At 46.8% G+C, this 520,230-nt stretch overlaps 159 protein-coding genes and 1 non-coding gene across 160 annotated transcripts; 83 read left to right on the top strand and 77 right to left on the bottom strand.

Moving 5' to 3' along the window:
- The first annotated feature begins 205 nt into the window (after positions 1-205).
- Positions 206-2,546, top strand: F4822DRAFT_322666 (Clp1-domain-containing protein). Its single transcript, XM_051455490.1, has 3 exons — positions 206-328; positions 385-1,456; positions 1,512-2,546. Exons 1-3 carry the CDS (start codon positions 293-295, stop codon positions 1,796-1,798), a joined length of 1,395 nt encoding a protein of 464 aa, XP_051312412.1. The 5' UTR covers positions 206-292; the 3' UTR covers positions 1,799-2,546.
- A 2,298-nt stretch (positions 2,547-4,844) lies between these two features.
- F4822DRAFT_322639 (putative isomerase YbhE) lies at positions 4,845-6,884 on the top strand. Its single transcript, XM_051455489.1, has 4 exons — positions 4,845-5,538; positions 5,719-6,184; positions 6,259-6,366; positions 6,477-6,884. Exons 1-4 carry the CDS (start codon positions 4,994-4,996, stop codon positions 6,723-6,725), a joined length of 1,368 nt encoding a protein of 455 aa, XP_051312411.1. The 5' UTR covers positions 4,845-4,993; the 3' UTR covers positions 6,726-6,884.
- Positions 6,885-13,048: 6,164 nt separating this feature from the next.
- On the top strand, positions 13,049-15,311 carry F4822DRAFT_431509 (uncharacterized protein; the record flags this gene model as incomplete). Its single annotated transcript, XM_051461487.1, has 3 exons — positions 13,049-13,420; positions 13,483-14,948; positions 15,050-15,311. 3 exons carry the CDS (start codon positions 13,049-13,051, stop codon positions 15,309-15,311), a joined length of 2,100 nt encoding a protein of 699 aa, XP_051312410.1.
- A 4,640-nt stretch (positions 15,312-19,951) lies between these two features.
- F4822DRAFT_322313 (uncharacterized protein) lies at positions 19,952-21,890 on the bottom strand. Its single transcript, XM_051455487.1, has 2 exons — positions 21,811-21,890; positions 19,952-21,721 (listed from the first exon to the last, which is right to left on the bottom strand). Exon 2 carries the CDS (start codon positions 21,240-21,242, stop codon positions 20,100-20,102), a length of 1,143 nt encoding a protein of 380 aa, XP_051312409.1. The 5' UTR covers positions 21,243-21,721; positions 21,811-21,890; the 3' UTR covers positions 19,952-20,099.
- Positions 21,891-24,616: 2,726 nt separating this feature from the next.
- On the top strand, positions 24,617-26,276 carry F4822DRAFT_410727 (Aldo/keto reductase). Its single transcript, XM_051458793.1, has 3 exons — positions 24,617-25,011; positions 25,060-25,120; positions 25,199-26,276. Exons 1-3 carry the CDS (start codon positions 24,970-24,972, stop codon positions 26,077-26,079), a joined length of 984 nt encoding a protein of 327 aa, XP_051312408.1. The 5' UTR covers positions 24,617-24,969; the 3' UTR covers positions 26,080-26,276.
- Positions 26,277-26,296: 20 nt separating this feature from the next.
- Positions 26,297-27,411, top strand: F4822DRAFT_322245 (GINS complex, PSF2 component). Its single transcript, XM_051455484.1, has 2 exons — positions 26,297-26,559; positions 26,649-27,411. Exons 1-2 carry the CDS (start codon positions 26,446-26,448, stop codon positions 27,300-27,302), a joined length of 768 nt encoding a protein of 255 aa, XP_051312407.1. The 5' UTR covers positions 26,297-26,445; the 3' UTR covers positions 27,303-27,411.
- On the bottom strand, positions 27,411-28,750 carry F4822DRAFT_322265 (uncharacterized protein). Its single transcript, XM_051455486.1, has one exon. The coding sequence runs from the start codon at positions 28,027-28,029 to the stop codon at positions 27,520-27,522; it is 510 nt and encodes a 169-aa protein (XP_051312406.1). The 5' UTR covers positions 28,030-28,750; the 3' UTR covers positions 27,411-27,519.
- On the top strand, positions 28,515-30,441 carry F4822DRAFT_322247 (uncharacterized protein). Its single transcript, XM_051455485.1, has 3 exons — positions 28,515-28,710; positions 28,761-29,557; positions 29,662-30,441. Exons 2-3 carry the CDS (start codon positions 28,968-28,970, stop codon positions 30,077-30,079), a joined length of 1,008 nt encoding a protein of 335 aa, XP_051312405.1. The 5' UTR covers positions 28,515-28,710; positions 28,761-28,967; the 3' UTR covers positions 30,080-30,441.
- On the bottom strand, positions 30,167-31,351 carry F4822DRAFT_322231 (uncharacterized protein). The gene is made up of 2 exons (XM_051455483.1): positions 30,389-31,351; positions 30,167-30,304 (listed from the first exon to the last, which is right to left on the bottom strand). The coding sequence occupies exons 1-2, from the start codon at positions 30,899-30,901 to the stop codon at positions 30,269-30,271; spliced, it is 549 nt and encodes a 182-aa protein (XP_051312404.1). The 5' UTR covers positions 30,902-31,351; the 3' UTR covers positions 30,167-30,268.
- A 1,790-nt stretch (positions 31,352-33,141) lies between these two features.
- Positions 33,142-34,700, top strand: F4822DRAFT_431499 (DHH phosphoesterase; the record flags this gene model as incomplete). Its single annotated transcript, XM_051461486.1, has 2 exons — positions 33,142-33,488; positions 33,533-34,700. The coding sequence occupies 2 exons, from the start codon at positions 33,142-33,144 to the stop codon at positions 34,698-34,700; spliced, it is 1,515 nt and encodes a 504-aa protein (XP_051312403.1).
- A 235-nt stretch (positions 34,701-34,935) lies between these two features.
- Positions 34,936-36,156, bottom strand: F4822DRAFT_322154 (NAD(P)-binding protein). Its single transcript, XM_051455482.1, has 3 exons — positions 35,946-36,156; positions 35,287-35,675; positions 34,936-35,171 (listed from the first exon to the last, which is right to left on the bottom strand). The coding sequence occupies exons 1-2, from the start codon at positions 36,037-36,039 to the stop codon at positions 35,287-35,289; spliced, it is 483 nt and encodes a 160-aa protein (XP_051312402.1). The 5' UTR covers positions 36,040-36,156; the 3' UTR covers positions 34,936-35,171.
- A 117-nt stretch (positions 36,157-36,273) lies between these two features.
- On the top strand, positions 36,274-37,683 carry F4822DRAFT_322134 (S-adenosyl-L-methionine-dependent methyltransferase). Its single transcript, XM_051455481.1, has 2 exons — positions 36,274-36,551; positions 36,601-37,683. The coding sequence occupies exons 1-2, from the start codon at positions 36,538-36,540 to the stop codon at positions 37,484-37,486; spliced, it is 900 nt and encodes a 299-aa protein (XP_051312401.1). The 5' UTR covers positions 36,274-36,537; the 3' UTR covers positions 37,487-37,683.
- A 701-nt stretch (positions 37,684-38,384) lies between these two features.
- Positions 38,385-39,524, top strand: F4822DRAFT_410702 (myosin regulatory light chain cdc4). The gene is made up of 3 exons (XM_051458792.1): positions 38,385-38,733; positions 38,876-39,109; positions 39,192-39,524. The coding sequence occupies exons 1-3, from the start codon at positions 38,556-38,558 to the stop codon at positions 39,218-39,220; spliced, it is 441 nt and encodes a 146-aa protein (XP_051312400.1). The 5' UTR covers positions 38,385-38,555; the 3' UTR covers positions 39,221-39,524.
- Positions 39,525-39,741: 217 nt separating this feature from the next.
- On the top strand, positions 39,742-43,063 carry F4822DRAFT_410699 (Metalloprotease). Its single transcript, XM_051458791.1, has 4 exons — positions 39,742-41,150; positions 41,211-42,316; positions 42,374-42,398; positions 42,496-43,063. The coding sequence occupies exons 1-4, from the start codon at positions 40,419-40,421 to the stop codon at positions 42,751-42,753; spliced, it is 2,121 nt and encodes a 706-aa protein (XP_051312399.1). The 5' UTR covers positions 39,742-40,418; the 3' UTR covers positions 42,754-43,063.
- A 13-nt stretch (positions 43,064-43,076) lies between these two features.
- Positions 43,077-44,667, bottom strand: F4822DRAFT_322085 (uncharacterized protein). Its single transcript, XM_051455480.1, has 4 exons — positions 43,755-44,667; positions 43,556-43,697; positions 43,379-43,503; positions 43,077-43,325 (listed from the first exon to the last, which is right to left on the bottom strand). The coding sequence occupies exons 1-4, from the start codon at positions 43,934-43,936 to the stop codon at positions 43,238-43,240; spliced, it is 537 nt and encodes a 178-aa protein (XP_051312398.1). The 5' UTR covers positions 43,937-44,667; the 3' UTR covers positions 43,077-43,237.
- A 1,170-nt stretch (positions 44,668-45,837) lies between these two features.
- Positions 45,838-49,022, top strand: F4822DRAFT_410694 (uncharacterized protein; the record flags this gene model as incomplete). The annotated part of the gene is made up of 4 exons (XM_051458790.1): positions 45,838-46,247; positions 46,323-46,616; positions 46,669-46,778; positions 46,831-49,022. Coding segments are annotated over exons 1-4 (2,423 nt in total), but the record flags the coding sequence as incomplete, so codon positions are not given.
- Positions 49,023-50,195: 1,173 nt separating this feature from the next.
- On the bottom strand, positions 50,196-50,866 carry F4822DRAFT_431492 (uncharacterized protein; the record flags this gene model as incomplete). Its single annotated transcript, XM_051461485.1, has 2 exons — positions 50,196-50,288; positions 50,354-50,866. The coding sequence occupies 2 exons, from the start codon at positions 50,864-50,866 to the stop codon at positions 50,196-50,198; spliced, it is 606 nt and encodes a 201-aa protein (XP_051312396.1).
- A 3,999-nt stretch (positions 50,867-54,865) lies between these two features.
- On the top strand, positions 54,866-56,407 carry F4822DRAFT_444963 (uncharacterized protein; the record flags this gene model as incomplete). The annotated part of the gene is made up of 1 exon (XM_051463309.1): positions 54,866-56,407. One exon carries the CDS (start codon positions 54,869-54,871, stop codon positions 56,405-56,407), a length of 1,539 nt encoding a protein of 512 aa, XP_051312395.1.
- Positions 56,408-58,240: 1,833 nt separating this feature from the next.
- On the bottom strand, positions 58,241-58,705 carry F4822DRAFT_431490 (uncharacterized protein; the record flags this gene model as incomplete). The annotated part of the gene is made up of 3 exons (XM_051461484.1): positions 58,241-58,534; positions 58,595-58,619; positions 58,677-58,705. The coding sequence occupies 3 exons, from the start codon at positions 58,703-58,705 to the stop codon at positions 58,241-58,243; spliced, it is 348 nt and encodes a 115-aa protein (XP_051312394.1).
- Positions 58,706-61,994: 3,289 nt separating this feature from the next.
- F4822DRAFT_444960 (phosphatases II) lies at positions 61,995-64,160 on the bottom strand (the record flags this gene model as incomplete). The annotated part of the gene is made up of 2 exons (XM_051463308.1): positions 61,995-64,000; positions 64,063-64,160. 2 exons carry the CDS (start codon positions 64,158-64,160, stop codon positions 62,296-62,298), a joined length of 1,803 nt encoding a protein of 600 aa, XP_051312393.1. The 3' UTR covers positions 61,995-62,295.
- A 409-nt stretch (positions 64,161-64,569) lies between these two features.
- Positions 64,570-67,207, bottom strand: F4822DRAFT_444959 (uncharacterized protein; the record flags this gene model as incomplete). Its single annotated transcript, XM_051463307.1, has 5 exons — positions 64,570-64,933; positions 65,054-65,703; positions 65,773-66,343; positions 66,507-66,687; positions 66,778-67,207. The coding sequence occupies 5 exons, from the start codon at positions 67,205-67,207 to the stop codon at positions 64,570-64,572; spliced, it is 2,196 nt and encodes a 731-aa protein (XP_051312392.1).
- Positions 67,208-67,780: 573 nt separating this feature from the next.
- Positions 67,781-69,709, bottom strand: F4822DRAFT_410675 (uncharacterized protein). The gene is made up of 4 exons (XM_051458789.1): positions 69,389-69,709; positions 69,311-69,326; positions 68,984-69,204; positions 67,781-68,923 (listed from the first exon to the last, which is right to left on the bottom strand). The coding sequence occupies exons 1-4, from the start codon at positions 69,456-69,458 to the stop codon at positions 68,382-68,384; spliced, it is 849 nt and encodes a 282-aa protein (XP_051312391.1). The 5' UTR covers positions 69,459-69,709; the 3' UTR covers positions 67,781-68,381.
- A 1,044-nt stretch (positions 69,710-70,753) lies between these two features.
- Positions 70,754-71,532, top strand: F4822DRAFT_321750 (GTP cyclohydrolase 1 type 2/Nif3). Its single transcript, XM_051455477.1, has 2 exons — positions 70,754-71,362; positions 71,430-71,532. Exons 1-2 carry the CDS (start codon positions 71,067-71,069, stop codon positions 71,482-71,484), a joined length of 351 nt encoding a protein of 116 aa, XP_051312390.1. The 5' UTR covers positions 70,754-71,066; the 3' UTR covers positions 71,485-71,532.
- A 1,559-nt stretch (positions 71,533-73,091) lies between these two features.
- Positions 73,092-74,673, top strand: F4822DRAFT_321829 (uncharacterized protein). Its single transcript, XM_051455479.1, has one exon. The coding sequence runs from the start codon at positions 73,235-73,237 to the stop codon at positions 74,480-74,482; it is 1,248 nt and encodes a 415-aa protein (XP_051312389.1). The 5' UTR covers positions 73,092-73,234; the 3' UTR covers positions 74,483-74,673.
- Positions 74,633-78,081, bottom strand: F4822DRAFT_444955 (uncharacterized protein; the record flags this gene model as incomplete). The annotated part of the gene is made up of 5 exons (XM_051463306.1): positions 74,633-75,856; positions 75,961-77,190; positions 77,249-77,572; positions 77,658-77,860; positions 77,933-78,081. 5 exons carry the CDS (start codon positions 78,079-78,081, stop codon positions 74,784-74,786), a joined length of 2,979 nt encoding a protein of 992 aa, XP_051312388.1. The 3' UTR covers positions 74,633-74,783.
- An 88-nt stretch (positions 78,082-78,169) lies between these two features.
- On the top strand, positions 78,170-79,383 carry F4822DRAFT_321800 (uncharacterized protein). The gene is made up of 2 exons (XM_051455478.1): positions 78,170-78,917; positions 78,972-79,383. Exons 1-2 carry the CDS (start codon positions 78,681-78,683, stop codon positions 79,077-79,079), a joined length of 345 nt encoding a protein of 114 aa, XP_051312387.1. The 5' UTR covers positions 78,170-78,680; the 3' UTR covers positions 79,080-79,383.
- On the bottom strand, positions 79,379-82,307 carry F4822DRAFT_444953 (uncharacterized protein). The gene is made up of 4 exons (XM_051463305.1): positions 81,803-82,307; positions 81,196-81,737; positions 80,929-81,136; positions 79,379-80,871 (listed from the first exon to the last, which is right to left on the bottom strand). Exons 1-4 carry the CDS (start codon positions 81,920-81,922, stop codon positions 79,999-80,001), a joined length of 1,743 nt encoding a protein of 580 aa, XP_051312386.1. The 5' UTR covers positions 81,923-82,307; the 3' UTR covers positions 79,379-79,998.
- A 135-nt stretch (positions 82,308-82,442) lies between these two features.
- Positions 82,443-83,669, top strand: F4822DRAFT_410665 (alpha/beta-hydrolase). Its single transcript, XM_051458788.1, has one exon. It carries the CDS (start codon positions 82,557-82,559, stop codon positions 83,544-83,546), a length of 990 nt encoding a protein of 329 aa, XP_051312385.1. The 5' UTR covers positions 82,443-82,556; the 3' UTR covers positions 83,547-83,669.
- Positions 83,670-85,063, bottom strand: F4822DRAFT_410664 (ribosomal protein L1). Its single transcript, XM_051458787.1, has 2 exons — positions 84,940-85,063; positions 83,670-84,884 (listed from the first exon to the last, which is right to left on the bottom strand). The coding sequence occupies exons 1-2, from the start codon at positions 85,003-85,005 to the stop codon at positions 83,799-83,801; spliced, it is 1,152 nt and encodes a 383-aa protein (XP_051312384.1). The 5' UTR covers positions 85,006-85,063; the 3' UTR covers positions 83,670-83,798.
- Positions 85,064-89,487: 4,424 nt separating this feature from the next.
- On the top strand, positions 89,488-92,733 carry F4822DRAFT_410656 (uncharacterized protein). Its single transcript, XM_051458786.1, has 3 exons — positions 89,488-89,914; positions 89,990-90,385; positions 90,440-92,733. The coding sequence occupies exons 1-3, from the start codon at positions 89,904-89,906 to the stop codon at positions 92,043-92,045; spliced, it is 2,013 nt and encodes a 670-aa protein (XP_051312383.1). The 5' UTR covers positions 89,488-89,903; the 3' UTR covers positions 92,046-92,733.
- Positions 92,734-93,267: 534 nt separating this feature from the next.
- F4822DRAFT_410652 (uncharacterized protein) lies at positions 93,268-96,092 on the top strand. Its single transcript, XM_051458785.1, has 3 exons — positions 93,268-95,358; positions 95,414-95,866; positions 95,935-96,092. The coding sequence occupies exons 1-2, from the start codon at positions 93,883-93,885 to the stop codon at positions 95,438-95,440; spliced, it is 1,503 nt and encodes a 500-aa protein (XP_051312382.1). The 5' UTR covers positions 93,268-93,882; the 3' UTR covers positions 95,441-95,866; positions 95,935-96,092.
- A 203-nt stretch (positions 96,093-96,295) lies between these two features.
- On the top strand, positions 96,296-97,073 carry F4822DRAFT_321607 (uncharacterized protein). The gene is made up of 3 exons (XM_051455475.1): positions 96,296-96,351; positions 96,531-96,710; positions 96,862-97,073. The coding sequence occupies exons 2-3, from the start codon at positions 96,564-96,566 to the stop codon at positions 96,952-96,954; spliced, it is 240 nt and encodes a 79-aa protein (XP_051312381.1). The 5' UTR covers positions 96,296-96,351; positions 96,531-96,563; the 3' UTR covers positions 96,955-97,073.
- A 574-nt stretch (positions 97,074-97,647) lies between these two features.
- F4822DRAFT_321635 (uncharacterized protein) lies at positions 97,648-101,148 on the bottom strand. Its single transcript, XM_051455476.1, has 3 exons — positions 100,983-101,148; positions 100,191-100,852; positions 97,648-100,094 (listed from the first exon to the last, which is right to left on the bottom strand). The coding sequence occupies exons 2-3, from the start codon at positions 100,807-100,809 to the stop codon at positions 97,894-97,896; spliced, it is 2,820 nt and encodes a 939-aa protein (XP_051312380.1). The 5' UTR covers positions 100,810-100,852; positions 100,983-101,148; the 3' UTR covers positions 97,648-97,893.
- Positions 101,149-101,914: 766 nt separating this feature from the next.
- Positions 101,915-107,843, top strand: F4822DRAFT_321485 (uncharacterized protein). Its single transcript, XM_051455473.1, has 4 exons — positions 101,915-102,422; positions 102,482-104,610; positions 104,660-106,892; positions 106,953-107,843. The coding sequence occupies exons 1-4, from the start codon at positions 102,129-102,131 to the stop codon at positions 107,217-107,219; spliced, it is 4,923 nt and encodes a 1,640-aa protein (XP_051312379.1). The 5' UTR covers positions 101,915-102,128; the 3' UTR covers positions 107,220-107,843.
- On the bottom strand, positions 107,588-107,709 carry F4822DRAFT_t91. Its single transcript has one exon. It is a non-coding gene; the product is annotated as a tRNA-Val (tRNA).
- A 1-nt stretch (position 107,844) lies between the features above and the next one.
- On the top strand, positions 107,845-110,706 carry F4822DRAFT_321465 (uncharacterized protein). The gene is made up of 2 exons (XM_051455471.1): positions 107,845-109,036; positions 109,083-110,706. The coding sequence occupies exons 1-2, from the start codon at positions 108,390-108,392 to the stop codon at positions 110,584-110,586; spliced, it is 2,151 nt and encodes a 716-aa protein (XP_051312378.1). The 5' UTR covers positions 107,845-108,389; the 3' UTR covers positions 110,587-110,706.
- On the bottom strand, positions 110,707-111,619 carry F4822DRAFT_321466 (putative competence/damage-inducible protein CinA). Its single transcript, XM_051455472.1, has one exon. The coding sequence runs from the start codon at positions 111,394-111,396 to the stop codon at positions 110,827-110,829; it is 570 nt and encodes a 189-aa protein (XP_051312377.1). The 5' UTR covers positions 111,397-111,619; the 3' UTR covers positions 110,707-110,826.
- Positions 111,620-111,990: 371 nt separating this feature from the next.
- On the top strand, positions 111,991-113,649 carry F4822DRAFT_431472 (acid phosphatase-domain-containing protein; the record flags this gene model as incomplete). The annotated part of the gene is made up of 7 exons (XM_051461483.1): positions 111,991-112,025; positions 112,075-112,191; positions 112,243-112,353; positions 112,404-112,501; positions 112,770-113,037; positions 113,087-113,192; positions 113,251-113,649. 7 exons carry the CDS (start codon positions 111,991-111,993, stop codon positions 113,647-113,649), a joined length of 1,134 nt encoding a protein of 377 aa, XP_051312376.1.
- Positions 113,650-114,406: 757 nt separating this feature from the next.
- On the top strand, positions 114,407-114,873 carry F4822DRAFT_431471 (uncharacterized protein; the record flags this gene model as incomplete). The annotated part of the gene is made up of 2 exons (XM_051461482.1): positions 114,407-114,615; positions 114,681-114,873. 2 exons carry the CDS (start codon positions 114,407-114,409, stop codon positions 114,871-114,873), a joined length of 402 nt encoding a protein of 133 aa, XP_051312375.1.
- An 86-nt stretch (positions 114,874-114,959) lies between these two features.
- F4822DRAFT_444939 (uncharacterized protein) lies at positions 114,960-116,079 on the bottom strand (the record flags this gene model as incomplete). Its single annotated transcript, XM_051463304.1, has 1 exon — positions 114,960-116,079. One exon carries the CDS (start codon positions 116,077-116,079, stop codon positions 115,300-115,302), a length of 780 nt encoding a protein of 259 aa, XP_051312374.1. The 3' UTR covers positions 114,960-115,299.
- A 540-nt stretch (positions 116,080-116,619) lies between these two features.
- F4822DRAFT_410621 (peptidase S28) lies at positions 116,620-118,660 on the bottom strand. The gene has a single exon (XM_051458784.1). The coding sequence runs from the start codon at positions 118,353-118,355 to the stop codon at positions 116,760-116,762; it is 1,596 nt and encodes a 531-aa protein (XP_051312373.1). The 5' UTR covers positions 118,356-118,660; the 3' UTR covers positions 116,620-116,759.
- A 1,013-nt stretch (positions 118,661-119,673) lies between these two features.
- Positions 119,674-120,797, top strand: F4822DRAFT_431468 (NAD(P)-binding protein; the record flags this gene model as incomplete). The annotated part of the gene is made up of 2 exons (XM_051461481.1): positions 119,674-120,013; positions 120,097-120,797. The coding sequence occupies 2 exons, from the start codon at positions 119,674-119,676 to the stop codon at positions 120,795-120,797; spliced, it is 1,041 nt and encodes a 346-aa protein (XP_051312372.1).
- Positions 120,798-122,208: 1,411 nt separating this feature from the next.
- Positions 122,209-124,000, top strand: F4822DRAFT_321417 (P-loop containing nucleoside triphosphate hydrolase protein). Its single transcript, XM_051455470.1, has 5 exons — positions 122,209-122,665; positions 122,727-122,872; positions 122,976-123,016; positions 123,080-123,369; positions 123,427-124,000. Exons 1-5 carry the CDS (start codon positions 122,589-122,591, stop codon positions 123,698-123,700), a joined length of 828 nt encoding a protein of 275 aa, XP_051312371.1. The 5' UTR covers positions 122,209-122,588; the 3' UTR covers positions 123,701-124,000.
- Positions 123,813-125,593, bottom strand: F4822DRAFT_321336 (kinase-like protein). Its single transcript, XM_051455469.1, has 4 exons — positions 125,299-125,593; positions 125,142-125,232; positions 124,051-125,010; positions 123,813-124,000 (listed from the first exon to the last, which is right to left on the bottom strand). The coding sequence occupies exons 1-4, from the start codon at positions 125,364-125,366 to the stop codon at positions 123,959-123,961; spliced, it is 1,161 nt and encodes a 386-aa protein (XP_051312370.1). The 5' UTR covers positions 125,367-125,593; the 3' UTR covers positions 123,813-123,958.
- Positions 125,594-125,883: 290 nt separating this feature from the next.
- Positions 125,884-129,494, top strand: F4822DRAFT_410607 (Muniscin C-terminal mu homology domain-containing protein). The gene is made up of 5 exons (XM_051458783.1): positions 125,884-126,278; positions 126,385-126,477; positions 126,531-126,616; positions 126,695-128,334; positions 128,387-129,494. Exons 1-5 carry the CDS (start codon positions 126,240-126,242, stop codon positions 129,097-129,099), a joined length of 2,571 nt encoding a protein of 856 aa, XP_051312369.1. The 5' UTR covers positions 125,884-126,239; the 3' UTR covers positions 129,100-129,494.
- Positions 129,492-132,519, bottom strand: F4822DRAFT_410605 (MAD-domain-containing protein). The gene is made up of 2 exons (XM_051458782.1): positions 132,112-132,519; positions 129,492-132,040 (listed from the first exon to the last, which is right to left on the bottom strand). The coding sequence occupies exons 1-2, from the start codon at positions 132,163-132,165 to the stop codon at positions 129,833-129,835; spliced, it is 2,262 nt and encodes a 753-aa protein (XP_051312368.1). The 5' UTR covers positions 132,166-132,519; the 3' UTR covers positions 129,492-129,832.
- A 321-nt stretch (positions 132,520-132,840) lies between these two features.
- Positions 132,841-135,407, top strand: F4822DRAFT_410603 (mitochondrial matrix Mmp37). Its single transcript, XM_051458781.1, has one exon. It carries the CDS (start codon positions 133,226-133,228, stop codon positions 134,867-134,869), a length of 1,644 nt encoding a protein of 547 aa, XP_051312367.1. The 5' UTR covers positions 132,841-133,225; the 3' UTR covers positions 134,870-135,407.
- F4822DRAFT_410601 (NAD(P)-binding protein) lies at positions 135,408-137,038 on the bottom strand. Its single transcript, XM_051458780.1, has 3 exons — positions 136,640-137,038; positions 136,146-136,581; positions 135,408-136,091 (listed from the first exon to the last, which is right to left on the bottom strand). The coding sequence occupies exons 1-3, from the start codon at positions 136,662-136,664 to the stop codon at positions 135,662-135,664; spliced, it is 891 nt and encodes a 296-aa protein (XP_051312366.1). The 5' UTR covers positions 136,665-137,038; the 3' UTR covers positions 135,408-135,661.
- Positions 137,039-139,667: 2,629 nt separating this feature from the next.
- F4822DRAFT_431461 (uncharacterized protein) lies at positions 139,668-140,103 on the bottom strand (the record flags this gene model as incomplete). The annotated part of the gene is made up of 3 exons (XM_051461480.1): positions 139,668-139,745; positions 139,829-139,979; positions 140,066-140,103. 3 exons carry the CDS (start codon positions 140,101-140,103, stop codon positions 139,668-139,670), a joined length of 267 nt encoding a protein of 88 aa, XP_051312365.1.
- Positions 140,104-142,717: 2,614 nt separating this feature from the next.
- F4822DRAFT_321197 (superoxide dismutase) lies at positions 142,718-143,920 on the top strand. The gene is made up of 3 exons (XM_051455468.1): positions 142,718-143,101; positions 143,166-143,367; positions 143,427-143,920. The coding sequence occupies exons 1-3, from the start codon at positions 143,024-143,026 to the stop codon at positions 143,897-143,899; spliced, it is 753 nt and encodes a 250-aa protein (XP_051312364.1). The 5' UTR covers positions 142,718-143,023; the 3' UTR covers positions 143,900-143,920.
- A 5,505-nt stretch (positions 143,921-149,425) lies between these two features.
- On the top strand, positions 149,426-151,283 carry F4822DRAFT_431459 (PLP-dependent transferase; the record flags this gene model as incomplete). The annotated part of the gene is made up of 4 exons (XM_051461479.1): positions 149,426-149,492; positions 149,545-150,684; positions 150,753-150,879; positions 150,968-151,283. The coding sequence occupies 4 exons, from the start codon at positions 149,426-149,428 to the stop codon at positions 151,281-151,283; spliced, it is 1,650 nt and encodes a 549-aa protein (XP_051312363.1).
- Positions 151,284-160,745: 9,462 nt separating this feature from the next.
- On the top strand, positions 160,746-162,212 carry F4822DRAFT_320836 (uncharacterized protein). The gene is made up of 4 exons (XM_051455466.1): positions 160,746-160,915; positions 160,995-161,183; positions 161,258-161,578; positions 161,635-162,212. Exons 2-4 carry the CDS (start codon positions 161,009-161,011, stop codon positions 162,174-162,176), a joined length of 1,038 nt encoding a protein of 345 aa, XP_051312362.1. The 5' UTR covers positions 160,746-160,915; positions 160,995-161,008; the 3' UTR covers positions 162,177-162,212.
- Positions 162,213-162,623, bottom strand: F4822DRAFT_320837 (uncharacterized protein). The gene has a single exon (XM_051455467.1). It carries the CDS (start codon positions 162,495-162,497, stop codon positions 162,249-162,251), a length of 249 nt encoding a protein of 82 aa, XP_051312361.1. The 5' UTR covers positions 162,498-162,623; the 3' UTR covers positions 162,213-162,248.
- Positions 162,624-163,695: 1,072 nt separating this feature from the next.
- F4822DRAFT_410567 (uncharacterized protein) lies at positions 163,696-164,791 on the bottom strand. Its single transcript, XM_051458779.1, has 3 exons — positions 164,686-164,791; positions 164,501-164,568; positions 163,696-164,292 (listed from the first exon to the last, which is right to left on the bottom strand). Exons 1-3 carry the CDS (start codon positions 164,692-164,694, stop codon positions 163,959-163,961), a joined length of 411 nt encoding a protein of 136 aa, XP_051312360.1. The 5' UTR covers positions 164,695-164,791; the 3' UTR covers positions 163,696-163,958.
- A 1,846-nt stretch (positions 164,792-166,637) lies between these two features.
- On the top strand, positions 166,638-170,948 carry F4822DRAFT_320768 (uncharacterized protein). The gene has a single exon (XM_051455465.1). It carries the CDS (start codon positions 167,382-167,384, stop codon positions 170,847-170,849), a length of 3,468 nt encoding a protein of 1,155 aa, XP_051312359.1. The 5' UTR covers positions 166,638-167,381; the 3' UTR covers positions 170,850-170,948.
- A 2,666-nt stretch (positions 170,949-173,614) lies between these two features.
- On the top strand, positions 173,615-176,857 carry F4822DRAFT_320756 (TRP-domain-containing protein). The gene is made up of 3 exons (XM_051455464.1): positions 173,615-174,274; positions 174,331-175,908; positions 175,977-176,857. The coding sequence occupies exons 1-3, from the start codon at positions 173,956-173,958 to the stop codon at positions 176,381-176,383; spliced, it is 2,304 nt and encodes a 767-aa protein (XP_051312358.1). The 5' UTR covers positions 173,615-173,955; the 3' UTR covers positions 176,384-176,857.
- Positions 176,858-176,987: 130 nt separating this feature from the next.
- F4822DRAFT_320441 (proteasome component PRE2) lies at positions 176,988-178,312 on the top strand. The gene is made up of 2 exons (XM_051455461.1): positions 176,988-177,326; positions 177,422-178,312. Exons 1-2 carry the CDS (start codon positions 177,189-177,191, stop codon positions 178,139-178,141), a joined length of 858 nt encoding a protein of 285 aa, XP_051312357.1. The 5' UTR covers positions 176,988-177,188; the 3' UTR covers positions 178,142-178,312.
- Positions 178,313-178,482: 170 nt separating this feature from the next.
- On the bottom strand, positions 178,483-180,087 carry F4822DRAFT_431454 (glycoprotease family-domain-containing protein; the record flags this gene model as incomplete). The annotated part of the gene is made up of 1 exon (XM_051461478.1): positions 178,483-180,087. The coding sequence occupies one exon, from the start codon at positions 180,085-180,087 to the stop codon at positions 178,483-178,485; it is 1,605 nt and encodes a 534-aa protein (XP_051312356.1).
- A 612-nt stretch (positions 180,088-180,699) lies between these two features.
- On the top strand, positions 180,700-184,456 carry F4822DRAFT_431453 (SNF2 family N-terminal domain-containing protein; the record flags this gene model as incomplete). Its single annotated transcript, XM_051461477.1, has 12 exons — positions 180,700-181,473; positions 181,528-182,048; positions 182,100-182,210; positions 182,261-182,333; positions 182,388-182,502; positions 182,557-182,587; positions 182,644-182,858; positions 182,923-183,757; positions 183,810-183,995; positions 184,060-184,216; positions 184,265-184,360; positions 184,421-184,456. 12 exons carry the CDS (start codon positions 180,700-180,702, stop codon positions 184,454-184,456), a joined length of 3,150 nt encoding a protein of 1,049 aa, XP_051312355.1.
- A 153-nt stretch (positions 184,457-184,609) lies between these two features.
- F4822DRAFT_431452 (uncharacterized protein) lies at positions 184,610-188,602 on the bottom strand (the record flags this gene model as incomplete). The annotated part of the gene is made up of 9 exons (XM_051461476.1): positions 184,610-185,865; positions 185,916-186,334; positions 186,388-186,645; positions 186,707-186,812; positions 186,961-187,443; positions 187,515-187,889; positions 187,962-188,154; positions 188,217-188,240; positions 188,324-188,602. The coding sequence occupies 9 exons, from the start codon at positions 188,600-188,602 to the stop codon at positions 184,610-184,612; spliced, it is 3,393 nt and encodes a 1,130-aa protein (XP_051312354.1).
- Positions 188,603-190,344: 1,742 nt separating this feature from the next.
- On the bottom strand, positions 190,345-192,418 carry F4822DRAFT_320542 (uncharacterized protein). The gene is made up of 2 exons (XM_051455462.1): positions 191,464-192,418; positions 190,345-191,408 (listed from the first exon to the last, which is right to left on the bottom strand). The coding sequence occupies exons 1-2, from the start codon at positions 191,974-191,976 to the stop codon at positions 190,488-190,490; spliced, it is 1,434 nt and encodes a 477-aa protein (XP_051312353.1). The 5' UTR covers positions 191,977-192,418; the 3' UTR covers positions 190,345-190,487.
- Positions 192,419-193,077: 659 nt separating this feature from the next.
- On the bottom strand, positions 193,078-196,008 carry F4822DRAFT_410533 (DUF1750-domain-containing protein). Its single transcript, XM_051458778.1, has 3 exons — positions 195,790-196,008; positions 195,442-195,708; positions 193,078-195,379 (listed from the first exon to the last, which is right to left on the bottom strand). Exons 1-3 carry the CDS (start codon positions 195,829-195,831, stop codon positions 193,529-193,531), a joined length of 2,160 nt encoding a protein of 719 aa, XP_051312352.1. The 5' UTR covers positions 195,832-196,008; the 3' UTR covers positions 193,078-193,528.
- Positions 196,009-196,010: 2 nt separating this feature from the next.
- On the bottom strand, positions 196,011-198,792 carry F4822DRAFT_410528 (decarboxylating 6-phosphogluconate dehydrogenase). Its single transcript, XM_051458777.1, has 5 exons — positions 198,503-198,792; positions 198,211-198,243; positions 197,590-198,145; positions 197,086-197,520; positions 196,011-197,025 (listed from the first exon to the last, which is right to left on the bottom strand). Exons 1-5 carry the CDS (start codon positions 198,514-198,516, stop codon positions 196,585-196,587), a joined length of 1,479 nt encoding a protein of 492 aa, XP_051312351.1. The 5' UTR covers positions 198,517-198,792; the 3' UTR covers positions 196,011-196,584.
- Positions 198,793-200,645: 1,853 nt separating this feature from the next.
- F4822DRAFT_320315 (RNA-binding domain-containing protein) lies at positions 200,646-202,488 on the top strand. Its single transcript, XM_051455459.1, has one exon. It carries the CDS (start codon positions 200,923-200,925, stop codon positions 202,093-202,095), a length of 1,173 nt encoding a protein of 390 aa, XP_051312350.1. The 5' UTR covers positions 200,646-200,922; the 3' UTR covers positions 202,096-202,488.
- Positions 202,484-204,989, bottom strand: F4822DRAFT_320324 (triose-phosphate transporter family-domain-containing protein). The gene is made up of 3 exons (XM_051455460.1): positions 204,167-204,989; positions 203,778-204,081; positions 202,484-203,725 (listed from the first exon to the last, which is right to left on the bottom strand). The coding sequence occupies exons 1-3, from the start codon at positions 204,836-204,838 to the stop codon at positions 202,872-202,874; spliced, it is 1,830 nt and encodes a 609-aa protein (XP_051312349.1). The 5' UTR covers positions 204,839-204,989; the 3' UTR covers positions 202,484-202,871.
- Positions 204,990-207,338: 2,349 nt separating this feature from the next.
- Positions 207,339-208,481, bottom strand: F4822DRAFT_410516 (diacylglycerol acyltransferase). The gene has a single exon (XM_051458776.1). The coding sequence runs from the start codon at positions 208,333-208,335 to the stop codon at positions 207,547-207,549; it is 789 nt and encodes a 262-aa protein (XP_051312348.1). The 5' UTR covers positions 208,336-208,481; the 3' UTR covers positions 207,339-207,546.
- Positions 208,482-210,393: 1,912 nt separating this feature from the next.
- Positions 210,394-212,239, bottom strand: F4822DRAFT_410514 (PLC-like phosphodiesterase). Its single transcript, XM_051458775.1, has one exon. It carries the CDS (start codon positions 211,932-211,934, stop codon positions 210,528-210,530), a length of 1,407 nt encoding a protein of 468 aa, XP_051312347.1. The 5' UTR covers positions 211,935-212,239; the 3' UTR covers positions 210,394-210,527.
- F4822DRAFT_320273 (uncharacterized protein) lies at positions 212,223-214,317 on the top strand. The gene is made up of 3 exons (XM_051455458.1): positions 212,223-212,636; positions 212,687-213,611; positions 213,664-214,317. The coding sequence occupies exons 1-3, from the start codon at positions 212,511-212,513 to the stop codon at positions 214,119-214,121; spliced, it is 1,509 nt and encodes a 502-aa protein (XP_051312346.1). The 5' UTR covers positions 212,223-212,510; the 3' UTR covers positions 214,122-214,317.
- A 196-nt stretch (positions 214,318-214,513) lies between these two features.
- F4822DRAFT_431443 (GMC oxidoreductase) lies at positions 214,514-216,412 on the bottom strand (the record flags this gene model as incomplete). Its single annotated transcript, XM_051461475.1, has 4 exons — positions 214,514-214,749; positions 214,822-215,441; positions 215,495-216,089; positions 216,142-216,412. 4 exons carry the CDS (start codon positions 216,410-216,412, stop codon positions 214,514-214,516), a joined length of 1,722 nt encoding a protein of 573 aa, XP_051312345.1.
- Positions 216,413-216,807: 395 nt separating this feature from the next.
- On the top strand, positions 216,808-218,689 carry F4822DRAFT_320168 (RNA-binding domain-containing protein). Its single transcript, XM_051455456.1, has 8 exons — positions 216,808-216,997; positions 217,100-217,192; positions 217,421-217,452; positions 217,510-217,544; positions 217,601-217,652; positions 217,711-217,777; positions 217,829-217,976; positions 218,039-218,689. Exons 1-8 carry the CDS (start codon positions 216,959-216,961, stop codon positions 218,461-218,463), a joined length of 891 nt encoding a protein of 296 aa, XP_051312344.1. The 5' UTR covers positions 216,808-216,958; the 3' UTR covers positions 218,464-218,689.
- On the bottom strand, positions 218,689-220,105 carry F4822DRAFT_320240 (6-phosphogluconate dehydrogenase C-terminal domain-like protein). Its single transcript, XM_051455457.1, has 2 exons — positions 219,890-220,105; positions 218,689-219,767 (listed from the first exon to the last, which is right to left on the bottom strand). The coding sequence occupies exons 1-2, from the start codon at positions 220,003-220,005 to the stop codon at positions 218,915-218,917; spliced, it is 969 nt and encodes a 322-aa protein (XP_051312343.1). The 5' UTR covers positions 220,006-220,105; the 3' UTR covers positions 218,689-218,914.
- Positions 220,106-221,843: 1,738 nt separating this feature from the next.
- On the top strand, positions 221,844-223,966 carry F4822DRAFT_320127 (cytochrome P450). The gene is made up of 2 exons (XM_051455455.1): positions 221,844-222,346; positions 222,403-223,966. The coding sequence occupies exons 1-2, from the start codon at positions 222,075-222,077 to the stop codon at positions 223,799-223,801; spliced, it is 1,671 nt and encodes a 556-aa protein (XP_051312342.1). The 5' UTR covers positions 221,844-222,074; the 3' UTR covers positions 223,802-223,966.
- A 164-nt stretch (positions 223,967-224,130) lies between these two features.
- F4822DRAFT_431439 (NAD(P)-binding protein) lies at positions 224,131-225,340 on the bottom strand (the record flags this gene model as incomplete). Its single annotated transcript, XM_051461474.1, has 3 exons — positions 224,131-224,300; positions 224,373-224,523; positions 224,834-225,340. The coding sequence occupies 3 exons, from the start codon at positions 225,338-225,340 to the stop codon at positions 224,131-224,133; spliced, it is 828 nt and encodes a 275-aa protein (XP_051312341.1).
- Positions 225,341-228,776: 3,436 nt separating this feature from the next.
- On the bottom strand, positions 228,777-230,272 carry F4822DRAFT_320101 (uncharacterized protein). Its single transcript, XM_051455454.1, has 2 exons — positions 229,902-230,272; positions 228,777-229,846 (listed from the first exon to the last, which is right to left on the bottom strand). Exons 1-2 carry the CDS (start codon positions 230,028-230,030, stop codon positions 228,920-228,922), a joined length of 1,056 nt encoding a protein of 351 aa, XP_051312340.1. The 5' UTR covers positions 230,031-230,272; the 3' UTR covers positions 228,777-228,919.
- Positions 230,273-230,578: 306 nt separating this feature from the next.
- On the top strand, positions 230,579-232,119 carry F4822DRAFT_410481 (leucine carboxyl methyltransferase). The gene is made up of 2 exons (XM_051458774.1): positions 230,579-231,101; positions 231,157-232,119. Exons 1-2 carry the CDS (start codon positions 230,810-230,812, stop codon positions 231,957-231,959), a joined length of 1,095 nt encoding a protein of 364 aa, XP_051312339.1. The 5' UTR covers positions 230,579-230,809; the 3' UTR covers positions 231,960-232,119.
- A 274-nt stretch (positions 232,120-232,393) lies between these two features.
- F4822DRAFT_410479 (TFIID-18kDa-domain-containing protein) lies at positions 232,394-234,140 on the top strand. Its single transcript, XM_051458773.1, has one exon. The coding sequence runs from the start codon at positions 232,634-232,636 to the stop codon at positions 233,594-233,596; it is 963 nt and encodes a 320-aa protein (XP_051312338.1). The 5' UTR covers positions 232,394-232,633; the 3' UTR covers positions 233,597-234,140.
- Positions 234,141-234,173: 33 nt separating this feature from the next.
- F4822DRAFT_410478 (phosphoglycerate mutase-like protein) lies at positions 234,174-235,299 on the top strand. Its single transcript, XM_051458772.1, has 2 exons — positions 234,174-234,494; positions 234,549-235,299. Exons 1-2 carry the CDS (start codon positions 234,422-234,424, stop codon positions 235,175-235,177), a joined length of 702 nt encoding a protein of 233 aa, XP_051312337.1. The 5' UTR covers positions 234,174-234,421; the 3' UTR covers positions 235,178-235,299.
- A 231-nt stretch (positions 235,300-235,530) lies between these two features.
- Positions 235,531-236,718, top strand: F4822DRAFT_444927 (uncharacterized protein). The gene has a single exon (XM_051463303.1). The coding sequence runs from the start codon at positions 235,691-235,693 to the stop codon at positions 236,675-236,677; it is 987 nt and encodes a 328-aa protein (XP_051312336.1). The 5' UTR covers positions 235,531-235,690; the 3' UTR covers positions 236,678-236,718.
- A 15-nt stretch (positions 236,719-236,733) lies between these two features.
- Positions 236,734-238,534, bottom strand: F4822DRAFT_410474 (oxidoreductase). The gene has a single exon (XM_051458771.1). The coding sequence runs from the start codon at positions 237,925-237,927 to the stop codon at positions 236,914-236,916; it is 1,014 nt and encodes a 337-aa protein (XP_051312335.1). The 5' UTR covers positions 237,928-238,534; the 3' UTR covers positions 236,734-236,913.
- F4822DRAFT_320040 (putative efflux pump antibiotic resistance protein) lies at positions 238,458-240,779 on the bottom strand. Its single transcript, XM_051455453.1, has 3 exons — positions 240,299-240,779; positions 238,633-240,207; positions 238,458-238,544 (listed from the first exon to the last, which is right to left on the bottom strand). Exons 1-2 carry the CDS (start codon positions 240,572-240,574, stop codon positions 238,789-238,791), a joined length of 1,695 nt encoding a protein of 564 aa, XP_051312334.1. The 5' UTR covers positions 240,575-240,779; the 3' UTR covers positions 238,458-238,544; positions 238,633-238,788.
- Positions 240,780-241,291: 512 nt separating this feature from the next.
- Positions 241,292-245,566, bottom strand: F4822DRAFT_319978 (uncharacterized protein). The gene is made up of 5 exons (XM_051455452.1): positions 243,802-245,566; positions 243,130-243,685; positions 242,791-243,072; positions 241,958-242,731; positions 241,292-241,902 (listed from the first exon to the last, which is right to left on the bottom strand). Exons 1-5 carry the CDS (start codon positions 245,239-245,241, stop codon positions 241,373-241,375), a joined length of 3,582 nt encoding a protein of 1,193 aa, XP_051312333.1. The 5' UTR covers positions 245,242-245,566; the 3' UTR covers positions 241,292-241,372.
- A 259-nt stretch (positions 245,567-245,825) lies between these two features.
- F4822DRAFT_410463 (DUF292-domain-containing protein) lies at positions 245,826-247,691 on the top strand. The gene is made up of 2 exons (XM_051458770.1): positions 245,826-246,003; positions 246,093-247,691. The coding sequence occupies exons 1-2, from the start codon at positions 245,980-245,982 to the stop codon at positions 246,957-246,959; spliced, it is 891 nt and encodes a 296-aa protein (XP_051312332.1). The 5' UTR covers positions 245,826-245,979; the 3' UTR covers positions 246,960-247,691.
- A 394-nt stretch (positions 247,692-248,085) lies between these two features.
- F4822DRAFT_431429 (uncharacterized protein) lies at positions 248,086-250,040 on the top strand (the record flags this gene model as incomplete). Its single annotated transcript, XM_051461473.1, has 2 exons — positions 248,086-248,794; positions 248,845-250,040. 2 exons carry the CDS (start codon positions 248,086-248,088, stop codon positions 250,038-250,040), a joined length of 1,905 nt encoding a protein of 634 aa, XP_051312331.1.
- Positions 250,041-250,762: 722 nt separating this feature from the next.
- On the bottom strand, positions 250,763-251,626 carry F4822DRAFT_319955 (AP-2 complex subunit sigma). Its single transcript, XM_051455451.1, has 2 exons — positions 251,534-251,626; positions 250,763-251,452 (listed from the first exon to the last, which is right to left on the bottom strand). Exons 1-2 carry the CDS (start codon positions 251,563-251,565, stop codon positions 251,053-251,055), a joined length of 432 nt encoding a protein of 143 aa, XP_051312330.1. The 5' UTR covers positions 251,566-251,626; the 3' UTR covers positions 250,763-251,052.
- Positions 251,627-251,779: 153 nt separating this feature from the next.
- F4822DRAFT_410458 (NAD(P)-binding protein) lies at positions 251,780-253,662 on the bottom strand. Its single transcript, XM_051458769.1, has 2 exons — positions 252,866-253,662; positions 251,780-252,814 (listed from the first exon to the last, which is right to left on the bottom strand). The coding sequence occupies exons 1-2, from the start codon at positions 252,942-252,944 to the stop codon at positions 251,895-251,897; spliced, it is 999 nt and encodes a 332-aa protein (XP_051312329.1). The 5' UTR covers positions 252,945-253,662; the 3' UTR covers positions 251,780-251,894.
- Positions 253,663-253,893: 231 nt separating this feature from the next.
- Positions 253,894-256,689, top strand: F4822DRAFT_410455 (uncharacterized protein). The gene is made up of 2 exons (XM_051458768.1): positions 253,894-254,767; positions 254,815-256,689. The coding sequence occupies exons 1-2, from the start codon at positions 254,566-254,568 to the stop codon at positions 256,269-256,271; spliced, it is 1,659 nt and encodes a 552-aa protein (XP_051312328.1). The 5' UTR covers positions 253,894-254,565; the 3' UTR covers positions 256,272-256,689.
- Positions 256,690-261,511: 4,822 nt separating this feature from the next.
- F4822DRAFT_319907 (uncharacterized protein) lies at positions 261,512-263,051 on the bottom strand. Its single transcript, XM_051455450.1, has 3 exons — positions 262,492-263,051; positions 261,853-262,440; positions 261,512-261,798 (listed from the first exon to the last, which is right to left on the bottom strand). Exons 1-3 carry the CDS (start codon positions 262,668-262,670, stop codon positions 261,540-261,542), a joined length of 1,026 nt encoding a protein of 341 aa, XP_051312327.1. The 5' UTR covers positions 262,671-263,051; the 3' UTR covers positions 261,512-261,539.
- A 6,691-nt stretch (positions 263,052-269,742) lies between these two features.
- On the top strand, positions 269,743-271,271 carry F4822DRAFT_410446 (FAD dependent oxidoreductase). The gene is made up of 3 exons (XM_051458767.1): positions 269,743-269,976; positions 270,038-270,273; positions 270,327-271,271. Exons 1-3 carry the CDS (start codon positions 269,954-269,956, stop codon positions 271,142-271,144), a joined length of 1,077 nt encoding a protein of 358 aa, XP_051312326.1. The 5' UTR covers positions 269,743-269,953; the 3' UTR covers positions 271,145-271,271.
- A 184-nt stretch (positions 271,272-271,455) lies between these two features.
- On the top strand, positions 271,456-273,559 carry F4822DRAFT_410444 (glycosyltransferase family 58 protein). The gene is made up of 4 exons (XM_051458766.1): positions 271,456-271,715; positions 271,792-272,036; positions 272,101-273,122; positions 273,183-273,559. Exons 1-3 carry the CDS (start codon positions 271,565-271,567, stop codon positions 272,998-273,000), a joined length of 1,296 nt encoding a protein of 431 aa, XP_051312324.1. The 5' UTR covers positions 271,456-271,564; the 3' UTR covers positions 273,001-273,122; positions 273,183-273,559.
- F4822DRAFT_431422 (nucleic acid-binding protein) lies at positions 273,027-273,494 on the bottom strand (the record flags this gene model as incomplete). Its single annotated transcript, XM_051461472.1, has 2 exons — positions 273,027-273,123; positions 273,184-273,494. 2 exons carry the CDS (start codon positions 273,492-273,494, stop codon positions 273,027-273,029), a joined length of 408 nt encoding a protein of 135 aa, XP_051312325.1.
- A 384-nt stretch (positions 273,560-273,943) lies between the features above and the next one.
- F4822DRAFT_444915 (ankyrin) lies at positions 273,944-276,844 on the top strand (the record flags this gene model as incomplete). Its single annotated transcript, XM_051463302.1, has 2 exons — positions 273,944-274,927; positions 275,080-276,844. The coding sequence occupies 2 exons, from the start codon at positions 273,944-273,946 to the stop codon at positions 276,334-276,336; spliced, it is 2,241 nt and encodes a 746-aa protein (XP_051312323.1). The 3' UTR covers positions 276,337-276,844.
- Positions 276,845-277,647: 803 nt separating this feature from the next.
- Positions 277,648-278,563, top strand: F4822DRAFT_319802 (uncharacterized protein). Its single transcript, XM_051455449.1, has 2 exons — positions 277,648-278,204; positions 278,264-278,563. The coding sequence occupies exons 1-2, from the start codon at positions 277,828-277,830 to the stop codon at positions 278,364-278,366; spliced, it is 480 nt and encodes a 159-aa protein (XP_051312322.1). The 5' UTR covers positions 277,648-277,827; the 3' UTR covers positions 278,367-278,563.
- Positions 278,564-279,438: 875 nt separating this feature from the next.
- Positions 279,439-281,297, top strand: F4822DRAFT_431419 (cytochrome P450 monooxygenase CYP539B5; the record flags this gene model as incomplete). The annotated part of the gene is made up of 5 exons (XM_051461471.1): positions 279,439-279,598; positions 279,685-280,162; positions 280,233-280,301; positions 280,364-281,064; positions 281,134-281,297. The coding sequence occupies 5 exons, from the start codon at positions 279,439-279,441 to the stop codon at positions 281,295-281,297; spliced, it is 1,572 nt and encodes a 523-aa protein (XP_051312321.1).
- Positions 281,298-281,787: 490 nt separating this feature from the next.
- On the top strand, positions 281,788-284,831 carry F4822DRAFT_319670 (origin recognition complex subunit 4 C-terminus-domain-containing protein). The gene is made up of 4 exons (XM_051455448.1): positions 281,788-283,306; positions 283,354-283,515; positions 283,567-283,998; positions 284,055-284,831. The coding sequence occupies exons 1-4, from the start codon at positions 281,939-281,941 to the stop codon at positions 284,628-284,630; spliced, it is 2,538 nt and encodes an 845-aa protein (XP_051312320.1). The 5' UTR covers positions 281,788-281,938; the 3' UTR covers positions 284,631-284,831.
- Positions 284,832-285,348: 517 nt separating this feature from the next.
- Positions 285,349-286,880, top strand: F4822DRAFT_319638 (uncharacterized protein). Its single transcript, XM_051455447.1, has 2 exons — positions 285,349-286,051; positions 286,103-286,880. Exons 1-2 carry the CDS (start codon positions 285,635-285,637, stop codon positions 286,673-286,675), a joined length of 990 nt encoding a protein of 329 aa, XP_051312319.1. The 5' UTR covers positions 285,349-285,634; the 3' UTR covers positions 286,676-286,880.
- A 12,303-nt stretch (positions 286,881-299,183) lies between these two features.
- F4822DRAFT_319582 (RGS-domain-containing protein) lies at positions 299,184-301,811 on the top strand. The gene is made up of 3 exons (XM_051455445.1): positions 299,184-300,099; positions 300,240-301,574; positions 301,633-301,811. The coding sequence occupies exons 1-3, from the start codon at positions 299,392-299,394 to the stop codon at positions 301,756-301,758; spliced, it is 2,169 nt and encodes a 722-aa protein (XP_051312318.1). The 5' UTR covers positions 299,184-299,391; the 3' UTR covers positions 301,759-301,811.
- Positions 301,812-302,911: 1,100 nt separating this feature from the next.
- F4822DRAFT_319578 (uncharacterized protein) lies at positions 302,912-304,065 on the top strand. Its single transcript, XM_051455444.1, has 2 exons — positions 302,912-303,286; positions 303,354-304,065. Exons 1-2 carry the CDS (start codon positions 303,002-303,004, stop codon positions 303,660-303,662), a joined length of 594 nt encoding a protein of 197 aa, XP_051312317.1. The 5' UTR covers positions 302,912-303,001; the 3' UTR covers positions 303,663-304,065.
- On the bottom strand, positions 304,065-305,924 carry F4822DRAFT_319588 (CDC73-domain-containing protein). The gene is made up of 2 exons (XM_051455446.1): positions 305,188-305,924; positions 304,065-305,133 (listed from the first exon to the last, which is right to left on the bottom strand). Exons 1-2 carry the CDS (start codon positions 305,773-305,775, stop codon positions 304,468-304,470), a joined length of 1,254 nt encoding a protein of 417 aa, XP_051312316.1. The 5' UTR covers positions 305,776-305,924; the 3' UTR covers positions 304,065-304,467.
- An 89-nt stretch (positions 305,925-306,013) lies between these two features.
- F4822DRAFT_410421 (TAP42-like family protein) lies at positions 306,014-307,502 on the bottom strand. The gene has a single exon (XM_051458765.1). The coding sequence runs from the start codon at positions 307,290-307,292 to the stop codon at positions 306,204-306,206; it is 1,089 nt and encodes a 362-aa protein (XP_051312315.1). The 5' UTR covers positions 307,293-307,502; the 3' UTR covers positions 306,014-306,203.
- Positions 307,503-308,383: 881 nt separating this feature from the next.
- On the top strand, positions 308,384-313,326 carry F4822DRAFT_444911 (uncharacterized protein; the record flags this gene model as incomplete). Its single annotated transcript, XM_051463301.1, has 6 exons — positions 308,384-308,408; positions 308,442-308,747; positions 308,810-308,913; positions 308,967-309,938; positions 309,991-311,556; positions 311,608-313,326. The coding sequence occupies 6 exons, from the start codon at positions 308,384-308,386 to the stop codon at positions 313,216-313,218; spliced, it is 4,584 nt and encodes a 1,527-aa protein (XP_051312314.1). The 3' UTR covers positions 313,219-313,326.
- A 179-nt stretch (positions 313,327-313,505) lies between these two features.
- F4822DRAFT_410415 (uncharacterized protein) lies at positions 313,506-317,029 on the bottom strand. The gene is made up of 3 exons (XM_051458764.1): positions 316,405-317,029; positions 315,042-316,340; positions 313,506-314,987 (listed from the first exon to the last, which is right to left on the bottom strand). The coding sequence occupies exons 1-3, from the start codon at positions 316,511-316,513 to the stop codon at positions 313,882-313,884; spliced, it is 2,514 nt and encodes an 837-aa protein (XP_051312313.1). The 5' UTR covers positions 316,514-317,029; the 3' UTR covers positions 313,506-313,881.
- A 2,981-nt stretch (positions 317,030-320,010) lies between these two features.
- Positions 320,011-322,453, top strand: F4822DRAFT_319531 (uncharacterized protein). The gene is made up of 3 exons (XM_051455443.1): positions 320,011-320,811; positions 320,865-320,891; positions 320,943-322,453. The coding sequence occupies exons 1-3, from the start codon at positions 320,397-320,399 to the stop codon at positions 322,079-322,081; spliced, it is 1,581 nt and encodes a 526-aa protein (XP_051312312.1). The 5' UTR covers positions 320,011-320,396; the 3' UTR covers positions 322,082-322,453.
- Positions 322,454-322,928: 475 nt separating this feature from the next.
- On the bottom strand, positions 322,929-323,758 carry F4822DRAFT_437963 (ubiquitin carboxyl-terminal hydrolase; the record flags this gene model as incomplete). The annotated part of the gene is made up of 2 exons (XM_051462462.1): positions 322,929-323,305; positions 323,383-323,758. 2 exons carry the CDS (start codon positions 323,756-323,758, stop codon positions 322,929-322,931), a joined length of 753 nt encoding a protein of 250 aa, XP_051312311.1.
- Positions 323,759-324,146: 388 nt separating this feature from the next.
- Positions 324,147-325,981, bottom strand: F4822DRAFT_410408 (sterol desaturase family protein). The gene has a single exon (XM_051458763.1). The coding sequence runs from the start codon at positions 325,415-325,417 to the stop codon at positions 324,416-324,418; it is 1,002 nt and encodes a 333-aa protein (XP_051312310.1). The 5' UTR covers positions 325,418-325,981; the 3' UTR covers positions 324,147-324,415.
- A 2,978-nt stretch (positions 325,982-328,959) lies between these two features.
- Positions 328,960-332,041, top strand: F4822DRAFT_319476 (alpha/beta-hydrolase). The gene is made up of 2 exons (XM_051455441.1): positions 328,960-330,808; positions 330,869-332,041. Exons 1-2 carry the CDS (start codon positions 329,092-329,094, stop codon positions 331,810-331,812), a joined length of 2,661 nt encoding a protein of 886 aa, XP_051312309.1. The 5' UTR covers positions 328,960-329,091; the 3' UTR covers positions 331,813-332,041.
- F4822DRAFT_319481 (uncharacterized protein) lies at positions 331,957-332,410 on the top strand. The gene is made up of 2 exons (XM_051455442.1): positions 331,957-332,232; positions 332,305-332,410. The coding sequence occupies exons 1-2, from the start codon at positions 332,005-332,007 to the stop codon at positions 332,311-332,313; spliced, it is 237 nt and encodes a 78-aa protein (XP_051312308.1). The 5' UTR covers positions 331,957-332,004; the 3' UTR covers positions 332,314-332,410.
- Positions 332,411-332,599: 189 nt separating this feature from the next.
- F4822DRAFT_410402 (SNF5-domain-containing protein) lies at positions 332,600-335,220 on the top strand. The gene is made up of 2 exons (XM_051458762.1): positions 332,600-334,650; positions 334,705-335,220. Exons 1-2 carry the CDS (start codon positions 332,995-332,997, stop codon positions 334,798-334,800), a joined length of 1,752 nt encoding a protein of 583 aa, XP_051312307.1. The 5' UTR covers positions 332,600-332,994; the 3' UTR covers positions 334,801-335,220.
- On the bottom strand, positions 335,221-336,524 carry F4822DRAFT_410400 (uncharacterized protein). The gene is made up of 2 exons (XM_051458761.1): positions 336,005-336,524; positions 335,221-335,934 (listed from the first exon to the last, which is right to left on the bottom strand). Exons 1-2 carry the CDS (start codon positions 336,273-336,275, stop codon positions 335,354-335,356), a joined length of 852 nt encoding a protein of 283 aa, XP_051312306.1. The 5' UTR covers positions 336,276-336,524; the 3' UTR covers positions 335,221-335,353.
- An 886-nt stretch (positions 336,525-337,410) lies between these two features.
- F4822DRAFT_319433 (uncharacterized protein) lies at positions 337,411-339,259 on the top strand. Its single transcript, XM_051455440.1, has one exon. It carries the CDS (start codon positions 337,650-337,652, stop codon positions 338,874-338,876), a length of 1,227 nt encoding a protein of 408 aa, XP_051312305.1. The 5' UTR covers positions 337,411-337,649; the 3' UTR covers positions 338,877-339,259.
- Positions 339,260-342,040, bottom strand: F4822DRAFT_319413 (fungal-specific transcription factor domain-containing protein). The gene is made up of 6 exons (XM_051455439.1): positions 341,845-342,040; positions 341,758-341,777; positions 341,582-341,682; positions 341,288-341,515; positions 340,625-341,230; positions 339,260-340,570 (listed from the first exon to the last, which is right to left on the bottom strand). The coding sequence occupies exons 1-6, from the start codon at positions 341,912-341,914 to the stop codon at positions 339,643-339,645; spliced, it is 1,953 nt and encodes a 650-aa protein (XP_051312304.1). The 5' UTR covers positions 341,915-342,040; the 3' UTR covers positions 339,260-339,642.
- A 2,353-nt stretch (positions 342,041-344,393) lies between these two features.
- F4822DRAFT_319354 (uncharacterized protein) lies at positions 344,394-345,355 on the top strand. Its single transcript, XM_051455437.1, has 2 exons — positions 344,394-344,475; positions 344,579-345,355. Exon 2 carries the CDS (start codon positions 344,633-344,635, stop codon positions 345,203-345,205), a length of 573 nt encoding a protein of 190 aa, XP_051312303.1. The 5' UTR covers positions 344,394-344,475; positions 344,579-344,632; the 3' UTR covers positions 345,206-345,355.
- A 3,050-nt stretch (positions 345,356-348,405) lies between these two features.
- Positions 348,406-350,756, top strand: F4822DRAFT_319409 (general substrate transporter). The gene is made up of 6 exons (XM_051455438.1): positions 348,406-348,484; positions 348,538-348,880; positions 348,934-349,045; positions 349,105-349,191; positions 349,243-349,393; positions 349,455-350,756. The coding sequence occupies exons 2-6, from the start codon at positions 348,852-348,854 to the stop codon at positions 350,618-350,620; spliced, it is 1,545 nt and encodes a 514-aa protein (XP_051312302.1). The 5' UTR covers positions 348,406-348,484; positions 348,538-348,851; the 3' UTR covers positions 350,621-350,756.
- On the bottom strand, positions 350,677-353,058 carry F4822DRAFT_319340 (MFS general substrate transporter). Its single transcript, XM_051455436.1, has 6 exons — positions 352,265-353,058; positions 351,884-352,214; positions 351,354-351,786; positions 351,227-351,301; positions 350,806-351,159; positions 350,677-350,756 (listed from the first exon to the last, which is right to left on the bottom strand). Exons 1-6 carry the CDS (start codon positions 352,581-352,583, stop codon positions 350,733-350,735), a joined length of 1,536 nt encoding a protein of 511 aa, XP_051312301.1. The 5' UTR covers positions 352,584-353,058; the 3' UTR covers positions 350,677-350,732.
- On the top strand, positions 352,826-355,122 carry F4822DRAFT_410389 (uncharacterized protein). Its single transcript, XM_051458760.1, has 4 exons — positions 352,826-353,548; positions 353,599-353,742; positions 353,841-353,999; positions 354,057-355,122. The coding sequence occupies exons 1-4, from the start codon at positions 353,230-353,232 to the stop codon at positions 354,719-354,721; spliced, it is 1,287 nt and encodes a 428-aa protein (XP_051312300.1). The 5' UTR covers positions 352,826-353,229; the 3' UTR covers positions 354,722-355,122.
- A 20-nt stretch (positions 355,123-355,142) lies between these two features.
- On the top strand, positions 355,143-358,091 carry F4822DRAFT_319323 (uncharacterized protein). Its single transcript, XM_051455435.1, has 2 exons — positions 355,143-355,535; positions 355,606-358,091. Exons 1-2 carry the CDS (start codon positions 355,369-355,371, stop codon positions 357,662-357,664), a joined length of 2,226 nt encoding a protein of 741 aa, XP_051312299.1. The 5' UTR covers positions 355,143-355,368; the 3' UTR covers positions 357,665-358,091.
- A 191-nt stretch (positions 358,092-358,282) lies between these two features.
- Positions 358,283-359,741, top strand: F4822DRAFT_319269 (uncharacterized protein). The gene is made up of 2 exons (XM_051455433.1): positions 358,283-358,790; positions 358,843-359,741. Exons 1-2 carry the CDS (start codon positions 358,379-358,381, stop codon positions 359,661-359,663), a joined length of 1,233 nt encoding a protein of 410 aa, XP_051312298.1. The 5' UTR covers positions 358,283-358,378; the 3' UTR covers positions 359,664-359,741.
- Positions 359,742-360,132: 391 nt separating this feature from the next.
- Positions 360,133-361,171, top strand: F4822DRAFT_319280 (uncharacterized protein). The gene has a single exon (XM_051455434.1). The coding sequence runs from the start codon at positions 360,381-360,383 to the stop codon at positions 361,077-361,079; it is 699 nt and encodes a 232-aa protein (XP_051312297.1). The 5' UTR covers positions 360,133-360,380; the 3' UTR covers positions 361,080-361,171.
- Positions 361,155-366,374, bottom strand: F4822DRAFT_410382 (phospholipid-translocating P-type ATPase). The gene is made up of 2 exons (XM_051458759.1): positions 362,284-366,374; positions 361,155-362,232 (listed from the first exon to the last, which is right to left on the bottom strand). Exons 1-2 carry the CDS (start codon positions 366,042-366,044, stop codon positions 361,782-361,784), a joined length of 4,212 nt encoding a protein of 1,403 aa, XP_051312296.1. The 5' UTR covers positions 366,045-366,374; the 3' UTR covers positions 361,155-361,781.
- A 704-nt stretch (positions 366,375-367,078) lies between these two features.
- On the top strand, positions 367,079-370,369 carry F4822DRAFT_410380 (uncharacterized protein). The gene is made up of 5 exons (XM_051458758.1): positions 367,079-368,900; positions 368,950-369,027; positions 369,080-369,252; positions 369,308-369,933; positions 369,993-370,369. The coding sequence occupies exons 1-5, from the start codon at positions 367,394-367,396 to the stop codon at positions 370,033-370,035; spliced, it is 2,427 nt and encodes an 808-aa protein (XP_051312295.1). The 5' UTR covers positions 367,079-367,393; the 3' UTR covers positions 370,036-370,369.
- Positions 370,370-373,081: 2,712 nt separating this feature from the next.
- On the top strand, positions 373,082-375,059 carry F4822DRAFT_444901 (uncharacterized protein; the record flags this gene model as incomplete). The annotated part of the gene is made up of 2 exons (XM_051463300.1): positions 373,082-373,425; positions 373,540-375,059. 2 exons carry the CDS (start codon positions 373,082-373,084, stop codon positions 374,552-374,554), a joined length of 1,359 nt encoding a protein of 452 aa, XP_051312294.1. The 3' UTR covers positions 374,555-375,059.
- A 264-nt stretch (positions 375,060-375,323) lies between these two features.
- Positions 375,324-375,617, bottom strand: F4822DRAFT_431391 (uncharacterized protein; the record flags this gene model as incomplete). The annotated part of the gene is made up of 2 exons (XM_051461470.1): positions 375,324-375,482; positions 375,540-375,617. 2 exons carry the CDS (start codon positions 375,615-375,617, stop codon positions 375,324-375,326), a joined length of 237 nt encoding a protein of 78 aa, XP_051312293.1.
- A 520-nt stretch (positions 375,618-376,137) lies between these two features.
- F4822DRAFT_319262 (uncharacterized protein) lies at positions 376,138-377,596 on the bottom strand. The gene is made up of 2 exons (XM_051455432.1): positions 376,932-377,596; positions 376,138-376,857 (listed from the first exon to the last, which is right to left on the bottom strand). Exons 1-2 carry the CDS (start codon positions 377,346-377,348, stop codon positions 376,237-376,239), a joined length of 1,038 nt encoding a protein of 345 aa, XP_051312292.1. The 5' UTR covers positions 377,349-377,596; the 3' UTR covers positions 376,138-376,236.
- Positions 377,597-378,792: 1,196 nt separating this feature from the next.
- On the top strand, positions 378,793-380,807 carry F4822DRAFT_319192 (calcium-dependent phosphotriesterase). The gene is made up of 6 exons (XM_051455430.1): positions 378,793-379,404; positions 379,480-379,634; positions 379,694-380,202; positions 380,272-380,368; positions 380,420-380,499; positions 380,554-380,807. Exons 1-6 carry the CDS (start codon positions 379,231-379,233, stop codon positions 380,769-380,771), a joined length of 1,233 nt encoding a protein of 410 aa, XP_051312291.1. The 5' UTR covers positions 378,793-379,230; the 3' UTR covers positions 380,772-380,807.
- F4822DRAFT_410372 (NAD(P)-binding protein) lies at positions 380,790-382,044 on the bottom strand. The gene has a single exon (XM_051458757.1). It carries the CDS (start codon positions 381,822-381,824, stop codon positions 380,844-380,846), a length of 981 nt encoding a protein of 326 aa, XP_051312290.1. The 5' UTR covers positions 381,825-382,044; the 3' UTR covers positions 380,790-380,843.
- A 289-nt stretch (positions 382,045-382,333) lies between these two features.
- F4822DRAFT_319195 (uncharacterized protein) lies at positions 382,334-383,682 on the bottom strand. The gene has a single exon (XM_051455431.1). The coding sequence runs from the start codon at positions 383,491-383,493 to the stop codon at positions 382,342-382,344; it is 1,152 nt and encodes a 383-aa protein (XP_051312289.1). The 5' UTR covers positions 383,494-383,682; the 3' UTR covers positions 382,334-382,341.
- Positions 383,683-385,367: 1,685 nt separating this feature from the next.
- F4822DRAFT_431386 (permease for cytosine/purines, uracil, thiamine, allantoin-domain-containing protein) lies at positions 385,368-387,204 on the top strand (the record flags this gene model as incomplete). The annotated part of the gene is made up of 3 exons (XM_051461469.1): positions 385,368-385,457; positions 385,546-385,935; positions 385,993-387,204. The coding sequence occupies 3 exons, from the start codon at positions 385,368-385,370 to the stop codon at positions 387,202-387,204; spliced, it is 1,692 nt and encodes a 563-aa protein (XP_051312288.1).
- A 432-nt stretch (positions 387,205-387,636) lies between these two features.
- On the top strand, positions 387,637-390,040 carry F4822DRAFT_319153 (uncharacterized protein). Its single transcript, XM_051455429.1, has 3 exons — positions 387,637-389,390; positions 389,519-389,662; positions 389,750-390,040. Exons 1-3 carry the CDS (start codon positions 387,923-387,925, stop codon positions 389,752-389,754), a joined length of 1,617 nt encoding a protein of 538 aa, XP_051312287.1. The 5' UTR covers positions 387,637-387,922; the 3' UTR covers positions 389,755-390,040.
- F4822DRAFT_319087 (Alpha/Beta hydrolase protein) lies at positions 389,750-391,434 on the bottom strand. Its single transcript, XM_051455426.1, has 4 exons — positions 391,088-391,434; positions 390,319-391,036; positions 390,107-390,243; positions 389,750-390,047 (listed from the first exon to the last, which is right to left on the bottom strand). The coding sequence occupies exons 1-4, from the start codon at positions 391,304-391,306 to the stop codon at positions 389,982-389,984; spliced, it is 1,140 nt and encodes a 379-aa protein (XP_051312286.1). The 5' UTR covers positions 391,307-391,434; the 3' UTR covers positions 389,750-389,981.
- Positions 391,435-392,733: 1,299 nt separating this feature from the next.
- Positions 392,734-394,602, bottom strand: F4822DRAFT_319142 (Cys/Met metabolism PLP-dependent enzyme-domain-containing protein). Its single transcript, XM_051455428.1, has 2 exons — positions 392,906-394,602; positions 392,734-392,829 (listed from the first exon to the last, which is right to left on the bottom strand). Exon 1 carries the CDS (start codon positions 394,401-394,403, stop codon positions 393,147-393,149), a length of 1,257 nt encoding a protein of 418 aa, XP_051312285.1. The 5' UTR covers positions 394,404-394,602; the 3' UTR covers positions 392,734-392,829; positions 392,906-393,146.
- A 1,113-nt stretch (positions 394,603-395,715) lies between these two features.
- Positions 395,716-397,385, bottom strand: F4822DRAFT_319097 (glycoside hydrolase family 61 protein). Its single transcript, XM_051455427.1, has 4 exons — positions 396,894-397,385; positions 396,717-396,838; positions 396,588-396,665; positions 395,716-396,497 (listed from the first exon to the last, which is right to left on the bottom strand). Exons 1-4 carry the CDS (start codon positions 397,081-397,083, stop codon positions 395,754-395,756), a joined length of 1,134 nt encoding a protein of 377 aa, XP_051312284.1. The 5' UTR covers positions 397,084-397,385; the 3' UTR covers positions 395,716-395,753.
- Positions 397,386-398,563: 1,178 nt separating this feature from the next.
- F4822DRAFT_410340 (GroES-like protein) lies at positions 398,564-399,556 on the bottom strand. The gene is made up of 4 exons (XM_051458756.1): positions 399,420-399,556; positions 399,025-399,258; positions 398,880-398,938; positions 398,564-398,807 (listed from the first exon to the last, which is right to left on the bottom strand). Exons 1-4 carry the CDS (start codon positions 399,420-399,422, stop codon positions 398,783-398,785), a joined length of 321 nt encoding a protein of 106 aa, XP_051312283.1. The 5' UTR covers positions 399,423-399,556; the 3' UTR covers positions 398,564-398,782.
- F4822DRAFT_410338 (Pkinase-domain-containing protein) lies at positions 399,557-403,314 on the bottom strand. Its single transcript, XM_051458755.1, has 4 exons — positions 402,622-403,314; positions 402,246-402,502; positions 400,685-402,005; positions 399,557-400,628 (listed from the first exon to the last, which is right to left on the bottom strand). Exons 1-4 carry the CDS (start codon positions 402,671-402,673, stop codon positions 400,048-400,050), a joined length of 2,211 nt encoding a protein of 736 aa, XP_051312282.1. The 5' UTR covers positions 402,674-403,314; the 3' UTR covers positions 399,557-400,047.
- A 1,924-nt stretch (positions 403,315-405,238) lies between these two features.
- F4822DRAFT_410328 (ribosomal protein L11) lies at positions 405,239-406,314 on the bottom strand. The gene is made up of 2 exons (XM_051458754.1): positions 406,039-406,314; positions 405,239-405,974 (listed from the first exon to the last, which is right to left on the bottom strand). The coding sequence occupies exons 1-2, from the start codon at positions 406,165-406,167 to the stop codon at positions 405,639-405,641; spliced, it is 465 nt and encodes a 154-aa protein (XP_051312281.1). The 5' UTR covers positions 406,168-406,314; the 3' UTR covers positions 405,239-405,638.
- Positions 406,315-406,388: 74 nt separating this feature from the next.
- Positions 406,389-408,291, top strand: F4822DRAFT_410326 (oxidative stress survival, Svf1-like protein; the record flags this gene model as incomplete). Its single annotated transcript, XM_051458753.1, has 4 exons — positions 406,389-406,700; positions 406,766-406,981; positions 407,036-407,837; positions 407,891-408,291. Coding segments are annotated over exons 1-4 (1,148 nt in total), but the record flags the coding sequence as incomplete, so codon positions are not given.
- Positions 408,292-408,411: 120 nt separating this feature from the next.
- Positions 408,412-409,899, top strand: F4822DRAFT_410322 (histone-fold-containing protein). The gene is made up of 7 exons (XM_051458752.1): positions 408,412-408,877; positions 408,957-408,973; positions 409,046-409,077; positions 409,154-409,169; positions 409,314-409,401; positions 409,469-409,531; positions 409,602-409,899. The coding sequence occupies exons 1-7, from the start codon at positions 408,818-408,820 to the stop codon at positions 409,686-409,688; spliced, it is 363 nt and encodes a 120-aa protein (XP_051312279.1). The 5' UTR covers positions 408,412-408,817; the 3' UTR covers positions 409,689-409,899.
- A 39-nt stretch (positions 409,900-409,938) lies between these two features.
- F4822DRAFT_318741 (uncharacterized protein) lies at positions 409,939-411,837 on the bottom strand. Its single transcript, XM_051455425.1, has 3 exons — positions 411,496-411,837; positions 411,259-411,432; positions 409,939-410,950 (listed from the first exon to the last, which is right to left on the bottom strand). Exons 2-3 carry the CDS (start codon positions 411,356-411,358, stop codon positions 410,085-410,087), a joined length of 966 nt encoding a protein of 321 aa, XP_051312278.1. The 5' UTR covers positions 411,359-411,432; positions 411,496-411,837; the 3' UTR covers positions 409,939-410,084.
- A 3,271-nt stretch (positions 411,838-415,108) lies between these two features.
- Positions 415,109-418,470, top strand: F4822DRAFT_431376 (uncharacterized protein; the record flags this gene model as incomplete). The annotated part of the gene is made up of 4 exons (XM_051461468.1): positions 415,109-415,296; positions 415,351-417,146; positions 417,197-417,477; positions 417,625-418,470. 4 exons carry the CDS (start codon positions 415,109-415,111, stop codon positions 418,468-418,470), a joined length of 3,111 nt encoding a protein of 1,036 aa, XP_051312277.1.
- Positions 418,471-420,105: 1,635 nt separating this feature from the next.
- Positions 420,106-421,245, bottom strand: F4822DRAFT_431375 (uncharacterized protein; the record flags this gene model as incomplete). Its single annotated transcript, XM_051461467.1, has 3 exons — positions 420,106-420,170; positions 420,228-420,327; positions 420,385-421,245. The coding sequence occupies 3 exons, from the start codon at positions 421,243-421,245 to the stop codon at positions 420,106-420,108; spliced, it is 1,026 nt and encodes a 341-aa protein (XP_051312276.1).
- Positions 421,246-427,721: 6,476 nt separating this feature from the next.
- On the top strand, positions 427,722-441,203 carry F4822DRAFT_444893 (cytoplasmic dynein heavy chain; the record flags this gene model as incomplete). The annotated part of the gene is made up of 3 exons (XM_051463299.1): positions 427,722-428,019; positions 428,090-440,391; positions 440,451-441,203. The coding sequence occupies 3 exons, from the start codon at positions 427,722-427,724 to the stop codon at positions 440,904-440,906; spliced, it is 13,056 nt and encodes a 4,351-aa protein (XP_051312275.1). The 3' UTR covers positions 440,907-441,203.
- A 2,758-nt stretch (positions 441,204-443,961) lies between these two features.
- F4822DRAFT_318402 (uncharacterized protein) lies at positions 443,962-446,024 on the top strand. Its single transcript, XM_051455422.1, has 3 exons — positions 443,962-444,470; positions 444,525-445,066; positions 445,114-446,024. Exons 1-3 carry the CDS (start codon positions 444,148-444,150, stop codon positions 445,926-445,928), a joined length of 1,680 nt encoding a protein of 559 aa, XP_051312274.1. The 5' UTR covers positions 443,962-444,147; the 3' UTR covers positions 445,929-446,024.
- Positions 446,025-446,855: 831 nt separating this feature from the next.
- F4822DRAFT_318337 (COPI associated) lies at positions 446,856-447,711 on the bottom strand. The gene is made up of 3 exons (XM_051455421.1): positions 447,573-447,711; positions 447,412-447,483; positions 446,856-447,235 (listed from the first exon to the last, which is right to left on the bottom strand). The coding sequence occupies exons 1-3, from the start codon at positions 447,590-447,592 to the stop codon at positions 446,932-446,934; spliced, it is 396 nt and encodes a 131-aa protein (XP_051312273.1). The 5' UTR covers positions 447,593-447,711; the 3' UTR covers positions 446,856-446,931.
- A 1,912-nt stretch (positions 447,712-449,623) lies between these two features.
- F4822DRAFT_431370 (uncharacterized protein) lies at positions 449,624-450,409 on the top strand (the record flags this gene model as incomplete). The annotated part of the gene is made up of 1 exon (XM_051461466.1): positions 449,624-450,409. One exon carries the CDS (start codon positions 449,624-449,626, stop codon positions 450,407-450,409), a length of 786 nt encoding a protein of 261 aa, XP_051312272.1.
- Positions 450,410-452,961: 2,552 nt separating this feature from the next.
- F4822DRAFT_318294 (uncharacterized protein) lies at positions 452,962-455,841 on the top strand. The gene has a single exon (XM_051455420.1). It carries the CDS (start codon positions 453,160-453,162, stop codon positions 455,314-455,316), a length of 2,157 nt encoding a protein of 718 aa, XP_051312271.1. The 5' UTR covers positions 452,962-453,159; the 3' UTR covers positions 455,317-455,841.
- F4822DRAFT_444883 (Metallo-dependent phosphatase) lies at positions 455,679-457,475 on the bottom strand (the record flags this gene model as incomplete). Its single annotated transcript, XM_051463298.1, has 7 exons — positions 455,679-456,063; positions 456,164-456,213; positions 456,293-456,365; positions 456,431-456,964; positions 457,027-457,132; positions 457,185-457,226; positions 457,317-457,475. 7 exons carry the CDS (start codon positions 457,473-457,475, stop codon positions 456,041-456,043), a joined length of 987 nt encoding a protein of 328 aa, XP_051312270.1. The 3' UTR covers positions 455,679-456,040.
- A 518-nt stretch (positions 457,476-457,993) lies between these two features.
- On the bottom strand, positions 457,994-460,814 carry F4822DRAFT_410286 (Cullin repeat-like-containing domain protein). Its single transcript, XM_051458751.1, has 3 exons — positions 460,343-460,814; positions 458,794-460,292; positions 457,994-458,740 (listed from the first exon to the last, which is right to left on the bottom strand). Exons 1-3 carry the CDS (start codon positions 460,547-460,549, stop codon positions 458,392-458,394), a joined length of 2,055 nt encoding a protein of 684 aa, XP_051312269.1. The 5' UTR covers positions 460,550-460,814; the 3' UTR covers positions 457,994-458,391.
- Positions 460,815-461,001: 187 nt separating this feature from the next.
- F4822DRAFT_410285 (mitochondrial import receptor subunit tom-20) lies at positions 461,002-462,460 on the top strand (the record flags this gene model as incomplete). The annotated part of the gene is made up of 4 exons (XM_051458750.1): positions 461,002-461,294; positions 461,396-461,641; positions 461,757-461,857; positions 461,922-462,460. Coding segments are annotated over exons 1-4 (514 nt in total), but the record flags the coding sequence as incomplete, so codon positions are not given.
- Positions 462,452-465,053, bottom strand: F4822DRAFT_410284 (radical SAM superfamily-domain-containing protein). The gene is made up of 2 exons (XM_051458749.1): positions 464,922-465,053; positions 462,452-464,858 (listed from the first exon to the last, which is right to left on the bottom strand). The coding sequence occupies exons 1-2, from the start codon at positions 464,971-464,973 to the stop codon at positions 462,562-462,564; spliced, it is 2,349 nt and encodes a 782-aa protein (XP_051312267.1). The 5' UTR covers positions 464,974-465,053; the 3' UTR covers positions 462,452-462,561.
- A 120-nt stretch (positions 465,054-465,173) lies between these two features.
- F4822DRAFT_410282 (uncharacterized protein) lies at positions 465,174-467,340 on the bottom strand. The gene is made up of 2 exons (XM_051458748.1): positions 466,115-467,340; positions 465,174-466,058 (listed from the first exon to the last, which is right to left on the bottom strand). The coding sequence occupies exons 1-2, from the start codon at positions 466,773-466,775 to the stop codon at positions 465,484-465,486; spliced, it is 1,236 nt and encodes a 411-aa protein (XP_051312266.1). The 5' UTR covers positions 466,776-467,340; the 3' UTR covers positions 465,174-465,483.
- A 354-nt stretch (positions 467,341-467,694) lies between these two features.
- On the top strand, positions 467,695-470,539 carry F4822DRAFT_410281 (uncharacterized protein). The gene has a single exon (XM_051458747.1). It carries the CDS (start codon positions 468,117-468,119, stop codon positions 469,995-469,997), a length of 1,881 nt encoding a protein of 626 aa, XP_051312265.1. The 5' UTR covers positions 467,695-468,116; the 3' UTR covers positions 469,998-470,539.
- A 111-nt stretch (positions 470,540-470,650) lies between these two features.
- F4822DRAFT_410280 (small subunit of carbamoyl phosphate synthase) lies at positions 470,651-473,038 on the bottom strand. The gene is made up of 5 exons (XM_051458746.1): positions 472,829-473,038; positions 472,618-472,630; positions 472,271-472,557; positions 471,258-472,212; positions 470,651-471,201 (listed from the first exon to the last, which is right to left on the bottom strand). The coding sequence occupies exons 3-5, from the start codon at positions 472,469-472,471 to the stop codon at positions 470,975-470,977; spliced, it is 1,383 nt and encodes a 460-aa protein (XP_051312264.1). The 5' UTR covers positions 472,472-472,557; positions 472,618-472,630; positions 472,829-473,038; the 3' UTR covers positions 470,651-470,974.
- Positions 473,039-473,614: 576 nt separating this feature from the next.
- Positions 473,615-474,996, bottom strand: F4822DRAFT_410278 (electron transfer flavoprotein, beta subunit). The gene is made up of 3 exons (XM_051458745.1): positions 474,825-474,996; positions 474,077-474,719; positions 473,615-473,988 (listed from the first exon to the last, which is right to left on the bottom strand). The coding sequence occupies exons 1-3, from the start codon at positions 474,873-474,875 to the stop codon at positions 473,906-473,908; spliced, it is 777 nt and encodes a 258-aa protein (XP_051312263.1). The 5' UTR covers positions 474,876-474,996; the 3' UTR covers positions 473,615-473,905.
- Positions 474,997-475,300: 304 nt separating this feature from the next.
- On the bottom strand, positions 475,301-477,013 carry F4822DRAFT_410276 (ArfGap-domain-containing protein). The gene is made up of 3 exons (XM_051458744.1): positions 476,730-477,013; positions 475,866-476,648; positions 475,301-475,802 (listed from the first exon to the last, which is right to left on the bottom strand). Exons 1-3 carry the CDS (start codon positions 476,775-476,777, stop codon positions 475,497-475,499), a joined length of 1,137 nt encoding a protein of 378 aa, XP_051312262.1. The 5' UTR covers positions 476,778-477,013; the 3' UTR covers positions 475,301-475,496.
- Positions 477,014-477,338: 325 nt separating this feature from the next.
- Positions 477,339-479,358, bottom strand: F4822DRAFT_410260 (RNA-binding domain-containing protein). Its single transcript, XM_051458743.1, has 4 exons — positions 478,861-479,358; positions 478,269-478,560; positions 477,991-478,215; positions 477,339-477,941 (listed from the first exon to the last, which is right to left on the bottom strand). Exons 1-4 carry the CDS (start codon positions 479,058-479,060, stop codon positions 477,633-477,635), a joined length of 1,026 nt encoding a protein of 341 aa, XP_051312261.1. The 5' UTR covers positions 479,061-479,358; the 3' UTR covers positions 477,339-477,632.
- A 4,150-nt stretch (positions 479,359-483,508) lies between these two features.
- Positions 483,509-486,819, top strand: F4822DRAFT_410249 (riboflavin synthase domain-like protein). Its single transcript, XM_051458742.1, has 4 exons — positions 483,509-483,748; positions 484,163-484,338; positions 484,433-484,531; positions 484,724-486,819. The coding sequence occupies exons 1-4, from the start codon at positions 483,557-483,559 to the stop codon at positions 486,462-486,464; spliced, it is 2,208 nt and encodes a 735-aa protein (XP_051312260.1). The 5' UTR covers positions 483,509-483,556; the 3' UTR covers positions 486,465-486,819.
- A 2,156-nt stretch (positions 486,820-488,975) lies between these two features.
- On the bottom strand, positions 488,976-491,962 carry F4822DRAFT_318035 (uncharacterized protein). The gene is made up of 2 exons (XM_051455419.1): positions 491,218-491,962; positions 488,976-491,147 (listed from the first exon to the last, which is right to left on the bottom strand). The coding sequence occupies exons 1-2, from the start codon at positions 491,288-491,290 to the stop codon at positions 489,163-489,165; spliced, it is 2,058 nt and encodes a 685-aa protein (XP_051312259.1). The 5' UTR covers positions 491,291-491,962; the 3' UTR covers positions 488,976-489,162.
- Positions 491,963-495,041: 3,079 nt separating this feature from the next.
- Positions 495,042-497,766, top strand: F4822DRAFT_410234 (acid protease). The gene is made up of 2 exons (XM_051458741.1): positions 495,042-495,595; positions 495,646-497,766. The coding sequence occupies exons 1-2, from the start codon at positions 495,367-495,369 to the stop codon at positions 497,613-497,615; spliced, it is 2,199 nt and encodes a 732-aa protein (XP_051312258.1). The 5' UTR covers positions 495,042-495,366; the 3' UTR covers positions 497,616-497,766.
- A 599-nt stretch (positions 497,767-498,365) lies between these two features.
- F4822DRAFT_410231 (uncharacterized protein) lies at positions 498,366-502,704 on the bottom strand. The gene is made up of 2 exons (XM_051458740.1): positions 502,060-502,704; positions 498,366-501,996 (listed from the first exon to the last, which is right to left on the bottom strand). The coding sequence occupies exons 1-2, from the start codon at positions 502,475-502,477 to the stop codon at positions 498,929-498,931; spliced, it is 3,486 nt and encodes a 1,161-aa protein (XP_051312257.1). The 5' UTR covers positions 502,478-502,704; the 3' UTR covers positions 498,366-498,928.
- Positions 502,705-503,454: 750 nt separating this feature from the next.
- On the bottom strand, positions 503,455-506,660 carry F4822DRAFT_410229 (uncharacterized protein). The gene has a single exon (XM_051458739.1). It carries the CDS (start codon positions 506,457-506,459, stop codon positions 504,135-504,137), a length of 2,325 nt encoding a protein of 774 aa, XP_051312256.1. The 5' UTR covers positions 506,460-506,660; the 3' UTR covers positions 503,455-504,134.
- A 4,901-nt stretch (positions 506,661-511,561) lies between these two features.
- Positions 511,562-512,319, bottom strand: F4822DRAFT_410223 (uncharacterized protein). Its single transcript, XM_051458738.1, has 3 exons — positions 512,297-512,319; positions 512,163-512,225; positions 511,562-512,092 (listed from the first exon to the last, which is right to left on the bottom strand). The coding sequence occupies exon 3, from the start codon at positions 511,812-511,814 to the stop codon at positions 511,569-511,571; it is 246 nt and encodes an 81-aa protein (XP_051312255.1). The 5' UTR covers positions 511,815-512,092; positions 512,163-512,225; positions 512,297-512,319; the 3' UTR covers positions 511,562-511,568.
- Positions 512,320-518,351: 6,032 nt separating this feature from the next.
- F4822DRAFT_317904 (FK506-binding protein 1B) lies at positions 518,352-520,001 on the top strand. Its single transcript, XM_051455418.1, has 8 exons — positions 518,352-518,361; positions 518,434-518,475; positions 518,636-518,907; positions 519,023-519,087; positions 519,150-519,210; positions 519,268-519,288; positions 519,436-519,477; positions 519,550-520,001. Exons 3-8 carry the CDS (start codon positions 518,783-518,785, stop codon positions 519,575-519,577), a joined length of 342 nt encoding a protein of 113 aa, XP_051312254.1. The 5' UTR covers positions 518,352-518,361; positions 518,434-518,475; positions 518,636-518,782; the 3' UTR covers positions 519,578-520,001.
- The last annotated feature ends 229 nt before the right edge of the window (positions 520,002-520,230 follow it).

Below are 520,230 nucleotides of genomic sequence, written 5' to 3'. Positions count from 1 at the left end.
CCCACGCTTCCCCCGTGAAGTACCTGCATAGGTACAGCTGGTTGCCCCGCCATGGAAGCTGCAGGGAAGGCTGATAGACCCACTGCATTTAGTGTTTGGTACGGTATCTACTAGGCCTAACCTTAAAATACGTAGGGACCTACTATAGGTACCTAGGTAAGCTTAGGTAGGAGCTTTTTGAGGAATTGAGCATTTCGGTGTCCAACTTCGATTCTTTCTTTGTATTTTATTTTCCTCGAACTCACTCTTTCAAACTAATTTCCTTCCCACAACAACATAATCCAATGCGACCATGTCGATTCCTGGCCTAGGAGAGATACCAGCGGCTGTATGTTATTGCCCTCACGAATCATTCATTGATCGACTAGCTAATCTAAACGACAGGCTGTCGCGACTACAACCTCTTCCGCCGCACCACCGAGCACAATACAGACTCTCGAACCTTTTTGGGAATATCGCTTCGAAGTCCCTCACGGCTCGACCCTAGAGATTAAATTAACCTCCGGTACCGCCGAGAAAGATGGCACCGAGCTCGCTCCCAACACGACCTATTCGTTTACGTCAATGAAATCCAAGATAAATACTTGGCATGGATGCACCCTCGACATCGCGTGTACAACTGGTACTTACGATGCTTATACTTCAGAGCCAACGGCAGATGAAACACCGATGGTCAGCTACTTGAACTTACACTTCAAACTTGAGGCATTTCGCTCGGTCGCAGAGAAGACAGGGCAAATGGGGCCACGAGTACTAGTTGTTGGACCACCAAACTCAGGCAAGACAAGCTTGGTAAAGATGCTAACAGGGTGGGCGACACGTATGGGCCGCCAACCACTCGTTGTAAACACGGACTGCCACGAGGGCATGCTTGCTTTGCCGGGTTCGTTAAGTGCCGCTGTATTTGCAACCATCATGGATATTACAACCGCTTGGGGTGGTACACCAAGCAGTGGACCAAATGCTGTGCCGGTCAAGCTACCGCTCGCGTATTCCTTTGGCTTAGAGCAGCCCGAAAGCAATATGCGACTCTTTAAGAGGATATTAAGTAGACTAGCCGTAGCGACAACCTCGCGACTCGCCGAGGACCCTGATGTAAAGAAATCCGGATTGTTAATTGATACAGGAGGTGTTGGTGTTGCTAAGGGGTCTTATGATCACATAGCCCATATAGTCGCTGAGTTCTCTGTTAATATCGTTCTTGTGATTGGTTCGGAACGCATGAGTAGCGAGATACAGAAGAGATTTGCTGGACAAAAGACCACCCTTGACGAGCCAATAACCGTAGTTGGCCTAGATAAATCCGGCGGTGTCGTGGAGAGAGATTCGTCGTTCCTGCAACACGTCCGCGAGTCAGCGATTAAGGAATACTTCTTCGGAAACACGGGTACCACATTGAGTCCGTTTACACAACAAGTTGACTTCTCGGCCTTGTCGATCTGGAGAGTTAATGAAGGTACGGATTTATTATACACTATCTATACTTGGGATGTTTATACTAATAGATATAGTATCCCCATCTGCGGCCCTCGAAGATGACATATATAGCGACGCAATGCTCGAGAAGACCGAGCCGTCTCTTATGATGCAGAACTGCATTTTATCGGTTGTTTACGCATCAATCCACGATTCGGCAGACACGATCCACGATTCGAATGTTATGGGCTACGTGTACGTGGCTGACGTTGACGAGAAAAGGCGAAAGCTTAAGATTCTTGCCCCGGTCAGCGCCCGCTTAGGAGACAGACCTCTTCTTTGGGGAAGCTGGCCGGAGCCGATAGTCAGCTTGCTGGGTTAAGCCTCGAACTACGACTTACATGACACGACCTCATACGCCAGATAGCGATACCATATTACGCTATTTGAGATACCCCGACACAAATCGCGAGCTACTCAAGCTATGAAGAAAATAGAAAAGGAGAAGATGGAGATAATAAGACAGACTCAGCTACGTCGCTACACCGAAAATTATAATATCATCTGGCGCTTTTCTACAGCATTCTTGAGCACTGAGCACGAAACTTATTTAATGCTCGGGCAGAACGTTAAGGAATGAAAGTTAAAGAGGGCAAACTCGAGGCCTACCAAGATCGCACCAGAAAGTTAGCATCAACGTGTTACGCTGCTGCCGCAACACAATGCTCGTCCGCCTGTAAGGCACATATCAAACTCTGTTGAGGTCAACCATGAATCTCATACGGCAGATTACGGCGTGACCTACTTTTCCTCGCGAACACTGGCTCGCAGTAGTGAATTGTCGAGGAAACGGTTGATACGGGATTTATTGGATTTACTGTCTATGCACTACGGGGGTCTTACTGTCGATGGCAGTTTTCAAGGTACCTAAGGAACCTTGAGGGCGACTCTAATTTGCCTAATGGTATACGATAATCCACACGAATGTTGACTGCCACACAAAAGCACAGCCTCTGCCATCAACCCTGCCCGTGTCGCTCAGGGATAACACTTAGCAGATCCAATAGAGATATATCATTATAAAAAAAAGAAAATTTTCAAAAATAGTTAGCTTTGAATATGTGTACTCCTCGCTAATTTGAACTTTATAAGTTGAAAATAACTAGTAGTTGTTTCTTGTTATTGTAGGTGATTGGTGCTAGGTACGATGCTGTCAACTACGTCCGTTCTCCCATATGCCAAAATCCCAAAGCGTCGACGCCTTTTTAATTCCCCATTTATGCTCTAAAGTTACGTACATTTTAACCATTAGGCTTAGAATCGGTATTAGATGAATATCCGAAATGTCATTAGGTACTTAAAAGGATTGACTTCGCATGGTCTACAGTAGCAAGACGACACGACATCAAGATTGCTTGCCCTAGAAGCGTTCTGGTTGAGGCTCCTTTAACCGCGTTTAGCCCCTTTCTGCATTTTGTTCGACCACGAGGTGAGGTGACACTGTCAATCTTCCTTACTCGGGAAGTGGTATATTGCAGTTCCATTCTTGCAGTTAAGTTCCTATAACAGGACGGATGATCTCCAACGCGTTAAGCAGGATATTCAGTTTGGGAATAGGAAGAAGATGAAGTTGACGTGGACTGCAGAATGCAGTGCCTTTGGGGGAGGTGACGGTTACACAGTTACAGAGCAGTGTATGCTGACATGAGAAGATTTGCGTTGAGAATGGCTGGCAACCATGTGGACTAGTTCTTGGCCATATGCTTCCAAATTCTTCCATGCTCCCTCGTTGGCGTCAGTACTTACATGTACGCATATATGCTGTCGTAATACGTCTATGACAAGGTTGTAGTGAAGCCGTCGTGCAGCGTCAGAGCAGAACATGGTGTCGTCCAAGCTTCCTTTGAAAGTGTTACTAACTTAGCGGAACTCCATACGACTTAGCGTACATAAGGTAGACGGAATTATCATGGTCGTCTCCGGAGGAATTAGGTCATATGAAACCCAAGGATTTTTTCAACCAATATCATCATCCATGTTATTTGGCCGACTTTTCAAAGCCCGAACTGGATGAGGGTAACAATAGATTTCGGATATCGGATTGATTAAGGCTTCGAAGTATTTTAATCGTGACAGACCTGAATATACTAGCTATGTGGCTTCCCGAGATGAATACTCCGTTAGGTCAAATCTCGCATAGGAAAATATATACGTACTAGTGGTAGGTACATGCAGGCATATAATGCCCTAATTGTAGGGGATATACCTTCGTTAATTGGTACCCTGGTCCCCCATCTCTGCAAGCAATAGCACGCTTTCGACCCTATTAGGTCTTGGTCATAACTCTTCTTGTCCCACGATTACCAGGTTTGGGCAATGATAAAAAGCAAATTCCATTCCCGTCTTGTAGTGCTACGCCAGGGTTACAATTGTGACTATGTCGACTTTCTTGCAGTAGCTGGGAGTAGTATCTTCGAGAGCAACGCAGGGGTAGTCCGTAGAGTGGTAGCAATAGAATCGTCTTTGATTTAAACACGGCATAGCAAAAAAAGATTTTGAGATATGATAATGAATAAAAAAGTCCAACCAATTGCGGGATACCTAACATGGCACAAGCGCTGCCTGAGACTAGCAAGATACAACCTGATTCGAGTCTAGTAGTCACATCATGAACAGCTCAAGTGATCTCCGCGTTCGGGACTTAGCAATGCGACACGATTAATTGACTTTCAGGGCGATGCCCCCCTCCAAGGCTCCTAGTTTTCGGCCTCTCCCTACTCCGGACACGCCCAATATATTATTTTTTCTTAGTGACAATCTAGCTGTTGCAAGGGATCGATCTATCCACCGGCGAAGGCATTATTATAATAGAGTCGTTATTAGTCGTCGTAGAAGTCTGAGCTTTGTGGAGAATCTTCATCAGCCCCGGGAAGAGCTAAGAAAGATGAGATAAAACAGCATAATAGAAATCGATGGGGGGTGAGGGAGCCCTTGATCGACCCCAGCATGAATAAAAAGGAAGAAAAATTTAATATACCCCTGTCAGTCTGTACCGCAAATCTTCTAAGTCCAGTCCAGCAGCTCACTAATAATCTGTCCCGTCCCTCTCCACCTTTTCTCCTCCGCATTGCAACGCCATCTCCCGTGTGTCACCAGCCTAGATTCTTACTCCAACTTCGTCGTCTTTGCTCATTGGACTCGACACAGAGGAGAACATGCTATGTTGTCTTTTCACTGCCCTCCTCCAATTTCTCATCCCATACCCCTGCATCAGACTAAAGTTGCCCATTCCTACGACCAAAGGACCTGAACAAAGGGGTCTATGTTGATGCTATCTATGTACATTTGCCCACCTCTTCACTGGACTACACGTTCGACCCTTGTCCCAATATAGTATAGAGACTTCGGCCGGCCACCTAATTTTTCCGGATTTCATGCAGTACCGGGCTAGGGTGCAGTGCAGGGTCTCTCCGGGTAAACCCAAGACAGGAAAAGAGGCAGGGGTATTGACGATGGTCGATTACCAGTTGAGGTTAACAGATATTGTAGTGCTCCGGCGGAGGAGAGGACACCATTCATGATGACAAAGTCTGGGCGGATTGCGATAGCTCATGGCGTTGGCTTAATAGTCACCGTTGGGGTGACTTTTCTGTTTGCCTCTCTTATCCTCACCTGTCAGTTGACTTGGTTCTATCAGTCGATCGACAAGTTGAAGCCTCCAACCATGTGGAAAGGTGTCTTCCCCGCAGGGCTGCTGTCCCTTGGATTAGCTAGTTCGGCATCCTCTACCCTCCTTTATGTGTCTTCCTATGCTGGTACGGTTAGTACCTTCAGTCTAACCACGCCCGACGATGACTCCGCCACCGGTGCTGCTGCTACCCTTGAGATTATCTCCAACTCTACGGGCTGTGGCCCGAACCCATCGTGGCTCTCGCTTGACTATTCCAAAAATCTCCTCTTCTGTCTAGATGAAGGTTTTACCGGACCCTATGGAGGCGTGACCACGTTCTATACCGACGATGATGGCACATTGACCACCCTAGACAAGCTTGATGTGATCCAAGGCCCCGTTAGTATAGCTGAATTTGGTGTTGGTGGTCGTGGCCTTGCTATAGCACACTAGTAAGCCCAATTCCCTCTCACTTCCTCCGCATGCGGCGAACCTGCTCGGTGGTTCGCGATCCACTCCCATCTCTTGGCTTTCGTCCTTGATATCAAATCACGGACATCCCCCATACATACCAATTCTTTTTGTCTTGTATGTAGGTATGTATGTCCGTCATCTCTGACCAATCTTTCCAGTTCTGGCTCTAGCGTCAGCGTCGTCGGCTTCGATCCCGAGGGCAACCTCACGCTGGTGCTTAATGAGACCTATGCGCTCGAAGCACCTGGTCCCAACCCGGCGCGACAGGAGGCACCACATCCACATGAAGCGATCCTAGATCCTACCGCATCTTACGTGCTGGTACCAGACTTGGGCGCCGACCAGGTGCGCATCTACCAAGCAGATGCCAGCACTCTCGGTTTGAAACCAGTGGCACCCCTTCCTGTGCGGCCCGGCTCTGGGCCGAGACACGGAGCATTCACGGTAACTCCGAGAACGACGTACTTCTACTTGGTCTCTGAACTGGCAAATACAATCACGGGGTATGAGGTCATCTACAACGACAACGATACCCTTAGCTTCAATGAGTTATTTTACATCCCTACTCACGGGGAAGAGAAAACTCTTCCGGAGGGAACAGGCGCTGCCGAGATCCTTGTCTCTGTAAGTTCAACCATAGGCTATTGAATATCTATGATCTGCATCGTCGTCGGAATGCTTTACTAATAGGATAATAGCCCGATGGAAAATATCTGATTGTCTCATCACGCTGGGAGAATTCGTTCAATATCACGAATTTCGATCCCAATAACAGCACGGAGATCCCTTCGGACCCACTGATAACCGTGAGTATACCCCGATTTCCTTACCGTGTACCCCTGTCCGTTACGCCTTTTCCGACGGAAGGCGAATGATATATCGTCTTTCGAAAATTGACTAACCTCGGATACTATAGTACTCAATTGATCGCTCGAACGGAAATCTAACCAAGGTACAAGAATTCGCAGCAGGCGGCAGTGGACCTCGGCATTTCGCCATCAATGCAGATGGCGATTTAGTGGCGGTGTCGCTCCAGGCAGATGGCCGCGTCGTTCTCATCGAGCGTGACGTGAAGACAGGCAAGTTCACGGATTACGTCGCGCATGGATACGTCGAAGGCGAAGTTACCGCGGCCATCTTCCGCGAGGACTACCATACTTTCTAACCGAGGCATGTCTCGTGAGTGTCTAGACCATGATCCTAGATAGATTGATAGACAGGTAGAGGAGACGTATTCAAATCGTATGACTCGTAAAAATACTAGGATACTATCGTGAAGTAATATCGTGTAGTAGTAAGACTTAGTGGTCAATATACAAGATCGATACGAATAGTAGCAATATCCCAAGAGAAAGCGGGTCGCATGTAAGCAGTCAATAGGTCATGTGGTTCACTATAATGCCTCTCCACTATGCATTTAATATTGCTTGAGGCGCTTCAGGATCTCTAGAGCCTCATTCACGAGCCTTCCAGGGGGGACATGAACATGTGCTAGGGGGTGCTGCGGGGTTTGCGTTAGTGCTAAGGAAGCCCCTAAAATATAAATTGCGAGGAGACAATAGTGCGGTGCGGGGGCGAGCTGGGCAAAGGTGGATTTTTTAATATAGGTAGACACGTAAGTAAGCCGCGCTGAAGTTTGGTAAGCTAGGGGATGGGGAATGAAGGAACACCTGAGGCCTAGGTCTACGTAGGTCAATATAATAAGGTCGCCACCGGTGTGATTTTTTTTATTTTTAGCGACCAAATTAGCAAATCCCAGGACCTATCTTTCCGGGATAGGTACAAGCTTAAGCTACCCAGGCAAACTGGCAGGCTGCCTTAGTTGGCATATCCCAAGCTGGGAACGGGGTACGGGGTATAGCCGCCTACTGAAAAGAGTCATACTGGGGTAGGTATCTTATTTGGCGAACGGATACAATATGGCTTGCGTATGGAAAATTGTTGATCAGGGGCGAGGTCATTCGCGTATGATAGATTCGTAAGCCGTGTCGTCGTTATGCTTGTCGACCTCATCTCGTTGCGGTAGGACGTCAACGACGGAGATGCTTGGTAGCCGTTTTGGGGAATTGGAGACGGGAGATCGACAAGAATGGAAGCGTTTAGTAGAACGGCTCGGAATGCACATACATCAGGAATCAATGACTGCATGGCTTACGCCATCCCCCATCCTGTCTAAATGTTCGTTCTTTTTCTCTCTTTGGGTCTGACAGCTAGTGTCAAAAACCAGGAAAAGTTGGAATCGCGTAATATATTAACATCACGTACGTACATCCCAGATGACTTACAGCTTGGTTCGCGCTTGTACTAGTGACCTGGTCACACCCCAAGATGGCAAACTGCGGCGCTTGGTAACGGTACCAGAAAGCTTGATATGTAGGTCTTGTATCGGCATGCTACGTAACGAATTTGGCAGGGCGGTTTTATTTTGACAGGACCAAAGTAGTACAGCATTGAAGACAGAAAGGGGAGTATTCAGTCCTCGATAAGGTATACGGGATACTATTTTAGGCCGGATGATTAAGTCGTCGACGACTCACTCGGCCAGAAGTTCTTGTCTCTGTCTAGACTTCGATCGTGTGTTTCTTGGAGAAAGAAATTTGTTGAATGTCAAGTATCATGCCGACGTTGCACTCGTTTAGTAGTCTCCCCAAAAAGTGCACGGCCTCTCGTGGAATTTTTTTTTGTCTTACCTGCGCGTCTTCTTTGCAGATGCCGGGGCGGCAGCTATCACGATCGTTCCTATTTTTTCATAATAATTTTATTTTTCTTGCCTTCCCCTTTTCGTGCAAGCGACGAAATGGGGTATCGTCCTCGAACCTGGTTGGTCGACCCGAATGAATCCTGCTCATGGTACAGAGCCTCATAGGTAGACTTACTCAGGAGAGAGGGTCTATCTTAGACTCTAAATTCTAGTGAATACTACCCCTACTGAGCTTGCTTATGTTGTGCTATACGTCGCTGGCGCATGCGGGGTCTGGGGAGGTAGCAAGGCAAAAGCAAGGGCTAGCAAGGAGTCCGAGCAGGCTGAGCAGATGTACAGAAGATCCGGTCGGTCGATCCCCCTTCCAGGATTGCAGAGTTATTCCCGTATAGGATCATTATTCGATGTCATTGTGAAAATGTGGGCTAATCGCAAGGTGAGACATATTGGGACGTTGCCTGCCTACCTAGGCTGCTAGTTATCTGGGGGTTGGAGATAGTGTCTTGTTTATTTTGAAGCCCATTACGGAACAACTCCGACCGGCTCGACTAGTTTAGTAAACTCACGATGCTGGAGATTATTAAGGTTGTGGCCTGCACAGGACCGGCTCGTACGAGTCCCGTCATAGGTCGACGATGCTTGTGAATGCAACCAAATGCCCACTCAACTAGATTAGTGCGCGTCTTGGCACCAAGTATAAGAAGTTAAGTTGATATGAGAGTGTTAGCATGTAGTGACATACTGCATAGTAACTGTTACTACATATGTACCTACAATTACTAGGGGGCTGGGGCTATGAGAGGATTAGCGCAGTTTATAGAGGACGGCCTCTTATTAAATTGGTGGTGTAGGTGTTGAAACTGGTGTGTTCTAGGCTCTCGTGACTAAAATTCCAAACTGTGGCAGTCTTGTATCGTGTATGACATTTTGCGGATGTACCTTAGGTAGGTAAGTAATATGCTAATACGACGCCATATGATCTACTAGAATGACAATTAGGAGATACCCGGACGTTACCTTGAGGGAATCAAGGTTCATATTGCATTGCAATATTACGGCAAGGTGGTATGACTTTCTTTTTCTATGTCAACACCAGATAGGATTGTCCCTTGGCCATACTTTTATGCCACGATGCTTCTGTCGTGCTTCAGGTGAACCGTATTAAAATTACCGAAGACGTAAAATGAGGCCCTGAGGCTGGAGCCAGGTAATAGCACCAACAGTAAGACTTACACACATATTATTAACGTTAGCAATCTTAATTTTGAAGCTCCCTGTTTTATTTCTCAGCGCGGGAAAAGCCGTCCGTGCTTCAGAAAAACCCTTCCCCCGCAGAAATGATCTACGGTGGACTTGGGACGATGCTAAACCTAGTCGGATCTTATAAATAAGGATTAAGTGTAAGGATATATGTCTGTCTGAGAATTGACCTGCGACGTGCGGTTGGCACAAGGCCGCCACGTTTTATCACCATCTCTGTATTCGGCCCGTTGAAAGGCTATGGTCATGCAAGTCACCGTCAAATACCAACAGCCGAAGAAGGCCTTGCTGGATAGCTGTAATTATCTCCCACGCACCAAAGTCTTGGTAACATGGGGGGAACATATAGAGCTGGATTAGGACATACGTAGAAATCCCGTATACATGTCTTTACCTAGGTAGGCCGTAGGGTTGGTAGGTAGGCAGCCGAACATGGTAGATGATAAGTTTCAGTTTGATCAGTTGCTTTACGCTGGGCAAAACCGGGCTCATTTCACGAGCGCTCCCTAGAAGACTGCTAGATCGTCACCTCTTCCGTAGTAATCCGCAGTTTGCCTGAAGAGTGCGGTCCACTTGTTTAGATGAACTCGTCCGGTACAGACCCAAAGAGGTAAAACCAGTATGGTCTTTTTTCGGTCAGCCTTGTAGTACTTTGCGCACAGAGGTATGGAGGTAAAGATGGTTGAAGGCATTGACTGGTAGCGAGAAGGGATCGTCTTGTTCCTCCTACGCTAGCGGAAGTGACAACGAAGAAGTACGGTACCTGGGGTCGGCCGTAAAAGAAACAGAAGAGACTTCCAGAAAGGAAGGTCAGCCACCTTCACAAATAGAGATAGTCATCCGCTTTTATATTGATGTCGCAGAAGAGCTGCGGCGAACCAGTTCTCGTGACTCAAGCGAGACAATGTAAGCAAATCGGTTCAGGTCGTTAAATGACAAACCAAGGCACTTGGTCAAGTTGATATATCAAAGTTGGAGTATTCTTCACGTGTCCCCTGGGTCAGTTTATTAAGCTAACGCAGCAACAAGTTGATGGGGTTGTTTGGCCACAAGCTTCGATATCCAATGATGGGACACACCTTAGGATGAGGAGGTAGGTATGGTCATTTCGGCGATTGACATTGACCTTGGAGGATTCCGAGACTTGTAGTTAGTTAGATAATAGTATAGTATATGATAATTTATTATGTATAATTTTGAATGATATAGTATGGTGTATAGCTGGTGTGTCTTATTTTTCCTCCTACTAGGAATACGTCCGAGCCTCTTCGGGATATGAAACTCTGACAGGATGGAGTAAATATTAGTTCGACTTGTTATTTCTGAATGAAAAGGATATTCTGAAAATATGCCATAAAGCCTGAGGGAATATTTTACTATTGTAATTGTAAAACAGTGGGCAATATTAATCTGGTTATGATATGAATTGATGCCATAGAAAGATGAAAAAACACAAATCATATGCATATTTTATGATGAGGGGAAAAAAGAAAAAGAAACCCATAAATTAAGAAGGTACTCAAGTACCTCCGCATGTACACATATGTATGTATCTCGCATGTCCGTGTGCCGCATCCAGTTTGGAGATTTCGAAGATGGAGTCGGCAAGGGTTACCCCGTTAGGTACCTAATAATGCAGGTTATGACAACTTTATCTCAGGTACCTTTGCCGCGGTATCTTTATTTTCTATACATCAATGAATACGGCACTACATATGTAGGGTACATATTATAGAGTCTGTGCATAACCTCTGTACCTTAGGTACGAGTAGGAAATTAAATATCGACAATCCATCCCGTATCTCAAACTCGAATCTAGTAGCCTACAATATCTTCCTCTTCTATATAGTATAAGATAAATATGTTATTGTAACAGGTAATTATTTCCGCTCCTGCATTCCTAGGATATGTAGATAGTGTATTATTTTGTACCAAGGATATCTCGGAGTCATGTATCTAAGTACCTACCTAGGTAGGTATTTAGGTACTACGAACCTTATAGGAATCAAGCTTAAACCTACAAAGGGAACTAACCAAGCCGAGCAATGTATAAATCAGGTGTTGTAGGCATCTTAGTGGGTTAAGCAAGCCGCTATGAAATAATCCCCGGCGCAGGTTTAGCTTGGTTTTATTTTCTTCCCCTGTTCAACATCCATGGGCATCCGTGGGAATTCTTCAACTTCAATACACATACAACATTCTCTTGAATTGTTCTATCGTGGATCCTACCTCAATCGCGGAAATTTTCATATTCCCTTTCATCCGAGCCCTTGTCACAACCCGCAGGACCCCAGATCCCATCTCCAACGTGCATCCTTCGTACTTTGTACCTACTTGTCATCATCATTGTCATCATTAGCGACGGCATATACTCGCCTATTTGTCTTGCCACCCATTTGGTCCCTTATATCTTTATATTGTGATGATGTCGTACAGTCTCAGTGTATCATACTAGCTCGTGGGCGGCGAATAGTATTGATCAATGAGAAAGAGAGGTATATACCGTTTTAATCGTCCGATAACTTGATAATATCTACCAAGGTATGTAGGTATGTATTCACGGACCCTAGCCTAGCCAATGCGCTGGGCTGATTTGTACATACGAGGCCATGGTAGGTAGTCCCAGAAGCGGGGATTCAAAAAAGAAATCTGCTTATTTGCAGTTCCAAACCCCGTCGATACATATCGGCGCTTCGAACGGTGTCAGGTGTCACCCGCAGTAGAGGCTCCATTCCTCTTTTTTAGTCTCTGCATAGTGTAGGGCATGGTATGGATGTACGATGCATGATGTCCGCTGTCAGGGCCGGCCTTGCTCGTGCGCACGAGGCATAGAACTCGATGCTAAAAACTGTATCACCATGAACAAGCCCATCATCCCGTTCGGACGAAATATGGCAAATCCTAAGGGACCTAGTTCGCTATGTGCTGTGAACCGTCAAGTTCAAAGTGGGTGGTGTACAGTATTGTACCGCGAGCTTCCAGAAGATGGGCTCCAATCAAGGGGGGTGGCCGGGCCAAGAATGCAACCCTTGCCTCGCTGCGACGTACCGTGCTACGCTGTACTAAATACCTTTTTTGACGACACTGCGCCTAAACCGCGATGGGAAAGCAATTATCTGGGGTTTTCTGGCTGGCTGGCTAGTCGACCGCTGGACCCTCCCAGACGGCCTAGGATTCTTTACTAGGGGCTCAACGGTTCTGCGCCGCTTCTGCAGGTGTGTACCATGTGGAGGAGAGACACCACTGTCTAAATCCACCATCTTTCCCACGGTTTCCCGTCATAAAATATGACAAGCTCGCTGCCCGTGCCTTGCAGACCGGATACCCTCTCTCGTCATTTTTGTCCGAAACTCGTCCCTGTACAGCCCTCTGGGTAATTAAATACTCCCTCGGTGAAGTTGTATGCTTCTCTTGATCCCGGTTACACGGCTTCATACAAACGAGTAACATATCATCCGATACTTAAGCGAGGCTGCCCTGCCGTCGTCTTCACCCGTAGAGGCGCCGGTGACCTGTTGGCTTGGAAGATGTCGCCGTCGTCCACGGGTGACTCGCCTCTTTCTGCCGGCGGAGCTAGTAATTCGGGGCGACCATTTCCCCTACCTTCAAGGGAGACATTTTCGATCGAGGTCCCGTCGCCGCAGCTGAACCCGGCCACCAACGGCTCAGCGCTAAAATCCCCGACGGCTGTCAAGGCTCAACGCACCGCAAGCTTCAGCCGGGAAGGAATATTGGGCTCGGCACAAAAGGCCCGGAATCTCTCGCAAACGACCGAAGTCCGCACCGAGCAAGTCACCAATGGCATGCAGAAAGCATCGAGCGACGAAGGGGGCAATCCCCTAAAGAGAAGAAATACAGATGCGACTGTTGATTATCCCCGGAGGAGGGCCACAATCGCGGTAGGTTGTTGGGTGACAATAAAGATCGGGTGAATGAGATTCTGATAGAAAGCAATTCGTAGTGCGAAGTCTGTCGTTCCCGGAAATCAAGATGTGATGGCACCAAGCCGAAGTGTAAGCTCTGTACGGAATTGGGGGCCGAATGCATATACAGAGAACCCGGGATCAAGCTTGACGCTGGCGACAAGCTCATTCTAGAACGACTGAATCGGATTGAGAGCCTACTTCAAATCAATTTAGCGAACGGACACCCGAATGCTATGCAGATCACACACGATTCCCCGCCTATAAGTAATGGCACAGCTCTTAGCGGCGATAATGTCATGATTCAGAACTCATCTGGAAGTTTTGTTTCCATAATACCAAGCGGTGGCCTGGGAACATGGACAAGCCACCCCCAAGGAACTAATATTTCTACGATGCCAAAGGTCCACACCAACGCAGCGCTACATTTACTGCAATGGCCGTTAATTCGAGATTTGATCGGACGCCCGTACGACCCGCAGATTATTCTGCAACTCGAAATGGCACGCGAACCACTCCATTCTTTAGCGAAAACACCGTGTGTTGATTTATCGAATACTAATGCTTACATTGAGGCCTACTTTGAAAGGGTGAATGTGTGGTATGCCTGTGTTAACCCTTTTACTTGGAGGAGCCATTACCGTACAGCGCTATCAACCGGATTCCGCGAGGGTCCCGAGAGCTGCATCGTGCTACTGGTGCTTTCTCTAGGCCAGGCGAGTTTACGAGGCAGCATATCAAGGATCGTACCTCAGGAGGATCCTCCGGGTCTGCAATATTTCACAGCTGCATGGTCACTTTTACCTGGTATGATGACTGCCAACAGTGTCTTGGCCGCTCAGTGCCATTTATTAGCCGCCGCATACCTTTTCTACCTGGTGAGGCCGTTGGAAGCGTGGAACCTGCTGTGTACCGTGAGCAGCAAACTACAACTTTTACTCATGACGCCGACACGGGTACCGGAGGATCAAAGAGAGTTACTAGAGCGCATTTACTGGAACGCTCTACTCTTTGAGAGCGACCTCCTCGCGGAACTGGATTTGCCCCACTCCGGAGTAGTACAATTTGAGGAAAATGTTGGTCTTCCTGGTGGCTTCCAAGGTGAAGAATCCGAAGCGGTTGGCCGAGATGACCTTTGGTACTTCTTAGCTGAAATCGCATTGAGAAGGCTTCTCAACCGAGTTAGCCAACTCATCTACTCTAAGGACTCGATGGCATCTACTACTAGTTTGGAACCCGTCGTCGCCGAGCTGGACTTTCAGCTCACGCAATGGTACGAGAGCCTCCCTTTGGCCCTTCAGTTCCCGTTCACCCGTGCGACTCTACCCGACCCGGTGCAAACCGTCTTACGATTACGTTTCTTTGCTTGCCGAACCATTATCTACCGTCCGTATATCTTGGCAGTCCTCGATAACGAGCAGGCCGTTTTGGACCCCTCAGTGCGGGAGAGCTGTCACAAGTGCCTTGAAGCCTCAATCAGGCAATTGGAGCACATATCTGCACAGTAAGTAAAATTCCTTCACGATGATTGGACAATTTCCCTAGCCTCATACTCCGTTCCCCGGCTCTTCAAAATATTGACACAATCTAACGATTTGGCCGCAGTCACGCCGGCCATATGCCCTACCTTTGGCAAGGCGCCCTCTCTATCGTTTCTCAAACATTACTGGTTATGGGGGCTACTATGTCACCTTCTTTGTCAAACATCCTATTGACCCTCGTCCCTCACCGTGAGGTCATCGACCAAATCATCAATGATGTAATTATGGACATCGAGAGGATGGCCATATTGGCGCCTAGCCTTAGTTTGGCGGCCGAAATTATTAAGGAGGCCGAGGTCCGTAGACGAACATTCTTAAACGGATGATGTATCTTATTCAAGAATGACGCAGAGTGCCAGGCTTGAAAGACGAGATCTCCGGTCCGAATGCTTCAAGCCCCACGACGATCGTATGCCCCGTCCCTGATCCGAAAACCCGCCTCTATGTCTATGTGTAGAGGTGTCAACTTCCTACGATGTCATATCTTACCCGCTGTCTGGGCCGGCCTGTTCGCGTATCTAGGAACGAGTGCAGGCACTTGCATGAAGATGGCCCTTCAGCACTCTCGGCTATGCTTCAAATGCGCTGTCTCTATTGCACAAGGACTTCTCCCGGGCATGCACGCTGCGATACGACGCTCAACTGGGGAGGTCAACATAGCGAGCTTGGTGCGAGTGGCCACCGGGTCCTTTTCAGCCTTGTCGGGTCTCTAGGGATCAAGTCCCTCCGTGGCTGATTTCTTAGATGATTGACAACCCCCCAGGAACAAGGCCGTTGAAAGGCCTAGGACGGCCAGAGTAGCACACTCCTACAGTTTGGCAGCGCTGCACAGCTCTGGGGTTGCATTCTGGGGATAACTGGTTGGGCGTGGTTGGCGGGGAAATTTCTTGGTCTGGGGATGGCTAGGATTCGCGGCCCGGATTCCCGACAACCCTGTTAACAACAGTGCCCTTTTACTGAATTCGGGCATTGCAGCGACCACCAGTTATTTTCTTGTTAAGCAGAGTTGGAGAAATTACTTACTGACTTTTCCTATACGTTGCAGCACTCCCTGGGAGGACATGCACGGCTATTCTCATCTTTCTACGCAATTCGACATCATAACTCAATACCACCACTCACGACGACATCATAAGGGCCGATGAAGTCACAGACAAAGAGAGGACCCTAGGGTGAAAGGGGGATGCGCCGGCAGGCTGGCTCGTCCCCCCGGAATTCTCATCCACACGCTGTTGTATACCTAACTACCTATTCTATAAGCCCGGTTCGGCGGATGTCTCTTGTTTCATCATCGCTGATGTGTATTATCTCGACATTCTCGAGGGATGCAAAGTGTTAGTTTCATGTTCGGCGCTATCGGCGTTTTCAAGCGTTCTATACTACCAGAGCTACATCGGCATTCATGGCTAATATATCAAGGCAACGGAAATTCAGCTGAAGACTATATCTCGGAAGATTGGCTCACACCTGGGTTACGAGGCAATGACAAAAATTAATGAGTTGAGACAACTACGGCGTCATCTATACCCAATCGACTTTTACATATATATAATATGAGTGCTTCTATTTATACAATTACCCACTTTGGTTCATAAAGACAATGTGCTATTTTGAGCAAGCTGAGCCCCGTAACGAGGGGTCAATTTTCGTTTCTCCCGCACGTGGGAGGTTATAAGCGAGATGCAATTGAATGACTTCATAATCTAGATCTCCAGGGTTTCAAGTGAAGCCTCGGTAGAGCAGCTTTTTGTTAGACTCACCCTTATACATTTCTTGGAAGCTTCCGTTCTGGTTACAAGAAGCGCCTATTCACAAGTGCCTAATATGGAAAGAGTCCGATACAAGTTTGGATACACCGTTCATGGAAAATGAGAATAAAATAAAATATACAAAAATAAAACAAGAATAAAAAGAGATAAAAAAAAAAAAAAAAGACTTAGATCCTAGGTAGGGCGCCAGGAACTCATGCGGGGGCTCCGCAGGCCCTGAGTCTCCTCCCTGTACAGGGCCCTCTTACAACCCCAGTCCATCTCCCGGGTTCCCCTCCCCGGGGTTCCTACACTAGAGCTAGCCTAGCTGCGGCATTTTGATGTCAGCAGGAACGGGAAAGGATTCAAAGGAACAAGATAAGTTTTTATTTTATTTCCCTTTTCGCGGAGCGCAGTAGCGGTCTTCGGAGATTTTATTGCTCCTCTCCCATAGGCGAGCGGAAATGCGGGTCGGCTCTAAGCTTCACCGGTGAGTCTATCTTACACCAAAATAGGATGTTCCCAGCGGAACTAGGTGTAGACCGGTGATGGTGGATGCCCGGATTTCGTGACGAGTTGGGTATAGCCGGGGAATGTAGATGTGCGGTACGGAGACACGTGCGCATATGTCCTGTGTGATGATGTTACGGCTTGCAGATAAGATGGTAGATGTGCATGGTTGTGTGAGATAGGGGGTTGTAGGATGAGTGATTAGGATGGTGATGTTTTTGTGTAAAGGAGTGGCGATCTATTCGGAATTGAGGTGGAGGATGTTGCGAGAGAGATAACGACCTGGATGAGCAGGTAGATGGATGAGAAAGAAAGAGTGTCTGTGCTAGGAGTAGCTAGCAGGATGGCGATAGAGGCGAGATGGAAGTTAGAATTGAGGGTTTATCCGTCCGCACCTTCAGTATGAATTAAATCTGTACCTAGGTATGTTGAATCTGTTTAGAGCCATATGCGCACTCAAAATATGATGTGATGGTACCTGCCTTTCAAGCATGTTTAGATGCATGGAGAGGTAATGTAGAATTCTCTTCGAGACTACAGTTTCAGTGTTTCTCAACTTCATCAATCTTCTATCAACCATACCTCTATCCCCATTACTAGTTCCTATATCATCTTCCGACCATGGCGGAGCCGAATCCCTCCCAGAGACCCAGCCGAATATATATTCCTGCCGAAATTAAATTAGATATCATTAAATATTTTCAGCTTGCGGTGAGCGATGTGGCTGATTATTTACCTCCAGAAGGATACTGGGAGAATCGTAACACTCTCTACAACCTCTGTCTTAGCAGCAAAATTCTCAATGCGTTTGCAACACCTTTCTTGTATCGAACTGTCATCTTCTTCTTAGACCAAGTAAATTATGGAAAAGGGTTCGTCTCGGTCTTGGGTGGCCTAAAGCGATTAAAGTTGTTGATCCGCACTGTAGTCGAGATCCCTGAGATAGGTGGGTTCATCAAACACATCATTTGTCACTCGGGATTAGGAAACACGAGGTGGTGGCACGGCGAGATTTGCCCTCGAAATCCCGAAGTCCTGTCAGTTCTCCCAAAGGAATAAATACTGAGGAGTAAATTATGTTAACACTCTAACATTGCAGACGTTGGCCCTTTCTCTACTACGGCTACCCGTCATAGGATGACCTTTCCAGCTTCCAACGCTTGATCTTTGAAAATGCGATGCTTGGTCCGTTAAGCCGCGAATCCAGGACTGGGAGGACTCGTATAGAGCAGTGGGAATTGATCAACTACTTCCCCGAGCGATTGTTAGCGGTTCTATTATGTTTCTCTGATAACCTGCAGTCCCTTTTTCTTTGTAAACCCGAAAATGACGACTATCTTACTCTATCCGCAATCATGAATGGAATAGACAGATATGATGGCTTAAAGCGGGCGGTTCTTCGCAAATTTTCGACTTTATATCTTCAACACGACAGAAACTCACGGACCCGAAGAGACAACACGCGCAGCTTATCAGTACCCTTGGGGTTCACTTGTCTTGGAGACTTTACCTGTCTCCAGGTCTGGAGGGAGTCTTGGCATCATGCCTTTTCCATAGAGCTCTCGTAGATGGAGAGACTCAAGGAACTGAAAATCGAAGGATGCAGTAAGCAGTATGCTTTATGATAGGGAGGATATTGCTGACTCTAAACATTATAGTTGACGCCGTTGAACTGTTTCGCGTCTGCGAAAATACTATCCGTCTGGAGAATTTATCGTTGATCATAACGAAACCCAACGTAGTTCGTCCTAGTCCACCCCGATATCAGAATCTTAGCCAAGCGATAGCTCTACGAGCCAACACTCTGCGAGTTCTGGAGATACGAGCCTGTCTAAATGACTGGTTTCCGAGCCAATTGGGACCGTCGAAACGCTTGGACTGTCTTCCTAGCCTTGTAAAGCTAGAAAAGCTGACAATTGAAGTACCGCTGCTGTTCGGGCCGGACATTAAACGTGAGAATGTGATAGCAACGAGGTTGTCACCGAATCTTGTCCGGATGGATCTCATCCGAGTGTGGTGGAACCAGTTTCCTGCTATAAGGCTGGAGGGCCACGTGGAAAAATCATTGCGGAAGGATTTTGCTGCCGCATGCCAAAGAGATATACCCAGCCTTAAGCACATCCACTATATACCAAATCATCGGCTCACATACCTTACGGAGAACCAACTCTCGGGTATTAGATCTGTACTTGATCGACACGGTTTGTTGTACATATCGAACAACGGTGTCCATGAAATCGAGGACGATGACGACTGACTCTATGGGAAATTTCCATACTCATCCTTCACAACAATGCGAAGATTGAGGACTTCTAAACAGAAGCATGAGGATTAAAGCGATTCTGATTGATTCATTCCAAACCACCAAATACCGTTATACATCCATGATACCAATAAATAGATATAGATAGCGTATAATAAATACATTGGCAAACTAGTACGGGTATATGGTGCCTAGAAGTTGCCCGCGCCCGAAGTTTGCGCCTAGAACGTAGTAGATAATCATATTTCATAGCTGGCATTCGCATTTGGATAGATCGTATGCGTAAGAACATTATCATATGGTGGTCCCGTATAATACATTTAAATCATCACTGATATCGAGGCTCGTACTCCCTGGGTCGCGGTCTGCCAATCGTAAGAATCTATCGTAGTGTATGAGTCGTTTCCCATCCTCACTCATAACCCATCTCAACACAGTAGCTTAGTACTGATGGCACGAACATGATAATGGCGGTCTCGGCAATAAATAGTGCACCATTTGGTAGGGTCCTTTGCATTGGCTCTGGGGTACCGAGGGCCTTATATATGTGGAAAGGTAGGATGGACCCACGGCTCGTGTTATGGAGGTATGCTTCACGTTGGACCATCTGGTTTCCGCCTCAAGAACAATCTTCTGAGTCCGCCGCTGGATAAGGAACTCTTGTGTTTTACCCCGTTATCCGCCGGCATTTTATGAACAACCTGAATTGGAGCGGGTGGAGGAGGTATCGCCTGCTGCTGACCTACAGCTGGTGCGGTTGAGTCTTGTTTAGCTGCTTCCTTTCTCATTCTCCGCCGTCTCGGTCCCTGCTCGGATGTCCGCGGTGACGATACTAGGAATTCCGGAAGTCGGAATTCAAATCCATTCTCGACGAAACCGCGAATTGAAGATAGACCTTGCCGTGAAGATTGGCCATTTGTCTTGTTTTCCACCTCTTCAGATTCTTCTAATTCAGCCCCGGCGCGCTCCTCGTCCCCGCAAACGACGACGTACCACCGTATACTCTCGCTTCTTTGTAATTGATCACGTAGTTTTTCGAACCAACCGGCCCTTCTATTGCCAATTGTATTTATCCTGCGTCCACCCTCGTCGCTCGCACCGCTCATGGATTTATAAGGATGAGTCTTCATTCGTGCCTCATAACGATTTATTTCCTCCGTAACCGAGACCGACGTGTCTATGCGCACTACGTAGTCCGCCACGTAAGCCCATGGTCCACTAACCACGGACAAATCCGTCGGGTCGAACTCTTCTATAAATTTTACCACAGACCAGTCATTAAACGGTATACTCTCGTCGAGGACCGGAGACGGCGGTTCTAATGGTGATATCATATCTTCGTATATCGTGTTCGTAGCCGTCGGTTGGCCCACGGACTTACTCCGATTGGATCGTGTGCTCGGCTGACTGCTAGTATTCCTCGCATCGCCATTTTCGAATATTATGTCTTTTTCTTTATTCCCTTGACTAGCGTATGATCGCGTGCGCGAATGCGCGTGGCCATTGCTCGTCGGGGGTCGTATCGGGTCGTAAGTAGGCAAAGGAAACGGATTTCGGACTGGATGGGAGCAGGGCGGTAAGAAGTCGAATAGCTCGTAGAATTGGTCGAGCAGCGCGACGGAGCTCTGGTGCGCGACTATCCAATCGGGGGATGCTTCGTCGACATTCTGAATTACAACAAAATACCGAATACTTCGGCGATGCCAACGGAAACCGTGGCAAAGGTATGTCGGCATTATGTGGTTGAATAAGGGGTCTCTCCGTTGTTCCCCTTCTCCCTTAGCTGGTGTGGATCGGGGAGCGGCAGGGCTTACAGTAGTGCGTAGTGCTCCCAAGACGCGGAGGGTAGCTACCCGGGATCCTGGTCTGCGGGGGGGAAAAGCGTACCTAGGTAGCTAAGTAGACAGGGGGGATGCCTGAATCAGGAGGAGATTTCAGGGGGAAATCCGAATTGACCGTGCTGTAAAATCTGTCAACCTTACAACATACAATCCGTCACGTCTCACGAGGTCTAATATCATAACATGACGAGATAGAGATAAAAAATAGCAAGAAACAACCGTCTGATTTCAAAATGAACTGCAGTTTCAGCCTCTCGGGCCAGGAGAAATATTAAGACGGTCGGGGAAAGATTCCGCGAAAAATAATAAGAGTAACGTCAGCAAAGCATAGCCCGATAACCTCGAACGATCGTCCCAGGCACGAACCGTCACAACTGGATAATAGCCTGTCAGACCGGAGCACCGCTAACCTCAGATAGGAATTCAGGGTAAAAGCGAATAGTATAGAAAACCACTCACTCACGTTATATATTAATAGGTAATTTATGTGCCCCCAAACCGTTCAAGAGATATCGGCTGTTAGTGTTTCGCCAGGATGAGAAGATGCTGAGGTAAAAGAAAGGAAAGGGGTTCTAGATCAGTTAGGTAAGCTTCTGAAACCTGCGTCGCACCCATGATATTATAATTCTATTATCTTTTTGTCCAGTACGGTACTTACACTATAGAATTGTGTATAGGTCGAATGTCAATTATACCGTTCCGTGGATAACGAGTCAGTGCCCAGCGATCGGCGTCTCTTTGAGCCTCATTAGGTCCAACATCATCGCGAAAACGCTTGACGCGATACCTTCTTAAGACATATTTCGAGCGGTCTAGCTATCGTGCCTTATCGTTTAACAGCAATTTGCATATCACCTGATTGATGCTTTAGTATAGCGCAGGCTCGAATATTTGTCTACTTCTGGATTGTTTCCAAAATCGGGTGCGAAGAGCCAACCTAAGTTTTGGCTTAACCAATCGACTTGAACATGGCCTTTAATTAAGCTAAGCAGTTAGTACAGATCAGGTAGGTAGGGAATTTTCTCTTTTCTTTTCTAAAAAAAAAAGCATCTATATTTGGGTTTATACGTTCAATGTATGTCTTCTCAGAGTGTTATAGTCAGACTCCTAAGAGACGATTGTCAGCACGTATCAATGGAAACGACACCGAATCAGCAACAAAAGGAAGCGAGAGACAGCTCAGAGGGACTATCTCTCGTAGATACTTCGATACGGCCATTGCCCTGCTATGTGCATAAGCTTTGCCCTGGTATCTTTCGGTATCCCCGTAAACCCATCCGGGTGAGAAGCTGGAAAGTATTCCAGACGTGCCATACCTAGAACCACATGAGAGTGTTTCCTTAGCAGCTCCAAGGACTTCAGAGGTACATTCTCTCGCCTTCCCATCAACCACATCATCATTCTCCCATTGTGGATAACCATTTGCTCGTTTCGGTCATCTTTAACGTACACTTTAATCTCTTGAGCATAGTTGGGAAAGTGATGTAACCTATTTTTAGGAGTGCGCTTCTGCGATACGTAGGAGAAGACAGGTCTTTCGTATACCTTGTGGCCGCCTGCATACACATGCCTTTCGTTGATATCTCTTTCCACGCCGTTGATGAAATGGACCACGTATTCGTTACTGCTAACGCCGATTTTGAAGTATTTCGTTGTACCCGGTATCCGGGGGAACCAACGCATGCCGTCGACGAAGATCAGCCATACACCATCCGAACGTGGGGCGCCATATGTTCTGGTATAGTGTACATGCTCCTGTAAAGCGGCTCTTACGATTCGTTCCTGGTACCGAGCCGTCGGGGTATAACCTAGACAGCCCCTATTGCCGGGTAGTCTTATTACTGATATGGACTCGTCGTCTACCGGGGGTGCCGGTTCGTCCCCGTTGCGATCGTTGCGCTCGGTTACGGACCATATGTCGATTTAGCGCAAAGGCGGCGTTCGGGACAGTACTAGAGGATGAAACATGTTGGACTCGTAATGATATTGCGCGTATGGTGGATTGTCTGCCTAGGTAGGTCTCGGTCTCTGTTCGTGATGTATCGTCGAAGAGAACTCAACCGAATTGGAAACGCAAAGCATGCTTAAATGATAAAATACCATCTCGGAAAGGCCGCAGACAACACGACCTAAGTCATGACGAGATCCCATGATCGTTACCGATATCACAATGTTCTGACTATTATTCTGATTAATATGGACAGCCCGACATGAGACGAACGTCGTTCTAAAGGTATCTTTTCCAACAAGAACACATTCGGGAAAAACTGAAAATCTCTAAACCACGTTTACTCCTTTAGATATTGTACTTACAGAAGTTCATTCAACCTCACTCGCGTGTACTGGACTTGAATGAAGCTAAACAAACATTCCCAACTGGAAACACCTACATGACTTCTTTCGCTTGCGTTTAATTCAATCCGATGAGTATAATCCATGGTCACGCCAATACCCCGTGGGGGGTGAGATATTCTTCAAGACGAGAAAATTGGTTATAAATCAGTACCTAGATACAGTCGATTAGAAAAGGGGTCGCCAGAGCATCTACTCTATTTTGTAGGATACTAGGTACTAGAAAGCCTCAAGGTTGGTGGAAGTGACTGAATGTCTATGAGAGATCCAGGTTTCACCTTTAGTTACAATGCCGGCTCCCCAATTCAATTTCAAATGGGCAATACACTGCGTGCTGAATAGAAAGAAAGGGTACCTAGGTAACCCTTATTTAATTGAGTTAGGCTATGCGTTAGGTGTATGCAGACGACTTAGTTAGCGGTGTTGGTTCTGTAGGAAAGTGGCATAGACAATTGACATTGACCAATAACATGAAAGGAGGCAACCCGATTTGGTTTTAGGATACTCCTTGAAGAGGTAGGTGATTACCTCGGTACGAAATGCACATTTATTCTATTATTTTCATAGTCGTATCGCGGAATTAATGAGTACCTCTTTGTCCTCTTCAAATTTGCTTCTTAGTCCCGGTTTTCGTCATGCAACTCGGCAAGTTACTCACACGCCGACGGCCATTAGTAAACATGATGCTGATTTATTTCCACCAGTTATTGTAAGTAATAGTGAGATTATAATCGGATCAGGCTTCGCCCCCTTCACCTAACCGCCAAATCCTCCGGCACCCGATAATTTTTCATTGGCTCGCTTATAGCGCATCAGGATGTTTGAAGCACGGGGCTTGTGACGAATACAAGGGGTGCTTTCGCAATTATTCACCGCGACCGGATGCCCCACGAAAGGCCCGGAGGAGACCCGGGGCGGGCGAGGGTATCCTAAATCGTTAACTGGTGCGCATAGCCCCACTGAGGCTTGGTGGGCTTGCAATCTTGTAAGCTTGTACACAAAGCAAACGTCATGGATGGAATCAGATTGACCTTCCTTGTCCTTCGACCCCTCATTATGAAGTGTATAGCGAGGGATATCTTAGCAGTTTAGGTAGGTAGCTCTAGTCAGTGGGGGAGGGAGGCATTAAAGTGGAAAGTAGAATATGTCAACAAATATTTGAACACCCCTCATCCTTCTTCAAGCTCACTATTTTTCGATCTCTATTCAACATTCTACTCAAAATTCTGAGACTATTTGAATAACCCGAATCCGTAAACTTGTAATAAATATGGCAGTCAAGACACCTACCGTCAAGTTGGCCTCTGGCTATGTTAGTGATTACTTATGACGTTTTAGTGGCTTGAGCTAATGATAGTAGGAAATGCCCATTGTTGGCTTTGGTATCTGGAAAGTGCCTCAAGAAACTTGCGCCGACCAAGGTATGCTCATCTAATAATCCCCATACTTCTGTCATGCTTAAAGGTAAAGAATTGACTGTCTAATTCCCTTGTTAATAGTCTATAACGCTATCAAGTTGGGGTACAGACACATCGATGGAGCCTGGGATTATGGCAATAGCGCCGAAGCGGGGCAAGGTGTACGACGCGCCATTGAGGAGGGTATCGTAAAACGTGAGGATGTGTTTATCACCTCCAAACTATGGAACAACTACCACGCCCGCGACCGCGCACATGAGATGGCCAAGTTAGAGAATGAGGCCTGGGGATTAGGATACCTAGACTTGTTCCTAATTCACTTCCCCGTCTCACAAGAATTCATCCCATACGAGCAACTCAGATACCCAGCTTTCTGGAGTGATAAGGAACAAACCAAGGTCACTCCTTTCAAGCAGGTGCCTATCCAAGAGACATGGAAGGCGATAGAGGAGTTGGTACAAACAAAAGAGAACCCTAATGGCTTCGTCAAGAGCATCGGTGTATCAAACTTCCAAGCTCAACTGATATATGACGTATTGTCATATGCAAAGATTCACCCCAGCGTGTTGCAGATCGAGCACCACCCCTACTTGACTCAACCTGACTTAATCGCCTTGGCGCGGGAGAACAACATCACTGTCACCGGTTACTCGACATTTGGCCCGCAGAGTTTCCTCGAGATGGACCATGCTGTAGCCAAGACAATTAAGCCGCTATTCGAGACTGATGCTGTGAAGAGCGTCGCCACCAAGCATGGAAAGTCGCCTGGTCAAGTCCTACTTCGATGGTGCACACAGCGCGGTATCATCGTCATTCCTAAGTCAAACAGCGTGGAGCGTCTAAAGCAAAACCTCGAGTCCAGCACGTTTGATCTGAGCGAGGATGAGATTAAGCAGATTTCGGCTTTGAACGTCAACCTTCGCTTCAACAACCCGCCAGCTCCCATTCGCATTTTCGCGTAAATATGATATGAAGTCAGTCGGAAGGGTGCTGGTTGCTCATCCTTATACCTAAGATACCTTATTTAGCTCCAATAGAATAGACTACCAAATATAATGGTGAATTATGTCAGAATGTGCGAATAATAATTTCATGTAAATTAATATGATCTACCTGGGTGCCGCGGGATGTATCTAAGGGACCTAGCTTAATAGAGCCCACCCCCTAACTAGTGGGGCTATAACCAATCAGAGAGCTTCCTTTTAATTCCAATTAGAGGGCGCGTCAACTTTACCGCTGTCAATCGCAGTCGCAGCGTCGCGTTTTCTTTTCTAACTTTTCAATTTTTAGGTACAACTCTCACCAACCCTTCGACAAAACACCTCCTGATGGCCCTCCCATTGCCTCCCGGCCTTGTACCGGCTGAAGTGGCTTTTTTATGCGAAATGGAACTAGTCACCGTAGTTCCACGCCAGAGGCTCGAATCAATTCCTCTTCTTAGTGTAAAGGCCCAAACCCCACCACCCCGCCATCGTCATTATCGAGTCCCCTAATCTCGCGATCCTCGAAAGCTAACACAGCAACATAACAGGGAAATACCCCAGCACTACGACCACCACATCGCGCTCAACTCCCGCTATGGCTAGCATTATTACTAAAGAAACAACGTCGCGCGAATATCGTTCCCCCACCTTGGTTACATCCAGACTCGCTTAAGGAAATCATAAACCACGAAACGAATATCGACCCCGAAGCCTTCTCCCCACCCCCGCCGCCGCCTACAAGATCCGATGGGAGAGGAGGTGCCAGACCGTTTGCGCAAGCATCTTCGGATGTAAAACCAGGGGATATGGTTCTTTCGCCGCCTTTTCTTCCCTCGTGTACCAACGAAGCACCCGCGGGTTATCTTCCCTACCACTGGCTAGAGCTGTCCGAGACACTACTAGCCCATGCCGCGGACGATATACCGAATGCTGCTGAAGTCCGGGCGTTACTGCGAGATCTACAAGAAGTACGCGCTGCCAAGATGAGGGGAAGTACGGTGCACCTCGAAGGCGGCAGTGGAGTACTCAACTTGCGAGGTGTCGGGGCCATGGAGTTGGCTGAGAGTAGGGGGTTCGTATTGGGTGTTATCGAGGGTGTGAGGAAGCTAGGCGCAAGCGCAGAAGTGAGCAGGAGGGAAGAAGAAGAGGAGAGGGCTAACGGCGGCGGCGACGATGAAAGTGACGAAGAGATGGGTTTCTAAACACGAAGCTAATAACACATGGGGTACAGCATGGCATTTTCATGATTCGGAAAGCACGAAAATCAGCATAACGTCGAATTCGAGTACCAGCTCTTCGACAGCATGGCGTTCATATGGGGGGCATTTAAATTTACTTTCTTTTCCTTCATATACCCTATTTTATCTATCCTATCCGATGATACATACTCAAATACTACACCGTACACTCCAGAACGACTCATCCGTATATCCAATCCGGTATTCTAATGACGCTACCGTCGATTTTGTATCGATACCGTATCCTACTCTCCAGCTGTGAACAGTGAAAGATCTGGCCTATACGACGTTCTTCCTCCCAGGGTATCGGTACTGGCGGATCCATCAGATCCTTGATTGTCCTACCAGTGATAAAATACAGCGCCACTAAGAAGACTAACAGATTCATAATGAACACCATGCCACCGATGGCCAGGCCGATGGCTCTGGGTAAACCCTCGGCCATGCCGACGGCTATCTGTTCTATGGGGTTCCATAAACCCGGTAGTTCTTGGAGTACGGCGACGATGATATCGCGCAGATCTCTCATGACCCCCCGTAAAAACCCGAGGAACCTGCCGACCCATACCCGGAATACTATGATGAGTGCGATTATGAGAGCACTGTATACGGCGATGAGGATGATCCGGTTACTCCATTTGATGGCTGTCTTGATTTGATGCCATAGCTCTACCACCGGCGGTCGCGCCATTGTGGGCTTTTTTTTTCCGTCTCTCGTTCGCACTATCTTTCCCAGGAAGATATGTCGAGAGTGGAAGTTGGAAATTCGCCAGCTTAGGTTGGCTTGGAAATCGAGAGACCCTGCTGTTAATGTTTCAACCTAGAGCATCTGGCTCGAAGAGAGGTGAGGACTTAACTGGGTGTTTAAATGGACAGAATACCTCAGACGGTGACAATGGGTTTGTCTGGAACAAGGCAGCATGTGGTTCGGATAGAGATCAATGAAGTTACTTGGTCATATCACGAAAAATCTTTCATTTCCAAAGTCACCAAAGTTGGAAGGGGCTATAGTCTTGAGATGAAGAGAAATCCACCTAGGTATGTTATTCACGGGTTTCTCTTTACCGACTCTTTCTCCTGTGCGTCGCGGGACTAACTAGGATATCCAATACTACTGTAGCTTCCTTTGGTGTAATAAATTGTTATCTTGTTGTCAAAGGGATGTTGTAAGTCAATAGCACTGTCACCGGTTGTACAAGAACAATGACTAGATACCTAGTTAAGATGTGACAAAAGAAATCCTCACACAATGTATTTTTTACACAAAGGGGCTTATTTACCTAGATATTAGGCCTAGCTATACCGCCATAGCGGGGATACCTTTCGCTTCAAATTTTTGCTTGGGTAAAGGAAGTTGGGCTCGCATACCTAGGTAGCCTTACCTTCATGCCATATGCAATGCTTCAGCACTAATGCATTCAGCTCGGAACTCTACGATATCGACGAAGCATAATAATGCAATGCAACGCTATAAAACGAGGTATTAATACTATCGCCTCGTAAGAGAAAAATGAAAGTAGAGTGGATTCTCATGTTTGTCCATAATTTTTACCGTACTTGCAGCAATACAGGAGTCGAACGACTCTCACGTCAAAATGTCCTGTCAAATAAACGGCAACTCGGATATGTATGGGGTTGGTATTCGAATTGGATTTTATCTCCAGTGGTATGGTACCTATTATCGCAACATGGCTTGCCAAAGAAGAGGTGAATGGAATGAGACTAGCCAACGCCCTCTTCATATCTGCAACCTTTCTTGCCCTTGCTATCCAAGTATCAATGAAGACTCTTCAGCCAGCTGAAATATATATAATCCTCTTGTTAACCTATGGGGCCTTCTACTGGCTGGTGCCTCTTTTCCTTTGGCGCCTAGTCATTGGATGTAACTCGCGTTTGGACCCTTCCGTTTGGCCTCGAGTTGAGCCTAGCCGCATTTATAGCGTCTTGAATTTCGGCCTGTTGATTGCGGAAACCATTTTCCAGCTATGGTTTTGGGCTACTGGGATACACAGAATCCCAGCTGCCACGAACTGCCCGCAATATGGCTTTTTCTTTGGTGTGGTCTCCCTATACAGCCCTTCATTCATTGCAGTGAACGTCATTTTCAATATCATACTGCTCATATGCTGCTTCGGGTATTTCTGTTTGGATGTTGGTATAGTACGACGACCGCATTGGCTCCAAGATCGAATCAGTAGAGCATATACGCAAGAAGCAAGGTCTGTGTCTTCTATCTTGATCTACTCAAGCACCAGTGTTCCTTTGGATGGGTAATTGGATGAATAACATGAGTGTTTACGCAACATATTGATCTAAGGCACAGCAAGGAGCACGTATTCCGCCTACAGGTCCTACAAATTGTGCTCAATCTTATAGTAGCTAGCGTGGTTGTGATCGCTACGGAACTTACGATTCAATGGAACAACATAAACGACGTTAATGATGCATCAACTGCAGGTCAAACTATTCCAGTTATCACTGCAACTGGCCTTGTTGCTCACGTCTTTTACGTTTATTTCTTCAGGCACGATTCTGATTCAAGTTCGTCCGATCCATCAGACTCACCACCAGATTCATCACCTCGATTACCGGGTCGGTTTGGACACCTACCCCCGATGGCGCACCCTGGGCCTTTTAGGAGATCAGGCCCGACTGCATTTACCGGTTCTACCAGGCCTCCTGGGCCAACGGGACCGCCCGAGCCACATGGCCCTCCTGGAGCTGTAGTAAGGATCGGATAGCTGAGGAGCCCGACTCCCTTCTATGAGGCTTGAACACTATAGCTTGGTATACTGACTTTGGTATCGGAGAATTATAAAGTCCAGTCAACTAAGCGAAATCTTTTCGAGGTGTCCAATCTTTAGATTCGCACAACGTAAAACCCGGCGGCTATGTACAAGTATGAGTCTCGAACTAATATACAGCTTCCGCTACTCATTCGCGTGCGCATCATTGTAGTAGTGAATCTACGTTTCAGTCAGCAAGTCACTCAAACTCCCTATACTCCACACACCAATTTAAACGGGAGAGGGGAGAAGGGATAAACCTACAGTCTGATCCGCACATCCACTCGGCGTCTGGTATCCATACGCACCCGTATTAATAAACAACGCCTGGTCCTTACACACCAACCAAGCAGCCAGATTCTGTCTCTTGACATCGGGAACACTCCACGTCAACGCATCGCCCTGAAACTCAAACGTGCCGAAATCATTCTTCGTCGTGTTGAACGAAGTTCCGAGCGTGCGCGGGGGGTTAGCCAGGTCGGCTGGTTTTTCAACGTGTAGGTATAGGGGTGCACCGCCGTCGCCTGTGTTCGCGACTAATTGTCCTTCTTTCACGTTGTACTGGCCTGCTGTCTTGTAGCTCTCGAGGATGGCTGTTCCGGCTGCGTTCGCTGGTTTGGTTTGGAGGTATTTGTGGAAGTTGGGCGAGGCGACGGCGCGGATCCAGTACCATCCTGATTGGAGTGTTGTGCCCGGGCCGGAGGACTGGCGGGGGGTGATGGGGTTGGCGGAGGCGAGGGTCGCGAGGATGGCGATTGCGATGGGTTGGACTAACATCTTGGATAGGTGTATTTCGAGATCGAGACGTATGGGATGTAGTTACTTCTGGGGTGTAGATCAAAGGACTGAGGCGAATGAAATATGAAAAAGAGCTCGGTGGGGCAAGGGTATTAAGTTACATTTCCAAAGTGCTGGGCGTCGATGGTATTTATTCCGAGCATGTGTCCCTCTACTCTCTTTACTCTATTTTTACCAGCGATGCGCTAATGTCCCCCGGTGGACGGATCTTGTCCGGTGCGCGTGTGGCCTCCGTATTACCTTGTCGAGTAAGAGGAATATAGTATGTTAACTTGAAGACGTGATCGTGGCCCATTTAGCCTAAGTTCAGTTCCGGCAAGTATACCGTGTTGGTATGGCTTCTAGAAAAGAGAGGTCTAGACCAATTGGCACTGAAATGTCCTAATGATGCACGTTTATAAGATAATTAGCTGGATTCTCTTGTAGAGAAGATATTATGATGATTAGCTAAGGGTTATTGATTGAGATACTTTTGACCCTTTTTTTGGGTCGTGAGAAGCTGAACATCACCCGGGCATTGAACCAAAATATGCTCCCAAAAAGTTTGTCATCAATTAACTAATTCCATTGCCCGTATTCTAATGATAACAAGGCGCATCTGTTCATCATATCCTTCCACAATATCGAAGCTATTCGTACCTGAAGAAGGTGCACGTCGCCGCTACCCCATCAACACCGTAGTTCGAGAGTGACCCCTCTAGGACTGAACATAAAACTTAGGCCTTCTCCTTCTCCTTTCCCTTCCCCCCTCCACCCGAAGGTGGTGGCTTGGGATCTGGGACCTTGACCTTGATCTTACCGTGCTTGTCGCAGTACACATCTTTTCTCTGCCTAGGCATACTCAAACATCTTTGCCAGTTCGTACAGGCCACAACGTATTCCGGGCCCCAGACGAAGATACCGCAGGTACGGCAGAAGTGGTCTACTAAGGTGCACATATCGCCCCGACTGTGTGTAGGTATTCCGGTAAAGATATCCGTTGATGATATCGTATCGGTGGGGATTATGGGGTTTGAGTTGGCTCGCTGGGTTGGTCCTCCGGGATAGGTTTGATGGCGAAAGGTGGGGAGAAAGTAGGTTGGGTTAAATTGTCTCTGGGCTTGGAAGTGTGTTTTTCTCAAGACCATCTTTCTTAGGCTTCGTCGCCTGAATGCGATCCGTGTCATGTTGTTTGTCATGGGTGACGAGGTTCATGTACGACTCTTTCGGTGGTTACTTTTCGGTGGTTACTTTCCGATTCGGATGATTAAACAGGAGTTACTATATGGTGATTCAGGTATCACCCTAATGTGTGGGTAACACCTATGAGATATGTTGATGAAAACCGCTGACCAGAAAGAGACTTATGATGAAGAGATATTGAGTAGCTTGTTAAGTTGTTGCTGTAGAGGCATACGAAGAATAAAAGTAGGAAAGGTCTCATAGTTATGCAATCTCATTAGATTCAGTTAATACGTATGCCCTCGGAATGAGAATAAGCAAGAAATCCTGTAATAATTTGCTGTGAATAGACAGTGAGTGTGATTCCATGTGAATCCGATTAAGGACTTGTCGTTACACAGCTGGTACATTATGTAGGTACCTAGGTGAGGATTTGGTCCAAAATAACAGTTCTAAACTTTTCACATTTATCAAATGATGCATTGATATGTGGTTTAGGGGAGGGACTCGTTTTGGTGGAAACTCGCGACTAGTAGTTTGTATAAGAGTCATGAAGTTGCTTTAATAACGTTGGTTTATCTAGGGTTTACTAAGAATGATGCCGGATCTTCTAAACAGACAACGTGTTTTGCGGATTGTTGTGTCATAGTTGGGATTGTCTGAGGTGGTGAATATGATATAACTTTGACTGTTGTAATGACTGGAATGCGAAGGTGAAATATGATAAGTCATACTGTACCATCTATATCGTACCTAGGTAGCTTCCAACGGCACTAGGGCGTCGTCGACGTGAATATAGGTAAATGTGAACAGTAACCTGTTATAAAAGAAAATAGTGGGAAGGTAGTGATGGAAATACTTATAAACGTAGGCGCCGGTACTGCTGGAATCAAATAGGGGGTAAGACAATAGGCAGCTAACCAGACACCCGGGCCGGAGATTCAGGGGTGGAATGCGCTGTCGTTGACGTCATTAGTGACCTAAGACCCTAAAGTTCTCGCGGGTGAAAGCTCTTGTTTGAATGCATCATCCCGTCAGCCGTCCCGTAAGAGTCTACCATGAATCTTATGAGAGCTGGCATACATAATATTGGTTCATCAAGAGTACTCAAACATCTTGCTCAAAGAGAAAGCCTTAATGCTACCAAACAGATAAACAGACGATTCGCTTCATTTAAAGCGCAACGGTCAGCAGAAACCAAAACGATACCGACCTATTATCTTGAGATGAAACGTAGCGCATCGTCGTCCACTAAAGCCACCTCGAGGGCTAAGAAACCTCGCGCTGAGGTACCTGAATACCACTTAACACCTCCTGTACGAGATGAATCAGGCAAAATTATATGGCCAGCTCCCAGAGCGCAGATTGAACGGGCTCGGAGTTTCATTTTAGAGTGGCACGTCCTGTAATGCGTATTTGTGTTAACCCGAACTAATTGTCATAATACAGCGCTTCGGCGAAAAAGAAGACATTGATTGTACCAGATAAGGACGCTGATGGGTTGACTTCGGGTGCTATATTACAGAAGACACTGGTGCTATTAGGCCTGGAGCCGAATCTAATAGTGGCGCATCTACTGCAGAAGGGGCACAATATCCATGATGAGAGCGAGCGTACTGCTATGGCTACGCATAAGTCGGAGTACATATTTGTCCTTGATCAGGGCTCTCGAAAATCACCTCCGGTCATTAATGGCTCTCATAAGGCGCTGGTAATCGACCACCATTGGGCGCTAGACGACGATTTCCCTGAAAATTCAGGACATGTCTCAGCATGCCACTCACCGCCAGTAGCCACAAGTTCACTGCTTACTTACCACATATGTAATGAACTACACGATAAAGTCCACGACACCTGCGATTGGTTATGCGCAATGGGAACCCACGGAGATTTAGGAAATACGCTGAAATGGGAGCCGCCGTTTCCAGATATGAAAGCAACTTTCAAGACGTATACAAAGAAAGCGATAAACGAAGCCGTATCGCTTATAAATGCCCCTCGCCGAACAGCAACATACGATGTTACGGCGGCTTGGGATGCGCTAACTGCTGCTGGCTCTCCCTCGGAGTTACTGAAAAGCGAGAGCCTTCTGGCTGCTAGGGCTGAAGTAAACGCTGAAGTAGAGCGCTGTACGCACACAGCCCCTAAATTTTCAGGCGATGCTAAGATCGCTGTATTCCGCATCAACTCCGCTGCGCAGATTCACCCAGTCATAGCGACACGCTGGGCTGGACATCTGCAATCGCCGAAGTTAGAAGTAATTCTAGTAGCTAATGAGGGTTATCTCCCCAGCATGGTCAACTTCTCATGTCGGATACCCCGAAGTGCACGGTCGAGGGATCCGCCGGTGAATATTATCGAAGTGCTAAAGGGAACTGCTGACAAGGCGCCGAACCCGACTTTGCGGGAGAGACTTGGTGAGTCGTTTGCGAGGGGACATAAGGAGGCGAGCGGAGGTATTGTCCCCAAGGCGGAGTTTGAAGAGCTTATGGATATTCTGGAGATTGGGAAGAAGCTTGACAGTAGTAGCGGTAGTAGTCCGAAAAAAGCGAAGGATGCGGTACCGAAACAGTCGAATACTCTTACGAATTATTTCAGCAAACAAGCTGCTATATGAATATTAAAAGGGAGAGGCGTTTTTTAGGGACGGCAGGCTGCATATGGATAGCGGTTTTAGGGGATTCAACTGGGCAATGCTGGGGGCTATGGAGGACTTATACTCAGTGATTTACAGTTGATTATCGGTGTCCATATCATAGCCCGCTGTGCTTACGCCTGGCCGTTCAACATAGAACAGTACCTAGATGTCCACGGGTGCTAGCGGCAGACATAACACAAGTCAGCCCTAAATCTCTAGTGTATTCGATCGCTAGCCCAGCGCCCACGGTGATTTCCTACCGGTGATATAGGTACTTCACAGCAAGTAAACTCACCCCTATCATTCGCAGCTCATAGCACTGTTCGGGTAGTCTTGTATCAATAATTAAAATTGAAATCTATCACAAAACCCTCATCCCATTCAAATCACATGTAACCGCCCTCACATCAGCACACACACTTGTCCCACAAGCTGTCCCACGCCATGCTTCTTCCTAATGATTTAAGCCTCTGTCGCCGCTCGCACGTATACGTAAAAAACGATGAATAGATAGACAGACAGACAGACAGATAGGTTGGGCCGAGTGCACACGAAGCAGACTCACTCACAGTTTTCCCGCCGCCTTGAGGCCCCTCTCGCCATCGACAAGCACGCACCAACCGCCATGGCCACTACCACCATCACCAGCAACCACAGCACCCTCGTACCCGGCTTCCTCCTCGCCTTCCGCTTTGCCGCGCGCGTATGCGATCACGGCGTCGTCCCAGGTACCGGGTTGAAGCCAGACAGCGGGGATACCGAGTTTCTTAGCCTCCTTGAGTACGTTTAGGGTTACTGGGGCGGGCGTGATGACGGAGAGTGAGGTGTGTGTTGGGTCCGGGAGGTCAGCGAGAGATTTGATTGTGGGATGCGTGCCGAAGGGTGTTTCGATGTTGGCGCTGGCTGGGTTGATGGGGGTTACTGGGAGGGAGTGCGCGTGGTACCAGGTGAAGACTTTATTCGTACGCCAACTGGTGTTAGTTACCTATCTATTCATATATTTATTTCATAATATTCATGATATTAAATGAGGTTATGATGCTCAGGTACTATGTCGCATCCAACTTGCATGATCCAACCACTTGGTATTCTAGATCGTGTACGTTGGTTGGTTGGCCCGCTTGCAACCGAGATCAGGGACAAGAAAGAATCAAGACGGACTGCCTAATAGGCTTTGAACTAAAAAACGAGTGCCGAACAAGGGGTAAAAACGGAAAACCTTACCCTTATGACCGAATTTGGCGGGGTTCGTACTGGCGCCGACCACGGCGAATTGAGGGGAGTTGAAGAAAGACCTCACAGTAGCTTCGGTAGTCATTTTGAATTATTGATTATTATATTGTATTGGCAGGTGAATAATGTATCTATGATTTATAATGGGGAAATATGGTCTGATTGATTGATTGATTGACTGACTGACTGGAGTGGTATGTTTGGTCGAAGAAATTAAATAAGAGGGAAGAATGCTGGTTTGCTGGTGTTAAATGCGAGCGACTCTCTGGATTTAGCTGAGTAATATTTTGGTATCAGGTCACAACAGTTGAGAGATATAGATGAAAGAAAAAGAGAATTCTAGACACCATTTACAATTATGGCTTGGCACCACCAATGCTGATCGATTGCGTCTTCAGCTACTGTGTATCATCGGATGCAACAAGATAACCGAGGCTGAGTGTGCTTTATCTCGCCTTAGCTCATTACCCCTGTTTTGCTCTAGTGGTGTATGGTGTATAATACCAACAATTTTACCTCGTGCTGGGGTAGATCCCTAGATCCTGAACTCAACTTATCTCTTGTTAGTTGAATCACATACAGGATGGCGACTTTCGCGTCAGTTGCAACCTTCCTTTTCAGAGACAAGTCGCTAACAGAAATACAGCCGACCAACATTTTCAGCAAAGGCCTACGCGGCTTTTCGGCCGACTTACCCACCACCTCTATTCCGCACCGTCTTGAATTACCACCAGCTACCTACACCTGGAAGCACGTTGTTGGATATCGGCTGCGGTCATGGACTCATTGCTCGTTATCTTCGACCGAATTTCAAATCGGTCATTGCTATCGATCCGTCCGCAGGGATGATCACACAGGCGCAGCAAACAACAACTGATCCTGCTATCACGTTTCGCCAAGGTAGCGCTGAGGATCTGAGCTTTTTATCCGATGGATCTTTAGACATGGCTGTTTCGGGCCAAGCTGCGCATTGGTTCGACTACAGTAAGGTTTGGCCTGCTCTTGCGAGGGTGGTGCGTCCCGGCGGCACAGTAGCCTTTTGGGGTTACAAGGATAACGTGCTAGTCGGCGCCGAACAGGCTACCGTAATTATGGAGAAATTTGTTTATGGGTTCGGCGAAGTAGTCCCGGGTGTGAAAGGGATGGGTCCGTACTGGGAGCAACCTGGACGTAATATTGTACGAAATCTTCTTCGCAGTGTGCAATTTCCGGAAGCCGATTGGGAGGATGTAAAAAGGTTAGAACATGAGCCGGGCGAGGAAGGCTCCGAGGAGGTCCGTTGGCTAAGGAAAACGATGAAGCTTGGTGAAGTAGAGGGCTATTTAAGAACATTTAGTTGTTTTAGCAGCTGGAAAGAGGCTCATCCTGATGTTAAGAGTCGAGCCGATGGCGGAGAAGGGGATATCCTCGATATTATGTGGGATCACATGATCGATGCGGTACCTGAGTGGAAGGCTATGGGTGAAAGATGGCGAGAGATTGAAGTTTTAAATGATTGGGGTACTTATATCTTGATGGGTAGACGTCGTTGAAGCTGTATGTAGTACTGCAGTGACAGCATTCGTTTGATGCCGCTATCGCTGTAATTGTTAGACACTTTGGCCTTGTTATCATAGGCTGTTCAATAATCTATTGAGAGTTAATTATCCGATGTCGCGGCAACCAAGCTATGCTGAATCATATATGTATGAGACAATCCGATAGGATAGGATGAATTGCTTTGACGAAATCTGCCCTAGTCGTAAACATTTAAGAATCATGGCATTGGATGGGATGGAACAAAAAGTGTATTCTGGGAAATAATTGGGTACCGTCTATTAATCTCAGCACAATATTCTTATGTAAGCCAACAATTCACAGTTCATGTTTCGGCGGTGTGTTACTGCCCCGCCTGGAATTGACCAAGTAAAATGCTGCATAATTCACTAGTGGCATACCGTTGCCCCGTCAATCTGGAAAGCCCAATCGATCCACAGCTAGCAGGTACGCATGGACGGCGCTAGCTAGGGGGCAACTCAATTTCACCGTTTCAAGTGCCCATATCAACTTTCTTATTATTTTTCGACCGCTGCTTTCTTACACATTACAACTCCAGAAAATATCATCACAAACGTTGCCTTTATTTCTTCGACGAACTTGGTCAAATTTCCACCAGTTTTTTAGTACCCAAATACCTCGGAATGGTGAGTTATACCTTATCACTTTGATTTTCCTTTATTCTTTGTTGTTGGAAGTAAACACACGCCGGTCTCCAAACCTGGTGCCCCTCGCATCCCCCTAAATCCTGGTTTAGCGTGGGTGTTACGCGATCGGGCACAGCCAGTCAGCATCCTTTCGCAGTAATTGCATCAGCTGTTTTGTTACTGGTAATGGGCGAGAGATGGCGCATTTTAGGGGGGTTGCCATCGGTATTCCTTTTGTCATCCTCCCGAATCGTCCCAATCCCTCGGAAACAAAGCGAAAAACAAAAACTTCAACAACAAAGCAGCAAATCAACCATTTTGACTGCGCATTCGCTTTTTCCGCTTCTCTACCACCTTTCAACTGCACATTTCTAGCAAATTTTGCTCCGAGGACGCAGGATTGCGATAGATTGTCAAAATGGCCACTAACGATACCCCTCAGGCTTCTACCAACTACAAGGAGGCTTTCTCTTTATTCGACAAGCGAGGCAACGGCCGTGTTTCTCTCGACAGCCTAGGTGATCTTCTCCGCGCCTGCGGCCAGAACCCTACACTAGCTGAGATTAGAGATTTGGAACGAAATGTTGGTGGTGACTGTGAGTAACCCCTATTGTTTATTTAGCGAGTCCTGGTGTCAACATTCAGCCTCGTGCAGTATTTTCCCTTGGAATAAAGAAACGCGCTATAAGTATCAACGCAATTAAACAATACTTTGCTGACGAATTAATGGGATTTTAGTCGACTTTGAGACCTTCTCGAAAATCCTGAACCGACCTGGCGGCTTCCGTGATCCCGGCGAGCCCGACGAGTACTGCCGCGGCTTCCAAGTCTTTGATAAGGACATGACAGGCTTTATTGGTGTCGGCCAACTGAAATACATCTTGACGAATTTGGGAGAGAAGATGACAGATGAGGAGGTAGACGAACTTCTCAAAGCTGTGGACACTAGCTCGGGACAAGTCAACTACACTGGTAAGTGCACAATCTCTACATAGTTTATTTATCATTGTGAAATGGTGTATAGTATGTAACTAATCCGATGTGAAACGTATAGATCTCGTCCGAACAATCCTAGCCAACTAAAAATATTTCGCCCTCGTGCATTGATGGAAGCCGGAGTTTAGAGGCGTAGAAATTCTTATATTCACCCGCAATGCTTACGTAGGAAACATGAAGCATCGACGCATACACCGCATGGCATGGCAGGGAGATGATGACATGGCGTTTTCATAATTGACGGGAATGGTTATATGAAATTGGGCAGGCCTGCTTAGTATCCTATGACACCTGCAAAAATAGGCCATTAGGTCGTAGGTATGGAGGATAGGTACATAAACGATCAATAACGCAGAGGCATTCAGAATTGCCTAACTGCATTCACCAATCACTATAGGTCTTGAATTGTTCTAATGTTCTAGACTTAAAGTCTGCTTAATCTTGGTTGATTTTTAGAGGTTTTTGAATGCAATCCTAAAGTTAAACCCCAATGCGTTTGGCGAGCCGAACGACTTGTTACAATACTCCTGCATCTAAAAACTCGAGGTAGGTACCTGTCGCCCCCTAATTTGAGGCTGCATGCTTCCAAAAGAGTCCAGATGTCCTACGTTTGGCCCTCTAGGTACCTAGGTACAGCATGGTTTATGTAAAATCCCCCGCAATTTAGAAGGGACTAGGAGGGGCTGTATGCATCCCGTTCAAGGTAGCAACCGACTTGGCTTCGTCACGATCAGCATCCAGTCGACCCTCGATGCAACTTCCCCTACATGAACAATCCAATGCTATTCAACTCGTTGATCTTACATATACGTTGTCAAGTACCTTGAGTGGATAGCCGCAAGTCACCTGCAGCTAACAAACCTAATCAGAGTCGAGTATCTGAAACGCAGCTGTACATTGGTTCTTGCCTAATCAAAAAGACACCGGTGCACCCCCGCCAGATTCGCCCATACTCATCCACACTTAATTGCATTGCAGCTTCCCGCCGTACGATTGGATCCCTAAACTTTCTTCTACCCCTCCACCCCTCGTGATACTGGCTAACTCAAGCAATTCTGTTCTTTCCTCTACTTCTACAAAAAGAGGTCCTCATCGACCCCTCTTACTTCTAATAACTTCCCTTCTCATTCTTCTCCTAGCCATCACCACCAATCTGGCTGCTCCACGAGCCCTTTCCCGCCTCACCTCCTATTTAAACCAACTACGCCCGAAGCCTCCCTCCTCAACAACCCTTTTACCGCTCAGTCGCTCGCCTACTCCTACTCGCTCCCTTGTGACCGCCAACATGGCTCCCGAAAAGTACAAGAATCCCCCTCAAGCTCCGCCGACCTTTATTGGCACGAAAGAGTCTATCGTCAACGATGCAAAGGCTGTCTGTGATACTACTCGATCCTTACTAGACGACCTCGTTGCAAATGTACCCGTCGACTCAGCGAGCTTCGCCTCCGTCATCGCGCCCACCGCAGAAGATGAGAATCAGTCACAATTGAGCACTCGCATTCTGGGATTCTACCAATATGTCTCCGCTGACGCCGAATTGCGTAATGCTTCGACCGAAGCCGAAAAGGTCATGGACGAGTTCACAATTGAGTGTAACATGCGAGAAGACGTCTTCAAGCTTGTCGACGCCGCGTTTCAAGCACAGAAGACCAAGGAACCCAACCTCGACCCTGAGAGCTTGCGACTACTTGAGAAAGAGCGAAAGAGTTATATCAGGAATGGATTAGGTCTACCTCAAGGCCCCCAACGAGATCGCTTCAAGGAAATCAAGAAGCGCCTCAGCCAGATTGCAATCGAGTTCCAGAAGCATCTCAATGAGGAGAATGAGGGCATATGGTTCACGAAGGAGGAGCTGGATGGAGTTCCCAATGACGTGGTTGATGGTCTAGAGATTGGCCTGGGGGAGAATGATGGGAAGGTGAAGCTCACTTTCAAGTACCCTGACCTCTTCCCCGCTCTGAAGTTCGCCAAAAACCCAGAAACCAGAAAGCAGATCTTCATTGCGAACGAAAATAAGGTACGTCACGAATTTCTAAACGCTGACCGTGGAGAAACTCAAGCTAATACGATTCGATAGACCAATCAGAATATCCCCCTCTTCAAAGAAACCATCCTACTACGCGATGAGGCCGCTAGACTTCTAGGCTATCCCAACCATGCTGCCTTCCGTATAGAAGACAAGATGGCCAAGGACCCGGCTGTGGTTAACACCTTTTTATCAGACCTTCGAACACGTCTCACGCCAGGTGGTAAGAAGGAAAAGGCACATCTACTTGAGCTAAAAAAGAAGGACGAGGAAGCAAGGGGACTGAAGCCGGATGGAAACTATTACCTCTGGGATCATCGCTTTTACGGCCGAATGATGGTGGAGCAGGAATACAACATTGATGAGACCAAGATTGCTGAATACTTCCCTCTCCAGAGCACCGTTCAAGCGATGCTAAGAATTTTCGAAGAATTATTCGGCTTGGTATTTGTGGAACTGGACACTGAAGATCGGAAGAGGATATCCCCCACCAGCAAGGCCGAAGACATCGCGTGGCACGAGGATGTACACGTCTTCTCAGTTTGGGACGACAGTTCCGAGGGTGATGGGTTCGTCGGTTACCTCTATCTTGACTTGCACCCTCGCCCAGGCAAATATGGCCATGCCGCCAACTTCAACTTGCAGCCTGGTTACCTTCAGAAAGATGGTACTAGGAGGTATCCTGCCACTGCCCTAGTTTGCAACTTCTCCAAGCCCACGGAGAAGAAGCCTTCCCTACTAAAGCACGATGAGGTAGTAACGCTATTCCATGAGCTTGGGCACGGTATCCACGACCTGTCTGGTCGAAGTACCTATAGCCGATTCCACGGGACGTCGACGGTTAGGGATTTTGTCGAAGCCCCAAGCCAGATGCTTGAGAACTGGTGCTGGACGCCTAGTCAACTAAAGGCTCTCTCAAAGCATTACGAGACCGGTGAGAATATCCCCGACGAGTTGATCGGAAAACAGATATCAACAAAGCATGTCAACGATGCCTTGTTCAACCTAAGACAATTACATTTCGGTATCTTCGACATGACTGTTCACTCACCCGCTTCACACGGGGAACTAGAAAAGATGGACATTAGTTCAACTTACAACAACCTTCGCGCTGAGATTGCCGGTCTTGAAGGCCCCGAAGTTCTTGGTGCGCCCAGGTACGTTTTTCTATCACTTATGGCTTAGAATTATATGACTAACAAGTCTGGCAATAGCAATTGGGGTAATGGCCAAGCGACGGTACGTATTGACTCAGCGTCATCTCTTGTTCTCTAGATCCCCTCCGCAAGCCTACAAAATCAGAGGCGAAGACTTACAATTGCTAACACGCATATAGTTCGGACATCTCATGGGCGGCTACGATGCCGGCTACTATGGCTACTTGTCCTCCCATGTCTACAGCACGGACATGTTCTACTCCGTCTTTAGAAAAGACCCAATGAATAGCAAGGAAGGTCGTAGATACCGCCATACCGTTTTAGAACGTGGTGGTAGTCAAGATGAAATGATCACACTAGAGCAGTTCCTAGGCAGGAAGCCCAGCCCTGATGCTTTCTACGCCGAGCTAGGCCTCACGGCCGCTTCTGCTGCATAAGAAAAGAGTCTAGAGAAAAAAAATGGGTTGTAGAGGGAATTCCAGGGGCCAGTACCCAGTCTAGTGAAGATATATAGGTATCCATCTAATTTGAATATTAGATAAATCCCCAGAGGATACGATAGAGGCAGATGTTTGCTATAGATTTAAGCAATTACTCCCTCAATTCGAAAATTACTCAATTTTTGGTGAAACCCCCGCAACTATTACGCGACGTACAGTAGTGAAGGCATTTTTGACTGGTTAATATGAAAACCTGGAGCTAAGGCTCTCGTTGATTGTTTATGCGAACGGATACCATATCACTAGATGCCATGTCAACGATCGGAATGTTGAATATCCCGAGAGTAAATATTGTATTGAAATATCTTAAATAAAATGACCGTGTTCCAACCCGATAACTCCGGATACCTAACCCAACCTATTTAATTGACCCCTTTAATACTCCATCTTTCCCTCCGGTACATTCTAATGGCTAATTAGATTAGTTGGTGCGTCCCAAAAGACGATTGGCGATGTCAGAGACGTAGGAGGGAGTAGCTCCACGGCCGTCGGAGAGGTTGGCCTCGTTGCTGTGTGGGAATACGTTAGTGAGTAGTATTTGGGTGGGGGTGGTGTTACGCACACGGAGCCGGAGTTATACTCGCGGAGTGCCTTGTAGATGCAGTCGGCGGTGTCGGCGTTTCCGAAGTCCTTGAGGTTCTGCTTGAAGTGGTTGGTGCCGGCGCGGACCATGGAGGTGATGTTGTCCTGGGGAGTTGTTAGTGATTAGGCTGTTTTACTTTTTGGAAAAGTTACATACCTGGGAGAGGCCGTGCTGGCCCGGGAAGCCGGGGGAGCCGTCGCATTGCATCAGGCCGGCGGTGCCGTGGCCATCGGCGTTGACGGTGGTCTTAACACCTACGTTGCCGGTGGACTCTTGCATGATGATTGCGAAGATGACGCTGGTATTGTATTAGTTATGTCTGTCTCTATGTTTTGGTTCAGGTGGTGAGACTAACCGCTCCTCAACACCGATCTTGGCACACTCGTTAACGGCGTTCCAGATGCGGCCGATGTCCTCGCCGGTGTCGCCAGTAGCAGCCATGGCGCTCTTGTTGGCGTTGAAGATCTCCTCGAATGACTTCCACTGGCTCATGGGAGGGAAGTTGGAGGCGGGTCCGGAGTACGAAGTAAAGCCCATTGTGAATGAGTTGTATTGCTGATATACTATATGGTGTTGTAAAATGTTGCTGTTGAGTGAGGATGTGATTGTGAATGCTGTGACTATGGATTCTCCTAAATATTGAGGCCAAGAAGTCGCCTTTATACATTTTTTCTGTATGCCTTTTCTGATGATCACTAATTGATGCCTATGGCTTTGCCCCTTGGTAAATGAATCCTGTATACGATGGGGGCTTACCGCTGCGGCGCGGAGATGCGTGACAGCACCCCGTGGTCGGCCATGATGGGGCGAGGCCTCTGTCCGCTACCTATTTCCATGCTTTTATTTCTACGATATTGGTCTTTTGATCGTGGTCTTCATCAGCAATGATGTCTACCGCCGTACGGGTTGGTTTCTCAGTAAGTCCTACCATACCATGTTAAGCTGGCATACCCCTAGAAAAAGGCCTCGATATTGCTGACTCGCTACACCATTCTATCGTATGATCTATTGATCTTTTCTCAATATCGCCTCCGCCTTGCCGGACTCGGATTAAATCTTATTCATCGACCGCTGTATGTAGCGTAGTCGGGAGACTCGACTAGCATCATTATGTCAGCAACTACCTCTAATACCCTTGAGGCTTATTCGGACGGCTTATTTCTAGCAATGTTAGTTCCTGTGATGGCCTCATTTAGCTTATGTGATCTCTAAGCGACGGCGCAGGGGAGAGCACAAGCTCCCTAGTGACAGTTAACGAGATCGCTTGGGATGTGGTTCATCAACCCCAACACCCCGGACTTGTAGACCTGACACTCTACAACATAGGCTAACTCAGGTTATGTCGAGTAATCGGATCATCGGCGGCCATGTAGGAGTGGTCTCCCGTTGTAGTTGGTAACATATTAAAACCCAGTCAGCTGCTCATCCATCGAGGCTTGAAGTAAGCCACAATGCTTCCCTTTCCCCATTTGACATTAACAAGCGGGGGCGATGAAGCTTGGTTCAACCCCGGTTCTGGATAGTGACGGTCAACAGACGGCCGAGCCCTACACCTATGTCTTTCTATAGCCGATTAATAAACGCTCGAGCTTACTGGGTTATATATATCAGTACGAAGAGGCCAATGAACGGAAGTGGCATTAGTTAAATGATGAGAAAGTTGGTCGTGTCAGCAGCGCTATAATTTGTGTTGATTGGCGGATATAGCTTTATATTTCTGCGATATTCTTGATTATGTAGGGGAGCAATAGACAATAGTTAATGAGGGAATTAGAACCGCTACCTCTAAGTATTTGATCGCTGATGACTCCAACCTCCTCTCCTACAAATATGTAGGGCCCTTCCACCTTTCCGCTGATGGTGGCACATACATAATATGTCGCGTCGCTTTTTAGACAAGGCGAGTGTGCGAAAGGGGACAAATAATGTCTTGGAATGAGGCTGATATAAGCTCTAGAATAAATTATTTCTATGAAAATGAGTAGCCTAGAGATTTATTCTAGAACGCGTATCGTTCGTTGTGTATTGAATGTAACAGTGATACTAGATGGCGATCTGTCAGATTGCAATCGAATTGGTAACATCGTAGGAGTGGTTCTTTAAAGGCAATTGATGGATCCGCATTATTGGACGTTGAGAAATTAACCATTTGCTGTCGCTTGACGGCGCCATCGCTTTTACCCAAAGTACTGAAATTGTAAGGTTTAAGAAGGGAAATTTAATAATTGTTAAGGTGAGTGATTGTGAAATGGCTTTTGACATTACATAAATCATTACATAATCACTGAATGTGGCTTAGCTACGTCATCCCGTGCACAAATTTGAATCCATAATTCCATAATCAGTCCTAGTAGAGGCGGAGAACGGGCAGTGGGTCCCCGCGATTGGAAAGTAAACAGAACGCGGTCAAACAAGCAATTGAACCCACCGACATATACCGAGTCCCTTCACCCAATTTTACAACCGAGTCGCATTCAACATTGTAATTGATACAAAATCCTATCCAATTTGCTTGCGCTCATAATACCTTTTTCTCCCATTGTATGCTGGGATTATTTACTACATTCTATGCTGCAACGCCGAGTACATACTCCATTTTCCTGTTCGCGACGCGCCGTCCAAGAAAACCTGCGGCTTGCGCCGACTCCAAACATCGCTTCCATCCAAACGATTCACGATTGATACTTGAACCATGGAGATCGACGACACTTCTGATCAATACTTCACCTATGATGGAAGATTAACTTCCTTCAAGTCGGCGAAACCAACGGGACGACGGCCATCCAATGCCAAAGGCAAGGCACCTAAGGCTATTTCTTGGCCACACAAACAATTGGATCCCACTCAAGTAAGTAATACAATATGCACCAATATATTTTATATCCTGTCTATAACATTTCAATCTCTAACAATTAATTTGTAGTTTGCTCAAGCCGGATTTTTCTTCGAACCTACCCCCGAAGCTCCAGACAATACCGTATGTTTCCTGTGCTTAAAGGCGTTGGCAGGATGGGAAGAGAACGACAGTCCCCTAGAGGAGCATCTACGATTGTCTCCACATTGTGGTTGGGCCATTGTGGCTGCTATCGAGGCGGGTCTGGGAGATTATGCTTTGGACGATCCTACCGGTGCTGAAATGGCTGATGCCCGGAAAGCCACTTTTGGTGGGCGATGGCCACACGACGGGAAGAGAGGCTGGAAATGCAAGACCAAGCAGGTACGGTTCTATTCTTTACCGCTTCCCGACGATCATTACTAAATTGTCATAGCTTGTGGAGGCAGGATGGAAGTACACCCCAACTGCAGAGTCTGATGACATGGCAACTTGCACCTATTGTTCCCTCGCGCTTGACGGGTGGGAACCTAAAGATAACCCCTTGTAGGTAACATCATCGCGCCCATCTTGATGACTTGACTAATCTGTTATATAGGGATGAACACTATAAACGATCACCCGATTGCCGTTTTTTTGAATTGATGAACCATTATAAGAAAGGACCAGCGAAGAAGAAGGGCAGAGGCAAAGGCACCAGAGCCTCCCAGTCATCTCGACTATCCGCGCAGTCGGCTACTACGACAGCCGCATCAGACATAACCTCCGTACTTGACCATACAACCGACCACGAAGATAGCGTCATGACTACCACCTCTGTTGTGACCCAAAGTAGTACCAAGCGTTCTAGGACAAAGAAAGCCCCGGTTTCAAAGGGAAAGAAGACTCGAGCTAGAAAGGACGAAGCCGTCGAAGTTCTTGAAGATGAACCTGAACCAGAAGAACCACCCCCGAAGCCAGCCCGGGGACGCAAGCGAACTAGCGACGCTCTCGAAGACTCGGTACTGTCGACCGCGGCGGCTCCAGTGGCTAAAAAGCGAGCTACACGAACCCGAAAGGCTAGCACTGCTGATACATCTGTGGTTAACCACGAAACTGATCAAGAAATGTCTGACGTACAATCTGCCACAAAGCCAAAAGCGAGAAGTAAAAAGGGCAAGTCGACAACTACTCGCAAGTCTAGGAAAGTTTCAGCGGCATCGACAACTTCAACTACTTCCCACCAAGACGATGTGGCTCATATGTTAGATGATGAGGAGCTTGATCGACAATTGCAAGCTGACCTCGATCGACCTCTATCGGACGATGAAAACATCGCGGCCGATTCAGACTCAGACCGCAAGAAAGCTCCAACCAAAGCGAAGGGCAAGAAGACCGTCACAAGGAAAGCAGTTCGTGCAAGCCAATACCCAGCACCTAACGATCATGCGATGTTTGATCCGGAGCCCCCTCAGATTGATGAAGCTGCAATTGAAGCTGAGATGAAAGCATTGGAGACTGAGATGGAAGTTGAACAGGCAGAGACACTTGAAGTTCCCAAAAAGGGTCGCAAGGCCGGTACTAGAAAGGCATCCAAACAGACAACGAAGAAAGTCAAAGAGCCACCGGCCCCTGAGCCGGAGCCTATGCCCCAAGAAGACGTCGAGACAGCAGCTGTCGATGAACTAGCTGAAGGTCACGATGTCAGCATGGCCAGCAATGCAACTGTGGTCCGGACAAGCCTGTCATCAAATGCCGCACCCAAAAAGCGCGGTAGGCCCAGTAAAAAGGCAGCAGCAGCAGAGCCGGACACGAGACTTGATGAGCTTGCCGACTTAGAAATTAGAGTTGAATCTTCACCCCAAGTAGGACAGGATAACTCTAGCAAGCTTCCAGAGAAGGCACACTCGTCAAAGACAAAGGTTTTATCCGAAGCCACCCTCGCCTCTCCCCCTTCGTCAGACAAGCCTCTCCCTCCACCTCCCGCTGAATTGGATGAACCCCAGGGTCCGGCAACTCCAAAGACCTTGGTATCTCCAGCCCCAGCCGCAAAGCAGGCTGCAGTGTCACCTTCACAATCACCGCAGACATCCAACGCCGAGAACGAGCCGCCCTCTTCTAAGCCCTCAAACACGGCGAATAGCAACCGAATTGTCTTGGCTCCTGTTGCTGTTACCCCCGTGCGAACTTCCCCATCTAGACGCAACGTCCTAGCTGGCTTACAGAGCAACGTTCCGTGGACCACTGTGGACGTCGAAGCAATTTTTGAAGATTTGGACAAGGAAAATACTTTAGGATCGGCCAAGTTGAGGAATGGAACGGATCTTAACAGTCCGGAGAAGCGGATGACTGTGGAAGAGTGGATTTACCACAACGCTGTAGAGGCAGAGCAGAAGTTGAGACATGAGTGCGAGGCTATGGTTACGTCTTTTGAGAAGGAAGGAACTAAGGCTATGCAGGCGCTTGAGGGTCTAGTCATTGATTAAAGACCAGAAGGAAATGAATTCTGTGATGTTGCTTTTGTTGGTGATGATCTGGTCTACTAGGGTTTGATTACCGGAATACGGAACGGAGTCTGGGATTGAATGTTAATGATGGCCACGTTGGTGTTGACGGGTTTGTTTATGGATCCTGGTATCGGACCGGATGAGAAAAAAACGTAGATATTGATGCTTGTCAGCCTGATTATTACTCAATGAATAATATGAGGAATTGCATGCGGGATGTTGATGTGATTGTGTTCTGTATGGTTGGTGTGGGAGTGTGTTATGCGTTCATGCTCCGTACGTTTTTCATGATGGAATTACAGGCGGTTTTGCGACCGCTATGGTATGAGGCATTCTAAAATAAATCCCATCTACTACAACTTTCGAATAATAGCAACTACCTAGAACTTGACTAAAAGAGCCATTACATGATTAATGTACCAGTATCTATGTTCATCCATATTACATATTCATAAACTCCAATGGTTCTACCAGAATTATAGGAATATCTTCAAATACCAACGTAGTTTTCCTCGGACTAGGCCCACAAGCCAAGCAACTTAGACCGCATTATGGAAAATATCCCAAAATTTGCTACCCATTCGGGTTATTTCCGATGTGTAAAATAAGTAGGAAGTTGCAGAAAACCAGTCAGAGGAAAGGTTCAATTGCCGTGCAATTTATTTACTATTGGCGCAACTGTCACTATCGTCGCCAAGTGCGCCAAATTACGCAAATCTTAGGTCCCTAGAGATGCGCATCGAATACCCCTAGAAACTGCCTAGCCGTGCTATAAATATGATTGCCTACAGCAGTACCTTCACTAAAGAATAGCGACAGACTACTAGAAACAGGGCGCTCTAGCCACTAATTAGAAGACCATTATAGTAGGAATATTCATCCATACACAAATTTTGATGTATGCATGATACACCACAACTTAACTAATGAAATATAAAAGCCCATTACGATTGAGTACTTTATTCTATATATTCCCAGCGTTGCCTCATATATAAACCGGGTTTTGAGAAATTGTACCTACTAAATCAACTGCAATATCAGGACGAACCTTCCGTAAAGGCTCACCTACAGGGGTCCTTGAAGAAGGAGCGAATAGGATGCAAGCCCATTGCCTAAATTGGCAAGTATCCTAAAGTATGTGTAACTACAGAGGCAATCACTACGTTACCGACTTCCCCATAATGCAGACTACGGTATCAAGGTGCTTGAAATTATTTCATCTGATATTTTCAAGCTTCAATTAAACGGCGTGGATCACAAAGCTCTGGAGTCCACAAAGAGATGCGAATAAGAAAAACCCTGCATTGCCTGAACTCCTAAACTATGCCCTAGTATGTGTTTTATGTGCGTTCACGTATGCAACTAAGATTTAACCCATTTTCGGCGAATCCTTGCCCACCCAAACTCATTTCCGCCGTCCTTAACGAAGTATCCACGAAGTGATGATCCAGGAAGAGGAAAAACGCCGAGGGGTTATTCAACCCTGGTTGACGGCGGGACAATGATGGGGGTTGAATTGCGAGTAGAACGGTTCGCCGCATCGGTAGCAGAAGTGCTGGCCACAAGTGCACTAGAAAATACACAAATTCCGTTAATAAAATGCCGGTAACAATATAAAGAGGAACTTTGACTCACTTCGACTTTGTTGCAACCAACAGTCTTCTCAATGACTGTGAGGCAGTTCGGGCAACAGCGCCAGCCCTTTCGATCGGCGAGCTGTCGAAGGGATCGGCCGTTCTCCTCAACTTCTCGTAGCTTTTCCTGGTCGCAGGATTTGCAGGTCTTCTTTCCGCAGGAACAGGTGCCGACTCGGCGAGTACGGCTGTCGTTGGGGATGAATTTGCTGCAATCCTGGTCGTGGCAGTACACTTTGTTGCGTGGGTCCGTGTGCTCTTCGAGCTTTCGAGTGTATTCAACCATCTCGCCGTTTCCAGTAAGAGCGCCGGCTTGCTCGAGGAGTGCCAAGGGGAACACCTTGCAACACTTCGCCAGTTCAAATGCCGTCGAACCTAGTGCTCTGGCGGCGTTCGCCTGTATGCAGTGGTAACAATGGACGTGTTCATAGCCTGGTCGTTCAGATTCGGCGACTGGGACTTGCTCGAGGCAAATATCACATCGGCGTGTGATAAAGTTCATGTGAGCGTCCATTTTGCTTATTAGATTTTTTACGCCGAACAGATGAGGATAAATATGTAAAAGTGATGAATACGGCGAGAGATTTTATTAGTAGAGATGATGGTGACGGCGTGGTAAGAAGGGTTAGAAAAAAAAAGATGATGGGCAGTAGCCTTGAAATATCTCGAGACGGAAACGCGCCGGAAGGGGTCGAGCAAGTTGCATTCTATATAAGGCGAGACCTACCTCCATACTTTCCTAAGTATCGCGAGCGCCCGCCTGCAGTTCATGCCGGGGAAAGAGCGTCAGTTAGCTGTCGCCCCTGGGAACGCGCGCCGAGATGAGCTCAGCCAATCAGATTTGAGGGTACCTACCAAAGATGTAGCTATTCCAACGTACATTTTACGGTTAATAGGCTACGTACCTCACGGTACGGCAACATCTTATGAAAATTACTTGTTGTCTTCCTACCTAGGTAGTTACAATACCTCTAGGCTAGACGCTACATAGTAATAAGGTGCTGCTTCAGCCATAAGGGGTGGTCCTGCACATATGTACATATAGACCTATATATCGATGTAAAGTCGGTTACAAAGTTAAAGATGACTTCTAAGAAATCATGAAATATCACAGATGTATGGTGTATATATATGTTTCGGATCTTGATAATCACGAGAGTAGACGTAGTCAGTTAGAGGTTTTCTATTAAGGATCACAGGCTTTATAGTATTGGAACCCGAATCCTCTCTTATGTGAATCACCATGGACCTGCTTGTATTAATAGCTAAATATGCCTTCTGCTTTCGTACAGCGTAGGCAAATCAAGACATTAGGAGTCACTCATAAGTATTCACTTAACCGCAGTATATTTGCATCTATCAGAGTTATTTATGGTTAGTCCGATAGTGAGTTAGTGAACTAACAAGGTTAACGGCTAAAGGCAGTGATAAAGTCGCTTAGATACATATCTACTGAGTATGTTCTCAACGTCTTTCCTTTCTACCCTTTCTGTTTAGGACTCACATACTAATAAGACTACAACTGTGGAAACTTCTACTTATAGTAACGAACATATATAAAAGACCTCTATCTATTTATCCACCTAAGAAATCATCTTTTATAGAGTCTGGTGCTATCTGGTTATCAACATAGTGGGATGCAGCTAACGGATGCTTTATCGCTCTATCGGGCTAATGAGGTGGTAGATGCACTGAATGAAGTGAGTTTACGTGAGCACTTACGTAATAAAATACCCCGCCAGTTTTAACTTTCCAATTTTCCTTCGTTCCTCCTCTTCAACCCAAACCATCAATCGTGTCGTGCCTACCTGAGTGTCTAGGCACCCAGCGCAGCTTTCACCTCGCGGTTTCTTTTATGATGGCCTGTAGATTGCGAAGGGACGATTCACCACCGTCACACATCGCATTCAATCCTTTAGCATCGTTAGTTCTAACTATGCTGGATATTAGTTCATACACAACATTCCTTCCTTCGGCTCCTAGCGTCGAAAAGGAGTATAATAGTCGGATACCTCGATGATTCAAGTATGATTTCTATGTGAATTTCAATTTCCCTATAACATAATGAAGATTATCAGATAAGAATATCAATCTCTTTCCCTTCACGATGTCGAATGCCCCTAGGTCTGCCCTACCAGAGCTTATGTAATGCAAAGTAGAAATACTGCATGACATAATCAGGATAGGGGCTCAGGTATTGTATTACATAATCTTATCTGGCTAAATGAGAATTCTTATTGTGGCATTTATCTAGGAAAACTGGCGTAATTTCTCCTGGATTCGATTTGGCCTCCTTCGATATCTCGCTGTGTATATAACTAGTAAACCTGAAATGCCGAACAACTCCCTATTCCCATACCATGACCGCGAAGAATTTCAAGGATTACTAAGCCCATATTTACTAGCTAGAAAACCATCGACTTGCGTTCTCGACAGGATTTGACTTCTGCTAAAAAGGCTCGGGAGTCAGGATATCCGATAAATACTCTTTCGAAAACTTTTGATTATATTGCTAAGATCTCGAGCAGTCAATAGGAAGGAGTCGATACACCGTAGTGACCATATCCCCAATTCGAGAGAAATTTACGGCAAGTGGTGCTTAGGTAATCACAATAGGGGCTCAGGAGCTGTATTATGTAATCATGTTCTGGGGCAGGTCACAATTCAAGCTATAACAATGAGATGAATAGACACCAGGTTTTTCTCGCTGATATTCGTTGCTTCGGATGGGTTCGACTCTCTGAATTAATGGAGTTACAACCTTGAAACCACATCATCTAGAGATGCACCCTGCAACGCGAAGTCGCTCTGGACAATCTTCGGTGTTATTACTATAGATAATCACTCAAACAGAAACCCTTACTATTTCTTGAGTATAGTCGCTGAATCTATCACCACCTCGAATTAAGGTTATAGTCAGTGAACCGAAGCTAGTTACAATGCATATGCATTTGCCCTAGGAACTCAAGCCAGAATAGGCAGGTCGCACTATCTGCAAGGAACATAATGGGAACGTTGGATCTTATGGCGAACATAGTACAAAAGGCCAATGCGGGGGGATTTATTTATATGATATACTGCAGAAATCATCACAGGCGTCACCTCATGAGTTGGTTGTCGAAGTTGAATTGTATCTAGAATAGTGTCGAGTGGGGTTACAGCAAAAAAGGGGTAACGATTGCCAAGTTGTAACCAGCACGTTGCTTCCCCGAGTAGTATCCATAGTGTCTAGGTATTCCTATAGTAAAATAGTCAAGAAAAATCACGGAAGGGGGGGAATCCTCATTATTTATCAAGTGAAACACGTGCTCCCTTCTCGACCATAGATGCGTTGAGTAGTTTACTGGACAGGCCTCTCTTGTAGTAGAAGATGGCGATTGCCTTACCACAGGTAAATGAAGCTAGGCGGCGGATGTAAGTTGATGGTAGAAATTGAATTCATTTAATGCTAGCTCAGTAGACACAGCATTCTCATTATTATGTAGTAGGAGCAGCGAGGCTTCCCGCGCTCCATTATACGAACCAGTATAATGCAATGTATCTTTTTAAAAAGAAGCTGCTGAACTATAGAATCCAGACTTTCGCTATTACTATATAACGAGGACCGCTATTACGTTAAATTGAGGATGTTACCGCATGTTGCGCCCCGGCGTTGAGCGTTTAGAATATCCTAATATTATATCTTACGACAATGGTTTAGGGCAACTAGGTATTCATTCTCTTCTCAAATTCATATAGCCAATTGAATTAGATCGTGGACGTGTTCATTATTTCTGGCCATGCATTCAATAAAAGCATGGTATTAGAAGACCCTTAATCTATGATCCTCGAGGACTATGATGGTCCTTCAATATCCAGGCCTTTGCTGTCGTATCTCAAGGCGAATTACATATAAGCTCATATCGGCCAGTGTGACTATATAGGGTGATGTAAAATCATCCTCTTTAAATACGACTATTTTTAGTTGGAGAAGACTATGGAGTTGAGGCTGTTAATTTTACGGGGCCAGGTCAATGGTTTCACTCAAACGGAAAGGATTAGACGAGAGTGACCCCAATTCAATAAGCGACGAGCCTGTAATTAGCTGGAGGTATTCGTTCATAGCCTCGAAAGGAGATAGCCATACAGCCCCAGGATCAACATCAGAAAAACAGGGTATTACGTGGGGCTTCAGGTCTAGATTCTAGCCTAAAAAGTGAAGCATCGTACGGGGAACGAATTAGCTTCCAAGAGCCCATCCTGATGTTTTTATGCGACCGTACCTATTCTCAAAACATTGTAGAAAGAGTGGTCGTTCGTAACGAAAACCTATCGACTTCTAAAGGACTTTTGAGTTGTTTTCATACCGCTAATGATAAGTCAATCCGGCCTTCATCGTACTCAGAAATGACTTCATTTTGCCACCATGGATGTTTGAACATCCGATATTTTATATATAATATCACTAATGTTCACGGCCCCTCAATGATGATTTTTTATTCTAGTATCTTCAATTGAGCCTGATATTGTTGCCAATATGATTTCGCCCGCGAGTACCATAGCGACGACAGCAGCAATTTTAGCTGTGATCTCCCAAGGTTCATGCCAAACGAGCCGTACAATTAATTTGTCACCCACTGCTCCGTCTGATGTATCGCAAAACGTCGACCCTTCGTTTCCTGGCTTCGCTTTCGAACAAGCATCGTTCTATGCCTATTCTTTCAATGCGCAAGGAAATCCCAACATCTTCTCCCGGAATCTAGTCGACTCAGTATTAAACCGTACGGGTGGAATACCTATAATTCGAGTTGGTGGTACATCGGGAGACCATGGCACTTACAATGCATCCCAAAAAGAACCTACCAACTTTCCGGCTACCAAGTTTGGACCTCAAATGCGTGGAGGGGTTACAATAGGACCGTCATTTTTCGATGCTTTCAAAAACTGGCCGGGAGCAAAGTTCGAGTTCATGGTTCCCTTCCGTAACGCTAGTTACAGTCACAGCATAGAATGGGCGAAAGCCGGTATGAGCAAAATCGGCATCGATAACCTTTTTACCCTAGAAATCGGAAATGAACCAAACTTCTACGGATGGTTTCAGGATCCAAATGGTCGCGTTCCCGGATATGTGAAAAGATATACCAACCTTCATGACAAATTACAAGACGCCCTTCCGGCCTTGAACGGGAAGAAGATTTTCCAAACTCTTGATACCGCCGCAAACCACCCGACTGTATTGACGGCTAAAGAGGCATTTGAGAAGGGTCTAAATGACATCGCACCAAGCATCAAGCAAGTAGCCTTCCATTATTACCAAGGTCACGGTCCGAAGACGTTTCACGAACTCCAAGATTGGGTACGACACAGTGGCACGGTGAAAAATATGAGCGCTTTCATTCCGAACATCAAATATCTCCAAGCCAATCACCCAAAAATCGACTTCGCATTCACCGAGACGGGATACAATGTCGGCGGCGGCGGGGGCTCGATTGATAGTAATCTGGCAACTGCGCTGTGGGCTGTCGACTTCCAATTATACTGCATGACCGTCAACGTGCGACGCGTTAACTGGCAGCAGATCCTGATGGCGAGTCTCAGTATGTGGCGCGCAGTTGAGAGCAAGCGTGGCGATCCCATCGTAAGTGCCAATTACTACTCGCAGCCCTTTATCGCCGACTTCATCGGTAAAGGTGGCAAGACGCAAGTATCTCAACTCAACCTCGGGGACGACCGAGATGGCACATTAGTTGCGTACGGGGCGTACGAGTCTGGCAAGCTGGCGCGCATAGCGTTCCTGAACCTCGATATGTGGACTACGAGAAACGGGACCCGACCACAGGTAGATTTCGTATTGAAAGGTCTATCTGCGACTGGTACTCAGGCCAAAATACATCGCTTAAGTGCCCCAGATGGCGCGTTAGCGAAGAACAACCTCTCGTATGCGGGTTTGGAGTGGACTTGGGAGAGCAGGGGCATTGGGCAACAGCTTAGGGATGATAGTACGGTCATGGATATCAACAGCACGAATATGACGGTCAGTGTCGATGCTACTTCAGCCGTGATGGTTGTGCTGTAAGCGGTACTTATGCTGGTGATCGGTCAGGAGAGCGTGGAGCAAGATGCCGGTAAAAGCTGCTTCTTGATTGTTTTCCACATTCGCCATCGAGGACGTATGTTAGTGAATAAAATAGGTAGTTTAGTCTAGTTTAATGTATTCTGTTACGACGGCATGGAAGTCATGATACTCTCATATCTTGCTCAACAGGGGATCCTGTATCCGCTCGCCGGAGCGGAAGTGCTAATATGATGGACAAGTCAATTCGTATTCGGATATCAAATCGCCATCACAGAAAGGCGGATACGCTCAGAATTGAGAGATGCAATTCAATGTGGTAGATCACCAATTGGTCCTTTTCATTGTACAAGCTGTGTTCGTTCCCGCATTTTGCCCCCTTACCCCCCTTTTTGTTGAAAACAGTGCAATTGAGGCAATCTTGTCGCCAACAACCCAAGCGGCTACGCTTATTTAGTTCAATTCGGACTTTAGAATTTGATATCATCACGAACTAAGTCTTCTAGGTAAATGTAATCCATAGTCATAGTATATGTCCTGGTATATAAGAGACATGGTTTAATGATACGGGAGGCGGTAGTTTGGTTCCGTTCCTGCATTCTGCCGGTAAGCTCTTGCGGCTCGGCTACGAATAGTCGCTAGTCGATCAACATAACGTCGTCTTGGCTACCTATTACGGCTTGCGACGGAATAAAGCCGATATGTCTGAACGTGAATATATGTAAAACAGATACGGACCCACGTCCTCGTGGGATGATATGGGGGCGGTGATAAGAATTTTCCTAGCTTCGCGCATCCTAGTCGAGACTTAGAGCTAGTATACCGACTAAGTAATTCATGTAACTTGCTCGCGTGGGGACTGGGCTCTGATTCTACGCTACCTTGGTGACTGAGGTAGTAGATGCTGTTCAGCCGTTGTAACGGCGGGGCCATTGGAGCAAGTGCTCAGCATATACGGTAGATGGACTGATATTAGGCATTTAGATCATTTATTCTAATGCGACTAGCGACGAAGGTAAGCCATGCGGCTATACATGTCATTTTGGTCGTAGTGTAATATGGTGTTGTTGTTCGGGGTTTGTGTGGTGAGTTGGGCGGTGGAATCAATCTGGCATCCAAGCCTACAAGCTATGACTAGGAAGTGGCATGTCTTCCCAAACATTATTAAATAGAATGATTATGTTAGGAATATCTTATAACATTTTCTCTCCTATATCATAAATTCCATATTATCAGAACAACTAGCTACTAAGGGACCCCTCTTCGACGAGTGAGTATTGCGTGCACATAAACTACTCGCACTTATGTCACGTTCATGGAACGGCGAGAAATGAAAGATGACGAGCGAGGTATTCGTATTATATATATATCGAATTGAATTGATTGTGGTATTCGGACATGAAAGACAGTAAACTTCACAATGGTATATCCGCGCTCAACTCCACATGTAACCAACTCGCTCGTCATACCATTAACAAAAGCCCAAAGCCAGCCCGTAAACACATAGTCCAAGCGAGCTTCCCTCCTTATTTCCCCGGTATCCCGAGATTCAAGACCCCGGAAAGCCCTTCCATAGGTCGTGAAATCGTCTATAGGCGTGAATATGAAACATAGGTCTTTTTTCTTTTCCTCCTTGGGTTGACGGCCGGGACGGGGCCGGAATCAGTTCGTAGTGCAGCAAACCCCGTCGTCCTTCAGCGTAATAGCCCCCCCTTGATTCGGTGAATGATCTAATAGCTTGACGGTGCCATTAGGTTCCCCCATCCCGACCGCCCCTTCATGAATTACCATACTACCATCGTCGTCAAGGATGGTGTATGGGGTTTAGGTCTTCCCTTAAGGTCGGGCAAGAGCAATGGGGAAGTCTCGGAGCCGGCGCTTGAGGACCTCGTTGGCAATCGTGTTGTTCACGATACCGGTGGAAGTCGGGGCGGCAGGGGCAGCAGGGGCAGTGCCGTTGGGGAACGAGTAAGGAGCGGCAGAGCCGACCTGGAACATGGCGACGGCGGCCAGGAGAGCAGCGAAGAAGCGAGCCATTGCGAAGGTTGAGAAGGACTGAGACGACGGTTGGTCGACGAGTAGTTGAGAGCTGCTAAGATGGTTGGCGGAAGACGCTGGAGGAACGGCGAGCTATCTCATCGGTTCAGGAGGAGCGGACGGATCTCTTTATATTTTTCATGTCCGACTCACGGCCGCGCGCGAGGAGCGATCGGCACTTCAGTTGCCGTTCTTATTACTAAGGGTACGGATGTTCCTGGTTCTCAACATTGACCTCGCAGCAACGTTTACATATTGCTTCATAATGTGAGAGGCCAACCTAGACAACGATGACCATCCGTTGACCAATCCCACCGGGTGGATTGTCCTCATCCATAAAAAACAACCTGGAAACCCAGGACCAGGGGGTCGAAGTCGTGCAGTGGCGTTCTCTGATGGAAGATCTACAGCCGGCGCTACTCGTGCAGCCGCATGCCTAAAACTTCAGATGGTAGTGACAAGGGGGGTCGGTGAGAATTAACCACCCTCCCACACCCATCCTATCAACCCCCCTGAGAAGTGCATCCTAATACAGCTTTGGACGCGGCGCGAATCATGCCACTATGATCCAGAGCGAAAGAAGTATATAGCGTTACACTGCGCTGTCCTCTCGGTTACTAATTAAGCGACTGCGGCTACGTGACATATTTTTATGCTAAGAAGAGGGTGTATATCCGCCATCCTGGACTGCACGTTACTTTTTCGTCGGACTTCATTGCTTGGAAATTCTTCGATTCGCCGTGTTTTGAAAATTCATATCGCTCCGCATCGCAGTGTATGCACCAATTTAGCAATCAGCACACTTAAGTACTCTATCTTGTACGACGACCTCGGAGACGCCCCTTTCTGCAAGTACCCGGGCACTTAACTCCGGTTTCAGCCAGTTTTTCTTTTTCAGCGTGTTTTCTTATCGAGTCGTCATTATTTGAGGGCGTACACGGTTGAATTCACATGCCGCTAGAATCCGAGTGGACCATATGGGGAGAATCATTGGTCGACTAGCTACCTAGTTACCATGGAATACTTCAGGGCGACATACATAGTGAAGACGAACCCGGCGGGCAATATCGAGAGGGTTCGCTGTAGGTGGGGATGATGCAACGTCAACTCGTTGGCCCTACAGCCCAACCAATGTAGCCGGTGTTTCCACCTATCAAACAAGCCGGTTACGGACTCAAGATTGCACCAGAACAACGGGAAAATGTGACAGCTTGGGTAACTTGAAAGAGCTTGGCTCTGTGTCTAGAATTTAGGATCTATGTCTCCGGCCAGAAGCATTACAAAGCAGAGATAAGGAGTGAAGCGCTTATTAAGTCGTTATGTAGGTCCGTGAGAGATAACAGTCGTGTTCATCTTGCGCGTCGTCCGAGCGGCAACTAATTGCAAACCAATACAATAGAAGAACGTTTGCTTAGAATGCTATCTTGAACTTCGAGTAATCATCGGCAGCTTTACCGGCGATGAACGCACCAAGTAACAAGGGGTGTAGGATCTAAATGTTGTGAGGCGGTCTTTTTGATCTGTGACCCCCGTTTCTCTGCAAATCATTTTGATCGAGTTTCCAGATTCCGTAAGGCGGGCTGCTTCAAAAAGCAAAGGTGGAGGGCGAAGAGCTGCATAGCCGCATCAACAGGGGAATCCAAGTGCCGATCATAGTCAACTTTAGTCGCGATTCGGCCCTGAGAAAAGATAGGGATGGTACATTACCCTAGACCAGGATGTAAGATTCGCTACCAGCCGAGGAAAATCTCTGTTCTCCCCTATCCCCCTGGTCCATCTGCCAGGCACCCAGGTACGGAAAAACTCAATTGAGGCAGATCTTCTCCCGTAGAAGTAGGCAGCATGCAGCGTGCATAGAGGAACTTCCGTTATCTTCTTAGGAAAAGACTTGTCCTTCTCAATAAAAACATCAAAAAGCTTAGAGGTGCGTCCCGGAGTCTTGGTCAAGCGAGTTTACTAGATAGGGAATTCCGAGCGCCTTTGAAGATCATCTAATATCGAAGTCAGGAAATGTTTCCTTACGTGAGAGACAATCCGATACCGATTGCCAACCTTAGAACCCCGTAAGGGACATGGAGCTTTTTATCCGAGAAGTGCTAACAGGATATCATCACGATAGTGTAATGGCAATATTCGAAGTCTCGGCAAACCACCACTTGAGCAATTGAGGACCAAAGAAAAGAGAAATGGATAAGGCAATGAAGCCCGAACCACAATACTGGATGCATCGCAATACGCTAAAACAATACCTCGTGCTAGGGCTCCCAACAATTCTGAAGAGTTGCAGTTAATGTCCTTTTGGTTCTAGATCTGCACCTTCAAGCCTATTTATCAATTCGTCCAATCACGACACAGGATGTATATTATAAGAACCTTCTAGTCAGAACGCCTATAGTGCTGTCACTTAAAGAGAGTCTCAGTAGGAAACCCGATATGAGAAGTTTAAATATACTACCACCGAGACGCCTTGGCAGAGCTTCTCTATACATAAGCGATTCTGTTATTAGAAACAGTCAATTTCCATTACTTGTTTTTCTCGTCATGCATATCGTATTTTGCGATCCCGATTGCGTTCTATCTGCGTCTTTGGGGAATTTCCTCGGCCAGTGGTGTTCAGGTCCTTTTCAGCCCAGACTTATACTCCACGGAAGAGACCGGCCACCAAAATAAAGATTCTCACAGGCGCAACCGATCGAATTGTTTTGATGCTCAAATATTAGCCGCCTCGCAGGCTAGGCGATAGTACGTTTCATTGACGCTGGAGTCTGCTTAGATACTGGTGTAACGCTGTGCGCCAGTATCATATATACAGTCTCAACGCTTTTACGATTCGGGCGTCGGACAATACGTGACCGAAAAAGAAAAATATGTAGGTGAATCCGATTCTTTCGAATCGTCGATCTTAACATATAAACCAGCAAGAGATCATGAAGGTATATTGAAATCTCCGCTCAACCGGATGGCGAGGTCCATCCCTCATGTGGATGTCTGTTATAGGTCTCTATATGTGCATACCTCCGCTTCGATTCTATGTAATTCGACTGCGATACCCGGATAAAGAACTGGGATTCTTTTCTGCTCCTAGATCCATGACACATCTATACGCGCATTTTACGAAATTTAGAAGCTTCGCGCATGTGTGCCTTATTGAGGCGAATATTCTGTGACTCGCTCGTTTCTCTCAAGGATGTTTCCTCGCCCCTGAACAAAATCCAACCATAACACGGTATTGCAAATCATACTCTTAGTAATATCTCCACGAATGATATTTCAAATCAAATCGCCAAGTACATCCCAGCAGATACCTGCGAAGAAGAAACTTGATCTAGATATTGTAAATTTTTACTTTCATCCCAGTTGAACTTGTTTTCGCTCCCCCACGTACTTTTTCTCGTATGATTCCTCAATGTTGAGCGATGCGATAACTGGGTTGGTGCTGATCGACGACCAGGTTGAGTAGCGATGATCTTACCATGATCATCGACGCGATCCACGCTCCGCGGATTGATGTCGGAGTCGCGCGACCACCGGAGAAGCTACGGGGTCATGATCGATCACTTCCTTGAATTGTTATACGATAAATTCGTTTTGACGATCGTTGGAGTGTCGAACAAGACCCCTAATAAATAGTTCACCTCTGATTTATAAGAATGAAGCCATAAATTTTGATAGTTACTGTGGAAGCGATCCCATCGGGCGGAATGTGAGGATGATCGCTCCTCAACGTCAAACTTGCTCTGCATATGTTCTTATATGACTACGTGCATCATTGCTTCTTCAAAGCCCGGTTACTGTCCTATATGTGATGTTCATTAATCGTAAGAAATGACGATATTTCATCATGTTTCTATGTATTATTTCGTATTGCCATCAGGGTTGGGTAATTTATGTGCGTATGCTTCAAGCTTTTCATCGTTGCTTTGTTTCCCTTTAATTGCTCCCTTGGTTTGTTCCGCTTCATTTTCCGATTCACTCTCGTTCGCTCGCTTTCCATCGGATGTTGCGGCTGCTAGAGCGTCTGAAATCTCTTTCCCCTTGGTTTCGACTTCATTCAGCGTTTCTCCCTTAATGCTGCTGGCTTGGCTAATATCCGCACTCTCAGGGCTCTGAACACGCAGACCCAGATGCCTCTCATTGTCGGGGTCTTCGTCATTTCCACCTTTCCAATCCGCAGCTGGCATCTGCGGCACGGGTGAGTCGACACTAGGCATTGCCGACTTTTTCGCTTCTCCATCTGGCACAACAGACCTCCAAACCACGGCAATCTTATCAGCGGCACGGGTGCCTTTCTGGCTTGATCCCTTGATTCCGTCCATTTTATCCCAGTCAAGCTCAAAAACCCCATTTAAATCTGGGTTTCCATCCTGTTCGGGACCATTGCCTTCAAAGAAAGCGTTGAACCATACATGTGCCACAGCTGTAACCATAGTAAAGCCCATAGATGTAGGGGCGCGGTTCCGTCGTTCAGTACATATGTTTACATCGCTATTAGGTATCTTAATAGGTTCTTGTGGCTTGAAGATGACTGCCATACCACCAGGCTCGGCTTCGGCCTCGTCCTCGTTCTTATTTGGGGATAATGGTGAGTCCGCCGTACTTACCGTCTTCGATTTATTTCCATTTTCCGGTGTATTGTTTGTAGAGCGATTCGATTCGGTAGACCTTCGGAGGCTCTTAGTTATCAACTTCGGAGTTGGTCGTTTCTTCGGTGTAGATGTATTCGCGGTAGACGGGCCAGAGGTATCTTGTATTTCATCAGCTTTCTTTGCTTCGTCAAGAACCTCTTGGCCCGGGGTGTTGGTTCCGTAGCCAGCCATGTCATATATCATGTCTAAAACTCCGCTATCACCTGGTGCGTTACCTTCAACTATCAGACGCTCTTTTTTTGTGAACGTGTGGAAAACCTTGATCTTCCTACCCCCATCCACGAATCCTTCTACCGAGAGCTTAACGCCGGAGCGCAAGCCCCAGACGTGAATTTCGACGATTTCTAACTCCCGGTCGACGTATTTCTTCCCTCCCTTAGCCCAGCGATCGACGTATCCTATCCATCGTAGCTGACTCGGGATTGTTACACCGGCACCGAACTTCGGTCGCATCCTCCGCTCTGTAAATCGTGCGAGTGCCTCTTCTGGTGTCCAGCCACACTCAGCAATAAGGTAGCTACAGGCCATTGTCCCGCTACGGCCTTTCCCAGCCTTGCAATGTACAACTACCACGCGATTACCCTTTTTATCCTTCCAACTATCTAGAACCTTCCCAACTATATTCTTCTTTTCCTCGGATGTTCCGACCGCATCGGCATCAAGATCGTTTCCGTTAAGCCAGTTTCGCATGCTCGCAACTATCATAGGTACTAGTCGGAAGGGAGGTGGGTGGTGATCGGGCCATGGATAATGTCTAATTCGGTTATATACTAGCTCATCTGGGTACCCGGTACCTTCACCGCGGAATTCCCATATAGCCCAATTCTTTCCATGTTTCGAATCGAGGAATGCAACGAGGCGATCGAGCGGGTTACGGTAGGCACGTTGGGGGTATGTTTGAGAGGGACCAGATCTGGTAAGAGGAGAGTTTGTTAGTTGTAAGTTATTTATGATACGTCTGTAGTTTTTACGCACGTTGCGATGATGTTGTCAGTCACGTAGCAGAGATCCAATCCTGCCTCTGGGTGTCTGGCGCGAGGCCCTGCGACAATCTGGCGTAGTAAAGAAGCCATTCCTTCCAATTCAAAATTTAGATATGTGATATAACTGACGAATTGACATGGTCGCTTATACTTCACATAGCGGACAATGCGATAAATAGAAGGGTTTCGATGCAAGTATATGTGTTGTTGTGGTAAATGTTAAAAAGGATTGCCCAATTGCCCCTTGATACAAAACCTGTAGATATTCGCATGTACGTCATCGTCATCGGGGGATGAAAGACGCCGAGTGGAGACGTCAAGCTAGATCTTTTAAGAGATCGAAAAGTGGATTCTCATACCATAAAGTGGATCATTTCCTATATGGGTGATGAGTAAGCGTAGTCATGTACTTCTGTACCGATTTCTACTCAAGTATGAACTTATTCTTATTTCTCTGTTCCTATTTCATCTTCCATTTATCTACAACTCTTTTCTCTTTCTATATATTAAACTTCTTCGCATCTATAGCCCTATCAAACGCACGTCCCCTACCCGTTACTGTTTCGTCTCCGTGAGTAGGACCACTTCCCGGAGCCATGAATGGATTGTCCCAATTTACTTTATCAAGATCGGGATATGTGTACCAGGATGCCTCTGTTTCTTGATCATAATACCTTCTTGAGAAGTCCAGGAAATACTTAATCGTGTCCATCGGAACTTCGAGATATACTAATAATGACGGAAGGCCGGTTCTGCCGGTGCACGCCTTGGTGATATTGTCCATCGTTTTCTTGAATTCGGCAGTCGGAGCGCGACGTACGTAATACATGATACGATTCAGAATAATAATCCAGTGGTTAATACTACAAGAGTCGCAACAACGACGTTAGCCAAGTTTCAATTCAAGTTGGGGGATCAACGGGCTTCGAAGCTACCGGAGAAGTCAAGTAGTTTCGATCGCCATTGAGAATGGTCTCACTTACTGAGTGGCATCGAGTGTACCCTGCATAGTCCTAATCTCTATAGTATTCGGAAAGATATTTGTCGCGCGACCAGATACCTTGTCACCGACTATGCGTATACGCGCCGTCGTACGATAAACAAGAGTCGAGTTCTCACTGTATAATATACCTCCAACCATACCAGCTACCAAGTCATCGATTGATGTATATTCCCATACGGATTCAACGAACTCGGTACGCTTATCACCAATGAGTTCCAAGTCTATATGCTCATCCATAACTTGCAGGTTGCGTTTTGCCGTTTTGCGGGCTACCTTGGGTAGGTAATCACTCATCCGCATTCGTGTTTCTGGGTTTGGATCAAAGAGGGCCTGTGCCAACCGAGTTTTTTCTCCCACCTTCGCGCACCATCTTTCCATCGCGGCTCGGTCCTTTCTGTGTGCGTATATGAGGGCATCCTCTGCGAAATACCATAACGTGACGAATCTCTTGATCTGCTGCAGATTCCACCCGATCTTGTGACCAAGATGTACATGCACTCCTGTCGATACTTCCATAGGCTTATGGATACGGAAGTTGTCTCGAAGGATTCCACAAACCTTCTCAATGGAAGCAGGTGTTGCGGGACTCTGAGCTGGCAGAACTGGGCTTACTACTTCTGCACCGAACCACTGTAATAACAATGGTTAGTAATCATCCTAGAAGCAAGCATAGAGGGAATTTCAGATGTTGTTACTTACACGATACGTATCGAACGCCTGGTTTCTAGGTCGGTCAGGAGGTATGTTGTACCGACTAACCCTCATACCGTTCCCATCTACTGAAACGTCTTCAGTGACAGACCATGCTCTGTACATCGCCTTCAAACCATCTATCTTGACGTAATTAGGGTCTTCTATAGATGCCAGGTCACTGTTGTATTGTCTCCTAAGCATCTCCACTGTAGCGCGAAGTCGGGTCTCGAAATGCGCAGCCGCCACTGCCCTGGGCTTCGGTTGGGTCCAACCACCTTCTTGAAGCAATTCCTCTACCCTCTGGCGGCCAATATGACAGTCTGGTTCGGTGATTCTTTTTACGTCGCGCCTAATGTAGTTGGCCCACTGAAAAAAACGACGAAGTATCGCATTCCCAACCTCTTGGTTTCCAGCGCGGGTCCGACTCCCGTCGAATTTCGGTACTTGCGTGTAAAATAGCCCGAAGAGCTTTCCCCATTTCGATCTCCCGAACAGATATGTTCCCATCGGGTCAAGCGCCATCAGATCGGCGTACTGAATGGCCTCGATTGCGTATATGCCATTTTGCCTCAACGTCCTATTTTATTTTTTAGTACTTGAATTCAGTTTATTCTATTAGGGTATGACGAACAAAGCTAACAAGACTGGGAATGGTAATAGTTTTGGTAGGAGGTTATTTCTTTAGTAGGAACGTGGAAAGGAGTGAAAAGAACGGGTGGAAGGGGGGTTCGTTTACTAACTGTGTAAGTACCCTTATAGCATAACGCCTCATCTTCTTTACATTTATTTGGCGTCTGTCACCGTCCTCAAAATCTTTGGTATAGAACCTAGACGATAAAAAACGCGGATCGTCTGGGTGGGGATCCGGTTTCTGCTCGCCTGCTTTTTGACGTACACACATCGCAAGGAGAAATTCGAGTTCTGTCATCTGTTAATACTAGGGTTCAGGGGTAGGGAGCCTAGACTCATGAAAACACACCCCTTTGGGGAATGGGGGACGAAATTGCTTACCTATTCCTAAGGTTTCTACGTCGTCTTCACTACCCTCTTTACACACCTCAGGGTTATCCGATGTATTGTCCTCGACAATTGCCCGGTCCGTGGAGAACTCGGTCGCCAGGAAAGCCGTAGCGCCTTCTCCGGCGTTACGTCCTATCGCCAGGGAGGCACGTCTAGCGACGGGCACAGGAACAGCTGGAGTACCCTTCATGGCCAGCCCCCTGACTTTCTCGTCTTCATCTTGATTATCTCCCTCGTCGCTAGATTCGGCTATGCTGAAAAATTCCGGGTGGTTCACTAAGTACGGCACGAGTTGCGCATAGCTGCCTGGAACCGCGCGTGCTGATGAAGCTCGCGCCTTGTAACGACCAAGCCTTTTAACTACCTTCTTTCTCTCAGCAGCTGCCTGCCCGTATTGTTCGGTTGATACTGCGAGAACCATGGTTACGTTTTGGTGGTGTACTTGATTAGTTGAACTTTCTGTCCAGTGGGAATAGTTTCGTGTGTAGTATATACGTGATTATCACTACTTTTAAAATGCAAAGAATCTCTCCGTACTAGATATGTATATCAATTATTATCCGTACATGTTGAATTTATGTATTGGGACTCCGTCACTGGCTTGATAAACAGGTGCTTAGTAACACTTGCCATATTCCTGTATGACATTGACCATAGAGCATTTAAAAATTATTTTGTTTTGCCATGTTTATGTTATAGACAAAGGTTATACTGCTGATTATGAGATATCATTATATGACAGTGTTTGGCGTACTATAATGGTATTGTTTAAAAGGCATTGTGAATTGTAGACAATCGAGTCTTATACACTTCAAGCGCGCGAATGTGTAAGGCCACCATCAGCGCGTAGAACTGGATTTCAAGATTTTTCGGTACCTTGGAGTGGAGGGGACAGGTACTCGGCGGTTGAAGCTAGGCCTTGACCCATGCGAGTTTACAAGAGGTAGATACTCAAATACTCAGGCACGTACCTTGATATTACAAGGCAGCAAGGCTCTTATATCTTGTTTTCATCTACATTTCTTTGACAGGGCGGTCTCTGGGTCAAAGGTCGCCGCGTGCCGTGGTTGTACAATAATAATGATAATGCAATTATGAATACACCCCTATTTATTTTCCCAACCGATATAAACGTCGCACATCCGCATAACTAGATAAGCCATGGTACGAGACCAGAGAGAAGAAACCAAATACTCGTGGCATGAAAGATTTGGATTGGATTTCAAAAAAAAACGGTACGCGCAACAAATATAATAGAATGTCCTTAGCCTGTCAAAGCAATGCAATACAAGCCGCCGACTTTCGCGCCGTTCTACCACCCGCCAACTCAAGAAGCAGGGAGCCTTTTCTACTTCTCATTCTGAACTCCGTGTGATCCTAACTGATTGCTCAATCGTCTCTCCCTATTATTCACGGTAACCAGCTGTCCCCTCAAATTGCGTTGTGTATTCCTCGTATACTATCTTCTTATCGCTTAACCCCCTCCCTCCTGTAGCTTGGCACGCTTTACGTCTTTACGCCGTATCACCTTAGGCGTCCAACGATGACCAGCCTTATTTAAAGCTTTATTTAGGGTAGAAACTACCGTATAAGCCTTAAGAGGTCTTCTTGGGTACCGCGTTACCACCCACGTACTTGCCAATCTCCGAAGCGTCGTGGAATTGGCGAATGCCGTTCTTCACACCCTCCCAAACAGATCGCGCCGCCGGAGGAGTACCCTGAGCACCTACCAAAGAATCGATGCGAGACTCGAGTATTCTGAACGAGTCCTGAACGTGGGAGCTCTGAGCAAATCGAGTTCGGAGGAAGATGGTGTAGATGGTAATGAGAATCCACGAGCGGCGCTGGAAAAGGATAGCGGAGAGGAACAATCGACCCCAAATCAGAATCTCGAGGCCAGCCACAATGGACATGGAGGTATCGTAGTATTGCTTGACGAAGTTTCCAATAACCTCGGCAATAGGGTTGGCCGACTGGGGCTTAGCGCCTGGGGAAGCACCGGGAGCGGGTTTGTTGGGCTGGATGGTAGGGATAACATTGTTTCGGGTGTAAGTTGCGACGTGGAATACAGAGTAGATACCGTAGGGAAGCATGGCAAGACTGTACTGGGGAGATAGAAGCCAGACTAGGGCCATGGCTAGAGTGGGGAAAAGTGTTAGTGCCATGATAGCTGAGGATAGATGGGAAGTTGAAATACCTAAGTATTGGACATTCTCGTCGGCGAGGAGAGCCGCAGCTCCAATGTTCTTAGGGCCGACCTTCTGTCTAGCTCGCCATGTTTTATAGACCACAATTCCGTAGGTAAGGGCCGCGGAAACGAAGGCCGTACGGTAAGTAAATCTGGCCCAGCGGGTATTGTAACTAAAGGCGATGGCAGAAAGGGAGTATCGGAAGATACATAACAGAAGTACTAAATGTCTGCAAATGTAATTGAAGAGTTAGCGGTCAAATTTCCTTGTCGCCGTGCCGTTTCCGAGTCAGACAGCGAAGCAGATTCGAATACTATGTTATTATCTTTACGTACCCGCTAAACCATGCGACTATATCAATTCACACGTTAGTAAAGACTACCATAGTTATAAGAACAGAAGGCGAATCGTACACTGTAATGTCTTCGCTAGAGCTAGGATTCTCTCGGTGAGAGGTAGATTTGCTGGAGGCGGAGGAGCCATGTTTCTCTCAGGAATGTCCGATACAACAATAAGGATTCGGCGGTGATCAAAGAATTAAATTGTTTTGTCGCAAATATATCGGAAAATGATTCTGAGGCAGAGAATACGGGGGATCGCGTGCTACTCCAAAGTAGAAGTAGATATAGGTGACGATTATGTCGTATTGGATTGGTGAGAAAAACAGCTTGGGAAAGCTGGTGAGGTGGCTGGATCTGTATGGTGTATGGAGTTATGTAGAGGTATGGAGGTACAGCACGGGAAAGTGGGAAAAAATATGACGATGAAAGAGAGGGCCAATGCTTCGTTCCTTGTACTTTGTACATTGGTACTATGGCGCTATGCCGTGTTAGCTGTAATGTTGGTATCTTTGTACCTTGGTACCTTCCCAGCTGTGTGACCTTGATTGAACATTGAGAGAGGATTCGCCGGTTTCCATCAGCCTCTAGCGCCCTCTAAGCTCTAGGTAACAGTGGTCGGTGCGTCATTCAAGTTATAGTGGATCCCTCCTCTACCCGGAAATGTATGCGCCTACCCACCAACCTATCCAAGCTTTTCGTCATAGTACCACAAGCTTAAGAATGAAACTCCCCACATCGAAAAGACAACTTGTCCGATTCCAACTCCTATTCGCATTCGCAAGATTCTCTACGTATTTTTGTACATATGGAATTCTATGAAAAAAGCATTACAGCTTCAATGATGTAATATTCACAATCCGTATCTTTGATAATCGATATACGTACCAGCGATTGCGAGTTAAGGACCGACCGATAGATATCGACACAGCACAACCCCCTTTATGTTACTTAGTTCAACGCCGTTCGCGTTTATTTCAAACGGCTTCTTCTACCATTCAATGTACACCAATCGATTAGTGTTACTCCTGTCCAGCGACCCCTGGTTCATAAGGTTGCCCCAAATCCAACGCCACGATGGCAGCAAGACGCGTAGCACTTCGCAACACCAATCAATCCAAACTTGAAGCCAAAAGAAGTGCAATACTGGCACCGTTTAGACCTGATCCTGGATTGATGAAACAAGATGAATAAATCACAATGAACCTTAACAGCTCAATTATACCGATTTGACGGCATCCAGGAGATCTACATTATCTAAATCGTGTCAAACGACCGTTCAACACAAGAAACAAGAAACATTCCTATCGGAAGAAAAGAATGCCGACGAAGCCCATTCAACCATTTTATAAGGAACTATATGATCATGAACTCCGGAACCTACAGAGATGCAATGATTTCTTGATGTTATTTCGTAACGCAAATTCATTAGGCAAGTTGTCCATAACTAAGACTTGAGACTTTAATGGACGGTATATTGTCGAAAGCCTAGACCAGAGGCAACAAATTCCTATCAATATACTTCAAATTTGGACAACTGGTATTAGTATATAAAATGAAGCCTCATTGGCTCTCGAGCCATTTACCCCTCTCTCCAGCGATGAAACGACCTTTGATTCTTTCAAACATTAACATAGCTAATATCTATACTCTTACCCACTATCTTACATCCTAAAGGCGCCGAGTTTCTTAAAATAGTCTCGAATTACAACACAGTGGCCCTAGGTATTACGACCAAAAACAGCTAGTTACAATGGCGACTGTCGGGGCGGTAACCCCCCGCTTCAAACTTGTATTCCGCGTGCCACCATCGGCACTCGCATCCGTCAAAAGCGCTATATTCGCCGCGGGTGCAGGTCGCTACCCCGGACCCGGGAACTATACCGAATGCTGTTGGACAGCTCTAGGCACCGGTCAATTTCGACCAGGCGATGCCGCGAATCCCCATATCGGGAAAGTTGGCGAACTTGAAGAAGTTCCGGAGGCCAGGGTAGAGACACTCTGTGTTGGGGAGGACGTCGCTAGAAAAGCCGTTGAGGCGCTGAAGAAGTAAGTAATTTTCAGGTGCTTATAATGGTCTAACGTGAGTTTAGTGGTGTTAATTCACTGTGGATAGGGCGCACCCATACGAAGAGCCGGGCTACGAGGTGTATAGAGTGGAAGACTTCTAATGTGCCATCAGCAAGACAATCACAAGGAATAATAAACATTGTCTAAACGCTCAGCTACATCGTTAATCCTACTCTAGTCTTGAAAAATATATAGTTTCACCTGCTAATGGCAAAATCGTTTAGCTCTGAGGGACCTTTAATAGCGTAGGTTTGCCCCCCAATCCCAACGTTAACAAGCAGAGTACGGAACCTCCACTCTTCCCCGCATGTTCGATTAATTATAGCAGCTCCTGCGCCCCGGAGAACCTTGAAATCTACCCCACTAAAGAAACTAGGGATTGGAATACCGTCTCTTGATTGGATGAGAAATATCATTTCAGGGCATTATCGCTATTTCCTTCCCCCATGACTTCCCCTAACTTCTTCAACCGCCCATCATTTCGAAGTCAGAAAATCCCGAGTCTTTGATTGATGAGCAAGTCGTCCATCGGATCATACCCGTCATTCAGATGACCATTCCTCTCATCATGTAACCTCTCATAATTTTCCTTCTTACTCTATAAGCGACACGTCGGCGGATTTGGCCATTTGAAATATGATGTTAGATCACAAATACAAAGGCTACAAGAGTCAAGCAATACTGTGTGTCTAGCATCCTCATAAACCACACCCTGGCGTCGATGGCAAGCAGCCCTCTATGTCACGATGTTGTAAGTTCAAATACGCTTTTCCAATATGACGTCAAAATACACGCAAAGGTACTACTCACATACTGAATGTAACGCCGGCCTGGTAGGGCTGAGTGAGCCTTAAGATCCACTCACCATGAGTATCAAGAAGCTAGGATAAATATAGCATGGTCCATTATTCATATCCGTCCCCGGATTCGATCATTGGTCAAGTTTTCGATATTCAAAGCATCAGAAGAAAAGTAGAGGTAAACCGATCTCTGCCTGAAGACTAATGATCGTATTGGTTCTAGTAGCTATAATACCTTCCATAGTTGGTACGTACTAAATCCTTGCTTAAATTCTGATTTGTTGTCTAATTCTGATATGCCTGATAGTAGAAAGCAATAATGTGCTGGTTAGAGTCAACTCTGAGCTCTACCACGAAACATGGAACATGATCTCAGCTACCGCGCATAAACATGACATTTTAGATTGAATAAATGCGCATTTGAATTCACGTATTGCTGATTATGCGGCAGGTGGTTACAAGCCGATATGATCTCGACAGCATAAAAAGGAGGATGTTTAGAAATTGCAACTCCAAAATAATGATATCTAAGCGAAAGGCATCAAAACATTAATGAAGTGAGGCCAATAAAACCTATATCCGCTGGTATCCGCGGCGTAGCACTCTTCATGTGCGTATTATCATGGGCGTTTCACACAAGTATATACTATCCGTTTAAACCCTTTTAAAATCGACAGATCAAGAGACAACCGACCCTACTTAATAAAATAGGTATTTGGAAGCTGCCTGGCCTGAAATATGACAGCTAAGTGCTTCCAATCCCCTTCGTTTCTTTCGTTTCATTATGAGTATCTCTCGGTTGGTTCCGTATATGAATGCTACAGATATGATACATCACATATTGAATGCACGTTCCCGCGGGGTACATACCACTCGTCCCATCACAGGCATTAAATCATCAAGTACCAAGCTTGTGAAAACACCACAAGATTGGGTATTTATTCTTCTCTACCTGACCTTCCTTCTACTCAGGATCTCTTTTCATCCTCATCCTCAACTTCATCCCATGAAGCTCCTCTTCAACTATCATTCCTACTCCGCTAAGTAAATCATGGCAAGCGTCAACGCCGCAGACTGGTGTATTATATGCGACAAACCCAATACTAGTGTTTGTAACAGATGCAAAAGTTCCCGTTATTGCTCGAAAGAGTGCCAGCACGCAGATTGGCCTGCGCACAAGCTTCTCTGCTCAGCGTTCTCGAAATTTGATATTGGAACACGGCCAAGCAAAGACCATGTTCGAGCAATTTCCTTCCCATTTAATAAAGAGAGACCCGAAATTGTCTGGCTTCATTGCCCATGGCATGACGACGACGATGACGATTTTCCTTGCCAGTTTCCCGCCTCCGCCCCCATTGTGGGCAAAGACGCATTCGGTAGAACCCTGCCGGTTCAATACAATCCATTCTTACAGAGGAAACTCACCGATACAATCCATATCCTCCACCGCGATGCCGCCCTCATCGATGGATCGCTTCCTAACAGGAGCGTTGCTGCCGTAACTGCTACTCAACCATATCAGACCCTTGATTGGCGGGGTCCGATCCTAGCCTATGGAATGGTAGGACTAGGTGTTGATCAAGTTGCTTGTAAAGACATCGACATGAACGACTTCCGGCACGTCGCCGACCACCTCGTCGCTTGTGGCATGGAATCGAAACCTGATATCCGACGGAACGTCGGCGAAAAAGTAAAAGGCGTCAGGATTAATTGTCTCGGCGATCAGAAGATGTTCAACAAACCCGTCTTCGAAGCAGTTGAGGTCCCATCCACAGACCCAATCTTCACAGAACACGAGACTTCTGATATTGCGAAACGCATTGAGTTGCCCATTTTCACGCGACGCTGTCGACCTTACGCTAAGTGGGCTAATGATGAGGATAATAAGATTTTCCAAGGCGCTAGTCCCTTTAATAACCAGCCAGCTACATTCTTACATCTTTGCTGTGACCCGAATGCTAAGTTCAACGCTCGGACGGGGTCGATGGGTTGGGGGTGGGCGCCTATGCAGTGGCAGAATGGTGCGGGGAGTGCTATCATTGTGCGCCAGGATAAGAAACCCTTATTCCCACTACACGCGGAGGCGCTGTCTAGGTATTGTCAGTATGATGCTAGGGCGATACTTGCTCATTCAATGGGGGAATATGCGCCAGAGGAGCCGATGCAGAAGAAGACTGCGCTGGCTATGGTTTGCCGGCCTGCTTTCATTATATCCTGGTACAAGTTGCGGGAGACTAAGAGGAAGGAGGGAGAGGATACTGATGCTCCATACCCCTATTATGATGTTGATTTCGACTAAAGTATAGGTCACCTATTTTATAGTAGGGGTTAGTAGTAAAACCGCGACGAGTTGACATGTTTATCATCAATTCTTATGTATTCAACTACGCGACAAGATCTAGCTTTAGCCGAAGAACGGCTCCCCACTTGTAAGTACGTCGTCAGGATTGCAAGCTCCTCGTATTATTGTGAGATGTTTCTACAGCCACTCACTTCCCTCACCTTCCGAGCTCCCAGTATATCGATTTTTTGTCTCTAAAAAATAGTACTTGGGTGCGTTTAAAGTCATTTAAGGTCTCGAAACCTTGGACCTTTTCATTCTAGATATCCATACACTCACCAAGATCAGACAACTCCCCCAGTTGTACACGACAAGTATCCTCAACATGTTTCCATATTAAATCAATAACGGCGAATTTCTTGTGTACCATAGCGGCTTCGATTGCGCCGTCGTATTCGGTTTGCCCCTGTTTGTAGCTGTAAGCTCCCACGTTTAACAGGAGCTGGACCACGTCAAGCCTACCCTCCTTCGCAGCTTCATCTAATGGGGTTAACAGTATGCCCGCAATTGCACAGACGATATTAAGATCGGCCCCGTAATGGCATAGGAGAAGCACCACATCCATGTCTCCATCCCTAGCAGCTAGAAGCAAAACCGATTCTCCGTCCGGCTTCGTGAAGCAATTGACATCCGCGCCCCGCTCAATCAAAAGTCTTAGTAATGACAATCTAGTTGTTCGGTCATCCGGTGATGTCGTCTTCCAATAATATGCAGCACCAAGAGCCGTAACTCCTCGACCCTCCTTCGCAGGCCAGTTGACATCAGCACCTCTGCGTATCAATTGATCAACTAAATATTTATCTCCCCGGGAAGCTGCAGATTGAAGCGCGGTATACGGCGGGTCAGAACGATATTCCGCGGAATATGCGTTAATATTATCGGTAGTTTCGAGTAGCTCTTCAATTAATTCACGCTGGCCGCCATGATAAATAAGAGAAGGCAAGCAGTAGTCCGTTGGCGAGGCACCACGATTGAGGAGCAATTTGAAAACTGCTAGCCTTCGCTTGGCCATTGCAGAACTGACTGGTACATATGGATTGATACAAGCTTCCAGTAGATCCCCCGAGTGATCTGATGGGTTGAAATCATTTGATTTTTCTAGGAAGACTTTGGCTTTGTCAAAGAACGAATCATCATCCTTAGTGTGGTTGAGAAAATGTTCCGGAGAATCGACAGTGCTTGGAATGCCATTCTGAGCCTTAGAACCAACTCGTTCCAATAGCCAGTTGACTGCTTCGAGGTTACCTATACGGGTAGCCGCTGACAATGCATTCGCACCGTATTCGTTCACATTAGCGCCGTACAGACATAGGATGTTCAGAACGTCTACCCCTTTTTTTCGACGCCAGCTTCTAAAACTTCTCCATCTATTGTAGCTCCAAATTGAAGAAGATATCCCAAAATAGTAGCCAAATCCTCGGAATAACCACTCGCACAGATTAGTTTTACGAAGTTGCAGAGTATGAATTGGGACGAAGCAAGTTTCGTATCCACCCCAAATGCAACAAGACCATCGACAACCCTAGTATCGACGCATGTACCTCTTGTTGGAACGAATTGTTCAGCAAGGACCAATCCCAAGAACGACGTTTCTCTGGAGTCACGTTCCTTTGGGTCGGGAAGAGACTTCAAATATTTAGAGAGGCTTTTCACGCCCCGCTTCGCGTGGATACAAACTGCTGGACGAAGGATACGAAATGTTGCTTGCGGGCTGTACGGACGTAGTTTGTAGTATAGCTTTGGATGATAGTAATAGCTTTGCTCTAATAACGTAAGGCTTTGCCTCGTTGGCCTATTATTGTGACTGAGGAAATCGTATGAAGGTGAACTTCCAACCGCCCGCCACGCGGCGTCGACATCGGCACCGCGTTTCAAGAACACCTCTAATACCCGAGAATGCGGCTGGTGGTCTAGGCTGAGCTTAACGAGTACCCTCCCGTCATCCATATCTTTAAGAAGGGTCGGCACGTAGGCGTGATCGCGCCTCATACGAGAAATGAATCCACCCGTCATCAGGGCCTCCACAAACCAACCAAAATAGCTTACGTACAGCTTTTGTTGATAACACTGTTGGTTGATGTCGCATCCTTCGATGAGCAGCTCTGCGCACTCTACATTCCCGGTGGCAATCGCTTCGAGAAAAGCAGCTATTCTTTCTTCGTCGGGTGGACCTGTGAGTTGAATTCCATTTTGAAGGAGATTTCGGACGATATCAATGGCACCCATGGCAGCGGCGTGGATGAGCCATGACGTCCCATTAGGAATAACCCATCTGTAATGGTGAAATCCAACACTCATTAAAAAGGTAAAAGCATCCCTAAATCCGAACCTTCCAGCACACTGTGCCAAGGCTTCCCATGTGGCCCTTGCTGTGGGGAGATCTTGCTGAAATAATTGCCGTAGGGTTGACTGTGGGGCCTGGTTAAGTAAGATCTCGCATATCTTTGGACACGGCCCTTCACCTATCTCTTCATCAAGCAGGCCGTTCGAGAGGAGATAAATGGTTCTAGACAGAAGATCGTAGACATCGGATTTCGAGCTAGGCACCGACAAGGAAGATGCCTGACCAGGCCTTGGTAGGAAGGATGGTATGACCGAGAATATCATTTCCTGGAGCTTCGGCAAGTGTGTTTCAAATGTCGTGCCCATTAAATCACGAATGATCGCTGTCATATTTCTTAGCTTATTTCGTACGGAAGAATATGATAACTTCTTGATACATACGGGTTATTAAATTTTGGAACACAACTGAGGGGCCATCTGCAAGAGCATTGTTGTACTCTATCTTCACAGACTCGAAAAAGCTTGCGAATTCATCCTCTGGATCTAGGTTTGGCGCCGTGGGTTGCGAAGGATGACGTTGTAATATGTTGTCTAAACCGTAAGGTATTACTTCGTAATTCACTTGGGTCGTTGTTGGGTAGGTCAGGAATACTGGGGGGGAGGTTTCCTGTTGCGTTAGGGATGCTGTCGGAGAAGGAGGACCAAGTCTGGGAGCAGGGGACGGAGTCCTAACTTCTACTCCCACTGGTAGCGTGGTGGCATTGCCTGGTTTGTACGTTAACGCTTGCTATTTTAAGAGCCGTTGTAATATAGACAGTATCAAGGACTTCAGGTAGAGGGGATTACGTACTATTGCCTACATTATCCCGAGCACCTGACCTTCTCATCTCCTTCCAAGCTTTCTTCCATTCAATCCTATTCCCATTAAGATAGATACCCGTGTCCTTTTCACCCCTGTTGAGATAGGACTGGTAGATCGGTGTCCAATCTTCCTTCTTTAGTCTCTTGCGAAGCCTAAGCACATCTCGAAGTTTTGTCTCATAAGTTGATAGACTATTAGTATCATGAGTTAGAGACCTAAGTAATCATAGACTCATAGAAGAAATCTGATATGGCTGTACCTACGGGATAACAGGAAACCCATACTCATCCTCCATAATCTGTTTAACTTCTTTGAGGGTCTTTCTTTTGGCCTCATAGAGCTGTCGAATGATAGCCTCATTTTGTTTCCATCTATCATCTAAATCTGAATGGGGGCGTTTGACGGAAGGCATAGTGATGATATCCTAAAGTGAGACGTATTATAAGCGCGATTGAAAGCTCTGCAATTCATTCTTGGAGGAGAAAAATCTCACAGGGAAGGCTAGCAGTTTAAATAAAATTTCGGGTTCCGACTTGTATTATTGACATGTACCAATTACCTCTTTTAGTCCTAAATGCTAGGTACCAAGGTACTTCGGCCAAGCCACTGTCCATATTCTGGTGATACAGATATATCCTTTCATTGGTAGGACCGCACCATTCGTCGGCTTAGCTCTGTCCATAATCTTTTTGCATTTTCTGGACCAATCAATCTGTTAGCTGTGTAGTAGCTGTCCGCAGTCTTTTCCATGGTTTGTCTATAATCTTGTCCAAAATCTTGTCCAAAATCCTCTTGGTGAAAAAGCTGGATCGGCGGTAATCATTCCGACGACTTGCTGCGTTGGTATTAATTTCCTTCGCCCGGTAGAAGCACGTAAAGTGACGTCCCTACAAAGCTCGAGAATGAGTGCCAATGCGGGTGCCGATATAAATAATAGAAACCAATCCCCCATAGTAAAAGTCCCCCCAGAACACACTTCCCACCCATATCCTATAAGAAATATTACCTGGAATGTTATTGGCGGATGCGACAATCGTGGGAATCGTTAGTGTACTTATGATGTGCCTTATCCCATATATAACTTCCCTTCTACGACGAATGCGTCGCCGCAAGACACGCCTAGCACGAGAACACCAAACCATTGAGCTCGAATTGATCCCTAGAGTGAATGCCCAAGCCGCCGCGTCCGAGCCAGTCCCTAGAGCAGATGATCCGGCATTACTTGAAGGTGGGATGTCGTACTTCCTAGTAAGTTCCGGCCTACTAGCTCATCCGAAAGTCATCACGACTAACATATATTAGCAACACAGAACTGAGACTAGGACCCTCGTGGTCCGGTCTTCTTCCATGCCGACTCCTCGTCCAGACCGTAACCACTCCCTACACGAGCTCGACATGTTCCACGACTAAGTCTCAACAGGAAACCCTGCATGGTAGACGCTGGTTGAGGAACTCGTTGCGCATAGTACATAAGCTTGCTACTGTATCTGCGTATCGGTTCGAAGGGAGGGGAATGACCTATGCAACTAGATGGACTAGGAACAATTTCAGGCGATAGAGGATATATTCATGTTATAAAGTTAGGCGAAGCCCCATTGGGGATTCTTTACTGGGACTTCTCAAAGCAACATGTAGACATGTCCAGCATAAGCAATCGACTTGATTATCTATTTAAGAGTTAGCAAAGTTCATAACAATACTTCAGGATGAAGTCGGGTTATTACCTTACAACATTGCGAGATCATAGCTCTCATATGCTCACGACCTAATAATCACTCATTCCCACATGCACTCCATCCATCAACATAATGATTCACCAAGGCAAAGAGTATGAATAAAACATGAGAAAATCAATCGTATTGCCTAGCATTGACGAATCAAATACCAGTAACGCAGAAATCCACCGAAAGCGAAAACTACCTCGTAGTTCAGTAGTGCTAGACTATCTGTTTTGTGCTTGATCAACGCAAGAGCGAGAAAAATTGAAAAAAAACCTACAATGTAGCTAATGCTACGATACAAACAAAGCGAGTGCCTAAAGCTTAGGCTATTTTTTCTATGCGTCTTTTCCGGGCCTGTGTGGCCGAAATCGTAAAAGCGCCTAATGTGAAAATCCGATTCCTTTTGAGATGCCTTCACGTAGCATCAACCCTGCGCCTAAACGTCCTTTCCTTAATGCGAATTCCGAGAATGGGGTATCTTATCGATCCGTACGCCGCCAAATGCAAATGGCCGTCAAATTGAGCCGCCGATGAAACTTTTATGAAGAACTGCTGTAGTCGCAGTTTGAAAAATATGAGATAATCTCATAATTGTCCTCGGGGGAAAATCAGTAGAAGCCGCCACCGCGACGGCGGCGATCGTGGCGGTTGCGAGGAGTCCAACCATGGTCGAATCCGCCTCGGCCGTGGCCACCACGTCCATGACCGTGTCCGCGAGGACCTCTAGGACCGCGGGGTTCAGGGCGTCGATCGTCGCGTGGGTCCGGGACGGATTCTTCGACTTCCTCCTCCCATTCTTCCCATTCATCCTTGGTGTACTCGTCATACGTCTTCTTCTCCAGCACGGCTTCGTCAGTGTCGAAGAGGAATCGCGTGGTGCCTCCGTCGGCGCCCTTGGGTCCGCGCTTGATGGTACTAGTTCCAGCAGCGGAAGGCGCACTCAGTGATCCGGGTGAACCTGTCGACGGCGTAGCCGGTACAGTGGATTGACACTCTCGGCACTGGTTCAGGTAGCGAGAGAGGTGAGTGCGCTCGACGTATCGGTTGACGGAGATTTGAGTGTCGATGAATACCTGGAGGTCAAACATAGAACCGACCTTCGTGGACTTGCCATGCTGCGTGTAAAGGTCGAGTACATCGAGCATAACTTCGGCCACACACTGCTCATCTGTGTGCCAGTCAAGCGGATCGAGTGCTTGGAACTCGCGGACGAATTGATTGGTGATTAGCGCACTAAGTCGCGCAGTGACGAGAGCACATGTGTATGAGCTATGCTTTAGAGGCGCATAGGTCTTGTACATGTCAATGGACATCTTGAAGGCAATCGGAAAGAAGCTTGAGACATCCGTCGAGGTTCCAAGGACGCTCTTAATGATCTTTGTGAGAATCTTCTGGGGATATCGAACGCGGAAATCGAAGCTGATGGCTTCTACCATGTATCGCTCGATACCGATCGCAACTTTCGAAGGCTGATCAAAGATCTATATATTGACTTAGCTTATGTAAATAGAAAAGCGACATATTGACGGCAGACTAACCTTGTCATCCTGGGTGGTCGGGTGGTCCGGGTTCTTCAGGTTGTGATGAGCACACAGAACTTCACGCGACTTCTTGAGTGTGTCCTCAACTTTGCATGCGACGAAGAGGGAGGCTAAAGCGGCATCGGTATAGTTGTAATCGTGAGTAGGGTGCTCTAGGCGGAAACGGTGGTAGAAGGTGCAAGCGGTGTTGTAAGTCTTAACCGGTCTAAAAGTGAGTGTTAATTGAGACATTCCCCGAGTGAGTTGATCGGCGGGATAACTTACAGTAAGAGAGCCTCACGAGTGGAATCGATGACCTGAACACCTTGTAGGCGGTAGTTAGCCTCGCGCGCAGCATCCAAATGCTTCTCGGCGAACATGCGACGAATGTAGCACTCGCAGATGTATTGGTGGCCAACTTTGATAGTTCCTAAGTTGGGACCAACAGTAGTCACCTGAGGCTCTGCCACGCCGTTTTTCGCGGCGTGGTTCGGCGCCATCTCTTCACTATCACCCAAAGCCAGCGTGGTACTACTGCCAATAGAATCGTCTTCGTATCGTAGGTATCGATTAATCAAGTCGAAGTTGTAGACGGAAGAACTGCGTTGGTTACGGCGGGAATCGGCTACGGCCGTAGCGTATCTCTTAGGGGTAATAGTGAGGTTAGATTTGCAAGAATCATCAGAATCGTAGTCGTGATCCTGATCGTAAACACTCTGATTGGTTGAAGGAACGGGGGGCAATGAAGGCCAAACTCGCGCATTCAAACGACGAGGGTTCAAGCTATTCAAGCTCGAGCTTAAGCTCAGACCTGATTGGCGTCTCGGCTGATAGTTAATCCGATTAGTTATAAGAGAGTTGGCTGAGACGGCGGATGCAAGTTACAACTTACGTCGGCAATTTCGGTTCGGGCCGGCTCCACCCGGGAAGGCTCAACGCCGTCTTCGTCTTCTCCAAGCATTCTTGATTTCTTGGGGGAACCCCAAGGTTCCATCTCCAATTTGTCCATCATTAATTGATGGCAGAAACTTAGCAATGAAAGGTAGAAAAGAAAAAAAGGACGAGACAAGTGATTGGAAACGAAATTGAAAGCAGATGAAAAGAAACCCGCGAGAGAGAAAATAGACACAAACCGAGTTGAAATTCACTTAAGAGTCAAGTGAATTGGTAGTATGCTTGTGGCTTGTAGGTAAAGTTGGAGTATCCAGCATTCACAATGTATGGTGGATGCTGAAGAAAAGAGGAAAAAAGGAATGGAGGGAAAAGGTGAAGAAAAAAAGCAACAAGCAAATGGGAAAGATCTCGCCATAGTTTATCTTTTGCGGAGCAGGACGACATAATCATTGATTATGTCGTCTCTCTGAAGCCATCGTCGTGGCCGAGTTAGTACCTAAGCCGCATTTCGTGGGTGTTCCCGCAAGCTTAAAAGCGTACCTAAGCAGTTGGAGCTTAAGAATTTCGACCAATGAGAAGCCAGGTCTCAGCTTAAGAGCGACCAGCCCAGTTCAGTAATGAAGGTGTGGCACAGCCACTTCCCATCCTTCAACTCTTCTCTCTTCAGTTTCCCAATCCTTCATTTAAATTGCATTAAAACATCTTCAAGTTGATGATATGATACCCAGCCCATCATCGATATTCAATATAAGATGCGCGCGCCAACTAGAAAGATGACTAAACTCCCAGTATTCTTGGCCTTGGCCTCTACCTTTCATTCCGTATTAGCAACACCCACAAGCGTTAAGCCCAGCTCCGACGATGAGAACGACACACCTTTACCCGTCGTGATCTGGCACGGTCTCGGCGATACATTCTCTGCCGAAGGACTGCAGTCGGTCGGTTCGCTAGTCGAGAAGGTCAACCCAGGCACGCTCGTATACTACGTCCGCCTAGACGAAAGCCCCTCCAACGACCGCACCGCGACCTTCTACGGCAACGTGACCGAACAACTAGCCAAAGTCTGCGACGACCTAGCCGCGCACCCCATCCTCTCTACCGCGCCAGCCATCGACGCCGTAGGCTTCAGCCAAGGCGGCCAGTTCCTGCGGGGCTACGTCGAGCGCTGCAACTACCCACCCGTGCGGAGCCTAGTAACCTTCGGCAGCCAGCACAACGGCATCGTCGACTACAAGGCATGTTCAGCAGCGGACTGGCTATGCAAAGGCGCTATGGCCCTTTTGCACGGCAACACCTGGAGTTCATGGCTACAAAGCCGACTCGTCCCCGCGCAGTACTTCCGCGACCCGCAAGATCTCGATAGTTATCTCGAGCACTCGAATTTCCTCGCCGATATCAATAACGAGCGCAAGGAGAAGAACGAGACGTATGCGAAGAATATCGCGAGTTTGGAGAACTTCGTTATGTACCTTTTCGATGACGATACTACCGTTATTCCGAAGGAGACGGGTTGGTTCGAGGAAGTTAATGGGACGGAAGTTACGCCGCTGAGGGCGCGACCGATATATTCGGAAGATTGGATCGGTCTGAAGACTCTTGATCGAAAGGGCGGCCTTAAGTTCAAGACAACGCCGGGCGAGCACATGAGATTATCAGATGAAGTACTAGAAGAGGCATTCACTGAATTCTTCGGACCATACAAGGGTGCCTCAAAAGAGGTCCAGGTCCAGGACGAGTTGTAATGATAAGGCATGTTCAATAGCAGTGTACGATGTAGGATTTAATGAGCGGGTACAGCACAAGTAGCATAGGATCGGGGTTTTCAGCGGTTTAATCGAAGTCACGTTTGTTATATGCTTTTCTAAGGTACCTGTTGTTCCCACCAAACGCCGTTGATGAATGAATTGTTCTTTAAAGCCTATACTGCGTAGTAGACCCCAACTCCTGTCGTCGCATTATGCCTCGTATGTGCATCGTCGCCCCAACAACAGTTCCTAAACTTCCAAAGCCTTCTTAGCTGCCTTCTTCTGCTTCTTTAACGCTGCTTTTCGGTCTGAAATTTCCTTCTTCAACCCCGCATCGTCGTTCTCAACTGCTTTGGCAGTCTTCGCCTTCTTGCTCTTCTTTGTTACGGGCTCCGCCTCCTCTTGTTGACCCTCAAGCGACTTCCGCTTCTTGCCAATATTCGCCTTCTGTGCGGGGAGAATAGCCTTGGCCTCCTCTGACCCATCCGCTAGAACATCCTTCTGATCGAGCCACAGCTCATCAGTGAGCCAGACAGGCAGAGCCGCCGTTTCAGGGCCCTTGATGTAGATGCTGCGGATGTTCTTCCACTTCCCCGGTACAAACTTCTCAACCAACGTCTTCGCAATCACGTCGACGTTCTCAGCGATCTGCTCGGCGGTCCAATTCGCATTTCCAACACGAATCGCAGTATTCACCGTAGGCGAGAGATTAACAAGCGCAGCACCAATCGCACGCTCAATCTCACCCGCCAATTGCGGCGGTGTGCACGCATTAGGTGTATCCGCGTCCTTAGTGCGCTTCACTCGTTTTCCATCGCTCTTAGGTACACGAGCTTGTATCTCGACCGGAATAGGGCGCTTCGCAGTCGTCTTGTAGAATGTCTTGCCCAAGATCGCAGGCAATCGGTTTATAATCCTGTTATCAGCGACGAACACATCGTGCTCGCTAAACAGTTGGCGCTGCGACTCGTAGGACTTAAATTTCGCCTTCAATTTCGTGACATCGATGACTCGCGACACTCGCTTGCGCAGCTCCGCGGGGAATTCTTCGGATGCGACGAGGTTCTTATAAGCGCGCTGGGGATCGGCCGTGATTAAGCATATTTGGATCTCGGGATCGGTGTTGAGAGAGTGTGGGAGAACGATCTTGCCAGGCTTGAGTTTTCGAGAATCGGCGATGAATCGCTTTGTTGTAAGGTTCAACCAGATAGGTTTTTCTTTGGTACCTTCCTCGTCTTCGGGGTCGGCTAGAAGGTCTCGCTTTTCTGCGTTGGCGGCTTTCTCTTTTGACGCATTTTTCATGTGCGCCAGCAAGGCCTTGGAAGCCTTGAGAGTCTGCGACAAGGGTGTTAGAACGAGTCGGAAAGCATTAGATTGATTAGAGAAATACCTGATCAGGGTCTACTAGAGAGACCGCAGTCTCGCTGCGTAGAGTGACTGTTTTTGAGTTCGCCATTGTGAATATCTTCGAGTTTGTAAATTAATGAAGCTTCACTTATTTTCACTTGTAAAATCTCAAATCGATATTTTTTTCGATGTGGGGCTCGAATCTTTTTTTCTGGGCCTGGCCCAAGCGCTAGAGCTTTTTCTCTGAAAAGAGTGCTCCACTATATCTTCTGCATACCAAAACTCTCGTCAACCAATGAGCGCAAGATTTTTCACAGTGTCATTCCCTCTTTTGGATATTGCCAAATGACAAGTACCTAAGTATTTACATGAAGTGTGCAGTCCAAAGAAAAGGATCCCATTGAAGAACACCAAAATTAGGAGACCATAGGCGTGATAATTATTACATTCCAAAGGAATATCTGGGTTACTTAAAAATCACCATATTTTAGACTTAGTACGTATCTTGATAGCTACCTAGGTAGGCAGTTATGGCGTTTTCCTCTCTGCTAATCATCAAAACCACGCCATCGGTTAGGTACCTAAAAATCAGCGGTTCAGTGATGGTCAATAGTATGAAAGGCGTATGCAGTTGGGTCCACAAGCAAGTTCTATACGAATATCCTACGGACCCGAACGTCAGTTTTCAACCCTTTCAATACCGTAATCTACCATTATTAATCTAAAGTTGAAACGAATAACTAGCTAATGTTAGCATGCGTAATTGCTAGCTTAAGGTGCCTTCATGATTCTATGAAATGTTTCAGAGAACGCAATCGTACGGCACATGTAGCCCTACTACACATCCCTCCAAGGAGCCTCTTCATGCCGTTATAACGAAATGTTTCTAGCTGAATCCTACGAGGGGTATACTTGCAGCGGATGAAGCGAGCAAGCAGAGAGAGCATCGAGTGTCCGTGCTCCGGTTAGTAGCCCTATTGGATACGATACGATTGACATATCCTTGCGCAGATGGACGAGCAGGCATTGATGAGGAATCCTAGAGTAAGGCAAATGGTAGGAAGTTAAGCGTTGGTGTCAAAAGATCACACTTCTTATAAACATTGTATGTATATCCTAAGATTTTATCAGCGGGTGGTGGTTCGCTATTCAAATGCGCAAGTCCGGTAAACTTGCCTCTGTGGCAATTGTCTAGGTGCCTACTTGTAGGGCACCTACAGGGCACATTACGCCCAAGTCCGGATGTCCCTGTATTATTAGGCACTGGTCAATTGAAACACAGCAGCATGCTTAAAATCAAAAACACCTACAGCGGGTAACTATCCGCTGCGCCTCGCGGTATTCTGCGACTTCAACAAAGTCCATCACAGCGTTTCAAGACCTAGCTTCATCCACCTCGGTCATATCCGCGCAGTCGGGTCTGCCATCAGTAACATGGGATACTGCGTCTATTGTCGTGTGACCGTGCCTAGATGTTCATCCCTTGCGAGAACTTTGGACTAAGAATCCTTCCAAGCTGTTGGCGCTGATGAAATGCACTGGGAACTGCATGTCCCGGGTAGGCTTGGGGTAGTCCGGTGGCGTTCTTAGTTGATGATTGTAGTTACCCAGGTACCTAGGCTGCTACAATGTATGTCCCCTAAAGATTTTGCCTAGGCCCTATCTAATAGCGCTGCAATGGCTCTTGGGCATCCGCTATGACACTCATAGCGGTGAAGCTGCTCTTATCTATGTAAGGAGTTGATGAGTTGCCTGGTTGCCTGGTTGCCCAGCTATAGTTGACTATATTCGTAATCCAAGAATTGATGATGATATCAATCGGATAACAATCGGATCCACGGCATTAAAAGGGAGACTTGCTCAGACATTCGCTGTCGTCAGATTTTAGGCGATCACTTGCGATGAAACACGCTCAAAATCTGGGGTAAATGGGCACGTAAGGCAAAGACACCTACGTAACAGCCGTGAGGCCAAGTTTTATTCAGCGTACCGTGGTACAGTAATACCATGATGGGTTCGGGAATTTTCCAAGCACTGCTATGACTTTTATGGTCTATTTCTGCGAGATGCTAAGCACTAAAACCGCTTCGGTGTATAGGGCCTAGATCTTGGGATGCTGCATTTTAAATAGCACCGCCTCACGGGATTCAGAAAAGCCGCAATGTATCCGGATGCCGACGGAATATTCAGGACAGGGATGATGGAAGCTACTCGGGGATTTATGATCCATCGCGCGCTCTTCGAGTAGGTACCCAAGGTAAAATTTCGACGGAGCGTCCCGTTGGCTGTGTTTATACACAGATGCATAATAAGACAGGTAGGTACTGTACAAAACATAATAAAATCGACTGATAAGTAGCGAAAGAAAGTTTATCGTCGTCAAAATGATCCGAGCGCAGTGTTGAAACGTTGGTGTTGTGACAGATCCAAGTTCCATCAAGTTTCGTCGATCCGATGCTCAAACCGATCAGCGCTCGCTCGTCATCCAATCCAAAGACGGAAACATGGGATGGAATCTCGTTCATAATACATCGCAATAACTGTCACGTATCAAGCAAATCGCGATGACAATCTGTCTGTCACAATGGCAGCACTGTCAGGATGGACTGCCGGGACTAAGCAGATGATGACCAAAACGTAGACCAAGGATACCAGGGTCATTTGCTTACATAGTACTAGTGCAAATCTATCCTCGCACAAAGGATCGGATGAAGTATCCGTGTAGGTATGTGTGATACAAGCTCAACAAGATTGAGGTTGCATACAAGGTGTCACCTGTAAGAATCTGACCAACGGCATGCTGAAATTACTCATCCTTCATCCTATTCATTGGTATAAATGAATTAAAGTGAGCGCATAGCTCTACCGGGCTGCCATAATGGGCAAATCAAGCGACAAAAGCAGAGATAGAAGCAATCTCGAGGTGCGCCATACAAAACAATCGCACCGCAACAGCGCCGTAGAGTTAGAGGCTTTGCAGATGATCGTGTCACAAAAAGCTGACTATGCATCTGAGAGGGATCTGTCGACTAAAACCAACATCGTTGCTACATGACGACAAATGCAATGTAATAAGATATAGATCCAGGGTCAATGGCCGGGGTAGAAAAAAAAGACCCATCGCAACCGGAACGGACGACAGGCCTTAATCGATAGAGAGCCGCGCTCGAGATTCAATGCCCTTGTTCGTAGGTGGGTTCTGCGACCTATATGTAGTAGAGCTATATGTAATAAGGTGCTTACCTGTCTAACCATACTCGGAGTCCCTCTCAAACTTATTAGAAACGTAGGAACAGTTCGAATTCAAATGTGACATGTTGGTGCATGCTTATATGACATGAGTTTGAATCCTTTTGACCATTTCTTAAGTAATGCTCCTAGATAAACATACTCGGTTCTAACAGACGATTTTGAGAATTGCGCCTCTACTGAGGAGGCGCCAGAATCGAGAACCTTGGCCGACAGGGGTTGAAAATGCTTGTCCACCAAGTATCGTATGGTGCATTGAATCTGTTCCGTTGTCGTCGGCAATAATTTCTTTGTCTAATACCTGGATATCAGACCACATGCACCCGCCCGGTTTCCACCCCTCGAAGAAGCTTAGACCTCTTCACCGTTGACTAGAAAACAGTTGCGAACTATCAGGGTCCCTGTGATAATAAACAAGTCTGTTAGATTTCGTCTTGTGATCGCGGCCCAATAGATTGCGGCCGAATTCATCTACTATCAGTGGGCTAGAAAAATCTAGCGCCCCCAAGTCTAAGGCCCGCTGTACCCCTTTTTGATAAAACGTCCGATGGATGCTAGAGTAGATCGGTGACGTTGAGGCTTCGTCAATCCCGCCCAAATCTCGAAAGGATTAGCCGGCTCATCAAACGATGATGGGTGTCGGCTACAGACGGGGTGAGCTGAGCAACCAAAACTCGGTTCCTCTTCTTGGAAGTGTGAGAGGAAAACCCCAACTGCAAAGTGAGCAAACCGCAGCGTCCACGCCGCACTGCCTAAGCGCTTGACTTGGCGGTATTGCAAGCACTATAGCATTTCCTCTCTACCAGGGACTAGAAGCAAGCTTGACAACCTGCCAACCTGGAAATATGTTGCAGAAATATGCTGCAGTGCGACCCTAAGCTTTAATAGTTTGGTGGAGGTCAGCCGGCAGCTTGGTTGATTTTAGTTAGGTCAAGGTCGGTTATAGAAAAGCCCGCGCAAGCTTGTTTAGACGATGTTAAGCAGGGGGGCCCTCTTGTTCACACCATTTCCTGCGCCCTTATTGTGTACACAGCTACAACGAGTACAGCTAGCCGGCCGCTAAGACGGCTCGATGTTGCACTGAACTTGACGGAATATGCACGTGTGAGCGGGGGAGTTAAGAAGAACAAGGGCACGTTACAGGAGGGGAGATTGGCAGTACATGGGGTATCCATGCTAGCTCTTAAGATGGATTTCATATGGGAAACTCGTAGGAAAATCCGCCTCCTCTAACACATAGTACTGTACTTGGTACCTATTACTATGTACGCGCACATGTATCGTAGGTAGAGAGCCAGAGAGCTGGGCTTGCGTGCGGATGGTCTGTGTAAACCCCGTTTCTTTTTCGATCTTGGCTACTTGTGCGGACGGACGTACCTGCGTACGTACGAGTAAGAAGTTTCTTACGAGCTTCTTCTTTTGAACTGGTTATATGTATTCCACAACTACCCGTCGGTGCCCCCGGCCGTAATTTTAGAGCTCGTCTGTAAAGTAGGTGAGAGCCCTGGTCGGTTTAGGTGTGCCTGGTTATGTCGAAAGTGATGACAAGGCTTCCGCTTTATTATAGGTTTCGTCCGCATTGTATGAACCAAACTTTTTTGATATAGTGCGTGAGACCAAAACCCATCCTCCGAACCCCCCACCCTACCGTTACCGCTTATTATCACCTTATTATCGTGAGTAATATATGTGGTCGATGCCTTGCGCTCTTGGAGGATAGAAACTTGGAACTGTGGGTGACCGCGGGTCAACACCACGATGGAGTCACAGTGGGTGCTCTCCCAGCAAACCTCTTCCGAACGCCCTTTTCGTGCATCCGAAACACTGACTTGGATGATTCGAAGGTCTATTGCAACCGAGTGCACTAATCTCGGTAATACTATTACCACAACTAACAATATACTTAATGGCTTCGTCCGTGAGGTACGGGAAGCTCGATCCGATATAGATGGCGTTTCGCGCGAGTTGCACTCGCTGCAAAGCGTCCTGGATTTCCTGAAGGAAGATGCTGGTCTATTTCCTCCGGAGTTGGCAGAGCGGGTGCCTGCGGTCCTCGAACATTGCTATAATGTAGTGAATCAACTGGATGCAAGCATATCTACTTTGAACAGCGAAGAACTACCGAAGCAAGAGAAGAGATCACAATGGTTAGCCTCAGGAAGGAAAGAGACTGCGACGTTTAGAACCTCTCTGGAGGCGCACAAGGCCGTTCTTGGCCTTGCGCTGGATCTAGTTGGAGCGTATGTGCGATGCGATCATATGGGGAGAAGAGTGTTGCTAATGAAGATTAATAGAACTACGATTCGAGATGTCACCTCCGACGTAGAACCCAACAAGCGAAATACGATACAAAGACATCAGAATAGCGCCGACGTTATGGAAGATGTTTCGCGAATCCTAGTCGAGATGAGCCAACTGCGAATACGATTACCTAGCGAATTCGAGAAAAGAGAGGATGAATTTAGCCTTTACGAGTATATGAGCAGTTTGAAGTTATATGCCGAAAGAATTGTCAGCGACAAGGAGAATGAGCATGAGGTCGAGCAAAGTATTAAAGAACAAAGCATTAAGGAGGGTGACCAAAGCCCAGACCAGGGTGCTTTTGTAGGGGAGAACGAGTTGTTCGGGGCTTACGTGGGCAACAAACCGGACAGCGCTATCGACGTCAGCGTTGAACCCGTCTTCAAGACACTTAATGATGCGCTGGCGAAGCCTGATGACGACAATATCCCAACAATTGAAGAGTTAATGGCGCACTTTGTTGGCATACCCAGTCGAGCCCCGACTCCACCGCCGAAGGATATTAAGAGACTCGAGCAGGCTCGAAATAATATGGTCACCCCGTTCGAACCAGTCCCAGATTCGCCAACGAACCCGAACCCATATGGTGTTGTTACCGAGATTAGTTCTGAAGGTCGATCATCAGGATCGCCGCCTTCCGTGGCGAAAACTAGAGGTTTTGGGAAGTTCTTTGGACCTATTAGACATGCAATCTCAGATAACAGACCGCAAACACGATCAACAACGTCGACGACTGGAACGGATACTGTACCCGCAACTCCCATCATTCAGGCTAGTCTGGTGAGAAGAGGTAGCCATAGACTGTCGGTGTCTTTCAAGAAATTGCCAATGTGGAGTCCAGAGCTTCTCGTGAACGAACCCGAAAGTCCAAGCTCCAATGCAATTTTCGGTGTCTCACTCCAGAAGAGTATGCAGGTTGCGAAAGGAACCTCCAAGACACATCACTCGGGCAACGGAGGGTCGTCTCGACGAGATTTCCCTCTATGCATGCAGAAGTGTTGTTTCTTCCTGAAGAATGAAGGAGTAGAAGCACCAGATATCTTTGCAGAACCAGGCGACGGTTACCGGGTGCAGAAGTTAAAGGACATCTTCAGCAGTGCTCCGACATACGGTGACGATGTGAATTGGAACAACTTTGGCGTATATGATGCTGCTGATTTGATACTCCTCTTCCTTTCCCAACTCCCGAAACCCCTAATTTCAGAAACACTCGCTAAGCGATGGATCGCCCTTTCGAGACAAGCCACACTCTCGGGCTCCCACGCCCTGCGACTCGACCAGTGCATCGACTTCTGGGAAGAGGCACTCGGCGGTCTTCGGGGGCCAAGCCGTACGTTATTCAAGCTGCTGCTCAATCTATGGGCCGATGTTGCGCAGGCAGAAGAGAAGAACGATATGACAGCTGAACGCCTGGCCGGTGTTGTCATTAAGCCTCTAATGCATATCTCTTCCAGCAAATACGAAACGGATTACATGCTGTCGCTGGCCTTCCTTATTCGTAGAAGAGCAGAGTATACCGAAATGCTGAAGCACGACCAAACGCCGTCTAAACGAAATCAAGCAGCAGAAATTAAACGAATTAGCCAGGCAGCGTGGTAATTCAGCACCACACTTAATATTATTCAAACTTACCATCTTCATCACATCCCTCATTATCTATCTGTTATCTACCCCCTTACTTCCCCCTAACGGTTCACGTACGTATTCGATCGACATGGAATGTTTCGCATAGGAAGATACCCGGCGCAATTCTCATATATGAAAGTCGCCCCACCCATTTACTCTTTTTTTTCTCTGGAAGTTGATAGCAAAGTAAAGAAATCGGCCAAATTACATAATTAAAAGGCTTGAAGAAATCTTCGATCGTGGAGGTGGATTAGGCGGTGGGGACGCGTCTTCGGTCAAGTGTAACGAATTAAACACTTGAGAGGTTGGGGAGATGAATTGAATGCACACGACCGGCTGACGGCGCGAATGATGTTGACTGGTTGGCTGACAATCGGGTAACAGCACATTTTTTATATATCCTCCGTCTTGGCGAAGAGGCATTGTAATGCCGCCTTGTGGGTTTGCTGGATTTCAAACATGTTTGTCGATGATACCAGAACGAGTCATATAAGAGCTCGTTTTTTATGTAGTTTAGTTCTTTATGACCAATAGCATAGCATAACTCTAGTACGTATTGAAATATGAAATACCTATATATACGTATCTTGATTGAACGAAGGTTCGAATTGCGAATGTGTGGTGTATATAATCATTGATTCTTTATGCTTGGCAATTAAATGCGAATGATGTGTGGAAGTGGAGGAGGTGCCCATCTCGGCTAAGATCTTAAAAAGATTACCGACGTCGTCATTCAATGGGTACAATTGGGGACAGATGTCATTTGCTCCTTCTATCAATTATAGAATCTTATACTACACCAAAAACAGGACTTATACAGTTATGTATGTGTACCTTAATGCAGTACGTAAGTTGCTATTCAAGTTCATAAACTCTCATTCTTAGGCGGTGTAATCCTAAAAGTTTGGTGTCTAAATCCACTAACGCGGTTGCAATTAGGGGGCTGGTCAGCTAAATTAGCCGATTGCTCGACACTAAAAAACGCGTTGAAGCAGGTTCTTCTCAGATATGCAATTTGATGCAATGGGATGAAGCAACTGCGACTTTAGTTGGTGGTAATTTAGCTTAGCTAAAGAGGAGAAATCGCGTTCCAAACGCCTAGAAGTCGCGCTAAAGTGGGGCCACCATTGAAACGTGACAGTGCTTAAAAAGATCTCTAGCACCAAATCCCAGCCACAAGGTCGTCGCGCCTACTGCCTTACCAGCTATTCTTTTCCCCACCAAGGTCACCAAGGTCGGACCAAGTGTACATGGCCAGTTCTTGAAACCTTAAATAAAAGAAAGAATCACTTTTGTGTGGCTACATCACTTTATTTTTCCTGCAAACAAAGTCCGTCGCAACTTCTCTATTGTCAATCGTTCCATCTACCAGCCACAAAAGTTAGAAAGTTTGCTCTTGTACAAAAAGACGCTTGGACTTTCGTCGGGTCATATGCATGGTATGCACTTAAACATACCGTGTAGGTGGACGGAAGGTGGAGAAAGAGAGGGGAAGATCTAGCTAAAAAAAGAGCGTGTAGTGAACGCGCACCGCGAAGGTCCGACTGAGAGACGCGCACTTAGGAAAGAACCCACACTGCACATAACTTTACTATTTGTGCTGTGCAGGGCATACAATCTGTCTGTGATACTTTCACAATTACAGAGCCTGCCAATTTTCTTATTCTCTCAATTCATTTCAACCCTTTTCTCAATCCCTCCTTCTAAACTATCCAATCCATTATTACAATCTCTCAACCCTTTCCTATCATTTCATTTCCATTTACTACATCTTCCCTCTCTACATGTACAATTAGTCTCTCATTCTATCATGTCTTCACCCGTTAAGAAGATGGACGGTAAGACTTCAGAGGAGCCTACGCTACCTCCTGCATTTGCCTCTTCGTCAAGCATTCTCGGCGTAAAGCGACCTGCGTCGTCTCTATTGCCTCCCTTTGAACCACTATCGTCCTCTCCTGGATGTCCGAGGCCATTAAAGCAGGCTCGACTCGGAACGCTCAATGCGAGCGCGTTCCACAAGTATCCGACGCCCGTTCCTACATCGAGCACGGGTATCCTGTCATCGTCTCCCCCACGCGTTCAAGCTTCCCGGCCTGAAGTTGAGCGTCCACAGACTGCCGCGTCCGAGCGAGCTCCCCTATCTGCCGTACCATCTGTCCAACTTAGCGAGAACGGCGATATATTATTAATGGGTCGATCAAGCAATTCTTCCCATTACCATCTTTCGAGCAACAACCATGTTTCTCGTGTGCATGTAAAGGCACGATATATCCCAGCTGCTGATCCATTCGAACCGAATAGAATCGAAATTATCTGCAATGGTTGGAATGGGTTGAAAATTCATTGCCAGGGCCGAACATGGGAATTGGCCAAAGGGGATACCTTCACCTCAGAAACAGAGGAGGCGGTGATCATGATAGACGTCCAGGACGCCAGGGTTCTGGTCCATTGGCCAACGCGAACGAGACGTGAATCTATTACCAATTTGTCTGACTCGTCATGGGACGATTCACCACGCCCTCGACGTCATAATGGTCCTGCATCGGACTTCTTGCAATCAAGCCCTCTGCGACGACAGGCACGCATAAGGTCGCCTGAATCTCCATCGCCTAACAATAATGCGTCTGTAAGCCCAAGTGATGCTCTGTTAAACAACGACCCGAATGAGGCTATTCAAATTTATGAGGATGGTAGCGAAGAGCCGTCGGGACCTTCGGCTGCGGATGTATCATTTGCGCAAACCGAGATTACCAACAGCTTCTCTAGTGATCTGAGTGACCCCGAAGACGATCCGGACGAGGAAAACGATCCCTTCGTTCATTCTTTCGGGCCTTTCGGAGCCAACCTTTCGGGTCGTCTGGCAGCCGTAACTGCACGATCTCCCGAGCAGCCTTCTCGTAGCCTTTCAGGACCTACCACAACCCAGCACTCAGCAGAGCCAGAGGAGGCTATCAACGCTAGTATCGACATCGCCGCAATCAGGAACCACGTCGTTAACCAGTTGGCATACTCTCGATTAGCGAGCAACCCGCTAACGGCGATAATGAATAACCTCCCAGCCGAAGAGAAGAAGGATCTCACCAAGGTCCAATTGCGTGGTCTCATCGAATCAACAGCCTGCATTGGCGTTATCACTCGTCAAGGAAAGGACGCAGCTGGCAAGCCACTCGAGAGCGAATACTATTACGTTCCTGAGCATGATACCGATGACGACCGACGTCATACCGTGACGGATGGCTTGAGGAAGCCTAGCTTAAGGGCTTGCAGGAAGCAACATAAGGTATTACTCCTCATAGTCATCATTTTAAGAGTAAAAATACTAATATGGACATTAGCAATACTACTGGAAGCGCCCAAAGACTCCATAGTTACCCAAGCAGCTGACTGCACTCCCCGAGTTTGGATTTCTGAGCCTGCGGCATCGCCCTAGTTATTATCAAACCGGGTGATATACCTCATGGAAAATAGGCACATTTCCGCTGCCCCATGATTTTCGGTGTCGGCGGTCGGCGATGGTATTTGCATTATTGCTAGTTCTTTCGCATAGCAGATGGCGTTGGTTGGTTGGTTTTATTTGATTGCTTCAATTTTTGACTGGAGTTTATGGTGTGCTGTTGCTTTCATGATATCCCGCTGCATCATCCAGAGGTGGAGAGTCGTGGAGGAGAGCGTGGAAATTCACCTGCTTCATATCATCGCTGATTGTTCTGACGATAGAAGCCATTAGAGGAGAGGTGAAATTATACAAAAGTTATATATGCCGAACCCTCCTTTATAAAAGGATAATGACAATTCTATCCTCAAATCATAATTAGTTTGGTTCTAGTCATGATGAATATCTAGTACTAGGAGTTGAACGTACTTAGGTGTGAAGTTGCGATAAAAATAAATGTTGTAAATGCGCATTTGGTGATGTCAAAGTTAACGTGATTGAGAAAGGCGATGACGGTGTGAGAAATTTATGGGGGGTTTGCCACGGCGATAAGGAGCTTATCGGACAGGAGCTACCCCGCATTCTTGCTTAAGCTCATGTTGCTCGCTGTAAGTCCTTTCTCCTTTTTCCATTATCGCCATCACATCGATCCATTTTTATGCAGCTTATCCTGCTAAAAATGCGCAAAATGCACCGCTGAGGCTACCAGTCTGCCGGCGCTGCAAGACGAAACCTGGTGATCTGCACCGCAATGTCGTATGCTTCATCGCGATCTAGAACGACCCTCTTTTCAAAAACGAACATTCCAGGCTAGATATCTGGGTGTTGCTCTGGGTTGATACCTAGGCAGGTAATTACATATGATAACATGCAGGCCTTAGTTTCCTTTTGTCTTCTATAAAACGCCCTGATGGTCCACGGAACTCTAGGCTCTTTCTCGTATTTCAATCAAGTATATTCCATCGAATTAACTTATACCAACTCCTACATTTTGGAAATCAGACAATATCTGACTCAAACAAAAGAAATTACCATACCAATATATTATAACTTTCATCATGGCAACTAGCACTATTCGAATTGACGTTGCCAACCTTCCCGCTTCTACTCCGCAGGGTCCTACAAGCCCTCAGCATGAGAAGGAAGCCGCTCGTGCTATAAGTCGTACTGATAGCTGGAAACCATCTATTGGACGAAAGCAAAGCGTAAGTTGATCACCCCTTCTTAATATCCCATCCCTTAAATAACATTAGCTTCTCTTCCCTTCTTTCCTTTACCTCCAAATACCACAATTTTTAGGCAAGAGGAATAGGTACACGAACTTTACTAACTCGAGTTCTGCTTTCCCCCCACTAGTACCACCGGGAAGACCGCAAACATGCACTACAGATGCAGATGAGTGGCGTCCAGGACATCCAAGAAGGTCCGGGCTTCACCGAGCGCAAGTAAACCGCCTGTCTGTCTATCAACCTACAACTATGGATTTCTCAAACAACTTAACATTTGAGACCCAATCTTCACTCACTCTCTCACTCATGAACAAACGTTTCAACTTTTAAGCAACAAAATATACAAAAACCAACCTAGGGGTCTGAAAGCTAGGTACATTTCTTTGAGGTTGGTAGCGTTTCGGGGTGTGCATTAGAGCAGACACATGCTGCATTTCAGTGGTGCTATTAGCTAGCTTTAGCGGGCAAACATGGAAAATATCGGAAGACACGGGAAGAAGGAAGGCTGGAAAATGGTGGACATACAGTGGGAGTACATTGACCTACTGTTACGAATAATATCCTGCATACGTACACATATGATAATATTCCGAGGAGGTACAAAAAGACACGATAACTCCTCATTCACGAGTTGAAATTGAGTAACAAATTCATAAAATTGGCTCATATCGCCTGATAATCTTCTTAGGTTTGGGTGATTATATTTGATTAGTTGGGTTGAATTAGTTCTAATATTTAGTCACGAGCTTGCCACGCCCATCTTATTTACGAATTCTAATTAGACCAAAATCAATTAGTTCTTATAGGTAGTAGGTAAGTGATATCGAATTCATGTGGGCTTAGAATCTTCATAATACATGTAGAATGGGGTGTGAGCGCTTAAACCTCAAGAGCAAGCTGCACTGTACAGGGCGAAGAAGGGGGTAGTGATGATATGCGTAATAACCAAAATATTCCTACAACAAAGCAGAGAGTTTCAACGGTTGGAAAACCCGACGCCTTGAGGTATCCTCCGAGCCCATAATCCCATTACAAGAACCTAGCACAATGCCCACAATGTAAGATCGTACAAGCCCGATACTCCTATACAACGTAACTCATTCGTGCGTGGACAACATTGTAAAATGACCGTCTGCGATAACCATAACCACGCCCAAAATCAAAACCCGGTAGGTCCCCGACCATCAGCTCCGCCAGTTATGAAATATTCGCTAACAACGCCAAGTGCATATGAGATTCCAGCGACCCAAGCACCACCAATCAGCGCGCGCTTCCCGAGGCTTTTCTTCGATCGCTCTCGAGCCTCCTCGGGCGTCGACTTAGGGCCGCTGAAAACAGGTTCTTCCCTTCTAACATCAATGTTGGAGCGGAAAGGTGGTGCTGGGTTCTCTTCGACTTGTGGCATGTCATAATTGACGAATCCCGTTGGCGAAACAAATGCCGCTGCATTAGGTAGCGCCGTTGGTTTGCCCATCATATCGATGGGGTTGACTGCGGTCGTTTTATTTTGATGCGGTACTTTCCCAGGTCGGACATGGCGGAAGACCAAGACGTCTCCACCACCGGATACAATCTCGAAGCCCTCAGCTTGCAGGGGCGCAAAATGTGGGAAGAATTTGGTTGGGTTTGACAACCGAAGTAATACCTCGGCTGGTGATAATGGAGAAGCTTGATCAGGTACAACTGACGTCGTCTCGGCAGTGTTAATCTTTTGCATGGTTGGATCATAGGCTAAGATCCTATATACCGTCGGTTCGGGGATGTGGCTTGATTCGGTCTTCGAATCTGGTTCGAGCGATGAAAGCGGTGGCCGGCCGTCTACTTCAGGGTCTCTGTGGTAAAATGAATCGAACTGATGAACGCTCTGCATATCGTCCTGTGTTAATGAATAATCCGGGGCTACTTCCCTTTCTTCGTTTCCATACGTCTTGGCGAATGTTGGCGGTATGTGCTCTCCGTCGCATTCTTTAGTATATGAAGTTTCTAAGCCTTGGGGTTCTCTGGAGTACGGGTCAACTTCGGCCTCTGTTCTAGAGTGGTGATTAAAAGTACTTTTCGTAGGCTCTGGATCATGCCGGTGGAGGGCTGGTTCCAACTTTGGTTCAGCCTGCTGCCTATCCAGGCTAGTTTCCAATTGCGCAGAATTCGTAGACTCGGAAAGTCGATCAGAGTATTCCTTCTCAGCTGCCTGGATGTGCGCAGTTCGTTCACTAGGGGCATTTGATTCTAACTCTACCTCGGATTCAGGATTTGCATTCGAAGTTCGAGGCGTCCATGATTCTGAGAAGTCTTCCGGGAAATCGCGAGCATAGTTACCGGTCAATTTGCTTTGAGCCGTTCGGCCGTCACTATCTTGGGTTGTGAGGTGTGGCTTTTGGACGTTAGAACTAGCTGACGATGGGGAAAATGAATTCGAATCCGAATCCGAATTTGTGGAATAAGGTGTATCATCGAGATCCAAGTTTCGAAGCCTATTAGCGATGCTGGAGCTAGGACTTTCAATTGGGTCTATGATTGGCTCCGACGGTACTGTCGCATCGAATTCTTTAAGACTTTCCGCAACAATGTCTCGTTCGGGGGTTTCGTTGTTTTCGAGCTCCTGATATTTGAACTTCCTATAGTTTTCTAGGTCTCCATATTGCTGGAAGGGTTGCTCCTCCGCGAAGGAATCATTGAGGTCAGCCGTTTTGTACTTGTCCAAATCTTCATACTTGGGTATCGAGTCATCCACGGGTTTACCGTTATCATCATAATGCTTATACTTGTCGAGATCATCATACTTCGGGGATGACTCGTCTTTCTTCGCAGCTTCCTGGTATTTGTATGGCCCGTACTGACCTAGATCCTCATATTGTTCCGTTTGGCTCTCGACTTTTGTATCTTCATCGTACGTGTAGGTGTTATACCTTTGCATTTCTGCAGGGTCCTGGGGTGCTTCTGGTGCAGCATCTTGTGCTTCGCTAGCCCCGTATGTTTTGTACTTATCTAAGTCCTTATACTCCTTAGTTGGGTCGTGGACTTGCTCGTTAAGCTCGTCGAGTTCGCCGCGTTGATATTCCTGGTATCTGCGAGAGTCATCATACTGTTCGTCTGACTCCTCGGGAGGGAGATGGTTAAGGGCGTACTCTTCACTCTCCATGATAGGGTGTCTGGGAGGCGCTGTGTTATCTCCAGATGTCGATAATCCGTCATAAGTATGGTCAGCGCCGTTAACCAACGCGTCGTCGATACTGACTTGACCATATTCTTTGAGCTCCGAAGGGGGAGGCGGTCCATCGGAATGGATGGGGCCTGTGTTCTCTTCAGCCTTGGGAGGTTTGAGGGTGCTAAACTGGGCCCTATATGTCTTAAACGATTCGGCTGAGGGTGACGTTATATCCTCGGTTAGGTCGTTTGTTCTTGGAACCTTACGGTTCGTAATGGGATCGATGATGTAATCATCAATAGGTGGCATACCGGCAGCTTGTTTACGTTGGACATCTGAATGTGTTTCTGTACTTGCTGACTCTGTTGTGCGTCTATTAGACCGGGTTATGTTCCATGGGGTTCGGTGGGCCCAAGATCTTTTCCACATACTATGGTCAAGTCGAGACGGATTGTGATCCCCATAACTACTCATCCAGGCGAAACGGCGATGGTGTGACCATGGCCTTCTCATAAACTCAGATGCCGCATCTCGAGCACTTTGGCTTTGTCTATACCGAGCGTCCAGTTCGTCTTGGTTAACAAAACGTGAACCACATGTCGCCCGAGTCGGGTTCCAGTACTTGCGAAGCATATGCTTTAGAACAACTCTTGGATGGCCGTCGAGGGAACGTTGGTCCCATGACAACCTCCTATTGATTGATGCAACATATTTATGTTTAAGCATATGATGGCGGCGTCTTAGTTCTCTTTGGAACTCGGGGTCTACATAGGAATACCACAAGCCAAAGCGAAAGAATGTACGGGTTTGTTGGGTGTGGCCTAACTTCAACAAAGAGGCGCTCGTGGGTCGTGAGGCAGTACGTGCCATGGCCATGGTCTGAAGAGACCTGGGCTTAGAGATGGGTTGGCAAACGGCGTGGGTTAACATGTTGATTGAGTTGTAGACAACGAGCGCATCCTTCACCGTTCACCTACAGAAAGGACAAAGTGATTAGCAATGATCGTGAGTAGGTGAGAATGAAAGTAGAGTGAATTTCATGGATGTTGCCACCATTCATGAGCTGATGCAATGGGGTGTCTGCCTAGAATAATGGTACTTACATAGAACCAACAGTTCAATCATGAATATAATTTCGAAATCATCTGCTGGCTAGAGAAGATAGGTTTTATAACTTACCTACCTATCTCGGCCGAGGCTTTTGGGTATGAAAGAGAAAGGAAATGGATGTGAGAAGGTTGAACTTGGAAGCGGGGAGCTTCGGAACTTGTTGATTTGAAGCGGGAGTTATTCGCTAAGGTTGAGCTGGGGTCCCCTCAAGCACAGTGTTATTATAAGTGAGTTATTCTATTAAGTTGCTAGATACATGTACTCTCGAAACAAAGTACAGTTACACTTGGGTGTAAGCAATGAGACTAAGTCGTAATTAAGGTATAAGGTACAGTTGGAGCTTGAGTTATTAGGGAAAAGGTGGAGAGAATGATGCGGAGAAGGGGAAGCTTCCAAGGTTCTTTAGCTGTATCAAGCGCCGTGCATGTAATACTGTGTAAACTTAGTGAAGTCAGAGCAGCGGGGGGATTCGCGGGGAAGGAATGTTACGCCTCATTGGTCCCAAATCAAAGCGAGCTACCATACATGCCCAGGTGGGTGTCTGTTAGTGCTTTTCAAGTACATTGACGTACATACATATTCGTGCATCATGCGCTGATTTGTTATTTCTATTCTGTGTTGTGAGAGTATTGCTTGGGTTGAGGTAGGTAGGGAGTTAGGAATAACAGAGGAATATCCGACTTCCCCTCATAACTTTCGATGTATAGACTAAGTCAGTTTCAATCCCTTTTCTTTGTTGAGTGAATGAAAGTAATAAATGTGGAAAACTTCGGCCTAATCCGGAACGAGAAAGTACCTAGATACATAAATGCACGGACCATTCCGGTTGAGTCAGACCGGGTAGCTTATGTAAGTCGGATAAAGCGACGTCACATAGTATTTACCCCACCGTGGGGTCAAAATATTCCATCTTTCATCTTCCATCGTTAAATATTGCAAGCTGTTACTTACGTACGCCGAACATCACATACATCACATACATCACGTATAATCTATACACTCGCTTGCCTTCAATCATAACCAAATCGATAATATCACTCTCTAAATATTTAACATAAATCATTTTCAAAATAGTGATGACGGTGCGGCACATGAGAAAATATCTCGATGGTTAGAGGAGCTAAACGACTCCTATTGCCATGAGTCGGAAACCGGCAAAGTCGCGTGCCACAAGCGGCAAGGCGCCCACCAGTTTCGGTCCCAGTTCCTTTGGCGCTTTCTCGACTTCCTCCAGAGACACCGATCTCTCCTATCTAGCCGAACCACCCGATCTATCTTCCGTATCCGACGCCAACGTTGTCGTATCGCTCAAGAACCTACAGAAAAAGGATGCGACAACCAAGGCAAAGGCCTTAGAAGAATTGGTCACATATGTGCAGGCCCACCCATATGAGCAAGATGGCGGCATAGAGGAGCCTATAATAGAAGCTTGGGTGAGTGTAAATTGCGTGAATTGATGTCTCATCATGCTTATTCAATAATATTACAACAGGTTCAATTATACCCTCGCATCTCGATAGACAATTCACGCCGTGTCCGCGAGCTATCCCACATACTTCAATTCGAATTCACGAAGTCCGGTCGCAAGCGCACAGAAAAACGTATACCCAAGATTGTTGGTTCTTGGCTTGCTGGTACCTTCGACAAAGACAAAGCTGTATCTCGCGCTGCTACTGAAGGGCTTTCCTCCTTTCTTACAACGCCGGAGAAGATAATACAATTCTGGAAACGATGTCAGGCACAAATTCTGAGTTATGCATCCGACGCCATGAAAGAGACACCGGATACACTGAGCGATGAGCGATCTACTAATGCTGATGACGCCGAAGCCAAGTATTATCGGGTGCTCGGAAGCAGCATCGCGTTGGTCCTAAATCTCCTACAGAAACTCGACCTTTCAGACATTGAGAAATATCAGGATAGTTATGATCAATTTTTTGAGCAGGATAAGATATGGGCTAGTGTGACTGTCAATGATGCTACTGTGCGACGATTGGCCTGTCAACTCTTATCCGTATGCCTCGAGAAACGAGCGGGAAGGATTGAGGCGGATCTTGCTCGGCTTAGCAAAACCTTTGTTGCCGAAGGATTAAAGTGTAGCCAAGTAGGCTCTGCAGCGGAATACATAAGTGTGTTGACTGAACTGACCGCAAAACATCCAACAATATGGACATCTGACTACCGCGGAAAAAAGTCGTCGGCATCTAGATTGAAAAGCTTCTTAGAGAAAGGTTCCCAAAGTAGCACACCGAAGTTCTGGGAATCGCTCAATCTCTTGATCGAAGTCATTCCAGCTGATGTACTTCCAAAGGAGCTCGACGAGTCATTAGGCTTCTTAAAGTCTGTGGCTATAGGCCTAGCCAGAAGAGATGAGCCCCGCACTAATGCCGTCGATGGTTGGTCGACCTATTTTGGCATTGCCAGGCGCTTTATCTCAGTCGCCAAATCCTCTGAGGATCGAGTCAAGATAGCACAGGAAAACATTTTCCCCCTCATTGCACATTATATCCATTCAAGCCCTGAAACGTTATCGTGGTCATCAGGAAGCCAACAGCTAATATTAATCAAAGCATATACGTCAACAGCGATCTCTCCATTTAATGATGTTAGGGAGGCCACAGAGTCGGCATGGAGCCAATGGAAAGAGGAGTTCAGATCGCGAGCTCGCAGTTCATTACCAGAGACATCTAAGGAGCATGAAATATCTCAAAAATCAATCCTCGACGAGGGCCATAGGTGGTTTTCCTTGACAGGTTGGATTTCAGACGTTCATGAGAGAACCATCAATACCGAACGCCCAATTCCAGATATACCGGCCAAATACTCCCTAGAACTACTTCAAGACTTTTTAGAGTTGCTAGAGACAAGGAATTGGAAGCCATTTGGGATAGCAGCAACTGTGAAATCAGCCTTTCAACTGTCCCCTCGGCTCTTTAAGCAGTCCTCAGACGCTACAGACGAAATACTCGGCCATTTAATGAATTTACTTTCAAGAAACGGAACGGATTTCCTCCAAACTTCATCCGCGCCTTATATCCTTTCTAGTATTAATTTAATTGGCCGAATCCCTGAACAAGAGCAGAAGCATAACAAGATTTGGAATGCGAGCATTGCAATCCTCCTCGAGCAGATTGAAAACCCCGGAGTCTTATCAGCACTCACGACATTAATCTCGACTGAACATGCCAGCGCACTCGCTAAACAGGTGCAGGAGCTCCAAGCTGAATTGATAAAACGGTGCTTGATGCAGGCTGTGAACACAAAAGAGCAAAGCTGGGACCTTTTCAATACTATATTCACGTTTAATACCTTGACGGATAATGCTGCAAAAAGGCTCATTAAAGAACTCGGAAGCCGTATCATGAATAGTCTAGGCCAACCTAATCCCGGCGTGATCAAGGGCCTACGCATCATAGCAGGAAAAGCGCCAGACCTCCTTTTACAGGACGAGGTGACCCATATGAGCTTGATGGCTAGCTTGCTTAGCGTGTCTGAACGATTCGTCGCTAACTCTGATCTAGCCATACTAAAAGGATTGATGGGTAACCCTTCAGCTAGTGGTTCTAGATTACCTGAATTGGTGCAAAGAAGCCTTTCTACTGCTGATTCAACTTCGCTCTCGTAAGTTCTACGTTGATTTCGTTATGTATCGTTACTAACAATTTCCTAGGATTGAAACTCTTGTTGGGCAAATCACGCAAGCCGCCATCGCTGGCTCGAGCGGAAATGAACAGCTAGAACGGCTGATACCGGATACCAAAATATGGAGGGAGGAGTTAGCTCTCTTCCTACGAGAAAAACCGAAACCGTCCTTCGCTATCACGAGTGCTCTTGGTGGTGCTTACTTTCTCCCTACATTGCCATCGGCAACGGACGATACACCCATACGTCGAGATAGATACGGCTTTTCAATCCCGGAACGTATGGGATTATACCTAACCCATCTACTTTCTTCGGGATTCCAGACCAACGCTTTACCACACCAAACACAAGTGGAGATAGTGATATGCCTGTGTCTGACTACAGGATTAGTATCAGACCAGTTGACTGACGAGACCGAAGATAAAATCCTGGACTCGAGGTTTTCTGTTGAGACTACTTTGGATAGGAGAACTTTACTCGCACCTACACGAAGGGTCATCATCGATATAGCTGATAAAGCTGAAGGGTGGAGGGATGGGACTGGCGCGAAAGCGTCGAGGGTGATGCACGACGTTATACGAATATTACTCGACGAGTCCAGATCACTGACGCCTATGGGGCTATACGCTGCGAAGGCTCTAAGCGAGATTCTTCAGGCGCTTGCGGACAAACACGGCTTCCCCTCCCGTGGGGAGCAATGGCTTGCGGATTTGGATATCCTCAAAAATAGTCCTTCGACCGTCCTTCCCGCGATAGCTGTCCTGAGCGGCCTTGGAGAAACGATATCTTCTTCGAGGGTAGTAAGTAATTTTTGCAATCGCTTAGTCAGTGATGCTGCGGGGGCCAATCTCGGCCAGGAGAAAGCTCTCATCGTTCTCGTACTTCTCAATGTCTGCATGCGAATATATGACCTCGGAGAACTTCCTGTCGCGAATAACCGATTGGTTTTTGGAGTCAAGCAAATCACCTCGTGGTTTGATACTCCCGAAGAGGTCGACTCTCATTTTGCAGCAGAAGCCTGTCGTTCTCTCCAACACCTCCTCCCTTGCGTTAAGGACGTATATGGTCCCTATTGGGAAAAATCGTTAGATTTTTGCATATACCTTTGGACGAAATCTAAAGCCGATCCCCTTGAGCCCCGCATAGCAGAAATATACCACTCCCTCCGTCTTTATACCACATTGCGGTCAATGGAGGACCCTAACGACGACCTCGTCGATACCCTACAGTCATCTGTGGAGAAAACCTCGGAAGCATTAATTGGATTGCTCAAAATTCCCAGGACAAGAATATCGCAGCCGGTGAGTACTGTGGATTCAATAATCTGTCGAGAGGTAGAGATAATTCCTTTACACCACATTAAGGATTACTCAGAACTATATGGATTATTGGCGAGCGAATCTCAGTACGTCCAAACAGCGGCATTCAATGTTCTTCATAAGGCATTACCCGCTGCACAAGAGAGTTTATCCGTAGACATCCTCCTAGAGAAGAAAGATGCTCAGCTTCCCGGCGAGCTCCTGTCTCTCCTTCTGGACGCGCCAACATTCGAGGCTTGCTCAGACGAGCTTGCTATACCTCATTTCCCTAGGTCGATTCGTTCATACCTGCTCTCATGGCATCTGGTCTTTGATTCCTTCGGAACCGCGTCATTTAAAGTACGAAGTGATTATACGGAAAATCTCAAGACAGCGAACTACATCGGCCCTCTACTAGAGTTCACATTTGATGTTCTAGGTCACTCGGCGGCTCGTCCCCTAAATATAGAAAAGGCCAATTTTACGGAAGATCAGATTAAAAAGTATGATCTCATTCTTGCGGAGGCCGAAACTGATGAGAGGAACATGCAGTGGCTTCTTATTCATCTGTTCTACCTTGTGCTGAAGTACGTACCCACTCTATTCAAGGGGTGGTATCTCGAATGCCGTTCGAAGCAGACGAGAATTGCCGTCGCAGATTGGATGACTAAGTACTTCTCTCCAATTATCATAAAAGAGGCCTTGGAAGACGTTTCACACTGGAAGGACAACCAGGAAGCGCCCGCGGAAGACGAAAAAGAATTAATTGTTAAAATCAGCCGTTCCGCCAAGGAGATAACTGCCGGATACGAAGTGGATGAACTGCAAGCCTCGATCGTAATAAGGATCCCACAAGAATATCCACTTGAAACAGTCACAGTAGCGGGAATAAATCGTGTGGCGGTTAACGAGAGGAAATGGCAGAGCTGGATCATAACAACACAGGGTATCATTACCTTTTCAGTAAGTTTTCCCATATGTCATTCGCATTTCTTTCGCAGAAATTCTCACATTATCCTCTAGGGCGGGAACATTATCGATGGTCTCACCGCGTTCCGCCGTAACATAGTTGGTGCGATGAAGGGGCAGACCGAATGTGCTATTTGCTACAGTATCATCAGTACCGATAAGAAGACGCCAGACAAGCGCTGCCAGACGTGCAAGAATCTCTTCCACCGCACTTGTCTGTACAAGTGGTTCCAAAGTAGTAATCAAAATACCTGCCCGTTGTGTCGAAATCCGATTGAATATCTTGGTTCCGATAGGAGAGGAGCTAGGACTGGATTATGAGGCAAATTACCCAACGTACGTCAATCGTCAAGGCATGCGACAGACAGACAACGGGGTTTTCAAACTTGGGGAAATGAATCGGCAACGGCCTACCCAGATAATGGATGACTTATAAAACCACAAATATGTGCGCATGGTTTGTAAGGAAGAGTACTTCCTCCTCGTAAATTTAACTGGCTGGGAGTTCGAAGGACGTCCGACAGCGTAGTTTAATTAACGAGAACGCCGGCTGTCGGTGTCCCTTCGGACTCTCAGCTGGTTAAATTTGCGAGGAGGAAGTACTCTTCCTCGCAGACTGTGCGCGCATCTTTGCGGCGATAGGCCATAAATAATAAATAGTGAAATACAAAATCATATAGAAAAAAAAATCTCAACCCCAGGGCTCGAACCCGGATCTGCGGTCCCTTCTGGGCCTAGGTAGAGGCCGTATCATCCCCGTTTTGGCTTACCTAGGTGTCAACCGCCGTGCTAACCATTACACCAGGCTGGGCTAATCGTGCGTGATTGATCTGCCTTAGGGATTTTTGAAGAAAAGTGGTATATAAAGTTCAAACTCTTCCGCACGCACACGTCAAAGCGACGAAAGCTTGAAGGTCGTAGGTTTTTTCATCCGAATCATGCCGGCTTAAGAGAGAGAACAAAAATATCCTCAAAACGCACTCCACAGCCACTGATATAGATACTCCCGTCTTGTGGCTTGCATTAGCGTGTTGTATACCGTGATATACATGTGAAGGATCGATACCGACTTCAGCATGTTGCTAATGGTTAGATCTGATTGACTATATTGCTTCCGACAGAAGAGGGACTAATAGTGGCTGAGGAGAAAAGAATCCAATCCGCGATGCCAGGGATATGAGGTTGGTACTCAGCCGTGAGGCGGAATAATGTTCCACAACATAGGATATTCCCCAGTCGGACGATGAGGATATAGTACCCTAACTAAATATAGCCCTATGACTCCCGACTTGCAGCTTGACCTCGTAATTGAATCATTCTCACTTCAAGTCCTACGTCCTTCACCGGCCTTGATCCCGATGCGATGGGGTCCAAATCGCGCCTATACTTAATGTGGTTTTCGGGTTCCGACCAAGATTCTTTCGCGATTTTACATCCATAATTCTTTTCGTTCCCATTAAGTCTTTCGTTCACTTATTTTTATGTAATAATATGGATAACCATTCGTTCAATTCATTGTTGAGTCATTCATTCAATCTAGATGAAGACTCGCATTTTCTCGAGGCCGGGATTAGGGGTTCTTTAGGGAGCGACCCCCTAATTTCTAGTATAGAGGTCACTTCCTATATCGAGGACCGATCCGAGCCATCGGATCGAACTATATCGCTGTGTTCTACTAAGGGAGACCCCTCCGCCTATACAATTAACAGAAAACCACTTCCCTCGACAGCATCTCCACCCCCTACTCCGCCTGCGCAAACCGATGCTAGAGCTTCTCTTTTATCCCCCTCCTCATCCAAATCAAAACGCCAAATAATATCGACAAGGGGTAATCACTGGAACTGGGAATTAGGAGCTTTAGTCCTCAGTTTTAGTTCGTTGGCGACTCTGGTAGGGCTACTGATCTACGTCGACAATCGGCGACTAGACGGATGGAATGGCACACTGAATACCGTCGTGTCCAGCCTAGGAGCTATCTCACGAACTTCTCTTGGATTCGCTGTTAGCTCGTGCCTAGGTCAAATCAAATGGAATTGGTTCAAAAAACGACCGGATAATATCATCGCCTTTGATAGGTTTGATGACGCGAGTCGCGGACCCTGGGGAAGTCTGTGGCTCATACTATGGCTTCGGACTTGGTAAGACAGTCAGCGATACCTCAGGATATCACTAATTTGCTCGTAGCCACTGGGTCACTATTGGCGCAATTGTTACAATAATACTTCTAGGGTTCGAACCATTCCTACAAGCCGTGATTCACTTCACCGGCCAATTGGATCCTAGCGCCGATTCTCCGAGGATACAAATTGGCCGCAGCGAGAAGCTGGACGTAGGCTCGTACTCCAGTGACGGTTCAACACCTGTTATGGGTGTGCGGCTGACACCCTCTGACATGACCATAGAGCTTGAGCCGTATACCTTCTTACCAGACCTTGGAATTGTGTCTTCATTCAATAATGGGTTTTACAATTCTTCAAACAACGCTAAACAGACTACCTCGTTTGTCTGCCCTACCGCAAACTGCACTTGGCCGGTTTTCGCCTCGTTAGCGGTTTGTAGCGCCTGCAACGACGTATCGCATCATCTACGACGACACGAGGAAAATGGAACTAACTTAGGTATCTCGTATACAAGCACATCCCAAATGCAGGGCAACTACACGATTTATTCTCTGCCCAACCTCAACCTCGCAAATATATTCAATAGCACTGTAACCCAACGTGGGAATCTTTATTCCTTAGACACTTATATGGTGGCAACGACGATTACTGATCCCCAACTCACCCTCTCATTCCAAAACATTACCACATTAATCACCGCAGTAGACATATTAAAAGCCGACGCGGGGTATGAAGCGGGAAACTTGGAATGGGAAGATACACCCGTTTCGGCGACGGAATGTGCGCTCTATTTTTGCGTCAATGCCTACGAATCTACTGTTCAAAAGGGAATTCTCACGGAACGAATCGTAGCCTCCTGGGCTGAAAAAGATCTTGGTTCTTATCGCCATACGGGGGGCAACAACTATTCCGAGAGTAGCACCCATTACGATCAGTATGATAAGTGGATCAACCACTCATTCTATTATTATCCGGGTCTTGACTACCCTCGAAGTGACCTCGAGATATTTATACCGGCAGGAGATCTTAAGAAATACGAATTGACTGAAGGACATTTCAATTTATCACAGAATACTATCGGCAGTACAGTACGTTACGTTAACGAACAACTTCTGAATTCTACTATGGCATGGCCCTTTCCTTATAACCAAAAACCGGTCGTACAAGCTTTATACCAAAGCCAAAACTTCACGGCCACCTTTGACAGGGTCGCATGGACTGTCTCCAGTTGGATGAGGGATATGTCTAATGTCACGAATCCTGGTGTCGGACACGAGTGGATCATCCATATCCATGTTGACTGGTCGTATATGATTCTTCCGCTAGTAACCATAGTCCTTGGCCTGATCTTTAGCTTTTGGTCTATTCTCGAGACGCGCAGATTGCATTTAGATCCTTGGAAGACGGGTATGATAGCGACGCTCACGCTCTCTGTGGACGCTGAAACGAGGGCACAACTTCGACATGCGGAGAGGAACGGGTATCTTGATAAGGCGGTTAAAGCGATGGCGGTGACATTTGAAGATGCTGGATGCGGGCTGGAACTGCGGACGAAACATGGTGGATGAGTGGTTACATTGTACTATCGGGACGGCGTTCGGTTATCACGATTAGAGGCAGCGCATTAAATTTATAGAACGAATGACGATGATCAGTGTCTAAATGTCTATTATCGATAATTCACGATAAAATCGGTCCAGAAGATCGAAATTTATGGAGCGGAATGACCCCCTGAACCCCTTAAAGATGCAATTTACCAATGACCCCACATAAGACGATGCAACCAGTCAACATATAATAGCGCCTTTTTATACTTTCTCGCCACCCACAAGGTCCACGTCCTGTTGGTGGGATATTAGGGCATCACGGAGCCGCGACAGGGCTTCCATGACGGTAGCTTCCCGGACTTGCTCACGCGAGCCCGGGAAGCAAAAGGGCCCTAAAGGCTGAGTACCATCAGGCGAGGCGATGCCGATATAGACCATACCAACTGGTTTCCCATCCTGTGGCTCCGGCCCGGCAACGCCGGTCGTCGCAATGCCCCACGTTGTCAGACTTCCATTACAAGCTGTAGCCTTACGGGCCCCTTCGGCCATCTGCGCTGCTACGTCGGCGTGTACCGGGCCTTTCTTCGTGATAAGGTCATGGTCGACATGTAGAAGGGACTCCTTCAGGGGCGTGGCATAAGAGACTACTCCCCCGCGCATGACGGCGCTCGCCCCGGGTACAGAAGTAAGCGCAGCCATGACGCCACCAGCCGTCAGGGATTCGGCTACGCCAAGGGTCTCGCCGTTCCGGCTGAGAGTCCGTATTATATTCGTGGCTATGTCGGAGAGCGTTTCGGTGTTTGGTTTCGTGTACTCAGGCTCCGAAGACATGGTTTTCTGCAAGGTCGGATATTAGACGTCGATTTCTATCTAGGTAATTATCGCATCAATACACCAAAAGAGGTATGTTGCCCAAGGAGGTAGTATTCGGAGAGATTCGGGCATTATCTAGGAAAAAAGATTTTGTGATGAGGCTCGCATTGTTTTAATGCATTCAAGTTTACCCAGAAGGAGGATGTAACCGTACTTTTATAGGCCGCAAATCAAGAGTCACGATGCTTACCAAATTTGCCCTTTCGTGTTGAACAACAGTTATGCGTAAGCTACATATGGGCAGTGCCCTCTTCGTACGTCCAATTACTGAAATGCCGAATGCGTGCTGAGAAAACTTGGACCGGAAATGCAGGCAGGCTAGCTGCAAGGAATGAAATACTTCGACCCGTGATCGGGGTTGCTTTCCCGTTGCTCCCTCACCCCTGCTTTATTGAGTTACAGTAACATTAATTTACAAGTGAGGCTCTAGACAGCCTCTGTGAGAAGCCACGTATAAGATGGAATCCATATTCTCTCCAGTTAGCCCGCATCCAGGGACGAATGGGACGAATTCGGTTTGGGCGCCAACTCAACGAGGCACGCGTTTTAGCAATGAAGTACCCAACGATCGTTGGTATCGACCTCGAGTAAGCATGACAACTTGTTCGCATGTCTCAATCGCTCATCTTCTTAAAGTAATACTTTCTGGGTTGGATGTCTCGATCAGAACAACTTGGGCTCTCACGGGTGGATCGGAGACACTCCCGAAGATAACCTTGTCATCCACCAGAATCGAATTATCGCGGACGTGGGGTTAGTAAGTGACTTCTGTGGGGAATTTCCCGTTCTAATAGATATATCTAGAAGTAATTCCCGACAGGTCACAGCATCCGACGATATCTTCGATATCATCCATGACCTTCTATTGAATCATGTCCGGGTTGCTATCGTATCCAGGAACGACAACAAAGCACTGTATGTCTATATTCTGATTCATGCCAATAGTTCTGTCTCTAACGATATAGATGTGACCGTGCGTTATGGTTGCTTAGTATTACCGACCCATACACCGGACAACGAAAACCCTTTACGGCATACATAAAATATGATGAAATAATGGATAGTTTGTAGATCCACTTCCTGAGGGAAAATTCACGCGTTAATGAGTGAAGGGTCGAAATGTCATCATTTTCGCAAAATACGAGAATCGAGCGATGTTGACTATCATAAAATGGTATTGTCTCGTTACCTACTCCCTACAACGTCGAGTTAGACTGAGTTTAATATTAGCTTCTATTCGATGATGAGTCACGTAACAGCGACGTCGAGTTATGGCGAGGAATGCCTCGTCCTCCCCGCCTTTATAGATACGCGACTAACAATATCAATAGGTGTCACATTTCAGAAGGTGCAAAAACCATCCGTAGGCCTGAGTTGGGATGATTATCAACAAGGACTATATGTTTGGCGTTGTAATGATTATATAAGGCGCAACACTTCTAACATAGGGCTGGATCCATTGCCTAACAGGAGATGTGTTGGCTACGTTGGAACAGACAGTGACACAGCTAAGCTTTATAAGTCAGGTGAGCGACGCCGTCCGAGCGGTCGGCCGTCGAGGTGGGGTTGGGGTATGTACGTTACGGATGATCCGAAAATGTAAGCACCTCATCTCCATATAGATTCTTTACTCACTTACATGATATAGCGCAGAAGAATTCGCAACATGGCGTCGTGAACGTGACGCACCCGAGAATCATTGGTTTTGTCCCGTGTTCGTGCGCGATTATGAGATCTTCCAATGGATACGTAAAGTATAATCCCCATATCAACTTGTTGGATTCTCTGTGACGCTTACGCTTGTGTTAATAGGTTTGGGTGAAGGAGGGGTCAATCGAACAGACAGACGTAGATAAGCCGGACCAGGAAATCGCTCAAGAACAGATTGATCGCGACAACAAGATTGAGAGAATATTCGGAATCAAAAAGCCTTATATTCTCTTCTCTAAGCACGTGGACATGTCGGGTACCGGCCGGCGAAGGTTCAATGAAATGGTGGTATACCCCCAACTACAAGACGCATTGTTCTATGGTCAGCCTGTACTGCTTCGGGACGCCCCGTTATTAAATAGGCCTCATTTGAACTACCAGGAGAAGATAGCTGAATGGAATATTACAACAAACGACGAAAGTCGTCACGAGCTTGGAGGTAGGCGGGGTGGCACGGTGATTGAGACGGAGAGACATATACACATTAGAATCGCGCGATGAATTCTAAACCCTTAACTCACCAGGGGCTGCGTATGGGGGGTTGCTTGGCTGGTCACGATTGAATATCACCCCCCACTCTCCGGGTCCATCCGGAGAAAAGCTGCGTACACGATATATGGGGTATCTGCTCGGAACACCCTCTTGTAATGTAAAGAGAATGTACAATCATATACCTACCTAGGTAAGTAAACTCCAGGGGAAAAAAAAAATTGCATCAGTAATTAGCAAAACCATTCATTGCCGGATATGAAATACCGTTCTATCAGAGTGAATTGATACGTCTATGATGCTGTATATTCTTTGCTTGCGTATATCTCCTGCAGCCACAAGAGCACTATTGACGCCACTTACCACCAATAACTGTAGGTGGTTATAGCGGTCTGGCGGATTTTACTCGTTAGTCAACACGCCTCTGCAATGGCACTTATGGAGAGTACCTAGTAATATGAAAATTTTATGGAAAGAAAACAGAGTCGTCGTACGAAGTATATTTATCTACATAAAAAAGAAAAAGGTACCAATAAGCTTGTCTAACTACGAAGCAAGGAAATATCCAAGACACCGACCGCCACCGACGAACGGCGCAGACACTACCGTGAATTTGTAACTAAGTCTTATTGGACCTGAATCTCCTCGAGTCTGTATAAATGCTACAAACAGGCCATACCCCTACTCATCTTCGGCAATCACATTTTTGAGGAGACAAAAAACTAGGCTCGATACCCTCCAATTTCGCAAGCCATAACCCCTCTCCACCATGTCCGAATATACATCTACACGCGAAGGCTTCCAACGCGCCATGGAATGGTCGCTCCAAGGAAACCCCGAGGAAGCAAAATCTTATGCAGAAGCCACATCACTCCCAACCTTTTACCATCAGATGAATGGTCGGCGTTTAGCATATGACGACTACGTCAAAGGTATTGTTGAGTGGCGTGGCAAAGTCAGCGAGTATAAACCTGTCGTGTAAGTTCCCATCCGCCCACCCACGATCTTATACTTCCCCCATCGGAACTAACATGACTATTAAGGCACGAGTTCCTTCGCGATGGTGATCAGTTGGCCGCCCGTATGACCGGCACGATCAAGGTCAGTGGTTCAGATACTCAATTCGAGAGTTTCATGTTCGGCAAGGTCGACAAAGCGACCGGGAAGATGGAATGGCTTGTTGAGCGGTCGGTCTGGGGCCCTGCTGGTGGTGCACTTGAGCACGGTGTTAATTAGGACAATTACACACATGAGCTTGTGTAACGTTGGGCTTCACCCCTTTTTGGCTATGCGTCAACAAGGTGTTCAAAATCATAGAATCATGGTAAACATATCACATCTAATGTTGGTTCTTAAATGAAATGAATATGCCAACATTCATGCGAATCAGCTCGGGGCATTGCATATACGTTATGGGTGAGAATATCCCTTACAGATCTAAAACTAACGTCTCGGAAGACCTCATCATTAATTAAGATATAACATCTAACATTACACTCTAACCAACTCAGTTATAACAGGGAAGCAATTAATTTTAAGCAATGCCTGCATACTGTATGAACAACGGACGTCTACTTGGCTAAGATGTAGTGCATCAAGCAACGTGGCCTTAATTCCTGGATAGCGCAGAATGATGAGCAAGATGACTTCCAAGGTTACTACCTACTTTGCAATGTCCACAACCCACTGGGGAAGCAGGCTAGGCAAAGTGCGAGGTGACACTTCTTCTTCTTGCGGTCTCCTACTACTGCCGTCCCATTGGATATGTTTGAACGCTGGTCTTGTCGGGAGCACGTCAGTCTCGTTATCCTCTCCCCACTGGCTAAGTCTCCTCTTCAGTGCGATATGGTGGCGAGGGACAGTTTGTCCTTTTAATCGTTGGAAAAGTTCCCACATGGTTTCATCTGTTGTAGAAGGATCTTTTTTCATTTTGATTAGGTCTACAATATCTTCATTGCTTATGTCAAGAGCAGCAGACTCGCTCAATGTAGAGGAATGGCTCGACGAGAAGGAATCACCCGATGAGTAAGAAACACTTAGGTCATCGGGGTTTAATGAGTAGGGCCACGAGTCATCGGATTCGTAATCGTAAGGATCAAAAGCTAAATCTGCATCGTCATCTAAGTGAAGCAAACGCTCGAGAGAAGAGGAAGTGGAAGCAGGACTGTTCGGCGGATCTGGATAAGTAGGGCGGTCTAGCTCCATTTCCTCTTGGTCCCGCTGGGCTGTCTGCATAGCCCGTTGTTCAGCTTCACGGATTAGAAGTTGCCGTTCTGTCAACTCTGGTCCTTCCCATCGTCGGATCTCCTGAGTTTTTGCTGGGTTAGATGCAGCCGTGCGACGGCGCTTAGAGACACTAGGCAGTGCTCGACTTTCGCTTCTATCCTCACCTACGAGCTTCCGTAGCGAGGAACGAGGGGTAGCAGGCCTGACTCTAGCCATTGTATGATTTTTAGTTATACGATAAAGACTGATTGGATCTATAAGACTGTCACAGAAATGGTGTTTTTAGGATTGAAGAGCTTGCTTGGTAAATTCTGCTTTACTAGATTGTGAGATGAATGCTGACCGATGTGCTTTTACTATTTGCCCGAGCCGTCGTAATCTAGGGCGGCGAACCAGACCTAAATACATTATAGCCAATTGATAGCTTGTTTCTGAAACAAATGTGTTGTTGGGCGAAAATTTTATGAGGCGAAAAGACTAGATTTAGGAATAAAGAAATTGTTCAAATTATTCTAGAAGTATAGGGTAGCGTACAACGGTGTTATTTTAGAGGTGTCGGCCCTCGACCTTCCGGGTCACACAAAGAGCGACTTGCTTCAGCATAAAATGCGCTACATCTTAGCGACAAGACACCTAAGAGAAATGGGTATCATCACAGGTCAATCGTTAACTTCTACCTAGAGATTTATGTTACCGCCATGTTACGAGCAACATCCTAGCTGCGCGCTTGTGACGATGCTAAGACAACCTGGGATTCACTGAGAGGTTCAAGCACAAATCTAGAGCAATGGAAGTAGATACAGTTAGCTTTAGTTTATAAATCTTCGTAAATTAAATGCGGTAAAACTGAGCCTTTTATGGCCGACTCTAACTATGGTATAAGTATTTTTTTTGACCTACTTCTTCTGGTCATAGAACTCTTGCACCCAAGCTGCCATATTGGCAACTTGTGCGTCGGCAATAGCTTTGACGCCGGGGTTGACGGCCCAATTCTGGCCGTACAAATCAGAGCAATGGGTGCCGTGTTCGACTACGCGTATCGGGAAGTCGGTGGTGCTGTTCTTCGGGCCACCAGGTCGGAAGGTCGAACTTAGGGTCGAATCGCGCCAAGGGTCCCATTGACCATTGGTCATCATTAGACGTGTTGTGTTTGTCTCAGACCAACCACCAGTGTACGTGTTCACGTCCGACGCAGACTTTCCGTTTGCGATGCCGAAGTTTTGCTCGGGGAACCAAAGGTAGCATTGCGATCGCCAGTAGTCTACGTCAATGAGGCGGGAGACGATAGTGGGGCGATCTGCCGGGGCGCCGTCCTGCCAATACTCAAACGGTTCGTTACATAGCATCCAGTTCCATTGTCGGTTACCGGCGTTGCTCGGGGCGAGGTCGTGGTAAATCGGGTTGGAAGCGTTAAGCGACTGGAAGCATTCGGTGTTATAGGTTCCGTTGAAGTATCCGAAGCTCTCGCAGTATCCGGGTAGTTCAACTTCTGTGAACCACTTCACGTAACCGTGTAGAGCACGAGCCAAACCAACTCCCTCTGGACCGGGTACGGAAGTGGTGGCGTTCGGCCAGGCGTTCTCAATGTAGTCGCAGAATTGGTAGTAAGGAGTGTGGCCGGTGAGGCTCGCAGAGTAGAATTGACCAGACTGCCAAGACCATGGGCCATTCGCGAGAGCAGTAGCGAAATCGGCGTCCTCCAAGCCGTCAAGCTTGAATCTTGCCTTTAGTCTAGCTGCCTCTCTAGGCGTTCCGTTGGTAAGAACATTGTCAACATAGTCAATGACTTTGGATAAATCCGCGCTGCAGTTCTTGGGCGTTGCCTCTTGGACGGGGACGAAGTATTGCCAGAAGTCACTGATGGCTTCGACAACACCGCTAGTGCCGTAGTAAGCCCAGAAAGTACCAGGATCCTTGGTCGCGATCCATCCGGCTAAAGCACCCGGGTAGGAACCGCCTGTGTAAATCCAAGGAGCATCTTTCGCACTGCTCTTTCCAGTCTTGTCAAATGGCGCATCGAAATTGTTGGCAAAGTAGGTGTTGTCCTTGATGGAGTTCTCGAGAGTCAAATATTGTAGGTTCTCAACGGTCAATTCGTCGTATGGTGATGATTCACCCCAATATCTGTGCTCCATAATGACAACCGCTCCACCGAGCTTTTGTGCGAAAAGCCCTGTCAGGCGCTGGGCGGTAGTGTAGGACACATTGAAACCGTCGGCAGCTTGTTCGCCGGGGTTAACGAAAATGATCGGCGAACCGGGTCCTTTCCAGTACTGTGCGCCGTACCAATATCTCTGCTCGAATGTACCTAGATCGGGGTTCGAATGATCGATTAACTGGTCGAAGGTACCCCAACCCACAGTGCCGTTACCGAAATCGAGGATGGTGTCTTCGTCAACGGGGCCAACTTGCATACCAGCAGTATTCCTCATATACTTGGCAGAGGCGCTGGTCGCCAGCAATAGCTGGGCGGCTGCTGTGAGAAACTTCATCTTGGCAACAGTCCCGAACACCTATAAGAGCCAAGGAGAGTGTGGTAGAAAAAGCCACAACGAAATCTATTGACCACGGACCTCCCAGCTTTATATTATGTGCCTGAGAAACTACCTACCTAGTGCAGCTTATCTCTAATGAGCGCGACTCATCGCGTGCTCGATCAGCAATGCAACCTTCCTGTTTGTGCTCTGGCATCCCGTATACTGCGCCTGTGCTGCAGGACGTACGGGGATGTACGGGGAACATCGACAGGGATTATAGATATCCTTCCGTTTTCGGTAAAGCCGCGATAGGCTATGCCCTATGCAAACCTAAACATGGCTCAGATAGCCCGCTGTACTAGCGTTTTTAGGTGACCGAATTAAGCATAGCATATTTTAGTTATTTTATTTCTGTCATAAATCAAACAATTCAACACTAAGTGCCATACGCTGCGCCACTCTATTCATTTGTTTTTCAAGCTTTTCAAGGTTGTTTGCGCTGTATGTAAGAAATTAAGAAATTTATGTCGGAAACTCTTGGCTATGGCATAAATAGTATAGAATTCCACAAATTACCCCATAAATTATATCCGCTGTTAGGTGCCTAGTACAGGTACACACATATCATTGGTGGATGCGTATACCGGTAGCAAATAATCAGGGGAAGGCTCTAAGCCTTCGGTGTAACATTGACCCTCTTAATGCCTTATAGCTGAGGGTCATTTGCAATTAAATTTTCCAACATCGAAATTTCTTTTTGAGTCCTAGAATGGCAAATAGCAAACTTCAGCGGATCCGGCAGTTAAGATTAAAGTCTCCCAAGCAACCGGGTCGGAACCACATTTTTAAGTTTGTCTTGCCGGATCTTGGCTCGGAAGAGATTTGGTTCTGGTGATAGGGGAACCGCATTTTTGGAGCAATACGTCATTGTGAAGCTAACCACTTTGTGCCACTCCCATGTTCCCACTCTTCTGACGTCAACAGCGAGCAGATGCGTCTCGCTATTTGCAGAACTTGACTGTTGACAAGATATACGAACAAACAACTTTGCCAGAATTCCGATCGTTAAATGCAAGGTCAGGTAAAATAGGACGAGGTGAGTTGATATCTTATTATTTCGCTTAATAGCCAAGATACTGGGATATTCTAGAATACCCAACCATGACGGAATACATACATCAGAAGATGTTGTACAGTCTGTAGTTCCGCATCGCCATACCATTCAACTTGATTTTTGGTCTGCTTTTTGAGGCGCTTTTTAGTACAACATATCTTCTACTAAAATATGATACTACTGGTTCTTGTCAATGAGCATCACCCGACATAGCCCATAATGTCTCTTTGCCCTAGATTGGCCCGGACTGTGCTCCGTTGCAGCCGTCCAAACATATTAAACCCTTGCATGTGCCAATCTCTCCGAGTGACCCCTTTTATTAAACCTACTGCTGCACACTTCCGATCGCTGCATATTTCACCCAACCCACCTTCAAAACCAACCAACCTGGAACCGAGGGAGAATCCCGCATATGATCTAGCCCCTAACTCCGATGTGAATGTGGGCCAGAAGCGTCTCGCCGACTTCGACCTCAAGAGCAAGGTCTTCGTCGTGACAGGTGGCGCAAGGGGCTTGGGTCTTGCCCTTGCTGAAAGTCTCGTTGAAGCTGGAGGAAAAGGTGACGTTTACCCCCGACCGTCATTTAATATGATTATGCAAATAGTATCGACACGTTCACCCCATCACTAACGCTACGACCAGTCTATTGTCTGGATCGCGAATGCCAACCTGATGCGCACTGGGCAGAAGCTAGGAATCGAGTAATTCCCGAGTGGGGAGGCTCGCTGCATTACCGGCAACAGGATGTTCTAGATACGGCCCACCTGGACAAGACGATAACGGAAATTGCGGACGACAATGGACGTCTCGACGGTGTCATTGCTGCGGCTGGCGTCCAGCAGGTCACGCCGGCGGTTGATTACGAGCCAGAGGATGCTGCCAAGATGCTCGCTATCAATTTTACGGGGGCGCTGATGACGGCTACGTCCGCGGCGCGCCAGATGATGAAGTATAAATGCCGCGGCAGTATATGCTTGATCGCGAGCATGAGTGGTAGCGTAGCGAATAAGGGGCTTCTGTCGTCCGTATACAACTCGTCCAAGGCGGCGTTAATCCAGTTAGCACGCAACCTAGCGATGGAGTGGAGTCCGATCAATCAGAAGGATGGCACGGGAGGAATCCGCGTCAATTGTATCAGCCCGGGCCATATCCTGACACCTATGGTGCGCGAGAACTTCGAGGAGGTTCCTGGCCTTAAAGAGAAGTGGGAAAGCGAAAATATGATGGGCAGACTTGCTGAAACCACCGAATTCAAGGGCGCTGCACTGTTTCTCCTAAGCAATGCGAGTAGCTACATGACAGGAACTAACCTCGTGATAGACGGTGGGCATACGTCTTGGTAGTGTGCTTTCTTTTCTTGTATAGATTGGCGAGCTTATTTTTATGAGTGTGGCGACAGAGGTCGGGATGGGTCTTTATTTATTTTATGGCGGAAAACCTCAGGGGTCATGTGCGTCTGCGTAACGACATTTTGACGAGTTAGCAAGCGTAATGATTTCCTTCATTTTGGCTCTTCCAACTTATAGTATACTTTTTGTTATGATACTCAGATAGAACTCTTGACGAAGTAGAATGTAGCTAGACTTTTATAAAAATCTGTATGTGAACCTCGGTACCTCTCTTTGGCCACTGCTACCCGGACGCAAGCTAACATGTGCCTCCCCCAGAAACTACCTATACACTGCGGATATCGGTGTAGAGAATTATTTTAAGTTTAAAATTATCAGATTCACACTTCTACCTTGATAAAGGAGCCGATCCATGCACACGTTGGATAACGGGACGGGCCGCGGCGTGACATTACGCGTGAAATCTCTCCTAGCGTACCTACATGTAGATAGACGGCGTTCAACCGTACTCGAACCTGAAGGATGGCTCGCGAGAAGGGTATGCCCACATATATCGAAGAAACTATAGCATCACCACCGCTTTAAAGTGGCACCTCCGTTACCGGTCTCAGGTGTTTGCTACCGTGGTCCAGAACTCCATCATAGTATCATCGCGAAATCATTTGGTTGAATCATAACACGAATCTTCAGTCCCTGTAAATGCCGCGCTGTGAGAAATGATATCGCGACGCCGATAACGCCGGAACTCGTCTGATTAATCTCTGTCGATCGGTAGATGTTAAAACACATGGTAAATGCCCCCGGCAATAGGCCAAGAGAGGAACGGGTGGATTTTTACGTAAAATCTCGATTTCGGGGATTCGGTAGCTCACATAGGTCCGCGTAGTAGGCTTTGAAGTCGACTGCGGCTGTGCGGCTTTGCGGCTATCGGGCGGGATCCGGGGATCGTATCCCTTAAGCAAAATAGCAGGTCCCCACACAACGCACGACCGTAATTCGGTACCAATGTAACATCCAACTGCCATTTGAGACTGGCTAGTGGCAGTTTCTGGTGTGTGGGCACACCCCTGATAGCCTTTTTCTCCCTGTGAGCGGTCAAGATCTCATCGATTCCAACGAGCCATCGTAGGACTCTATCCTGAAAGAAGCAGCAGCTTTCTTGCTGACAATCCCCTTTAGCTAGCAAGAGCAAGCTAGATGGGTAGCAGAAGCTACTTAGTAAGAATATCGGCCTGCTTCAGAAAGCTCACTAATGCTCCGTCGGTGAAAACGCGTGCCAATGGTGAACGGATCTTGGACTCGTAGGGTCTCATTATGGACCCTTGAATCCAATAACCTAGTCTAGGCTTCTTAAATGCTGACTTAAACGGCGTAGAAACGTCCGATTCGCCTATGTCAGTCCCTGGTCCTTAACTAGCAGCCCAACGTGGGATGTTGATTATTCGACATTGCCGGAATCAACCCTGGAAGCCCAGCACTCTTTGTCAGAGATGCGACTCAATTTCTCCGTAACAGTTAGTCGAAGCTCGGACATCGGACACAAGTTAAGGGCGAGATGGGGGCCATAGTGTTGGCTCCCTGGGGTTGCTGTCGAGGGTGGTAGTCCTGGGAGCTCCCTCTTTAAGAATAAAGTGCGTTAATGACCGAGAACCGGAACCCGTGGAGCAACTTGGTGGGCGAACCTCCCTTATATAGCCAGTCTTGGACACCCTGCTTGCCATCGAGCACGTAATAGCACGCCATCCTAGGAAACTATCTTCATTCGATAGATACGGTTTAGCAGCAATGCCTCGATATATTGACACGGTTCCGAAGCCAACCCATGTTAAGCCTAAGAAGCTTATAGTGCTCAGCGCACCTAGGTGAGTAAACCCGGGAACTAATACCGAAATTCTCACCTGCCAGCTTCTTACCACGATGTAGAACCGGCACGCATGGCCTCTACCAAGCTTTGAAGATACTAGGCTTCAAGCCGTACCACATGGCCGAAGTCTTGAAGGCCGGAACACCCGCAGTGAAGATTCTAAACGATGGGCTCAACGCCGAATATTTCCACGAAGGAAAGCCGTGTAAGTTGACTTCCGATGTCGCTAGTGAGACTACATGGCTGTAAGCTCGTAGCTACTGAGTGATTGCTTTGCAAATATACTGGTAACTAACAGTGATGTCAAGATGGCCGCGAGGAGTTCGATAAATGGTTCGCCGACTACGATGTATGTACCCCTGCTATACCTAACTCACACATGGACCAAGCTGACCTAGTTATTGGGGAACAGGTCATAATAGAAATGCCATTCTTCATGCTTCGATCGACATTGAAGGCCTACCCGGATGCCAAATTCCTATTGACAGAGCGAAACCCCGAGAAATGGGCCAAATCTTACAGAAATACCATTGGAGACATGGTTATACAATTTGGAAGCTTTCCTCTATCCGTATGCAGACACTTCGATGCCTTCACTTACTATCTATCCCAAACGGCGTTTAGGCTGTACGACTACATGAGCAATGGATATCGTATGACACCGGAAGGGCAAAAATTTCTCGCCGAGAATTACAAGGAGTAGTATGTTGAACACAGTAAAGCCATACCAACGAAGGGAGTCTAACGCATCGCGAATAGTATTGCTGAAGTTAAGCGAGTCGTTCCGCCAAAGCAGCTGAAGGTGTGCAAACTCGAAGATGGATTCGGATGGGATGAGATATGCCCGTATCTAGGCGTACCCGTACCCGACACCCCATGGCCTTCGCTTAACACGCCGGAGGAGTTCCACGAGATTGGTGCGCCGAAGATCAAGGCGGCACTTATGAAAGGGTTTGTTGCTACAACGTCTATCATAGTACCAATTGTCGCCGTGGGCATCTGGGCTTTCAGAAAGGGAAAGCTGTCTATTTAGGGCGCCGACTCCGGTATCGACAAAGAACCCCGAATCGATGACGAGCCCCGTAGAACGGTAGATGGACGCTATCCGAGCCGACGGGATTCCACATCGAGAATTACATGAAGGATAAGACTCCAGAATAGGCCTATTTGAGAGTTCCTGGGCCGAATTGACTTTGGAATTCCTTCGCATGTATATATAATGATATGGCTTCGCGGGTTGCCGATGATAGCCGAAATAGTGTAAATGCTTCTCGACTTATAACTTACAAGCCTATTCTTGGATTGGGTCAAGCATGCATTTAAATCGCAATGCCTATGTGACGTTAGTACTAACAAGAAAGTGACACTAATACTGACACACACCTGAGCAGCAGTAGCTCTAATTTTCGTATTGTAGACTACTAACGAGACAATAAGCTCACGGAAGTCCTCGTCTACGTCTGGTAAGATATTCTCCCAAGTTTGGCCTTCGAAAACTTGGTACATGTCGAATGGAGGCGTTTTGAAGGTCGCTGCCTCGGGCCACGACTCACGAGTAGGGCTTCCTATAGTCTTGAAGATGCTTAATATTAAGCCAAGTTGATTTCCATCTTCATGAGCAGCGCGAGACTCGAAAAGCGGGCGGGGTGTATTGCGACAACATTCGGCGAGCATAGTCCCAGCCCCCCACATATCAACCGAGGTTCCGTATGATTTGTCGCCAAATAACGCCTCAGGTGAACGATACGGTCCGGTGCCGATGTCTAATATTTTGCTGTCGGCAGGTTCCGTGAACACCGATAACTCCGGATGCCAAGCCGTTCCAAAATCAGAAAGATAAGCAGGGCCGTCAATTGACTCGAGTAAAATCGCGGAAGGTTTAATGTCCCTGTGTATAATACCTTGTTGATGGATATAATCTAGAGCCTTGAAAATTTCCGTGAAGTGTTTTCGTACGCGGTTCCTTGGTATAGTCCCTTTCTCAATAAGGGACTCAAGACTCATAGGCATAAACGGGAACGCTAGAGTAAATCGTTGTTCTTGGTCTCGGAAAGTCTCAAGAAGAGGAATACATGGCTTCTTTAGCCGCTCCAAGATCCTGGCTTCTCTGAAAGGATCGTGGGGTTCCATGTTGCGGGTCTCAACGATTACTTTTAGGGCCACTGCCTTAGAGCGATAAACCTCGGCGGTGACTCCGCTGGCGACATAGTGACAATTTCGATATGACCCTATGGTGATACCAGGTGATTGAGGGACATCCTGCTCTGTAGAAGCATTTAGTGCTTGAGTCGGTGTCGATGTCTCTTGACCAGGTATTTTTCGACATGTTTCATCATATTCAGCCTATCATTGGGTTAGTGGCACAATGAAAGCAGAAGGAATCAATTGGCAGCCGACATATGTAATATTTTAGGGAGTAGAACATTCGAATAAAGAGGTTTTATTTTCTAATCCATCATTCTAGAACCACGTACCCGGGATGCGGAGATCTTGTAAGCCTCATTTTCAATAGTAAAAGCGTTCGACTGAGATATTGAGGTGTTTGCCTTCTCTAATGCAGCTTTTCTACAAAATAGAATCAGTAAGATGAACACGTTAGATTCGTAGGGAACTAACCTTAGACTGACTTACATGGCCTGAATATTGTCGTATCGATCAGAAGAGGAGAGAGAACTTCTCCAATCGGACTCAGTAGTCATCTTAGCTTGATCTGTATTTCTTTGACCTTATGCAGGTAGCTATATCTCATAAAATGATGTCTTTATGTGTAGCATAAAGTATCTTTAATATTCTATCACGAACTTGAGAAGAAACAGCTTTAATGTAAGGAATTAGACTTGCAGACTTGTTGCAAGACAAGTGAATCGAACTTAATGACCCGCATTGAGTCAAGCTCTTGTTTCCCCTTATGCGACCTAGGTACCTAGCGTGCTTAGCGGGCTGCAGCAATTAATGATTTAACAGAATAACGATATAACGATGGATTCTCGGTCCTTTATGACCGGGTTATTTCCGTATCCTTGTACTTTTTATGCATAAACGCCGAAAGTTATAAAGATATCCGATACGGCGCCACTCCCCGGAAAGGCTGGAGCTACCAAGATAGTCTTAGCTCGTACGTGCTTCTGTGACCTGTGACAGCATCCATGGAAGGTCCCCGATAATCCATGTCTAGTCCGAAAATGTTCACAAAAAATAGCACAACAGGAGCATAGCAGTAGCACTACGCATCCTTATCCTTCAACTTTCTGAAGCTACCTGCTACCTGCTACCTACCACCTATATCCACACACCCTTACCTAACGTACCTAAACATTCCCGACTTTATTTATTAATATCATTCTAGAATAACTACCTAGAAATATCATCATTTAACACCATCACCGCCGTTATTGTCAATTAATTGCATTTGGTCTTGCAACCTCTCTTCCAATGTACTCGTAATTCCTTTTTTTTTTCTTTTCTCTCCTCTCCTTAATCTCATACAGTATTTATATGTCTCCTCATCGCCCCTCTTATATAATTGCTCATGCTCATGCACTTCGGCGTGATCGCGCACATCCCTAATCGCAATGGAAGACCTCTCAAGATCTGAATACCCAGCTATGCTGGTAAGTTGTGTATAATCATTATTAGTTTACCTAATTATTCACTATAACATTCCCAATGTGACATGCGCGCCGAAGATAGATAGCTAACCATTCGAAAACACGGCAGGCTAATCTGCAACCCAACCAAGCCGTCCACGCCCTCAACGACCGAGTGAAGCGCATAACAAAAGTCAACAACGAGATCGCCGATTGGTTACAGGTATTATACACAATCCGATTAACCTATCGCCAGCTAGCTAAACTGCGAAATAGGAGCGACGCAAAGTAGAGGAACAATATGTAGCTGGGCTAAAGAGGTTGACCCAGTTTCGGGTTCCTAACGCGCAGTCGGAACTTGGGTATGTGCTTCAATGCTACTAGACATTTATCGCAACCCCTTTCCGCTTCCCCATAGCTAACAGTAGCTATCAATCAAGAACATTCCAACCACAATGGGACAAGATAATCCAGTCTGCCGATGCCGTCGCCATGTCCCATCACATTTTCGCCACCAAGATTGAGAAAGATGTCGAAACGCCTTTACGAAGCTTCCACCAGAGAAAGGAGATGATTAATATTCATACCGTCCAGGGAAATCTTCAGAATATGGCTAAGGAACTCGAGGATGCCCAGGAACGGTCTGAAAAGCTTACCAAGAAAGGTGGCAAAGCTAGCGCTCAGAAGGTAGATCTAGCAGCTGGGAAGCTAGAGTCTGCTACGCAGCAATGGGAGTCACAAGCACCGTTTATATTCGAATCTCTACAAGCCTTGGACGAGAGTCGAATGGATCAATTGCGGAACTCTCTCACTCTTTATGGTACTTACGAAGGAGAGCAGGCGCAAAGTCACCAGAGCGAGTCCGAGACCGTATTAAATAGCTTGCTAGACTACACCACCGCGAAAGAAATAGAACACTTCGTAGCGAAGACGACGGCGGGCCGACCCAAGCTCGAGAAACGGACGACTACGACACGACAATCCTCCAGTCTCAGCGGGCAAAATTCCGCAACAGCGCCCGCTCCTAGTATACATACACCAGCTGCCGATGATCATAGCGAACATTCAGTCACTAAGGAAGCGCCCCCGGAGAATAAGTTACGTAGTCGCATTGGTACTATGCTTGGTCGGCGACGACAGAGCATTCACGGTGGCTTTGGTCAACTATCACCGGCAAAAGGTCCTTTTGGTAGGAACATAAGGAGCAGTCATGGTTTATCGCCTAGAGCATCGTCGAGCAACCTCGGTGACTCTACAAACCGCCTAGGATCGCTGGTGGAAGATCCGGACACAACCGAGACGCCCTCACGAGCATCCGAGGCCAGAGAGAAGCAAAGTCACGACGGTACGAATGGTATAGGCCGTGACGGATCGACCGAAATAGCGCCACCCGCAACAGCGGCCTCAGCGCCATCACGTATAAATGGTACATCTGCCGCTGCTGCCGATGTTGCTGATGTTCCTCCTCCGCCGGGGCCCCCACCATCTCACAAGGAACCGGAGAAGGATTCCGAAGGTTTTAGTGTCCCCGCCCCGTCTGACGATCCGATATCCCAAGCGCAGAGGGAAGCAGCCGCGCAAGAGGCCGAGCAACTATTCAAACTGAACATCCAAAAGGAACCTGTAGCCGAAGAAGACCCGGAAGAAAAGAAGGCGGCTCTTTCAAACGTCGCTAACAGTCTCTCGGCTATGGGTATACCAGCTCGGAAAGTGGGCACAGTTAGAGGCCGGAGAGACGTACGGAACACTATATATGTTCCTGCTCCAGTCTCCGAGGGTTCTGCGGCTGAGCACCCGGTTCCTGTTCCTCCTCCCTTCCATACTATGTCATCCAAACCTGCTGGAGTCGCTACTCTTGCTTCCGAGGCCAGTATTGCAGGTACATCGGATACGCAGTCGATTCGGTCCGGTAACTCATTGAGTAGCATTGTTCACGTGAAACACCCCGATATGCACGAACCGGGTCTTAATTCGTCTGTCATGGAGACAGTCTCAGCAACCTTCGAGAACGGCGAAGTTCGTGGTGTCAAAGTAAACGGCGAGATCGCCTTCTCGTATAATTCGGATTCTACCCCTCCTAGTAAGTTTCAATGGCCATATAATAAAAGGGTATCGTTTCTTATTATCTATAGCTCATCTACCTATTCGTATCAACAACTTCCCCGCTCTTGAAGCTATCGGTCCCAACCGCATTTTCGTCACGAACGATGCCCCCGACCATTCGGAACAATTTAGCTTAGATGCTTCCCATTTACAGAAGACATCTATTGGTTTCTCTTACAGACTTCATATAGACTCGAGTGCTACTCCCACGGAGCACGTACCTATTCTTCTAAGCCCCATTTGGAAGCCCCAAGGAGACAAATTGGGTTTATTACTTCAGTATAAACTCAACCCTGCATTCAAGTTCGCGAATGCAGGCTCTAGTGTGCAGCTACATAGCCTAGTGCTATTCGCTTCATATGAAGGCAAGGCTTCGGGTGCACAGACGAAACCATCCGGCACACATCTAAAAGAGAAACACCTAATCTACTGGCGTCTCGGCGACCTCACTTTATCTGTGGACGGGGACTGGCAGAAGATTGTATGCCGAATAATAGGCGATCAGGGCGTAGAGCCCAAGCCGGGCAGCATCGAAGCACGATGGGAGGTCACCCCACCGACGGAGATGACTGAAGGCGGAAACGCAATCTCGGTATCCCGATTCGAAGAGGGTAAGGGCAAAGAGGTAGAACTCACCGAAGACGATCCATTTGCGGACGATACCGCCGCCACCGAAGAAGGGAAGTGGATCGACGTACCTACTATAAGGAAACTTGTAAGCGGCAAGTACGAAGCGAGATAGAGATAAGACGATCGATGTAAGAAGAAAGCGGAGGAAAAGGAAGGAAAGCTTTTGCTAGGGAGAACAAATACCTGAGATTTTTCTTGTGTCTGGACGACGATGATGCTCTTTTGTAAAATCAGATTAGCGGGTTGTCCAAAATTGAAAGGTCCCATTTGTGCATATCTATATCAATATGTAGCTTCGAACTAGCTGTTCATTATGTAGGTTAGGTACTCAGTTCTCTTTCTTTGTATTTTCGCATCCGATCGGTCGATCGATTGATTCCCTTTTGTTTTTTTGTTACCATAAAAAGCCATTCGCATTTTAGTTCAGATAGGTACCCTAGCTATTACGACTACAGCATATTTCCGGTATCACAACATCAATTTCATCACTACAAAAAGAAAAATGCGGAGTTTGAGAATGTCCGAAGTGTAAAAGGTTCAAATTAATCGTACGATCTTCCTGCTATAGTACTTAGACATGACAAGAGGTATCAAAAGCAGGTGGCCAAAGTCCAGCCTACCGAACAGAATTGTCTGGATATGCGCAAAACATGGTCCATCCTAAACGCCTGCATACCGTCCTAACAGGTAGGTATCATTATGCTATGCCGCACCATGCAAATCAGACGACGCCTTGCCGTTCCATGCAGTATAGATCAACAGTTGCTGCCTTCAAAACTCGTAGATCGTACCCCTCTCTCAAGTAGTACAAGTAACAATCACGACTCCGTTGATTAGACCATCCACTATCGACTAATCCTGGTATGTTCCTCGTAGAATTCCAACGTAAGCGCAGCAAGAAATCCGGGGATACATCCCTTGTCGCGAACCCAAAATTGGATTTGATCTTGAATGCGGCGGGCGAATTGACTTTGGGGTCCACCAGCAACCTTCATAGTGCCACGTTCGCCATCGAAAACGATGCTGTTCTCCTGTTCGTCTGTATTGCTAGGACAATATAAACTTTCGACACGCATCTTTCCGTTGGGTATGAACGTCACCGTCCATCCTAGTGTGCTGAAAATAGCTTCCTTGAACTCCTGCGACTTAGCCGCCCAGACCTCCTTCAATCGTCGCGTCGTCTTCTGTGCAGACGCTGTCTCCCTCTGTGCCTCTTCAATCTCGCGACGTGCTGCCGCCAATTGCGATGCAGGAATTAATGCCATATTCGGGTAGCGTCGTGCTTCCTTCTGTAATTGGGCTAACAATTCCTTGTTCTCCTTCTTAAGAGCCTGGAGCGTGGACGTCTTTATCGCCTCAAAGTCCGAGGTGGGGTTGGAGCGCAGAGATAGAATGCGTGTCCTATTCGCAACCTCAGCAGCAGCAAGACGGGACTGCAGAACCTCGTGCTCTTTCTGCAAGACTTGGTACTGCGTCTGTACTCTAGACAGCTCGTCAGCTAGCTTGCGACGCTTTCGGTTGAGTTCACCGAGTTGTTCGCTCTCGGACTCATCAGATCGACTTCGCTTCGAGCCAATAGTGGGTTGTGTGGTATCAGTAGATGATTCAAGAGTAGAAAGCTCGTTATGTAATGCCTGGACTTCCTCCTTGTACTTGTCAACAAGTTGTTCGAGCTCAGAGATGCGGTCGACTTTGATTTGGTCAAAGTTCTCGGAATCGAAAGTTTCATCTTCCGCATCAAAGGTCTTGAGCTGGGCGCGTAGATATTCGACTTCTTTCATCGCTAGAGCACGCTGTCGTTCTATCCGAGCCTGTGCCTTAGAAGCGGTGACCGGAACAACGGCAGTCTTTTGCTTTTCGATCTGCGCCGTTAAGGTCTTCTTGTCGTTCTCGAGTGTCTTGATGATTTCGTCGCGTTCTGCGATCTGGGGCTGAACTTCGCCCAATCTTTCGACAAGAGAAGCAGAGTTGTATCGTTCTTCGACGAGAGCACGTGCAACGTCTTCGGGAGAGTCAAATTCCATTACACCACCATCCGAACTAGCATTTTGAAGATAGGCTGTCCAAGCTAGGCGTTCATCCTCCAATCGTTGCCTTTGTAGTCGAGCCTCATTGAGTTCGGCTTCGAGAGATTCTGCGGCCTCGAGCTTTCGTTGAAGAGATCGCTTCTCTTCCTCGACGACCTCAACAGCTTTATGTATTTGACGTAGATGCGTCAGTTCCGCGTGCTGCTTCGAATTCTTCGATTCAAGCGACCTGATGTGTTGAACCTGCTCTGTGAGTTCGCGACGAATAATCGCAATAGTCTCAGCATCGCCTGTCTGTGCTTTCAGTCGCAATACTTCCGCCTCCAAATCGCCAACGAGTTTATTCTTGTCCGCGAGTTGTTGCTGAATTGTTTGCATGGAAGATTCGCGCGCTTGGTTATCTTGTTCCAGTCCTTGGATTGTCTCTCGGAGATTTGAGAGTTGTGTTTCCATGTCACTGGCTCGTTTTTGGGCCATCCTGTCACCTTCTTCCTTAACAGCTGACAGATCTTCTAATTGCTCTCTTAACAGGCGCACTTCGTCCTCAGCATCTCGTGCTTTCTTCTCCACTTCAAGTTTTTCTCTTGCGGAAGTATCCTTCAGTTCCTGTAATTCATTCTGTACAATTTCATATTGCCGTTGTGCCTTGCTCTTATCGCCTTCGGCTGCCTGTTTCTGCTTGAAGTCATCCTCGGCCTTTCGTCGCACGTCTCGTAGCTCGTTGTCATGTTGCAAGGCTATCATCTCTTTCTCCTGCTCGTTGTTCTCGAGTTTGAAGCGCATTGTAGCAAGTTCTGCCTTGAGCTCCTCTATCTTCCTTCGTTGTGTTTCGTATTCCTCTGCGTCGGGTGGCGCAAGATTTTCCTTAGAACTCTCACGCGACGACGCTCGCAGGGATTCGCCGCCCATGCGGCTTTGTCTGGAAGCAGGTCTGGCATTGTGGGAAGTCGGCACGTCTGGGGAACCGGTAAAGAAGTCGTAGGATGGTTGTGTCGCTTTCTGTAACGAGGCGCGAAAAGAGGTGACCTATTTCATGAAGAGTTAATAATTGTATCACGAATAGTATCACCGGTCGGCGCATTTATTTATTTACTTACTCTTGAGCGCGGAAGCGAAGTGCTTCCAGCACTTTGACGAAATTGGCCTGACATGGAGCCTCGCCTGGTGTGTTACTTTTCCTCATTTAAAAATAAAAATAGGAGAGACGGTGAGGTGAAAGTTGTAAAGTTCTCGAAAAGTCGGAGTCGTGACAAGGGTCCGCTAAATTGTTTTTGTTGTTTGCGGCTGCCCTGGCAATCATCAACCCATTAATACCTTCTCCGATTAGCCAGTTTCAATGTTAGCTTAGTAAGTCACGTGCAAATTATACCTTTGTTTCTTTGTTAAGGTCAATTCTGCCAGGTTCAACCGTCCATTGTAAAGTTTAAATTGGTACGTTCTCGATGTATACTCAGGTACATCCACACAATAAAGACAAAAGGCTCTATCCGTTAGCTTAAAGTTCTGTTAATCCAGATGGTCTAGCGATTCATTATCAGATAAAACCATTTGAATTGGTAACTTTAAGGCTTGGCTCTGGGTGTATATCTATCCCTAAAAAGAGCTAATATTATGCAGAAGGTACATGCATATACGAAGAGGTAAAGACCAACCTACCGAGTTCCGTACCTACTAGAAGCTATTTAGCTTTCAACCCCCTGTAGTTTTAATGGATCCTCACGTCAGTGTACCTAAGTAGAGCCCGCGAGTACCTGGCTTGGCTTACAGCCCTTATGCATTTTCCGGGGCAATCTCGTCGCCTTGAAAGCGGAACCTAGGCCTACGACCTTACCATTACCGAAGTACCAATCCAAAAGCTTCCCGCGATGTTGGTGGGCTTATTAACGTAATAAATCTACTACTACTATTACTACTATCCACTATCCACTCTCTAATCCATCTTGCTTCACCAATTTTCAACAACCCAAGGTCCAAATGGGACCACTTCTTCCCTCTTAAGTTATACTTCTAGACCGTAACACCTCGACTCGTGAGGCTTCACATTACATACCACATGGATTCCTTCTTTCGGTAATTTCATTGCGGCTTTTGCTGCTATTGAATTCTTTTGCGACTAGCAATTCGCGCAATTCATGGTCTTCTAAATCATCTGTAGCCCGTAACCTCTTATTACACTCATCCGCATCGTAACGTCATTCGATCGGCAACATCATGGTTGTACGCCCATTGCCTCCTATTTCTGGGGGACTTCCAACAGTCTGGATTAGTGCTACAGCTTCACGATTTCAGGCAGCACACATACGAGCAGGTTCAAGACCGTATTCCATACATGCAACTCGATTAGAACGCCGACTGCGAACCAGCATTCCTAAATCTTCTCGATGTTCGCCCACGTCTAGACTTTTCCTCCGTACCTTCGCATCCGATACGTCTAAACCCGCAACATCCGAAGGAGCTAAAGCCGCACAGAAGAAAGAGTCCGAAACCGACTCTGCCGCAAGCGCTGCTAGTTCTCCCGATGAACCCCATTCGCAAAAGCAAGGTGTTACTCCTCTCACCACCTCTTCGACCGACTCAGACCTCGATTGGGAAGAGAAACCCAACTTCCATATAGAAAAATTCACCGAGCTTCCTTACCAAAACTTTGGAGTTAATCAGCATATGATAATTGATCGAGAGTTTAAAGAGGTATTGCGTCAGCTACTATGGAGGTTCCGAGCTCCGATTCGCTACGCCTTCGCATATGGCTCCGGCGTTTTCCCACAATCCAAAGGCGGTACAGCGACGGAAGCTGAGATCAAAGCGGTCCACCCGAAGGCGCCAGTTGCGGTCCAAAAAGCACAGGATGGCTCTCCAAAAGTGATCGATTTCATATTCGGAGTTTCTTATACGCAACATTGGCATTCCTTGAATCTTATGCAACACCGTGATCATTATTCAGCGCTCGGGTCGTTAGGATCAGCTGCTGTGTCTTATGTGCAAGATAAATGGGGTGCTGGGGTCTACTTCAACCCATACGTCACCATCGATGGAATATTGATCAAGTACGGCGTTGTCAATATCGATACCCTGTGCAGGGACCTGAGCGAATGGGATACCCTGTACCTTGCCGGTCGTCTGCACAAGCCAGTGAAGATCCTCCGTGATGATCCGAGAGTCCGTCTTGCAAACCAGATCAACCTTCTCTCAGCCCTACGGACAGCTCTCTTACTCCTCCCCCCTACCTTCACCGAGCAGGAATTGTATGCGACAATTGCGGGTATTAGTTATCTTGGTGATCCTCGAATGGCTTTTCCTACTGAGAATCCAAAGAAAGTTGCGAATATTGTCAATAACAACATGCTCAATTTCCGGCGACTATATGCACCTCTTGTCGAATCTCTTCCCAACGTTGATTATGATGATCCGGCCTGCAGCAAACCGGATTGGATCACCAACACTGACGCTGTGTTAAAGATTCAGCAAGATATGGACCCCATCAAGCGAGGCAATATGGTTCGGCGGCTACCAAAAGCCTTCCGTTCAAAGCTATACTTCGAATACCAGAAAAAGTTCCAAATACCGCAACTCGAATTCAACAAGATGATGGAAGAGAATAAGGACGAAGATGCTACTTCTTTCAAGAGGCAGCAAGGCGGCGGCTTCGAGCGGCGCATCGCACAAGACGAACCCGAATCCCTCCGACAAAACGTCCGCGATGTCATTAAAAAGACGATCAATTGGCCCAGTACCACGCAAAGTATCAAGGGAGTTGTTACGGCTGGTTTCAGCCGAAGTATCCGTTACTTAGGCGAGAAAATAGCCAAGTACCGTGAGTCTAGCAAGCCTGAAAAAGATGATGAGAAGTCTTCGTAAGCCCACCCCTATATGAAAATACCACAGCCATATCCGCGCACATTTAACATTGCGCCATACTGGGACCAATTCATTCTAGTTGAGAATGAACGCTAGACGTCATGTATACACACGTTTCGAGTATCTCAGAGCCAGGTTACAGCCACAAGGCAATCATTACTGATCCTGCCATACTCCATCAATTTCCTATGTTCATCGAAAGGCATATTGTATGGATTTAGGCTGGTTTGGATCTAAAAACGCTCTCGATACCAGAAGAGGACAGCCAGTACCTGTTCTACCCAGAAAACCCCCGCAGTCGTGTATACCATATCTCACGGCCTACAGGAGTTAGGTCTTATATTTGATTAGAAAGAGATGGTCACGACAGCATAAAACTTGTTATATTTAAAAAAAAAAAAATTATAGGCCATGCTGACTCCACGGTCAAAGCATCTCAGGAAAAAAAGAAAACACATATGTACTGTTTAGTATATGCTAGACAGATCGCAGAAGAAAATCAAAATATATTCAAAGATACATTTATTTATTCTCAACCCACTACCTAGGGACCACTGCTATCTATTCCCTCAGCCAGTATCCCCTCATTGATCACTTTGACTCATAATATAATAGTAATCGCTCCCAAAAGATTTAGGAAAGATCATAGATAAGAGACCACCATTCCCCCAAAGGGTTACCAGGATAAGTCACATTTCAATCGCGGAAATACGCAATTCAATTCATTATATCGTACAATTAATAACCGGCGTTCGAACTTAGCGAACCCCCCACCCCCAAACCAACACCAGCTTAACCATTGACAATAACACCCCCATTGCAGTGAATCGTCTGTCCACTAATCGCCGAGCTATCCGCAGAAGCCAAGAACACAACACAAGTAGCGATCTCACTAGGCTGCGCCGGCCTACCCATCGGACTAGTAAACGACTTCTGCGCCTCATCGTCCATGGTCGCCGGAATAAGAGGTGTCCACACGGGTCCCGGAGCCACGGCGTTGACCCGGATGCCTTTGTCCACGAATTGGTTGCTGAGACCACGTGTGAAGGATACTATGGCGCCTTTTGTGGATGTGTAGTCGAGGAGATCCGGGCGCCCGATGTAGGCGTTGATGCTGGCGTTGTTGATTATGGTGCACCCGCGCGACATGTGCGGGAGGGTGTACTTGGAGAGGTAGAAGAAGGGGTGGATGTTCGTGTTGAATGTGTGTTCCCATTGGTCCCTTCATTGGGTGTTAGATTATCACGTTCACTTATTCGGAGAGGAGTAGACTTACTCGTTTAGTTCGTGGATATCGCTCTTCACCATCTGGAAGGCGGCGTTGTTGAAGAGGATGTGGATAGCGCCCATCTGTTTCAGGGCTTCATCGACGACCTTCCGGCAGTTATCCTTGCTGGTCAGGTCAGTGGATAGGAGATGGCATTTTTGGCCGTGGGATTCGACTATGCGCTTTGTCTCCTGCGCATCCTTCTCTTCGTCTGGTAGGTAGACGATGAAGGAGTCGGCGCCTTCCATGGCGAATAGGATGGCAGTGGCTCTGCCAATTCCTGAGTCACCGCCTGTGATGAGAGCCTTCCGGCCTTTTAGCTTGCCGGCGGCTTTGTACTTCTGATACCCTCCCTTATCGGTGGGTAAGGTGTCATACTGCGCCTGGATAGGTAGCTTATGCTCCTTTCCGGGGAACTCTTGGTGAGTTACAGGGACGGAGTGTCCTTAATAATATTAGTATGTAACCCATGCTTATCAAGTTGAGATAGACGACAAACTTACCCTTTTCAAATTGCGAGTCGGACATATTCAACTGGATTTTGGTAGAAATATTTCACGGTATTCACTTGATATATGATAAATTTCAATAACAGTAGATCAATATTATAATTTAAGAGGTAGACATAATAGAGTAAGGAAGTGTTGATATATACTCGAAATGATAGGCGTGACTAGGACACAGCGGCGAGTCATGACATCACTCATTGTCAATTACATCTTCGTTGCTCGAACCGCTTTTCTGCGACTTGGCTCACCATGACGGCGATATTGAGTAAACTTTTCGATTGCATCTTTGAATTTATCGTAAATCAATTATCCCTTCAATTTTGAAGAAACAGTTGGAAATATAGAAAGACTTCCCGTCATGAAGAAGTTGTCGGTTTTTAAAATTGAAACACGTAGAAGGTTGAGTCCAGTAGTGCACTAAACACCTATAAAATTCGAGGTATTCGGCAGTTCCAGTCCAGCGGTAACGCTTGCAGGGGGGTTACTGTAACGTTATAAGCCGATTCCCCTCTATCAACCGCTCAGGCTTCACCTCCAACGATCCTCTTACATCAACAAATTTAATACGATCTCAAGATAGTTCTCTATCAATGATCTCTCATGAATGAACTACTATTTCCTGAACGAAAAGACAGCAACTCCTGTAATGACGATCAGCATAGTTATATCATCAGCTGAGCATTAAAACCTTGATAAAAGGAGTCTGCAATTTCCTGATTGCAGTCTATGGCAACTCTTCACCGCGACACCTTATGTTCTACTAGCGCCAGCGTGAGGTACTGTACCTAGGCTGCCAGGTAATATCCGCCATGAGCTTTTTCACTAGTACCTACAGGACGTCTATTAGCCCCTGTCGCACGACGCGTCCTCGCTAAAAATTCACTAATAAACAACCCTCGGGGCTTCTAATTATAAAGCATCATAGCACAGGTTGCGCTGAACTTAGGCAGTATCCGGGCATTAGTAGTTAAGAGATCGAAAAAATCAACAGCCATCTACCCAAAGTCAAATTGGATCTCATTCAGGGCCTGCCCGATTGATACCACGGTGTTTTTCCTGATACGAAACATCCAGCGGGCTAATTAGAGCAGGACTCGGGCTTCCTAGACAAAAACATCCAGATGTCCTAAATTGCACTCGGGTTTCTAGCCTATTGGTTGCAGCCACCAAATATCCAAGCCCCAGGCTTAAGACAACTCGAATCGACCAAGTCTTGTGGAAGACAAGATCAAGGCATTGACGATAGGATCTAAGGGGTATATACGCAGCTGAAATGACATCATTCGGCTCGGGCCGCTAGCGGTTCTTCAGCGGTGGCATATGGGTCTGGGCTGGTGCATGGATATCCATGTTGTCTCAACTGAGACCTTGTTCTCCAGATTCTCGTCATCCCTTGCTCGAAGCTCCGAAATTGTGCGAATATCATTCGGACATCAGTGGAGAAATCGATTTTTGATAATGACAGGTTACAGAGATGTTGTCTTCAACACCTGCGAGAAACACGCCTTCGATGTTTGTTGAAGGGCTCGGTTCGGCTATTTTGATACAGCCGGACTGCAAACTCGGGTATATACATGGTATCAAGTTTGATTACTCGCTTACTCCTTAGGAAGTATACTGATGCTTATTACTCTTGTTCGAAATCGATATTATTCACGCTCCGTCATCGCCGTCATGAAGTGTACGCTCCGATATAGGATGTCTCCGAGTGAAACCAATGCTTTTCGGAAACCATGCCCATAGCTAGATCTGAACCATGGTATCAGGGGTGGAATTATATTGTGATCTAGCTTTATTAACTACCAGGGCCCTCACTACCGGTATAGAATACCACGTGGGGGTAACTTTTTTTCCCTTGCCGGATCCAGCCTCATATATCACATATTACCCGTCATCGGTATCAGGTTTTAGGGTGTCTAAGTATTCGTGTCTAGGTGGATAAGTCATATTCAGCCTGTAATAAAGTGAATCGTCGTCCATTTCTAAGCCTTACTAAACTTATCCGTAGGCTCCTCTAGAACGTTGAGGCTCTATCTTATCTGATCATCGTGCATTTGGCCGACGTCGTTTTAAAGCTAGTTGCGTTACATCTGTAGGCGAGCCTCAATTTTTCCATAGGCAATTCAAGGGTTGTAACCAGGTACAGCTTCTTTGCAGATATGACAAAGCATTGGAAATCTGAGTTACGTACAATCAGCTAGAAACACTTCGAATGGTTACATTGGCATGGTGATGTGTTGGTTCCCAAGTGAACGAGCCTACTTCCCGATTTGTCAAGACACACAAAACAACAAAAGAGGCTATTAGGAGAGATGAATCAGGAACTACCGCCCCTGGGCGACTATATCGCGCTGCAACATAGCCAGTCCGAATATTTCACCGACACCCGTAGTTGTTCACCTACCTACTGGTTATTACATCCAACAAATGAGGATTCTAAGTCTTAACTTGTCTTAAGAAATGTGATAGGTGGATAATATAACATAACTGCGAGCGATCTGAGAAGCACGTCATACAGAGACTCAATATCTAAAGTTAATGAACTGTTCAATCCTCACTATTAATTTATCTCTGCCTAGACTAGAAAATGCTAGTCTCATTGAACCTCTGTAACCCTATAATATATTACACATACGCAATAAAAACCAGAAGACTACCTGTGCTCTGTAGATCGGCTTGGATTGGTTATCACTACAACCATTCCGAATTGCGTCAACTCAACGGGGAAGCATCTAATGTGGGAGACATCACCGCATTGTGCCGTTCATCCCAAGCTCAACCCCCACACCTATTCATACACAGATCTCCAGACCACAGCCAAACGTCCCGCCGCTAGTACTAGCAAATGGCCAGGTAGGAACGGGGTGCGCGTAAATCTTCGATGGGCGGCTACAAATGCCGCAGCCTAATATCGTCTAGGAAAAAGGGAAGAAAAGTCGACGTGAATCAGTCAAACCGGAACGCCCGCGTCTTAATACCGTATAATGCATGGATTGGTTTTCGAGTCTCGGAGTCGACTTGTTTATGATAACGCGATGGCACCTCGTCGGTTTTCGCGTAAGTGTAACAATCCCTGGAGACCGCAGAACACCAAAAAGGCCTGTGTAGATGAAACCGTCAGATTCGTATTCTCTTTTTATTTTTATATTTTTATTCCGGATATAGAGGGTGGGAAGCGCTTACCGCATAGACAATCACGGCGGTAAATACGGTGCCCGCAACCGCCTGGCCGTTCACGGGGTCTTCAGTGCCGCCTACGAACTCGTGATGGTTGTTTCGGAAGAGGCCGCCGAGGATGGATAGGATGATGATGGCGAAGACGGAGATGACTACGCTGTAATTTATGAAACGCTTTATCAGCAATTTATCTTTTAAATAAATATGTCCGGTGTAATAGGAAATAGAGGGGAGGCTGCTTACCAAGACCAAGCTTGCATAGAACTCACGACAGGCTTCATGATGGGCGAGATTCAAACCGATCCAACGTTCAATTCGGTTGTTAATATGGCCGACTGTCGGATAAGCAAATGATAGCCTATGTCGGGATGAAAATGGGCTAATTCAGTGGCTGTGAATGGCTAACAACCGGTGTTGAGGATGATGTCGTCGGCGGCGTCAAAGCGGATCGGAAGGTTTGCGATGTTGAATTGCATGTCATAAGTTCAATCCGAAATCCTCCAATCATTCGAATTAGCTGTTGGGGAAGAGAAAGAGGCTTAGCACGGAGAATAAAAGAGGCTGAGGAAATTGAGGCTGGTGCCAAGAATTTCCAGGAACGGATTATTTTGATCCGGCATAATGCTAGTTGGATCCGAGAGTTCCGACTATATCCGTGACCTATAATACTTTCTATTACTAATTAAGTTAGACATCCTTCACTTTTATTCTTCAATAAATTCAACTCGTTCCTAATAGATCAAACCTTGGAAGTCGACATACCATTCAAGGCTGGACGGACAGTGTGTTCAACTTTTAAAGACTATTACCATAATCATTGGCTTCGAGTTTATGTCTTTGTTATTGCTTTCCTATTCTTATTTTAACAAGTTCTAGACTTCTTTATTCTTGGCAACGAATTAGCCACACGGTTTATAAAATTCCAGCTACTACGCGCCCGCCCTACACAGCCTCGGCCACGACCAACATTAAGTGGACATGAACTCTTTAACAAAGAAACTAAGACCCTAGTTGGTTCTTCCCCACGAATAATTCTCTTCCTATAACCTATTCTTAGCAGTGAGTTATCAAGCCAACCTTTCTAAGAACCGTAAAGGTTTAACTAGCAGGCTGCGTAAACACGAGACGGTAGGGCATCGTCATCCAGTGCAAAATCTAATATCATTTTAAGATAAGAGGACTGTTATTCTCTCCCTTTGCCGGCACTTATGAGGTCATCTTAATGTATCTTTCGGGGCTTGAGCGAAGCGACACGGATCACATTAACTCCGATGTGACGACGTAGCCAATCCCCATTCAATACACCTAGGTTGACATGAAAATCCCATGGATGAGGAAAAAAATTTCATGTAAGGCTGGCTATTCCCCACAATACCTATAACATTTCCCTTTCTTGTCATATTATCCGGTAAATTGCTATTGTAACTATCCGCCATCGATCGTTAGGATTGTGATCGCTATGTAACCATGCATCTCATCGATTCCTTGATATTCATGATGTACTCACCTATTTAGTAAGACGAACTACTCCCATGCTCATAGAATTGAAAGCCTGCTCTCGGTCTTTTTAATCATGAACTTTTGCTTCTATTGGAACACAAACAATTGTCATGAGACAAGACCCCTGTGCCACAGCTTCGTCATGACCGGTTGTTCACCCATCAAATAATGAAAGAATCGGTACTACGGCTTACGTACCTGCAGATACCTTGGTCACAACCCGAATTTTGTATGCTCCTAGCCTCCTATCAGTTTAGCGCTAGCATAGCGTAGCCTGCAAGCTGCAGTTCTAAGACGGGTTCACACACAGTTTTTTAACTGGGTGGGATGAATAGGTGTAGGTGTAGAGTATGCGCCTGTAAGGAGAGCCGCGGGACATTCATTTCAGTAGCCAAAGCCTTACCCGAACCGTCCAATTATGATAGACATCCCACGGGTTGATCTTCCCGCTGGGCTAAACGAGTCTCTCAAACAAATGATTTCAGTAGCAATTTTAGCTAGTATTGCATGAAGGATTATAGGCCGACAGGTGTATTGTTGTGGTTTGCGAGTTCGGCTCGCTTCAACCGTGGCTGAATAAATCCGATGATCGTCGTTTAATGCTATCCAAGTAGCTGTACAGTTATTATTAGAAGGGAGGTTGGGACGGGAGACACAGTGAGCGGCACGTTATAAAATACACAAGCGCAAACGCCATAAGCCAAGCTGAACCAGTTATATACTACTTACAAAGCCGAATACGCTGACGTGAGATCTGATTGGTAGTCAGGGGAACCTGCTTTCTGTACTTCCGACGCCCCTTCTGGTAAGACACTCGAATCGGCTAGTACGGCATCGCATCTTTTTTTTCTTCACAACTGCTTGGCAATTACGACGACCTGCGGGATGTTGAAAAATGTCGCTGTCATAGGAGCGATCGTGGCAATTTTCAAATCCAGAACTATAGGTACCCTCATGTCAGAAAGACGGATTTGGGAGCCGGGACCATACGTAGATGTGTTTCTCGTTTCGTTTCCCTCCCGCCCCTCCGGATAAACAGCTTGGCTTTTCTTGGCTATCTACATCTGTATGTAGGTGAGCTATCCTAGAACAGGGTTGGCTCGGACGGTTTTATTTGATACGCTGGTATGTGACCTTTCGTTTGTTAATCCCTGTCGATCTATATTGGTTTGATTGTGCTACGCCTCCAATTTTGGTTGATTCTAGATGAGGAATGATGCAAGGTCCCGTTGGTGTCTATCAAAAAGTTCCTGCCGGCTCACCGGCTACTGCTTCTCCGCGTACACAAAGGCGGGTGAAATTGACCTTATTGATGGAGATGATGTTATTACAAGGTACTTGTTGGTTGGTGGCATTGTGCATTTGTATACGAAGTAACCAAAAGTGATACCCTCCACCATCATCGGGGGCAAAGCGTAACTGAATATAAAGACTTAAAGCCTCCCAGACTAAAAAATGTCCAGCCTTTCTCTTTGTTCCTGACTATTCACTATTGAACCTTATACATAACCTAGTATAAGTCCCTAATTTCTAGAAGCATATAAGTTCGGTACTATAATCACAACTAATTCAATAGCCTGAGCTACACCACCACCATCCGTGTTACAGAAACTTGCCTCTCTACATAACAAGGCCCCTACGCAAACTCGATCGAAATATTTCCTAGTCATCTTACAACAATTTTCTTCATATACCAACATAATGCGTGTATCTAACATTCTCTCGCTTTCCGCCATTGGCGCCTCTGGCGTCTTTGCCCAGTCAAACAACGTCACTGGCGTAAGTTCCTCAACTAAGATATCGACGCTGTTATCCTCGTGAGTTTACTAACTCCTATGATTAGCAACTAGGTGATGCCACCGTCACGACGAATAACCCCGTCGGAAAGTCCGTCCTGGCTACTCTACCTAAGGACCCATTCTGGAACACGGGAACCCTCGATGGCAACGTTCAAGGTTACGTCTCTGCCAAATCTGGAGCCGACGGCTCCGGTGTCGACTACGAAGTCTCCTTCTCTAACCTTCCCAAGGAAGGCGGCCCTTTCAGTATGTCCAACCACATATTATCCTTATGTGATCAGTATCCTTACAATATCTCTTCTTAGTTTACCACATCCACGTCGCTCCCGTCCCAACAGGCGGCAACTGCACCGAGACCCTCGCGCATCTCGACCAGTTCATCCGCGGCGAGGACCCAGCCTGCGACTCCAGTCGTCCTCAATCATGCCAACAAGGCGATCTAAGCGGGAAATACGGCAAGATCAACAGCTCTGACCCGTTCACCGCCAAGTTTCACGACCCGTATACATCGCTTAGCGAGGGCGTCGGTTCCTACTTCGGCAACCGAAGTGTCGTCTTCCACTTTGCAAACAAGACCCGTATTACGTGCGCCAACTTCTCCGTCGTTAGTGGCAATGGAACTACGACCCCATACCCCACGGGTACTGGTGTTAAGGCCTCCCAGTCCACTGCTGCTCCTACGTCTACCGGTATCCCGATTAACGCTGCCGGCGTTTTGAATGTGGCGAGGGGTTTCGCTGTTGTTCCTGTTGTCGCGGCGTTCTTCGCTCTGCTATAAGTGGACTGGTGTTGAAAAGTTGCTTGGGCTGAGATAAAAGTTTAATAAGGAGTCTTTTTCCTGGCGGAGTTTGGGGCGCGGTAATGGGTTGGAAGATTGAACGTCGATAATCGTGGGGTGTTTATGAGGGTTGATGATATGAAGATGGATGATCCTACGGGGGAATACTTTGTAGTGCATATGGATCTTGTGGTTTTAGCTTCTTGTATATATATTTGGCTTAATGGATATTTTTCACCCATGCTAATGTGTTATACTGATTCATGATGTCGTGTCTTAGACTTTTAGGGCGGGTTTTGCGCGTCTAAGCAATGTCTACGATTTAAGCCCTGGTCCACTTAGTGTATCGCATGTTAGAACGTTCAACGATTTTTGGCGAACGTCAAAATCGTCGAACGTCTATACCCCCCGGTAATAGCGGGTTGGAATCGTGTATCGCGGGGGTGGGTGTGCGAAGTAGGCTATACGCGTTTAGGATTACTTCATAGCATGGTAAGCCCAGAAATGTCGCATATGCCGGGAGATGTTTCGGGCACTTACACAGCAGGCAGCAAATTTCGAAGTAAATTGGAATGTGACGCTGAAGGGGAACGGGTATTGCGGTTGGGTACGCGGGTGGCTCACGCCGAAAAAAATCTCCCCGGCCCTTTCTTGTAGTTCTAAGTCGCCAGGCTGTCAGAATGTGCTGTGAGGTCTATTCACATAGTTCTTCCCCTCTTTCATCATTATAGTGTGATATTGGCTGACGATATTGCTTTTTATTGGATATAGACTTGGTGGTACTCATCCACGTACCTACTTGTTATCGAGCCTTATGGGTAGTTGTTGATCACTCGATATCCGGGGGTGAGTGAACACCGATGATCTGCCTTAAGCTTCCAGTATATCTTATCTGAAGTTGGAAATATCTATGAGCTTATGAGAGTGATTGGTAATCCCGTACTACCCTCTGTCTTAGGAATCACTTTGTCTAAGACAGGATGGAAATCAGTTGAAGAGTCACAAACCTAGACACTCGGCCCGAGACGAACGTTCATCGTTCCGGCCGTTAAAGCGACAGCTCACCCGATAACAACGCGGAGATAGCTAATTTACCATCCAACGACCTCGGGGATGTCTGACAGCTCTTGGCACCTACCTCTAAGGTATAGGTCTCACATCGTGCATTGAGATTACAAGTACCTATGTCCCAAGATCCATTATCGAAAGGATACCCAACCGCCGAATCTTTATGGCAACTTAATAATCATCCATTGGCATGCGCCGATACGCCCTCTCGCCTGCTCTATAGATGGGCGTGTTCAAAAAGCCGTCGACGTATTGTAGGACTTAGCCCAACCGAGGGAGCCGGAGCTAATGGTATGGCAGCCACTCGTGCCTTTAAGGGGTTTTGATCGGCAAGTTATCTTCTACCCGGGTAGTTTGTCGCCTGCACCGTTCCAATACCGATATGTATGTTTCAGCCTGCCGTCGACAACCGGGAAAATAAGGCCATACGCCCCAATTTGGAGTCAATTTGACATGTGGGAGCCATACGCAAATAGGGAATCTCCCTGGCTGCATCTACGACAATAGTCTTCTTGGGAGAGCGAAGCGCAGCTTCTGGTTCGCCCCACTGACAAGTAGTTACCTGGCTTGTCTCATTTGTTTTGGGGTTCGTCACATTTATCTGAACTATAGAACCGCTCTGCTATAGCCCCTAAGGTGGTAATATTGTTGTACTATTGTTATTAGGATATTCCTTTGCCACATCTGTCGGGATCCCCTGCGCCTTTTCTTTTTGTATTATTGTTTCCCAGAGTGTTACGCGTCGTGTTGAACTAAATCCTTCTTATCAGTGATGAATGAATCCTGACTTTGGTACGGTCTAGTGGAAAACAGCATGCGTTCAGATAATATGGATGCTAGAATGCTTAGCATTAGCTGAGTAAAAGCCCTAGCGTAGGGCTTTCAGCTGAAGTTGTTTGTGTACTTGCGATATGCTGTTATAGCTATGGGGGCTATAATTGGTGCCTTAGGAACGACGGCTGATCATTCATCTATAAGGCTGAATATGTTCTTACCCGAGCATGTATACCTGAAACCTGTGTAGTGTTATACTATCACAAGGCCCGAATACGTCGGGGTTAACGAGGCTGTGCGTTTCTCTGCGCGAGAAAGATCAATCTTAGTCCGAAAAGTCGAGAAGCACTACCTTGCTTTCTGATAGGTTCCCGAGTCCAGCCGCTGTTGGCCCCAAATTCCAAAAATGGACATGACTTATGAGACCAGTCTATGATAGGTATCGTTCATCCGAAAGTAGCAGATTCTCGCCTTCACACATGACGTTGTGTCGCCAAGACCGGCAGCGCCCTACAGGGACACAGATCCGGTACGGATGCACCCGGTCATAAAATTCTTACCTCCATACGGTGCTCCGGGCTCGAGGATGCAGGAGATCTGACCCTAATGCAATGCGCTGTGGAAGCCGGGGTAAGCTGAGTAGGAGGGTAGGTTTGCATGCTGTCAGGGCACGAATGAGGTCTCCAATGAGGTATGTCATCATCAGTAGATCCTTGATAGCGATCCGATCCATGTATGTTGTGGTGGTTACAGCTATTTCGCCGACGAAACCCTCCTCCGGTACTTCTAACACAAGGTGGGCGGGTCGATGGTTAGCACGGCGTTCCGAATGAGTACCTAGGTAACTAGGTCCCCTAGACCACACAGAGAAAGACATCTAGCTTTAGTGATAGACTGATTTCTATAGATTCATTAATGTAAAAGGGTCGTCTCTTAATAGGAGGCCTTGTATGAGGCGCCAGTCGAACAGCTGAGATGATGTCAGCTAGCTAGGTTGTTGGTGAAGAAAATTTCACCTCGGGTTACAACTTAAGGTCCGTCATACGTGCGGCATCGTACCTAGCGACAATCTCTTGGCTCGATAGCTTCTAGTTACATTCTTACGCGCTCAATGAATTTTTTTTTTTTAAACATCCGCGTTTCCGAAGAGGATTGACCGTGGGATTGGATAGGCGATACGAATGTACTTTTGTTGGAACTGCTGAATACGGACTTGTGTCGGGCGCGGGCTTTGCAAGAAAGCAAATGCGAGATGTGGTTTATGACTAACAGAGCTCCTGGTTCCATTGCAGCTGGATCGATGCAACACACCCGCAGCGCAAATCGAGAGGCTAAGCTTCTAAGTAACAAACCTAACTAAGCCACAGGGAGCTCGATTTGCCCGAAGCGTTCAAGACTCATCCGCCCATCACGACACTAGCACATCGGAATTGGTAAAGTCAAGGTTCATGTATTGGAGTGAAGTGCGTGACCCGACGGCATTTGGCTGGGAATATGCGTCTCTCCGGGCCTTAAAACGGACAAATGTTAAGTCTCAGATTGCGATAGGCGCCGAGAGCTCTCGTGGTCATAGCTGGTTCAGCGCGGATCCCGTTAGCCACTGCTATTGGTTCGAGACAAGGTGTGAATCGAGCCTCGTGGGCAAATATTGTCAAGGGCATTGTATTATACCTAGAGCTGTCAAATTGGCGATCTTCCAGGGGGGTTGCATGACCTGGGAATTTGGGAAAGAAAAAATAAATAAACCGAAAAACGAGTCTCCAAAGAAAACATATCCCAGTGCATTGGCTTAGCGACTACGCTTCTGTACTCTCTTTAAATCAGCGGTACCAATGACTGCTAACTAACTATTGTCAGCAATGATAGGCAGCTAAGAAAAGGAAAAAAGAAAGAAAAAAAAAAGCAATTAATAACGTTATCCTTTAACGAGATCGATGGCCTTGGCGGGCCTAACATTGGGCCATTCACCCCCAGGGGCGCCTCAATCTTCTGCCCAAGCTACCTTGAAACAGATTCTTATTCTTCCATCGTGGTGAAAACCATTATCCGCCATTGGGACCTTCATCGGTAAAGTCTCGTTACGCTCTCCACAAGAGCGCCTTACTATTCAAGATGGCATGCAGCTATGCAGACGTGAGATGTCCAGGGTCTCTTAAGTCTAGACGCAGAGACTTGCAGAAGTTGTGCCCATATGACGCACACCCTCCAGTTCTGAGGTCGGCGACCACTTTCTTCGAAAAGTAGCAGGGATCGACTACCAGGACACTACGTACCTCGAATACTCCCTCACCAGCATGCTGGGGTTAGCATCGACTCTGTGTCGATGACGGGCTGCAGCACCCAACCCGCCTAGAGTACAACTATTCGCAGCTCTTGGCCGTAACTACGCGGCAAGTATCCCACCCTCTCCGAGGTGATTGGGCTGAAGAGTCCGTTCAGATACCGAGGCCGTTGCACTCATCACTCTCCCCGCAACGCTTTCCTGAAAGAGGCGCTCGACCTATCCAAACGCTCAAAAGAGAGTAGAAGGTGGAACAGCCGCCAAATAGGATGACTTCCTATCTAAACCCATGTCTTAGATGACCCTTGCAAGTGGTAATAGTGTCTGCATACCTACATGACTTTGCCGCGATCGGTTGGTCTGCTTATCCCGCCAGAGCCTCTTCTGTACCTTCTGAGGCCAATTTGGACATCCTCCGACCCCTCGAGGTTTTCCCCCCATTGCAGTCAAACGGCAATTCGACAGCAGCCTTATCGAATGCGCCATGGGTCCACATTGCACAACGAAGCTGCAAAGCTTTAGAGAGCCGTTCCAATCATACCATGTTCGATATCCCCCCATTGCATCTGACACTTGCGCCTCTTATTTTAGTCGAGGTACGTAGGGTCCACTAGCGCACGTCAATCATCCTCTCTAGAGCTCGTGAAGAAAAGAGGCCTTTACACTATACTTTTCTTCCTCTCGTTTCTCACCGGCATAACCCTAAAGGTACACGGCTTATCCCTTTACATCAAGAGAACCTACTTTCGGACAACGAAACTCGGTACGTACTGGCATCGTCGCTCCTAAAAGGGAAAGGGTCAGGTGTGTCAGACCAAGTCGAGGATCCAATAGTCGCTGCCAGGTTTTCATCATCAGATGTGCGGCAACGTATCCCTGAGGGAACCATCTCCAGGCACGATGTGTCACTAGATCGCAGTGTCTAGCGTCCGATGCGCTGCGCCTACTGTTTCCTTATCGCGACTCGCCAAGATGCTCGTCCGGTCATCCGCTTGTGCTAGGCTCCTCCAGTTCGGCATGGAAAGATAGCCAATGGTCGACACAGGATGACTTTCGCACACCGCGCGCCACCACCTCATTGCTGACCTTTGTCGACTAGAAGATGTAGGGCGGATATCACCCCACGCTCCCTCCCCATGCTTCCCGCTATGTACGAACCTTATGAGTGGCGGGAAAGGGGGTGGTGTTCGAGTATAAGATCCTTCGTCTAAGACCAGTCCCACAGGAAGATGGCTCTCTAGAGAGCGCGACACAAGAATTGGCACAGCAATCCTTTACTACTACTTAAAAATCGATCACTCGGAACCAGAGTGTATCATCCTACCCTCCAGTATAGTTCCAAGTTAGCTGTCTTCACATCTTGAGTACTATACCTACCTACATCATCAATGCCGCTCCTCACGATGTCGAAAGGGTATAATAGTGATGTTGAGGCTTTGCGTCAAAAGGAATATCCACATATGAATGATGGTATGTATATTTTCCATATATCTTGTATATAGTCCAACCTAACCGAATCTAGGAGTCTACCTAGACCATAGCGGGGCAACTATCTACGCAAAATCTACTGTTGATTCATTTTGCGCAAAGATGGTTACCAACTTGTACGGAAATCCGCATTCAGAGAACTTCCCGGCTAGACTTTCCGGAGAAGTCGTCGATCAGGTCCGAGAGAAGACGCTCAAATTTCTCGGCGCGGATCCCGAGCACTTCGATCTCATTTTCGTGGCAAACGCCACTGCAGCTATCAAGCTCGTCGCAGATTCTTTCAGAGACCTCTCTGAAAAAACGAGTGACCGGAGGTTCTGGTATGGCTATCATAAAGATGCGCACACGAGTATTGTGGGGGTGAGGGAATTGACATATGGGCAATCCTACTGCTTTCGAACAGACCAGGAAGTAGAAAGGTGGCTCCGTTCCCCTGAAGCTACTTTTGTTAACCGCTATCATCTTGGCGGCCTAGGACTGTTCGCGTATCCTGGGCAATCTAACATGTCTGGTAGAAGACTACCCCTATCATGGCCCGGAGTTCTACGACAGTCGGAATATTTACAGAATACTTATACGCTTCTCGATGCCGCTGCATTAGCTATGACATACCCCATGGAAAATGTCTTCCAAGACCCTGACCAAGCACCAGACTTTACTTGTCTCTCCCTATATAAAATCTTCGGCTTTCCAGATATTGGGGCATTAGTTGTTCGGAGGCAGTCAGGACACATTTTGACCCTTAGGAAGTATTTTGGTGGAGGAACTGTGTCAATGGTTGCGACATTCGGCGAGAATTGGCATCGTTCAAAGGGCCTTCAAGCGCCCACTTACAAGCTACACGAAGGTCTCGAAGATGGCACCCTTCCATTCCACAGCATCCTCGCGCTTGGGGAAGCCATCGATGTCCATAAGAAGTTATACGGTTCAATGAGCAGGATCTCGGACCACACTTCCTACCTCACCACTAGATTGTTCCGAGGCTTGATCACCCTATGCCACACCAATGGGCGACCACTCTGTCGCATCTACAACGAAAATAGCGATTTTGAAGATTCAGCGAAGCAGGGCTCCGCTATCGCTTTCAACGTGTTACGAGCAAATGGGCAGCATGTGCCGTATTCCGATGTTGAACGCTCAGCAAATTCCGCTGGGATTTACATAAGATCCGGAGGTGAGTTATCTCCAAGCGCTAAAATCAGGCGCACGTCCGATACTCAAGGGTCTCGCTAATCCTAATAGGGGTATGTAATCCTGGTGGCATTTTCACAGCCCTAGGATATGAGCCATGGATGACAGAACGCGCCCTTTCTGCCGGTCACCACTGTGGCTCACATGGCATAAGCATCATCCACAGAGTCCCTACAGGGTACGTTCATGGAGATCTCGTCTTACCATACATCCAATAACCCTTGACTTAATACGTACTGATAGACTAACATCTTTTAATCGCGTAGGATTGTTCGAGCAAGCCTTGGGGCTATGTCTACTAAGCAAGACGTTGACACTTTGCTGAACTTCCTACGCACGACGTTCCTTGAAGACGGGCAAGATCGGCCAACCCCAACCACGACGACGATTCGCTCCCCACGCGCCGAAGCTCTCGGATTGGATCTTCCTGTTGATTACACTACAAGCAACTTCCCCGATGTACGAGAAGTGCCACGCCCACATCCTATGTTGCATCATTTCTCAACAGCCCCCGAAGCTACACCGAGGGTCACTCCTCTCGCAATGCATGACCTGATCCACGGCCTCGCTACCGTAAAGTAGACGGCGATATCCTTCACCGGTACTGTTTAGCAGGGTTTTCATCAAAGAAAAATGACAAATAATTTCTTATGTGCATCGCCACTGGTCGGTATTTGCCTTTTTGGGCCATTGGGTCGGAGTACTGGAAGTGTTTTACTTTCCTATGGGCAAATCAAGAGATGGAAAAGCGGTACATGTGCTTGATTAGGGAGGGAGAATGGTCTCACGTGTATGAGTCAAGGTTGATTCCATCACATCCATCGTTTTCTTTCCGACTCCGGAGTCGATTTGTCGTGATAGTTACAAAAGGTGTGCACACCAGTTTTAAGAGTCCAGGTTGGAAACAAAAAGGACCTTAGCTAAGAAGATAGTATCACAAGGGGCATTATTAATAGGATTTCTCGGTATCTCCTTCGATTTCCGTTGCCGTCTGACCAACTCCTGTGCTTCTAATTTACGTAGGTGCTAACAAGATAACCGGGAATGTTATATTCCCGACCCTATAGGGCAATCACAACTAAGTCACAATCTTGATCCCTCCAGGAACTGCAAATTGGCCATCCACATAATTACAGGTTCGCTGACAAACAGCCAATGATATCGTCTCATCGGTATCGGAACACTATATAAATACAATCGGAGGGGTATCTTGTGTTGTGGCGCATATTACTTATGTCAGATCTTAAGCCATCCATCCCGAACACCAATAGATTTACGGCAATCTAAGTCGTTTCCGCCCTGGCGGAGCGGTGTATGCAGTCAATCTAAGCACCCCGCGAAGAGACCCTGCTATAATCATACATATATACGAGGCCCACACCCGTGCAAGTAATACCTACGTGCCTTTCCGTACCAACAAGGGATGATATCGTAATACGTGACACACCAACAGACCTTACTTAAATAAAGAGCAGGAAGCATAGAAAGAAAGGTTAGATGGTTGTGCATCGCGATACATCCCCCAAAGTGGTTGGACTTTCAGCCACTTCTGTTTAACCAGACGTTGTACCCATCTCTCTACGTGCAGGTGACAAGTCGCTAACGATGATCTACGGAGGGCAGGGTGATATCGAAGAGGTACATTAGCGAACGAGACTAGTTGCCGACACGAACTTGGGGCGCAAAAGACTCGCTCTCAAGGTTGTGCATCTTTTTATGGGAGTGCATGTCGACTATGTGATTTGCCAGATAGTTGGAACTATCCATAGTTCGCTCGCTATATCCCGATCTTCTCATTTCGCGACTCTATTCCTCCCAAATACAAAATACAGCAGAGTCCTCGGGCAATTGACCCTTACTCCAACGGCTCCGCGGCGGCACAGTTCATGATCAGCACTGCCCCAGACCAACATATTTACTATTCAAGGTTCTGCATCGCGAAAGATGCATATTCAAGAGGCACCAGCCTTGTGATGCCGCTTTCGTGTTATCGGGACCGGGTCACCGGAGGTGAGTTCTTTGCAATGAGATGCCATGATAATTCAAGTACAGTAATCAAGTGACGACACCCCTCACCTTTATTCAAAACTAGCTGCGCCCAGGCTGCAGGGCATGTCGCAATATTGAAAGAACCATATCCTATTCTGTTATGGTCGTACCGCACAAGCGAGATTGCTGGATAAGAGCGGCAATTACCATGTTCCTGAGCGTCTGCTTTGAAAAATCTGTCCTATAGTGTACCTTCCTTGACCTATAAACATCAAGCTATGCGCGTTACCCCCTACAGTCCTTTTCTACCTTGCAAACCGCGGCTAATCATTTCTGTTCAGGGTTTCGATATCACTAAAGAATTGCTGGATACTCAATCCACTCAACATCGCAAGCTTAGCCGCATCCCACATGCATCACGGGCTGTGACGATGAAGCAGGCTAGGAACATTTTGTCTCTAGGGCTTCAATCACCTCGCGCGAGGTAGCAGCCACGTAGCACGAAGGAAGAGGATTCCCTCGTATCACTCCCGAGTTCCGACGATTGTAACAACTCCGAGGAACCCGGGATAGGGCCCTCTGGACCTACAAGATAGTCACGCGACGTGCTGGACGAGCCGACTGGCGAGGATCGTGGCGGGCCACAGTCCTCTCATTCGGACAGGCTAGAATCGTAAGCGGGTTCAAGTTTTACCTTCTAGTGACAAGTAGAGCCGTCTTCGGAGCTGATTGTCGTCATTAGTTGGCGCCCAGGGCATCCAGATACATCCGACCAGTATACACAAAGGCTACCATGTAGCACTCTTCGAATCACCTTCATGCCATTAAGTCTCCTCTATGAGCAGCAAGATGTCGGTCCACACGCAACCATACGCAACCCATGCGGTAGTATTCCAAAGGCTTTTGGCGACATCTCTTAGCATTGGTCAACAATTTAAACTATTCGAGGCACCATTCCATCTATTAGTTGCCAATTACGACCCAGATGACCATCTCGGCACCGCAGGACACTCGATTGTGGAGGCTAGTTTGTTCAGGCTTCTGAGATTTAGCATTGGTAGAGCAATTCGGCAATTAGATGACAAGACTCTACGATACTACTAAAAATGTTACCTCGAATCCAAAGACTTGAACGTACTTCAAGTCCATCGCATGTGACATATGTGAGCTCGTATTGAAGGCGTGACTCTATCTTGAACATATTCCCCCCCGAAAATTCTTCGAACACAAAGCAGATCGTAGCATTTGGGATGGTGATTCCCACCGGGGTGGCTTGGATTGCCCATACACCATCAAGTAATCTCGAATAAAGTACGTATACATAGCCGAAGGCCATAATGCCAGGTCCATGTAATTGCAGAGGGGAACTCCTCACCTATACGACTTCTCCAATGAGGGACACCTGGATCACTTGAGTTTTGGCCTAATAACTGAATACAAGGCACACGTACCTACCTAGTAAGGCTCTCTAGGTGGTCGCCACCGTTGAATGAGACTGACCGCATTGACTATTCCCAGTCGCCACTCATTCTAGCACACCTCTGTGAGAATGACAAAGAATCAACTCCAGCTAAACTATTGGCTCTCTATCGGCGGGCCTAAGAGGGGAAAGGCCATCGACCATACCATAAATGGGTGCTTACCCAGACGTAGACACCCTGAAGTATTGCCGATGCTATATCCCACAAGCAAATGAGAAGGCGGCATTCGATTGATCTAGGTAATAGTGAATATTATTTTCTTTTTTTACTCCTCCGCATACTACACCGCATTAAAATACGAAATCTCAAAGTAGGTACTAAGAATACGTGCACTTCGTGAACGCCACTGCCCCCTCCTCCGCCAGAAAGTCCGTAGGAAGCGAGTATCCACTATACTGCAAGCCATTTTCTTGAAGGTGCGTCATCTTCTTACGCCCATAAGCCCGCATAAAGCCTCGGGGATTTGTCTATTAGAATGGCGGAATAGATTGGCTGTGGAGGCCCCCAATCTTATATCTGCCCCAGCCGTTTACCAAACAATTATGATATGAGGAGTCAAAGCAAAATGCTGTTGTGATTTGGTACATATAGAGCTATCAAAATGCAGCATATGCCTTGTAAGAAGGAGCTGGTTTAACAATGCGTTCTAGACGTCCGGGTATACTTTATACTTTGTTGGGGAAATAGTTGACGTTACGCCTACTTTGGGTATTGCACTGGGATATCCTCGTCTATGACGATTACCAGGTAGTCGTAATGGTCCAGCCTAACGGAACTAATGTATGACGCGGCTTCTTGAAGAGGTCACCTGCAAGATCTCGAGATGAAGCACCCCATTCCATCGATGCATCCTAAGCCCCCAGGCATATAAAGATATGGGATGAAATGGGGGGCTGAACGCCATCGGCTTACCAATACAGATCCGAACCCTCGCCCAGCAAGAAAAAAAAGCATGAATGCCGCCACCCAATGTCCTCCACCATGTTTTCCCGCGCCCTCCACGCCAACACAGTGGGGGTCTGCGTGGGCTCGCCTTCTATTGTTATTTACCTGGGTACTGAACATCGAGATCGACCGCTTGCTTCCAACGCTAATCCGTACCTACGTTAAGCACGCTAGAAGAGTATGATCCCTTACCTGCTTGTAGCCGCATAGCATAAGTAAACGACTAGTCATTTTGCAAGATGAGAAGTCTAACTTAAAATACTTCAAATCGAACGAAAGACTTCGTTGGGTACATAATGTAAGACAGATTCACTTCACACGTGGCTAGCAGAATGATAGGTAAAAACCGGAAAACTTGCAGAGTATCTATTAGTAAGAGGTTCATGGTCTTTCGTCCGAAACCCGGCACATGGCTTGTCGTACAAGATGAGTTGACTTCAATCTAGGTAATCACTGCGTAGCCAGCTCATTCTATTGCTAAGTTGTCTCACTTCGAGACATTGTTGGGCTCGCATTGGCGTAGTTTAGAGACACTTGGTTTAGTTCCCCGGACCAACTACGCATAGACTTTTGCGGCTCAGTTCGTCCACAAAGCCGTTAAGCTCTTCATGAAGCTGACTGAAAACCCCCAAAGATTGTGGAGCTGAATATCTGCAGGCATTCCTATAGTTCGGACGTTTGCTTCGGTTTAAGCAGCACTTGTGGGGGAGTAGAACCCTAGTCACCTCGGATTCTTGTGTAACACACGAAATGAAAGGTACAGCACAGACCAAGACTATTTTCGTTGGATTGGATCTATCTTGACATCGTTGGACGTAGGTCTTCTCTTCTAGCGAAAGGGTGACGAGGGGAACAATGGATTGCGGGGAGCACGGCTTTCTTCAAAGTTATCTAGGCGGAATAATGCACCGAGCTGGTTGGGGTTCATTGCAAAGCCGTATCGGAATATACGGAAAGCTGATCGTCCATTGCCTCGCCGGTTTTGAGTCTCACTGGGAGACCTTGAAGTCGAATCGTTCAAACCCCAGTCAAGCCCATAAGTGCTTAGACTATGCATAAACCATTGTCCACTAGGTGCTGTCTTAGGTATACTCTCATTGAAGTCACAAACTTCAACTGGCCGAGAAGCGAGACATTAATATTGATAATGCATTCTTCCTGTATAATGAACGCATAAGTAAAGTCAACGCCGGGCCGCTCACCGATTTTCCGAACGTTAGAGGTAGCAGGTAAATGAGTCTGCGAAGTAGTAAGCCTTATGGTATTCTGGCTAAAAGGAGATCAAACGATAGGTCAGTCTTCGGGTATGTGGGCTAGTTGGGCTCGTAGATCGTCGGAGATAGTTGGTGCCGGTATGAATTATCTTGAAGTCTCTTGAAATCTACAATACCACTGGCTCTGGAGCATTTGGTTGAAACTCAATCAGTGTCCTTCTACACATCCAGGTTGAAGGCTACTCCATAATGCGCATGAGCACGGTCCCGACGCTTCGGCCATGTGACCAGCTGGGAGCACCGCTAAAGGGCTCTCGGTTACAGAGGGATCGACTTAATGGAGAAGGTAACGATTTGAGGCTAAACGATGCGTCGCTACTTTGAGCGCTATTGGGCAAAATAACATTGGAGGTGATAAGGAGGAGCGCCGAGATGTGGTTGGCGTCCTATTGATGAAACATGAGGAATCACAGCAGGAACGCTAATAAGTGAAGAAAAGACTGCCTCATAACGAAACTTCATCTAAGAACTGGAGCAGGCAAAATAACGCCCCGGTGGATGGCGTGAATACGCCCCTGTAGTCTAGCATAATGCTATATTACTGGACAATCAACCCTGGTGCATTGCATTAGAGAGATGCTGAGATGAAATTCATCTCTTGCATAATCTTCAAGTTTCCTAATGTGGTTGTATGTACGTGGACCTATGTCTTGATGTCTGAGGTCAGCTGCATTTGTTGCATATGTGGTAGCTGTCGGTGAAATCGAGGACCGCCCAGATTCTAGGCTTAGATGGCGGGCCGCCCCTAGACTAGGGGCCGACTATCATACGTTGGTTTGGTGAGAACTTGGAGTACATTCTGCTTTTCAGGTTACATACCTAATGCTAGATAATGTCATTGCATTTCAAAAAATTGAGTCCTCCTGACTAGTTATATACTAATTCAAGATCATGAACGATGTAACAACTAATTAAGCCACACCGAAAAACAAAAGAAAGCATAGGTAGCAAACCATCTCCCAGAAGAAAGAAAGCAATTTCATGTAACCCAGGTACCTAAGGTAGCAGCCTAGATCCACCAAACAACCCCTGGCAAGCAAGGTCTTAGCAGATATCCAAAGTCCCCGACATCAAGGTAAGACCGGATGATTTTCTTCTAGCTCATTCGGCTTCAAGTCGAGTTTGATCTCCTCGAGGTTATAGACTTTGGTGAAAAAAATCCGAATAATGATCATCAACCAATAAGTGATGCGACTCATCCGCTTGCCGCCGCAGCGTGTGGAGGTTGTCGCCCCATCATAGGCGCATCAACACGGACATTGTAATCCTAGTTGCACATCATTTTTGATCGACAAATACCTTGAAGATGCACCACGCAACGCATGAACGAAGCCGGCTTTCCATGAAGAGATCATGTTCATCCTATCTTGCTCGGCTGAAAGGATTATGCCCACTGGTTCTCTTGTGATATTGCTCGTAGCTTCGGCAAATGATTTTTCTCACTACTCTAGCCGAAGGCAATTCCACCAGTACGAATGCGGCGTCAGTTAAAACTACGCTTTGGCTGAAATGGGGTCTCGTCGTCTAGCCTAACTTCTAGGACTCAATTATCTATTAGATGAAAGTTTGGAAGTTGAATGTGCAGAGCATTCTTACCGTAAATAATAAATATTAAAGCTGTAAGAGTAGGAGAGAATTTTAAGGCCTGTGCACTGTATCAAGGTACCTGTATCATGCTGTCGTATTTCGTAGCGTTGCATGATGTGAAAGACCTAGATCAGGACCTCCCCCTTGCTTCCCCCATCTTCACCAGCCATTTTACCGGGCTGCTGGGACTGTTCGGGTCTGGCCGTCAACCCGACTCGATTGTGAAAAGTTACAGTATGCCAGCAATGTTATACACTAATAGGTAGCTACAAGCTTGGGGTGTTAGTGCGTCCATAGAAGCCTTTATATAGCTAACCTAAGCAATAAGATGCATCTATGAGTATCTCATCCAGTTCAGCCCCAGTCATTATAGATACCTAGGTAATTATCACGAAATGTTCTTGAGGTGACACCCATCATGAGCTTAAATGGTGGCGCTCTTTCATTGCGACGTTGAATCCGGGTCTACCTTCGTGGCGCAAGTGCGCATGAGGGTAGAAAAAGATGGTTACGATACTCACTGCTTGAATGCCTACCTACCTACAACACATTACCAGCACTATAGATTAAATCAGGCAATTCCCAGTATTTTAGCACAAGCCCGAAATCAGCCCTAACAATTGGAGTACCCCTATTTGTAATCGAGATCGGCCCTATCCAACTATATACATTATTTCTTCCACTTTACATGCATAGTGCAATACTATTAGTCTCCATTTCGTCTTAGCAGCTAAGACGAGTTAGTAGTTATCACCATCGGTTGGAAGGTTCCTATTACAATGGGGGTGCGTCACTGCTTTCAGGCTATCCCCCCATGTTCATGCTTTGATGTTTCTGGTATCGGGACCACCAAGGATACAAGGATAAGCTGCAGACGACGTACGGCGCCACTGAGCAACCTCTAGCAAGGGCCCCCTCTAGCTTTAGAGAAGGTACTGTGGATGTTATTTGGAAAAAATAAGAATAGTTAAAGGAACCGGAGAGCGATGGACGGTCCCGTCAATCCTTGTCATCCCACTCACGTCACAAAATTAACGTCCCAGAAAACCGGTTGGACCGTTCCATGACGCTATTAGCTTAACAGTATTTAGTTATTCGCTATTTTCGTTTGCTCAAGGTGATACGCTGCCAACCGTAGTTAGCATAGCTTTCACCTTCGGGCCCTTGGGTATCCGTTCCTTGCCTTGATGCTCTAGTGCGGTTTACACGTGCGTACATCACACTCCCCCCTAACTTCAGACCTACAGCCTGTGTGCTAACTGGCTATTATGGGAATTATGGTATAATAAATACATCTAAATGATGAGAACAATTTATGGCTCACCGGAGAGACTCCTGATGCATAACAAGTCGGTTAATCCTCTTGGATACAAGGTTGTTGACAACGTTCGAAGACCGAAGGCGAAAAGAACAATTGCAACTTCTATGTAGATGATATCTGCCTCATATTCGACATCGAGGCGAAAGGGTAATAAGGATTAACAGTACCGAGTTCCAAATAGCACCGCCTTTTGCCAGTATTTCAAAACTAAAATTCCTTGTTCCTTTTTAGTTACGCGTCGGTCGAGACGGGCGTATTAGATTATCCCTTTTCTTTTCGTGCTCTCGCCATAAATTTTAGCCCGGCAACTCTTCTTACCATTGCTTCGTCACGGGGAAAAAAGTAGCGAGTCGGCCTGCATGTCGTAAAAGTCCAGGGGCCATCACAGTACTCCATGCAGATCATATTTTGATCCTACACTAAACACTCACCGGTGGCTCATAGTTCCTGATATATACCTCCTCAGGGTCTGCCCCAGAGCGATCTTCTTTCACGGTTACTTCCCGAGCCCATCAACAAGGAATTTTCTCATATGTGGCTACCCGTGGGCGCCGAGGGCCATGAATAATGCAAAATAAACCCTCATGTTTTTAGCGCGAGAAATCTAGGACCTTCGCCGTGGTGGTTCGTGCCCACGTTGGATCAGAGCTTCTAGCTTCGAGAGTGGCGTTCACTTATGACAGTCTTTTCGTTCACACACTTGTTACTCGCTATCAACACGTATAGATCTTCAGCATTGTCTAAAAAATTTTTATCGCAGTCCTGCAGCGCCAACGTCGATCTCAGAATCCATGATCCTAGCCCTACTAATCTCCCCATCTCCACTCGAGCGAAGGCAGCGTTAGGTTTCGTGGTGTTGCAACTGACACTCCAGAAGCCGCCGAAGATACCCATTCGGCCTATCCATAGATAGGTCTGAGAGCTTATGCCTAAGAAGGTGTGCAGCGATTCCCCAATCTAGGTACATGCTTTGCATCCTTGTTCCCAACCCAAGAGGCTTGCTTAAGCTATAGGTAGAAAGTTGATTTGGTGTGGCTATCTGTATGCATTGTCCTACCACGCACTTCTATGCCTGCTAAGCAATCATAGCCTCGATAGCTCTTGGATGAGGGCCAGGTTACTTTTATGGTCGGATTGCATATCTGGTTCCAGGACATCAAGCAACTTACTAAATCGATTGGTTGGTTTCCCGGCTCTCCACTACCTCCTGCTACATCCCTCTTGCCATTGTTACCATCTTTTTGGCGGTTTACAACGGTCATAGGGGCAAATCTCGAGGTCGAGTCGAAAATACGCTAGGTGCCTCTCCTATAATCCGCGTCCAGGTGCTTCAGCCGGCGGAAAGCCACAACACGGAAGCTGATCACCCCCAAATACAAGCTGCTGAAAGCGGCTTATCCCTCGGCCTTCGCGCTAGAGAGCCTTGTCGATGGTGATCACCATCCGACAACTTTCCAGTGCTCAGGGGTACGTAGTTTCCCGAACATATATCCCCCCGAACCGCCCGGATCTATGATAGGTATAATGCCTTATCAGTACCCGCCGCCACAAGAGAGCCCAGAGTTAGGGGTGTCGCAAGGCGGCTACATGGATAATCATCCAGCACCCACCCAAGAAGTAAGTTCTGCCAGTAATCAAACCCAGCATAATCTCCATTTTCACCACTCACCACTTCCTCTATTTTGCAATCACATAGCTCTGGGCAACCAGATGCCCCCCACACGGCGACAAGAACCCCAATCCAAAGGATTCCGTCTTAAAAAAATCGCCTCGACCCCTAACGTGAGAGAGCAGGGGACGAATGAAGCCGACCATGGACCCTCCGGCCTTCCTAACGAAAGGAGAAGGAATAGGCTTGGTTATCACCGAACACCCATTGCTTGTAGTAAGTATCCTCGCAGGGTAATAATAGGTAGCTTGAGTATCTTCGCATAAATACTAAAGTGCGGTCTACTCTAGAACACTGCCGAAGAAGGAAAATCAGATGTAAACAGCCCGAAGCGCCAGATGTTCTAGGGCGCTGCGAAAGCTGCATGAGCCTCAATAAAGACTGTATCTACACGGCAGTAAACCAGCAGCCACCGCCACCTGCAACAGGGCACAGGCAAGGAGCAGGAACACCTACTAATCTTGCATCTCCTTCCACATCCCCAGCACTACCGACGGGACATTCTGTGGAAGCACAGTCAAACGCACCGTACCAGTTGACCACAATACCGTCGATGCCAAGTAACTCAATGGAAGCTGAAGAAGAAGAAGCATATGCGACAGAGCCTAGAAGTAGGTGTAGTCTAAAGCATCCCCATATCTTTGCGACGTGCTAAGACATTGAATAGTCCCATCGAATGCGCCTAGCGATCCGACGTTCAGCTACGGACACGATGCAGGCAGCTGGCTACCAACAGGAGCGGGTGCAAGCACTGCGAGGATGCCCGGCGATTCGAGTACCATGTGGACGAGCTTCGCCCACGGCCTACCTGACGGCTCAGACCCCTCGTCCTATAATTCTCAGCACCCAACAGGCTCTGCAGGGTTAGGGAGGATAAATAGTACTTCTCGCCTCGACGATGGGTGGAGATCATATCCGCCAGGGACAAGATCCATGTCCTATAGCGATGATCAATCTGGACGGTACGATAGGCAGACATCCCTCGCGACCAATGCCGTCCCGGAGGCAGGCCTGGGTATTCAGGACCCTCTATCGGCCGGTGCCGTGCCGCATGCGACTTACGGTACGTGGCAGCAGTACCAATATTCTAGACCCAATGAAGACTATGGTGGATGGTATGAGGACCGTGAACAGTCTCCGCAAACACATGCCTTGTCGGCCGGCCAAGATCCCTCTCAAGCCGGAGGCATGTATTACGGCGGGAGATGACAGCTAAAATTGACAACGGGATGATATGCTAGGGATGGACAGGCTACACTTGCAGCTCTCCTCTATGTCATCTCATCCCTGTGGCATTGCATTCTGTTGTCGATTGGAGTGGGTCCCACTCCTAGAGCTGGGAGCATACATTCCCATTATGCGTTGATGTGCGAATTGATGATTTCTGCTTTGATTAATTGCTTTATAATAGAAAGGATGCAAAAGGAAAAACGATTGTAGGAAGGAATAGGGAATATAAAAAAGCGCGAGAAGTAAAAGGGCTAGACAATTGACTCGCCTGAGCACAGGGGAGGGATCTGCGACATTCATAAACTTGAAAACGTCTGGGGAGATCGACAAGCATACACCCACCTTAGACCCGCGACGCGAAATCAATTAACCCCCATGACTCGGAGTTTTTGGACATAGCCTCTCTATTTTTGGCTTGGTACTCTCCGGGTAGGTGCCTATCCTCCTAGGTATCTGGGTCACCTAGCAACGTTCGACATTCGGGAAAAGCACTCGCAACCTTCACCTAACCGATCGAGGGGAAATATACTAAACTGCTAGTATTGTCGATTATGAGGCCTTCAGTGTCAATATTCGCCAAGAATAATAATGCTAGTAGTACCTCGATCGGACATCTAAAGCCTATCCGGGCGCTCAATTTTCTCCCCTCATTAAGACCAACTCAACTGAGGCTTGCCAAGTGGCAAAGAAGGGAGACTAAGCGTTGCTCATATGAATGAAGAAGATCTTACAGAAGCCAGTTGTCTATATCAGTAAGAATACACCAGATTTTCGGAGGTTTGCGCTTGGGTAGCCAAAAAAGTCCGCGCAATGGGCAGCGGGCAATTAAAGGTCGATGCGCCTTCCTGCCTCAACACCGAAAGTGCTCAGGCCTAATACGAATTTCCTTGGGTATTATGCAGATTCCGACCTCCAACGGCTTTGGAGCAAAAGAGAATAACTCAATGTTAAGAATTCGAGAACTACTCATGACGATATTGGGGAGATATGGTTTCTCATTCCTTAAACCACCTGCGTCTTTAGTTTCTCCTACTCCTTTTTTTTTTCTTTTTTCTTTCTGGCGCCACCTGGTCTTAGCGATGGAGGAAAAAAAACTTTAGTTTCGAGAGGTACTATGAAAAGGGGCTTTCAAACGGACATTGTTCTTGGGATTTAGTTTCTCTTCTTATCTTGTCTTGGCTTTCGGATGGTTAAAAAGTCTGAGTACGTTTTGGTTTATTGGCTATAGTGTATCTATATTTGATAGAGGGAGCGAACTGGACTCTCCCTGTAGATAACAGTTAGGATGTCTCACCAAATGTCCTGGACATATGTATATGCCAACTTAAGTGAACATTTATATAAAGGCGTACGTTTATTCGCTGAGGCGGTAAAGAGTTGTTTGCCGGACGAAATGACCCGCACTCCTTTATGACGTGGGCTTCAATGCTCGTAATATAAACTTGAGGGGAATGGCGGATACCTAGTTACACAGCGATATGTAACAAATCTCCTCGGCTTCAATGAGCCGAGTTTGTCTTAGATGACCGGTATGATTTGACATATTCTTTCTATTGTTGTTGTAGTAGTCATAATGTATATTGATCTTGGCTACATTTATGTGAGACAATGCCCTATTAACGCCACCAAGAGGATATTAATTGTTCGACCAAGATGGCCCGAAACAATTAGCCCAGCGCCTATGTCTAGTAGCAAAATACGAGCAATGGAACCCTACTCCCAAGCGGAGACCTTCTGGTCAGTTCGTCGCAGTCTATTCCTTTATGATTCCAATTGAAAGGTCAGAACTATCAAACTAATATAGGCGCTGATACTGAGGCTTGTGAGGAGAAGCACGCTATTGCCGCTGGTGCGAAATTTGTTCTTCACTTCGCCATCGCAACCGGTGGTGGTGAAGAATTGCCTATTGCCCTGATATCGGCGATATATGGCGCACAACAAGACCGCTGCACCATAGACGGCAAAGAGGGCGCCTATAGCATAAAACTCGGAGGTGAAGATTTTAAGTATGATTAGGGCAAAGCTGAACTGTGAAAGGGCCGTTCGCATATATGCTCCTTCAAATGTTCGCTGGGCGGCTCGTATTTCAACCAACCTACACGACATGGCAATCTAAGGTCAGCGACGTGGTACCGTGTTACGCGGAAATCTACGAGGCCCATATCAAACAGCAGAAATCGGACTTAGATCATTGTTGTGAGTCATAACGATTATTTCTTCATAAAATGCCGGACACAACCAGTTTGGGCCTCAGCGTTACGTGGCTTGAGTTTCCAGGAGGCACAAATGAGATTGAAACCTACTCTTGTGACGTAAGGACCACCGACCGAGCACGGTGCATTCGTAGATGAAGTCGGTCTTCTGGGTGTGGCTATAATACGATGGTAGGTTAACATACATTCAAGATAGCAATGCTTATGTAGGCAATCCAAGAACAAACTGTTCAGTCATCTCGAATAATACAAGTAATATGCCTCAGTACACTTACTTGGAACATAATTTCGAATACGATTTACTTGTGTTTGCTACCAGACAACCTCGTACATATGCTTATGCGATGGTATTGTGAGATGTTGATAAGTGAATACAAAATGATGAAGGATGAATAAAAATTATGGTACATGGCATTATGTTGCGGGGCTCCATCATTAAGCCCCAACTCCCCGCCTCCTTTTTTCTCCACAGGGCCCTCTATGAATTCGGTAGCTTTAAACTCTACAGTTGTTAGTAGAATCACATATTTTGCAGGCAAGGACGAACCGAATAGTATCGGGAACGTAAACTTATCCTCGTCGCAGCTTCCTAGCTGTAAAAGAAAAATTATAATTTGGACACGTGACTATTTGCTGTTCTTTATCCCCCAACCTTTTTTTTTTTTTTTTTTTTTTTTTGTTCATTTTCAAACTTGTTGGTTTTCAAACCCACAATCCTGACAATCTTGAGACTTCAATGATGCAACCTTCTGCGGCACAGCACTACCTGGAATTTCCAAACTAAGGATTTAGACGCACGTGATAAACGTCCTCATCTCGGAGATTACCATGATACGCATTACAACTGTCGATATGGTCGATGTGGCCTTCTATCCATGGTCATGTTGCATCGCGCTGCGCGTTTAACCAAATTGACGCCGTGCTCTGTGCTGTGCCGTTCTTCAAACGACTATCTAACCTGAACTCACCGAGTGCTAGACGATGCCAGAGAACTTGCTCGTTTCCAAAGCCGCGGCTAGTTCCGCTGCTCTGGTTCCCTTGCCCTTTTACGCCTTTGGTGCGTAGTAAGTTAGATACAGGTCTCACTGGAGACATTGATACAGCGAGTTTGGTACCAACCTCGTCTCTAATATTCAAACCAAGCCACCTCTGACCGGGCCTCTGCCAGTCCTCTCTGCCTCGATGGGCTGACTGAATCGACTCCGGACTCCGGATTATCTAATACCACGTTTCTATTGTCGCCCTTTTCCTGATTGCAGAACAATGTCCCGATCGACCAATTTCCAAGATTATGGTCGGGGTTTCTTGACCTTGTCACACACTTATCTCGATTTTCCACAGCTGTATTGCCGCAGTCACGGCTGTGCGCTGTGCCCGCAGTGCTTAGTGGACTGCCACGGTTTCCACGCTACTGCAAGTTATCAAGACAAGAACCGGCACTTACCTACTTTTTTTGCTCCTAAGTGTCCATTTTACGGGATTATTCGCGAGCTTGATAGAATTAATTCTATTACACCTCAAAGGCTCCGGAGTAATCCAAAACGTTACGAAGAAGGAATCGACACTAGAAAGCATAATTTTCCTTCTCATGGATTTGATGCCGGACCCCGGGAAATTCCTGCCGGGCTATTTCATCAGCTCGTGCTACAGTAGCATTTGTCCATTTCTATTTTGCCCAATCACAGGGCCGAGACAATGGTTACAGAGTATTTTATTCTTTCGCTTATGAAAATCTGTAGTGCGGCTGGGTCAGAAATGAGGGGGTTTATGGCCATTATTCGTCTTCCCGCATTCTGAATGCACCGCAATGATATATATCAATTCGCATTTAAGTATGGATGCGAATGACCGTGTTTAGGCCTCGGTGTATATTGGCTACTGCCGCGGAGCACCGCCATGACACGGGAGTGCTTATGGGCATACATGGGCATACAATGTCTAGTACGAGTCTGTCTATCAGTCAGTCATCCGAAGTGCCTTGCGATCTCACTCGACTGAGTGGGCTCACAAGTGGGGTCCATTCGGGGCTGAGAAGGAAGCGAAGAACGCCTTACAAGTACAAACCCCTGTTCTCTCTCGAGGATAGAACGCCTAGCTGGTCTGGCGATGACCCAATGATGGTCAGCGATCCAATCAAAATGGTGTAAAGAACTTTCGAGGGGAGCCGCAGTAGTGCGCGAGCCCTACCACTGATGTATTGATTTCGTGCGAATTGCCTTGCCTACAGGTAGGTACCTAGCAAGAAGTGTACTGCCCATTTGCCCATTTCGGGAACACCCTCGTCTTCTTCGACCATTCCCGCTTCTCCCTGCCTCTTCTCGATATCCAATCCACTCTATTTTCCTTCTTCGTCCACAGGAACAATAGCTTGTTGAGCCTTCGATCGCCGTTCCGTCATTTTCCCTGTATTTCTTGCACCTTGCACGGCCCCCTCACAGTCCACCGGCACAGCTTTTTGATCAGATTAATTCCTCTCGATAGAGGGGAAACTGGTCGCCGCTAACGTGGGCGTATTTCCATTTTGGCGCTCAATTCCGTCGAACTCCACTTCTCTTAAGCGCCGCCGCCGTGACAAGGTACCCGGCTTACCCCCCCTAGTATTGTAGCATCCATATTCGAGTAGATCCTCCTCTGGTTTCTAAGCTAAGTTCTTAGGAAATCAATTGAGAATCATATTTGCTATTTTCAATACCACACATACACATACACACACGCACATCGAGCTTCGTTAGTCGTCGCGAGTTATCGCGTGAAACTGTCGCAGAGAGTCGATCTAAAGAGACTGATCGCGTTCGGTCGCGAGGCTATCGCTCGATCGGTCCCGGATTGTCACGCGGTGTAGTCGCGGTCGCAGTCGCATAGGAAGAATATGGTCGTTCTCTGACGACCTTCTATCAGGAGCTACGCAGTTCTCATGTTATACGTCGATTAAATATATACCAGCCCCGAGTCGCCCATCTATTTCTCAGCTATGACCATGAGTGGGGGATTCACAGTCTCGCCCGCGTCGCTCGACCTTCGCGATCACGTAAAGGATCGGGCGCAACAACCCCGCCGCGACATCTCCAATAACTACAGCTACAATTACAACAACTACAATCCTAACCAGAAAGGTCCCACGACACCTATTGAATCTCATTTGCTATCGCCGTATTCTTCTCATGTTCGAAGCAACTCTGCCTCTCCCACAAACAATTTCAATACCCCCGCGGACTCTGTCTCCACCGATATCTACCAGTCGAGTGACCTCGGTAGCGAGTTTGATGACGCTCTTCTTTCAGTTGACTTTAACAACTTGGACAGTGGAATGCCTCATTTCCTTGAGGACTTCGACAACACACAGAACTCTTTTGGTCCTCATACAACGAACCAGGATAATGGTAACGTCGATACTCAGTATCCATTGAGTCCCCATCAGACGCCCTCCATCCAATCGACATCGGCTTTTGATAGTAACGCAGAGGCCGGTGTTGACTCTAATGCCCCGGCCGAACCTCAGTATTTCTCAAACGAGGCTCGTCCTTCCACAAATTCTGTTGATTCAAACCAGTCTGCACCTCAGCTCACACCTGATACCAACGGTGATAGCTTTTCAAGCGACGATAACCCCATACCGACCGCACTTGCCATGGCTACTCGAAGCCCTCGCGTGACTGTTTCCATGTGGAATCAGGGTAAGGAGGCCCCAATACAGGGCGTTGAGAGGCCACTCAACGTGGAAATGGAAGCCCCATCTACTACGCATGCTTCATATAGTTTGGCCGGTGACCTAGCTGGTGAAGTCACCCACGAAAACCAACCGGCCGTATTTCGAGATGCACATGGTAACTGGTTACCACACTCCACTGCGGGGTATCGAGGTCTCGCCCCTGGAAACCGTCCTTCCGAAGAGGTACCGAGCCCAAATCAACAAGCTGCCCGCAGAGAACGCGATGAGAAGAATAAGGAGGTTTTCGAGTGGGTTTCTCGGTCGACTGGCGATCGGAATGATTTTTCTGGTGGCTCCGACAGCTCCTCTAACAGGGTTGCTAGCGGGCAGAGTTCGGAGAACGACAACATACCTGACGCCGAGATTCCTCTAGGGAATACAACTGAAAATAGGCATCTCCCGGGACAGACGTACCTAAACGTGGATGGATCGGGCGGACCTCTTACACACACCGACTTTGACATAATGCGACAGATATCAACTTGGGGGGATGCGCCGGCTATTCATGCTATCCAGTCCGATCGCAAATACCAGCCGGAAACGTCGCAAGCGGCTATAGAAAAGTTCAATCGTCAATGCCAAGATAACGATTCGATCGTATCGAGAGCAGCTACCTGGGGAACCCGCCGGCGGAGTTTGCCTAGTATTGTGGACATGGAAGGAATTATTAGTGGCAACTTCTTAAAGAAATTGTCCATTAGTGGTCACTCCCGTCGACCTAGTTTCATGAAGAGAATCCCTAGCCTTGTACGTAAACCTAGTGGTAGCCAAATCCGGAAGCGCAAGGGGAGCAATGCCAGCGAGATACCGCAGGATGATTCCGAGGACCAAGAGCGCCGAGAGTCTAAAGACACCTTGGCTCCGCCGTCACGTACTTCTAGCTGGGGAATTAGTAGCATTACTAAGAAACCAACACCCAGTCTTAACACGGCTTTGGTTGGAATGGCCACTGGAGCCGCCTCTATCGGTACTACTCATGCCCGAAGCGGCTCAATCAGCGCAATGTCGATGACCTCTCCGAAGAGCCCATTCGGATCCCTCAATGTACCGCCTGTCAAAAACGCCCTCAGGAGACAAAGGAGCAAGACAGAGCTTCCAAAGGGTTCCAATTTCGAGGCCCTCTCACACCCGCACTTAGTCGGAATGCTAAAGAGACAAGGCGGCCCACCTGTTGCTTCGTTAGCAAGAACCCAGCCAGCACCAGAGCAGGATGAAGATGACGACGACGATGAAGAAGGTTTTGACGAAGCGGATATAAAGCCCGAACCAAACAAATTGAAGCCCATAGAACCAACCCTTGCTGGCTTCCGGGAACACATCCACAACTTGAATCCTTTACTACCGAGTGAGAACTCCTGGTTAGTTGAGCGTATTGCGCATCAAATGTTAGCGCGCTACAAACAACTCCAGACTGCCAAAATTAGGCATCTACAAGTTATCAATCAACAGAGCTGCTCTAGTGGCACTATGTGCCTCGCGATGGGCGGATCCGCTATTCCCCTTGATAGTAAAGGAGGCGAGCGAGGCTTTGATCCATTGTCGGCTCGACCGGATTCTTCCGACGGTGATGCTGCACCACTCGAGGGTGGTATCAATTCGGAAAGTTTCCCTCCGGGTATTCCCATGCCCCCGACAATGTCTCTCCCGGCGGAATTCGAGTGTCGGCTGTGCTTTGCCAGTAAGAAATTCCAAAAGCCTTCCGATTGGACTAAACATGTCCATGAGGATGTTCAACCATTCACGTGTACCTGGGAGAGGTGTCGTGACCCCAAGATGTTTAAGAGAAAAGCCGATTGGGTTCGACATGAAAATGAAGGGCATCGTCACCTCGAGTGGTGGATTTGTGATGTTGAGGATTGTCGCCATGTCTGCTACAGGCGCGACAACTTTTTACAACATCTTGTTCGCGAGCACAAGTATACGGAACCGAAGATTAAGACGAAAGCAGCCATCAAGAAGGCTGGTAACGCTGACCGTACGTGGTTGAAGGTGGAGCAATGTCACGTTGAGACGCTAGCTAAGCCATCGGATGAGCCTTGCCGATTTTGTCGTAAAACATTCCCAACATGGAAGAAGCTTACGGTCCACTTAGCAAAACATATGGAACATATTAGCCTCCCTGTGCTGGAAGTAGTTGATAGGAAGGAGGTCGACGCAGATACACTCATCAGCCCCATACAAGATCCTCCCCGACCCAGCTTCCCAATCCCCCCAGTCAAACAGGAGCCCCAGCCGTTCACTTCTCAGAGCGTTAATACAACGCCTAATACTATCCCAATGGAGTACGCTCCTAATAACCTTACGTATGGTTCTACTCAGGTTCCACTCCAAAATCCTTATTATGCGCAACATCAAATGACTCAGTCATATGCCGAGATGTCTTCTAACCGAGGACATCCTTTAATGATGCCGCCGACTTATAATAACCCTCAATCTCAATATCATGCATTACCTGTCACTTCAGCGCCGTCTTACGGCTCATCTACGAATGCATACATGAATCTACAACCTCAACCCCAACCCCAACCTCAATCCCAGCAGGAAGGACTAGAGCCATTCCCTCAGTTCGAGATGAACCCACTAGGAATACAGGATTCTACTGGATCTCTGGGCTATGAAAACTTCGCTCCGGGTGGCATGCAACCCGTCGAGCAATACGGTAGTCACCCGGGTTCGGTTTCACCCTATAATCACTCACCTCACCAAGGCCATGGAAGCTTTTACAGCTAATAAACGACGATTCACTACTCTACTCTACTTTGCGGTTTACGTTTGCGATTCCTCATTATGACAGATACCCCCTCGAGCTGGAGTTTTGTAGGATAACCTAGGACAGCCCGGGATATATACTTCATCATGTTTATTCCTCACGCTATTGATTTAGAAAATTTCGCGCAATTTACGATATCCCTTATGTTTGGCTGGGCATTATTTGTATATCTGGTTATTCAATGAACTATCTGATGCGTTCAAATGGTCATTGGATCTTCTTTTCAAACGATTGATAACCAGACATTTTATGTCGTGCTGTATTTGATACACCGGCGAGGCATACTTTGGCTGATATATTATTTCCCTTTCTTTTTTCTTTTGGGTCATGTCTGGTGGTAGAAAACATTTACGAAATGGGTGGGCGACTGATGAACTTTGAAATATGCGTGACGACGGCGGAATGCTGCATACAATCATCCGACCTGATGAGAAGCGGATTTCTTTTTCATTTCTTCCAGTCATCGGGCTTGGTGGTGGTTTGGCGTGCTTTCCTCTAGACTACTCCAATAGACCTTTTGCTCGTATTTACACATCTTACATTCAAAACCTTTTGCGTGACATTTTTGACCGAGGTTAATATCTTAAATGGATGCCTAAAATTTGTAGTCTTGGCTTGGACTGGCGGCCTCTCAGGTTTATTGGGACGGCGGGTCTTATACATATGATGGACTATCTTCATTAATTTCCTGGTCCACCTAGCGTCGTAGGCTCCATCTAAGTACACTGTAGGGTTATGAAGAATATATTTATGCACTACGATGTGAGCTTCAGGTATATCTTCCTCGAATGAGCTGAAGGGGTTAATAAGAGATCTATGATATTACTCAATATCGGATAATAGCGACACCAATAAAGCAGGTTATGGTGGAACCGACTTTAAGTAGATTTAAGCTTGATTCCGATGGTGATCAAACTCACGGACTTGATTCATAGCTCACGCCGGCTATATGAAGTTACCATACCGGAATTGCTCCTATTTTCATGCCTCATCTTTCACTAACGGCATTTAGAGCAGTCTAGTCGACCAGTGAAATTTATCTCTAGTATTTCATTAATAATACTGTTTCAAAAGGTTCTATTGCGATTCTATCCTTCCACGTAGCATAAACACACTAATTAGTGGACTGGGTAGATGTGTCGATGCTTATTAAATAGAAGACCTGGGCACGTGGGAGCGTTGTCGAGGTCGGAATCTGGAATTAGGGCTAAGTATGACCTATTTCTTCCATAATTTTGTTGCTATGCGATGCTGTATTCGATGCATAATAGAGACCCACGCAAAGACTGGGATGGACGGTTCGTCATATTAGATCGCTAGGGTTCGATAATAAGATGAATCTGTATCAGATACATAGTCATATGTACTGTAGAATTGGGATATCAAGGAAATATGATCGATGATCCTTTTTTCTAGAGTTGTACATGACGTAGAAAAAAAAAGAGTTACAAACGGGAGAAAAGTTCGTGAGATATCTTTCTCTTTCCTTGGTTCTTGTCCGTTACCTAGGTGCCCTTCCCAAGACATCGTATTCAGCATTGACTCCTGTTTTGGAGTGTGGCTTGGAATTTAGTGCAGTGTAGAGGTCATAAGTCGAGATGGCGGCGCTGGAAGCCCCTGGAAGTTATCCTTACACCACGCATTTCTGGAGATAGCCAGCTGTTTTCTGACCAATCGTACAATTTCCTCCCTTTCTTTTCTTTTTATCAGCCAACCAAATTCCCGTATTTTGTCTCGAGCCAGGTACCTAGAGTTGCTTTGTTCTTGGTTAAGCATCTGGGCATTCCCCTTCTAATACGCTAAATTATGCCTGCGTACCGCTTCTTGTTATAATCAAACCACCTGTACTTTCTCTTCAATATAAAGGTATTTATTCTCTTATGTATGTAGATGACTGCCGCGCACTAGATTATGGTACCCGTTTGAGACGGCGCGATTTGTCTACCTATCCTCGACCTACTATTTTCACACCATGTTTCGAAATTCCAGAATGGCTGGCTCCACGGTCCCCAAAACGACCGGACCTACTATGGAGGTTGCCGGACATCCAATGATCTTCCCAAGGGGCTGGTTTCATGTAGATTAGCTTAGCACCCCCTAGTCATATCCTCTGGGGCTGGCTCCACGATGATGGCACTGATAGCGCTGACAGGGGTTTACAGGAGACAGGGGTACTGGACCTCGAATGTTCACTCAGCAAGGGGACAGCGCCAATTGGTCGTTTGTCTTTCATTCTATCATAGAGAGATCTCGTCAGGGGCCTCAATGGGGTGCATGTACATCTTTTGATCTAAGCTTCTTCACCAACCAAAATGCTCTGACCTTCACTCTTTTCCTTTGGCGCCGTTACCCTCTTTCTGATTTGAGCCGTTCTTTTTGGTGATCTTTCCTCGCACATTCGTTTACTGCTCTAAGCTAAGTCCCGTTTCATATATGCGCCGACATCGACCTTCACTACTACGCTATCGTCGACCTTCTCGTCATTATTGAAGTCGGCCCCCTCCGCCCCAAGCTGCCAAACCTCCATAACTTTTCCATCTATAGAGAACAAACCTTAGTGTTGCTGCGAGCCTCGTTTTTTTTTTTCTTTCTTCAGAAAGGCAACTTGTTGCCATTTTCCATTCTTGCCACAGGTTGATCCTTGGCCATCTTTGATTCTCATGTGTTTTCCCCTTTTTTGAATAACAGCGACAATAATATCCTCTCTTTACACTCTTATTCTTTGTCCTAAACGAACTTTATGTGTTCACTTTGAGGTTTCGAGACGATTATCTATCGAGGAAATCAGCCGGCCCCCATCTATCTCCGACGAACAAATTTCGAAACAAAAAAGGACCAACTTATAACCAATACAAGTTTATAATACCATTTTTAGGAAAAAGACCCATTTACGGTGTGGTATATCGGAAAGCATCTAGCGATTGATTTTCAAGCATAACTCGGTAGCGAACGCATACGGGAGGCGTCGAATATACAAATAGACAAACGGATTGTTCCATTTTCCCGGTTGCTTTACGATTTCCTTGACATATTCTACGATATAGACCCAAAAAATTACCGATCGATATGGCGATATCGAGTTCGAGGTGGAATATCCGACGGGCAGCAATATTAGCAACGGCAATTGTTAGTGGGGTCTTAGGAGACGATTTATTGGTGACGAATGGGTTCAACAATTGTGAGGACGATAGCAATATCAAGGTCCAAAAAGTGGATATCTCGTACAACAATGCCGACAAGACAGTGGTTTTCGATGTTGCGGGTACGAGCGATAAGAGGCAGAATGTAACGGCGACGCTTTCCGTGACGGCGTATGGTCAGGATGTATACACGAATAGCTTTAACCCCTGCAATGAGACGACATTCGTTAAAGACCTATGTCCTGGTAAGTTATTACTCCCTAATTTCAATTTGTGAGGCCATATTATTAACAGTGAATAGTTCCTGCAGGGTCATTTGGTGCGAAGGGGACGCAAGCAATACCTGAGCAATATGCTAACTCTATACCTTCTATTGCCTTCCAAATACCGGATATCGCAGCACAAGCAACGCTACAGCTTAAATCATTAGACGACGGAAAAGACGTAGGTTGCATCCAATCACAAGTTACGAACGGAAAGACCGCCAGTGTCGCTGCGGTGTCGTATGTGGCAGCTGGTGTAGCCGGAGCAGCTTTATTAGTGGGTGGTGTCGGAGCAATTGGTGCAGCATTCTCCGGAGCAGGGGGAGCTAGTGTAGCCAGTGGCGCAGGAGGAGGAGGCACCATCAGCCCAAATTTTGGCGAGGTCTTCGGCGTATTCCAAGGATTTGCTATGAACGGCATGATGTCTGGCCAACTACCGCAAGTCTACCGGAGTTTCACGAAGAACTTTGCTTTCTCGACGGGTCTTATCCCATGGCAACAGATGCAAGTTTCTATTGACGATTTTCGAGGTATGACCGGTGGAAACTTGACTAATGATAGCGTCGACTTCCTGAAAAAGGCTACCCTCGTTTTCCCCGACAACTCGACTTCGACCCCGAACAGTTCGGTTCTCAAGCGAGCTGTCACTGATATCGTCACCCTCGCTATTCGTGATGTCGAGACTACGGCTAATGCAACGGCTACCGACGGAAATGCGGCGACAAGCACTGAGGCAACACTCCGAGCAGCTGTTTCTGGTATTCAGGGATTTGCCGCACAATTGACGGTACCGCAGGCCAACACTTTTATGACTGTGCTACTAATCGTTGCCATCGTTATTGGTGTCATCGTCGTCGGTATCTTACTATTAAAGGTCATCCTCGAAGCTTGGGCCCTATTCGGCAGTTTTCCTGAATCTTTAACCGGCTTCCGCAAGCATTATTGGGGTTCAATTGCTCGCGCCATCACATCCATGATTCTGCTGCTCTACAGCGTCTGGGTTCTATATTGTGTATTCCAATTCACACATGGAGATTCCTGGGCCGCTCAAACACTGGCCGCAGTTACACTCGCGATATTCACGGCTATCCTTGCCTTCTTTTCTTGGAAAATCTGGAGTATGGCCCGCAAGCTCAAGAATAGTGAAGGAGATGCAACAGGCTTATATGAAGATAAGAAAATTTGGGTCAAGTATTCCCTCTTCTATGAATCTTATAAGAAAGATTATTGGTGGGTTTTCGTACCAGTAATCGTATACATGTTCGCGAAGGGATGTGTTTTGGCCGCTACTGATGGTCATGGTATGTCCCAAACTATTGCTCTATTAGTCGTCGAAGGATTGATGCTTGGACTACTGCTTTGGAGCAGGCCATTTGAGAGGAAATCTGGTAACGTCGTCAACATCGCGATCCAAGTCGTGCGCGTCCTATCCGCCGTCTGTATCCTCATATTCGTTGAGGAATTTGGCATTTCTCAGACCACACAAACCGTTACTGGCGTCGTTTTAATTGCCATACAATCGGCTCTAGCCGGAACACTTGCGATCCTCATCGCATGGAACGCGATCGTGGCATGCTGCAAGCAAAACCCCCACCGCAAGCGCAGAAAGGAGATGGGTAAGTTGAAAGCCCTTGAACTGCCGAAATATGTGCCGCCTAGAACGGCATACTAATAAATACCACAGAGAAGATGCAGCATGATATGGACGACCTAACGCCATTAGACGCCCGCAATTCGCTGCTCTTAGATCGCACTAAGACAAATGAGTCTACCGCGATCACTATCACTTATGCTAATGCCGTCGCGGATGTGAAGAAAGCACCTAGTCGGCGCAGCTCTTCACCTGAGCGGTATATGGGGGTCGCACTTGAGCCGCCGAGTTCTTATTCACCACTCAACGGTTCATATAACAGACCGTTAACACCGACAACACCGATGAGTGGACCGAATCAAAGCCGCGAGAACCTCGTCGCGAACGCGGCACCTGTTGGACGTCAACCCACGATACCAAACATGGGTGGCGGATATAGCAGCTATAACTATGGACAACAAAATGGATATTCGGCTTATCGTGCGCCGAACCGGTATTAAGTTGAGAAATGAGTCGGAGTGTGTCAGAAAATGAGAATGAAAGAAAAGAAGTTTTGAGGAGTGACGGTAGGGATGAAATATACCACCATGGTGACGGAGAGGAGGAGCAGATTTAATTCCGGTTCGGCGTTCCCTAGGAAGCCCTTTAATGTGTCACGATACGCTGTATAAAAATCAACAGAGCAATCTATTTATACCCCGTCTCACCTGGTGTTGGGGGATTCGGGGATTTACATAGAGGCTTTGATATCCATATATATTCCATTTTTATTTGTTCTGATGGCCGTTCCCTATCTTCTGTTCTAGTATATAGCTAAGCCTGTTATTGAGTTGTAGTGATTACGGTCGCATGTTATCAATGTTCATGAAACCTAGCATTGTCGGAGTCTTGCTGTGATAATCTGTAGATTTAGTCTTCATAACAAATTAGAGTTGATATCCAATTATCATGGTAGTCAACTTGTAATACAGTAATTTAATGTTGTCGTGAGTTTGGAACTCTTCGTAATTGATTGTAGGCACAATTGATGATGATGTAATCAAAAATGCACTAGTATATGATGACTAAGTATCTGCAGAAGGAGCTTTGACCATCGGGGCCGGGGTTGTCACTTAAGGTAATAACGACGCGTGAGACCAGCTGCCTTGAGCTTCGGAGCGAAGCCTTGTATGGTCCAATCTCAATCAATCATTTACAACTCTCATTCACTTGTTTGTAACAACACCACATCAATTCATCGTCTATTTCCTCCTTCTTTTCAACTTTACTGAGAGCACAGCCAGCGAGGTTAAGGAAAAAATAATCATGGATACCCTCGTGGCCAAGTACAGCCGTCCGGCTACATTCCACAAGGAGACCGTTGCAGAGGACCAGCAAGATGATCTCCAGAACGACATGTCTCCCAGTTTATCTCTTAAATTCGCCATGCCCCCGGTAGCCCAAGTGAGTAGTACCGCACTCCAATATACAGGCTATATTAAGCTCCATAAAGCCAAGGGAAGACGAAGTTTATATAGCTAACATATCCCTAAAACCAGCCCTCGGCCTGGCTCCGCGCAGCTACAGACGATCGATCGAACCCGGACTGCCCGATCAAGATTGCGCACGGTACGACGACACTAGCCTTCCGATTCCAGGGCGGTATTATCGTAGCGACAGACTCTCGAGCGACGGCTGGCAACTGGATTGCGTCGCAGACGGTCAAGAAGGTGATTGAGATCAACAGCTGTCTGCTAGGAACCATGGCTGGTGGTGCTGCCGACTGCCAATACTGGCTGGCCTGGCTCGGTATGCAGTGCCGTTTACACGAACTCCGCCACAAGCGCCGCATCAGCGTCGCCGCCGCCTCCAAGATTCTCGCCAATCTCGTTTATAACTACAAGGGGATGGGACTATCTATGGGTACGATGTGCGCCGGCGTTACCAAGGAAGAGGGACCTGCTCTATACTACATCGACTCCGATGGTACCCGTCTTGCTGGAAACTTGTTCTGTGTTGGTTCCGGTCAGACTTTTGCTTACGGTGTGCTCGACGCTGAGTACAAATACGAGTTGAGCGTGGATGATGCTCTGGAGCTGGGTCGTCGAAGTATCTTGGCTGCTACGCACCGTGATGCTTACTCCGGTGGTTTCATCAACTTGTATCACGTCAAGGAAGAGGGTTGGGTCAAGCACGGTTTCAACGACACGAACCCCATATTCTGGAAGACGAAGTTGGAGAAGGGCGAATTTACCAATGTCACCAGTGCGCTGGATTAAGTTACGATATGGTTGAAAGGAGACGAATTATGGGTATCAGGCGTATATGCCAGATGCTCTTAGAGCATTACGCATGAATTTAGGAGTTCAGAAGTGCAAGACAAAGGGGAAGAGGACGTGAAGGAGCTTGGTAGATCGCCATAATAGCTATCTAGGCTAATTCTTACGGGCCTCTAGAACCTGCCTTGTAAATGTACAACAACTCAAGCATCAATGCATTTTACCCGCTTTGACTACAATTGTATCTGCAATGTTTTCCTATGATACCGTAGCGCCGATATATGCTATGTGATTGTACAAATAGTTATGCAAGGGCATTAAACAACTCGCTTGAAGTCGTTCTAAGCCAGAACTATGGTTTGAGTTTCTAAGTTTCTAAAGGGGTATCGTCGTTCCTTCTCATCTTCAACCTTTCTCCACCCTTCAACTCCTAATATACCTCCTGCAGCCGTCGAATCCATGTACCACTTCCTCAATGCAACAATATCCAGCTCGCTCCGCCATCCGGCTTCATACATCTCCATACCCGTCCACGCAATCATGGCCGCATTATCCGTACACAACGGTATCGGCGGACACTCGAGCTTAATATGCCTGAAGCCGCGGGCATCTAACGTCGCTCGCAGGATACGCATCAAGTACCTATTACTCGCCACGCCACCAGCTACAACAACGGTGCGAACCTTTCGCAGCAACTCCTCATTTTCATTTTCAACTTTATCAGGTTTGCCCACATCCTTCTTGTTCTTCGCCGAAGGCGTGAGTGCAAAGCACAACCGACTAATCAAATGCTCAAAAGCCAGACGCATGGTATGCCGGGCTAGCACTCTCCGCTCCTCAACCACCATATCCGGGTTTTCTTGCATAATACTTTGCGCCTGTCCATTAATCCCCGAGAACTCGTAAACCATATCCCGCGACCCGGACAGCGCGGGCGTAAGCCACCACCCGAAGCCAGGATTGTATTTTTCAACCTCCTCTGCACGCGTAGCATAACCTTGGTACTCGTAGTCGTAATCTGATGAAGGTATAGAGGGAAAAGCGAAGCGCTCGAGGAGAGGTCCGTACATGACGTTTTCACTGGCGGAGAGCTCGGAGGCAGGGAGGATGACGCGCGCGCATTTATCGAGCATGTCGCCGATCGCGATACTCCGCGCTTCGGCTAGGACGACGTGGTCGTTGAGGGAGCGTGAGAGGACGAGGAGTGTGTGGCCACCGGAGACGAGGAGGGATAGGAAGGGGAAATCTGGGGTGGTTGTTTTTGACGCTGCGGGGTTCTCTTGCTCCCCGGACTTGAGAGTGCTCACCAGCCGCGGTGTCAATGCATGGGCTTGCATGTGGTTGACGCCGAGTAATGGGACGTCCCAGGCGACAGCGAGGCCCTTGGCTGTATTCAATCCTGCCGACAGATTCGACATCATGCCCGGACCCCGTGTGACAGATACGAAATCCGGCTTCCGACGTGCTTGTCCGTCGACCCAGAGCACGTTTTCTCGAGGATTTATAGCCCCATTCTCTCCGTCATTATCGCCATCTCTTCTATTACTTGAAGTATTTAATTCTTCGAAAGCGTCGGGGAATGTACACATAGCCTCCCGCACCATATTCGACAGATGCTGGCTATGCGATTTCACGGCCTCGATGGGGTAAACGCCTCGAAACTCTCGATTATCGGACGTAATCTTGCCATTGAAGCGAAGATGTGCGGCTCCGCCCGCACCTTCTTCCTTCTCTAGCACGGCGACGCATGTGTCATCGCAGGAAGTCTCGATCGCAAGGGTGAGGAGACGGCGTCGCTTTTCGGGATGGGATGATGAGGATATCGGACATCGCTGCAGCGGTGTTAAGAGGGAGGAGGGGTAGGAAATCCGAGATTGCAGACGCACACTACGACGTGCCCACGCCAAAAAGTACGGGCGTGTCGGCGTCAACCATGCTTCACTCATAAAGACTGTTATGAATGTAAGTGCCTGACCTTTTTAAATCGACGTGTTTATTCGTGGGCTTTTCCGATTCCAAAAATTGGTTTCAGAGCCACGATTTTCTTATCTTATCGTATCTCATTTTAGGCACTAAGGCTCCCCAGGTCCCCTAAGACTTCACCGCAACAGCGACTCTATAAGCGCTATAGCGAGGACGGGACGCCCAATATTTTACAGCATCGTTATCATGATTTAAGCCTCATCGCGAAGCCCCATGCGATATAGGTGATTTGAAGGAGATCTCAGCTACACCAATCATCCAAAGACCAAAGTATCTAGCCATGATTTCAACAAGATTCTTTCACAGAGGATTGGCGGCACTGCCACAGCCGCCTTTGAAGCTTATTCGTTGTGCTTATGCACTTTTGATGAGTTGTACATAGTAAAAATGCCTTACGGGACGCCCATTTAATATCGCTGGTGGCTGCGTTAAATTCTTAATTCTTTTCCAATTTTTAAGACTTCTCGACTAATTCTTCCCGCTCCTTATCTACGTAAGACACTCTCTACACATCAAGATTCTCGAGAACGTGTGGTGGGATGGACAACTGGTTGGGGCGCTCCGAGGATATCGACATGGAGCCTCTAGGTTTCGGAGGCGTCAAGCGGTCCTGGGAAACCGCGGACCAGTGGATCGGATCTAACAAGAATGTGACCGCAGAAAACGCCGGTCCTCTCAAGAAGGCTTGCATCTCCAGGTTGTCAAGCTCCTCAGCGTTCGCCGCTCCTGGAGCTGCTAGTTTTGGCGGATCGGTTGCTTCATCTTCGCCGCAAACGATTGGATCCGGAGACGCAACATTTTCCAAGTCGACATTCGGGAGTACATATTTCACCCCGCTCACCTACGATACAAGTTTCTCGCAACCACAACTTTCTGATTCATCATGGCAAATACCGATTCCAGTAGACCAGTATCCCTTCGGGGCACAAGGAACAATGCAGATATATGAGGAATTTCATTGCTCCAGTCGACTGGAGAATCACTACACCAATGAGCCAGGTCTCAACTTCGCACCGTTAGACGTACTGCCGGGACAGGATAGTTGGGCATCTTCTCAGTTTTCAGAATATGGTCCGCAAACCTTCCCTATAACTCTAAACCAAACTACCATCACACCAACTCAAGGAGCCTATGATGCCAACTTAAACGATGATCGAGTTATGTATTCCGATAGCGCCAGTATTTTCCACGATGGAGATGGAATGCGACTAGGTGATGAACATCAAGATGGGATATCCTCTGCGACCCCGCATTCTACACCCCGGAGTATAGCAGAGGGAGACGTAGCTACCCCAGCTACCAGCAACAAAACCCCCAATAGGCCGTTATATGACTGTTGCTTTGGCGTGGTGAGCAACACACTTCTCCTTCAAGTAGCCAATCTATTAATATAGTCTAAACAGCTTCTATTAGAGGAGGTCCAGGTACGAGAAGACCTCGTTAAGAAAAATGGCAGCAATCCTATAATCCTTGCAGTGAATGGAAGCATGGTGACAATCAAAGATATAGAATCAAAATATGCGGGCCTTCTCGGTAAGGGCGCATCCCGGGTCGTGTCAGGTTTAATTAGGGATCACAATGTAGAGCTCTCGGCATCGATAAGGGCACCCAAGAGGATTGAAGTGATTGTGTACGGCCGACGCGAACAAGGTGAACCCATCGGCGACATGCTTTCGGAGCAGGGTTACTTCCTCCAACAGCCAGATTCATACGACGCCTCACGGCCATACTACAATCCCCAGTATCTCTTCGATCCAGACGAAGACATGGTATTTGAAGAATATACAGAAGCACCCATGGTTCGAGGTACAGCGTTTTACGAAGATAAGAAAAGCAAGGTCGCCGAGCTATTTGATTCCGCGACTGGGCCCACCGAGTTTACAAGAGTCCCTATTTCTGATATTCTCATTACTAAACTCAAAGAGTAATCATCTAGATATATTAGAATTGAAAGCTACCACTAATAAGAATATAGGTATCAAACCAAAGCTCTCTCTATGATGGTAGAGAAGGAGTTGGGAATTATTCGTGACGCGAAATTCCCCTCTGTATGGGTTGAAGACTCGGCCGCAGAATCACATCTTAGGTAAAGAATCCTATATCATTAACAAGAATTGCTAGCTCATGGCCTCATAGATATTACAACACGGTGATCCAAAACTTCGCAGCCCGAAAGCCGCAGTTATGCCTCGGTGGTCTCCTTGCGGATGTGAGAACGACTACTACCCTTTTACCCCAGAATTGACTAATCTAGAATCTTTAGGAAATGGGTCTTGGCAAAACATTGACAACTTTGGCCCTTATCGCAACATCCGTAAACAAGACAGAGGGACGTCGTCGAGGCGTTTGTGGGACGCTGATAGTGTGCCCTTTGACAAGTAAGTGCTACTATCCTCTTCTGTCACCCACTCTACTAAATACAAAATTTATAGCTTTGACGTGCTGGCAAGATCAGATAAAAAGGTGTGTGTGTACAAACATAGCGATATTTGCCGATCAACATTCTAACTTCAACCAAGACACTTCAAAAGAGGAACTCTTACCTATAGGGTATATCATGGCCTAGCACGGGATAACGATGCTGATTCATTGAGAACAGCCGACATAGTCCTTACTACATATGACACACTAAAATCTAGACTGACGAAAAAGAAATCAGCGCAGGCGGGATTAGAAAGCGCTGCGCGAGTGAGCCTCCACGACATGAATTGGAATCGCGTCGTCCTCGATGAAGGTATGCGATGGCTATCGCCACCAACCCTAGTCACCTAGGTGCCCAGATAGCTAACCAACTGCAGCGCACCAGATCAGGAATCGTAATTCTAAGGCTTTTGAAGCAGCCAACGCGCTTAAAGCTAAGCATCGTTGGTGTTTGACTGGTACGCCAATTCAGAACCGCTTAGAGGACCTAGGTGCTTTAGTCGAATTTCTGAGAGTCGGCCCATTTGATAATCCTAGTGTTTTCAAAAACACATTCTTGACCCCTATTCATAGTGGGCAGCAACGGTCGTGGGAACGACTTAGGCTGTTGGTCCAATCCATCTCTCTTCGCCGGACGAAGAAGGCCCTTAACGCCGAGCTCAAACTCCCGCCTCGGCATGAAATTATTCAACCGGTTAGTTTGAACCGCGAGGAAAAGTTCCTTTATGATTCACTTAAGAGGCATTTTACGCTGGCTTTTGACTTAGGAGGATCAGTCATGAACGCATTTCAATTTATTCTCCGACTTCGCCAGGTCTGTAATCACGGCAGGGACTTGCTTCCGCAGAGCCTTCGGTCCTGGCTCGATCAGGCTTCCGCATGTGAAGGCGTTATGCTTCCTAGGTGCGAAGCATGTGACATAATACTTGATGAAGGAAACAATTCATCGGATAATCTTTTATCTTGCTTCCATCAAATCTGTCAGGCATGTCTCCAAACCGACAAAGTCACTTGCAACAGTACTGGTTTCTGCCCGTTGTGTAATCCTGATATTACTGAAAAGGAAGAAACAGCAGATGTGGGGTTGATTACTGTGAATTCCGAAGACACATTAAGAAACTATCGCCCTTCTTCCAAAGTAGACGCTTTGCTCCAAAACTTACACAACGACCGCGAGACTGAAATTGGGTCTGGTCTGTCGCCAATGAAGAGGTCGGTCATCTTCGATAAAGTGTCTATTTATTCCATACTAATTATAAAGTAGCGTTGTGTTCTCATCGTGGACTAGCATGTTAGTTCTCATTGGTAAAGCACTGACTGCGAAAAATTTCATATACCAAAGGCTCGATGGTAGCATGAGTCTGACGCAGAGGCAGCGTGCGCTCGAAGAATTTCGCACGAAACCAGACTGCACAATATTACTAGCATCACTCGGAAGCGCCGCAGTTGGGTAAGTTAAGAAAGCAAAATATCCAAGCAAGTCTAAGACGAGCCATGCAGCTGAATAGAAGCAGTCTTGACCTTACTGTGGCTACCCGTGTACATCTAATGGAGCCTGGGTGGAATCCCTTGTTAGAACAGCAGGCTATGGATCGTGTACACCGCTTAGGACAGGAAAGAGAGGTTCTTGCTACGCGCTATATTGTATCTGGCCCGGATTCAATTGAGGAGGTTAGTTCACCAAGGATAAGGCGGATCTCTGCTAATCAAACATGATAGTATATTCAACAACGACAAGAGTGGAAGATGGACCTTATAGCATCGTCCCTCAACGAACCTAAGGCTCGCCACAATGAGTTAGATTCTATGCTAAAGGTTAGCTATGCCAAAATTACCAAGCTTCGGGTGTTGTAGAATCAGAACTAACCATCATAGGATATGAGACGTACAATATGTGCTAAGGATAAATGAATGGCATATGGGGATGCTACTTGATGTATAATATTAACATGAAGGTGTCCTGGATGGTTTAGAAGAATTCCCAAGAAGCAGCTATACAGTGTCGATTGGATTCATACTATAGTACCGTTATTCTTGTAGTACTTAAAAGGGCATGATATGTCACTAAACAATAGCAAGATCCTCCTTCAATACTTGGATCTTGTGTACGATATCTTCCCAGCCCATCCCGAAGTACTTTTCAATTTTCTTCATTCCCGCGAACTCTTTTGCACTCCTAATCGGTTTTGTCTGGGTCTTTTTGTTCGGGTCCGCCTCCCACTCTAAGAGCGCCTTTACCACTTCCGCACCAAGTTTAGTCCCTAATTTCACGGAGTAACATAATACATTGTATCCGTAGTGCCTGCCAGTAAAATACACATCCGGGTCACCTCCATTTTCCAAACAAATCCTAAGACTAACAACGTTGCCACCCAACACGGCACTGGGAATACCTTGGGTGTAAGTTTCAGGCCAGATAATATACCTCTTTATTGCACTAAATCGCCTTCTTGCCTCATCAGGAGTAGCCGCAAGGATCGCAGGATATTTGAAAATATCTCCCAAAGAGTCAATCTGGGTGGGCATGTTAACGTGGCATTCATTAATTAGGAAAGCCATTGTATCGGGATTCCAGAGGCTCAATGCGCGAATGTAGCCAGTATAGCTCCCATGCATGCCAGCCCTTTTCTCGGGGATTTGCTCGATTTTGGTGGCCGACTCCTTCCAGTCGATATATGTACTGCTTGTCATGTTGGCTCCGCGGGAAAGTAATAATTTGATGTTTGGAAGGTTTTCTCCTTCTAGCGCATATGCTAATAGTTGTTCCAATGGCGTGATGGTATAACTATCGTTATAATCTAATAAGTGAGAGAGTGTGTCTGAAGATGCTTTCCACGCGGCGAAACGGATTAGTTCATTGAACAGATAACGCCTATCGGCAACACCCCTACTCAGCAGTACCTTAACAAGTTCTTCGTTATCAAGCGTCACTGCGTCTTTCAGAATACTGTACTCATCTTCGAGTAGTTCGGCCAACGATATGCTCGAGTGAGATTCATCCTCTATTGGGATACCCGAAGAATGGGCGGCAAGAGTGTGGCTTTGGAGTTCCGATGTGCTGCGGAATCCTATTTCGGTGAACATACAATCCGGTCTTGGACACTTGTTTGGTCGTTGGTGAATTCTCAAGTGCCGATCCCTGTCTGCATCCGTCTCAAATCCGGTACGGTATGCATGGCAGAAATACTGGTCGCAATGGTATATTTGTCTTCCGTATAGAGGTCGCAATGACTCGCAACTCACTTTCTCTAGGTTTTGTCGGAATCTCCGGCGAGCAAGGAATATCCTGAGTGGGTCGTATATCGAAGAGTCCGAAATTTCTGGAAGAAACATCATTAGCTACATCTACAACGACAGTGTCTCTCCATACCGAGTAGTCCAAACTGTGCTTTATCATGAGAGTGGGCCGCAACGGATAGGAAGTCCTGGACTGCAGGGTCCTCGGAAAATTTTTTGAACATCAAGAGAAATCGTTCTGGGACCACTGACGCATCAATTGAACGAGCAGCCCGGGTTTCTCGGAGATGGTTTAGCGCCATGGAGATGCGTTTGTCCAAACTCTTTTCCTCATTTTCTAATGAGATCTTTAGATGATCTAGAAACATAGCGGACGCATATTCGAATAGGACATAGTCGCCGTTTATAATTTGGTCTTCTACCGCATCCAGTGACGAAGAGAACAGTGGATCCAGTGATGAGAAAGACAGGTAGGTGATGCAGGTTAGAGCAGCATATGCGTGCGCTTCATATAAATCCAAGAAATTGGCGCTTTGTTCGTGAAGGAGGTACCTATATTAGGTTAACAATATGTCCCACAAGACACTTCTCAATAGACTTCTCACTCTCTAGCCGAGAAATGGACGAATCGAACCACTCCGTCGTCAATTTCGATTATGGGGCCGCATGCCTTACGAATATCTCGAAAAACTTTACGCCCTTTCGTGAAATCAAGTTGCCCAGGCTCAATGGCCAATATCTGTAGCATCTCTTCTTCCCTCAGGGGTCTTTGGGCACAGGTGATCCATTGTAATATCGTGCGTACAACGGCTTGGAGAGACCGTCCGATGGTTTCTTTTATTCTAACAAGGAGGCGACCGTAACTTTATCAAGATACGATTAGTTTGATAGTAACCATAACAGTGGTATAGGGCTATTACGTACACTTCGTTAAGCCCATCTGGGAGATCCTCTATTTGTGCCTCGATATCTTGGAGTGTCCCTTGATCTTCGACCATGGAAAGTACTAATCTAGCGTAAATGAACATTCCTGGTATCTGTTAGTATCATAAATTACTAATGATAAAAGATAGACCTCCCTTTAGCTCTCTCTGCAATAGTGTCTAACATGTCCTTGGCCTTAAGGCACCTTTGCTCGCCTATGCCCCAGCTTCTGATTTCTAGAAGCAGATTTTCACTTTCGAGTTGAACGAACGCTTCTATGTCTTCAGAGTTGTTATGATCTATGCGGAGCGGGAGGGCTTTATCCCCTAATCGTAGGGCGATTTCGCGTTCTTCCCTACTACTTATAAGTAACTTTGTCTCCGGGCACCTATCATTAATCTGCATTATTCCTAAGAGAAGGTGTTTCCACGAGCTCTCGTTTAGCTCATCCAACCCATCTAGAACTATGAACATAGGACCCAATCCGTGAAGAACATTGCATAGTAAATCCATGACGAAATCCGAATCACTTTTAAGTTTTCTGGAGTTGGTCTGAGATGCTTCATTGAGGACTGGCCGGCAGCCTGCGTTATCTTCAAGGACCTGGAACAGGAACGAATGGAAAACTTTGACGGTATCTCCATCACTCTGGTTGTCGTGAGACAAGAATGCGAAGAGTACTCCCTGTCCATTGGCCCGCAATCTTCGTATCAAATTACCGACGAGGAAGGTCTTGCCTATAGTGTCGATCCAATAAAACATTAGTGCTTTCGGACGGACTGTATGTGATTTAGGGTATAGTGCTCACCTGAACCAGGAATTCCATGTAGCCACACACACCTCGTGGTTCTATCCATAGTGTTGAGCCATCTCATGAAATCTGGTTCATCTTCCAACCATTTCCCTGAATCCACAGAACTTCGCCGGAGGATACTCGCTAGTTCCATGTCATAATCCCGTGGGTTAAGCTTATTATGAATTGCATTGTAAGTATGTTCCTCTCGAGCAGCCTGGGCAGCCTCGTACTCTTCAAGGGCGTCTTTTCGGGCTCTGTGGGCTTGTACGATATCTTGAAGCGTCACATTCACCATCATCATAGCCTTGTGAGATTCTATATTCTCCTGTACCTTGGAGATACTAGAACGAATTTTCGGCCATAAAGACTCGAGGAATATGTTTAGCCCTGACGCGCGAAAGGTACCTAGGCATAAGCAAGCGACTAATGACAGTGGGAACAATTAACGATGTCACTCACTACGGTTCGCAAGGAAATTCAATAGAACGGAATAGAAATCTAGGATGTCCTCGTAGAATAGACATAATGCCCGACGGATCTCAAATTTTTCCGAAAACAGCTGTGCGTATTCCTTGAAGCTTGGAAGTGTCATTCCCAAGTCTGCTAATACTTTCACCACTTTGTCGAAGGCGGAAATAACGGAACTTGACGCCTAAAGACATAAAATTAGAATCATCGATCATCGTTTTCCTAAAGATTGCAGGACTATCCTACTTGTAGGATGAACTTGAGGGGACCCTAAGTCATAATGAGGTTATTGTCAGCCTCTCGATCTTGAGACAATAAAAGCGCAAATTTCGTCGGTGTAGACCTATGCGTACCCAAAGGAGACTCATAATTTCTGGTTTCGCCTGTGCGAATACCTCGATGATGGACGCATATTCCTTGAGGCCATCTATAAACGGTCGAATCCTGCCTAGTGCGCGAAGCGTCTTGGTCTTGGCCTGTTGTCTCTGTATTCTATTGGCTTCTTCGAGTACATCATTAATTGAACTGATCTTCGAGAAGTCACATAAGGCTGGATTGCTTAGATTCCTTTTGAATTCTTCTTTCGCGGACCTAAATGCGTCATCTAGCCACGATAATCTGTTGGTAGCCATCGCGATTCATGTGAGCATATTTCGCATACGCCTATCTATGACACTGCAGCGAAGTGCCAATTTAGCTGAGAGGATGAGTATATACCTACATATTTTTCAAGGATAGAAAGCATCAGTCCAAGAATTTGCCTTAGTTAGGTGGCAGAGGCAGAGGCAGTGTCGGTCGGGCAAATGGTACGGGCTGATTTACCCTCTTGCTGCCCAGAAGCAGGCTCTGGCTCTTGCATATGCTGTGTTACTCCAACAAAAACACGGTGACCTCACGATCCCTCCTGTAATGTGCCTGGGTTAGCCTATGACATTTATGGCAAGGCACTCTAGGGTCATTATGTGTTCTGCTGCGAATCCCCATTCTGAGCTCAACATGTTTTTTTCTCAAGCCATTTAAAAAGTACCTCTTTTTACGGCAATTTATCACTATCCTATTGTTGGTCTGTGCCCCTAAGCGAGATACTGAGTATGTGGCTTACACCCAACCACCTAAAGAATCTTCTTTCAATTACTCTCAAATTGTATCTGACGATATCCAGTAAATAATAAGTCGACGGGTTATCGATGGTTTCTTGCTACCTAGCCCAACCGAACCAAGCACCATCTCCCATCCAACAACCCCTTACAAACGAACAAAGTCAACACCCCATCGGCCCCTAACTCGATGATGTCACCGGTTGCACACAATAGAACATTAGCTGAGTTCGCTAAACTGCCCTAATCCTGGTATGGGGTCCCCTCCCCTCTTACAAAAGGGATCCGGTAGGTTATAAACTTTGGAAGAGCCTTTAAAGCAACTTCACTAAAGCCGATTTTCCCATTTTCGTAGAAGAAGCAATCCAACAAAGTCCCGAGAATGACCGCGTCCTGGACCAGTAAAATTTGTTTCTTCTGAATACCGCGAGTATCTTCCGACATTCCATCAAACAGCTCGTTCTAAAAGCCCCGTTCCGTAGTCTCGAATTCATCAGGCATCCAAAACTCCCCACCCGTGTACTCACCAGCGAGGGTGTGAATACGACCGAAGCCAACTCCGAATGGTTGCGGGGTGGATAGTTCCCAGTCAATCAAGCCAGTAACACGGCAATCCTCGTCGATGAGAACATTCAGTTCATTGAGGTCATAGTGCGTGATCCAAAGCGGGAGCTTTTTGAGCTCCTCCAGCTTGCCAAAGAAACCCTGAAGGTGATGTCGGTACGGGAGAACTTCCTCTAAAGGCGATGCCAAAACAGCCTCCAGATGGGGCCGGATCTTGCCATCAACAGCCGCGCCGCTGCTGTTGGCGAGGCAGCCTTTGGAGAATAAGTGATCGAGGGATCTATTGATTGCAATTCGGCCATTGGCACCTTTGCCGGCAATCCCGTGGACCCACATGTTGCCATGCAGGCGAGTGAGGGAATAAGCCCAGACGCGCTCGCCGAGGAGTTCCTCATTCTCTAAAGCTGTGGCATCGGGCACGACCGGGCCCAAAGCCTCCCTCGCAATCTTGAACGCATCCAAGTCGAGTGGCTCCGTGCGAAACTGTAGCACTACCTCACGACCATGGGAGGCTTGTCGATACACTTTACAGCGCTGTTCACGTGTTCTGCAATAAGTTTCTTTGCCCATTTGACTTGCTTCGTTGGTGTGTTGACCAACCCGGGGAGGTCATTATCAGAAGAAATCTGTGGCATCGTCGAGGATTTGGGGATGAATAGGCGTAGGAGGGTGCAAAAAGGTCGACCTTTGAACTGTATAGTTGGGATGGAAGATGGTTTTGTCTGTTTAAAAACGTTACATTTTTCTTCGCGGTTCAGGTTGGCTAAGTAACCACCCGCCCTGGCAGTATCTAAGTAGCGAATAATTCGGATACATATCTCAATACCCAGCCTTGCTCAGCCCAACGTCCATCTCTTCACAGTACCAACAACGTCAACACCCCAACCAACCCCGCACCCACCACCGTACCCATCATATCAACCGTCCGCGCCACTCCAGCACTAATATTAATCGCCGGGAACGTCCCATTCGACGCCGCACTAGCCGACGGCGACACAGCTCCCGTAGCGCTCGCGACGCCCGATGGAAGTGAATCAAGTGAACCTGTAGTCGCTTGTGCACTAGGGATCTGCTGTAAACCACTTGCTGTCTCGGCGGGGAGAGCCTGGGCGTTGGTTGAACTACCCGATGCGACTGCACCACTTGCTTCGGAGCCAGAGCCAGAGCCGGAGTTCGAGTTCGAGTTAGAGCTTGAAGACTCACCGCTAGAAACACCAGAAGTAGGAAGGGTCTGCAGGGACTCCGATGCGGCAACTTCGCCGGAGGCACCGGGTAGAGATTGCAGAGTACCCGTGGCTTCAGCGTTTCCAGCTGCGGGTACAGACTGCGAACTTCCGGTCGCTTCTGCGCCGCCAGCATTTGGAAGGGCTTGTAAAGAGCCAGAAGCTTCAGCGGCGCCGGTAGGTAGTGCAGCGAGTGCAGCGGATGATTCGGAGCCTACAGCTATGGCTGCACCTGCGCCCGTGGCGGTGGCAGCCGTACCATTAGAGAAACCAGCGAGTTGCGAAGTCGCCACAGCACCTGGAGTGACGGCCGCGACGGCGGGTGTCGACACATTAGCAACAGCTGAAGAAGCCACTGCATTAGCAGCACCCGCGCTGATAGTCTGGAAGCCTTGGACTAAGGGTGTACTAGTAGCAGTAGCTGAGGCGCTTGAGTTCACCAAGACACCGATGTTGGCGGCTACCGAGGAAGATGCAGCCGGAGCGATTTGCTGGAAGCTTTGGATGCTTTCAGCGGCGGCTACTGAGCTGACCGACGTCGCTGCGGCAATAGCCTAAAATAAGTTAGTTGTGAAGTTATGTAAGTTAAGTGTGCAGATGAATCCTCACCTTCGATGTCTCAAGTGCGGCGATACTAGATGTACTCTGGACCGCGACAGCTGCGCTCGCACTCGTCTGAACTCCTATTGATTTAAGTGCCGCGCTGCTCGTACTGCCGACCTTGTTACCACCGGCGGCCGAGCTCTGAGTCTCGACGGCAGCAGCTTGGGAAACAGAGCTGGTTTCCCCCCCTCCAGGAAGAGCGACTAATTGTCCAGATGTCACTTGTGCTCCCGGGATTTGTATAAGCCCTCCCGCAGGTGCTCCTCCGGATCCAGAACCGGACTCGGCCTGCGCTTGTGATTTCGCGTTGGATCCCTTGCCTTCGTTGCCATTCGGGAGCTGCTGAAGCTGTCCTCCATCCGAAGATGCCGCTGTTGAGTTATTATCGTTGTTGGCGTTACTGTTAACATTGTCGTTACTAGCAACTCGGGAGCCTTGATCTCGTTGGGGCATCGGACTAGCAAAGATTCCGGTGCTGAACACTACAGCCAAAGCTGCGAGGAAGTGAGACTGCTTCATTTTCCGTGACCTTCAACCTCTCCACTCGAAAACGTCGTGAGTATCGAATTAAGTAGGTCCAGCCAGGATCCGTAAACAAATTAAAAATTATAAAGAACGTAAAAGACTGCTCAAAAGTGTGTACTGACCAGCAGACGAACAGAGTAAGGAACGACAGCAGAAGAAGAGAACAGACGCAAACCAGAAAGGAAAGGAACTGCGATGAAAACACAGAGAAAGGATGAGATCTGGGGAAGAAATGTGGGAAGACCGTCAGGGAAGAGCAAGAGCGCGATTTACAATGGGATCAGACTATATGTACATAATGTCATGATCCCTCGCGCACTTCTCCGTGATCTTCGGCGAGAACGTCTGAGCTCGAGGCCTCATGGCTTGACATTGCTTGGCTCCTCTGCCCTGTGAAGGCTAGCCATCATGATGGCGATCACGTACAAGCGGGTGTATGCAAGCCTTAGTAATACTAGTAGATGTAAATTTGAGGAAAGATACCATACCCATGTGTCAGGGATGTGTACTGACATCAGATGGATAACATCCAAGGTTTAGCGTTATGGCATGAAGGCCAGAGTAAGTCGAGACGAATTAAGCAGAGGCCTTTCACTGTCCCATCCATAGCGAACTAGTCAAGTCGGCACGAACGAAGCCGTGGAGCATGAAGAAACATCGAACGAGCCAATTACATCTCCTAATAAAATACGATGATCCGACGATGTGATACCAGGAAACGCGGCTCAAAAAGAGCCGTGCCCAACAACACGGACTTCCCCTAGCAAGTCCGGAAGTGAGTAAGATCCGTGTAGTAATTACCCCAAAATGGCTTCTAGGCAGATGCTGGGGTGCATCCACTCTCGTACTTAAGCTTCTTTTCCGACTTGGAGGGAATAACTATCGCGAAAGAGGTCTAGAATGCTCTCTTTTCAAGGTCTTGGCTCTGGGGATTTGAGACGAAACCCTGACCATTGTGAAACCTGCTTCACTACCACCCAACACAAGCAAGCCTAAAATCAACTTCACGTAGGATTTAACTCGCCAAAATTCGACGGCTCCGGTCTTAGACATAGAAATTTGGAAGAGTCCTGAAGTGCCACCGCAACCTAGGTCAAAATCGCAACAATTGCACCAAGAACACACCTAAATAACTATTTAGCAAATTATAAGCCATAGCATTTTCTACCTCAGAATGTGATCGTGATTTTTTAAAAGCAGTGCCAAGTTGATGGCGAGCTAGAGCTAAAATTCTGCGATATAGAATGCAACGTACAGCTCATCTCTTTATTCTCCAGCTTGGAAAACGAGCCTGTGAATGTAATCGTACATTAGAGAACCTATTTATGTCGAGTCCCTTCCACGATTTGGCCATGACCGTAGGCCAGTGTAATCGACTCCCTAACGCCTGCAAACACATTCCTTGATTCCTCTGGAGAGTGGTTAATACTCCCTATCCGTTACCTACTCCCTTGCTCATTCGGACGCAGTCGGGATGCCGCGTCATTGCATTAATTCAGCAACCCTTTAGCAAAATTTAGAAAGGGTATCGAGAAAGCCCCATGTACTACATGTTACCTTCCGCTGGCGTACCTCCTTGCTGAGTATCGACTCCGTGGAAAGCATCGCCGAATGCTGAATCTTCCATCTCCAAATCGAGGCCCTCTCCGAGATCGCCTGGTGTACCGTCGAATCCGGCCAAAGCATCACCGGCCGTGTTAAGATCCTCAAGTGAACTGAAGTCGTTCTGGTCGCCCTCAAATCCCGCCGAAGGAGTTCCTGTAGCAGAAGCTTGTTTGCTTAGAGTATCTGCTGGTTTGGGAGGGTTATTATCGGACGTTGGGTTCGGAGGTCCGTCCGGAACAGCACCACCTTTGGGAACGACGACCCAATCTCCACTCCCTGTTCCTTGATCAGGAGCAGTCGCAGCCGGCGGTTCAGCAGCACTCGTGCCATCCATCTTCACATCACCCGTCTCGTCTCTCTGGGGAGGCTGACGTGGAGAAGGAATATTTAAACCAGCGGGTGTCGCAACGCTGGAATGAACGGCCGAAGGTTGACCTTGAGGTGTCGGGAAATTGTTCACCGGGGTGCCAGTAGAGGATGCACCTGTTCCTGTGTGCATTTGATCAAGAAGTCCAGCTGCAGTTCCGCCCATATCAATATCGGAATCCATCATGAATGCGCTGTTCTGAGATCCCGTGTGTGACGGCTGTCGAGACATCGCCGCACTTCCATTCGCGCTGCCAGTCTGGGGTCCGCCGGTAGTCGATCCCGGTCCCAAGGCGGGCTGAGGAGCCGGCTCTAGGGCTGGCTCTTGATAACCACCATCCTGTATTCGTCGTAATTCGTAGATAACCTCTGCTCGGCGACCTAGGTGCGCTTCAACCTGTGAGACAATATCGTCAACCTTCTTATTGTGTCGTGAAGGCCAGCGGTTTGCACCGTCTTCACTCTCCTCTACCTTGCCCTCAAGTTGTAATGCATCGACACCTGGCTCATCCAGGGCTAGTCGTAACTCTCTCTCGGTAGTAGTTAGAAGAGAATTTTGCTTAAACTTCGCTAATTTCTTAGCGTGATCTGCTTTCATCTTCTCAATCTCCGCCTGCGTAGAACTAAGTCGGTCGTTTACTCGCTTGCGAAACTCGGCGGCTTGATCGGGGTCGATTTTAGTGGTAGTAGTCTTCGAGGGCACTTCTTCAGCAGATTCATAGCTGTAAGCCTCGAATATTCCCTCAGTTAGAGATGAAAGTTCGCCTTTAAGGCCAAGACCAAGGTCAGAAAAACCAATCTGGCCCATCCGGTACGGAGAAGAAAGTATCTCTTCCATCCATTCGTGGTTCTGTCGATATCGAGCCAGACTGACTTCTCGAGGGGTCAGGTGATCAAACATGTCGCCGCGAGAGGTGTCTTCCTCATCGTCATAAGCGCTGTCGGGCGGGGGAATAGCAGCCATAGTAGGAGGTACTTGACCCTGTGCAGCCTGGCCAGTCCGGGCGCGTTTCGACGGTGGTCCACCGGCGGTGGGAGGGTGAGGGGGATATGCCATTGCTTGGGGAACTCCACGTTGGGGAGCGAACATCGGTTGCGGTCGTGAAGCTTCTCGAGGCCAACCGATTTGTGGCCAATTGGGTCGGTCGCTGAGGATAAATTCCTTGCGTTGGATTTGTCCGCAGCGTTGAAGATAAGCACGCGTCTCCATAATGGAATTGCTTCGAGGGTCTCGCGGGATAACTTGCTGAGGTATGCGCTCGTTATTCTCAATGGGACCGTAGTGAACTATCCATAAACCAGGATCAACTTGGGGAGCATTCGGGGTGTGGACACTCGGAGGGATAAGACGGAAACGACGTCTAGAGTGCAGTGCGAGCGGCTCTCCTATGGCAAAACCAGCTTTATGGTAGTACATTTCCAGGACCTATAAAGGTTAATAAAATAAATCTAGTTGTCAATTTAGAGGAAGTAGCTAAATAAACATACCACGCCATTGCCTACTTCCTGCTGTAGGTATTGCTCCTGAGGAGGCCAGACATAACCATCGCTGGCAAAGTTCACACCCATTTGCTGCAACGGCTGCCACGTTAAAAAGATATTACCATTCTCGGGACGCTCGAGATAGGTCCAGAAGAAAGGTGCGGTGTCGCGGGCGATTTTGGGAGCTTGCATCAACCAGCCGGTTACCTCAACAGGCTCCACTCGGGCTTTCATAGGATGTCGATAGGTTGAAATGAGATGGACATGCGGGAGCTAGATATATGTTCATTAGTAAATTGCATGTGTCATTAGCAAAGCGCCGGCGTGCGCGAAGATAGAAAAGAAATATCATACCAAGTCCCTATGGATCCCATAACTAGGATCTCCCAACGACATTGTGAATTGAGGAAATGAAAACTAATTATCGCAATCGCCGTACTCAATTAAAAATAAATGGGCATGTGATCGATCGATTGTATCTCTATGGATTACTCGATAGGCGGATTCAATCGCACGGCGCATGGACAGCGGGCGATTTGTAGTGACGAGGCTCGCGCCGAAAGTTTAGAAATTTGGTCGTAATAAAGTCGCGAAGAAAGATGCGCGACGACCCAAGAGCTATCCTTTGGGGAAGCCGCTACGCAAAAAGCTTGGACCAATCATCACGTGGTCCACTTTATAAATCGTTTAACCGATGAAACGTTTATAGAAATGAGCTCTATCCGGATAAGTGGATACTACAATATCCCATCCCGGATCCTTATTATCATCAACCCAACCGCCAGCGACCCCAAGAATTAAGATATCTACTACTCAATATATCCCGAAACACTATTGACAATACATATATGTCCCCATAGTTCCTAGGTACCACATACTTCACTAAATGGCAACACGCAGATCTTTAACAAGAAGTCTATAGAGGTATCTAATGTGTTCTTCCAAAAGGCCCGTCAACATTAAGGTAGGTCAACTATTTCACATTTATTTATTTTCGTTCTTCTAAACCATGCATGTGGCTATGTCATGTTATCCATAGCATGATAATTCAAATAATCCCTTTTTCCTTCTATTGAGAACGGCCTTACCCCTTTGCCAATCTTACAGTTGGCATACATGCTCATATCACTTATATGAACAATTCGTTTTTTACGCTTGGTATGTGGAGGCAGAAACGTTTCCACCCCGGCCGGTCCAGTTAACGTGGTGGTATTCACCCTGGGGGTACTTGGCGTTGGCGTGCTCAGGCTTAATCTGGAAAGTGTGTGCTCCGAAGTAGTCACGTTGGGCCTGGAGGAGGTTGGCGGGTAAATCTTGTGTGCGGTATCCGTCGAACCATGACAGAGCAGTAGAGAAAGCGGGTGTCGGGATTCCGAGCACGGCAGCCTTAGCAACAACATCTCTCCAGCCTGGCTGAGCCTTGTGGATAGCCTTGTTGAAGAAATCGTCAAACAACAAATTCTCAAGGTCGGGGTTGTTTCGGTACGCCGCTGTGATGTCCTTCAAGAAGACGGAGCGGATGATGCAACCACCTCTCCACATGAGGGCAATTGAGGGCTTGTTGAGCTTCCACTTGAATTCTTTTGCGGCCTAGTAACATTATGTTAGAAATCTCCCAGCGAAGTTAAAAAGTATCGGATTATAACAAACCTCTTGCATCAACATGAAACCCTGGGCATAAGAGATAATCTTGGAAGCATATAGAGCTTGCTCAAGGTCATCAAGGAATTGCTCCTTGCTGCCCTCGAACTTGCTCGAGCGACCGACGTACTCTAGCTTCTTGGAGGCCTTAGTTCGCTCGGCCTTAATAGATGACAAGCAACGAGCGAGCACGGCTTCAGCGATAAGAGTGACAGGCATTCCAAGGTCTAAGGCGTTAATAGCGGTCCACTTTCCGGTACCCTTCTGGCCAGCCTGGTCAAGAATCTTCTCGACTAGAGCGGTTCCGTCATCGTCGTTGTAGTACATGATGTCGCGGGTGATCTCGATCAAGAACGAATCTAGGACACCCTTGTTCCACTTCGCGAAGACATCTCCGATCTCCTTGTTAGAGAGACCAAGACCACGCTTCATGATATCGTAGGCCTATTATAATCAGCACAGCTGTAACTTTAATGGCGCTTGATATTATTACAGTAGGAAAGGGATACAAACCTCGCAAATAAGTTGCATGTCACCGTACTCAATACCGTTGTGTACCATCTTAACGTAGTGACCGGCACCCTCGTCACCGACCCATTCACAACACGGCTCGTTGTCACTCTTGGCGGCGATGCTCTGGAAAATATCCTTGACGTAGGGCCATGCCTCTTCGTTACCACCGGGCATCAGGGAAGGACCATATCGGGCACCTTCCTCACCACCGGAAACACCGGAGCCGACGAATCGGATACCCTTGGTGATGAGGTATTGGGTTCGTCGGTTCGAATCGGGGAAGTGAGAGTTACCACCATCAATGATGATATCTCCCTTCTCTAGGAGGGGAAGTAGGGTCTCGATCCAGTCGTCGACAGCCTTGCCAGCTTGTACCAGCAGCATGACACGGCGGGGCTTCTTTAGCTTGGAGATGAACTCCTCGTTGGAGTGAGCACCAACGATAGACTTGCCCTTGGCCTCGTTTGCCAAGAATCGGTCGACCTTGGAGACAGTTCGGTTGTATGCGCAGATAGTGAAGCCATGGTCGGCCATGTTTAGAATCAAGTTCTGACCCCTATAATGAAGGTATGAATATCGAGGGAGAACGAAGGGGGAATTGGGAGTTTGGATGTAACGTACATGACGGCCAAGCCAATGAGGCCCAAATCAGCGCTTTCGGAATCGTTAGCATGACTTCTAATGGATAGCTAAAGAGCGAGTTCGTAGGGAACTAAGTAATGGGTGAAGCTCGCCTTGGGCCTCCTAAAGAACTAGTTATATTTGTAAGACGAGCCCTATAGGGCCCAAGGAGTTTTCTCAGCTATATAGGTCGGGAGACAAGAAGTACAGAATTCGACGGCGGGGTGATCGATGATTAATGGCGGGGTAATCATCATCATCCGATGTAAGAGGAGAGGGATATTTGACTTACACGGCACCAGACATGATTGCGATAATGTTGGTAGCTCGATCGGAAAATAGGAGGGTTGGTTTTCTTTGGGATGGATTGATTGGGGAAATATAGAAAGAAATCAGCACGACCAGCGGATGAAGGCGGGAGAGCGGTTACTTTTCTATGATGAAGGAGTTAAGAAAAGTGGATGGAGGGGTAGATTTTGTTGGTGGGTAGTGCTAAGGAGCGAAAAAAAGGGTAGGAGGGGAGGGGAATTTGTTATTAAAATATACCTTCCCAGCTTCCCACGCCTTCCCCCTCGTCCTCCCAGCAACATTACATACATTCAATTGTACCTATACCTATTACACCTTCCCGACCAACCACGAGGGACTAACCAGGCTAAGGAACTTGCAACCCCATCAATCATCAACCAAAGAATCGCCGGGAAGCACGGGCTTACTCAGGCCCTTTCCTCTTTTCATTATCCGTTACAGACCAATGACCCAATCTAATTCCTCCAATTCCTCTTGATTCGTATAATAATTCTTCCTTGTCTATCACCTACGATCCTCAAACTAGGTCCCAATTGTATATGATAAAAGAGGCCAATTACAAACCAAATACAACTCATTACCAGTACCCATTGAGGAGTATTGATATGCTTCTTGGAACAGAATCACTAATAACGAAATAAACGTCACGCCATTTTTGCCCTTCTCTTACTCAGGGAGATGCCTCACTTCAGTCTTGGTTGATTCAGATAACCCCGTGTCGCCATGATGGCGTTTCGTAAGAACCCACCCACCTACCTAGACCGTGATGTTTGGTAATGGGTTCGGGTCCACATTGGTCTGTAAGTACTGAACTACTAGAACCTATCTAACTACGATTATGCTGGCACCAACGAAGGTAGCAATATAATTATTCGGCAATATGCGTCTATACATATAAAAACCCGTTTATCAGCCTGATTTCTCCGGGTTCAACAAGGTTGTCAAGTTTGTTTTCTATGGGGCGCCGTTGAGCATCGTTCTCGGTGCACGGAGTTAGGAGTAATCCAATTCACTTCAAGAGAGTCCACTATAATGAGTCCTAGGCTCTCTAAAATGATTAGAAGTTGGGGGCTTCCAAAGCGAGATAACCCGCTGACTGCGTACCTAAACAGCTAACCTGAACACCTAGCTTAGGTACTATTAGGTACCTAGGTATTATGAGACATTGGTAACGTCGGAGTACGGAGACATCGGATGAAGATAACCCCAGTCACTTATAGCAAGGGACTAACCCCCATAGTCTATCGTGTTTTATAAGACGCAAGCGAGCATTGCGTGGCTTGTTTAGTTCAGCCATATCAAATTTCCCCCCAATTATTCAAATATAGATCTGACCGGCAAAGGACATCGTGAATGATCCTACTAAGCTCATTTGCTGCAAGCGCCTAAGGGGCGTCCAGTGGGCGGCGTAACAACAGACCGAGCGTGGCTGCGGTGGAACTTTACTTAGGGAATTTGAGTACTTCGCGAGGCTGCTATAAAATGTCTCATGGAGAGAACCGGGCGATAAATTAACAGCCTAGAGCCAATTATGGGGATTTTCGTCGGCCCTTTACACGGATTCGCGGGCCTCGAAACTATTGTTTTAGTGACCTTATGCAGGTGGATTGTCGTCTTGGCAATTCGGACATCTGATCAAACTTCGGGAGATAATGCAAGGGAGAAATTATATCTTCGCAATAGATGATGTTGTAGAGATATAAATCTTCATGATTAACATGATAAGTGCAAAAGAAATAAAAATATTTGTTCCGGTTAGGTATCATTGACGGAGTTGTTACTTCGGAGTAAACCCCCACGTAAGTTATGTAAGCTGTGACGCAGATCTGTCACAAGCCACAATTCAATCTTCATTCATACATGTAACTGTTTGTTTATATGCTCTCTTGGTGGGAGTACAATGCATTTACTATTTCAAAATAGCTAAATTTGAAATACTAGAATATCAAGAAGCTATAGATATAACCTCAATAATTGAGACGAATTGATTGATTTGTATCCCGAGATCGGTGTTTTATCGGAACAAAGTGTACAAAGCCACGGACGAAAAGCTCCACATACTGTGCGCCACAAGACAGTTGGAAGGATCCACTTCCAATGGAATTTTGGGAGACTTCGAATTTAGCTTCGACTTCTAAAGAATCTTGTCGATAACAACTATCGATCAATCACGACCATCACCAACCACGCTCAATTCACAGACCAAAAGCCGTTTGTCTATTGTCTAATAGCACGCGCATACAATCACGAAATACAAACTCACGTTCAAGAGAACGTAATAGTTGCAGACTCTCCAATTCAGAAATTAGGAGAAAACGAGACCTAGCTATCGCAGTCTCATAGGTACGTGTTGCACCCGAAACACACCACAACCATCTTTTCGGGCGCACAGCAAAGTTCATCATGTCCTATCCGCCTCCTCCAGGCTCCTCGTCCCTCCCACCGCGACCGCCACCATCGCGCGTCTCAGGTTTCAAACCAGCCTTCTCCCCAGCCGCGCCGCCGTCCGCAACACACACCCCGAGTCCCGGCGCCGTCAGCGCCCCCCCCTACGCCGCACCCCCGGCCTATTCCAGCGCCCCGAGCTACGCCAGTGCTCCCCAGTATGGTGCCTCGTCGTACCAACCTTACTCGCGCCCGGGCTCCATAGGCGGCGGCAGTTACCAGCAACCCGCGACTTCGTACCAGTACCCAGGGCAGCAGGGAGGTTACCAACAAAACTACTACAGCGGACCGCAGACTACAAGTGTGACTACGGCTACGAGCGCTACGTCTTACGGGGCCCCTCCCCAGATTAGAAATCCCTTTCCCGCACCGGGACAACCGAAGACCAACGATGACTACGATCCGGATATGGCAGCGCAGATTGCGCAATGGCAAAGCGCGTACGTGAAGGATCCCGCAAAAGACAGTGGTGCGCCGACGGGTGCTGGAGCAGGAGCTGGGGCAGGACGGGGTGCAGGATATGGTAACAGCGCGTCGACGACGACGTATTCTGCAGAGCCAAGCACCACTGCAGCCGCAACTGCCGCTGCAGCAGCGAACCCCGAAAAGAAAAAGACGGTCGTGCGAGCAGGCGGTGGACAGAAATGGACCGACGACACCCTCCTAGAATGGGATCCCTCACACTTACGACTCTTCGTGGGTAACCTAGCAGGCGAGACGACAGATGAATCTCTATACAAAGCATTCTCCCAATGGAAGTCTCTACAAAAAGCCCGCGTCATCCGCGACAAAGTCACATCCAAATCGCGCGGCTACGGTTTCGTATCCTTCAGCGACCCCGACGAATTCTTCCAAGCAGCCAAGGAAATGAACGGCAAATACATCCAAAGCCACCCCGTCGTCGTGCGCAAGAGCACCACCGAGATCAAACCCACCACCGCCAAAGATAACCGCAATAACGGCCGATGGAACAAAAACAACAAGAACAAAAATAAGAATCGCGGCGGTAACGGTTCAGGAAACGGAAATGGAAAACGTGAGGGTAGTTTCGAACCTCATTTAGGACCCGTGGGTGGTGGCGTGTATAAGCCGGGTCAAAAGACAAAGGGTGGATTGAAGTTGCTAGGTTAAGATCATGGGTCTAGATTATGGGAGAATGGAGTATATACCCTAAGCATCTTGTTTATACCTACGCGATCCTCGTACTATTGTACTCAACTTGGGTACTAGGCGTCTGGGATATATGTAGATAAGACTGGAAGGCGTCGTCTTAGCATTGCGAAGCATACCATTAATAAATAATAATGGAAGAAAAGCCTTTGATGATTATGAAATGCAACTTGTTATTACATATCCTTCTATACGATAGCCTACTACCTGCCTCCTGTCCGATTTCCTACACAAATGGAAAAACATAAGACATTTTTATAATATACATCACAATTTGATATCACTCATACGCTTTATTCCAAACTGATAGATATAATATCTTTTCTATTTGCAAATTGGGGTATCTTTCTTATTTGTTCTCTTATTCTTTGCTGTCTCGGCCGGAATTCACTGACCTGGCCTATCTCTACTCCTTCTCTCCCGTTTCAAATTCTAGACGCTATGCATCTGGGTTCCTCGCACCATCGGATCGAATTGGTTGTCCTAAGTGGCGGATAAATATGTATGGACCCTCCCTCCTGACCCGAAGTTCCTTTTGCTAATGCTCCTAATGCTGCCTTGGGTTCCTGTCTCGTAGATAACGGGTGGATGATTCGTTCCATTGGCCCCGTTTTCCTTTAAATTCACAGCCTTGCCATAGACACCGACTCTAGGTATGCCGTATTCCATATAGATGTACAAGCCGTGATTCTATCTTTGTTGGCGAATCTTTACAAACGAAAATAAAAACGTGATAATCAGTCTTCCCTAGAACGCTCGGTCCGGTGGGGTTCTGTCGAGCTCGATGGTCTTGGGTTCGGTATCATATCGCCGTCGGTCGTGAGCAGATTATCTTCGGCACCACTTTCATCGTCATGAGCAAGGAGCCCTGTTTCTTCCTCGTCGGAAGAACTTCCACGGTCAACTTCACTCGACGAACCAGACTGCGCCTGTTGATAAGTCCGATTATGAACATCCATCCGAGCATCATTGCGCATCTTAGATAGCTTAATCCAATTGTAAGCAGCAATGGCGCTGATAGTCACCACCAGACCAGAAATATTGATAGGCGTAAGTCTGTCGTCGAAAACTAACGCGGCGGCCGAAATAGTCACGACTTCTTTAAAGATACCAGCAATAGAAAGAGTGACGACGCTGCTTCGCTGTAACAGAGCGAATTCACTAGCCGTCATCAAGAACGCAATGGTTCCCGGGAAGAGAAGGATGAGGGGAGTCTTGACAGCACCCCATTCATTACCCAACTCTTTCAGACCTTCGATTAATTCGAAGAAGCCTTCAACTGGTACCGCAATAACCATCAAAGTGAGGAACATGACCGGTGCCAGGAAGAAAATGCTGGAGAACGGATTCGAAGTAGCGGGGTTACGTAGTAGGAGGATCTGTGTGAGACCCCAACGGAAGCCAGAGAAAAAGGCGGCGGATATGACGAGCACGAAACCTCCCAATTGGAACTCGACTTCGCCCGCAACCATCATCACTACACCTGCCGTCATAGTTGCGATAATAGCCACCAATTTCCATGTGGGGGACTCGAGTCGAAAGAGAAAAGCGAATATTAGCACAAAAGCTAAGGATGAAGATTTACACATTGCTACGGGTATGTTAGCTTGAATTACAACCCACACAAGAGTTTGTTGACCTACTATAAAAAGTAAGCGTAATGAATTTCAAGGACGTGTTTCCTAAACCGATATCCAAACCAGTCGCGGCACCACACGGCCCTATTCTTGTTAAATAAAACATTTTGGTCATAATCGGACGTTCAGGCTCAGCCTCGTGTCTCGATCGGCCCGCATCGGAATTGTGTTGCGAATTGCCAGGCCGTAATGAAGGTATGAAGTATAGTACTAAACCGGCAAGGGAAAATTGCACGAGCATGTGCATGGCGGTGGTGAATAAGGGAAACGCAAAGTTGAGTTGGCCCGCATCGAACATCCATTTATTGTACTGCAAGTTAGAGATACGTTAGCAAGAGAAATCTCGCATAGTCATGATATAGCAGTAAAAAGAGGGAACGGGGTATAAAACTTACTAAAGAAATCGAAAGTGAAAATAGGTACCAAAGCCCAATTAGAACAGCGTTGATAACCAACTTCTTGACTACATTCTGGTCCGCCTCTTTCCGTTCCTCGTCCGTAATTTTGTCGCGTGCGATCCTTTGGTCTAGCCTAGTATTTCGTCGTCGCTTAGCCTGTTTCCTCCGCCTATCCTTTTTCGTCAAACCCGTTTCTTCGTCATCGTGTAGATCCTCTTCTGACAAATCGCCTTCGCTCTTATCATCTGATCTTGACGCGTCCCGACTCTGATCCTCTTCGGATATCTTGGCTTCCAGATCTCCAGGACTCTTAATGCTGGTAGAACGCGGTCGCGAAGTTCGCGAATTGGAGGGTTGAGGTATGTTCGGATTGGCGGTGAGCGTACTTCGACGGCGACGATGACCGGTAGGGGCTATAGAATCCATCTCGATGTCTTCGGGACGGCGGGCTGCGGCGTTGGTAGAAGAAGGGTTGGCACCGTCCGACGACCAGTCTACCTTAAAGCTGGTAGTCGCAGACGATGCCGATGAAGGATTGGATAGATCGATATTCGTAGAATTGGGTACCAAGACGCTATTAACAGATAAAGTGGCGGGACGAGAAGAAGGGGAAGAGAGAGTGGATAAACGTCTTTGGGATGGTGGATAGTTAGACAAAGGAGAAGGCATATTTTTCAAAAAAAGTAATAACAAGTTCAGAGTGGTGTACAGGATAGGGGACTAGATAGAAGTAGTAAAAGCAGGCATCATGTTCGAGCCCCCTGGGGATCGATCCCTAGCCTGACCTTCGATAGCCTAGCTCACTCTACCGACTCTACCTAGCGTCGAGCCAAGTTTGGACACATAAAACTTGAATGGGGCACCCCTATATGATGAAGCCTTGGCGTTGTTGAGCAAATACACGACAATTACCAATATCTAAACGAAGGGTAGCCGAGTTGAAAAAAGTTGACCAGTTTTTAGATGTCAGGATGCAGGATGTAGCAGGTAGCCAGGACGTACAGGACGTACAGGACGTAGCGGGTTTGGCAAGTTGCAGGAAGTGGATCTCCCTTCAATGTTCCTTTTTTACAGTTTACAGTTTAAACCGTCAGACCGTATGCATGCACGTAGTAGGATACATAACAGGATAACTGGGTTAACCGGGATCATTAACCATCAGCAATTAAACAATTAAACTCAGACCCTGCGTTGAGTTATGCACAACAGCCTCGGGATTGCTTGAATTTGAAATATGTGTGGTGGATGGATAATGCCCATGTACCAAGGTACCAGTGCCTAAGTACCGAAATACCGGGCGTATTGCGTATTGATTTCCAAGGTCATTTTCCCAGCTGCATTGTACACGGTGCTTATCACACTATGTGTACTGTTCCCTTGAGGCTTAGATCTTCCCCTCCAACAGAACATTCAAATCTTCAATTGAACATTTACACATCTACATCCTAGACCAAGATATCAATTTCCTTTTTCTCATCCATTTATTGTAATGATGTATGTGTCAATTTTCTTTTCTTATCAAAAAAACGAATCCATTATCGATGCCAGGTAAGATACCTACTACTCATCTGTTTATGTTAATCCTGACTGAAATCAATTAGTTTGACTTCAATATGTCTACACATTCCCTTTAGTATTTCGTGATAGGTGTAGTACCGTTCTATTCGATGACTCCAAAATGGGAGGTTACAGTGCTACAACAGCCAGGAATCCCGTATACTCCGCGATTTCACCAATGAAAATACAATGCAAATACGTCGTACTTCCCATCGATTGCTGTATTAGTGATGACTACTAGTACAGTTTTCTTCTCCTTTAGACTCCGAGCTTTGAATATCATCGTCGATTTTTTTTTTCAGCTCGCAGGAACTTCTCAGAGATGCAACCCCCATCGATTTCTAAAGAGGGGTGACAAAATGCCCCCCACGACGGAATCGTACCATCCCCAAAGGACGGCTCACTGGAGTAGTACACGATGTAGTCAAAGCATGTCGGTCTCTTTCAATCTCACATTTATGGATTGATACTCTATATTATTCAAGACGACACCCAGGATTAGGAACGAGAATCAGCAATGGTTGGCGGCGTGGATTCCTATGCATGCTTAACCGCCTGTGCATGGTCGTCAGAATCATGCATCCAAGGTTTTCTTAACCGGCCTAATATCAGACGAGAGATTTACAGCTCGTATGACTTATAGATCTAACTGAGGAACTCTAGAAGATACTTGCGAATACTATGACAGACTTGGACGCTGGAGCGAGGGCTAGATCGACTTATGGACTTTTTATCCGTCCTGCTCCTGGCACGAATAGACTTTGTTGCGTTGGCGTTGTTTTACTCAAGTCCATCGGGTGGGTTAAGGATCCGTTTATTCAAGGCTGTTCAGAGAAGACGGTCATGCTCATCAAGAGGTCAAGCACATAATCATTTAATACTCTAAAGAACATCGTCGACTCAACTAGAAGCTTGATATCAAAATCTCAGAATCCTATGAACCCCTAAGCCCCTTAGTATGAATAGATTTCCCTCTCGCAAGTCCTAGAAACTCCCCCTTGTCTTCTACCACGCCAAGCGACGATCAGTAAGGGGTCTTCCCAGCTAGCGTCGCTTAGACCTCCAACCTTCTCCTCACCGTCGCGACTTGGAGATCGTGATTTTTCGTACACTTATTTTTTTCAAGTTCGGGGAAAAGAACAACACTTCCCCCTCCCCTACCTTAGCATTTTAGCTACGTGCTTAGAGCTACCTTTCTTGTGGGGGCAGCAAGTGCCAAGCAGATCCGGGGATGTACCAAACCTCCAATCCGCGTAAAGATTCCTAGCCCTTCAGCTGGCAGAAAATCAAAAATCCTGTGCGCACGCACGATCTTGATCGCGAGAAAATCTTGGACAACTATGAACAATCGGGATGAACGCTAAATCCGTGATGCTCCAGAAAACAAGGCATAGATCGCTAATCACAAATTGTGACTTGCATAAGCTACGCATTCCTAATACAATCTTGGAGAGTGTCCTAATGCCTCCCCTTATTTTGGGTCCTGAACTACGTGGTTCGAGGACGATCCATAAAAATGGTCTTCGAACCGGATATTTTGCGATTTACGACTTTTCGTATATTGCGGGTCAACCTCTGACGATGCATTTCTACAAGTCGGTGTAGTGTAGGTGTGTGTATGATACTGGTATCGCTGTGTATTATAGATTCATGCCGCTTATTATACACCGCTAGACAAATTGAACAAACGAAAGTAATTATCCTATGTGCGCCTTGCTCAGTTCACCGAAGTGAGCACCACCTCCAATAAGTGTTTACCCTCTAATAATTCTCGTATGAATACACCAAAAGCCTTTTGAATAACCCATGCCCCCATTAATTTAAGACAATATTTGTAACTCCTCCTTTCTGTCGGGAGCGAAATCGTCCTTGTATCGATCCCACAATTTTTGGAGCTCGGCGACGTATAGATCATGAAGCCGGTTGACTTCTGCTTGGTCCACGACGTTTGCTTGCGCGACCTTAATGGGGGCCCCGACCACGATATTTAACGGCCGACGGTATGGCATGAGGCCTACGTCATAGTTGAAAATGCCCCGCCCGTGTAAGAAGGGTAGGGTGAACTTCCACACTTTCAGGACAAACATCTGGAGCTTGTGTACTATCGGATGCTCCTTAGGATGTAATTGATCGTAGAGGCTGTTCTCGCCGAATGCCAGCACAGGTACAAGATCGGCGCCGGTTCTAACCGCGATCTTGACGAAGCCTTTGCGTTCTTTTAGAATCAGACGCAGCTGCCCAGGTTGCGCCTCCAGGGACTCTCGAGCACCACCAACGACAATGGTAACTCCGCGACCCATACCTTCTCCATTAGGCCCACCTTTGGTCAAGATGTTGACAATAGACTCCTTTGAGACTGACCGCACCCCAGCAGCAAGTACGTATTCGCGATATAGTGGAATACGGAAGTTTGAGTCGAGGGTCAGTAGACTGTTTGTGATACCAGGGAACTTCTCGGAGAATCCTAGAGCATCGGTTGCGAAAGCAGCCCAGGCGCCGTGGGAAATGATACCATGAGGGTGATAACCGAAGATATACTTCCGTGTAGGGGGTAGATCATGGGTTTTGTGAAGCCTGGCTGGGAAGTAGCCTGCAAAGAGATGCCACATATAGCTCTTGCGAAACCATTCCGAGCGATATTTCAGTGACCCGTCGGTGGCCGCCTTGGAGCTCAATACATGTAGGAGATATATGAGCAGTAATGGCCAGGCGAAAGGGTTAGCACACAAAGCAAAAAAGACAGAGACCGTCAAAACTATACACATGCAATGCATCAACACCACAAGTGTTTGCAACCTGCGTTTTAGGGGGACGTTCCATGGAGCCCATCGAATTCTACCGTCCAGGTTTGGCTTGGGGGGTGGATGAACCTCGTCTAGTGTAAGATCGTCCAATTCAGGATATGAGTCATCGTCATCATGTGGATTGGTGCCATTCACGGTGGGCGAGGTATCCGTATCTTGATCATCCAAACCAGACTTAAGAGCAGAGGCGTAACTGATACCATCTGGGCCGGGAGCATCTTCTGTCTTGTCCGTCTCTGCAGTATTCCCTACACCATTGACAGTGACACCGTTACCTCCATCTGTTGGGTCGTTTTTAGATTTGTCGTCATTGTCGGATTGTACCTCAGCCTTGCCATTTAGTCCAGCCTTTGCTGTAATTGGTTCTGTCTCGGTGCTTCCCTTCAAGTCCGACTCCACGCTCGTCGACTTCTCGCTTTCCGGAACGTCGGCCATTTTGGGAACCTCCTTCGGCCTAGAATCTTTCCGTTTGAAAACCTGTCGCGAGGAACTAGTTCTAGAAACTAGAGCCTTAGGAAGATGAGAGGTATTATTCGGGCCGTTGGATGCGACTCGTGCTGCAGTAATTGAATCTCTAAACGGCGAAATCGGGCTATCTTGAGGCGGTGATTGATAGTGATTGTCGCTGTTTGTTCGTGACGTACGCGCTTTTGGGGCTATAGATCTAGGTGTTCGGGGCGTAGTTTGAGGAGCACATAAGTCGCTGCTCTCCTGGTTCACCTTGGATAAGGCCTCAGTTGTTTCGCGTTTGCGGTCGCCGTTGCGCGAAGGACTAAAATCGTGGGTAGGGTTGTACGACAGGCCAATATTTCGGTGACCTGGTTGAGAATCAGGATCAGCTGTTTGCGACTCGTCTTGATGACGTTTCTGTCCCATGCGAGGTAGCTTGGATCCTCGAGGGCTCCCACTCATATTATCGGCCATAGTTGATAAATGTCCAAAATTGATATTTCGTTCCTGATCCTAACTAAACTCGAGATAGAACATACCTAATAATAAAACAACAGAGAGAAATATAAACAAGCCTTCTTCCGCGTCCTTTTAGGGATTGAAGACTAAACTCTATCGTGGCATGTATTTTAGAGTTCTCACTAAGCTTCCCGTATCCGTTCACTAAGATGTTAAGGTTTGCGTTGGTCGTGCCGGCGCGAAGTCTATTATGTCAGGTAGTGTAGATACATGTGTAGGAAGACAAGCCTCGGCAGCCTCGGTATGCGGAATGCGACAAGAAACGAATGAAAGAAAACGGGCCGAGTTTGATGAACTTAGTGGGCAGCATTACAAATTTCTTAGAGAATAGATCCAGTTTAACCCATTTAAAATAAAACAGTTCAAAGTAGGTAGTGTAATGAAAAGGTACTATGTTTGTAAGGCCAAGTCATACAAGACTTCCATCTCGCAAATAGACCAACTAGGCTACTGGATTAGGTGCTGGATGGGAGAAGGAAATCCCAGGAGACCGTAGCTGAATTATTTTGGAGACCTCTTTTTAAGTTGCAGTGGGGCTTACAGCTCATCATTAAAGTATCGGGATGACGTAATACCTGAGCATGTGCTATTCATTGGACAGAATCATTAAATGAGATTTCATAAAGGAATTTAATTGGATACCAGTACATGTATGCATTCAGAATCGAAGATTGGAGACACCAAACAGGCCTCATTTCTAGGGCTATGAATGTAACATCGCGATTTGATCCCAGTTCTTCCCTTTCTTTTCGGGATGTTTCGAGTATCACCATCCTAATGTAGAGATGAGATCATCGGTTTGCTATGGATTATATCCGATACATCCGGGACCAAAATTCGTCGATTTCACGATGCAAGGCATGGAATGATGTAGTACATATACTCAACGAAAGATTTCTTGAGATTAATTTAAATTTTGTGATACCAATACGATTCTATGTTTTCTTTTCAGGAGTCCTTATCAATCAGATCTACTCTACTGATATACCGTATTCTAGTCTGGTGTATCCAAGACAAACCGGAACCATTTATTGCTTCAGCTTTAACCTCGCATTCCAACCCACAATGCATCTAATCAGATCCCAATCACCATCTTGTCCTACCCAATCCGTAACCACAACTCCGGTGCTCCCATCGCCCAGCTTCAACCCAGCTGGCCCCTTACCATCTTCTCCATGCCGTAAACATAGATACTCAATGATAGCCGGGTTTGCCTTCGCCGCTATCTTCTCGGGCCAGCAATTGGTATTGAAAAAATTGCTAGCACTTAAGAAGTTAATGAAGAACGGCTGCGGTGGTGCTCCGTCTTTGTGTCCCTCCGCGCCCGGGAGGATGCACACCGGTTCGGCTGCCCTTTCTAGATGACCACGTGCTAAATCGATTTTCTTCTGAATGTTGTGGCTCTGGTCAATTTCGTAAAAGTCTTGCACGCGGGCAATGCCACTCCCAACTAACCCATCTTCGCAGTTATCCGGCCAGACGCTACCATCAAGCCCCCATCCCCGACCACCCCATTCACTATTCAAACTAGGGTCATTCGCATGTCGGCGCAGCAGCACAATTTTCCCTCGTGCCTCGCCAATCCTCGGAATCCGCGGCTCCGTATACCATCGTCTTCCATCCTCATAATAACGATCCTTTAGAATCTTAGATAATTGGTGATCGGTGCCTTTACCAGTCCCCTCACGTTTTACACTCATAATAAGCGTCTCAGATGGGTTGGCATCTAAGAATGAATAGATAACATCAAGCATATCCTTGAAGTACTTAGTACCCGTGAGCGAGATCGGGAATGCACTGTGCACGAGCGCCAACTCCGAAGAGTCGGAGTTAACATTCACCCGGATGTCGAAAAATCGCACTCCGTTCTCTAATTGCTCTCGCACGTTCACCGCCTGACATCGGACTGAGGGTAGTGCGACATGACATGTTGGGCTGTTGTGTGTGCCAGGTATAGACAGTGCTGATAGGGGATACTCGTCGCGCAGTTCGCGCATCCAGCTTGGTAGGTTGGCGGAGCTGAAAATGCTGAGACAACTACCACTTTGAACGTAGATAGTCGTGTATTCGTTCGGACCATTATCCAGCTTCGTCATGACCGTGCTGCGCTGCGAAGAACTAGGTACGTCGACTTGGTACCGATGCCCCTCGGATTCGAAAGTCAGGCGGATAACCTCCCGGCCGGGATCCGCTGTGCGAACATCGGTACCGCGAGTTTCAAAAGGACCCATGGTAAAGGATACATCGCGACGGTCCCTCGCATCGCCCTGGATGCGGACATTCGGTGCGACAGAGGAAGAGTTGAAAAGCCCGGTGATCTTACCGATGTGACTCCTCGGTGTCGAGCGGCCGGATGTGGGTTGGCCTTCAAACCGTTCCACGAGCTTCAGCTCCAGCGGAGTGGATGTAAGGTTGCGTATGGTAAGATCCGCCATTGTGATAATGAGTTAGGTACGGAACTGTCCTACCGAGGCAATTTAAAAATTACGATGACGACGCCGCCATCTAGGCGTCTTATCACTTATGTAGGGTCATGGCTTGAAACTAGGCGCTGGTCCAAGAGTATTATTGTCTTAGGTGGAGGCAAGGGGCCCATAGCTATTGGACAAGAAGCGGTGGGGGTGGAAGTTAATTCCTTTATGTTTTAAAGGAAAAAGCAATTCTGACATAGACCTTTTTAAAGCTATCTTTGAAACGGCTCGCTTATTTATTTAAATCGATTTCATACCAGGTAATATGTTAAACCAATTAATCACTTACCAATCATATCATTTTTATAGAAATTTGAAAAGAATAAATATGTTGTTGCGAATGTTAAAGAATTATTTTTAGATGAAGGGAACAACCTTGAAATATGATGACGATAGACATCAGCCATGGCTTATCGATATTGATGGCAATCGATTTTGATTGGTCAATACAATAAGATACAATGCGTACAGTGTCCGTCGAGATTATTCAACTTGCATCTCGTAACCACCCAAGTCTTCAGCGTCGTGGGGTTGAACGTCATGAGACCTTACATACCTAGGCGTCATGTTATAGCTAGGAATTTTGGCTTGTTTACAAGACAAATTGGAAACCAAGCTATAGCAACAGAAAAAATCAGTATCGTCTCATCGAGCAAAACTTCAAAAGTGAATACGTCGTACAAACTCTTCTTTAGCGATGGCTAACACCGACGTAGGAATTGGTTATCAAAAATTTAGAAAGGCACCTTGCCGATCGGCCTAAGAAATATGTTCATACGAGTATTTCAGGTCATGGAGCGGCTATATTTGCTTCTCAGGACTTCGCAAGTTGGTTAAGAGATGAAACCTTCATGTCTAATGTTCTCAGAGCTCTCTTCAAATCAAATATCGCCGGGGAAAGTAATTCCCAAGACGTCAATGTCTTATGCGCGGTGACAGATGGACTTGCCCCGAAACGATTATTAGGCCAACCAGAGCCAGGGTTCTCGATTTTATATGGCTCATCGAACGATATTCTTCCTGGACTCTGGGATCAAGACGAATTCGGGTCAAATGTTGACGAGGATAGGGAATCATCCGTTTCATTCCAATCAACCCCCCTACCTGGAGATACCAGACCACTTGAGATTACCTTCCCATTAGCAAATACAGTTTTTCAGAATGGAAGACGATCTACTCTATTTGCCAGCAAATGGCAAGCTAGTCACGATATGTCCATGGTGCACACCTCAATACAAGAGAAACGAACCCAAAGAATACGTGCTCACGCCACGTCTGCGGGTCACACATATCCCTTCCTTCCGCTGCTACCATTAACTCCTCCACGGAAAATTGTCGCTGGCTTGGGGAATATTGTTCGACAAGTCGAAGTTAATGGCTCCACCGCGCCCGCATCAAAAGAACTAGAGGGTCTTATACCGAAGATATTTGATGCTAGATCCCAGAGGAACCCTGATTTTTCGCCTGGTCCTATTGGAGTGTGGTGTTTGGTTATACCTTCCCATGTCGTGGAAAGGTATAATCTCGGTGATATAAAAGTATTCAAGCCAGAATCGTCAGGATCAGAAGCAGAGCTATCTGTCGAAACTATGAATATGTTTTCCGAATTAATGTCCTCCGGATGTCGGTTACACAAGATTCGTAAGTCATGATCTCGTCTAGGATATCTACCTAATCTAACAGATATATCTAGTCAGCGGTGGGGGAGGCTGGGGCCTCAAACAGGGATTACTTTCCCTTGATCCCGAGACGAACTACTCTCTACCAGGCCAGGATGACGTTGAAATGTTCATCAAGGCATTCCATGAACGCAATAGTCCTGATTCCTCTGAAGGTCTCGTGACTCCAGGTTCATATCTTATGTTTTGTATTGAACCGCATTGTACAGAGAAAGAAATAAGGGAAAGCCAACAGATGAATCCAACAACAGTTGTCGGTGTTACCTCAGACAATGACCAAGTTCTTAATTACTCAGGTCCAACAGACCATATCGAGATAATTGACGACCACTTCGGTATCGTATCCAAGGCTGGGGTGTTCCTAAAGGCTACGTCATTACCACATATGGTAGACGTTAGCAACAGGAATACCAAGCAAACCCAGGCATTTACTACGAAAGTGGACTTTCCTAGAGCCTCATTCGTGTTATAGTTAACATAAAACCCGATATATGGCAATAATCAAGACAAGTCCCGAATTTGAAGAGCTTGACTAATAGCGACGAAGAATATGACCCCCACCCAGAAGTGAGACATACGACATTGTATAATTGAAGCACAGTGTGGTTACGAATAAATTTTGGTTTACTTATGACGCTTCGTGGTAATCACCTAAGCCATAAAGTATCCAGCTTTAAGGTTCCGCCAAATGGGAGCTGGCCGATTCAACCCCACCATTCGTGTAACATAGTGCGGGGTAAAACTATTCCTTATCAAGCTCCAAATTTTTGAAGGAAGAAAACCATTTCATTTCCAAAACATGCCCCTCAAAAATATCCCAAGAAGTTGTAGTTTGCTTGATTGGCAGCCTAGATACATATGTACCTACCTGCTTTCATCTTGACTCCCGACGGAAAGGGACTCCTTGATCAGATCAGCAGCCCGCTCCGCCAGCGCATATACCGCAGCACTTGGGTGACCGCTCATCAGATGTGGTATGACCGAAGCATCAACGACCCGCACATTTGTCGTTCCATAGACCTTTAGTGTTGGATCAACAACGCCTCCCAGCTCTCGAGGTAGCATGGCACATGTTCCAATACAGTGGAACGCCGGGACACCTTCACAACATTATCAGCACCAAGCATTTCCAATAATTACGAAGGTAGGTTGTTAGGGGCTCTACGACTCACAAGAGCTAGTTAGAAACTCCGTCCATTCCGCGTCCGTCGCGTTTTCCGGTAGCACTGTATCTCCAGGGACAGTAAGATCGCCCGCAAGCTCGCTCAACGGTTTGGTAGACCACATCCTGCGCGCTATACGGCCGACTTTAAGCGCAGTCTGCGTGTCGAAATCAATAGATAAGAAGTTAGGATCTATTGCTGGGCTATCTGTCTGTCCGGTACCGTCGAGATGAACGCTGCCCCAGGAAAAAGGTAACGTAGGCGAGAAGACGATGCCAGTTACGTTGCCCAACGAGAAGAATTCAAATTCTGTCATGCTAGCTTGCTTGTCGAAGATAACGTCATGCTGAACTCGGAATCTTTTCTCTAACGCATTGGCAGACACACCTCCATTGAGCCTCTTCGCTATCGCTTCCGACCAAGATGCAATTTTCTCCTTGGTAGCAGCGGCCACGGCATCGGTGTCGGCGCCGAATATATCCTGAGCAGTAGCGAAAGCCGCAAAGGGGACGTGACCAGTGAGTTTGGTTGAGGCTTGGAACATAAGTACCCACAGAGGTTGGTCTTGAAAGCCCTCGCCAACTCCCGGAAGGTCAAGCTTGGTCTGGATGTTATTACGGGCCAGAACGCTGGAATATCATGTCAGTACAACATTCTCAAATAGGTAGGTCTCCATCAGTACTTAGGATTGCCAATTCCCGAGGCCTCGAGTATGAGGGGCGACACGTATGTTCCCGCGGATAGGATCACCTCTTTTTTAGCCGTTACGGAGGCCAAGTTATCATTGTCATCCGTGTACTCGACTCCGGTGGCAACGAGTTCGCCGCTCGCACTGCTACTGAGGGTAATCCTCTTCACAGTTCCTTGAATGACATGCAGATTCGGCCTGCTGTCGATCGGTTCATAGTAGGCACGAGCAGCGCTTTCTCGAACATTTGCGTCTCGATCTAGGGTCTGTGGGTATGCACCGAAACCGCGAGTCTCTCCGCTATTCATATCCTGATTAAGGGCGAACCCTAAAGATTCGCAAGTCTCCTTGGCCGACCTGTGGAAAGAGCCATTCTCCACTTGATAAGGGTGTCCGGTCTTGAGGAGACCCTCTTCCCCATGATATCGTGGAATATAACTCATCCCGGCTTTGATTTGAGCGTCCGTTGGGACCGCGAACTTCTCTGAGCGAATGAAGTATGGTAGTAGCGCGTTCCAATTCCATCCTGGGTTACCGAGATGTTCCCAGGCATCGTAATTGTCTCGATCTCCTCGGATGTAGTACATTCCTAGACGGGACGCGTTGGCGACCAAAACTATCGAATTCACAGGTATACATACCATTAATGACTGTGGTGCCGCCGAGAGCCTTGCCCGCGTGATGGTCAATGGCCCTGTTCCCAAGCTGAGATTGGACGGTGGACTTGAAGTTCCAGTCAAGCGTTGGACTGTAAGTGACACCAGCCAAATCTACGTCTAGAACACCGGCATCATCGCGAACGTCTTTGCCGGGTTCAACGACCGCGACCGTGATGCTGGGGTTTTCTGACAACCGGTTAGCAATGACGAGTCCTGCCGTGCCTCCGCCGGCAACAATATAGTCGAAAGCCATTGGTTTGTGAGTTGTACACGCGACGGATGTGGACATGAGCCAAAATACACGTTTCATAGCCTGTGCCGGTGGGTTTATATAGTACCTCAGTGATATAAGGTTGGGTCACAGCAGAGACATGAGAGAAGAAGTAGATGCATAGTTCAGCTCAAGTGGACAAACGGATCTATATATTTTGTGCTTTATTTACGGCGTATTGTGTACTTTGTATATAGGGATGAGGCCAGGTGCCAACAAACCACCAACCAGCTGTTTCAATGATGCAAGGGGCGTTGTGCCCTTTTCTTATTTAGGTGCGCTATAATTACAGGGCATACAACGCTATAACCTTAAGCTAAATATAGGATCGCAGCCCTGGTGATTTTTATACCTTCCACCTAGGTACATAATCCACTTTTATTAGGTAGCTGACTGACAACTGGTCCCACCCGCTAGTATCTCTCAGAGCTAAAGCCGCGCCGCGTCTTTCTTGTCAATACATTGGATGTAACAATTACATACTCTGAACCTACACCTACATCTTTATCCATCCGTAACAAAATCAAGATGGACCGCAGTCTTGACGAGATCGTTGCTGAATCCCAGGTAAGCATTTTAATTGATTTGAATTTGCGCACATTTAAAGATTTATTATCACCTTAACCAGTAATTTGGCTTGAATTGAATACGTACTAACATCGGTTGCAGCAGAGAAAGCGAGGCTCTAGACCTCCTCGCCGAGGAGGTGGTGGAGGACGACCTCGAGAACGCGATTCTTACCCCCGCGACGGTGTTAGAAAGGTATGGATTTATTTCAGTATTTCTTATACAATACACATTGACGAATGAACTCACCATTTTTATTATTATTATCTATAGGTGGATTCTTCCTCTCCCTCGACCACCCCCTTATGCCTCGAGTGATTCGCCAAGTAATCGACTTGCGCTTGATGCCTCGGACTTCGATCGGTGGTGATATATTTGTTTAGTGATTAGCCGCTAACTAGCACTCTCGTTTCTGCGAGACAGTCTGCCAGAGATGACTCCCGAAACTTGGATTCGTAAGTTGACCGCCAACTTCCATCCATACATTGCGACCAAGGCTGACAGTCATTTAGAGAATGGGTTCACGATAAGTTCGATGATTCCAGTTGTAAGCCAAACAATTACACTTTATGAACGAAACAACGGCGATTAACATTGCCACAGCGCGCAACCGTCAACGAGGACCAAGACGGCGACCCTCTCCAGACCGATTCCAGTTCGTGCGACCTTATCCTTCCAAGATGATATCTTTCTAACAGCGATGGCAGAGACAGAGATGCTCGTGGAACCAAGATCAAGGTAGAGAACCTACACTACGAACTCACCGAAGGCGATCTCAACGTAAGAGAAAATATACCTTTTCGCAATGAGGTGAAATTAACCATCTCATAGGGCCTATTCGATAAGATTGCACCGGTTGTTAAGCTCGAGCTGTTGTACGACCGCGCTGGGCGGTCCGAAGGCATTGCTTTCGTCACCTACGAGAGTCGTGACGACGCGCAAGAGGCAATCAGTCAATACGATGGTGCTAATGCTAGAGGTGAGTGTCGAACCTATATGATGTAATAATGCAACAGCACAAATTAACTTTGCTCGTCATAGGCCAACCAATCCGCCTGTCCATCGTGAACTCAGCACCTAGACGCAACCCTTTCGACACAGCTCACATGCCGGGTCGACCTCTAGCTGAGCGTATCACTCGACCCCGCTCTCTGTCACCTCGACGTGATATGGACCGAGACAGGGGTATTGACCGCTACGTCCCAGGAACCCGTAGTCGATCGCGTAGCCCGCGACCTCGTCGACGTGGTGGAAGGCGACCCGGTGCTCGACGCGAGCGTGACCGCGATGACAATACCCCGAATACGAACGGACGAGACAAGGTTGGTCGAGATGGACGACCTAAGAAGACTCAAGAGGAGCTAGATGCTGAGATGGCTGATTATTTCAACCCGAGTGGTGGAAACGATGTCGGAGAGGCGAGTGTTAGTGCTCCTGCTGGCGATGATGTTGATATGATTGAGTAATTTCGGGCCATTGAAAAGGGGATATCTGATACATAGCATCTAGGCATGCATCATAGCTTTTGTTGCTAGATAAAATAGGGCGTTCTTGAGGGCAATAAGAGTGAATTTCGGTCCGAATGGGTTTGTGTTTTTGGTAATATACTGGTGATATGTGAACTTGTCTGCTAGTTTATCCGACTTCCGCAAGTCGAAAGGGGATGAACAGGTAGTTTGGGGCCGAATTTTTTATCCCTTATTGAAGGTTGATCTATTGAGAGAATATGAAACACCATATTGCACCCGAAGTGTATATCTCGTCTTCTTTACGCCAGCACTGTTGAGGGCCACTGCTGACCATCATGCGTTAGCTGTTGGATGATGGAACCTTCGTATCTAGCTCTAATATCTAGATATATGATATATGAACGTGTCTTTATCAACTTCGTAAATGTTATCTTCAATGCTTTAACTTCTAATCATTCTTCTTCCGCTTCGTCTGCATGCCCTCCACCATGGCCGCCGCCACATCATCAACCGTAGTTCCCCTCTTCCTCTTCCCGATCTTCTCCTGTCCTAACGCCGTATCATCCGCTACGGTACGATACACCTTCGCCGCACCCGTAAACGAATCCGGCGCAAACCCGCCTTCTTCCGATAACGTGCTGGCGATTTCTTCCATCTCGCCAACCCACCGGTAGGCTTTTGGTGGCATACCAGTGACGCCCTTCTCGGCGAGCTTGTAGTGCACTGGTAACATCTCCTGCAACTCGGATTTAAGAACAGGGAGAATACCGAGTCGCTGTGCGGTGGTAAAGGATTGAATGGCAAGCGACGTAAACCCCTTGCTAAAACTCGCGAAACACATTTTTAACCCACTAGCCCCGCCGATGTCCGGGGATACATGTCGCATGTTCAGCGTGTCAAAGAGCTTGGGGCCGAAATCTGGGATGTCGGAGAGCTTGTACGGACCCGAGGTTGGGATGCTCGGGAGGTACCATTCACCGTCTGGTTTTGCAGACGGGGGTCCGCCGAGGATGCATCCGTCGATGAAGCGCACGGTTGAGGATAGGGATTTAACGCTACTGAATAGCGAGGCGATGTTCTTTACGCTGGATGGCGCGACGGCGTTTAGGTCTGCGAAGTACAGCGGGGAGTCTGAAGTCCGCCGCAGTGGGCCTGTGAGCGCGTCGACGATGCGTTGAGCGGTGGCGACGGCGTCGCGGGGTGGGACTACGGAGAGGATTACCGAGCATGATTGCGTAAGATCCTCGTCTGATTTTAGGAGCTCGACCCGTGCGCCCTTGGCTCGTTCGATGGTGTCATTGCTATTGATATTTTAAGCAGTATGTTTTGAGTAATACGATACGACGATGAATATCGGACGAATAGGTACGGGGATCTACTCAGGGGAGGGCATGCAAATCTTTAATTTAACTGGTTGACTGACCTGCGCCCCTTGCAGTTGGTCGCAACTGAGAATCCATTGGCGACGAGCAACTTGGCGATGCCCACTCCCATATCTCCGATGGAGATTATACCGATTTTTGCTAACGGTGATGCCATCTTTTTTTCTTATTTGCGGATGGCTTAGCTAAGAGTGTGGAAATGAAGATCTACCTTTGTCCTACATAAAATCATGAAATCTTCCAGTTGTACTCGGAAAGCTGCATGAATACAGAGGGGGCTTTGTGGATGGAAATATGTCGGCGGCTTGCATCGTTACTAATCCGCGGCCAATAAGCGTGTTAAAACAGGAATTTGTCTATTGCTCCCACAAATCGCGTAAGAGGATCTAAAGCAGCCGGGCGTTTGATTGTTTCACTTATACATCTTTTCATAACTTGAAGCTATCTTGGATGGAAATTCAGATGATCTTTTTTTAAAAAGGTTACACTTCATAGAGTGTCTGATATGATGTCTTTATGGGTTTCTATATTTATGTATACGATACTCCATGTGAATAGCCATTCGATGTTGTGATGAAGTACCAGTACTATTTCGAAACTGTTGATAATTGCTGATATTTGATAGGCTCCGAGACCGATACATAGTACATAAATAGCGTACATATAACCGTATATGGCATGCTGGTAGTCAGGTATTTGACGTTGGTGGGGATAAAATGCGAGGGTGCGAATCTCACTAGAGATTTTTATCTGCCACATCTGGGCATCCAATCATAAACATTCCCGTCCTTGGATAGTATCCTTGCTAATGTGTAATATAGAAGGACTTTTCGGCAAACCGGCGGGGCACGGGCACGGGCTTATAAGGACAAGCCAGCCATACAAGCTAGACACATGGTAATGATAGCTTTGAATCAAGCCGAATTGAGCATGGACTTCGTCTTCAATCCCACCGTATCGGGCTATTTGTCTCTAACCCGCGCCGCCACGAACGACTAATCCCTCCGCGCAGATGTAATAAGTTATTCCATCTCATCATATATCTAGCCTGATCAAGCATACAAATCATGATGACAAAGTTAGCGAGTGCGAGGTTGACTTAGATCATCCAATCGACTAATCAAGGATATACTAAATGCCGTCTAGGCCCTTAATCACGCAAATCTCAGCCAGAAAATCTATCCGGCTGTGCATTGTGGGTCTAGCTGGAAGATCCTTCGATCATTATGTACCAGATAGGCTGGCATTTTACGCTTTGCGAAGCCTACGAAACTTCCCGCGTCATAGGTGATGGTTTCTACCATACATAATCCTTCCGATGTTGGCATGACCATAAGAATAAACGAATAGACGAATGAAGATTTTAAATACTGCCGAGGCACCTTACGCGTCCAATGAATATCGACAGTGACCTTGGATCTATCGTATAGAAATTCTCACGTTTCTTTGTCTATTCTTCTAGAAGAGGTCAAGTCGAGTCAAAGGCCCCTGTAAGTTCACCCGCACACATGTATCAGGGACTATTTATGTGGGTGGTGGGTCAAGAGTCCGAACCGTCCTTCGCATTCGCGCCCGGATTCGCTTCATCCCGTTACCCAATAGATCGGATAGATCTTTTACAGTAATCACATCGCTGTCTACCATACTATGAACGTAACTGCACGTAGGTCAAAAGATAAATTGGCCATGTTGGCATTTTCACAGGCTTCGGAGACTTCTAGTTATAGTTCTCTCCGCCCAAGGCTACGAAGTCATGACAACTAGACCTGCTAGACTCAAACGGTCATTTACAAAAACTCCGCACTCCCCGTTGATTCACCATCTGAAACCATACCAGCTGAATTAACCCACTATTTAATTTGTCCAACGTATATACTATACCACAAGAATCGTTATGCTAAAGTCCTATTAGCTTTTTAAATGCCTTCTCTTTTCTTCTCTATTCTTTTATAGTCGATTCCGTGGATCCAAGCCAGTTACCTAAACGGGTATATATCTCGACTATTACCTGAAACATTATCAACCGTGGTTATTCTTTCTAGTTGCGGTTTGGACCCCCCTTGGATCGACTTCGGCAGTGCATGCCTGTCTGGTTCGGCACACTCCTTATCCGTTTCCTCTAATAAGAACCTACAATCTAAAGTTGAACATATCTTGATATATAGCTGCGTCCCGATTCTACCTTTAAAACAACATAGCAACCAAACATTACAACTACATTCAACGATGGCGTACCCTTGGCGATCCATTATCGCCGTATCTCTTGTTTCGGCATTTCTCATCGTATCTCGTTGGCCACAATGGAACAAATCATTACTGAGCACATTTTTCTCTTTATGGAGTTTACAGACTTTTTTCTACGCTGTCTGGGCAGTGATATTATACCCTAAGTTCTTCTCCCCGTTGCGTGGTCTACCAGAACCAACAGGTAACTCTTGGCTTATGGGACAATTGCCTACAATACAAAAATACCCCACAGGCATTCCCCAAAGAAAATGGTAGGTGTCCATACTACGGTATTATCTATTGTCGTCCTGCTAATAGGGTGTTAAAGGATCGCCACTATTCCAAACGATGGCATCATTCGCTATCTGGCTGGCTTCAACGAAGAACGTCTACTTATTACTGGGCCAAAAGCTCTAGCAGAGGTTCTAGTTACGAAGAATTATGAGTTCGTTAAGCCATATTCGATTCGCTTTGGACTTAGCCGTCTTCTGGGTGTAGGAATACTACTAGCCGAGGGCGACGAACATAAATTCCAGCGCAAGGGTCTCATGCCCGCCTTCGCGTTTCGACATGTGAAGGATCTTTATCCCGGGTTTTGGCGAAAGGGTCGTGAGGTCGTCCAGGCTATGTCGAAGCAAATTATCGCCGACACACAAAGTGAAGGATCCGTCCAAGACCCAGAGAAGGCAAACAAGACCGCAGTTATCGACGTCGGGAATTGGGCATCTCGCGTAACGTTAGATATTATTGGATCATCTGGACTTGGGCGGGATTTCGGTGCTATTCAACATCCAGACACCGAGCTTAACCAAACATACAGACGAGTTTTCAAGCCCACCAGACAAGGCCAGATGCTGCAAATGCTGGCTGTATTCCTCCCAGACTGGCTAATTGGTCGAATTCCTGTTCAGCGCAATCATGACATCAACGCCGCGGCACAGACTATTCGAAATATATGTCGGGATCTGATTCGGGAAAAGAAGGACAAGTTATCTCGCAAGGAGTTGACGGACCGTGATATTCTTGCCGTAGCCCTGGAGTCGGGTGTCTTCACGGAAGACAACCTCGTCGATCAACTCATGACTTTCCTAGCCGCCGGCCATGAGACGACTGCCAGCGCAATGACATGGGCGATATACCTACTCAGCAAGTACCCTGATATCCAAAAACGACTACGCGCCGAAATCCGCGAGCGCTTGCCCCCTATTGACTCAGACCAAGAAGTCACGAGTCTAGAAATCGACCACATGCCCTACCTCAACGCCGTCTGTAACGAAGTCCTACGCTACTACGCTCCAGTTCCCCTCACGCGGCGAGAAGCCGCTGTCGACACGGAAATATTAGGGCAGAAAGTACCTAAAGGAACATCGATTATGCTATCTCCATGGGCCACCAACTTCGACCCGAACCTCTGGGGACCCGATGCCCACGAGTTCAACCCCGACCGATGGATGCCCAAGGGTCCCGATGACAAGAGAGGTGCTAGTGGTGGTGCATCAAGTAATTACGCATTCTTGACTTTCCTCCACGGTCCTAGGAGTTGCATCGGTCTAGCTTTTGCAAGAGCAGAATTCGCGTGCCTTCTTGCGACTTGGGCTGGTCGGTTCGAGTTCGCGCTGAAGAATAAGGAAGAGATTGATGAAAGGAAGATTGTTATTAAGGGTGGCATCACTGCTAGACCCCATAACGGTATGCATGTTTACGCGACGATTGTGGATGGATGGTAAGATGTGTATGATGTGTTTGTGGATAATATCTAATGTGTATATGGATTTTTGAGATATATTTGATGACGGGAAATTGTATGATGTCTCCTACTCTTAAATTGTATGTACGGGTTGGGTGGCAAAAGTATCTAGGTAGGTAGATAGGGTCCTATTACTGAAGGAAGATGAATGAAATTTCCAATTAACGATTAGACGCGTTATATACCTGTATTGATGGTCTGATGGACGATGAGCGTTGTTGAATGGTACTCATACCCTAATCAGCTGGATTAGGGCTAAGGGGTGAGGTTGACTTCATTATCACGATTGGTATCCTGCATCCGATTTCATCACAAGCCATTAACGCCGACCTTTAAGAACGCCTTCTCCTCATCGATACGTTTTCTCAGGTCTCCGCTCTTCATCTCATCTACGTCCCAAGCTGCCCACACGAATCGACCGTGTAAAAATGAGGCCTCAGGAGAAGCAGCCCAGACAGCAAAGTGACCTGGGAGGTTAACTGTGGTACGAGGTTATGTTAGCCATGGATGCAAGCAAGGGATTGAACATAGATCTGGGAGGTGTAGCATACTATCATCCCATGGCATAAAATCTTCGGGGTAACCTGCACTCCGTGCAGTGTCTGTGTAATGTCCGCCTGGGTGGAAGAGCAGGACCTGCATCTTCTCAGGCGGGATATCCTCTGCTGCGTGCTGTAATGCTATCGCAAACGCATTCTTGGTCTAATTCAAACAAGCATTTTCGTTAGTATCATATTCCTTCATATATGAAGGCCTCATGGGCTTTCATCGGCACTGATCGAGCCTAAAATGAGGAGAATAGAAAAGCTTGAGTTACGTACTACAAAAATGTCAGTCAGGGATCGATTATGTTAGAAAGGGTTTATGGAACACATACCTATTGTATAACCCGCCGAGGAACTCGCCGCCCAATTATGGATCGATATCGTCGAGACGTGGACGAGATACTGTTATTTTTAAAGGGTTAACGTAGCTTCTTGACCCGCCGTTTGGGTTGTAAAAAGTGGCTTACCTTCGTCTTATCGTGTTCCTGTTTATAAAATCTCTCCGCCATATCTAGCTGCCCGCGCACGTTCATATTATAATCGCTGGACCATAGATGCTCAGTTCCAAGCTCCAGAATGGGTTTTGAGGGAGCTGTGATCGCTGCGTTGAGTACCAATACGTCGACCTTGATGCCCTCTTCCGCAAGTCGTCGCCAAAGCGCCGCGACAGAAGTCGCATTAGACACATCGACCTGAAGCGCGGATATTTCGGCACCGGTGCCTTGGTTCTCTTTCTTGAGTTCCTCCGTTAAAGAAGCAACAGATTCGGCGCCGACATTAGCGCGCCGCGCGAGCATGATAACCTTGCTTGCCCCGGCCACCGCAAAGGCCCGAGAAATAGAATAGCCTATCCCTCTAGTGCCACCGGTGACCAGCACCGTCTTCCCCGCTTGAGAGAGCTCCGGGCGCTGGGGTGAGATGGACGGGTAGGGCGCCTTGTGAAAGGCCTTGGTCATTGTCCAAGCTGCCGACATGATGATATTTTGGTTTCTGATAAAATCTATGAGTCTAGTAATGTCCTTTCTTTCGTCTGGTCGCGTTGATTATGGGAAGGAACGTGAGGGGCTATTATATCAACGCTTAACGATTTGCTGATATGTAGACCTACCCAATAAGCGATAACGGGAGGCGGGGATGCCGCATATGAAGCCATACACTAACCTATATCCGTAACTCGATCCGTACCTTGAGTTTTTGATCATCATTCCCTTCCCCGCTTATCCAAGTTACGTCGGACAGGTGAAGAACACCGAGCCCACCTGGCTAGCTATCCGAATCCTTTATAAAGCCTACTTCACCTCCTTAACTTAGAGATGTTCGCAATTTAAGCAATAGGCACTATAAACTCTAGTAAGCTGTTTCGGCAGTCCTAGAACAGCGACGCTATCGTCTCTTGTGCTTTCTATTGGCTCTTCACCGTAATCTTGCTATATTCGGCGGATGAGTCTCCACATGGCTCCGTATCACGGGCTGGCAAATGAAGAAATCCCTACTGCTCTGCCTTCGCTATATTTCTAAGCTCACCTTGATTGCAAACCTTGATTGCAATGTTCGAGCACGGAGACATTTCTGAGGAAACATCATTAGATATAATGCGGAACCCTCATTGCTCCGAATGGCGAGTTAAATTTCTAGAATTGGTGTTAGAAATTATGTGCATCTCTTTCGCGTAGCCCTATTAGTAATGATACCACGATCTGCTGCTACGGGGGAAATTGTCACGTATTTTTGAATTACAACCCCCTTACTATTCTTAAACTTTTGTGTCTTGGATTTGCAAAGACGAGGTTTTATCGACGATATCTGGAGCCGATAATGATAGTTGGTAACATACGCCGATGTTTAGGATCACTTTAAGGGATATCGTCCTGCGCGTGCGCGTCCTACATTAGATCCATTTACCAAAAATCGTAGGTAACTGCAACGGCGCCTAAGGATATCGGCATCGCTATTCAACAACCAAGAATCGACACCCTAATACCTAAGGTCTTGCATGATAAATAGTTATGTTTCCCTCGAATGATTATTTGATTTCAACGTGAATTTACGTTTTGTTCGGTGGCTCAATCGAAATAGTATTGTATTGAATAGATGCTTTGATGAGGAACAGGGGTTCGCGGAACTATTGCGCACCCTTTTGAACTGTTGATTCGAAAGTTTCGAGGACGTCTAAGGAGGACGTGGTGACCATATTTGCGACAATTTAATTCGTTATTTGGTATATGTAAGCGCGGTTGGGTTGCGCGGATGATTCGTCTAGGAAATGGTGGCGTAGACCATGGGAGAACAACTTCATAGCATCGTCACCTGCTAAATATCATTAAAAAGAGAGGGGAAACGTATCAGGGAAATAGAATTGACAGCGAAGCGCTTCCTTGAGTGGCATTAATGGCTAAAAATCATCAAAATGAACGTATCGCTAAGAGCAGCCACCAGCTTTTTAGATGAACTATTTGTTGGGAAGACTGAACATACGAATATTGATACAATAGAACGGATAGTTGCTTGAGTTTGAAAATTCAACTGCATAGGGCGTAAAGTACCTGTGACGAGCGTGACGGTATTTGAATAAATCACGGTGGCCAGTCTTCTTCATGGCAATGCTGCAAGGCACTGCTCATAACGAAAACAAAAAGGTTTAAATAGCAAAAATTGCGCCTCCTACGATCCACGAGGGATAATAGAAGGGGGTCAACACCGCGCTGTGCAATGCAGGTCTTCCCCCTTCGCGATGCAAATTCTTGAGCTCGCATGCGCGGAAACAAGGTAAGTATGGAGAAGAGAAGGAAAAAAGAAGTCTGAAAGGTGAGGAGAGTGGCCAGGTATTTATGAAAAATTCCCAAGTCCGTGCAAAGCGGTGAAAGGGGCTGGGAATTAGCGGGACGGCAGAATTCTGCTTGGGCAACAGGTTTATGTGGGTCAGAAGGTAGCCACATTGATTACAAACTCATCCACTGTCCAATCATAGCGTAAGACCCCGTATTTGTGGTGAAATCATCCAAACAAAAGATCACATAATGAACAGTGCTCAAGGCTGAGGCATTTTGTATATAGACCCACTTCATTATAGCTGACCAATGAGAGCCCACATTTTTATCCAGCCTTGCATCCGAAACTCTATTTTCCCCAAAGTACGGAGGTACATGCGACCTTATTTTGACTAATCATGTACATGTGTACTCATGCATATGTGTACCCAGGAGCGCAACACAACAGACAGTTGTTTGGAAGGAAAAAAAAAAGGGGAAAAAAAAGGGGGAAAAGAAGAAAATAAAAAGGAAGAGCAAAACAAATACGAGAAAGAAAAAGAGAAAAAGAAAGTGACAAGAGGAAGAGGAAGAAAAGGAAAAGAAAACCAGGTTTGTTAAGGTAATCAATAACATAAAGCATCCTTCCTAGGTCATTGCAACCATTCAGAATATGTAAATACGATTTAGAAGTTAGGCTACTGCCTGGGATCTGTGTATTACGTCCGAGTGATTTGCTACATGGTGAAAGCCTCGGCAAAAAGCAACTCTAACCTCTCAATATAGTCTAATTCGGACCAAATATAGATAGTTCGAACTGAGTCATGGATATAGATCGTTGTAGGTATTGATGAGGCCGTTGGAGTGAGTACAACTTAGGACCTGATTCATAGCATTACCATCTCCTCCTTAACTATTCCAGAGTGATGCCACTGCCTGTATTCTGCATAGGAATTGTGCCTGACAGCATATGTAATGGAGATCAATGGAAATATTCAGCCATGCCTAAGCTTCGAGTCCGAGATTTTCACATTCGAAAAGACCAGCACTTTATCATTCATCCCGATATGAAAATATCGGAGAGCCTAACCCGTCAACACCCGCATTTCTCCTGAGCGCGGAGAATACGTAGATGCGAAGGCTACAATGATAGTGAGTTCCTCGAGGTGATTTGGACGCGGGGTTGGATTTTGGAGTCTAATCCTTCATAATATGAATTCGACTTGAAAAAATCGGTGTTTTAAGCGTAGAAGCACTAGGATGTGTAGGGAAGGGGTCGTAAAGTTGCTTTGTAGTTGGCGATGGCGTAAGCCTAGCTCCAGTCTAGGCGATTATTCTTATAATTGCGATCAGAAACGACTGACTTGGCTGAGAGCTGAGATATCTACGTCATCACGTCGATTTTCACATCTTTATTTGCAAGTCACAGAAAAACACCTAGAAACTAATTTCCTAACTGCATATGAACTTCAAAGAAACTGCCATTTGACGATACTAAAATTAAAAAAAACGCTGTTCTGATAGATGGACGGTTCGAATGAACCCAAAACATATGACCAACCTCCTTCATAATCTCATAGATGAACCACCTAGATACCGAGGATGGCATATAAATACAATTGATTCTTCCCTTTTTAACCAGCAACGCTGAACCCAGTCTCTACTACTTTCAAAAATTCCTCCCAGGCCAATAGGCCTATGGTATTCAAGAAGCACAAATAATATTTGTAAGAATATATTGGTATGAGTGCGAGTTAGAATATCTTGTGATTTGCGGTCGTTTGATTAATAGCTAGATAATTTGATTTACTCGATCTTCTTGCTGTGCTTAATGATGAGCAATAACTCGGGGACGAGAACAGCGACCCAGAGGAGACCAAGGGCAAAGCTAGCGGCGAAGATCTTAGCGTAGAGCTTGACAAGTCGTACCCATGAGGCGCGGGAGAATGACAACCACGCATCCTTAACGGTAACGAAGCCCTTGCCACCAACAATAGCAGGCTCAACCTTGCCCTGGAACGATCGGTCGAAAGGTACGATGGTGTCGTCTTCCTCGGGAAGGAGCGAAGCTTGAACTCGGGTGAGGATAACCTGGGTGGGGATGACGAGGAAGATGTGTAGGACGAATGAGACAACGAGGACTACAACACCCTTCCAGATGTCATTCTTGTCACCCTGGGGAATAGTACCGGGCTGTTCGGGCAGGTTCATGGCCATGCCCCAGGCAAGAAGCTTAGGGACGTAAGAGGCAACCTCGATGGCGAAGAAGTACATGGCGACCGGGAGAGCGGTAGCCTGGAAAGCCTTCTTGAAGGGAGGTAGTCGCTGCCAGAAACGCTTGGAGCTCGGTGTCGAGATGACAATGTGCGTCCATGCTGTGTAGAGTTGCACAAGAGCAAGGGCGGAAAGAGGTCCGGCAATAAGAGCAGGCAAGAACGCAGATAGGATACCGTAGACGAACAGAGTAGAGAAAGTCAAGGAGACATAGCAACCAAGACCTCGGAACAGGGATCGCCAGCCGCTGACGCTGGTAACAGTACGATATGTAGAGCGGATGGACGAGGTAATGAGACGGGCCTCGGAACCGGCACGAGCGGCTTCATCGGCAAGAGGGGCATTTTCTTCGGCGAGAGATTGAGTGTCTTCGTTCAACGAAACGGGCTCGTAGGCCGGAGGAGACGGGTCTTCGACGATAGCGAGGGTAGGGAATAGATGTTGGAAGGAGTAGTTAACCTGAGAAGCGCATTAGTGAATTACTCTCCGATATTGAGAGTCACGGGAGCCATACAAGCAAGACCAAAGGCAAGAAAATCAAGATATCCAACACAACAAAAGCCCATCCCCAACCAGGCATCTCGTAGCCATCCATCGAGTCCTGGCCCCGCCTGTAAACCGCATGGGCGATGTCGCGATACATTTTGGCGTCTATATTTCTCGATCGATAAGGTTTAATAAGACAAGGAAATAAATCAAGGATTGAATGAACTGAGTGTATAAAAATGAATTCAATAGAAAGAATGATAATAATGATGTTCAAAAATGGTATGAAGAAGAGGGGAAGAAGATGTATGAAACACAAGAGAGAAAGCTGAAAAGATTCTCTGACAAATGCGATGGAATGCGCGCGTCCCTAGAGAAGGATCTCAGGTTGGATAAAACTAATACAGTGCGGTAATAGTTTTATACAGTCACTTTCAAGGATTCGGAGTTATTAAATGTTAGTACAAGGGGTATTTAACGCCACTCCGATATGTATCCTTACACCATTATCATGCATCTTAAAGCTACACCTATACTAGCATGCATAACAGCGACCAACCTCGGAACGTCGGCAGTACAGTATTTCTATTTCCGTATTCATACGCTGAATCTAGGCAACCGCCGCCCCAGATCGTAAGGTATTAGGTGTTTGCATTGCACTGCCTCATTTCGTCTAAGTCCTATTGTAACTCGCCTAACTTGCCAAGCGTAACAGTCTACTGTCTCCCAAAACCCGAACACCGCGACCATCGATTCGACCCCGTTAGTTTCTTTATCCATCACACTGTTGGGTCCAGATTTCATCAGAGCCAACAATTATTTGCCTACGATCTTACTAGGACCCAACTTTTGAGCCCCTTGACCCCTGATCGCGCCATTACATCACAGCTCCAGCTTCATTAAAATCCAATACATCAGAGCTATCTAAGCTATTGAATGCGCACACACCAACCAAATCATTCAATCCATATGTCTGCTCCATCAATCCCAAATCTTTTGTCTCTTCGAGGCTCTAGAGGAGGTTCTCGCGGTCGCGGTCGTGGACGAGGAGGACATTCACAGTCTGCAGGCCTCAGCCACGATGCGACTATTCAAGGAACAGATACAGATGCAGCTGTATCACGGATGAGTGCCGTTGATCTCGGGTACCTGCAAGATCCTTTCGCACAATTCTTCGTGCAAAATTCCGTTGGTGGCGCCATACGACGACTGCCAATTATAAATAGAGGTAAGATTGTTTCACGGGCCATTTTTGCCCTAGCGAGTGCTAAGGCTAGAGGTAGGGACTTATACCCGGACTACTGCGCTGGATAAGCTGATATCTTCGTTTTTAACGAGTACCGCATCGCAAGAACGACAAATTATCTCACTTGGTGCCGGAACAGACACAAGGTGTTTCAAGCTATTCTCTGATCCAAATCAGACTGGGCTCATTTATCATGAGATTGATTTTCCAGCAATTGCTACGAAAAAGCTACAGCTCGTGAATGCCAATCCCCAATTAAGATCCATCATATCTAACCCACAGAGCGAGAACGGCGGTTGGAGTAGTGCAAGTCTACAGAATGGTTGCCAATACCGATGCCACGGGTTGGATTTAAGAAACTTAATCAATGATGATGCTAAAACCCTTGCCGGTGTACGGGCGGACATCCCAACCATTTTGATATCGGAATGCTGTCTGTGCTACCTAGAAACCCCGGAAGTTGAAAGGGTGATCAAGCACTTTACTGAAAAGATACCAAACCTTGCCATCATCATCTACGAACCAATTCATCCCAATGATTCTTTCGGCAGGCAAATGGTATCTAACTTGGCTGCTCGACGAATACGTATGCCAACTGTAGAAGTTTATCAAGATGCCGCCAAACAACAGTCTCGACTACAAGAAGCAGGATTCGACTCTGTTAGAAGTCTGACTATAGGAGGAATTTGGCGCAAATGGGTCGTGGAAGAGGAGAAAGAGAGGGTTGATGATTTGGAGGGACTTGATGAGGTCGAAGAGTGGAATCTTCTAGCAGATCATTATATCGTGGCCTGGGGTTGGAGAGGAGATGGCTTTCAGCAATGGGAAACGGTCGCATGATGGGGATGAATGAACAAATATTCATGAGCATAAATGCCTTCTTTTATTGCTCAAAGAACATGTAGCACGCAGAATGAGAGATGTTATTCCCATTTTAAAATCATGCTCTTGTTGACCCAATTCTAGCCCCCTTCAAGCACTTATCATAGTGATGTGAAAACACTTATAACAAATCCATCTCTCAACCCGGACAAGAAGTCATTCTTTTGAATTTAATTAAATGAATATCTAAATGATATCACTTTCACAAATTCTTCTACTCTCATGACCAATGTTACAGTTATGTATACGTCCTATCGCAAGCTTCAACATGCGCTAATCCGATTTGACTCCCCGCTAGAAAATACGCTTAATAGAATTACCGAGGAAGCCTAACCCGATCCCTAACCGTAACCGTAACCGTAACCCTGACCTTATCCCTAACCTTGACCCTAAGAATCTCAACTTTCAATTATATTGTTCAACAATTCACACCCTTTCCATCACCATTTGTGTGCGAAACATCACTCGATCCCCTAGTATCCCTAAAACAAAACCCAATATACTTATTAATACCATATCGAAATAATATTTTGACCGGTCGCTCATTTCTATCCTGCCGGCAACAGTCCGGATCACAGCCTCATTCCTAGGAGTACACCCTACTTATATCAATACCCACTACTTTAGTCAAGATGGGGGACAGTAACAAGCAACACAAGTACCGACAGGAGATCCAGCAGATGATGTACGTCTCTGGTGAGACCGGAGAACCATCTGTTGAAACCACTGCCATGATTGAAGAAATTGTTCGCCAGCAAGTCATCGAAATGTTACGAAATTGTACCGAATTGGCCGCTCGTCGTGGTTCTCGATCTATCACTATTAATGATCTGATCTTTCAAATCCGCGACGATGCGCCTAAGGTATCGCGACTCAGAACATTTTTATCCTGGAAGGATGTTCGAAAAAGTGCCAAGGATTCTGACGACAAGAATGGTGACGCCGATCTTGGTGTCGCTGATGATCCTGCTGGTGCCGTCATGCCTGGTGGCCCTGCAGTAGAAGAAGCTGCTAAGAAGAACAAGAAGGCCAAAGTCAAGCTTCCATGGGAGCCTTCTTCGTACTATAGCCAGGAAGTCCCCGAGCGTGATGACGAGGAAGATGAAGAGGAGGAAGAAATGAATATCATTACTCTACAGCGATTGCGCAAAGCCGATGAGCGCACTAAAGCGATGACAAGGGAAGAATACGTCACATGGTCTGAATACCGACAAGCGTCTTTCACCTACCGAAAGGGCAAGCGGTTCAGGGAGTGGGCCGGATTCGGTATCGTGACCGACAGTAAGCCATCAGATGATATCGTTGATATCCTAGGTTTCTTAACTTTCGAAATGGTACAGACGCTTACAGAAGAGGCACTCAAGATCAAGGAACAGGAGGACCTATGGAAGGAACGTAGTGGTGGTGAAAACCCAGGGAGCAAGAAACGAAAGCTCGCTCAAGGATTATTCGACCCGCCTAACGAGGGTAAAACTCCAGTCGAGTCTCGCCATATTCAGGAAGCTTTCCGAAGACTCCAGACCCGGCCCAAGAAATCAAGAGCAATGCTAAACGGAACGAACTTACAGCAGCGCACCAACTTGAAGTTGTTCTAGGGTTTCGGCGAAATTGATGACGAAGGGGAGTTTGGGCATTGGGTTATGTTTTCGGTTGGATCACTTCACCTCCAGGAGAATTGAGCATTTTGCGACATAGGTTTCTACGACGACAGTCCGCAAAAGATGAAAAGGATTTCAGGGGATACCCAGGATGAGTGGCGTTTAGGAGGAGTTACGGCTTTTTTATACATTAGCTTTTCGACGATTTTGTGTACACCTTAATTGTATACAGATACTTAATGTCGCCTTGGACCATATTAGCAGAAAACAACATTACAAATAAGTGTACCACTATTATCAACTTTACACCGATGGCTACTTAGGTAAATTGTTGCAACATGCCTTCATTCATGGGGCCTATGGTGATGATTTGAGTCAAATCCAACACATTCGCGACGACTGACATTTGTCCAAGCTCTGATTTCTTTCAACTACCTAGGTACTAAGCGAATACTTTTGAGTGAAGAAACAAAGCACACCTAAAGCCATATTGGCGATGTGGAACTAGCCTATTCCCATAATAGAAATGATTATCGGTTATACTTAGACAAAAGTTTGAGTATCTTTTTTAGTGTCTCGCCGCTGTCGGCGGAATCGGCCGGCATCGTCATGGCCAATACAGTGGAGCACGAAGACCCGGAAGAGTTCCGCCGCGGCTTTTAGAGTTTGTTCTTACCTACGGGAGCGGCTTCACTCCTCTATCTACTCTTCATACTATTTTCTTTTCATTCGCATAGACATTAGAGAACCAACCGCTTCTCATAAAACAGCGACAACACGTATACATAGTAGAATAGAACACGTACATAAATCTATTACATCATGGCGCCCAATTCCCGCCTAATCCTAACCCGCCACGCTCAAGCCGAGCACAACGTAGACCTCGACTACAGCAGTAAGTCACATATCTAACAACTCATTCAACAGTAATACTAACAAAACTCAATAGTCCCGGACGCTCCACTCACGCCATTAGGCAAGAAACAAGCAGCGTCCCTACCCCGTCTAATCCCAGACCTGCAACGCGAGGCCGACGTAATCATCTCCTCGCCTCTCCGGCGCACCCTACAAACCAGCTATCTCGGCTACGCCCCCGCCATCGAGCGTTTAGGCGGGTTAAAGAAAGTCGTCCTCCTCCCCCAAGCACAGGAATGCAACGATTTCCCCTGCGACACGGGTTCCTCGCGGGAAGTACTTGAAGCAGATCCCGAGTTCTCGGTTTTTGACTTGGAGCCGCTGACGGCCGATTGGACGTCGAAAAAGGGCTTTTGGGTGCCGAGTGAGGAGGCGTTGACGGAGAGGGCGCGGTGGGTGAGGAAGTTTTTGAGGGATCGACCTGAGGGGAATATTGTGCTTGTGGCGCATGGGGATATTTTGAGGAGGATTACGGCCCGGCCGGGGGAGGGGCCTAGTGAGTACCCCTGGAAGAATGCCGAGGTGCGCATCTTTGAGTTTGATCCGGAGTATGTGGATCGTGAGGAGTGCTACTTGTACCAGAAGGAGGATGTTGCGGCGGCGGGCGGATATGGACTTACGAGTACGGAGTTGGAGATTGAACAGGCCGGAGGGAGGTTGTAGCTCTTGGGAGAAGGGGCTGGCTTGTAGGTTTGGAGCTGGGTGCACCGATTGATAGAATTAGACGATCCTAGTAATAGCACTGCTACTGAACGATAAAATAGAATATTGATTACTTCATGGGATTCATTGCCAATTAATTGAAGTGTTTTCAATGACGAACATCTTGTAAGCTTTCGAGCTAGGAAGTATCTCAAAGTGACATTATGTGAAGCGAGAGAATGGGATATGTGAAGCACTGTTTGCTACTGGCAATGACAGCAAAGGTCAAATAGGTATCTGGTACCATATCAAACCACCGAATCACTCGCGTTTGAATATGCCACTGTACGATGATTTAAATATCTGTGCTGATTGGGATGAGCTAGCTATAGATATTACAACGTGTTTTAGTACATAAATATTGTCTGTATGTACCATTTAACGCTCCGGTCCATAAGATTGCCATAAGCTTTGCTTCAACATCCCACCAATTTACCATCATTTATCTTCAGCTCCATAATCCGAATCAATAAAATGTGTAAACACGAGCTTTCGACCACCAGCCCGGCCCAGGGACCGATCAAAGTGTACGCGACACCAGACGGTACCATCGAGAATTGGACAAACCCGAGGCGCATCCACCTCCACAAGACAACTCCATACGGAACGGTTCAGTGCTGTGACTCCGTCACTGCCGGCGGAATTGTGGAGGATTCGAATGAAAACCTCTACTTCCTGACTTCTGATCAATTCATTCCCGAGGATGCGGATCAGCGCGATCTACATACAAACACCAACGACGCAACCTGCGCTCCTATCGGACATGTCAAGCACACGAGTCGAAACCTTCGCTACACTTTAATTATTGTCAACGACTGCGTGGCAGATGAAGTGACCACCAAGAAAGCATTAGGCTCTTGCGGTATATCAGTCTCGGGACAAATGTCCTTCAAAGCTGCGCTACACCCCCTTCTCATCAAAAAGCGACAGAGGGAGTCTGACATGCTTGTCCTAGCTCGTACCCGCCATAATGAGGTTATTAAGGGAAATATTACATTCTTCCCTCCTGGAAATATTGCGCCGTGGAAACAAGGAGCGGCTAAGCTCATGACAGCACGATTCGACCCGTCCTACCTCCTCGGAAAGCTGGAGGTAGGCGCATGGGTGTACGCTATACGACCGGAGGCTCTCAAGACGAAGAACTGGATCACCTGTGCGCTCAACGACGAGTATTTCGGGCCGTTTGAGGAAGAGAAGATCTTTCAATATTTCCCATTCGATCATCCCCGCCACAATTCACCCGATACTCTTATCCTGGTTGGACACGTTGTAGAGGTTCGTAGTCGTGGTGCGGATAACAGCGAACCAGTCGAGGTAGGAATCCAGGGCGCATACGAGGTGTTGACGGAAATTTTTGTTCATCGAGGAACTTTGAACAACCCGAGTGGCGTGCCGACAGAACGGCCGGCCTTGGGTCCTATGCCTTCCAGTAGTAGAATCGAGGGGGAAACAGAAGCTTGATTATTTCGTGCGGTTGTGTCTATTCGACATAGAAGCATTGGCGACGGCGAATTTGATTATAGAATGGATTGATACTATACCCCTGAGTCCCTGAATAAATAGTCTTCATTGAATACAAATGGCTTCTTCATACATGTTTCCATTATGTGATGAATGTATTTTTGCCTGCATTCCAACATCAGAAAAACTAATTCAGAAGAGTAAACACGAGACAAAATAGGCGTATGAAGCAATAACTATTTCCCCTCTTTATTCTCCATAGCCCTTTTCAAGCCCATCATTTGCTTAACTTCCCACTCCCAAGCACTTAATTCGCTATCTTCACCTCCGCCGCCAATAAGTCTCTTCATGCTCGCGTCGCGTTCGGGTCTCGCTAGGATAGCCACGCTATATCGATCCACGAAGCGTTGCGATCCGGGCGCATATCGAACGCGATGCACATTGCTACGCAGCAATCCACCGGCCCATTGTACCATTGCGTCACCTAGATTCACGATGAAGCAGCCTGGCTGCGGCCGCACCCAGAGCCAGGCATCTCCGTCTAGTGGACTCTTCCCCGGTGCCAGGATTTGTAGTCCGCCAAGTACGTTGGCGAGTAAGGTGACGGTGCCGAAGTCCGTATGGTGTATCATGCTCGTGCGCAAGTCATCTTGCTCTGTGCTTGCGAACGATTTGATGAATCGGACTACTGTGCCTGAGGGCTTGGTCGGCCGCTGGAGCGACGTGAAAGCATCTGGCGCGAGGCCGAGCTGAGTAGCTAGGATAGAGCTTATCAAGGCGATGATACCTTGACCATGTTCGATAAACGACTTTAATAGGGGAAGTTGAGATTGTGCTGGAGATGGAAGCGGCTGCAGCGGCGCATTTCCTACGACGCCGTCCCGACCGATGTTGAACCACTCGAAACGGTCGGGTTCGTTGGTCTCGGTCTTAGCTTCACCACGGGACTTAAATCCGAGGAAACTTCTGGGGATATCTTGAGCATATTTGGTTTTTACCTCTTCTGGGAGGTTCAAGATCTCTGTTCCAATGCTGAATAACTGATCAACTTCCTTGATCACTGTCTCGCCTAGCTCATCTCCTTGTAGGTCGAGCATGAGGAACCCAAGCTCTTGACAAGAGGCTAGTACTCGCTTCGCCGTTGCTTCATCACCCGAGCGTATACTCTCTAACGAAATAGTGTTTATGGATGCGGTAGGCACATCATCCGGAAAACTCGGGATGGCCTCAAAGAGCTTTGCGGATGCCATATCTTATAACGGGTGTCCTTGTTTCACCAAATACGTATATTGTAGGATAAGACTGTCAAATAAAGTAGTTGCCAAAAGTTTTCCATCGCTCACAAGGTAGGCAGAAATATATGTATAATTTCCAGCGATGAGGAGATGTAGAGGCCAAGACACCCTAGATGTGTATGCAAGGGGCACAGCTCGTCAAAGGAGATGTTGTGGAGACATTTGAATAATATGTCAAAGATCAACTAGGAATAAAGAAATCAATTAGTTCGGTTAGACCTTGAGGACGGCTATTAGACAACCAACATCAAAATGCCATTGAAGTTGATACTAGGGACCCCTGGATATCGACTAGCACGTGAACGAGTCGAAGTGGAACACTTATAGTTGAACCAGGTGATGCGATACTACAAGCATGCCCACCGCCACAGAAAACAACGATTATCGTCAACTTTTTTGTACAAAAATCAAAATAGCTGGTGTATGAACAGACGACAACATGATACAGACAAAAAAAAAAAGGCAAAACGTACAACACCGAGGATTCGCCGGTCGTCACCGACCCGACTACTAGATCGGCGATACCCAGTTTATCTATGGGGGAGCGGACGGGACCCCGAGTTTTCTAGGTTCTATGGTCGTACGTGATAGATTAGTCAATTGTCTGGACTTATATACCTTTGTGTCGTGCTGGTTGTGTGGACTAGGGGGCGACTATACCCTCTGGCCCCACCCCCCTCCTAACGGTAGCTAGCTCCCACATAGAAAAGAATGACAATTTGATATATATGTTGATAGGATAGGCTTTGCGAACGGGGGCTTGGTCGGTGTATTTCTAGGTACTTCCGTTATGGCATAGCGGCCTGCGCAGCTATTTCAACCTTGAAATGCTTGCCGACCCTTCTCTTCAGATTCGATCGTCAACTCCCGGGTAAGTAACGACGCGAGAAACCCCACAGCACCAAGGCCTCCCATTATATAAAAAATTGGTCTGAAGGCTTGCGCATAAGCCTCTCGTACATACTCCATAGTCTCAGGCGCTACTTCAACGGTCCGTAGGTACGGGATAAAACTCAAAGCCTCCTGAGGATCATTGAGCATAGCCAGAGCCTCAGGAAGTGGATCAAGAGAAGTAATTGCTTGGCTAAACTGTGTGCTGAGCACAGTAGAAGCTATAGATAGACCAATGAGTGCGCCGAAAAGTCGGAATGAAACTAGGATTCCAACGGCAAGACCTTGGTCTTCAGCCCTTTTTGCACTCGCTTGCATAGGGATAGGAGGTACGGTGAATAATGTTCCAAGACCGATGGCAGCGATAACTTGGAAGCCGACAATTTCAGCCAAGCTGGAACGGCTATCCCAAAGACTGAAAAGGCCCGTGCCGACCGCGGTGAAGACCCAGCCTAGCCAAATCTCCCAAAGATATTTCCTCGTCCACTCGACGCATATAGCAGCGAATCCTGTAAATGCCATAAGGACTGCGCAAAAGGCAACCAACAATACGGAAGCTTGGAGGGGAGCTCGAAGATAGACGGACTGGAATACAAGGGGTAGGTATTGGGCAAGGGTATAGAGAATTAAGCCATGGATGAAACTCCCGACTAGCGTGGCTGAAGCCGTTCGGTTATTGAAGATGCGATACGGAAACATCGGCTCAATCGGCTTGGACTCATACCAAGCGAAGACGCCAAGAAGTATAACGCCAATGACCAGGGGCACGATAGTCTGCGGTGATCTCCACGGGTACATTGATCCTCCCCAACTGAGAGGTAGCGAGAAAAGCGTTGCTCCAGCTGTAAATAGAGCCATTCCAACCCAATCGAGTCTTGCTAGCTGCTCTCGAAAAGTATCCGGCATAGGCTTGAGGTCTAAGCAAAAAACGCACATAGGAAGGCAGATGCCAATCAAAGGAAGATTGATCCACCTCCATGTCACGTACTCACTGAATGCAGCGCCAAGGACGGGACCAAGTATCGTGCCGAGGGCCATGGGGATAGAAATCAGGCCGATATAAAAGGCGCGCTCATTCAGCGTAGTGATATCGGCGATGATGACTTCATTGAGAACATCAAGGCCTCCACCACCTAGAGCTTGAATGACGCGACCTACAATAACGACGGCGAAGACGATCGAGCCGATACCGAATAGGATAAACGCGGTATATAGGGGCAATTTGCGGCCGACAACATCGGAGACACTTGTGTAGATAGGCTGGACAATAACGACAACAAGTGTGAAGGAAAGGTTGGCCCAGAATGCCTCGAGCGTCGTTCCTTGAAGTTCATTGCTTATTGTCTGCGATCAGTTAAATTAGTTTCAAGCGCTTCATGTTGCGTGTTCCAATGTCATAACAATTTGGGCTTTTCTTCCCACCAAAAACACATACTGGTATGGAAACGCCTAGCGCAGTAGCGTCGATTGACACGATGAACAAGATAAGCAGTAGAGACAGGAAGGCGAGGTGAAATTTGATAGGCTTCCTCAGCTTGTCTCGGAGAGTGGACGCTCGTTCTGTGCCGTGATCCGATGGCGTCTGTACGTCTTGCGCCACTTTGTCATCAACGACAACGGATAGGTGGCCATTCGAATTGCTTTTTGGCTCGTTTTCCGGCTTGAAAATTTGGGGGTCTGGCGATCTCCCACTCTCCGCTACTGACACCATTATTTACGATTTCTGGTATTTTCGACTCAGTCGGCGTGTTTATGGTTGAAAATAAAATCGCCATATTGTTGGATTTAAGCCTCGTAGTTAAGTAAGTTTTTTAATGTATATATTGTCGAATATCTCCCTTACACTGAGCTATCCCTTGCGTCCTAGGACTTCAGGCCACACGGGAAACCATAGTCGGGGCTTCTGGTTTGTGTAACCAACCAATCCAGATATTGTACACAATATGTGCTGCAGAGGGCTTGACACGGGTAGCCGCATTTTAGCTCCCGTCGTGTGATTTCGAAAAGTAGCGATCCGCGATTGCTAACCATAGCCTTCGTGGGGGTCAAGAGAAACATCTTAGGACGGCAGGACGGTCGACTAGCGGGATTAAAAAATAACACTCGGGCTTTTGAATCTATAATGAGTCTACTCATAGGTATCGAGACGCGGAAGTGGCAGATAGAGCTTCAACTTCGAGATTACCTAGCTGCCTGGGTAATCTGCTCGAGATGTTGGGACGCAACCTTGGAAATATTGGGGGCTCTGAGAAGCCCATTGCCAAGTACTAAGCGAGGCTGCGAGGTAGGCTCAGGGACATGCCCGTGCGGACATTGGCGACCCTTAAAAAGCAAAATCATTGTATAAAGCAGCAACCTAATCTACCCAGGTACTCTTTGTACTCTTTATGTGGCTGAAATTGTCCTAACATATCCTAGAGAACTGGGATAAAATAAGGAGGGTTTATCTCCCGCGACCGGTCTTTTCCAAACCGTCATCGCAGCCACATATGCAAGTTGCTTACCCAAGCTACAAAGCCCAAGTCTGCGATGGCTTAATTAAAGGCCTCTTGCCTTTAGGATCGTCCGTGTTCCTTCTCTCTCTAGTCGTCTTATCGCACCGCCTACCCTCCATTCGTTTGGTCATTACCCGACGTAGGCTCATTGGTAGATCCTCAGCCACCACATCGTCGCCATTATCCACCGCGGTATCCCCACCATCCCATAGGCCCGTCGATCGGCGTCTCAACCTAGGTACGTCCCCAAGACCCACAGCAGCAGCCGTCCCCGTAGTGCCTTTAGATGGCGTTTTGCCGAGTGTAAATCCTCGCCGCCTACGAATAAAGCTGCCTCCCGATTTACTTTTAATATTTTGTACCTCTTGCTGTTCGGCTTCTGCAGCGGCCGCTGCTGCAGTGCTTCGATCTGATTCGCGCTCCTTAATCTTGCGGACGTATTCGTGAAACTTAGGGCGCTCTAACATTCCGCTACGGAACGCGTTGACGCCGACCAATAACTTTGCAAGATCGACGAGCTCTTCTAGATACTCGATGATTTCCACTATATCATAAGATTAGTAAGTTGGGATAAACAGTGGATAGGATGAAGTGCTCACTCATTCCCGCAGAACTAGCATTCCAAGAAAGGAAGCTTTGGCGAGTCATGGACTTCAAAACATGTGGGTGGAGCGACACAGAATCCCCGTTCGTAGTAGTGGGGGTTTGAGTCCCTGTTTCATACACGGATTTGGCCGCGCGATCAAGTAGGATTTCACGAACTCGGCTAATATATCGCAATTGCGCTACCCTACTAGATGGTAGGAACTGAGGAAGAGGTAATCGTGTTGTTAAAGCCTCGCTGACGGCGAAGAGGGTGAGCATCATGCTAGCCGCTACATTGCGACGGTAAGGTAGAACATCGGCATTAAGTTCTTCGAGAACGCTGCTTCCATAAGCTCTGCGAAGATGCAGCATATTATCCATGCGATCAATGATTTGAAACAACACGTAAATCATTTCGCCATATATCAATGCTTGTCCATTGAAGCTGCCTTTAATCCTCGGTTCCGTCAGGCAAAATGGTAGAAATGTTCGCGCTGCAGAAAGGGCTTGTTCTGCCTTTTCCTTGGCATCCTTGAAGTTCTCGTTGAACGCGTAGGATCTAATATCGATGTTTCGCGGCGAGTCGATACCCACGGCCACTGACCCTTCCATTCGCGATATCTGGTGGATACTCGAAGCTAGAGATTCGACAAGTCTATCCCGAGCCCGAACGGGGAATAGACACATCTCAACTAAGAGTGCTACTGTTCCACCAATGAGGAAACATACCATTCGTTTGACATAAACCTGCCACTCCAGTTCTCCAGCAACTGGTTTCAGGATTGTTGCTAGATGCTTGTTAGATCGTAAATAAGTTAAAGCACAATACTGATGATGGTTTACGTACCTAATCCAACCACAGACATACTGACCAAGGAGATAATACCTGTTTTAACGTACGGTGTACCGAGGTGGATGTACGAAGAGGGTATGATGCCAATCACAAGAATGATTATAGCGACAACGCGATTACCTTGTCCTATCTCGAAGGCGATAAAGCCAACGGTGCAGCCGAATATCACACCAATTACCCTAAGGAAGAATCCCATAAACGAAGTCCCAACCGAGACTTCGAAGACAAGAACTAATTGTAGGGATGCCCAAGATCCACGAACCGAATTGTACCATGCTATACAGGAAATTAGCGATTTCTTCTTTAGGAGGTATTTGGGCGTCCAAATATTACCATTATATTCCAGAACAAATGCCGGCCATGTAATCAGATAAGCAGCAACACACATTTTCAGGGCGAATGCGAGATCGTCCGAATCAGCGAAAAACTCGACCGCATCAGCAGCCAATCCCCGTAGCCACGGAATATAGCTGGTTTCGGATTTCTGGGGGCCTTTCCGTTTTGGAATGCTGCCTTTCTCGGCGAACGTGGGTTGTCTTGTTATACCGTGGCCGGTTTCTTCATCTTTAGTACGTCCCAAGAGTTGTTCATTGCTGTCATCTGTATCATCTTCTTTCCCTCCTGGATCTTCCCTTAGGCCATAACCGGCTCTAGCTTCCTTTCTTGCTTTCTCTGGGAGAGCGTTGATATCATTCTCACCACCGCTGGCTAGCCACTTCTTCCAGCCAATTTTTGGCCAATAGAGTCGACGATGATTGTTTCGCGCTTGCCTTCGTTCAACGAGTGCTCTCGAATGTTTTAACATATCCATAATCTGAGCAGCTGCCTGTCGCACGCTAATTAAGAAGGATGAAATCAGGTGAGTTTCCATCCTAGGCATTATGTCCCCCTATAGCATGATGTCATTAATTGATTCAATCTAAATTTCAGACATAAGGCAATATTGAAGTTCATGACACGAAGAACCTGACTATTTCTAAAGAGATAGAATCAATATAAACCTACCCGTGATTCTGAACCGTATTCTATGGAAGCGGCATGTTCGAGAGCAGCTGCGGAATCCTGATCAAATTGCGACAATGCTTCTGCGAACATGTTAACTCGAAGATCAATTTCTTCTAAGGTGATGCCCTTTGGCGTTGGTGAACCCGAAGGAAGAGATGGCACATCATAGCAATAAGCTAAAGCAGAAATAATGACGTGGACAGCTGCTTGTATATGGCCTTGAAGGGTTTTAATTGGATCTCGTATTTGGCAAAGAATATGTTCAAGTAGTTCAATATCCCCAGATTCGATTTCTCGGATAGGCTTAACAAGCTCTAGATTCTTTGCATATTTAGATTTTCGACGAGATTTTTTCGCTTTGCTTTCAGATTTTTCGTTCTTGTCGCTCTCAGACTCGCTGCTAGAGTCGGAATCCGACTCAGAGTCAGAGTCAGAATCATCGTTATCGGGGGCGGTTCCCTCCGGTGTTTCTTGGTCTTCCTCTCCATATATGTGCCCAGCCAACGCGTATTTACTCTCGCAAGCATTGATCAGACAGATAACGATTTGAACCAGGCGAGACATCAGAGATATACTGACTGGTTTCAATGACCGCGGAGGAAGAACTGCGAACACAAGCTCGAAATTGCATTCCGACTGGGCATTCTTACAACTATCCAGTTGGGCTCTCAATTTCGTTTTCTTCTCAGTCAATGTTATCAACTTAGTTCTTAACACCGTCGCGGCCTCTTTGTTCTTCTCCGGATCCCCTCCTTCTGGTGGTTTAGAATCGGACATGAACCAATCCCCGGACTCTTGAAAGCAATTGGTAGTAGCACATAATGTTTCTATGGTGGATCTTCCAAGGAAACCACTTGAGAACTCGGGGAAGACGGTGATGTTCACAAGTATTATGATACCAATTGCCGTGAGGATCGGGTATGCTGTATTTGTGACAAGAGTAGATGATACGAAAGCGGTAGCACTTGTTAAGATAGTGATGTTAATAAGCAAGAAAAAGAATACGAATAGGAACAGCCTAGGTGCAGAGGATCGAAGAAGGCCATGGAGGAGTAGCGCTAAAGTGAAGAAGACGGCTCGTATACCCCACGATGCTTGGATGTTGGTTTGACGGACAAGACTGGATAAATACAATCCCAGAATACCCCAAGCAATCCCGACGAAGGTTCCAAGGGTGATGAGCATTAAGGATTCAGCCATTTGACCAAACCTCCGTCCGGGATGGCCAAAGACTGAAGCCATAGCTCCGAGATACGTGGATTTTCCATATACAGCGACTACTGCTGGGATGAGGCCGATAATCAAGTTAATTGTGGTGCAGACGGTATTCTTGATTATTTTCTTCCAGAGACCATTTTTCTGAAGATTGGATATGATCGTAGCCAGCCATTCTTGACATCCGCGCTGAAGCTTTCGCTTCCAATGATGGATTATTGCCATGGCCCTTGTGATAATCCCAAATCCAATTCCAGCCGCGATGGATAAATCGGTCGAGTCATGGTAGATGAGATCGAAGTTGCTCTAGCCTGGTGGCCTAGGTATATAGAGAAATGGATTGCGGAATTATTCTCGTAACATGGGGTTGTTACAGCGCATTAGCTGAGCAATTGTACAGCTAGATGGATATAACCTGGATTTTCTGCATATGCTGCCCACCATCACCGGCCGATAGCTTTGAGATCTACCAGCTACTAATGTTTATGTATGTGAATGTAGTGTGAATGTGGGTGCTTTCTCAGCAGCTCCTCAATTCGAATTGTCTTGTTCAGAGCTAAAGATTGACGCCCCACCCTACCCCAACCATCCTATTTTTCTTGGCATTTCACAAATGATATCATCCCGAAGCACGCTAAAACAACCGATCTTGGTTATCGGGTGGTTTGTGTTACTGTTACACCCACATAGAAAGGATTAAGCTCTATTGTAGAAGTATAGATACATGGGAAGGCAGTAGTCTTGAGGTACATTGAGAAGTATCAAAACTTCCCCTCATCGCGGGGTTTATGCATATGATTATCGGCGAAGCGCTGAGGACTCCTCCAACACATTCCGATAAGATTCTTAGCGTTAACCTCCAGTGAATATCTCCAATACTGTCAACAATCAAATCTTCAATACTGTTACTGCCAATTACTTGCGAAGACTTTCTTGCTAGCCTTCGGGCTACGTACCATCAAAATGCCTCCATCGGCTACTGTGGTTGTAAGATAATCCTATAACTTACCAACATGAGGCTGCGAGGCCTGTAGTGTACCGTACTTAGGCAGCTAATTTATCACTCGAATTTATAGACGAAGCTGAAGGTTCAGCTGAAGCTTTCGATCGCACGACTACGTATGGTACAACAGCGCGATGAAGCGATGGGCAAGACGCAACGAAGAGCAATGGCTCAATTATTGGAGGTTGGTAAGATTGATTCGGCTAGGATAAGAGTAGAAAATATTATTCGGTCGGACATCACCACGGAGCTCCACGAGATCCTCGAATTATACTGCGAATTGCTACTCGCCCGAGCTGGTCTCCTGGAAGGACATACCTGCGACCCTGGATTGGAGGAAGCAGTGAAAAGTATCATATATGCCGCTCCTAAGACAGAAATAAAGGAGTTGCAGCAAGTGCGTGCACTTCTCGCAGAGAAGTTTGGGAAGGAGTTTGTCTTAGCTGCTATGGAAAATTCGGACCAGAAGGTCTCTGAAAAAGTTGTCAAGAAACTTAGTGTAGCGCCGCCTCGAGAAGAACTCGTTCAAGGTTATCTGGAGGAAATTGCAAGAGCATATGGGGTCGATTGGCCGAAACGGCCTAAGGATTTGGGCAAACCGCCAGATTTCGTGGATGATATGGATGATAATCCGAGTGAGGGCCAAGCGCAGAAGGTTGCCGAACCACCCCTACCTACCGACAGCAAAGCGGCACAAGAAAGAGAGGCCCTAAGTCGCGAGACACCTCCTCGGTCTTTAGGACCAAACACACCTTTACATATAAATCCGCCAAGTCCCTCTACGGATAATCCTCGTCCTAAGGTCACGTTGAACTCGGTGGAACTGAAACCTAGCCAGAGAATGGTCGATGTTGGTATAGCGAAGAGTGATGATGCGAAAGGCGGGAATGGAACAAGTATTGACGAATTAACAGCTCGTTTTGCTGCCTTGAAGCGGTAATTGGTCGGGTTGATCATAGTATTGAGAATGCTATAGCTATGAGAAATGTCCTCATGGATTTGGTCAGCGTTTTTTTATGTACCGATTTTCAATATTCTCACCCAAGGGTATCCAATGGGTGACTGTTAATTCAGTCGTCCCTATATCTAGAAATATTTTCACCGAGATCGACATTGTCATTATACTGAGCAGATCCGGTTAATTGGTGTTTTTTTTTCTTTCTTCAGCTTAAAATATTTAAGGGGCGTTACGCATTACGGGCCTGTATCTCGTGTGTAATTGCTTCTATTGCTTCGTTCATGTTGAGCACATGAGAGGGCGGGCACTGTGGCTAGTTTGAGGAGTTTGGAAAGAACTAAAAAGGTGCTGAAGGGCTGAAATCGCCTATATGACACATGTACTTTCCTCGAAATACTCGACTATTGGCATACCAAACCGGCAAGAGGACATTGGGAAGCTACGACTGGGCCTGGACCGGCGTACATTTATGTACATGTATGTATCTATCTACATGAAGGCGGGCACTAACGTACCTACATGATACTTGAAACATTACAATTGAAAGTTGTTTACATGTACCTGGGTTGGTCCCGCGCTTCGACAACTACCATTGAGAATAACCAATTTGTAAGGAACATCTCCCCTAACTCAAAGTGTCTATTCCCGTTCTCCTTCCTCTCAACCCATTAGGAATTCACATCTATCCCCCGGTACTCGCCCGTTTGGAGTGGGCTACTTTTTCTTCTTTCAACTCCATTCACTAAAATACCTGTCATATCCCTAAACGTTCACCAACACCACACACCAAAATACTCCTACTCACGACAATCATCTAAAAGCCTTCGTTCATCTCCCCAAATTTTTCCTTCAACTGGAATTTTACTTGGGGTGGTATACAATTTTCTAAGATCTAGAGACTCTGCGTCATCGAGGTCTGCAGTTTGAGTGCATTTTAATGCACAAACGAGAACCATTACAAGACCAGTCCATACCTCGTACCATTTCCCCTTGTTGTCTTGATAGCCCTGACGTCAAAATCCTACATTCATATTTTACTGCCCCTCTACGAAACGTTCGTATCAACCCATCTGTTTCTTCGCAGCTTGACTCATCGCTCGTTCTGACCATGGATCACCGCCCTCTTTTAGAAGCCCTCGGGGCAGATACCTTAGCTCATCTTACATTGGAAGGGCTTGAGGATAAGATCATTCATATTCCATCTGACTCGCTATCTAGGGAACACGTACTCCATACCTTCATGGGATGGCTCCATGAACAGATCACCAGGGATATCCAACAGAAGTCTTTGCTATCAGACTTCGTGAATTTGTTGCTGAAGGGAGGAAAGCTGCAACTAGGACCATTCAGCAAAATCGAAGTGGAGGCGGCTTTCAAGGAATGGCAGAGAAGGGACGCTGAGCGAGGCCCCGAAAACTTGCGTAGATACCAGATGGTCGAAATGGATCTCAAGAGGTTATTTGATCCGGACTCAAACCCCGACTACCATATTGAGGATGATATTGATAACGAACCACGCGGAAAGGGAAGACAGCAGACGGGTTCTAACACGCTTCCGCTAGGGCAAAGAAAAGCCCCACGAGAGAACATCCACCAGAAGATCCTTAGGATCAAGGAGGACAACATAAAGAAAGGGTTGGATAAGGTGCCGGTAAAAGATGAAGTACTCGTCCAGCGATCATCGAACTTGAGTTTGGGCCACAAGAGCCCAAAAGTCGTCAGCCCAACAAAATCCCAATCGAAAGCACCGAGTGCTGCTCAGCAGTTGGCCGGCCCTGTCCCGCGAGGCTATATTTGCAAACGCTGTGGCTCGTCAGGTAAGAGACCCAACATGGAAAATCGGCAGACTTACTAACATATAATTCAGGACATTGGGTACAATTTTGCCCTACCAACTTAGACGAAAGATTTGATAAACCACCTGCGCCTAGTTACCAATGTCGTCTCTGCAGGGCTTACGGTCAGCATTTCGCAACCTTGTGTCCTCGAAACGAGAACAAGGTTTCATTAACGCAACAACGCAAGCATTATGAAGTACTCCTCGAAGCACGACCTCAAACCCGATCGCAAGATGTAGCTCTACCTTATCGAGAGCGAGGATCTCCCCCTCTGCCCACTCGTCGTCGTTCTCGAAGTCCTATGCGAAGTCCTACCCGAACCCCTTTCAGTCCAGTAGACCCTCCTCGTAATCGGAGACGTGACACCTATGGATCAGACGATAGCTCACGAACTTGGTCCCGCGACTATGATACACGACATAAGCGAGACGTTGATCGCAGCAGCATCTCGCCCTGGGCAGCTCGTGAGCGTATGACACGAGAGCGATTTGGGGCCGAAAAGGATTCTCATCAATTAGGTACAAGTAGCTATTATCGTCCGGAACCTGGTGCGCCTTCACTTCGCGAGCGTCGGCTTCATCGAGATACTAGGTCCCGTTCACCTCCTCGGTTTCCTTCTCGAGGACGATTCTGCCCTATTGTAGAATCGAAGCGTGAAGATAAGGCGAATGAGGGAAGACTTGCATACGATAATGACGTGTTCGTGGATTTTGATACTTCTCCGGAAACGCCTAAGGACCTTACCTCCTCCACATCAGAGGCAGTCAGCACAGATAGGAACAAAAATGAGACAATCCGAGATACAGCGGGAGATGCCAATGGCACCGCCGAGGAGACGGAACGAATCAAAAAGGAAGTAGATGAATTCCTAGATGCCCTCGCGATTGAGATGTTCGGATCCGGCCTCGCTCCGGAAGCAAGCGTCAACAAGGATGCTGCTACTGGACACCCGGATTATAATATGAATGTCGACGAGGAGGAGGACGGCAACATTGGTGGCGATGACGTCGCATCTGTACCTATGGAGACCACCAATCAGCCCGTCCAAGCGCCACATTTTAGCCCCGAAGTTGTTGCGCTTTTTAAAAACCGTCCAAACCTCATCATTAATAAAAAGCCCAACCGAAGGACAGCACTGGAGATGATGATCCAGAAACACCAACCCGAACATATCTTACAGGTCCTCGAGCAAGAACGGCCCGCCCAGGTCGCGAAGCAGCTCTGATGCATTACCCTTCATTTCTATCATGATATCCACGGATGATACCCGTCGCAAATATTGAAACTTGGCGACAAAACCCTTCTGGCAATGCTCGGAAATGAACGCGGCAAGGGCTGCATCTGGCAAACAGAGCTGACGCCGTGAATGCCTGTACGAGTCTCGAGTTTATTTGTTTTTATTTTGCTTTTCCTATTTCCGGTTTCGTCGCGGAACCAATATATTGCGCATGATTTACGGGAAGACTGCAGTTGAGCCTACCTCCAATACACCTGGTTGTTCCTCGATGCCGTTTCCGCGTCGGAACAAATTGCTCTCGGTGAAGTTATCACCACATTTGATTCTGGGAGGCGGGTCAATGATGAGTTCGTCACAATTAGATCAGAAGCTCAAGCATCTATTAGGATGGTTGCTGGTACTCAAGACATGGGCGAGATAGTTAGACGCGCGATGCATTTTATGAAATGGTAGTTATGATAATCAACGACCACAATATTGACATCTAAAATCATTACCTAGAAGCCATGGCAAGTGACGGTAGTGATGTACCCTAATAGTCGTAGATTATCTCGGCAATCATCGAGAATAGAAAATGATGACTACCTAGGTAGCCAATAGCCATAATGATTAATGACCATTATCTCGGCAACGGGAATAGCTACGTCTTCATCGATATTGCGATTGAAATCTGTTGGAAATGTTAACATAGTCTAAACAATATGATATCGATTAATAGGAGCTGCATGATCGAATTTCAAGTCTTAACCATCATAGGGCTTAAAAGACTCCTGCAGATGGATTATCGTAGCTTTGTGCTCTCATAATGCAACATTCATGCAAATACCAATTTTGACCCCTAAAACGCCAGACACCTCCGCCTAGAAGTGTAAACCATCGCAATTACCGAGGTACTTTATATACCCTTGAGACACATATACATTTAATTCCATGCTCTTCCCTGATCTGGCATATCCATATTCTTTATTCTTTCTTCGGCCGTATAATTCGGCCGCCAATCTTACTCGAGTTTATCGAGGTGCTCGAGGCGCGTAAGAACGACCTGTTTACTCGTCTCCTCGATCTCGCCGGCTAGGAAGACCTCATCGAGAATAGCGTAGACTTTGTAAAAGTTGAAGACCAAGTCTAGTTCGCAAACGTTGCCGAAAAAGGCATCGAGGACTTCGACGAAGAAGTGGATAGCTTCGAGGTACGCGAGCTCGTTATCGTTGGTGTCGACGCAGGCGCAGAAGAATAAACCTGCGTACCGTCGGTATACGATCTTGTAGTTGCGGAATTCGACGAAGTTGGATTGGTATTTTTGGTCCCGCGGTGCGACGAGTCGGTGCACTTCGCCTTTTAATTTGATCTTTTCTTCGTCGCTGTATGGGACGTACCACTTCGCGAGGCGCGTTTTGCCTCTAGATATTTATGCGGTTAGCTTACCGCTCAGGCATTATAGCAAGAGGGATTGGCATATCAGAGTAGTAGTAGGTACTTACTGTCGGTTTTGTATTAATATGAAGGACAACATTTTAGACCTGCGCAAGCGATTCGGTATCGCGAGTCCGAGGTTGTGGATGGTAAAGGTGAAGGTCTTTAGGGGTTCTTTTAGTGTAATTGTTAGTGGGGTAGATTGGAAATACAGTATGTCAGTACAGTAAAGCTACTGGTTTATGCACAGTGTGGCTTGTAGGAGTGTTAGAAACTCCGGACCGAAAGTTACAGTTCACAATTCATTCACGAACAACTCTTAGAATTTCCATAATGGCAAACAAAAATGATTTCAATTCAATGAGAGGCGATTCATCCTAAATAAAACTGCATACCATATCCCCTAGAGATCATTGGCGGTGCTAACACTTAGATATCGAACTTCTCTCCGACCAACTCCTCGCTTAGCTTCCACAGCTTCTCCGCGAGCTCCGGGTCCGTTGCCCATTCCTTGATCCACTTCGGGTCAGTGACCAACACCGTATCGTGCATGTAGATACCTTCCTCCTTGACTAGGTCAGGATCAAGAGCAGCACGAATCGTGGTTCCACACCCTGCCTGAAGGGTCTTCCACGGCTCGGCTTCGCGCTGTTCGGCAAGCGATCTACCCATAACCCTTTCCGAAACATCGTCCATTACCTTCGCCACTCGTGCGGGGTCCAAAGCCTTGACATGGTCTTGAAGATTGGTTGAGATACCACCGGGGTGAAGAGTAAAGACGCGGATACCGTGTGAGGCGAGACGCTTGTTCAATGCGACAGCGTATAAAATCACGGCTGTCTTGGATTGTCCGTAGGCCCCGAACTCGTGGTATGAGTCAGGCTCGGTGAAGTTCGGATCCTCGAATCGCACACCTGTGTATCGATGGCCAGAGCTAGTCACGAAAACCAATCGAGCACCAGATCCTGCCGCAATGATTTTGGGTAGGAGCTTGTTAGTCAGGAGGAAGTGGCCTAGATGATTGGCCTGCAGCTGGTGCTCAATTCCATCCTCCGTGATCTTGAAAGGGGTCGCCATTACACCCGCATTGTTGATCAACACGTCGATCTTGGGGATCTCGGCGTCGTCGAGGATAGCTTGCGCTGCCTTGCGTACGGTCTTGAATGAGCAGAGGTCGGCTTCAAAGAACTTGACCTTGACGTCGGCGTTGACCTTCCCGATAGTGTCAATGGTGGGCTGGGCCTTTTCCAGAGAGCGGCCGATAAGAATGATCGTCGCCGGGGCCTCTGCGGCAAGGGAAATAACTGTCTCGGCTCCAATTCCACCGGGGGTTGGGCCGGTTAGGAGGACTGTGTATTGTCAATTTGTGCCAGCCACAAAAATTTTATGAGCGAACTCACAGGTTCTCCCCTTGACTTGGTCGGCAAACTTGTGTACGAGAGGGAGGCCCTCAGTGTTTCTGTCGTAAGTAATAGACATTGTCACTAACTAAGTATTGCCCTTTAATATGATGTATGGAAGGAAACTGAGTAGCTCCTAATTCAGGTAGGGATAGGTAGGTAAGATTCGTGTCTTGGATTTTTCTTGATGCTGATACTAAGCTACTCTACTTCATCGTCGGCCTCGTCTCCGTGTCTTTATAGACAAACAAATTCAAAATCATGACAACGAAGCTGACGCCAGCGACAGAGTTGTAGATGTCACTTTTCGTAGAATCATCATAGAATCATAAGAGGTTTCTGCAATTATCGGTCTTAGCTAGAATAACGCCGGGACTGTTTTAAATTTTGCATAAACAAGATACTACAATCCGCTCGGGAGTTGATGTCACGATAGTCACTTGGGAGTTACACAGCCTTTCTAATAGGCAGTATCGTACTACGAAACATTTCGGAATTGGAAAGTAGTTAATAGGCAGCCATTGGTAGCGTCATTGTGAGGCTATCCCGAGCGTAAACGGGGGCCGCGTTAGTGGAGAGAAGCCTTGTCTTGGCTCCGTTAACTCCAAACGCCGAGGATACACATATAGTTACATGATTGGCAATGGTGATTAGGAACATCATTAGATATCTTGAATGAATAATGTGTGTTTCATAAAAGAGAATTGAAATATCCAGTTATGATCATATAATCAGATAGAGCCATCTGGAAATTCATCGCTAGCAATACACCAGATAATGACAGATAATGACAGATAATGACAGGTAAGGAAGAATCATGCATGTGGCTCTTTCAGTTGACGATAAATACCGGCCTTTAGAAGGTAATGCGTAAGCCACATTTCCATACGCAGCCATGGAAGTCTGATCCGCACTGTAGCAGCGTAACTACTCATCTGTGGCGTCTGTAACTACCTAGTTGTGGCGTAACTACTCTATGCAACCGCTTTACTGTGGCGCGGTAACTTCTCTACTGTGGCGATAACTACTGTACCTCGATTTGACTAATTCAATGCTCAACACTACAAGGCTTTCGCATCTTGCTTCCACACAAAAAAAAAAGTCAAGCTCACGACAACTACATCTAAGTCCCTCAAGACAACGACTGATATGATTATCATATAAGTCGACAATCCCAATTCATGAATACTAGTCTTCACCTCGGTAGATACTGTCCAAAGTCTCATTTTCCTAGCAAGTTCACCAACTTCGCCGTCCCAAATTTATGGGGTGTGGGTTGGGTGCTGGGTGTTGTCGTGTCGGAATGTCTCTCCGCAATTATAACCGACGACTGTAATCAACGGCTACCATTACCGGGACGATACTATTTCTCCATGTGCACAAGGCTTTCCTAAATTCACACAACTATCTTAAAACTTGAATGTTGATGTCTGCCTACCTAGGTACCTAATATTCACCATCCTCCTTTTTCTTTTAGGCCCGTGGACTTAGCCACCTGCAATATTCACCCCATATGCATTTCTTTCTTCCGCATATTATAGGTGGCAAGTCATTCCTTCTCTAGTCCCTATCCTCTGGTCTCGGACTACTGTTCTTAAAACACTCATACGTTTCTACTTCTCCCTCACTCTTCCCTCTCCTCTTCCTTCCTCCCGTATTATTCCCCTCTTCTCCCTCAACCACAAACCTCTCCCTTCAAAATGAGCGACCCCCCAGCCGCCATCAACTTTGGCACCAATGTGTGCCTCTTCCGCTGTCTACGGAGTGATGGGGAGAAGTTCCCAGAGGAGCGTTACAGAGATTGCGAGTGGGCGAGACCAGAAAAAGTAGAGGATTGGCTCACTAAGCTTGGAAAATTTGCGCGCCATCAATTCTATCCCCTCGAAGCTAATTTCCCATCAGGTTAGTTGAGGGCCAACGCTGTAATGCATCATGCTGACAATCCTCAGATCGAGAATTTGCCTTTGAATCGTTCCCGAAGAACTACGAATTGCGAACCAGGAAGAAATCTACCGATGGTGCTCCATACTGTTATTTATTTGGACATCCGGAGAGAGAAGACGCCAATAAAGCCTTTTTGCCGCCGGTTTTCAGATCCCCGGCCGAATTTTTCCCTCACCTCTTATGGCTCGTAACTGATGAGAACCTGGACCGGGCAACTTGTCAATGTCGATGTTGCATCGAACAGCTGCAACTTCCCAAGACACAGAATGCAAAAGGCTCATCCCTAGCCAGTTCTGGCCCTCCCCCTGACCCATCTGCTGGCTCTGGAGGTCCTCCTGGACCTACCACTCGCCCTAGCAAACCCTCTTCTCGTAGCTCAGCGAAGAAGGGCGGGTCTACCGCATCATCAGCAAACAAGCCAACTTCCAAGTCCACGACAGTTGATGTACAACCCCAAATCGACGAGTCATTTCTCTTTAGAGAAGGGGAAGTCGTTTGGTTTAGAAAGATCCAGGAGGCATTTCGCCTCGGGATCATTCTTCGGAATTTCCCCGGAGATCCAGCTAGTTCGACTCCTCCTAAAAGTAGAATCCAACCGCTTTCTCATCATCAAAGAGTCATTGAAGATGTCGAACGAGCCGAGGTCGATATGCGACCATTTTTGACGTTTAGTGTTCCGGCCATCAACCCCATGCTTCATGCTATAGCCGACCAGCCTATGCAAAGTGTTGCATGGGACTTAGTAGAAGCCCAATTGCCTAACGAGAACATGAAGGGCGAGATGCTAAGTCTTGATGCATCTAAAATCGCTGCTAGCCAAATTGACCATTCTTACTCTTTATTCAACGCCATTGCGAATCCCCACGCTCCGCCTAACCAAGTGAACTTCGGTGGTGTGTTCCTCGGTTGCGAAAAACTCGGCGTATTCGAAGCAGTCCGGGTCCGCGTTGAGCTACACGAACACCCGGACGCGAATAATCTCGAGCTCACCTTTGCCATGGTCCTGAAGAGCATTGTTCTCGAGAAAACCGACAAGGCTGAACTACTCTACTTCCAAGGTGACATCTGGCTCCTACAGGAAACTTCATCACCTCAGCACGTCCAGAATCTGGATCAGCTTCCTCTTGCTATGCGCCGCGAGAAGGCGTTCCGAGATAACGTGAAGAGGGCCCACGGTACACATTTCGATTGGGTCCCCGTGTTGATGAATATTATAAAGCCAGAACAGTCCATTCGAGGTCGTTTCTACGAATCCGAGAGACTTGGCCCTATGCTTAATCCCCAATGGGGTCAGTACTTACAAACTGGTGTCGTTCTGAATATCCAGAAGTCCTTGAACAACCGCTTCGATTCGAGAGGCAATTACATTGGAAGGAAGAAGTCGCGTCTTGCTGCGATCATTGGTGCGGTTCCCCCGAATACTACGCTGTCCCTTGGACCTGGTGTTGTGGAGTGGTCTTGAGGAATTGGATGCGTTCCTTGACCATGATTTGGTGGATTAGGAGTGGTCACACTGCGATACTGAGATTGGCAATTTGATAATCTGATGAAGGAGAATTCAGTGGTTGTATGGTGCCTGGCTGAGCACTAAATCTAGCCGCCTACGATAGTAGGATTGAAGACGGATACTTACGCCAGCTACGTCTACTGGGGCTTCGTCCCCTAAGAGAAGAATAGCTCTGGGGAAGAACAGAATGCACGTTAATTGAGACAGATAGGGAGGACGATAGGGCTTTGACTTGATGTAAAATAGTCATTTCCCACTGTTAGAGGCGGTTTAGTCAAGTCTGACTGATAATAATGACACCAATGTCTTTGTAAACACTGCAAAACTAATGCGACTAAATGGGTACCTGTGCTATTAAGACCCTGATAATGGCTGCATTCTATGCATTGAAAACTTGCTGTCTTCACCGCTTCTTGCTACGAATGCTCGATTTCAATACGGAGCGTATTCGGACATCGACCAAAGTATTTCCACGATATCAGTTTAGTGAGTCTGAGGGGAGGCCATTTTGCTCCAAATTATAAAAATTTAACTTAGCTTTTGAAGTTCCTTTGAATAAGAGATGCTATTCCGAATAGCATATCGTATCATGTTCCAAGACCACCGATTCTATGCATGTAGTCACTTGATCTTTAGGGGACCAATTTTATCGCCATTCTCTACCAATAACGTCTATTCCACACCACAGTAGGACAAGGCACATAGTACTTCCACATTAGCGTCTAGTGTCGTCTATATGCTATATGTACTATACGTATAACGTCCTATTATACGCGTAACTTTGGGTCGAGACACGCGTACAGGGCCAAGTTATGTAGTGTACCTGCAGAAGCCTACCGTCCGAAGGTAGGACGTGTTTTGCCATGTGAAAGGGTCGTCTTGCAGATTATAGTGACGTAGATTATATGTGTGCTGTGCGTGTGCGTATGCATATACATATATGTGCAGACGAACCCGACCCGATGTGTCGGGTTTGGTGTTGTTTAACGACTTCACATCACCACAACATATGGGTATACTACTAGATACGGCTATTCTAACACAATTTAAACTAAACAATGATACCTGGTCGATTGCTTCAATTGGGAAATACGCACACGTGCGAATACCATGCAAAATACACGCGAAGCCAAGAATGCTAGATGTCTGTTCTACCATGTGGCCGATTCAACGGCTATGTACGATGGACACATACCTTGTGATCGCTCCCGTTGAAAAACGGCCTGTGTTTATATCCATGGTCCTGATAACTTACCTAATTGGAATTAATCTCGTTCTTTATGGACATATTAGGAATCGGCTTGCTATGGGGCATGTCAAACAGGGGGGAAATTTTAGTGTGGTCAGTGTGGTTGAATTTCGATGAGCTTACCCGCCCCTCGATTTTCATCATCGCTCCTTGTTGTCTTGGAAGAAGTGGGATGCTGCGAACCGTGGTTGACGATGAGGCTGTAACTGGGTAGTGTATTACGTCGCAAGCGAGGTCGGGAGATGCGCGTAGGGGAGGGCGAAAACTCGACATATTAGCATCTGCGAGATGTCGTGCCGGCGAGCCGTAAAGACTGGAATGATACCCCGGGTCCGCCCATCACTATCTCCATAGTGCTAAGCCCAATAATATATCATTTCTGATATACGGTGTAGCTTAAGTCATTTTGGCGTCGAAACTTAAGACCTGTTTTTAGGTATCTTTCGGATCGTGCTCGTGCTCCCGTCCGACTCGACCGTGGTGTGCTCGCGCCTGGTACTCTAAGTAGTGGTATCCGCCGTATTCTGGAGCGATCATGATGGCAGTGGTGTGTGGATCCCCTCCTCGGTGTGACAGGAGCAGAGTAGGTAACTTCGCAGGACTCCTTAATAACGCGTGGCATATAGTACAACCACGTGGGACAGGTCTGGGATATAATGGATGGTAGGACCTTCTCGCATTACTTATGTAGCGTGTATATATCGTGGGTTCGCTCGGACATTGGGGGTCATGGCACACGGATGTCTTGTATTTTTGGACCGGGTAAAAAGGGACCCTGATGATCGCACAAAGTGAGGAGACAGTATTAAGTCTTTGTGCCCTTCTCATTTTCCCAAGGTGGAATTGTAATTCGAGATATATAAGGACGAAGAATATTTTGTGTCTTGAAGATCCACGTCTTGCCACCCCCAGACCCCGTATGGTTCATCTCCACCATCGTATACTCCGTATTACCTGCCATGTGTCATGACGGATTGACGGGGTAATAATACATATTCCTATATGTACTATTTAACATGTACCCACGGCGGAACGATGCGGAATATGTAGCGATGGTATTCAGGGGGGTGACGTTTCAAGGTCAAGGGGTATTAACACGGATGATTCCGTTGTCGTCTCTTATCATTGTTAATGTGGCTTTTATGATCGACGCAGTTTTGAGATGCTAAAGTGAAATCGAGCGGTTCGATGGTAATGTTGGTTTGAATGTCAGAAGTGGTCGGCGACCTCGAAAATCATGTCTATTCTGTATCAATTGCCTTGTCCGTGTATATAATATTTGCATGTATGATGTATGATGAGCAGCAGGATGAGGCTGTCAGGCTGTTCGTAATTGAATCATGTTGGAAGAGTAAGAAAGATGACATAGCTGACAAGTCCCGTCGCAATTGGATATCTTGATTGGGAAATGTACCCATAATATTTCATTCACGCTAGACCGTCTTAAGCCTTCGGTACCAAATATACAAAAGTACTTTATTCCATTTTAGGTGTGGCTCGGAAGGATTACTAAGTGAGAATTTCCGAAGTAACTCGCTAAGCTAATCTGGGACTAGCTTATCCAGACTCTCGGGTCAGTCTTCAAAATACTTGTCTCGGCCGTGTCCGGGGTCTCTACCGTTCGCTTCTTCCCATCCTTCTTCGTCGCGGCGGCGCGGGTAGGAGAGGGAAGCTTGTTGCAGATCTACATCACGTGAAACCCGGTAATCCATGGCCTAATGCTCTAATGCTAGTGTAATGCAACAATGCATTCGGTAGCGGCGGAGCAAACTGCTATATTTGTTCGATTATTTACCCACTTGAAGTTCGTCTAAACCTGGGTTGGCAGTCTAGGTTATCCCAAAAAAGGTATCTTTCCCCTTCTAGCCCTGGTAGTTAGGCAATCCTGTCAAGGCTCCAGTTAGGGGTCTTTCTTGTTCAACGGTGTTATCCGTTCCCATTCGTGAATGTACGTTTCGATGTACATTAGTCGCCGACTTCCAGGATTTAAATAGCAAGGGGGGGGGGGGGCGGTTAGGCGGGTTTGAGCATTTTCTTGATAGAGCTTAGCCCCGAGCATAACTTGTATGGCGGAACAGCTACGGATAGTCTAGTGAGCTTATGTAAAATACACCATTGATTACATATACATAAAAAGTTATACATTGGCTAGAGTTATACAAAATACTTGTACATTTACGAAATAACAAAATGTACAATATGGTACATCGATGGGTTAACTGAATCTGTGTAACCCTTAAGAATATTTATACGAGTTTTAATGAATGTATTGTCTCACATAAAGCCATCTGACCCGAACTCTTGGTATGTATTTAGGTAGGTTGAATGGAACACTTTTGCTTTTTTCTATGCACAATTACAAGACCCAAACCAAATAGTAAGGGTAAGCGCCGCATTCATACCCAGTACCCGGGAGCCTGGGAAGCAGCCACAATTTCTCCATCACCATTAATACTCCAAATACTTTAATACTTCCAAGTACATACTATACCTAATCAATTAGCAAATCCCGAGCCTTATCTCGGCGATTGCAGTGCCGCCCTCAGAAGGAAGCGAGAAGAGCGGTTTCTATAAGCCAAAATCCGAGAGGATTATTCGGCTTGTAAGTTGTGACCGAAATACTAATTAAATTAACGAAAGTACAATGAAGTGGCGGCACACCGCTCGATCGCCTACAGCGTATTGCGTATGCCAACATTCAATTTTTCAATCAGATAAGGTATGGTTCCGGCAGCCCGGTGCCGACGTCGGGCTGTCTGTGTATTCAATTTATTGATGCATGCATGCAAGCATTTCCCAGGGTATAGGACATAGGACATAAGGAAGAGGAAAAAAGGAAGGTGTCGGCTCAGTGTGAACTCGACCTAAGGATTGCGTCACAGCATTACATCTATAGGTAGTTCGAATTACGGGTCCATCAGAAATCGCCGCATCCCCTTCCCTCGGAATTCTACAGGGTATTTATTATTGTGTGTATTATTCCTTTTCTTGTCACTTGGGTTATGCGAGTGATCGGAGTAACATGCTGTGCGACCAACCATAAGCATGTTCCCGAATTCTCTAGTCATCATCGACGGTAGTTGGATTCTTGGGTGGGAGCGGGGAATAAAGGGTAAGGTGAATTTATTTGGGATTAGGGATTACAATGTCAGCTAAAGTCAGCCTTTGCAATTTCGAATTGCCCAATACGATGTCACGATATATTGGTGCTACACCCGACAATGCCGGACCAACACCCGTCACATTTTGGATCACACCGAAGGTTGACAGCCTTATATCAAATGTGAAATATGTAATTTGTACAAAACAAAATAATCATTGTATGTAGGTAGAGTAATACTAGTAAGAGGTAGAGTAGTAGTAGTATGTAGCAATAATAGTATTACACATAGGAAGAGAATGACATTTTAACTACCTAAGGTATATGTGATGATATATGATATATGATGATATAAACGTGCTATCTCCGGGTCCGGTATTTTTGTAGAGGAAAAAAGGAGGCGAGTTTGACATGATCGGGTTTGTATTAGCTTGCCAATTTGCAACATCTGGGCGGCAAACAACTTAGGTCCACTTAGTACCAAGCCGCCTTGCGTGCCTATCTGACTCGCTCATAGCTAATGTAGTATCCAAGTCTCCAATTCGACACCGTCTAGTCAATCTTCGTGGGATGATGAGAAAGTAGAAATCGCAATAAGTTCAGTTCAAATGGCAATGCAGGCTGAAAGATGGTATAATGCGGCTCATATCGTAATTTCGTTGCACATAATATTTCCATCGGCCGAGTCCGATATATACAATTCTGCTCGAATGCGAAAGGGGGGGCTTTTTATTGATCTGGGGGACACAGTCGTCTGGCCAAGGTTCGCGCTGCAAGGCAATTGCCAACTCGTAGATAGAATTCGTGCAGGTTTTTGAGGGTCGCGCCGGGCTGTATTAAGGCTAGGGTGAGATGTAAATAATAGTATTCAATGTTAGGTATCTGCCGTCTTTAAGGCGGCTAAACGAAGCCGTAATGCTTCCATTATTTCGGGATCGGGTTCGGGGTCCACTTTCTTCGGTTTGACTCGCGGGCAATCAGGACATTTCTTGTGCGAGCAGACTCGACATTCTGCTCCATCTTCCGTATTTGGCGGGAATTTCCGTTTACATTCATGACAGGCGTAAACTCCCTTGAATACCACACCAGGTTCATCGTTAGGATATCCATATGGATACTTTTTCTTGTCGCTTCTGTATAAAAGTTAGACATTAGCTGTTATAGATATTAGTATCAAATGAACTTACGGTTCTCTTGGGCAGTCACCACAACGCCTGTGACCGCAATTGTCGCAAACCCTCGCCTCTCTCGCATTCGATGTGATAAGGGTTTCGCACACATGACAGTGTCTTCTAATTCGCATGCGAGGTTTGCCTTTGTAAACAAGATCCTGTCCAGTTTTCCTGGGCTTCTTCAGGATGATCTTTTCTGAGTAATCGTAGCTCGGAATGATGGGGGCGTTGAACTGGTTCTTCTGAACCTGGATGGCCCTCTTTTCTCGAAGAGCCTGTCTCTCCTCCTCGGTGCGCTTAGGTGGGGTTCGGGTGCACCTCTTGCAGCGCCTATGTTGACAGTTAGGACATTCATTGCCAGCGCCGAAGGCCGAGTGGCAGCGGTGGCATTCGCGGTGAATTCGCATGCGAACATCCTTCTCCACACGGTAGACGTCGCCCTCCGACGAATGCCATTCACTTGGCTTAATCTCCAACCCGAATCTTGCACCAAGTTTCTTCGCGCGCTCCTCATGAATCTGTATCCGAGGAATCTTGGTAGCATTCTCCAGCTCAGGCCTAATCTTGGGTTTCGGAGAGGCGGCTGGTGCAGCCGTTGGTTCGCTCAACAATTGTTAATATCAAACGACATAATATGGGAAATGTAGAATTTACCTGACAACTGCAGTGGGCGCAGTCGATTCTTCAGCTTCAGCGCCCTTCTTGGGACGACCACCCCTCTTGAAAACGGTCTTCACTCGGTACAAGACCTTGCCAACACCCTTCCTCTTCTTCTCATCTTGCGGTGCAGACCCCGTCGGGGGAGTAGCAGTGGCGGCGGCAGTCGAACTCATGATTTCTCTTTTCCTTCGATTCCTTAAATACTAATATAGACCAAATTGTCTCGGGTGTTGATGAGACAATTGCTTTTCGTGGGGGTGACGAGTTAATAAATCCGATATGCGAAGCTTCAAATTGTTGAATCCTACTCGGTTCAAGCCGCGCCGCCGTATTTACACTTGAGACGACAATGACGAGGCTAGGAGAGGTGCCGGCCCCTTTCCCCAGCAAATACCAGTTATCGGTCGTGAGATAGAAGAATAAGTAGCCTGTAAGGCGAATGTTATGAGGGGGGAAAGGTGGGAGTTGTTCCTGAATTCCGATATAAAATCCCAAGACTATGACTTAGATATTAAAGCCATTGAAAAGCTTAGAGCCGCGTAGTCTTGCAGGAACCACTAGTTAGAAAAGATGACAAAAAGAATTTCACAATGGACAACAAAACAAATAGGGACAACAATTATGTGGACGCAATTAAGGAAGCAAGACACCAATTGATGCTGCTTTTTCGGAAGCTAGAGTCAAAACGAACACGATAAGAGTGCGAGGCGAAGGGAAGGGAAGGGGAGAGAGAGAAAAGACAAAGAGAAGACGGAGAAATGTGGGAATGGGCAGGTTGGTCTTAGTTAGTATGGGATTGGTGCAGGCATGGTACGGTACGGGCTCAGGTTCGGGTTGGTACCAGCAGTACCAGCAAGCACCAGCAGTTTGTCCCGGCGCTAGGTCACCCCCAGGTCAAGAAGCATCTGCTGGGGTCGGCCGTGGCCCAATTGATAATGAGGAAACAGAGGATGTGGGACAGCTTGGTCAAAGTAGCAGCAACCCAGCAAAGAACCAAGAACCCAGGCAAGAACTGTAGTACCCAGCGAAAGCCAGGCGGGACCAACAGGAGACAGAACCAACAGACAAGGTGCTCCGTACCGGTGGGTATTCGCCTTTTCTTGGCGGTTTCCACAGCAGACATGTGGGTAGCAGTTTCGGCGGGGAGGGTAGGTACCTTACTTGACCTTACGTATTGTACACATAATATGAGAGGTACAACCCATGACCATACTGACAATACGGGTTTAACTCATAAAAATAGGTACCTCTTTATGCTACATGGCAGGCATTCCGGTATACTGTATGTAGGCATGTCCTATCGTACGGTAGGTACCTACATACATATATACGGTCCCCTACCTTGCTAGCAAAAGAGATATCCATGCATTTTCTACCAAACAATAAGAGGGCTCGGCTACAAGTGGACAGACCATTGAATAAATTGCCCGTACATACATTCAATAATAGGTATAAAGTATGGGTATGGTATGGTCTAGATGGGGAAGAAAAACCAAACAAATAAAAATAAAAGAAAGCGAGAATTAAGGAAATGGAGAAAGATTATCGTTTATCCAACCAACTTTTATTTATTATCTTTCGTTATGTCATCAATTGGGATAATGGTAATAGACTTCTGTGTGGTGTTGTGTGTTGCTATAAGTATTACATGATAGACGTGTCATTTAACCTGCCCCCTTAAAGGTTAGAAGGTAATACGAATGACACCCTAAGGAGACAGGACAACCCAAGAACCCAAGGGACACTCGGTAGCGTTTCTTTCGGGTTGTTACTTCAACCCTAACTCCAACTGTACGGTCGCTAACAAGTTTTGGGGTCTTTTCCAAGTTTAGGCATGTAAGTGCGGTAAATCACATTCATACCTTACGTCCAGCCCCATCCAGTAAGAATAGCAGCTACTGGTGCCGGTGTGTAGTAGATATGACCTGTATCTTACCACATAAATTAAAAAGGCGTGAGAAAAATGAGGGTTGACCACTATAAAAACATGCTTATTCTGCCGCTTCTCCTCCCGCGCTAATGTCTGCAAAGCATTTATTGGGAATCCAATCAACTATCACAGCTGTTCCAGTACCACGCGCCAAAAACGGGCGGCGCGGGAATAGGGATCTGACATGTATATGACGGCTTATTGGCGAGTCAGGTCGTCCGACTTGCTGGATTGGGGAGGGGGAAAAGGCGGGGAGAGGAGGAAGAAAAAAAAATCAACAGACATGAAGAGTTTAATACAACGTTCCTTTAGATGTATGTAGGTGTTTTCATCAAGATGCAGCATACATATACATGATGTATATGTATATACAACACACATAGACATACGTACATACATATGCTAGGTATCTAGGGTATTTACAATACTCTGTCATGTCTTCAGGTACATTACTTGGGTGCGTGTACACTATAGATAAAAGTTGGATCGAATTGAATGTATACCCACTATAATACTAGACCCTATACTAGGTAGTATACTATAGACTATCGTGTCATTCAGATTCTATAGTTTATGTAGCATGTTTTCGACAATTAAGGTATGTGCAAGTAACATCGAATACAACACCTACGCTAGGAAATCGCAAAGTTGGGAGGCACTTTACCTCCGGGTGGCGGTGGACCTGAATTCCCGAGCAGCTGGACATTGGATGTTGCGTGGTGCGAGTGTCCACTATAGAGCCCACTAATCCATTAAAACCCACTGCTGAACGGCGCGTTGCGTTGTACATACATTCAATCATTCATGCATATACTTAGGTACGTAGCACAGCGGGTAGTAGCTTCCCATGATGTACCCGGATATTGTACATCTGGTAAGGAAGGTACGTACAAATTAGACACAGATGAGGATTAGTGCGATGGGTCCCAGCTACATGGAACGGAACCAAGTTGTCGTTTCTTAACTTCCTTCGGTCATCTCTTTTTCTCTTTTTTTCTCCACAATAGTTTCAATATCGATTCTCCCGCTCGCAACCCTTTCAATTTTGATTGACTCTTCTCCTCATCAGCTCATGTCTACTACCTATTGTCCTAACGTATCTTTTTTTCTCTTTCGCTCCAAATGTCTACTGCAACCAAACCCGACTTGGACATTTATGCAGAAGCGTCATGCTTCTAGTTTAACATGTGGTCCCTTCAACGTGATCCATCTTCGAATCATCATTAGTTGCTCATCTATCTCAATATGTCCTCGGTGGAGATCTCGCGAGCTGGCTCGCCAACGGACAGCTAGTAACCCAGCCAGCCTCCCCCCTTCACTTAACCCCTGGACAGCGCATTGCATAGTACACTACGAACCCGCTTCTTGGTTGAGCAATCAACAAATTGGGAATCGCAACCGAACTTTCTCTCTCTTCTCCCCCAAGTACTAAACTAGGATACAGCACTCTTACATAGTACATACCCCAGTTAACCGCCTAGACATGTACCTACAACTCAGAGATGACAGGCTACATAATACGCCCTAAACCACTGAAAACAACATTTACATAATACACATAAGCATACCGGTTCGGTAGAAGGCATCCCCGGGAGTGGATGCGATTTCCACATCACCCGCTCCCGCAAAGCTACGTTCCGTGCAGCAGACCAAGTTTTCAGCTGCGTTTTCTTGATTACCTGGTAATTAGGTTGTTCCCGGCTGCTTGGGGAGTGAGCGGGAGATGGGCATAGTCTTAGTCTTAGCGGCCGTGACACGTCGCTTGACACAACGTGTTTTCCTCGCGGCTTTCGAGATTAAAGAATCAGCCGATACGTTCGCTAAACCCCTATGCTACCTATGTTACCTGCTATCTTATGTATACCACTCTATACTACTCTACACTGCCTACATATGCGCTTAACCTCACATCCAAACAATTCAAGATTTCCCGAGGAAGGTTAAACATTCCTAGCCCCTTCTCATGCACTATCGTTGTCGCCGACAGATATCCCCCCTCTCCACCACCGCATTTGGAAAGATAGGTAATAATTCGACAGTTCTGCAGCGCTGAGCCCCGCACACCATGTAACCCTCCTGCTTTACTCTGCTTCCAACTTTCGCAGGTATCGAGAAGCCTGAAGGTCATACGGCTTATCGCAACCCGCGGAGGAGTGAAGAGAAAAATTCTCTAGACTTTGAATTTCATCCTCCATCCTCCGTGTTTCGACACCCGCGAAAGGAATGCGTATGCTTCATTTCTTTCTTCCTTCAACCGGCTTATCTAGGTCATCATTCGGAGTTCGGAGGCGAACTGTGAAACTTCGTCATATCATAAAGGTCGTCCCAAGATCAGCCTGTTCTTAGCAGAATGGAACACCCGAGGTATCAGTCGGCAAACATTGATTTGCGGTTTGCATCGACTCTTACGTCCAAGACATCGTGGCAAAGCCTCTGAAGATTCAACAAATTAGATTCTCGGGCCGTTGATATGGGACCACTCATGCTTTGGCATAATCCCAATGCACTGGAACGCATGATCCCGGCTGGCCGTGAAACCACACTGTACGACTACTACACTCTACTTATGCAACCTCAAGTCTTAGGAGTCAGCCATTACGCCGTCATGCGTATGTGTCATCAAATGCGTTTAATTTTCTTTCTCGTTCTCTCGTCAGTCCCGGCTGTTCGGCGCAACAACGCCGCAGGCTCGCATCCACCTTCTTCTTACCTCCTGCTATTCTTGTGAGGACCCAGCCGTCTGGGACACTTTTCCCTCACTGGTCGAATTTTCTTCTTTCTTCACCGCTCCTCCTATCTTCTGACAAGCCCGGGCTAGTGGCTTTTTTCTACTGTAGCCATACGCACAGTAATCCAATTTGCAAGGGCACGTTCTGTCGGGTCCTTTCCACACTTTACTATAGTTGTAAAGTTACGGGTGACTATGTACGAGTATCCCGATCGGGTTGAAAACTGCAGCACATGCATCAACACATTGTTTACTATATAGTAATTTCTATAAACGAATCTGATAGGCCGAAGCAATGACGTGCAGATGAGCATGGCTAGATCGGAAGTATCCCGACAGTCAACCGACCCAAGTTGCCAAGTCACCCAACCGCCGTTACCTGATGAGTCTCGGTTGAGTTGAGATGCCTCCAAATCCATCCAGGGGGTATTCGATGCAGCATAATCGTACCATTCGGGTTTTCCTTGCTACGTCATGTTTTTTTTCTTCTTCCCTCCGTCACATCGAGAGATATCTATCTGTGTGTGCTTGCATTCCAACTCAGAACCACATGCCTGACTCAAACAAGATCGCCCTCCGTGCAAAAAACGTAGATCTGCACACCGGCTAATCCTCTACATAGCCGTCTTGGCAGCCACCTTTCCCAAATGCCTCATCATTGAATCGTCGAATTTCAAAAAAGACCTTACATTACATTAGGTTCCCATCTGTCGGTACCAGGAAGCTAATGAGTTCCAGTAGCAGATCAATGCATTTTGTGACGAGCTGTTACGTCTGGTCACGGATCGGAAAAGACGAAAAAAGATTCAATCCCTATCTACGTTACACTGCCTGAGAATTGATACTATCATCCTGAAATCCTTTCCTCAAGCCTCACCGAAATCCGGTAAACTCTCACGAAGGTACGGGTTACATACTGGAAATGGCTTGGATACGGAACCTATCGTTAGAAGACGTGTCTTTACTTCAGGGGTCAGCCATTGACTATTCACATATTCAAGGATTCCTGCAGTTTACTTCCGTCCGTTTTCTAAGGTCCGAGCTCCTCGGCTTTCCGTTTATCAATCCCGTTCTTACTATACCACATATGGGGCTCTCATGAGGGACCCAGTCGCGCACTTCCATTCACATTAACTTACGATCCAGTTCAGTGGCACCCGAATGCCTTTGAATCCAACCGATAATTATAACTTGGCTTGAAGGAGATATCATGTGCAACTTTCGAGTCAGCTAGCCTAAAGCCTTGATAAGCATGGCTGGCAGGCAAAGCTGGAGAACGGAACGATCCGATTTGATACAATCATTGTCATTTCCTCTAATCAGCATGCCTACACTAACTTGTTATGCGATGGTGATGATTCCTACGATGCACTATCGTGGGGCTTACACCCAACCGGCCCGGGTAATCATGGCGACATCCCCGGATCTGCCGACAACAGCTTCCAAGGCTCATGTGCTTTTAGGACCCTGTGTCGGCACACCGGATTCCTTCCGGTGAGCCTCCGCTTTGGACTACTTGGTAGTCTACCCCATATCCCACAAAGCTTTTCTAGTCTCGGATAGTGGATACTTCCCGATATTCTGCAGTACCCGTCCCCAGATGCCGTAATCTTCAGCAGCGTCCCCGAGATCGGAAATTACGAGTTGCTATAATGCAGGCCAGCGTGGCGATTCACAACGCCTGCATATGAGACAGGATGAGACAGCTGCTTACTAGGAGACCCAAAATTATCTCGAAGATATCGCCATATATACTGTACCTGAACGGGCCGTCTTCCCAGGCAAAAACAATTCGAATTCTAATACTATCACGTTCGCCTTTTCTTTTGCATGCGCTCCGCAGCGAAGTGGAATGCTTTCGAAAGTACAAACTCCGTGGTTGAAGGAGCGTGCATAAATGCATATTATCACTTCACAGGAAATATTAAGGCTTTTAGGTGAGTTTAATCAAAATTGGCAATCCATTGGAAGTTTTCATCGTTTGTAAGATGTTGCCTTCTCCCTTGCGAATTGACAAATGTTATTGCTGATCGACGACGCTCCCATACTATTTCATCTACTGCGAAGTTTTGTTCAGGGGTCCCTATTGAAGCTGTCACCAGTGTAGCTATATTAAAGGTATAGCTAGAGCTGCAGGAACAGTCAGTGGTTCCACGGAATTGTCAACCCGAAAGGTCCACAAATTTCGGACATGCTGGCGAATTCCGCAATACGTAATAGTAGGGTTCCCTGATACTTCTTCCCTATTTTCTTCATCTATTATGATGTGTAATTCTTTTGTCTGTATGTCTTAATTGTTTAGGTCGATAATTAAAACTGGATGCTATCTTACTCTCTTCTGTATTCATGAAGAAAATGGAAATAACTGCTTAGTATTGCCTGAAGCGATTGATAAATGGCCGTAGGGTCCACAGATCGAGACCTAAATTGGGGACGGGAGACCCCGCGGCGGCGGGTGCGATAGATCTCGGCAACCCACCCCTAGTGCCGAGAAGCGGAGCACGGATGCGGAGTTAGTGCGATCCCATCGAACTATATGGTGATAGTTGAGTCACGCCGGCGCTATGACAGTTCTTTAGCTTCTACAACAATCTAAAGAGCATCGTTAGATAACGGCAATCCGCAACACTACATATTCAACACACGATCCAATGTACCTAGATTTTTAGTCTACGTTATACATTTAATTCTTCATTTTTTTATTCCTAACCAGATTGATATTCCTACCGATAGAAGATACAAAGCGCTGCTTACGTCATAGTATTAGCATAGAAGCTATCTTAGCGTTAAACGTCAACATGCCGAACATTGTGGTCATTGGGTGAGTTATAATACCCAGGATCCCCATCATCGAATCTGCTAACACTAACGTTGGTCGATAGCGCTGGTGTATCCGGTATCACGTCGGCCTATCTGCTGTCGCAGCAAAAAGATAATGTCATAACGGTTGTAGCGAGGCACATGCCGGGCGATTATGATATCGAATATGCATCGCCGTGGGCTGGTGCTAATGTCTTGCCGATGGCGACGAAGAAGAATAGCTGGTGGGAGCGCCGCACGTGGCCGGAGATGAAGAGGCTTGCTACTGAAGTACCTGAGGCTGGGATACACCTGCAGAGTGAGTGTACCAATCGCGATGAAAGATCAACGAGGACTAAGTGATCAGTGTAGAATCTCGCGTGTACCGCCGACAGAAAGATATCGAAAAGTTAAGGAAAGGGGGATACAGCTTCGACGGCCTCTTCGAGGAAAACCCATGGTATAGTTCCCTCTTCGACGACTTCCGGGAGTTATCTAAAGACGAGCTCCCCGAGGGCATGGCATCGGGTTGTGAGTTTGGATCTGTTTGTATAAACGTCATGCTGTACCTACCTTGGCTCCTTGGGAAGTGCAGGGCGAATGGTGTTGTCTTCCGTCGTGGCCACTTGAAGCATGTTTCTGAAGCTGCTTCTTTGAGTCATACTGGTGGGAAGGTGGATGTTGTGATTAATACGACGGGGCTCATGGCTTCGAAGCTGGGGGGAGTGATGGATAGTAATGTTGTACCGGTGCGTGGGCAGGTGGTTGTTGTGCGGAATGAGGCTCCGTATATGGTTACGAAATCCGGCACTGAGGATGCGGATGACGAGGTTTGTTATATCATGATGCGGGCCGCGGGTGGAGGGACGATACTCGGTGGTACATACCAGAAGGGAAACTGGGAAAGCCAGCCGGACCCGAATTACGCGATGCGGATTATGAGGCGGGCGATTGAGATGATGCCTGAGCTTACGAACGGGAAGGGGGTTAAAGGGTTGGATATTGTGCGCCATGGAGTTGGCCTACGCCCGTATAGGAATGGGGGTGTGAGGATTGAGAAGGAGAAGATTGATGGTGTTTGGGTGGTGCATAATTATGGTCATGCGGGTTGGGGATACCAGGGCTCGTATGGGTGTGCGGAGGATGTGGTTAAGCTGGTGGATGAGGTTTTGAACCGTCCTAAGCTATGATCTCGAGAGATCTAGATGAAATGACTTTATAATCATAAGACCTATCACTCTGAAGAATTATTTTCATACTAGATGTCTTCTAATATCGTCTCCTTTTGTTGCCTACTCCCAATGCATTACTATAGGCCTTGGTCTCTAATAGACTCATATGTTTTACGGTGGAGGTACATGTATACCTCCAATGGCCTTTGTATTTTCATAGCAAGTACTAACTATTCATACCTTGAACATTGTCGCAAGTGAGATAGAAAAGGGGTGCTGCCGGGAATCTATTATGCAGCTATGCGTTCATGCATTTAGGCATATTGAGTTATGGGTTCCACTTTGCGTAACGTGTCTCGGTGTCCTGGAGTTTCCTTCAGCGCGTAATAGAGCTAGCATCAATCACCGACACTGAGAAAACAACGCCGACAAGCCAAAATGGCGAGCAAAGACGCCGGGCTCGTATCGCAGGCCGTGAAGTTCGTCTTTGACGTCGCCAATGGTCGCAATCCTCTCTCTAAACTCATTGCGCCATGCTTGTTCCTTTTCGATGCGGTGCTTTGCGCACTTATCATATGGAAGATTCCCTGTAAGCAAGCCCCTCCAGCCTCGTCATTGTACCCTGAAATACCCTACACATGCTGACAATATCGATGTATCTACAGACACCGAGATCGATTGGAAGGCGTACATGGAACAGGTAGCACAATACGTATCGGGCGAACATGATTATACCCTCATCAAGGGAGGTACCGGACCTCTAGTTTACCCGGCAGCCCACGTCTACACGTACACCGCACTATACTATTTGACAGATGAGGGCAAGAATATACTTCTAGCGCAACAGACCTTTGCAGGATTATATATGGCAACTCTAGCGCTAGTAATGGCTTGTTACTCGAAGGCAAAGGTAGATTTTGATTGCTCATTTCTCTTATAGTGGGTTATCTACTAATTTATGACATCGCGAATAGGTCCCGCCATATGTCTTTCCTCTATTGATTCTCTCGAAGCGACTCCACAGCGTATTCGTGTTACGCTGTTTCAACGATTGTTTCGCTGCGTTCTTCTTATGGCTCGCTATATTCCTATTCCAAAGACGACAATGGACTGCTGCTAGTCTTGCATATTCGTGGGGTTTAGGGATTAAGATGTCATTATTGCTAGTACTTCCTGCGGTCGGAATTGTCCTACTCCTAGGCCGAGGATTTGCAGGTGCTTTGAGATGTGCCATGATTATGCTTAATCTTCAGATTGCCATCGCTACTCCGTTCCTACAAACAAACGCAAAAGGCTATGCTAGCAAAGCTTTTGAACTAACTCGACAATTCTTTTTCAAGTGGACTGTCAACTGGCGTTTTGTCGGAGAGGAGACATTCCTCAGTCGGCCATTCTCTTTAACCCTTCTCGCCATGCATGCTTTGGTTCTGACTGGGTTTGTTGCCAATAAGTGGTTGAAGCCAACTAGGAAACCTCTCTCGGCGATAATCACGCCAATTCTACAATTCACTTCACCCTTCAGTCCCCAAGAGGAATCTATAGTCGCATCGCGTGTGACCCCGGACTATGTGATGACTTCAATTCTCTCGGCGAATGCCATTGGACTCCTCTTTGCACGCACGCTACACTACCAATTCTACTCCTATCTCGCATGGTCCACCCCATACCTCCTCTGGCGAAGTGGAGCTCATCCCGTTATTCAATATGGGCTCTGGGCCCTTCAGGAGTGGGCTTGGAATGTCTTCCCGAGCACCCCTATCAGCTCAGGTGTTGTTGTAGGTGTACTCGCTATCACTATAGCCTTGGCAGCCATTCAGAAGGATGAAAATACTGCACCGACATCTCACTCCGCACGCGAACACAAAGACGCTTGAATTCAATAGGGTGCGTTAATGTGCTCTCAATCTTCGTCCTCCGAATCTGACGGCGGCATCCTGCCTACTGTTGATTCCTCATCATCCTCGTCCTCGTGATTGGATCGAGGGAATTCTTTTGGCCTAAACACCACGTCAGCTTCACAATCCCGATAAGAATAGCAGGTGATAGGATGAACCGACCAATAACTCTGTTTTCGCCATTCCTTCTCGTCCCGGACAACATTCACAATCTCACCCTCGACTTTACCCTTTTGGTCTTCGGGAGGTGTCAGCTCCACTAGGACATATCCTCCGCGTTTGATCCAAATGGTGTTGCGGAAACGGGCAGCGAGCTCGACGAGCACGGTGCGTTTGCTGGGTAGAAAACACGCGTAGAGGCTATTGCCCTCAGCCTTGATCACTCTAGCAAGCGATTGAGCTTGTGTGAGTTGGTCGGGAGGTGTTGTGGATTCCTCGGCAGCTGCCCGGATATCACGCTTTGGCCGACCCATGGATGTTTTATTTGCTGAGAATTGTGCCGTGGCTGGATTTTTATGCCGATGAATTATGAATTTAGGTTTGTTCCTCCAATTCAAGAACAAATTCTCCCAAATGAAAATATAGTGGGGCTAATGCAGTTTCCCTTCTAGAGTTATCCGTAGTTACCCCGACAGCGTCTAAGTTCTGTCGTAAAACTTAATATCGTTAGGTAGATGCAGGAACAAAGTTTATCTCTCGAGTGAAGTTGATAGGATAGATAGGTATTAGTCATATCTCATGCCTGTGTTTGTGTTTGTTCATCGAAGAAATCAGATCACAACACAAACGTCATTTAACGTTGTCCGAATGGTATTTCTTTTCCCTGTACTGCCTCGGATAAGTCGTGTAATGCGACTCGTTGAAATGAGTCAGCAGCCTTCAAGCGTCCGAAGTGCGATATCCTCGATTCATACGAAGAATCATGGCAACCCTAGACGGATTGGCCAACGAGGTCTTGCTCACGATTGCCGATGCCCTTGAGTGTATGGCCACTCATAACTCCGGTATTGACTACACCGATTTCGGAAACGGACCCGTGGATTTGCATTTGTTTCTACGCCTAGACAAGCGCACTCACATGTATAAAATTCAACGCACCTTTGTGTCGCTAGCCCTTGCCAACAAGCGATTGAACGACCTATTCACTCCCCTTCTTTGGCGCTTCAATCGCGAATATGGAGATTTGAATGAACTCTACGAAGAATCAGGCGTCACATCTGCTGTTGCCTGGGCCACAGAAAATAACAGAATCGATATTCTAGAGAAGGCGTTCAAATACCAATTGCCATTTTATCCAATCCGTTCTCGTTCTAATCGTCACGAGCAACCCATCTACTTAGCTTCTAGCATCGGACATGACGCAGTTTTGTCTTGGCTTCTTGACCACGGTGCATCGATAAATTTACTGTGCGAACAAGGAGGCGAAGAATGTACTGAAGTTTCCACATACTACAGGCAATATGATAGGTATAGGGACGGATACAGAGACGGGAGTGAAGACGAGAGTCGATACGGCAGAGAACCAGATATACGCCGTATCATCCTAATTCCTCCAAGAAGCGCTCTCCGTCATGAAAGCGCCCTCTCTGACTATTTCAACTTTTCATGCTTCACTAAATCACCACTATGGGCGGCATTCCAATCGAGACATGAATCCACGGCTATACTTTTACTGTCGCGTGGTGCTAGGTATACCTTCAGGGGTCCCCCTCAATTTTCGGGCTCAATATCGTCGGCTTTACAGGTAGCCGCTTCACTCGGACTGAAAGGAGTTGTAGAGTATATGGTTAAGACGATGAGAGTGAGGGTCGACGGCGATCGAGGAACCATTCCGCCCCTATATTACGCGGCATGGAGAGGGGATAACGGCGAGACCATCCAAAGTCTCCTGAAGCTCGGTGCTGACGTAAATGGCCCAGGCCTATTCAAGTCCCCCTCGGTGTCGCTATTATATGTGGCAATTTTGGAAACGCAATCGTGTTACTGGATGCTGGAGCAAGGATTCACCGGCGTGCATCGTGCGGGGCTAGTTCTCTGCTAAATATTTGCACATGGGAGCACCATAATCCTAAGGAGTTGCCTGCACAAGAAGAAGTAATCCGTAGGTTGATTGCAAACGGCGCCTGCGTGGATGGGTCTCTTGAATGCGAGACTCCGCTTTGCTCTGCTATCGAGAAAGGTACAGTCTTGGCTGTCTTTAACCTACTCAGAGCAGGAGCCGATATACATAAGCCCAGAAAACGCGACAATAAGACGCCCCTAGAACTACTATGGGCAGAACGTTCCTCCGTGGCGAAGATCATTAGCAAGGCATGTCTTTTAGTTGCCGCGGGCGCTTGTCTGGACGGCCCGTACCGTTCCGAGGGCAGGACACTGTTAGAATATGCCATCATCATTGGTGGGGCTAAAGGGCTTGAGAAGCTCCTCGAAGTAGCAACGCACCGAAACGTGCCCGACGAGTATCTCGATAAATCCTTAGAGGATTTCCTATCACGCGAAGACCTCGAGTATTTTGATTGCGCCAAGGTCCTGGCCTACCATGGCGCGATTTCTGACACAGCGAGGAATCTGTTCTACGGTTGGGCATTGGATTTTATTAAGGGGAAAAAACGTGATAAGGGACACGAAAGATTTTCTGCTTGTCTAAATTATCTCCGAAACGACCAACTCGAGGACCTCTTTAATCGCGCACTAGATACTGGGAGTATGGAGCGATGTCAAATACTCATTGAATGCCGCGTTCAGCCACCTTTCGAAAGGGTCGGACCGTGGCTACACCTAGCTGCTCGCTGTGGTAGTATTCCACATGTTCGTCGCTTTGGTAGAGACGGCATAGATGTTAACACTCTAGACGAGCAGTCTAGGACACCCATGATGGTCGCTCTCACAGCCGGACACACGGACGTAGCTGAGCTCCTTTTCCGGTTCGGAACGGACCCATTTCACCCTCGGCCAAACGCAGAATGCCGACAACTACCAAACAAATTCACAAAAATTATATCCCCCTTCGAGTTTGCTATTCGTAACAACTACCTCCCACAAATAAGGAGATGGTGGATGGAAATACCACCAGAATCTCGGCCAACGGAGCAATTCGACATCCCACGTGTATTGGTTCGAGGGCCATGGCATTGCGATGACCTAACATTCTTACGCAGCCAACCCAACATCAATATCTCAAGGGTCAATGATGAAGAGCTCCCGCAATGGGGATTGGAGGACGGCGCGCTGGTATTCGATGACGGCACAGAGAGGAGATGCATACTGGAAAGGACGATGGCGCGAATATCAGCCGAGGGTTGGGATGAGCTTTGAATTCCGAGGGAGATCGAACACTCGAATCACGACCAACTCTAGCAACAGCGGGTTTCCAGTGAAACACCCTTTCCCTATTCACTAACAATACCCATAGTTTCAAGTTGGCGCCCAGCATTATTTAAATCGCCATACGCTTTCATCGACACATCTCTAAAGTATCTGACTATCACTAGCGGGCATGCTTAAGGGTTACATATGGTTTATCATGTCAACATTCATTTTGCTTCAAGCTAGCATTCTAACTAGGTCTATATTTCCGTAGCCCTCGCCCTCCAAATTAGCTTAGCTTATATTAAGATGACATTACGAGATACTTCATATGAGAACAACAATGATCGATAGGACGAATAGTCATTATCGCGAAGGCCTTTAACTGAAATTCTCATAACGATACGATTGAATGCTCAAATAATTTCCTCGTACGCCATCTAACTTGGGGAACCCATTAATCCGTTGATGCAGCCATCAATACTACGTCTCACGAGTTGGTAGACGTACCGGAGGGGGTCTCGAAAATATCCAAAGTATTAGAATTTCTGAGGTCCAAGTGTCGCCTATACATCATGTATGTACCTAGGTATGTACGTATATACCTGTATGTACATTGAGGATTTGACTAAGGCAAGCACGTTTCTCGCGCCTATCTTGCTGCCCATGTTTACAACCCATACCTGCCTCAACTTTATAGACGCCTTAAAAGATTATGCAGCCGCCACCCTCGATTAAAACATACTTAAGTTAAATTATTCTGGTGTGATTTCCAACAACAGAACAACACGCCATGGTCAAGTGGTATAACGCATTGAATTACATTAAAGCTAACCCAATCTATAGAGCCCACGAGCGGCAAAGGAGCGATTCTCGATATCCTCCCGTCTGCTTAGAATTAAGTATTCGGGAGATCGGGGAGAAACCGAGGGGGGATTTTCTGGTAAGTTGATGATATTCCTACTATTTCCTTCCATGTTGATCACGGTTGTTGTTCTGCTCTGTACCTTCATCTTCCTCCTTGAAGTCTCAAGGGCGATCTCATACACCTATAAACTCGAACCGATCACCACGATGGTTCAACTCCTTTTCATGAAATATTTTTTCCTACATCTTATTCTTTGGGTACCATCATTATAATCACTCCCCCACTGTGAATATGCCGTATCAATAGATTCAACAATTTTTTCATCTACAATAAAATTTATTACGACTCCTATTTATTAATACGATAGCTCCTGGTTGGCTAATCAAGGCAGTACTTGCGTACCTGCTCTAGCTTGGTGTAGCTGGAGCTAATTTCCTATTCTGGCATCCTATCGACGTCATCGACTAGAGCTCGTCCACATTGCGTCACGGCGTGAAAGAACTTCCTATGTATCGTTCCTCATAAAAGAATTTACCAGTAATTATTCTTTATGATTTAAGTCATCGAAAACTCACAACTCAATTCTTTATTGGTAATCAAATCTTTAGTAGTATCACTTACCAACTCTTAAAATGGATCCCTCAGCACCATCCCAACCCTCTAAAGCTACAGCCTACGAAACGCAAGGGAACCCAGCGTCCTCGAACCCATCCGAGCAGCGTAGCGAGCAACGTCATAGTCATGACCATGGGCGCGTAGTCGATGAGCGCTCGCCCTCGGGTCAAGCCGCGGGGCTTAAAGAAGCTGTACCTTCGAGTCTGGGCTATGGTATTCGTGGTGCGCCCGCGGGGGAAGAACAGTTTGGTCGCACGCATGAACAGGTTGGGAGGAATAGGGAGTTGGAGGGGGAGCAGATGAGGGCACCCGGTGAGGGTGATGTGGCGGATGTGGTGCAGAGGAAGCCGGGTGCTGGGGGCGAGCAGCCGGATTTGGCGGGGGATCTTGATCGGTATGTTGAATTATAGTGAGTTGTAACAGTGTGAGTTTACTAACTGATGAGTGAAATAGGAAAAAGCGCGAGCAGGCTGGTAAGAGGGAGGCGATTAAGGAGGAGAGGAGACATGGTCGAGCGCCTGATGAGGGGGATGTTAGGGCTGGTGTTGCGACTTGAGACGAAAATGTATCCAAGGGTGACGGTCGAACAAATAAGGATGTATGATATTTAGTGTGTATGTTCTCTCATATCTCCAAGTGTACGGACATGGTGGTGTGTATGGACATGAGTGTATCTCCTTTGGGGGGTCACCCGGGTATATACAACTCTAAAGGCCTTGATTATAATCGAGGAGAAAAGTAACCGTCATATTCGTTAGAATGCTTCAACACATAGGCATCGTATGAGGCGTCCAAATATAAAAGCGAAATTATTCACGCGGCACTTCAGAGATGTTGAAAGGTTATGGTGAACATTTTGAGGGTTCAATCGTATGCTAGATCCAGCTGAAGTCGAGTTTTTGTAAGACAACGGTATTCCTGGTGCAGAAACTGAGAGTGTTCAATCATACTATGTAGGCGGTGAGAAGGGTTTTCGCTTTTCCCTCCGACACATCTCGTAGGTCGGAAGATGAAGCACTTTTTGGTCTGCCTGTGTTAAGGAGAGCGCACCATAAGACCTGATGGGGTAAATAATCACATGTGATTTTCTTGGCTTTCGGATAGTTTTGCTTCTAAGCCTATGGTAGCATCGCATAAGGCAGAAGGGATTCGGAACAGTTTGCGGGGAACCCCTGGATAAGTATAGTCATAGTGCCATTAGGTACGTCTAATTTTTGCTATTAGTTTCTGCTAATCAGCTTCACAATATATGCCCACGACGGATCTTTTCAGCCATCCATGGAGTATGGGTTAGTCATTACTGATGTGTAATTGGTAGGTGGTGAGGAGACTAACCATATGAAAACGTACGTTCTATTACGCTTCGAGTATTGGGATACATCATGAGAGGGTTGCATTTAGTCGCTAGCTTCGAGGATAGGCGCCGTCATTACCAAGAATTGATCGTCGGCTGACACTTGTGAACGAATCTCACATAGCCGAATTGTGTAAAAAGGTTGCCTGCCGACTCAATGTTCTCCCTAACAATTGTCGGTCCCCTCTTGTGACGTCCTTCTATAAGGGATGTTAGGAACCAACCCCTCAAACACTGAACGTATTTGCAAAACATAAGGACAAATTATATCATGATGCTGGCCCAGATATCATTCGTTCATATCGTCGCTGCTAGCGGATTGGCGCTTGCTGGTGCCTTGGCCTACTATTTGGTTTTAGATAGGAGGCATGAACTTCGAATCAGAAAGATAGGCGGAGTGCGCGCACCTCGCCTAGCAAGCAATCCTCTAACGGGTAAGCCAAGTCTTGAAGAATCGTGCGGAGGATGTCGCGATATTTGCCAATTTGATGACTATTCTGACTCGTTGAGTGGTAAAAAGCAACGAGATGGTTCTTCGACACAGCCAAAGCTTTGATGAAAAATGAATTTTTGGAACAGTATAATAAGTTCTTTGAACTGGTAACTCCAGAATGTCCAAATTGCACCGAGATTCAATTTTTCCCTCAAGAACGATACCTATTCACCAAAGATCCGGAACATATCAAGACAATATTGACGACTCAATTTTCGGATTTCGGAAAGGGGCCTCGGTTTCACGAAATTTGGAGACCTTTTCTTGGTGATAGCATCTTCACAACTGACGACCAACTCTGGCATGATAGTCGCAGTTTGATCCGACCGATGTTTATCAAGGACAGGGTCAGCGACCTGGCGACGTTTGAGAAATGGGTATCAACACTCATCACCAAGCTCCCACCATCGGGTCGGACTGTAGATATTATGGGCCTTTTCTATCGGATGACTCTGGATGTCACCACCGATTTTCTCCTTGGTGCGAGTATTAATAGCTTGGGCAAGTATGTTTTCCTCCCTCGAGTTATATGCCAATTATGCTGCTAGAATTGCGCTAATTTGTGTATCGTGAAGTCCCCAGAACGAATTCGCCAAAGCTTTCAACGATGTCCAAATGATTCAAATGATGCTAACCGCCGTTGGGTAATGAAATTTCGAATTTGAACTGATACCATCCCAGATGGCTTGCTAACTCGTCGATGTAGGCCATTTGATTTCCTCGTCCCTCGTCGTCGATATAATGACGGGATCCAAGTATTGGACCGATTCATCATGCCATACATCGAGCAAGCCTTGGCGCTACCACAGGAAGAATTAGAGAAACTCTCTAACTCTGACAAACATTTCACTTTCCTTCATAGCATCGTGCGGTATACTCGCAACCGTCAAGTGCTTCGCGACCAGATCATTGCGGTGCTACTAGCCGGACGTGACACAACCGCCGCCACGCTTTCATGGGCATTTTACGAGTTATCCCACTACCCCGAGAAGTTCAACAGATTGCGCGAAGAAATCATCAGCTCCGTTGGCCGGACCCGTACTCCCACATACGAGGATCTGAAGAACATGATATATTTACGACACACTTTGAACGAGACGCTGAGGCTGTACCCCGCCGTGCCGTATAACCTGCGCGGAGCGTTGCAGGATACGACACTCCCGACAATACCAGGCCAACCGCCTATCTCGGTGGTTAAGGGGGATATCGTGTTTTATAGTACGCTCGCGATGCAAAGGCGCAAGGAATTGTATCCGCCAGTTTCGGAGAAGTTTGAGAACCCGGCGATCTTCTCGCCGGAGAGGTGGGAAAGTTGGACTCCGAAGCCTTGGCAGTACGTGCCGTTTAATGGCGGACCGCGGATTTGTGTAGGGCAGAATTTCGCTATGACTGAGATGGCTTATTGTAGTAAGTGGTTCCTTTCGTGGATATTGGGAAAGGGGTAAAGGAGGATATGCTAATGATAGTTGGGTTTAGTGGTCAAGATTCTTCAGAAATACGATTATATCGAATACCGTGGAGATTGGTATGCACAGAAACACCAAGCAGAGGTGGTGGGAAAGCCGAGCGAAGGGGTTAAGATCGCATTGTATGAAGAATCTGCGAAAGTAGTTGGAGATACGAACCCCTTAGGAGCGTAGATATACCTTCGTTTATGAAGTTTGTAATATTGATATTATAGGTACACGTATGGGGGGATATTGATGGAAAGTAGGGGAACCTCACGATGTTCTCCTAATTCATGTCCATGCCAATCGTTTCGGGCTGAATAGCGTACTCTAGCTTTTAGCAGCGATTATTAAAACAATAGATGCGATAAAGATAGCGACGCATTATGAAGTCATATATGAGTTAGAGAACTTAAAATTCGGGGCAATTGAATAATTAATTGATGCGACGATAATGCTTTGTCTAGGGGCTGATTAGGTAAGGTTAGAAGCTAAATGAGTTTACCCCGGTCTAAATCAACTGATAATAGGCACCCTAGCTGCCCAGATGCTTTTAAGGCCCCACTATAGCGCGTAAATTACCAAAGGCGCGTCGCGTTTCACTGGGGTCCTCCACCGTCAGGGGCCATAATTTTTATTTGCTAGTGCCCTATTCACTAATAGTTAGGTACCTCTTAAAGATCTCCAAGCAGGGGCCAACATTGTGTCAACCATCCCATCTTCAACTACGAACTTGCGAACTTTACTGATTTATTGTACGTTTGTTTAACTTCTGGAGTATAAATAATATTCATGGACCAAATCCTAAATATATACTTGTCGTCGATCACAATATGACGACTCCTATCTCTGGTCGAAGAAAGCGACCTCTTCCCGACGACGACCCAGATTCGTCGCCCGCCGTTACACCAACATTGAACGCCACTGTTAAGAGACGCCGCCTTAACACTCTTACAAATCCGTCCCCATCTACACCCAAGGGCTTCTCTGCTATAACTTCTGCTATCAGCGGCGCACTTGGATTCGGTCGAAAAAAGAACGCGAGTACCGCCGCTGCTGCTACCAACCCGAAAACTTCAACCAATGATGCCACATACGATGTACCCGAATCCCCAGAGGACAAGAAATCTACCGAATACCTACAAAGCCTCCCATTGAAACATAATAAAATTAGTATTAAGTCGCCGAACAAGAAGTCCCGTCCTCGAGCCAATGTCTACGAAGTACCAGATTCCGACGAGGAGGTCAGTCATGACCCAGGACCAGCGGATACAAGTCATGACGAGCTCCAATCCACGCCACCTAGGAAGAGGGGCGCCAATGGCGTGTCGAGTACATCGTCGAAGAAGAGTGTAAGCGCGCGATTGTTGGAATCTCGCAAAAAGAAACCAGCCATTGCGCAAGAAGAAAGCAACCTAGAAGCTACACCGAAACGAAAGGGGAGACCAGCTAGATCAGAGAGCAAACCCAGTACATCCGCGTCTAAACCTAGTATAAAGCCAAAAAGGACGATACCTCTCAAGAGCAATATAGATGCATCGCCCGCGATCAAGTTGCCAGCCATCAAGGGAATATTAACCCCCCAAAAGAAGAAACCCGGCCGACCGCGGAAGAATGTGGCATTCAATGATGGAGATAGTGGGAAAGAGAACGAAATATTCTTCAAGGACATTCAATTGACCACTTCGAGGTCGAAGCCGCAAGAAAAGGCCGCAGCTGTTATAACCGACACGGAGACACCCGCCGGAGATGAAGAAAACGAAACACGTGAGAGCGAGGATGACGAAGTATGTGCGATATGTTCGAAACCAGATTCGGAACCGCCGAACGAGATTATATTTTGCGAGAATTGTGACATGGCGGTTCACCAAAAATGCTACGGTGTACCTGTCATTCCGGAAGGCGACTGGATATGTAGGAATTGTTCACAGGACGATGCTCTACCGGAGGCGAAGGTGACCCCTCAGAAACGAATACGCGTTACTAAGTCATCGGAAGTGCCTAAAATTCCAAATTTGGAACAACACCTACGACAGATGCAACGCGTACTGTTAGATCGATGCTCTGGAAATCGCCGTATTAAGCTCTGTGGTCAGACGGAAGCTTATGATAAGGCCTTTCAACTAGCAGAACAGACTGTCTTGGCCGGTGAGGGTAATTCGATGATGGTTATTGGTGCGAGAGGTTGCGGCAAGACTACGGTATGGTTCATATCACCTCCTATTGAGTATAACTAATTGCTTTATAGTTGATGGAAGAGATCATCTCAAATCTCAGAGCGGAACACCAAGAGGAATTCCATGTGGTTCGTCTTAACGGTTTTATTCACACTGACGACAAGCTAGCTTTGAAGGAGATTTGGCGCCAGCTCGGTAAGGAGATGGATCTCGAAGATGACCTCATAAATAAGGTAGGGCAGTTTCTATATACCTAAAGTTCCACAGGGGCTAACATCGACTAGACGAACAACTATGCCGACACGATGGCTTCGCTCTTAGCTCTTTTATCCCACCCCGCAGAAATTACAGGAGCCGATGATGGTGTAACATCCAAGTCGGTCGTCTTTATTATTGACGAGTTCGACTTATTTGCGACACACGCTCGACAAACGCTATTGTACAATTTGTTTGATATTGCTCAAGCGAGGAAGGCACCAATTGCAGTGCTGGGATTGACTACAAGAATCGACGTTGTAGAAAGTCTAGAAAAGAGAGTAAAGAGTCGATTCAGCCATCGATATGTTTACATGTCTCTTCCGAAAACTCTAGGTGCTTATTGGGAAGCCTGCAAACAAGGGCTTTCTGTCGATGAGGAAGACCTCGCCCAGGAAGGCTTCGATACTAGTCTCGAAGGGCTATACGAGTTCCGAGACTATTGGGACAACAAGATCGAGGTAATACGCGATAATTACGGTTCACGTTTTGCGCAAATTTTGCTAATGTTTTATAGGCCCTTCATAAAACCTCAAGTTTCGAAGACCATCTAGAATATCATTACTATACGACGAAATCCATACCAGCTTTCCTCACTACATGCATTCTACCTCTGTCAACAATTTCAACCTCCTCACTAGATATACAAATACCCTCATCTTCTACGGGATGCATCTCTCTAGAGCCTTCGGAATCCAAATTACATCTTTTAGGAACGTTATCAGATCTCGAATTAGCGCTACTTATTTCAGCGGCTCGTCTAGATATCGTTGCTCATACGGACACAGTCAATTTTGCTATGGCGTATGATGAATATAGCTCACAAATGGGCAAGCAAAGAGTTCAGTCGGCTTCTTCCGGTATGTTAGCTCTAGGAGCAGGCGCAAGGACTTGGGGGCGAGGCATCGCCGCGGTAGCCTGGGAACGTTTAGTATCCCTCGGTATACTCATCCCGGCCGGCATTGGCGGCCGGAGTAACGCTGCACATGGCGGTCTAGAGGGGAAAATGTGGAAACTCGACATTATACTGGATGAGGTTCCTGCGGCGTGCGAACTACCGGGATTTCTTTCCCGGTGGTGCAGCCAGATTTAACCCATTACGGATATCTCTCGGCCGCGGTATTTGAATGCAGATATATAAATACACCAACTTTTAAGCCAATCTCGACTCAGCCAGCCGGGTTAGAAACGGTCCGCGAACCATAAGGAATTAACAAAGTCATAAAGAGTCATAAAAGGATAAAAATACTCTCATACTAATTACTGACTGACTGTGCTGCTCCTGCAACATCGGTAAGACACAATTTGTTCCTTTTCCATTACCTACATAGGCCTAATTTTGATGGATTACGAGCTAGCCAACCAGTGGTGTCCTACCAAGGAGTAGCGCATCCAATATCTCATAAGCTGTTCTATTTTAGGGGTCTGGGTACCTGGGTCGAGCCCAAAAAATCGATACCACAGCCTCCTCATGCAGGGAGAGGTGGCCGGAAACGCCAACAACGCATGCATCCCCCCCGTTGATCACCCGAGCGCGGCACCAATCATCTCACCTCGTTCGTGATCCTTGTTTCGTCTTTATTTCGACCTTACAAGTGTAAATGCGATTTCTACCTACTCCATGAAACATTCCTACAATGAGAAAATTATAGGACACCTAGGTAGTATTATTTCTATACACCGCTACGTGGTCAGCTACTTGGTTGTTGACCTTTCGTAGGACTTAATTTTTTTCTTTTTTTTCTCTTCTCCGTCAACATTGTGTGCGACTGTAGATTCAGCTACAGTTATTCTGCATTCGTGCGAAGCGGTCGAGCTTGGTTCAACAAAACTAAAATCCGTACCGTGTCTCCATTAGTGCGCATTGCTTACTCGTTCGTCCGGTCTCGTCTTTGTTCCTCTCTCATAACCTATTACGAAGCCTGTTATTTCTCTGCAAGTCATTTTCGCCCGAAGGTAGTTCAAGGCAAGGCAAGGCAGGGTCTTTGTTCCTTTTCTTGGCACCTCAGCCTCACCTTGGGTGTTGGTCTATATTCATAAATATTAATTCAATACTCGATCCTGTCGGAGTAGGTGGAATTAATCCGCGCGCTTGTCATGGCCATGACGAAGCGCACGACGTTTACGACGATCTCGCCGTTGCCTGCGGGCATCTCACGCGAGTTTGTCGTCGGCTTTCTGCACAACCATGCCGGGATGATCGACCTGAATCCGCTTATCATCGAACGGCATAAGATTGATCCGCCACCACATGCTGCGGAAGAAGAGCGTCGGTGTGTATGGTGGAGCATGACGGATAAGATTTCGTATCTTCCCGGTGGAATGGTGACCGGTGAGGTTACGTACACCGCCGCTTTCAATGACTTGCCGACCGGCATCCAGACCCATAGCTACGCCGCTATGGGGACGGATATTTTAGGCCGTTGGACGGTAAACGGATCCCTGCCCGGTGAACCACCGGAGCCTGTTGAGCTTGGTATTGGTGCGCCGAGGCAGGGACTCTACTTGCGCGAGGTAAGCACTATCGTTCTACCAATTAAGTATCTAAACTAACCTATGCAACAGGACGTCGAGTTAAGATGTAACTTCATGATGACATCCTTCATCAAGAAAACCCTAAAGAAAGCCCACGGCACACTCGTCGACAAACTTCTAGAAAAAGCCGAAGCGGCCGGTCCCGGCGCTGCCCAAGGAATAAGTCACCATCGCCAACACACTGCGTCGAGTGTGCACAGTGGTAGTATACACTCCAACCACTCCGGTAACCAAGCCACATATCCCGCACCCAGCGCGTTCCAACAACAAGCTCCGTTATACCACCAACACCGCCCGCAATCTAGACCAGGGTCCGCGACGAATTCGTTTGGTCGTGCAACGCCGCCGCCGAGGACGGCTAGTCCGTATCATAGACATAGTCCTGCGCCGAGTAATGGGAGCAATCATAATAATAGTATTATGCCGGAGCCGCTGCGTGTTAATAAGAATAGAACGCCGCCTGGGCAGACTATGGGGATTGGGATCGGATCGGGCATGGGTGTGCAGAGTATGGCTTGGTCGAATGGGAGGGCGGCGTCGGGACAGGGGCAGTTTCGCGTGCCTAGGGCGGATGATGGGGGGTTTCGCGCTGAGTTGGAGTGATGGTAGTACAAGGAGTTATGGTGTCTTTTGGCGTTTGGGAGGTTGGCTTGGGGTTTGGAGGATTGCATTTATGTTTTGTAATGAGGAGATCGTTGAAAAGCTTTCATATAGGGGAGAGAAAGTGGAAAGGGGTGAATTCAGCAAGTTCCGAGACAGCTGTGGTAGTGTGAGAAAGATTGATACCCCAGGTAGTGGTAGACGAGAATATAGGCTCGGGCTGGTTTGGCTTGCGTTGTGATTGTGTGATCTGGTGAGAGGCTCTGGTAGCCCCTAGTGAGGAAGATCATGCATTGTGGCTATGGCGACGGCATTCTATGAGCAAGTCAGGCAATTTTGATCTAGTAACATAACGTTCGTTGCATAGTGATGTATGCAAAGACATTTCGGTTTACAATTGCAAGTAGTGGTGTATGAAACTTGTTGGTACGATGCTCGTCTATTTCTCCTTTTAGGGAGTTTTCGGCTAATATTTCTCGTAGCGGTAGCTACGGGGTTGAGTTTATACCGCTCTTCTGAGGAGTCCATTCGTTTAGATGATAGGAACACTACTCCATCGTCAAGCTGGACGCAAAGATGCACCTACGAGCAATTACCCTCGAGTTTGGAGGTTAGGATTATAACGGTATGATTGAGGCATCATTGTAACACAAGCTTCCGGCCTCTTCACCAATATCAACCCACGAAACTAATGTGGATAATGCGGACGTCAAACCCTCAAATTAGGCAAAGCTAACTCATGATAATCAAACTTGTTATCCTTACGATCTTACCACGTTGAGCATAAGAATACCCGCTTCGTTATCCTCATGGGAGCTGAAATGGGAAGAGGAAGACAATCAGGACAAATAGGACAACTTGCTTATCTTCTCAGCGCAGACCGCCCTATATATCTACGGATAATGAATATTCTAAATTGACGATATCTATCTATAATATGTATTCAAAAGTCCAGCTACATATTCCAAATCTCCGCAGCTCACTTCATATGGACCCTCTCACACATGGATATGTACCCTAAACCCAATCAACACCGTGATGTCAGATGAAGTGATACGAAACCTTCGGGTATAGCAACATGTCCCATATGCCGTCCGAAGGGCTTTTTGTATCTGTTATATGCACGAAGACGAACGTGGAAACGTTCCAGTGCAGATCCCATAGCTTGGGGGCTAGCACTACACAAGTATGCTAGGGAGCGGGAGGTCTGCGAACTGTTAGACCAAGGTTAGACATACAGAGTCAGCTTAGCATATCTCTGCCTGCTTCGACGTATAGGATCGAGTGCCCCTGGATCACAACTCTTGGGCAGGATTCGTGTGGTGTTGTACAAGTTACCCCTGGCATCTGTGCTACCCATCGTTACAAATACTACATCGTGTGTTCACCGCCGTGATTCTCGTCTCACAAAATCATGACCAACGTGGAGATATATCCGTCTGTAGATAAAGGGAGGTGATCAATTTCTTGCTAATTTTGATTAATCTCAAGCATGATTTAGGTGCGTAAGTGTGTGGAAGCACAACATCTAGAAGCTTCATATTACAAACCCGGATAACCAAATAGCCTCCATGGGTATCTGGGAAAGCACTTGAAGATGATTCTAACAGGGATACAAGTGAATGAAGCTCTGTATTCGCTATGATGTACCTAGTTTGGCTACCTAAAATTCAGCTTTAGGCACCTACCTAAGACATATTTTCGATGCTACGCCAGCGAAATATAGCTGAACTCCACAAGAGACAAGCATGTGTACTCATCGCCTTCAACCCGATCTGTAGCTGTAATCTGTTTCGGGAAATATTAAGACGTACCTCATATGTATAGTACTTGTGCCACGTGTTCGTACCAAATAAAGTATGGCAGACATCCAACTCGGGGATTGCCATGTGCCAGACGAGCGAAAGTTCAGAGCAAGAAAATAGACAACGGATATTCTACGTGGCCGAACTCTAGAAAATGCGTGGAATATCCCAAAAAGCGGTATGGCGAACAGGGTGACACCCAGAACGGACGAACCCAATTACTGTTATCCTCACTCTTAGGGTTAGCTATCCGGCCAATTTCGTCGCCCGTCCGAACTCTGACCACTCGGGTAGTCGAAGCTTTATCATCTTCAGTTGGCGGTGACAAATCCCTAAAGAAGTGTGTGCGGAACCGTCCCGAACGTCGACCCTATAGCGTACCAAGTTATTTGTCGCAAGATCCTGCCTTCTAGAATATTTCCAAATACGTAGTCCAAGCTCTTTTGAAAAATTTCCGACACGAGATCTGTAACGACAGAAAACTTGGTTTCTTTTATTATGCTTTCGGAACACGGCTGACCTCCTCGTGAGCCGTGCTTTTTTAAATGACAGCTCATGCTTAGAAGATCAGTGGAGAGAAAAGGAGATCCATCGTCGGCGACCCCGGCGCTGACTTTGGGCGAGCCGCGAAACTGTATGCAGACTAGGCAACGGCTGTTGGAAAAGGGCGAACTGGGTTGGTAGCTTTTTTAGCCTCGTAGAAGTTCGGGTAGGGCCCATGGATGGCAACGCAAGGGATCTCCTTGTCGAACGTGGTGAGCTTCCGAGACCCTGAGCGACCCGGCAAAGGGGAGCATTGTCTAGGTAGGTATATTGAAGTTCTAGATGTTGGCCAAGATTAGCACTGGATAATAAGTTTCCCGAGGCAAGGAGAGACACAAAGTTGTCTCATCGAATCCAGCATCTTGGTAACTTGCACACCCACAAGACCCTAGTCCAGGGAGAATAAGTAGCAAACAGTAAAACTGCGCAAGGGAGACGTGAGTTCCACCACATAGGATAGCTATCCGTTCGAATTGTTCAGCCGCAGCGCAAGACAGGGCGGTATGGTAAATTCAGGCTAAGAAATCATAAAACAGTAAACAGCCGTATGCTCGGATTCGGATGGGACGTGCTTATTGTCCACGTTCTTGTTCATACTCCACGGTGGGCCGGCATCCTACGAGGCTAGAGAAAGCCGAGAGCCTTAATCAATGATGCCTTGGGAGTAGAAACTTGTTCCCGAAAAGTGATTCATTGATTATATAATAAGGGCCTGCCTAAAGATAAGACTAGGTACAACTATTAGAATACTAACGGCGGCTTATGATAATGATATTCAAGGGTCTTTACTTAAACCACATTGAGAAATATTAACGATGTACCCGTGGCGTATGTACATTACGGAATCTATGTACATACACATACGCCGCTCACACACGTACATACTGTAGATATGCACGTATTTCAATAGTACAGTAATCCATTTCGTGCAGTTGGAGTACCGAGAGGTTGGGGTCCTCGGGAACGAGTCAAGACAATCTCCCGTGTCTTGCTTGCCTGCCACGTGTGAGTGAGATCGCCTCGGATGTTTGATATTTTTTCTCTTTTTCTTTTTTTCTTGCTTGGACTTGTTTGAGAACTACGCCTAGGCGGGTTCTACTGCTAGCGTGGCAGCGTGGGCGAATCTCTTGCTAGCTAACGATATTTATCCGCCGTAAAGAAGTATTCCAAAAGCTTGGTGGTGGCTGGGTGCCCTGGTTCGGCTTAAGCATGAATGAGGTACTTGCTCTAATGGCGGTGTGATGAAGAATGATGTACCATTGACGCTAGGTGCCGTATACCGCCGGGATGATAGTACATATATATGCACGTACATACAGATGTATGATACATGCAGCTCAAGAGGTACTTACCATCGGTACTTACATACCTATTTGAGGTACTTGATGGGAAACGTGAAACAAGCCGTCGACAATATCTATGCCCCCTAAATATCCACTGACTGCTTTAACTAACTGCCTAGGGTATAGTAAATCAGGCTGTGTCACAGAAACACATGTCTCTGTCTCCTCTTACTGATTGATAGGATAAGGAAATAAGAAATGATTTATGATGAATGATGAATGATGTGGGGTCCCACGATGTTTGGCCGTGGTTTTTTAATTACAATGACGATGACAAGAGTGATAATAATGGAAATGATGACCCTATATTGCGCATGACACATGAGAAATAAAAGACCAAACAACTTCTACCGTGCAGTAGAATATGCAGTGCAATTACTTAATCCAGATAGATAGCGGTACGTAATGACTAAGATGCAGCATCATGTTTCGGGGCCGAATCGGTGGATGTCTATGGTGGATCCAACTCTTCGATTTCGTATACCCAAAAGTCCATCTTGCTAATACGAACTTATCAAGATATAAGAGAAGAGCAACTCACAGAGGCATAGGTAGGTAAAGATAGGCCTTGTGAATACTCAGCTCAAGTCTTATTAGTGCCGTGTATAAGTGACCCCATACGATATGACTGGGCACGAATAGGGCTAAATTATCGTAGGAGCTAGTGACAAGAACAGAAAAGAGTGATGATGAACAGCTTCTGATATCAATGGTCCCCGAAAGCTGCTGCGAAGTGAAAGCCGGCTCGGGAACTAGCGCCGGCATCCCGTTCAAGTCCAGGTTGAGAGGATTACGTCTAAACCCGAATACTGCAATATTCGACGCAGGGATAATTGTATGCTGTCGTCGCAACTCGTTAAGGAAAGCGCATGGTCCCACTTGATAGTCCGTGATAGTTGAGATGTATCGTGAATAGACACTCGGACTACGGCTTGCGCAAGGATTCAGTTGTCCTTGGTTATCGGTTGTCAGGATGGATTGTCAACTAAGCAGCCAAGCCCTTCCTTTTCAGCACTAAACATCCATATGCGATGGAAAAATCGCTTGGCAATGGGGACACCTCGCCACTGGCTAGGTATTTTCGAACTTCTTTCATTGGAAAATTCTCGCGATGAGAAGTCTGCGACAGATATTGGAGATTTATCCTGAGAATGAGCGAGAGCGAGTCCAGAGCAAGGTACTTTGAGGGATAGCTGAAGCTGAGCTAATCTCGCAAGTTCTAGCAATCTGTATGCTCCTTTCGTATTAGATCCAGGAATTTATAATATGAGCCGAAGCTGACCAATAGCTTTCTAGCCAAATTTAGAAACTACTACAAGGTAGCGATCCATTAGGAGTAAGGCTCATCTGTCGACGACGTTTTAACTCTAACGTCTACCTGAAGGGAATCCGTGTGCTCGCTAGTCTGGGATTGCAGTATAGACGCATCGCAGCCCTTGTCTTGACATCGACTTCGCTAGCGGGTAACAAGCGCACAAGGAATCGATACCTTGTGTGGCAGAACTTTCAGCTCTCCCCACTCTGCCGTCGCCAATTGTGGCATGATCATTGGGTCGTAAGGGCTTTTTGTACAATGCGGCCGTAACCATGGGTTTAGAAACTAATGTCGGTATGTTTTGAGCCACTATGTCTTGGGGGACTTATGTAGGTAGTCTCGTGACATGCAAGGTCCATCAGAAGGACTATAACGATGAGATTTATGCTCTCCTCAGATAGGCGGTCTTACTAAATCCGGTCATGGTAAGCGTTGCAATAGACTGAGATTTTGAAGGCCCGTACATAAGGCCGTACCTCTTTTTGTGCTTTTGTGCTTTTATGCGAAGTCACACGCCCCCTACTGTAGCGTATTTGAAGAGGCGAATTCGAACTCATTGCGAGTGGACAGACAGGGGGCAAAGCCCGGCAGGGAGACTGCATACCGAACACGCGACTCCCTAGTGATGTTGCACCACTGTATTGACCATTGCCGATGAATGTGAATACCGATATTCTATTCCGGGCTCCTGGGTCGTCAACAAGCACACGGTGAGTCTGATGCATCTAGCCGCGCCTACAGATTCGGTGAGACAGCCTGATGCGACGGGGTTCAATGCGAGAAAAGAATTGTTCCAGAATCGACAGGGTGAACCCAGCCACCTAACAGCCTGGTCACCTTGCCATGTGGCCTAGCTGCAACATCGGGGATTTGATCCTTTAAGAGACGGGGGGATCGTGAATCTTCGGGCATAAGAAGGGGTTCAAGTTGGAATCGGGCTTTGACAAGTATGAGGTTGGGAGGCCCGAGAGGCACAAGTAGGCACAGGGGAGGTGACATAAGGCGGGCTACGATGACAATCTTACACGCATCCTTCTCGGCCTTGTCAAAATACATTTATGGGGGTGGAACCTTTTGAAATTCTTTTTGATGTTGTATGTTGTAAGAGAAGAAGAGAAATTGACCTTACACTATTAATATTTAGTCGGAATACTTTAATCTTGTTCTTATGTACTAAGTAGTTAAATAGGCAGTTGTTATGAGATGATGATTAGACTCAAAGTTGGCAATTGAGGTTGTAGAAAGCGAAAGAGCGTTCAATTGACTGTATTGTACCAAATTTGTACACGGACCACCCCGAAAGTGTTCAGTTACAGCAGCCGCGTTTTAGATCTGCAAAGCAAAAATACCTGATAGGGTCCGTAATATCTACGGCACGCGAATTTGCCCCATTTTTGAGTTAGTGGCTTCTTCTTTCCACGTGGCGGATCCACCCCATAAACGTGGGCTGGTTTCGGCAAAGATTTTTATCGTATATTTAGCGATGTACCGATACAACTACCAGTACATGGACTAGATTTCCTTGCTTCCTGTCACTTTTTTCTTTTTCCTTCTAGCAAGGCTCTCTTTCCTTTTTTGTAAAACATCCGGTTATTACGTCGTGATGCATATTCTATCATTAAATACCAGACCGGGTTTTACATCGACTATCCCATGTAATTAAAGAGTGGCGCTGGATATTGCGGGAAAGTCGCAATTGAATGCACTTGGTTGTTCAGCTACCAAGGTGTTCACAATCTTGGCATGTTCAATAAAATATATGCATAGGCAGTGTTATAAGAAGTATCACGAATAAAAAACGGCGCGTAGTAAGCATCATGTGGCGGCTAAAGTGCGGCCAACAAACTCCGAAAGGGGGTGCTTCTGAGGGGACTGAGGGGTGAAGTTGATGAGACATAATGTTACCCACTTCGGCCATGGCTTGTTGCTTGTCTTGATATCAAAATACTTCTTGCTGCAAACCGGGCATGAGGATGATGCATTTTTGTCTCTTCGGGTGAACCATTGCGATATGCGACCCGGAAAAAGCTTGTTGGCTTCTCATATCTATGGTACCTTATAGCAGCATGCTAAGGGAATTACGAGTATATTAATTCACCCCCATCCAATAATACTGTTGGTTCGGGTGAGGCGAAACGCATATTCGGATTATAGTTGCGAAACGCCTCTTTTCCTCGGGGATTATTGTCGTAAACGTATTCTTCGAGAAGGATACCTAGGTAAGGGTTTTGTATGCACGTGAGTCCCCTGCCTTGTTTCGTTATATTAGTTATGGTGCGAAAGTTGGGATCACCATCGCTAAACACGACCAGTCAGCTAAGAAACGTGTTTTGGTAGATCCCTGTGGAGACCTTTGCATATGAAGCAATGTGGGAAATCGAACATCTTCCTGACATGTTACTTAAGAATTGATGAATGACACTGTTACTCCATTTTGCGAGGCAGCATTTTCCTAAAAAGTATTAGTTGATTGTATTTGGCAATCGTCACAAATCCTACGGGGATGTTAGGGCTTAATTTCCCGACTTTGTATTTCTACTAGCCAGGATCGAAATACACTATCAAACGACGAGGACTAGGGCCGTAAGGCGATCGATATGTCAACGATCCCTTGTATGTATGCGTATACGGACCAGTAATAACCGTTTTCAGGGACCGATGCTGTCTTCGTGATTCTATTCTAGAAGCGTTAGAAGCAGTGGAGAGAACTCGCATCGGTTTGGGAGGATTTGGGATCCTTAACTCTGGGAAATTGTAGTATGGCATAGTATAGAATAGTGTATGGCGGTGACCCCGTACTATGGATCGTGGGTTTGATTTCCTGGGTAAGACATCATAACACATACGTTTGCTGCAATCATAATTTAGATATACGAGATCCCTGAACCGTAAGGGCGTTACAGTTACCGAGTGATTGGGGCTGACCATTATGTTGACCGAACCAATCATGTAAACATGATTGCAGTATACAATATCAAATTAGGAAATGGAAAATGAAGTATACTTATGATGCTTTTGTTATGTGTAGTATACCTATTATACTTGTTCGGCGTGTCCTGCTCACGCTCACTTACATATACGCGTCCATATGCTACTGATTTTCACTCCTCAGTGAGGCGTTCTGTGCATAGCCACTCGTCGGGTTTCGTACACCGGAGATTCCGGATAGGTGGGATTTTGATGATATCTTAATTAAGTTGTAAAGCATTGTAACGGCCTTTTTAAAGGATTCCTTTGATTATTTTTTTGGAAATATTAAATCCTATCTTTCGCATGATGGAGGAATTTTCTTTTATTCTTGTTACTCATAGAAGGGGTTTGGAGGCAAATCCCGTAGGTCTTATGGCAGAGTCCTACGCCAATTCCGAGCGTACATGGAAATAAGCCGGGAATAATTAAATGTGAGCATATCAAATTTTTGCGCGATGTTCGGACATAAAGACGTATGGATAGAGATGGTAAACTGTAGCACCTTACTAACTTACTGGGTGTATTACACAACGCGTACGTAGAATATTGAATTTAATTGGTATCGTTGGCTCGAATATCAATCGGGATGCCGCAACGAATGTAAAAGTACCGCTATAGGTACTTGCGTATGCAGTGGCCTATGTAATATGTCGATAGATTAAGTTGCATACACTTGGGTCTTAGAAGAGTCTCCAACTCGCTGACATTACTGTAGTTGTGTAGCCGTGTAGGTTATACAATATCCTGAATCGACCTCGTGCGGCCTTACATCCAGCCATGCAGCGCACTGCCGTGGCCATGCAGCAATATGAACGAGCAGCAAATGGCGCTGTTCCGTTTTGGCACCAGAGTCAATGAACCACATGGCGATCGCACGTGGAACCGGAGCTTATTGGTGCTAGTTTAATGTCTTAACATGCTATGCAGTATCGCACATCGATAGTGGATTTTTTGTGCGAATTGTTACGAATATCCAGCACGGACATCTTGGTGTCATCGATATCGTGGTGCTTCCGTATTAGGTAGGTGTGGGCCTTCGGATCTGGGTTCTATATCTAGTTCATTATACTGTGAGTAAATCTGATACTTGAACTGTCCTAGAGCATTAAATTTCGATGCTTGTGGCGCACCAGGTATGCTAGTACGATCTTATGGAGAAACGAAGTCATGCCATGTTCGTCGAGGTCGGTCTAAGGAGTATAGAATATACTGGGAGTCATCAACTCGGAATCCGTAGGGCGACTCGGAGATCCTGTTAAGTGCCGAGCTCGTCAGCTGCATTTGTACGTTAGTAGTGATATAGGTATATAGATTTATTGTAGCACGAACGCATGGCTCTCTATTACTAGTAAGAGAGCCTGCAGATGAAGCACACAGTGTTCAAGAGATCTACTTTTGAACTGTCTGCATCAAGTCATGCGAAGCCGAAAATGGGTTGGATCGACAATCATACCTGACTCTAGCAGAACTGTAGAACCAGTAAAGTGAAGAGGAGTGTGGCCCTCTTGCAGAAAAGTTCACTATACCAGATCAAGGATAAACGCTTGGTGGTTGGTGAAAGCCATCCCTGACAGCACGTGCAGATCTGTCGGTCTGCCAAATGTGTTGGACAAATCGGGCCACCTGGAGAAAAAACATGCCTGGCATGATTTGAGAGCGGAGTAGAGCTACACTAAAGTGGAGGCGGAAAAGGACCCTGGCCATTGACGAATGTCTGTGGCCGCAAGGGTTTATCTTACTGGGGTGTCATCAAGGAGGGCCGGTGGGCGTCGCTTTTGGCGGAGATGGGGATTTGGGAGAAATGGGGGGTGGTAGCGGGATAGGGAGAAGAAAATAAGGAGAAAAAAATGGGACATATCAACATACATCTCTTCTAACCTACCAGTCTACCTTACCAATACCTACATACATACATATACGTATGTACATCATTCGGGCTCTATTGCCAATTCAGAATTCTTCATACAACTTCCTGCTTTGTCACCGCATACATATGTATCCTACCCTAGTAGCTTAGAAACCCGCTAGGGAAACGAGAGAGCCTATGACGAGGCTGTCTTCCCGCTGTATATGATAAATATCGGGCTCGGCCCTCTCAATTGACTCGATGAGACTAGAAAAGCTCCTTGGATGCGACTAAAGGACGCGAATTATCGGGAATAGAGGATAACCGAAAGTACGTACGCGCAAGTTGGCAAGAACTCATCTTACCCTCGATGTTACCACCGGCATGAGGTAGAAGAATCATTCATTTCCGGACCGCAGCACGTTTTCAGGAGAAAGTATCCGCTTGGTAGTGCGTTACGGCGATGTAGTTTCGCTGCGATACGCATGTTTTACCTGTCTGTGTCTTCTCTGCCAGTTCGTGTAACTCAGATCAGGTGCTTGTTCGTGTTTTGAACGCTGCGGTGTTATGGTTGCTTTCGTTGCTGTTCCTGTTCGACGATCCCCCTTTCAGGTCCTACATTCCATGCAATTTTGGTGGGTGAATGTGTCGTGAGAATATTACATCGAATAGATTGTTGTTGTTGGTTTAGAGAAAGATATTGATGATATATGACAAGTGAGAACTATAATACTCAAATTAAAACCACTATGACTAACTGCCACGTGATAAAATCAATTAAATGACATGTATAGAAGTTACACTATCTATAATAGGGAATAAGGTTTGGAACTTGTACCGAACTAGTGCAAATCCCTACTCTCAATTGAAGGTATTGTAGTACATATGTATGTACTGTATAAAGAGTACTGTACAAAGGTGGCTGGAGAAGAGAGACAATGTATGTGTTCTCGCTAACATTTACAAAATAGGTATGTTAATATATGGATACATTAAATAAAATCATAAACTTGGATTTGTGCGACTCTTTTTTTTTTTTTTCTCTTGTTCTTTTGAGGGGTTTGATGACCCCATTTCCGGTTGAAAACGGTACTTATAGTATCTTGATCAGCTTATGGTATGACTGCAAGTTGTTACCTGCCTAGGCACCCAGGTCATGTACTTGGTGCCCAGCACACGTAAGTTACGGTTATCTACGGAGCCTGAATATACAACCCCTGCTGCATTTACTTAAAAGGGCGGAATTATGAAATCTTCGGACCGGGGGTCTGCTAAGTTGCCTCGTGGCCGCCCCGGCAGTGTAACTAATAACCGTGGTGGTAGTACTAGGTTCAATGCTAGGCCAGGTAGTGTGCTTTAAAATGCATTGGTCGTGTGGATGCAGTGGTACCTACTTCAAATGTTCTTGTGTAGATACATCCATCAGTACTGCTTCATCCCCCCCAATCAGCGTACTGGGTATCGCTAGGTACTGGACCATTTTCAAACGAACGTGCTTCTTCCTTTACGCGCACATGGCAAGCCACGAATTACGGGGGTTCCAACCTCCAACGGCAGGTGGCAGCCCACTTTAGCAGATGCGCTAATATGGAACATCCACTTCAATTGATTCCATCCCAAAATTCTTCACTGGCTTTTTATTACCTACGCTCAGAAACTCAGATCCGAAAGCGGGCATTCCACGTTTGGATTTGTGTTATGTTAGGAAGAGGAGGCATTCCAAATGGGTAGGGCAGACCAAGAATGAGGATATTCTGAGTCACCCGGGGATTTCGAGAAAGGATCGGGGGGTTTTATTTTAGAATATTAATACCTAAACACATATAATCCTTTTTTTTTTTTTTTCACTTATATTAGGTAATTCATAAGGTCTTACACTAGAAGACTTAGAAGACTCTATAGTATTTTCTAGGCCCTAATGGTACGGCAGACTAAATATCACCAATCTAAGAAAATTTCTCTACCTATAACTACGTACATGTATTTCTGTACGTATTCACTCTGTCTACCATATGGCCTCCATATGGTGTCAGGGGTTTTTTAATCTACCTAATCGTGCGCCTAGCCCCTCACAGCGTGGGAACCTAGAATGTACCTGTACCGTCGCGTGTACTGGCCTGTAAGTAAGCCGAACATAGCGGGGCGCGCATGTGGCATCCGCCTACATAGGCAATACCCACTCGTATTATAAGTACTGGAGAAGTATTTATGCAGTTTCGAAATACATGTTCCCACGAGGAAAAGGTACCTCTCCATATTTACGACCCACCTTTTATATACATTTAGGAGTAAGATCTACTAGGCCCTCTAGAACGTTCAACGTTGATGACTGGATTTTTTAGTACAACATGGAATAATCTGTTTTCGTACTCGGTACTTCGTGTTCTAGCGGTAACCCTATACATTTGTAATGTTTTCTCTACTCGTCAGGGATGGGCTGGGTATCTAATGCATGCACCCATCCCGTCAGGCAAATGACTAGAGAGTAAGTACCTGCCCAGGCTGTTCATAGGCGTCGCAGGTACAATAGACTGAATAGGGCATGTACCTTGTTTGACTTTGAGGGCACATCCACGTATGTATATATGTACATATGTACTTTCAAGGGTACATGGTATACATTGGTATTCTTTCTTCGTTCAACCCCCCCGTCCCGCTTCTTAATTGTTTCCATTCTATGCCTTCACATTGGAAACTCCACTCCCTCTCTTCTAGTTCTCTGCATTCTGCACACTCTACTCGACTTTTTTCTTGTCTCCTCTGCCTTATTTCCAAGTTTTTCTTCTAACTAGAAATCGATCAATTATATGATCCCCTAATGTTTTTACTTGGCTTGCCTGTGCCATCCTAGACCAAAACGAAGACTCGTATGTTTCTCACTCTTAAATGGTAGTTTGATGGCTGCAATCTCTCAACCCTCTCAAACAGCATCGCTACCTCACCACGACCACGAGCCTCATAAGCTGTCATCCCACCCAAACCCGAGTAGTAACGCCGAGGTGCATGCAAAATCCCCAAATCAAAATCAAAATCAAACCCCAAACCCAAACCAAAACCCTTCTACCGCCTCTATTAGAAGAGTGACCTATTCCAACAATATTGCTGAATCTACCGCTGCTGATATCTCGATTGTGTCTTCCAACACTTCCCGTCAGCAACCACCAACCTCCTCTACCGGCTCTGCTCCTATCGCTACCACTACTAAGAACCCCAAATCCGGAGGGCTCTTCGCTTTTGCTGCCGCTGCCATTGACAAGATATCTGAGCCTACTATTCGCAGTCGCGCTTCTACGTCTGCTTTAAGTCGCTTGTCGGTTGTGTTAGATTCGCCCACCAGCAGCGAGAATTCCAATTCCGACAGGTCTTCGAAAATTCGTAGCCTCTCAAGCAATTCGTCTTCGCCTTCGACGCCTACCGTTTTGAGTCCTCTGTCTGACGGAAAACGGTCGAGTCAGTTGTCGCTGAAGGACCCCATCTCCAAGCCATACTCTGAGACAGACGCCAGCCGGCCGCCTCCAATTCTGTTGACAGGCTTGGAGAACAAAATGCATCAAACTTCCTCGAGGTTGCTCCGCATGACGGATGACGACCGTCCATTCACTAAGGTGAGTTATAGAAGGTCCCCCTCGTTTCATGCAACGCCGTTTGGTACTTGGGAGCGACTATTCACTTGTATTCATATCTACTCGCAAAAGTTTATAAGTCTATTCTACCACCTAATCGTGTTGCTAATACCATCTCAAAGGACTTTAAGGATTTATTTTCGACTTTGATCGTTAGCTTGCTTCCGCTATCCGCTCACCGAGTGCGATTAACACGAATTGAGCACACATTCTTGTCGGAAGATGCTATTAACAACTTGGGTTCGTTGAAATTCTCCCAGTCGAACCGTATGCCCGACCCAAAGGATCCGTCGCGCATCGTAACGACCACTACAACGACGACATTCTCCATGGCAAAGGATATGGCTAGGTCGATATGTCAACGATTTTTGGATGCTAGGTTCATCGAATCGGCTGATGGTAAAATGCAACAAGTTTACACGATGAAGGGCTCAGTATGGCAATTAACGCCGAAGGGAGTTTGCGTCTTGGACCGCTTCTGCTCAAGAAATGGTATCCAGCAAAGGCAAATCAGTGACCTCATTGCTTTGGGGATGAGTTATCTGTGCATCTTAGAAAGAGACAGTCAAACCGATAAGCTAGTGATGGAGCGAGGGACAATGGAAGTCATTTTTAGGAGAATGATTGGTTCCAATGGTCTTAACATCAAGTCGAGCGTAAGCGCGGCTGACTCGGATTCGTTGAGCGATTATCGTGATGGTCTGACGGGTGTAAAAATGGCCAGCGAGCGCAAGATTGGCGGCAGGACATATAAAGATACGTTCACTGGTAAGGCTTGCTCAGACTGGTTGATGGATTGTTGCACTACCGTGGATCGCCGCGAGACCTACGAGATGGGCACACTATTCGTTCAATACGAGCTCATGGAACCGGTTCAGCACGACCGAATATTTATGGCCAATTCACCCAGCGCCGTCTCATTCCAACCTACCAAAAATGCTATCTACCAATTGACAGCTAAGGGTAGAGATATAATCAGTGGTGGCGCAGGAAGAGGACGCACGTCGGAGAGTGAAGGGATCGTCTCGGCGCGTACTGGAATTGCTAGGGACTCCAATACACAGCGTCTTGATAAGATCCTGAACGACGCCGCGTTACGATTATTATTTCGAGAGAACCTGCGAGAGACGCATTGCGAGGAGAATCTATCCTTTTATTTAGATGTGGATGACTTCGTACACGGTTGCCGCCAAGCGATCAAACAGGCCCAGAAAACTCCTACCTCAACATCGATGGATGGAATCAAGGAGATCATGGCGCAAGCATATGGCATCTACAACGCATTCCTGGCACCGGGCTCGCCTTGCGAGCTGAACATTGACCACCAGCTACGTAACAACCTTGCGACTCGTATGACCAAGGCAGTCGGGCAAGATGTAGCTATGATCGACACGCTGCATGAGGTCACTACTCTTTTCGAAGATGCTCAAAACGCCGTTTTCAAATTAATGGCTAGTGTAAGTTACAGTAGAAGGAAATTAGTTATATTGCGTTGATGGCTGACTTATTCTATAGGACTCCGTCCCGAAATTCTTGCGCAACGCAAAGTATGAACATACTCTGAAGAACTACGACTTCGATGCCATCGTTATAGGTAATCGTGGGCCAGAACGAAGTCAAAGTCAATCCAACCGAAAGTGAAGGAGACGATCGATTGATCGATATTGCTAAACGAGACCTTATGCCTTGACCGAATGCTGTAGTAGACTGCGACCGAGATGGTAGACTCATATTTTTCGGTATCGATTACCGACGATTTATTACCTTTTTTGGCCCCTCGTGACGACGATGCTTCCTAATCGCATCGTTTGTATGCCCAAGCTTAATAACAATCTTTCCGACATATCTTTTTCGACTAAGACTTTCTTTGTTTAACCGGACGGCGTTAAAAGGATAAACCAGCATAGACACCCATCGGCGTTTGAAACCGCACTTCATTGAGTGGCTCATCTGAATTTTTTTACCGTGAACTGCAAATGGATGGAGGCAGCCAGCGTGCATGTTGAGGGTTTCGGCTCAAGATATGGGCCGGTCATACAAGATGATCCCCCCCCCCCCCTTCGATAACGCGAACGTGACGGAAAACTCGGGACGCATCAATAAGCGATCGTTGCCACTAGAGAAACTGGGGTCGGCAATGCTTGGAGGTATTGCGTTGGGAATCTACAGCCTTATAATGATCATGGTGTTTTTCTAGGGAGATAGAGGGCGGGCTCGCGTGGTGACGACCGTGCATCGCCAAAGCATTGCAATCAACAAAGTGTGGATAGGTAGCGATAGAACAGCGGAAGGGTACGTTCGGTCAAACTGTCGGTAACCTGTACATATGATCGGCTGTGTTGAACTAGCCTACTGTCCGCAAAGGTTCTTGAAAATGGAAATCAAAATTTTGAACCAGAGATCCCTTCTGGCCGTAGTACTGATTGGAACGTTGATCTTCTATGTGTTGTGAATCATCCTCGGTTGCAAGCCGCTGTACGAATCTAGAGCCATGGAGTGGAATGAGGAGTCAATGTGGCTTGTAAATGACCTTCTGATGCATTCCAAGACACGAGGGAGGCAATATCAACGGTGTTTTTGTTTTGGATGTCTCTGCATCTGCAACAAACCTATTGGTGGCTGTTGGGTATTGCCTGTCTTATTACAGATTCTCCTGAATTCAGTCAACGCCCTTTGCCCCCTTCTCCCCTTGTGTTCTTTTTAAGACGACTTCATTCCCTCTTTCCGGCCACTTCGTTTTCTTCCTACTGTCTACATACATTCACTTCAATTCCTCGTCGCTCGTTAACCTGTGCCAGTTAATTCCTCGAAAAGATCTTGTCGAGAAACTTTTATCCCCCACATCTTCACTAAAAATTCAAACACCAACACAACATCTACGAAAATGTACACTACATCCGCTGTAGTCGCAACCCTTGCCGCCGTCTCTGGCGTCATGGCTAACAACGTGGCCCCAAGCGCCGGATACCTTGCCTACCCGGCTAAGAACATGACGGCTCCTACTCCCGTCTGGCAATACTACAACATGTCGGTCCCGACGACTGTCGTTGTGCCCGAGTTTACTACCGTCTGCCCTGAGGCCACTACCATGACATGGGGCGGCGTACACTACTCCGCTACTAAGGGACAGACTATCACTGTCACGGACTGCCCTTGCACTATTACCAAGGTAAGCTCTCTTTTGCAGCGATTTATACTGGGGTTTTGGAGAGGAAAACTTATTGACATCCACATAGGCCGTTCAAGTCATGACCTCTTCCCTCTGCGCACCAGGCACCCAACCCACCGGTGCCGCCCCCGCACCTCCGGCCGGCCACCCTAAGGGAGTCCCTGCACCACCCGCGGGTAGCGTCCCAGTCCCTCCGGGTGCAGCTCCCGCCGTTCCTGGCTCGCCTTCTCCCGCAACTCCCAACACGCCCGCGGCTAGCGGTAGCGGTGTTTACCCCGCCCACCCGACAGGTGTCCAAGTCGCAGGCGCTGTCAGGAGTGAATCCGGCATCGCCGCAGCGCTTTTCGCCGCCGTTATGGGTGTTCTAGCTTTGTAAGCAGTCCACCATCAACGTGAGACCTCCATCATCCAGGGAATTTGAACATCCGCTTTTTTGGCACACAAGAAAAATTGAAAAGAAAAGCATAATGTTTATTTAGTTCCATATGTCCAGTTTTCCTTGCGTCATATCATTTTCTGCTGTTCAGTATTTAGAGTTGTTTTGGGAATCGATGTATAACGGGTTGGGTGAGGTTTGGAGGGCATGAGGTTTGGAACGGGCGTTATTGTTGCTATGTTTGAATAAAAAAAATACAATTTTCGGCTGTCCCTGTTTTCTTCGTGCCTGTGCTTGAATCAATGGATTCCTACCTGTGGTTAAGAGGCTCCTTCGTTTGTATCCCTTTTTAAAAGTTTAGCATCTATGTCATATGCTACGCCATGATTTGTTTCGATTGCGACCGTAGAATGCCATTGCCTCGCTTGCTAGGGGTTTTTGCTCCCTGACGAACTCGCTCAGGCCCTGGTTCAGATGCTCTACCCTAATAGTATACATCTGCCTCTCATTCGATGTATTTGCTCATAATTAGCACGCCCATTTTTAACAGCACACTTTATTAGTATGTTCATGGTATCATTTTCGGAGGCTCCATGAGCCCTAGGCTATTAAGACCCTGTTCTATCCAGGGAGACAAGCCTTTTTCGCGCCCTTCCAATAAACGTAAACGCCGTTCGGTGAACCTTTCCTGAGCCAGCTAAATGTGCTAGACGAGCAGACTAAGTAATGCGGACCTTTTGGCCTCTAGTGATACATGTATAGGAATTACAACATCGACACCCAGGTAGGCATATGGAATCATGCTTCATATCGACGAGGGAGCCTGGTCTCGTCTCCAGCCCTTGCTTCTCATGTTGCTCTCAATGGTCTTCCATATTTGCTCGACAATCTCACGGTCTCTCCATCGGCTCGAATCTATCGGGTTATGAGTCGATTCCTTCCAGGGATCAATTCCGACACTTAGAACCCTGTGTCCCCAGTTGCGTACAGCTTCGGGTGGCTGATCGTTTCGCCAACCAACGTAGATACCAGGAATGTGCTTGAAGAGCTCGCCGGGGTTACTCCACTTGTAGTTCTTGAATTGCCAGCTCTGACCCGTCGTGAAAACGGCAACTACACGACTCCAATACTCCGGCTTGAATTGCTCGGGACCTTCGACGAGGACAAACCTCATAGGTCGGTTCGGGTCGATGTCCTTCATTAGGCGGTTGATGTGTAACATACTTGCACCCGTGCTGGAACTAGCAGATAACGAGTTGGAAGGTACAAATTGACCGCCCTCGAGGAAGGACTTGATGTTCGTCATGCGAAGGAGGGAAGAAGCGGAGGGCGAGAGTAGGATAATCGGGTCGGGTCGTCGCGGTTTCTTGTGTGACGGTAATGTGGTATTAGTGGGTGCAGTCGAAGCTGGCGCCTGAGATGACTTTTTAGACATAAATGGTGCTGCGAATTTACGGACGTGGGAAAAGTCCTGCAATTAGATGAGTTAGTTCCCCTCTGGCGAAAATAGAGTCAATAGACCTACCGTAGGTTTAATTCCTCGGAGCACGCTGTTTCGGTCGCCCATCTTGCGCTCGCTATTGTAGATAACCGCCAATCTAGGGTCTAGCGTACCCTTCCCAGATCTTCCTAACTTCGCGCCGATGGCGGGAGCAGCTGCACCTTTCGACGCCAACGCAGCGGCCGCAGTAGACGTCGAGCCATCTTTGTCGCCGGCGAGAGGTTTTATGTACTCGCATTCTTCACTAGCACCTTCCAACCAAGTAATCAAATCAAGTCGCTCGACAAAGGCAAGCATCCTAACCTGGCCCTTGTCTCCGAGTTCCTCGTTGAGCTGCGATACCGAGGTATTGTACTCGGGAATCGCGACCTCGCGTTTCAACCAGGCGAAGTAAATACTTCGCAAGTCGACGGGTGTGTCATTGGATGTGAACCGGGTCTGTGTGTCAATCGGGAGGGCGAAATGAGAGGGTGTCGAGAAGGTAAGATGTGTCGCTTGCGATAGAGGAACGGTTCCAGCTGAACTGTCGCTGGACGCGGTGGGCGAGATTGCGCCGCCAGACGCGATGGACTGACGAAGCAGAAGAAGAGGATCTTGCTCTGCGGACGCCATTGTAATGAGCGTCTAATCCGGACGAACTACCGTTAATAAAGTGTCTTCGGGATGACGGAAGTTGTTGAATTGACGCCGAGAGTAAATTAGGATAAGAAGCTGAGAAAATAATCGAAGAAGCTTCGCAGCCTTAGAGCTCTGAATTAAACTCGGGCGGCGTTGGTAGGTACAATCAAGGCCCCTGCTTGTATCTACGCTAGTGCATACTGAGACTAGTCTACTTAGTACCGTGGTTATCTCCTTAACGAGTGTATTACTATGCAGATATCGGTATTTTGAATTGTTCATGCAGGTATCCGTATTTCACTCCCTGGGTCTCAGGTAGGTGCCTTTGAGATAAATTAACATTGTACATGATAATACTTGTATTGAAAGATCAAAACATGGTGAGTTTGCAGGACCATTCTGATTAAGTATCTATCACCTGCTTAACCTCTATTCAAGGTGTTTCCACTACCTCGAGGATTAGCCTCCTTAAATTCATCCCACTCCCTAGCTTTCATCGTCTCAGCATCTGCTTTCTCCATATCATCTTCATCCGGTTCTGGTCGCCTGAAACTGGCCTCTCCTCCGCCCTCGATGATACCTCCACGTCTTCGCTCCTCCTCTAGATATTCGTCGATGGACATGGTCGGAAGATTGTGGCCAGGACGGAATACACCATTTCGAAGATCTTGGCGGTTAGATGTAAGTGTGAATGGTCGTAAAGGCTTTCCTTCTCTACTAAGAAGTGGACCATTGGTTCGTGACATTAAACTATTCAGGGGCGCGTCCAGCCTATCTGAGTAGCCGTCTGATCCAGATGGTCCCCTGCGTCGCCGCTCATCGTCTTCAACCGTTGTCGCCTGTGGCATCAAGGGGATTGGGGCCTGAGCTAATATTTCCATCTCTCGATTGATACCCTCTAGGCCTTGAAATGCCATGTGTGTGCAGAAGGAAATATTTGTGAGATATAGCTCACGAACAGCTTCTTCATCTCCTCCGTCTTCTAGGTAGCGCGGGGAGCTTCGCATGTACTCCAGCTTGTTCTTCAACTCCTTTTCCGCCTTGAAGTTAGCAATTTTAGCATTCCGTCGAGCTGCTGGATCTGTTGTGGATATAGTAGAGAAGGTAGCGGGATCCTCATTGTATTCAGTAAAAAGCTTGCTGTCTGACGCCGACAATATTGAATAATTGTCGAGAAGATGAAGAAATTTCTCATAAACTTCCCGAGTGGTATTTAGCGCGGTTTTCCTTTCTAGAGGTGACTTTGTTGAGACCTTCTGAAGCAACTCAGCCATGCGGTAGCTGACTAGTAAATAAGGGAGGTCTGATGTAGAAATATCCTCGACACTCTCATTAGGACTAAACAGGGCGACCTTGTTGATGATTTGGGTGCATTCCTGGTAAAGCTCTAGCGCCTCGGCTAGATCCTCACGATAGGTAGGTGAGTTCGCCTCGTAAGTACCTTCTAATGCTAATCGCTTGAGCTCAGCGGCTTGGAATACTGCTTTCAACGTTCTCGGTTCCTCACTCATTGTGACGATATCATCAGTAGCGAGACAAACGGTATAAGGCGCACCTGAAAGTTGATAGATGATGGGTTTATCGAAATAAAGTGTGAAAGGGCGAGAAATCGTGTATGACAGAATAAAGTGCCTGTTGAAAAGGTTACCTAGGAGGTACTAAGTAGACTCTAGGCCTGGAGATTAGGTATCGCACCTTCTATATTTCAGGCGTGGATGCAGAGAGGGACGTACTAGTGAGATCATAGCAGGGGCGCACCAGTAACCCGGAAAAGCATTGCTAATCCTGAAGTGGGGCTTCCATACCTTATATACGCATGCTACCCTAAAATCAATACCGAATTCGTATATCCGATTATTGCAAAGTTGAAATAATAGAAAACAGCTTGGAAACACCAGGTTTTGCTCACGAACTTCTTCGTCTCTAAAATCATTTTTATACGATAATGCTATGATTCTACGTTTTTTTTTTTTTTTTTTTTTTTTTTTTTTCGCCAGAAATGATAATTCGTATTATAATTCGTATCGACTTCAAAATCTTTGCCTAAGTATATTCATGCTAAACCAACTCCTCCATGTTCTATTTTGCGATGCGAAAATTTGTCGCCATGGATGGATATTCAAGTATTGGCTCGCTCGAGTCGGGATCGAACGTGTACCATCATAAGATTGGTCGGCCTTTGGAATACAGCAAGCATAACTTAAAATTATACCTCTGTATTGCAGCACGCGCTTTCCTTTACATTCGGATGATGATTGCCTTAACCAAATATCTGGATTGGATGGTTGAAGTTGCGGAAGGTGCAAACACCGCGACTGCTTCAAAATACCGCCGAACCAACTAAGTTCTTCGACTTCTCGCACCTTGATCTAAAAATCTAAAATATTAACGGCTACACCATAACAAATTAATCAATGGATCATAATCTCCTCTTCACCGTACATTTGACTCTTTGTAGCTTCCTCAACTCCAAAGCTTTTAGACTGGGCATCCATCTGCCTGCTGTAACCTTCATCTCACTTCTATCTCTCATTTATCGCTCCTAGTAGCGGTGTAGACATAGTCTCCTATGCATACGGTCGTCCGTGGGCAATAATCCAATATGTCGTCGACGATTATTTTTAAAAGTGTCCAATTTGAACCTAATGCACCTCATACAGATCCCGAAGAGCCGTCAGATGCTGACAATGATTCCGACACAGACAACGATGACTCTCCTAAGGAGCTCATTCAACCCCAAGGAACGGCACGAAAAGTGATTGACAATACGCAGTTTACGCAATTCATGAAAGATCACCAACAAAAAATATTCGGCTCCATCCCGGCCATGAAGGATGAAGCAAAGTCTATGCATTTTCTTGTACGGGAGGCGGAAAGTGAGAATATCATCTCAAGCCCGAGAGAATACCAAACCGAATTATTTGAAAGAGCTAAACAAAAAAATATCATCGCCGTCCTAGATACTGGTTCGTTACCCCGAATATGACTGGTGCCGGTTGGGCTTGGAGCTTACATGGAAACAATTTAGGAACTGGCAAGACGCTTATTGCCGCTCTTCTACTCCGTCATACCATTGAGCAGGAGCTTGAAGACAGGAGTGCTGGCAAACCACCTAGAATTTCCTTCTTTCTGGTTTCTAGTCTCTCATCACACTATTATTGTTGCGGGTACTAACGCGTGCGTAGGTCGATAAAGTTGCATTAGTTCTTCAACAATATGAAGTCCTAAAAGCTAATCTTGATCATCCTGTCAAACGGTTTCATGGCGATGCTGGAGGGTTTTCCCTCGGCTATGATGACTGGCAGCAAAGGATAGAAGAAAACATGGTTATTGTTTGTACGGCAGATATTCTCCTTTCATGCCTCCACCATTCGTTCATCAAGATGGAACGTATCAACCTCCTAGTCTTCGATGAAGCTCACCACACCAAGAAGAATCACCCATACGCCAGAATCATCAAAGACTTTTACGCAATATTAGAGGAAGGCGATCACATACGACCCAGGATTCTAGGCATGACCGCGTCCCCCGTAGACGCCAAAACAGATGTGACTTCCGCCGCCGCCAAGCTTGAGGGACTTTTACATAGCGAAATAGCTACCGTGGCAGATTTCTCGGTCTTCGCCAAGTCATCCATCAACAGGCCAACAGAAAGTGTGATTAAATACAGCATGCCACAGGAGCCCTTTGAAACTCCTCTCTGGCATAGGTTATACAAAATGGTCGGCCAAAACGAGGTCTTTAAAAGGCTGTTTACCTACTCTAGAAATTGTACTACAGAGATGGGTCGGTGGTGTGCAGACCGACTCTGGAAATTATGCTTAACAGAGCAAGAAACCCATAAATTAGAGGCGAAAACCGAGAGAAACTTCATGGATAGAAGAGTGCAGGCACCTATTGCTGCTCTTGATGTGGAGAGGTTTGCGGTTCGGGAGGCATGCCGAATGGTAGCCAACCATATATTACCTGAGCCCCGGAAAGATCCTCTCTACTTGTCCAACAAAGTTGAATCACTCATTGAGACACTGCAGGAGCACTTTGACCCATCTAGCGACAAGTGCATCATATTCGTGGAACAACGCCTTACTGCGTTGTTGCTCGCTGACCTTCTCAAACATCCGAGTATTGATATGCCTTATATGAAGGTTGGCATGTTGGTGAGCAGTCTCAAGTTAGGTAAAAACTGTACCATTGCTAACGAAGAAGCAGTTAGGGGTGGGTAACGACTCTGGAGAAATTGGCATGAGTTTGAAAGACCAATTTGTGGTTATGCACCGGTTTCGAAACCGCGATCTAAACTGCATCTTCGCCACCAGCGTTGGCGAAGAAGGTATCGATATCCCCGACTGCAATATCATCATTCGTTTTGATCCTTGCAAAACCATGATCCAATACATTCAGTCGAGGGGTCGGGCACGGCGCAAAGACTCTAAGTTTTTCCACATGATTGAACGCTCTAATCAAGGACAGCTCCAGTCTGTCTTTGACAACGAAGATAGCGAAGCGCGACTTCGTAAGTTTTATAATACGTTATCGGAAGACCGACTCCTTACTGGTAGCGATTACAACATGGACTACTTCCTATCTCGGGAGAAGAGCCATCGCACATACATTGTACCTTCGACGGGCGCGAAATTGACTTATAAAATCAGCCTTGTGATCCTGGCCAACTTTGTCTCCACTCTACCACGACCATTAGATGCCATCTATACTCCAGATTACATAGTGAGGACCATTGGACGAGAATTTCAGTGTGAAGTTCTTCTTCCAGACTCCTCCCCTATCAAAAGTGCTATTGGGCAACGTGCTGACTCCAAACAAGTCGCTAGGTGCTCGGCCGCTTTTGAGATGTGCCTCCTATTGAAAAAGAAGAAATACTTAGACGATTATTTACAGTCGACGTTCACTAAAAAGCTTCCTACTATGCGCAATGCACATTTGGCTATTAGCTCGAAGAAGCGAGCTGAATATCCCATGCGCACCAAGCCTCGGATATGGGAGAACCGAGGTATGCCGACAAGGTTATTTATAACAGCATTGAGGATGGTTTCCCCAGAAGCCATGGGGAGAGCTTCAAGGCCGCTGGCTATTCTCACCCGGGAACCTCTCCCACAGATAGCAAGGTTCCCTCTATTTTTCGATGACCAGCGTTCCTCGGATGTGGAATGTGTGTCCTTGACCTGTGCCTTCGAAACAACGCCAGAACAAATTGAGCAGCTCACTCATTTCATGCTCAGGATATTTGATGATGTATTCAGTAAGGAGTATCGTTCGGAGCCAGAGAAGATGCCTTACTTCATCGCGCCCCTTATACATGGCCACAAATTTGACTTCGCTCGTATTAGTGAGAATACCCACAGTTTAATCGACTGGGAGTGTCTCTCAGCGATTCAAAATTCTCCAAGGTCTCTTGATTGGGAAAATCAGCCTGATGAATTCTTCGAAAGGAGGTATGTTGTCGACCCCCACGACGGCTCACGTAAATTCTATACAACTCGCCGCCGTAAGGACCTCAAACCGACCGACCCGGAGCTCCCTGGGGTTCCCAAGAAACAGGGGAATAGGAGAGTTACACGGGAGTCATCAAAGGACATTTGGAACTTCAGTATCAGTTTATGGTCGAAGTCGCGCGCTAAATTGGTGATGCGTGATGACTTACCCGTCGTGGAAGCTGAATATATTCCACTCCGACGAAATCTCCTAGACGAGCTCGACAAGCCCGTGGATGTGCAAAGAAGATGTTTCATAATCTTCGAGACTTTGAAGTTGTCCGCAGTAAGTTATCCATATTGCCGTTTGCTGGGATTCTGAGACTAATAGACTTAGTTACCTGTAGATATAGTCGCTATGGCGTACAATTTACCGGCCACGATATATCGAATAGAGACCAGCCTTATCGTACTAGAAGCTTGCGAGTCTCTGTCTCTAAACATTCGACCTGATCTTGCCCTTGAGGCGATGACTAAGGATAGCGACAACACTGAAGAACACTCAGAAGAGCAGGTCAATATCCAACGAGGCATGGGGGAGAACTATGAGCGTCTTGAATTCCTCGGCGACTCATTTTTGAAGATGAGCACGACAATTGGTCTATTTTCCCAGATTCCAGATAGCAACGAGTTCGAGTACCACGTCAACCGCATGGTACTCATTTGCAACAAGAACCTTTTTAATAATGCGCTCGAACTAAAACTCGAGGAATCAATCCGTTCTAAGGGATTTAACCGACGAACGTGGTATCCAGACGGTCTTGATCTACTCAGAGGCAAGCAGAATACTAGCATTCAGGGGAAGAAGGGTGCTGGTCGAGGAGTTCACAACCTGGCAGATAAGTCAATTGCTGACGTCTGTGAGGCACTCATTGGGGCATCTTATTTAACAACGTATGAACAGGGTAGTTTTGACTTGGCTATCCAGGCCGTGACGAAATTCGTCAACCATAAAAACCACAAGATGATGGAATATGGGGACTACTACGCGGCGTATGAAGTTCCGGAATGGCAAAGCGCTGAACCTACAGCCGTTCAGCGGGATGTAGCCAAGCAGATCGAAGCAAAACTTGGTTACAAGTTCACTTATCCACGTCTGCTACGTAGCGCCTTCATGCACCCATCATATGGCACAATTTACGAGCGCATCCCAAACTATCAAAGGCTGGAGTTTCTCGGCGATTCATTGCTCGATATGGTTTGCGTCGACTTCCTGTTTCACCGATATCCGGGTGCAGATCCGCAGTGGCTGACTGAACACAAAATGGCCATGGTGTCGAATCAATTTTTAGGTTGCCTTTGCGTCTCCCTCGGTCTGCAAAAACACATGCTTTCTATGACCACTAGTCTACAAAATGAAATTACAGAATACGTGATCGTGATAACGGAGGCTCGTCAAAAGGCGGAAGAAGACGCCGAGTCTGCTAATCTCGGACGTGCAGCATACGCGAAAAACTTTTGGGTCGAAGTGCAAAAACCACCTAAAGCGCTCCCCGATCTCGTGGAGTCGTACATCGGCGCCCTCTTCGTCGACAGTAAATTCAACTATGGCCAAGTCCAGCGCTTCTTTGAAACGCATATTCAACCATATTTTGAGGACATGCATCTTTACGATACGTTCGCCAACCGACACCCGGTTACGTTCTTGGCGAATATGCTATCGCTGCATTTCCGCTGTGCAAACTGGCGTCTCATGATCCAGGAAATCGGCATGGAGGATGCACCAATAGGCCATTCGCAAGTGCTTTGTGGCGTTATGATCCATGGTCAGGTCCGCGAACACGCTACCGCTAGTAGTGGTCGATCGGCCAAGATTGCGGCTGCGAAGAAGATCATGAAGAGGTTGGCGGAGATAAGTGTGGAGGAATATAAGAAGGAACACGGATGTACCTGCTTGCCCAAGGATGTTGAGAATTCGGATCTCCTGGAACATGCTACGGCTATCTAAGGAGGAGGACACCGGAGGATATACCCACAAAGGTGCATATTGACGCTTTTAAAAGCTTACGTGTAATGATAATGTAGCCGTAAATAACCACGAAATGCGAAGATTTTAAGGAAAAAGAAGGCGTAGAAATGTCTTTCGTGACGCAATCGTACTACTAGTACCCCGCGCCTGCGATAGACCGGTCTCCGAGCGTCCCTAGAATAGAGGGATTTAAACAGCGACATGTATGTCTCACATTTAATCGTCATCTCCTAGAAGTACGCGGCCTACATCATGATAACATGATAATGGGAAGTAGTGTGAATGTAGATTAATATAGTAAATGACTTATCCGTAAGTAGATGACCGAAATTGTAATCAGATTACCGCCACCCTTCATAATCAAGGCATGACCCCATCATGCCTCACTACCTAATAATCCTGTCCACAGCGTCGGGGTATAAAACGCACTCGAGCCTCGCCGGGCCTGGAGTGAACCTAGTTCCATACGCCAAACGTGTCAAACCATAACAAAAATCATTAAAATCATACGCGTACTCTGAGGAGAGATGCTTTCGCAGGGTAATAGGGGGATAGAGGTGCTGTGAAAACCTCTTAACATGTGGGTGTGCGACACAAGCTGCTGTGCTACTTCATCGGTGTTTTCAATGATTTCTCATCATATCATGACTCCACATCCGCATAACTGAATGGGTCATCCAACCCAATTCTTGGGTAACGGATGTCAGCCGCCCTTCCTTTACCTTTTGCCTTGCGCGGTAGTACGCCACTCGCACGCTGCTTTGCCTTGGCTTCCCTACGAAGCACGGCAACCCTACCGGCATCAGGATACTCCGAGCCACCTTCTCTAATAGGCTCGGCGACGTCTTCATACCGCCGTCTACCGCTATAAGAATCGTGCTGAGATGCACCCGAGCGTTTCAAAGGAATGTCGAAATTTAGATCCTCTTCGGAGTCGTATTCTAACTCTGAGGTATCGTCATCCTCTGAATCGGTATAGTTCAAGATTGGCTTTCGAAAACGAGATGATCTTGGCAGAGATGTATACGGCAGGGACCGGCTCGAGTACTGGTATTCTCTGGTGTGAGGTAGCTCCTCAAGGCTAGGAGTGCTGAAGCTAGCTAAGTTATAAGAGCCTCTAAATGCAGAGAGCGTCTTTGTTCGCTCGGATGGAGAAGACTCTGTTTTCGGTAATGCTGCATCGAATAGTCCAGGAAGTCCTGGTAGTTGCGAACCCTCAAATCCGTAACCATGGAAAAGCAGATCCTTCTCGAATTCGCACTCGGGACGTTGAGGGGCTTCAAAGGAATCAACCGACAACGCGTCTTCCTCCAAAGTCAAATCTGTGGAACGCCTTCGCCGACCGGAATTAGCAAGAGATCCTGCTAATGTATCGGGGTCGACTTCTTGGTACGGTGACTCGTCAATTTCAAGTTCCGACTGACTTTCCGTTTCCATGCGTTCGTCCCCAGGCGATAAAGGCGCCTGGCCTGAATCCATAGTTTTTGACAGTAGTACATGAGGTGCAAGGTCCACTGAAGTGTTTGTAGTATGTCCGGATTGCGGCCTAAAGGGATTCGAGCTCATTGTTGAACCCGCCGTCTCGGAGGTCAATGACCAGCGGCGAATGCTACTACCCCTTTCTGGAACAGTGTCTGTAATCCCAGAGCGCTTGCTACTCTTCGCGGACATGGAAGCAATGCTTCGATTATGATCACGATGCATTAATTCGTCTTTACTATTAGGACGACTCCGATTCGACTTCAGCTCTATAAAGCTTGTCAGTAAAGAAAGCATCCGACGATGAAACTGAGGCCACATACTGTAAGTTTCTATGGGTTGTAGCGGTGGCAATTCGTAGAATGCATCGCGAATACCGGGGACCGTCCCATGGTGGCGCCTCATAGAATTGCGATCATTTTCCCCTCGTAAGCTCTCTTCTGCGCTAGGTAGACCAATTTCAGAAACCGGCTCCCTGCGACTGGAAGATGGAAGAGTTTGTATGCTCCCTCTCTTTAATGGCTGGTTGGTGCTAGTTGGAGAAATATTTGAGAGGGTCCTGCGCCGAGAGGGATCCTTTGGCGATTGATACTGAGGCTCTCGCTTCGAAGGGACATAATTAGGATCGGCGTGTGTATGGTACGAACTGTCGCTGTCTATTTCCTGCTCATACCCCGAGGTTGGGTGGGTTTTCCTCGGCGATTGAACTGGCTTAGTTTCCGTAGATAAACTGTATTCGTGATCTCCCCTAGCCATAGAATGCGTCCCTTTTCGGGGAGAGTTAGGGAGGTAGTCAGAATTTACACCTTTATTGTCCTTCCTTATAGGAACATTTGGTATGTCCGAGGAGGAAGGGGGAACAAATGAATGCAACGATTTCCGACGGGGAGCTCTCTGCGTTGGTTTCACAGTGTCGCGAGGTAATTGCAGTGGCACCATCCTAGGGAATGCTTCATCATTTTTAAAAGAGGCCGGCTTACTCTGCGACGCAGATATCATAGTATGCCTTTTCCTTGACGATCGCGGTCCATCGACGACTTCGTCGGCGTCTCGAAGGTCAATAGTGGGAACCTCGGCATGAGATTCTTGGGCTTGCACAGAGCCGAAAGCAAACCCGTTCTCGCGAATATTACGATCCGCGACATCTTCATCATAGTCTTTGGTGCCAGTGGCTCTGACACGACCATAGAAGTTGGCTGGCTTGATTGACGATTGAGCATCTAAGAGGTCGACAAACCTCCTCGTTGAGCCGGAATCGCCACTAAATATCGAAGAGTTACGGTCGCGATTAAATTTTGGAGAAGGTGCAGTATAAATCAGATTATTATTCAAGATATCGTCGTTGCGTTCATCTGATATCTTCGAAGGCAGTTTGTAAGGACCATGTCGCTTTTTGGGAGGTTCTCGCAGTCGTGGTTTTGTTATGGTACTTGATTGGGATTTAGGTCGAGCCGATCCTTGGTTGGTAGGCGCTGTACTTGGACGATCGGCCAGTCGGGGGACCACAGGAGGCGGTGCGGAAACATCATTCAGATGGTTGAGATGAGTTTCTCTCAAATGTGGATGAGATTTTTGGAACTTCTCCAATATGCTGGGTCCATTGCCGGCTACCGGATAGGTGCCTTGAGTGAAATATGTCAGTTCGGAGATTTACCAGATTACTGGGTGGGAAAGCTCGGTTCATACCACAAATGGGAGGACTGGCGGCTATCGTCTCGTCGTACGCTTGTGCTTTGAGATCATCACCCAGATCATTGACGGGGGACTTCTTTGACAAAAAACTCAACCAGCCCATCTTGAGAATTCAAGTATCCATATGCGATATAATAAATTCCGGGCCCATAGAATCTCTTTGTAAATAGTTATCCCTTACTTCTCTTGTTTCTGTACTTGTTTTACGTGAACGCGGGGTTTCATTGGTCGGATAAATAGAATATGTCTGTAGTTACATGTAATAGATGGTAAAATGATAAAACTAGAAATGAAAAATAGATTACGAATTATAAGAAAATATAGTCAAATTTAGGTGAGCAATGGCATGGGATAGCAAAGAGAAGGGAAAGAAAAAGAGTAAAGGCGATAGGAACAATGAACGTGGTGGAGGACTAAAAAAGGGTTGGAAGAGAGAGAAGAAGAGGTTTTGAGCAACATAAAAACGAAAAGCAAGAGTCGGAAGTAGAGAGGTGCCAGGGTACCTTGGTAACTTTAAGGCTGAATGAAAGAGACTTTATTAGGTGATATGGATATTCGTGTACTACATGGATTCAAGGATTTAGTTTAATCAACTGGCATAGGCACTGTAGTAAACTTCGTTGATTAAGGTAGTAACTACGGAGTAGACTTCAAAATCTGCAGCTAACATAACTCTGCAGGTCGTACCTTGCGTTTGTATTTTGATTCCTTTTTTTTTCTTCTTCGATAGCCCGCGATAGTCCCACTCTACCCCCTTGTAAGACCCCACACACCTCCCCTGATTGTCTTCTTGAATTCTCATTGGTTGTTAAAACGTACTCGGTTGCGAAACCATGGAACGACGCCCAGCATCTATCCCTGCCGCCATGAGCCGGTGCAGCTAGCCGTCATCACTCCGAGTACATGTGTCGTTTACAAGTTGTTTATGTGTTTATGAAGGAGATTCGGACTGGAAACTTTCAGTGCGTCATATTCATTATTGTTTGCAGCGAGGCTATGCAGTCCCTCTCTTACTAGGTCGATATCTAAGGCTTCAACGAATAGTTAAATAGAAGCGCCACTATAAACCCAATTTAAGAAGTACTTCCATGTATTACAGGACCCGGTTTCGATAGTTCCACACATGTAAAGTACACCTAAGCGTCTAACCGAATGCTTCAGTGGGGTACATACCTGTATATACGGCCGAAGACTCTGAAGCTACGGGGGTTTTTAACAGAGCTTAAAAGATGTAATGACAGAATAATAATAATAATAGAATAAGTGCCCCCTAATGCGTGTGTATCAACTTCGTACTTCTTTAAGCCAACCTCCTTGAAGTCTTAGATGTACATGGATTCTCTCATACTAAGCAAACATATGATGATACTCCCTAGGTGTGTCGCATTAGGATCTTAATACGTTTCTGCTATTATTCCGGGACGAGGGATTCCCCCTGCGCAAACATGTTCCCACGGTAGTTAATAAAGATAGCCGATCATCAAAGGATAACTAGCTTTGACCAATCAGATATTTATTATGTTTAAACTTATTGATTCCCTCGGATCCTTTTATCCCACCCTTCTTTTTAAAGGGTAGCCGGAGTTGTCGCAGAAAGACGATGTTTTTGAGGGCACATGTAAGAGCTAAGAATCGTTAGAGAAATTTGAGTTTGACGCGACGGCGAAGGGCTTACCTACATGTAGTATGACATCAAGCTCTAGGACCTACAGTACATATGTACTATCTAGTACCCATACCGCTAGAATGGAGATTGAAAAAAGGGGGAATCGGTAGCGTCACCATCCCTGAAAGCTCACCCGTGTACATCCACCCTAGGTACTCTAACTAACGTACCGTAGAACGTAAAAAAGAAGCAAGTACTTAAACTCATTTGCCTACATCTGGTTAGTTACCCGACGAGGCTTTTCGGGGCTTTTATTCGTCACCTTGGTTGGCTTAGCCCGTCCAAATATTTGGAGAAGCTCAAAAACAAACGATGAAATATACCGTCTATTATCAGATCATAAGTTACGTTGCCAGCACTAGTATCGTCTAGCTCGATGTTGTCGTTTCCTCTTTCTTTTTCGACGCGGTCTGTTGCCAGTCGATTGGGAGTGGATTGTTTAATAGTAAGAGGCAACATGCACCATGACCTAATCCCTCTCGACTCGGAGGCACCGGAGTTTGTAATACGGCTTCCAGCATAGAATGACGAACTATCTACACGTACATTAGATACTTCACTTACTAGTCTGATTTAGTGAAGACGGCTGAAGCTTAGGTCCACTAGGCTTATACTACTACTATACAACATAGTAAATCTAAGCGACAATATACAGTTATTAACAAAAGGTCAACTTGGCAAAGCCTACCAAGTAGATACTAAGTTGGTGGACATCGATAACCCCAGAATCGAATTAAGATCAAATTCTCATGTACCGTTTTCCTGGGTCGGTCTACCAGGGGGCTGTTCCGAGTGGCTGCTGACTAGGCGTTGCTCTGGAAAATTCCAAGGTTCTAACAGATTTCCAGCTGTCTCAGTACCCGTACGCAAGGCTGTTTTCTTTACCCATTGTCTCACGCAGATGACATTGGGCAACCGTTAATAGATCTTCTATTTACAATCACAATAAACAGAAACTCAGCTAAAAGTTATTAGTGAAGGGTTGTCTCAAAGATGCGATGTATATCTAAAATCAAATCAGTCGAGCGAACCTACCATGACCGCGAAGTTGCTCTCGTTCATTAAAACTCTAGGTTGCTTGAGATCTATCTTCTACCACGTGGACCGCGACGTTTAGCACTTTGTGCACTTGCAGCGCGTAACCACCCCATCATTACTGTCTTAGACTAGGGGCGCTCTGTGTGTGATCCGAGTCCTTACTTGACACACACCATTTAATTGCGACGGTCTCATTCTAACAACGGGCTAGATTCTTAGCGTCACCGTCGATTGAGTCTAGGAGGCCGCCATGCAGTAAGTGGCCCCAGAATGTGGTACAAACATGACAGTAGTCCCATATATCCTCGTTTCCATCACGAAGAGAATGCGTATATATCGCACGAGCTTGTCAGTTTGTTTGATAACGCCTTGACAATACGCTAGTTGAAATATTTCTGTCTTTTTCCTCCGATGTCTCCAAGATCTCGGTAACAAACAACCTAGAATTAGATCGGTCACATCGTTTGGCGAACAGACCATTCAGTGGACATTGCGCGTTTTCATAAAAATCTGAGATATCCCGTCTCACGATGTAACCGCGTTCTGGCCCCCCAAAGGAATCAGATCCACAGAAACAGATTTAGAATATTGAATGCAGGCGCGAGGCCTCGATGGTATCAACTCGGGCAATATATCCCTTCTAAGATGTGCGGACAATTATACAATATTGGTGAAGTAATATAATAAATCCTTAGGTATCTGCTCAGGATGAATTACAGGGAGCCTTTGTCGAGTACGAAGTGTAACAAATGTGACTAAATATACCTGATAATCGGACCTATCTAGGTGGATAGGAGGCGTGTTATTGGTTTTAATAGCACACCCAAAATGAATATTTAATAGCGAGCCCGTCTATAGGAATATTAAGTTTGTGATTTTATTTCTCACATACCTAGGTATAAATGTTGCGCATCAACGTATTCAAGTAGATTTATATTGTTTCGCTTCAATGGAAAGGAGTATCGATTGAGGGGATATGTTAGAAGTAATACCTGGCTATGAACCCTTGTGTCGCTGTTACTCAATCTTCTTCGTGCGCACCTTCTAAGGAAGATATCTAGGAAGTCGCAACAAGCTACCTTATCCTTCCTCGTAGAAGTAATGGAATATACATTAAATCAAATTGATCAACCGAAAGTGGGAACCGTCCTTACAACCAAGACGTTCTCTCACCTAAATACCATTCCATCACCCCCGTTCATATTCTTCACGACTATCAAAACAATCCCTAGACACATAAAACCTATACAAAATACTTAATGCAAAATCCCCTTGTGGGACAATGACCAAATCGCCCATCTCTGGGCCGAATTCACTCCTTCTAGAAGAACCCACTGTAGGAGACACTTCTCTCTTTCCGTTTGGCCTAGAAGGACACAATATGTGCGAAACGAAGAAGACCGATACGAAATCCAAAGCTGCCGACACTTGCAGCTGGCAAGGTGATAGTCCAGAATCCGAATTGGACGACCTTGCACACGACCATAATCGTCAGCCTGCTGAGACCTGTAGCTGGCATGGTGATTCTCCCGAGCCCGAGATAGACGACCTTGCGCATGACTCAAGACCTCGAGCTACTTCGCATACAGAACCAAAGGTGGTGGTCATCGTACCAGTACCTTCAGACACCCCCATTGAGACTGAGAAGCCGAAGAAACCAGAGGACCGCAAGAAGACTTCAAAGACACCACCGAAGGGTTAGTTGTCGTTTTCCCGACGCAGCCCCCAATGACTAACTAACACTTCACAGAAAAGCCTCGCCATTCTCCTCCTGCTAGTTAGTCACACTGAGCCTCTATGATTCCCGAGCTAACATTGGATACTCCAGGCGCTGAGCCTTCCTGTCAGCACGTCCAAGAGAAACCACCGACAGATAAGGATAAGAACGCCAATGAAACTTTGCAAGAAGACGTTTCTAGCGGAGTCCATAAGGCGTTCGATCTCATTCGAAGCGCTATCAGCCCTCAGTCCGCTTCTAATGAACCAGACGAAGTAGGACCAAAGGAAGATGGGAAGCCGTCCGGTAAAGAGAACCATGTTCCCCTAGAACCTCCTGAAATTTTAGCCGTCCTTACCATAAGTGAACCTCAGATACCCAAGGGTAAAAAGTCCAAAGAAGAAAAAGAGAAGGCCAAGAAAGAGAAGGGAGAGGCCAAGAAGGCTGAGAAGGAGCGGAAAGCCAAAGAAAAGGAGGAAAAGAAAAGACTCAAAAAGGAGAAGGAAATCGAGCGGAAGGAAAAGCGCCGTGCCGACAAAGGCAAGAAGGAAGTCAAAGTGGAAGAGGTTGAACACCATCCTCATCACCATCCTCATCCTCCTCTCGGATCAGAACCCCCGGCTGATGTGGAAAGTTTCACTGTTACCGAGACTCTCCACCATCCTGGATGTCACATCTGCGAACATCCACAAGAGCAGGGGACGATAAACTTCTTGAAAGAATCATTGGACAGTTGGCAAGGCTGGCCTTCATTCTACGACTTAACTGTAGCCGCGAAGAAATTGCTTGGCACGGGAAGTCCAGACGAACCCCACAATACACACCAGTCCGACAAGACTCCTACTCTAGGCGAACAAGATCTGATCGAGCATATTGCGGCACACATTGATAGGCATATACACGAGCACTTTGATATCCAACCACACGAGGGTGGGACCCATGTAGCCAGCAAGGCTCTCCATCCAGCCCACCAGCATAATGGTGAGCAAGAGGGTCGCGAAGATGGTAATCCCGCGAATCATGGCTTAGATGGCAATAAAGACGCGCCCATGACTATTATTCCGGGTCATATCCTCCGCAGCTTAGAACCGGCTTCCGCCCCTGAAATCGGTACCTGCCAGTCTCCTTCTCGAGACTGTTCACCTTATCGCGGCCCGACGAGTCGTTGCGTTTCCCCATGGTGTGAGCAGCTCGGTTTCAAAATGGCTGATTCGCCAAAGCGTAACCCAGCGTGGATGCGAAGAGGGTAAGTGATCGATCTGTTTGCCATGACTTAGCCCTGTATCGTTACATATGTAGTGTCGACGATACGTACTAATTTGTTTGCCGTTAGATTCAATTCAAGTCCGAGTCGGATGAGAGGTTTTGTCACTACCCCTTACCTCCGCGGGCCCCTTTGCTTGCACAGATGCTTTCACGAACATCCCTTGTACACCTGCGTTCCCGTGTCGTTGGTACCGGCTTTATGTCTTGAATCAACTTGCTGTGGACACCATAGCTGTCAATATGCGGAGCCTCCTATGAGCCCTGTATCGCTTCCACATACTCCTTACCCCTCGTATAACTTCGAACCTCTTGGGGTGGTTGAAACAATACCTCCCAGTACCCCTCGTAGAAGCTTTTCGATGAACGAGGCGCCAATAGTGCTATGATATAGTGCTATGATGTAGTGCTATGATGTTTGTCGTGCAATTCATACAACTCTATTATATGACGTGATTGGGGTGTCGGCTAGAAGATTGTGAGCCTAGAAAGGTGGAGTTAGGGGCAAGACGATTGAATGAGCTTGGTAGCCGGTTTTGAAATTGCTAAAAAGGGATTCTTCCGGGGATGTTTTCAAGGTGTTAATAATGAGTATTGCGAGTTGGTATCATTAGATTGTTAGTATTACCCACGCTTTTGTTTATAGGACCTGAACTTGAAAAGTAGATCAACCGTTCCATAGAATTATTGTACTCCTATTTCACCTCCTCTAAGGGGCCTATTGGTTTGGATGTCCATTAACGCATCCCAGTCCTTCCGAATACAACGCCATGATGCGTATAGCACGCTCCGATTTAACGACTCTATTATATTCTTTTCCTGGGGAATAGAAATCTACTCCAACGAACCCGCCAGCGCAACACAGCTAAACCGCATATCGCCGCCTCCACGCTCGAGGAACTTCAACGGGCCCCAGAGCAATGCCTTCTCGGACAAAACATCCTCGTTCTCTGCTAACTTGCCGCGGGCGATGGGGCCCTTCCGTCGACCATCGAGTTCCCAGAGTGTACCACCGTCATGCTCGGTTTTTACGAAACACACGTAGTGTAAATCAACGTCGTCGCGCGCGTCAGGTGCTGTGGTGTTGCCTTGGCTCGCGGCTTCTTGGTGCGCGGAGGCGAGCTCGGGGGTGCGTTCGAGGAGGGCGGCGCGCTCGGCGGGTGGGAGGGGTGTTGAGGCTGCGATTAGGCGGGAGAGGGGGGTATCTGATTCTATAGAGGCGAGGGGTGTAAGCGGATTCAGTCCAGTTTAAAAATTAGATTGATAGTACTCAGTAAGGAGGACTTACCAACGAAACCCTTCGCAGGCCCATTAGAAACAGCGTGCAAAAGACCCATTAACCCACAGGCGTTGCGGATTGTCTGCTTGAACCAGAGAACGGGCTCGCCCTCTCCCTTACCCGCGTATTCTTCTGCGCCGGCGTCTTCGGCTAGACGTGCTGACTCGTAGGTCGCGGATACGGGGAAGACTAAGAGGAGTGCTAGTGCGGGTCGCGGGACGAAGGCTAGGAGTTCCGGCTCAGTGATGGAGTATACGTCGTGGACTTGTAGGGCTTTGCTTAGACCGAGTTTGTGTAGGAGGGTGGTCATGAGCTCGGGGTTCGCTTCGAGCGGGATGAAAGCTAGTGGGCCCGGTGCTGGGTCTGGGTTCGTTGTTGTGGACATTGTTGCTGTTGTGAATGGGGAATGGGGAATGGAGGGGTTTGGATTACGATGTATGAAGGTCGATCGACTAATCTGATGATGAATTTCCCACCTCTAAATGGATGATAGGTTATGACAAGTATTCCAGCGTTTGCACCCGTTTTTTATTAACGAAAGTGTCTACCCTCTTTTAATAAGATAGATGGATTTACTGTGAATGTTTTACTCTATTAAATGTTCTTGGAAACGGACAAAATATATAGTGCCCCGCTATGACAGGGGTACCTGAAGGCAGCTATTCTAGGTAGCAGTATGACGACACGCCTAAGCTGTAGCTATAGTGGATCGCTATCGATAAGACTGTGCATCCTTTTCGGTTCTAGGGATTGCGGAGTTTAATCTCTTTGTTCACAACAAGATTCTAAACGTATAAGATGGGCGAATTTCCTAGTAAAACATAAGATATAAATTGCTTCTCTTCCTTATCATGACATCCCGAAAATCAGGATTCTCTTCTTGTTTATCCCATATTCTTACAGTCGTTAGGCGCTTGCGTCTAACCTCTCCAGTTTCCCCCTTACGCCAAACTCCGAGCGAGCTTTTCCCCAGACCGATTCATAAATAAGATCGATCGTCATATATCGTTCGCAACCGTAGAACCCCCAAAAGACTGCCAAATCAAGAATCCGAGTTCTTCTTCCGGCCCTTACGAGCCTTCTTCAATCCATCGATGCCATCCTGCACCATGTTACCCGCATCACTGACAGCGCTCTGCGACCGCTCCTTAACTTGGTGCTTCTCCGCCTCATCTTGAATATCCTCGACAACATCCTTCCCTACGCTCGTACCGCTAGCCCAATCTAGCAGTCCCCAAGCGCCGAAATTCCCACGTCCTCGACCCGCGTAGTGTGCCGCTGTACGTCGGGCGATGCCACCCATGATAATGCCTGGTACGATGCTGTAGCCAGACATCGAGAGCATTTCCTCCAGTGTTGTTAAGATCGTGAATAAAAAATAGGTGAGTAGGTGTGGCTGGATGGCCATTGCTGGTAGGTACACGGGTAGGGTTCGGTTGAGGAGGAGGGGCAGCGGATGGTCCGTATACACCATGAGTGCGTACGGCGCGCCGCTTTTACGAGCATGTGCATATGCGCCATGAAGTTTCGCTATCCTACCACCCGAGTGAAGGATATACCGGTGGATATGATATGTCAAGACCTCGCGCGCGGTGTAGAGCATCAGGATATGTTTCGCAATTTGCCATGGGAGTGGTAGCGCCGTGCTCGTCTTGAAAAGAGGGTGATGTAGAAATGTTCCCGCACCTATCGAGATGCCGGCTTGCACGGCGGTGCTGAGCGCAAGATTGAAGATGGCAAGTAACACCTGCCGAAGCAACGAGGCTGCATTGCGCTGCGGTAGAGATATAGAGCCATAGAGCTTTATGGGTGCCGCTAAGCTAGGAACTAACGTATCGAATAATAGGAAGAAAAGCGACGGAACTAGCCAGAATACTATGCGCACAGCTAATGTACCGACTAACTCTATCTTCAAGGGCGAATGCGATAGAACGAGGGTTGTCCAGGTCATGTAAAAGAACAATAAGTTCATTGATCCCGACCACGAGGTTAACATCGGCCCGCCGAAGTATGAAACTATCGGAAGTGATAGAAGAAGATCCATATTGTCGGCGTTTTGATATATTAAGTAGACGGGATATTATGACTATAGGTGGCGTTTGCTTTCTGCTTGGTAAGTACGTTTCTTGATATTGTGATGTACGTGACTCTTAAGATAATATTCCAGAAGATGATCGCTCAACTAAACCTAAAGTTACTCAAGGATATACGAAGCAGAAGAACATTTACGGGACGCTGGACTCATCATCTAAAGATTCCTCAGTTTGGGCCTCACCTTGTGTCTTACATCCTTGATTTGCTGTGCACCCTTTTGCTTGAACAACTCAATGACGTATGCTGTGCTGTCATTTGGTAACCAGGCATTTTATTGGTTGCGCGCATAAGGTGAGCTTACCGTCAAGGCGGGAACGGGAAATCTTTGGCCGACATAGAGTCCTGGTTTGACTGCCAAGAAATACATGCAGTAAAGTTGTGGAACGGCCTCGACTGCGGGGCAACTATCCGCTTACGTAGTGTCTAATTGTCTAGGACCAGGGGTGCAGTGGCATCGGAAATACGTAACCATTTTGTAGATTGAATAATTAGCTGCTTAGAAGCGAAATCTAACGAGCAATTCATAAATCAGTCGTGACTGTGACAAGCACCTATCTACATGTCAGCATATATCTAAAGCCATATTGTCTATATTCAGACGAGTAGTTAAGTGAAACTGGATTTTTCATTTTACAAAGTAGGGAAATCATCAACACCACGTGGAAATGCTACCCAAGATTTATAACAGCTGTCTCAGGATGATGCCCTGCAGATGACGAATCATCGTGGAAGTCCGTCCCGGTCTGGTTGCGACGTTATCATCTCGCAAAAAATGTGACAGCGCAATTCTGACTTGGAACCTTCATATGGCTCTAAAATATCAAGTACGCGACGTGGTGACTTTATTCACTTTCTGTGTTTTTGTTTATCAGCCTTCCGAAATGTCAGCTAAAGGACAGACCGTTGAAAAAGTTCCGCAAAATCGCTACATTCCGAACGAAGCTTCATGGGGATTCCTTGTCCTAGGGCGAAAACACTTAGCGTGGCTGATATTGGACCAGGTTAAGGACCATAGCCTCAGGACGAGGCCACGAATTCATTGGTAGGAATCATGGTATCGATAGTAGGCCGTCTTCGAATCTTGTCAAGTCTGTCATTCACGTGGTGTTCGCAGCCTGTCATTCCTCTCGGCGCATAAATACGTCGAAATTGAAAGCTCTGTGCGGCTCTCCGGCGCTGACGATATAATCTAGGGGAAGACCCGGGACTAGGTCATTCACACCAATAATTTCCGGACCTTTGCTGATCGTATTTGATCGTATTGGTCGGTATAAACAAAATAAGGTGTTGTATTGAAAGTTAATCGCGAAAAATACCATACTGTTGATTCTTCGCGGATAAACCCGGCGAAATTGTCGGGCGAGAGTTCTCAAAATGGGAAGCTTTTCGTACGCGATAATTGAAAGATTGACATATCATATCATAGAATCCTATTTTGCATATTGTACGCCTGTCTTTTTACCCATGATATCCATACCTATATGTAGGTGATTAGTATTAGGCAGGTTGAAGCGAGGAATCCGAACTTGAATGAGAGGTTAGGAAAGAATATTCATATATGCTCCTTCAACGATATAATAAGTTGTATCATTATTTCCAGTTTTTAACCATTTGGCTCCCTTGCCGAAGGTTTATTCATGAGCTAAGAGATAAGTCACATTGAATAAGCACAAGCGGAGACATCGTTCGAACTTAAATAATTGAAGTGTTCCCAGCAATTGATTAGCAGCGATCATAGAATAGTCTTCTTCCAATAAGAGGGACCAATTCTTCTATAACTCTCCACTGTAACCCCACGGTCACTAAATTCAGGGCAATTGATCTTCACTAACATTAAACCAGGGGAACAGCTGAGATACTCATTCATCAATAATAATTTCTTGTGCATACCTAGCATATACTTGAAATACTATATGTATGTTGTCTTTTCGCTTTCTCGGACACGCAGCAATTAATCGTCTCACGCCACATATTTCCTGTAAAAGCAACCGGAATAGTACAACCAATTTCTAGCCTTTCGGCTTACTACCAAAGAGCGAGTATACAATTGGTACAAATAACCGTTGAACGTTACGAATGCAACCTACTTCTGATCCAGTACTACTTGACACATATTCTGAAACAATGCCGCATACTCCCATATCAAATATTCGTATCCAATGTTTCGATATAGGTACGCAAGGTTACCTCCCGTCTGGCCATCGAGTCCTCCAATCCTTCGGGACTCTACCTATGTAGGTAGCGGACGAAAGAAAAAGACAATTTCCTCAGGGGCATGCGTGCTAGCTCCAATGATTGGAAGCCCCAAGACTTACGTTAATCTCAATTAGGCTCAGCCTCTTAGGGATTTCCACACTGACACTTTCCCTATTCTCATCCAGTGGAGCAAATAGCGCGGCAACGGGAAATGTCGATCTGAAAGTAGATTCAGACCAATCAAACAAACATAAAAGATGTATTAGCATCTGTGACATGACATACCTGTGATTGTATTACTATGGAAGGAATAGAGGATCAATACGAGCATTGAAAGGACACTTCACGATAGACTTTGAAGTTGCGTATAGTTCGATGTAAGTACTGAGTTAAATCCCTACAATACATTTACAGGTATCACCTGCAGAAATCGGCAGGCACATGCATCATTTACTAGGGTTCCCTTACCGGGTGCACTTACAGGACGTATCGCCGCTATTATGCATTACACTACTAAGTTTGGACAGAGGGGACCCGTACCTGACTGGGCATAACAAGCACAGACTTTCCCGATCAAATGTAAACCTCCAATACATATTATGTACACGAGGCTGTTATCGTGCAATTTAGTACCTAATTGGCCCCTACCTTCTTTACAAAGTACCTGCCTATCCAATAATAATATTATGGTCTAATAATTCGATCGCCCGAAGAAGAGTCCACTCTCCAATTTTCCCCTGAGTCGATTCAAGGGTTTTCTTCTTCTTTTCTTTTTGGGAATTGTAAGACACGCTATGGTCCCGAAAACCGTTATTTTCCATTAATGCGAGCTACGACAATTTTTTTTTCTTCTCCTTTGCTCTTTAGCCAATGTTTCTGCCCACCCTCCTTTGCACTTTTTTGATTTAACCTGCATTTCCCTGTATATACATACATAATCTATACTCTTATACATATGTAACGGTCTCAGATACATTAGTTACATAGATCTACGAGAAAGAGAGGAGACATCCCGCTCCCTCTAGGTACTCGAGTACTCTAGTTGTGTTGGGCAGGTACAGACGAGACCCCGGTCTAAGCGCCTGCTCATAATTCTGGGACCTGCAGCAAGTCCGTCTCGGTATTGACCCAACTTCCTGCAGCATCTGCATTCCGCATTCCATTCGAGTCTGACCTTCCCTTCCCTTTCCTTGACCCTCCTCCACACCTATTGCATCTGCTGCACCTACTGCACCTGCCGCACCCGTCGCATCCTATACCTGTATCAAGTAGGAGCGGGTGTAGCGAGTCCAGGTCGTGCGTACACCGCTCCTGCCGGCTGCAGCAAACAGAGACAAGTAGGTGAGACCAGGCGCAATTAGGCAAAACATCTTTCAGCCCTAGCCTCGATCGCTCTGGTTCATTCCTCTCCTCTCCTTGCTTCCCGCCATGGATTACGCCGCGGGCTCTAAACAGCAGCCAACCGCTACCTCTACCGGACAGCTGCCCCCTATTCCCCGTCAAACTCGTCAATCATCCCGGAGGAAGGCCATTGATCCTTCCATGCACCTGCATTTGCGTAATGACGACAAAGACCGCGCCGGAATAGCTCCAGCCTCTCCCGAAGTAATATCGTCCTTAATCACTAGTCTATCCGTCATCTCGAAGCCCGCGAACAAACATTTCGAGGGCCAGAGCTTGTCTTTACCAAACTCTCCACGACAGGGCAGTTTTGGCGTCGAATACGGCGCCTACTCCGCATCTAAGCTCGGCCGATTGCAGGAAGAAATCGATCTCGACGAATTAGCCGCGAGCCCTCCTACAATTCGAACAGCGAAACCCCCCTCCGGCTTCTCTCCCTTAACTGCCCCTAAATCACCACGTCGCGAGTCGTCGGGGGGATTGAAATCTCTTCTGCGCAATTCATCTAGGCCGTCGTCGAAGGGTTCTGTCTCGTCGCACGATGATACACGTAGTATCGGGAATCTATCAGTCGAACGTGGGGTACCGCCTACCCCTGAACTACGCAAACAACGATCGCATGACAGCTGGGGAAAGAAGCAAGCTCGTAGCCAAAAGGGTTTGATGTACATGAGCTCAAAAGAAAGATTGCGTGCTAGTGAATCCGAGAGAAAACGGGCGAGCTCGGGATCAATTGGTCAATCTAACAGCTTAAATGGTTTGTCGCCTAGACCAGATACAATACTTGCAGAGACGCCGATTCGCGAGGAGCCAAGTGATTCGCCGACAAAAGAAACAATGCCGGACTTGAGCCCATCCGTTGATTCTAGTGGCTTTCAGCGCCCAATTCCGGCCCGCGACTCCTCCCTGCGCAAAACGGGAACTAATGCAAAGAGATCTTCGCATAGATCGTCTCGAACGAAAAGGGATAGCGAAGGTGGTCTTAACGATACAATCCTGGAAGGCTTCGAACATAATCGATCAAGCGAGACGACGCAATCAAGGCGACGGCATTCAAGTCGTGCCAATTCCGAAATCGACACAAGGAAGAGACGAGACGATAGTCTTCCTGCCGAAATGCCACACTCTGCAAGAGTCGGTACATCATCTACCAGGAGAACCCATGAAAGTAATAATAATACGCATGAGCATTCGAGATCGTATTCGAACGATGCAAATGGACTCGAGGACGGCGCCCCGTTCCCGGCGGTATCTCAAGGTAGAAGACGCAGTGCGCATAGTGCCGACCGCAGGAGATCAGGGCGCGCGACTCCTGATCCAGTTGACGTGATTAAACCAAAGCGAAGTAGTTCACGGTTGAAGCGCCTTTCGGCAGGACCCAAGAGTCCAGAGCCAACTGACAGGATGAGGGAATCTGCAACTCCCGAACCAATGGTCGGCTATGAGCGACCTATGAGTGCGGATTCCATCGACGACGCTGTGGAGTCCTACTTATGTTCTCCAAGGCTGTCGCAGAAAATTCGACACCCTCAGACTGGTCGAGTCATTTCGTTTTCCGAGGTTGGCGATGCGGAGGGATCGGCAGTATTTTGCTGTGTCGGTATGGGGCTTACTAGATATATCACAGCGTTTTATGACGAGTTGGCGTTGACGCTCAAACTGCGACTTATCACCCCCGATCGTCCTGGTGTGGGTGACAGTGAGGCTTATGCTGATGGGACAGCAACACCCCTAAGTTGGCCTGGTATGACCACCCCATTCTATTTAATAATACATTTTGCGTAAATACTAACAAAACTTAAAGATGATGTCTATGCGATCTGCCAGGCGCTGAAAATCACGAAATTTTCAATTCTTGCGCATTCTGCGGGAGCAATTTACGCTCTCGCTACAGCACTCCGCATGCCACAGCATATTCGTGGACGTATTCACCTTTTAGCTCCTTGGATTCCGCCATCACAAATGAACGTCTTCGGTACATCACAAGCTTTACCCCCTACTAATGCAATTCCTACGTCTCAACGAATTCTTCGGGCTTTGCCAACTCCCTTCCTTAAGGCGGCAAATAGCTCCTTTATGTCAGCCACAAGCAGTTCTATTACCAGCTCATTACCGAAGACCAGCCCTCGCCGCGGTAAACGGAAGTCATCCGCTCCCGTCGGTCGCGATGCCCCGTCCAATAATCGCCGGGATATTACACCCAATTTAGATAAGGAGAACATAGCTCAGGAAGCCCCAGAAGGGAAGGCTATGCCGCCTTCCGCTACCGAAAATATGGATCGATGTCGACCCGCAGACGATGAATTCAACCCCCAGAATGCTATTATCGCAGCCGCCGCGGACGCTATGGCGGATAAGGAACGGCAAATGACATATGATATGCGACTCACTCACGCGATCTGGGAGCTTGCCACCACAGGGGCCAACCCCGCCGTGGATTTGTTGGTGTGCCTAGAGCGACGACACACAATTGGTTTCCGTTACGTGGATATTACCCGCCCTGTTATCATTCACCACGGTAGCAGGGATACACGCGTCCCTGTTGAGAATGCCAAGTGGCTCGGGAAAACCATGCGACGCTGTGAAGTTCGCGTGCTCGAGGGTGAAGGACACGGTTTGATGGCTAGTGCGACGGTCATGGGCTCCGTATTAATGGAAATAAGCAAAGAATGGGAGGATTGGATGATGCTAACAAATTCTAAACGAACTGACGAGCGAGGCAGAAGCGTACGAGCAAGTGCTCGATAAACAAAAATTAATTATCTACCTATATACGTGGAAACCTACTTTTGAGGGAAGTAGCAGGCCTCATCGACCACAACTTTGGATTATACCCGGCGCCTCGGATTCTTATTTATTTAACGGACTTATTCTGTCATGAACCTAATGGTTATAGGGGGAAAGGGAAGAAAAGGGGATTTTCGCCTTGCCGAAGGAATAATGGTTTCCCTATGCTTTATATCCCTATATTTATCTACTACGCCAAGAATGGCGATGCTTCTATGTTTCAGCGAAGCTCTTAGAAAACCTAGGGTCTATGGGACCATAGCGAGGCAAAGCGTTGCGAGTTTGAGGGTATCAGCTTTTTCTATAACTGAAAAAGCGAGGATACCTAGTGTACAACTAGTCTTAAGTCGAAAAATGGCTTCGTCGATAGTAGCCTGTATAGTACGTAATGTCTAACCCGAATCTTGCTTGAAATAAGCTTACAACGAGGTTCCATGGTTGTGATTGTAATAGTGCTTGTAGGGAGTCATTTTTTCATCATTGTAGGGGAGATGTCCCAGAGTCATAAGCTGCTTTAAGTATTTGCCTAATACGATGTAAGAAGTTACTTTGAACTCCCTCATAGTTTTCACGTATTGATCGCCTTCGATTCGAATGAAGCATATACCCATATATAGAAATATATTTACTATACCCCGATACCTAGGTAACCATGTGCTTAGGTAACGCAGCTGCATTATTACGTGAGAATGTTGTGTGAGTTTCGGCTGCCCCACGTGATTTTCTTCTCTTGGAAGGGTTAGCTTAGGTAATGTTTTAAGGACATGGAGCCCTTGGAAATTTTACTAGACGCGTTTCGTTGCGACAAGAAAGACAAACGGATCGTCAAGCTATCAATGCAAGGCATAACCATCATTTCTTTAATTCTGCCGGTTCCATTCCAACCACCGACATTGCGCAAGACACTCACCGTGTAAACTATTTTTTTTTCTTCTTCTTTTCCACCTCGACATACTGGAAAGCCCTTATTTTGTCTTACTAGTATTCAATTACCCATCCAATTGTCGTCTCGAATCACATCTACCTAACCTCCCCGGATTTTTCACTCCGTAGGTATCGTTTGGCGCGTTACCCATTTTTCAATCTTCCACTTCAACTGCCTACCAGAATGAGATAACGTATACGGCCTAATATCGATACAACATGGAGAAGAAAGTAACTCCTCAGGCGGCGACGTCTTCCTATGCGCCGCGACTGCGCGTATACAACAATTCACTTCTCACCCCCGTTATCCATTCTACTGCACCTACCAACCTCGTATCGCGAACGACGAAACGTGGCACTACCGTAATTAACTACGCCGAAGATGGTTACGATTACGATGATGACGAGGACGATGATTCTCGCAGACGACCTACGGGCCTGCGCAGCCTCAGGCGCGAGGACAGCGCATCTCGAGTAGATCCGAGCGACAAATTCGGAAAAGAAACAAACGCACCAGTTCAACTTCAGGGCATTTGGAGGGATTGGATGATTAAGACTAAGAACCGAGCAGACATAAACTCCCAGGCCCAGGCTGCGATGCCCGTTACTCTCATCCCTATTCGTATCGATGTCGATATACCCGCCTTCATACCCGCGCAGCCCTACCCTCTTCCTCGAGGGCTAGCCCAACCACCTCCTCATATGGACCCTGCGCTATATAGGTCGGGAGAAATGACTGTTCCATACAAGCTACGAGATATTTTCTTGTGGAACTTGCATGAGACAATGATCACTACTGATCAGTTCGCGATGAACCTCGTCCAAGATTTGGATCTTCCTAACCAAGGCGCCATAGCCACCGAGATTAGCAAGCAGATCCGAACCCAACTAGAAGAGTATGCGGGCGTTGCGCTTCACCCGCTTTTCCACTCCGAAGATAAGGCGCCTACAAATGGCTCTTTCCTAGCCCCCCAGTCAAGCTTCCGCGATACCCCCGCCACGCCTACACCTATACCTAGCTCACTACGCGGCCCCGAAACACCGTTCCGAAATGGCCCTGATACTGGCGCTGATACTCCGACGAAAGGCGGCCGCTCTCAAGTACCCGAAATTACGGCTAGTGCCACACCTATCCCAGCCGACTCAGACGACCTTAATCACGATGATACCTACCGATGCATAATACAGTTGAACGTGAACCTATCTTCGCAACTATACACAGACAAATTCGAATGGTCGTTGCTTCACCCTCCCGGAACCGCTGAGGCGTTTGCCAAAGTCACCTGTGCTGATTTAGGTCTCTCTGGTGAATGGGTCCCCGCTCTCACTCACGCGATTTATGAGGCCGTGTTACGCCGAAAGAAGGAGGCTTGTGAGGCGGGTGGCCTTGTGGCCGGCTGGGGTGCGATGGGTGCTGAATTACCCAACGATGCCGCCCACAGCAAGGAGGCAGGTTGGCGATACGAGCCCGAACACCTTGCGGACGACTGGGAGCCTAAGGTAGAGGTCTTGTCGAAGGAGGAGATTGAGAAACGAGAAGTCGACAGAGAACGACAAGTCCGTCGACTCCGCCGAGAAACGGCGAGATTCAGCAGCAATGCCGGTATGATAGGTGGTGTACCCGGCTTAGGCTTTGAAGTCGAAGAGGAACGAATGGGACGTGGAGAACGATCGAAGAAGAAGCGGAGGTTTAGAAGCCTGAGTCCGCTTGGACGATCTGGTACTCCGGGCGGTAGAAATACGCCAGATGTGGGTTACGGCGGAGGTGGTGGTGGAACCCTCAGCGATCAAGAGAGACTGAATTGGCGTTGTTTCCACTGCCGTATCTGGGGTACAAGTGTTTGGGCGGTCAGAGATGGGCCAGCAGGTCCTAGAGTAAGCATACGCTGGTTCTCGACGGTATGGAATATCTGCTAACAAGTCTTCTAGTCCCTCTGTGCCAACTGTGGTCAATTGTATGAGCAGACGAAAAAGCTACCTCGATGGACCAAGAACCTCCATGCGGCGGATTTGCGACCATTTTAGTCTAATGAGTCCGAATGCCCGGCTAAACAGCCCAACAAAAGAAGGAGAAAAGCGAACGGGACAGAGCCGAAAGACGGCTATGTATCGGGAGTTTCATTACGAGAATAAGGCGTTTCTGGACGGATATATCATAGGCGTTCTTTTCCCTCTCATCGTCTGCCAGGAGTCGTTGGTTACGGTTTATACCATTGACAAATCCGCGCGCGGAATCGTGGATAGGGTAATCTAGAGGACTTTGTTTTGCCACGCAGGGGCATTTTCAGAGTCGGCATAGCATGCTTCATTTACTATTTCTTCTTCGCCGTGTTAGCTACGTAGGTAGCTATGCCGCTGCTCTTTGTATACTAGACTACAGGCGCAGATGCTGAGACATGAGATTTGTCGATGGCTCGTTTACGTAAAGTTGAGAAAATACCCAATACCTAATATCAAAGCAGAAACAAGTTACTGTTGCTTATACCCGAATGAAGTTCTATCGAAAATACAAACATGCATGTGATCCTATTTAAAGAGAGCTATTTTTTACATTTCCGGATAGATAGTAGCAACCACCCTAGTAGATCCCCGGGATAATCTTATACGGCACGTCCTTCTTAAACTGCACCCACTGCGCACCATACCTGTTTGAACAGTACTCATCCAACACGCTCACGGCGCGCGAACTTAGATCCCACATCTGTCCAAGGCCAACGATCAACCCGGCTGTCCAGCCAGCTCCTACCATAGCATATCCACCTCGCCACAAAGAGTAGCCGAAGTAATTGATATGGCGCGCCCAGCTCCAGACACCAACTTTGCATACCTTGCCCTGATTCTCGGGACGGTTTTTGAAGGCTTTTCGCTGGCGCTCGGCGGTTGTTTCGAGGGTTAGGCCGGTTATGTAGAGGATGGTTCCGACGACGGTGCTTAGTGGTAATGTGATTGTGGAGTTCGGGGTTGAGAGGAAGGGGAGGGGGATAGTGAGGGTGGGGGACGAGCGGAGGGAGGTTGTGGTGAAGGTTAGGAAGAGGAATGTGTTCACGCTGTTTACGAACGTGTTGTATACGGATACGGCGCTAGCGGCGGATACCGGGAAGGATTCGAAGGATAGGGATGTTTGCCAGTATATTTGTTTTAGGGTTGAGCCGCAGGCCACTAAGGGTAATGTCAGTATAATCCGGCGAGTATAGCTCCTAATTTGGTTGGGGTTTAGATAATTACTCACTTAAGAAGAGGATGACGTTGGAGGGGTGGCCTAGGGAGTCGATTAAGGGGAGACCGGTCCGCAAGACGGAGACGGCGACGGGGAGGGCGGGGGTGAGACCGACCCGAGAGAGAAGAGACGTGCCGAGACCGCCGGGCCGTAGGAGCGCATGCTGTAGTGGAAGATCGAGGGCGCGGAGACCAATGAAGGTTACGGTCCCCCAAGGTGTAGGCGTCCTCTCTCCACGCTTGATCAAATCAAACTTCTTTTGGTTCTTATTGGGGTCGGTCATTTTGGCGAGTTACTGTAGCTTGATATGAATACAGTTGGTTGCTGTTGCTGTCGTGCAGATAGATCTTGATATTCACCACGAAGATAAAAGGAAGTTGTAATGATGATGTCTTAAGATAGTCATAAGTTACAGATATACACTACTTTACATTGTATCACACAGTAGTAACTTATAGAGATTGGTCATGATTCCTGTTGATTATAAAGATCTCAAGACTGTGTTACACTACGGCGAGATCGTAGACCGGTCGTGTACCCCTTATTTCCCTTTTGGGTATAATGTTTACGCCGATATCCCTTCGTAGACTAATTATATGAGAGGAAAGAGCTGTCGGGGCCGAGAACTTATAGGCTTGGCGAGAACTTTTGTTCAATGACGACATTCCGAAATGACTTGCTGAATAATTGTACCGGTGGTACGGACTCTATTGTCACCGGGTAATGCCACGCTATAGGGGTGGTTATATACACTTATTAACCCGATCTAGCTATTCGCGGGCACTAATCGTATTTGAGGATAACCCTGTTCTTCGCATCAATTCTATCTTATCCCGTCCTTGTTTTGTGACTAAGATCGTGGCGTAAAATCATATAATTCATCCGACTTTCATCCCACTTCGATGCTTCGACGTACGCAAAACGAATAAGAACGTCGAGACCAGCTAGCAACGCCGCTTCTTTAGTGTATGCGGTAACAATATTACGAATCCTTCTAGTCATACTATATCAGCTATGCACCATCTCAGGGTAACAACCAGCGATCAACCACAGAGACGCAGAAATGCCCATTAACTCGTTAGTCGTCTTAGTCAGACTTACATACTCTACAGACGATTCAAGACAAGTCGAATGCCTACATATGTAGGTATTCGGATGCCAAGGTAAGATATTAACTACTTAGAGGTAAGCTAGATAGATGGTGTTGTTTTCCAAAGCCCAGGACGATAACCCGTTGGTATCCCTTCAGCGTCAAATCCGACTTTTCAGGATACTTCTGGCTGATATAACATGTGATTTCCATGGAAGACGTTCTGCGGACTTTCCATAAGCTTTCTAACATGGGACGATCCTTTCTGAAGCCGTATGATATAATCTATAAGTCTGGACCTAACTGCTTACAACAATGGTTTCTCTGCGCCGGATCCTACAGCCGGACCCCTGAAGGCTAGGGAAACGGCGCATTCAGCTGCTATTGGAAGCGAATGCGACGCCGTGGGGCAGCGGGTTAACATATTCGACCGTTGACTCACTTACATCGATTATATAAGACCTAAGCAACAAGTCTCCGTCTATTATAAGCAGATCTAGTTGCTAGCACTTAGGCTCACCAACTAGTTCACTCCCCACATCTCACACTCAAAAAAGCTCATCCATCATGGCTGAAGTTCCGGTGGTCCAAATCCTCAATAAGAAGGAATACTTCAAGCAGGCCTTAGTATCTCTTCCTAATGAGACTCTGCCTCCTCTAGCAGACTCGTCCCTGCGCATCCGGACGGAGATATTATGCGTGACTTCCAACAATTTCTCGTACTGCAAGGTCGGTGAATTATTCCACTGGTGGGATATCCACCGAATTCCCGCCTCAACTCCAGCGCCATACAATGATACCTCCGTCTACGGGCGCATTAACTGCTGGGGATATGCCAAGGTGATAGATTCCACGTTCGCCGATGTGCCTAAGGGCAGCTATCTGTACGGGTACTTGCCCATCGGCACGCTACCCCTCGACTTCCAAGTCAAGGCGGGCAATGTGCCGAACCAAGTCATAGTCACGGAGCCGTACCGGCAACAGCAGCTCCCGGTGTACAACCGGTACTTCGTGCATCCACCATCGCTGTCCCAGGCCATTGAAGCCAAGAACGATGCTCTAGGATACGACTCCCTGCTGCGCCCCATGTACCTAACCGCACACTTGATGTCCGGATTCATGTTCCCACCAGACCCAACCCAATCCGTGCAGCTCACACCCGAGCAAGCCTCTCTCTCCGGCGCCGCCGTCATAGTCTTCGCGCCCGGCTCCAAAGTCGGGTTAGCATTCACACACCGTCTCCGCGCCCAATCCCGACCCCAATCAAAACCCGCCGCCATAATCGGCGTCGCATCGCAGTACTCCCGGTCCTTCGTCCAAAGCACCGGCCTCTACGACGGTACCGTGGCCTCAACCACCGACGATCCTCTCACGATCCTCTCCTCCGCAGGCGCCAGCAAAGAGCACAAAGTAACCATATTCGACTTCGGCGGACGCGGTGGCGCAGCTTGGAAATGGGCTGGTGCGATTGTAGCCCAGTACCCAAAGACGCAATTCGTCGTTATCGGCGGTGAAGTCTCGGAACCGTCGGCGGATTGGTCGCCTTCGAAACCACCTGCTGGCGTAGATGTCGCGGCCGTTATGGCGGATACGTTGCTCACGGCTGCTATTAATAAGGTCGGGGAGAAGGAGTACTTTGATGATTACGAGGCAACGTGGGCGGTGCTGCGGAAGGAGGGATTCCGTGGGTTTAAGGTCAATTGGGGTGAGGGTATGGAAGCTGTTAAGGAAGGTTGGGATAAGTTTGCGAAGAACGAGGCCAAAGCCGATGAGGGGCTAGTTTTTAAGATTTAAGAAGCGATAAAGGGAGAGATTGGCGTAAATGATTGGTGTACATGATCTAATCCTGATGCCTTCTATCCGACACTGGGTAATATGTACCAAACCTCTACAATAGTGCAACACATGTCGTGAAACAAGAGTACCAAAATCTTCAAAACAATGAAGTAATTGAACGTAAATCATTTAAATTCATCTAAATTTCAAGTCGCGAGGCGCATCATAACTTCGCAAATACCCCTAATTTGCCTACCATATAAATATCCAAATCCAGATGCCATGATACTCATGGATTATCTTAAACGCCATTACAATGCAAAGTGTTCCCGGCTTCATTCCTTTAAATCCAAAACACCGGCCGAGGGAAAGCCTAGGCTCTAGGCCCGCTGATATAAAATGGTAGTGGTCATGCTGTATCGTCTCCTAAAAAATATCGTAAATGATCACTATATAGTTAAGTGAGTTGTGGTATTCGTCTGCCATGCAGCATTAGTAGCTTCATGACAGGTACCTATCTAGGTACCGAATAGATAAATGCTGATGTAGAGAAGATGAAATGTTAAAAGGGGGTAAGTTGGAAAGGAGGGTCTCAACCCCTTGAAGACGAAGTGGAAGTGAATGATGAATGTTGAAACTTTGGTGGAATAAATGCCAAGAGCTGAGATTTGTGAGTGTCATGTATGAATTGAAGCTTTGCGCCTCAATTGTGCTTTCGGAACGCGAAGCGAACCAACTTGCAGGGAATCCCGAGGCCGGTTACATGCGAATTCCTGTGAGCTCATTAATCAAATTTAGCGCCTCTCGATCCGCCCGAGCTCCCTCTCATCAGAGCTTGGACGTCGACACCAACCCACTTCATTTCCCTCGGCATCGGAGGTGAGACATTTTGGGGAGGAGGGGGTGGTGGTGGCGATTGTTGTTTAATTTGCTTCCTCAGCCGAAGGCGATCGAATAATTCGCTCGAGATCATCTCGAAGCTCATTTTGAGAGACGCACAGGTCTCCCATCGTTCGCCATACCTAGCTAGTGTCCGCATGGTCTTTTCTAAACATGCTAGACTCCTCTCTAGGTTGTCTGCCCCAGGACCACCAGGGCGTGGCGGAAGAGGGGGTGGCGGCGCCTTGCCAAGTTCGACGAGTGGTAATGGCGGGGTGACACCAGCAAGAAGCAAATCTTCGGCATCACGAAGGACCGCGACGAACTGACTAGCCATGAAGAAGACACGTAAGGCATCGTGATAGGTATAAAAGGCGGTTTTCATCCCGCTATGGGAAATTTCGAATATGCGATCGAGGTACGCAATGGCATGCTCGAAGATGAGTAATCGGCCATAATCTGTCATATGAGGAGCCCTAGCTGAAGGAGCAATGCAATAAACATAACTGTACCGCAACTCAAGGTCAAATAACTCCCTCATACCAACGGGCAATGAGGTAGGGAGCGCCTCGGCCCATTCTCTCATATCTTGGCACATCTGCCAGATAAATGAAGTTGAGTCGTGCAGTGGGGTTGGTTCCGCTTGGAATAATGCTTGGTACCAATGTGACTGGGCTCGTCGTAGTTGAAAAAGTAAAAATGCTGGCTCGGATCCTGAAAGGATTTTACCAGTGATTGACGCTCGGCGACTGAAGGATGAAGGTCTTGGCCAAGCGACATTTGTAGAAGCATCAGTAAAGGAAAAGGCTCGTGCATGAACCATACTTATGGATCTTGATGAAAAAATTAGCACTTCTGAAACCACAAAGGGTAATTCATTTGCATACCTGTCTAAGGAATAAACACAGTAGAAAGTCTTCCGTCTCATGTCCAACACCGCTTTATCTGATAGTTGCTCAGGTGGAGGGTCCTGGTGGAACCCTAGGTCAATCACTGCCCTGGAGGTGAATCCTATTAAATGCCAACTGTCGAAATGGGTAGGGTCAAGCATCGAGTACTCCGTGAGAAGAATTAATGATTGGATTTGTGTCGTATACCCAGGCATCAATGCTCTATCGGCATATCGCAAGGCTTGTGAAACAAAGCGCAACCCATTATTATAGTGTTCGTCGTTCTTTACCCGACTCTGGGAGGTGGACGCTATGGCCAACACCATAAATACAAGCCAATAGTCGGAATCCTTGATTGTGCGATCTTGGAACGAATACATTTGCTCTAGTACGGTATAGAGAGTTGTCTCGGGGAATGCAGGATATAGCGAGTAAATATTCGCCATATAGTGTTGAACCAGAGCGATAGCATCTTGCCTAGAAGGTAGGTTCCAATCCACGATGTGCGGAAGAGGGTCATTAGAAGCCGCAGCTAGTACAAGGCGTGCGAACGTCATGTTGCCCATTGAGGGCTCAAAATCCCTTGTGGTAGCATTGATTGATCTATTTTCCATATTAGTGTTTTGTGTGATACGGAAGTTTAAGACTTCAATGACTCACAAGAAGCCAAAATCAGACATCAAAGAATTGACATCTGACATCTCTCGTTTCCGTGCGGCTTTTCGATATATAGCGGCTTTAATGGTTGCGAGCGAATCCTTCCGATCGGGCTCCAGTTGCGCTGGTGGCACCTCAGATTCATGTTGAGCGACTGAGGCCTTTCTCGACCGAGCGTAATCCAATCGCTTTTCTAGTTTTTCTATGCGAAGTTCGAGTGCGGCGACATAGCTAAGAGCGTTTTGTAAGTATACAATAAGGGGTATTAGATAATGAGTGAAAAATGAGGGGCCTCACCTCCGTTCCTTGCCTCTCGCGAATTGATCGTTAGCAGCCGAGCACTCATTCTCGCGACCAGCCTTTTCGCAGGCCGTGCATGCCGGGAGCTTCCCATCGCACTGGAAGCCTTGTCATTAGTATATGGTGTTATATTGTATTATGTAATAATCATTATAATAGGGCTGGTTGTCTACCTTGACTTTAGCTGCTCGACCTGTTCCTCATAGTTTAGCTTTAACATTCTGAGGTGATTTGTATGTAATATGTATGAGAGGACTAACATCTTGAACAGGCTGATACCGGTCGTGATACGCGCAACAACGGATTATCCGAAAAACTTGATCGAGGCATATTGCCCGTTGTGAAGTGAGGGCTCGAGCGGTATAGCTTCTCAGTTGTGGTTCCCCGTTATTCTAGGGTCTCGGCTGTTCTCTTTTAAAGTATAATATAGCGCGGCTTCAAGTGGAGATATAGTGTCCACAACAGCGGTAGTTATTCTAGCGTGATGAAGTATTAAAATCTGTGTGAGCGCGGCTCTTGGTAAGATGCGGTGGACTTAGATGATGACGTTTAGATAGGCATATTGAGTCGTTAATGTTATAGAATGAAAATAAGATATTGTGCGGCAAAACAGGGAAACGAAAGGGGAAAGTTGTTAGTAATAGGAGATATGAAGACTGTATTAAGAGTAATAAAAGTAATAATAGTTTGTTGTAGGATTAAGATTCTGAGGTATGCACGTGGATATACCGCCTTCTAAGCCTTGAATGTTGGGGTTCAAGGTTCAAGTGTACTGGTAGTAGAAACAAGGCGGGCTGATTATTTCGGATTGCCGTTATTAATACGGTCAACCAAGATGGGCTTATTTTCGCTATGGACAGTAATATCTGGCGTAGCCTGCAGCGTCCCGAGATGTGGGTCAGACCGTCTGTCCTACCATCTAAAACAAAGTAGAGGTGTAGAAGGTGCGGTGCGCGAGATATTGATAGCGGATAGCGGTAGACTGCGGAAGCTGGACGTATGTACAAACTACGTACCACGCTAACTGTGGGGGGGTTTGCGCCGGTTTGCGAACGATTTGAAGTTGCCCTTGTCGTAATTGTTTAGTGTTTAAGGTTACTTTCCTTACGTTCTTTCCCTGATGTCGAATTGATTATCTCACTATACATGGGTATAATGTACAATACATGGGTTCAACTTCGTCGGCTCCTTTCTAAGAAAGCTTAATAAAGCACAAGTTAAAAAGGAGAATCAGGCGACAGAAGTCTATTGTCTAACTGATGACTCGCGGGGTTTCTTTCTTCTCCGACCGCCAAAGGAATGCAGTGTGAAGACACTTGTTTAATTTTTGCTATTTCTGTCCTAAACTACCCCGGTCGTCAAACAATATCTACTCCGAGTAAGTGGGATCTTGCTGATGATGGGTACTTAACATAGATTACCGTATAGATCTCGCGCGCGTAATATCTACGCTAAGCGTAGGTGTGCCGGTACCTAACCGGGAGCTGAGCTCCTCCTTACGTCGGGGGAGGAATACCAACCCGGCTCATTCCCCCAGTTGAACCCAGTACCAGATTGGCGACCGGATGGGCGAACCTGCACAAAAACGTCAAACTTATGAAATCATTCCCGTTCCTTTTTGGGTACATTGGCGTCTCATTTAGGTCTCTCGGCCGATTATCAGAACAGATTCAGGAATCAACAGACCCGGTTGCTACGCCCCCATCCCACTTTGACAAGAAGATTCCATGCGCAATGCTGTAGACTTTCTGCTCCTTGTTGGTGGAATAGCTCTCACGGAATTTCCATATAGAGATATATAGTTGGTTGTCCAGCCCGCCACATGTCGCCTGATAGAACTGCCTCGCAAGGCAGTGTGACGGGCAGCCTCGATAAGGAGAAGTTCAACTCTGTTCTGTCAGGTTTGCAGTTTCGCGGTCGTCTCAAACGTGCATAGATGGATTGTGCACATGTTGGTTTGACATTTTATTAACCAACCGAGAAAAGTGAAGTTTGCGTGGGTACCTAGGTTATTGACATGTAGGTGCTTGTCTCTTCCACTAACTACGTAAATCACCACCCTATAAACATTGTAAGACGTAGTATAGATATTTGTAGTCATGTTAGTGGATCCTTAAAAGCGATGTGACAGTTGCAAAAAGGACTCAATTTGGAAGTGTCTCCAATATAATAAGTACCGTAGACAGAAGATGTATTCCAAGAATAGAAACGGAAATTTGTCGTTAGACTAGGGGAAAATCCATCCTGGGGCGAGTTTCGCCGCACGCGTGGGCTAAGTGGTATCGAACGAATCTGGCGGGACTTTGTAAATCCAGAGAGTTGCAAGTCGGAACTGAGATGCATAAAAATCAACAAAAACAGAATGAAACCGTAGCTGCACTGCTAATCAATTTCGATATCAAGCTTCGTGGCGAAGTCAATTGAAGGGATCAAAAAATGAAACGGTTGACTAAAGAAGGAATTACGAGCGAACCCTTCAAGGGGTTACATATCAGCAGAAGACCTACATAACCGTACACTAAGTAGCAAAGCCTGCGTACATATGTAGCTTAGGGCTGTTTCGTTGCCTATATACGTATTATGTTACGATAACTCTCACGATGATTACATAGATACATAGATAGATCGGAAAGAGTCCCGCGCCGTATCTAATCGGTGCTCTAATTTCCCGAGTACCTAAGTACCTAGGTAGTCTCATAGATATAAGTCTAAATCTAATATATCCTCATGGGTTGCGATATCCCCGTGCTTCATATATATACTTGGTGCTCTACGGCCGCTTCCTCTTTCCCGCACTTAATGCCCTGTTAGACTTGTAACTAAAAGTGTAAATTCGTTACATAAGGTACTTACGTACTGTAAGTACTTTACTAAGCAGAACCTATCTTGTGGTACGTCTGACTAAGTACAATCCTTAGGCTAACGGACGGGTAGCCCAGGCTAGTGCAGGTACATTACATAAGTTAAACACGCATACTAACGTTCGCATAATAGGTACATTAGAATACATTATATACGTATATACAATACACCGTTCATACGTAAAGGATGTACTCTAAAACCGAGAATGGATATTACAACCTCGACGGCGACGATTCTCCCTTCTTCAGCCGAATTTACGAGACTTTCTTCTCCGACGTCCCCAAAATTCAAATCCAAAACCATGATAAAGTAAAATTCAATCACCAACAACCTCCCACTCTCAAACGCGAACAAGAAGACAGTTGGCTTTCCCAGCTCCCTCCCCACCCCGCTTTCATTCCCGAGACCACGAGCCCACGAAGTTGTGTGCGACCAACGAATGATTTTCTCCGCGTCCCGGGATCCCAGGTGAAAAGGCACAAGCCGCTGTCTCACGACTCAAGAGATCAAAGGCCCTTGGAAACGATTCCCGAACCTCCCATGGATGCCTCTAGTGTTTTCCGCCAAGTCCAAGGCTTTGGGGCGTACAACCCGAGACCGCCGCAAGGCCCCCAGCAGAAGAAGACTGTTAAAGTGGAAGATCACGGCGACAACGACGGTGAAAACTCTCACCGAATAGCCCACACACTTACGGCTTGCTGCCGATGCCGCCAGGTGAGTACCTGTCCTGCGAGCTCTAGTGGAAGGATATTTGCCTGACTTAATTCAATTATTAGAGGAAAACACGTTGCGATCCCACACTGCCTCGCTGCCTACCATGCGAGCGGTCAGGCTCCACCTGCGAATACTTCGATACGGCAAAGAACAAGAGAATTAGTCGGTATTATGTTGTCAAGCTCCAGGAAAAGGTGCGGGCACTCGAGGCCGAGCTTGGTCAATTCACCGACGAAGATGACTTCCCAAAGAACCACGAAGATTTCATCCGGCCGGGCGGTCTGGTTCGATTGAATGAGACGGATGAGACACCTCGTTATCTCGGCCCTTCTAGTGGTATTGCCATGACGCGCATACTGATGGAAGAAGCAAAGCGGTATACAGATTCGAAACGTATATCAGAGCTAATACCGGATGTTCGGGGACGGCGCCAAACCGCCGCGCCTGGCACACGCATGCCTGGGACACGGTCGCAGTCTTTTGCCATGCCGCCGTCTCTATCAGCGAGGAAGAAGAGTTATCCTATAATCAGTGGCGTCGCTGCACAGAATCTCCCAAGCAGAGCAATCGCTGATAAACTGGTAGAAGTGTTTCATCAGCGGGGTGAGTTGATTTCTTTAACTGATGGGGGGACATCTCAACTAACTGGTTATCATAGCACAAGTGTTTACTCCGACTTTCCACGAGAAAGCATTGGAAGTGACAGTTGATGAGGTCTACGCTGGAAGTACAGATCCATATCAGAACTTTGTCGTTCGATTGGTTATGGCGACAAGTATGCAGAAACTAGATGCTACGTACGCGGGTCTTGCCGATAGCTACTACCTAGCTGCCATGCGATATTTTGAAGATGTCATCCGACCTAAGGATCTCAAGACTCTTCAATGCCTTATCTTAATTGGCCAGTATTCACTACTGACGCCTACTCGGACGGCTGTATACTACGTTATCGGCTTAGCGACGAGGATCTGCCAGCAGCTGGGTTTTGCCGACGAGAAGACCATTTCCGTAGGTGTAAATGACCCTTTGACTTTAGATATGCGACGTCGGTTGAGCTGGATCGTTACTAGCATGGAGCTTGGCCTTGCCTATAGTATGGGTCGTCCAAATGGATTCGCCAAAAGTGACGATATAAACGACGTCAAGTTCTTCGAGACCGTGAGCGACGCGAATATTCGCGAGACTGGAATTATTCCCGGACCTCCAGACGAGAAGAAACTAGTTGCTATACACTTTTGCAAGATGCGAATGCTTCAAGCAGAGATCCGCCGTACGTTATATGAAAAGAAGTATGCGGAGCCCAAGGATGACCGTAATCCATGGTTTGCGGATGTAGAGTCTCGGATGAACCAATGGTATAAGGAGTGTCCTGAGAACCCTCAGTGGTGTAAGCCTTGGTATGTATTGAATGTCAACCGACAACATCTGCCCCGTCGCGCTTGACTTAATTTTACTAACATTATTGTAGGTTTTCGGGACGATTCCACACTATGATAATATCACTTTACCGGCCATCGCCTCAGGTGCCTAAACCATCCATCCACGCGGCTACAAAATGTTTTGAGTCGGCTTCTTTCGTTATTGATATCTCGAGTAAACAGATGATGGCTGCCGCTGTTGATATTACCTGGGTGTTCATATTAACTCTCTACATGTCACTTAACACCCTTTTATGGAGTGTCACGTACCCCGAAGTTCGTGCACTACGTTCACGAGATGAAGTGCAAGAGTTGGTCAACATAGCTTTGGATATTGTTGACCAATGCGTTGAAAGATGGCCGGGTACCGCGGCGGCATCCCAATTATACTCAACCTTCGCCAAGGCCTGCCTTCAAAGTTACGATTCAAACGAGACTCCTGCGTTAACGAACTCGAGTTCGTTCAACACACCGGCATCTCAAACAGACACAAGTTCGCCTCCGCCATCTGAATTCTCAAATGCGACTACTATGTCTGCGGGCGGACCTCCTTTCCAGCCGCCACAGTTCGGTTATGTTTTTGGCTCGGGTCCAGAAGAGGTGAACGGTTATAAGGTCGAAAGCTTCCCCCCGCAGCCTACGTTTAGATCCAATTCTATTTTCCTCAATCCGGCCTCTAATGACAATACTGGACGTCGCTTCAGCTATTTCCCTCCCGACTTTACCCAGTCAGGAGATTTGCCGCTTATGGAGGAGTCGAGTCCTCCAGAAACTGATGCGACTGTGTCTCCACCTTATATATCTTCTACACAACATCTCCCGACGCCTCCTGAGTCAATGACTGCGGGTACTGCCTCTACACCAGCCATGGGAACCCCACTACTTGCCACACCAATGCTTTCAACTGCCAGTCTGGCCCAGACTCCCTCTGATATATCAACGCCCGGTACATTACCGCCGCAACAACACACAGCTGCATCAACCTTCAATATTCCAACATCTCAACAGCAGTCACAGGGGCAACGCCCTCTGCCTGAGGTCACGGACTGGTTGAACCCACCACCGCCGTTTATGTCGCCTTATGCTTTCGGTAGCGGATTAGGCGGTAACTTCTGGGCTGACTCCGGCGCAAATGGTTTTGGCGATATTGGCATGGACGATGTGCCGTTCTCCAATGGGTTCATGGCAGAACGACAAGGAAGCCTAAGCCAGGCGCAGCAGATCGAGCTTATGGATGTCCTAGAATCTGAAGGAATGACAGACATAGACACGTATCTAAACATGGGAATGGGATTTTCAAACAATCTTATGGGTAACGGGGAAATAAACTGGGGCGGACGCTCGTAAACTAAAAGGTTACTATTTAGGAGGCATATTCGCATTGTCGATCTATACGATTAGGAGGGGTTCATCCTTTTCACAATTTTCATTTTACTTAGGTTGATCTGGGAAGGTATATGTGGGGATACTTGCTGGTAGATACCATTTTCTGGCGTTTAGATAGTATGGGGCGAACGACTGTATGTTTGAATGAATGATTGAATTGCTATTTTGTCAAAATTTCTGGTTGAAGTTTGGTTATGTACCTACCTAGGGTATGTGATGAGTTGTGTCCAGTAGCCTGATCCTAATTCGATATCGCTGACGCCGTTGGGACGAATCTAATAATTTACTCGTGCAGGCCCGAGCATGTGGTAAGCCTCGACGCGTCGGCTCTCGCTAAGAGCGCCGTGGAGGTTGGGGATGGAATAACTATAAGTGGTGGAATTTCAACTATGGGGGATTTCTCCGCAACTAGTTATTCTCACTATACTAGTTCCAATGATACCCCGGACCCAGCGCCCGGGGTAGCGTCGTTGCCCCATCATCTCATCCCCAGAGACGGGAATCTGGCCCAGCAGTTTGGGTGAGTACTATATATCCAAAAATCAAGCACTCGGGTAGTAGATTAAGTCGTAGATCCTCGTAATTGGTGGATAGGATGTGCGTCCCGATAGCTTGGATAGATTTCCCCACCGAGCTGAGCTGCTGACTAGAAGCTATCGTGTTAAGCATTCGATCAAAATGGGAGGCGGGGTAGTCGCTTATAGACGAAGCGAAGGTATACCCTGGCCGATGGAGTGCACTCTAGCGAGGCTAGCTATTCTCAGCTGATTGAGTCTTTATAGCTCGATGTATATATACGAAAGAATTTCCTCCATTCCTAACTATATCCTCTCTTCCTTGGCCAGTTACCGTTATATCACGATTTGAAGCTTGGCTTCGCTATTAAGATGGCGAGTTCAAAGAGACTCTACAACTGGTAAGTTTTACGTATTTGTATCTAATTGGGAATGCGAGGCTAAGATTCAACAGGTACATTGCCCTTGTGGCAGCAATGTGTATGGTATTGTATGGTTACGATGCCTCGGTCTTCAACGCTGCCCAAGGTTCGGATAATTGGCTCGAGTGGTTTGACCTTGATACGGTATGTACCCCCACCCCCGAAAGGATGGTTTGAGTCTAGCTAACATATATGGCTTGTAGAAAAAAGACGCGAATTTGATCGGATTAGTAAATACGGCTTATACCATCGGCGCTATTGTTGCCGGTTGGTTCTTCGGCGGCCCGACTGTAAGTTTCGGCCGTGCGTTTGGTGTATGAATTAACGCTGACAACCCACAGGCGGATTACTTCGGTCGACGAGTCGGCATGGCTGCGGGCTGTGTACTGACCATCGCCGCTACCTTCATGCAAGCCTTCGCTCCGTGGCATAATCTCGGATGCTTCATCGGCGGACGTGTACTAATTGGTATTGGCCAGGGAATGGCTCTTAGTGCGCGAAATCCCTCATACCTACCTTTTTTATAATATCGGGTTGACTAACACTCAACTAGCCGCCGGACCAATTTACATTGGCGAGGTCTCGCCACCCGAAATCCGTGGTCAAATCATGACCTTCTGGCAAATGTTCTACAGCGTCGGTTCCTTCATCGCATACTGGATCGCCTACGCCTGCAACGCCAACAAGGAGAAGCTCGGTCATTGGGATTGGCGTATGGTCGTCATTTTCCAAATGCTCGTACCTATTATAATTATCGTTCTCCTACCCTTCCAGCCGGAATCCCCACGATGGTGGATCAAGCGCCACAACAACATCGAGGAAGCTAAGAAGGCCCTTCGAAAAATCCGCGAAACGGAACAGGATGTCGAGTTCGAGGTTCTTGCTATCCGCGAAGCTATTGAGTTCGAGAATGAGGCCGTAAGCGGATCATACCTTGCCTTGTTCAAGGATCCATCTGTTCGCAAGCGTCTATATCTCGCCTTTATTCTGAATGTCGGACAACAACTTTCCGGCCAAGGCACGCTGAACTCATACTCGAGCGCCATCTATAAGACAATATGGACCTCTTCCCAGACTATCAATTTGATCAACGCGCTAAATGCGACATGCGGAATCCTCTTTACTCTCAACGCCGTATGGACTGCTGACAGATTCGGTCGACGATGGCTATTTATCGTCGGCGCCATCGGAATGGGAATTTGCATGATGATCGTACCGGTCGTTGGAATGACGACACCCAATGTGATCGGAGCTAAGGGCGTGGCGACAAAAACACAACCCGTAGGAATTGCCATTGTATTCCTATTATTCCTCTTCATCTTTTTCTACAAGCCGTCCTGGGGCGCGACGACTTGGATCTGGACCTCCGAAGTATTCAGTATGAATGTTCGAGCCCAAGCCGTAGGCATGTGCTCTCAGATGCAAAATGTCGCGAACACCATCTTCCAACAATTCTTCCCCATTTTCTTGGCCAACACGGGGTTGAAGTGCCTGTTCTTCTTTATGGCAATGAATTTTGTCCTCGCAGTTTTTGTGTGGTTCTGCATCCCCGAGACTATGAAAGTTCCGCTCGAGGAGATCGATGCGCTTTTTGGTGGTCAAAACCACGTAGAGAAGGGTGGACAAATCCTAAATGCCACCGAGGCGCACCACGGGAATGACGAAAAGAACAGCGTTGAGATCCAGCAGAATGAATCTCCGAGGAGGGTTGATGTTTAATATGATATGGCTTAATTATATTTGAAGCGAGGAAATATAGCGACTCCATACCCAAATCTAGTTTTTGAAAACTAATAGTTGTATTCTTGATCCAAGCGAATCTAACCGGTGATTACAATGCGTATCGAAACATAACCTACTCCAAATTAGATCTGGAATGCCCCAATGAAGGGTAGTGAACTTACATTATTTTTATCAGTTACATCCTCGAAACCTTGGAGATTGCTCTGCCTTTTCATCTCGGCAATTTCTTCCTCCGATTTGCCCTCTAAACCCTTGTCTCTTCTCTTGTTTTCAAGGACGTGAAGTATGCGTAAGACTTGGTTCAAGACCAGGTTTAAAATAAAACCGCAGAGCATAGCCACGATGCCACTATGATAAGCGGGCGCTTCTGTGCTTTTGAAAAATTGGGGTCCTGCAATCTGGCCGACGCAGTAACAGACAAAGACCCAGCCCGAAGCCACTGACCTCTTAGTGCTACCTGCAATATTGGTTGAAAGTAGGCCGAGGATTATCATGAATCCAACGGGATACGTGCCCTTCATCACATATATTAGACTGGAATGAAAGAAAGAAGACCCGTAGAAGAGGGCGATTGTAACTCACCAGCAACCAGACCCCTACAAGTCGGCCCCACCTACTTGTAGGCTGAAGCTGGTTGATCAATACCGTGCCTACAATCTTTAATCATTATTAAAATTAATGCGTCAATTCAGGGTCGAGGTGTACATACTGGAGGTATCATGGCAAGAGATCCGATATGCAGACGAGAATTACGTAATCGAGCAGCCAAAAGACCTGAACCAAGTTGTGCCACTGCTTGAACGGCGGATAGAGGCAAGTTTAACAGAGTAGTCTGCAATGGAGTAAATCCAAAACCTTGAATAATCAAAGAGCCAAACGAGAGGCCACCGGATGCGATAGCGTTGACAAAAGAGATAAGGCCTATAACGATGACTTTGGGGTCGGTAGCCGCTTCTATAACCTGTGCATTCACAAAACGGCGAGACTTGGTGCCGGTTTTGTTTTCGATTACTCGTTGAATAGCGACGACTTTTTCGTCCTCATCTAACCACTTGACGCTTGTTGGGCTGTCTGGCACGAAAAGTGTAAATGCGACTCCCCATATGATAGTAAGAGCTCCCAAAATAAGGTAGATGTACTTCCTGCAGCAGTGTTAGCATTAGGAGTTATTGGGTAGGTATTAACTCCAGTGTAAGAGAAAAACATCTTGTTGGAAGCGGTATATAATAGATTTCATACCAATTAGACAAAGCGCCTTGAATATGGCCAATCCCATAAGCCAGCAAGGTTCCGACGAAACTGCCAACGCCAAGGAAAGAGATCCAAAGAGCTGAGCGACCAGCTTGTTCTTGTCTAGTCCACCATATGCCTGTGACGGCAACGAATCCAGGCGAGATAGTCGCTTCAACAACACCTAACATGAACCGTACGGTAGCAAGTCCGGCGAAAGATGAGCATGCTGCTGTTGTCATAAGAATCGCGCCCCATAGAATTATATTGACACCAAGAAATTTGGCTACTGGAAACCTCTGAATGATCGCAATGCCGGGATATTCAGCGACGAGATAACCTATAGCTCTTAGTATATACTATCAATAAGTAGGTGCGGTAAGTCCCCACCAAAGTAGAAAATAGAACTGGCCCATGAATAATCTTGGCCCTGGAGTTTATTGTCCGGAATGATGCCGTAAACTGATGAATAACCCAAAGACGTTTTGTCGATAAATTGTAGAGCATAAGTAATGCAGAGAAACGGTAAAATTCTGTAATCAATCTTCCTTCGGACTTTACGCGATGTTTCCTCGTCTGCCGCGACGCTTGTTAAAGCCTTGACGGCTAAGCCTCCTGCTTCATCCTTAATATCCAATTTCAACGCTTCAGTATCATGAACACTCGATGAGGCGGCGAAGTCCTTTTGTTCTATGGGCTCCGAAGTCATCTTGGTTATGTCTGGGCCTCGGTATTATGATGTACCGAATTCACTCTTTTTACCAACGGAAGCTGTCTCGAGTCAAAGTCATACGCCTATATCGGTTAACTAGTAAATGGAAACTATCCATACTTAAGTATTTATATATCAATTAAATATTCTCATATCTCGTATCTTGTAGCAGTTCCGACGGCCAAGTCCGATGAAAGTAGACCATAACAATGAACTCCAATTTTAGGTAATCGGATAGACAAATCGGCAAGTGCCTATTATCTTCAAGACTAAAAGCGATCTCCTTGAAATGCGACTAACTGACGTGCGTATCGCCCTAGCCATGTGCTTCCCTGGTAGGTAACTACCCTAAAGGGGAAGTCTCAGGCAATCGTCGCAGAGCTCGCAGACACTAAACGTGTGGGGTAGATAGGTACCCGATTAGGGAGTTGCAATGCCTCGGGACCTCAGTGTCAGGGTAATAGATAGGCTAATTGCAACTTGAACCTCGAAAGTCTTGGGAAGTCATCAAGGTTCACGCAATCACGTGTTTAATGTTCTTCTCTTCTTGAATCCTTGGATAAAGAAAATATTCCTTACCTTTTATTTCATCTTGGTATTTTGATGTTGAAGCCGGAAGTTACCAATAGTCGAAACTATCGCAATGGACAACCAATTCGACGACTTCGTCTTTATCACACATGAAGATGCTGACTTAGCTCAATCTAAGCCGGGGTACCTTAGCGAGATCGGAGATTTCATTAACAGCATAGCCGATGATTTATGGCCTGTCAATAAGAAGATTCACGACAACCCAGAGCTCGGTTACGAGGAGTTTATCGCCCATGAGACCTTGACGAAATTCATGGCTAGTAGGCCAGGATGGAAAGTCACACCATCTGCCTATGGATTGGCCACGGCTTGGGTTGCTGTCTTCGATAGTGGGAAGAAGGGTCCGGTCGTGTCTTTCAATGTAGAAATGGGTATGTCATGATGGGACCCATTAGTAACGTATTCTAATCGAAGGGTTCAGATGCATTGGATGGCATTGGGCATGCCTGTGGTCATAATCTTATTGCTACAGCTTCTGTAGCTGGTGGATTGGCGACAGCGGAGATAATGAAAAAGCATGGATTGAAGGGTAAAGTTGTCATGTTCGGAACTCCCGCAGAAGAAGGTAATGTTTTTCGTTTTTGTCCCGTGAATGATATCGCCCTGGCTGAGATCATTGGAATTAATGCTATTTTGTGAAGGATGTGTTCTGACTTATTACAGGCGGAGGCGGCAAAATCAAACTCTTGGAAGCCGGGGCGTATAGAGATCATAATGTTGATATCAACTTGATCTCTCATCCTGGAATCACTAAAGATACTGCTCTAATGCGAACGTCTGCGTACACTGCGTTCAAGGTTGAATATTTTGGTCGGGAGGCCCGTAAGTGACCTGAAATGCCTAAATTTTAGGGGTGGAATGCTCATCCCGGGTGTGTAGATGCTGCAGCGAGCCCTTGGCTGGGTATTAACGCGCTAGATGCGTTAATTACAGCGTATAATGCGCTATCTGTTCTCCGCCAACAGACGATGCCAGGGGATGTTATACAGGGCAATATCACAGATGGCGGGGTTCGACCTAACGTAATCCACGCATACACGGCCGGCAACTTTGTGACCCGCGCAAACACCCAAGAGAGGGTGAAGGAGTTGAAAAAGAAAGTTGACGCTTGCTTTGAAGCAGGATCAACAGCGACAGGCGCAAAATTTCAGATGACTCCGGTGCAGTCTTATGCAGACCATGTTCCTAATCGAGTGCTAGGTGCTTCTTATCGAAAGTATTTCAATGCGCTTTCGCCTCCTCAGCCGATTCCGGGAAATGATGACCTTGGAGAGATTGAGGGTCGGACAATGGCTAGTACTGATCAAGGAGATATAAGCTATGCAATGCCCAGCTTGAGCGCAGGATTTGCGATTCAACCAGGTCCAGGAGGGAATGGACCTCACAATCCAGAGTTTGCTGGGGCAGCTGGAACCAGGGATGCATTTGAGAGGTGTTTGAGAGTAGGGAAAGCGCTTGCAGGTACAGCTACAGATGTTTTGACGGAAGATGGTCTTCTAGCGAAAGTGAAGAAGGAATGGCAGAGGGATATTAAACGAAATTAACGCCGAAAACTGGGGGTTTGTATAGGGAGCGTCTTTACTTATGAGACCAACAAGAAATCATTTGGTATCAATTGGCCAGCAAACCAATGAAATCGCGGAGTAAATAATTGGGAAATCTGAAGGTTTTCATGTTGGCCAATAGTCCTTCCTGATTAAGAGTAAAGTATATATGTATGTGATCGCTACTTCGATTATTGTGATTGTAAGGTGCGAACGTTGCTCAGCTTGGTTGGAATTGGGAGTAATGAGGTAGTAGCTCTGGAACAGCTGCTGGAATTCAAAATACAAGGGAGGATCGACTAAATTACAGCGCTAATAAAGAAGGAAGAACCGCTGTCACGTGGCGATAGAGGGGACGTAATGGACTTTTTAGTATAGCGATAAGAAAATAATCTAAAGAGAATAACCGCCACACCGAGTCACCGACGACGACGCAATTGATTTATTTTCTACGGACAGCTTTGGCTTCCTCTTAAGAGCGACGAATAGTAGCTATCGCCAGTATTTCGCGAATCGCATGAATACATTTTAGTTGGCAATTCGCATCCTTTCGTACCATCAATCGAACCACCTATCATCATACCTACAATACCTAACTAAATACATCTAACGTCATTTCTCGAGAGCGACTCTACCACCAATGCGCGATGGCCAAAAAGAATAAGAAGCCCGCAGTGGCCGATTCTCCCCCTATGGAGCCACAGAACACCGCAGAACCCTCGACAGCATCTTCGACGAATAAGAAGAAGACTCCTTCACCTGCACCTCAATCCGCGTCGTCCTCATCTTCTGCGCTTGTCATTTGCCGAAACAAGTGAGTTAAAACTCGCGTCGCATTCTTCTAATAGGACTGCATAGAACTTATATGTAACTTACTATTATAGGCATTGGCGCTACATATCCTCCTTCCATGGCCCCTGGTTACAATTGCCTCTCGAGGTTCTCGAGATGCTCGCCAATGCCAATTACTACATGCCCTTACCACGACCTGTTGACCCAGCAGTGTTCTACGATTTAGTCAAGATCAGACAGCTCGTCGATAATGCTACGGACTTGGCCGTTAGAGCCGCTAATGGAGTCACGTCTTCAGCCTTGTCCAATTCCTTAGCCGGGGGAGCTGCGCATCATATGCAAGCATTAGGTCTCGGGTTTGGAAACAACGGCGGCGCAAAATTGAGTCCTGAACGCAGGTTTCGGATGAGGGAGCAAGCCACCCAGAAATTGTCTCGCGCCTATCATCTTGATGAAATCGCGTCAAGTGTCGCTACCATGCAGTCTACTTCGACTCTAGAGAATGTTGCTGGCCTTGTTTTGCAGAGAGCACCCGATGACCCTGATGCTAACTATGTTCACTTTTTCCATGAAAAGATACCGTCCAGGCAACTGGCCGAATGCACGGACTTCCGCGCACTCGATCTTATTATTGGAATGCGACCATCTGACTGTGAACCCCTAAGGACTCGTGCCATTGTTCGGATGTTTAAGGAGGATTTTGAAGGTGCTGTTCAGGATCTTACGTCTGCCCTTGGTGTATACCGTCTTCAGCAGCCGCGACACAAACCCGAAGTGGATGAGTCGATGCAACTAGAACAGAAGACACGACGGCGGCGAGACTTACCCCCTCTTGATGAGAGGGACCAACCGAGCAGTACTGAAGTACAACTTCTATTTCAACGAGCCGGTTGCTATCTTACTTTAGCTTGCGACCATGTTCCATTTGCACTTCCTGATTCGTTTGTGGAGCCGAATAGTAATTCGCAAAACGGTACGAATGGTACGAATGGTTCTAGCAACGGCGTTTCTAATGGTACCACCAATGGCATCGCCGATAGTGACGCAGTGCTACAAGAGGCAGAAGGCGACTCGGAGGATAAAGGTCCAACGAAGAGGCAGCTCGAAATGCGCAAAATAGTGCGGGTCTATGCCAAGCGTGCGCTACGAGATTACATGGAGTATTTCAAACACTTTCATTATTCACCTAACCTACCTATTGAAGTATCAGATGACTTTAGTCGCCAAGTAAATCAAGCAACACATCGCAATAGGAAGTATTACGGTCAATCTCGTTACACGTCCCAAGATCCAGGTAGTCCTACAGGTGCCTCACCCAGCCATACAGTATATGAGCTATCGGCGCTGTTCTCAGCTACGCCACCAGCGGATTTACCACCGTATCCCTCCACAGAACTCGTATCACCCGCTTCCGCGGTTATGGAGTTGGTTGAGACAACCACTGAAGTTGTCACCTACCATCCCTTGCTAACCGATGCGTTGCATTCGCTTTTATTGTGCCACACGCTCATTCAGACGTCGGCCAAGGAATTGCAACGCCATGCACATATGGTAGCTCGACTTGCCCGGCTTGCCGATGGCTATCCGGTATTTCAGGCTAGTAGATCTCCTGCTCGAGCAGATTGGATTGAGGTTCTCCGTAGGGCGGATAATTGGATCGAGCTCTCTGCAAGTTGGGAAGCACTTTGCGCTCCAGCGCCACTCCCAACTCCTATGTCGGCTTCCGGCGTATCGGCCACAACAGCTAGCATGAATGCTATGTCCATCACTGGAGGCAGCCCTACTGAATCGGAGGACCAACGTAAGGAGCGCATGCGGCAGCAAGCCATAATCGAAGCGCTCGAGGATGAGCGTGTCAACGATGAGGCGAGTTTTAAAGCCGCGATCCTTGCGCGTCAACGCCGGGCCGAAGCGGACCACGCAAGCTCTAGCAATGGCGGCGTCCCTAGTCCGAATGCTGGTCCCAAGAGATGGGCTGTAGACGATGGTAGAGAGTACCCTATCCTAACTGAGCGCGCGGAAGCGGTCGCAAGGTGGATACGTGAGGCTCCGACGGGATCTGGCGCTGGTAGCAACAAGCGCAAGAAGAAGCCGAGAGCTGCGAAGAAAACTACCGAACCTGACAAGTCGGATACCCCGGAAGTGATCTGAGCTCGCTAGTTATAGTGGCCCGCCTCTTCAACATAGCTATTAGCGTATTGAATAGCTCTACTTCGTAGTATATATGTAAAGCGCGAAGCTTTAATGTTGCCGTCTTCTCCCAACAGACGGCGTGTCAAGTGTAATAACCATGTATTATGTTGGCCTTTAATTGTGAGGGGGTTTCCACGTTGTCTTATAAGTCGAGTGGATCGTTCCACGTCGCATTATGACAGCGTGTCTATTAGAACGCCGCCATCGCCGACGACCGTGCTTTATGACGTCATTGAAGCTCGTGCATTTAGGTGGACTATCACGAAAGTAAGTAAGCCCTTTTGTTACCTCTCAATCCCCCAGCTAGCCACAAGAGTCATTGAGGAATTAAAATAATGCCACATGTTCTCGTAAACCTCTTTGACCTCGAAGCCTCATTATCGTCAGATAAACTGTTGTTTTAATGTGGTTTTCGGTAGATGCCGGTATGGTGTTATGTAAAGTTCGCGACTAGATTCTCGTTTATGTGAATAAAGTGAAACCGGAGCTTATGGTCCTTGCCTCGTTTGTTGCATGATTGGACAATGCCTTCCATAGTTCTTGCGGGGACAACCCGGTTGTCCTTTTCCAAATCCCATCTTCCAACTAACATAATTCCGATGATACCAATTTACCCTTATTTTCTCTTCTTTTCCCATTTCTAAATGAAAGATAATTTTAAGGGGCTTCGCAATGCCTCTTAACAGCGGGCATTCTTATTTCTTCAATCTCCCTTTAGAGATCCAATGGTGGATACTACGATATCTTGGCCCGTGTGACCAGGCCTCATTCCTACAGACATGCACCAGAGCTCGGGATATCGTAGAGCCATTACTTTACACCAAGGTGTATACGAAGATTGGCACTTACAATGACAGTACCGGGCTGGTCGACCTTTTGTTCCGGCGACCTCATATTATTCGCTCCATACACATTCTTATCCTAGATGAATTCCACCCGGTCGCTTACAGACAACTTATGGCTATTGAGTTCCCTAATCTCGAAAGCATTATTATGCACCACGAAGGGGAACCCCTAAGTATTGATGATGAGAGGAGGCGTTCCATGAATGAATTTGTTAAAGAACAGCCCAACTTGACAAATCGTAGGTCTCACATAGTTGAACTGAACATAAACCAGTTGCTAAATAATCATAGTGACATTCGCGATTGAGCCAGAAAACCCGTCCACAGTTTTACTCGAGCAGGATGATGCCATATTGTTTCGCCATAGAAAGCTTCGGCGTATACGGATCTCTCACGTCGACTTCTCTGCGTTTGGTGGGCTAGACGCGGACTACTTCCCCCATTCGGATTTGAAGAGACTCCTAGTCGATTCATGTTGGTACACCTATGGCGCATTAGCGCAGCTATTATCCCCAACAACTAAGTTAATTAGTCTCCTGCTGGGCCATAACGCGCAACTACCCTTCTCGGAGAGGCTTTATCCTGCACTATTGGGTCCGGTTCGGGAGACTTTACGAATATTGGACCTCACATGGCGACACAAGATACCCCTCGGAAACGAAGGAATGGATTTCACGCGATTCCCGAACCTTCACTTTCTTCGGGTGCCCCCTATTTACCTACTAGGAACTGCTTATACGGATAATGCGGACCTGGAAGGCCTTATTCGTTCAAGATTCCCACCAAATCTCAAGATGCTTCTCTTGGAGAATATCGTGCCTCGTTCTATCAGGGTCATGGATGAACAAGGAGTCGTGTTCCCCGGATACCCACGCCCAGGCTTCACTCTTGAGCTAACACTTCTTCCGCATGACTATCACTTGATTCGATTCTTAACCACAGAAAAGGACCATGTACTACCGCTACTGAAGTACGTCCTCATGTATTATATGGAGTTCTTACAAGACCCTGCAGGCATTTTTTCGTTGGCTAAAGACCATGGTATCATGCTTAGTCATCTATCGGGTTCCGATCACATAAATCATTTATTAGAATGGTTAGATGAAATGTGAAGTGCGAAGGACTCCGAACTCAAGACTGTTACGGTTAAATCAGCATGAGATACATAGCGAGGGAGTTCGACTTATTACGGATGTTTATACCAAGGTTGTCTGTACTTAGCGCCTATTCTGAGCTGTATTTTATTAGCTAACATTAGCACCCTCCCCTATAATAAGACATAGTTGAGCTGATTCTGCCCCAATGTGATCCTAACGACCCACAAGTATGCAGATGTCGGAAGATATAGGGCAATAGGATTCAAACTACCATTACCCCCATTTCCAAGTTGGCAATGACTTCGAGCTACCCATGGTCGGACCTGAGAAATAGATAGCACTTGTCGGACCATACTTAGGTAAAGTAGCACGAACGGGTCCAAAATAGATTGGCCAATGGTGTCTGTTCCACAGCGCCACCTGTCGCATCGTCAATCGGACGTCCGGGATGGATAGCCAGGGAAAGTACCCCTCCCAACGCTGTCGTCGCCGACCATCTTCTTTAAATAATTTTATGGCGTAACTCCATGTGATGAAGAAAGCCCCTGTCCACTTTCTCTCTTATTCGTATCCACATGCCAACCTATTAAGAACATTCAATTGGGACCTTTCCACTCTTATACCCTTTATCATCGTCTCTCCTAAGCCCCGCAATCCTACAAGTTTACCTCACCAATCCAAAAATTCCCAGGAGTCAATAGTAGAGCAACAACCACGCGAACCACACAAACAATGGCACCAGTAACAGAACTAATCCTCCTTCCCCTCTCCCCCAACGCCTCTCCCGAAACCATATCCTCCGTAATCGCAACCAACACAGCAACCCTCCTAGCGCAACCCGGTTGTCGCCGAGTCCGCGCATCGCGCGTTCATGAAGATGCTTCCAAGCAGCGCTTGTTCGTCGACTGGGATAGTCTAGAACAACACCGCGCCTTCGGCTCCAACGACGAGGAATACGGTCCTTTCCGCGCGCGCATGGCGGGGATCGTGGATACGAGTGCGGGACCCAGGAAGCCGCCTTATCATGTGGAATTCGCGCCTGCGCCGCCGAGTGTGCTTGATGGGAGTGGTAGAGCTAAAGCTCCTGTGGCGGAGGTGTTGCATGCGTATTTCCCGAGTGATGTAAATGAGCAGGCTAGAGCGCGCATCGCGGGTACGGTGCATGAATTCGTAGCTGAGTTGGCGAAGTTTGCGGAAGGGTATACGAGGGAGTATGCTGTAGGCTGGACGGTGGAGAATGATCTTGAGTTCAAGGGGGAGAAGACTCGCGCCCTGCTACTCGTGGTTGGGTGGACTAGTGTTGAGGCGCATTTCAAGGGGCGTGAGGACGAGGGTTTCGCGAAGATTATCCCGATGATTAGGGGGCTTGAGGGGCTTAAGGGGTTGGAAATGTGTCATGTTGCTAACACGACGACGGAGAAGAGTGCTTAGACTGCGTTGAGATGATGCGGTATTTCTTAAGTTATCTACTGGGGGTATTCGGCGGAAACAGGAGACTGGGGGTGGTTACTGGGCAAACTCTCACTTATCATTAGATTAACCCATGCCATCCATAGCTTAATAGGGCCAACAAACACTATATTCATACGATATTCTTTGTATTCAGTCCTCGCCTATGATCGTAGAGCCCACAGCCATGCTCTCGATATTTTCGGAATGCAATGAGCTCTTATGGCGATGTTATCCCAATTCTATACCCGGGCACTATTCGCCGTTAATATCTACGCAATATCTCATTTTTATATTCTCTGTTCCCCCTCGCCTCCGATATCTTCCTGGATTTTGCTGTTTTTTGCTCGTTTCTTGCATCTCCTGCTGGCCTGATTAATAAGCAAGCCCCCTTTCTATAGATTAGCTAATCCACCACTCACGTAAGCAGACAAAGGAAAAGGAGTTGGAAGTTATCCAAATATTAATACTCTAACTATATACTACCGCGTCTATTCCAGTTCCTTGAATCGCTTATGCTAATCCACCATAACGTATTGGGTATCTGTCTAATCCCTGAGATGTCCCAAGAAAAGAAAAACCAACTATCCAAAGCTTCAACCGCTGAAAGGCTACCTAAGTCAAAACTAAATATGTACGTATAAGATATGTCGATCCAAAAAACGCCAGCAGTATGCTCCCGCCTCACAGGACCTTAGCCACATCATCCGGGTCAATAATGTCCTGTTCCCCGTCATCAAGCTCGTCCTCCTCCATACATGTTCTCCGTAGTCGCTCGCGTATAACCGGGTCCTGTTCCAATTCCTGCCAGACCTCCAAACCCCACTCTTCTAAACTGTCCTCGAGACTCCTTCGCTTCCATGGTGGCCATTTCCATGTACCCGCGATAATCATGTTACGTTTTATCGTCTTGTATACGAGTTCGATGGAGATGAGCGCGAGGACGATAACGAAGACTATTGCCCACCATAGCGGGTCCGTACCAAAATTGTCCGTGAACCCTTTTCGGCCTGGATAAGGACTTGATTGTAAAGGATATACCCCAGAGAGAAACGCGTTCCAAGCCCACCAACCGGTAAAGGTCACACCAAAAGCTCCTAGCACAATGGCTGTCTTGTGATGTGTTTCGAGGATACTATGTAATCGTAAGTAGACTGTCGGTTAATGTGGACTTTGACACACTCACAAGATCTTCCAATTGATCCATATAACCCCGACGGTGAATACCAAGTCGCCCAAAGCAAAAAGCGAATCGTCGCGAGCTTGACCAAATACGCTGTACGCAGCCCATACACCAAGCCAAACCAAAGTACCCTCCGTGGCAGCCGCGGCTATCCAAAATACGAATCTTGTTATGTTTAGTTCCCTATTTCTCTGCCCATGTACGTATAATTCAGGAACAGCTAGGAGCGTTTCCGCGCTAAGATCCTGTTCCCATATACCCAAGCATATCACACAAAGACTTGTGAACAGAGCGTTGAATACAGTCAAACTCCAATTTTCGTAGAGACTGGTTCCCGTATATCCGTTGTAGCGCTGGTACATAGCCGTAGGTAGGTAGAAGAACATTTCCTTCCAGAATGTAGTTAAAATGAATTTCGCTGTCCGAACGTAGTTCCAACGGCCGTGAACGAGAAGCAAGCGTTGCAAAAAGCGGAATTGTGCGATGGCATAATCCGCCACACGGGCTGCCTGCAAACCCTCTTTTCCCGAAATTCCAACTCCTACATGGGAAGCAGATATCATTGCCAGATCGTTTGCACCATCACCAATGGCAAGGGTCAGAGCTTTAGGTACTCGTTGCCGTATCGCTTTGACAATCATGGATTTCTGGGCAGGTGATGCACGGCAACAAATAACAGAGTCAATCGAAGGGATTAGGGTGTAGAAGAGGTCTGTAAGATGTACTGATTGTTCGATAACAGCGAGAGTCTGGCCATCGATAACGACCACGCTGTGAGCACATCCTGTTGCGATGTCCTCAGATATATCGGTGATCTGTGTCTCTACTGAGCCTTTTGACGAGTCCAGGATGAATATGTCAGAACCAGGGCGGCATATCCGCGCTGAATGAGCAATATTGATAGCTGTTTCACGTTTGTCGCCTGTAAGCATCCAGATTTTGATGTTCGCACGACGGAGTTTGTCGATAGTTTCGGGCACACCAGTTTGGAGCTTATCCTCAATTGCTGTCGCTCCAACGAGATCAAACGATTGTTCAATTAATTCACCAGCTGCTTCGATCATATCCTGTCGATTCACCAAGCTTGTAGTTGCGTCATTATATATCTTCTTCCATGCTCCATACTCGCTCTCTGTTATAAATTTTCGCGCGAACACAAGGGTTCGTAAGCCTTCAGTAGCAAAATCGTCCAGGTGTTTAAAGCATCGGCTGAAAACCGTTGATTCGTCGTAAAGGGAAGGATCATCGAGAAAACTAAACTTGTCGGGGGTTGGTCTAGGCGATGGCGGACCTAAAGTGGATAGCGTCTTCGTGACATCGAGAGATGTGGTTCGCACAACAGACGGTGGACGAGATCTGTCATCGGAGAGACGCGTCCTGAACCCTTCCGCAGATTTGCTCCTTACTATCGCCGGAATTTGGAGGGAGGTTGGAGATTGCGCGGGTGCTAGGCTATTTCGATTTAATGCAATACTCCGCCGTAAAGTCATGCTTGGACGACCGCCAAAACTATTTCTCACTTCCAGCTGTTCGCTTCTGCGGAGCAATTCGCGTTCGACTTCAACGCTTTTACGAACCTCCGTTGCTTTTTGCAACGCCATGTCAGCCAACTTGAGTCGGGGCAAGATCATTGAATCAGCACCCTTGCAAAAAATACATATTCTCCCATCAGGAAAGCGGACGATAATCGACATGCGCTTTCTCTTGCTGCTAAACTCGATGACATCCAAGATATCATACACCTCTGTCTTCTGTTCGCCGTCCCCAATATCAATCCGTAAGGTTACGATTTGAGACGATCGATGAGCAACTAAATATCCTAGTTCATGGGCAGCGCGGACAAGTGCCAATTCATCTGGCGACGAAGCCTGAAAATCGACAACTCCATCTTTGACCTCTGGCAAGCATGTGTGACAAAGGGCCATGCATAAGATGTAATCCTTGGCTTGCTTTGCAAAACGTGACGTCGGCCTAAGCGTAATATATTCCAATAGATCTTTCGTTGTGACGTCAGGTTGCGGCAGATCCGGACGGCCGGGCGACCTCCACTGTGATGACGACCTTCGCTCAGATCGAGGAGTGAAAACTGACGATGGTGAGGAAAGGGGATATAGCTCGATGTCCTCATGGATGATGCTAGCAACCTCTCTGGACTTTCGTGGCGCTACGAGGGCGTCGTCGGCGTTAAGATCAATTTCCGCTGTTGTCGCCACGGCTTCGGACTGAATATCCATTTCGTGTAACCACGATGTCCCCGCAATACTCATCTTACGGAATTTCATAACATTTTCCGTCAGCGTACCAGTCTTATCAGAGAAGATATAGCTGACTTGACCAAGATTCTCTAAGATGGTATTGGTATTGCAACGAGCTGGTGTATCAGTTGCCTCATGGTACATTTCCACATCGTTGTTCAACAGAAGCATCTGTCCGATTCTCGTAATCTCTAGGGTGATATAGAGCGCGAGAGGGATAACGTTGTTAAACATGATAGCATAACCAATGATGATCTGCTTAAACTCAACAGTAGCCATAGATATATACCAAGAAAATTGTTCGGTGGACCCTCTCCAGATAATATACCCCATGGAACATCCAACAGTCAAAATAATAACATAAAGTGCGAGGGAGATAACAATCTTGTTGGCGATAAATTCCAAGGCAGGCTTTTTCGCGTCGGGATGTTGATTCGCATTCATTCGACTCTTGGACTCCTCTCCTGTGTTAATCGCAAGGCCGATGGCGCACGCGGTATTCCGGAGTGTACTGCCACGATATATTACTTCACTAGATGTCAAGGGAAGCGTTCGCCCGTGGACTGTAACACGCCCATCAAATCGGTATAGATCGGGATTCGGGTCCTCGAGAACAAATTCAGCCTGGCACCTGCGCAGACCCGCGATAGTATTAGTTTCCTTGAAATCGGGAAGAGACTCTCTACTTTTGAGGCTGGTCTCTCCATCTAGGTCCATGGTGTCGATAAATGCTAACCCATTCTCCCCCGTTGCATTTAAAAGAACCAAATCCGCGGGCACAGCCTCATCGCGGACCAATTTGACAATATCACCAACTTTGATATCCTCCCATTTAACTTTTTCCCACTCATACTCCGGGTCAGCTTCGTCGTCTAACTCCTCGACGTCCGTTTCCGTAATCTTGTCCCCACCCATAAACCATCTTCGACTTCTTAGGGACGGTTTTGATTCTAAAGATCTTCGCCTTAGGACTCTCGCAGCATTGGCGTTTTCAAGATTATCTAGTCGATGCCTCTTATAATCATCATACCCCTCCTTGACCATTGTCAGAAGAACGAAGAATATCAAAGGCAAAATAGTGGTATAACTTCCGGTGGTACTTAATCCTGGTATCGCTTGAGGAATTCCTACGCACAGGAAGTAAAAGTTGGCCAAGCGAGTAAATTGGAATATCAATTGCTTCGGTATGAAATCAATTAGAGTATATCGCGAGGTTCGAATCGTATTCGATATATATGGATGGCCGCGTCGCTCATCAATGAGGGCCTGCTCGTGTTCGACTCGTAATGGAATGTGACGTCCATCTTTCGAAGATTCCAAGGGCTTTTGTCGCAATATTATTTCCAAGAAATACTTCTTGTACCATTGCGTAGCGTATTCTTGCGTCGTTCCTCCGAACTTTTCCAATCGCTTCCGAGCCTTCCACGCAACGGTCGAGACGGTATCTACATCTTGCTTCTCTTGCTTCTTTCCAACATCAGAGTCTACATGAGAAGCCATTCGAGGCATTATGCACAGATTGAAGCGAATGAAGCTGCATTGCAAAGCCTTTCGCGAGCACCGATGAAAGGGTGGTCTTCGTGGGAGAATTCTCTCGTAGGAAAATACGCGCCCGCGATGCTAAGAGACGTAATTTCCGAGATGCCGAGCGAGGTGGAAACGGGAAACGAATGTGTGAAACAGGTTGGAACGAGTGTTAGGTTGTGAAAGAATCAACTTTCAAAACCAAATGAACCTTGAACCACCTTCTATAGCCCGTATCGGCTCTCCAACCTCGAATGGGGTTTTGTATTTGCAGCGGTTCGTAGTGGTTGCGTAAATGGTCGGGCAAGATGATGGGCCATTGTTAGACTTTTGTTAGCTATTGGTTAGCCATTTGTGTCGTACTTCCCTGTTTACAATGCCGGAAAAGCCCCGTATTAGCGGCCGCTGCTCCCGTTATGGGGGCTTGGCGTCAATCCTAAACAAGTACCATTTGTCATAGTTTTATGAGGGTTTATACATAAATGTACACAGCACTTGCCCCAAGTGCGTGCATAACGTTGTACAACGTCGGATGACGTTCGGCCAATCCTATTCATTGCCTCGCCCACGAAAGTTCATACCAACCACTCTGTACATGTATAGAGGAGATATTCAAGCCAGCACGCTAATGCACGTGTGGAACTTGATTTGATACGAAGATTCTAGCTCTCATGGAAAAAGATCTATACCCAAATACCTAGGTACTTCCAGGTTAGATTGAATAGATGTATGCAAGATTCAGGTCGAATTTCATGAATGAGTCTCCGAAACACTCTTCGTTAAATTTGGCAACCCAGAGGAAGTGATAAGAGATAGCTGACCTTCTTCATTGAACCAATCATGCGGGACAAGTTTGAGAGGGCTACGTAATGGTCACACAGATGAGTAGTGTGGTCAAGAAAGGAAGGACTTCAATCGTGCAGGTCATGCGCCCAAGTAGAGCAAATACTAAGTCAACCTATTTTAGAGACCGTATTAGTTTAGGTAATTAGAAATAGTAGTTAATGCTCATTACCTATATGACATATAGCCAGATGAATGTTGGATTTTCTGTAAGAAATACGTAGGTACTGAGGTACTTACTAAAGCTGTCCCGCATTAAGTCAGCCATCGACGGGCATTAATTGGAGAAACCTTATGCATGCATGCATGCGCTACTCGAGTTTCACGCGTTTCGAGGAAAGCGATAGCGATAAACTAGGCAATCGCCCTAACAAATATATCCTTGGATATCTAAGTATTAAGCGTATCTAAACTTATCGTTAATACATCCTACTCCACCACTAGAGAAAGATCACCACTCCCTATCACGCGAGCGTCTCGAGCTTTCATGCATGCCTTCTTTTGAACAACCCCTACAAGAGTCCGCAAGTCCTCTTGTTCGATCAGAGGTTGCCATCACGTCCGACCATGACCCCGCCATGAGTGATCAAAAACCCGCGGATCCGCTACCTACTTCACCGACCGTCACAACTGTCTCGTCGGACTTAGAACATGTCGAGGCTTCGAGGAAACAAAAAGATGACGAGACCGACGCAGGCGTACCAGGGCCAAGCGCCTTGGACGGTCAGCCGGCTCAGAGTCAAGATCAGAACATCCTAATAGACCTTCCCAAAGACAAGGTTCCAACAGATCGAAGAACCAACAAAGGAAAGAATACAGAGGTGGAAGATGGGCTAATTAATAATATACACCAAGAAGCGACGCCTGATGTCCCAGTCGACCCTATGGAATCCTCTGTCGCAACTATCAAGCCTGCGAAACCGCAATACCTAACAATTACACCAGTTCCTTACGTCGACCCGACTCCTCCAACTCCAGAAGGGTCCCAACCCCCATCGAGAACCAACTCCGCCCATAGATCGAGGGGACACGGGTTAGAACCATCGCCGACTCGATCCGATGCTGGCTACGACGAGAGGCGTTATCCGAGCGAAGATGAACAGGAGGGGACCTCTCGTTCAGAAATTCAAAGTATTATGGAGCAATTTCCTGAAGATGGCGGTGGCCCGGGAGAAGCCGAAGTGATGAGTCCACGACTGGAAATTACTTCACCGCTTTTAGGTAGCCCTTCGATACAACACCCACCACGAAAGTCCAGCCTCGAGCCCCTTGCTCCGAGTATTGCTCAGCAGTTGCAAGAGATGCAAGGCTTAAGACTCTCAAATACGTCTCCGACCAGCACACGATCAAAGGATAAGTTGATTGAAATCGATGATCAAGGCCCGCCCGTCCCTCCGAAAGATGGTCCGTCGGACGAGAGAGGCTTCCCTGCGGATTCACAGGCTTCATCCGCAGCACCACTACATCGACCACCGCCGCCCGAACCCGAGCCCGAACCAGTGCTTCCGTTTGATTTCCATCGATTTTTAGAGCAGTTGAAACATAAAAAAGCTGATCCCGTAGCGAGATATCTCAAGTCGTTCCTATCGGAATTCGCGAAACGTCAGTGGATGGTTCACGAGCAAGTCAAGATCATCAGTGATTTCCTTGCCTTCATCGCCAATAAAATGGCCCAATGTGAGGTATGGAGCGAAGTATCAGACGCGGAGTTTGATAACGCCAGAGAAGGAATGGAGAAGCTTGTTATGAATAGACTTTATACGCAGACCTTTTCACCCGCAATACCTCCTCCCCAACCTATCCCCGGCGCGAAACCGAAGCGCCGCGGAGGAGATCGACCGATGGGACCAGGACGACGTGGACAGCACCAAGAAGACGTAGAGAGAGATGAAATCCTAGCACAGAAAATCGGCATATATGGTTGGGTTCGAGAGGAACATCTAGATATTCCGCCCTCCAGCGATAGCGGCAAAAGATTTCTCGCTCTGGCTCAGCAGGGTTCGTCTCCAAAAAGTATGGGAATATGAGTGAAGGCTAACACATCCAGAACTTCTTAAAATTAAGTCCTACCGAGCACCGCGAGATAAAATCATCTGTGTTCTCAATTGTTGCAAAGTCATATTCGGTATGAATGAATATATATGCCGCTTATCATATAATACTAACGAATTTGACAGGACTCCTCAAACATAATAAGTCGGACTCTTCCGCCGACTCCTTCATGCCGCTTTTGATCTATGTTGTATTACGGTCCAATCCTGACCACCTAGTTTCTAATGTTCACTACATCCTGCGATTTCGGAACCAGGAAAAACTCGGGGGAGAAGCTGGATATTATCTATCATCCCTTGTATGCTTATATCCGATATCCGTTTTGAATGTCCAAATACTAATCATGTGACTAGATGGGTGCCATCCAGTTCATTGAGAATATGGACCGTACCACTCTAACCATATCAGATGAAGAATTCGACAAGAACGTAGAGGCAGCCGTATCTGCCATCGCAGAGAAGCATCGAGCAGAGGAGCCACCCGTATCACCCCAACCACAACAGTCGGAAAAATCCGGGCTATATCCTCCAGGGACGTCTTCCGCGCGCCCATCTCTCGACCTGGATGGATCGAGCGCGTCGCGTAGATCCACCTCGTCCAATGAAGGCAACGATTCGAGTGAAGAAGGCCCGGCAATCTCTGGACTACTCCGTTCAATACAGAAGCCCCTGTCGTCCATCGGCCGCATATTTTCAGAAGATACTAGTGGTGCCGGTCCCAGTTCTCCCAACCGTTTACCTCCACAGGATACTTCCTCGCGACTTAGCCCGCGACCCAGCATCGAGACTCGACATTCAATGGACGTGCGCCAGCGTCTCTCCGCCGAAGAAGCCGCCGCAAGACAGGCGAGTGCTGAAGTTGCTGAAGCTCAGAGGATACACCGAGCAGAACACAACACCGTCGTGGAGACCCTTGCTGGAATGTTCCCGGATTTAGACCGAGATATTATTAGTGATGTTGTTTATCAGAAAGAGGGAAGGTTAGCTTGTTCATTATATCCCTTAGTATCCCTAGCATACTGACTTATTTGTTCTATAGGGTTGGTCTCGCAGTCGATGCATGTCTTGCCTTAAGCGCATGATTATGATATAAAGAACGGTGAAATAGGACTCCATAGAGCGACGATGAATTGAAATGGAGCAGGAACGTAAATTAGATATCTTCAAATAGTCGAAATGGGCATATGAGGTGTTAACGTCATCGTCCTCATATGTCGCCTTCAACTCGGTGATACTCGCATTTTAGGTGCTACCCCTATCCAAAAGACTTAATCGTGAATGAAGGTATACCCCGCAGTAACATCTACTAAGTACCTAGGTATACTCGATCAAGTAATCCTACCCCTATAACCATTTTTAAGATACTAGTCGAATAGTCGGGTAGAGGGAGTTGCCCGTTACGACATTGTGCGCATTTCTATCCTCCTAAGATATAATATAATTTGTCTCAGCATACGGCATCTACTACACTGCGAATTATAAACTAGTTTTGTAGTCTTTGATTACCTAATCCTGTGTTGCCGGAAGCATTCGAGTCTCTTCATACAGCATGTCCCCAAGTGCCGACCTACTGACAGAATTAAATATAAGAACATCACGATACATATTATAATCTATTAATAACTAAGAGAGATCCGACCGAAACCGTCCCGAGATCACTTCCTCTCCCCGAAGAGCAAGACGCATATAGTAAAGGAGTTGCTCGTCAATGAGCCCGATTAACTCTTACGTATTAGGGCACTATTCTTCAGTTAAGAATATTCGCCTAATATCATCCTCACCCCTGCTATTCTTGGTAACTTTTAACTTCACAAACTAAGAAGCACAATTCATCAAACTCACAGGTTAATTAACATACCATAATTATAGTAAAACTTAGCTATTAAAACACCTAGATTCATGTGACCACCGTATGTGTCCTTTCTCAGGCATTCAACACCGATATGTTTTAAGAAAAGTTAGTTTACCTAGCTATCTTATACACGAAGCAATCCACTCTTCTTTCTGATTATTCGGAAGATACATGTTATATAACCACTGTTAACTGTCATATTAGATGTACCTAGTTTGAAGCGCTATGTCGTGGCTATCCGTGAGACGATAGGAGATGGGCTATAATCCCCTGCAATAATCCTGTCGAAATCTCAGTTGTGTATGTAAAGCCAAACAAAAATCTATGCAGCGTCGTTCGCATACGTCGAGGTAGAATATTACACTGTGTAGGTTTTTTATTTTTTCTTCTTTTTCTTCTTCTTTCTGCCTTTTTTTTTTTCTTCATCCCTTTTTAAGCAAAGTATTGAACACTGTGCGTGTGGTTACGTAAGCACCCCTTACCCCTTTTCAAAACCCAACTTACACATTGGACTGACCACGACTCCTATGGTCACTTCACATTTAGAAGTCAACCCGAGCAGGTATATCAAGTGTAGACACGTGTTGGCAAATTTTCTGTATTGAGTCACTTTGTTTGTAAATTGTAGGAAAGCGTTTTTCCTAATTTATTTATTATGTGGAAATTTCTCCTTGGCTTCGAGCACCATCACCCCTTTTGTGGGCAAACATACTGTATGTATCATAAAAATAAAGGAAGAAGTAGACAGTGTGAAAATGAACCATTAGTACCCCCTCATAGGCCATAGGAGATAGCACATCAAACAATTCTTCAAGTACAAAATAACACTCGGGGCAACTACTCTGAATAGTATGTTGAAAATTCGTGCTACTAAATGAAATAAAATTGCGTACGGACTTACAAGAAAACGGAAAATAGAGGAAAAACATAATAAGATATACTGTACAAACATAAGAACGAGGAAAATTTTAGTAGGAGAAAGCTAGTAATTATGGTATCTAATGGATCACTTATACCTCTCAGACCACATAGTAGAAATGATTCAATAGAAACTTCATACAAACACTGAGAAAATACGACCATATCTAGCCTCAATGGCTGTGGAAAAGTGCGTGTATAGTGCAAACATATATTTGCCCTCATCCGTTGTGTTCATGGAAACATAATTTTCTTTGGAAGTCCTTTCTATAAATGTGTGGGATATGAGAAGATCCATCCTCCCTTATTCACTCATCTACAGACCACTCTATACTCTCCAGATCACTGCTCTTCTCAGTATTCTTCGCTACTTTTCTCTTCAGTACTTTCTTCTTTGCATCTATTCCCTTTCAACTACACGTCGTGACTTGCGAGATCACCTTACCTACCGATCCTAGTCACTCAAGCTTTGATCCTAGAATCTAGATTCATTATGCCGCCCAGCAAGCAACACCACTGTCCCCTTCACGAAAAGGGACAAGGTAATTGTCGCCGAGGCTACGCTCACGGTGTGGCTCACTGCAAGAAACACCAGTGGGTTTGTAAAGATCATCTTACTTACCAGCTTCTCCAAGAAACCTGCAACTGCTGCGGAAATAATCCGGCCAATCAAGGAGACGGAACCGACAGCGACTGCGAGAGCAAGAAAATCGAGGACAACAAGAAGATCCAGGACAGCAACAAGGGAAAGAAAGGGAAATCCGGCAGTAAGAAGAAGGGCGCCAAATAGAACGCCAGCCAAGAGGTACGTCTTAATCTTTGAAGTTTGGATTTTAATATGCAATGACCTCTCCTTTATGTTATAAGAGCATTACATCATTTCATTTCCCTTGAAAACTACTTATTATTGTCATTTTTGATGGTCAAACGTTTCTAGGCTAACTCGATTTTCAGGGGTAAGTACCTGGCTAAGGTACGTACCCTAAGGGGCACCGTGTGGGCCCGGCTACAGTGCAGCAACCAGTTTGCACCATACAAATACACGCCTATCTATTTGTTTCCTCGTTTGCCTCTGACTCCCAATTCTTTATCTACGACTATACTCCGACAACCTTTTCCCGACAACCTTTTTCTTTCTACCGATTCTTTCCCTTTACGAACTTTTCCTTTTGCGACTTTTTATCCTTCTACGACTGCTTTCTCATCACGGCTTCTTTTTCTTCCTATTTTCACAATCAAATCACGCCGCCACGGAGACTCCAGGATCACACCCTACGACTTATAAATCAGCCGTCTCCGTCACGGGAACATCGTCTCGTCTTGTAATTCTTTCATCTACCTCGACCCAAGTAGTAAAAATGCCGGCCCTACGCTACAATACACAGTCCACCAATCCTTCGTACGACGATCCGGAAGATGATCGCGATGGCATATTCTATGTTGGCACCATATCCAACGATGGTGACACCAAGTCAAAAGGAGAGATGCTATCAGAGAAGTGGCTACCCAAAGCAGTGGCCCTGTGCAAACATCTGTGGCCATCTGCGAAGCACGACACTCTTCCAGTAAAATATCTCGCCCACGGAAGCAACAACCTTGTTTTCAGTTTTACGATGATGATCATAGACGATGAGTCGGTTGACTATATCCTACGAATTCCCGAGGCTGAGGATGCCATTCGCCGCTCAGTCGCTATTCTCGAGTAATTGACCAACTTTCCCGAGCTTAACGCACCTAAGGTCATCACATGGGATGCTGCCTTCAATAACCCATTAAATAATGGCTTCATCGTATTGTCGCGCTTACCTGGCAAAAGCCTTGATGCAGTCTTCGACGGACTTTCCCATGATCAAAGGTTACTACTTGCAAAGCAATTGGCTCAATTACACAAACGAATCGAGTCAATCACAAACCCGGTCGCTGGTACAATCAATGTCCATGAGACCAATTTCCAGCCTGGCGATGACCCCGGTCCTCGAACATTCCTGGATCTTCCAGGAAGCGAGATATGCCCCAATTCATGTAACCCGGTCGACTGGTCTCATAGTGAGAACGAGTTCATATCCCTCGATAGACTACGACGCGACATTATGCTGGCAATCATCCAGCGCCGCAGATATCAGGCAAAGTACCGGAAAATGCCGTGGCTTTTCAGGTATAAGATCTATCGTAGATGCCAGAAAATGGTTGAGAGTATGACAAATTTTGGGCTCTTTAAACCACAGAATGACATAATATCCCTCGTCCACCCGAATCTCTGGCCTCGCAACATTATGGTCGACTTCACTCCGGATATTGTCATCACTGGAACGCTGGACTGGGATGAAGCCATGTTCGCGCCCAGATTTGTCAGTCGAATTCCTCCGCGATGGCTATGGTGTTCGTGTTCCGAGGATGAGGACTCGTCTAGATACACCGGATTTCAGATGGAACCTTTGGATCCGAAAGAGAATAACCCAGACTCACCGGAGAATGCAGAAATCAAACGAGTATTTGATGATGCTATGGGGAAGAGTTGGGTATCAGAGGCGACGGGAAATGGTTACGCGATCGCGAGGCAGCTTTACATGTTTAGCTTACGGACAGCTTTCCAACAGGGCTGCTGTATTCCTCGTATGTTTAGGACAATCAAGATATGGAACCGCCTACATACTGCTATAACAAGCGGATCAGATCATTCCTTAGAAGCTATATACCAGGAAAGTTATAGCGACACGGACGAGGAGAATCACTCAGAGAATGAGTATTCGGATAACGAGTATTCAGACGACGATGATTCGGAGCACGATGATTCTGAGGAAGGAAACCTAGACCACCCCGAATACGACTAAACAAATATTTAATCAAGCACGAGATGAGGTTTTCTCATTGGGGAGGGGCCATTTTCGGGCCACTCATAACTCAGGGCATTTCTGGCGAAATACTGTCATGGACGGCGCATAGAGAGGGACGACTCAACGGCTTTAGGGAGGGGTGGAGGGATATTTGCGCACTTTTCCTTTGCTTTCTTTGCTTTTACATCTTTTCCTTTTCCGGTCATATAAAGGAGTTACGAGTCAACTGGCTAGCTTGGAGATGCCATGGAGAAAACGATCGACAGGGAGGGAGGGATGGAAAATACGACGGTCTACAGTTTTTCTAGCTCAGAGCATACTTCTGATATCTAGATCACCTCCGCGATAGACCGCGTTTCGCTTATACTACTATATTTGCCCATCTTTGTACGATACGAAACCGTGCCAAACCACTGTGCATTAATGGTAGCACCCAGTAGAAGCCAATACAGGCACGTGAAACCCAGTAACTTAAGAAGTTGAGTCAGCTCTAGCAATTATGGCCGCTCTACTAATTTGTGCTGCAGTAAAATTCCTCTTAGTACCCTTACATAATGCAGCTGGTTTGGACCATAGGTTGGCATTATCTTCATAGAACGACGAGCCATTACTAAGTCGTTCCTCCCAGCACGGAGCAGACTACCGAGCTAGCACGACTTACTAGAACACATTCAATTTGTAAAGAAATTAAGAAATTTGAGTGTAATTTGTTTTATTGACAATGACGAGGAATCAGACCTAAACTATCCTTTTATAATAGTTCTATTTAGGCCTTACTTGTCGAGCAATACACAACCTGGCCGCCCAAGAGGAGCATAGCAAACGCCAGGCTAGGCTTCTCGCAATCTAGAATCCCCATCTCAAGAGCATTCTTGACGCTCTCCGTCAATCGCTCCAATGCCTCAGGAGTTTCGACAGGAACACACTTACAATAGCAAGTATAGTCAAGGTCAACGGGCGCTATGCCTGAGCCTAACCGAACAGAGCATCCAGTGTCGGGCCTATAGACAATAGGGGCCTTCTGTGCCTCGGGAATAACTTCACGGGTGGTGACGGCCATTTCTACTGAGTATGCTTCGGTTTGTAATTAAATAAATGTTTTCCTCTTGTTCCCTTGAGTTGGTGAGATGCTTGGTGATGAATCTACGGAATCTGGGCTACTTGGCCGGGGTTTATAAGTACTGCACTCAACAATAATCGTTAGCGGAGAGTTCCTTCAGTGTATAGAATAAAGGCATTGTTGACATGATTATGTACAAGGTGAAGGGCCATGAAATAACTATTGTGTGCTCCACTGTTGTTCAAAACATTTCCCTTGTGTTGTTGTTGGATACGTGATTGTATTCATTAGTCCCCCCTTTTGATATTCTTTGTGTCAGCCACCCATACTAGAACAAAGACACGGACATGCCGGTAATTCTAGCACTCATTTCGTCTGATCTAGTGCTAAACTACCATGACCCGGTATTTTACGACGGCGTCTCATTAGAGAAAGCCTAGATCTTCTTGGCAGTCGTTAATTTTAAGTAGTCCGGCCCGTAACCTTCATTGAAATTACAAGAGCACCGGATACATCATGTCAGCTCGATTGAAAATGTTTTTTTTCATCCAGAGGTCTAATAACAATCGATTTAACTATAGTATTCTACCCCCAACTCCCCAAGCTCAACGCGTCTAACTTATGCCGTGAACTTCATCGGCATCTTCTGCCCCGGTAGCTCTGATAGCCATCCTTCTGTATCTTCCATAACAGTGTTCTGTACAGAGCACTTGTTCATGTCAGCAACAGTCTGGGTCTTCAAAACTCCTTGTACGCCCGGGCTTCCACATTTGTGGAACATGCAAGAATCGTTCATAGCGCGCTGTAGGGAATCACCCTTCCAGCCGAAGACGTAGTCCGCGTGGGTTCCATATCCTTTGCTGTCTGAGTATGACCAGACAAAGGGTTGCTCGCCGTTCTTTGGCCACATGTTGTTGAAACCCGTCGTATTCCACATGGTCTCGTAGGCCAACTGGGGCATGCGAACTGGGTGAGATGCAGGGCAAGGACCTGCTTCTTGGAATGCGCCCTTGACCGTGTTGTACATGTGGGACTGGTGATCGGGGCTGTCAAGATTCTTTCCATCCCAGCATGATGGGAAGTGGAAAATGGCCATAATTCCTGCGGGGCAAGGCTTCTTGGGGAAGTCAGGAGTCTCGCTGCCTCGAGTAAGGATGTCCTGCAGACAAGTGTATCGAAGGCCCGGTGTCGTGCCGTCGAGGGTGGTAACGGTAGGACTACCGACTGTCATGCGGAAGCCCTAAGGAAATATTAGTCTACTCCGGCTCTACGACTGACTCCGAGAGAGATCTAAACATCTAGTATTTAACTTACAGGTTGGAAAGCAGTAATGTGTTTGTCGCCATTACCACCGAAGTCCTTTTGGGTGTAGTAGATAGTCATACCGCCTTTAATTTCTGGTGCATCACGACCCTCGGTACCCAGTTGAGCATTTGGGTAGATTGGGACTCGCTTGTAGGACCCATTCTCGTGTTTAAAGTAAAGAGCTGCTGTCCAGTAATTCGAAAAGTCCTCAGTGTAAGCACACGTCGTGCATGTACCCTTCTCTCCGATGTCCCCTTCCATAGTCGCGTTGAATGCATTTCCGCCAACAATTTGGTGTACGTGAGCTGAAGGAATATTACCGGGCTCAACAAGCGGGTCTAGGCGCTGGATAGACACTGTTGAACATCCGAATCGGAGACCAGCCTGGGATAACCCAGCTTGAAGTAATAGGAGATACCACTTCATTTTGAACGTGGATTGTTAGTCAACGTAGCCTATCTTGGTGAACTTGATGTCAAAAACATATATCAGGTAAATGGTACTCCTTGACTTATGTTTAAAATTGGCAACTACTCTACCACTTGTTTATTGAAAGTGTAGGGCCTGGACATTTAGCCTTATATATAGGTAGGCAGATCTTTTTACAGATAGACCGCAGTCATTTAATCAAGAATGATATTAATTAGCCTATCCCCTTTCAGAAAATTTGAAATACATAAATCCGGGTAATTTATATTCAGAAAAATACAACTGCCGAAATGCCAAGGCGTTCTGTTTATATATTGAATATAGTTTACGATTTCCTATATCTTCTTCTGATGGAAAAGTATTTCAATAGACAATCTTTCACCAGAGCCGATGCTTGGGATATTCTTTGTAATCATCGCTAGGCATATGGGCCGCGCGATAACTCGATTGTTTAAGATTCCGGTGATATTAATGTGAGGGTTTGACCTACAAAAAAGGCCCGATAAGTTAAGAAGTGCCTATCAGTAAGAGAGATGTGAAGATATGAAAACTTGATAAGATATCTAAACCCGCTAGCTTCGAGATTTATTTTGGAAAAAGCAAGTCAATAGTTCGTTATCGAGATATATACGAATCAAGATATACGAGACTTCTTGTTAATATCTAGATGGTGGTATATTTAAGACACAACAGTAGAGTTAGTACTCATAATCATATCATGAAGGTTTCTGTCAAATCCAATGGCTACATTCCGAAATCTTATCCTACCCCTTTTACCCCTTTTTCATTGCCATTAATGTTAGCGCCATAGACAGGATCCTATTATGTAAGAGTACGGAGCATTGATTCAAAGATTCAGAAAGTGCAAAGAGAATTATCTCATATTAATATCGAAGTGAGAGAGCGATACGTACATTACTTATAGTTGTATTGATTCAGCCCCTTAACCCCTATTCTTACCTAATACAATGATTATATAATGATATCTTTATCTAATACCTTCATTACATAACGCGCTTGTTACCTAATCTTCCAACCTTATTACCTAATTTAAAAGTTGACTAAGCGGAAAGATTACCTAAGATCAATATTAGATAATAGCAAAAGTGTTAGGTAATGATAAAAATCAGGCTTGAATGTGCTTACATAAAGTCTTGTCCTTGAATATTGATGTTAGATAGGGTAACAAGATGCATGTGTCCACTAGATGCTTTTCAAAGAATGGGATCATCTGTGATGATATTCCAGAGATGGGAGCTCCTTCTTTCATTCTTGGGCATTCTTAAGCAATTGAGAGAACGATTTAGGAATCCATTTATGATCCAAAGAAGATTAGATCCGCTGACATAATATGCTGACATAATGTCTTCTTATACAACACCGAAGCCTATACTTGTTACGTAATGATATTCATGACGTAGATGATCGTCTGTTCCCCCATCTTCTCCAGAGCCAAGCGAATAGCCGTACCCGCTGCGATTCCCCGCATTCTGTATCCAATAACCGAACTACTGGACCTAGAGCCCCGGTTGTGACCCCGTACCTGAGAACCACATGCTATGAGCAATTCCTTGGAAACGGGGGTGATGAAGAAGCGGTCTGGTGGAGTAGCCGTTAGATGTTGATTGTCAAGCAAACCATTTGTACCAGATTAACCAGGATCTTCTTATGCTTCCCCACATCACCAACCTCGTTCTGCACAAAGCAGTACAAACTTCCCGGAGCTTACCTAGGTAAATTCGATTGAACCGACAGCTAATGTCTTTGTCCCTCAGGTGCCTGGATTTCTAACCCTTGCAGCTTTGTTTTCGGAGCTATAAAACATCAAGCCCCAAGCTACAAGTGACGCCAAGGCATTAGAGACAAGAACATTGGCAAGATGGCGTCCCTTTTGCTTCTAGCTGTTTTAGCGCCATGTGTGGTTCAAACTTATAGCGTTAACCATGAACAACTATCTAAGCGCGAAGTTCCAGATCAAGCTCAGATTATTAGCTGGAAGTCGTTCAATGTCTTACCCAACGTTCTCCCACCAACACTATCCAACGCTTCTACGGTGAGACACCAGCGTTTCTTCTGAGACATTTAGCTATTAATTCCAAGAAGATCATTTCAACTAATTTTTGGGAAGCTTTTCATACCACCTGGATATGACTTAGAATCGCTGACGGATAAACCATTCCACATCTACGACGATGAATTCTACGATGTCATTGGGACAAACCCCACCTTGACACTCATCGCCAATGCAGGAACAAATCCCTTATTCCACGAAGCTACCGTATGGTATGTTAGAAAGACTCGAGTATAACCACGAGTCCAGCAAGCCTAATGTCCTATTTTAGGTACCCGCCTACGGATGACATGTTCTTCGCGCAAAACGCAGGAGTTCCGGCAGCTGGAACTGGCTTAAACAAATCCAACATCATCATGAAAATATCTGTTCCCGAAGCTGCTGCTGTCTCACACCTTCGTAACGCAACAGGGTCTGTGAAAATCCAAACAGTTGACGCACCTGCGATAAAGAATACGAACGGTGGTACAAATTTCCAAGGTCAGATCCTGTTCCTAGCAGAGGGACAGGGTGACAACGAGACTTCAAACCTCGTCCTCATGAATCCAAGAGAGCCTTATAACACCACTGTGGTTCTTAACAACTATTTCGGCCGTCAGTTCAACTCATTTGACGATGGAGCCGTTAACCCACGTAACGGGGAATTATACTTTACCGATTCTCTCTATGGTTATCTGCAAGACTTCAGACCCGCACCGGGACTCCGACTCCAGATATATAGATATAATGGTGATACTGGTGCAGTCGCTGCGGTCGCAGATGGGTATAGCCTTCTCAATGGTATGGTTACTAATCCAATCGGATTCTCCGTCGCTTTATAATGATTCGCTCTAATTCGTTTGTTACTAGGGATAACATTTTCTCCAAATGGTTCATACGCGTATGTTACGGATACCGGAGCCTTTGCGGGTGTATGGGGTTGGAATCTCACTAGACCTGCAAGCATGTACGTGCCCCCGAATTATTCAAATATTGAGCTCATCTAATGAGTTCATAGTTATCGTTACGACGTAAAAGAAGACGGAACGTTCGAAAATCGCAAGCTCTTCGCCTATACCGAGTCGGGTGTTGCTGACGGTACGTAATTCAAATACCTTTAACGAAGACCCTAGTTCACTCACCATTATTTAGGTATCCACACGGATAGCAAGGGGAACGTCTATGGGGGCTGCGGCGACGGTGTACACATATGGAACCCGTCCGGAAAACTCATCGGGAAAATCTTCCTAGGAAAGACTTCCGCGAACTTCCAGTTCGCTGGCGAGGGAAGATTGGTTATCTTGGCAGAGGAAGAACTCTATTATGCGACTGTTGCTGTGGGGGGCAGTCAATACATCAGTGACGTTTAATTCTAATATCGCCTGACATGCGTCTGGTTGTTCAAATAATTACGATTCATACCCTAATTAGTTAATTATACATTACGACTTCAAGGAGTCGATGTACTGCTTGACAAGCGTATCTGCACTCTCATCCTTGACCAATCCCAGCTTCAGAGGCGTAGTGGTATCGAGCTCCGGAGCCCAGCTCCGCAATATCCGCTCGAGATCCGGGTTCGTCTCTTCCTTGAGATACTTCAACTTATCCTCTCCTCCATATTTTGCTAGTGCATCCATGAGCTCCTGCGTAGATACCGATATCCCCGGTACATTGATATGACGGATATGCTTCGGTAACTTAGAGCTCTCCATATTTAACACCCTAATCAAGTTCTCTTGTAGGATATTCGGGGAGCATAAAAACGACTTAAAGGACCGATCCTTCAAAGGCACGACGCATTCTTCCCCCTTCATAGGCTCACGAATCATCCCCGACAAAAACGAGGACGCTGCATTCGTCGGCCGACCGGGCCGTACCGACACAGTCGGGAACCTTAGACTGAAAGCATCGATAAACCCCTTTCGGTGCATATCATTGATGAACACCTCCGTCATCAATTTATGCGCACCATACGTGCCCTCCGGCGTCGGCGTCACATCATCCGTCACCACGCCCGCCGGCAGCGGTTGTCCGTACACGGCCTGCGAGCTGGAGTATATAACTCGGACCCCCGGATACGTGTTCCGCAACGCCAACAGCAAATCGCGCACACTGTTCACATTGACGCGAAGTGACAGATCCCAGTCCGCTTCGGACCCGGCGGACATAATGCCATGGAAAATGAATATGGCGTGCAGTGGACGCGCGGTGGCCAGGAGCTGTGACACGAAGAGCGGATCACTGATGTCGCCTTTAAGCGTCGTCGCGTTTTCCAGATACTTGACGCCGGACGGGATGGGAGGTTCTACGATGTCCGTGAGAATGAGACGGTATCCCGGGTCATTCAGAAGCCGGGAAGCAAGGAGTGGGCCGATGAACCCTCCCGCGCCCGTTACGATGATGTTCTTGGGGATCGGCGCCATTGGGACAGGGGTTGTTTGTTAACTATTAGTTTCTGCGGGTGTTGATGAAGAGTATGTATTGACGAGGATGTGGTTAATTTATTTTGTTGTTTTGAATTAGAATAGTTGCAGATCTTCTACCCTCGGTATAAATGACGGCGTGGAGATCGGAGGAATGATGCTTGGTACTCGGTGGGGAATGAAGAGGGACTGCGGGGTTGAGGTGTGGAGGTGGAGATGGAGAGGAGGGAAGGAAAGGACGACATCGTTTGTTTTCGGCATCTCGGGCTGCGGAGTATAACTTTATGGATCTTAGTATGTTATGCGTTGTACTACGATTTACGTCATTCTGATGTGCCCCGAGGATTGAATATATTACGTGAAGTTATCACGGGGATACCCAGCGAAAAGTCACGAAATTCAAGAGCTGCTCGGATAATCATAAAAATAGGAATTGACATATTGGTACATTATTTCTCGCCTATAGAAAGACTATCTTGGGTTAAATCTAGTGCTAGCTAGCCTATCGGACGAACCTTTAAGGGGAATCAAAGATGTTCCCACCCGACTGATGATGTGTCGAAGTCTCGACGGACTCAAAACCAGCATGTCCTGTTGGATCACGCAAGTCATCTCCGTCTAGGAGATCATCTTCCCGCAGTTCCTCGTCGTATTGCCCTTGGTCATCATTATACTCTGACTCATTAAAGGCCGCTTGTGGGAATACTTGGCCTTTGGGCTGCTCCCAAAAGGAGCGCCTTGCCTTAATATGGTCTGGGTCTCGTTCCGTGTGGACAAAAAATACCTGGATTCCCAACAAAGCTAGTTTGTTAATCCGGTAAATGAACGACGAAATTCGGTATCGTCTCTCTTCGGATGCAGGGAAGACCTTTTTCGCAAGGCCGATAGTGTTTCTGTCGATATAGGCCTTTCGACTTTTGCTGAATTTTAGCTTATGAGCTTCAAGCAATGTCTTCAGTACATGCTCATTAAGTTGAGTATAGACCACGAGTTGAAACCGCCATGATTTACCAGCAAAATATTCGCTGTTGGTATAAAGATAATCTTTAACGAGACTCTTTCGATATGGAACGAGTTTTTTCTCGACATGACGAAGGCACTCGACTACACTTGCGATCTCCGCATTATCGAGATTCCAATCCATGCTACACTCGTCGGGTTTTGACTTAGAAACGTAGGAAGCCGTCATCGGCGAGGCAGGGTAAAATTCGCCGAAGAAGAATGTTGCTGAACATTCGATCTGGTTAGAGGTGCGCGAAAACTTATAAGGCCTAATTGCGACTTGAACATATCGCTCCATGTTCGTGCAAATATGGGACGGATGGGTCGTTAATTGGCCACCCGGGCTAAAATAGCATAACCTACAGTCTTCGCAGGGCTGGTTATTAAATTCCGTATGAAACTGAGGCAACATATGGTCCGCGAGTTTAACCTGGTCCTCTGGACTCAGTCCACAGTGAAAACCTAGGATTGCAGAAGTGTTGTGAAACATTTCAAACTTCGGCTCAACAATAAATGCAGACTGTTTACAGCGTATCCCGCTTTGGGTTTCTGGATTCGGTATATGACCGCTAATGCCGGCATTGATACTGTGCAGACATTCCCAGCATGTCAGCCGGTGATGCGGCATGCAGTAAAGTCGGCCTTGGAAATGAGCCATCGAAGCCATAATTTCTAAATTGAATAAATTGACTTTAAGTCTGTTCACTTACTGAAAGATAATGTCTTGGTGTTGCTTTGATACTGCTTACAGATAGTATGTTGGTGATGATGCTTAGGATTGGGATCAGAGTAGGAGGGAAGTATGGCGGCCATCGTAGAATATATACTGCCTTCTCGATTGTACGTTGTTATGCATTGTTACCGAACATTACAGCTGTTGGCGAACAGCATAGGTGTTTTCAATATTCCCGATGTGAGCCTGTGTTCGCCAAAAGCCTAGTAGTTTCGGAACAATGTCTTTGCCGGTTAGTCGGTAGTCATAGTAGACGAGGGTAGTTACCCAGGCAGCTATGTAGCCATCTAATGAATATTAATAGTACCCATCATGGATAAACGTCAAATGAATTCACGCTACTTTTCAAGGTATTTATATTTCCTTCTGACTCTCGCTTGGAGGCATGAATTGCACCACGTAAGGCATCCATGGTGTCTGTCCGCTGGCTTGTTCGCCACGTGGGCATCGTCAGGTCTAAGACAATGATACATCAGAAGGTGAAACCATACGGAGGTTTTTAAAAAAAGATTGAGGATTCATATGAAGCCTGCGTAGTGGGCAGTGGGTTCATGCAATGTGAATCGCCACTTGGTAGTTGAACGATGTAAAGATCTAGATTTCATCTTGTCTTTGTGAAATCAAAGATCGTCGACAGTTTCAAGATATCGAACGATGATCAATTAGATTTACGCACCGCCGAGTAGATAAAAGGTCTAGATGACGATATAAATCTAGATATACCATCATGTTATCAAAACGATGACCAAGATCTATAGATATTTTAGACTGACGATGTTGAAATTGGTGGAACTATCGCGTGTGATAAGACGTGAAAAGATCAAAAGGGTTTGGGCGTGGGCTCAGGCGGAGATTTTCAAAACAATTGCTCGATGAGATGACATAATTGGAGATAGCAGATAGCATTAGCGTCATAATATGCGGGACGCCAGGGTTTTAACGGGGCGGATGATCGCTAGGGTTGTACTAAATCCCTGAGGCTGGCAAGCCGCTAAACCCGAAACAACTATATTATGTACGATCCCGATACAATACCTAATACCATATGGTCGAAACTGGCCAATCAACAGCTTATCTTTTGCTACCTTATCTCTATTGGCGGCGACACCGAACTAACAGCACCGGCTTAACTCTAGGAATGTACGTAGTTTAATATGCACGCGGCAAGAAAGCTGAGGTTGTACTCCGGTAGTGTGGGGGAAGTCCTTTCCAGCTCAAGACGTACGTGCATATCGCGCGTGCCCCGTACCATGCGGACTACGTACTTATGTCGTGGGCGCAAGTTCCAGGGCAGCAAGGTTCTATTACTATTAAAAATTACAATCCGTACTTATATACATGAATGTATACATATATACATATACATATGCAGTAGGGATTAATCTTTTATCGGCTTGAAGGATGTAATAATTTCTTTTCTCTTTCCTTTTCAATCTCGTGTTATCTATTCTAGTGGAAGAACGTATATAACATATTTCTATTTCTTCTACCTCGTCCCGTTACATTTTCTGGAACTCTTTCTTAATATCTTCTTTCTATTAGAGTTATAAAATACTAAATATAGGAACCGATCTACCTCCACCTGGAGTTTCGACAAATGAAGCTTCATAACTCATAAGACGAACTTAATTGTTGTGTCTTTTGCCTAGGTACCCTCCATCGGGTGGGCGCGTCATACATCGAGAAAAATTCACCCCCCCTCCACCCATATGCGTGCCTGGTTGCAATTACTCGAAAATTACCTAACGCAACGAAACCTACCTAGATATTCACCTATTAGCTCAGACCCTACTGGTGAAACGGTCGCAATGGAGAGACTCTATAATTCCAAGTTCAGTAGATGGGTGGATAAAGTTGCTGTGGATAATGAAGATGGTCTCACAACAGCTCAGTTGATGGTAAGGCTAATTTGGCGGCCCCGGCCACCTACGCTACCAAACGAATACGTCGGCCGGTTGATACTATCTCGGGACTAACTGGGTATAGTTAACAAATCATGATCTTAAACCTGTCGAGCCCGAACGTCGCCAATGGGGAGCCTGGAATTATGTTGGTTTTTGGATTGCCGATTCTTTCAACATTAATACGTGGATGATTAGCTCGTCGATGATCGTAGCTGGACTTTCGTGGTGGCAGTCATGGCTTTGCGTATGGATTGGTTACACAATCGCTGCCGGCTTCGTTTGTCTGACCGGTCGCATTGGCGCTATGTACCACATTGGCTTTCCGGTCGTAAATCGATCGAGTTTTGGAATATGGGGATGTCTTTGGCCCGTGTTTAATCGCGCTGCTATGGCATGTATTTGGTATGGCGTGCAGGCGTACATCGGTGGGCATTGTGTATATCTTATGATCCGATCTATTTGGCTTAGCTGGGTAAGTCTAATTAGGCCGACACGTATATGGCGCAATGAAGTTTCTAACACCATATAGGATCGCACAACTATCCCGAATTCGTTTTCAGCAGACTCGGGGACCACTACCGCTGACTTCGTGTCCTTTTTCCTCTTCTGGCTCTGTTCGCTGCCCGCCATTTGGTTTCCGGTGCACAAAATCCGACATCTTTTCACCGTCAAGGCATACTTTGTACCTTGCGCCGGTATCTCCTATTTGATCTGGGCCCTAGTTCGCGCTGGCGGACCTGGTCCCATCGTTCGGCAAGGCGCAACGATAGAGGGAAGCGACCTTGCTTGGCAATTTATTAAGGGTGTGATGAGTTCTATCGCCAACTTCGCAACCCTCATTGTGAATGATCCGGATTTCTCCCGGTTCGCTGGTAAACCGCGTGATGCATTATGGTCTCAGTTTTTCACCATTCCTCTCGGGTTCGCTGTCACCTCTCTCATCGGAATCTTAGTCTCGTCTAGCTCGATCATCATCTACCCTGGCACTGAACCAATCTGGGATCCCCTCGACCTGCTAGAGAGGTTCATCGACGATGGTGGCTCTGGTCAACGTTTTGGCGTATTCGTGATTTCTCTCGCCTTCGCCCTGGCTCAATTGGGAACCAACATTGCCGCGAACTCAGTCTCGGCAGGAACCGATATGACGGCATTGTTACCAAGATTTATCAATATCCGTCGCGGCGGTTATATCTGTGCGGCGGTTGGATTAGCTATGTGCCCTTACACTCTCCTAACATCGGCCAATCAGTTTACGACGTATCTCTCTTCCTATTCAGTTTTTCTAAGTTCAATCGCGGGTGTTATGTGTAGCGATTATTACCTAGTCCACAAGGGCTATCTCGATATTCGAGAGCTTTACGACGCTCGAAAGACCGGACCTTATTACTTTACGTTTGGTTTCAACTGGAGGGCTTATGCAGCATACATCAGCGGTATCCTTATCAATGTGGTCGGTTTCGCAGGGGCTGTAAATGGTGGGAATGTTCCTATGGGAGCGACGTACATCTACAATTTTAATTATTTCTGTGGATTCATCGTTGCGGCAGCAATATATTGGATCTTGTGCAAGCTGTCACCCATACCAGCTTGCAGCGAAACATGGATGGAAGTGGGTGATCAAATTGATGAGGTCAGGTTGGCGTACGACCAACACAGCGAGCAAGGAGAATTCGAAGAGGAGGCGGATATGGGCAACAAATATGATAAAAACGACGATGATGACCATCAGAAGACTGTATAATGATAGAAGACGAATTAATTCTTTGGGTTGCATATAAAAGTTTTGGAATTGTATAGGTACGATTGTTAGGGGGAAGCTTGGTTCTAGAATCATCGTTCGATCGACTACAATCGATCTGGGATTAGTGGATGATGTACCTATTTAACCTTGGAACTCTCTTTCATCATTCGGCGGGAACGTGCAAAAATTCATGGTAGGAACAACCCTGGAAAACACATCAAGTTCATGTTTGTGTCCAGGAGTAGGAGCAACTAGAGGATGTACTTGCATCTATAACATTTAATCAGTAAGCACTCAACCAGCTGCTTCTAAAAGTTCTATGTTCTGGGCGGAATGCACGTACCACATACGGTTTAGGGGTTGCTGTGACCGCCCGCTATCGAAGTGGGCCAATCAAATCACCGCTTCCAAGGTTAATACTGTACTTTTAGGTAGGTGGGCCGTTCTCATATTGGGTGGGTACAGCGCTGCTGCCTCAAGCTTCAGCTATCAACTATCTGAAGGTAACTGCCATTCTGCCTGGAGAATGAGCAAACAGGAACGATTTAAGACCAAACAACTCACTTTACCTTTTCTCTCTTTCTCCCGCCTTTATTCTTAATTTCCTATCCAATTCCTCTTTTCCTACGCGCGATCAATTGGAACGAATTCCTATTCGCTTCGAGTCCCATTGCGCCACTGTTGTTAGCGACAGTATTTATTCATTTGCCTTTGATACATGGAACACCACACCATGGATATCAAGACTAACACCATGGGTCCTCAGCTTCAGTCTCGTCAGGGTGATGATAAGGTCATTACCCTCCTAGACATTCCCCTCGAGGTCATACTCCAGATCACAGGCTACCTTAATACTGAGGAGTACAGCAACCTACGTCTCGTTTGTCGCCGCCTCACAAAGTTTCTCTTCGCGGCCTTCGCCAGGGACTTCTTCACCAAACGACAATTCACACTTACAGAGTCCAGCCTCCAGGCCCTCATAGACATTTCCCAGTCTAAGTTTGGCCCTTATTTGAAGTACCTCGTCATTAGCCTTGAGCGACCGCCCTCTCCTGGCCCTGATGATTATATGGCTACCCAAGCCCACGACCTCAACTATGTATTACGTTATAACAGGCCCCGCGATGAATACGTCAGTCACCAGACCCTAATCAGCTCAGGTCAAGATGTTGAGCTCCTCGTAGAAGCTTTCCGAAGTCTGCCTAACCTACAGACGGTCAGCCTACGAGATTTCTGCTCGCCCACACGGCACCGCGACGGAACCGGTCATACTTGGAATAGTTACGGTGCTCCTACATTCTTGGATGAGACCGGACGCCGTTTTGAATTCCCACGATTTGGTCATGGTGTCGGGAGTATGTCAGATGAAAGACCTTCAGCTTATGTTAGCCATGCGTTCTTGGCAATATTGCGAGCCCTGGGAAAGATGAAGGGATCTTATGCTCCCCCCAGGTTTGAGGTTATCTTAAGGGAGGTCCATCTTCCGGACACTTCCTTCAACATACCCCGCTACCTTGAGCGAACCATAGTACCTGTCCTCGCCGACTTGAAGGCCCTTTTCCTAGATCTGGGGCCGAAATCCTTCCACGCTCTCATTGTCAACAATAATGGCCATCACGAAAATTGCTCCGGCTTCCTTGTCCGCAATTTTCTTTCAAAGGCAGTATCCCTGGAGCATCTGAGACTTAATTTTAAGGGATGTCGTAACTTCGTGACAAAGGAGCTTCTCCTTTGGCTTGCTGGGGTCCCCGAGCCCAACCCAATTAGTTTACAACCTTCTATATCGGAAGGAAGTCAGAAACTGGGCACCCAAGTTGATACGCGAGGATATCCTCCAAGCTTGCCACGAGCGCCCGACCTTCCCCATCTAGACCAATTAGATATTGGGATGACGACACTGACACCGGATGTACTCCTCAATCTCTACAAGCGACACAAACCTACTAAGATCACCCTCCACAAGGTTACCATCAAAGCTGAGCAGCAAACCCCGACCATGGCTAGAACTAACCAGTGGACCTGGCTCTTCGCCCAAATTGCGAAGTCGAACCTAAGTCTTTTGGCGATAAATCTCTCGTCCCTCCACCACATGTACAAGGCCATGTCGTATCCAGTGCAATTTAAGCCGCTCAACCAGAATCCCAAAATCCCAGGATCCTCTACCAAACAGTGGAGTGGTTTGGACTGTATGTATACTCCCCGTCTGCAACTTGATTATCCATGTTCAGTGGTGCACGAGCACCCGAAACTGCACCCTTTAAATTCATATAAATGTCTTAAGTATAGAATAGCTACTGATTCAAAGATTCCATAGTTAAACGCAGTGCAAAAGAGTTCATCGAATCGGTAGCTGTTCAGTGGCCCAATGAACAGGATATGGATGTTGACGATGACGATGACGACATCGAATATGATGATGATGCAGACATGGGGTTTGATGACGACTCAGAATTAGAAGGTATCGTGCTACTTCCCCCAAATATAATATATCATAATTAGCGAAGACATTGAGAAACGCTGTGCTAACTAATATCATCTGTCTTAGATTGAGATGATGGTCCTGCTGATATAGACGTCACCAACTAGATGCCAGAGCATCAGACGATGCACCAAGATTTTTCCTTTGTATTTTTTCTTTTCAGCTACCCTGTCTACGGACTAGGGGCTGGGAATGGGGCTGGTGGGAGGTGGACGCAAGTTACGAGATTGATATTACTGCTAGTTCTGCTTGATGGATACCCTTCACAGGAGAAAGGGTTCCTACTGATTTGTTGTATCTAGCCATGGACGTATTTGTCCACAAAGTCGAGGATTGACGTATACGTCCACTGCGCTGAGTATTCCTATTTACAGTCAGTGTAAAATCCTATGATACCTCATGAACAAATCGATGGTTTCTCACAAAATTTAAACCATGTCCAGCACGAGGGACAATAACTGCTTCAAAACAGCTGGCATTTGGGAAGGACTGCTTCGACTGAGCCGGGATCGATGGGTCGGTTACTGTGCAGTTCCCTCCGCAGAATGGAATATCGCGTTCTACGAACAAGATACAGACGGTTAGCTTCCGAAATTGGATTCTAACTATTTTGGATTGCAGGTGATAATTCTTACCTCCGGTAATGATCAAGACCGGCCCCACGAACGAGTTGTTTCCGGATGCCAAGGGACCAAGTGTCAGCAGTTCTCCGACCGTGGCTGGCTGGGCTGATGCGTACGCCGCGTCCAAGATGTCCGGGTCGAAGTTATCCGGCGCAAAGAAGTTCGAGTGCGTGGCTGTCGTGTCGCCTACCACGAGGTATCCCTCTGGGTAACTAGCTAGTCGCGGCGTCGCGGTCCGCGCTTCGACCCAGTTACCGCCGAGCTGGAAGTATCGTGTGTAATCCGGCGCCTGGCCGAAGCCTGTTAATACGATGCCGTCGGATACGGTTTCCTCCGGGTGCTCTTTGGTCAAGGCGTATGTGAGCGCGGATCCGAAGCTGTGACCTAGGTGCACGATCTTGTCGAAATGTGTCGTGATGCCTGGGATTTGGGCCTTGCGCAGAGATGTGGTTAGGGCGTAGAGAGCGGATTCTTCGAGAGTCGCTTGGATCTCGTTGACGGCTTCGCCGCGCGAGGAGAGTCCGAGGCCGAGGCGATCCCAGAAGAATACGCTGTATCCGCGTGAGAGCGCGGCGTTGATGTAGCTGTATTTGTAGTTCTGCGCCGGAAAGTCCCAGTACGAGCGATCGAAGGCGACGCCGTGGGTTAAGACTTGTAACGTCGAGCCTGGGCCGGAGTCGGGCTCGCAGTACGTCGCACCAATGGTGTAGTTACCGGTTACAGTAGCGGACTTTGGATGTTAGTAGGACATAGGATGTACGAAGAAGACTAGGGTGCTTACCGGAGGGTCGGCGACAATTTCATTGGTGTAGTTCGCGCCCGCCTGAACGAGGTCCAAGACGAAGTTGGTGACATCGATGTTGGTGGACGGCGCTTTGAGCGTGAACTTGGTGTTGACTGATGATATAGTAAGGGGGATCGTGAGGTTCTTGCAATTGCGGGCCGAAGCCACGGCCGCGAAACCTGCTATGAGGATTGTATGTAGACTTGCTTGAACCATTTTGATCGTTACCTGTTAACGTCTCTACTGAGATCCGAATTGATCCATTGCATCTAGAGTCACAAGCTCTTCTTATATCACCAAATTCCTTGAACTCATTTTCAAATATTAAGCTAATTCCAAATCATATATCTCACCCATATTGTTGGTACCATGGATCTTGCTCCAATATTGGAGCTATCACCATGATGTTCCACAAACTATTGCGGTGAGGTCCTACGAGGCCCTTGCGTGGACCCCAAGTGGTCGGGTCTTCAATGTCGATAATAACTAGAGCTGCGCCGCTGCGGCAGTGCGGGTCAATCATTCACTCATCTTCATCTTCATCTCCATCATCATCGTCATCACCACTATCGGCTAGCCTCAGTAATCACCGCACGGGAACTAGAGGTAACAACGGCAGCTATAACGATATTAATAATAATAACAGCAATAACCCGTAACCACGTGGTGATACAATATCACAATAGGGGCAACGCTTGGCAATGCGAAAACTTGGGAAATTCTCCGATTAGCTAGGTTTTCGTGGCTTAGCGCTGAGGTCATCGCGAAATTTGGGCTCAGTCGTCGTTATTGTAGAACCAACAACAATAATTATCCACAATCGTGAATTCCAAATCTCTTCCCGCGGAGAAATAGCGGGGGTTAGCGGAATTCGACCGTCTTAGGTAGACCGAACCCTGTAGACTCGACCCCGGCGCGCCGGTAGACGCTACATATACCGAGGGAGCCACATAATGAGCTGCGGGCGGGATCCACAGAGGCTGAGATGCGGGACTCTTCCTGCGTATTGGCCAAATTCGATGATTTTCATGTAATGGCTCATCGATCCGGCTCTATAATAGGGTAATAGTTGAGCAGTTGAGTTGTGACACGTGAAAGGATCCATGGATGAGCTTCGTGCTTCGTGTTACACCAAAAGCGAGGCCATTCATGCTGAATCTCCAACAATATCGGCATCGCTCTGCGGGGAAATTCAATACCGAAAACGAGTACTAAAATCTCATGTCAAACACCAGCTGACGATATTAATTCAAATAGTCCCAGGATCAACAGTTGCATGCGTTGTTGGTTCGTTCTTTATTCCATGATTCGCGCGAACTTGCCTAATTACTCACCACCATGCCAGTTCGCTAGATATACCTGGTAGAGAGGATCTTCGTGATAATCGACTCTACCCCTGTGCCAAAAGGAGAGTGTCTCCAAGAAGAGAAATAGGGCTGAACTGTTAAGCTGACATCGCGCCATATGAGCCTCATGACCATCATCGGCAGTATAGAAGATCGTCTCTTTCGACTCCCCAAATGAGGACAAGATGATTCTTCAGGACATCATCTGTGACCCGGTTTCCCGGGTCTAGAATTGGCCCGGCTGACTACTCGGCCGCCACATACCTAGGTAGGTGAGAAAATGCCGATTTATGTACCAACACATTCAATATGTAGCAAGACATCGCGACGTGAAGGTTACCAAGGATGAATGTCGATCGGTTTTCGCCATGTGTCACCATATACGAATTCAGTCTGCATTCGTTAGCTTCCGGGCTCCACGGCTCGTCACAGTCACCTCACGAAGACGACAATATCTGAAATAACTTACGTTAATACTAGGCCAAATACACAAAACTACCACCCATGTCATGAAAAATTCAATTGTCTATCTATAGTTTTGCATGTATCCGAATCCTCTATTGGGCCGTAGGACATGTACCCAGTTACAACGCCTCAATAATAATCAAACTCAAAATGCAACGTTTCGCATGGCAATACTATGTCCGACCGCTCAGACGTCTGTACTCCCGTTCTGTTCCGCTGTTACACCCTAGCCCCCGTCTAGTCTATCATAGACCGTGTCCATTGACGCCGTTAACGCCATTGCTCGTATTCGTAGCCGCAGCCGCGGTCTCCTTCACAGCCTTATCTAACGCCTGTTGAATATCATGAACTAAATCCTCGGGTTCCTCGATACCACAGCTGACACGTACTAGGTCGTCGAACACACCCACAGCCTCACGCTGATCCCGTGGGATACCAGCGTGTGTCATGACACTCGGCAACTCGACCAAACTCTCAATGCCGCCTAGCGATTCCGCCAAAGTGTAAATCTTGGTCAGCTGGCAGAAACGTTCGGCGGCTGCTCGACCTCCTTGAATTCGGAACGAGAGCATACCTCCACCCATGCCATCCCGATGTTGTCGCAGTGCGATTTTTCGGTGAGGATGAGAGTCTAGACCAGGGTAGTTCACCGAGATGACATGTGGGCTAGCCTCTAAGGCATGTGCCACAGCAGTAGCGTTAATGCTTGATTGCTTCGCTCGCAAATGCAGCGTCTTGACACCTCGATGAGCAAGCCAAGAGTCAAAAGCCGAGGGTACAGCGCCACAAGCATTTTGGAGGAATGACAAACGTTCGCGCAGTTCCTCTGTGTTGAAAGCTGCCAAACCCATTACAACGTCGCTGTGTCCATTGATGTACTTGGTGACACTGTGGACAACAATATCGGCGCCATGTTCAAGAGGATTTTGCAGGTAGGGGCTCAGAAACGTGTTGTCAACAACAACTGCAACACCACGCGCATGAGCCGCCTCGGCCACTGCCCGAATATCGACGAGTCGTAGCGTGGGATTGCTAGGTGACTCAATCCATACCAATTTTGTGTTATCCCGAATATGTTCAGCAATATCGACCTCGATCTGCGGGGTGAAGGTCACAGTAACACCGTGGGCCTTAGCGACGCGGGTAAAGTATCGGTGGGTACCGCCGTACACATCGCTGACGCTGATGACATGGGAGCCCTGAGCTAGACTTTGGAGGATCGTAGCCGTGGCGGCACTTCCACTGCCAAATGCCAACGCATATTTCGCCTTTTCTAGAGCCGCGACGGCCTTCTCAAAGTTGTCGCGATTGGGGTTCGAGCTACGCGAATATTCATACACGCCGACGGGCTTTCCAGCTGCGGTTTGTTCGAATGTGGTCGAAAGGGAAATGGGCTCGATAACGGCACCTGTGGTAGGATCATGGGGTGCCCCAGCGTGTACGGCAAGGGTTCCGAAGCCGCGAGCAGGGGTATCGGTCGAGTGCTCGATAGGGACAGTCATGGTTGCGTATGATACTTCCTTGTTGGTATGATACGTGCTAACTGATTGATTCCTCCAAGTGCCCTTTAGTAAAGCAGTCGACGATGAGAATTTGTAACGGGACGTCCGGCTTAGAAATTCCTTCGCAAAAAAATCGAAGTGGGGAGCTATCGTTCGTATGGTCGAGGCCCTGTGAAAAAAAGAACAGAAGAGGCTAAATTAGGTCGTTGGTCTATTTTTAATGCTTGCGGGTACCTGGAATTTTGGGTAGTTGAAGAAATGAGAAAATAGAAATTAGTGTAATAAATGGTAAGATTTACCAATTGCCCAAGTAGCGCGCCATCTTTATTTATATAGACACCCAATATAAAAGCAATTAGGAAACCCCTACTCAGATATACAGTAATTCCTTCCCATATGTCACCACATGTTACCTAAGAACGGTGAATGGGAAAGTGCGATATGGAATTTCTTAGTTGCGCAAGAAAGTGGTTTTGTCATCATGATTATCCAATCCCCGATTTTCGTCATTTGGTAGCGGGATGAGGAGATCCACCCCGGCTCGGGACCCCGCATTGTGGAGCTTCATGCTTCCGACTGCCGCAATACCGGTGCTACCCGTTACTTTACCCATGGTACTACTCTATTAAGGTTACTTTAATGACTATCGTATAACCTTAAAAGTTTAATCTACCCAGGGATTCGGGACTCGAAACAGACGTGTATCTAAATCTCTAATATTCATGGTCCCTCTTGCTTGTTAGAAACCCAACCTAGAGTTACAATCATGCTTGTATCTACCTAACAGCCTAAACAATTAACAGCGTGAGGTATATATTATTTACGCCTCGTATAACGTGCTTTGAGGCTTGAATTTCTCCTTCTCTCCGTCAGCTTGTGTATTGTCACGAATATCAACACGTTACACATGACAGGCTGAATCTATTCAACTAGCACACCGCCAACAACCCGACAGCCGGCTTATCGACACCCTCCCCTCCTCATTAGGTAGGTACAAGACTTCCCGTCCACTTCTGCTGCAGCTAAGAAGCCCGAGAAAAACCATCCCCCAGAAGGAATGTCGGGGTATGCAGATGCTAGGATTACGACCCATCACAAGCTTGAAAACAAAAGCAAATACAACTTCAGATGAAATCTGGGTAGTTAAAGTACTTGTCTGTTTTTTTAGAATCAAGGGTACTCGGGCTCATTTCGGGATGTGCAAGTATTTCGCACATTCGTATATGCTGCTAGGTCCCACTCTACCAACTCATATATATAGCATTTTTACATAATTCGTAATTCCCAAGCCGGCCTCGGTATCGTGTCGAGAAAACAACTAAACTTTTAAATGCTGTTTCTAACATCACATCAAACCCCTGATACCGTTGATCTAATACGTTGCTTCCGCAATTTCCTAGCGTTCGCTGCCCCCGGGATATCCGATGGTGGGGCCGGATCCTTACTTGGAAGCAATTGACCTCTATTCGGCGGACCTTTAGAGTTGCCGGCACTACACGCGGCACTGATGCCGTCGCACTTGTCCTCCCACACGTGGCAGTTTGCGCTACCTGTCGGCGGTGCTGTATTGTAGCAAGTCCCCGCTTGGTCAAAGCATGCCGACGATGCATCCCAACAACCAGCCTCAGTTGAATAGTCTGCTACTTCCACACCAACCCAATTCGCATTCTTGATGAGGTAATCCGAAGGCACCTTACCCTCGGTCTGCTTTGCGGATTCGGTAGACGCAGCGGTAGTTTGCGACTCGGCGGGTTTGTAGACCTTCGGCCCGGGCATTGGATACGGGAACTTCGGTTGGTAAATATTGAAGGAGACCGAGGGTTCGCCGGCTTTAACGTAGCCGGGAATGCTAACGCTATACTCATCAGGCACATTAAGTGGTGCCGTGTTTCCATTATCAAGGAACACCTGAGCGCAGCCCACGTAAAATTGCGGATCGCCTTTATCCGCGTCATGAAGAGCCAGTAATTCGGGTCGCATAAGCCAGTATCCAGTCGTGAGAAAGTCGGGGATATCAATGGACATCAGGCCATTGTTGTCAATGAGCTTTTCCGTGCACCATTTGCCGCTCGAGTCATCGTAGCCCTCGTCCCACTTCGGTGCCACCGTTAGTGAATTCTCTACAACCTCAATGCATCAACCATATAATAGCGAGTAAGGACTATTATGAGTAGGTATACTTACGAGTTTAATCCAACCTGCACCAGCCGCGGAGTCCTTCGTCATGTCCTTGACTTGTTTCCCATACACCGCGCAAGGTCCCTAGCCCAATGGTTAACGGACTCACTTTTCTAAACTATATGTGCGCCGTACCTTGTGCGAAATATCTATAGATCCCGGTTGCTCAAGATCGGCCCATGCCCGCCACTCAAACGTCAGTTTCCCCCCTGTTGATGCGGGGCAAGTGAAAGCAACGGGTTGACTGCCGTTTACGCCTAAGGTAGGGTTAGTAAGTATCGTAGCTACCTAGTTAAAGATATGTTACCATACCGCATGCCATATCATCGCTAGCCAAGTTTTCTATCGGGAAAGTGCAATGTTGAGGATTCATGTTCATCCTAACGCACGTCCCATCCCCTTGAGAGACATCGTTGACGAAAAGAGTGGTGAAGATGGTATGTGAATCTACCATCATAAGAAAAGAGGTGGCTAAAACCACAAGAGAAGAAAAGTACTTCATACCAAAAGATGATATTGAAATGGGGGTGGTATTTCAAAGAATATATCAAATCCTAAGCCTTACGCCAGGTAAGTTCTCACAAACATGTATTCGGAATATCAATTGATTCAGGTAAAGCACTGCTTCAATAAGAGTAAAGGCCTTGCCCAACTGAGGGAATGAACGTATCGGCCAAAAAAAAAGAGCGACGGAAGTGAATAAGCGAATAGAAATGAATAGTCTACCTATTCACGAACAAGAAGGAGATGAGGAGAGGAAAGGAGGAAGGACATTCACCTCCATCATATAATAATGCAGGGCTATATGAAGTTTAGGGGTAATAAAACATCAGCCAGTTTGTGTCGTGTAACCGTAGGGCCCATTCAGGAGACCAAACACTTCCAGAGACCTGATTTGAAGAAATATTCAGTAACACCTCCCTTAATCTGAAAGCCCAGTCCGAATATATCAGGCCAGGTAGTGGCTCGCTTCGAATACCAAAGCCCGACGCGATTCACGCCCTTTGAGGCGAAAATGAGGATCCAAACAGGTGCTCGCAACCCGTAAATGATATATGATTGCTTCGATACCCCTCCACCTCGTCAAGGACAGATAACCCCTGCATTTAGAATATCTCGGTTTTCTGGTTATAGATAAAGTGCGACATTAACACGTGCGACAGCGTTTGCGTAGATCCGGGGAAATGGCCATTTACAGAGTTTTGAAATTCCCGCCCTGATCTGATGATGTAAGGGACAGGGTCAAGGGCGAAGAGTGCGGGTGCTTGCATTGATATATATCCTCGTGGCCAATCGGGCGAACTGTGCCAATCGATTTTGAAACATGTTCGTCCCAAGTTGTCTAATCCGAACCCATCGTATCGAACCAACCCGAATCGTGGAAGAATTTTACAGTTGCGGGTAGAGCACGCGAGGGCGAATATTGTACCCAAGCCGCTGGCTTGTCCCCTATCCGTAGGCGCGGGCTTCCGGGGCGCTTAGGGCTACTTATTGTTATCTTGGTCGCATCTTGGCTTCTTACGAAACCCACCTAATCCTGTTTAACATGCTTAGAACCCAATGAACTACTTCCAATTGAACTCTGACATAAATTTCTGATTTGCCCCGACTAAGTAGGTATTGGATTGTACCTCGGTAACTCGCCCGTTGATGTACTTGCCACCTCAGCTTTCAGCTACAATTATTTGCGAAAGTAGCCGAAATAGCGTTAGCTTTGGATCCGAGACATCTCGAGACGGGTTGAGCGTCGTCCAAATTAGGAAACCTTCGTATATTAGAGAAATGTGGACGAGAGATCTACAAGTGAAGAAGGGATTTATACCTAGATCATGTCACTATTAGATTGCAGAGGTACTTTCTACTCCTTAGCATATGAGAGGGAGATTAGTTCGGTATCTTCTTATAACCTGTCGATCGTGAGGCCAGGCGGGATCAAACACTTGGGGAATTGGCTTTCTAGTTGATGCTTGAGTCTTGGGCGGTTCTTGGAGGGAAGAGTGGAGATCAATTACACCTCAACACCATGAGGCTACGTCTAAGGACTGCTATATAGCTAGCTATTGACGTTTTACCACCCTCCAATCGTCAAGTATTCATTGCGCTATGCAATTTTTGACCTGAACTCTTTTCATATGCCTCTTTGTTTTACATGGGTAGTATTGTACACCGTCGGTCGTGAATCATAAATATCGGTATGATTTTTATTCGTTGATTTTGGCGAGAATCCTATGGTAGGGCGAGTTGTGAGTATTTGGACCATGATTGTCGGAAGCTGGTGGGATATTGGATTGAACTTACTCGCTTTCCCGGAAGAGATAGAGCTCCTTGTCACCAGCCTTTAGAGGGGTGCCTCCAAACTGTCCATATGTTAGCTACTAGTCGCAATCGCGCCGCAGGAATCCTTAAGATGTTTATCCTTCATCAGAAAACGACTCCAACTTACTTGAGGGATCAATACTCGGTCTCCCGTCGTTACACCCATAGGTAGACGTGCACCGTCCTTGTTCAACGCACCGGGACCCACAGCCACGACTACGCCCTCGTTGAGTTCCTTCACACTCGAATCAGGTAGGATGATACCGCTGGCAGTCTTGGTCTCGGCCTTGGCTCGCTGGATCAGGACACGATCCAGGAGAGGGAGAAGGGACTTGACGCTTCGGATAGCAGTGGCTTGTAACTTTTTTAAGTCAGTAAAATCCGCTAGGTAAGAAAGGCTTGTGGGAGGTGCTAGAAGAAGAATTTTGTAGGCCGAGGGACGAAATATGAACTTGCGAAAAGCAAAACGTCATAACCTAGTATCCAATGTGCAATGATTATTTAAGGATTGAATGTACATACCATTTTGAAGTTTATCCAAGTAATACCTGAGAGTCCTTGAAGAGTAGGATTTTAGGTCAAGGAAAGAGGAATTGGAACTTGAGGGTCGAAATTTGAAGCTATCACGAATTCATAGATCTTTTGGAAAGCTTTAGAAGATTCAAGTGGGCTCATAGACCCGAACTTTTTTTTATTCCAGGGTTTTTCCGATTGCCGGGGTTAGCTGTGTCTCTAGCCCCCGCCCAACCGGAGCTGTCGGACTCCCCCTCCTCCTAAGTAAATTACATCGATTAGGTACATGTTATTAGTAATGCGTAGTGTATGTATAACTGCATAGAATCGAAATACATCATTAAATAGACTGACCACCGAGTACAAACGGTACAGCCATGAAAATAAGAGAGAAAAATGGGGGAAGATGTCTACCTGGATCCATCTATACACAATCGCATGTACTCTAGTTAGTCTATATCGCTATGAACCTGTACGGTTTGCACCCATCCGCTTTGACCCCCCTTCCGCTGTGTGTTGATAATAATGCCACTAAGTGATATGGATGTAACTCCGTAAACGCCTAGGAAGATCGTTCCTTTCCCAACCAATGTCCAAATACCTTATGCAATCCTTTCTTTACCACCTTTTTGCCAACCTACTTGCTAGGTGGTGCTGGAGGCTCGAGAACGTGTGTATGGTCCTCCGCATGGATCACTTGACCATGGCTGACTTGCCTGCAGATGATCGTATCTGAAACCCAAGGCTCATCGAGGATCTCGGGCATTTGAGCCCTCTTTTTCGGGTCAATCGTCAACATCCTCCCAATAATGTGTCTACTTTCCCTAGGAAGTAATCGCAACAGACGCCAAGGTCCCCTAATGATCTCTTTTTTGTCTTGTGTATTGCCATCGGTACCCCCGTTGGTAGGTGAATCGGTGCTCTTAGGTCTCTGTTGTTTCGCCTCACCCTCAGTAAAAATATCGCGCTGTGGGATATTCGAGAGGTCGTTAGTTGACCTAGAGGGAAGCACTAATTTCTTGGGATCGTGACCGGGAGACGGTTCCGCGGCAAAAAGCTTATACGAGTTATCTGACAAGCGAGGGACCTTCCAAGGAAATCGCCGAAGCGACATGCAACAAAAAATAATGGCAAGAGACCAAATATCCACTGCTTGAGGGTCGTATTTGCGTTCATCGTACACTTCTGGAGCAAGGTAGGGGTCGGACCCAACCACACCTAAAAATTTGTTAGATTCATGTAACAACTCATCCCTGTGGCAATACTTGACTTACCAGAAGCAAGCACAATTTCGGTCTCGAAAGGATACCTAAAAACATGCGCACTGCCGAAGTCAATGATCTTCATAATCCCATGCTGACTAACGACAACGTTATCGAGTTTCAGATCCCGATGAGCGAGGCCGGAACTGTGGAGGTAGGTCACACCACTTAGAATCTGCAAGAAGCAACACGTAATTTCGGGCTTCGACATCTTTCCGGTCATAACTATAGCGAAAAGGTCGAATGGGGCGTATTCCATCACCTCATACCACTTCCCCTTCTCCTGAACAATGTCTAGCGTTTCGATGACGTTACCGTGGTGTAAAGCGGATCCAATACAAAATTCGGCCGTCAATTTCTTCACATATTCTTTTTCCGTCTCATATGAATGACGAGGGCGGAACTCTTTTACCGCAAACACGGTGTTATCCTCGGTCCTCTTCATAAGCTTGACTGAGCCTCCGGCGCCAGATCCAAGAACACGACCAAGCTTCCCATATTTTGACGTAAGGCCATGATCATCAGCAAACGGGACCTGATGAGCTTTAGATCCTAGCGGAGAAGGCGACACCGATTTCTTCGGCTTATGGCTAACTCCAACTTTAAAAAACCTCTTCAAGTCGGACATAGATCCGTGAGCACTATGCGTTGTAGACCCAGTGCCCGTCGGGTGTAGATCGCCGGACTTGTTCCTATTCGCAAAGAGCCCAGAGCGTCGCTTTTCATCCTTCTCGGCCTTTGACGATAGATTTGTAGACGAAGATGAGGGTGAGCTCTTCTTTTTCCTGGAAAACACAAATCTTTGGTCAATGTTGCTACCAGGTTTACTTTGTACAGGTCGTTTGCTTGCAGCGTAGGGGTCATTTACGTCTCCATGGGGAGTGAAAGGTCGTGAATAGTACTGAGAAGCGGCATTTCTCGACGGACTAGATTCTCTAGACACGGGTACGGATTGACCCCCAGGTCCGATACTGAAAATCCCTTTCCGATGCGAACGAACAGCACTATCGTGATCGTCCACTGCCGTCGACCGTTGTGATATGTTGTCGGTAGATGCGGGTCGATGCGGAAGGTTAACTCGAGGAGAAACTGGTCTTGAATCTTGCCCTGAAGCTTGTGGTGTTATCGCCTGTGAGTCAAATCCTCCATCAGAACTTGCAATTCGAACCGACTTGGCGCTTTTCGTGACGGAATCTGCTGCCGACGTCCCAGCTGGTGTCAAAGGCGGCGATACTAATTCAGGGGCTTTAGGGCTTAATCGGGGCGACGGATGGCCCATGGGGCTATGGCTATGTTGTGGTGTTGCGCCGGGCGTAGTCTCGTTAGACGCCACCTGAAGATGCATCTGTTAGCTATACCATCACACTCCGAATATATTGAAAGTCGCCAAATGATAAAAGACGTCATATTGCTATCGTGACCTAGATCCAAAACAAAAGACTTTCTTTGGTCGGCCCAATAACAAATAAGACATAGAAGCAGATGGTGGCGAAGGAAATTGCTGTTTGCCCATCGCAATCTTTGAGGAGGGGCGCCATTTTAGAGATAATTAAGCTGAAAGAAAACTGCATACCCGAGAAGGCGGGAGCGAAACCGGATCAAACGCATAATTCTGCAACCGCTGCTCCTGAAGTTGAGCGCCTTGGATGGAATTGGTTAGAGCCCGTATTAAGTCGGGGTTGGTAGAGCTATCTTTCCGGGACTCCGGGCTACCAAAGGAGGCAACTGGGGGTTCGATCTCGTCGACAATGGAGGAGAAGCGTACAGAAGTCGCACGCTCTGAAGGCTTTATGGCGCCATCGGTACGATCGGGTATATCGTTGGAGCTGCCTAGAACGTGGAAAGGCAAAGTTAGCTATCAAGTCATAGGTACTTGATTTATCACAACAAAGCCGCAGGATAAATAGCTATGTACACAGCGTATACACATAGAAAATATCAGTATATACCTTGCGGCTGCTCCGGTTGGCGTTGGTCATCAATGTCGATCGGGGTTGTCATGGCAATCGAATACCGAATGCCAGATAGAAGATAGAATTAAAAATGTTACAGTACAAAGATTGAAGTTTCAGAAATCTGGGCCGAGGGACGGCCCCCAAGAGATATGTGAAGTTTTAGATAACAAAGGGGTTCAGAGGGGGGAAGAAGAAGAAAAATTAAAAATAAATCAAAAGGAAGAAAAAATGATGATGATATGATGAACCAGGCTTTGGTGAAAAGGTTCTAAAAGATCTCTATCTGTCAAAACTTGTGGGAGAACTGACTTATGTCCATCATGGTGGGGCTCTATGAGTAGGATGGGAAGGTAAGGTGGGTAGCTTCTTTCCGCCGCCCGCAATAACGTCGTCTAGCGTTTCTAGCGTACTCGAATTGTTCGTACATTTAGGTAGGTAGGAGGTACCTGTCCCGTCTGTCTAGGTACATTCCCTACATACGACATGCGCAATACACACATGTATTAGATCCATGCAAGTACAAACTTTACGCGACCTAGGACTTTTAAAAGAAAATCAACTCGAAATACCTTCCTACATAAATCTGTCCAACGGGATGTGATTAGGCCGATTATGTGTATGGAGTGATGAGCATAAGTGAACTAAACATTCCATGGACATGTATGGATAGATATGGATAGATATGGATGGATTCTCTCCCTCTCGTCTCTCGTCAACCATTCATATGTAACATTTGAACATATGCAAAGTACTGTACAAGGAGGGAATCGGCAGCCGCATCAGCCGGCTTGATTGCGAGAGGACCGCGGCTTTACTTCTTACATGGATGTACACTGTCCAGACTGTCCCGGTGGCTTGGTGACGAACATGAGGTACAGTACTTTGAAGAGTTATTGGTTTTTGAAAAGTTCCTACCTCGGCGCTTTACCCGGAGGGCACCAGACACTGTTCCGCAGTGGATGAAAGAAAGATTGAAGAGTCACTTGGCTGCTTGAGAGGCTTGGATATGTGGATCATTGGTGGGTCTCCCTTACGGCCCTTGTTGGTGGGGATCAAGATTTCAATCCGCTTGCGTCGTTTGTGTGTTCGTTGAGAGAACATTGGATAAGTACTTGAGTACTTGGAAACTTAATACAAGTACATATATGGTGGGGGTAAGCATGCTGACAAACCAAGCAAGATGAATGTAGATATATGATATGGATGTACAAGAAGACCGAATACGTATAATACATGTATGTACAGTTAGGCTAGTTGAGTTAGCTGGACGGACAATCTTTTTTTCAAGAATGCAACCTTAAAACACAGCGCATAATAATGGAAAAAGATACATTCAAATACCTAAGGATATTTTCCCTTCTTTTCTTTTTCCCTCCCGATCTTATTCCCGGCCGGCAGGCTGATCACGACTGAAACTTCATGGGTATAAGAATCTAAAAGGCTTGATTTTTTTTCATCCATTTTTTATTCTTTCGCCCCACTGCCGTCACAATTTACACCACATATGTATTAGACTATACTAAACCTTTTAGCATCGACCTGCATCTAATGTACCCAAAGACTACCAATGGTGATGATGAAGCTGTAAGTGTGCCTGGAATTGATTAGCTTGCAGCGACCCGTCCTGCGGGCGGACCTGTGATCTGCCATGCATTATCAGGGCCAAGATTGGCCATTCCGCGAACCTTCCAACACAGGTTCGCACGGCATACCCATGCCTTACTTGATGTAGGTAGAGTGGTGGGATGGTAAGATGGTAGCCCAATCTAGTATCCCAAATCTTTTTGAGCTTTTATCAGAGAAAAGACCTTGAAGGCGAAATCTGATCGGGATATTTGTCCAAGCAATGGAAAAGTTTTTAGAAGTCGGTGAGACAGATATCACCCACCATTATCAAACATATCGACTTTCCATTTTCCATTTTCCCCTCATTTCTCTCGTTGCTACCTTAGGTACTCTTTCTAAAACAATAACCTCAATAATTGTCTCGTCTTAATCATTCATTCAAACTTGGAAGATATATCGGGAATATTTGCATGAGTATGAATACGGGATGTAGTACCTAGGTATGTTCGGTACAACGGCTAGACCGGTTATTGTTGCGCAAAGTTGGTGACATCTTTACACAATGTGTCCAATATTGCCTTATTTTGCTGATCACATGTTCAGTACATAGCCTACGTTATACCTACTAATAGTTCGGCCTAGAAGGCATCTAGAAGCCGATGATTACTCCGAGATTTGTACCATACTCTATCGTATTGTATTGTTAGTTGTACAGATTATTAAATCTTTTTAGTATCCTCATCTTTACCCACGCCTCCGTATCTAGTACGTAAATGGGTATCAATCCTTCCTAGCGATTTCAATAATACTAAGCAATATTTCAATGTCACACATCCCCATCCTTACGATCAAGACTCGCCTCTTGGTTGATGTCATTTATGCTCCAATATGTTAATACGCAGAACCGAAGCCGCTTCGCAGCCAGGTAACACCAGGACAACTGTCTTCAAGCTCCAATACCACCCTCATATATGTATATAGCTTAATCCGTAGCTTAACCATAAACCTATAGTCTGGGCAGCCAGCGATACCACCGCCAGATGACACATCAGACCTGACCCGACCCCCGACCCAGAATTTTTCTTGCGAAATTTGATTTCGTGAAAGAAAAGGCTGGAGAGCGACATGCTAAGTGCTACCGTTGCATGCGAAAACACCCGAGAACATCAATCATCAATCATCTCTCCAAACCCAGCTCGATCATATTCCAGAGTTTTCGCCTGTGTAGGAAGCCTTGATGCATAATGCTTTGTGATAGAAGAAGGATTTTGCGCTTGGTCCGGTATATCGTACAAATGTTAATGTGGTGATACATGTTGATGTGATGCTTGTACACATACACATGGTAGATGCTCCGAAATAATAGACAATTAACATCGTTCCATATGCTCCGACGCCTAGAAATCGTGCAGAAGGTGGCCAAATCTGGTTTTGCCTCCCATAATCTACGCAACGACCGCGATCCCCATTGATTTGGCTTGATAGATGACAGACTTGCAAAGTCCTTCTAGAGGGAGACCGGAGAGCCTTAGCTCACTCTGCTTTATCTTGGCGATTTCGTAAACGTGTTTTAGAGTGATCGTTCCTACTATCTCATGACCTGCCTTACTTGCGGCTTTTCTCTTTCCCTTCTTAGAGAGCGGTAGTTCTGCTGCGTTCCGAAGGAGCCACGAAGTCTGCGGTGTTCGAACGTCAAAGTGAAATGATCGGTCTCCTCGCACTGTTACTCTCGTCGGCATGGGCGTTCCCGGGATTATATGTGCTGTTCGTGCGTTGAATTCCTGAGGACAAAATAATATTAGGACCGGCGCATCGTTTTTTTGAGAGTAGATCGATTTTTTTTACCTTGCAGAAATCCATAGACTTAATACCTTTGCTTCCAAGCGCAGGGCCGACCGGCGGGCTTGGAGAAGCCTTGCCCGCTCCTACAATAAGCTTCACTATCTGGTCGGCAACCGCGCGTGACTTGGACATCTTTAGAGGCCGTTATGTCAATTGGTATGAACAATCTTGGAAGATGTGCGGGATGTTTGTCAGTACTTTTTTGAGGTACCAGAAAAATCCGAATTCCCCAATTTTGACTGATCGCAAACCTTAACTGAGCGCTGAGCTAAAATGGAATTGGATCAGCCACAATACACACTGACACACAACTTAAAGTGTATTAGGTACTTGGAACGCGCCACAAATGTGAGGTCACTCTTACCCTAACCAAGTAGGGATAGTACCAAGATAACAGGGTAAAAGATCCATGTCTTCGAAACGTGATTCGAGGACCCCGCCAAAACCTTCGAAAGCTTGAGCTACTTCCTCCCACTAAGACTTCCATAATCACGACCATTACAATTACAACTTTATCACCGCTATTCTCTCCTTTTAATGATCTCAATCTAACATATTTTTTGTTCTCGTTTCTCCTACAATCTTTAAGCTATCCCTCTCTACTCTTACTTAATACCTGATTACTGTACCTACTTAATAATCATGTTCAACTGGGCAAAGCAAACGTCAGTAACAAATACACCGTAGATATCTCCCACTTCATATCTTCGGCTAACTTGGGATTTAATAGTTTGGCCAATGTTGTTGGCACGGAAGAGCCTATCTATGGTCCTTCGGCCATAAAGTCCGTTGCCGAAGATGCTAAGACGACACCGTACACGGAGTTGACAAGGGATGGTTTCAAATGGGCCGCAATGGACTCGACTTGTGTTGAGACCCAGACCTTTTACCTAATGGCTGACAGTGGCCCTTTGGCTTTTGTCCAAGTCATTTACAGCAATGTTGCGTATGTATTTCCGAGTACCTAATCACGTTTCAATCGAGTTAACATTGAACGAAGTGGTATTCGTACAACTTGCCAGTTCAACTCTAAGATTTTCTTCACCGACCCCTCCAAGCCTCATCTCTGGAGCTCGACGCCGCTTAGCCATCACGAATTCAGCGAAGATAAAACTGGCTTCTACGCCAAGGACTGCGCTGTGGAGCTGTCCGAAGATGGGAAGACATACACGATCAAGTCGATGAACGATCCCAACGCCATTGTAAACGTCAAAGTCAGGAGAATAGCGCCAGCTTTCGTCGCCGGAAAGGATGGAAAGACCTTATTCGGTACGGATCTATCGCACCCTTGGGGAAGCATGCGACATGCTTTCTGGCCAAGATGTATAGCCGAAGGAAGTATCATGACAAAGGATGGCCCCATTGATTTTAGGGGTAAGGCATTCTTTACCCACGCCTTGCAGGGCATGAAACCCCATCACGCGGCGGCCCGATGGAACTTTGCCAATTTCCAAGGACCGAATTATTCCGCGATCCTAATGGAGTTTACCACGCCACCATCGTACGGTACCACTGTAGTAGACGTGGGTGGAATCGCCAGAGAAGGAGAGATCGTCACTGCCGGAACCAGCTGCGGCGCCAAACATCTGAAGACGAAGCAAGATGGAGAGAATGATTGGCCCGAACCTACCGACATTAGGTTCTCCTGGACTGGTGCCACGAAGGACGGAAAAGCTGTCGAGGCATTCATCGAAACTTCGTTGGGTAATAGAACTGATAGGATTGACGTTATGGCAGAAGTTCCCGGATTCGTCAAGACAATTGTCGCAAGTGCAGCTGGAACTAAGCCATATATATACCAAGTGAGTGGATAAGCATTTATTAGAAGCATGTCTGTTCCTAACTATGAATACAGTTCTTCCCACATAGCATCCCTGTGGAGCTTAAGCTCAAGATAGGAGATGAGGAAATTACCGAACAGGGACGGTTGTTCAGTGAAGCGACTTTCATATCCGCGATTGAATGAGCTAGTCGAGGCATGGAATGAAATATAGCAAGTGCACTCTCCTCGGTATGGATGAAGACCTGAGCAGGTCTCAGCAGGGCAGATCAGCCAATCATACTGCATTTAGAACATGGAGACTTGGCTGTAGGGCACTACTCTAGTATAGAAGGCATACTATACTGTAGTTACTCGCCTTCAGCTAGCACGTGGTCAGGATATTGTACCCAGATGATATTGGGATTTGGGCAGACTAGAATTCATAGACACACGTGATCACTCGTTAGGATCCGAATGGATACAATTATAATCAAGCTTTGCTATTTGTAGTTCTGTGTTGTCTTTAGAGATTGCATTAAAATAATTGCTGCCATATCCAATCATAGATGTTCAGATGTGTTGATCGAATGTATTAATCAAATAGCATATTGAGTTGAATAAACTCTCTTCTGTAACTCCTCTGCTGTCACTTCCTAATTGGATATACCGCCCTGGCAGGACTAATGGTCTTATACATGGATAAACTTTATCGATACGATTAAGTATGTCATAGGACCATGGAAGGTATGCGCCTTCCCCGGAAGCCAGAGAGTTTGCAGCAGTTGCGGGTGGTTGCCACTTCCCAATTAGTTAAATAGTTCCCTGTATTTCAAAACACCCTGCAGCTGACTGCCTATCTTCTCCCCCACATTGCGCAAACTTCCCCAACCCCTCCACATTGTCTTACCAACTGCACGCGGCCCGCTTCACTTAATTATATCAAGAACAATAGTTGTGCTTCGTTCTCACTTGATATACGGCTCGGAAATCCTGTGAAAATTGTCGCATTCTCGAAAAATAATGCCAGGAAAACAAGTCCCTCGTGGTGGGAAAGGCGGTAAGGGATTGGGAGGTAAAGAAGTACGTTGCTCAAATCCCGATCGTGTTAATCGTGGGTGCACAAATCGCAGTGCGATTGCTAACTTGTGAACTTCCACAGGGACGAAAGCGCCACCGGTAACTCGCATTAGATTTGACATGTCATTATTCTTGGATGGGATGGGAATGGCTAACAATATTCGTATATAGAAAGATCCTTCGCGACAATATCCAAGGCGTTAGTAAGTTATGTCTCTATCTTATCCCAACCCGGAAACGTTGAAGAAATTCCAGCTAACGAACTGTCTAAATTTCTAGCTAAACCCGCAATTAGGTATGTCTTACCTAGAACCGAACCATCCTCCGCAACCTCAAATCCACGCTACCTAGGTAGTTTTAGCTTTAATTATGTCATATACTATTTTTCGATTGCATATACTTTTGCTATAATGAATGAAGTCTAATTGATTCTACATAGGCGACTAGCTCGTCGTGGAGGTGTCAAGCGTATATCGGCACAGATATACGACGAGGTCCGCGCGGCGTTGAAGAAACGTCTAGAAGAGGTATGAAACCATATATAACGCATTCTTCTCTTTCCATCTATTGTACTAATCATATGCATTTGTATAGATTATACACGACTGTGTCGCGTATACCGAATACCGTCGAAGAAAAACTGTAACAATCAACGATGTGAGCAATCCTTTACACAATGTACTTGTCTTTCGCCCATGATGCTAACCAAAATGTTTTTTGGTATTAGGTGATACACTCTTTGAAGCGACTAGGTCGACCGATATACGGGTTTGACGATGTTACGGTCGGCCCCAGCAAGCTAACGAAAAAGTAATTACGAAATCGAGCTTGTATAGTATGGCAATGTGAATGATTTATGGGATGGTAGTGTTGCTTTACTTGAAATGATCGGGAATACAATGTCCAAAAGGCGTACATACGGGATGGCTTTGGTTGCGTTTTAAAGCGCTGTTGAAATATTGCGGATTTGCAAATTCGTACGGATACCCACTTGCTAGAACACTATATGCAAGTAGCTCTCGACGATTAACGTCGTATGAAATTGTTCATGAATTATGATCTATTTGTCATGGTCTATTTGAGCTCATAAACACTCTAAACGAATGGGGGTATTTGATCATCAAGCAACCATAAACAAATAGTAGCCGCCGCCAAACGCCATACCACCGACCGACCAAGCGTCTACCGTCCTCTATAAGATCCTGGACCTCTATAGCTTCCGCCTTCGCTTGCTACCCTCCCACTCGCTCAAAACTTTTTCTAAAGCCTTTGCGGCTCTCTGCTCGTCTTTTCTAAGCGCGCCGTTAAAAACTTCCGGCAGCACCATTGTGCTATTCGCATGCTCCTTCGCAAACCCAACTTCAGCATCCTTCCCGCACCTCTCCCTCGTCACCTTGACCGCCTCGTGTAATAAATCTGCGCCGACGCCTTTACCACGGTATCTCATTTTGACAGTCCACGCTCGGATGATGCCCTTGCCTCCCTTAAGCGCCGAACCTCGGCTCCTTCTCTTACCGGCTAGACTCGGGTTCTGCTCAAGTCGTAGGACTAAGGCGCCAATAAGATCCTTGCCAAACCGCACACCAACAACGGTGTCTTCCTCGCCGTCCTCCGATACCATCCAGCTCCACTTCATACTCTCGGCCACTTGTATGTATTGGCCCGTAAAATAGCGGATTGTGAGTAGGTAGATCATGACCACGCCGGAATGCAACATGAACGCCATACCGAGATCGCGTTTTACGCGCCATGAATATTGGTATGTAATACCGAGCGCCACGGCAAGGACGGCAAGTAGGTACGGATGGAAGACCAGGGAGTACGAGGATGATTGCCGTTGTTGTGCTATTGAGTCTGTGACTAGGTTCAATGCATCCACCTTGTCGGTCTCATCACTCAATGCACTGATAGATAACGGGGGCAGATCATCCGGGATTGGGTTACTCGGCGGATCGACCGTTACAAGCGGCGATGGCGAAGGCGGGGGGAGCTTATTGGAAGGTTCCGGCTCCATATCTGGCGTCGAGACGGCGGAGGGATTGACAACGAGGTTCGCCCGGAGAAAGAGGAAGAATGCTGTTCGTGCAGGGTGCTGATCAGCTCTGTCGAAGCCAATATGTAGTGGTAATAAGTCTTTATGTCCGAAACCGAAAACATAGAAAGTAGATTTTTATGGGTTTGCTTCTCACCACGTCCAACTCATGCGACGCCGATTTGCGATATCAATATACCGGGTCGAGAGTTACACCATATCACGAAGAAATGAGACAGCGAAGATTGAGCTTTCAATTCGAGCATGAGAAAAAGGAAATTGATGCACGAGACCACAAGAAATAAATTGACTTAATTATTTAAAAAAGGAGATAACTCTTTCCTGTACTTACCAGTGCTAGTTTTTAGACCCGGCACCGCATTCATTTTGTCCATGACGGTGCCGGGTCCATAGTAGGCATTCAAATCTAACTCTCGGGCCACGTGCGCCATCTCGACGTTATGTGTGGACAGCCAGGTCCGAGGTGGGCAGCAATAGCTTTTTTTAAACGAAAAAATTTGGTGACCTGTCTCGGTGTAAATAAAAAAGTGTATTTTACGCCGTAATTAAAATGTCGTAATTTCTTTACCGGCTGCTTGGGACCCCAAGGGTCTTAGATGCTTCTGGACCCTTGAAAAACAAATAAATCGAGAGGCTTGAATTAAGGTACTTTAACTCCAAGCTCTTAAGCGACAGCTCGAGGTGTGAGGTGGGGGTAATAATTGTGTGTGTGCGCGCGCGCGGGTATAATCGATGACGACAACTTCTAAGTAACAATTTAATTGGGAAATAGATGGGATGGAATGGAGTGAAAGAAGCGAGTCATGAAAAAGGGGGAAAAAGAAAAAAAAAAGGAAGATCAAACACCAGAAATATAATTGAACAAAGGGTGCAAAGTCTTGGCTGGAATGCTGCTGATATGGGTTGATCCAAGATAGTTCGCAGATAAACCAAGAGCCGTTTCCGTTTCTGCTATAAGCACCGCTGCTGCACTGATGACATCGTCCCGCGGGGAACGCTCGTTACCAGTCGATCACCCGGTGGTTATCTGATAAGAATCGGGTAGGCGAATGAAATCGTCGGGAGCGAATTATAGACGGGCGCCACTATTTTCTTGTTGGTGTCCTAGAATCCCAGCCTATGCTACTATCGTCGAGTCGGGTTGTCCTCGTGAGTTAGAACACATCCAGAGCCATGGGTCGTGAGAGGTTTTTTCTCATGTTATACGGTTGTCTCGAGACGAAGCTGTCGACACTAGAGTGGTCTAGGCTCATCCCTAGCTAGGTTTTAGAATGGTTCGTGTGTGGCAGGCGTCGTGTACCATGCCCACCCAGTCCCGTAACAAGTTAGGGACCCATCTGTCTCGAGTATCGCCATCTTGTCGATCGCGCTCCAGATCGAAGATGAGTGGACTTTTGTTCACTTTTGTCCGCGAAGAGGATCAACGGTTATCCCCGTCCTTCACTTGAAGTCGACGATAGCTGCATGTGTCGGAACCTACGGGGATTCTGATTGCATCGTGGGGTGGAATAGTGAACCACATCCTCGTGGTGCCAAGACCTGAATCAGAGCTCAGAGGCCGATAAGAAACGGCTTAACCCCAGCAACAAGCGCGGGGGGGGAACAGTCGAACAGAGTCAGACTTGCGTTTCTTGAAACGTCGAACGCGTAATGTTTGGGGAGCGAATTGACTCGACCAACAAAACCCTCCCTTTTTTTATCCCGTAGGAGTCCCAAGTGCGTCATTGATCAGCAAGCCGTCTTTTATAGGAAAATTGCGCAATTGGACTCGCAAGAAACATTCGACAAGACTGCCACAAGCGTAGAAGAAGGGGTCCAGTGGGAGCCAATAAAATCGCATGTTTTAAAGAGCAGAAAGGAACCTCTGCATACATGGTATGCACTCAATGCTGCAACGTAGAAAAGGAGAATGCAACACCGAAGCCGAATTGGGGGATCTGCTGTCCGCTTCGGTGACGCAACGAAGACTGCAGTGAGTTAATACTCGGTAGATATTTAAGAGTTATCATGAAACGGAATTCGTCGTTCAAGGCTTGCACGATGAAAATCGTGAGCGTAAGATCTTCAGCTTTCTTCGATTCATATTAATTGATAGGCGGAGACGTGCAGATGTACGAAGTTGAGTAAGTAAGGTAGCTCAATGACTTCTGTATGCCATATAATTCGATCTTAGCTAATCGCGTTAGTCGTAGGATGTAACATAGAAGAAGAAAAGGAAGAAGATTGGTTATATCAAATTAATTGACACCAAATATCACATGTATGTGTAAGAAGGAATTGAGTTTCGAGTTGCGTGTTGAATTGAGTTGAATCGTGGAAAAAGCCTTTACGGTTATCTGCGAGTTACTCAATTTTTACATAAGTTCTACATTGTGCCTTTAGGAATCGTTATTTGCTAAACGAGTTGCTATCTAGGAATTGTCAGGTGATAAGTCCTACTTACATAATCAGGAAAGTCCTACGAAAGTCATAGGTCTACTTGGTGTCGAAACTTTTGAAAGAATCGTTCCACTCGAGGTTATAAGGTTTCAATGTGGCTTGTCAGCTGGGCATCAGCCATTGGACATCTGCAAACATACATATGCACAGCCATGAAAAGCCACCGGGGGGAAGAACCTTGGGAGCCACTTGACTAGCCACAATGATGGGATGTACCTACCTTCTTCATGTTACAATGGAATCATGTAGGTCGCCGTCCCCGCCGCGGGCGGGCGGTCAAGGCAGGTACGTACCTTCTAGGGCTAGGGGGGGGCCTACCCTTTCCTACCTAGGTACATTAACCTTAGGATGAAATAGGTACCTAGCTAGGGAGAACAAGCAGGACCAGGGAGAGAAAGAGGTAGGTAAGATTGCATATGGCCTAAGCTCCCCGCCTGCCCGCTGAGACAATTCCTACCCTACCCCAAATGGTATGTTTCCCCCGATAATCCATGCCTACCCACCTCCCCTGTCCCCCTTTCCCACGTCCCGACCATCCATGTTCCCTTCCCATGTCGGTCATTATCAACTTTTTCCAGCCCTACAAGGCGACAGATCATCTCACGACATCATAAATTATAAGCCACAAACGGCACAGCATTCGTCTAATTCCCTCTCTAGTCTGTTATTGTATACGCTTATACGTATCCGTATGTACAGCAGAGTGACCATTAACCCAGATGGGGCCATGACAAAATGGAGAATATGGAGAAAATAGGGTCAGATCGGATCAAGTCTCCCGAATTCATACCTATCTAGCGGAGAGCCAAGTAATCATACACACAGAGAAGAGAAAGAAGACAGAGAAAAGAAGAGGAAAAAAAAAACTGATGACACCAGCTTACCAAATAGGGTGCTGATGTTTGTTACCTAATTGACTATGTTCAATGGCGTCTCCGAAAGCATATCGCCATATCACCATCTCACAAGTGGTGATGACCCGGTAAGGTGCGCGCCCCATGTTACGATGTGACGATGCCACGATGTCCGTTGGCCTCAACTCGCATTTCAAGCGCTCTCGGTCTAACAAGACGGGGAAATATCAACAAGGGATTTGCCTTTAAATGATGTATTATACGTCCAAAACCGAGCAAATTTCGCAAGAGAACATGCAGTCCAAGCTTGCAATATCGAATAGCGTCGAGCTTTCATTTTATCCTTTGGCAGCTAATTTTCTCGAATGCTGCACGTTTTGATTGGGTAACGCCCGAGTCTGCAGTCAGCAACCAAATTCCCACTCAGCTGGCTACTGCATATGCGCACAAGGCGTAATTTGGGGTCTTTTCTGCCTTGTTGCCTGCGTGCTTCCTCCGTACTTCACCGAGTCAACTTTTGGACCCCAACTCCATCGCTTGTGCTCCTTGCGCTCTTATGCAGCCCTGTGAGCCGCGAACGGTAGGATAAACGCACTGCCGATTGTAATTGCAAGGGGGTGAGGTCTTGGAGGGAGCCTATTTAGTGGTTGTCAATGGCTAGACGAGTTCTAATTAGTTGGTCCTCGTTACCGCTGGTCCTAGGGTACAAGTACTTACTCCTACACCTGCATCAATGCAAAAAAAGTCCTACATCGTCATATTCCAGGGTAGCAGACTACCTTCTAGATCTTTCAAAATAAAGTCATGGATCGGTGGCGATCTGCTGGGACCCGACCACTCTCCTTCCCGCTCAAGCGTTAGTCTGTAGTTCAACTTCTGTCACGAGAAATGGACCCGAAAAAGACATTTGCCACTACCGACTCGGCCTCTATTGATGCCTCTCTCTTTGAATTAGACCCGCCGGTCGGGCAGCCATCGAGGACCCTTCGGGCTCCTTCTATTGACTTAAGGCGGCGGTCACACTCGAGCTTGCGATCGGAATCCAACACACGAGCGCCATCACCCTCGCCATGCGCGTGAGTAGTACTAGGATTCTTAATATAATATCCCGAGCATACTAACTTGTAAAGGACCCGAGAAATCGTAGGGGAGGATTGTGCGCTGCAGAGGTTCATAGTGTGGGCTGCTGTCAAGCGAAATAGATCAGTTCGGATGCCGCGAAGCGACCGTTTAAAATGCCCTCTCGTCTCGTGCGGACAACAATTCGATGACCATGAAGCAATGCTAAGGCACTTGTCTAAGTGTAGGCATCTTAAAACTGGTGAATACCTATGCTACGATTGCATGAAAATCGAACGATTCAACGATGAAAAGTGCCGAGGTTGTCTTGGCCACCCGACTAAACGACGACGAATTATTAATATGGCAAAGAGCTTCTTCTCGAATATTGGTAACAAATCACGCAGGGAAGGATCACAGCCTAACTTTCAAGACGACGTTGCGATGCCCCCGCCCAGCTACGACTCTCTTGTAATCGATCTCAACCAACAAAGCGAGCAGCGAGAACGAGAACGAGGGCGGGAGCAACAACACCACAATCAACCGCAGCAGGAACAACAACAGGAACGACGACACCCCCATCCCAGACCTCAGCTGGAACTAAATGGTAGAGAGATACACGAACTAGACTCTAGACAAATGTTCCCAACAGCTCAACTCGACTCCGTCAATTACGACACGCGATCTGAGGACATGCCCGAGGCCTCAGGTCGACACGACAAGACACATAGCCCTATGCCATGCCAGCATACTAATTCACTTTCGAAGCGTAGAGATCCTTCGTCGCATCGTCATAAGGAGAATAATTCTATGCCTCCTCCTAACTTTGTACCTTCGGACTCTGGAAGTCGCCGCCCTTCGCTAGCTCTAGATACGCACATGGACCGATACAGGAGCATTCCCCGGGCAAAACGCATTTCTCCCAGCTCTTCACTTCGGTCGACAAGGAGTTCGCATGGTGTATCGCCAATCACTCCATGGAGTACGGATTCTAGTAGCGCTGGGCCTTGGACTTTATGTTCCAGCATTGACACCGCAATGACATCGCCGATAACTCCCTTCAGCCCGACCGATCTTCCACCAACATCCCACCCGGAAAGTATTTTGAATACGACGAAGGATGCAAACACATGTCCTGATGATGATTGCAACTACATGGTTGATAACTTACCTGAATTGCCTGGCGATGACTCATTGTCTATACCGCGTGGAATGTCCGATCCATTGTCATTTTGCTTCGACCCCAAGGATAACTATTCATGGATGCAATCTGTAAACACTGAAATATCCCTCGCAACCTCAGTCAATATGATGTTCACAGATTCTAACCCCAAGCCCACGAGTATGCCACCCGAGTTCCTCGAACAATCAGATCGTGGTTTAGAGACTAGAACACTTGTCGAATCTGCCTGGGATACGATACAGGAACATGTGTCATCTTCTCTATTAAAATTGTCGCAGATACAAGGAAACCCATTAGTTGACCGACTTCGAACATATACAACGAAGGCCGTGGCACTTACCGGCCTTTCCAGTCTACGAAGCGTCCTTCAAGGCAATACCCTCACGGACCCGTTCGAATGCATCTGCTTTATCCACCTTATCTACGCCTTCTCTCTTATACTTCATGAAAACGAACTTGAGACTCGTTGCAATTCATTGTATCGACAGGCTATGGCTTATCGACATTCGATTAATCCGGCCCATGCTCAAGAATATACTTATGTCGTTACAACAATCTGGCAACCCACTATCCCTTCAGGTGGCTCATCGAATCGGAAGGGCAAGGAGCCCGAGTACCGGACAGAACCAAAACAAAATGCAGACACCGATGCTCTCGTCATGGTGGGGCAGAATTTCCTCGATGGTAAGACTTATCCTTGATTATTTACCCGGTAATATAATTAACTGTTAAAGATGTCGAAAATGCCGCCATCGCCATACATAGTAATGCGGACAGACCTATCGAAGTCGTTACATCTGAGCTCTGGTCTACGCACCTTATGGAGTTCCAGCCTCAGACTTCACAAAACAGTCCTTTCATTATAACGGTTGACTATATTATTTCAGTTCTCAGTACGAGATTTACAGATTCCAAAGTACTTTTACCCAAACTTAGAGAAGTTGGACAAAGTGCGCACACCGGGATCATCACCACTGTCCGCAAGTTGGAACTTGCCATATTGCAGGCCGGCAAGGTAAGCTTTTTCAGACTCCCATTTCACTTTTTTAAGCTTCAGAAGAGAGGATGGTTTGGAGCGGAAGTCGTAATCATTCTATAGTCGAGCAGTCAGGCTACTTTACACACTACCTTCCCACAGACTAGCTAACTTTACCAATGATAGACCTCTCTAGAATCGTCCGACCTCTTCGACGAGTTCATTCCACAAGTAAGGAGACTTTGCGACCCAATTTACTTAGAACAGGGGTTTCACTCAAGGACAAGATACCAAACCCTAGGGGTATCGCTAGTGGAGGCTCTAATTCAAAATATGGCGTCGGGTTTGCAACGTGCGCAGGAAGGGCCAGAAACATTCCAGTTGGGGTTGACAGACCCAGACTCGTACAACGAATTTCTCGATAATCTTCACGAAACCTTCGATGAGCCCGATAATATCGAAGCTGATTTCCTTGCACATCTTGGTACAGGTGCATCTCAGCAGAGCCAGACGGAGCTCTCAGGCACCCAGAGTTTCGAAACATCAGTCGATTCTATTACCATCCAGGGTATTGGTTCTAGTGCTCGGCAAGCTGGTACTTCGAAATCTTTTGTTGCCCCTATCCCATCACATACAAGGGCGCCAAGTGAGTCGTTCAGTGCTTCTCCTGGCTTGCCACGACGAACGGCCGTTCCATCTCCGCCGAAATCTTCGACGCCAACCCCCGCCGGTTTAAGTCCAAGACCTTTGTCTTCTGTATCTTCTACGAGTCATAAAGTGGAAGCGAATGATGCTTGCGAGCTCTGCGGGTACCGTCCGAAGGGTGATCCACAATGGTTTAAAGGCAGCATGGCGAAACACAAGAAGATGCAGCATTCGGCTGGACCTCCGATTATCTATAAGTGTCCTTACCCAGGATGCAACAGTCAATACAAGAACCGTCAGGATAATCTGCGTCAACACCAGATCGAGAAAAATCATTTTGTTGGAGACGAAGCCACTCGACGACCCAGCAAGAGGAAGAAGATCTGAACGATACGAATACGTCGAGAACACAAGGGAAATGCATTCACGGGATCTAGGCATGATATTATATCACATATATGAACGATATGCATTAGCTTGGGCGTTGTCATTTTTTTATATGAATCTAGGAGGCATTTTGACATTCTATTCGATCCCTCAAAAGTTTTGACTGCCTGGCTATAGTTTTCATCATCAAATAGGAGTTTGGAATGGGGTTGTCAGAGATACCACTACGTATATAGTAGAGATAGAGCAGGCCTCGATGATGCCTTTACGCCAGTGATTTCACGATTATAGCTGGGCTGGATATACAAAATCTCACGAATTCTTACTCGCTATACAGCGCTATCATCTCGTTGGTTACCCAAGAAACAAATGCCGTGAACAGACAAAACCGTGATGACATCGCATATTCTATAGCGCTTACGTGCTCGGGAACTAGCCGAGCGCTATGTAAGACTAAGTGTCCGGCGGAAGTGAGAGGGTGGCAAAGCTCGCCTATCCTTGCTTGAATTGGAGCGTAGGAAGAATAGAGGAGATCGGGAAGCATGGGGAGCAAGAGTAGGAGGTATCCGGACAACCGCGGAGGAGGGGAGGGGAGGTGTAACATTCGATCCCCGTATCAAGTTATTATTATGACACCCTCAGAGAAGAAGAGAACGAGAAAGAGAGAGGAAGAAACATAACTTCCGAATCCTGAAGGAAGCCAAGAACCGGACCGCCCGTACGTAAGCATTCCCTTGCCTTCCCCACTGGGTAACCCTGAGTTAATATATCCCGTCAGCCTTACGAGAGCATAAGAAGTTACCTAATATCGAACGTTGGTTGTATTTTATCTATTTTTTAATTATTATTATTATTTATTTCGCTTGAAGGATCGCTTGGTAGAACGATGTGACCCTAGCCCGCGCCAGCACTTATGTAGGTAATCTGATCTGATCGGCCTAACCCAGCCCTACGGCCTGTTTCGTCGCTGCATCCTAGTTCATACCATTTTCCCTTTTCCCGCTAGAAACATGGATCCCTCGCGGGGGAATTGACATATGCAGTTCGGTTTACGAGCGCAAGGGTTTTGCGGCATAAAAAATGACAATACATTCTCGCTCTTCTCTAAAGGGATGAAATGCATCGGAAATAACGGAGGGAATGCTGGGGGCGATGCTCGAAAACCGAGCCTTGCGATGGTATCGTTTATCGTTCCACCTATAAAACAGGCCCTCGGATGTTGAGACATCAATTAATGCCTTCGGCGCCACATCACCCCGTCTCGTAACTTCGATGCTGAATAATTTTTATGAATGTATCTCGCCGTCTCCGACGCGCTCACTAAGGTATGGGTCGTCTGTCTTGCACACTTTATTATACGTCATTGTTGCTATGTAGATAACGAAAAGGGCGTTCATTTCGTCGGTGAATTCCGACTCGGGAACGTCCTCGGTGGTTGGGAATATGATGCGAAAAAAAGCCAAATACGAATTAACCATGGGGTATATGTCCTCCGAACGCCGCGCACTTGTATACCTCTTTTAAACAATTTGCCCGATTGATGATGGCAACATGGCGGGATTCCCTTCTAACTAAAGATTAATGGTACCGATGATCGCTACCGTTTGTTGTCGCGCGAGAATAGAGCACCGGTGCCTAAAGCCACTCGAAGACACTACCCTGCCATATGTATGGATCGGGATGCACTCGAACCAAGGGATCTAGGATCTAGTCAGTCTATGCAGAATTCGTTTTACAAATTCGTTTTCGTAACTTACTTCGAAAGCCGACTCTATAGGCATATTCAAAATCCAGGACCCAATGTTCCCAACGGATCAGACCTGGTTTCAGACCATGCTTGAATTCGAAGTAACTAAACTGGATGGTTATGAACAAAAATGCAGATTTCAATGCGTTTTTGGGCTAGGTACTTACCTTCTTTACAATTTCCTCGTAATCATCTAGCTCGTGGAGCCATAGGTTAGGTTTCGTCACATTGGATATTTTGAACATGATCTGCAGCCGAACCAGAGAGTTCCGTTCCGACCATGCATTCAACACATCGTCCAACATCCTTTGCCAAACCTTCCCGCTTCTATATACGTCGTTCTCGCCAAGGGGAATTTTTATCTGGGCGAAACGGACATTTTGCATGGTTCGCTTGCTGATGAAATCAAGCAAGGAGAGGGGCGCCTCATGACCCATGACCCATGGTGGAATGCGGTCGATGACTAAGGTCTGAAGGTGAAGGAAACTAAGTGCTTCCCGTGTTATCTGTTTGCAGAGGAGTAGAACGGTGGGTGTCCGGAGGGAAACGTTAGGATGACGCAAGACTTTGGTGTTAGCGGAACGAGGTCGCAGTTCTATCTTGGCCCTGGCTTTCTCTTTCTCTTCGTAATAGTAGTCGTATAATTTTCGAGATGAGGGATATCCTATCGCATAACCGTATATCATGTTACGAATCTCAGGAGGTAGAGTGGTAAGAAAGGAATAACGTGATCGGGGAGGGATGATTGAGACCTGTGCCATCTGTATCTTCTGTATCTGGGACGGGCCGGGGTCTGATGTGGGGCCGGAGCCGGTATTGCCGCCTTGGAGATATGCCGGGCAAGACAGTAAGGCCGAAGTTCGATCCGGCTCTGGCATTCGGAGTATGGCGAGCTTTAGGGATGAAATCTCCGCAAGTAGTTTAGCTCGGGCGGAGGGATCCCTAGATGCCTTCATAATCTTGCTACGTCCCCGTTGGTACATGGTCCTCCAATCCGCAAGCTTCTTCCGGCTGTCTTGCCCGGCCATGACTGGGGGGCTAGACAGAAGTAAGCGGGTGAAGTAGCGTGAGATGACCGGATATCAAGGTTTGCTATGACGATGCAAACCATCTCACGGTCACGATGACAATCGGATGAGGTACCGGCCCCTTGCAGTTGATAGTAACGATATCCGACCCATCACCTTGCCCATGCCTATCAATCTTACTATAGGGGAAAAAAGATATTAGCGTCAGGTAGTGAGTGAAGCTGACATCCAATAGATAGTAGCCCTGTGCTTGGACATCAAGGCGAGCCCTCAGCCTGGTGACCAAAGTAGACGGTACCCAGGTACAAGATCGACCTCCGTCTCTCCCTTCTTCCCGTGTTATTGCCTTATTTAATGAAGTTTGCTTTATTATGTAGGTACTTCCTTACCGAGGACTTGGATTCGACCTAAAAGGATATGATAAGATTAATTGTTTGAATTAAAAAGAATGAACGACGAATGAAGAAGATGCTTTAAGTGGAATGATAACCGATGCATGGGTTTAACATGAATGGATCTTGCTCAAAATAATTGATGTTTTAGACTTAGAACCTAAAGATGTATGTACCTACCTCGGTACATTGGTAAATACCTAATGTGGGGTTTCTAACAGTATTGAATTAAAAAGAATGTGTATTTCCTACGAGGAAAAGTAATTGACAAGATTTTTGAAATTTACTCAAGTAGAAAATACGAAGAACGGAAATAAAAACAACCTAAGATGGTAAGTCGTTCTAGAATTATTATCATTCGCCTGCATGGTATTTCTTTTTTCTCTTTCTCCAAAGAGCTATGGAGCTACCTAGGTATGCGGGTACGCGCAGTACAGATGTATAGATTTGATTAGGTAGGCACGACGATATTAAGATATCGACAAGTCATTTTTTTTTTTTCTGTCTGTGGCTGCTGCACACGTCCTAGGAATACACAGCGGTAGTGATGCGTACATCGCTTGATGTTACACATGGCACTTGCATTGGATCAATAGACTAACCACGCTGCCAGAGCCAATGGTATTAGCAGTTCAGAACCAGTTAGCAGCCAGCACGCGGTAATCAAATGGACCTGAGACACGAGACAACAATTCCCACACCTACTCGTAAATGCAAAACAAAAAAGTCCTACACATAAAAAAACCGGTAGAGATTTAATACATTTAGGATCGGGAATATTAATGGATGGAGAGAAAAAAAAGAATAAGTGAGTAAGTTCAAGTCGGCAGGAAGATATTGAATATTACCCGTTTCCCCAAGTAATTCTTGAGTAATGCGTAATGTACATTTATAAGTCGGGCATCTTTATGTCCGGTTAGGTATATGTACTTTTCATACGGATGTACCTCAAGTGCGATGTTTGATTATGCAGATTGAAAATAAAGTAGGTACTTAAGGTTTATAGAACCAACGATGAAACCCCACATACCCTGGAGAATAAAAATGTCTAATTCTGATTGGTCCAAATTCTGCATTAGCGTTCATTATTATAGTTAGAAAAACCGGTATACAACTAACACCCATGGGAATCCCAAGTATTATGTGTACGGTACTTACTTGTATCTTCCTTATCCCGTACCTAAGTATCCGCTATTTAAAAATACCTACCAGTAATGCTCGGAGATGGGTTTGAGCCCTACGTGTACATAGGGAAATGGGGTATTTTAAGGTATTGACGCTGACGGCTATTATTTTACAAGCAGTGAACAGGCTGTCAGGTTGTCAGGTTGTCTTTTATCTCCATCGGGGCCTCGGGCTGGTCATAGAACCCCATGTACAGTCTACCAAGTTGTGCTGTCTTTCTTGGCAAAAAAAGGGAAAAAAGGCAGTTACATTTCTCAACCCTTCTAGCTTTTACCTTCTACCCCCCCTTCCACCTTCCAGGGCTTCCCGCTGTTTCCTCGATTTCTCTTTTCTGCTTAACTCCGTTCAGCTTAGTGCGCCTCGAACAAGAGCAAACGCAGGCAAGTGTAGATCGATCTTTTGCCCACCCGGGCACTTTGCGCACTCCCACTTCCCACTACTCCCACCACTCCTGCCACTCCCACCAAAAAAAGTTTCCACAACACGAACTGATGAGACCCGAATTCCACCACCAACTTCGGATTCGACCACACCCGTGTCCCTCTCAGCTCCCTCCCCCCCCTGGTGCCCTAGCGAGCCTTATCATGTTGATCGTGTCGTGATATTTCCACACCCGCCTGCATTTTTCTTTCTCTACCTAAACCTACCTAAAACTACCCAGCTAGCTACCTTACATACACTCATTACATATTGTTTCTCTGCCATACGGCCAGGGTTTGACATCACATCTTGCCCATCCTGGCTTGTTAGTGCTAGACACCTTAGAGAGGGAGCAAGTGTGTGAGTGTGTGTGTGTGAGTGCTAGTTATTTGAGTTGCTAGGCTCACTGTCGTTGTATTCTGGGCCCCTCTGAAAATCGAAATCTTCCTTTCGCGCGCGCGCCTTTTTTTTATTGTTTTCTTTTTAGTCCACAGCGTTTCGTAGTCGTTTTTTGTTTCGTTGTTTCGTCATGTCCGCCTTGGGCCAGGCCGGGTCCAACTCCCAGCATCCGGGCCTGACTTTCCCTCAGGTCAACGGCCTCAGACGCGGTTACGCTTCTTCACACTCGTCAACGCCGCCTAAAGCTTCGACGCCACAGCAACACCAGTCGCCCTACCAGGCCGCACAATATCCGCCTCAGCAACCCCCGCAGGCCGCCTATCCGCAACATATCTTCCAAAGTACTACTCCGTCTCCGGTACCCAATGTCGCCAGTATACCGAGTCTGCCGAATGGAAATTCCAGACATGCCCCGACTCAAGTTGCCCAGCATGGTCAAGTCGCCGCCCAGGCCGTCCGCCAACACTCGCATCAACATCATAACCCGCATTCTCAACACCCACGGAGTACGCAGCAACGACAAATGCCACCCCAGCCGAGTGCTTCCTCGATATACCTTCAGCAAACTATGAATCAATCTGTCCAGCCCGTCCCGCAAGTACCGCAAACGGTATCGCAACCCGTCCAGCAGATGTCGCATGCTCAGTCCATGCCGCAACAGGTCCAAGCCGTCCAGTCGCAACCCGTTCAACAGATCCCCCCACCGCAGCCGATACAACCGAACGATAGTAATTTGATATCGCCGAACCCTCCACACCACCAACCTCACCAGCAAACCCACCCGCCGGTTCATTCGCAAGCCCACTCACAGGCTCATCAACAAGTCCATCAGCAAGCTCACCAGCAAGTACATCAACAAACTCATCCTCAACCTCTCCCTCAAGTCCATCAACCACCTCCGCAGTCCTTACAGCCCCAGCCGACACCCCAGCTACAAAACCAAACTCCACCAGCCCATCGGCCAGAATCGAGTGTCACGCCACAGGAGCCGGACCATCATGATGACATGGACATGGATAGCAATGCGGATTCGGGGGAGGGGGATAGCCATCTTTCGCCTAAACTACTCGAAGGAACCCCCTTTGTGCCGAGAACGCCGATGGGTCCGATGATGTCTGCACCACCTGAAGGAGGCAGTTTTCCTAGCCTTGACGCAGTTCATAAACACGTCCTTTCTTATTGTACATCAGTCGGGTATGCTGTTGTCATTGGCCGGTCGAAGAAGACTGTGCCAGGTCTCAAGAAGGTACTCTTCGTGTGTGATCGTGCGGGCAAGCCCCCAAGTCGGGTCAGCCCCGAGCATAGGAAAAGAAAGACGTCGTCTCGCAAATGTAACTGCCAATTCGGATTTTTCGCTATTGAACAGAGGACACAATGGACAATTCGTTATCGCCCTGACCAGGCTCATCTTCACCATAACCACGGGCCGAGCGAGAGTCCACTTTTACATCCGGCTGCGAGGAAATTGGATAGTGAAATGGTTGCCGCTGTAAAGAATCTAAAGGAGTCTGGTAAGTTCAATATGCGAGCTCTGGTGGGTTGTTATATTGATCATTATAGGTATTGGCGTTACACAAACTCTCGAGATACTGCAGCAACAAAATCCTCACGTACCTTTGCTTCCCAGAGATATTTACAACGCGCGCGCTGCAATAAATCGAAACCCGCAGAAAGTTGAAGCAGGTATAGCTGAACAGCGGCCTGCAATATATAGCAAACCGGCACCGTCTGCTGAAGAACGCATACGATCAGACCTGAGGCGGGAACTCGCTCGAGCTAAGGAGGAACTGGCCAAGATTAAAGAGGACAGACAAAAAGAAGTAGAAATCTTAAAGGACCAGTTGCGAGAGAAGGACGCGATGATTAAAAAATTCGAGATGTTTATCGATATATGCAATCAGCGGGTTATGGTTCAGAGGGAAAGGCTGAACGATACTGGCGAAGGCAATGGCGAAGGAAGTCAGCCGAACAACTGACATGATATACGGGATGCATCATTAAAAGGGTTACAAAAATGAGACACGTCGGGAAACGGGTTTGGGTTATTCGAGGCAAGCATTGGCGTCTCGAGGGCTATGACTGGAAACTGGTGGCATATAACGGGGTTCAGGAGTTATACAGGCTTGCGGTTTGTTCGCAGGGGGGGATCCAAGGGAAAGCTAACATTGCATCGGGCCTGATGAAAAAGGGGCAAGACATGGTCTGCTAAACACCGGAATTGGGAAAAATATAGACTTGGGCGTTTATTGACGTTGGGTTGAATGAAGAGTTTGATGAAGGTTATGTCGACCATGGGCCATGATACGTATTACCTAACTCGTTAGGTCTCTTCCGGATATCCCAAGAAAGCTATGCCGCCGTCGTAGAACACGGGAAAATGTTAGATGGATGTTTTTGTTACTAAGGGATAGAACGGTTATCAGCATTAATAAACGGAAAGCTGTAAGACTTTATGATGGCACTCACTCTCAGCATAGCGTAGCGTAGCAGGATTGCAATCGACACCCAATCTAATAGAATATGAATGGATTACGTCGCGGAAGCAAATGGTGAGTTCTGCGCGTCTCCTTTATTTTATACGCTACATCTAGGAGGGTCTGTGTTTATTATAAGAGAAAAACTTTGGCCGCTAATAACTCTATGTTCTCCTATCAACTACGCCCGGTGCCTTTCAAAAACATAAGAATTGAACTTATAATAAGGGTAAGGCTTAATTGTCAAAGCAACCGATTAGGGAAGACTTATAGCGACTATAGTTTTGGCCATTTAGCTTTAACGACATCGAGCGTATGTCCTGTTATTTTGGGCTTTGTGTAACACAATATATAACGATTATCACATGCCAAAGTATTATCCGCCAGGTTGGGTTAATGACCTTCTACTTTTACTTCTAACTTTTTGCAATGTTGCCTACAAAAACGCACTTGTGGAGTTTTGAATTAGATTCCTAGAAAACGTAGCTGCCGTAGTAGCTTAATGGTTTTTGATCTTATAATTTGAATAATAATAGGGCTGTACGTCGGAATGCATCATATAAAATAGCTTACGTATACGTTTAGGTAGAGATACAGTGGTTAAATTTAGCTAACTCTACATGTTTAGGATTACCTAGGTACTACACGAGCTTAGGAAACTCTTCTTATATGATTTCATATAGGAAGCTGGATAAGGGCTGATGTCATCTTGCGTATTACCCCTCCATGCCATGATCGATATTTGATTTATCAACCCCAGGTTGTCGATAAGTTGAAATATCAGACTAGGGAAAGTTAAATCTGAATTTTCCGTTAAGTGCGGAGAGTAATCGAAAGACGATGAACCCGTCAACCTAACCTTATAGCTTAGAAGTGTATTTATGTACTTGCTCATAGCTGAATAAGTAGCCAACCTTAAATACAAGACAGAATCTGGTTACTATCCTTAATATCCAACTGAAGAGAATCATGCGATCCCTAATGTTCTTTCATTATGAAACAGGGGCTAAACTTCAAAATGAAAATTACAAGGCGAACAAAAGTGATAAGTTGAGATGTGCGTCAGGGGTTCAGTTTCTTACACCTAAGAAGTGGTCCGGGCTTCGGAATATAGTGGGTATTTACCTATAAGTGGACCACTGTCGTGGCATTCGGCCGCTAGCCCCACGCTAAAGCTAGTAGTCATCCAATCAGAAACGTTAGCGATTAGATATGGAAATTATCCCCATATTCTACAGTGGCAGTCGCGCCGTCCTTCGCGTAATATGTGTAAAATGATGGATGACTGGTAGCAACTTCAACAGAAAATTACCTATCCCTTCTTTTTTTGTGTATTGCATTACGACTATTCAATCAACATAGTCCACCACGATACCCGTTGGCCAACACGGCAAATAATCTTCTACGGTCCTTACGCTCTTTTTTTCGCCTTTGTCCTTTTCTCTATACCAATACCCCTATCTAATCCGTATAGACTTTTTTCTACTTTCCAGTTAAAGGAGTTCTCGTTTCTCCTGACACTAGAAGACCGTTCCCTAATACACCGAGAAATGCTATCAGCTCTGTGAAAATAAGTCCGACTCAGCCTTCAAACAAAATCGCCACGATGGAGGCCGTGGCTTCTCCCCTGGCTTTGCAAAGCCCTGGTTCGAATGGCATAACGCCATCGTCTTTCATAACCATCGATCCGGTTTTGGTGGTAGACTACTTGGCATCCGTGATCACCATTGCTCTTGGAGCCACCCGTAGTGAGCTTGAGCGATCCGACAATCTCCTCTCGAAAGCGAATTACGACGATACAGTCCAAAGGTGTAGTCGCTTCGCTACCGATTCTCAAGTCGCTTTATACGTCCAGAAGGATGTGAAGCCGTCGGGTGATATTCCAGATGGTCCAGCAGACAATGGTATGAAATTGAAGTAGTATCTTACAAGTGTTCACGGGACGAGTTTACTAACATACATAACTACATGCAGTTCCTGTCACGTATACGTATACGATCACGTCCGAAATATCTTCTTCGCCGACTACGATAGCCTACCTCGCACTACTTAAACGTCCTCAAGCGATCGACCCCTCGCTGCCGCTAAGCTCACAGATTCAGATACAAACACTGCCTGGAACTGCCTCGCTTGCCAACCTTGTTAGTGAACAGGGCCCTACTGCTTCACCTTTTGAAATATTACATTCCATTCTTCATAATGCGCTGGCGCCCTACTTCGATGCCAATACCAAGACTTCCCAAGTTGCGAATGGCGCTAGGAACCGAGCGGATGTGGACGCAAAAACTGGTATTCCTGTAACCAAGAAGCGAATGACGGAGCTTGAGTTGAGCTTGCTCCATCTTCAGCAGAATGTTGAGATTCCGGAATTGTCGCTCTCATTTCACCCAGTTGTCCAGGGCGCGTTGGAAGATGCCGTTGGGCGCAATACGCGACCGAGTACTGACTTGATACCCGCTCACCTTCTTTCAGACAGCACATTCATGAATAACCTACAGTCGACAGTAAATAGTTGGATCAAATCGATACAGACAATTACGAAGCTCACCCGAGACCCTGTAACGAGAACGGCGACGCAGGAAATTAATTTTTGGTTGTCTATGGAGTCTGCGCTGGAAGGGATCGAAGCCCAGCTGAGGAGCGAAGGTGTTATGTTGACTCTGGAAATCCTGAAGCATGCGAAGCGTTTTCAGGCTACCGTTAGTTTCACCGCTGACACGGGTCTGAAGGAGGCTATGGAAATGGTACAGAAGTACAACCAACTCATGCGAGACTTCCCGCTTGACGAATTGCTTTCCGCAACTTCGTTGCCCAAAATCCAGGATGCGATTGGTCAAATCTTTGGTCATATGAACAAGAAGATGAGGTTTAGCAATTATCCTATAGCACGAACTCTGCATCTAGTCGAAGCCATTTCAGCAGATCTTGAAGAGGTTATGCACCGTCTTCTTCCCGGCTCTGAATTAGTCGACCTCGACTACAAGGATTTTAAGAGTCTTATGACTACGGCAGATGAGATATTCAAATCTTGGGATGCCCAGATCAAAGATTTTACCAACATTGCCCGAGAGACAACGCGCAGAAGGCAAGAGAGGTTCATTCCCATCAAGGTCAATCCAAAGCATAGTGAGCTACAGGCTCGATTAAAGTACATCGATACCTTCCGAGATAATCATGAGCAGCTGCAACGAACTATCGTTAATGTCCTTGGTCCAAGAGCAACCGTTAACGGTGTGACTGAAGAGGTTACGGCTAATGGCGTTGCTCTTGTTGAAGAGATGGGCGACGTTGATGCGGTTGAAGAGGTCCAGCAAGCATGGGAAGCATTAAAGCATGTTGATCTTCTCGACGTTTCCCCCGAGGGTACTCAAAGATGGGTTAAGGCCGAAAACACTTATAACGAGCGCACGTCGCGAGTAGAAAACTCGATTATCGCCAGACTACGTGATCGTCTTGCTACCGCCAAGAACGCAAACGAGATGTTTCGTGTTTTCTCCCAATTCAATGCCCTCTTTGTGCGACCGAAGATCCGGGGCGCCATCGCTGAGTATCAGAACCAGCTTATTGACAATGTAAAACAAGCTATATCGGGGCTTCACGAACGATTTAAGCAGCAATATGGTCATTCTGAGGCCCACGCCATGGCTCAGCTACATGACTTACCTCCAGTTTCTGGTGCTATCATCTGGGCGCGCCAGATTGAACGCCAACTTGACAATTACATGAAGAAGGTTGAGGACATCTTGGGTTCTGACTGGGCTCTTCATACCGAGGGTCAAAAATTGCAAACCGAGAGCGAATTGTTCAGAAAGAAGCTCAACACGCAAACAATCTACAAAGCGTGGATCGAAGACGTACAACGAAAACAAATATCGATATCTGGTCGACTCTTCAACATTAATAAGATCCGATCTGCCAATAATGCGCTAGATCTTTCGGTGAACTTTGATGCTCAAATCATCGCGCTGTTTAAGGAGACCCGTAATCTTGGCTGGCAAAATTTCAATGTGCCTCATGCTGTAAATAACATTGCGAAGGATGCCAAACGAGTATACCCATACGCTGTTAGTTTGATGGAAAGTGTGAGAACTTTTACGCAGACGACGCGACAAATTGCGGAACTTCCCGAAGTTGCCATCCTACTAAGTGGTTACCAGAACGATGTTCATGTGCTAGTTGCCAAGGGCATACCTCTGAAGTGGGAAACATTTGTGAACACGTGGGAATCATATCAGAAGCCGTCGCTCGCTAATGGCAGCCTTGAGCACACGATGGGTCGTAGTGGTGAGACCAAGCATGTCTTATTCGTCCGAGAATTCGCTGCGGCTGCTTCTCTTCTGCAGGCGAAAACAGGCACCCTTGCAACTATTCACGTGAATGTTCAAAAGGCCTTAGCAGAGTTGGCAACTTGCCCATACGAGGCATCAGAATTTGAGGCGCGCCTACAAACCATCCAAGCAGCCGTTGATCAGTTGAATTTAGAACAATATGTCAATCTCGGTTTCTGGGTTGAGAGAATGAATGAACGGATCAAGTTGACGCTGCTTACTCGACTCCAACACGCCGTTTCCGCATGGATTAAGGCGTTTGAGGATGACACACCAATCGATCGCATTGAGAATAATCGCAGAAAGCAATTGGCTCCGTCCGGGGAGACTCTTAAGTCCGACGCGCCTCTTATGAAACGTCTAATTCACGAAATCACAATGAGAAATCAAGTTATTTACCTCGATCCACCTCTCGAGTTTGCGAGAGCTAGCTGGTTCTTGCACTTGCACAATTGGATAGGCATCGTCTGCAATCTTCCTAAAATTAAGGCTTCTAGGTATCAGATGAGTTTGACGTTGAGTACCGTTGTTCACGAAGAAGCTCGTTTCAATGATCTTCCTAGTGATTGCACCGACATTCTTGGCAGAGTCTACGGCTCGGTTGAGAAAAAGCTGCAGGGTATTGGCGAATATGTGGACAAGTGGCTGCAATTTCAATCTCTTTGGGATCTGCAATCAGAACAGGTTTACGAACTTTTAGGCGACGAACTCTCCAAGTGGCTGCAGCTACTCCAAGAAATCCGAAAATCCCGTGCGACGTTCGACACGACCGAAGTCAGCCGCTCGTTCGGCCATATTACTATTGACTATGAGCAAGTGCAAATGAAAGTCAATTCTAAATATGACCAATGGCAACAAGAAATCCTGGTGAAATTCGCTGGACGACTTGGTAATCGTATGAGAGAGGTTAATGCCGAGATCGAAAAGGCTCGACGAGACCTAGAGGGACAGAGCCTCGAGGCTACCTCCACTGCACAAGCGGTCCAATTTATCACGATTGTCCAAAGCTGCAAGCGTAAAGTCAAGGCTTGGGCACCCGAGGTCGAAACTTTCCGTCAAGGCCAGTCTACTCTTGTGCGAAATCGCTACAATTTCCCCAACGACTGGGTCGATGTCCAACAGGTTGACTCAACATGGGAGGCACTCAACGAACTCTTGAACAGGAAGGCCAAGATTGTCCAGGACCAGACCGACGCACTCAAGGCCAAGATAGTGGCAGAGGATAAGGTTGTAGTGGATAAGATTGCTGAAATCGCTACGGAATGGAATGGCGAGAAACCTGTTTCGGGCACAATTGCCCCCGAGGTTGCGTCCGCAACACTGAGCTCTTTTGAAACCCGCATCACGAAACTGCAAGAGGAGTTTGATATGGTATCTAAAGCTAAGGAGGCTCTTGATCTTCCGGCGAGCCCCGAGTCTTCTCTTTCGACCATTTTGGAAGAAGTCCATGATTTCAAATCCGTATGGGCTGCCTTATCGACAATCTGGAAGAGCTTGAACGAACTTCGAGAGACTCTATGGGGAAGTGTTCAACCTAGAAAGATCCGGAGTAGCATTGACAGCCTGATCAAGATGACGAAGGAAATGCCTAGCAGAATGCGACAGTATGCTGCTTTTGAGCACATACAGAATATCCTCCGCCAATTTTTGAAGGTGAATAGTTTACTTAGTGACTTGAAATCGGAAGCCATCCGAGATCGACACTGGACGAAGATTTGGAAGGAGATCAAACCTGGTCGACGATATTCACCCGTGTCTATGACTCTTGGAGACGTTTGGGATCTCAATCTTGTCGCCACTGAAGTTATTGTCAGAGACATCATCACACAAGCTCAGGGTGAAATGGCCTTGGAAGAGTTCTTGAAGCAGGTGAAAGAAACCTGGAATAACTACCAACTTGATCTCGTACCATACCAGAACAAATGTCGTCTCATCCGGGGCTGGGACGACCTCTTCGCCAAGTGCAGCGAAAACCTCAACTCACTACAGGCGATGAAACACTCGCCGTATTATAAAGAGTTCGAAGAGGAAGCATCGTCCTGGGAAGACAAACTGAATCGTGTCCACGTACTCTTCGATGTCTGGATTGACGTCCAGCGCCAATGGGTGTACTTGGAGGGTGTCTTCACCGGAAATGCTGATATTAAGCATCTATTGCCTATTGAGTCCTCAAGATTCCAAAACATCAACAGTGAATTCATGACTGTCATGAAGAAAGTCTACAAGCAACCGATGGTGATGGATGTCCTGAGCATTACTGGAGTTCAGAAGTCTCTGGAGCGTCTTGCGGAATTACTCAACAAGATTCAGAAGGCGCTTGGTGAATACCTCGAAAAAGAAAGAGTTTCGTTCCCTCGTTTCTACTTCGTTGGTGACGAGGATCTCCTAGAAATGATTGGTAATAGCAATGATACGTTACGTATTGCTAAGCATTTCAAGAAGATGTTCGCTGGCCTTACTGGACTCGTTATGGACGATGAATCGATCATCTCAGGATTCACTTCTAAGGAAGGCGAAGTCGTGCGTCTCAAGAAAGAGATCTCGCTCGCAAAGGTTCCCAAAATCAATGACTGGTTGGCTTTGCTTGAGAATGGCATGAAGGCAACTCTAGCGGAACTTCTTGCCGAAGCCATCGAGGTGTATGGCCCCATATTCGAGTCCAGTGAAATAAACCAGAGTGCCTTAAACGATTTTATGAACGCCTTCCCTAGTCAAATCGTGGTGCTGGCTACTCAAGCAGTTTGGACTACGGCGGTTGAACAATCATTGAATGATGGAGGTAAAACTCTGCAATCACTCTTTGAACGAGAGGTCCAAGTTCTCAGACTCATCGCTGAAACTGTTCTCGGCGACTTGGAGGTAATCCAGAGAAAGAAATGCGAAGGCCTCATTACAGAATGTGTTCACCAACGGGACGTTATCGAGAAGCTAGTGAAACTCAACGCTACCACTCCGACACATTATATGTGGCTGTTGCAGATGCGATACGTCTATGTACCCGAGGGCGATTTCCTACAACGCCTTCACATTAGGATGGCAAACGCGAAACTCAACTATGGATTTGAATACTTGGGTGTACCCGATAGACTTGTCCGAACTCCTCTCACCGACCGTTGTTTCGGAACTCTTACTCAAGCACTTTGCCAGCGACTCGGTGGATCTCCCTACGGACCTGCGGGTACTGGAAAAACCGAGTCAGTCAAAGCACTTGGTGTTCAATTGGGTCGTTTCACTCTTGTGTTCTGCTGTGACGACACCTTTGATTTCCAGGCCATGGGTCGAATCTTCCTTGGTATTTGTCAGGTTGGAGCCTGGGGTTGTTTCGATGAATTCAATCGTCTGGAAGAGAGAATCTTGTCTGCCGTCTCGCAACAAATTCAGAACATTCAGCTTGGTCTCAAGCAAGGCGCCGAAGATGATAAGGCCCAAATCGAATTGGTTGGTCGCCAGCTTCACGTAAATGCTAACACAGGTATCTTCATCACGATGAATCCTGGATATGCTGGTCGTTCCAACTTGCCCGACAATTTGAAGAAGCTTTTCCGCAGTGTTGCCATGTCAAAGCCAGACAAGGAACTGATTGCCGAAGTCATGCTCTATTCTCAAGGTTTTAATCAAGCCAAGCAACTTTCGAAACAGACAGTTCCGTTCTTCGACCAATGCTCTGCGAGACTATCTAAGCAAGCACACTATGATTTTGGTTTACGTGCTCTGAAAAGTGTGCTTGTTAGTTCCGGTGGCCTCAAACGCGCCCGACTTACGAGTAGTAATGGTGAACTTGGCGCCGAAGAAGTCGTCGAGCCCGAAATCATCGTACAGAGTGTCCGAGAAACAATTGCCCCTAAGCTAATTCGAAACGATGTCGAAATCATGATGACCATCGAAGGAGAATGCTTCCCAGGCGTTCAGTACGTGCCTGCTAACCTAACACAGCTTGAAGACGCTATTCGTCGTCTAGCAGCAGAGAGGCACCTCGTGGTAAATGAGACTTGGATGACCAAGGTCCTTCAACTTTACCAGATTCAAGGGATCCACCATGGTGTTATGATGGTCGGTAATTCGGGATCCGGAAAATCTGCAGCATGGAGACTGCTACTTGATGCACTCCAGCAAGTTGAAGGTGTCGAAGGTGTTTCTCATGTCATCGATTCGAAGGTTATGTCAAAGGAGGCGCTATATGGAAACCTCGATTCAACTACCAGAGAGTGGACCGATGGTTTGTTCACCAGCATATTGCGAAAGATTGTTGACAACCTCCGTGGAGAAGATTCTAAACGTCACTGGATTGTGTTCGATGGTGATGTCGATCCTGAGTGGGTTGAGAACTTGAACAGTGTGCTCGACGACAACAAATTGCTCACGCTTCCTAATGGTGAGCGTCTTAACCTGCCGCCTAATGTCCGAATCATGTTCGAAGTCGAGACATTGAAATATGCTACATTGGCGACCGTCAGTCGATGTGGTATGGTCTGGTTCAGCGAGGACACTGTCACTCCAAGCATGATGGTTTCCAACTACCTCGAAACTCTCAGAACAGTAGCATTCGAAGATTTGGATGAGGATACAGCTGCCGCTGGTCAGAGCCCTGCGAAGACACTCCAAATCCAGGGCCAAGTTGCTGACTTACTACACGCTTATCTAACATCGGAGGACTTCATTTTTGCCGCTCTCAAGGAAGCCGAATCCTTCAACCACATTATGGAGTTTACCATCGCTCGTGTTCTCACCACACTTTTCTCCTTGTTGAACAAGGCTGTCCGAGACATGATCGAGTACAACGCGGCGCACGTTGATTTCCCGCTGGATTCTGAACAGATTGAAGCATATGTTGCGAAAAAACTACTACTCGCCTTGGTTTGGGCTCTTACAGGTGACTGCCCGCTTAACGACCGAAAGGCGTTTGGTGATAGGGTTGGTGCTCTTGCGAGCTTCGGATCGCCACCTCTCGATGGCAGTAGCTCTCTCATCGATTTCGACGTGGTTCTTCCCCGAGCCGAATGGACGCCGTGGCAGAATCAAGTCCCTACGATTGAGGTTAACACACACTCTATCACCCAGACAGACGTCGTCATTCCCACTCTGGATACTGTTCGTCACGAAGATGTACTCTACTCTTGGCTCGCAGAACACAAGCCACTGCTACTCTGCGGTCCACCAGGTTCTGGTAAAACTATGACCTTATTTAGTGCACTCCGAAAACTGCCAAATATGGAAGTTGTCGGTCTCAACTTTTCTAGTGCCACCACTCCAGATCTTCTCATCAAGACTTTTGAGCAGTATTGTGAGTACAAGAAGACCCTAAATGGCGTCATGCTCTCTCCAACCCAAATTGGTCGATGGCTTGTTATCTTCTGTGATGAGATCAACTTGCCGGCACCGGACAAATATGGTACTCAACGAGCTATTTCATTTCTGCGTCAATTAGTCGAGCATAATGGTTTTTGGCGTACATCCGATAAGTCTTGGGTTACACTTGATCGAATCCAATTTGTTGGTGCTTGTAACCCCCCAACTGATGCAGGCCGTACACCTATGGGCGCCAGATTCCTGAGACATGCCCCACTTATCATGGTCGACTATCCGGGTGAGCTATCCCTGCTCCAGATCTACGGTACCTTCAACTCCGCCGTGCTCAAGATTATCCCGACGCTGCGTGGATACTCCGAGCCGCTCACTCAAGCTATGGTTCGGTTCTACTTGGAATCACAACAACGATTTACACCTAAGATCCAACCCCATTACGTCTACAGTCCTCGTGAATTGACAAGATGGGCGCGTGGTGTATACGAGGCTATCCGTCCATTGGAGAACCTGTCCATAGAAGGACTGATCCGCATTTGGGCTCATGAAGCATTGAGACTGTTCCAGGATCGTTTAGTTGCAGAGGATGAGCGACAGTGGACTGATGATGCTGTGCGACGAATTGCACTGGAATTCTTCCCTACGATTGACGAATCAAAAGCACTCGGCGGTCCGATCCTATTCTCCAATTGGCTTTCGAAGAATTATGTTCCTGTTGACCGAGAACAATTGCGAGATTTCGTCAAGGCTCGTCTCAAGACTTTCTGTGAAGAAGAGGTGGATGTTCCACTCATTCTATTCAACGATGTGTTGGAGCATGTCCTTCGTATTGATCGTGTCTTCAGACAGCCGCAAGGTCACTTGATCTTGATTGGTGTCAGTGGAAGTGGAAAGACAACACTCTCGAGATTCGTTGCTTGGATGAACGGTCTCAAAGTTTTCCAAATCAAGGTCCATGGAAAGTACTCTGGTGAAGACTTCGATGAAGACCTTCGTGAAGTATTGCGCCGATGTGGTTGCAAAGGTGAAAAGATATGCTTTATCATGGATGAATCCAACGTCCTTGATTCCGGTTTCCTGGAACGAATGAACACTTTACTAGCCAATGCCGAAGTTCCAGGTCTTTTCGAAGGAGACGATTTTGCCTCCTTAATGACGGCCTGCAAGGAAGGTGCTCAGCGACAAGGTCTACTTTTGGATTCCCAGGAAGAACTTTACAAGTGGTTCACGCAGCAAATTGTTAAAAACCTACATGTTGTGTTCACGATGAACCCGCCCGAGGACGGTTTATCTTCCAAGGCTGCTACTAGTCCAGCCTTGTTCAATCGTTGTGTACTGAACTGGTTTGGAGATTGGTCCGACCAGGCTCTATTCCAAGTCGCCAACGAACTCACCCACTCCATCGATCTCGATAAGCCTAATTTCACCGCCCCCGATAGTATTCCCGTCGCCTACCGTGGCCTTGCCTTGCCCCCCTCTCACAGAGAAACAATTGTCAACTCTATGGTTTATATCCATTATTCTCTGCAACGCTTCAATGCCAAGCTTCAAAAGCAACAGGGCAAGGTTACCTTCCTCACCCCGCGCCACTTCCTCGATTTTGTTGCACAATATGTCAAGCTTTACAATGAGAAGCGCGAAGACTTGGAGGAACAGCAGCGCCACTTGAACGTTGGTCTGGATAAGTTGAGGGACACAGTCGAGAAAGTCCGTGACCTTCGGGCAAGTCTAGCCGAGAAAAAGACTCAGCTCGAAGCAAAAGATGCCGAAGCTAACGAGAAATTACAACGTATGGTTGCCGATCAGCGAGAAGCTGAACAACGTAAGAACACTTCTCTAGAAATACAGGCGGCACTTGAAAAGCAGGAAGCCGAGGTTGCATCTCGCAAGGAAGTTGTCTTGCACGATCTAGCAAGAGCTGAACCAGCTGTCGAAGAAGCTAAAGCTAGTGTCAGCAACATCAAACGACAGCACTTGACTGAAGTTCGATCTATGGGTTCTCCACCCCAGGGTGTCCGACTTGCTATGGAATCCGTATGTGTGTTGCTAGGTCACAAGATTGCTGACTGGAAGGGCGTTCAGGCTATAGTACGCAAAGATGACTTCATCGCAAGCATTGTTAACTTCGACAATGAGGAAAAGATGACAAAGTCCTTACGATCGCAGATGCGATCAAAGTTTTTGAGCGACAAGGATTTTACATACGAGAAAGTCAACCGTGCTAGTAAGGCCTGTGGTCCCCTTGTTCAATGGGTGGAGGCACAAGTGAATTACTCCGAAATCCTTGATCGGGTTGGCCCCCTACGAGAAGAGGTCGACCAGCTCGAGGAGCAAGCCCTCCAGACAAAGGCTGAAGCGAAGGCCATTGAGAACACCATTACTACTCTCGAACAGAGTATTGCAACCTACAAGACAGAGTACGCGGCGCTCATTAGCGAGACTCAGGCCATCAAGGCAGAAATGACTCGCGTTCAATTCAAGGTCGACCGAAGTGTAAGACTTCTGGACAGTCTCTCTTCAGAGCGTGTCCGTTGGGAAGACGGTAGCAAATCGTTCGAAACTCAAATTAGCACTCTGGTTGGTGATGTTCTAGTTGCCGCGGCTTTCTTAGCATACAGTGGTCTTTACGATCAAACTTTCCGAAAATCAATGATGGAGGACTGGTTACACCAACTACATCTTTCCGGGATCAACTTTAAACCTCACAATCCCGTCACAGAATACTTGTCGACCGCTGACGAGCGACTTAGTTGGCAAGAGAATACCTTGCCAGTTGATGATCTGTGCACGGAGAATGCCATCATCCTTAAACGCTTCAACCGCTACCCGCTGATTATTGATCCTTCCGGCAGAGTTACTGAGTTCCTTCAACGCGAATGCAAGGATCGCCGCCTCACAGTTACGAGTTTCTTGGATGATTCTTTCACTAAACAGTTGGAAAGCTCCCTCCGATTCGGTAATCCAATTCTTATCCAGGATGCGGAACATCTAGATCCTATCCTCAATCACGTTCTGAATAAAGAATACCAGAAGACCGGTGGCCGTGTGCTTATCCAACTCGGCAAACAGGAGATTGACTTCTCGCCTGCGTTCAAGATTTACTTATCTACCCGAGATCCCTCCGCTACCTTCCCACCGGATATTTGCAGTCGAACCACATTTGTCAATTTTACAGTTACACAGAGCAGTCTCCAGACTCAGTCCCTTAATGATGTTCTGAAATCCGAGAGACCAGATGTTGACGAGAGACGATCAAACCTTATTAAACTGCAAGGTGAATTCAAGGTCCATCTCCGACAGCTTGAAAAGCGTCTTCTCCAAGCTCTTAATGAATCCCGGGGTAACATTCTTGATGACGACCACGTCATCGAGACTCTTGAAACCCTCAAGACTGAAGCCGGAGAAATCACTGCGAAGATGAGCAATACCGAAGGCGTGATGGCCGAAGTCGAAGAAATCACTCTGCAGTACAACATCATTGCACGATCTTGCAGTGCTGTATTTGCGGTCCTCGAGCAGCTACACTATGTCAATCACTTTTATCAGTTCTCGCTACAATACTTCCTCGACATCTTCCACTCGGTCCTACACAACAATAAGAATTTGGCAAGCGAAAGAGACTTCAACAAACGCCGAGATATCATCATCAAAGACTTATTCGTGACCTCTTTCAAGAGGACTGCATTGGGTCTACTACAAAGGGATCGGATCACTCTGGCTATGCTTCTCGCTCAAGCTTCTCCTTACAAGATGGACAAGGGTTTAATCGATATCATTCTTGATGATCGTATTGAGGGCAGGGATATCTCAACGGAGATCGACGCGAAGGACGAGACATTCACTCGGGCGAAGAGATTCGGGGTATTAAAGGACAAGCTCGACCAAGTACCAACCAGCGCCTGGGATACATTCCTCACCGAAGAGCTCGCCGAGAATTTTGTTCCCCAAGTCTGGGATGCAAACACTAAGCCATTTGATCAAGGATTGCTTTCGCTGCTCCTTGTCAAGCTATTCCGCCTTGATCGTTTCGTTCCTACTGCGGAACGATTCGTGATGTCAATATTCGGGGCTGAGTTGTTCGACGTTGTGGATGATCTCAAAGAAACCGTCAGCCAAGTTCCTTCAACCCGACCAATCTCACTTGTCTCAAGCCCCGGTTTCGATGCCAGCTACAAGGTAGACAACTTGGTTGAGAGGATGCGCGTCCGATGCACCAATATTGCTATGGGATCGAACGAATCCCTTGCGAGCGCCGACAAGGCCATCAGTAATGCAGCACAGGTCGGATCTTGGGTTCTCATCAAGAACGTCCATCTTGCGCCTACCTGGCTTCAGTCTCTGGAGAAGCGTATGGAATCGCTTAATCCTCACTCTGACTTTAGACTATTCCTGTCTATGGAGTCTAGTCTGAAGATTCCTGTGAACCTGCTTCGAGCTTCCCGTGTACTCATGTACGAACAGCCGGCCGGTGTACGAGCCAACATGAAGGATTCGATGACTTCTCTATCCGACCGCGCTACCAAGAGCCCTGTCGAGCGATCTAGGTTGTACCTACTTCTTTCATTCTTACACGCCGTGGTACAAGAACGTCTACGATACGCACCTAATCTTGGATGGAAGGGTTTCTGGGAGTTCAATGACAGTGACGTAAGTTACTCCACGATCGCATAACATTAGGTATTCTAGCTAACCTCGCAAATTTGCAGTACGAATGCTCAGCCTTCATTGTCGATACTTGGGTAGAATCCGTGGCGCAAAGTCGCACGAACATCAACCCACAAAACATTCCCTGGGATTTGATCCGATACCTAGTCCGTGAGACGTACGGTGGTAAGATCGATGATGAAGGCGATTTCAAGTGCCTAACGGAGCTTGTTAATCAGTCACTTACACCAGCCGCCTTCGAAATTGGGCACAAATTAGTTGAAGGATCCGAGAAGGATGGGCAAGAATCAAGCCTTGTTGTGCCGTCAGGTACATCACTAGAAGAATTCATGGGGTGGATCCAAAAACTACCCGAGCGCGAGCCGCCGACTTACTTAGGCCTCCCCGCTAATGCTGAAAAGCTTCTTTTGGTTGGCCTTGGCAGAAGCTTGATAGGGAACTTGAAGAAGGTGACGGAATTATTGGATGAGGGGGAACAGCTTATGGCTGAGGTTTGAGATTCGGGATTTGAGGTCTGATGATGATGTGTAAGAAGGTGAAATGATGTTTTATTCACTGGGGTGTTTGGTCTTTTCCCTGCGGGATTCCTGAGATTACAACCTTTCATACCCCGATACCCTACTTAGTTTTAGATTGCCGTCGACAGGTTTTTTGTCTCCTTTGTGGAACGCATACCTAATGAATAAGCTACAATATGCGAAATAGATTAAGCAAATCAAATGAATTTTCCAAGCTTATCGTCCCACTGTCGTTCCTTAGTGGCGAATACCCAGGTAAAGTCGTACTGTGGAGAGGAGATGGATCACGATCATTCAAGCTCGGTGAGATTTTGTAATTTCTCAGATCAAAAATGTTGTCGAGATAAACGAGAAGGTCGGGTACTGACATCATTTTTCTCTACGTACTGTACGGAGTTAGGTTTTTGTTAGGAGGTGATAATTCCTTAGCGGCTCCAGCCTATGCAAGCTTCCAACTCCCGACTATCCAATTAGAGAAAGTGTATTTCCAACCGTCACACTTGAAATGCAGATGTTACTCGTTCCATCGATCCACATGGACCGGAAGAGATTTCTAATAACGGAAAGGCATATATAGTATATTAAGTGAGGCAGTCTAGGCCTTTTGACTCCTCACTTTTTATTTTCGTTTGTTGAAGTACCTACCTAAGTATAAAAGGGGTGTGAAAATTATGAAAGTCATATATGTATAAATGAACACCTCAGTACTTTGTGCATGTACTAATTTTATGTTTGCTTTTTTGATGAAAAAGATTATCAGTTTCGCATCTTATCTACGGAGTTTCCCCCTCACGCAACCAAACTTTAAGTGAGCGGTACGTACCACGTACCACGGGAGCCTGCGGCGGGCTGCAACATGCAAGGAGATGGACCTAGATAAAAAAGCTTGGCATATGGGAAAAAAGAGGAGACCGTGATTGAAAGTATCAAAACCTTGTTATTGTTGCTGCCTTGGAAAGATGTTCCGTTTTCCGCGGTCTTCCTTATTACACCATCTACGTAGTCGGGTACACTACTGCTTTTTAAGTGTCCCCTCGTTTTGCTCATGTCTGATGTAAAACACGCAATTTAGTAACATCCACTCGAACTAATGAGATCGATTCGTTTCTAGCGTATATAAGCGATCTCACCAGCCTCCTGCTCAGCAGAAGGGCACGTGTTGCCAATAGATTTCCAATGTTATTTACTAGGTCCCCGAAATCCTGAGGAGGATGAAACTAGGGAGAGCGCCGAAGGCTGGAGGCGAAACCAAAGACATGGGCAGACCTAGACCGCCACATTAAATATTGAAATTTAGACGTATCAATCCATCAATCAATCTCGGTGCACCCACGTAATTACATACATGATACAGTGTGATATGTTGCGAATATCACGCAGTACATGTACCTATGTAGTGCGACTTTGGGGATGAAAAGTTTACGGGTCCAACCATGTCAGAATTATATATCAAGACTGATATCAGAATTGTAGATAGGTAACACCTTAACTGGATGATGGTGCTGCATACATCCATACGAAATTGATCATGTCGATGTCGAATTGAACAGACCGCTTTCCGAGGCGGCCAGTACCCATCAGCCAATCGTTGGTTGGAGATTACAAAAAGAACTGTCCGGTCTTGTCGTATTACCAAATTCAATCTACAGCACAGCCAATCAGATGCGATTTAATAATAATCCACTGGATTCTCATTCAACCAGCAGGCCGACGCTCGGGAACGGAGTCCATTATCTTTTTGAGAAGTGACAGATCCATGTTTAGTCCATACTAGTTAGTCCGCGCTAGTTTATGCCAGCACAAACCTAGCTAGGCGCTAGTCCTATGGGGAAAGAACTGCCTTTGCTACCACTATTCACCCTATGTTCTAGGTACTTGTAAGATGGCGGAGAGAATCAAGCGGGTGGAGGTTGTGTGTACCACTATCTACATGTAGTAAGTAAAAAAGCCCAGACCCAGACTCGCTGTCGGCTCAGCCCACTTGCCCACAATGCACGTCCTAACCTTTAGAAGCCAGGTAATGGCACAGTGGCAGGAAGTACCTATTGCAGCGCTGCAGCACTACAGCACTACGGCACTGGTAACTGCACTGCTGACTTTGACTTTCCCAGTCACCCCCTTCCATGTGGCATTCCCAATTTCATCCATCAAAACCTCCGTCAGATCAGATTATTATCCCTCCTCGAATCTCCGAGACTCACCTCGGACTGAGCCTCGTCTTTCCCACAACCCCCTTTTTTCTTACGTTCCCTCCCACCCTAAATCTAATGACGCCGCCTGTCCTCTGATTCCTCCGATCTTATCTCCACGGATCAATCCCGACGTGGCGGAGTTGGGGTCTGTCTATATTATAGTCCCGAGTGGGAAGACTTGAGTACCTAACCTGACAGAAACGGAGGATAGGGTGACGCATGCTTGCTCTACCCTACTGCCCTACTGCACTGCACTGCGCTACAGATACCTAACCTGCCTATACATACCTCTCCAAACCTACATACAGAACTACTCCTGCAGTAGTAACCCCGTACCGTACATTTGCACATACGGGACTTTATCCTCGTGATCCGGGTATGCCATAGCGTAAGGTATATTCCAATCACCAAACCAACTCACAAAAAAGGTCAACCCTTTATCACTCCACCCTTCTAAGCCTAACATCCTCACTCCGCCTGTCTGCTCCGGGTCTACGAGGAATCCACATAAGCCTCGAACCTAGGGACGTTCGCCCCTTGCGTCCCAGATAACTCCATAGTCCCGTCACTAGCCACCTGACTTCATAGTCGATTATCGTCGGATCGATATTCTTCATCTTGGTTCCGACTAATCTTCCTTCTTGTTCACTCACCATTCATGCGCAATCAGTTTGGAGAAAACGACATAGATCTTGCACAGCCCAATATTCGTCACCACTCCAATTAATAAGCATTTCGAGCAATCAACAATACAAATCTTAGTAGCACTGCCCACGGTTCTTTGGTCCGGCACTGTCGATTGACCCACAACCGGCTTTATTGTTGAGCCGCCAATATCTCGAACACCGGATAGATATTGCATCGAATATCGGCATTCCATCAGCCACCTTTCTGAAGAAGAGTCACCCTTATTATATTCTAATACAAAGCCACATGTTATCATAAAATACAAAGGGGGATCTACCCAACGAATACCGGAGTTTCTACAACTCGGTCAACTCTTAGAAGATTTGACAACAAAGGTGGTGATGGAAGTCGCTTCGTATCCATATGCGAAGTTTGCCATGTCAGAAATGAACGCATCCAGAACCGCGCTCCCTACACGCCCCGTCGTCTCCAGAGAAAGTACTCAACTATCCGAGACAATGCCCATTCAAATCGCTTCTTCCGTGGGTTCGAGAAGTCCAGCAGCCCAGAGTCAAAGTGATTTCTCGGATGTACCTAGCCCGTCCATACAAGGGTCCGAAAGGATTAATTCTAAGAGCCCTTCTCCATTCGACACGACCCATCAAGAGAACTGGGCGACGACAAAACCTACTTCGACGCCTAATCAAAGCGGTCAGGTATGCAGGTGAGTAAACTAATTACCAAGTGAGACATTCAACTAGTCCTAATTCTATCGCAGCAATTGTAGTACTACGAGAACACCACTATGGCGGCGTTCGCCTCAGGGCGCTACCATATGCAATGCATGTGGACTGTATCTTAAGGCGCGGAATTCATCCCGCCCAACGAATCTAAAACGGCCGCCATCAACGGTCTCTACTACACCGAAAAGAACACCCGAGAGGACTTCTGCCGGATCTTGTTCTCAAAGTAACCCGGCAAATATTCCAGGTGCCACTTATGTCGCAGCAGATCAGATGCCCAATGGATCATGTCCAGGTGGAGGACGATGTAATGGTACCGGCGGTGCAGAAGGATGTAGTGGTTGTCCGGCATACAACAACCGGGTAGCGAAAAGTGCTCAACTTCAAAACCAAAATCGAGCGTCTAGTAATGAGCAGTCGACCCCTGCAGATGATGGACCAGCCCCGATCGATATAAATGCGCAACAAGGATCTTCTCTGAATACAACGGTGGTTATAGCTTGCCAAAATTGTGGTACTACAATAACTCCGCTATGGCGTCGCGATGAGTCCGGGCACACCATCTGCAACGCATGTGGTACGTGTATAACTAAATTTTGTGAGACGCCAGCTAAACGTTTATAGGGTTGTACTACAAACTTCACGGAGTCCACCGACCAGTAACTATGAAGAAGTCCATCATCAAGAGGAGGAAACGTGTAATACCAGCGAATCAAGGAGATAGTGGTGCGGAAGATGGGATGGCAGTCGATTCGATCGAACAACAGAGTCCATATGCCGAGCCCGACATGGAGCGTGGCAGCGTAAATGAAGATGGATCCATTAATCTCGGGTTACGACGAAAAGCCGATTACCCTCTCACACTACTTCCCGACCCGACCCGATCTAGTTCGGGCCCAGCGCCGATATCTACCGATCTCATGGCATACCATACTACCAACGCTCCGCAACACACCGAAATTCAAGATTCCCTTACCGACGACAATCGATTAGCGCCGATAACGTCCATCCCATCTCTCAGCGATCGACAATCGTCGCTATCTCCTGCCTCATTCCTCTCACCATCAAGAAAACGCTCCTTCTCAGGAACCGAATCGGAGTATGCTTCAAGTGAACTAGGGTACGATAATTCAAAGAGATTATCATCGATAAAATTACTTCTCAATCCAGCGCTCGATTCAAGTGCAAATTTCCGCCCGATGGATAAAGCTCCCGAGTCTTTACAGCTTCGATCCCCAGCGACTACACTCATGTCAGCACCGAGTCCTAGCCCACAATTGACAGCGTCAAATATATTACCAAGTATTCGTTCCAGAGAGAGCACTGTAGAGGACGAAAGGACGAAAGCTGGTCGACTAGCAGCGCTTCAAGAGGAGACGGAACGAATGCGCCAATTACTAGCAGCCAAGGAGCGTGAGATGGCTGCGTTACAGAAGTAATTATCATCCTCATATGCGATTTTCTTTACCTTATGACCAAAATAATGACGGGGTTATCGGAGTTAATACGAAAATACGGCGATGATACGAAAGGAAGAGAGCCAAAGGCTTCGGGGCGCCAGCAAGTAGATTTCTTTTCACCTAGGGCTTCTATTTCGTTTTTCTCATTTTTATCCAAAAATCGTATGGCATATGCTTGGCGTACGCGAATCCGCAAAATCTATGCGGGGACCAGGGAGGCACTGGTATGATGCATGGCTGCAAGTTTCTCATGGCATAGGGGTCGTCCAGGAAGCTGAATTTTCAACCGGTTTTTCATATATCATAGAGCGGTATTGGGAAAGGGGAGTGTGAACGGGATCAAAAAGACAGGTTTTCAGTGGTGGGCGCTTGCATCAAGGCCAGAAGTCGGTAGTAATATTTATTATGAACCACCCATCTATTTATAATCGGACTCACAGGTCCATGATATTGTTAAGAGAATTCGCCCAACATAATATTAAGCTCAAGCTCATGTTTAAGCGTAAAAAATCACATATCGTCTCATGAATACGCAAGTTCGTGGGAAGAACAACTTTCTATCAAGTATCTCGTCTTTTAGACCATTTCATCTACCAGTAGATATCCCAGTCGTAACACGCCAACTTGGTTGTACAAGGTAGAATCCATCCCCATTCCCCATGCGTTTATTCGTACATATACAACCGCCGCTCCCAAGATTCAAAATAATTTCATTTTTTAGAGCCTCCAATTGCATGCGCTCAGCTCCGACCAAGATAAAAACCTACTTTTTGCCTCCTCATAAGAATGCTAAATCATGCCCGGCGGGTGGTAATCTTCCTAGTAGTTAGGAAGGTGTAGGTAGACAAAGTAGCAGTTTATCGAGTCGAAACGAGCTCTTCCTCTCTTTACGATAGCTGAAGGCATAACAAGGTATCGTCTGGAAATCCATTTACCGCCATTCCAAGAGATCCACCAATGGGGTGTAGTCGCGCATCGGCTTTTATACCTGCTCGGCGCCCCAACCAACTTGCTCGGCATCGCGCATGTTGGCGGGGGGCTCGACGGAGGGCACGAATTCAAGAGCGATGTAGGCTAGACCGACGGCGGCGACTACAGTACCGGCGATGATGCGGATTACGCCGTTGTTGAGGAGGATGGTGCCGACGAATACGTAGAATACTCCGCGCCCGATGAAGGAGAAGAGGAAGGAGGCGTAGCGCGATACTTGGGCGGGGATTTGGAATTCGAGGAGGGAGATGGAGAGACCGAAGACGATTACGTAGATGCCGATGATGATTGAGGGACTGTATAGAGAGGTATAGATTAGCGATGTGATGAGATGAGTTAGAGAGGTAGGTTGGTTGGTTATAGGGTTTGGTTCTCGACGGAGCGCATCTTTTGCCAACGATATTGTGATAAACAGTTGGCGCAGGTTTGATGATGCGGCATAGATAGAAAGAGGAAGAAGTCGGTAACGTACAATAAGCCTAGGAAGAATTGCGATATACCACCGAGTATCATGATGATGCCCACGGCAAGGTTGACGATTCGGCTATATCAGGGGAAGAGGTTTGTTAGCTATTCCATCTTTCTTCAAAACACAATTCATTTAGAAGGAAGCTGATCTGGCTTAATGCGTACAATGAGTCGGAGAAATCCATCTTTGCGATTCGATTAGATAGCTATTTACGATAAATTCGATGGGAATTATTCGAGTAACAGATCTACTGTGTTCGAGAAAAGAATCGCGAAGCGTGTTGCGGTTTATAAGGGAATGGTAACGGAAAAGATGAAGTTATACGTGGGATCGCGATGGGGGATTGCGCGAAATGGTTCCTTTAGGCAGACGTATTCTGTTGCCGGGCGATACGAATAGATGAGTGGATGAAAGCAAAATGTTTATGGTGGTTGCGTGTCGTGGATTTTTACGTGCGTCAGGAGGCTGGAGCTTAGCTTAGTTTTTTTCTCTTTCCTGCTAAATGAACCGCTGACCCTGCTTTGGATAGGGAGATAGGGAAGCTTCTAATCAATATCTCGCTAGCGTAGGACAGGGGTACCTGGGTATCAAATCTTACGGGTGTCGTCATCTACCTACCGTCAGCCACTGCACTAAGCCTTACTTTCGATGTAAGACTCGGTAACGTGGTCCAAGCGTCAAACGTGGCTTCCAATGTACCCAAGTATTTACTTTAAAAGGGGGGAGGACAACCTTAGTCATCTACCCCTATTCTTAGGTACTTAAGGGTAATCTATTGATATCACCACAATTCCAGTCGAAGAAATGCCTTGTGCCTTCAAGAAGCTTCTATATCTATTCTTCTATTATATCAAGACATACAAAGAATCCTAAACATACTCTTAGTGACACCTAACTACGATATCAGCTTGCTTTGTCGTTCGTGATGCCGATCATTTATATAAATGGCGTCTCATAGAAGCTACTTAATCATTGGCTTCTTTCCTAATGGAATTCGCATCTTCTAGTTATATCACATATCACATTCTGATTTCACTACATAAGAATACAACAGGATTGGAAACTAGTCTAATATTCTTTATACCGGGTTATACCTCTAATAACTAACTAGGTAGCTCAGGGTGTTTTCCGAGAACTATCAGGAACAAGTAAAATATAAACAGACGAGAAACCTCTCGAAAGGGTCGTAAGTTGGCAATGGGTTCCATAGCAAGCCAATTCCTGCCCCGTTTCAATATTTAAGCTATGTTGTACTGACCACTATTATAACAGAGAGTCCTATTCTTGCCCTATTTTACAATTGACTCTCAGTATAGTATGTATTTGTGTTATAATTAGGAGTTAGGGTGGTATATAGTTGTATCACAAATAATATACGCATGAAGACATATTACAGTGCATCAGTTGGCATATTCAAAGAAAAATCAGGCTTCAAGATTCAAACTCCGGGCAGGAATCCAAGTAACCCCATTTCTCATACACACTTATCTCGGCATCTACAAGGCTTCACTAGATACTTATTTATCATTGCTACTCTAAACATAAAAGGGAAGCAGGCACTCTTTGATGAAACAGACAAATACTCCTAGGCCATCAGAGGGCAATAGACGCATTGCACGAGCACCCGCTCAACTTGTTGGAGATCGTGTGTTTTGTTACGTATAGATGATATACGGGCGAATACGACTAACGACGAGCAAAACTCCGCGTAGGTCAGATAACCCATATTGTATTTTTGGCTAGGTATCTGCCTGTATCTATGAGTGCCTAAACACTGCGGGATATTGGAACCTGAGGCAACTACGAGACAGTTTCCTAGCAACCCACCTCGCAGCGAGAGCAAATCTGTCCCTGACCTTTTCTAAAAGATTATTCGTTCCCTTCTAAAACATATCATCTTCCTAAAATTAAATCCCACCTTCTTCTCCGCATAGCAATCCGATCTTTACTACACTCTAAAACATCAAGACCCATCACTCCAATATAGGGATCCAACCATTGTCATACGGGCCAATATCCAACACCACCTTTTAGGGACTTCATAGCCCCCACCATATTCGCCGTTAAATCCAAACCCATTGTCTACCGTGAATTTCGTCCTGTTTCCGGGTTTATTTCAATATCTCATCTCTGTTACTCTTGTCACCGTGCTAGCCAGCAGGTTTTGAATTCGCCTTTTTACCATCTATACAGGGCTTCCTAGACAATATTTAACATGGCACTGGCTCGTAAAGAGTACATTCGTGGCCACGACGACATTCTGGAGACCTGGTTTCTCCCACCTCCCAATTTGCCACCCCTATTCGTCTGGCGCTCTCAGAGGGCTAATCAGTTCGAAAATTATGAAGGGGATCGCAACAACCCAATGAATCGAGATCAAGATATCCCCGAAAGTGAGACCACTTCGCTCTTCGTCTACAACCTGCCAGCCGACTGCTCAGCCAAAGACCTCTTAAAGTCGATCCGAGGCTTCGGCAAGATCTTTTTCGTTCACCTCAACCCCCCTAAGGGAATGTGGCCAACGGTAGCAGCCAAGGTTGTTTTCTGGGAACACGAAGGCGCGCGAGGCTACCTTGAGGCGTCCCAGAAACGTCAAATCCCTATCGCCGGGCGCTTCGTCCGTGCAATGTGGAACCGAATTAGAACCCGAGGACAGCCCTGGAAGGACTGTTCTCGAGTAATTCGAATTAAGGGGCCTTCCGAAGTAGTCTCGATGGAATTTCTAGAACCTATCTTTAAGACGAGATTCCAATACGTCTTGGACGAAGTAATTTCAGAGTTTGATAATGAGGTCGATATAATTGAATTAGAGATTCGATTTAGCTCTTATCGAGCACAGGCTGCTACCGCGTGGCAGCAAATCCGCGAGCTTCGAGCAGGGCTTACCACGCCTGAAATCAACGATATTGTCACAGCTCGTCAACTCGAGCTACTTCGTAGCGCAGCTATAAGCTGGGGCAAAGACCCCTGCCAGAGATCTACTGGTGGCGGACCTGCCTAAGGGTTGGCCAACCATGGAGGGGGGAGTAAACAACTCTGTTGCTGTGGAACCATCGTATACACGCACAAATAGCCTCTTTGTCCTCATGCCGGAAATGAGCGGTTCCATACGGCGGTAAGGGGTCTCCCAATGCCTCTCATAATGTTCTGCTCTTTACAGCTAAACTACTGGTATTTGAGATATTGCTGTTTTGGAAAGTGGAGGGATGAGAGGGAAGCTAGAGGGGAACCGGTTTTTTTGGAAGGGATGGCTATATAAATGATTCTTAAGGATAATGTTGCGGGTAGTACACCTACTTGATGCTACTGGCAAAATTGCCATTCCATAAATGCATTCTCAATACCCCTTCTAGTAGCGTTATATAATGAAATAGCATAACCCCATTGCTAGTCCATGGTTCCACGTTTTGTTTATTCGTAATAGGGACGTATCAAGTGGTCGGGAGAGCCTTATATTCTGTTCGCTGGAGAAGCCATGTATTTTCTGTCTTAGGACTTTATAGAAACTAGTCCTGCTGACGACTCATCATAAATGCTTTTCTAGTTTCCCTTATATCTTTTCGCCTAGTTTTGACCACTTGGAGCTTGTCTTGTTCCCCTAGAGTCTGTCTTGTCATAGGTCCTTTGAGATATATGAGGAAGACAGAACAAGGCTTGCGATCCGATTCAGGTCTTACCGCGCCAAAGCAGTTGTCTCATTAAACAAAGATAAGTGTATCACGGAGGCCTATTGTCGCTATATTTAAGGGGATGGGTTTGTAACTTGTTACGAAGGTACTGTATAGTCTAGATGGACAATTTGAACAGACATGAATTTGTCTTTTATACTGATCTCTGTCGTTGTTTTCACTACTTTGTCTGATATATACTGTAGTTCATCTCATACATCAACAAGTATTAGAATTATTACATAAGAACCCTAACCCTAACACCAGGTCCTACCCCATGAATATCAATTTGTAGCTTTCGAATGAGAGCGCAACAAATTTGTTACTTCTGAGGTGAATTAATAATGCACATAAATTGTATTGCGCTAGGTAACTAAAAATTCGAAATTAACAGTGCCCTATGGGAGTATGACAACTTTGGCTCCCTAGTTAAATTGGTACTATAGTGTGTTCTAGGCCTCTTTGTGCATATCGTATACTTCCGCATCCTAGCTTAACTATTATCAGTGAAGAAACCAGGGCTCAGTATATTATGACCTTAAATGTATTATAAGAACTTCTGATGGAAGTTATAGGTTGGTTAATACGCGTCGTTATTGAAACGAACGTAGTTATACGGGAATCAAGAGTAGTTCGATCCTCGAGTATGTAAATAGCTATAACTATAATATACTCATGTGGTGTCTGAAACTTATGTTCTATCGACGATACATCTCGATGTTGCCGATAAAACTCTTCATTGTTATTGATACAGTAACATCTGCGATATGGTAACACAGGGGTAAGCTAACCCCAACCCTAACCCTAAGCTGCAAGCCATGCTCAATAGGGGAAGTAGCCTCATATATTTTCGTTCCAGGGGTGCCCTCCTTTAGTGATTGTGGAAAGACCATTAAGATGACTTAAGCCAGGGGAAATGAGATACTTATGATACAGACAAGCTAGAAACGTACGGCCCAAGTGACCTTCCCAAGTATAATTGAGCCGGTATTGGTTACTAGGGCATGATCCAGGTATTAAATAACTACATATATGTAGCCTTATAAGCTTAATTCTGAATAGCGTGTTTGAGATTCATCCCCGTTATGAACAGAGTTGATATTCTTAAAATGTTACTGTTCTGAAGTATTAGTGCTTCAGGTTTGGTGATTGCTGACTAATTATACAATAGGATGATGATCTAATATCTGTTCACGAAGTTTAATGTTGCTGATCATATGTTCTCATGTTTCTGCTATGGGCTTAATATGGATGGCTTCCACGGCCGATAATTCGGGTCCGAAGGAATAATATTCCTAGATTTAGTCATACACAATCATTGTCGTCATTTGAGCTTTCAGATCATCTAGTACAATCGCAGGATACGCTCGCGCAATAGGGGCTATGCGGTCATATATGTACGCGAACTCGGGCGTGTTGGGCGGCGTAGTAGTGATATGGCTAGATTAAGTTGCAGAATTATCCGTACCGTGGGTATCGAATTACGAGGAGCCGATTCTATGACCATTCGATCTTGTCCGTTTCGTGTTCCTCCCACCTGGACCAGACACGCACAACGCACGTTTGGGATGGGAACTCTATCCTCTCATCGGGAGTTTTAACTCTTACTGGATAGACCGTTATTGGTTGGCTGGTTAGATCGGCATACGTTTGTACGCAGACCCGGTACCCCTATTTGCTAAGAGATCCATTGCAGACACGATAGACTCTAGATCTAAACGCTATTGAGCCAACATGCTGCGGCGCATATTGTACCTGGTCTAGGTTTTTATTATGGATGAGAAGTGTAAGGATTCGTGCGTGGAGGGGATGAAAACGAGTGATATAAGGTCGTCATACTTGATATGGCGTACGCGTGTCTCGCATTTTCTTCAAATCTTTTTGAATGTCAGTCAATTCACTGTTTCTTATCTTTACATTCTCGCCATGATGTGCCGATACCACTATACGATACGAATATAACACCTATGATATATCTATCAAGTGGTTGTTAGGTATAGGCGAGTAATACTGAAAGTACTTACCACGTTGGGCTGTGGCCCAAAAGATTCTCAATTGGAACAATTTTGAGAACGGCGCAGTCATGTCGGGCAACTGGACATCGCCGGCTCCTAAAGTGAGCGGGCCTCAGGTAAGCGGTCATGATCATCGTCATTTCCGTAATAGTTACGCTAAATTGGCTTACCAGACAGCCAAGCCGAAAGGCCCGCCCTACCCATCAACAATGGCTATTGTAGGTGGCGAGCCGTCTCCCTCAGTCGACGACCCAATCGCTGCGATCTTACTCTTATTATTTCTCCTTTCGGCTGCAGCACACATGGCCATACTACGGGTCAACAAGCAACGGAACCTCAAATTCATATTCTCAGGGATGCTCTTCGTCCTATGCATTCTCCGCGGCGTTTCACTTGCCGCCCGCATGGTCTGGGCATCGTATCCAAAAACCGTGAACGCCGTTATCGCTGCTAGCGTCATGACGCAGTGTGGTTCCGTCCTCATTTTCATAATAAACCTCTTTTTCGCTCAGAGGATTCTGCGGGCGTATCATCCCCGCCTCGGCTGGCACCGCGGCACTTGCTACGTCGTTTGGTTCCTTATAGCTTGTGTTTTGTGTTGTCTTATTATGGCTATAGCGGCCACGGTACATGGCTTCTTCACGCTTAATCCGCGTGCTCGTCGCTCTGATCGTGCCGTTCAACTCTTTGCGGGGACGTACCTGGCTTGTCTTGCCTTCCTTCCCGTTCCCGTTGTCGCTATAGCTGCCGCCGTGGGGGCAACGCCGTCTGTATCATCTTCTTCGTCTTCAGAATCACCGTATCCACGACGGACCGGATGGGCGCGATGGTGGAACTTCCAACGACGGCAACGGCGAGTTGAGAAGTTTGGCGCTGGGCGATGGCGCGCGAAAGTTGGGCTTCTAACATTCGCATCGCTCGTAGCGACCCTGGGAGCTGCCTTTCGGGTGGGTGTCAACTTCGACGGGCGCCCAGGTTCAGATCCAGCGTGGTTCCATAGCCGCGCATGCTATTATGGTTTCAACTTCGTGACGGATCTCATCGTATCAACAGCATACCTGCTAGCACGCTTCGATCGACGATTCGTTGTACCTGACGGCGCAAAGGGACCAGGCGACTACTCGCCTATCGTACCGCAAACGCCAATGTCAGCCACCAACTCAAGGTGCAACCTAGTGAGCAAGTTACCGATGATGGGCACCAGTAAACCCTTAACCATGATGCGGCAGCCCTCCGGGTCTTCCCCAATCCCACCTCCGGGCGCAGGAACGGCTTCGATTCCGCCAACTCCTTCGCCTCATCCACAATTAATCTCACCATCAACATCGCAGCAGCATCTCAACACAGGTTACGATTCCAATCACAACACCGACTCATCCAACACAGCCGTGAACAACAGCCCAACGACAAGCAGTAGTCTCAATCGGAAGAAAGTCCACCGCCAACTCCCACCGCACCAAGCCCCAACCCCGACCCCCTCACCACCACAACGTCCTGACTCCGGGCTCTCGGACCCCAACGCCAACATCGATGAAAAATCACCCACGAGTCCCAGCACCACCCCGACACCCCCACCAACCACGAAACCGCAACAAAAGCGCACAAGCCGAAGCCGACGTACAGCACTAATGATGCGTATGCGTATAAACAGCGAAGCCGACGTATACGGACCGGACTGCAACCGCAGTCTACGTCCGCATTTTTTCTCACATGCGCAGCAAAGTACGCCTTCCCATCCTAATCCAACGGAACCCGCACAAGCCCATCTCGGACCACCGATTCTGCCGGATCTTGATTTAGACCTAGAACTTCTGAGCACTACTTTGCTTGCACCTTGGGCATTGGATAATTGGGGCTTTAGGAGGAGCATGTCGCAGGGTGTAATTGGACTCGGTGGTAGAGGTGGCCATGGAATTGGAATTGGAACTGGGAGTGGAGATGCAGGCCTTCTAGATGCAAGTTTCCGACTGTTCAAAAACGGGGGCGGAAGTACGAGGGGAGGTCGGAGTAATCGGAGTCATAGCGACGAAGGCAGGAGCGATAAAGTGAGCCGGAATAGTAGGAGTAGCAACGATAGTAATGGCAGTGGCGGCGGCGTCGGTGGTAGCAATGACGACGGAGGTGGTAATAGAAGTAAAAGCGACGGTGGAAGTGATCATGAAAACAGCAGGAACGATAGTAATTACGCTTTTAGTCAGCGGTCGGCAAGGGCAAGAACAATGTAGGAGATATGGGGTAGCTAGCTGGCCTGCTATGAATTAGGGGCAGGTGCCTTGGGAAGAAAAAATAAGGGGCGAAGTGTGTGTATACCACTCGATATCGCGATTTTTTTAGTAATTATACCTAGCTAGTATCTTTTCGTTATATCGTGATACTGTTTATGAGAACGACTAAATTTCATGGGATGAAAAGCTTGGTTCCCACTTGGGAATCGGTTGTAACAATCTCATGATATTTTCCAATTATATCCAATTATATCCATTCACGAATCACAAGATGCACCAAATACAGAGATTAAACGACTTCACCATCGAAATCGAAGCTAAGGTATCTTTTCTTTCTCTTTCTTTTCACTCGTATCAAATCTAATGCTTGGGCATCTACTTTCCATTAAGTTGCTCAAAATCATGCCTCTCTCACCAAGAGACAATCGGCACCACCTATAACATCATGGCGAGGGACAAATAAATAAATTCGTCCCGCGTCGGACTCCTTTTTAGACCAGAACCAACCCCCATCGGTACCGGCCTAACACAAGACCGTCGACGGGTTCCATTATGTGACTTTGTAGTGTCTGCTATTTGGTGTGGCCATGTCTATAGATCGCATTCTGACTTTCGGTAATAGCAGGGGTATGGCGATCTAGGCTCAACGTAACTCCCGGAGACCCTAAAACCTTGAATCCACGCATCTGCTTCAAGGCGCGGCACCAAGATTATTGGTGGAAGCTTACAGGAAGTAGTCGGGTGTGCCTGTCAAGACGGTTAGCACTGATGTCATCAACGCGCAAATCGAAGTGCCACAAGGCATATATGCGAAACGGAAATAACGGCTCGAGAATAGGGTACTTACGTCGGGAAACCATCGGCTCACCAGCCCGCGGGCATGGATCGAATTGTAGGCTGTGAAATATTGTAAGCATATGTACTAAAAATACAAGCGCCATGTGAGCAACTATATTTTTCATTGGGGCCGACTTACAAGGTGTACTTCAAGTGCTCATCAATCTCCATGATAGCCGCCTGGTTACCACATCTGTAGCAGTAGTTTGGTGCTAGGAATAGTTAGCCAGTTGCTCTTTTAAGACGAATGTTGGGGAGTTGATAATAAGAAACTCACCAGAGAAGATGGTAACAACGTTTCTATCTTGCGACCAGTTATATCCTTCCATGACCAATTGATGAGCTCGCGCGATCAAAGTTAGACCATTGTTATGGTTGAACGCTTCCGAGATATCCTGTCCGAAGGTATAACCCGCACCGCGTGGGCTGATACCCCAACCGCATCGGTCGTCGGGGTCTGACCATAACAGGTCGCACATGGGACCTTCATGGGGGACTTCTTGGATCCGATCTAGGGCTCTGATGTTATCAAGGGTATCAATACTCGGCGATAGACCACCGTGGAGACAGAAGATCTGGTTGTCGATGAGAGCGGTGAGGGGGAGGTAGTCGAAAAGGTCGGTAAAAAACTTCCAAACGTTGGCATTGCCGTACTTGCGCAAGCACTCGTCGTAGAAGCCGTACACTTGGGTAATCTGGCGGGATTCGTGGTTACCGCGTAGGATAGTGATGCGCTGGGGGTATCGAATCTTCAAGGCGACGAGCAGAGTCACCGTCTCGACGGAGTAGTATCCTCGATCAACGTAGTCACCTAGCTCGAAGATTAGCCACCATGTGCCTCATTGTATCATAGTAGGTTCAGATAGTACATACCCATAAATAGGTAGTTGGTATCAGGGTTAGGACCACCAATCTTGAATAACTCCATCAAATCGTGGAATTGACCGTGGATATCACCACAGACCGTTACCGGACATTTCTAGGTCGAAGTTAGTAGACGCGATGGCGACAAAGAAACAAGGGCGGCATACCACCGGCTGGACGTTGGATTCATCCTGCAAAACTTCCCTGGCCTAGAGACGACAAGGCGTCAGTATCGTAACCATAACAAACAATAGATACAAAGGAGTTGTAAGCAACAGGCAAGTGATGCATGATTTTACCTTCTCGCAGAGTCTCTGGACATCGGATTCAGCAAGCTGCTTGCAGTTCATCAAGCTTTCGATCCAACCGTCGAGAGTGGGAATGGTAGTAGGCTCTGAGGGAGGTAATGGTGCCAGTTCAGTAGGAACTCGGCCTACGTCCTCCATATTGGTATCCATGATGAAGGAAAGGGGAGCAGGCAAAGTTGGGTCGCGAAGTCGGGAGGGGTATTTTATTGTATCGTATTGTTATATCAGCGTCGTCGAGTGATCGTTATCGCGGGCCGTTAAATGAAAGATCCGAGTAAAGGTAGGTGGAAGATTTCGATAGAAGTAATCGGCGTGGATACGGAATGACGTTTTGAAACGGCCGAAAAGAGAAGCGCAAGGCCTCTCGTCGTTTTTGATGTGGGTTGAACGGTGTTGGGAAGTGGGGCCGATGATGGGTATCGTCGCGACCTTACTCAAGGTGAAAGAATAGAAAAAAACAAATAACAATGGCAAAAACAACTATTCCCCGGTTCCAATAATCCCCTCTTCTTATCTGGATTATCTTCAAAAAGAGAAGAGTATAGGGTGTATTAAATCGTGTCTTAGTCTTAGTAAAGAGGAAGGAGGAGTATTATTGAGAAAGCAGTCAGTCACGAGTTGATTGTATTTTGTAGGATTTTTCCTTGTTTGAAAAGTGATGGTAGAGAATGCGGTCGGACCTTCCAAGGGAACAGGAACATCCCAAAGTTAGGTACATACGGCGGGAAGGTGGGCAGGCTTAGGTACCTACAGCTATCTTTCTACCCACTTACGGCGTACCTTCCTAGGTAACATGTACCTAATAATGTACCTAATACTAGTCCAGTACTACGTCAGTCTTCGTTTAAAATGCGGCTCACCCATCACCAAAAACCCTGCCTTCTTTGTACTTGCCCCTCCATCCCTCCCTTCATCCTACTTTTCTCTGCTTAACATATCCAGATAGACACGTACGTATACGATTCGACTAATAGCTGACACCACACTTAATTCTTACAGCAAAATCAGACAATATGTATCTCCAAATACCGGTGCTGTTTACAATACAATAGTAATAAGTATACAACTATGTCAACCCAAGCCCAATCGGGTCATTTGATTTTGTACCTTGAGGTACATCTCTACCAACCAGGTCTCGGAAATCCAACTGTACTTCTTCCAGCATTTTCGCATGGGTTTTAGCTCTCTCCATGCACTGATTCCATACTGTTCCGTCTCTCTCGGTACTACTCAATTGTCTAGCTAGGATCACGTTGAAGGCATCTACTTCTTCCTTGGCCCATTTCACACAAGCGCTCATCATCGTTTGAGGGAAGCAGCTTTGGAAACAGCTCACGGTGTTTCTGATGATACTGAAATAGACGAACGAGACCTGCCAGATATACAAATGGAGATCGCCTTGGAAGATGCATTGTCTGTGCCGCGTTAGTTATCAACATATTTGGATTATGAACTTTGCTGAACGTACCTCGACCGCTTCTGAATTAGATCGCCACGAGCCTTGAGATATGCATCTCTTGCACGGTCTTCAAAGCCTAGTCTGTTCAGCCACTCAACATTCCGCTTAGTCTTCAGCGGTTGGCTATGCGAGTCGATAACTTCCCGTATGATCAAGCCAGCTAGCTTCGAGCATCTCTCCTCAACCTTGAAATCAATGAAATCTTGAGCGATAACATTGTTCTTCAGTCCACGCGCAAGTTTCTGCATTTTCTCAACGAGATCAACTGCCTGCTCAAACTTCTGAAGAGCGATGTAAATATCAAGCTCATCCATCTGACCTTCAACCCAGCGGAGATTCTGCTGTTTGCCGTCTACCTCAATAAGCATGTCCTTAATATCAGAAAGCGTCTCGAGTAGCTCCGTCTTTTGTAGTAAACCCGGATCTCGGGAGGCAAAGTAGTTAATGGTCTCCTTGGCCTTATTATTAGCCTCCATCTCAGACTGCAAATTCTTTCGTAGTTCTTCGACCGCCTTTCGAATGTTTAGTACCAAGGTCGCCTTCTCAGGGTCTTCGGGTTTCTCCGTCCTATAGATGAATGACTCCTGACCCACTCCTCGGACCATGATAGCATCTGCAAGCTTATTCCTACCGCTATAAGATTCACTCGTGGCAGCCATGTCGGTGACTTCGATATCTAGCAATGGCCAACAGCGATCCGCAACAAGTTTCGTGGCTGGACCACGCATATCATTTGGGTTGTCTGTCTTACGTTTCTTACGCGAAGCGACAAGAAGGTGGTCGTTAAGAAGAAATAACTGCATAGATCGTCTCGATTTGTATGTCGCATTGTCAAGTTCGATCCAGGCTCCGGCATTTTGGATCACATGCCTACCCATTGAATTGGGCAGGAATTTCTGCGAGCCTTCGACGTTTTTGTAAAGGGCTTGCATCTGGCTGTTCCACAGGGCCGTCCTATCCGCTACCGAACTTCGTTTATCTCTCTTGCTTAGGCCGGTTGAGAAATCTCCAGTAACAGAAGTACTGCTACTTCCAGAAGCAGCCCTCAGCGCATTCGTATTGGTGGCCAGCTCCTTGAACAAGTTTCGCAATGTGCGCATCTCCGATTTTAGCTTCTCTGCTTCCTTGCTAATCTTAATGAACTGGGCCCGGTTCTGGTAGACATTCTGTTGTAGATCTGCCGATGCTCTGTTTTTCAACTTGCGCAAAGCGGTTTCGTAGTCCCGAATTTCGTCTTCGGTAGCCTCACTAAGGATATTGGCGACGTATTGATCCGGAACGAGTCTTGGGTCTCGAAGTGCCTTTGGGTCCACGACAGGTTGCGCACCTCGAGGGCCGCCAGGTGCACCTCCATCACGCGATGGGGGCGGTCGAGATCTTGGAGGGGGTTGATCGTATTTCGAGATGTTAAAATTGGGCATAGAAGGGATTGGGGGAGCTGTGGGGTCGAAATTGCTGGGGAGGTTATTAAACCGGGTGGAATAGCGTCGCTTGACTAGATCACCAGTCTATAGACAGTCAGTAATATTGGAATACCAATGGAAATCATTCGACTTGCCTTTCCACCAGCTGAGGGAGGCGGGCGCTGTCGAGGAGGTGCTGGACCGCCAGGTCCACCAGGACCGACTCTTCCACCTGTACTTCGAGGCACTGGGACGCCATCGTTCGGAATTGGTTCTGATATCTGGCGAGGTGCACTGATGGTAGGACGACCTTTCCTCTTAGGACCGCTACGAAGCGAGATCTTACTCCTCTCTTCAGACATATTGAATGAGAGTGCCTAGGCCGAAACAGAATCAGGAGATAGGTAGCAAGTGTAGGTTAAGCAAGTAATTAGATAGGATCCATCGGGCGTGAGAGATGAAAGATGAGTTAATAATCCGTTAAGAATTAAGAAAGAAGAAACGATAATAGAGTTTGGTCACAAAGTTAAAGAGAATACGAAGCACAGACAGTCACTCATATACCACTATGCGACAATGCATCCAAAAGATGGGTTGTACTCCCCAATGTTTCGTAATAGGTGAAGTACTTCGGTTAGGTGCTGATTATAGTGGGTACCACAGACTTTATGTAAGGTGAATCGGTCGGATTTATTTGACCGCGGATGTACTAGACCTAATACGACATTAGCGTAGTTGAAACGACAAGGGTCCGCGGCCCCATCCCATGCTTTTGCGATTGCACGTCAGGTATCGACTGGAGCTAAGCTGCATTGAAAAAAAATATTACGGAAGGCTGCTTTACCTATCGTTCCTCAAAGGCCCTCTCTCTTTAAACGAAGCAATCCTGCAGTGCCTTCATAATTAGTATTGTGCAATCTAGAGGGAGAATTGTACCCGCCTCGGTCCATTTTCAATTCCGTTTATATCATTGTTGTCGCGGTGCATCGCTCCGTCGAATTGAACCCCCCCTTTCAACCCTCGATCAAGACGTCACATCCGCCAAAATGGTTCAGACAAGTACGGTAGTAACAATATCAGCGGCAACAGCCGCAACGGGTCTACTAGGTATTATACATTGCGCTCCTTCCTACGCCAACAACGATACCTTCCCTCATAATAACTGTCTAGCTTCATATCCGCTAACACGTCATGTTTTTCCAAAATAGCATACGCCATCTACTTCGACTACCAACGGCGCGCAGACCCCAACTTCCGAAGAAACTTGCGACGGGAGGAGCGACGACAAGCGCGCGCGGAGAAGGAAGAGGCCGTTGCGCAAACCAAGCAGAAGCGAAAGGACATCCAAGGCAGCATCGACCAGGCTGCTGAGGAGGGTTTCCCTACAGGTGTCAACGAGAAGGAGCAATTCTTCATGGACCACGTTCAGAAGGGCGAGCTATTAGCTGCGGATCGTAAGTTTGACCCTACGGCCCTTTCATAAGGGCAGTGCGGACACCATTGGAGGAGAAAAACTCAATAGATAGAAGCCATGCGGACGAGAAGTGCTAACATAAGGCCAATTCATAGCGACAAAAACGATAGATGCCGCCCTAGCATTCTACAAGGCTCTTAAGGTATACCCAACACCCGGGGACCTCATTAGCATCTACGATAAGACCGTCGATAAGGTAAGGAAATTCCTACGGGCTTTTGGACCACGGAACACCCCGCTAATCTTGACAAACCCAACAGCGAGTACTAGACGTCCTTGCCGAGATGATCGCCTACGATAAGAGCCTAGACATCCGCGGCAGCACCAACGGTATCAACCTTTCAGATCTGCCCAGCGCTGGTCTAGACTAGAATTAGGAACGAATATTATTGGAATGGAAGGACAACATAGGACGGAAGTCTAATACATTGTTCCCATTTCCAACACACGCTCCTCCCTCCACTCTCCCCCACAGAAACAAATAAGTGAAACGGTCTTCTGTGCCGTAACCCCAAATGACCCATATTCAATCAACCCCGAGAAACAGCCTCTGAGCACTGGCGATGATGGTCCACGATTTAGGGGGGACCTACTATAAATGAGTAGGTGCTACACATATAAAAACAGATGGACGGGCACCATGTATGATATCATAATGCGCGGCTAGGATAATCTGGCCGTATACACTTTGAACGGCTGTTCTCATAGTTACGAGGATGGCTACGATGTATATTTTTACGATCAATCATGCTCGGTGGCTGGTATAGACAAATGATGGACCATGATTCTCTTTTTTCAAGTGCCTTTTTTTATTCGATTGCTTAGGCGTGATATGCGAATACCTCCCAAGATTTCTAACCATGATAATCCTACCTACCTATGCCTGCCTAATTCACTAATCTAAGAAACTTCTATCTTCCTCCCCTTCCGATCAACCCTCACATCCCTCGGATCAAACCCACCATTCCCCCACGTCGCCCACTCTGGCGTCTCAGGGCCCATATACTCCTCGGGCGTCCACTCGCCGTCAGCACCGCGTTCCTCTAACAGCTCGAAGAAGCGCTGGTATTCAATCCGCGTATGCCACTTCCCATCTACTCTAAACCTTTCACTCGCAATAAGCACGCAGCAACTATGCGCATGCTCCGCCGCAATCCCATAATCTAACCCACGCCTCTTCAACTCCTCATCAAGCGCAGTAACAAACTCCGTGACTTCGGCGTAGAAGGGTACATTCGCCATACTCAACCCAGCGCCGGCACTACTCGACGTACCACAATACGTCACACCTTTGATCTCAACGAAACACGGCAACCCGCGCTCGACTAAGTCCGCATATCCATTCACTTCATCCTCAACATTGAACCCCTTGACAAGCGTAAGTCGGAAAACAGTACGTTGCTTAAACCGCTTCTCACGCAAAATATCCAGACACCGCATAAACCGTTCCCAGAAATCACGATGTAGCGGCCTATCAATACGTCGCAAAGAATCGCGATTACTAGCATCAATAGACACATACAACTGCGTAACAGCGCGCAACGCAGCCAATTGATCCGGGTGCTGCGCATTACACACCAGAAACGAGGAAATCCTCTCGCCGTGCAGGAGCGCAAGGAACTCGTTAATATGCGGGTAGAAAATTGGTTCACCGACAAGACTCAATGCGCAGTGCCGGATCCGCATAGCCTCCGCGAAACGCTCGGCACGGACACCGGGGATGCCGCGCATCATCTTGATTTTCTTATAGTGCCCGGCTTTGACGCCGTCGAAGATCATATCGGGCGGGTCGACGACCCAGCGCCATGTGGTACCGACGGGGTTTGTGCCGTGGCGCCAGCAGAAGACGCATTTGTTGGAGCAAGAGAGGGAGGGTGTGGTCTCCATGCATTGGTGCGAAGCGATACCGTAGAAGGAAAATTTGTAGCACGAGCCCCGACCGCGAAGAGCGGATTTAGTCCATCTACAGATTTTGACTCCTGAGTGCGAACCGACTATAGAGTACCCCTGTTTAGTAAGGGAAGCGTATGTCGGCGAATTCTTGGGTACCATTTCCTTGATAGTTTGAGGTGGTCTCTTCGATGTCGTTTTGTTATATGTGGTGAAGTCGACGGCAATTGGTGCCGGATTACTCGATTTCTCGGAGTTACTTTGGGACGCCTTCATGATTCTCCCAAGATCTTCCACATCATCAATGTTCCCGGGCTTTCCCTTTTTCGCCTTTTTGACTGTAACAGATGGGTCAATAACGACTTCGCCATCATCCTCGTCTGCAGAGCCATATTCATCGTCGCTTTCCACAGCGTCTCCACTACCAGGGACTCCCTCTCCTAGAGATCCCGTGCTGGCGATGTGTTTCAAGGTATCCTTCACACCACCCATCCATTCATCCAACCTTTCTTTAGGTTCCCGTTTTGTGTCTGCCATTCCCAGCGGGTAGGCCCTCTTGCGACCAGTCAGTCTAGCCATCCATTTATCAACCTCCTTTGCCTGGAAGCAGAATCCCTCGTCTTCGGTCGGCCATCCCTCCCGATCACCTAAACCAAAGACCGAGTAACCGAGAATTCCTGATAAGGGGGAAGTATCGATTCTAAAGTCATGGTGCGTTTCTTGCATATGCTCGAGGAGGTTGTCGTTGATAGAATCGATATTATAACTCGGGATCAACAGGAGATAGAAATGATCTACTGGCGTGCTATGATCTGTAGGATTCGGCGCATTGATGAAGTATTCGTCGTAGTCCGCTTCGGCCAGATCTATGACGGTGGGCTTTAGGAACTGTCTCTCAGACCCATCTTCTCGCTCTCCTAGCAAAACTTCAAAAGCCCCAGCAATCCCTTTCGCAGTCCTCTCTGTACTTCCAGTCAAGGAAGAATAGAAAACGAGAACTTGTATAGGTTTTTCGCCACCAGCCTCCGTATTTTTCTGCGCATTTCCAGCTCTTCGCAGTTCTCCCTTAATACGCCGTGGTCCGCTGGTTGAATCTTTTGTTTTCTCCTTCGGTATGTCTACGTTTTCGATCGAGGATTTACTATCGCCGCGTGGAAGGGACTTCGTAATTTCTTGAATAGATCTTAGGGGTTTAGTCGCGATCTTGTCTTTCTGGCGTAGCTCTATAAGCCACCAAACCGCCGCCAATATACATGTTGTCGCGAATAGAATCGAGGCTCGATGCTCGTGCCACAGTTCGAGGATACCTGACAGAATGTGTAAGTACGATATAGATAATTGTATATGTGAGGATTCGTATTCTAAATTACCTATAGATGAACCATTGGCATCCAAGCCAAATTCCCCTAATCTACTCGTCATCACTGATCTTGTTTCTATTCATATAATTTTTTTTTTTCTTTTCTTTCAAGTGCGACAGAATTTGGCGGGGCATTCTCATCACTATAAAAGCTGAAGGTGTAGAATTTTAGAGGGGCAATTAGGTAAGTTATAGCCCCGCAGCTACCCTAGATTTCGCAATATAATACAGTATGTAATAAGTCATTTTTATACTATACGGGCTACTTGGCGATCCACACTCAACTAATAAACTTCAGAAGTCAATTCAGTTATTTGGATCATTTCATAACGATCATGAATAATGTATGTGATATCAAAAGCTAATTGGCCAGTTAAACTATCGGTTACATACCGACGCAAGACCCGGGTATAGTAATCATACCTCTTCATTGCCCATACTTAGTTGCTTGGAATCCCCTTAAATCCCCCCTTCGTGAAAGATAACGAAATCTCATTATGAGATCGAGAATATTCTCTTTGATAGCTTTTTATATCTGCGCGCCTAAACAGAAACTGCTTTCTGTACCCTTACTAGGCATCCGGGTCACTCGACGAGTCTTCGTCCTTCTTGTCCAGTTCTGAAATGGGTATATCTTTGACCACCTCCATAAAAATATCCCTAGCCCAGCAAACTGTGACCATGATTGCCAGGGCATTCCACTGATGTTGGTTCCTTTCCGACATGTTCAGTTGGCAGGGAATATGGCAGAAGGCGTCCGGGTTGTTGGCGTCTAAGGTAACAATAAATACGATATGCTTGAAGATGACAAACCCGAATACGACCGGTGCTTTTGGTCTCCCTTCCTCAGGTACACGTTCTAGTGCCTCCCGCCATGCCGTGCCCAGAGCGCTCATTTCATCCTGGATGTGTACATCCATGTCCAATCTATCCATATCCTGCATCTCAAAGATTCTAACGTTCGGAACGATAGAATTGCTATACTTAGCGAGGTCTCCATCAATTTCGGCCCAGTGTAAGGCCTCTACGAGCCCTTGCCTAGTAACGTCGACGATTCGTTGTGCAGTCCTAGGATCATCGCTGTGTTCTTTGCGGAAGTCGTAGATCCGTCCGTGAAGATCTATCAGTTTACGGAGAGCCATGGCACCTATGAAGTATAAGCAATAAGTAAAGCGCTGAAAAGTGTAGGCAGAAACAACATACCTCGATATTCATATCTATCTGTACGGGAGTATATTCTCGGTCTGGTACTTATGGTTTGTGATTGCTGGTAAAATAGGCCTTCTGGTAAAGGAATTCCCCGGAAATGCATTTTCCAAGTCGATGGCATGAATGTGTATTCATCCCGCGCCTTCAAAATGTGGTTGAGAAATACTTGTTCAACGCGCCACCCTTCATCCTCGTCGTATTCATCGTCCGTATCCGGTTCGGGAGAACTAGAACTGCTTGAAGGAGTGGAGCTGTCACTCGGCGGTGGTTTACTACTCTGTACGGGACTTTTTAACTTCCTGTAGACATGGTCGTAGTATGCTTGTTGATCGGCGAATCTTGACCGATAGTCAGATTCATCTATGATTTCACTGGTGTTTCTATAATCCTCTTCATCATTCTCATTGGGCAAGTCAAAATCGGGATCATTGGGGTCAGTTGGATTTGCGAGCATCGCCGTAGCTTCAACTCCCTCATATTCATCTGTGGCCTCGCTCGTAGCACCGGTTAATTTTTCATGGGTTTTTATCTTGGCTGGGAGAACAGGCTTGGTAACCCGACCGGAAATGACTTTGTTCGCTTGCAAGATCGATGGGCTATCGACAGGCTTGCTTTGGGATGATTTGCGTGAAAACCAACTACTAAAGCTTGCCATATTGGTTGTGTACTAAGGGTATCCTTGTAGAAGTCCAATTTTGAAGAAGAGGATAGTATGATGCGTTGCGTGAATTTTCAAGTGAATCCGATAAATAGTCGCAGTGCTCAAGCTGGGTGGGTTTACCTGAGGCGTCAAATAGCCCCAAAATGGTAGAGCAGTCTCGAAAAAGAAACAGAGTAGGCGACCTATTTACTTCTTTGACGGAACCAGCCAAGGCGACATTGATAATTGACTGGTGGTGGTTCATGGACTATTCATTATTTCACATGAAACCTGATGTGCTGTTTCTAGTCAAGTCAGATACGTATACCCTAATTGACAATGGGAGACAACAACGTCGTTTAATGAACATTGAAGAAAAGAAGAAGGGGAGATAAAGTTGTAACTATTCTGTTTCCGGCGATTTATGCGACAAGATGGTTGGTACCTTCCCGCTTAATTGCCATTTCTCCTACCTGTTGCTTCCGGTTGTCTTGGGAATTAACTTCAGACCGACTCTAATTGCCCTTTCCATTAGGTCCTAGGTCCTCAAACGGATGCGAGAGATGCCACGTGGTGAGTGGTTGCATAACGTTGTACCTTTTGAATGAGTTTCGGTAGAGATATGGGTGAGATTAGTGCAACATGTACAGTACCTAAATCTCGAAAGTAAGTACCGGTAGACTAATCCTGGAATAGCATAGTGCATACCATCCCCAAGGCGATGGAGGTAACTACCCCGGCTGCCTATGATGTATGCACTTACCTAATGCATGAGCTACATACATCCCTATACGTATCTATGTACATCCGTTATTATGTGTGAGCGCATATAATCAAAGGTACAACACAGGTACCCACTACAGTACAGTTTTAAGGTTAGCTAGCAGCATCCCGTTTGCCTGCTTATGAAATTTTGCGCGACACCACACGCGCCGCCCAACTTAGACATAGACCAAAACCCAATGACATATTTCTTGATCAAGTTGGCGGCGCATACCTTTCTTTACACGTTCTCGTCGACATACCCATCTACTTTAGAATCCAACACATACTCTTTATATTCTTATTTAGTTGTATTGGTACCTATGATATAGGAAGCATAAAGGTAATTTGCTACCTGGGTACTTATTTCGTCTCCCTTGACTTCATCTACCTTTTCAAAGTAATTTTCAATTCTTTATCGCGGTTACATTATCGATTTTCGCGATATTCCCCATCACCAAAAAAACGCCCAACCTTTACACACTTTCTTTTCAATTCGCAACTATCATCTCTTCTCCCTCACGTTTCTCATTGAAAACACTATTTCAAGAAATGTGCACTTTTTCGTAGAGCTATCCCTTGTCACACAGTAGTATGGCTACAGAGTGGAATAAGCTCAAGGTCGTAGACCTAAAGGCGGAATTGAAGCGCCTCGGTCTTCCGCAAAATGGCCTCAAGGCGGAATTAGTCGCGCGTTTAGAAGCTGCAGATTCCGAGAGAGCAGCTTCTGAACCCTCCGAGGGAGCTACTGACGACACCCAAACTGTGAATGGCGACTCGCAACCGGAACAGGAACAGGAAAGCTCGACAGTACCCGAACCTACTGAGCCTGAGCCTAGCCTACCCGACGAACCTTCCAAACAAATTGAATCCGAAGATGTACCTGCAGCTAATGATGCGCCTACGCCTGCCGCTGTCGAACCCCAAGCAGCTCCTGCTCCTATATCGTCCGATGCAACACCACTACAACCTACCGAAGTACTACAAGATTCGCAAAAGCGCAAGCGAAGATCTCTAAGTCCTGCACCCTCTGCCGAAGAGATTGCACGTAAGCGAGTTAAACAGGAAAGTTCGCAGAAGCAAGACGAGAATTCTACAAATGCAGTTTCAGGGGAAGTTGATGAGACGGTCGCTCCAATAGAAAAGAGTCAGGAATCGAATCAAGCTCCTACAGATATCGAGATGCAAGGTGTTGAGGACGAAGCGCCAATCGAACGCGGGCACGAGCACGAACGCGATAACGGTGTTGCCCAATCAAGTCCAGCACGCGACACTCACCCCGACGACCAAAACGGGCATCCCGCGGAAATTGTAACAAACAATATGCAACCTACACCCGAAGAGCCCGTTGACGAGCAAATGTACACCGCTCAACCGACCGAGATAGAGCGAGACGTGGAGCCGTCTATTCATCCTGCGACCGCTGCGCTGTACATCAAGAATTTTATGAGACCTCTCCGACCGCAGACGGTCCAGCAACATCTTTTAGACCTCGCCACCCCAGCAGGCGTTCCCATTGACGAAGACACTATCTCCGATTTCTACCTTGATACTATTCGTACGCACGCATTTGTAGTGTTTAACACTATCTCATCTGCCTCAAGGGTACGTAACGCTTTGCACAACCGTGTCTGGCCTGACGAGACCAACCGCAAGGCCTTGTGGGTTGACTTCATGCCGTCAGAGCATTTTGAGGGGTGGGTTGAAATGGAGCAGTCAACGAGTGGAGGACGTGGCTCGAGTAGTCGATTTGAAGTCGTCTATGATCACGACAACGATGGCGAAGTGACCGCTAGATTAGAAGCTTTCGACGGGGTGGCACCTACTTCCAAGCCCGCACCCGTATCGTCCGAGCCCATCCCCGAGCGCAAGCCCTCTATCCCCACAGGTCCTTCTCGCCCCTTTGCCGGCATTGAAGGCGCGCCTACTGGTCCGCGTAACTTCCAGGCTGGCCGCGGCCCGCCGATGCACCCCAGCCGAATGGGACGAGTCGATCAGGGAGGACTACCTACCCGCACCTCTCCCGTCGTTATGTACCAACCCGTTTCGGACAACATTGCTCGACGACGGCTCGATGCGATCACAGCTGCTAAGAGTAAGGAAACAGGCAAGGATTTCGGCAAGGAATACAAGCGCTACTACTTTGAGCATGGTGATTTATTAGTTGACCGAGGCCCGGAGATCTTCCTAGGTATCCGGCCCCCGCACCGAGAACGTGAACGTCGCGGTGAACGTCCTCCGATACGTGAGGCCCCTCGTGGACGCCGAGGCGGTGGTGGAGGTGGAAGTAGACGACGTGGTGGCATGCCGATTTTCCATGGCGTCCCTCGAGGTGGCGATAGATTCCGCCCTGGCGATTCAGCAACTGGTGGTGGTGCGAACGGCCGTTCACGTTACGGCGATGACAGAGGAAGTCGCCGTGACCGATTCGGAGACGACCGAGGCAGTCGACGGGACGGCTACAGTCGATACTGATAGTTGAACAAATCCCAAATGACTAGAAGGCATATGATGAAATAGTGGACGTTGGCAGGAGGATTAAGTGAATTGGTTGTGTATATTGGACGTGCATACGACTAGTCTGCCCGTGCATAAATTTGCGCACTGGCTATCTACAGTAGTATTCACTCTCAAGGACAGAAGATGAAGGACGAAATACAAGAAAAAACAGGTTAAGAAAAGGGCATTTTACCGGAGTACCGAGAACGCATAAGGATCCAGGAACAAACACATCGCATTCGCAAAGGCAGAACAGGACGCTTCGCATTGTACAAGGAGGGAAGGATACCCGGTTCCGGTTCCGAGGGCCAAGATTTCTTTTGGTGGGCGCGTGTGTGCGCGCGTGAGTTGAGAAACGACCGAACGAACGAACGGAAGCATACCAAAAACAAAATTTCGGTGATGAACGAATGCTACGCACGCCCCCGATTTTGCACTTTTGGCCCGGTTAGGTACTTAGAGTAGGCTATGGCTATTGTCCATGATGTGTGCTAATAGATGACAACTTTATTCCGAAATAAGGAGTGCTGATGTCTTGCTAATTTCCCATCCCGTGTTCTCGTCGTCAGCTCGTTTAATCTTCAGCTGGCCTAGAATGCTCACCGAAACGATCTCGTAATAATGGCATATAAGAATTAAGACGCGTATTATCTATACGAATAGTAATCATCCCGATTAATAAGCAAGATTTTGACATTAGATTATCTTCGAAGCTATTGAAGCGAAGCAAGTATCATAATTATCTTTTTTTTTCTTATTCTATAGTCTACTTATGGCACACATCAATCCATCAGTCTAGCTCATGAGATTTTCAAATAGGACAATGCAATTATCTCAAATTCTATTTTCACTATTTTGTAATAAATCAGATAAACTCCCAGGGAACACATTTCGGCGGTTCAACCCGTTATAACCAATGATACCCATACATCACCTCAGACGTAATTCACAATTTAGGCAGCACTAGCCAAAGGCTCAGGCTGGACGCCAACTCGTTCCTTGCTCAGGATATCGAGCATGAATTGAGATGGTCGGTTGTCTTTGTAAACAGCCTGGCAGGACTTGAATGCCATTACATCCTCAATGTACTTGTCGAACAAGTAGGAGCTGTCCATGGGTCCACCCCTGGCTTCAGGATGGAATTGCGTTGAAAAGATTGGTCGGGAGACATGGCGCATACCTAGAATAATATGTTAATATTACGTTAATGAGATTAATACTCTACGCTAAACTCACCTTCATTGCTACCATCGTTGAGGTTAACGAAGTACTCCTTCCAGTCGTTCCCGAGAGTACTAGCATCGACGGCATAACCATGGTTCTGGCTGGTGATGTGGCATTGGCCAGTTGTCATGTCCAAAGCCGGGATATTGTGGGCCCTGTTACCATACTTGAGTTTGATGGTTGAAGCTCCAGTAGCTAGAGCTAACAGTTGGTGACCTAAGCAGATACCCATGATAGGTACTTGGGAGGTCTCCATCAATACCCTAAGGTTGTGTACGGTAGCTTGGCAATGTGTGGGGTCACCAGGTCCATTGGAGATGAACACACCATCGAAGTTGTCAGCAACCTTCTGAATCTTGAAGTCGTAAGGGAAAACTGTCACGCTAGCCCCTCGACTAACCAAGCTTCGAAGGATGTTCTCCTTGACACCACAGTCGAGTAGAGCAATGTGATATTTGGGGTTGTGAGCTTCCACTACGAAGGGAGCTTTTGTGCTTACTCGTTTGACGAGATTGATTTGGCCTGGGTCGACAAAACTCTCGTCTTCATCGGCATCGTACTCATCACCAACCGAGATTCTGGCAAGAGAAGAACCTTGCTCTCGGAGATATGTGACAATAGCACGGGTATCGACACCTGAGATAGCGGGAATACCCTCCCGAGCACACCAATCGCCTAGACTTTCCACAGCAGTCCAGTGGCTGTACTTTTCCGCAACGTCGGCCACAACGATTCCTGCGCACTGGATATGGGGAGACTCGAAGTGTCTTAATAGGTTCCATTGGTCACGCTGGTTGGAAGGAACTCCGTAGTTGCCAATTAATGGCTGGGTGAAAACTAAAATCTGGCCACGGTATGAAGGGTCAGTCATCGATTCGGGGTATCCGACGAGGGACGTGGTAAAGACGGCTTCGCCAGAGATATTCGAGTTGGCTCCGAACGCGGTTCCGTGAAAAATGGGGCCATCCTTGTTATTTGTTAGTATGACAGTTCTTGAGGACTTAGTTAACTGCAGTGTAACGTACCCGGATGGTCAGTGTAGCCTCCATACCAGAGGCAGGTTTCGTTGCTCGGGACAGAGTTTGGGGCATCTGTCTGCCCTTACTGCCCAGGCTAGACTTCTCGGTGAGTCTGACGGTGGTGGAGAAGAGCCGGGCTTGCGGATAGAGACCTGCAGCGCTGAATGCCGCCGGCCTCGCAGCCTTGAAGGCCAATCGTGAGAACATGATGTTCTAAGGTGATGAAGTGAAGGTTGGTGCTCAAGAGATTATTCAATGGACCCTTTAAGCGGAGAGAGCCCGCCACAAGTGGTCTGAATTTTGTGTTAGTCAGTGTCGAAAGCGGTGAGTCAGTTTATCAGAGTTAGACGAACCAGAGATATAATCCTGTAGCAATGATTGTTAGCCAATGTTAATACCAAAGTGACATAAGTACGGAATATCGTTGCTAGTATTATATGTTTGTGTAGGACATGAGGGTAGGAATGAAGACCAAATGGTGAGGGAGGGGGATGTGTTGCTATGGTACAAACTGGCGGGACACATAAAATGAGGTCATCCTCTACACTAAAGACTAGAACATACCTGCGATGTGAAGACCGACGAGCGCCCGTTCATAAGGGCAACTTGGATAATTCCAATCAGAATCGGTTAATGAAGAAAAAATTCGATTCGGCTGGGGTTAGGAAGATCGGAGGTTCTGAGAGAATAATAGATCGATAGTCAAAACAATGGCGGAATGGGGAATACCGTCAAGTTTATAAAAGAAGAACTTGGGACTGGGACTGGGGGGGAAAAGGGAAGAAAAAAAAAGGTTATTTTTCTTAGCGGGGTCTAGTCAAGAATTGAAGATTGTGCACACGATCTGACTGGTTTCCGAAATTCCCAAACTAGCTCTGCGCCCCATATATTATGTGGAGTAAACCAATGAGATCTCCGGTATTGTCAGGTTACACACGGTGATACCGTTACCTTATCTGCAATCCCCTACGCAAGAAAAAAGTCATCCGCCGAAAACGGCCTATCAATATCAAAACGTAGCTTTAGCCTTAAGAAATCAGACCTACGGTTTATTTACATAATTGTTTTGTATTTAGAGGCAATTAGTATTATACCAATTTGAACATGATACATACTATGATGGTTGTATAGACCAATGTTATAAGACCACCAAAGTGGCTAAGATATTTGACTGCATTACCCTGCAGCAGTAGTGTTCAGATTTGCTTTTTTACTGCGGACATATCGGCGATTCGGCTGTAGAGCTTCACTCGGTGAACGTGGGGTCTAAGACTTGTCAAACACACCTAAAATGTCCACGTTGTTGTCAACCGAAAACATAGATGAGAAGTCTAAAGTCAAAATCAATAATCTCAGAATGATTAGATATCTATAAGATACATAATATCACTGGCTAATTCAAAGACTAAAAATAGAAATTGTGAGTTTATTTGCTTTGTATTGACCTTGCGGCGCCTTAACTCTCCAACCTGCCTTAATCTGTATAAGCACTGTTGGAACTCGAGTTGTTTCTCCGTTCGTAGCTTTAGCTCGAGAGCCAAGTGTTTGTCTTCCACATGTACACCGATTGACCCTGTACTGAAGTCTAACTTGGGCAATGTAAAAATCAACCTAGCTTCTAAGCAATGCTTGATTTATAAGTTATATCGCGCCTAGCTCCTTCAACCTAGAAACCAATCCATCTACGTCTTCGACCTTACCACCTCCTTGCCTCGGTGGGGGTTCTATATCAAATAATTAGCATATTCGGAAATATTACGTGTATATAGTAGGAAGTAAAAAGTAGGAGTGAACAGAAAAAGAGAAGCATACCTGTAACCTTAATAACCTTCAACCGCCTCTCGTTCGCAACGCCCAAATCACTCAAGCTCATCTTAACCAGTGGCTTCTTCTTAGCCTTCATAATATTCGGCAGACTCGCGTATCGTGGTTCATTAATACGTAAATCCGTTGTGATAATTATCGGTAACTTCGCGCGCACCGTCTCTACGCCACCGTCTACTTCCTTTGTGACCTCGACTTTATCGCCTTCGCCGAACACCACACGGCTAGCCTGCGTGGCTTGAGGCCATCCCAGAAGTCCCGCTAACATCTGGCCCGTCTGCGCCGCATCATCGTCGATACTCTGCTTTCCAAGGATAACTAAATTGCTATTTTCTTTCTCTACGGCAGCACGTAATAGCTTAGCCACGCCGAGGGGCTCTAGGTCCTCGCCTTCTTTAACTTCGACATGGACACCACGGTCGGCACCCATAGCCATGGCAGTACGCAATACGTCGGCCGACTTAGCGGGGCCCGCCGAGATCACGCAGATATCCTCGACACCTCCGGGGGCCGACTTCTTCTCGCGGATGCGCACTGATTCTTCGACGGAGAGCTCGTCGAATGGGTTCATAGAGTGTTTAACACCGGCCGTCTCGACGCCTGTCTGGGCCTTGTTGACGCGCGGTTTGACCTATGAACGCGGGACTCCGTTGTTAGCCTTCGCATTCCTTCCGTCTTCTCGCTCCCCAATTCATTCCGTAATTTCGCACAAGAATTGTAACAAAAAGGAGCTTACCGCATAGTCAATTACCCGCTTTACGGGCACTAGAATGCGTAGTGCAGACATGGCGAGTTTAGCAGCTTGGATGCTAACTTGGTCAAGCCGAAAAAAAGAAGGAATGGCGGAAAGGATGTTCAATTCAATCGGTTGAGCTTATTCCACTATTCCGCTAAACATGGGGCTTCCGTTCAATGACGCAGGGAACTGTCGGACCGAGACCGGCGGTAGCCGAGCTTTCCCACTCCCTTAGAAAAACCTCGGTCAAATTTACAGCGCCCCACGTTAAGAAGTACCTTACGTATATGTATGTATATTTTTGTAGTGATATATTTGGTAGCATCTGTAGAATTTCAATATTCGGTATCGTGTGATGAACTGATGATAAATATGCTACCAAGAACATGTGAATCGGGGTATTTAAATACATGAACATGGGTAAACTCATCAAGTTTCGACTTAGATAACCATCAACACCGCAGAAAAAGCAATAGATTTAGATAAATTCTTTTTATTGACCCGAATAAATATAAATATGTATAATATGCGCTACCCAGAACTCCATCTAGGTTCCCCTAGGTAGTTGTACAGCATGGCATCGTGACTGACCTCTAGAGGCATAATAATGGCACATCTGATACACATGCGACCTAAACTCCCCGACCCAAGACCCCTTCGCTCGCTCATCTCTTACCAGTCATCCCACTCATCGTCTTTCTTAGCTGCTGCAGAAGCATTCTTGTTTGGGCCCTTACCCATCGCCGACGTCCCGATTGAACTGTACTTCGGGCCAGTACCGTGTCTCTGATCTGCTACGGATGCGAAGTCGTCCCAGAAGGCTTTCTTGCTCTCGTCCAGCGGTGCTTGTCTCCGCTCATCGGATCCCTCAACGAATTTGGTAAATCGATCCTGTGCCGTCATAGCACCCGCCTGTGCAGCTTTACCCACATTCCCCGCCGCCAATCTCGCCTGTGCCGCGAAGTCCGACTCTGAGATCTGCTCATATCATATTAGTTAGCCACTCTACCCTCCCATCAAGACACAGATGCAGCTACACACCTGCTTAGCCGTAGGCTGAATAAAATCATCATTAAACCCCTTCGCCGTCTTCCCCACCGTCGTCGTGAACCATCCAAAGCCCTTCGTCAGCGCAGCCATAGGATCCTTCTGCACATCCGTAAAGTCCGGCAATGCACCTCCACCACCGCTCTTCGCCGGGCCCGGCGTATTCCCAAACCCAGCATATTTTCCTCCCTGACTAGGCGGCAAATCCGCCGACCTCGCCGCATTTTCTTTTCCCAACCGCGCGAAATACTCGTCGTCGACCTTAGCTTTGACGCCCGGGCGATTGGGACTGGCCGTGCGACTCCCGCTCGTCGGCACGCCCTGCAGCGGCGTTCCAGTTCGACTAACCTGTTTCGGGGGCGGTTTCGCGACGTTCGCAGCGGGCTGTGGTGTACTCTTTCGCTCTCCAGGTACGTATTCCTTTCCCTCGACCTTAGCGCTAAGTCTCTCTTTCCACTCCTCACCCACTTCACCACTATATCTCTCGGCAATCGTAGCATCGTCCCAGCTCAAACCGCGCATCTTGGTATCCTCGTGTCCCTCGAAGAACGCCCTCCACCCTTGGTTGCCACCGAGTCGCATGCGTTCAATCTCAGCCTGTTTGAAGGCGTCCATAGTGACGGAGCGGACGAAGGAGATATGAACGCCGAGCCCTCGGTGGACACCGGCGCAGGAAAGGCAGATGAAGACGCCGAATTTGGGGGACGCCCATTGTGGATTCGGTGCGTTGCAGTCGCAGCAGACATTGTTGTTGTTTGTTTTTTGTATGGCCAGGAGCTAAGAGACAAGCCAGTCGTCAGCAAGCATACAATAAAACAATAAAATCCCATAGTAGAGAAGTCGAAAAGTAGTATATACCTTTGATCTAGTCTCCGGGTCGACTTCCCACATGGCTTTGGATGCCATGGCGGGCTATTGTTATTGCGCCGAAGCAGTGGGATAGAGTACTGTTATTATATGCCCTCGCGAAGAAAACTTATTGGTTCAGATAAGAGAAAACGAGTGTTAAAATCAATAGTAAAAATTAGGAAAAGGCGCGCGTATAAGAGGATGGCGGCTTTTACTAGGTAGCAAGTCAACTACGTGGTATCAATTGAATTTGTGTAAATTGATCACCAAGATTGGAGGGTATTGAAGAGAAGTGAATAGGGATGTCGGGGGGGCCAAGACCGATTCTCCACATTAATTTCCATCTCGTTTTTAGCAGACCAGGGGTAAATTTCCCCGCTATGATCTATCGGTCTAGGTCTGTGAATGGTGGCTAGGACCTATAATAATTAGCACTTTCACTAACTCAAAGTTCATTCATAGCAACATCACGCTTAGAATCATAAAGGCAATGCGTCGGTTTGTGGTCAATCGTATCTATTATTTGTTTTGCTCGCGAGAACTTTTCCGAGCCCCCCCTAACACCCCCTTCCGTTGTCCACCTAGTGTACAACCCGTGAAAATGCTACGGCTGTCATCATGAAAAATTATTCGTGCCAAAACTGCAACACAATGATCCCCAACATCCAGCAGGCAAATGCTACAGAGCAGTTGCAACTGATATCTTGGGTCCATAAATGCTACTGTTTTGCTGGGTTTTTCGTATCTATGGTGAAATCAAAGGAAAAAAGCCATTTGTGACGTTAATCATCACTCAACGCTCGGTTGACACATAAACTAGTAAGACGTCTCCGTAGAATAAACGATGGATGTCCGGATCCGCCTCATGCCGCAAATTATGAATGTGTCATCGAGAAGTGCTTAGAAGATAACCTAAGCGGCAACAGGGGCAGCCTCTTGGCCGTTGGCCTCGTTCTCCTGGGGAATGTTCGCCTCCTCATCCGTCTTATCAGGGCTGTCAATGGCGACCTTGACAGCGATCTCTCGGCCCTCGATCTCCTTGCCGTTCATCTCGGCAACGGCCTTCTGCTGGAGTTCCTCCGAGGCAAGAGTGACGAAGCCGAAACCACGACCCTTACGGGGCTCACCACGAGCCTGGAGCTTCTTGATCATGAATCGGGGAATAGGTCGAAGGGCGATCTTGGCGGAAGATGGCTGGTAGTCCTGGAAAAGATCCTTGAGCTATGGATGTGTTAGCAATAATCTAATTGGCTACAAAGTGTTCACCGACCTTTTCCTCGGTTAGGTCGTAGGGGAGGTTAGCGACCATAACCTTGTTCTTGGATGGGATACCGTCAGCGGGGGGTCCACGCTCGCGGCGCTCACGAACAGGGCCCTTCTTCTTCTCAGCTTTGTCAGTATCGGCCTTGTTGGTGATATCGGTCAAAGGTAGAACCTCGTTGTCGCCAGCGGAAGCGTTCACATCATTGGCGGGAGCATCATCCTTTCCGCCCTCCTATATTCATTGTTAATTTCGATATTACCAAACATGATACATGTGAAACTTACGGCTCGGCCACCACGGCCGGCGCGACCAGCACGTCCGCGGCCGCGGCCACGACCACGTCCTGAGGCACGGCGACGAGTGCCATCACCATTCTCACCGTTGGTAGCGCCCTCGGCCTTCTCACCAGCCGGCTGGGGAGTGCGGGCAAGCTGAACCGAGACCTTTCGCTCGAGGATCTCCTTGCCAGAGAGCTCACCGATAGCACGGTCAGCCTCGGTAGGGGTGGAAAGGTCAACGAAGGCATAGCCAACGGGACGGTCGGTACGTGGGTTCTTGGGGATCGAAACGGACTCACTAAACAAGGGTATTGGTTAGTGTGAATTTTCATATTACTTCATTGTCTGCCATATATAGGCGACCTGGTAAGTGAGGATATTCACGGATACACGAGCAGATATACTACGCGGGTTTCCGATCGCTCAGCGACAATGGAAATCCAGCAGTAGAAGCTTGGTATATCGGACAAATCCAAAATAGGACAAGGCAATCGAATTGGCAGAATGAGTCAATAGGCAGACAATCAAATCCAAAACTTGCCAAACCGATTGCATGGACGTAGGGCTAGAAGGATAGATGAACTAAATGAGAACTTACACAAGATATCCCTTGAAGAATTCCTTCAACTCCCCCTCGGTTGTCGCATAAGCGAGGTTGCCGATGTACAGGCGGCGACCCTCAGCGGCACTGGCGTGGACGGCATCTTTGTTCTCGTCCTTACCAGTGAGGGAGGCATTGCTCAGAGCATTCGTAACGTCGTTGACAGCGTCAGCAACTTTCTCCACGGCGGCGGCCATTGTGATAGTAGGTTCTAGGTAGGAGATTAGTTGAAGGTAGGTTGATTTTGGCTTGAAAGGCGGTATATGGACGTTAGGAGGACGTTCGGGTTTGGGTTCAGATATTGAACTCTTGAACAATTTCGGGGGAGGAATAGGGTGGCTACGTGCCCTAGAGAAGATTGAAAAAGGATGGGGGTTTGGTTGATTTGTGACACAACGAGCTTGAGATTGATGGAATTTGAGAGGTGTGAAGAAGAAATAGAAAGGCGAGATGTTTGGACGCGGCCAGATTTTTTTTAAGGGTTGTTGTTTCTTGTGTGGGTCACGGAAAAAAATAGAATTACGGTAGGTGTGGGTGGAGTGCATATGATATGCTTGGCAAGGAAAGCACAGTCCAATTAAATGAAAGGTGCGTACATGGGGGGCAGGAGAACAGATACGTACCCTATCGTCCTAGGTCTGTGTGCGGGAAAGCTCAGAGGTACCTAGTACCGGTTTGACGCAAATAATGTCGGTAAGGCTTTAGCACTTGCACGTCCTAGGAATGTTATTATTAGTTTTATATGATCTAAGTAGAATATATCAATAGAGGAAAAGTAGAAACTTACGTCCAGACGAAATGCAACGAGATGGTCGGAAAGTGGAAAGTAAGAGTGTCGAAGTAGGTCAGATTTTTGGTGTTGAAGAATGGTTATGGAAGTAGAGGTGGAAGACGAAATGAAGAATGGAATGCAGTCGTAGGTGCAGTAGAAATATGTAAAAAATCAACTGCAAGAGAAAAGAAGTTGTTTATCGAAAGGTAGGTGGACTAGTCGAGTCAAGTTTAAATGAAAATAAGAAAGGAAACATGAATGGACCTGTGACTTCAGATCGTTGTTGCCTTCAAATTCTTTACAGTGCCTTACAACAATAACCTTAGAACCTTAGATGACGGGGCAAAAGCACACAAACCATCTTACGCACTATCAACATTGTTAGGAGCTAGCTCGTTATTTGTCGTACCTACCTTCAATATCACAAAGATACTTCCAATAGCTGGATTTATGCACTCGACATATCAATTATCATTGCCTTGTGATATGTCAAATCGCTGCAAACACTGAATGCGTACTGTATCTTTTTACACATATACACACACACATCCACAGCACCTAGGTAATAGCTACCAGTTTACCTAGGTAGGTACAGTCATCGCCTCGTTTAATTACCTAATTGCGGATTCCCTCAGATCGGTGATAACGGAGATTTTATTCTCTCGATGCTGCCTTCTGGTCAATCTAGGCAGGTCATGGTGCGCTTGTCGTTTGTAAGGCTTCAGCTTTCCCGAGAAGCTAGGATAGAAATAAATTATTGCACATTATACAGTATTTTTTACATGGGTAAAATTCCTCATATTAGTCAAATACGTACTAAGTAATTTCTATATGCGCGCATCCGAATTACCTATTGCGCCCAAGCGCAGAAACAGACATGCTTGGATTGACGAAATTGGCTTCTGCAGAGAAAACTCGGCTGCGCATTGAAAGCAGCAAATTACGCCATTTCAATGCTTGCTTGACATGCGCATCTTTGTCAGCCGAAAATCAAAATCCGAAAACACAATTCTACCATGTCATTATCATATCCATTATGTATTATGTGTATACATATGTTTTATTACCAAGAAGGAAGAATAGAGGAGTCGCATCAGATCCAAGTTACTCGTCATTCGGGATATTCTTTCCTTAGATGAATAAAATTACTCCAGTCATTAGGCAGTCAGTCGATAATTTCTGGAAGCTTTGAAAGAACCTTGTTTCCGGGGTTTCGATGATCGAGCCACTCAATGGGGACAAACCAAACCTAACAGGGATCTTTGCTAAAACCACACCCCCTACAATTCCCCATTACAGACACCCCTCCTTCTCACCTCTAAACCTAGACGACCTGAAAGGAAACAGCCCCCTTTTTTTCTTCCCTACCCCTTTACGGTTTGTTATTAATCAATAGAAAGAATATTATGGAAAAAATTAATATTCGCATTATCGTTAAATCATCGCAGATTGAACGACAATTTTATCAAGTTATTAGAACTACCCAAAGTTTAGTGTCACCGAAATAATCCTGACTTACCTGACCTACTATACCTAATTCTCTTTTTTTTCTTACGGTAGATAAGAAAAGGATCACGTCGGCGGGTGAGTCTTCCGGCAACCCAATACGTTGTTTATTCTCAGATGTCGACATGCGAGGTACCACGCAACAGTAAAACAAATTGGATATGGTCCACATGGTGTTTTTTTACCGTATTTTTCGGCTGGGTAAGGTAGCTTGTTAGCTCCTGTTGCGTGCATGAAATCATGGCCAAACGGACAGCCTTACCAAAATGTCGGCACCCCAGAAAGCACACGACCAAACCAATTCATCATCCCAACGTTACTTTGCAGGGTCCGGCTCCAGAGACATGATTGCTGTGTCAAGAACTATCTGACTACTGGCTCAGCCATTTACATATTAATCAATAATGCATTTCTACAACGCCAACGAAGAGCTTGGAAGTTTTCCCCGCGTTTCACTTCAGTATGTACCTGTTCAGGCACACATGACGAGCGCTTAGGGACGGTCGGGTCGCAGCTATTTACAACTGATAACTAACAACTAAGCCGACCACACACAATTAGCGCCGCACTTGAAAGTCAAAACTGATGGTCTTGACACCTGTCCTATTCATGATGGATTCCATCCACCGTACTAATACATTTATTATGTAAGTTACGGGGAAAGCTATGCCCTATGGTTCTTTGTTTAGCATATCCATGGTTCCTAGGGCTTTCTCGGCCTCACTACCTAGGTACCTAATAACGTTCATTAGGTACCCTACGCCATCGCACATCTCGGAGAATTTTTAGTCCAATCACAACCACTATATATCACGTATGGTTCTTTTCTGACGTTACTACTACGTGAGGGCTTAGGAGGGTGAAGGCAATTAGATCTCAAACCCCCGCCCAATTTTGCCACCGATATCTGGAAAAGCTTGAGAATGTTAAATTCTTATACCATCCAAGTAACAACTACCCGTCTCTAAAGGATAATACCTTGAAATAGCAACCAAGATAACCGATATATCATCCATTAGGACAAAAAGGGCGATATCCAAATATGAGGTTAGGGTAGATGATGATCCCGCCCACAGCGAAAGAAATAAGGATGTTTGTCAGCATCAGCATAATAGCTAACACAGAGCACTCAAGCTTAATCAGTTAGACCACCCAACAAGCCCTAAGGTCCCAAGTACTCGAAGGGAAGGTCAAAAGAGCTATGGGGCCTAGTAATAATGCGGCTGTGAAGGCGTTCGACTGGATTCTATGAATATGACGCCTAAGGAACCCAACCGCATGTTGAGGAGGGCCCGGCCTATCAGGCGCCCACTATATAATCCGCAAGGAAGGTGTATTATCTACAAAGTCAACAAAGCGAAGAGGTCATACTCGACACTTCAGTGAGGTCCAGCTATCCACTAGGGTATACTCGGTCTCGTCACGACAATGCTGCGTCGCCATTCATACCGCTAGTCTAAGCCACCTTGTTGAGGGGCAGGATGGTAGACTACGTGTTATGTTTATGGGTCAGTTAGGCATACGGTAAGATGTCTCTTGTGCGTGCCTATGAACTGATTCGCAAAAAACCTCAGGTCCGCCCATCTTAGCCAATACGGTCTTGACTCGTTGACCTACTCACCGACTAATATCCTCATCGCGACAAGCCCCAATCTTTTAGCCAAGCGGTCAGAGGGTCAACATAGTTGGGTCGCTAGCTTATAGCTTAGCGTCGTGACAAACTGGATTCTATAATACGGTTCGCCCCCACATTGTGCCTCATCATGAACCAGGTTTGGGACAGGGAACCATGGAAACGAAAGAAGCGGCTAAGAGCATGTGGCCACGAAACTCAATGTTCTATCTACATAAGACTCTGTTTCTGTAACTCTAACAATTAACCTACATGCTAGGTATTGAAGTTTGCTTTATTCCAAAACAGAATAGACATGGTCATATTTCTACAACGATACCTTACCAAATAGACATTGTACAAGGTATGAATTCGATCCAAACGAAGCGCAGAGCTATGCATAGATACCAAGGTACTCATTGGATGACACTAGCAACAGCTGAAGTAATAATTTGGTAGCTTTAAGTACAGATAGTTGAAACCACCATGTAAGCTATCCTCGACTAACCTAAGCGAAGATTTAAATACAATAATTACCATGATTGATAGGGCTAGATATAATTCATACAAGCAGACAAGTCATGGCATACTGTAGGTACGAGTGATTGATAGGTATAGTGGGTCTATCCAGAGTAAGGAACAGGGGTGAGATAACAGCACGGATCTGGTTATGTAATCAAACAGTCAGAATCTTATTCGGAATCCTTATCTTATCAATCTCATCAATCTCCGAATCCATGGAATTAACCCTTGCAAGCTTCTTTCTCATATATCTTTTTTTTGTCTCTGGTGGGCGTATACTCATGATGGTTCCAGCGCACAATCATGACTACACGGTCGGCGGGGATGGAGTTGCGCAACTCGAAAATAGACGCATTCTTATTGTTTACGGTTCCGAGACGGGGAACAGCCAAGATTTGGCGGGTGATTTGGAAAGGCTTGCAGAAAGGATGCATTTCAAGACATTGGTGTGTGAGATGAACGATGTCGAACTTGTAAGTTGAGGTCCAACGACCCATTCATTTTTGTGTTCCTTGGTTTATGGTTACGAAGTTCTTCGATACATGCCTCCCTATTAACACTTGGTTGGTTTGATTCCACCGAATCATTCCTTTTCGCTATGACATTTTTTTTTTACATTTTTTACATTTTTGGCTTAATCCGTTTCTTTCGTATTTTACTGGGTGCACGGGACATTGATACGTCAATTCCGGTGGTCTACGTCTTTTTTAGTCGTAGGTTTAGACGTATCATTAAATGGCATCAAAACACCTTCCTTATATACATATATTCCAATTAAAATTGTTGTTGCCTCTTGAGAACCACCCTCAGGCCGTACCTTCATCATACCATGCATCGATCGATTCTTTAGCAATGACGCACCTGGTAACCAGACCTGCCTTATTTAGAACTCTTTACTACAATATCCTCTAATCATCTTCCTACTCTCTACCACGGGTCAAGGCGAAATACCCCGGAACGCCCTTAAGTTCTGGAAGAGCCTCTTACGCAAACGCCTGCCGCCAAACTGTCTGCAGTCGGTTAACTTCACCACGTTTGGTCTCGGCGATAGCTCATATACCAAGTATGCGACGACCATACGCAACAAAACATCCAGACCCCTTAAATTCTCAAAATTACATCATTCTTTACTAATTTTTTCTGACCTTTTTTTATAGGTACAACTGGGCAGTCAGAAAACTTCATAAACGATTAGAACAATTAGGCGCGACCGAGTTCTACCCACGTGGCGAGGCTGACGAGCGACACGAAGACGGGTAAGCTGTGTCTCCTATCTCGCCCGTGTTTGCTGTTTTCTAGTTCCTTATTCTCCTATCGATTTGTTCGTTCATTCATTCATTCGTTTGTTTATTTCCTTTCTTTCATATTCTCACTTTTTCCTTCTCCTCAATTTAGAAAGCATTCGAACGACCAAGCCAGACGCAGTTCCAAACTAACACTCATTACAGCATCGACGGCACATTTTTGCCATGGTCGCTTAGTCTTCGAAGCCACCTATTAAAAGAATATCCTTTGCCAGAGGGTTTATCACCTATACCTTCAGATGTGCAACTATCCCCAAAATTCACAATAGAGCTAGTTGCCAATATGGATTCCTTAGATGAGGCTATGCCTGACCGCGAAACGCCCCAAGCTGGGATTTCAACTAGTCCGCACTCACCCGCCACCGCTGCCGCCGCCGTCATAGCACAGCCTGAAAATGGTCAGGAACAGGTTCACGATAGAAAAGCGGCGCTTTTCAGTCATGTCGACAATCCTGACCCCAAGCTCATGGAACATGCTTTACGCGCAGAGAGGATGTCTGTCCACAGTTATTCCTACTCTGCTCGTTTGTCGGAGAGCACAGCCAAGCAAATTCCACGCGGAATAGATAGTCTAGATCGGCCTAATGTACTAAGGGATCACCCATCTAAATATTCCATAGATGATTCAGTCCACTTCAAGGAAGCGACTCCTCCAGCGAATCTACTCCCGATACCCAGAGCTGCGCCGGCTATTTTGAGGGAGAACCGCCGTGTCACCCCTATAGATCACTGGCAAGATGTTCGTCATCTGATTTTCGACGTCCCTTCACAACCAAATCCGGCTAGAAAAGGACAGCTCGAGCTCTTCAGCTATGTACCAGGCGATGCTATTATCATCCACCCCAAGAATTTTCCTGCAGACGTGCAGGCGTTAATTGATCTTATGGGTTGGCAAGATGTTGCCGATCTACCCTTCGAGCATCGAGCAAGGGATCAGGATCAGCTCTATGCTGAACCCAAGAACTGTTACCCACTCCCCAACTCTACGTTACGACAGCTACTAATACATAATTATGATATTACTGCCATCCCGAAACGCATATTCTTCTCGGATATCGCGTTCTATACAGACGATCCCACACATCGAGAACGATTGCGAGAATTCGCGAACCCTAGTTTATCCGACGAGTTCTACGATTATACCTCACGACCTCGGCGATCCATTCTTGAAGTCCTACAAGACTTCCCGTCCGTTAAAATCCCCTACCAACATGTACCCTCTATTTTCCCCGTCATGCGAGGTCGAGAATATAGTGCAGCGAGCGGTGGTATGCTCCTAAGAGACGAAGAGAACGCACAAATCACGCGGGTTGAACTCCTAGTAGCATTAGTTAAGTACAAGACAGTGTTACGAAAGACTCGACAAGGGCTCTGCTCTCGCTATCTAGCATCCCTAACTCCGGGCACCATCATCCACATTACCCATAGAGAATACGATACCTTGGAGGCGAACTTTTGCCGCCGACCTTTATTAGCTATCGCGCCTGGTACCGGCGTTGCGCCCATACGAGCCCACGCGTGGGATCGCTACGACGAACCGCGGGCCGGCGACGCTCTGTTATTCTTCGGTGGCCGAAATCAAGACGCCGACTTCTACTTCCGTAACGAGTGGGAGAGACTCGGGATCAAGGTCCTCACGGCTTTCTCTCGGGACCAGGATCAGAAGATCTATGTTCAAGACAGAATCCGCGAGAACGCATCACTAGTATGCGAATTTATTCATAAGGGTGCGGTAATTTGCATATGCGGAAGCTCAGGCAAGATGCCGGAGGCCGTGAGGTTGGCGTTGTACGATGCTATGGTAATGGGACGTTTGGCCCCGGATCGAGAGTCGGCGAAGAAGCTTCTACACGCGAACAATCCGATTTGGGAGGAAGTTTGGTGATTGGTGATAAAAGGGGTGTTCCGGTGGTCATATCATCACTTACATAAGACTGTAACGTTAACCAGGCATAGTACTCGCATTCGAGCTTCGGTTGAGCTAGGCCAGATATGTAATGACTAATTTTCAGTGTTACTGAGCTCGTTTGCACCGAGGTGAATTGTTTAATATAGATATCGGGTAGATTTGCTAAGCGGTTTTGGTCTGTCATAGGCTCATTCATCGGGCAAAGAACTCTCGAAATGATACGAGCATAGGGGCTGAAGTAGGAGGACTACAAGATACGAAGCTACTTCGTAAGTGCTACCCATAATATCTAATAGACTATTAGCATAGCTCTTGCGTACCCATGGCCTAGCTATCTGACCTTTTAACACCATCCTCCCTTGCTACAATTACAAGCCGTCGTTTGTGGGTAGAAATATGGTTGTGACCAAGATAGCAACCAAATGAAGTCTACCATCACAACGGCCTACACCAAGACGCCGACGGGATCCAAAGAAAATTATATGTTATCCTATGACAAATTCGTCCTTCTTCTTTAGTCTTGTAAGATATGTCATGCCAGAAAGTTGATAATATTCCAACATAACCCTCCCAAGGTCCCGGTATAATTGAATGATGCCTGATCAACAGGAACTACCGCCTTCAGGGGCGATTGATTTGCTTTGCGAGCCTTGGGGGTTAAGCGCTTTCGCCTCTCAGGTAATATATGCTTCCATACTTTTATTGTTGATCTCATGAGCTATGGTGCGAGATTTTCATGCCCAATAGTGAATTTCCCTACCCTCTAGCGATCTGCGTACTCCTACTATCAATATATAGCATTCCCTTGGAGCGTGGCCGGTGTACCACCGACACGATTGATCGACACGTTCTCCTATCACCGGTGGACGGCACACATTTATAGGGCCGAAGGAGGTCTCCACAATGCCGTGAGTTGATCGACAACTCCAATATGTAATGTCAGCACGGCATCGGTTATCTAATCTCGGTGGCGAATATATATATTAACGGTGTGCCATCCCCCCAAGGGGTCTTTTATCCAAGCGTTGTTGTAACAGAAAACAAATACCGGAGATGTGGATGCTGCTCCTTCGCTTGGTTTCTACGACCCTTCAACCGGCATAGGGATAAGAGGGTGTGAAGATACTTAAATACGTCGCCGCTTTACGTGCTTCACATGTTGTTTATAGTTATGAAACATTTATGGTACGATTGTATGAATTTATTTGATATTTCCAAGCCTTTGATAATACGCTTCAATTTTTCCTACCTAGAAATGAAGTGTATTGATAAGTTAGGGCAAAAAATATTGAAAATTAGAGGAAGTAAGCCGGAAAATAGAATGGTAGATCTCGGCTTTGCGGGTAGTGTATCTTAGGACGATTCCCTTGCGCCGCCAAGGTGTAGTATCCGACAATCTGGGGGGATGATGATCATCAACTCAGTAGCAAGAGGACCAGCCACCTAAACATCATGCGAAGAAGACTAAATCATGTAAACCTAGCATTTTAGTTCAAAACACACATGTATTTTCAAAACAAACCAGCATCGGAGAACGTAACGGCGATAGCATCCCAATAACCCTAGTCCCGATGCACCGGACGGGCAGCAGGGTTAAATCGAGGAAGCAACGCCGAGTCCTCGGTCCCGACGCCGAACGCGCCAATCTACCACAACTGACGTAGAACGTCCGATGCACACACCTCATAAGTGCCGGGTCAGTGTTGCCGAAAACGGGAATCTGCGACGGGGATTCGACCCGTAACAATACAAGGCCCTGACGCGGGGGTTGGAAACTCTCCGAGCGGCACTTGTAACAATCCCAGCCTCTTTTTTCATTATGCAACGCGGCAGTGCTCCGATCTATACTAACTAGTTTGGTGTTTTACTCCCGGATCGACGACTAGGCGGATATACTGTAAGTGATTTCTCTCCGATGAGCCGCAGTTAGTTTGTAAGCATAGTGCTTTTGTGTATAGGTACCTAGGTACCTAAAGCGCATAGGTAGGTAACGCCGCTGGGAGGATTCGCTGGCCCAGTCGCAAGGCGAGGACCCCGCGAGTTCGCCCAGTTGAGGTCGCAGTCGCAGGATTTGACTTATGTTTCAAGAAGCAATGTAAGTAAGCGGAGTAGACCGAAAAAAAAAAAGGGAACGGTGGCAAGTCACAACAGGGGGAAGATACAGAGACGCAGGGAGAACTTCTCTTTTCGGTGAAGCTATCTTTTTCTAAGTACCTATTTTTTCGCCTTATCGTCGTATTCCTCCTAGCTGACGATGCGGCTCCAACATGCATATGTAGATCACCTGGACAGGCAGGTTAATAGGTACCCAGGCAAGTAATTAATGGTACAAGGTCCCCATACTGCTCAATTCAATTCAGTTCAGTTTAGTTCCGCTGTATTCTGACCTTCCCTTGAATCCTTTGGCCCTCATAGAACCAACGATAACCTTTGTACTTATTCCCCGGGTATCATAACGTCGTCAGCTGAACGATTGATTTTTGTCGGTACTGTTTCCCCCCTTCCCCTATCCTGTATCTCCTTTCGGCCCCCTGGCCTTCCCTTGCCCTGCGCCGTGTAACCGAAACCGACCCCTAGGACGTGTACCTACGTGTATACTTCGAGTATGCGCGTGTAAAGGCTTAAGCGATAGGCGATAAATAATAACACAGAGAATAATAAAAGTATTTGTTTCTTATAACCAGAAAATCATCTGCCCCAAGCACCCGACGCCAATCCAGAAGAGGCTTTGATCCGGCCGTGGTACCGATCCACCCTTATTCTCCGGCGACCCCGTGGCTGATGGGATCGTCATCGCAGCGTTGTTGCCGTTTCCATTACTGCTCCCGCCATGGCCTGGCATGAGTGTAGTCGTAGACGCGTAAGGCGAACCTAGCGTCCACGTCGACATTCCAACGCCACCTGGCCCAATGGTCAGCGTGTGACCATCTATCACCGTCGTGACTTCGGTCTCAGCGCCGCGACCAACGTGGAATGTCATTCCACTGATCTCCACTGCTGTAAGCCCCATTTGTGTAACAGTCGCTCCGCCCGCTATAATATACTTGGTTACACTGGGGCCTGCTGTGGTGCCTCCTATGGTTTGGCCGTGAACAATGACGCCGGATGGTCCAATCAAAACTGTTTCTCCGTCGATAACTGTTGTAGTCGTGCCACTAGGATCAGAGCCAGAGCCAGGGCCATATGTGATGGTGGTCCCCTCGATCACGACCTTATCCGATCCAATTGCCGTGATAAGCTCCCCTCCTAGCACCGCCGTCTGCGTTGGGGCTATTCCGGGTCCTGCTGCGACATGTAGAGTCTGACTAGGGAATACAATCCCTGCGGGACCGATCGTAATCGTCTGTCCCTGAATCACCGCCACCGTTGGCGTGGGCTCGATAGTGAAGACCGTGCCGTCTATTGTCGCAATAGATGGCCCGTAAACAACCCCTAACCCTCCGATTGAGGTTGTTATTGGCGCAGGTGTTGGCCCGAGCATGCCCCCTACGTCGGAAGGGGGGCGGTTCACAATAGCGCCTGCACCTATTACCTGAGTTGGGTCAATAACAAATGTATCGCCTCCTACGATAACGGTGGATGTCTCCTGCGTCGGGCCATCGGTAAATGTTGCGTCGCCGACTATAACTTCGCCAGGCTGAACTACCACAGTTACTGGAGATCTGCCTCCGCCTCCGGCATTGTTACCTGTCGGAACTGGAGACGACTTAGCCGAGTCGATATTTGTCGGGCGCATACCGTATTCTGGCGTGACTACGCTACCGCTGTTTGCCGCTGTATCATGGTTCATCGGCCCAGAAGGAGCTCCGCCATAACCTGGAGGAGGCTCGGTCGGGAATACCACGGCAGGATTCTTGTCTGTCGTAGTGAGGGTGACTGTTGTTGGAGCGGCAAGGTCACCCGTGCTCGTATGAATGAGTGAGCAATCCCCACCCGAACCATCGCAAAAGGTAATTGTGAACCGACCCGTTGCAGTCGGATTAGGAGTACATGGAATTGGCGTGGTTATAGATGGATAAGGGGGTGTATAGTCGATTGGGTCCCCTGTCCACGTAATCGTCGATGTATGAACGATAGAATAGGACGTAACTACAATCGGACCGCTTGGCTGAGCCGGGCACTCGCTCGGTGTAGAAGTGACAGTCAAGCTCGAGCTGGTAACCGTTGGCGGGAGCAGAGACACTGGCGGTGTCGACAATGACGAGGCACTAGAGCTGATATTCCAACCCCATGATTTGGACGTCACATTGAGACTGATCGGCGGCGGTATAGGGGACGAGGTCTCATCATCCGTGCTGGAAACTGAGCTCGAGCTACTGGTGGTCGAGGAAGTAAGGGTACTAGAAGAGCCTCTTGTCGGCGTCGAGGTAGGCAATACAAGTGTCGGCCTCGCAATTGTGGTAATAGTACCCAAATTATTTATAGTCCACCCCGTTTCGAATTTTGAAGGGGTGTTGTCTTTAGACGGCGCCACGACGAGAGACACGTCATTAATAAGGGGAGAAGTTGTATTTGAAACGGAATCTATTGGATTCTCATACGTCTCTGAGCTCGTCGCTGACAGGCTAGGAGCTAATACGTCTAATGTGCTGGTGATCACCGCGGTCACCGAATCGTTACGGCTTGGTACCCTTTTGTCGAATCGATCAGGGCTATACTCTACTATATAGTCAGCACTGGGAGCGCTTGAGACGGAATGTTGACAAAGTACTAGCAAGCTTCAACTAACCGGCTCTGGCCAGATCCAGGCCATGACTTGTGGGCACCACGACATAGAGTAGTGCTAAGATGACAACGAGCATTGCGCGCCCGGGACGAATACGAACGTTCGTCCTATCTCTCACCCGGTGCTTAAACCGGCGTGTTTACTTCGAGAAGAAACCAACTTCTCGATTCTACATGTGGAGGGAAACCGAAACAGCTTTATTAGAATGCACATCACGTGTAATATAAAAGCGAGACGAGGACGAGACGCTGCAATATCCCCCACACTCCTTGGCAACGAACACGCGGCCGAGCCGCGACTTTTATATGAAGCGCCATAGACCGGAAGTGGCACAAGTCTAGGCGAGGTAAGATCTGTCGGTAAGTGGCTCGCAAATACCGTAAAGAGTTGGAACGTGAACACGGGACGTTAAGGGTGACTTGTCGTAAGAAGAAGAAATTGATTTGCGCCCGTTTTTGGTCTAAGAGGTGGGCCGATTCATTTGGGATGCCGCCTAATAAGGGGAAAAATGCATATCCCCGGAAAGGAAAACCCCCATACCATATAGGTAACTACTTCGTATAGAGCTCTCGGGTGAGCTTGTATTGCACCTATTACCGAGCATTCATACGTAGAGTCGTATAATCGTATAATCCTCGAATCGAGAAGACGACCCCTTTACGTTTTGCAATTCACTTTTGCCCTTTTGCCATTGCTATTGAACGGTCCAATTCTTTCAACTCCCTGGTTGAGAATTTTTGAACTGGAGGGTGAAGAACAACCGAGGGGTAATTCTCCTGGATGCGGAGATTTGCATGTTTGAATAGGCAAGGTGGTGGAAAGGAAGCATCGAAATGACGATCAATTAAATTTGCCGGATGAAGCCCAGATTGTGGTTTGTCAACGTTAGTACCGACCGCCAGGAACTGCCTACATATCAATGTATGTAGAGGCAAACACCGTATGAGTAGCACTTTATTTCGAACTTGCTTACGCCGACATTAAACCGTGAATCCGAGGTGCTCACTTAAGCTAGCTGGCTGGGTATTTGTTTGGACTACCGGTAATATCTGATGATTTGCATGTTGTGGTCATGGGCCTTGATGTGACCGGAATATCCGGATACTAGCGATAGTTATCCTCGATTTTGATGACGTTAACTTGCAAACGAGATTGCAATGAAATCATTTGAAAAATTCTGCCATTTCGAATAAGGCTGGCCGTGTAGCCTTGTAAGATGCTGGTCGGTTGGCTTTGGAAATCTTAACAGTCGTTGTTATGATCATTACTTAGTAGGCCGTAGTAAGAACCAGGGAGGTTTATAGCAGACCCTGGCACTAACACCGTAAGAAGTGAGGTGATAGGTACCTTAGGTAGGCACGCGAAAAAGACTGGCCAGCCAAGAGATCCTGCCCAAACATTACTATGGGCGGGCATTCGAGTTAGAATCCTGAGGACATCCTCGTATTCAAATTACTGCTGACAACTTGCACATGTTGGACGGAATAAAAGCAATCGGGTTTAAGAAATAGAAATATGATAATAATTTGTCTCTTTGCCTGTGGATACCGTTGTCTTGGAATCAATTCATGGGAGTAGATTCTAGAAGACAAATGCGACGATCTGGAAGTGCTGAGACAGTGACTGGAGGCGCTGAATAGTAGAAGTTTAGGTAGGTGGTAGAAAGCAATGCGACTGCTAGATTCCAGTTTGGGACGGGATGTTTCTAGCTAGCTCCTACCTGTATGCATATCTCGGATGGGTAACTCCGGCGGGACCTCTCCCTTCTATCCAATCAGGTCATAGTTTGGACTTGGATCATGCGGTAGGTAAACCTTAGCCCGTCTTTTCTTTCCGTCTTTACTTTTGCGGTCTAGAAGGGAAGGGCGACAGGGCAAAACAGGGAGAGGCAGGAAGGACCGTAGTGGGTAGAACCTCGCCGTTCCGGGGGATTATTCATCATAAATGACCCACTGATCTCAAACATGCCCTGTAAAATTGTAAAATTCCCTTGACTCCTCCTAAAACTTTCAAGGTTATCATATCCATTCTCATACCCTTAAATCCTCATATTCTCACCAACTTACCAACCTTATCGTTCATCTAGTATGCGTATTTAATACTGAGCGGGATGATGGCAATTGAATGGCACGAGCGAAATTAAGTAAAAAGGATTTTACCACTCTAATGTACGCGTACACGTCGGCTCGATCGCCCTTTATTACTGGACCTTCAAGGTTGTCGGCAGAAAAGGCGACGCTGTGTTATTTATCCAGCCCTGTCTAATTTACCAGCTCCTAACCTCTTTGGGTCTGTGCCCAGCTTTTGTAGCAATGATCATCAGATACCTCAACCTGGTAGCTGCTTGCCCAGTCTTGCTCCGTACTGATTGCACTAGTTAGGGGATCGAGACGTAGGACTACCGAGGGCCCGAGCTTGTCGAGCATGGGGTCCCCCATATAACAACCTTAGTCTGTGGGTCAATGATATTAGACATTACGCTACATCGTATGCGCGCTACCAAGTCCAGAAAGAGGTACATGGCCTTACATGCCTACATGCCACATACAACACCGGAGCAAGCTGCAGCTTGTATGTAGGTGTCGTCACGGCGAAAAAGTCCCAGGCCTCCTTAATCAGTTCAACACACCGTCCTGTCCGTCCCATTCAGCTGGAGTTCCGATAGGTGGCCACCGGAAGCTAATTCTGGTGCCATAAGTAAAAGCAGGTCTGGGGAAAACTAGGCCGACAAGCCACGCGAGAACGATGAGGTAACGAAGACCCCGAAGCTGACATCCAATGTGCTTGGCTTCTCGTCTATCACCCACTTCTCCGCCTCCCTCCTGCATAGCCAACTTGCCAGACACTACATTACATAGTACATGCACATCACAGACGAAAATTAACAATACTTACACGTCTACCATTGCCATTTCACCACTAGATGTATCTACAAAAATCAATACTATCAGCCCAGAAGAGATTTTTTTTTTTCCCCTCTCCTTTGATATAATCTCTTTTTGTCAGGACCTTGTTTTGGTATTGAAATTACCAACATAATAACACATATTATGCATTTCAGGTCCAGTGAGAGCTCCATGTTCCAGATTCCATGCAGATAGCGTGGATGTACCCCTGATGGACACTCTGACATCTCCACTCAAGACTGTGCTGACTTGCATTTTAGCCACAAGGTAAACCACCCCTGACACTCCATGTCTTGTACCTAGGTAGGTACAATACTAGGTAGTAGATAGCACGCTCCGTCGATCTACATACGCTGGGCGTGGGCATTGATACGGGATGGCATGGGCCATGGGGCATGGCAAGCATGGCATTGGGCAGTGCACGTAAAACCCGTTCATTAGCTGTGCCCCGGCAGATCCCGCTACTGACGGAACATTCGCCTTGACTAGATGGTTTTTGTCCACCTACCCTTTTTTTCTCCCTTCTTCCAACTTAGAGCGAAATTGGTTCGATACCGGTATTGCGTGTCCAATCGATCCAAGGTACCGACATAGAGACATGAGAACGACTGCAATCACACTGATTCGCGTCAATTTTCGAGTTTGATGGATTTGGGTCAAAATTACTTGGACGTCTCTACGAGCCTCATGAAGTTTTGGAAGGAAAAAGGCTGGTGACCTTGCGCGCCTCCTATACCACCAGCGGGTTGATGCGATAGCCGGACAATGTTGACATACTTTCTCGCAACGATCGTCGGGACGCTCTTCGTGCCCGATCTAGTCAGTGCCGACGCCATCAACGCTTTATGGATCGAACCATCTTTACAATGGCATGTTTGCCCGATATCGACTTACGATAGACGAGGTACTAATTGTGACGTAGGTACGGTATTGATGGTAATTGGTCATCTATTGGTCTCTTCGTAGGCGAACCGGCTCAGGAGATCAATGTTACTATAAGCACGAGTTTGGCCGAGATATGGGTCATTGAGACGGGTGGTTGCGGACCAAGTGAGTAGTTTAGATCGGGCAGCACAAACAAGTTGTCGGCTTTGAACAAATATCTGACGTATCCTAACTAGATGGCCGTTGTGTCGATGCTCGCGGGGGTGTTTATAACACCAGCGCGTCGCATAGTTGGTCGCCGCTCGGTGCTTGGCAGCTTGGTCTAGACTATCTTGGGCTGGGGGGTAATGGCGACTATGCGATGGAAACAGTCGTCGTATACGACAGCGTACTTCGTTGGCAAACCTCTTTCAATAAGCAACTTGTTGCTGGCGTCAATGAAACCGGTTACTATACTGGATTCTTCGGTTTAGGCATAACTCCCGGTCGCTTTAACAATGTTGTCGCGCAGAGTCCCATATCTGAATTAGTTGAGCAGTCAGGCACCATTCCAAGTCACAGCTATGGCTATACAGCTGGGGCATACTACGGTAGGGATTAAATGAAATCGGTTATAAGTACGCTGGCTGACTGTAACTAGGTGGTTCACGAGGCACCCCATTATCGCTGACTCTAGGTGGTTATGATGCTAGCCGTTTCGAACCCCACGATACCGACTTTAGCCTTAATGCAACTACGCGACAGCCAGAAGTACTTCTGAGAGCTATCACCGCCTCCGTCTCCGATGCTAGCAAAGCACCAACAACATGGCCAGAGTCATCGACCTCGCTATCATATTTCAACGAATCAGTGACCGCCTTGCTTGACAGTACAACGCCCTATCTTTGGCTTCCTGAAACCATATGTGACCGGTTTGCGGCTAGTCTAAACCTCACATGGAATGAAACATTTGGACTATACCTGTTTCCCGATAACGACAATCTAGAGCGATACCGCTCGTCTCCCGACCTCTCGCTCACCTTCACATTATCTAGCCCGGACAACCGTGACGATTTTGGCCAGCCTCTTAACGTCCCTGGAGTTGTGAATATCACTATCTCCGCCAACGCATTTATCCAGAGTCTCCGCTACCCGTTTATGAACTTGATCGAATATGGCGCGTCAGCGGTGCCATATTTCCCTCTAAGGCGGACTAATGACAGTGGTCGGGTTGTCATTGGAAGATCCTTTTTCCAGGAGGCATATTTAATTACAAATTATGAAACGAGTAGTTTCTCAATCCACAAGGCTAAGTTCCCTGACAACCCGCTAAGAGATACGTCTATCAAAACCATAGCATTCTCCGATAAGAGCCCCTATCCTGGTCCACCGCCTCAACCTGGTGATGGAGGGGGTCTCAGTCAATCCCAAACCATAGGCATAGCTATTGGAGTTTGCTTCATTTGCATAATCGGCATTGTGGTTATTATCCTCTTACGCCGAAGGAAGAGGAAACAAAGGCAGCAAGCTGAGGAGAATTCCGATGAGACTTTCAAAGATAAGGCCTCCACGATCTGCTCGTCACCGCCTTCGACCCCCGTATCTCGTATTGTCTCAAGGATGTCGAAGAGGTGTGGGATGAGGAAGTCTATCAAAGGGGGTATCCCGGAAGAGCCTGAAGAGCCTGATATACATAGGGATATGAAGATATATGAATTCGCTGCGGATCAAAGCCACGAACGCTATGAATTGCCAGGACCGGACCCTGTTGAATTGGACGGCACCATGACGAAGAAAGCCATGAATATCGGAAACGAAGAAGCTTATAAAACGGCTGACTACCACTTTGCGAAGTATCAATTGGATCAGCAGAAACGAGGGTTAGTGCCCGAGTATAACCCTCGCGCGGTGGAAGCACCGACCCACACATATGATGATGATATCGGCCCAACGGAACATATTCCGTATAGGTCATCGCGCCATATGGTCGAGGATCCGTCGCCAACATCGAACCAGACGTACGAGAATTCGAGCAACAATATGCCTTCGCCATTAAGTTCCCAGAGCGATTGGACCAACAGAATGCCGGAGGGCTACTCTCCTATGGGATTTGTCCCTACTCAAACTCTTTCACATTCGACTTCGAACCCGAACTTTACATATACGCCGTCATCGCCGTCATCGTTGAGCAGTCCCGAAACGGCCTCATTCACTCGTTCCGCTTCGACTGCTGGATATATGTCATCACATTCCTCTCAGCCTATACCGCCTCGCGCTTCGTTTCAAAGAGCACCTATTGATGCATCCCGGGTGGTCTGTTTAGGGCCTTTACCGGACAATGTATCACTACCCAACCAACCTTCGCAGCAACCGATACCCGGATATCTCAACATCGATGGCCAAATGGTCGCCTACCCCCCTATGCCTCCCATCCCGCAAGACGAGGAAAATCGGCGCATGTCCCGGCGTGTATCTACGGCTGACACGCTAGGCAGCAACTATACCGTCGAGGAAGAGGCACGCATGGCCGCAGTACGTGATGCGACACATACATTCGGCCGACTAGACGGTGCTGATCTCATTCACATACCGCAACCAGCATTAAAACGATTTAGCTGGGAGGAGCAATAACATGTATACCATACAACATCTACTCAAAACCCTCTACCTTTTTGATACCCCAGGGGAGGCCTTGCGCTTTTGTCTCTTTTCCCTTGTTTTACTCAACCAATTTTGCTTGACGCCATTTTCCTTTTTTTTTTTTTTTGTCTATTCTTTTTTTATATACCAGCAATGGAGTTTAGCGGTGTGGGATTTTTGTTTACATATCAGTTGGACGCATACCTCGCCTAAATGATTATGAAGGGCACGAGAGTGTGTTGGATGGGAGGATATGTGGGTTGTATTGTGCGTTCTCGCGTGCATCAGAACGGCGTTCGAATCGGTGGTGGAAATTTCTCAATTTCGAGTGCGTTTTGCTTCATTGATCAGATAGGATGCGGAGGCGGTGCTTGGAAGTACGGGTTGTAGCTGATAATGCACGAGCCGGATGAGAGTAAGATTGGTTGGATGGTGGATGGGTGGATAACCGAAGTATCTATAGGCTTTAGGCTGGGTACGAAGGGGTTATAAGAATTGCTATGTCGACGCTTTGAGAAGATGTTTTGAACATCAATTGTGCGCGGCGTTAGGTGTAGATAAATGGCTATGCCTAGATATCTAGGTGATCGAGCTACACAATAGGAAAAAATAGAGACCATTCTCTGAAATAACTTGGAGCTACTTGATTGACGTTGACGTTTTAGTGATTATGAGTTATATTTAGGTACACTTAGGCTTGATATGTAGCCCTATATGTGTTAATAGGGCTTAAATTTATAGGGCTATTAGGGGGTCCTAGCAGCCTGGGTATCTACCTAGGTAGAAGCGGAACACAGATTTAGTTCATTGTTGTCGCCCAGGACCCTTCAGAAGGTACATTAACTGAGGGTAGATATTAATTGTTAAGTAAAGGTTCACTACTAAGCCCATCAGTGTCCCCTATTTTCCCACTCTTTACTGCAGGTTAAGCCTGAAGGCTCAACCCACTAGTCCCCCTATAGCTTCACCCATATAGGCGAGTATTGCGGGGTATATAGCGGACATTATAGGGAGCATTATAGGGAGCGTGGCGTACCATATTTAGGGATTGCTCAACTACCAATACAGCCTACACGCAACCTTTGCGGCGCTTATAGCTTATGATACAGCACATTAGCTCACTAAAAAGCCCAATTCTTCAAATGGAACTCGAAATTTAGTACTAATCTTCCATTAAACACACCGCGAAAACAAACCAACATATTAAGCCCCGAAACAGCGGGCGAGAAGAGAACCAGCAACAAACCATTATCTACTTAACTCAACTTCACAACTTCCCCTGGAGAAAAAAAAGTGTTGCTACTTTAGATAGCCTTCCCCTTGCCTTTTCCGAGACCACTTCCACCAAGCGTAGGAAACTCCTGATCCGCATCCACATCTTCTAGAGCAGCCATGCTTGCCTTTCTGCTCTCTTCTTCTGCCAGACTAAGTTGCAGCGCAAACTCCAAATCATCGTCTGCGACGGATTTAGAACCAGTCGCAACCGATTTCGGTGGTGACTCAGCTCGCTTGACAATAGGCGTATGACTTGATGAAGGTGAGCTAGTGTCAGATCTCTTGCTCTTCTTCTCCTTGATCGTAATCGGAATATCATACTCTCCAGATCCGCTAGCTCCCGGTGATCCACCCGCGTCGTTACCACTTTCGAGAAGGGACAGGCGAATAGCGGCCTGAATCTGAAGTTCATAGTCGCTCTCATCTGCTGCCTCATTCGGCGCACTCGAACTAGTCGCAAGAGGGCTCGGCCCGGTCACACTAGGATCGGGAGTAACCGTACTACCAGAACTACAGGTAGTATCGAAGTCCGCAGCAGAACCAGTGTCGCTAGCGCTAGTCCGACGCTGTTCATCAACTAGGAAAGATTCCTGAGATATCATCTCAGCGTAGCGAATCGCTTCCTCTTCCGTCAGTTCACCCAAACCAACTCCGAAACGAGAACGAAGGCGAGCTTGTTCTCGTGCTTTGTGCTGCTGTTCATTGCGAAGTTCTTCAGCTTCATCATCAATATAGCCCTGAACACCACCGCCGTGACGTCTACTAGAGCGTCGGCCGTGAATCTCAGAGTGACGTGATCGGCGCTTACGACCCGTCGCATGATCCGAAGAGCTGTAGGACCAGTAACGCACTAAAGTTCCAAAGGACACTATTCCATGGAGGACAGTCGGGTCAGGGTCTAAATAGATAGCTCCGACCGCCGGGTTGTATATGTTTGGGATAGGCACATGACGAGGCAGTCGATTCGGAGGGCGCGAGTTAATTGTGCGAATTGGGTCCAAAGTAGACGCAAGAGGATCCCAAGCCTGAACAAGTCCATCGCTTCCACCATGAACAAGATAAAGGGCCGAGAGAGCCAAGCTTGAAATTCGTGGGGATTCTGTTTGAATAACTCGGATGGGGTACACTTCATCATTAGTGTGGGGTTCCCGCATGTTCCAGAGCACAACCTTCCCCTTACTCGTGCCAATTCCAAATAGTCTCGCTCGCCTGCCGGGAATATCTGATGGCATCTGATTTGTTGGAGTTGAACCAACGGAAGCCGAATTAACTGCATTCTTCAGAGGATCCTCAAAAGACGTGACAAGAGCAAGCTGGGAGGCGTCTACGCCGATTGTAGTTATCTGCGAGTGATTGAATTCTTTCGAGTGGAAGATCGTCTGATACCAGTCGTCCAGGACAGTCTTCGCAGGGGTGGTCACATTAGGTGAGGATATCTTTCCTGAAGTCGATAGTACCTGCTTCAGTAACGGTGAACTAGAAGAATTCGGCGAAGCTGATCTGGTACTACTGCCACCAAATATGGAGGGAGCCGGAGTAGGTGGGGTCACCTCCACTGGGATCTCTTCGCTGGGAACAGCTTCAGTGGAGGATTCACTCTGGTCCGTAACAGTTCGACGTAATCGTCTAATAGCCGGAGTGTAATACTCGTCTCCGCATTCAATGATAAATATGCTTTCGCCAGCTCCATTTTCGTCATCACTCGCGAAATCCACTTCTAGTTTCCGGCACATATTCCACCCATAACATACCTTGCGGAAGCGGGCCGGTTGATAGCGGAGGAACTTTTCTATTTCGCGAGCCTCCGCACACATCTGCACCTTCGTCAGGCCCATGCTGTTAGACGGGGACCTTGGAGAATAAGCACCGCGGACTGCATTCTTGCCTGAATTGTCCGGACGCGCTCGGCGTCGCGTGGACTCCACTAGTTGCCAACAAGTTGTGCGACCAGTATGCCATGCGAGTTTAACACTGTCATCGGTCTTCGACTTGATAGCGGGTGCAGTGGGTGGTTGGGTTAAGTAGTATACTTCGCCCAATGCATTCAGAGCGACTGCCCACACACGCCCAAGCGCCTTACGCTTTTGGCTGTAGTTGTCGTCAATCTTGAGCGCGATAATGGGGACTCCTGGGCTGAGTACCCAACGCGCGCTCATCTCACCTGCGGGGTATCGCATGCTAGTAGGGTCGTAACCAAGCGCGTATGTGGTGACAACACCCAATGAAGATCCGGTCATCATTCCCACTAAAGACTGGGTCAAAGAGGGGACAGTATTTGACTTGGCAATCCAAACGGAACAGATGCCTTCTGAGAGCTCAGGGATCTTCGGGATGTCAGGATAAGCCTCAATAAGTCCTTTTTCTTGACCCAGATACTTGCCCCGATATTCACTTATGGAACGGTAGAAGACACGGCCACCAGGAAATCCTTCTCCGCCAAGAAACCCAAATGCTTGGCTAACGTCCATGACATTGGGAACAGCTGCAGGTCCTTCGCCTTCACCATAAGGCATAAGTTGCGGTACAACTTCGCTAAGCTGAGCAAAGTTAAAGGGACTATCCAAGCCCCATTTCTCGACCTTACCACTAGTAGGGTCGCTGGTACTAGCGATTCCCATATCCGCGGCCCCATGGATCGCTCGGGGCGGCTTCTTCCCATTGGATTTGAAAACGGCATGGATATTGGTGACTGGGGATGGGAGCTTAGTGTTATAGGTCAAGACTGCGCTAGCCTTCTTGCCGGATTGGCTGGATCGAGAAGAGGATCCGATACCTCCGGAGGTCGTTCCTGGCTTGCCCCTAGCAAGACTACGAAGGAGTCGAGTCCTTAGAAGATATTCGCTGCGCCAAGAAGCATGTGGCGTTAGGCGCGTGAAAAAGCGCACTTCCGAGCGCACAAATTCCGAATCCTCTTCGTCCCACACTCCGGTCTTGTGTTTACCATTGGTGATTAATGCACTATGCCCAGGGAAGTATCGTTGGAAGGCCATGCGCCATGCGTGAGATGAAGTGACCAGAGAGTAGAATCGTTTCGATACCAATGCGACAGAGGCGTGCGAGTCGGGATGCAAGTGGGACAAAATGTGCGTCAGAATTTCTGCGAGATAATTAATTAGCATTCGAAAAAATTATGGACGGTAAATATTCAGAAATAACATACCATTAGGGAAATCTGAAAGTTGAACACCATCGGAACGCGCGCCGGCGCGTTTAATGACCTTGAATCCCATGGCTTGTCTGGGGATTGCGGGTGTCAATGCATTTTCATATTCCGAAATTCTTTGTCCTGGAGTAAAAGCTTGCGTCGCGTTTAATTTTTCATTGGTGTTGCTCAATCCGCGCAGTCGTTCCTGGAGGGAAACTGCATCAATGCCCTCCCCAGCGACGCAGTTGCTGGTGTCACCCCGCTCTGAGCTTGACGACCTGCCATCGGACAACTGCTGCGGTTGCTGCAGAGAGTAGTGGGTTGGGCCACTTTGACCATGGTGCTGAAGGCCATGTTGATGGAGGGATTTAGGGGATTGAGAAGTGCTGTCCTGTTGAATCTGTGTTGATACTTCGGGAAGCTCTTGTTGCATAAAGTAGTATAAGAGAAACTAGGGGGTAATAATCTTATGACTGTGCGATAGAAGATGGCACAGTCAATATTTGGTACTATGGGAATATGGCGAAAGAGAGAAAAGACGCGAATGAAGTTGGCGATGTTGTCATCAATGTTGGTTGGAGATGGGAGAAATTGAGGAGAAAAAAATTCGGCAGAGCGATGATGACCGGCGACGTTACCCGTTAATCTCCTATCCTAGCAGCCTAGCAAGCCTGGAAGGTACCCCCCAACTTCGTAATTACAGCGCGCTTTACGCCAACCAACCCCGAGGATCTACCGGCACACGTGTAGTATAACTGTCTGCTACACCTAAAGTATCGCATTGCAGGTACCTTATCTATCATCCAGTATAAGAGGCTATTCACAACATGAAAAATAACACCTATAATCACACTCATCATTACAACTTCTACAACACTCTGTACAGCCGAAACATCCGGACGATATTTTACATTCAACTTCAACTTCTAGATACCATTTTAATGTTTGTTCCAACCATCAAGTTACATCAAGGGGTCATGACTGACTCAGGAAGAAACCCTCATCCTTGTATAACAAAGCAAACAGGTGATATTTATCCTCCTTCTAGAACTAGCAGATTTCAAAGGATGAGGCGAGTAAGGGACATCTCCATGATAACGCCCAATATTAGCGTATTATCTGTCGAAGCCGACGTTTGTCTAGCGCAGTACTAAAACAAACGTCAATATACACCTGACAGTCTAACAGTTTAGACGATGGCGATGTGTACGACGTTCCACTTGAGGCGACATTGCTTGAGAATGGGGCAATGAGGGGAAACAATTGCATCTGAGCTAGGTTGAGCAACCCTCGCTTGAATGAGAGCTCCCCTAAACATCAAATGAAACAACTCACATTGCAAGCATTCAGCATGGCAAGGGAATATATGTAAAAAATAATAGAAATAATACAGTACTACACGAAGGTTAAGCATACGTAGGTCGTTCAAAAGAACTTTTTAATAATTTGTTTTCGTCTATTCGTGGTATATATCAACCATTACACACAATGACTCTAGAGGACCGCTCCCGAAAGTAGACAAAACGAACCGCCGTGTTTCTAGAAAAATCGACGATCTCCCTTCGACCAAATTCGAACCAGACGTTCATATTCGGAACAGGCATCAGTCATAAATGTACAATTCCCCGGTCGGTCGTTACGCCGCCGGTCCTCTAGAGTCCATCTTTTTCAGCAACTCCCCTCCTTTCCTCCCCCTTTCAAAGCCTCTACTCCAAGCCGGCATAGAAATCACCTCGCAACGCTTCCTCCTACTCCCCTTCGAGTACAAGTAAACGCATTAGATTAAAAGTACCTGGTCATCAGATCCACGCCAGCAAAAGGTGGGCGTAAAGATCTCTCATCGATGCCGAGGATTCGTAACTATTTTTTCGGCGGTAGATTTTCAGAAAATAGATCCCATTGATAAAAAAACCAGCCGTCTTAGAATGTAAATCACAAGAAAACCTGACGTGAAATGCTCACAAGAGGTCGCAAATCCTTAGGCAGGCCGCCCACAGTGGCTTCTGTACGAAACAGGCTATGCCTTCTGGATGGGTATCGAACTATAACTAAAATGAAACGGATGTGACGTGCAGGTCGTATACGTTCGCTCAGTTCCAGCCAAGAGAGTTCTCAGCCGCAACTGGCGCCGAAATGGTGGCGGTACGTGCCGAGTTGTTCATCCCACTCCTTCCACTACCTTGGCTGTCGCGAGTGTTTCCTCCAGCTCCGCCGTAACCACCGGGGCTGGTTGCGGTGAAATCTCGACTTAATAACGCGCCACCCATCAGAGCCGGGCTTCCTGTCTGTCGCATTTCCGAGGGGGAAGTGACAGAGCTGCTTCTTTGGTGTCTCTGCTTCTTGCGCTTGTAGCGGCGGGCAATGATAAACATCGCAGCACCGTAAGCACCAGCAACACTAGCAGCTCCAACAGCAATACCGGCAGTCATTCCTTGTTGCGCGCTCGTGGTCTTCTCACCAGGGCCCTGGGTATCAAAGGGATCGTTGTTGGGAGAAGAGGAATCAGAAGGATCCGCTCCGCTACCTCCAGCACTATCCGGAGCACCATCCAACGTATCACCTGGCATAATTCCAATCGCTGGGTTGATCTCATTGGTCAGGTTACGTACCAACGAGTTCGGGTTGTTGTATAGCGCGGTAGTCGGGTATCCGATATCATCAGCAAGCTTAGAAATACCCTCTGTGGGATAGTATACCATTGCTTGCGAGGTGATGTAACCATAGCGAGCGATAGTGTTGTATGGCTTGATGCTGTACATAACAACTCTGCTGGTATCGTAGCCACCACCGTGAGCAAGACCTTGAGGAAGCAGGTAGAACATCTGGGAGGCAGCAAGAGGCTCGTCCACAAGGTGTTGGTAGTTCTCGCCGTAGAGGAAAGAAATTTGAATGAGGGTCGTGCCCTCGGGCTGCTCGGGAGCGTCTGTCCATGGAGTAATCGCCTGCGGTAGGGTTGTGGGGATAGCCGTAGCAGTAGTCTGCTGAGAAGAGGTTTGAGTGTTAGAAGGTTGAACGATAATCGTAGTCGGTAGCCAGGACTCCGAGTTTGTGATTGTACCAACGATAGGAACACTGGTAACGGCGGGCGCCGAGGTAGACGAAGAAGTAGACGTAAGTAGAACACTAGTCGAGAATGGCGTTGATAGAGTGCTCGTCGGTTCAACAGTCGACGTCGGCTCGGCACTTGTCTGAGAGGGAGTCGTCACATTTTGAGGAACTGTGAAGATGCTCGATGACTCAGTAGTAGGAAGTTGAGTCGGCGGAAGAGTGCTGTTAATTGGGACTGTTGGCGAGGTGATTGTTGGGAGACTAGTAGAATCGGTTGTCGCTGTGGTGTTGCTGGGAACAGCGGTAGGCGTTGTCAAGGGCAGGCTAGTGCTGTAAGATCCGGTCGGAAGAACTGTGCTCGACTCCGTAGAGTTGCCGATTGTAAGGGGAACCGATGTTGGGATCGTGAGAGAAGACGAGCCCGTACCCAAAATAGGCGGCAAGCTGATAATAGGCGTATCCGTGCTAGAGGAAGAAGCAGAGCCAGTGCTGGAGGCCGTCGGGGCGGTACCAGGGAACGACGTGGTGGGATCGATAATTGGCAACAGTCCGCTATCCGTGCTAGTTTCACTAGAAGTAGCTGCACCTGATTCCGTAGAGTTCGCTGACGCAGTCGGCAGAATGGCACTAGTAACACCACCAACCAGACTCGTCACGCCGCCGAGAAGTCCGCCATCCGAGCTTGTGGAGGTCGGAGTGACAACACCTGTAGGAGCAATAACAATACCAGATGATGATGAAGGGATTGTCGTAGTAGGGTCGCTCGTGGATTCGTTAAGGGAAACACTCGTCGAGTCACCAGTTGTCAAAGCCGTCGTCGAAACGCCAGGAGCGGTAGTGGATACAGACGATTCTGTGGCAGAAGCCGTCTTGTTGGCGATAACGGAAGTTGAATCTGATGACGCAGGAGGTAATAACGTTGGAACATCCAGACTGAGGGTTGGTAAAGAGATCAGCGGCGGAGATCCCGTTCCTCCTGTGGAGCCAGCATGACTGCTTGACTCCGTTGTTCCCTTCGATTCAGACCCAGAAGATTTAGTCGTCGATGGCGCTTTAGTAGGGGTAGCACCACGAGTAGTCGCAGGGGTCGATGTTGTGCTTCCTGTTGTCGAATCGCTTCCATCGAAAGTTCCTCCTAGAAGACTAGACAGAAGATCAGATATCGTATCCTTCTTTGTTGACGAGTGCGATGTCGAATCTGCCAAATCACTATTCGTGCTTTGCGAGGCCGAGCTCGTGATGGTGTGATTAGTGTACTGCCTCTTGACGTGCCTAGGGAAGTAGATCTTTGGTCTGTTCTCAGGCTCGGCGGTAGATAACGACGCGACGGCCAGCACGGCGGCCAACACCAGCGAACTGGTATGCATGGTGAATCAAATTAGGTGGGTTTAAACTCGTTACTGACGGGTTGTCCGTAAATTGGCGATCGTAATCGAGAATGTTCGAGTATCGACGACTGCGTAAGATCGTGACTTTTGACGCGAGACGTCAGTCTCTTCACGGATTCGCGTAGATAGCTTTGGCTTGGAAGCCTAGCCCACTTACTGTGTCAGGATAAATTGGAACGAATGTACTTGACAAGATATGTCAACGAGTGGATGCTACAGGACAATACAGTGTTAGTGTTTCCGATCATCTGTCCCATAGACAATACGAGGAAGAAGCGCATGAACGATCCACGGTAGATCCCCTAATCGAAGCACAGAAACTCCGCTCCATCTTTCCCACCTCTTCGATAACCGGTAACCAGCGCTCGGCATTGGATTGCGTCCCAACTCACCTTGTATACAAGCAAAATAGTATTTGGTCTATGATGATAGCAGTGATGTTTTTGTTATATAAAAGAGCGGCGCGACGAATAAATCGTCAGCTTAAATGCAAAATAAATAATCAATAGATTCGATGTATGGGCGTTCACGACGTTATCGCACGGGCGATTCCTTCTCAGCGATGCATTGGTCTCGACGGGGTTAGCTGTCGACTTTCAGGCCTCGACTCCGAAGGGAATGGATGACCGGCGCCGAGGAGGAGGAGGGAATTGTCGTCGAAAGGTGCACCTTACGTGGTCGGCGAAGGGGAGAAGTGAGCGAAAGACGGAAGGGTAAGGCGGAGGGCGAAGAGGTCGGGCAGGTCGAAGGGGGTAAATGAGAAACAGCAAGAGGAAACGTGCGAGAGGGAAAGTGTGGAAGAGGAGTCGGGGGCTCAGGTGTGCCAAGACACTAAAAGCCAGGGGTGCCTCGTTATTGATCAGTCTGTTCATTGATCAGGGGAGACGGACAAGGGGGTGGTTTAAAGGAAGGGGGAGTGGGTGGGGTGCGATGGGTGCGATGGCTAATTACGTGAGACCAATACAGAAGTTACCTAGCGCTAGTGGAGAGTTAATTATTGCACTCCCTTCTTTAGGAAATGCCTTGGGAACCAGGGCCAACTTTTTTTTTTTGGCCTTTCCTTATTCCTAATTCCAACCTTGAACAACACTTTAACCAAAGGACACAACACTATACACAACCTTGTTCTTGTTTAAGGCGACTTTCTTTTGTGTCTTCATTAAACAATGCTGTTGCTATAATTTACTAGCACTTCACATTCATGAGAAAGGCGGGGGTGGGGGGAGGGATAGACAACAGAAGGGAGGTTGAATGGAATGTCAAAGAGGTGTTGCTTGTGGCCTGATTGACCTATAATCTATTGATTTTGCTTTAGATACTATAAACACAAACATTCTCTATCAATCTATACTACCTAGATCGATATGGCCCCTTTTTACCCCTCTCGATTGGTCTACCTTTCGTCAGGATTCATCCCCATATCCTATTTAGTGTTGTGCGACGAATACGATGGCGATGTTTAATGCCTATGCCTCGTGCGCAGCGGGTATATTCTAATTCTCGCTTTTCAACTCCCCGGCTTCCAAAGTTAGTTTAGGCGTAGGAAAATCCCCAATTTGCACGCATGCTAAATAATTTCGAGGCTGCATAAAAACATCCGTACCAACGTGCATGCGGACGGGCCAATGTAATAGAGAATAAAAGCACTATAAAATATGTACCCTGAGATTCCCGTCCTGCCTGCACAATGCACATTGATACAGTACATCATGTATATCGTAGGCATATTGGCGTGATGGAGGGGCGGCAGGGTCTGCAAGAACTGGGGGGAGGCGTCTACGATAAAGTACATGTAGTCCGACGATGAAATACTTTGAAAGTGGCCCTATCGGCCCGCAAAATAGGGAGTGACCATTGCTAGCAGAACAGGTCAAGAAAGTTAGTGACGCGTAATTAGATCAGGTTCTTCATGCGTCCAAACCACACCCCGGCAAATTAATGCACTAGCGATTGGACCGGCTGTCCTAGAAATAGAGACCTAAGCTCCACTCAATTGGCTCCCGTCCTGCTGCGCCCTATTTTGTTACCTTTGGTACCCTGGTTAAGGTACCTCTTAGGCAATATGCTAATTTCCTTGGACTCTTGCAGCAACTCTTTTTCTCTTTTTACGCCATTGCACCATCTTGATTTTAGGTGGAGGTCCAAATTTCTCCAGCTTCAAGGCCACACTACCAGTCCACAATGCGTTTCTCTGCTGCTGCTGCTGCTCATCATCGGGCAGACAAACATGGTCGCCACCTGCATCCGAACGGGGATATACGTTGTTTGATGCCAATGGTGTTAACACAATCAGATCAAATAACGTCAGTTTCGAAACAATAGTCATCAATAAGAAGCTTTCGCCACTAGAGGGCTAGTCGCAGTAAGTCGGCGATGAACCGTTTCATCCGATTGGAAACATGCCAGTAGCAGCTGGGAATTGAGGTATCAGTATACCCTCCTTGCTTAAGTAGCAGATAGACGTTTCCTTTTACATACACCGTTTAAAGAATACATAAGTCTGTGTAGGGTTGATCCCGCCGACACGTCAAACTCTTTTGTTTGGATGATTAAGGATTCTATCTACATTAGGTAGGTGATGAAGATGAGCTGAAATACATGTAGCTTAAACCTATTAGCGTGAGACCGAGTATCTGGTTTGAGTTAAGGCTGGCAGAACTTAAAAGAGTCAAAAAAGCAGGATCAAACCTTGTGGAAAGTCAATTGATGTTTCGGATTGTGCTGCGAGCGCGGCATTTCTCTCCTTCCCCATCCCATTCCATTTTATCCCGTCCCATCTTAAATGTCCCTCCCCAATGCTGACACGTTTTCCCCTGTATCAACTGCTTCAAATCGGAAGCATGGTCAGATTCATATCTCTCCCCTGCAACTAAAACAGGGCAGGATATATGATACAAATCGTGGAAAAGATCGTGGAAAAGATGCCATCCAGTCAGACAAATATGTATGCTGTATGCAAGCAATGGGACCCGATAGAGAACAAGGCTCAACCGACAATGCACGACTCCCTATTCTGCTATTCCCATATGGCCGCGAAGGATGAAATACCTCGGTACCTATTTGGAAGCTCTCTATCCTATCTATGACCGAGTTAGAAGGTCGGTTATCTAACAACCGACTAGGTACTTGACTCAACGAATACCCATGTTCAAATTCCGACCTAGCCCACGGTTTACCGAAAATCAGAACACGAGAATCGACTGTTTTTAGTACATTACACTAACTGGTTGACATCCGTGAGCAGTGGATCTTTGACAAGCGGCGCGAATCTTCGGAAACACTCTCGCACAAATTGTGGATAATCAGATCTCTTTACGATTCAATCCACAGTCAAGCCATACGCTATATTAGGTAATTAGTTCCTATGCCAATATTTCATTTTAAAATGAAGATAGAAGCATATCGGGAAAAGGAAGAAACGACATATCATGTATTGATGATACAGAAACTCCCAGCCGTGTATTTCGCATGCCACACCATCAGCAAATAAGTAAGTATGTGCTATGTCAGCTGCACCAGATTTGGAAGCTCAACCTGTTCTCGCCCAACCACAGTATGCATATATTGCATGATTCAATACCTACTTAATGTACCCAGGTATGTATTCGCGTGGCGTACGAGCACTCAAGCATGGCTTATTATTCAATTTTCCCGAGAGTGCAGTATCCGTAAGTGTACCTGCATCTTTACACGCCACGCTGTCCCCGAGTTCTCGTGGCTCCCTAAATCCTTCAAGAAAAAGGAATAGAAGAAAAAAAAGGAAAGGGAAGAAAATTATTTCGTTGTGTTTCCATGGGCTGCAAATGATTTGCAAGATTGTCGGAACCACGTTCCTGACTATCGAAAAAGCCCGGTGAAGATCGAACAAGTAACCTGACATAGCTTGTTCTACTTCTTGCTTATCATTTCTTACTATAACACCTACGATGGCGATCTGCCGTGTCTAGACTATGGATGTTTAACGTATGTGCGCACAAAGCTACGAGATCCTCGCAAGCTTGTAGACGATCGACAAAAACGCCATACAAAATGTCTCTTATTCCTCGTTTTTTCTCGTGGGTGTGTTTTGTTTTGCTTTCCGAAATACGCAGGCCACGATACCTATCCTAATTATCCTTCGCGTCATCCCGTTTCTATATCAAGCAACTGTAGTAAGATGAAATCGTCTAAATCTGTTAACATTACTACCTACCTAGGTAACTTCCAGGTAAGGGTCGTATCGGTTTGTTAGTATTAATTCCCACAAACATCCTTTCTCATCACTCGCTTCAGCTACGTAGTAGCATCATCGTGGTAAGAAGAGCTATTTGAGCTTCATAGCTCGCGTGGGTATGTTGGTACTGTATCCAAGGTAATAAGGCGAAAAGGCGCACCGGACTCTCCCTCACTGCGTTAGTTTGCTGCACCTCTTACATTAGTACAACTTTGGTTCCTGACTAAACCGGATCGTAATCTTACGCTTACATGGACGTGGAAACTGGGCGCATGCAAGAGTCAGCCCCGAGCATACAGAACATACAGAATATTGAACGCCTAGTCCGGCCGGAGTGAACACTTGCATTTCACCTAGGTCGCCGACAATCTTAACAATCTTCCTAGGTAGCAATCACGGACTTTGATCACAACTGTCTAGGTAACCAACTGCTCGGTGGTACCAATTGTCTCTGAACCCTTACCTAATCTCATTTCTCTTATGTCGGCATACCGAATCGTCACATCGCCCCCATCATTCCATCAGCTAGGACCCCCTCAGCTGACAACCAGATGCTACTTTGAAAAGAAGAGAAGAGAAAGAAAAAAATCGGAAATGAACGTATTCCTATAGGAGGTCAGTCTCATCGTTGCTACGCGCCGTTAGGCGTTAGGACGCAAGCGCGTAACCACCCACCAGAAGCATTAACAGCTAAAAGTAGCCACCAAATCCTTCGCTAGAGAAGTAGTGCTACGGCACAGCCCCTAAAGAAAAAAAATTTAAGTTGATAGCTCATAACAAGCTTGGGGGCCAGCTGCCCGCCAAGGACTATTTAACAACCGCTCCAGTCCGTAAGTGAGCTGGCATTATTATGAGCCAAGACGGCATACGAAGACTCATTTACCTAACGGTCTGTCATACCTAGGCACACCTCGCTTGCACCAACATCCACCGCCGGCAATTATGGTAATCACATTTATTAACAGCCGTCCCAATTTCGGGATAAGTCGCGACAGCGTGGGCTTGATACTACAGGAACCAACACATTCGTATGCTTCTAAGTAATAATAAAAGGGGTAATAGATAGGCAAACTCAAAGTAGACTTCAATTGAGCAAGAAATGCACATACTCTACAAGCCATTGAGATCCAAAACGCCGCGGGCTAGGTAGATCGAAAGCGAGTAGTAAGCCCGTATGTCTCCTGCGTTTATATTCCCCGTTTGGACATTGCGCACGCCGTGATTATGTGTGTTATCGACTTTTTGAGGCACCTGAAACATCGTCCGATCCGTTCGTTGTCATATATGGCTCTTGCCGGACCCGAAGATGCAGATGGATCTCTGGCTGACAATACCTTATATGCATGGGGTAGGATTTGGTACTCCTACGTTGTTTGGCGGAATATTGATTCCCGTGGCTCTGTCGTAGGTAAGTTATTTAGGTACTTATCTACTTATCTTCTAGGTAGGTATTTAGGTGGTTTGGGTACCTTGGGCATCTAAATAGTTGTTGTGGTTTGTGAGGCAGATGCTATAATCTAAATATTGAATCTCTATAACTACTTTGTAAACGCCGTAAGGTATGCAAGATAAAATAAGTACATAGGAGCGACTATTTACGAACCTCTAGTCTATTCGTATCAACTCCAACATCGCTATGCTAGTAAGTTTGGCTTGGAGGGGGGGAAGGTGACGATGTTTCTTTCGTCCGCCCCTTGACTCAATCACATAAAAGACCTGAAAGATCTACCTTGACGGTTAGAATCAAAATCAAAGATAGGCGCTCTATACGAGAAATTTCTTCGCAAGTCGTATTGCCTCATATGTCATCCCGTTACGACGCAAGCAGCAGGACACTCGTCATGGTGGGCTTGAGTGAATATGCACTATCCATAGTTTCCCATAGGACTCAAGTCGCGCCGTGGTACGGTCTATCTGGGTACCATAGGGCTTAGATTCATGATGAAAGAATTTTGAAATGACTTCACCTTTCTGCCTGAAAATTAACAGGATGGTGTGGATGTCGATCTCATCGGTCCCGTTACTAGATCCGTATCTAGATATGCGAGAAGGAACAATGGCTGATCTGGGAATAAGACATGCTAATGCGAGCCACACCCACAAGACAACTTCCCGTGTTGGTCTCGCGACAATACAACGCCCCAGGCTTCACCGGTGCTATTGATTCTTGGTTATGTGCGACTAACGCGGAATAATCAGCCACTGCTGTCCTGATCGGCGAGTTTGTGGTGTGTAGAGTCTACTCTTGATCCCCTCTGTTGGGACCGAGTAAGAATTTTTGAACGGCAGTAGCGCTTGTTGCGAAATTCCGATTGCATTCCAATAAATAATGGAAGTGGTGTGGCTAAAACCCAAAATATAGTGGAAATAAGGAGTTCCTCTGTCGCGATATATATGTGGATGTTGATGCCACCTCCACATCTGCTACCCTTCCTCCTAATAATACCCTACACAGCCCTCAGCCGTTAGTCTCAACAGCTCTCACCGGTCTCTGGTGATACCTATGCGATATTCTCGAGGTATCTGCGTTTACCATCGCCCCGGGAAACCTCCATCCTGGTTGGAACGTATCTAGGTAATCTAGCGCCTCGGGCCGAACCTATGACCTACTCTAGCATGTAGTCCTCCAAGTTTGCAAATGCTTCATGTGATATTTCATCATTAGAGATAGGACCATAGGTACGTATTTAGAAACTGCTAGAATGCTTAACTGGCGTTGCTATTACCAATAGGAGAAGGCTTATGGAAGCTAACTCTGCTATAGGCACAGCAATTTGGGTGGTAGGCATGTGGAATAGCTTCGTCGATACTCGCAAAGGTGGAATTTTATTCAGGTATGGTCGTAAACTCAGTATGGACTCCCAACATGTTAACCATAACTCCTCAATTCTATCACTACTTGCTGTTCACAATCTCCTGTCTTGGAGTCTGTCGTATTGTAGTTTAGGGTGTTTAATGACATAATTCGGACACACACTAACTACCTGATCACTAGATCATCGTATCTTGCATGTATGCTTTGGGGCACAGGGTATAGCGTGCTTCGTGGTCACCTTTCTTTTGGATGATGTTTTCTGGATGGCGTCACTCAAGTTTCGGTCAGGACCCCTATGACGTGTGCCTTGCACTTTTGAGGCGGTAAACAAGGAGTCCTTCGAGGGAGTTGTGATATGTTACAAGCGCAAGCCCGGTTTTCGGATGAGGCCCCGGGCAGATCGTCAATCTGAGAAGCGTGAACCAAGATAGTTTTCTGCGGTTTTGAGGCTATCCGATGTCAAGTCAACCATTTTTACACATTCCTCTTTCAATCTACCATGCAGGTTTCGACCGGGCTTCTGAGCTTGCATGAAGCATGGATTTCGGGGCCTATGTCAGATACTAATCAATTTCTCAATGGGAAGTCTATCCCGTCATCCGGTGTGATGGGTAAAGCGAGCCATCTATTCCGGCTGACTAGGTTGTTTTGACCCGAGTTCCTTTGAGGATCGTGGCCGGTGCAAAGCGGGAAGCAAACCTGCTGTTCCGACCAATCATTATCAAAATCGGACTCCTCGCCGGTCGACCCGCCAGCTTGCTTTTCAAACTATATGTAGGTTGACCAAGTTGGGTTTTCAAAATGGTTGAAGATATATCACTTTGCCTATGACATCATTCGTTAGCATCCCTAGACTGCTGCGGCTGCACTCGAAAACCAAACCCCCCTGGCTCTAAATCTCGCACTTAGTGGGGGGAGGGGCATCGAAATTTCGAGCGTTGTTGACGACCTCTGGGTCTACGATGCGGGTTCCGTATCGTCCACATACTCCCCTGGCGTTGGATGCGTTGTCTTACATGCCCTATAACCGAGACCTACTGGTTTCGACGGCACGGCATGAGGCTAGAGCCGCTTCATCCCGGCCGTGTCTAAGATTTCGCTTAGCTGCATTGGGTCGAGCGATAAACGGGACGGGTCTAGTGCAGCTACCCTGATCTCTCCTGATGTCTCTTCCCCTCCTCAGGAAGGGGAAGACTTCACCGTCCAAGCAAACACGTTGCTGACGGCTTGATGCATACGACTAAGATAGGTGGCGTAATATTGAGAAGGTCTGTCGGGATATGAGAGGGTAGGTAGGTTGCTGTCACATATCTGCGAGAGCATGATTACTCTTATTCTATGCATTTGTTGTCCAATGAGTTTTTACAGGTAGCACTCGGTGCACGGCCTTAAGTGAAGAACATGAGTTTGGTGATGTCAGAAACCCATCGTCTAACCATTGGGCGTTGGAGGTGTAACTTGACCAGTGACGTAACTGTTATGAGGACCTTTTTTTGGCGATCATTCTAGTGGCGCCCTTTTTTTTTACTGTGCGTTGTTGGTCTGGTGATAGATGATCGTGGTCGGTTGCTCGCGGTGCGCTTTTTGCCCTCCTGCCTTGGTCCTCTCAATCGGCGCCTCGTGGAATTGCGGGATGGTAGCACGAGAAAATATGTCAGACAGATTGAGATGTGACAGATTCTATATCCCTTGCAGCTTTCGCCTCACCTTATTCGCTGCCCCAGCCATGGGTCGCGGATCGGCATTTGCTATCATGAGAGAACGGGCGGGACACTTTCCGTCGCCGACACCAAGGTCCTAGCAATTTAGAGGCGGTCAAGCTGGCATTATGCGCGAAATAGATACGGTATACACCTGGCAATATGTATACCATCCACGCCTTGGATGAGTAGGTGGGCGAAGTAGATGAATAGAAGGAGGGATGGGATGGAAATGGAGTTGCGTATCGCGTTGCGACTGCTGTCACTTCGTCAGACGTTTGCGTCAGTCATGTGTATGGAACATGCAGGGCCCTCTCGGGGTATTCATTCGCAGGAGGTCCCCCCGCGTAGATCTTGGTAGCCTTCCTTGCGGGCCATACTAGATCCTATGCCGTATTGTACATAGCACATGGGCGAGAGGTCCAATCACACTAAGAGATATCGCAAACATATCCGAAAGCGTGTTGGGAAACGCCATTACGGCTGGGGTGTGTTCTGCAGATCGCCCGCCTTCCCACCGCCTTGTATTGGTAGACCGGGTGAGTCGGTAGCTGAAGACTGACGTCTAGTTGCATTCATGCGACAAGAGTTAAGACGAAAAAGGACCCTTACTATGCCCAATTTTTCAAGCCTTGATTTCCCGAGAGATGCCTAGTGGGTTAGATTGGCTTTAGACCCTTATCTTGATAGTATGTAGCAGGCCGAGGCCGTAGGTGCATAAATATGCCAGATGGAGGTGGAGGTGGAGGTGATCGAGAAAGGAGTAGCGGCATTTGGAGCTTCAGCTTTGCCGTGCTTAGGCGGCACATAATCTACCTACCTACCTACCTAGGTAGGCAGTAAAAGAGGTAAAAGAGGGCAAAGCTAGAGCGGCTGCTGAAGCATAGTGACACAAGAGGCTGCAGGTAAAGTTATCAGCTGAACCAGTATAAGTTAGAATCATGACATTTCCAAGCGCCAGACCAGGTATGTGCGCCCGTCTATGTGTGCCTGGTCTATTTGCTCGTTTATTTGAAATTGCGGGAAAAAAAAAGAGGCGTCGGTATCGCAACGTCAGAGCTTCAAGGGGGGGGGAGGAAGCAATAGGCAATGCAGCTAATTCGACACTCAACTCTCTCAACTTTCGACGCCGCAATCGGCTCTACACCGAAGAGCCATCTACGGTAGATATGTCCGAAACACCGCATACTGTACGGTCTGACGGTCGCATCACACAGCCCTGGTTACGAGGTGCATCAGTATCGCCAAATACGGCCATAAGAAGAGACGATTTGGGAATCTCGACGGGGTTGTAGGGGCCGTAAGGAAAGATAGAGGAACGTGCTGACATGTAATGTATGTACAGTAGGCATGTAGGGAAAATGTATGTAGAAGACGAGAGAAAAAAAAGGTGGGAGGAATGCAAGTAGCTACAAGGATCTATCGTAAGCGATCGGCCCAACCAACCCCACGGATAGCCCCGCACCGAACTCCAAGATCTTCAAACGTTCTTTCCTTGCAAGTCTATTTTAGGTGTTATCGTGTGGTGTTTCGTGGGCAGCCGAGGCAGCCGTTGCAGGTGCTCTCGAGGTTGCTCATGGTTGCTCATGCCCCTGCGCTTTCTTCGTTGTCTGTTTCGCGGGCCTTCCATGCATGTTGCTGCTACTGTTGAAGAAAAAATGCGGAAGCTATGATACAGGTGCGTAATATACCTAATACACCGAATGCACCTGATTAGCCTAGCTAACCCACCTGTCTGCGTCGGTACCGAGCGAGTACCTATTCTATTGTAAGACTGTTTTGACTCTTCCGAATTGTTATGTTATGTATGTAGGTGGGTTCAATCAATTGATGCTGGGTAGTAACGAGATTGTCTACCTAGTATTAACTCGGCAGGCAAGTTTAAGTAGTAGATACATATGTAGACCAGATGTAGGCATCTAGATAGATACCTTAGGTAGAGGCCTAAACATCTACATCAATATCTCATACGTATTGGAATGAACATTAATATCCAATTGTCTACATACATTTGTATAAGAGGAATATAGACATTCATATGCCTAGGTAGGTTATGTAGATTGTGTAGATTATTCCCTATATTGAAGATGGGATGCCATATGCATGTCCCCGTACGTAAAAAAGCGCATCATATAAGGTAGGGCTTGACATATAGGATTAGGTACTTAACGTGCGTGTATAAGTTACAAGGTTGGAAACGTCTGTCCAGTGGGCGACCACTCATTAATTATCCCTATAGTATGGGAATATGTACCTAGAGCTTGTTAGGTCTTCGGGTTGCCCGGTAGGTTTAGGTACATGAAGGCAATGTATGAAGACGGAAAGTGCTTCGTCATGTTGATTGACGTAAGGTTCCATTGTATGTACATGTAGGTAGCAAATGTATCAATTGTACGTTGTGCATGCGCATAATGTATGTAGGTGTAGGTGTATGTACATATGTATGTATGTACTTCGGTGACATCTACATGTACGTTGATGTATTCCTTATGGGTAGGTACTTAGGTACATATGACCTCTAAGATGGATCATTTTGTTCGAATGTTTCTTTTTGTTGCGTGCTCCTCGGAATGAATTTGTCGAAACAGGTCCTGACAAACTCAGCCTTCGGGAAACCTTATTCGCTCGTGCATTCGGGTGTTCCTGCCTGTCATACGTGTGGTAGATCGGGTACCTGGCAATTGGCACCGCACCGCACCTCCCCCTCCATGACCCATTGACCCATAATCTCACTTAGTAGCCTAGGTATAATCCACCAACCCACCTTACCAACGTCTCTATGCATCCTATGCATCTTTATGTATGTGTGTCTGTGGTCCTATGCACCTCCCCTATAGTTTTCCTCTACGAAGAACCTAGAAAGAACGGTCTTGGAAAGGGGACCTACAGACCTACACTAACGGATATATACGTATTTTGGGAAGGGTCTAGGGTAACAATGTGATACACTAGCTTAGGTATCTACGCGTACCCAGGATCACAAGGTACATTATATTTGCGCCCTATTAAGGTACCTGTTATGGGGCCTATTACGTGCTTCATCCATGAAGTTCAGCACTCAAACTACACGCGCGCACCACACAACGCACATACCTTACATTTTCGTTTTCGTTTCGTTTTCCCCTTTCCCCTTTTCGACTTGGACTATTTAAGGTTCGCTGCTTTCCTCTCTCATTCTTCCGGATCTTCTAGCTTGAAGTAGTTCAACTCATACACACATACAAGTTAACAAACTGTGGTCTACCTACCTACTCTTTTCCAACTAAGGTGAGCTGATTGTCCATTCCGTCATCATCTTATAAAGTCATCTAGAAAGGAGATGGTACCTTTGCATATCTACTTCTCCGCAGTCATGAAAGACACTAAAATAGCTAACCCACTACGATAATCTGTCGCCCCATCGACTTGTTTTGCTAACTGCCCTAAGCCTCAATTTAGGTACTTATCTACTCGACGGAAAAGAAAAAGGAGAGGAAAATATTTAAATTTCATCTTCATCTTCCTCTTTTCCCCCGACTCTCACAAATTCTACTATCACCACTACATACACTTTCACAATCTATCATCAATCACCATGGGTGTTACCAAGACTGTAATTCAGGAGGGCACCGGTGCTCAGCCTACTGCTCGTCAGACCGTTACCATTGAGTACACCGGCTGGCTGAAGGACACTTCCAAGCCCAACAACAAGGGGAACCAGTAAGTCCATAAAAACACCCCATCACCTAAAAAAAATCGAGTGCTAGTTTGCCATTGACGTCGGGTAATAGCTTGGGATTTATATAATGTGTAAGCTAACCAATGAATGAAAAAGGTTCGACTCTTCGGTTGGCCGAGGTGACTTTGTCACGCAAATTGGCGTCGGTCAGGTCATCAAGGGTAAAGTCCCGGTGATATCCGTTCAAATACTTACTAAATACTAACATTTACCCCTTTGATAGGTTGGGATGAGGGTGTACTTACCATGAAGGTTGGGGAGAAGGCCACCCTTGATATCACCAGGTACGAACGAAATCATTTCTAGATACTGGGGGTTCAAGCTAACTTGTGTCATTCTAGTGACTACGGTTATGGTGCCAGGTAAGCTATTCTGATTCTTTCGCCGATGTTGATCTATATACAGCGATGGCAGAACCCTCCGTGCTGTGAAATATATTTAATGTCTACTCGGGCTCCATACCAATTGGCTTCATCTTTCAAGAGTGGTAGAACTGACAATTCATTTAGGGGATTCACCGGACACATTCCTCCCAACGCTGACCTCATCTTGTGAGTGCCATCCCTACCTAGATGCGCTAAAAACCTTCAAGTTCTCGGTCTCACTAATCCCTTATCTCGTAGCGATGTCCACCTGAAGAAGGTCCAGTAAATTACCATGCAATAAGGTAACGGAACGGAGTTCTAGTCTATATAAGTTCGGAAACGGATACAGGGCAGGAGGTTCTCTCGCTTCGGTCTTTTTGTTTCCGCTACATGTGGCATGGGTTAGGGCGGCTTCTACGTGAGAGGCGAGAATCAGACAATCGTTAACCACTGAAACTCATTTCCTCGTTTGTGTTCTACAGCCGTGACACCGTGCCAGCTGTCTGGGACTTGCAGTTGGGCTAAAGCGCTTTGCTATCTCGTAAATGTAGCTGCAACGCACCGATGATCCTCTACCCTTACGAACCCTTCCGCCGAAAATCTGTACTAGCCTAAATCGAGGCTACCTGCCGAATCTATGTTTCACCACAGACTTTGGTTACGATGAAATTGCGAGCTTGTGACCGCATATAGCATGTTGTACGAGGAGAACACGTATCAGCAATATTTGGCGTGATAGGCGCGCCATCCTAGTGTCGGTAACTAATGCTAATTCCATTTCCTCGTGGGTACTCTGTGTCCTGACTATTCACTGTGTAATGCACACGTTGAAAGATAGTTATGAGGTATTTGGCGTTCGGATTATGAAGTCATATGTGTATCTAGCCACGTGGGTACAATATATAAATCGAGCCTCGCTTAGATACTTTACAGCACCGC

Source organism: Hypoxylon trugodes (assembly GCF_022578975.1).
Source record: "Hypoxylon trugodes strain CBS 135444 unplaced genomic scaffold F4822scaffold_7, whole genome shotgun sequence".
Taxonomy (NCBI): Eukaryota; Fungi; Ascomycota; class Sordariomycetes; order Xylariales; family Hypoxylaceae; genus Hypoxylon; species Hypoxylon trugodes.
The sequence above is the reverse complement of the archived record's forward strand: the minus strand, read 5'-3'. Positions and strand labels throughout refer to the sequence as shown.

Coding starts and splice junctions, on each gene's coding strand:
- F4822DRAFT_322666 (XM_051455490.1), top strand. CDS start 293: ATGTCGATTCCTGGCCTAGGAGAGATACCAGCGGCT. Junction 329..384: donor TAGGAGAGATACCAGCGGCT/GTATGTTATTGC, acceptor TCTAAACGACAG/GCTGTCGCGACTACAACCTC. Junction 1,457..1,511: donor GATCTGGAGAGTTAATGAAG/GTACGGATTTAT, acceptor TAATAGATATAG/TATCCCCATCTGCGGCCCTC.
- F4822DRAFT_322639 (XM_051455489.1), top strand. CDS start 4,994: ATGATGACAAAGTCTGGGCGGATTGCGATAGCTCATGGCGTTGGCTTA. Junction 6,185..6,258: donor CTGCCGAGATCCTTGTCTCT/GTAAGTTCAACC, acceptor ATAGGATAATAG/CCCGATGGAAAATATCTGAT. Junction 6,367..6,476: donor CTTCGGACCCACTGATAACC/GTGAGTATACCC, acceptor CGGATACTATAG/TACTCAATTGATCGCTCGAA.
- F4822DRAFT_322313 (XM_051455487.1), bottom strand. CDS start 21,242: ATGCCGACATACCTTTGCCACGGTTTCCGTTGGCATCGCCGAAGTATT.
- F4822DRAFT_410727 (XM_051458793.1), top strand. CDS start 24,970: ATGGCAGTCAAGACACCTACCGTCAAGTTGGCCTCTGGCTAT. Junction 25,012..25,059: donor TCAAGTTGGCCTCTGGCTAT/GTTAGTGATTAC, acceptor TAATGATAGTAG/GAAATGCCCATTGTTGGCTT. Junction 25,121..25,198: donor AGAAACTTGCGCCGACCAAG/GTATGCTCATCT, acceptor CCTTGTTAATAG/TCTATAACGCTATCAAGTTG.
- F4822DRAFT_322245 (XM_051455484.1), top strand. CDS start 26,446: ATGGCCCTCCCATTGCCTCCCGGCCTTGTACCGGCTGAAGTGGCTTTT. Junction 26,560..26,648: donor AATCAATTCCTCTTCTTAGT/GTAAAGGCCCAA, acceptor GCAACATAACAG/GGAAATACCCCAGCACTACG.
- F4822DRAFT_322265 (XM_051455486.1), bottom strand. CDS start 28,029: ATGGCGCGACCGCCGGTGGTAGAGCTATGGCATCAAATCAAGACAGCC.
- F4822DRAFT_322247 (XM_051455485.1), top strand. CDS start 28,968: ATGGGGTTGGTATTCGAATTGGATTTTATCTCCAGTGGTATGGTACCT. Junction 29,558..29,661: donor GCATATACGCAAGAAGCAAG/GTCTGTGTCTTC, acceptor TCTAAGGCACAG/CAAGGAGCACGTATTCCGCC.
- F4822DRAFT_322231 (XM_051455483.1), bottom strand. CDS start 30,901: ATGTTAGTCCAACCCATCGCAATCGCCATCCTCGCGACCCTCGCCTCC. Junction 30,305..30,388: donor GTGGATGTGCGGATCAGACT/GTAGGTTTATCC, acceptor ACTGAAACGTAG/ATTCACTACTACAATGATGC.
- F4822DRAFT_322154 (XM_051455482.1), bottom strand. CDS start 36,039: ATGACTACCGAAGCTACTGTGAGGTCTTTCTTCAACTCCCCTCAATTC. Junction 35,676..35,945: donor CGCCAAATTCGGTCATAAGG/GTAAGGTTTTCC, acceptor GTACGAATAAAG/TCTTCACCTGGTACCACGCG.
- F4822DRAFT_410702 (XM_051458792.1), top strand. CDS start 38,556: ATGGCCACTAACGATACCCCTCAGGCTTCTACCAACTACAAGGAGGCT. Junction 38,734..38,875: donor ACGAAATGTTGGTGGTGACT/GTGAGTAACCCC, acceptor ATGGGATTTTAG/TCGACTTTGAGACCTTCTCG. Junction 39,110..39,191: donor GGGACAAGTCAACTACACTG/GTAAGTGCACAA, acceptor TGAAACGTATAG/ATCTCGTCCGAACAATCCTA.
- F4822DRAFT_410699 (XM_051458791.1), top strand. CDS start 40,419: ATGGCTCCCGAAAAGTACAAGAATCCCCCTCAAGCTCCGCCGACCTTT. Junction 41,151..41,210: donor TCATTGCGAACGAAAATAAG/GTACGTCACGAA, acceptor ACGATTCGATAG/ACCAATCAGAATATCCCCCT. Junction 42,399..42,495: donor GGGGTAATGGCCAAGCGACG/GTACGTATTGAC, acceptor ACACGCATATAG/TTCGGACATCTCATGGGCGG.
- F4822DRAFT_322085 (XM_051455480.1), bottom strand. CDS start 43,936: ATGGGCTTTACTTCGTACTCCGGACCCGCCTCCAACTTCCCTCCCATG. Junction 43,698..43,754: donor AAGATCGGTGTTGAGGAGCG/GTTAGTCTCACC, acceptor ATACAATACCAG/CGTCATCTTCGCAATCATCA. Junction 43,326..43,378: donor GAGTATAACTCCGGCTCCGT/GTGCGTAACACC, acceptor ATTCCCACACAG/CAACGAGGCCAACCTCTCCG.
- F4822DRAFT_410675 (XM_051458789.1), bottom strand. CDS start 69,458: ATGGCTCCTCCGCCTCCAGCAAATCTACCTCTCACCGAGAGAATCCTA. Junction 68,924..68,983: donor CGAGAATGTCCAATACTTAG/GTATTTCAACTT, acceptor TCCCCACTCTAG/CCATGGCCCTAGTCTGGCTT.
- F4822DRAFT_321750 (XM_051455477.1), top strand. CDS start 71,067: ATGGCGACTGTCGGGGCGGTAACCCCCCGCTTCAAACTTGTATTCCGC. Junction 71,363..71,429: donor GCCGTTGAGGCGCTGAAGAA/GTAAGTAATTTT, acceptor CACTGTGGATAG/GGCGCACCCATACGAAGAGC.
- F4822DRAFT_321829 (XM_051455479.1), top strand. CDS start 73,235: ATGGCAAGCGTCAACGCCGCAGACTGGTGTATTATATGCGACAAACCC.
- F4822DRAFT_321800 (XM_051455478.1), top strand. CDS start 78,681: ATGTTATTGGCGGATGCGACAATCGTGGGAATCGTTAGTGTACTTATG. Junction 78,918..78,971: donor GTGGGATGTCGTACTTCCTA/GTAAGTTCCGGC, acceptor AACATATATTAG/CAACACAGAACTGAGACTAG.
- F4822DRAFT_444953 (XM_051463305.1), bottom strand. CDS start 81,922: ATGATGGACAAATTGGAGATGGAACCTTGGGGTTCCCCCAAGAAATCA. Junction 81,137..81,195: donor ACTCGTGAGGCTCTCTTACT/GTAAGTTATCCC, acceptor ACTCACTTTTAG/ACCGGTTAAGACTTACAACA. Junction 80,872..80,928: donor CGACCACCCAGGATGACAAG/GTTAGTCTGCCG, acceptor GTCAATATATAG/ATCTTTGATCAGCCTTCGAA.
- F4822DRAFT_410665 (XM_051458788.1), top strand. CDS start 82,557: ATGCGCGCGCCAACTAGAAAGATGACTAAACTCCCAGTATTCTTGGCC.
- F4822DRAFT_410664 (XM_051458787.1), bottom strand. CDS start 85,005: ATGGCGAACTCAAAAACAGTCACTCTACGCAGCGAGACTGCGGTCTCT. Junction 84,885..84,939: donor CTCTAGTAGACCCTGATCAG/GTATTTCTCTAA, acceptor CCCTTGTCGCAG/ACTCTCAAGGCTTCCAAGGC.
- F4822DRAFT_410656 (XM_051458786.1), top strand. Junction 90,386..90,439: donor GCGCTGGATCTAGTTGGAGC/GTATGTGCGATG, acceptor GAAGATTAATAG/AACTACGATTCGAGATGTCA.
- F4822DRAFT_410652 (XM_051458785.1), top strand. CDS start 93,883: ATGTCTTCACCCGTTAAGAAGATGGACGGTAAGACTTCAGAGGAGCCT. Junction 95,359..95,413: donor GGAAGCAACATAAGGTATTA/CTCCTCATAGTC, acceptor CATTAGCAATAC/TACTGGAAGCGCCCAAAGAC.
- F4822DRAFT_321607 (XM_051455475.1), top strand. CDS start 96,564: ATGGCAACTAGCACTATTCGAATTGACGTTGCCAACCTTCCCGCTTCT. Junction 96,711..96,861: donor CTATTGGACGAAAGCAAAGC/GTAAGTTGATCA, acceptor TCCCCCCACTAG/TACCACCGGGAAGACCGCAA.
- F4822DRAFT_321635 (XM_051455476.1), bottom strand. CDS start 100,809: ATGTTAACCCACGCCGTTTGCCAACCCATCTCTAAGCCCAGGTCTCTT. Junction 100,095..100,190: donor CCAACGTAAACAAGCTGCCG/GTATGCCACCTA, acceptor CGTCACCCTCAG/CCGAATCGTTTAAGACATAT.
- F4822DRAFT_321485 (XM_051455473.1), top strand. CDS start 102,129: ATGAGTCGGAAACCGGCAAAGTCGCGTGCCACAAGCGGCAAGGCGCCC. Junction 102,423..102,481: donor AGCCTATAATAGAAGCTTGG/GTGAGTGTAAAT, acceptor ATATTACAACAG/GTTCAATTATACCCTCGCAT. Junction 106,893..106,952: donor AGGGTATCATTACCTTTTCA/GTAAGTTTTCCC, acceptor ATTATCCTCTAG/GGCGGGAACATTATCGATGG.
- F4822DRAFT_321465 (XM_051455471.1), top strand. CDS start 108,390: ATGGATAACCATTCGTTCAATTCATTGTTGAGTCATTCATTCAATCTA. Junction 109,037..109,082: donor ATACTATGGCTTCGGACTTG/GTAAGACAGTCA, acceptor ATTTGCTCGTAG/CCACTGGGTCACTATTGGCG.
- F4822DRAFT_321466 (XM_051455472.1), bottom strand. CDS start 111,396: ATGTCTTCGGAGCCTGAGTACACGAAACCAAACACCGAAACGCTCTCC.
- F4822DRAFT_410621 (XM_051458784.1), bottom strand. CDS start 118,355: ATGAAGTTTCTCACAGCAGCCGCCCAGCTATTGCTGGCGACCAGCGCC.
- F4822DRAFT_321417 (XM_051455470.1), top strand. CDS start 122,589: ATGCCTCGATATATTGACACGGTTCCGAAGCCAACCCATGTTAAGCCT. Junction 123,017..123,079: donor AATGGTTCGCCGACTACGAT/GTATGTACCCCT, acceptor ATTGGGGAACAG/GTCATAATAGAAATGCCATT. Junction 123,370..123,426: donor GCCGAGAATTACAAGGAGTA/GTATGTTGAACA, acceptor CATCGCGAATAG/TATTGCTGAAGTTAAGCGAG.
- F4822DRAFT_321336 (XM_051455469.1), bottom strand. CDS start 125,366: ATGACTACTGAGTCCGATTGGAGAAGTTCTCTCTCCTCTTCTGATCGA. Junction 125,233..125,298: donor TACGACAATATTCAGGCCAT/GTAAGTCAGTCT, acceptor TCTATTTTGTAG/AAAAGCTGCATTAGAGAAGG. Junction 125,011..125,141: donor ACAAGATCTCCGCATCCCGG/GTACGTGGTTCT, acceptor ACCCAATGATAG/GCTGAATATGATGAAACATG.
- F4822DRAFT_410607 (XM_051458783.1), top strand. CDS start 126,240: ATGGAAGACCTCTCAAGATCTGAATACCCAGCTATGCTG. Junction 126,279..126,384: donor CTGAATACCCAGCTATGCTG/GTAAGTTGTGTA, acceptor AAAACACGGCAG/GCTAATCTGCAACCCAACCA. Junction 126,617..126,694: donor AACGCGCAGTCGGAACTTGG/GTATGTGCTTCA, acceptor CTATCAATCAAG/AACATTCCAACCACAATGGG.
- F4822DRAFT_410605 (XM_051458782.1), bottom strand. CDS start 132,165: ATGTCAGGCCAATTTCGTCAAAGTGCTGGAAGCACTTCGCTTCCGCGC. Junction 132,041..132,111: donor CTTCGCTTCCGCGCTCAAGA/GTAAGTAAATAA, acceptor TTCATGAAATAG/GTCACCTCTTTTCGCGCCTC.
- F4822DRAFT_410603 (XM_051458781.1), top strand. CDS start 133,226: ATGGTTGTACGCCCATTGCCTCCTATTTCTGGGGGACTTCCAACAGTC.
- F4822DRAFT_410601 (XM_051458780.1), bottom strand. CDS start 136,664: ATGTCCGACTCGCAATTTGAAAAGG. Junction 136,582..136,639: donor CGACTCGCAATTTGAAAAGG/GTAAGTTTGTCG, acceptor AATATTATTAAG/GACACTCCGTCCCTGTAACT. Junction 136,092..136,145: donor GATATCCACGAACTAAACGA/GTAAGTCTACTC, acceptor CACCCAATGAAG/GGACCAATGGGAACACACAT.
- F4822DRAFT_321197 (XM_051455468.1), top strand. CDS start 143,024: ATGCGTGTATCTAACATTCTCTCGCTTTCCGCCATTGGCGCCTCTGGC. Junction 143,102..143,165: donor AGTCAAACAACGTCACTGGC/GTAAGTTCCTCA, acceptor TCCTATGATTAG/CAACTAGGTGATGCCACCGT. Junction 143,368..143,426: donor CAAGGAAGGCGGCCCTTTCA/GTATGTCCAACC, acceptor ATCTCTTCTTAG/TTTACCACATCCACGTCGCT.
- F4822DRAFT_320836 (XM_051455466.1), top strand. CDS start 161,009: ATGCCCCCCACACGGCGACAAGAACCCCAATCCAAAGGATTCCGTCTT. Junction 161,184..161,257: donor CCGAACACCCATTGCTTGTA/GTAAGTATCCTC, acceptor GGTCTACTCTAG/AACACTGCCGAAGAAGGAAA. Junction 161,579..161,634: donor ATATGCGACAGAGCCTAGAA/GTAGGTGTAGTC, acceptor GACATTGAATAG/TCCCATCGAATGCGCCTAGC.
- F4822DRAFT_320837 (XM_051455467.1), bottom strand. CDS start 162,497: ATGAATGTCGCAGATCCCTCCCCTGTGCTCAGGCGAGTCAATTGTCTA.
- F4822DRAFT_410567 (XM_051458779.1), bottom strand. Junction 164,293..164,500: donor GTGGTCCTTACGTCACAAGA/GTAGGTTTCAAT, acceptor CATGTCGTGTAG/GTTGGTTGAAATACGAGCCG.
- F4822DRAFT_320768 (XM_051455465.1), top strand. CDS start 167,382: ATGACCATGAGTGGGGGATTCACAGTCTCGCCCGCGTCGCTCGACCTT.
- F4822DRAFT_320756 (XM_051455464.1), top strand. CDS start 173,956: ATGGCGATATCGAGTTCGAGGTGGAATATCCGACGGGCAGCAATATTA. Junction 174,275..174,330: donor CGTTAAAGACCTATGTCCTG/GTAAGTTATTAC, acceptor AACAGTGAATAG/TTCCTGCAGGGTCATTTGGT. Junction 175,909..175,976: donor CAAGCGCAGAAAGGAGATGG/GTAAGTTGAAAG, acceptor TAAATACCACAG/AGAAGATGCAGCATGATATG.
- F4822DRAFT_320441 (XM_051455461.1), top strand. CDS start 177,189: ATGGATACCCTCGTGGCCAAGTACAGCCGTCCGGCTACATTCCACAAG. Junction 177,327..177,421: donor CCATGCCCCCGGTAGCCCAA/GTGAGTAGTACC, acceptor CCCTAAAACCAG/CCCTCGGCCTGGCTCCGCGC.
- F4822DRAFT_320542 (XM_051455462.1), bottom strand. CDS start 191,976: ATGAAGCAGTCTCACTTCCTCGCAGCTTTGGCTGTAGTGTTCAGCACC. Junction 191,409..191,463: donor CCGCACTTGAGACATCGAAG/GTGAGGATTCAT, acceptor AACTTATTTTAG/GCTATTGCCGCAGCGACGTC.
- F4822DRAFT_410533 (XM_051458778.1), bottom strand. CDS start 195,831: ATGTCGTTGGGAGATCCTAGTTATGGGATCCATAGGGACTTG. Junction 195,709..195,789: donor ATGGGATCCATAGGGACTTG/GTATGATATTTC, acceptor ACATATATCTAG/CTCCCGCATGTCCATCTCAT. Junction 195,380..195,441: donor AGGAAGTAGGCAATGGCGTG/GTATGTTTATTT, acceptor TAACCTTTATAG/GTCCTGGAAATGTACTACCA.
- F4822DRAFT_410528 (XM_051458777.1), bottom strand. Junction 198,146..198,210: donor CTCATTGGCTTGGCCGTCAT/GTACGTTACATC, acceptor CCTTCATTATAG/GGGTCAGAACTTGATTCTAA. Junction 197,026..197,085: donor GTTTCATGTTGATGCAAGAG/GTTTGTTATAAT, acceptor TAATGTTACTAG/GCCGCAAAAGAATTCAAGTG.
- F4822DRAFT_320315 (XM_051455459.1), top strand. CDS start 200,923: ATGTCCTATCCGCCTCCTCCAGGCTCCTCGTCCCTCCCACCGCGACCG.
- F4822DRAFT_320324 (XM_051455460.1), bottom strand. CDS start 204,838: ATGCCTTCTCCTTTGTCTAACTATCCACCATCCCAAAGACGTTTATCC. Junction 204,082..204,166: donor TTTCACTTTCGATTTCTTTA/GTAAGTTTTATA, acceptor TCTAACTTGCAG/TACAATAAATGGATGTTCGA. Junction 203,726..203,777: donor CATTACGCTTACTTTTTATA/GTAGGTCAACAA, acceptor ACATACCCGTAG/CAATGTGTAAATCTTCATCC.
- F4822DRAFT_410516 (XM_051458776.1), bottom strand. CDS start 208,335: ATGTGGCATCTCTTTGCAGGCTACTTCCCAGCCAGGCTTCACAAAACC.
- F4822DRAFT_410514 (XM_051458775.1), bottom strand. CDS start 211,934: ATGGCGGATCTTACCATACGCAACCTTACATCCACTCCGCTGGAGCTG.
- F4822DRAFT_320273 (XM_051455458.1), top strand. CDS start 212,511: ATGAGACCTTACATACCTAGGCGTCATGTTATAGCTAGGAATTTTGGC. Junction 212,637..212,686: donor CATCGAGCAAAACTTCAAAA/GTGAATACGTCG, acceptor ACACCGACGTAG/GAATTGGTTATCAAAAATTT. Junction 213,612..213,663: donor ATGTCGGTTACACAAGATTC/GTAAGTCATGAT, acceptor AGATATATCTAG/TCAGCGGTGGGGGAGGCTGG.
- F4822DRAFT_320168 (XM_051455456.1), top strand. CDS start 216,959: ATGGACCGCAGTCTTGACGAGATCGTTGCTGAATCCCAG. Junction 216,998..217,099: donor AGATCGTTGCTGAATCCCAG/GTAAGCATTTTA, acceptor CATCGGTTGCAG/CAGAGAAAGCGAGGCTCTAG. Junction 217,977..218,038: donor CGATGGTGCTAATGCTAGAG/GTGAGTGTCGAA, acceptor TGCTCGTCATAG/GCCAACCAATCCGCCTGTCC.
- F4822DRAFT_320240 (XM_051455457.1), bottom strand. CDS start 220,005: ATGGCATCACCGTTAGCAAAAATCGGTATAATCTCCATCGGAGATATG. Junction 219,768..219,889: donor ACCAACTGCAAGGGGCGCAG/GTCAGTCAACCA, acceptor AAATATCAATAG/CAATGACACCATCGAACGAG.
- F4822DRAFT_320127 (XM_051455455.1), top strand. CDS start 222,075: ATGGCGTACCCTTGGCGATCCATTATCGCCGTATCTCTTGTTTCGGCA. Junction 222,347..222,402: donor GGCATTCCCCAAAGAAAATG/GTAGGTGTCCAT, acceptor AGGGTGTTAAAG/GATCGCCACTATTCCAAACG.
- F4822DRAFT_320101 (XM_051455454.1), bottom strand. CDS start 230,030: ATGTATCGCGACATCGCCCATGCGGTTTACAGGCGGGGCCAGGACTCG. Junction 229,847..229,901: donor TCTTGCCTTTGGTCTTGCTT/GTATGGCTCCCG, acceptor TGCGCTTCTCAG/GTTAACTACTCCTTCCAACA.
- F4822DRAFT_410481 (XM_051458774.1), top strand. CDS start 230,810: ATGCGCACACACCAACCAAATCATTCAATCCATATGTCTGCTCCATCA. Junction 231,102..231,156: donor ACTGCCAATTATAAATAGAG/GTAAGATTGTTT, acceptor GGCTAGAGGTAG/GGACTTATACCCGGACTACT.
- F4822DRAFT_410479 (XM_051458773.1), top strand. CDS start 232,634: ATGGGGGACAGTAACAAGCAACACAAGTACCGACAGGAGATCCAGCAG.
- F4822DRAFT_410478 (XM_051458772.1), top strand. CDS start 234,422: ATGGCGCCCAATTCCCGCCTAATCCTAACCCGCCACGCTCAAGCCGAG. Junction 234,495..234,548: donor CGTAGACCTCGACTACAGCA/GTAAGTCACATA, acceptor AAAACTCAATAG/TCCCGGACGCTCCACTCACG.
- F4822DRAFT_444927 (XM_051463303.1), top strand. CDS start 235,691: ATGTGTAAACACGAGCTTTCGACCACCAGCCCGGCCCAGGGACCGATC.
- F4822DRAFT_410474 (XM_051458771.1), bottom strand. CDS start 237,927: ATGGCATCCGCAAAGCTCTTTGAGGCCATCCCGAGTTTTCCGGATGAT.
- F4822DRAFT_320040 (XM_051455453.1), bottom strand. CDS start 240,574: ATGGTGTCAGTAGCGGAGAGTGGGAGATCGCCAGACCCCCAAATTTTC. Junction 240,208..240,298: donor CGCTAGGCGTTTCCATACCA/GTATGTGTTTTT, acceptor AACTGATCGCAG/ACAATAAGCAATGAACTTCA.
- F4822DRAFT_319978 (XM_051455452.1), bottom strand. CDS start 245,241: ATGGCAATAATCCATCATTGGAAGCGAAAGCTTCAGCGCGGATGTCAA. Junction 243,073..243,129: donor ATTTGTTCTGGAATATAATG/GTAATATTTGGA, acceptor TTTCCTGTATAG/CATGGTACAATTCGGTTCGT. Junction 241,903..241,957: donor TGCTAGTTCTGCGGGAATGA/GTGAGCACTTCA, acceptor CTTATGATATAG/TGGAAATCATCGAGTATCTA.
- F4822DRAFT_410463 (XM_051458770.1), top strand. CDS start 245,980: ATGCCTCCATCGGCTACTGTGGTT. Junction 246,004..246,092: donor CTCCATCGGCTACTGTGGTT/GTAAGATAATCC, acceptor TCGAATTTATAG/ACGAAGCTGAAGGTTCAGCT.
- F4822DRAFT_319955 (XM_051455451.1), bottom strand. CDS start 251,565: ATGTTGTCCTTCATATTAATACAAAACCGACA. Junction 251,453..251,533: donor ATATTAATACAAAACCGACA/GTAAGTACCTAC, acceptor ATAAATATCTAG/AGGCAAAACGCGCCTCGCGA.
- F4822DRAFT_410458 (XM_051458769.1), bottom strand. CDS start 252,944: ATGTCTATTACTTACGACAGAAACACTGAGGGCCTCCCTCTCGTACAC. Junction 252,815..252,865: donor CCAAGTCAAGGGGAGAACCT/GTGAGTTCGCTC, acceptor GACAATACACAG/TCCTCCTAACCGGCCCAACC.
- F4822DRAFT_410455 (XM_051458768.1), top strand. CDS start 254,566: ATGAGCGACCCCCCAGCCGCCATCAACTTTGGCACCAATGTGTGCCTC. Junction 254,768..254,814: donor CGAAGCTAATTTCCCATCAG/GTTAGTTGAGGG, acceptor GACAATCCTCAG/ATCGAGAATTTGCCTTTGAA.
- F4822DRAFT_319907 (XM_051455450.1), bottom strand. CDS start 262,670: ATGAGTTCGACTGCCGCCGCCACTGCTACTCCCCCGACGGGGTCTGCA. Junction 262,441..262,491: donor GCGCCCACTGCAGTTGTCAG/GTAAATTCTACA, acceptor ACAATTGTTGAG/CGAACCAACGGCTGCACCAG. Junction 261,799..261,852: donor GGTGACTGCCCAAGAGAACC/GTAAGTTCATTT, acceptor ACTTTTATACAG/AAGCGACAAGAAAAAGTATC.
- F4822DRAFT_410446 (XM_051458767.1), top strand. CDS start 269,954: ATGCCGAACATTGTGGTCATTGG. Junction 269,977..270,037: donor CCGAACATTGTGGTCATTGG/GTGAGTTATAAT, acceptor GTTGGTCGATAG/CGCTGGTGTATCCGGTATCA. Junction 270,274..270,326: donor GGCTGGGATACACCTGCAGA/GTGAGTGTACCA, acceptor TGATCAGTGTAG/AATCTCGCGTGTACCGCCGA.
- F4822DRAFT_410444 (XM_051458766.1), top strand. CDS start 271,565: ATGGCGAGCAAAGACGCCGGGCTCGTATCGCAGGCCGTGAAGTTCGTC. Junction 271,716..271,791: donor TATCATATGGAAGATTCCCT/GTAAGCAAGCCC, acceptor ATGTATCTACAG/ACACCGAGATCGATTGGAAG. Junction 272,037..272,100: donor CTTGTTACTCGAAGGCAAAG/GTAGATTTTGAT, acceptor CATCGCGAATAG/GTCCCGCCATATGTCTTTCC.
- F4822DRAFT_319802 (XM_051455449.1), top strand. CDS start 277,828: ATGGATCCCTCAGCACCATCCCAACCCTCTAAAGCTACAGCCTACGAA. Junction 278,205..278,263: donor TTGGCGGGGGATCTTGATCG/GTATGTTGAATT, acceptor TGAGTGAAATAG/GAAAAAGCGCGAGCAGGCTG.
- F4822DRAFT_319670 (XM_051455448.1), top strand. CDS start 281,939: ATGACGACTCCTATCTCTGGTCGAAGAAAGCGACCTCTTCCCGACGAC. Junction 283,516..283,566: donor AAGATGACCTCATAAATAAG/GTAGGGCAGTTT, acceptor AACATCGACTAG/ACGAACAACTATGCCGACAC. Junction 283,999..284,054: donor ATTGGGACAACAAGATCGAG/GTAATACGCGAT, acceptor AATGTTTTATAG/GCCCTTCATAAAACCTCAAG.
- F4822DRAFT_319638 (XM_051455447.1), top strand. CDS start 285,635: ATGGCCATGACGAAGCGCACGACGTTTACGACGATCTCGCCGTTGCCT. Junction 286,052..286,102: donor AGGGACTCTACTTGCGCGAG/GTAAGCACTATC, acceptor CCTATGCAACAG/GACGTCGAGTTAAGATGTAA.
- F4822DRAFT_319582 (XM_051455445.1), top strand. CDS start 299,392: ATGGCTGCAATCTCTCAACCCTCTCAAACAGCATCGCTACCTCACCAC. Junction 300,100..300,239: donor ACGACCGTCCATTCACTAAG/GTGAGTTATAGA, acceptor ACCATCTCAAAG/GACTTTAAGGATTTATTTTC. Junction 301,575..301,632: donor TTTTCAAATTAATGGCTAGT/GTAAGTTACAGT, acceptor CTTATTCTATAG/GACTCCGTCCCGAAATTCTT.
- F4822DRAFT_319578 (XM_051455444.1), top strand. CDS start 303,002: ATGTACACTACATCCGCTGTAGTCGCAACCCTTGCCGCCGTCTCTGGC. Junction 303,287..303,353: donor GCCCTTGCACTATTACCAAG/GTAAGCTCTCTT, acceptor ACATCCACATAG/GCCGTTCAAGTCATGACCTC.
- F4822DRAFT_319588 (XM_051455446.1), bottom strand. CDS start 305,775: ATGGCGTCCGCAGAGCAAGATCCTCTTCTTCTGCTTCGTCAGTCCATC. Junction 305,134..305,187: donor TCCGAGGAATTAAACCTACG/GTAGGTCTATTG, acceptor ATCTAATTGCAG/GACTTTTCCCACGTCCGTAA.
- F4822DRAFT_410421 (XM_051458765.1), bottom strand. CDS start 307,292: ATGAGTGAGGAACCGAGAACGTTGAAAGCAGTATTCCAAGCCGCTGAG.
- F4822DRAFT_410415 (XM_051458764.1), bottom strand. CDS start 316,513: ATGGGCTGGTTGAGTTTTTTGTCAAAGAAGTCCCCCGTCAATGATCTG. Junction 316,341..316,404: donor CGCCAGTCCTCCCATTTGTG/GTATGAACCGAG, acceptor ATTTCACTCAAG/GCACCTATCCGGTAGCCGGC. Junction 314,988..315,041: donor ACAACCCATAGAAACTTACA/GTATGTGGCCTC, acceptor CAAGCTTTATAG/AGCTGAAGTCGAATCGGAGT.
- F4822DRAFT_319531 (XM_051455443.1), top strand. CDS start 320,397: ATGACCAAATCGCCCATCTCTGGGCCGAATTCACTCCTTCTAGAAGAA. Junction 320,812..320,864: donor TTCAAAGACACCACCGAAGG/GTTAGTTGTCGT, acceptor AACACTTCACAG/AAAAGCCTCGCCATTCTCCT. Junction 320,892..320,942: donor TCGCCATTCTCCTCCTGCTA/GTTAGTCACACT, acceptor TGGATACTCCAG/GCGCTGAGCCTTCCTGTCAG.
- F4822DRAFT_410408 (XM_051458763.1), bottom strand. CDS start 325,417: ATGGATCTTCTTCTATCACTTCCGATAGTTTCATACTTCGGCGGGCCG.
- F4822DRAFT_319476 (XM_051455441.1), top strand. CDS start 329,092: ATGGATTACGCCGCGGGCTCTAAACAGCAGCCAACCGCTACCTCTACC. Junction 330,809..330,868: donor AACACCCCTAAGTTGGCCTG/GTATGACCACCC, acceptor CAAAACTTAAAG/ATGATGTCTATGCGATCTGC.
- F4822DRAFT_319481 (XM_051455442.1), top strand. CDS start 332,005: ATGGTTTCCCTATGCTTTATATCCCTATATTTATCTACTACGCCAAGA.
- F4822DRAFT_410402 (XM_051458762.1), top strand. CDS start 332,995: ATGGAGAAGAAAGTAACTCCTCAGGCGGCGACGTCTTCCTATGCGCCG. Junction 334,651..334,704: donor ATGGGCCAGCAGGTCCTAGA/GTAAGCATACGC, acceptor CAAGTCTTCTAG/TCCCTCTGTGCCAACTGTGG.
- F4822DRAFT_410400 (XM_051458761.1), bottom strand. CDS start 336,275: ATGACCGACCCCAATAAGAACCAAAAGAAGTTTGATTTGATCAAGCGT. Junction 335,935..336,004: donor CAACGTCATCCTCTTCTTAA/GTGAGTAATTAT, acceptor CATTACCCTTAG/TGGCCTGCGGCTCAACCCTA.
- F4822DRAFT_319433 (XM_051455440.1), top strand. CDS start 337,650: ATGGCTGAAGTTCCGGTGGTCCAAATCCTCAATAAGAAGGAATACTTC.
- F4822DRAFT_319413 (XM_051455439.1), bottom strand. CDS start 341,914: ATGCCTCGATCAAGTTTTTCGGATAATCCGTTGTTGCGCGTATCACGA. Junction 341,683..341,757: donor GTCGAGCAGCTAAAGTCAAG/GTAGACAACCAG, acceptor CAAGGCTTCCAG/TGCGATGGGAAGCTCCCGGC. Junction 341,516..341,581: donor GCGAGAGGCAAGGAACGGAG/GTGAGGCCCCTC, acceptor AAACGCTCTTAG/CTATGTCGCCGCACTCGAAC.
- F4822DRAFT_319354 (XM_051455437.1), top strand. CDS start 344,633: ATGTACTCTAAAACCGAGAATGGATATTACAACCTCGACGGCGACGAT.
- F4822DRAFT_319409 (XM_051455438.1), top strand. CDS start 348,852: ATGGCGAGTTCAAAGAGACTCTACAACTG. Junction 348,881..348,933: donor TCAAAGAGACTCTACAACTG/GTAAGTTTTACG, acceptor AAGATTCAACAG/GTACATTGCCCTTGTGGCAG. Junction 349,046..349,104: donor AGTGGTTTGACCTTGATACG/GTATGTACCCCC, acceptor TATGGCTTGTAG/AAAAAAGACGCGAATTTGAT.
- F4822DRAFT_319340 (XM_051455436.1), bottom strand. CDS start 352,583: ATGACTTCGGAGCCCATAGAACAAAAGGACTTCGCCGCCTCATCGAGT. Junction 351,302..351,353: donor CTCTTGCCATGATACCTCCA/GTATGTACACCT, acceptor TAATGATTAAAG/ATTGTAGGCACGGTATTGAT. Junction 351,160..351,226: donor TTGTAGGGGTCTGGTTGCTG/GTGAGTTACAAT, acceptor TATGTGATGAAG/GGCACGTATCCCGTTGGATT.
- F4822DRAFT_410389 (XM_051458760.1), top strand. CDS start 353,230: ATGGACAACCAATTCGACGACTTCGTCTTTATCACACATGAAGATGCT. Junction 353,549..353,598: donor GTCTTTCAATGTAGAAATGG/GTATGTCATGAT, acceptor CGAAGGGTTCAG/ATGCATTGGATGGCATTGGG. Junction 354,000..354,056: donor ATATTTTGGTCGGGAGGCCC/GTAAGTGACCTG, acceptor CCGGGTGTGTAG/ATGCTGCAGCGAGCCCTTGG.
- F4822DRAFT_319323 (XM_051455435.1), top strand. CDS start 355,369: ATGGCCAAAAAGAATAAGAAGCCCGCAGTGGCCGATTCTCCCCCTATG. Junction 355,536..355,605: donor CTTGTCATTTGCCGAAACAA/GTGAGTTAAAAC, acceptor TTACTATTATAG/GCATTGGCGCTACATATCCT.
- F4822DRAFT_319269 (XM_051455433.1), top strand. CDS start 358,379: ATGCCTCTTAACAGCGGGCATTCTTATTTCTTCAATCTCCCTTTAGAG. Junction 358,791..358,842: donor ACAGCCCAACTTGACAAATC/GTAGGTCTCACA, acceptor AAATAATCATAG/TGACATTCGCGATTGAGCCA.
- F4822DRAFT_319280 (XM_051455434.1), top strand. CDS start 360,381: ATGGCACCAGTAACAGAACTAATCCTCCTTCCCCTCTCCCCCAACGCC.
- F4822DRAFT_410382 (XM_051458759.1), bottom strand. CDS start 366,044: ATGCCTCGAATGGCTTCTCATGTAGACTCTGATGTTGGAAAGAAGCAA. Junction 362,233..362,283: donor TGGATCAATTGGAAGATCTT/GTGAGTGTGTCA, acceptor ACGATTACATAG/TATCCTCGAAACACATCACA.
- F4822DRAFT_410380 (XM_051458758.1), top strand. CDS start 367,394: ATGCCTTCTTTTGAACAACCCCTACAAGAGTCCGCAAGTCCTCTTGTT. Junction 369,253..369,307: donor GATATTATCTATCATCCCTT/GTATGCTTATAT, acceptor TCATGTGACTAG/ATGGGTGCCATCCAGTTCAT. Junction 369,934..369,992: donor GTTTATCAGAAAGAGGGAAG/GTTAGCTTGTTC, acceptor TTTGTTCTATAG/GGTTGGTCTCGCAGTCGATG.
- F4822DRAFT_319262 (XM_051455432.1), bottom strand. CDS start 377,348: ATGAAGTGGTATCTCCTATTACTTCAAGCTGGGTTATCCCAGGCTGGT. Junction 376,858..376,931: donor ACATTACTGCTTTCCAACCT/GTAAGTTAAATA, acceptor ATATTTCCTTAG/GGCTTCCGCATGACAGTCGG.
- F4822DRAFT_319192 (XM_051455430.1), top strand. CDS start 379,231: ATGGCGTCCCTTTTGCTTCTAGCTGTTTTAGCGCCATGTGTGGTTCAA. Junction 379,405..379,479: donor CACTATCCAACGCTTCTACG/GTGAGACACCAG, acceptor ATTTTTGGGAAG/CTTTTCATACCACCTGGATA. Junction 379,635..379,693: donor TTCCACGAAGCTACCGTATG/GTATGTTAGAAA, acceptor GTCCTATTTTAG/GTACCCGCCTACGGATGACA.
- F4822DRAFT_410372 (XM_051458757.1), bottom strand. CDS start 381,824: ATGGCGCCGATCCCCAAGAACATCATCGTAACGGGCGCGGGAGGGTTC.
- F4822DRAFT_319195 (XM_051455431.1), bottom strand. CDS start 383,493: ATGGCTTCGATGGCTCATTTCCAAGGCCGACTTTACTGCATGCCGCAT.
- F4822DRAFT_319153 (XM_051455429.1), top strand. CDS start 387,923: ATGGAACACCACACCATGGATATCAAGACTAACACCATGGGTCCTCAG. Junction 389,391..389,518: donor ACAGTGGAGTGGTTTGGACT/GTATGTATACTC, acceptor AAGATTCCATAG/TTAAACGCAGTGCAAAAGAG.
- F4822DRAFT_319087 (XM_051455426.1), bottom strand. CDS start 391,306: ATGGTTCAAGCAAGTCTACATACAATCCTCATAGCAGGTTTCGCGGCC. Junction 390,244..390,318: donor GGTCTTGATCATTACCGGAG/GTAAGAATTATC, acceptor TCTTGTTCGTAG/AACGCGATATTCCATTCTGC. Junction 390,048..390,106: donor CTGGACATGGTTTAAATTTT/GTGAGAAACCAT, acceptor GACTGTAAATAG/GAATACTCAGCGCAGTGGAC.
- F4822DRAFT_319142 (XM_051455428.1), bottom strand. CDS start 394,403: ATGACTGTCCCTATCGAGCACTCGACCGATACCCCTGCTCGCGGCTTC.
- F4822DRAFT_319097 (XM_051455427.1), bottom strand. CDS start 397,083: ATGAAGTACTTTTCTTCTCTTGTGGTTTTAGCCACCTCTTTTCTTATG. Junction 396,666..396,716: donor CTATAGATATTTCGCACAAG/GTACGGCGCACA, acceptor CCATTGGGCTAG/GGACCTTGCGCGGTGTATGG. Junction 396,498..396,587: donor GTGCAGGTTGGATTAAACTC/GTAAGTATACCT, acceptor GTGGCACCGAAG/TGGGACGAGGGCTACGATGA.
- F4822DRAFT_410340 (XM_051458756.1), bottom strand. Junction 398,939..399,024: donor ACCGAGTATTGATCCCTCAA/GTAAGTTGGAGT, acceptor ACATATGGACAG/TTTGGAGGCACCCCTCTAAA. Junction 398,808..398,879: donor TATCTCTTCCGGGAAAGCGA/GTAAGTTCAATC, acceptor GCCCTACCATAG/GATTCTCGCCAAAATCAACG.
- F4822DRAFT_410338 (XM_051458755.1), bottom strand. CDS start 402,673: ATGACAACCCCGATCGACATTGATGACCAACGCCAACCGGAGCAGCCG. Junction 402,503..402,621: donor CCAACCGGAGCAGCCGCAAG/GTATATACTGAT, acceptor TCCACGTTCTAG/GCAGCTCCAACGATATACCC. Junction 400,629..400,684: donor CGAAATTGTGCTTGCTTCTG/GTAAGTCAAGTA, acceptor ACAAATTTTTAG/GTGTGGTTGGGTCCGACCCC.
- F4822DRAFT_410328 (XM_051458754.1), bottom strand. CDS start 406,167: ATGTCCAAGTCACGCGCGGTTGCCGACCAGATAGTGAAGCTTATTGTA. Junction 405,975..406,038: donor AGTCTATGGATTTCTGCAAG/GTAAAAAAAATC, acceptor TTTTGTCCTCAG/GAATTCAACGCACGAACAGC.
- F4822DRAFT_410322 (XM_051458752.1), top strand. CDS start 408,818: ATGCCAGGAAAACAAGTCCCTCGTGGTGGGAAAGGCGGTAAGGGATTG. Junction 409,402..409,468: donor TGAAGAAACGTCTAGAAGAG/GTATGAAACCAT, acceptor GCATTTGTATAG/ATTATACACGACTGTGTCGC. Junction 409,532..409,601: donor AAACTGTAACAATCAACGAT/GTGAGCAATCCT, acceptor TTTTGGTATTAG/GTGATACACTCTTTGAAGCG.
- F4822DRAFT_318741 (XM_051455425.1), bottom strand. CDS start 411,358: ATGGCGCACGTGGCCCGAGAGTTAGATTTGAATGCCTACTATGGACCC. Junction 410,951..411,258: donor GGGTCTAAAAACTAGCACTG/GTAAGTACAGGA, acceptor CTGCACGAACAG/CATTCTTCCTCTTTCTCCGG.
- F4822DRAFT_318402 (XM_051455422.1), top strand. CDS start 444,148: ATGGAAGTCGCTTCGTATCCATATGCGAAGTTTGCCATGTCAGAAATG. Junction 444,471..444,524: donor CAAAGCGGTCAGGTATGCAG/GTGAGTAAACTA, acceptor ATTCTATCGCAG/CAATTGTAGTACTACGAGAA. Junction 445,067..445,113: donor CACCATCTGCAACGCATGTG/GTACGTGTATAA, acceptor AAACGTTTATAG/GGTTGTACTACAAACTTCAC.
- F4822DRAFT_318337 (XM_051455421.1), bottom strand. CDS start 447,592: ATGGATTTCTCCGACTCATT. Junction 447,484..447,572: donor ATGGATTTCTCCGACTCATT/GTACGCATTAAG, acceptor CCCCTGATATAG/CCGAATCGTCAACCTTGCCG. Junction 447,236..447,411: donor CAATTCTTCCTAGGCTTATT/GTACGTTACCGA, acceptor CTCTCTATACAG/TCCCTCAATCATCATCGGCA.
- F4822DRAFT_318294 (XM_051455420.1), top strand. CDS start 453,160: ATGTCGGGCAACTGGACATCGCCGGCTCCTAAAGTGAGCGGGCCTCAG.
- F4822DRAFT_410286 (XM_051458751.1), bottom strand. CDS start 460,549: ATGTCTGAAGAGAGGAGTAAGATCTCGCTTCGTAGCGGTCCTAAGAGG. Junction 460,293..460,342: donor CTCCCTCAGCTGGTGGAAAG/GCAAGTCGAATG, acceptor GACTGTCTATAG/ACTGGTGATCTAGTCAAGCG. Junction 458,741..458,793: donor CTAATTCAGAAGCGGTCGAG/GTACGTTCAGCA, acceptor AACGCGGCACAG/ACAATGCATCTTCCAAGGCG.
- F4822DRAFT_410284 (XM_051458749.1), bottom strand. CDS start 464,973: ATGACGAGTAGATTAGGGGAATTTGGCTTGGATGCCAATGGTTCATCT. Junction 464,859..464,921: donor TGCCAATGGTTCATCTATAG/GTAATTTAGAAT, acceptor ACATTCTGTCAG/GTATCCTCGAACTGTGGCAC.
- F4822DRAFT_410282 (XM_051458748.1), bottom strand. CDS start 466,775: ATGGCAAGCTTTAGTAGTTGGTTTTCACGCAAATCATCCCAAAGCAAG. Junction 466,059..466,114: donor AGATAGATATGAATATCGAG/GTATGTTGTTTC, acceptor TATACTTCATAG/GTGCCATGGCTCTCCGTAAA.
- F4822DRAFT_410281 (XM_051458747.1), top strand. CDS start 468,117: ATGGCTACAGAGTGGAATAAGCTCAAGGTCGTAGACCTAAAGGCGGAA.
- F4822DRAFT_410280 (XM_051458746.1), bottom strand. CDS start 472,471: ATGTTCTCACGATTGGCCTTCAAGGCTGCGAGGCCGGCGGCATTCAGC. Junction 472,213..472,270: donor AGGCTACACTGACCATCCGG/GTACGTTACACT, acceptor ACAAATAACAAG/GATGGCCCCATTTTTCACGG. Junction 471,202..471,257: donor CAACGATGGTAGCAATGAAG/GTGAGTTTAGCG, acceptor ATATTATTCTAG/GTATGCGCCATGTCTCCCGA.
- F4822DRAFT_410278 (XM_051458745.1), bottom strand. CDS start 474,875: ATGTCTGCACTACGCATTCTAGTGCCCGTAAAGCGGGTAATTGACTAT. Junction 474,720..474,824: donor AGCGGGTAATTGACTATGCG/GTAAGCTCCTTT, acceptor CCGCGTTCATAG/GTCAAACCGCGCGTCAACAA. Junction 473,989..474,076: donor GAAGGTTATTAAGGTTACAG/GTATGCTTCTCT, acceptor TATTTGATATAG/AACCCCCACCGAGGCAAGGA.
- F4822DRAFT_410276 (XM_051458744.1), bottom strand. CDS start 476,777: ATGGCATCCAAAGCCATGTGGGAAGTCGACCCGGAGACTAGATCAAAG. Junction 476,649..476,729: donor ACCCGGAGACTAGATCAAAG/GTATATACTACT, acceptor CTTGTCTCTTAG/CTCCTGGCCATACAAAAAAC. Junction 475,803..475,865: donor TTCAGCCTACGGCTAAGCAG/GTGTGTAGCTGC, acceptor TGATATGAGCAG/ATCTCAGAGTCGGACTTCGC.
- F4822DRAFT_410260 (XM_051458743.1), bottom strand. CDS start 479,060: ATGGCCGCCGCCGTGGAGAAAGTTGCTGACGCTGTCAACGACGTTACG. Junction 478,216..478,268: donor CCGGCCGTGGTGGCCGAGCC/GTAAGTTTCACA, acceptor CAATGAATATAG/GAGGGCGGAAAGGATGATGC. Junction 477,942..477,990: donor ACGACCTAACCGAGGAAAAG/GTCGGTGAACAC, acceptor ACACATCCATAG/CTCAAGGATCTTTTCCAGGA.
- F4822DRAFT_410249 (XM_051458742.1), top strand. CDS start 483,557: ATGATGGTTCCAGCGCACAATCATGACTACACGGTCGGCGGGGATGGA. Junction 484,339..484,432: donor GGCGATAGCTCATATACCAA/GTATGCGACGAC, acceptor CTTTTTTTATAG/GTACAACTGGGCAGTCAGAA. Junction 484,532..484,723: donor GACGAGCGACACGAAGACGG/GTAAGCTGTGTC, acceptor CACTCATTACAG/CATCGACGGCACATTTTTGC.
- F4822DRAFT_318035 (XM_051455419.1), bottom strand. CDS start 491,290: ATGCTCGTTGTCATCTTAGCACTACTCTATGTCGTGGTGCCCACAAGT. Junction 491,148..491,217: donor CCTGGATCTGGCCAGAGCCG/GTTAGTTGAAGC, acceptor ACTATATAGTAG/AGTATAGCCCTGATCGATTC.
- F4822DRAFT_410234 (XM_051458741.1), top strand. CDS start 495,367: ATGGAAACAGTCGTCGTATACGACAGCGTACTTCGTTGGCAAACCTCT. Junction 495,596..495,645: donor TACAGCTGGGGCATACTACG/GTAGGGATTAAA, acceptor GACTGTAACTAG/GTGGTTCACGAGGCACCCCA.
- F4822DRAFT_410231 (XM_051458740.1), bottom strand. CDS start 502,477: ATGCAACAAGAGCTTCCCGAAGTATCAACACAGATTCAACAGGACAGC. Junction 501,997..502,059: donor ACTTTCAGATTTCCCTAATG/GTATGTTATTTC, acceptor ATTATCTCGCAG/AAATTCTGACGCACATTTTG.
- F4822DRAFT_410229 (XM_051458739.1), bottom strand. CDS start 506,459: ATGCATACCAGTTCGCTGGTGTTGGCCGCCGTGCTGGCCGTCGCGTCG.
- F4822DRAFT_410223 (XM_051458738.1), bottom strand. CDS start 511,814: ATGGCTTGTAGAGTATGTGCATTTCTTGCTCAATTGAAGTCTACTTTG.
- F4822DRAFT_317904 (XM_051455418.1), top strand. CDS start 518,783: ATGGGTGTTACCAAGACTGTAATTCAGGAGGGCACCGGTGCTCAGCCT. Junction 519,211..519,267: donor GCCACCCTTGATATCACCAG/GTACGAACGAAA, acceptor GTGTCATTCTAG/TGACTACGGTTATGGTGCCA. Junction 519,289..519,435: donor GACTACGGTTATGGTGCCAG/GTAAGCTATTCT, acceptor CAATTCATTTAG/GGGATTCACCGGACACATTC.